Raw genomic sequence first — 576,716 nt, 5'->3', positions numbered from 1 at the left:
GGCCCAGCGGAGTGGTGCTTGAGATGAAGGGCCCAGCGGAGAGGTCCTTGAGATGAAGAGCCCAGCGGAGCGGTGCTTGACAGGAAGGGCCCAGCGGAGCGGTGCTTGAGATGAAGGGCCCAGCGGAGAGGTGCTTGAGATGAAGGGCCCAGCGGAGCGGTGCTTGACAGGAAGGGTCCAGCGGAGAGGTGCCTGAGACGGCGTTGCCCAGCGGAGCGGTGCCTGAGACGCGGTGGCCAGCGGAGCGGTGCTTGACAGGAAGGGCTCGTGTTCAGCGGTGCTTCACACGGCGGGCCCCTGTTCAGCGGTTCTTCTCACGGCGGGCACCTGTTCAGCAGTTCTTCTCACGGCGGGCCCCTGTTCAGCAGTTCTTCTCACGGCGGGCCCCTGTTCAGCGGTGCTTCTCACGGCGGGCCCCTGTTCAGCGGTTCTTCTCACGGCGGGCCCCTGTTCAGCGGTGCTTCTCACGGCGGGCCCCTGTTCAGCGGTTCTTCTCACGGCGGGCCCCTGTTCAGCGGTTCTTCTCACGGCGGGCCCCTGTTCAGCGGTGCTTCTCACGGCAGGCCCCTGTTCAGCGGTTCTTCTCACGGCGGGGGCGCCTGTCCAGCGGTGCTTCTCACGGCGGGCCCCTGTCCAGCGGTGCTTCTCACGGCGGGCCCCTGTTCAGCGGTGCTTGTCCTGTGTTTCTAGGGAGCCAGACCTGGCCAAGACTCCCCGCTCACTCGGCATCCGACGGTGCGGTCGCGGGGCCCTCCTGTGATGGAGTCCTGGGCCCGTGGGTGTCGTCCGTAACACCCGGAATGGGGCTGGTGGGGCCCTCCTGGGCAGCTCGCCTGCTGCCTGACTCCTCCGCCCTGCTGCCCTTGACCTCCTTCGCCGAAGCTCTGTGGCCCATGCTTCCCTTTGATGATGTGGCAGGTGACGGGGCATGGCTACTGTCCTTGGTGGCAGCCGTCTCAGGCTTGTCGCGCCGGCCCTTATTCTTTTTAGTCCTCTTCCCAGGGGGTGGGCTGGCTGTCCCCTTGCTGCTGGGCGATGTTCCTGCCCTAGGAGCTGGTGGACTCCAATAGCCCGGCACTATGGTCACAGTAGATGCAGGGCTGGTGGTGGCTGAGGTGCTCTTTGGACTCTTACCAGGTGGAGGGGGTGGGTCAGGTTAGGCAAAGAGGTCAATTTTGGAGAGGAAAAGTTTTTTAGGAGCCATGGGAGGGGTAGGTGCAGTGGGTATGGGAGTGGAGGAAGAGGATGTGGTTGTAGGAGAGTCAAGTGTGCTGTCTTTGGGTGCAGGTGCTTGTGACGGAGGCTGTCGGAGGTGGATGGCTGTTGGGTGGGTGGCTGCCTGCGTTTGTGTGTTTTGGAAGAGGGGGTGACAGACACACTGGGAGACGACACAGGGGACGTGTAAATGGCAGTGGGGGTGGTGACTGCACGTGTGCGGACTGTAATGGATGGTGTGCTGGTGATGGAAGTACTGGATGATGGTGGTGTGCATGCAGGTGTGAGTGGAGACGTCACAGGGAGGGAGGAGGGAGATGAGGAGGTGGGGGACACAGAGGTGGTAGTGACTGTTGGCATGTCTGCATCTGGATGTTGCTTGGGTGAATGCTTGTGGGATCTGTGGTGCTTATGTCTGGATGAGCTGCCCTTGGGTGTTGAGGTGTGTGCAGGCTGGTCTGATGGTGTGGATGGGACAGGCAGAGGAACAGGAGACTGGGACTGGGTGGAGGGAGTCAGAAGAGGGAGGCTGGAGACAGGGACAATGGCTGCCGTCAGTGCTGAGGCCAGAGCGTTGAACGATCGCTGATGGGCAGCCTGACCCGAATGAATGCCCTCCAGGTATGCATTGCTCCGATGCACCTCCCTTTCTACACCCTGGATGGCATTCAAAAGGGTAGACTGCCCAACAATGATGGTCCTCAGGAGGTCAATGACCTCCTCACTGATGGCAGCAGGGGTAACTGGGGCAGGGCCTGAGGTGCCTGGGGCGAAGGAGATGGCTGGCTTCCTGGCCGAGCGGGCACGGGGCAAACGCTGAGGGGCTGCTGGGAGGGCGGGGCTGGTGCACTGGGTGGCGGCTGTACCTGTTGTTGCGGTGGGCACGGATGTTGCCGCCACCACAAGGGAGCTCCCTTCCGAGGACGTGTCGGTGTCGCTGACGTCTCCACGGGTCCCCGTTGTGGAGCTCCCCTCGCCCTCCGTCTCACTGGTGTACTCGGATTCTGTTGCATGGCCCTCCGGGGCCATGTGAGATGCAGGTCCCTCGTGCGCCGATTGCCACTTCTCCTCCGCCTGATGATGCTAATGCACACATGAACAGGAAGACAAAGAAAATGGGGGGGGGGAGAAATGAAGACAGGTTGAGTGCATGCATTGGCGGCACCGTTGGCGGAGAGGACAGACACAGAAGCCCCCTGCACTACGCCGCGCACTCGGGGTACACTACTCAGTTATTATGACTAGGCCTACAGGTCAATGGACGACAAATGCACACATGGATGAGGCCGGACCATGGATAGCTGTACTTGGCACCCTACAGAGGTGGGGGAGGGGACACAGGGCCATGCCTAATGGAGGGGCCTAGCCTACAGAATGCGCCCTGGCCTAGTGATAGCCCCAGCCCTCCTCCCCCACCCAGACACCTTCACTGCGCGCAAAGATAGCAGATTGTGCTGATACTCACCCCCTTGTGTCTGCTGTGATGTCCTCACGCGCCCATCCAAATCGGGGTAGGCCACCGCCAGGATCCGGGACATCAGGGGGGTCAATTGGCGGCTGGCACCCCTCCTACGTTGGGAGGCCTCCCCAGCAGAGACTCAGCGGTCTTTCTGGTCCCGGGGCGGATGTCCTCCCACCTCTTTCGGCAGTGGGTGCCCCGTCTGTTGTGGACCCCCAGGGCCCGGACGTCCTTGGCGATGGCACGCCAAATGTCGATCTTCTGATGGGCGCTGACCTATGTGACATGTACAGGGTTGAAACATAAAAATCATCACTTTTCTGCCTGGTCAATGTGAGTGCCCCCCCCCTTCCCCAACCTTGCCATGTGGCACATGCTCTCATCTTTCGTGTGTTGCACTCCTCATTCGCTCCCATCCCCACCATCTTACATCCACCCCACTCAACACAGGCATAGCCCATTCAACCTGCACCCTGTGTACTAACCTGTTGGTCTGGAGGACCATAGAGTAGCGCATACTGGGGGAGTACCCCATCAACAAGTTTCTCCAATTCTTCAGTGAAGGCAGGGGCCCTTTCCCCAGTCGCAGCAGCCATTGTATCTCCCAGACCGAGGTCACAGCAGCACTTGCAGTATAGGTCCTCTCCTGTGGATGATCAGGTCTCGAGTGATTAATCAGATAGAAAATGGCGGTCACGCCCGCGGCGGTGCGTACCGCGACCGCCGGCGCACATCGTCATTGGCTACTGAAACCCATAGGGTTCAATGTTAACCAATGCGGCTTAACCCCGCGGTCTTCGACCGCCTACCGCCACGGTGTGCCACGCCAGCGCATTGAACTCACATCCCACTGTCACACTTCACAGGTCAGGCAGCCGCCATTTCAAGGGCCCCCATGGCTTGATTTCTACTGCGTCACACAGGCCTAGGCCTTGCATCAACACTCATACAAGCCTTTCAATGCATAGCGAATCGTGTACTGTGCAAGCTGTGTGAACGAACCTGTGGGTTGCTTGACTCTGTGCTCCATGTTGTCCTTCCTCGGCACCGTCCGCTGGGACTTGCGAGGAGAAGGATGAATCCTCCTGTGTACCGACCGCTGGTGTACCTGTCGACAATGGAAGAACGACATATCATACTTACATACCGGCTTGACAGAGCAACTATACATGAACTATGTGCCCAGCTGGAGCCAGACCTGATGTCCCCCATCCGCCAACCCACAGGGATTGCCCCTCTGGTGTAGGTTCTGTCAGTACTTCATTTTTTGGCAAGTGGGTCTTTTCAGACAACAGTGGCCATATCATCAGGGATGTCTCAGCCTATGTTTTCCAGGGTTTTTTCCAGAGTGTTGTCTGCCCTGATGAAATACATGCGGAGCTACATTATTTTCCCTGAGTTGGGCGAATTGGCTACAGTGAAGGGTGATTTCTATGCCCTTGGACATATCCCCAACATCATTGGTGCCATTGTGAGCAGGTGTACAGGAACAGAAAAAGTTATCATTCTATGAATGTCCAGGTGGTCTGTTTGGCTGACCAGTACATCTCCCATGTAAATGCCAAGTTCCCTGGGTCAGTGCATGACGCGTATGTCATGCGAAATAGCAGCATCCCTTATGTGATGGAACAGCTACAGAGACACCGTGTGTGGCTAATAGGTGACTCTGGTTACCCCAACCTGTCGTGGCTACTGACCCCAGTGAGGAATTCCCTGACCAGGGCAGAGGAACGGTACAATGAGGCCCATGGGCGGACTCGGAGGATAATAGAAAGGACCTTCGGCCTCCTGAAGGCCAGGTTTAGGTGCCTGCATATGACAGGGGGATCCCTTATGTACTCACCAAAGAAGGTGTGCCATATCATCGTGGCCTGCTGTATGCTGCACAATCTTGCTTTGCGACGCCAGGTGCCTTTCCTACAGGAGGATGGTCCAGATGGTGGTGTTGTAGCAGCTGTGGAGCCTGTGGAGAGTGAAGAGGAGGAAGACGAAGAGGACGACACGGACAACAGGGATACAGTCATACAACAATATTTTCAGTAGCACACAGGTAAGAATCAACCACGCCATTTTACATTTACTTTAGGCCTCATGCGTCTCTACTGTCTGTGTTTCCCCCCAGTTCCCGTTAACTGATTTGTGACTTTCCCTTCCCTTTTCAGAGCTGTATGACCCACTGCGTGACTTCTGCTTTGTTTGCCCATGGACTAAAGCTTATTGACATTGGTATGTTGTCGTCACAAAGTTACTGGACATTATTGCACCGTTATGTGTAAAACATTTGTTGAGAATACACGCAGACTCCTGTTAATTTAAGTGCAATGAGTGATTTATTTTAAGTGCTACATATTCGTACATGATTGTAAAATGGTGATGGGTGGGGGTGGAGTAATGTCCATGGCAGAGTCCTGTTCTCAGTCGCACAGGTGCATTGTCCATATGCCTGTGGAAGGATGGAGCAGGGGCAGTTCAAGGTTGGACAGGGTGACAATGTGGGACAGTGGGATGACATCAGGGGGTATCTTATGCTGGCGGGGGTCTTGCAATCCTACTCTGTCTTCTTGTGAGATCTCAGGTTCCGCTTGCGGGGTGGTTCTTCTTCAGCAGGAGGTGGGGTTCTGGTGGCCTGTTGTTGTGTGGGGGCCACCTGTCCACTAGCGCCGGCGGAGGTGGTAGGCTGTTCCTGGCCTGGGCTAGTGACAGGGGCCCTTTGTGATGCCACATGGTCCCGCAATGTGGTGACTATCTGGTTAAGGGCCAGGACGATGGTCCCCATTGCGGAACCGATGTTCCTCAGTTCCTCTCTGAACCCCATGTACCGTTCCTCCTGCAGTACCTAGATCTCCTGGAACCTGGCCAGTACCGTCGCCATCGTCTCCTTGGAGTGGTGGTAAGCTCCCATGATGGAGGAGAGGGCCTCTTGGAGAGTGGGTTCCCTGGGCCTGTCCCCCCCCTGTCGCACAGCAGCCCTCCCAGTTCCCCTGTGTTCCTGGGCCTCTGTCCCCTGGACGGTGTGCCCACTACCACTGCCCCCAGGTCCCTGTTGTTGTTGGGGTGGTGGGTCAACCTGGGTGCCCTGTAGTGGCAGACACACCGCTGATTGACGTGTCCTGGAGACAGAGGCATGGGCCCGCTGGGTGGGAGCTGTGCTGATGTTCCCAGAGGGGGTTGGGTCTGGTGTAGCCTGTGGCTGTCTGTGGGGAACCGACTGTCCAGAGGTCCCAGATGGGCCGGGCTGGTCATCTGGGTCCAGGGAGACAGAGCTGCTGTCATCGCTGGGGGCCTCTTCTGGGGGTGGGATGGACATCTCTGTACCCTCCGTGGCGGTGTGGTGGCGTTCGGGTCCTGCAGGGGTATGAAGGTATGGTTATTGCTTCTGTGTGTGGCATTTCGTGTGATGGGTGGGTGTCCGTGTACCCAAGTGCAGGCATTCCCTTGTGGGGGCTTTTGTGAGGGTGGGTTGTGGGGGTGATGTGTGTGTGCAGTGAGCATGCTTTGGTGATGGGTGTCCATGCTTTGGGGACTCATGCAGGGCTAGGTTTCGGGATGGGTGGGTTGTGATGGTGAGCCATTTGCAAGGAGTTGGTGTGATGGGGTGGTGGTGAGGGTGGGGGTATGATTTGGCATGCAGGTGGGGTGGGGGTGGGAAGAAGTAGTTAAAATTTGCCTTACCAGAGTCCATTCCTCCGCCTACTCCTGCGAGGCCCTCAGGATGCAGGATGTGCAAGACTTCCTCCTCCCGTGCTGTGAATTCTGGGGGAGTAGGTGGGGGTCCGCCGCCAGTCTTCTGCACCGCGATGTTGTGCCTTGATACCATGGAACGCACCTTCCCCCGTAGGTCGTTCCAGCGCTTCGTGATGTCATCCCGATTGTGTGGATGCTGTCCCACCGCGTTGACCCTGTCCACTATCCTTTGCCATAGCTCCATCTTCCTGGCAATTGTGGTATGCTGGACCTGTGCCCCGAAGAGCTGGGGCTCTACACGGACTATTTCCTCCACCATGACCCTGAGTTCTGCGTCACTGAACCTGGAATGTCTTTGGGGTGCCATGGGGTGGTGTGGATGAGATGTGGGGTGGCGTTTGTGGTGATGAGTGTGGTGCGTGTGGTGGTGTGTGGTGTTTGGTGCGTGGATGTTGTGTGGGTGATGGTGTTGTGTGCCTCTGTGTTGTGTGATTGTCTATTCTGTGCTCTCTCTCTAGCCTTTGTCATTAATTTTGGGTCGTAGGGGTTTGTGGGTGATGTGGGTGTGTGTTTTATATTGTATTGGGTGTGTGGGAGTGGTGTTAGTATGTGTATCAGGTGTGTGTATTTCGAATTGTCCAATGTAGCTGTGTTTAGTAAGAGTGTGTGTATTTTGACCGCGGCGGTGTGTACCGCCAATGGAATACCGCGTTTGAAAGACCGCCGCGTGGATTCGTGTGTCGTGATAGTGTGGGCGTATTTCTGTTGGCGTGACGGTGGAGGTTTGGTCATCGCCATTTTTTCGCTGACCTTTGGTGTGGCGGACTTTTGTGGATGTCGGGTTTTTGGCGGTTTGGCAGTTGCGGGTCAGAATGACCGTGGCGGTTTGCCGTGGCGGTGTTATGGCGGTCTTCTGACCGGCGGTAAGCGCCTTTTACCGCCGAGGTCAGAATGACCCCCTATGTGTGCAGGATCCTTTAGCCGTCACATGCGGGGAACATTGTATATATTTTATTAGTAAAATGTCTGAAGGTATGATGTTTAGAATTTTTTTAATTAAGCCGATTCAGCCGATCTAGTAAACAACAACGGTGTTGTTATGAAATATGTGAATAAAAACTCCAGGCAATTTCGAGCGTTGTTAAAACAGAATATGGTCTTTGTCAAAAGTGTAAGGCATTGTAAAGCCGCTATTTGTACTGATGAGTGTCTAAAATAAAAAAAACATCTTAAACATGATTTCAGCCTAGGCATTTTTTTTTATTCACCCAGCGCACATTTTCAAACCATTTAAAAAAAAAAAAAAAGATGTTGGACTACTGTTGAAAATTTAAAAGTGTTTATTACAAACTGGTTTCAGCACAAACATTTACAAGGGTAAACAAAATGACGCAAAATTTTTCGACACGCAAAACTTTTAACATAAACTGTACAGCTGATCAAATATTATGATAACATTAGAGCGGTAGCCAAGCGTTCATTTTGAACAGTCTCTTTTTAGGACCCATACCTAGACCATCGGTGTTCCTAGATGGTGTTAGTTGTGGAAAGTAAGGCGACATCAATACCGCGGGGCTCCTTGTAAAAACAGCAGGGGTCGGATCTTTTAAACTTTCAAGCTTGCGCCTGTGGTCGGCGTTACCGATTATCGTGGATGGAATATTGAGTTCCGCCGCGGCACTTAGGAACTGTTCCCAGCCTCTAGGAGCATTTTGTGTCGATAGGGTTTTACTGTGCGTGAGACCTCTGACCAGATCATACATGTGTGACCCCGCAATCGGTTGTCCCTTGTAAACAAATTCACCCCGGTCGTTCCAAGATGTCAGATCTTTAGTAGCAGTCATTTTACCTAGCAGCATTTGCGCAGCGCCTCAATATCTCAGACTTATATTTTTTGAAAAAAGGTCTTCGACAAAGGCGACCGTGGGGGCCTCTGGTCCTTGGTCTTGAGGCTCCGCTGGGGCGGCTGGCGGCTGTTCAGCATCGGGGGTATACAGAGTACGTTTTTTTTTTTCAGAGGACAGTTGCTTGTAATACTGTAAAAAGTTTTGAAGGGCTCCTGATTAAAGCCCCGCTTTGTCGTGCGGTTTTAAATCGGTCCGGTTCAGAATGGCTTTGATTTCAACGTTGAGACGCTGCGTTTCGTTTTTGCGTATGTCCCAGACATCAGTGGTAGAAGGGCCCAGCTGTTACAGCTGTTGCTGGGGTACAAGGTACATTTTGTGGGCGTGCTCCATTAGGTTTGTCTTTGTCAGGAGACCTGTGATTAGGGGTATAGCTATACCTATCAGCGACCCTATAAAACCACCAGACTGTTTGACCAGTTTTCTTTTCGAAAGGAGCGACGCCCTCTTATTGCTGCGCTTCTTAATAATGTGGCGCTTCTTCTTCAGAACGCAGAACTGGCTCGTTGATATCGGGACATTACCTTTTAGGGAGTTTAGGGCTATTTCTGAAATGGCTGCCACTAAATCGTCCGAGGCAGCGCAAAGGATGGATTTTCTTTTCTAGGGGCTGGCTGTGATCAGCATTTTTAGGAGGCCTAAATTACGCCGCAGCCGTGCAGACATGGTGGGGACCTTATATTACAGGGTTTAGAGTGTAAATGTTATAAAAGTCTTTTTACTTGTTCTTTTTATAGGCTTTAGGCCCTGTATTAGGCATGTAGGCGACTGGGAAGTCAGGTGGTAGTATACCTGCGCGCAGTCTGTAGTCTTCTAGAGTGTTGGGTTTTAAATCCACCAGTAAGTAGCCGTGGGGTTTTGCTGTTGCATCGTTAAAGGCCTTCATGAAAAACTGCATGTTTCCGGGGTACATTTGTTTAGCTATAATTGATATCTGAAGCTTGTCTCGGGGTTTTTTAAATAAGACCAGGTATGAGGCGTTGAGAGTTATGGACCGGCTGCTCTTACCCTTGTAAAACCAGTTCTGCACTATATAGCATATGCTCAGATTACGGTGGTGTGAATATTGAGTAAAAGCCCGCTCAATCTCGGGGTGGTCCCCGCCTTCACGCATGAGATCGTCCACCACGATCATGTTTACAAGGTGTTTAGATAACAAGTCATCTTTGTTGAGATTACCGGGGATGCCTTCTATAAACCGGATGTGTGGGAACTTTAGGGAGAGCTCTGTGTAAAGATCCTGCCAGCAGGAATAAAGCCACACGATGTTGTTAGGGGTTTGAGATAAAACACCAGGAGCATTTTCTTGCAGTTTCTTTATAAAAAAACTTTTACTGCTATTGGAGGGACCGGCTAAAACGCAGGAGAACGGGTGTTGTAGCCTGGTGTCCATATCGGGTGGGGTTCGAGCCTCTAATGTCTTTTAATAACCGTAAGGCAGTGTTTTGTAGTCCTCTGTGAGGACCCATTTGTCAAACACTACTCTTAAGGTTTTATACAACGGTTGGGTTGTAATTTCCCACTTTTTCTTGGACCGGACTATGCTCGGTGGTTTACGACTATGGCTTTGCTATTTTTGTGATCGCTTGAGGCGTCGTACTCGTGCACCAGACCCTTCAGTCTGTCAAATTTTATTTTAATTGTATTGTTGACGTTTAAAGTGATACCTTTGACTTTCATGCAAACCTTGTTGTTTGAGGTCTTATAACTGTAAGTCTTAGGTCCTGATGAGGTAAATTAGAGTATATACTCCCCCTTTTCGAGCTCGCTGGTCGAATCCCCTAGATAATCACCCAGCGGAGGATCTTCATCACCCTCTTTACTCACAAAAATAACAGAGTCAGTGTTGTGGTACAAACAACAATCCTAAAGCTTGTCCAGCAACCTGAAAAGTTCTAGCCGGGCGTGAGCGGTTGTGAAACACGCTGTAAATATGTTTATTTTGTTACACGTTGTGGGGTACTCTTTGGTGTATTTCCAGCTTAGAACGGCCGTCTCGGTGTCAATAAATTCACAACTGGAAATGTCGTAAGCAGGTGTGAATATATACTTAAAAAGCTCGTCTGGATCTGTGACAATGGATGTGTTTGACATATTGGTACGCTGTGCGAATTTTTCCCACAAGGAATTGAGACAGAGCTTAACTAGCTGGCATCGGGCAGGGTTAACCTTAACGAACGCCGGTCTCAACTTAATACCTTCGCGAGCTTTGTAATCAGCTCTGTACTTTTTCTTTGAGGGCTTGTCGACGCACCAGTCAGGATACCCCGAGGACTCCTGCTTGTCTCTGAGAAACAAGTTGATGTACTCAGAAAAGAGTCGGGTTGTGGTGTTTGGAAAGTGCCAAGTTTCCAGGATTTTACCGAGATGGTACCCTTTGTCAAGAGCCGTCTGCACCTCGATGGTACACCATGTCCCCTCCAGCAGCCTCTGCTCATCACTATGCCGACACTCGCTAGTCTGTTTACTTTCAGCACATGTTCGACATGGGGGGAACATTAGCTTACCGTTGACTTTGTATGGGAGTACCGGAAAGTAAAGCTTCCGTGGAGGGTGGATCTGACACTTAATGAGTCCAAAGTACTCTTTGAGGGGCTTAAAGTTCCTGAATATGATCATAGGATGCCCCACTGGGTACAACTTCACCTTGTTCATGAAAGGATACAGACTAGTGAAGTCGTAGTAGTGTATTTGCTCACCCTCCCCCGCGACGCAGAACAATTGTATGGCGTTTGTACGACCGTTGAATAAGGCGTTGCGGGCTTCCAACGGTGCAGGTAGCTGTCGGCTCTTAATAAAAGTGCCCAACTCAGCATCTTTTGCTAGCTCCGCTAACCACTCGTGTTCCCAGAGTGTTCGCAGAACAAAGCCACAGCTTTCAATGTACTGCGCCTTCGCCAGAGTCCGCTGGTGCAGATGTTCAAACGTGGTGCCCTGCAGTCTTAAACTCGTGGGGTTTGTAACAGCGGGGACACCCATGGTAAAAGCAACTGTTGAACTCAAAGGCTGTTGGTACCCCGTTAATTACTGCATAACCATCTAGGTAGTAGCGACCCAGACGGTATTCGCCGCCCTGCAACGCGTGCTGAATGAAGTTCTCATTCTCCGAGACGTACATGAGCCACTGAATAGACTGGGTGGAGTAACGCTTCTGTTTGCTGTACTAGAGGTCAGTCGGTACTAAAGCGATAGTTTCAGGTGTTAAAAACATGTGTTGATAAATAGACATACACATCGAAGCCAGAGTAATGTTTTTAAAGGGGTCCAGGTATTCAGTTTTTTTTTTTTTTCCCCTCCGGGATTTGGTTTTAATAAACCTGACCTGTTTCGTCATCGCCACCACAACGTCTCTGAAAAGGTTGCACGCTTTTCGCAATATCATGACATCCGCCTGACAGTAAGTTTTCAATTCTGTTTGAAAATGAAACCAATTGTTACGGTTTTCTTCGTACCACTGGAGAAAACTCTATTTTTCAGAGGGCATCATGTACTCGAAACCATAACTGTCGGGCGGAGGCATAGGACCACTGTAATTCTGATTAGCCCATGTGTTAAAAATGTGGGGGAAATAACCTATACAGCCTTCAAAACAAAAGGCTTTTGGTAATTTGCTCAACTTCATGGGCAGAAAATTAAAGGTGTCTATGAACCTTATGTCAATAAGGCACAACCTTTAAAAGCATCAGTTTGGAACCTTGAGTGATGAGGTCCACGGCCAGCTTTTCACGAATCAGGAGAATGAAGAACGAGTCGTATGCTTTTGAGTTGTGGGCCAGAAATGTATAAGCCTGGTATCTAGGCTGCATGAACGTATTGAGGAAATCGTTCATGCATGACCGCCCTTCAAACTCCCAGCTTTCATCGCCTTTTAGATGGTGGGCGTAAATGTAGTTAGGCTGGTGCACACCCGTCTCTTGCGTACACTCTATATCAAATACGATATAGTCTTCTGTTTTTTTTGGGGGGGTGGATTCCGAGCATGTAACATTCGTGGGTTGTTCCTGCTATATAAACCACGGTACACCTGGGACATTTCATACCTTCGCAAATGTGTAGTGTAACAATCGCAAGCCACACAGACCGCTTTATGCTCGCACTGTCCTAGGCTGATGTGCAGTCTTGCGACCGACAAAACATCTTACACGTGGCACAGTTGGCTTATTGAGCAGTGTCGCTGCCACAACCGTCCCTCTGACACATTTTGCAGTGCATTTAACACTGGTGACGGGTCCGGTTGTTGTATATGTGATCGCAATGCTCACACACATACTTGGCGCCTAGAAAACCCTTCAGTTTCAAGACACCATAAAGGTGGTTTTCATGATGTAGCACATAAACGGTCTTGGTTTTCACACCTTCATTGGTTGTGAAGTACTTCCAAGAGCCGTTGTGGTATAGAACTTTTACCGTTACGGCACAAAATGGTTCTCAAAAAGTCCCAGGTCCCCAAAACCAACCAGTCTGTTGGGCGGTAGTTGAAGCGCCGCATGGGCTGCTGCCGCCATCGACATAATGACGTCTTCTGGGGTAGTGCGGCCCACTAGCAACCCCGCAATGCTTGCTGCCAGACACATATTGGTAGCTCCGGTATTGAAGTCGAGCAACCATTGCCCTTTCTTGCCGATGATTTTACTATACATGACACTCTTTAAGGCTCTGGAAGCACCACCCTCGCGACCCCTAACAACGAGGGCGATGATTCTAAAGGTCCCGTACGCCAGTAATTCAGACTTGCTCTGTAAAAGTTTAGATAGGTTTTCTAAAAACGTCACAGCGTCAACGACATCCCAAGACGACCGTCTGGTGAACAGGGGGCTATTGAGACCCTGTCCCTGAAAACGCACCTGAAAGAAATCGTTAGGCCCCACATCGTGTAACAATCGTTCTATTAGAGCTTGCACAGCCTGATGTATAGCTTTAACGCCATGATCTGAGGAGTTTAGGCGATCCAGGTTAACAAACCTAAACTCCTCATAGTGCTCTGTAGCGTTAAACCGCTCTACAACGCGACTATACCGTCTCACACTTTCCATAAACACAGGTTCTGAAGCCTCAGCATGCGAATTATCGGTTGTTGGAGAGCTCCCAGGGGTATCAAGCAAAGGCAGTTGGCTATGGTCAGCTGGAGGTGTGTTTTTAGACCTTCGGTTAACGCAGAGTTTGGCTTTCTTTAACTTTCTGACTAAAATTTTACGGTTTCTACCGCTACCCGCCCACTTCTGTTTCTTACAGGGCCATTTGTTTTTTGGTAACCTGCCCCCACCTTTCTGAACAATATTCAGGGTGTTTATAAGTGGTGACCCCAACACTTCACCTACTGAGGGTGGGGGTCCTTCAGATTGTTTAGGGCTGAGACTGCTCTGACCATCAACCCCTGAGGACCTGTAAATACCAGCAGCAATGCCTGCCTGTATATTTTGAGGCCTTATGAGCTGTGGTTTTGGTTGCTCACACGGCTTATGACTTTTGAGGGCCCTTAAAACTCTTAGAGCTCTACTGAGCAAAATCTTCTTTTTATATTTAGACCCAAGGACCGGTGTATTAGTAAATGTTGCTCATACAGGCCCTGGGTCTGCAGACAGACCTAGTCACGCTGGTATGCTACCAATGTCTGCAACTGCTGAATCGCATGCCTGGACCACCTCGCTTCTACACCGAGCCATCCGCTGTCTTAAAGCCTTTATTACACCCGTTCTTGCCCGATTTTTTAAGTTTTTAGACGGAGTCTGAATTTTAACTGTCTAACTGCCTGATGTATTTCTTTTATGTAGGTGTCCAGAACTCCAGTACTGTTTGAAGGGTTGGTTTCAGGGTCAGTATTTAAGACATTAGAGGTGTAATTGCCAACGCCCTGAGCAACCCCTGTTATAGGACCGTTGTTAACATTACCACCCCCACTCACTGCTGATGGACCGGAGCGGGTCGTAAAAACAGGGTTCCAATGTGAACAACCCGGTGCTTGAGAGGGTTGATCGTCGCTCAAGGGTGTTCCAAAACTCTGATTTTGCGACCCGCTACATCCTATACTGCTGCCGGGGTATATCGATGAGGATGGTGAAGACCATTGCGCGCAGGCACTTGTTGCGGGGCTGGTGGGGTCGTAGGCCCCAGGAGGTGTAATAGGGGACATCAGACACGGGGAGGTTAAATGTTTATCGTAATAACTGAGGGCATCGGATGTAGAGGCACTGGCGTGGTTGGGTGATGCTGATTGAGACCCTGCTGATTGCAACATTGAGGGGGGGTCTTAGAAGTGCTGCTGTGCGGTGCAGGGGCTTCAACACTCTCTACAGTACCAGCTAGCACCTTAACCCCTTTCCTGCCAGGCCTTTTCCCCCTCCTGTGCCAGGCTTTTTTTTGGCTATTTGGGGCAGTTCGCGCTTAGGCCCTCATAACTTTTTGTCCACATAAGCTAGCCAAGCCAAATTTGCGTCCTTTTTTTCCAACATCCTATGGATTCTAAAGGTACCCAGACTTTGGGGGTTCTCCTGAAGGAGGCCAAGAAATTAGCCAAAAAAATGGGAAAAAGTGGCTGCAGAAGAAGGCTTGTGGTTTTCCCCCTGAAAATGGCATCAACAAAGGGTTTGCGGTGCTAAAATCACCACCTTCACAGCTTTCAGGAACAGGCAGACTTGAATCAGAAAACCCAATTTTAAAACACAAATTTGGCATTTTACTGGGACATACCCCATTTTTACGATTTTTTGTGCTTTCAGCCTCCTTCCAGTCAGTGACAGAAATGGGCGTGAAACCAATGCTGGATCCCAGAAACCTAAACATTTCAGAAAAGTAGACAAAATTCTGAATTCAGCAAGGGGTAATTTGTGTAGATCCTACAAGGGGGTCCTAGAGAAAATAACAACTGAAAAAGAAAAATATTGAAATTGAGGTGAAAAAAACAGCAATTTTTCTCTACGTTTTACTCTGTAACTTTTTCCTGCAATGTCAGATCTTTTAAAGCAATATACCGTTACGTCTGCTGGACTCCTCTGGCTGCGGGGATATATAGGGCTTGTAGGTTGATCAAGAACCCTAGGTACCCAGAGCCAATAAATGAGCTGCACCCTGCAGTGCGTTTTCATTCTATACCGGGTATACAGCAATTCATTTGCTGAAATATAAAGAGTGAAAAATAGCTATCAAGAAAACCTTTGTATTTCCAAAATGGGCACAAGATAAGGTGTTGAGGAGCAGTGGTTATTTGCACATCTCTGAATTCCGGGGTGACCATACTAGCATGTGAATTACAGGGCATTTCTCAAATAGACGTCTTTTTTTACACACTCTCTTATATTTGGAAGGAAAAAATGTAGAGAAAGACAAGGGGCAATAACACTTGTTTTGCTATTCTATGTTCCCCCAAGTCTCCCGATAAAAATGATACCTCACTTGTGTGGGTAGGCCTAGCGCCCACGACACGAAATGCCCCAAAACACAACGTGGACACATCACATTTTTTGACAGAAAACAGAGGTGTTTTTTTGCAAAGTGCCCACCGGTAGATTTTGGCCTCTAGCTCAGCCGGCACCTCGGGAAACCTACCAAACTTGTGCATTTTTTAAAACTAGAGACCTAGGGAAATCCAAGATGGGGTGACTTGTGGGGCTCTGACCAGGTTCTGTTACTCAGAATCCTTTGCAAACCTCAAAATTTGGATAAACAAAACACGTTTTCCTTACATTTTGGTGACAGAAAGTTCTGGAATCTGAGAGGAGCCACAAATTTCCTTCCACCCAGCGTTCCCCCAAGTCTCCCGATACAAATGATATCTCACTTGTGTGGGTAGGCCTAGCGCCCGTGACAGGAAATGCCCCAAAACACAACGTGGACACATCACATTTTTTGAACGAAAACAGAGGTGTTTTTTGCAAAGTGCCTACCTGTATATTTTGGCCTCTAGCTCAGCCGGCACCTAGGGAAACCTACCAAACCTCAAAATTTGGCTAAAAAAACACATTTTCCTCATATTTCGGTGACAGAAAGTTCTGGAATCTGAGAGGAGCCACAAATTTCTTTCAACCCAGCGTTCCCCCAAGTCTCCCGATACAAATGATACCTCACTTGTGTGGGTAGGCCTAGCGCCCGTGACAGGAAATGCCCCAAAACACAACGTGGACACATCACATTTTTTTAAAGAAAACAGAGGTGTTTTTTGCAAAGTGCCTACCTGTAGATTTTGGCCTCTAGCTCAGCCGGCACCTAGGAAAACCTACCAAACCTGTGCATTTTCGAAAACTAGAGACCTAGGGGAATCCAGTATTGGGTGACCTGTGGGGCTCTGACCAGGTTCTGGTACCCAGAATCCTTTGCAAACCTCAAAATTGGGCTAAAAACACGTTTTCCTCACATTTCGGTGACAGGAAGTTCTGGAATCGGAGAGGAGCCACAAATTTCCTTCCACCCAGTGTTCCCCCAAGACTCCCGATAAAAATGATACCTCACTTGTGTGGGTAGGCCTAGCGCCTGTGACAAGAAATGCCCCAAAACACAACGTGGACACGTCACATTTTTTGACCGAAAACAGAGGTGTTTTTTGCAAAGTGCCTACCTGTAGATTTTGGCCTCTAGCTCAACCGGCACCTAGGGAAACCTACCAAACCTGTGCATGTTTGAAAACTAGAGACCTAGGGGATTCCAAGATAGGGTGACTTGTGGGGCTCTGACCAGGTTCTGTTACCCAGAATCCTTTGCAAACCTCAAAATATGGCTAAAAAAACACATTTTCCTCACATTTCGGTGACAGGAAGTTCTGGAATCGGAGAGGAACCACAAATTTCCTTCCACCCAGCGTTCCCCCAAGTCTCCCGATAAAAATAATACCTCACTTGTGTGGGTAGGCTTAGCGCCCGTGACAGGAAATGCCTCAAAACACAACGTGGACACATCACATTTTTTTAAAGAAAACAGAGGTGTTTTTTGCAAAGTGCCTACCTGTAGATTTTGGCCTCTAGCTCAGCCGGCACCTAGGGAAACCTACCATACCTGTGCATTTTTGAAAACTAGAGACCTAGGGGAATCCAAGATGGGGTGATTTGCGGGGCTCTGACCAGGTTTTGTTACCCAGAATCCTTTGCAAACCTCAAAATATGGCTAAAAAACACATTTACCTCACATTTCGGTGACAGGAAGTTCTGGAATCGGAGAGGAGCCACAAATTTCCTTCCACCCAGCGTTCCCCCAAGTCTTCCGATAAAAATGATACCTCACTTGTGTGGGTAGGCTTAGCGCCCGTGACAAGAAATGCCCCAAACCACAACGTGGACACGTCACATTTTTTGACCGAAAACAGAGGTGTTTTTTGCAAAGTGCCTACCTGTAGATTTTGGCCTCTAGCTCAGCCGGCACCTAGGGAAACCTACCAAACCTGTGCATTTTTGAAAACTAGAGACCTAGGGGATTCCAAGATAGGGTGACTTGTGGGGCTCTGACCAGGTTCTGTTACCCAGAATCCTTTGCAAACTTCAAAATTTGGCTAAAAAAACACGTTTTCCACTCATTTCGGTGACAGAAAGCTCTGGAATCTAAGAGGACCCACAAATTTCCTTCCACCCAGCGTTCCCCCAAGTCTCTCGATAAAAATGGTACCTCACTTGTGTGGGTAGATCTAGCGCCCACGAAATGAAATGGCCCAAAACTCAACGTGGGCACATCACATTTTGTCACAGAAAACAGTGCCTACCTGTGGTTTTTGCCTCTAGCTCAGCCGGCTCCTGGGGAAACCTAGCAAACCAGCGCATTTTTGAAAACTAGAAACCTAGGGGAATCCAAGATGGGGTGACTTGTGGGGCTCTGACCAGGTTCTGTTACCCAGAATCCTTTGCAAACCTCAAACTTTGGCCAAAAAAAACACTTTTTTCATCTCATTTCGGTGACAGAAAGTTCTGGAATCTGAGAGGAGCCACAAATTTCCTTCCACCCAGCGTTCCCCCAAGTCTCCTGATAAAAATGGTACCTCACTTGTGTGGGTAGGCCTAGCGCCCACGAAAGGAAATGGCCCAAAACACAACGTGGACACATCACATTCGCAGAAATGGCCTAAAATAAATTTGCCCCCCCATCCCCCAACCCCTCCCCGGGAGCGACCCTTGCCTACGGGGTCGCTCCCCTTGCGTTACATTGGCGAAGAAAAAAAAATCCCAGGAGCCTAGTGGTTTCAGCGCCATTGGGGGCAGATTGACTTAAAATCGGCCAATCTGCCCCCAAAGGGGGCAGAAATGGTCTAACTACAATTTCCCCCCAGGGGAGGGACCCTTGCCTAATGGGTCGCTCCCCATCTCTAAAAAAAAACAAAAAAACAAACACAAACAAAATTTGCCCTGGCGCCTAGAGGTTTCGCCGATCTGCCCCCAGGGGTTGCAGAAATGGCCTAAAATAAGTTACAGAGCTGCAAAGATACTGACAAATACATAGCACAAGACTCCACAAATACCAAATAAACAATAACAACCCAAAAAATATGTGCAGACTTAAAAAAAAAAATATACAGACCCCTACACAGCCCCTGAACCAGCCTGTACAAGTTAAACACGCCCAATACAGCCCACAAAATAAATACAGAACCGCAAAAATACATTAATAGCATTTTTAAAAACATGCATTTTTACTTGTCTATGTATAGTTAAACAGGATGGGGCTAAAGTCATTGTTAAACACTACCAATACAGCCCATAAAATAATTACAGAGCTGCAAAGATACTGACAAATACATAGCACAAGACTCCACAAATACCAAATAAACAATAACATCCCACAAAATACATTCAGAATAAAAAAAAAAAAAACAGACCCCTACACAGCCCCTGAACCATCCTGTACAAGTTAAACATGCCCAATACTGCCCACAAAATAAATACAGAACTGCAAAAATACATTAATAGCATTTTTAAAAACATGCATTTTTACTTGTCTATGTATAGTTAAACAGGATGGGGCTAATGTCATTGTTAACCACTACCAATACAGCCCACAAGATAATGACAGAACCTCAAAAATACATTATTAGCATTTTTAAAAACATGCATTTTTACTTGTCTATATATAGTTAAACAGGCTGGGGCTAATGGCATTGTTAAACTATAGTAAAACATATACAAACATCACAATGTTACAGACCTTACGTAGAAGAGGTTTAGCAACACCAATCTGGACTCTGCCCTTCATGTTTTCAGCCTCGTGGTCCTGGGCTCTCCACAAACTTCAAGTATGTAGTTCAGAAAAAAAAGAGGCCTGTGAATGTGTGGGGGGCTTTTTTACCAGACCCATTTTGCTAATTATGCCCAGGCTCAGTAGTGGGTTGGGACCTGTTAATAGACATCTGTTTTAGATTTGCAACGCCTGTCATCCTTTGAGGCCAGTGCTGGACAGTCCTTGGGGCTTACATCTGTTTTAGATTTGCAATACTGGGTCACTGTTTTGTTTCAAACTTTTAATTGCATGATCAGTTTATAATTTACCCTCAACCCGGACCCAGGACAGTCCTGAGGGCATACATCTGTTTAGATTTGCAACGCCTGTCAACCTCTGAGCCCTGTCCTGTGAAGTCATTGGGGGTATACATCTGCTTTAATCTGCAATACAGGGCCATTGTTTTGTTTCAAACTTTTAATTACATAGACAGTTTATAATTTAACCTCTACTGACCCCCATTGATGCCAACCCCTGGAAAAGGCCTGTGGGTGTAGATCTGTTTAGATTTGCAACGCCTGTCAACCTCTGAGCCCTGGCCTGTGAAGTCACTGGGGGTATACATCGGCTTTAATCTGCAATACAGGGCCATTGTTTTGTTTCAAACTTTTAATTACACAGACAGTTTATAATTTAACCTCTACTGAGCCCCCATTGGTGCCAACCCCTGGAAAAGGCCTGTGAGGTGTACATCTGCTTTAGATCTAAATTTCAACAGTGATAGGCTGGCTCTAACAAAAGGCACCATTTGACCAGCCCCTCTTTTTGGATTAGCCAACAGTGTGGAGGTTGGGGCAGACCGCCCACTTTGCCTCCCTGTGCAGAGGACCCCCTAACAGTCACTTGCCCCTGAATGTCTGACATGTCCAGACCTGTCCTCATAGGCTCTGAAACCACTTCCACAACACAAAGGCACACATTTTAAACAGCCGATAGACCAACTCCCAGGGCCTAGGACACACACACAGGTCTAACATGGGACACCATGAGGTCACAAACCACGTGACAAAACCCCCACCCACACATGTCACTTCCGGGGAGGGATCACAGGGGCAGCCACCGAAAATAGCGTCCCGTCCGGGCGGGATAACTGTCACTTTTTAACATGATGAGGAAAGGTATCCCCTTATACTACTTGTAATACTTAGGTTATTGAAAATCATGAACATGACTAAATACAGATGAGCCAGTTTGCTGCATATTTCGAGAGATTAATGTGGGTTTATAGACTGCCTAGTAGCGTAGTTGATCCAGCAGAAAAGGTGTCTGGGTGTGTTTGTGCTGGGATGGCATCCAGAGGTAAGTACACATCTTCAGCAGTGTGATGGCAAGGAAAAATCTTTGGATTAGATTTTGAAAAATGCAGAGAACATTAGTGATTGTGATCCGAAGAAGAAATTGACTATGAAAAAGTTGATGGTGGCTCAGATGAGGTTCTTTCAAAATGGTGGTCAAGGAGTTTTACAAGCACATGCCATTGGGTGAAATTTGTGGAAGGAAGAAATGGCTGACCATGAGGTAGAAGCTTTACTAACGATGGTAGTATTGTCAGTAATTCCATCAATCAAGAAGCAAAATTGGGAGTCACATTTGTGACAAAGGTAATTGGAAATTAACTAGTTTAGTGTGAATGCTTATCAAATGGTTATTCCAATGCAGCATTATGCAGCAAGTGGCACATATTGGTATGATGGAGTCTTTGGTCTCTGCTGTTCTGGTCGCAGTGCAGAACTTGCAGAATGTAAGGTAGTCCAATGAGGAGATGCCTTCAAGCCTAGTTATACAATAACATATGCAGAGTAATATGTCAGGATTTTAGTTGGATGTAAACTGGTGGCAGAAAATTGCAGTAATGTGATTTCCACAAATGACTGCTATACTTTGAGTTTCTACAGCACTGAGCCAGGTGCAGTGACTATGGGGAGGAGGAATTCATGCTTGGTGCAGTTCTAGAGGTAGACCATATATGAAAGAAGATATTTGCCATCCAGTGTCTTTTATTAATAAATTGATTTCAAATGCTACCCGGTTAGTACAGAAGTGCCCAACCCTTTTGGGAAAAGAAGCCCAGGTTTTACTCATTTCAAGTAAATTAGTCCAAAAAGTTGTTAGCAAGTGTTATAGTTAAATGTGTTCAAGTGTTAACCCAGAGTTCATGATTTATGAAACATCCAGTGATTCTGTTGCCCTGTGAGGTTTTGTGTAATTTACTGCACACCAGATGGTGTTGGTATTCAGACAAAGAATAATAATTTTGACTCTCGCAACTGAGGACTTAACCTCCGGATTTAAGGTGTGCTGTGAAAAAGGGTGTGTGATCTTTTTCCATTTAAAGAAACTGGGCTGATTAAATGTGCATGGCTAGTGTAGGTTACTTTAAAGCAGCAAGTTGCATATTCTCAATACAGGCTTATGCATGAAGCAGAGGACACAATTACACCTGTTACTAATAAAATGATTAAGCAGGGCATTTTGAGGGAAGTGCTAGGAAGTCCATGTAACCCACCTACAATGGGCTTGAAAAAGGCAAATGGAGGGTAGTACCAGACCTATGCAAAATATGAGATCTAGTAATTCCATCTTCTCCTTTGCTACCAAATCCAGCAATTATTTACACTTACTGTGTTCAGCATTTTTCTTTATTCCTTTTTATGAGGATACTTTGTATTCAGATTATAAATTAAAGTTTTGCAGCACATATTATTTTCTAGATTCACACCCTGTGCATTCTGCCATCTAGTAGTTGGATCTGAAATTCTGTGGTGCTAGGTCCATCCCCTGTGATGGATGTCAGATGGGAGCTCTAGTACTTCCCCTGCATGGTAGCCATCTTCTGAACCCCCCCCCCACCCCATGCCTTAGGATCTGGGAGGAAAAGTAGGAACTCAAAATATTTTTTGTGGGACAGTGTTGAAAACAGACCCAAAAAGGTAAAAAGACTGCAGGAAGTCTTGGGGATTAAGATTCCTGAGGAAAAAAGTCTCACAAGGCAGCCCCGGCGGTCAAAAAAAGGCAATTGAGGGTTGCCTGCAAACAAAAGCAGCCCATGGATTGGGATACCGCTGAAGGCAGACTGTCAATCGATCACCATATACGTTGAAGAGGCTGCTTTAGGGGCCGGCGACACCAGTACCCCACGAAGAGAAGGCTGAGGAGGAATTCTGCGATAAGGAAGGGGGAAAGAGGCAGCGCAAGACTTTGAGGATGAACAGAATCACCTTGACACAGCACAGAAGAGGAGGTTGTTGAATACCCTTTGAGACCTTAGCCTCCTGATGACCTTGCACTATACAATAGTCTGAAGAAAGAAGGCAGCTGAAACTTATGGAGTGACTCCAGAGGAAGAGAAGGGAGACTAGTATTTTCTCCTAGAAACTCTTATGCCATCAAGCAAGGGGAAACCTTTCACTCCAGATGCTTTGTTTGGTCAAGAGGTATACAAGTCCATACAACAAATTAACAAGCATTTTCAATGCTATAGATCTTCAATTTTCTTGAGTTAGAGCTATTGGCATTGTAAATTCATAAGTGGACTTTTCTTGCCACATGAATTGGTCAACCCTGCCTCATAATTGTCTTTTCCTGCCATGTAATTCTAGTGGCCCATCATTTAACAAAATCACTTCTATTTACCTTCTTCCTCTAAAAACATAAAATTATCATATAAACCATATCAGAAGTAAACTTTTTTATCATTAGGGTGTAATGCTCAAAGCACCATAACAAAAATATAATTTTGGACTGATTGGAGGGTGAAAGGAAAGAGTAAGTCGGAAATAAAGCTGGAAAGGGCTAGTGGCGTGGTAAGTGTCATGGGCCCAGGATGAAGAAAGGAAAATGGTTGACTGCAATTTTGGTAGGAAAATACATCAGTAATTAGAGAGGAGTGAGGTCCATAGGTCTGTGGGCCCAGGTGCCACTTCACCTGTTTCTCCATTGAGAACTAGGCCACCTCCCCAACCTTTTTTCCAGGCTTATTACTTTCTTGAGGGCACAAACTTCTCTCAATTCAGTAATGGTAGCCCTTAAGATTTCCAACATCTGCGCGCACTGGTGCTCACCCCGATTGCTCAATGTGTGAATGACACCCTCCGCTTCAGAAATTGATTCATCAATGTATAATACATAGAAATGATTGTTACACTGAATAGCAGAGCCTTCCTGGTTTGGTTGTTGGGCATCTAGATCACCTAGATGAACAGGGGTAGTATGTGAAGGTTCACGCCTTGCACGTTTTTTAGCCTCTGCTTTCTCAAACATTGGGGGTACCCTCTTATGGACTTTGGTCATCAGTTGCTGGAATGGAGGGACAACTCCTCTGGTGACTTGGGGGAGGTGTTGAGAATGTCCACACACTTGGCAATTATATTGTCTATAATATCCATTAAACAGTTATTTCTAGTCACTTTTTGCTATTTTATTTTATTTGGCTTGGATGTGCCTGACACTCCCAGTGGCTTGCCTTTTACCCATACTGTTAAGTTCTTACAGCAGTGATGAAAGATATTGCAGTTGCCCCTCCCACCCCAAATGGAAACAACCGTTTAGTCCCAAGGGGAGTGAAAACAAAAAAGAGACACTTTAATCTAGCTCAAGTATTAACTACCTGATCTAGTTAGATGGAAATAATATGATTACTGCAACAAGTGAAGAAAATAATACAGTATGGATAGGCTATGTATTTAGGCACTATGTTAGAGGTGTGGCCCAGCCAAGCCTCTTCTGGGCTCTGATTGGTGTGGATGGGCCTGCCTTCGGCTCGAGTTTTGCCTGTGTGTGGTTAGTGCTGGAGGGAGGTGGTTTGTGATTTATGCGCCTGATGGCACGCTGTCATTGCACGCAAACAGATAGCTGCTTCTGCTTTGAAGGTCGAGCCCCCAGTGCTGGGCTGAGATGAGCATGTTTGAAAACCCATTCATATCCTTTGCTTGTCAACAAGTCACATTCTGTTGTATATTCTGACAAATCTCAGGTCTCAAACCAAGCACAAACTATAATGAAAAATACCATATCTGTTGTATCGAAATGTGCTTTTCCCGTATGCTGCTAAAATGCCTTCATTAACCTTTTATAATACTTATGTACAGTTTCCTTAACTTCCTGTTGCATTAGATTTAATTTCAAATCATTAAATCAATCAGGGTTGTGAAGCGCAGCTACTCACCCATAAGGGGCTTGGTGGAGGTGTGGGGGGGAGGGTTGTTGGAAGTTGAGTAGCCTGTTCAGGTAGGCTGGTCTGGTGTCGTAGGGGAGGCTTTGTGTGCCTGGATGAGGATCTTGAAGGTGATTATTTTCTCTATTGGGGGCCAGTGAAGTGTATGCAGGTATTGAGAGATGTGGCAGTGCCGGGCAGGTGAGGACCTGTCTGGCGGCGGCGTTCTGGAAGTTCAGTAGTTTGTCAGTGAGTTTCTTGTTCCTGGCATAGAGCGCGTTGCCATAGTCAAGTCTGCTGGTGATGAGGGCATGTGTGACGGCTTTTCTGTGTTCAAGGGAGATCCATTTGAAGGTCTTGCGGATGGTGTGGAAGTAGGTGGAAGTGACTGAGCTGATTTGGAGGTCCTAGTTGAGGCTGGAGTCCAGAATGATCCCAAGGTTTCGGGCTTTGTTCGTGGGGGTGGGTGGACTCCTGAGGGAGGATGGCCACCAGGAGTCGTTCCATGCATCGGGTTGGAGGCCCATGGTGAGTACTTCTGTTTTGTTCGTGTTGAGTTGAAGGCAGCTGCTTTTGATCTAGTTGGCGACTGTTCCCATGCCTTAGCAGAAGTTGTGTCTGGCTGTGTTGGGTTTGTTGGCTAGGGAGAGGATGAGTTGGATGTTGGCAGAGGAGACTATGTTAATGCCAGTGGGGCTGTGTAGATGTGAAACAGAGTGGGGCTGAGGGAGGATCCCTGGGGAACTCCTCAGGTGGAAGGTGTGGGGACCGAGAGGAAGGGGGTGAGTCTCACTTGTTGGGTTCTGCCAGAGAGGAAGAATTGGATCCAGTTGAGGGCCTTGTCTCTCTCTGAGGACGGTGGTTGTGTCGAAGGTGAAGTGGATGCATCAATGGTCTGTGCGAGGAAGTTTGGAGATGTGGTGGATGTTCCTGCTGTGAAGATGGGGTCAAGGGTGTGTCCTGCTGAGTTTGTAGGTTCTGTCACGATCTGTCAGAGCCCTGTGCTGTGGAGATTGTCTAGGAGGGACGCAGTGTTTGGGTCTTGTAGGTTGTCAAGGTCTCCGAGCAGGGTGTAGTGGGTGGCTGCGATGGCTTGTGTGGATATGCCGTCAGTGATGGAGTCGGAGAAGGGTGCTCGGGGTCCCAGTGGGCGGTAGATGAGGGTTTCCCTGAGGGAGGTTGTCGAGCTGGTCTGAAGTTTGAAATGAAGATGTTCCATCAGGCTTGTGGGGTCTTCGGGGTGTGTGCCCAGGCGGATGTTAGACTTGTGGACGATGGCAATTATAATGCATGGAGGATGCATTTCAGGGTCTTAACTTTGTTGCGGGTGGTGGTGGTGGATTGTTGGCAGCAGACGCAGCTGAAGGGTCTGTGGGTGTCAGTTGGAGATGAGGGCTTGCATTTGTTTTTGCATTCTGCGTTGTGTGCGTGGAGCGCTACTGGCGTGTAGATGTGATGGGTGGGAGATCCAAGGGTCCTGGTGCAGGTCACGGAAAGGGGCAGACGGACTTGCCTTTGGCGCGCCCACTACGTGCGGCTGCCATTAAGTAGGGAGAGTGGGGAGGAGAGGACAGCTGGGAGGCAGGAGTGAGAAAACGCCACCATAAAGGTGGTTGGGGCAGCAGTGGCGGGTAGAGGGAAGCAAGAAAGCAGAAGAAAAGAGAAATCAGAAAAAATAAGGGTGAAAGTGAGAAAGAAAAAACTGAGAAAAGATGGAAAAAGCTCAGAAATGGAAAAAGGCAAAAAGCGGCAGCCTAGCAGGAGAGCAGAGCTCTCCCACTAGACACCAGGGATGATGCGAAGGTAGGAGCCTGCGGGTGGCGGACCAGGTCATTGAGGTTGCTTCAAATTCTTAGGTGGAACTCTGCCTTTGTAACAGGATCTTTTTGTTGGTTCTGTATCTGGCCATTGAACAGCAAGCTTACATTGGGCCAATAAATCACTTGGAACTACAATATCAAAAAACATATTTAAATAAACCATAACATCTTTGAGATCTTAAAAAAAAATCTCTCAACTTGTGTATACCACTGCTTTGGACTTTCTCTCAGCCTTTGAAAATTATTTGTAAACAATGCAAGGTCTCATCTATTCCAAAGTACATGTACATACCTGCCACCTGGCACCTTTTCTTAAAGGATATGCTGCAGTTGTCTCCTTTTCTGAATGTAATGCACATTTTCTTTTCTCCTCTACCGGTTTCTTTTTCTTCATGTTTTTGTGACCATTTATTTTCAAATTTGTAAAATTCACTTCTATTATGCATGCATTTTATTAATTCAGTGAGATTAATTTGCGTTCCTGAAGAATGCATGTTTTCGATTGATTTATGATCTAATTGTACCCTGAAACTTCTCTAATGATACGCCTTTTGAAATATCAACCTCATGTTTATTTGCCAGTTCAGTTAGTCTGGCATGAATAGTTGCAGGTTGTCTTAATATTGATTTAAATGATCAAAATCCAAACATCCCCTAATAATTTTGTCTAACTTGACTTTCAATTTGGGCACAAATAAAGGCCTCTCCTTTTGAGGAGCTGGTCTGGTCTCTGAACTTCTTTCTGTATCCTCAACTTTCATGCAATTTCTAGCAGCTTATTCAAACCATTTTTAAAAAAAAATCTATTTATTAAACATTATGCACACATAACAACACGTTTAGTCATTGATAATTTTTCAATCTGTTTACACACATTTATAAGTCATTGCAGCGCGGTTGCGCAATACAGTACCAAAAACACCACTGAAAATTGTGCAACTAATTAATTGAGGTCACATCTAAACACCGCTAATATCATACTTGATACTGGATACACCAATTGGAGGGTGGGAGGGATAAGGAAAAGATCAGATTATTGTGCATGGAGGTCAGGGCATCATAATTGAGATGTTGGTTGTGAGGGCAGGATAGGGCATGGAGCCACTTTAGGGGTAAGCAAAACAAGGCACGAAGTGCATGAGGGCGTGGCCCCAGCGTAAGCATCCAAATGTGCCACATCATTACGTTAGGGGGGGATATGAGGAGGTTAATGTACAGAATAGTTGAAGATGGGGCAGCTGAGGATACCATGCTATAATTATTAAACAGAAGGATAATGCCTTTACCGTTACTAATTTTAGGGGGGGTATGTGTCATCCCTATTTTCGATCGCTACCACAAAAGTGTCCCAGACTTCGGGGCCATCCTGTAGTAGGCCTTTGTATTGCAGTAAGCGTAATGTCTGAGCTTCGGCTTGTGAGCGGCTGTGTAAGTCGTGATGCCAGGCAGAATGAGATGGTACGTGTGGGGCTTTCCAGTGCGTGGCTATTAGGCGTTTAAAGACAACAAATGCCAAATCAATAAATCTGTGCAGATGTTTATCACCTTTGGCGCGTTGACGTATGCCAAGTAAACAAGAGTCTGGGGTGGGAGACAGAGTATGAGATGAAATGTCTGCTGTGGCACCTGTAACCCGATGCCAAGCCGAGTTTATGGGGTGACAGCTCCAGACCATGTGCTAGAAATCTACTGCTGGAGTAGCACATCTAGGACATGTCGGGTTTGCGCTCGGGTATATTCTTTGAATGCGGGCCGGAGATAAATATGAGTGGTGAATATAATTGAATTTGGTGTAACGCAGACGGGGGTTGCAGGATATTGACTTAATCATTGTGAGAGCCGCAGCCCAAGTTTTTTGTGGTAATGGTGCAGGGAGGGCAGAGTCCCAGCGTGCCTTAGCGATCGGTAACGCAGAGCAGACTTCAGCTAGCAGTACTTTATATAGTTTAGTTATGATGCCTTTTGTGCTACCCATGGTAAGAATAACGGTGAGTAGTTGGGATTCGGGTGGTTCATTGTTGCCAGATCCCCAGAGGTTGTTGAGTAGCCGTTTAATGGCGCTATACATCAAAAAGGCTCCTGTGTGCATAACCCTAGCAGCCACTAGGTCCGCGAAGGTGCGCATTTTAGAGCTAGAGTAGTAGTCGCCTGCGTTTAGGGTACTTATGTCCAGCGTATCGTGGTTTAATGATAGTATTTGGGTGCTCGGCAACTGGAACAGTGGTAACAGAGGGGAGTAAGGAGGTGAAGGGGTCTTACTTTGAACGTATCTGCGCCAGCAGAAGCGAGCTGCGTCTAACAATATAAGTTTTGAGGGTAGGCGGTTAGAACCGGATAAAAGTGAGGACAGTAGCGTTTGCAGGGCCAAATATGCCTGCAGCATTATATATTCGGGAGAGGGGGTTTCCTTGAGCCATGTAGATACCCACATCAGCTGAGAAGCTGCATAATATCTCTCGAAGTTGGGCATGCCTCTTGCGGATATTGTGTTGTAGCTAGCGCTACCCTGCGTCTGTCCCTGCCCCAGAGTAAGTCAGTTAATAATGAGTGCAATTTGTTAAAAAACGAACGTGGTAAACATAGCGGAAGGGCGGTAAAAAAATATAAAAACCTTGGGAGGATGAGCATTTTGGCTATCGCTACTCGACCCATGGGAGATAAGAGGAGTGAGCCCCAGAACGACATTGAGCTGCGAGTAGAGCTGAGTGCCCTATCGATATTACCTTCTGTCAGGTCAGCAATGGAGTGATAAATTTGTATCCCGAGATACTTAAAGGTAGTGTGTGACCATGGGAGTTGATATTGCGGTAATGTCATGTGAAGGTCTGTTGGTATAGGGGTGAGAGGAAAAGTACTTGATTTGGACCAATTAACGCATAGACCAGAAGCCAGGGCAAAGGAGTCAAGCATTGATAGCACCCCAGTCATGGAGACGGAGTGATTACGCAGGTATATCAGGGCATCATCTGCATATAAGGATATAATATGATGTGTGTTAGATTCGGAGATGCCCCATAGGTGTGCGTAGCTGCGTAGCTTAATTGCTAGTGGTTCCATGGCTATAGCGAATAATAAAGGGGATAATGGGCAACCCTGTCTGGTACTTCTGCCTATGGGGAACGCCTCAGAGATAGCACATCCATTTTTGACTCGAGCTGTGGGTTTAGAGTAGAGCGTTTTGATCCATCGGAGGAAACCGGGGCCAAATCCAAACTCTTTAAGTGTACGTAGAAGGTAATCCCAGCTCAATGTATCAAACGCTTTTTCAATGTCTAGGGAGAGGGCTACAGCTTTTGGTTCTGCTTGGCTATGCATTATGTAGAGCAATCTTCTGATGTTTAAAAAGGTGCTTCTCCCTGGGATAAAGCCAGACTGGTCCGAGTGTATTAAATTTCTAGATGGGGAAGTAACCTATTTGCCAATATTTTCCCCAATAGTTTACAGTCTGTGTTGAGAAGAGAGAGCGGCCTGTATGATTTAACGTCTAGAGGGTCGTGGCCTACCTTCGGGAGGACGACTATTAGAGCTTTGCGCATGGATTCTGGTAATAGTAATTTATTACGCGCCTCATTAAATACTTCTATGAGTGGCTGCAGAAGATGTGTAGCGTGGGAGTTAAAGTACTCTACCGGCAGGCCATCTGAGCCAGGGGTTTTGCCACGTGCCATCTGCGTTAGCGCTGAGCGCAATTCTTCTATTGTAATGGGACCATCTAAGGTGGTGACATTGTCAGTAATATGTTGGTTGTGGGAGACAAATGATAATATGTCAGTTAGTTGCTGCTCCGATGGGGGGGAGGAGGTGTATATAGAGCACGATAGTATGTAGAGAAGGCGTCGTTGATTTCAGATTGAGTATTGACAATGACACCGGAGCTCAAACGTATCGCACCAATGGGTGATGATTGCGAGGATTGGCGGGTCAGCCACGCTAATAGTCTACCTGATCTATCCCCCTCAGTGTGTTGTCGTGTCATGTAGTGTCTGTAGTCATGTTTACACAGTCTAGTGTCTGCTTCTCTATGGGCAGCTCTAAGCGAGTTCAGTCCTACTAGTGTGGCCTCACCTCTGGAAACCTCAATCTCCGCTTTGCGGAGCTTAACCTCCAGATCTTGTAGTTCTTTAGTGAGTATCTTCTTTACCCCCACTGTGGCTGCGAGGCAGAGGCCACGTATCACCGCCTTGTGGGCGTCCCATTCTATAGCGAGAGATACAGTTGTGTTTTTATTTAGTGAAAAATAATCAGCCAATTGTTTGGACATTTCTGCATGGAAGGGGGGGTCTAAGAGAGTTTCTGGCTGCAGTCGCCATGTTGGTATGCTAGTATGCATGTGGCCCCAGGCCATTATTGCGCATAGTGGGTTATGATCTGAAATAGTGCGTGCCAGATATTCGGTCCTGCACATTTTCTGGATTACGGTTGCGGACACAAAGATCATATCTATTCTAGTGTGCAACTTATGTACTGGGGAGTAATAAGAATATTTGCGGTGGGTGGGGTGACCCATCCTCCAGATGTCTCTTAAATCGTTGTGAGAGGCCCATTTTGCTAAAGCTTGCGAGGCACGGTTGGATGGAGCCGCAACAAGAGGGGGGAATGAGCCGTCAATTTGAGTATCTAGAACGCTATTAAAGTCGCCCACCCAAATGCACTCTAATGTGGGGTCACTAAGACTGCCAGTGGTAAGCGTATTCAGGAAGTCGCGTTGACTTGAGTTAGGGGAGTATAGTGCTACCAGCGCTAATGGGGATCCGTCAAGGACGCCTTCTAGTATCACGTATCTACCTTCTGGGTCGCATTGTGTGCGAGATGTAGTAAATGGGACCCCAGGGGCAATCCAGATCGCCACACCGCGAGCAAAGGAAGAGGAAGTGGTGCCGTGTAATTGTCCTTTCCATTTTAAGCGTGTGTTTTCTAACGTGGATTTAGAGAGGTGTGTCTCTTGTAGCAGGGCAATGTGTACTTGTTGCCTTTTAAGAAATGTATGAATCCTTTGCCGCTTTTGCGGTGTTGCCATACCTTTAATGTTCCATGTGAGTATCTTGTATTTCAAGATTCCCTGTTGAGTTTGAGAAGCCATAATGCATTTGTAAATGTAACTGAACCGGAGAAATGTTTGTCCCCCGGCCCCATTATGGAAATATTGCATTGATTACCCTCCCAGGCGAGCCAGGCAGTGTTCCGAGTATTGTTAAATGTAAACCTATTGATGTGGTATATGTGGGGTAAGCATTTGCGATTGTATTTGCGATTAAATAGCATGTGACAAAACCAATAACCAAAGAAAAAGCAAATGCACTTTTACATTTAAGTCAACAATTCAGTAATCAGAATTTCAGCATTCGGATGTTTTGAAATGTTTCAGCATGTGTCAGAACACAGAACCGCTTCTATTAAATCACAATCCAGTTTAGTAATTCAGTCAACCAATGACTTCGCAATCCTTGCTGAAATTCAACCGATCACAGTATGGCGGTACAACAACCCACCAAACCAGTGCGGCACAGTATGACACAACCACTCGCTCCTTGCAGTGGTTCACCTGCCTTTAGAATTTTCTCCTCTAAGCGAACAAAAGACAAATCTATAAGCAAACAAAAGACAAATCTAATAAATAAACAACAAAAAAAAGACATCAATCTTTGCGTCTTCTAAGAAATCTAATAGTATAAATCCACAATCTGACTAGGCTTTATGCCTTCGGATTCCCAATAGAAAATTCTCCACTCGCAATGGTTAGTTTTTGACCTGCCTGAAATCACCTAATTAGTGTTGTCACCTTTGCACATCAGGGTTCACAAGCACCAATTAAAATGAGTACAGTCACAATAGATTATTAGGTCCCTATCTGTGAGCAAAGTCGAGGATGTCTCACAACTTACGCTTCTAGCAGACAAGAATATCTTATGTTTCTCTATATATCTTTATGCTGGGATCTTAGTCTGATAACCTCTTTAGCAAGCATACAAAACATAAATCATAGCAATTGCATTTCAAAACATCATAAGGCATTTTCAATACAAATCACAAAACAATTTTTGATGTATTAACCCTATTGATACTCCCACATGTTGATTTTACCAGTTCTTCAACTGCAATCAGCAACCACTTCAGAAACTGTACATCATCAGTCTTCACAGTCTGGTTCTGGGCATTCAGGCTTTTATCTGAATTTTAGGCACTCTTTCATTATTGTAGCTTGTTTCACCTAACCGTACTAACCTTACCTCTGCTACCAACTTTTTGGGAGAGCAGAGAATCCTAAAATTATAAAATACTCTGCATTCCTTCGGGAAAAGATCTTGGGCGTGGGTCAGATTTCATAAACATTACATTTAATATTCTTCAAGAGTCAAAAATTTGTTTTACTAGAATTTTTTAAGATTTATTTTACCATAAGTTTGACATCTTTATTAGTCAATTATTTACAGAGCCTTGCATAAAGTGTGCCCTGCAATCTATCCCTATTCTAGAATTCTAAATCCATACAAGTAAAATATTTGAGTCCTTGAATAGCAAAAATAACTGATTTAGGAAACAGTCTGGTCTGCAAAACTAACTATTAGTACTCATAAAGAATACTGCAACAGAGTGTGATAGAGAATAGGCAGAAAACAAATCTGTGTCAAGAGCTCAGAGAGTCTTGGTCTGAGAGCAAGTGGCCAGACCAAGTAAAGTTATATCTGTTCTTTCCCTGGGACACTTTTTATATATGAATTGAGGACATTGCCCCTCATTATGAGTTTGGTGGGTGGTAAAGGCTTCTGCCAAACTCCTGCAGTCGGGTGACCACCAGTGCGGTCCCCTTCCTGCGGCCCCTATTAAGAGTGTCCCACTGGGTCAGCAGGTGGAAACAGTTTCTGCCTGCTGGCCCAGCTGGAAACAGCCCACAACATAACTGAGCCAGCAGCAATTTTGCCTTGTGTAGGGTGCAAAGCAGACAGTGAAAAGCATGACTGGGATCACCATGAGGGGGGGGGCTGCAATGCCCATGCCAAGTGCATGGGGAGTGCAGGGGCCCCTCCTGCACCCCATCGCCACCTGCCTTTACTTGGTGGTGCTACCACCATGTAATCCGGCATGTAAAAGCTGGTGGAGAGGGGATTCGTAATCCCCAGGGCAGCGCTGCCCTGGTGGATCAGGACTGCCAGACCAATGACAAGTTGTGGTCATAATGTGGCTGCCAGACCACCACATTGGCCCTGGCGGTTTGAAGACCGCCAATGTCTTGTTTCAGATATTTGATGGGCAATCATATGGCCTAAAAATTGGACGTTGAGGTTAGCTTACATTGGAATGGCAGAGTCTAACAGACTGCTTCTACAATATATATATCATTTCGGCACAAGTTGTTACTAGTGACAACTTTCCCACTCCTCTTGGTCTCTGAAAGAAAAGGCACTCAAGTAAATATTTTGCACAAATGAAATGAGAAATCCTTTTCCATACAGCTTACCACTAAAGCCAATTCATAAGGAGAAAGTTTCAGATTAGTTTAGCACGTTTTGGAATTCCATTGCAGGGCAGGCAGTTAAAAAAATTCCAGCTTTCTTTATTAACTTACAAAATTTATGTCAAACTTGGGTTATGCAAGGGTTAGGTTAGAAACATTTCTACTCCATTTGTTTATTGGAATTGGTCAGGGTTAGAAAGTCAAGCAAATACGAGTCATGCAAAGTGTAAAAAGGAAAGAGCACATTTGAATGTGGCATTTGGTTTGGCCTAGTTTGCACCCAAGCGTAGTATTTAATTAATTGGATTTTATTTTTTACTAAAATCTAACACTGACAAGCAGATAGCCTACCGGAAGTGGTGGCCGACCAGTAGCAAAAACTCTGAGATGGCATGTACAATGTGCCTAGAAAAATCTTGACATTTCATGTGCTGTTATCGCAAGGTTTCCAACTCTCACGAGAATGGTGGCCATTCTGGACAAGGCTATTACTCACCTGTCTCTGGAGTAGCAACCTGTTAATCCCTGTATTCTCTGTGGGAATCTTCTACACCATCCTTGACCACCACCTGCATGAACCCTGAGGTTCTGCTTCTTCTACGTTGTAGTTTTTTTTTCTCTGCAACCTTTAATGCTTGTACCTGATAAAACAAGTAAAAAAATGAGCACTGCGCATGAGATAGGACATAAATACTATCCTAGCATCCTGAAAATGGCTTCTGCATTTGACGAGTCCAACCATCCTTAAATAGAACAGACAACAAGTTACATTGTTTTTGAAGACTTGTATGAACTATTGTTTTGGGACTTTAGAAGAAAACTATTATTGAGCATTACACTTAGGTGTTTTCCTGTGAAATCCTCTGGGGGAGCTTTTGAAACCAAGATTTCTAGGGAATAAAAAAACAAATCCTAAAGTTGAATTCTGAGGGATTATTTGCAGCCGAGTAACCAGGTACCCAGGGGCGGTCACATTTGAGAAAAACGGTTGCTGTCTGCCTAATCTCAGTGATAATAACTATTTGTTTCCTGTTTGGAAACTCAGATACAAATCGAAGCCAGAGATAAGAATAACAGTCATAAAAGTGGGCAAAGGATGTTGAGGTAAGGCCAGGGCAACACTCACAAATGAGAAGGGGTTTAGAAAGCACGGTTCCGCTAACCTATTTTTCGCTCTATGGTAAAAATAACTGACCCAAACATGAATCATCACAACAGTACAGAGTGTAGAGAGCCACCCGGGCTCTTCTTACGTTTGCAATTAGTTCTGCGTGACCTGATGTAATGCGGAACCGAGGTTACCTAATAAAGCTGGGGTTGCGCTGAAGCAGTCCCCCTTGACACAGCATCCATGTGTGCACGCATCTCATTTCACTCTGCAGCATAAGGTGTGGCCCGAGCCATTACAATGGCGACGAGCGGGATTCCAGTGCTCCCGCGTCACGTGTGAGTTGCCATCAAAGTTTGAAGAAAAAAAAAGGAAACTCACTGGCACAGCGTTCGCCTGCTGGGCGAGGAGTCTAGAAACATCGTGCGGCCGGGACGGCGCTCAGCCGTCTGTGGAGTATAGGCGCGCCCTGTCAAGAAGAAGAAGGTGTGCCCCGCCCCCGCCCCTCCGGTGAGTCCCCCGGGCCGTGTCCCGTGTTCGACAGCCGAGACGCAAGTAGCGTCTTTCTCCAGCGCTTCCCCCAGCGGCCCTGAAGCACCACGTGGGGCCGTGCGCGAGTCCAAACAAAGGCAAGCGCACGCCCCAGAATCTGGCAATGCCACGCTCTGGCTGTATTCCCCTGGGAGGGGAACGCAGCACAAGAGCCGGAGGGGCAGGAGCCCCGAGTATTAAACCCTGCAACAAAAAAAAAAAAACAAACGTCACTGTGAAAAGGAAAGGAGGGGAGAAAGCCCTAATAGTCCCTGGAAAGGACTGAAAAAAAAAAAAAACAACGGGTGGGAAATTAATGACTCTGTGCAAAGGAAAGAAGGGCAAAAGGCCCTGATACTCTCTGAAAAAAACACACAGTTGAAAAAAAAAAAAAAGACATTGTGAACAGGAAAGAAGGGCAGAGAGCCCTAATAGTCCCTGGAAAAGGGTAAAAAAAAAAAAAAAGAGAACAAGAAAAAGAAAGGACACAGTAGAGAGGATTTTTTTTTTTCCTCTCTTCTCTCATCATTTTTTTTGTGCTCTCTTCTCTTTTATAATAATATGCACTATAACTAAGAGTGGCCCTAGAAGAAAAGTAAAGGGGCGGACTGCATTGAGGAAAAAAAGTAGACACCACAAGTTTCAGAGAAACACTATAAGAGAAGCATCAGCACCATAATAACTAAACGGCCACAGACGTGAGATATCATGAGTGCCCCACCAGAAGGAAACCCCCAGCTGCCTGTGCAAGCAGGCCCCAGTGCTCACTCCTCAGTAACTGCGCTGCCCCCATTCAATCAACTGATTGACCCGGCCATAGCTTCGCCAAGATGCGCCTGTGGCTAAACCAGTTAGAAAACTACTTCTGTGCCACAAGAGAGACAGATGGGCCCTGCGCAGATCTCTCATGTTACTCGTGGGGGGCGATGAGCTGCAGGAACTGTTCGACGCACTCCTAAACACAGGTGATAGGTCGGATTTCAATGCAGCGGTGGAAGCCCTGAACAAGCATTTTGATCCACAACTGAACTCAGACTTTGAACACTTCAAACTCCGGCAGGCTCAGCAGATGGACGTCGAGTCGATGCACATGTTCTATGCGCGACTAAGGAAGCTAGCAAGCTTGTGTGTAGGCCTAAATCAACAAGAGGAGGTCAGGGCACAGATTATTCAAGGGTGCCGATCGAACGCACTCCGGAAGCTTATTCTACGACAGCAAGGCATGCCCCTCGATGACATTTTGGTTTTGGCACGTTCGCACGAATTATCAGCGGTGTGGGCGGATGCCATGGCAGCGGTAAGGGGACAATCACTCGCTGCTGCATCAATCTCACGTCCAGTCCAGATGAAGGAAGAGCAGGTAGAGGCCATCCAGACGCGTCAACCACCAGGACGAAGAGCGAGTTTAGTCAAACAGGGCCCGCGCATCTGCAGGAGCTGTGGGTATGACCACAAACCACTAATGGTGTGCCCGGCAAGAGGGAAAACGTGTAATAAGTGTGGAAAAAACAATCATTTTGCGAAGGTGTGCAGGTCAGGAACCGGCTGGCAAAGAAGCCAGAAAGGAAAGGATGCCCGGGTCAGAAGCGTGACCAAAGAGACTGATGAGTCTGGGGATGCCACGGCTCAAGGTACTGTTTTCGAGGAAGATGAGGATGAAGACATCTTTGTGATCTTGTTTACTGGGGGGAGACAGCAGAAGAATCGACCACCACCGATGAGCAACGTGCAGATTAATGGCAAGTCGGCGACTGTGCTTATAGATACAGGAGCGTCGGTGAATGTGATGGATGAGACTCTATTCAAGCAGTTGGCTCCGACGCCATCACTTATCCCGACCACCTCTAAAATATACAACTATGGGGGCCGTGAGCCGCTTCCTCTAAAAGGCATAGTGGAAGTGGCAGTGTCCAGCGGGCAGGTGTCAACACAGGCAAGGTTCTATGTGGTGACTGGAGACCGAGGCACTCTGTTGGGGTGCCACACAGCGGAAGAGCTGGAACTAGTTTTTTTTGCGCGACAGATATATGACTCACACGCTGAACGCCTGATGAATGATTTTCCGAAGCTTTTTGAAGGATTGGGGAGACTTAAAGGTAAAAGTGTTAAGCTACACATAGATCACAGCGTGATGCCCGTCGCCCTACGACACCGACGTGTTCCATTCCATTTGCGACCAGCTGTGGAGAAGGAGCAACAACTCCTTGAAGACCTCGGGGTGATTGAGAAGGTGGAAGGGCCTACTCCGTGGGTGTCGCCATTGGTGATAGCACCAAAGCCCAAGCAGCCGGGCGCTATTCGTCTCTGTGTCGATATGCGCCTTCCCAACAAGGCCATTAAAAGAGAGAGGCATATAACTCCTACGATGGACGACATCATAGCGGATCTGAATGGAGCACAGTGGTTTTCGAAATTGGACCTAAATGCGGGGTATCATCAGCTGGAGCTGGAGCCCGACAGTAGAAATATCACCACCTTTTCGACGCACGTAGGGCTTCGGTGATACAAAAGACTGAGATTTGGGGTGTCTTCGGCCACCAAAGTGTTTCAAAACATGATTAGGGAAACGTTATCAGGGCTACAGGGGGTAATCAATCTAAGTGATGACATCCTCATTTACTCCAAAACCTGGGAAGAACATCATCGACATCTCAGGGTGACGTTACAGAGGTTGTTAGAAGCGGGATTAACACTCCACAAGAAGAAATGCGCGTTCTATCAGACGTCGGTGGATTTTTTGGGATATGTGTTTTCAAAAGATGGTCTACAGGTGGACCCTCGTAAGGCAGATGCCATTCGTCAAGCACCGATTCTGAAAAACCCTACAGAAGTGAGAAGCTTTCTGGGCATGGCCATCTATTGTGGGAGGTTCATTCCGCAGCTTGCAACCATGGCGGAACCTCTCTGTCAGCTTACCAAGGTTGGGCATCCCTGGGAGTGGAGCCCGATGGCAGACATGGCATTTTCTGACATTAAGACAGCGCTGCTAGATAAGTCAACAATGGCTTATTTCAACCCTCTCAGACGTACGGAGGTGGTGGTGGATGCAAGTCCAGTAGGTCTTGGCGCTGTTCTTCTTCAGGAGCAAAACCCGCTGGAGTGGGTTCCGGTAGCGTATGCCAGCAGGGCGTTGTCTTCGGTTGAAACACGATATGCCCAGATAGAACGAGAAGCATTGGCAATTCGATGGGCGTGTAAACATTTTCACCTGTATCTGTATGGCCAAGAATTCACGGTGGTGACTGATCACAAGCCTCTAGTTGCACTATTTGCAACCTTATTGTTTTACCGTCGTATACCGACCAGGAGTGAACAACCCGGCGGATTATTTATCTTGCCACCCATCCCCAACCACTACAGATGACTCTCAAGAGAATGACGAAGAGAGCACTGAGGTATTTGTTAGCATGGTGGTGCAATCTGCATGTCCCAATGCTTTGGCTGTACGAGACATTATTGACGCCACCAAAGTGGACACAGTATTGAACCAGGTCAAAGAGGCACTGGGTTATCGGAAGTAGAAGTTTTTCCTGGAAAAGACTAAAGCGGCCAATCACGAGTGCAAAGTGGCGATGCAAGGGATGTGGAGGGTGCAAGATGAATTGTCCACAGATAGTCAGGGGTTGGTTCTTCGAGGAAGAAGGATTGTGCTGCCTCAGAGCTTGTGGGCCACAGTAGTGGAGCTTGCACATCAGGGCCATCAAGGCACTGCGAAGACGAAGGCCAGATTGCGGGCCAAGGTGTGGTTTCCTGGTATGGACAGTCAGGTGGACGAATTGGTGGGAAGATGCCACTCTTGCGTCATCACATCAGGGGAACCACCCTGTTGTCCAATAGTCACTGAGCCGGCTAGCACTAAACCATGGACAAAAGTTAGTATGGATTTTGGGAGCTTCCCGGATGGGCGGCTGACCGTCGTCCTCATTGCCTCTTGCACAAAGTTCCCTGTCGTTGATGTTGTGTCGTCCACGTCTTTCGAGAATGTAAGGCCAGTACTACAAAAGATGTTTGCTATGTTTGGGCTTCCTGACGAGGTCAGAACAGACAATGGCCCGCCATTCAATGGTCAGGACTTTCGGTCTTACCTGGAAGGGTTAGCCATACGCCACTGCAAGGTCATGCCTTACTGGCCGCAGGCCAATGGGGACGTCGAGAGGTTTATGCGAACTTTGAACTGAGCCCTCAGAATCGGCGTTGAACAACAAGTGGACAGTGAGTAATGTCTACAACAATTTCTGGGTGCTTATCGCCAGACACCTCACAGTACAACAGGGTGTGCCCCGGCTGCCTTGATGTTTAAAGTTCTGCCTCGGGATTGCATCCCGTCTGGTCCTCAGTGGACATCACCCGAGCTGTATGTCGACGCCACTCAGCAGCGTAGAGAACGCACAAATGAGAAAGCCACTGAACGACGGCGAGGTCGATACCGGGGTTTTCAAGAGGGAGATATGGTGGTAGTGAAGAACCGCCGGCCAGGCAGAAAGTTCCAAACTCCATTTGAGCCTGAACCATGGCAGGTTATCAGTGTGCGGGGTCCAATGATAACAGCCGCACGAGGCAGGCAGAAGGTAACCAGAAACGTATCACACTTCCGGAGAGCAGGGGTGTCCATCACGTCTGAAGAAGAAGGAGAGATCGATGACTTGATGTTTGTTCCCCCGGATGAGGAAGTACAGAATGAGGGGACTCAGGCATCGGGGTCCAGTGCTCTACACCCTCTCGGTAAAAACGCCAGCCAGGGAGAATTACTTCCTAGAGGTGGACGCTATAATCTACGCCCAAACCCTATGCCGAACAGCCAGCTCAGAGACTTTGTCGGTACCATGGGTCTCTAAGAAGCAATGCTGTACTATCGCTGCATGCTTATCGGAGAGTCGTTATCTCTAGGACTTTGTATCCTTTTGTTCGGTTCTGTTGGTATTACATTTTGTTGGTTTTCTAGTATAGTTCTTTTTTTTTCTTTTCCCTTCTGTGTGAAGTAAAACATGGGAGGGATGTAGAGAGCCAACCGGGCTCTTCTTACGTTTGCAATTAGTTCTGCGTTACCTGATGTAATGCGGAACCGAGGTTACCTAATAAAGCTGGGGTTGCGCTGATGCAGTCCCCCTTGACACAGCATCCATGTGTGCACGCATCTCATTTCACTCTGCAGCATAAGGTGTGGCCCCGAGCCATTACACAGAGGACAAGCTAACATCACATGTCTGAAGACATTGAGTACCTCCCTGCATCTTTTTACCATTTCCCCTGTGGAGCCGACTCAATTCCAAGTGCTGGGAAGAAGTTGGGAGGGTGCAGTTTTGTGGAGGAGCTGCGAGCAATCATCTATGAGTTTATCTCGGTCCCACAGGATCTCACATTCTAACATGTAAGTGCCCAGTCCTCACAGTATATGCTGCCAGACTAAGTTCTACTGCAGATAGCACGATACATGCATATAACTACATATGTGGGACATGATGGAATGGGGGGTACATTTAAAAAGTACTGTTTTATTCCTCATGTCCGAAGGATTGCAGAAAATTTATGTTAAAGATGTGTAATATGCCAGCAGGTAAATGGGAGGATGCAAGTGGCTGAGAGTCATATGGGTAAATCAGACTATCCCTTCACAAGGCTGAAGGTGATTTTCTTAGAGCTCCCACCCATCAATGGCCTTAATTACATGTTGCTCATTTGTTTGTTTTCTAGGTGGATCAAAGTAAAGCATTTTGAACAAAAAGTGACTCTTTGACAGTGGTCAAGCTTTTATAGAAAGAGTTAATCCCAAGATTTAGTTTGCCAATTTTTAGAGAATCAGATAAGGGAACTCATTAGAAAAATTAGTAAATTAGAGTCTTATGTGTAGCACTAAAGATCAAGCCTAAGTTCCACTGTATCCAAAAGAATCCGGAGTAGTGGAAAGGGCGAATGGCACGATAAAAGCAACACTGGCTATAGTGTATTATTCAATGCCATTGAAATTGTCAGATGCAATTGCTCATGCATCAGCATGAGAAGTACACAAAGTAAAGCAACAAGGTTATCACCACATGCGATAGTCATAGGGGAGCCATGAGGATTCCTGGTATTCCATAAACTGTGCTTCAGATTATTACTGATGATCTGATTTTGTTTTACTGCAAAGGTGAGGATCTCTCAGCAGGTGAAGCTTTTTACACTTTCAGTAAGCAGTGAATCTTTACACAACCTAGAACCTGGAGATTTGGTCATGGTGAAGAAGCTTTGTCATGAGCCTAGATGGAGTTGGCCCTATCATAACACATTGGTGATATACACTGCAGTGACTTATGGAGGTTTTCTGTATTTGATCCACTCATCTCACATGAAACTAATGTGGTCTGCAGATTAAGAGGCAGTGATATAAGCTGATTCACTGAGTCAAACTTGAGTTAATTATGTGGATTGAGAGGGGGGAGCCATAAGTTGAATGTTAACAAACATTTCAAGAAGAAGAAATCGAACAACAAGACAACAAAATCAAGAAATTGAAAGTTTCAAAAACCAAAGTGCAGGAATTGATGTCCAGATTGAAACTTGTCAACGAGAAAAAAATGATCTCCGAAAACTACCTGGGCAAATCAAATTGCCTGTGTTACGAAGTGTTGCAATTCAGGATACAAATGAAGGTAACATTTGGACTGAGGAAGAAAATGAACCAGAACATCAAAGCTTCATTCAAGGTGAATGGCCTGAAGATGTAAGAGAAAGAAGGAGTCTTACAAAGATTTGACAGTCTGAAGAGAAATTAAAAATCATCTGAAGCAGAAACAGGTTTGTATGAAAGAAACAGATAAATCAGGAGATTAACATGAGCTAGGTGCCAAACAAGTACACATTTCCTGAATGGCCACAACTGCTACATATTGTGCCAAAAGAAAAGAACTTTGAGCTGAGAGACTTTCATATTGGTTTGAATTTTCACATGAGCTGAACAGGATTTCCAATTCAAGAAATGGAATTAATTTTTTTTTAGAAATTAGAAATTTTATTTTTTGAGAATTTTAGGTGTGTTTTGCATAACTGTGAGGCCAAGAATATTTTTTGCCTGCATTTTAAGAAATAACTATAACTTGCACCCTCACCATGCACAGCTAATTACCCCAAACATTACATCAGTCATGATATCTTCTATGCCATCGTTGGTAATATCACTGCAATATTTGCAGTAAACTTATTGATGAGAACACTGTGCATTTTGGGGGTCTGAGTTATAGTTACCTTAGGACATGAGTTACAGTTTATTGAAATATCTTTCACTGCTGAATTTCTATGGATTTATGTTTGTAAAATTTGAACCTAACTAAAATGACCCTGTAACCTTTTGTTTTTAGGCAAATTTGTAGTTTTTTAAAACTCTATTTCCAAACTATAGCGTCCCTGTAACCTTTGTTTTTTGCACTGGTAATTACCCACAATTTATGGCACTTATGACATCTTTGATCACATTACTGATAATATCAATGTAATATTTGCAGTAAAATGTTTGACGAAATAACTGTGCAAGTTATAGTTACCTTAGGACACAAGTTATAGTTAGTTGAGATAACTCTAACCCCTCTCCAATGTGGATATTGCCCCATTGGGGTGGCGGTCCCCATGGTAGCCAGGGGGGTGGGCACCCCTGCCTCCAACGATCACATAGCCCCAGGGGATGGTGGTCCCCAGGGCTTGGGTGTCCCATAGGGACTCCCTTTCTTTTTTTTAATCATTTGTCTCATGGGGTAGTGATGGTCCCTGGGGAAGCCGGGGGTGCCGCACTGCCCCCCACAAATACATTTTCTTCTTTGTGCCCCAGGGGATGGTGCTCCCCAGGGCCATTAAATAAATGGATAACTCCAGGGAGGTGGTGGTCCCCGGGGCTATGGGGGAGGCCTTCTGCTCTTATTTGGACATTTTCCCTTGGGATGTGGCCCAGCTGGCGGCAAATAAAAAAAAAGGCGCAGGGTGCTTAAAAAATAATTTTGGAAAAATCTGCTAATTTTTCCAATGTTTCAAAAATTCATTTTTAGCCTTGGCTCGGGGACCCCAGCACCAGGGCTCAGGGGTTAGGGTGACACGTTTTGGGACCCCTCTTTTTCTTGCTCCCGCTTGACAGATCACCCCAAAACTTTCAAGACAGAAGCTGAATTTAGCAGAGTATACGTTTTGAAAATTTTCTGAAGATTCATCAAACGGTACCAAAGTTATTAGCAAAACACAAAATGCATTTTCTATAGAAACTAGGTCCTAACTATAACTACCTAGTGCCGACCTCCACTAGGTAATATGTGTATATGTGTGAATATATATATATATATATATATATATATATATATATATATATATATATCTTGCAGAGTGATGGCGGCCGCTCTGTAGTTATAGTTAGACTTACCCAGAGATAGGGATTTTTTTATGTTTGTCCCATAAAAACTTTGCAACCAGATGAATATATGTGAAACCTTGCAGACCTGGTGCCCCCATTTCATTGTTGAAGTACTTAAAATTTTGCACCATTTGGTCAAAGGAGTGCAAAGATAAAAGTGGGTGGCCCCAACACAGACTTGAAATCCAATGCATTTTACATCCTCAAGTACGCAGTAGAGCTATGGAATCTACTCGACTCAGCCTCCCCAGATGTCGCCTACCTGACCAAGACCTGGATGAACCCCTCCTCAGCACCTGACATCGCCATAGTCATCCCGGACGGCTACAAAATCACCCGCAGGGACCGCTCCAACAAAGCAGGAGGAGGCATCACCATCATCCACAAGAACACCCTAAGGATCACGACCAACACCGAAGACACCCTCAGTACTGCTGAACTCCTGCACTTCCAAATCCACACTGACCCAAACACCACCTCCAAGGGACCCTCGTCTACAGGCCCACTGGCCCACGACAGCAGTTCAGTGACTTCATTACCGACATGATCAGCACACACGCTCTCTCATCCACTGACTACATACTCCTCGGAGACTTAAACATCCACCTCGAGAACACCAACGACAACAACACCGCACCCTGCTCGACAACCTCTCCAACCTCGGCCTCAAACAGCTTGTCACGACGCCAACCCACTCTGCAGGACACATACTCTACCCTATTTTCTCCGCCAACAATCATGTCTCTTTCAGCCACACTACCGAACCCCACTGGACAGACCACTGCTGCATCCACTTCTCCTTCAACAAACCCACAACACACCACCACCGACAACAGATCCCCGACCGCAGTTGGAACAAGGTCACTGAAGACCAACTTATTGCGACCCTCTCCCAGAACCCACCCATCGACTCCACCGACACTGATACAGCTGCCCGCAACTTCAGGCAATGGATCAACACCTGTGCCAATACTCTTGCCCCAATCAAGAATCCCTCCAATAGATGCACCGACAGAAAGGCCTTCTGGTTTACCGCCGACCTCCTTGGATCTAAGCAAAGCTGTCGAAGACTCGAGAGAAAGTGGTGCCAAAATGGGCCTCTGGACAACCACACAGCCTTCAAAAATGCCATCCACAGACACCATCAACTCATCCAAGCCATCAAAAGAACCACCTTCAAAGACTGAATCATCAACAACACACACAGCCACAAGGAGCTCCTTAACTTCGTGAAGGAACTCTCCAACCCCACCTCCAATGTCAACAACATCCCGCCAACCCAAGATCTCTGCAATTCCCTAGCCTCCTACTTCCACCGCAAGATTGCAGACATCCACGACAGCTTCAGCACCCAGGTCCCTCCGTCAACCACCAACACCACAGATTCACCTTCGACTAACCTCCTGCTCTCCTAGACCCTCGTCAACGACAACACCATCAAAATCATAAACACCATTCACTCCGGCTCTCCGTCTGACCCCTGCCCTTACCACATCCTCAACAAAGCAATCTCTGTCATCGCACCCCAAATACAGAAGATCATCAACAGTTCCTTTGAGTTTGCCACCTTCCCAGAGAGCTGGAAACACACCGAAATCAATGCCCTCCTCAAAAAACCCAAGGCGGACCCAAAGGACCTCAAGAACGTCCGGCCAATCTCCCTGCTCCCCTTCCCGGCAAAAGTAATAGAGAAGACCGTAAACATACAACTACCCCGCTTCCTAGAGAAGAAACGCACCCTGGACCCTTCCCAGTCTGGATTCCTCAGCAACCACAGCACCGAAACCACCTTCATCGCCTCCACCAACGACATCAGAACCATACTGGACAACGGCGAAACTGCGGCCCTCATCCTCCTGGACCTCTCAGCCACGTACGACACCGTCTGCCACCACACCCTATGCTCACGCCTCAGCAATGCTGGAATCTGCGACAGAGCCCTGGACTGGGTCACCTCCTTTCTCACCTGCAGAACCCAGACAGTTCGCCTCCACTCATTCCACTCGGAGGCCACCGAAATCATCTGTAGCGTATCCCAGGGGTTCGTCCCTCAGCCCGACCCTCTTCAGCGTCTACATGGCCCCGCTTGCTAACATCGCCCGATCCCACAACCTCAACATCATCTCATACGCCGACGATACCCAGCTGATCCTCTCCCTCACCAAGGACTCCGTCAAGACCTACCTCCACGAAGGAATGAAGGCCATCGCCGAATAGATGAAGAGCAGCTGCCTCAAACTCAATTCCGACAATGCGGAAGTCCTCATCTTTGGCTCCACCCCCTCCGCATGGGATGACTCCTGGTGGCCTGCCACTCTCCGAACCGCTCCGACTCCCACCGACCACGCACGCAACCTAGGATTCATCTTGGACCCCTCACTATCCATGACCCAGCGAGTCAATGCCATCTCCTCCTCCTGCTCCTGCCCCCTCCACATGCTCTGAAAGTTCTACAAATGGATACCCACTGAAACCAGAAGAACAGTCACCCAAGCCCTCATAAGCAGAAAACTAGACTACAGCAATGCCCTCTACGCAGGAACCACGGCCATACTCCAGAAGAGGCTGCAACACATCCAGAATGCCGCTGCACGCCTCATCCTGGACATCCCCCGCCACTGCCACATCACATTTTCATTATTGTGTCCTTTTTAAACTTGTTACACTGTGTGGGCATTAGTTTTGCCTCATTAGTACCAGTTTAACACCCAAATATAGCAATAAGCTACAGAAAGATAACCAGTCAACCTTTTCAAAGGGCCTTCCACTGTGCAGCAACACATGCAGCTGCGTTTATAATAACTTTTACACCGTTTGAGCAAGAAACTATTTTTTTGGTTAAATCTGAAGATTAAGCAGATGATGGATTATGTGGCAAATGCAGCAAATTTACAATTGTGCAAAAATCACTGCAGCAACACAATTGCATAATTCCAGTGGGCCCTGATTATGGTGCAGAGATGATGCTTTTTGGGTACTGCAGTTAAGTAACGTATTTTTTTATTAAAGTTAGAAGGCATTTAAACTTAGGAGGTCATTATGACCCTGGCGGAGAGTGTTAATGTGGCGGTAGTACTACCTGCAGCCAACCTGCCACTTCTCTACTCATCCCGCCATGTTGGTATCAGCCGCCAGGCCGCAGATATCAATCTCCAACCACTGGCGGCATCATGAGCCTGCCTACCACCATGGTTTTCGTGACGTTAGCGAATTCCTTCTCTGTCACCGGTAGGCGGCTCCCCCACCCCCCAACACACACCTGACCCCCCTCCATCCAAAGACTCCCATACACACACTCCCACCGCCCCCTCCGATCATCACACCCCCCCCATACATGCGCACACCTGCAGACATGCACCACGCATACATCCAATCACTCACACTGGCATACATGCATAATTCCAGACATGCTCACAGTCATTCTTACACACAATCACTCACAAACATTCAACCACGCAAACACAACACTCACACGTTCATGCACACACTCAGACACACACACACAACTCCCCGCCCCACCAGCTCCCCTCCCCTGCCGGAAGCCCGACTTACCTTGCGCAAGGAGGTCTTCCGGCAGGGAACGGGACAGGGCGCTGCTACCGCCAGCAGCGCCCGCCAGCAGAAAACCGCCAGACCGTATTACTTGTCATAATATGGCTGACGCCATTCTACTGGCATGGCGGTGCTGGTGGTAGCAGCACCACCTTACCACCGTCTGCCATCATGAACACTGCTGGATTTCTGCCCTTCTTGTGGCGGAAGTCCGGCAGTGCTCATAATATGGCGGACGGATGGTAGCCACGGTGGTGGTATTTTGGCGGCCGTCACCGTGGCACTATACAGTTTTTAGCGCCAATGTCAAAATGACCACCTTAGTGAGATCTTTCATGCAGTACTTTCACTCAATTTCACAACATTTTGTGATACTACTGAGGTACATGGCCGTAAACCTATTTAAAAATATTTTGAAAAAATAAATGTCCCTAACTATTACCACCTAAATAAAGAGGTAATAAATAGGGACCTGCTACATACCTGTATCTAAGGCATTAACACTGAACACAGCCAAAGTGTAGTCAAAATAATATTACTGCGCGTTCATTCTCTAAAAACAGTCCATACCCAATTATATACTAGAATGTCATTGCCATGTACCACAGTATACTGCAAAGTTATCAAAGTATAATATGACCCAAAGTATTACTAAGGTCTAGCTGTATTATGGGATTGTCATACCCTTGCGTCACTCATGGTATTGCATGCACAATGCAATACTTAAGTCAGATTTACAAACAAATGCATGGCCCTGTGTTGATGGGTATTTCTGGAGAAACGCAAGGCAGCAAAATTCGCTGTTTTGCGTTACTCTGCACAGCATAATCTCCAGAGCTGCTAAATTTCACATACATCCGTATGCTACACAACTGTAGCCACTCCTCTATACGCTTTCCACCCTACGCCACTCCACGCCTTTCCACTGTATGATATTCCACTCCACACAATTCCACTCTACTCTATTACACTGTACGCAACACTACTGTACACCACTCCACTGGATGCTACTCCACTTTATGCTATTGCAGTTTACTCCTTCTGCTGCATGCCACTCCATTCTACTCTATTCAACTCCAGTGTATGGCACTCCACTCTACACTATTCAATTGTGCCCTACTTCAATGCATGTCACTCCACTGTATACTGTTACACTCTACCCCACTCCATTATAAGCCACTCCACTGTACTCGATTCCACTATACACTATTACACTTTACGCCACTCTACTGTACAATACTTAGGTCTACACTACTCCACTCTACGCTATTCCACTGTATACAATCCACTCTATGCCAGTCCACTCTGTTATTACACTGTATGCAACTCCACTCGTACGCCTCTTCAGTGCACGCCACTCCGCTATACAATACTACAGTATTTGTTATTCCATTCTGTGGTATTCTACTGTATGCCACTCCACTGTATGCTACTCCATTCTACGTCACTTCAGTGGTGGCACTCCACTCTATGCTATTTGATTAGACCCCACTCCAATGTATGCCACTCCACTGTATGATATTACACTCTACCCCATGCCACTGTACGCCTCTCCAGTTTACACGAGTCCATTGCCTGCCATTCCTTTGTATGATACTCCATTACACACAATTACACTCTATGCCACTCCACTATACAATATTCCGCTCTACACCACTCCACTCTACGCTATTACACTGTACAGAACTCCATTCTGCACCAGTCCACTCTATGCTTTAACCCTATATGCAACTCCACTCAACACCTCTTCACTGTACGCCACTCCACTGTATGCTACTACAGTATATGCTATTCCACTCTACCCAGCTCTACTGTATGCCACTCCACTCTGTGCTATTCCACTGTGTTGCACTCCACTGTATGCTACTCCACTCTATGCCATTCCACTGCATGCCATTCCACCATACCCTACTCCATTCTACGCTATTCCATTGGATGTCCCTTCTTTGTACTCCACTCCACTGTATGCTATTACACTCTACTTCATCCTGGTGTACGCCACTCAAGTCTACACCACTTCACTGATACCACTGCTCTGTACACTACTTTAACTATACGCTATTCCAGTTTATGCCCCTCTACTGTACATCACTCCACTCAACACTATTTCACTGTATGCCTCTCCACTATACACTACTCCACTCTACGCCACACCAGTGTACGCAGCTTCACTCTATGCCACTCCATTCTATCCTAATCCATTGGATGCCACTCCACTTTACACCACTGTACTCTACACCACTCCACTATATGCTACTCACTCTACCCCACTCTGCTGTACACTACTCCAGTCTACATCACTCCACTCTATGCCTTTTCACTCTACACTATTCTACTCTACGCTATTCCACTCTACACTGTTCCACTCTGCGCCACTTTATTACACTGTTCACACCTTCAATCTGTGCTGTACTGTATGGTATTCCACTCTATCCCACTTCACTGTACCCCTTTCCACTGTATCCTATTACATTCTACTCCACAATACACCACTCCTGTCTAAACTACTTCACAGTACACCACCCCACTGTATGCTACTACACTATTACACCTTATGCGACTTAACTGTACTCTACTATACGCTATTATACTCTGCTGCACTCCACTGTAGGCCACTCCATTCTACACTACTTCACTCGGCACCAGTCCAGTGTGCTCTCTTCCACTCGATTTAACTCCACTGTACAAAACGTATACTACATTCTGTGCCACTCTACTAGACTTTATTCCAGTCTATCACCGTATGCTCCACTGTCCAAATTTGCACTAGAGTCTATGCCTGTACACTCTATTGTACAACACTCTACTCCACTCTATGACAGTTTAAACACTGTACGACAGCACTCCACTCTACTGTGTGAAATGCAACTCCAAATGATAAGTTTACTTAACTCTACCCTAAGCCACTTCAATGTATGCCACCCCGTCCGCTAATCCCCATGTACCCTACTTCACTCTGCAACATTCCACTGTACACCACTCCACCCTGTGCTATTCCACTCTATGCCACTCCTCTCTACAGTATTCCACCGTAAGCTATTCCACTGTATGCTACTCCACTTTACCTTAATCTACTCTAAGCCACTACAGTGTACACCTTTCCACTCTATGCCGCTCCATTGTATGACACTCTCCTTTACTCCATATAATTCCACTCTATAAAAGTCTGCCACAATTCATAGCACTCTAAGACATTCTACTCCACTATATTTCTGTACATACCACTTTCAAACTCTGTACTTCACTCTATGCCCGTACACTCCAATGTACAACACTCTATTCCACTATACAATAATTTTCTATATGACACACCACTCCCCTCTACTGTACGAGACCCCACTCCAATTTATAACAGTTTACGACCTAAGCTGCGCCAGTACACTCACTCCATGCCACTCTGCTCTACAACACCGATAAACTCTATTGTACTTTATTCCACACTGTTACACCACTCGACTCAACTATTACATACAAGATTTTACCTCTCTCTACGCTACACTTTACTCCTGTCCATATCCTTTCACTCCACTGTACAACACTGTTCTATACTGTATGCCACTACACTCTATTGCACTCTACACTACAATATGCTAGTCCACTATACAACACTTTAAGCAACTCTTATATGCCACTGCACACCACTTAACTCCACTGTACTCTGACACAGTACTCCACTTTACTCCACTACTCCACTCCACTCTATATCATTCAGTGCCATTGTGGTCTAAAACAGTATATGCCAATCCACTGTACCACACTCTATGGTACTGTACTGTACACCACTCCACTCTACAAAAATCAACTAGATTGTATACTACTCTGTTGTACTTCATTTTCCACTACTGTACAATACTCCACTACACTCTACTGTGCAACATGGTGTTCCACTTTATGACACTTTACTCGACTGTATGCTATGCCTCTCCACTCTACTGAACTACACGCCGCTATAGAATACCACATGCTACTCCACTCTATGACATTTTGCACCACTCTACAATACCCCACTCCAGTGTACTCCACTCTAATATACCTCCCTCTACTACAATTTATCCCACTCTACACCACTGTAACTCCAGTCTACGCTGCTCCACTATCTGACACTTTACCCCACTGTTTTCAAATTTACTCTACCACACTCTACTACACTTTACACCACTCTTTGACACTACTCCACCCTATTCGCATCCACTCTATGCCATTTTACTACTCTGTATGACACTCGATGATACGCCACTCAACTTTTCTCTACAATACACCACTCTATGACACAGCACTCCACTGTACAACACTCTACTCCACTGTGCTCTGCGACACTCCACTTGATGATAGTCTACTCTGTGACAGTCTACTTTACCCTTCTCCACTCTAAAATACTCTATTCTACTCTATGACAGTCTACAATACCCTACTCTATTGTTCGACATGTCATTCCACTGTATATTTTGCTGCTCCAGTCTACAATACTTGACTTCACTATATGAGACACTGTGCCACTACACTATTTAACACTTTACTACTTGTACAATATGCTACTACACTCCACTGTACTCCACTCAATTCCAATATACTATACTCCAATGTAAGACAATAGACCTTTCAACACTCTCCTCCACTATATTATACAATATTCCACATCATAACTCTCCCTCCACTTGCGGTACATGACTCTGATTTGAAACACATTTTTATTAAAAAAAATTACTAAACATTGAAATTCAAAAAACAAAGGTTAAAGCTTAGTTATAGTTAGGAAATCGTATTTTCCTCATACAAACCAAGATCAAACTACGCAAACATAAAAAATTCTAAACTTATAGTTATAGCTTTCATTTACAATTTATCTGCCACCTTCAAATTATTATAAGTAGCGGACCTCGTTACACACTGGTTTCAGATTGCAAACCCAACAACACCATGCTGCGCAAAGCCATAAATTAAACTGACGGTATATTTAGGTGAAATTGTCAGTCAGCATGTAACATTTCAAACTAAAGAAAAAACACTGACATTTGCCAGTTACAGTTTATTGGACTAACCAGAACTTGTGCCCCCACCATGCTTTGCTTATGGCCTCACAGATTGATTCACTCATGACATGTTCAAAGGCATCATTGATGATGTCACTGATAACATTTAAAATGACATAATTGATTGCAACACTGGGCATGGTGGGGGCACAAGGTGTAGTTCTCAGTAGCTTTTTCAATACCATGCAACTTGGGTGGGGGCTTTTAGATTCTTGTATGTATCTCCTTTAGAAGTACTGAATAACTAAAGTCTTTATTCCTCGTTTCATGGTGGGTCTTCTTTGTTTTCTGTGTCAGACCCACTCACAAAACAACATTGACTTTTGCTCATTCTAAAATAAACCTCTTCATTTTCATCAGCTTCTTCTTCCAGTACTCAGGCAAAGCATATTTTCGTTTTGGAACTCTCCTTCTGGGTGTTCTTTTAGCAACTGGTGATTCACTCTCACTAGTTTCTGGGTTCAACTGTCTCTCAACGTCTCTCAAGTATCTTGCTGGTTCACAGTGTTTTTGTGTACAGGTTCTATTTCTTGGAATGTCTTCAGTTCTCTTTATTGTTCTACTGTAGTTTTTCAATTTTCATCTTCTTCTTGGCCTTGGCTTGAGTCGAATCATGTGCTCTGACTCAAACTCAACCTTGCTTTTTGATCAAATTTGTTCTCCCAAATGGGTCCTTTTCACTTTTATTTTCAACTGCAACTTGTCACAACTTTGATCAGAGACTACTTTTTCTTATGCCACTTATGTGCTGGTCTTTTGCATGGCTGTAGTTATTCACTCTGACCACTCTGTAACTGGGCTTCAAGAATTTCAGGTTCTTAATCTGAACTTTCACTTACTTGAAATTTTTGCTCACTTTTGATTTTCACTTTTACTTCACCAGCTTCACGGAAATCCTCACCCCCCTCTTGATTCATGCTGTGAACCTCAATTTGGCTTTCAGCTTGTTGAACAGACTGTTTACTTTTATCATTTATCTCACCCACTGTTTCAGTTACTCTTATTCTCTTTGTGTGAAAAGCATGGATCCAGTGAGGCACTCTTGCATACTTGACAGTGACATAAAAAAAGGCCTCTCCATCATTCGTCCAAGCAGACTTCGCAAACATATTTCCAGATAACCACCCAGTCCCCTTCATTCAGACAATGGTAGGGCATTTCCTTGTAATCTTCATTTGGCATGTTCACCTGCTGAGAGGCAGATTTAACCATATCACCCAGACTTGTGCAAGAATCCCATATAATATCATCAGTTATTACAACTAATGCTGCTGAAGTTACAAATGCAAGTCTCATTGCCCTACCCATCAGGATCTCATGAGCAGTGAAACTTGTTTTTTTGTCCGGAATATTTCTCATATTCATCAAAACCATATGAAGAGCACCAGGCCACTTTAGATTAGTTTAGGCACAGACCTTTGTCAGTTTATTCCTCAAAGTGCCAAAGGCATGTTCAACTACACATAAAGATTGTGGTTGATAAATACAATTAAATCTCTATTTGATCTCAAAAGCTGTGCAGATTATTTGCAACACTTCGTTCTTGAAATGTGCACCACAGTTGGTCTCAACAGATGTTGGGAGTCTGAATCTTGGTATCAGCTACTTCAAGAACAGTTTGGCAACCAGAAGTCCATCTACTGTTTTTGTGGGAAATGCTTCCAACTTTTTGGAGACCCATAAGACTATTCTTCAAGACATACTTCAAGCCATTACACTGTGGCATCTCAATAAACTCTGTCTACAATCTCCTAAAAACGCCTTCTGATTAGACCTGGGCAGAGTTCACAGAGTTCCACTCTGCAGAATTCCACGTAGTTGATTTAAAACTCAATGGAATTCCGGGGAGGTGGAGTTCCATGAGCCGCAGAGTGGCTTCCTCTCCAGAAAGCACCTGATCTCAGAAGCACTAAGCAGGGTCAGGCCCGACCCTGCTTAGCGCTTCCAAGATTGGTTGTATTCAGGAGAGGGCTGTAGGCAGTGATAACTGCTGTTTTAGGCCTCTTGTGCCCCGGACTGTCCAGTGTGCACCGCACACGGTGCACACCGGTGCACAAGGGACCTGAAACAGCAGCTTTCCTTCGCTGCCCTGGCCTGAATTCAGGCTAGAGTAATAGGCAGCGAAAGCTGCCATTTTAGGCCTCTTGTGCACAAGTGTACACAAAAAAAGTTTTTAAAAATGAGGTGTCATCTGGGTCCTCGTTGCCAGCGGCCTGGTTCTCTGCCTCCTTCTGCCCCCTGCTCCCGGGCTCGGCCCGGGGTGCTGGTGGAGGGAGGCCTGGAGGATCCAGAGCTGCTGCCGGCAGCAGCTCCGTGCTACCGTGCCAACGTTGAGCCAAGAGTGTGCTCTGCAGCCCAGTTATTGGCTACACAGCGCAAGCGCAGACTGTCTGTGCTTGCGCTGTGTGACCCATAACTGGGCTGCAGTGCACATGCAGTGAGCTCCACTCCACTCTGTTAGCTCCACCAGCGGAGTGGAGCTCTCTGCCCACCCCTACTTCTGATTTGCCAATGTGATTCATTACTGTAACAGTATTCTTGCCCTAATTATTTAAGTGACATGATAGACAGCAACTATGTACATCTTCAATAATATGTTGAAATCCTGTATTCTCCAAATATTTCTGAAACATCCTAACCAAACTATCTCCCACTGCATGAGTCTGGTTTTGCAAAAGTTACAAATAGGCAGTAATTTTGAGTCTGGAAGGACATATTTATGTTCAGAATTTACATACAAATCTTGATAAACACTTGTATAGCCCAGATTTTTCCACTGTTTTGTCATTTTCAGGAGCATCATCCTGGAAATCTCTTCTCATTCAAAAACGTCTGCATTGAATCCATAAAGAAACAATTTACTTTATTTGAGCTCTGTACAGTGTCATTTGTGAAATCACCATTTTCATTTTCCTGAACAATGGGCTCTTTTTGTAGAGCACAATATTTGGACATGTGATCAGCATATCTATTGCACAAAGTGACCATGTCTTTGCCAGCCGTATGGTCTATGCACTTACCTAAAGCCACTTCTATTGGTTTCTGAATCGCATCTAATAGTTCCAAAATATCCATACTTTTTAATTGTAGCGCCTGAAGATGTCATGAATATGGATTGTCTTTGTGACTGCAGCTGCCCATAATCATGAACAACACCAAAACTATACCAGCAATCTGTACACTTGTGTTCAGTTCATATTTGGTAGGGACGATGCTTCAAATGGGTCTGTGGTAGAGCATACTGCATCACCAGGTCTCAATCCTACATATTGGTCTCTTGAACAAGAGCCTTCACAAAATAATGTCAGATCTGCCAGTTCCAATGGAACTTTCTTTAGGTTTGGTCTTGATTTTGTGCATAATTCAGTCACCTCTGTGCAGTTATGCACCAACTCACAATCATTTTCATCTTCCCTCATTCTCAAGGTTTTTGTGAAATAAGAGGCAGTGTTGCTTGATTCAGCGCATTACATCTTCAAATGGAAATGTTCTCTGCTACAAGAATAGTTTGTTCATAATGCGTCAATCTGCTTCTCATTATGTTCTATGTTCTTGTCCTTGTTAAAAGGATCTCTACTTATTTGTGGACCATAGACAATTAATGTATGGGCCATCACAATTATTTCACTTTGCTCAATTGCCAATCAAACAGCTGCAACCTATCTCAAACAACCTGAAAGACTCACAGCTAATGGATCCAAGACACCAGAAACATATGTCACTAGACGCATAATTTCTCTATGTTTCTGGGTGAGAACTGAAAGTGTATATCCATATTTGTCATGACAAAATAGGAAAAACACCATATTGTAAACATTATCCCAAGTGTGGCTAGTGAGACAAACTCTCATGCAGTTTCTTAAATGTACCAAGACATCATCAGATGGTACAGGTTCCTGTACATTACATGTCAACCTTAATAAAGCTTTGAAATCAAAGAAGCGTTTGGAATCCACTGATGACAGCAGCCACCAAAGAAACATCCGAACCACCCTTTGGGTGTGGGCAGGCTTCATTTCAGAATTGCAGAAACACTTTCTTTACAGACTTTCCTCATACCCTTCCCAATATGGTGTCCAAGATAAATAACTTCTTTCCTTATAGCACATTTTCAGCTAGTTGATTTAACAGGTCAACAGTATCCACTTTACAGTCCTCTTTCATTTTAGAAACTATTAACAAGTCATCTATATATTGAACTGGAACTGAATTAGATGGACATTTAGACTTTCTAAGTTTTTCTTTAGTATCTGGGGGAAAATTAAATGACTCTCAGCATACCCTTGTGGGATTCTACACCACAACAGAACTTTATTCAGCAATTTGAATGCAAAGAGGAACTGTGGGCCAGATGTATCCAAACATTTTGCACTCGCAAACGGCAAAATCGGCCGTTTGCGAGTGCAAAATAGTGGTCTGCAATGCATCAAAGGCATTCGCAGACCACAAAATAGAAATCGCTAAAATTTCGATTTTTTGCGTTGCGATCTGGATTTTGCGAATCCCAATTTGCGATTCGCAAAATCCAGGTCGCAAGGCAATTCTGCAAAAAATCGCAAATTGCGATTTTTCACAGAAAGGTATTTTGCACATGCAAAATACCATGGTCTGCAACCAGGTGGTAACCTGGTGCAAAATTTAAAAATGCAGTAAAACTGCATTTTTAAATGTAACATGTAAAGCACACATGCCCTTTTGGCATGTGTGTATTTTACATGTTAATAAAAAAAAAATTGGGGTGCAGGAGAGGGGGCCTTAGGCCCCCAGCACCCTGGCCTTTTGCATTTCCAAAATTGCGATTTCTGGTTCAGAAATCGCAATTTTGGAAATGCAAAAAATTCGCAGCTATGGGCCAACAGGGCCATAGCTGCGAATGGGGCCAGTATCGCAATTTGCGATTCGGTAATTGCATTTGCGATTTTTAAGAAATCGCTATTACCGATTCGCAAATGTGATACATGGCCGTTTGCGAGTCAGTAATAGCGATTTCTTAAAAATCGCAATTTTCGAATCGCAATGGCCCAGAATCATACATCTGGCCCTGTGAATCCTCATGCAATGGAACTGAGACGAATGCTTGGCATGAGTCAATAACAGTATTCATTCTGCCTCTGATAGTATTTGAAACAATATTACTGCTGAATTCGGTACCACCAGACAACAAGGTACAACCATTGTATTGATTTTTTGGAGGTCTCCATTTGCCATTCACTTTTTGATTCCCTTCACTGGATGATTGCAAGGTCTACCAGGCATTTAGAGAAGAATTCCCTGCTCAATAATTTTTTGGAATACCGAGTTAATTCCTTCCTCAGCTGTACTGTCTAGTTCTAGGAAATATTGCACCTGGCTTAATTTTTTATTTTCACAGGTTCTGCTTTTTTAATCAATACAATCTCTTTGCAAGTGAAATCCTGTACCTCTTATTTGGCAATATGTCTTAAAACCAAAGGAAGGTCACCCTTTTTGCATAACTGGGTACTGCCAAGCTCTTGTGCCTTCTGAGTTAATTTTAAAAATTGAAGGCCGAATTTGAGAAAAGTGGTGCTGCATCCAGTGCATCGCCACTTTACTTGCGCCTCCTGCACCCCCCTAACGCCACCATGTGTGCGCCGCATTTATGATACATCGCTCCATGGCAGTATTAGGAACAATTGCGTCAACATTTTTGCCGCTCTTGTGGCGCTTTGCTCTACTAGCATCAAAAATGTTGCAAAGTCCAAAGAGGCCCATTGATTTCAATGGGTCGTCCTTTTAATGCCTGCTTTTAGCAGGCATTAAAAATGAAGCCGAAAATGGTGCAATCTCCATTGTGTCATTTTTGCGGGCTTCCTTGCGCCGGAAAGCCCCCTTTGCATACATTATGCATGGTACATACATAATGTGGTGCAAAGGGTTCCATAGTGGAACAATGCATGCATTGCGCCACTTTGTAAATATGGTGCATCGATTTTACAAACCTAACGCCACATTAGCATAACAAAAATTATGCTAATGTGGCTAGGCTTTCTTAAATTTTGGTCTGAATCTTCATCTTGTGTTTCAATCGCTACACTATCGGGTTTGCAATATATCACACAATTTATTGTACAAAGAAGGTCCCTTCTGAGCAAAGTCATAGGGCTTGAATCACATAATATAAACTGATGTTTATTCCTTAACTGTCCTATTTTGACTATAAGATCTGTGGTAACTTGATTTACAATTTGTTTATTGCTGATCCCTACAACTTGGACTTCTCTTCTAGAGAGGGGAAGGTTTGGAACTTCCATGGAACGAACTACAAAATGGATAGCTCTTGCATCAATTAGAAATGAAACAGGATGGCAATTGACATATCAGCCAATATATAAGCAACCCTGGTCTACCTCCACGACTGTACCACGCAAGAAATTCTCCTCCCCTCCTTGGCACAATAATTGTGAACTACTCCGTGCCCTCTCATCATCCAAAATCATAGCATTTTGTTGGTACCCAGAATAATATGGCATTTTATTTCTCATAATTTGTTGCATTATTGGAGCTGTTGGCATAGTAAAATCATAGCATTGTGTTGGTACCCAGGATAATATGGCATTTCATTTCTGATAATTTGTTGAATTTTTGGAGCTGTTGGCATAGTAATTCAAAATTAATTTTGATTCTTGATATTCTGCTCTGTATTCTGCATATTCAACATCATATTACCTCTCTGGGTTTGCTGGACGTCTTCTGAATTTACCTGACTCCAAATAGGATTTTGTCTACATTCTTTTTCCAATGCCCAATCCTACCACCATAATGACACACATTTCAACATCTGCATTGATAACATCACCTCTACCTTGCATTCCTTTATTCATTCCATTCATTCTATTGTGTACTACATTCATATTTGAATCCATTTGATTCCACTATAATTTCTCAAACTGCTTTGTCTCAGCAATAATCATCTTCTCCTTTAACTTTTGTTGCCTTGTTTTAAAATAGTCAGTACAATTTTTGCCAACATCAAAATCTCATCTAAACTCTTCATCTGCCAGCACAATTCACATATGATTACTGATCTCTGATCTTAATACATTTACAAAAGCAGAAACAAAACCATTAGCTCTATCTTTCTCTGTGTTTTTGACTTCACTATGTTTCTTGAACGCATGCATCAACCTTACATAATAGGAATGGGGACGCTGCTGTATGCTGCGAGGACTTCGCTTTCCAAGAGGACTGATTACCGGCTGCTGGAGGCAGGGCCAGTAGTGACTCAAACTATATAGCACAGAAAGGCTTCCTGCTGCTGGCAGACCCTGCTGTATGCCGCCGGGCCTACATTTCCTGAGAGACCTGACTACTGGCTGCTGGAGGTAGGGCCAGAGGTGACTTGCGTTACATAGGGCAGAAGGGCTTCCCGCTGCTCGGTGACACTGCTGTATGCTGTTGGAACAACGCGTCCCAAGAGACCTGACTACTGGCTGCTGTAGGTGGGGCCAGAGGTGACTCATGCTATATAGCGCAGAAGGGCTTCCCTCTGCTGAGGGATGCTGCTCTATGCTGTAAAGATTATGGGGGTCATTACAACATTGGCGGTATAAGGCGCTTCCCGCCGTGCAGAAGACCGCCAATACACCGCGGCGGCGGCGGTAGACCGCCACAGCTATTATAACACACATCACGGAATCCGCCGAAATTCAGACACCCACACAACACCGCCACACCAAAGGTCAGCGATAAACATGCAGAACTCGCCACACTCATCACCACATACACCACCCCACACCTCACACACACCACCCCATGTCACGCCAAAGACACCCCCGCTTCTCCAAGGAGGAGCTCATGGTCATGGTGGAGGAAATCGTACGGGTAGAGCCACAGCTATTTGGATCACAGGTACAGCACACATCAATAGCCAGGAAGATGGAGTGATGGCGCAGAATAGTGGACAGGGTCAACGCCGTGGGACAGCACCCAAGAAATAGGGAGGACATCAGGAAGAGGTGGAACGACCTACGGGGGAAGGTGCGTTCCACGGTATCCAGGCACAGCATCGCGGTGCAGCGGACTGGCGGCGGACCCCCACCTCCTCCCCCACAACTAACAACATGGGAGGAGCAAGTCTTGACCATCTTGCATCCTGAGGGCCTCGGAGGAGTCGGTGGAGGATGGGACACTGGAAAGTCAAATCTTAACTATCACATCCCCCACCCTACCTGCATGCTATCACACACCCCCACCCTCACACCCTCCCCTATCATCCCAAATCCTCAGTAATGTACCCATAACACAAACCACCCATCCCAACACCAAGCCCTGCATGACACAACTAAGCATGGGCACCCCTCACTAAAGCATGCTCACTGCACATACCCAGAACACCCCCCCAACCATCATCACACAAGCCCCCACACAGGAATGCTTGCACTGGGGTACACAAACACCCACCCATTGCATACCATGAAACACACACATGCAATAATCATGTTCTCATACCCCTGCAGGAACCCGAAGGACCGTCACCACACCAGAGGGTCCAGACAACACCACTCCACCCGCAGAAGAGGCCCACAGTGACGACAGCAGCTCTGCCCCACTGGATCTTGATGACCAGCCCGGACCATCGTGGGCCTCCGGACAGTCGGTTCCCCTTGCCCAGCCACAGCCCAACACCGAGCTGCCACCCTCTGGTAACACCAGCACAGCACCCACCCAGCGGGCCCAAACCTCCCTACCCAGGACAGGTCAATCAGCGGTGTGTCCACCACTACAGGGCACCCAGGCTAACCCACCACCCCAACAATAACAGGGACCTGGGGGCAGTGGTAGTGGGCACACGGTCCAGGGGACGGAGGCACAGGAACACCGGGGAACTGGGAGGGCTGCTGTGCGACAGAGGGAGGACAGGCCAAGGGAACCAACTCTCCACGAGGCCCTCTCCTCCATCATGGGAGCATACCACCACTCCCAGGAGACGATGGCGACGGTCCTGGACAAGTTGCAGGAGACCCTGCGCCTGCAGGAGGAGCAGTATTTGGGGTTCAGGGAGGAGCTCAGGACCATCGGCTCCGCCCTGGGCACCATCGTAGGGGTGCTGACGGACATTCAAAAGACCTTGAGGGACACCGTGGCACTCCAAGGGGCCCCTGACACTAGCATGGACGATGAACTGCCCACCACCTCCGCCGGCGCTAGTGGACAGGACGCCCCGCCACAGGACCACCACACCAGCACCCCACCCCCTGCAGATGGACAACCACCACGCAAGCGGTCCCTGAGATCCAGGAACAGGACAGAGCAAGATGGCAAGACCCCCGCCAGGAAATAAGACCACCCTGATTGTCCTCCCACTGTCCCACTTTGTTACCCTGTCCATATTCAAACTGCCCCAGCTCCACTTCCTATGCCAAGATGGGCAGTGCATCTGTGAGACTAATAGACTGGACTCTGCCATGGACATTCTTCCACCATCATCTATCACCATTTTACAACCCCCCTTCATTTTTTGAGCACTTAAATAAACACCCTTGAAACACCCAAAAATCTGGAGTCAGTCTATGATTTGGTACTTTGTATTATCAGTCACAGTGTCATAATGGGTTACCCATTGTAAGGCTAACATACCTATGTCACACATCACAAGCCCTTGAAGGATGCAAGCAGTTGACACGTAGGTTACCACACTTGGGAAACTGAAATGGAAGGGTACAACTCAATTAACAAATAGTGAGTGAAATGTAGGTACAGGATAGAGGTAGATGAGTGAAAGCTAATGTAATGTTAAACCAGAAAATGTTCTCACCTGTGTGTCACTGGAAATACTGCTGTATGACTGAATCCCTGTTGTCGTTTTCTTCTTCCTCAGCTTCATCCTCATCACTGTCCACAGGCTCCACAGGCTCCACAGCTGCTACAACACCGTCATCTGGATCATCCTCATGCAGAAAAGGCACCTGGCGTCGCAATGCCAAATTATGGAGCATGGAGCAGGCGACGATGATGTCGCACACCTTCTTCGGTGAGTAGAATAGGGATCCACCTGTCATATGGAGGCACCTGAACCTGGCCTTAAGGAGGCCGAAGGTGCGTTCGATAACCCTCCTAGTCCGCCCATGGGCATCATTGTACCGTTCCTCTGCCCTGGTCCTGGGATTCCTCACTGGGGTCAATAGCCAGGAAAGTTTGGGGTAACCAGAGACCCCCAATAGCCATACACGGTGCCTCTGGAGTTGACCCATCATATCAGGGATGCTGCTATTGCGCAAGATGTAGGCGTCATGCACTGAGCCAGGGAACATAGCATTTACCTGCGAGATGTACTGGTCTGCCAAACAGACCATCTGGACATTCATAGAATGATAAGTCTTCCTGTTCCTGTACACTTGTTCACTCCTGCGGTTGGGGGGGATTAGAGCTACATGGGTCCCATCAATGGCACCCATGACGTTGGGAATATGTCCAAGGGCATAGAAGTCACCTTTCACTGTAGGTAAATCCTCCACCTGAGGGAATATGATGTATCTCCTTACGTGTTTCAGCAGGGCAGACAACACTGTGGACAAGACGTTGGAAAACATAGGCTGGGACATCCCTGATGCCATGGCCACTGTTGTCTGAAATGACCCACTTGCAAGGAAATGGAGCACTGACAGCACCTGCACGTCAGGGGGGATTCCAGTCGGATGGCGGATCGGTGCATCAGGTCTGGCTCCAACTGGGTACATAGTTCCTGGATAGTGGCACTGTGAAACCTGTAGGGGACGATGACATGTCTTTCTTCCATTGTCAACAGGTCCACCAGCGGTCGGTACACCGGAGGATTCCGCCATCTTCTCATATGTCCCAGCTGACGTGCCTACGAAGGACAACAGCGAAGAACCAGTCATTAATCCTCCAGGTATGTACCCACTGTTACACACAAGAGTACACCAGACACAAAACCCTTCCTGTAAGTGTGTTGAGTGTAGGCCTAGCTATGTGTGACGCAGTAGTAAATGAAGCCATGTGGGCCCCTGAAATGGCGGCTGCCTGACCTCTAAACTGGGACAATGGGATTGTGGGGTAACTGCGCTGGCGTTGCACACCGTCGCGGTAGGCGGTCGTAGACCGCGGCACAATGCTGCATTGGTTAACATTGGACCCTATGGGTCCCAGGAGCCAATGAACAGGTGCGCCGGCGGTGATGATGCGCACCGCCGCGGACGTCACCGCCATTTTCTATCTGTTCACTCACTAGATACCTGACATTTGACAGGAGAGGACCTACACTGCTAGTGCTGCTGCGACCTCGGTCTGGAAGCGACAATGGCTGCTGCGTCTGGGGAAAGGGCCCCTGCCTTCACTGCACAGGAGTTGGAGAAACTTGTGGATGGGGTCCTCCCCCAGTACACGCTACTCTACGGTCCTCCAGACCAACAGGTTAGTACACAGGGAGCACGTTGTATGGGCTAGGCCTGGGTGGAGAGGGCTGGGTGGAAGAGGGAAGGGGCAGAGTACATAGAACAGTTATGCATGGGAATGAATGGGCCACTCACATTGTCGGTGCAGTTGGTAATGACTGTACCTCTTCCCTTGTGCATGTCATGTAGGTCAGCGCCCACCAGAAGAGGGACATTTGGCGTGCCATCGCGAAGGAGGTCCGGACCCTGGGGGCCCACCAGAGACGGGGCACCCACTGCCGTAAGAGATGGGAGGACATTCGCCGCTGCAGCAAGAAGACGGCGGAGGCTCAGCTGGGGATGGCCTCCCAACGTGGGAGGGGTGCCCGTCGCACCATGACCCCCCTGATGTTCTGGATCCTGGCGGTGGCCTACCCGGAGTTGGGTGGGCGCTTGAGGACATCACAGCAGACACAAGGTGGTGAGTACAACCTCATTCTGCGGACTTTGCGTGCAGTGGAGGGGTCTGGGTGGGGGAGGTGGGCTGTGGGTGTCCCTAGGCCAGGGCGAATTCGGTAGGCAAGGCCCCTCCGTAATGTTGGCCATGTGGCACTCTACCCCACCTCACCAGAGTGCCAAGTTGAGGTATAGTTGCCCCTGTGGCATCCATGTGCACAGATGTCCACCATTGCATGTAGGCCATATCCCAGAAATTGCATGTGCAGAGGGCAGGAGCACGGCGTAATGCAGGGGGCTGCTGCGTCTGTCTTGTCCGCCAACGGTAGTGGAATGCCATGCACTAAAACTCTCTTTCTTCTGTCTCCCCCCCTTTTCCTGCTTTCACTGTCCTTTTGTATATCAGCATCATCAGGCAGAGGTACAGTGGCACCAGAGCACGAGGGAGCTGCATCCCACATGGCCATGGAGGGCCACACCACAGACTCTGAATGCAGCAGTGGGACGGAGGGCGAGGGGAGCTTCACGTCGGCCACCGGATCACCAACCAGCGACACTGACTCGTTCGCCGATGGGAGCTCCCCTGTGGTGGCGCACCATCTGTGCGCCCCACTTCTACAGGTACAGCCGCCACCTCCCCTACCAGCACCGCCCTCCCAGCAGCCCCTCAGCGTTCGCCCCGTGCCCGCTCACCCAGGAGGGTGGGCATCACCTTCGCCCCAGGCACCTCAGGCCCTGCCCCAGTCACCCCTGCTGCCCTCAGTGGGGAGGCCATTGACCTCCTCAGGTCACTCACTGTTGGGCAGTCTACCATTGTGAATGCCATCCAGGGTGTAGAACGAGAGTTGCAACACAGTAATGCATTCCTGGAGGGCATTCATTCTGGTCAGGCTGTCCTTCAGCGAACCCTGCAATCTCTGGCCTCAGCACTGATGGCAGCCATTGTCCCTGTGTCCAGCCTCCCCCCTCCAACTTCCTCCACCCAGACCCAATCTCCTGTACCCCAGCCCATCCCAAGCACACCTACAGACCAGCATGCACACAAGTCAACACACACAAGTAGCTCAAGCAAACATAGGCACCACACACACCACAGGCACTCACGCAAGCCTCACCCACATACAGACACAGCAACATCCACTGTCTCCACTGTGTCCCCCTCCTCCTCTTCTCCCTCCTCCCTCCCAGTCTCGTCTACACACACACACCTGCATGCACCACATTTACAGGCACTAGGACTCGCACCAGGACACCCAGCACCACAAGCCGCTCACCTGCACTCACCACCTCCACTGCCATTTACACGTCCCCTGTGTCCTCTCCCAGTGTGTCTGTGACGCCCCCTCCCAAAGTACACAAACGCCGACAATCACTCACCCAACATCCATCCACCTCACGACAGCCTCCAGTACCTGCACCTGCACCCAAAACACCTAAAGTGACACCTCCTACAACCACCTCCTCTTCCTCCACTCCCAGACCCCCTCCAGCTACCCATCCCAGTGTTCGTCAGAAACTGTCCCTATGTCAAATTGACCTTTTTGCCCCCACCCCCCCTCCAATTCATCAGTCCCGTCGTAGCGCCTCAGCCAAAAAGCCTCCAATACCAGTGGTGCCTGTTCAAGGTTTGTGGAGTGCACCGGCCACCAGGGCAGGCAGTAGGACCCGGAGCCAAGGCACTGGCAGCCCACCCCTTGTAAAGGCTCTAAAATTGGAGAGTGGACGACGGGACCGTGTTAAGACTCCTGGTGGGACAACAAGTGACATGGGTTCGAAGGGGATTTGTGAGTCAGCTGTAACTCCAACAAAGGTGGGGAAGGTCCAGAGGAAGTCTGCCCAGCCTGTTGTGAGTGTCACGGCGGAGAAGTGCGCCATCATTTCCGGCGGTCCAGACACAACCGCCAGCACCGTCGTCACTGGTCCAGAGACCACCGCCGGAGTCACAGCCCAGGAGGGCCCAAGTATCGTCACTGGTCCAGAAACCACCGCCGGAGTCACAGCCCAGGAGGGCCCAAGTATCGTCACTGGTCCAGAGACCACCCCCGGAGTCACAGCCCAGGAGGGCCCAAGTATCGTCACTGGTCCAGAAACCACTGCCGGAATCACAGCCCAGGAGGGCCCAAGTATCGTCACTGGTCCAGAAACCACCGCCGGAGTCACAGCCCAGGAGGGCCCAAGTATCGTCACTGGTCCAGAGACCACCGCCAGAGTCACAGCCCAGGAGGGCCCAAGTATCGTCACTGGTCCAGAAACCACTGCCGGAGTCACAGCCCAGGAGGGGCCCGGATGCCACAGCCCCGCTGGGCAATGATGGAACGTCATGCCACCCACCAATGCCCATTGGAGAGAATGTTATGCCACACACCAATGCCCATTGGAGAGATCGTCATGCCACACACCAATGTCCGTATCAGAACCGCCATGGCAAAGCACCGCTGAACAGTCCATAGACCGCCATGGCAAAGCACTGCTGAACAGTCCATAGACCGCCATGGCAAAGCACCGCTGAACAGCGCAAAGACCGCCATGGCAAAGCACTGCTGAACAGTCCAGAACCGCCATGGCAAAGCACCGCTGAACAGTCCAGAACCGCCATGGCAAAGCACCGGTGAACAGGGCAAAGACCGCCATGGCAAAGCACCGCTGAACAGTCCAGAACCGCCATGGCAAAGCTCCGCTGAACAGTCCAGAACCGCCATGGCAAAGCACCACTGAACAGTCCAGAACCGCCATGGCAAAGCACCGCTGAACAGTCCAGAACCGCCATGGCAAAGCACCGCTGAACAGGGCAAAGACCGCCATGGCAAAGCACCGCTGAACAGTCCAGAATCGCCATGGCAAAGCACCGCTGAACAGGGCAAAGACCGCCATGGCAAAGCACCGCTGAACAGGGCAAAGACCGCCATGGCAAAGCACCGCTGAACAGGGCATGCACCGTGTAGGAATGAAAAGGCCGCCACATCAGGCATCCTTCTCCCATGTGCAGCTGGGACAGTGACCGGACATGAACTTTCACGGGGAGACTCATCCAGTCTGTGCACCAGTCCCCCCCAGTACCAGTAGAGAACTGCATCTACTTGAGAGACTGTGGCTTTGCACTCCCCAGGATGGCACAGTGGGTAACCCACCCACTGTAGAGACTTGAGAGACTGTGGCCTTGCACTCCCCAGGATGGCACAGTGGGCAACCCACCCACTGTAGAGACTTGAGAGACTGTGGCCTTGCACTCCCCAGGATGGCACAGTGGGCAACCCACCCACTGTAGAGACTTGAGAGACTGTGGCCTTGCACTCCCCAGGATGGCACAGTGGGCAACCCACCCACTGTATAGACTTGAGAGACTGTGGCCTTGCACTCCCCAGGATGGCACAGTGGGCAAACCACCCACTGTAGAGACTTGAGAGACTGTGGCTTTGTACTCCCCAGGATGGCACAGTGGGCAACCCACCCACTGTATAGACTTGAGAGACTGTGGCTTTGCACTCCCCAGGATACATCAATGGGCATGGAGCCCCGTCGTGGATCTGGCTTCGCATTCATCTGGCTGAGATGCCCCCACTTCCCTTCCCCCTGAGGTGCCTGTAGTGTTTCTATCTGATGCCCCAGCAGTGTTCTCTCCGATTTTGGTCAGGTATAGTTTGTGGGCCTCGCCCATGCATTTTTGGACTGTTGGTGCACGGACATTGTTGTGTACATATCTGCACTACTTCTCGGATTGTATGTGTAAATAAGAGTGATTTTGAGATATATATATCTGTATATTTTTGTATGACATGTATATTGGCACATTACAATGTTTGACCGAATTTCGCATTGTCTTTTCATTCTTCCGGGGGTATTATGGGTTGTTACTGTGATTTTTGTGAATGCATTGGTGTGTATGTTGTAATATGCGAGGGTGGGGGTGTTTGGTGGGTGTCCCCCTAACTTTTGCCTCCCCCCTCCCCCGTGTCGTAGATGCAGTACTCACCGGTGTCTTCGGCGCCTACGTAGCTGTTGGTCGTAGAGGAGCAGAAAGACAAGGGCAGGTAGGATTTGTAAATCGGCCTCCATGGTGTCCTCCTTCCTCATGGAGTATGTGGAGGTGAGCGTTTTCCCATAGCAAAAGCTGTTTCCGCCGTGTTTTTCTCCACGGTGAATCCGCCCCGGAAAAGGTGGCGGATTGGCGGGTTGTAATAGTGTGGGCGGTACATTGTCTCCCCCCTGTCTGTTGGCGGTGACCGCCGCGCTGTTTGTCTGTACTGCTGTCGCACGCGGTGTGTTAAAGTGGCTGTATTAGTTGGCGGTTACCGCCAGGGTCATAATTCCCTTTTTTTATCCGCCGCCCTGTTTGCGCTATTTCCGCAGCTTTAACACCGTCCGCCAGGGTTGTAATGACCACCTATGTGTCCCAAGAAACCGGACTACTAGCTGCTGGAGGCGGGCCAGAGGCGACTCGCTCTATGTACCACGGAAGGGCTTCCTGCTGCTGGATGACTCTGCTGTATGCTGTTGGGACTACTTGTCCCAAGAGACCTGACTATTGGCTGCTGGAGGTGGGGTCAGGCCAGAGGTGACTCAAGCTATATAGTGCAGAAGGGCTTCCAGTTGCTGGGGGACGTTGCTGTTTGCCGCCAGGACTACGCATCCCTACGAGACCTGACTACCGGCTGCTGGAGGTGGGACCAGAGGTGACTCACGCTACATAGCGCAGAAGGGCTTTCCGCTGCAGGGGCGGTGCACGGGACGTGCCGTGGCATCAACCTAGGCAAAGACTGTGATGAGAGTGGGCAAATCTGCACCCGTCCGTGGTCAGCCAAGGCTGAGCTGGGCCATCCCTCATTGTTTCTCCATCTCTACTCCAGGATACATTGGTGAGTGAGCCTTTCCCCCATGGGAAGTGTGGGTCCGGGCTAACCTTTACCTGTGTGGCTGTTCATTGTTTGAGCCCTGAATTTCTGACTGATAGTGTCGTCCTTGGGTGTGCCCATCTCCTTTTTTGGGCTCTTATTTTCCCATTGAGAGGTCCTTTTTTTTATCTCTGAATAGGGAAAAGGAAGCAGCAAGGGGGCAAGGGGCAGATGGGAGCACAGAGAGAGCCTTTTAGTATCACCCTAGACTTCTTTCTGGCCAGAACCGTAGGGGTGGTATCAAAGGAGAATGTCCTGGCAGACAGGAGGCTCTCCCTTGAGCTCAGCGATTGGCAACAAATTTCTACCCTATGTTCTGATGCCAACCCTACTCTGAATGGGGGCATCTGGGGAACCTGCTGTTGCTGCAGACTCACTAACAACCATTGGATCTGCTCCAGTGACCCAGAATGAGCCCCAGCTAGGGCAGGAGCCTAATTGCTCTACCAACTTGCTATCTAGCACTGTAAGCCCTCAATCAAAAAGGAAGCACCAATCAAGAAGGCCCTGTAAAAAGGCTGTGATAGGCAAGAGATCCGTAAACTTTGTGGATACTGATGAGTCCTTATTTGACCCCTATTCAATCAATCAATCAGGGATTTGTAAAGCACACTACTCACCCGGAAGGTCTCATGGCGCTGGGGGGGGGGGAGCTACTGGTCGAAAAGCCAGGTCTTAAGGTGTTTCCTGAAAGATGGAAGGTCATCGGTCAGGCGGAGGTGAAGTGGTAGGGAGTTCTAGGACTTTGCGGCAAGGTAGGAGAATGATCTTCCTCCGGTGGTCGTGTGGCGGATGCGAGTAACGTAGGCGAGGGTGTGGTTGGCGGAGCGAAGGTTGCGGGTGGGGTTGTGAAAGGTGAGTCTGTCTTTGAGGTAGGTCAGACCCGTGTTGTGGAGGGCCTTGTGTGCGTGGATGAGGATTTTGAAAGTGATCCTCTTCGATACTGGTAGCCAATGTATGTCTCTGAGATGGGGTGAGATGTGGTCGCAGAGTATACCTTCTTTGATACTTAATGACAGGGGCCACACATTTTCTTCGGATATTCCTCTGGAGCAGATTAAAGCAGTGGTTGAATCATGCTTAGCCCCCTTGAAGGAAAAATTGTGCTCCCTGGAATCTACTCTTACTAGGCTGGTTTCCAGGTTGGAGGATCGCCAAGCATGTAGGCCTAACCCAATAAGCACAGAATCTACAGTTGGAGACCCATCAATAATAGTGAACCCTTTGGTTACTGACCAGACTCCTCTGGATAATTTGCTTAATCTAGTGACTCATGCGGCCCAATCTAGACCTGCTTTCTGTCTGTCTCAAAAGGCAATACCGGGGGTTTCTGAATGGGAATAATAATGGGTTGGTCCTTGATGGGAGCTTGCCAGTTGACCATGAAGCATCCATGCCTAGAGGTGATTATTCTAATTTCCACTCACATCTAAATCTCCCGCCAGAATGTGACCCTTATGTTGCAATTTTAAGAAATGTCCCCCCGCCGCTGCCGGAAGCTAGGGAATCAACGGCCCAATTTTAAATAAGGTCTGTTTCTGGCTTGGAAAGAACTCTGACTTTCTCCCTATGCAATATAAGGATATCCTATGCATCAGAAAGATCAGGTAGGTGGGTCCACCAGTCAAAAACCTGAAGGATGACTGTGTGTTGTAGTTAACTATCGACATCCAAGGATGCTTCATTGCTTTCTACCTGGCAACAGTGCGGTTCAATGTCTGACAAAATTAGGTTGGATCCTCTGTGGTTTTTTTCTAGTGACCGGTACGTATCGGAGACTCCACCAATTCACCAATATTTGGAAATGAGAATGGTGCCCTCTGACCAGCCGCCTATCAGACTTAGTAATAGATTTTTGGCATTAGCCAGTTTAGAGGCCAACGATTGACTAAAAATTGCAGTCAAGTCCGGTTTAGCAAGCGAGGGGGATGTGTGTATCCCTTCCGATTCTTACCCGAGGGAGGACTCTTTGTTACAGCTTGTCTGCTGGAATTTTGCGGGGTACAATTCTAAATCATAGGATGATGTGTGGGTTGAGTACACCTCAAAATGTGATATTGTGCTGATGCAGGAGACCTAGTCCCCAAGGGGGCTGAATGGGATTGGTTTTTGAGGTATTCCATTCCAGCAATTCGGGACCCTGGACACCGAGCTAGGGGAGGGTTGGTGACACTCATTCACGTTTCTAAGATATACTGGGCCTACGCAATTAACTGCAATCACCAGAGTATCCTGATTGTTTGGGTTGATTTCCCAAATAGTGTTTAATATTCTTGTGGTGAAGTTTTACAACGCTGTGTGGAAGTGGGGTTGTCGAATTCACTTTTATGGCCCTGTTAACCCTGAGACAAAGAATGAAAACTATTTCAAATGATTTCTGTGTTATCGCAGGGGATTTTAATGCAAAAATTGGTGCTAATTCTTCCTTACCTAACCCATTTAAAAAAAAAAAAAGATCTTAGCTGAACAGAAAGCCAGAGCCTGGACCACAGAGGAGGAAAGCTTTTAGAAGCTCTTCTAAACTCTGACTTGATAAATACTGCCAATCTGGTGGTTAATTTCTATAGGCATACCCCTACCTTTGTGGGGTGGGGCTCTGGCACAGTTAAATTGATTATGTTTTTCTTTCCCGGATTCTGAGCCAGTTTGTCCTTCAGGCGGGGTGCAGGAGATGGAACACGGTGACCATAATCCTACTGAGATTGCATTTGAATTACCTATTGTTAGATGTTCTGTTGCTGCCATGGGGCCTAGGGGCCTGGTAATTAAGGACAATGGCCTCAGGTGAGCTGGCGATGCATTAGCATTAGGTTTGTTTTTTCAACCTTGGTGAAACATAATCCTAATTTGATCTTGGATGTCCTACTGTCTGAAAACCCACCCTCTGCAGAGGTCATGGTCGCCATGGACAAACTGAATAGTTCAACTAGAGATTAACGATACCCATAGAACATCTAAAAAACTTCATTGTGGATGGTTTGATAGCACATGTAAAGCTGTTAGAAAGAGATTGCGCCAGGAGTTGAACACAAATTCCAGGGATGGGGTAAGAGTGACTGAGGCTAGATTTCAATATGAGCTAGCAATCAAAAACAGGAAATGGGAGGCAAAGAAGGGGATGTGGAAGAACCTCATTCAAGCTTTCAGACCAGAAATATTAGGGTGTTTTGGAGTACTGTGAACAAAGTAAGTTTTTCAACAGTAACGTTGGATTGGTTGGGGTGTAATATTCTACCTGAAATTTGGTACAATCATTTTAGCCATATTTATTCATGTGGGGAATCCATGGTGCATGTGAAGGTACCGGCTAAATCCCACCCCTGCTTAGATATTAGGCTTTATCTCGATGAGGTGATTACAACCATTCAAGAAAGTCCAGCAAATGAAGCCCCAGGTCTGGACGGCAAAGCAATGGACCTTTATAAAGGAAATGTCCACATTTGGTCACCCATTATTGTTAATATTTTAACTGCTTCTGTAAGTCATGGAATTCCCCCCTACTGGTGATTAGCATGTATAGTCCCTGTGTATAAAAAAGGTAACTGAAGTGACCCCAAATGTTATCGGCCTATTTCCCTCCTAGACTCGGTGGTGAAAATGCTGGGCCATTTTATTTTGTGGAGAATTGAGTGTTGGGCTGAGAAAAAGGCCACCATGAGTCCAGGGCATTGTGGGTTCAGAGAGGGTCTGGGACTCAGGAGTAGTGTCTGACCTACAATTGTTAATTGGTAAATATAAGATTGCCAAGAAAGGCACCTTATATTTGGCATTCATGGACCTTGGTAGTGCCTTTAATATGGTCAATCGTATTAAACTATGGGGGATCGTATATGAAATGGGTGTGCCTTATTCCATAGTTGATTTTGTACGAGTGTTCCATGATGGAACTAAAGCTTCTGTGAGGTGTGGCCTGGAAGGCGAGTGTACAGGATTTGTCATTCTTTTTAGAAGGGTGCAGCAGGGTTGTGTTTTAGCTCTTATCTTATTTCTTTTGTATACTAGTGGCTAGTAATCTTTTTTTAGTAGATAATTGTAAGGACATACCAGTTGTTCATGGCAGGAGTGTGCCAGCACTGCTGTTAGCTGACTATGCATTTTTATTGTCTTCAACTTCGAATGGCTTATAGGGGGTGGTAGACGCCTTTGTTAAATTTATGAATGATCTGGACCTGGAAGTTAACATCGGAAAACCCACTACATGGTGTGCAGTAAAGCACAAAGTAAACTGGATCCGGTGATGATTAAAGGACAGCTCATTAGCCATGTTCATGAGTTCCCTTATTTGGGTATGAAGTTTGATAACAAAGTAAAATGGCTAACACGTATATCTAAGTGATCGCCCGTTTTTGATTTCTCATCCAAGGTGAGCAATAAATCGATTTTGCCTATGCTTGAGGTGTATGAGTTAAAATGTCTTCCCGTGTTATCTAATGGGGTGCCCATTTGGGGATATCGGAACAGTCCATCACCGCAGCAGGAAGAGGACAGATTTTGTAGGCGGTCGTTGGGAGTTGGGCCTAGCACTCCGTGCTTCTCTTCACATGAGGAACTAGGCATAGATTATGTAGAGGATGATATTTAGCTTACTCCTCTGCCCCTTTGGATTTCTATTTTGGTAAATGAGCACACAACTCTTAACAGGCAAACTATATCTGATTGTCATGTGATTTGGGCTAAGAGTGAGTTTAAAAAACTGGCAATGGCTAATAGGTAAGCAAATGAACTGGTGAAATCGTCTGTGCAAGGTGTTGCCCTGATTAAGATGCCAATGTAATGAGCCCTACCTTTTTCAGTTCAATAATGTGTGGGAAAGGATGATTGTAACAAGATTTCGATTGGGCTCCATTAGATACAATCCTTGATTTCTTTTGGGCCAATTCAATCTGAAAAGGATTCTTGTGTGCTCCTGTGATGGTGTCTCTTTTCAGACTTTGCTGCACTTTACTCTATTTTGTAACTTTTCTGATCCTTTTAGGAGAATTGTGTTATTGCCCATTTTAAAAAGAACAGGGTTTTTTACAGTGCATACCAGCCTTTTGTTTTTTGCGTATGGTAGCAGATGCACCTGTCTGTCTTGCTGTGGGATCGTTCCTCAAAAGTGCAATATTGTAGCATCACTCTGTGAATCTTTAAATTATGAATCAATGTATTTATTTAATCACCTGTTTTATATTATTTTATCTAGTTTTATGGTTATCTGTAATAATAACTGAATAAATTGAAACTGAAACTGAACAGGAATGCACTGATTCTTTAGGTTCCTTTGTCATTCTCAAAACTTTTTCCCATGCTGTGACAACCTTGCATTTCAACCACAGACCTCCAGGGACCACAATCTCAAACAACATATTTAATTCAGCCCATAACATTGGGGAAATGCATGCCAATCGTTGTATTTCCCCATACCACTTCACTGGGTCTTCTAGCAATTTCTGAAATGTATGTGCAAAAGCATACAAATCAGTCCTTGTCCATGAAACTTGCACTAAATTCCCTTCATGCACTTCTCCTAAAAGGAATTTGACTACTGAAGTTGTCCCTAATTCTGAATCACTTGCAATATTCCTTGCCTTTCACTCAATCCCTTTCATTTTCTTTTTATTTACTGTCCCTTTTGACCATTTTTTCTCAATATTTTTAAAAATTATTCCACCCTCTTGTTTTCTGAATTACATCTTTAATTTGAGCTCTTAAAATGATCAAGCCCATTTCCTTAATTTCATAAATTAAATCCATTTTATAATTTCATTTTTCATTTTCTTAATGTCACATTCTAACTCATCAGCCAATTTTTCTAATTTGTTGTGAGCCTCATTGTCAAACCATGCTGCAGCTTTTAACAAATGCCTCATTTCATCAACTTTGTAAAACAATAGTCTGTTTAAGTCCACATTCCCGTGTAACATTTCACCAAATTCGATTTTCTAAATTAAAGAACAGATTTCTTTAGGATGGTGATCTGTCACAGTAATAACCTGTGTTTGATCCTTTGGTATCCTGCTCCCACTTGTAGCAGGCACTGCCATTGTGGCTGTAACCTCTGTCTGGGCACTCTGTACAGTCCCAGTAAGGGCTTGTGCCATTCCTGTAACCCCCGCGCATCCCTTTCAAACCTCACAATTGTCTGCTTTGCTTCCATCAACCTATCCATATACATGGAGATCTAGATTAAAATAATTAATTTATAATTCGGTCATCATCAACCGCCTCAACATCTTTTTTTTGTTATTTTTCTCTTCATTCTGTTGTTCTCCATTAATTATAGTAGGAAAGGTGTTTTACACATTCTATAATGTCTTCCCTCCAACTTTTCTCTTGGAAATCTAGTTTGCTATCTAGCTAATCCCTGAATGACTTCTTTATGTTTTTATCGTTCGTCTCTCTTTCCTTTTCAGTTGGCATGTGATCCCATTTATTAAGCCCCTCAAACTGTGTAGTTCTAGTCACAGGTTTCGTGTCATACATGCTTTGTCTCAGAAAATCTAGCTTTTTAATATTAAAAGTACTCTCCATGGAAACTGTAAAACTTCATCATGTAAGGTATACTTATTCCAGTTCAACGTTCCAGGTGCATGTATAATACCTGACGTCTGCTGAAGCAAATGTTTTTAACAATATTATTAATGATTATTCATGTGTTTTGAGTAATGGATTTGCGTAAAAAATTTAATAACGTAAGAAAAATAATGCACACATTTGAAAATGTGTCCACGTGAGTGACCGCCAGTGTTAACAAAATGTACTTATTAATGGCTTATTAATATGAAATATGGAGCTTATGTTTGATTAATGTAGTAATATATCATATTAAGGGTTATGCCTTATGTATTAGCTTTATTAATTAAAAGCCTTTACTTAGTCGAGGTCTTGGCCTAGTTGCACAGCCCCATGTTAAGTTGTATTTCTTAAACCGTCTAATAAAATGTCTATTTAGAGAATTCAATTGTGATTTTTCCACTGTGCTGACCAAATGTGCTGGTAGTACAAAAATCTTTCTCATGAGAACTGCTTGCTAGAAGATGCTGTTCCTGTTGAATGAAACATTGTAGATGTAATGTGTGTGAGACCGACTTTCTCAGGTGAAAACAAAGAGGACACTGACTGCAGTATAAGCTGCAAAAATATTGTTACCTGACGAGCCGAATGATGAGGACATTACAAGAGAAAACAAACAGCGACATGTGAACCGCGTACTAGTAGGAACTGTAGATTTAAGGTTTTAGTTTTATTGGACAAAGTGTGAGCAAGCGATCCCTTGACCAATAGGGAGTTGGGAAGTAGTTTTAGGATATCTAACTTAGCCGGACTGCACAGAGAAGAATTTGTCATTTGCGACTTGCCACATGCCATTGCGCATTTTGCCTTTTGCCCTCTCATGCCCATCTTCTGTCCTGAGAAGACATGCTTAACTTTAATGCTTAAAGACTTTGCACTTTCTAAACTTTGATGTTGAATCTGGATGCCTTGCTGACCGAAATGATGTCCTGATGACAAAGACTATCTTAGCTTGCCAATCCAATTGAGAAGAGGTATATTGTCACAAATGTGTTTGCTATGTCTATTTGCTTTTTCTTTCTAGGTACCAACTGTGCTATTGTGATAGAGCCATAGTTAGATGTTTTCCAAATTTGTTTTGCATGAAGCCCAACATGCTAATCTGATGTTAAATAAGGATTCTCACCAATGAAAATTCGCTACAGGGAGTAACAGTCAATGTCTTTCCTTTGCTGAATCTAAATGTATGTGATATCGTTTGTGCAATTGTTCTTATTACTTTGCACCGTAACCTTAGAATGTGTAATTATACAAGCTTTGATTAGACTGCTTTTCTGTCGCAGATTCGGACAGCCAGTGATCTTTATGCATGTTTATCATTTGATATTGAGATTATCTTACGTGACATTAGCATTGTTAATATAGGGAAATAAATATTCTAACTTAGTGGGTCCCAACCTGCGGGTCTGCGAAGCCTCCTCAGGGGGTCCGCAACTGCTTAGAAAATTAAATAATATTAACCGGTCAGATCCCAAGCTTTCAGTTATGTCTCAGTGGAGGGGTCCCCGGATTATAATGATTCAGTGGGGGTCCCGGGGTTACAGTAATGATAAAGTGGGGCTCCACAAAAGTCAAAAGGTTGGGAACCACTGTTCTAACTTTTACTAAAAGGTGTGGTTATTCATGACTGAAAGGTCATGGTGTGTGGAAATTACTGACTCCAATTGATTACTAATGCCATTGATTCTCATTGATTACTGATGTTTATGATTAGTTACTGAATCATCGATCTACATGTACTGGATCTATGGTGGGAACATCTTAAATGAGAGTCAAAAGGTTCATCTACATATCCGCGTCCCCTTGTAAGTTTACTTATTAAGGTCTGACGCGCTAACAGATGTGGTAGCAGACTGATGGTTTGTCTCCTTAAGAGCCCTTTATAGATACCTGGTACGGGTTTTGGATTTATTTTTTCAATGATACAAATTGGAGAGAAAATATCCCCCTAAGTCCTAAAATGACTTTCCCAGAATCTTGAAGCCCACTGATGGTCGTTTGAAGTTGTTATCAGCGTTCTAGTGATAGTGTGAATGGAGAAGGTTTTGCACTTGCACAGCTTATGCAAATCACAGGTGAATTGTGATGTGTGTGAGGGTTTAGGGAGTTTGCAAACTCCAGATGAAGTTGTAGAATGAGTGTGCGTACTCCGCAGTATGAGAGTAGGGAAGTCGTCGAACTTCACATGTGTGTGGCGCTTTGTGCTGAAAAATTGTCCACGTGGTTGTTGATGTACAGACCCTGCGTGGTCTAAGACTCCAGAGTATATTGAAAAGTGTATGAGACACTTGGGTTTTTTGTTGTAATTTGTTAGGTTTAGTAGGTCAATCGGGCGTGGTCGACAAGTCAGAGTGTGAATCAAAGTGAGTGAAAGGAAATTTCAACTGAGATCTGCCGAGTCCTATGTGCACCAGGACAGACCCACTGATCAGTTGAGAGTAAAATTGGAAGGTCGAGTTTTGCTTGCATATCAGGGAGACCAAGAAAGCTGGAGTAGCTGCAAGAGCGAGAACCGTCAGTGAAAAATCCATAAAGTTTCTGAAGTGATTGTGTGACCTTACCTGTAGTAAACCAGCAAATTTGTTTTTAATTTTGGTTAGTGCTCGCAATAATTTTGCAATAGTATTGTGTGAATCCGAGCTCGGGAGGACAAGCTGTGAGACTTTGTCAGCCGCAGTACATCTGAGTGTGATGTCACTGGAGCCGCGCTGGGATAGGTCGGTTAGTGAGAAGGGTCACGCACGGATTGGTTGAGAAGGTGGGTGAATAGAATTCTGGGATTAAAAGTCACTTCCTGATTTGATTTTGAATAACAGAAAGGTCGAAAAGATGACATTTTTCAAGGCTCCAAAGAGTGCCCTGAGGGGAGATGCGTACATCACCGCAAGCATAGGGGTGGTCACACCGCCAGAGCGTACACCAGCTTACATTGTAATAGAAGAAAAGGGTGTTGCGCAATGTCTTTTGTTAAAGCAATGATGCAAGGTGACAGAGAAAGAAGAACGCTTAGCATTTCCTATAAATGGGACCTTCAATTTGAGGTTTCTATAGAATTTAAGGATGATGTTGTACGATTCGAAGCCTCTGCCGAGACCAGCACAGTTCGAGGCATTAGCGATTTGGGAGCTGGTAGCTAGACAACAGCAGCAACAAAAATTTGAAAGAAGAATGAGAAAAGCAGAAAAGACCTTAACAGAGGCTAGATGCCACAGTGTTCAGAGAATTTGGAGGAACAATACTTTACAGGGGGTTAAGCTGTTCCCCTCAATTACACAAGATGATGAAAAGGACGGAAGGAAAGCTACAAAAAAAGACTAATAAAAGACCTTCCGAGACCAAGAAAAATAGAAAGTCCTCAACACATGAGTGAGATTCAGATGACGATGAGTTTCTTACCCAGTTATTGAGAAACCGTCCACCACCATATGCAGCACATGAGGGTGGTACAAGTACCAATGCTGATCCTACAGCTCTAACACAGGTTAATGGGACAGCAAGTCCGGTGCATTTTAACACTAGCCTGACACAGAGTCCGATGCGGAGTAATCTCAACGCACCTACTACTCCAGTAGTACAAAATCATGTGCAACAGCCAAACGTCCAGAGAATTTACCCTGATGTGCCTATTGTGGAAACTGCCACAAACTTAATCATGCCTACAGAACAGGATTTTCCAGGACCAGTGTTGGTTCAGACAGAGCTAACTCCACTCTTATTGCCGCAAGTGCAGCCACAGATAATGCCAAGGTACTTTCCGATGACAGGGACCCAGACAGATATGTCTGTACTGATGAACCAACATATGAGAGCAACGCAACCCCAGAACTTAAGTGTCAGGTCAAGTCCGGATGCTGTATCTGTACCTAATACTATAGGTCCAGGTGTGCCATTATTCGCACAAGAGGAATCAGTGTAGGGGGCAAGAACTCCTGAATCAGAATGTAATAAGGGGAGGGCTTAATGAGAACTCTTGAGTAGTCTCTCCTGTGGGACAGACCTTTGATGGATTTTGGTCTTTGCTAGATCTTAGCCCGTTCGGAGCTCCTCCGGATACTTTGATAGGATCGAACATTAGTCAGAGCCTGAAATTATTGACACCACAGACTCCAAATACAGTTGTGCAACAGGTACCATCTGTTCAAACCAGCAACATTTTGTTGCAGAGGTTGACAGCCCAGCAATTGACCGAATGGTTAGACAAGCTGAATACCCCACAGAGTGCTCAGAAGGGAGAGAAGTACTTGAATTACATTAGACTAAGCATGGAAGGAGGTGAGCTCATAGAGGGAACTATGGATGTGAATAGGTTAGGATCCTACACAGAAGCAGAGTTGAGATATCTGTGCCCAAACATTAAGAGGGAAGTGAGTAATGTGCATCAGAAGCTAACAGACCTGGCAGGGAAGTACAGCATAGAAATAGAAAAAAACAAACATCTGAAAAAGAGTTACAGATTAGATTTTGACACTAAAGATTTTGAGCACATGACATCGGCAGGAATGAAGGCACACCTTAGGGAGTACTTCCAAGTGCTCAGACTTGGGGAGCATTAGACAGATGGGAAGGCAGGTGGGTAAAGAAAAGAGACAAAAGGAAAAGGGATCCTGTGGAGCTGACTGCAAATGTGCAGCAGGACCAACACCCAGTGAAAATTGTACCAATGAGAGAGATTCCATGAGGGAATTTTGTTCATGTCCCTTGGAGAAGAAGTGACATTCTGTCATTTACAAATGATTATCCAAAATTGAGAGAGAAGCCAGTAGAATGGTACCAGCAGACAGGTTTGTAAAACGTGGCAAAAGATGTCACTGTAGTGGTGTGGCCACTAGGGTCTGCCACCACCGAGGAGCCCCCATTGGAGGAGGTCTCAGAGTCACTACCACCTGTGGTAGTTGCCTCCCCATGGAACTCCCCTCGCCCTCCCACCCACTGGTCCCCTGGGCGTCGGATGTCTCTGCCTCCGAGGATCCGTGGGCCGCTGCTCCCTCACTTGCCAGTGCCTCAGCTCCCTCGCCAGATGTTGCTGCTGTACCAAACCAACACAAGAGAACAGGGATGGGGTGACAAAACAGGAGAGACACTTGTAAAATAGCTGAACAGAGGTACATAATGGCCATACATACACCCACCCAGAAGACACCCCCAACAGGCAGCACCGTTCACTATGCCCGTGGCCATGCCCCTGACTACTGACCAGAATACTGCTCTACACCCATCCCCTGGACTACCTAAGGAGGCGACATGTGGGAGACCTTACAAAGACACCCCTACACCCTTTGGGGACCATAAAGTAGATGGACACCAGTCGGAGTCCCTGCCTCTAAGCAGCACGAACCCTAATGCACACACAGATTAATGAAGAGGTGACTTCCCACAAAGGATTTTATCAGGTCATGGGCACAATGCTTCAAAAAGTTGTTTTATTTTCGTTGTAGAGAGGAAATCAGTTCCAAAGGTTTTTAGTCCAATTAAATAAAGACGAACTTGAAAATCGCCGGTGATTTAACGGCATATTTTCTATCCTTCTAACATCCAACAAGATTTCTACCTACAATTGTGACAATTCAATGTCTGAAGTTTTTGCATAATGTTCTGAATTGGCCTTGAGAAAGCCCCCGCTTACCCGCCAAAGGGGCGAAACACGTGTTGGCTGTTACACCATCGTATACCTTTAACTGACCTCTCATCCAACCTTGGGACTATCTGTTTGGACTATTGATTCTGCTGATCAATGAAATATACTTTAATTTAAAGTGCCCATGACCTGATAAAATCCTTTGTGGGAAGTCACCTCTTCATTAATCTGACTGTAATCATTGGGAGGCTTAGGGTCCAGGCCCCCCGGTTTGATTTTCCCACATCTTGCTTAATAAATCTATCAATTTAATCTATAAAAATAGGCATTCCAAGGAAGTCGATAGGCTGGACTCTCCTTTTCTTTCCTAATGCACACACAGACATCCTTCCAGACTGAAGTTTGTGAAATGAGTACTCACCCCCTTGTGACTGCTGTGCAGCCTTCAAGTGCCCATCCAGGTCTGGGTACGTCACCGGCAGGATATGTCGCATGAGGGGGGTAAGTGCCCGGCGGGCACCCCTTCCACGTTGAGAGGACTTCCCCAGCTGGGCTTCACAGATCTTAGGCGCCTAGCACCGCAGGTCCTCCCACCTCTTTCTGCAGTGGGTGCTCTACTGGTTGTAGACCCCCAGGGTCCGCACTTCCTTGGCCTTGGCATGCCAAAGTGCCCTCTTTAGGTGGGCGCTGACCTAAAAGGATGACACAGATATGGAACACATAGGTCAGGCACTTGCAAGATAGGTACAGCTGGCTAATTGTCCACTATGGGATGGACAGTACTCTCAGACTTACAGGCCATACGCACGCAGCATGCCATGCACCACGGCCCATGCAGGCTCAGAGGTGCAAACATATGTCCAGTCAACACCATCCATTACACCCAAACAGTGCCCCCCAAACCCTGATTCACCTGTACCTCTGGCCGTCCGTACAGTTTTGCGTACAGGGGCAGGACCCTGTCCACTAGCCTCTCCAGTTCCTCCTGGGTGAAGGCCGGGGCCCTTTCCCCTGCAACACGAGCCACATCCATTGCCAGAGGCAGGCCACAGCAGTACACACAGTGGAGTACCTGTCTGCACAAGATCAGGGAGTCAAATGAATAATCAACGACGAAATTGCGTACGTTCCGTGGCGGTGTGCACCATCACCGCCGGCGGCGATCATGATACGCCAGGATTCCCCATAGGTATCCATGTTAACCAATGATGATGCGAACGGCGGTAAATACCGCCCTACGCTGTGACGTCAAGCGCTAGCAGTATGAGGTCACTTCCACAGCGAAAGGCCTGGATTACAGTTGACAGACATTTTGGCAGCAACTACGCATCTATAAATAACAATTTTGCACAAAGCAGGCCCTACTAGCCACATGAAGCACCTAAGCATGTGTCCATTGAGTAATATACCACACATGAAATACTCTGTTCCCTCATTGTGTTGTAGATGTAGATCTGTGAGGAAGCAGTTAATGTTGAGTCACTATCATGAAATATGCAGTGCACAAATGATGAAATGTGTGCCTATGTATGTGTCTTCATCACACCTTTTTGGAGCCCCTCGTAGGTACCGACTCTTGTGGCAAGGAAGGGCACCATTGGTGTACAGACCACTTGTGGATATGAGGACCATGGTGGAGCATCAGATCATAATCAATTACAGACTCACACGTGCAACAATTCAGGAACTTTGGCTTTACTGGATCCTGCACTAACTGTGGGAAATCTTAATCAGCTTGCCATCCCTACTGAAGTACAGGTGCTCTCTGCACTCCATTTCCTGGCCATGGGCTCATTTCAAGTGACAGTGGGCATGGGTGCTGGATTTTCACCACCAATGTTCAGCATGGTACTGACAAGATTTCTGAATGCATTTGTACGACACCTGTAGTCCTATGTGAGGTTTCCCCAAAGTATTGACCTCCCTGCCATCAAGTTGGAATTCTATGCCTTTGCCAACATACCCCATGTTATAGGTGCCATCGATAGCACCCACATAACGATCATCCCCTCAAGAGTGAGTGAACAGGTGTACAGAAACAGAAATAACTTTCACTCCATGAACATCCAATTGGTATGCACTGCAGACCAGTACATCTCACATGTGAATGCCATGTTCCCAGGTTCAGTCCATGATTCCTTTGTGACAAGGAACAGTAGTGTGCCACAGATGATGGAACAACTCCAAGAGGACAGAGGGTGGATCATGTGTGCCTGTCACTAACTGACACATAGCACACAGCCAGGCTGTCTGACTAAGGGGCATAACAATGACGACTCTGTATTGCACCTTTTTCTAGGTGATTCTGGCTATCCAAACTTGCGTTGGCTCCTGACACCAGTGAGGAATCCCAGGACGGATGCAGAGAGAAATTACAATGAGGCCCATGGACGTACTAGGAGGGTGATAGAGTGAACTATAGGTCTCCTGAAGGCTAGATTTCATTGCCTACATATCTCTGGGGGTTCCCTGGCCTATGGGCCTGAAATGGTGTGTAGAATAGTGGTGGCCTGCTGCATGCTGCACAACGTGGCAGTGAGACATTCTATCCCCCTCTTGGAGGTGGAGGGTGCCGTATGTCCTGACCAGCTACCTCAGAGAGGGGATGAGAGTGATGGTGATGATGAGGAAGGGGAAGATGTCAATTCCAGGACCCAACTGATACAACTCTACTTCCAGTAACTGTGTGGGACTTGGGCCTGACATTGGGGTTTGTGACAAATACTGGCAGTGTGCTCAGTCATATAGGGGGGTTGATAATGATAGGTGAAACAACGTACGCTTCTGCATGGTACAGAATTAAATTTTCTGCATTTACCTATTGCCAACTTTTAGGGACACAGGACTCCCTTCATGCACAGATTTGACAATAAAGTAGTTATCAGCCAGTTGCATCCATACTTCACATTGTTCACTATTTAACACAGGGGACAGTGTTACAGGTGTGATATGTGTTTTATTGGTTGAAGTGAGTGAATAGTGCTATTTACAGTGATGGCAAGTCGTAAGGGATGGGTGTCCTCAAGAACCACATGGTGGCAGCCTTGTTGGTACTAATGATGGGTCCATCTTTTCATGCATTAGTTCATATTGCCTCTTAGCAATGTGTGGTTGCTGATTGAGTGGGATGGTTGCAGTGCAGATTGTTGCCGACTTACTTCTTGAAGGGGGGGCTTGTTCTTTGCTGGGGTTCAGGTGCCATATCTTGGCCTGAGGGTCCGTTTGGACGCCTGCTGTTGATCTTCAGGGGATGACATGGTAGGCCCTTGGGTTTCTGTGAGGATAGTTCCTTGGATGTTTCTGCTGATGGTGGATTCTCATGGTGGGTGTCCGGTGCTGTAGTGGGGGCCTCTTGTCCTTTGTGGGTGTCAGACTGGTTTTGGACCAGCTGCAGCAGTACTCCTGCTATGGTGGCCATTGTGGCGTTGTGCTGTTTCTACTGGTCCATGGCCTGTTGGTGGTGTTCCTGCTGCATCCTCTAAATCTGCTTCAGGGTGGATACTATCTGTGCCAACCTGTCATGGGTATGCTGGTAGGCCCCCAATACCTCTGATATCACGTCCTGGGCTGCTGCATCCATCCTGTGGCCTCCCCCCCTGGCCCACTGCCACCCTGCACTTGCCCTAGCCCCCTGTGCCTGTGTCTCCTGCACAGGTCTGGCAGTACCACTTGTACTGGGGCCCTTACCTTCCTGCATGTTGGGAGTGGGAGACTGTGGCCTCTTTACCTGTGTTCCACCAGTCTGTGGTCTGGATACACTGGTGTGGGGAGGCGTGCTCTGTGCTGCTGGTCTTGACTGGGTGGTAGGGGCGTCAGTGGTTTCCTGGGTGGGGCTGCTGCATGGTGAGAGTCCAGAACTGTTTGAGGGGCCTGCCTGCTCATCAGTGTCCAGGGATCCTTCACCAGTGTCCTGTGAGGTGCCTCTGTCTCCCTGGGAGGCACTGGCACTCCTTGTCCCGTCTGTTAGGGTTGCATGGGTGGTGGTTCCTGTTGGGGGGCATAGACATGTCTGTTACAACTGCATGAACATTTGAGGTGAACAGGACTGGGCTATTTTGTTCTGGGGTTACTTTCAGTGGCCTTACAGGGCACCTTTGTGAGGTTGACACTGCATTTAGCGTCGATTGTGGGGTTGCATTGTGGTGGGGGTTGTTGTTCCATTGTGGGTACTTATAGGGGTAAGTGACTGTGCACAGGGGGAGGGATGTGGGCCTGTTAGTGGGTTTGTGGTCATGCAGGGGTGGATTTAGTGGCTGATGCCTGGGTGGGGTGTTGGTGCTGGTGGGTGTGGGTGGGGTGGGGTGGTGCATGCATTACAGGAATGGTGTTTATGGGGTATATGTTGATGACTTACCCGAATCCATTCCTCCAGTGAGTCCAGTGAATCCCTCAGGGTGCAGGATGGCCAGTACCTTTTCCTCCCAGTCTGTGTAGTCTGGTGGTGTTGGTGGCGGTCCTCCTCCAGTCTTCTGCACTGTGATGTGGTGCCTTGGTGCCATACCCCTGATCTTCCCCCGCAGGTCGTTCCATCTCTTCCGGATGTTGTCCCTGGTGCGTGGATGGTGTCCCACTGCATTGACCCTGTTCACAATGTTCTGCCATAGCTCCATCTTCCTTGCGATGGGTGTGTGCTGCACCTCGGCCCCGAATATTTGTGGGTTCACCTTCAGGATCTCGTCCACCATAGTCCTTAACTCCCTTTCGGTGAAGCGTGGATGTTTGGGGGGTGACATGGTGAGTGTGGTGAATGGTGTCGGGCTGGGAAGGTGAGGGTGCTCTTCTGTGGGTTGGTGTGCGTCTCCTGTATGCTGGCGTTCGCTGTCTGCCTCTGGTGCTCTCCGTCTTCTTAGCCTGATTTCGTTACAAAGGATTGTGGGGTAGGTCTGGGGGTGTTTTATGGGGTTATGGATGTGTGTCAGGTGTGTGGGTTACACGCTTATCCAATGTGTGCACTTCTTGCTGTTTAGCCCACTTGCCGCCCGTGGCGGTTGGAGCCGCCAATGGTCGTTCGCCCTCCACTGTCCGTCAAGGTGATTTGTGCATCATTATTTGGAGGGCGGGATGTGGGTGTGCTTGGCGGTGGCGGGGTGGGGAGGCCCGGGATTGCCGCCGACAGGGTCATGGCAGGGAGTGGTGGTCTGGTGATTTTTGGCAGGGTTGGGATTTTCGTTCACTATATGGCGGGTTTCCATTCACTGCCAACGGCGGGATTCTGTTCACCGCCGCCACAGCGGTCAGCGGTGTTTCCCGGCGTGTTCATAATGACCGCCAAAATTACAGGTGCAGCGTCTCCTGAGGTAATGAAATATTACTATAAGGCGACTGAATTTTTGAAAATGAGAATTTCGCCCAAAAACATTGATTGGCAGAGAGTTGACAGGACAGCTCAGGAAGCAAAAGAGTCAATACATGCGTATTATGAGAGATTGTTGCAAGCATTCAAGCATTACAGTGGTCCAGAGACAATTGAGGCGAAGGACATGATTGATTTTGTGTTCAGATTTGTGGAAGGATTGAGATCTGAAATTAGACAGATGATTAAGAGTCATATGATTAATGGCAAGCGAAGCCGATTGATGAGGTGTTGTAGTATGCAAAATACTGTCATGATGAGATTGAGTTGAAGCAGAGAAAGCTGGAAGAGAAGGCGAAGGTGATGGAGATTAAAGCTACACAGACAGGCATGCAGGGAAATTTGCTGTAAAAGCTACCACAGCAGCAGCAGGGAAACATGGTATTTCAGCCCCAGATGAGAGGTAGAGGTCACGGAAGTAATGTGAATCGTGGTCCAGACTCGGGTAATGTAGTAGTTCAGAATGATGTACAGGGAATGAAGAAATTGTTGCCTTGTCACGCCTGCGGAGCCATGGGACATTGGAAAAAGGAGTGTCCGGTGTTGGTGCAGGAGGGTGCTGTTGAGCAGACTAATGACGTCAATTCCTCTCAGAACATGAGAGGACCGAGAATGAGAGGTCCTAATCCAAAGTTTCAAAATAATGTGAATCAAATTCAGAATTTTCAACCCCTGCAGCAGGTGCAAATGCCACGTGTACAAATGACATAGTTGCAGCCAAAGCAGCAGCAGGTTCCCATGGTACCTAGACAGCAAATCTTACTACCTCAAGCCCCAATGGAACATCAGCAAGTGATGGTTTCTCAACAGGTCACAGGTCAGAGGCTTAACCAAAGTAAATGATGATTGGGTGAGCAAGAGTGCAGATGAGGAGGCATGTGTGCTTGCAGCTTCCTTAGAAGTAGATCAGAAAGGTCCCTATGTGAAAGGAAAAGTCATGGGTCAGAGAGTTTCATTCTTGGTTGACACAGGGGCTACAAGCTCTACAGCATGGGTACTCGCAAACATTTCCCCGGGGGCCACAAAACACTGTCAGTGGCATGCCCGAGGGCCGCTCTGGTGCCAGTAGGCAGAGAGTAGTGGGGTGATGGAAGGTGGGCACAAGGGGGGGCGCAAAGTAAGGTAAAACGCTCATGCATTTAAACACTTTTTTGAAGTTTGCTAACAGTTTGTCATGTTCTTACATGTCTAGTGAAAGATATCTTTAAAACGAAATTTGTTCCTAAAGTTAAGTTGTCTAGGCCTCTTAGATAAAGTGTAAATAAAGTATGGCCATTTCACAGCTTTCTGATTTTTTCCTGCGTTGTCAAGTGAACAGCAGCCCAGTGCTGTTGTTCACGAGGGGGCCGCAATTAAAGGTCAGGAGGGCCGCATGCGGCCCCCGGGCCGTACTTTGAGTATCCCTGCTCTACAGTAATAAGGGCAGAAGTTCCAAATTTGCCCCTTTCAGGTAAAACAGTCCAGATCGTAGGAGTGGCGAACCACTATTTGACCAACCCGATTACAGATCCAGTTCCGGTTAATAGTGGCAACTTCCAGGGATTGCACAAATTCGTAGTTTGTGATTCAAGTCCAGTATCCCTACTGGGAAGAGACTTGCTGAGTAAAACCAGGTGCTCGATTACTTGCTCAAATGATGGATCTGAGATTCAAATGAATAGCGATGATGAAGATGACTAATCCCCAAAGATAGAGTGTGAGCCAAGAAATGAGGAATAACCTCTGACTGATTTTTCTCAGTGCTCACAGTGAATGAGCTTCATCCTGATTTACAGGGAATGGTCAAGGAGAAGGTGTGGGATCTGACATGAAAAGAGATAGGTCTGATAAAGGGAGTTGTGCCAGTTAAAGTTACTGTAAAGCCAAATGCATTTTTTCCCCAAATTCCCCAGTACCACATGCCACAAGATGTCCTTATGAAGGTCGCCCAAATAATTGCAGAATTTGTGAAACAAGGGGTTCTGAAGGTTGTATTGAGCAGCCCAGGTAATTCACCGATAATGGGTCTGAAAAAGACCTGTGGGAAAATTTGAATTGTCCAGGATTTGAGAAAAATAAATGACATTGTGATCAAATGTTGCCCGTGGTACCAAATCCAGCTGTGATAATGTTTCAAATTCCATGTGATGCTGAGTGGTTCATTGATTTGTCGCAAGCCTTCTTTTCAGTGCATCTTCACAAGGAAAGCCAATTTCTCTTTTGTTTCAAATTTTTGGACCGAGTTTACTGTTGGTGTTGAATTCCTCAAGGGTTTTCAGAGTCACCTTCCATATTCAATCAGATCTTGAAACATAATTTGGAGTTGTTGGAATTGCCTTTCCAATCGACCTTGGCACAGTACATTGATGACTTGCTGATTGCGTCTAAAACAATGGGCGAGTGCAAGTATGATACGATTGCTTTACTGAACCATTTGGGAAAGAATGGTCATAAAGTGTCACCATTGAAATTGCAATACTGTCAGATATAAGTGAAATACTTGGGTCACCAGATTGAGAAGGGATCAAGAAAGATATCCAAAGAAAGGGTCACAACTGTACTGCAGATGAATTCCCCCAACCACACAGAGAGATGTCAGCATGTTTCTAGGGATGGTAGGCTACTGCCGCCAATGGATTCCCAATTTTTCAGTCATTTCAAGACCATTGCAGAAGCTGACTCACAAGGAAATCACTGATCCCATAGTGTTAGACCAGGCTGGAATGAAAGTGTTTACTGAATTGAGAGAGAGTCTGTGCAAAGCTCCGGCTTTGGGTATGCCTCACTACACTAAACCTTTCACATTGTTCTGTCATGAGCATGATGCATGTTCTTTGTTTGTCTTGAAGCAGGTCCATGGAGGCATAAACCACCTAGTAGCATATTTTTCAGTTACTTTGGACCCAGCCTTACCAGGTTGTTTGCGTGTAGTAACAGCGGTTAGACAGAGCCTTACACAGTGTGAAGGCATTGTGATGGGGCATCCCTTGACTATAATGGCCCCTCACTCTATTGAGATCCTACATACAAAGATGAAAACCCAATATTTAACAGGTGCAAGATTGGCCAGATATGAAACGAGTATCCTAGGGTCAACAAATGTGTAATTGAAAAGATGTACAGTGCTGAACCCGGAAACCTTACTTCCAAATGAAAACGTTGAAATTGAAAAATTGGAAGACATTTAGCATGATTGTCTTGAAGTAACTGACTTGTGCACAAAAACGATACCTGATAGTAGAGATACCCTATTGGAAGAAAATGACCAAATCATCTTTGTCGATGGTTCTTGTCTGAGAGACAATACAGGGACACTGAGAGTAGGATATGCCATGTACACAATTACTGGTATCCTGGAAGCTTCTTGGCTGCAAGGGCTGTACTCTCCCCAAGTAGCAGAACTGGTAGCCCTTACTAGAGTGTGCCATGTTTCTGCTCAGCTGAAAGTTCCCATCTATATGGATAGCTAGTATGGATTTGGAATAGTCCATGATTTTGGCCACTTGTGGTCACAGAGAGGTTTCATGACCTCTTCTGGTTCACCAGTGAGAAATAGTGAGAAAATTAAAGATCTGTTGCATGCTAATCAAATGCCTGAAAAGGTTGCCATGGTGAAATGCAGTGCAGATCTAAAGTCACAAGACTTCGTGTCAATGGGAAATGGATATGCTGATCAAGTCGCAGGTTTTGCGCATTGAACTTTATATCGTTCAAAGATAAGTGGGAACTGTTACCTGAAGAAGATGAAAGGTGTCTGAGTTTTGCATTGAAAGTAATTGATACATTGAAGGAATTGAAAATGTTGCAGAAAAATGTTGACAGGGAGGAAAAACGTCCATGGAGCAAAATGAAATGTGTACAGCGACAAGATGAAATGTGGGTTTCAGAAGAGGGTCAATTGGTCTTACCTGATAGCCTGTTGTCTCAAATGAATAGGTATTATCATGGTCAAGCACATGTTGGGAGGGGTGCCATGATTCGTTTGTTCAAACATGATTGGTTCAATCCAAGGTTTGGGCAGGTTCCTGAAGCGGTTTGCCATCTTTGCATCATTTGCCAACAAATGAACACAGGGAAAGGGACAGTGGTTAATTTGAGCCACATTGGAAGAGAGGGAGGTCCATTCAGCAGAATGCAGATGGATTTTATTGAAATGCCTGTGTGCAGAGGTTTGAGATATGTGTTTGTGATTGTTTGCATCTTTAGTCACTGGATTGAAGCATACCCTACACAGAGAAATGACATTCTCACAGTAGCGAAACTACTGCTTAGGAAACTCATACCACGTTTCGGGTTTCCGATCTCTTTAGAATCAGATAGGGGAAGTCACTTAAACAATGAAGTAATTAAATTACTGTGTGCAGCATTGAACATTGAGCAGAAGTTGCACTGTAGTTACCACCCTGAAGCATCAGTACTAGTGGAACAGATGAATGGTACCTTTAAGTCAAGAGTTGCAAATATGTGTACGTCCACGAATCTGAAATGGCCCGAAATACTGCCTTTAGTTCTGATGACAATGAGAACCACCCCCGACAGGAAGGCAGGATTATCGCTGCATGAGATCCTTCTGGGCCGAGCTACGAGGTTGCCAGCAGTGCCTGCAAATGCACTTGTCAACATTATAGATTATATGGTCTGGCTGATATGGTGTGCTCTTTCTCTCAGCAGGTGGAAGCCACCACACTGCCACCAATCCATGACCCAGGGCACAATCTGAGGGCCGGTGACTGGGGTGTGGTCCAGAAACACGTGAGGAAAGCATGTTTGGAGCCTCGTTGGAAGGATCCTTACCAGGTAGTTCTGACAACTACCACAGCTGTGAAGTGCGCTGACGTGCGCTGGAGTTCCAAACTGGATCCATGCCAGTCATAATGCCTGACTGATGAAGAAACAGAGTTGTTGAGAATACCAACAATGATAAGACCAGCCTCAGGGCCGGAAGGTAAACAAAGAGTAACTGAGTCCGGATCTGAGCCCGTTGAGGATGGTTCAGTCACTCCTGTGAGAGACGAAGGAGAAGAGCTCCAGGAGGGTGACGGTGAGCCTATCTCAATTGAGGCAGCTGGAGAGCCTAGTCAAAGAAGGGCTTTCCCAGAAGCAGACAAATTTGAGAGACAAACAGAGCAATTGCCAGACCCCAAGGGGGAAGGAGCTGAGGTGGATCAAAGTCACTGTGATCTAACTCCTCCTGAACCAGTTGCAGGTCCGTCAAGAGAAAACACCATAGAGCAAGGAGAAGTTTTGAGTTCAACACTGAAAAGAACATTGACCAAGGGTCCACTGTAAGGAGATAAGGGGCCGGAGTCACAAGGAAAGAGAAAGGAAGTATTTGTTGAATCAACAATTGAGGAAGAAGTATATACAACAAGGAGAGAAGATCTAAGTGAAGGAGAATTGAATGGTGATCGAAAGTTGAAGAGAAGGAGGATAGCAAGTCGAAGATTCTCAGGTCCTGAATGGGCGTATGCAACTACAAGTGAATGGCAAAAATAATTTTGGTCTTTTTATTTTGATCAAGACATTCCAGGTCAATATTTTAGCACTAGAAGGAAGCATATGAACTGATCTGTTGAAACAATCTGAGAAAAGTGCCAAGAGAAAAAGACTATTGAGAGTAACCTGATTTTACTTTTGATAACACGATTTGACTTTTGAAGCCTGATTTTGACCAGCTGCTTACCGATTTTGATAAAGGATCCTGGAAGTGAGACTGAAACTTGTGAATAACCGCTGAAAGACGATTTTATTTTTGTTTTTGATTTTTGCTACAGTTTTTCTAAATTTCTCTTTTGCTTTCTGATTCTTTACAGATCATGAGTAACCTTAGCCAGCAGGGTAGGAAAATAGGTGCTTGTGATTGGATTGGTGAATTGGAGATTGTGTATGGGATATTGTTTGTGGTATTGATTGTGGGAATGACTGTTCTTGATTAGAGCATTGCCAACCATACTTAAGCTTTCAGGACAACTACTGCATTGACAGCAATAGAGAAGTTTAGGTTAGAAGAGAAGCAACTGCACGAGGGTACTAATGCACAAGGGGAACTTTCTTCTAAAGTTTTCTATCGCTTATTGAGTATGTGGAGACAATGGATGCGAAGAATTGTTATGTGTGTACGCAGATTCCTTCATCAGTCGAAAAGGAGTTTGCCTCTTACTTATGGGATAAGTTGTAGTCTGTTACTGACAAGATTCTATAACCAAGAGTACATTCAGCACTTTTACTCCAACCACGACGTTGTGTTTTCAGTTGTCCCTACAATTAGGTATTTGAGTTGAGTAGAGTTGCTAAGGATAATGACATAGTATTGGTTAGAGGTTCCTTCAAACCTACATTAACATATGGCACAGCTTATGCACACAACAATAATCTGACATGCTTGCTTACACCTTTTGAAAAGAGCTTCTTAGATCATACAACTGACAGGAGAAAGGCATTGAAGGAGAAATTAGAAAAAGGCTTAGAGAAAAGGACTTACAAGAATGATTATGCTTATAGTGCAATTAAAACACACAGGAAATTAGCTTTAGATGCACAACACATAGGGAAGCTTTGTATACATAGGCCTAAATCATGCACTGACACTTTATTTATGGGAACAAGTGAATGTAGACATGTGTTTCTGTTTCAGAGTAAATGGACATTTATGTTGAATGGACAGGATCCAGCGTTCCTGGGTTATATTACATCTGTGGTCTTAATGCTTATGACCGTCTTCCAAGAGGATGGTATGGGACATATCATTTGGGGATAGTTTTCCCATAGAGTTTTCAAATGGATGACTTAAAGAAATTTCTGAAAGTGACTGAATTACATCATATGAGACAGAGGAGAGAGTCCCTGTCAGGAAAACTATTTCCAGCGTTAAGTTCTTCCCTCAGCAAAAACAATTCCTCTTTTCTTTGTACCCACGTTGGTTGCAGTGGCGTCCTCACTCCCGGTGGCTCTTGCGGAGGCTGTTCTTAAAACTAGTTTCTTCAGGTTTAACTGCCACTCAAGATGGTGGCTGCAAATCCTTGTGAGGTCAGCGCTCTAGTGTTTCTACCTTAGTCTCGGGCTGAAGCTTCCCTCCAGCTGTTTCTCTCTGGGAGCACTGCACTTCAACTGTCATCCAGAGGAGAATGAGCAGTGTTCCTCAGGCGCTTCATTTCAAAGAGAATTCTTCCAGTTTTGAGTAATTAATTATTTTTCTTGATACGGTGTACACACCAGCTACTTTTTCCCTTTTGAAGAAGCTGGATTTTTTCCTTCTTCCAACATCTGGATATCGGCTTTCTGAGGAGAATTTATTTTGGCTTAACAGAACTTCAAGCAACTGCAGTAAGGAAACCTTTTGTATGGTTTCCAGACAAGCCAATATATGTACACATATATTCAAGACCTCTTTGCTTTGCAGACTTATCAGTCTTAGAGACAAACCTCAGTGCTCATACTAACTCCTAGAGACTGTGATTGAGAAAACTAAACCTTGAGAAGGAGTTTTCGTTTCCTGTAAAATACATTAGTAATTTTTATATTTGTGAACTTTTTAACTGTTCTCCAGGGAACTTTGGAAACTACTGATTTCTGGAGAAAAGAAGATATTAAGTTACCATTGTTCTCTTAGAAAGAGGTTAGTCTCTCAAAAGGTTGGGAGGCTGATAGAACTGGGTGAATGTGAATGGCTGAACAGTTGAATGCGCAGTAGGAAGGTACTTATCTATGCTCTTATCACCCAACTGCAGGTCCTTCATTTAAATAAATCCCAATAAGAAGAAAGGTACAGGTTTTCAGAGAAACACACTGAATATCCTATCTTCAAGTGGGAAAAACAGGCTAGAACTGGATCTGGAGGCGGTCTCTCTATTTCTATTCCCATTCGCTTTCTCCCTAGCGGATGAGGGGTTCAGATAGTCAGTTAAAGTCTGAGCACGCATCTGTTGGAGGGAGTTGGGTAAAAGGCATCTCTCCTGTGGAAGTTTGATTTAATGGGTAATCTTCTGACAGTCTCCTTCTGGAATAGTAGCAGATATATTTGGAGCAATAATTCCTTCAGTGGGAATCGTTCTGAATTCGATAAAGATTCGAAAGTTGTCTACTATTGTGGATAACATGCTGACACATTTTTCAGGAGCCATACTCCTGATAGATACTGAATTAGCTGCTGAAAGAGCTATGACTCTTCAAAATAGCTTTGCTTTAAACATTCTTTTAGCAAAGGATGGCGGAGTTTGTAAAATGATTAATTCTAGGCATTGTTGTTCATTCATTCCTGAGAATAGTAAAGAAATTAGAAGCTTACTTAATAATTTGACTAATGAGAGTGCTGATTTGAAAGAATTGGAAGAACCAGGTGTTTGGGAGAAAGTTGGCAAAAGTTTTGCTTCAGTGGGAAATTGGCTCAGCAACATTGGGAAAGGGATATTATTGAAAATTATGCAGGGGATATTAATTATCACGGTTTGCCTAATAGGAATATGGGGAATATGTAAATTGTGTAAAAGGATTAAATTGAAGAAGTCAAAAAATAATCAGAGGAGGGAAGAAAAGATTTAAAAGGATTTAAATGACAGCATTTAGCTGATGCAAAAATTTGTGGGAGAAAAGCCTAGTGTGATGACACATTTAGTCATCAGAGGAGTGATTGCTGAAGAAGATGTTTTTAACAATTGTATGAATGATTATTCATGTCTTTTGAGTAATGGATTTGCGTAGAAAATGTAATAACGTAAGAAAAATAATACACCCATTTGAAAATGTGTCCACGTGAGTGGCCGCCGATGTTCACGAAATTTACTTATTAATGGCTTACTAATATGAAATGTAGAGTTTATGTTTGATTTATGTAGCTTATGTTTGATTAATGTAGAAATATGTCATATTAAGGGTTATGCATTATGTATTAGCTTTATTAATTAAAAGCCCTAACTTAGCAGCGGTCTTGGTCTAGTTGCACGGCCTCATGACAAGCTGTATTTCTTAAACTGTCTAATAAAATGTCTCCTTAGAGAATTAAATTGTGATTTTTCAACTGTGCTGACCAAATGAGCTCGTAGTATAAATCTTTCTCATGAGAACTGCCTGCTAGAAGATGCTGTTCCTGTTGAATGAAAAATTGTAGATGTAATGCTTGTGAGACTGACTTTCTCAGGTGAAAACAAAGAGGACACTAACTGGAGTATAAGCAGCAACAATATTGTTACCTGACGAGCCAGATAATGACATTACAATTAGTGACATGTGAACCGCGTACTAGTAGAAACTGTAGATTTAAGGTTTCAGTTTTATTGGACAAAGTGTGAATATGCGATCCCTTGACCAATAGGGAGTTGGGAAGTAGTTATAGGATCTTAGCTGGACTGCACCAAGAAGAATTTGTCATTTGCAACTTGCCATTGCGCATTTTGCCTTTTGCCCTCTCTCATGCCCATCTTCTGTCCTGAGAAGACGTGCTTAACTTTAATGCTTAAAGACTATGGCCCTCATTACAACATTGGCGGTAAAAGCCGCTTACCGCCTTGCAGAAGGCCGCCAACACACCGCCACGGCCGCGGAATTCTGCCACAGCTATTATGACCCACATCTCGGAATCCGCCAAAAGTCAGACACCCACACAAGTCCCCCACACCAAAGGTCAGTGATAAACTGGCGAAAACAAAACCTCCACCGTCACGCCAACAGAAATACGCCCACACTATCACGTTCACAATACACACACTCTTACAAAACATCCCCACATTGGACAATTCAAAATACACACACCTGAGACACATACACACACCACTCCCACACACCCATTACAATATAAAACACACACCCAAAACCCCCACGACAAAAAATTCAGAAAGAAGGCCAGAGAGAGACACCACCAGCAAGAACAACAGCATCCACAGGGACACAACACCATCACCCACACAACTTCCACGCACCTCACACAACACACCACTACATATCACCACACTTATCACCACACACTCCACCCCACACATCACCTACACCACCCCATGGCACGGCAAAGACACCACAGATTCTCGGAGGAGGAGCTCAGGGTCATGGTGGAGGAAATTGTCCGGGTAGAGCCACAGCTATTCGGAGCACAGGTGCAGCACACCTCCATAGCTAGGAAGATGGAGCTATGGCGCAGAATAGTGGACAGGGTCAACGCAGTGGGACAACACCCAAGAAATAGGGAGGACATCAGGAAGAGGTGGAACGACCTACGGGGGAAGGTGCGTTCCGTGGTCTCAAGACACCACCTGGCGGTTCAGCGGACTGGCGGCGGACCCCCACCTCCTCCCCCACAACTAACAACATGGGAGGAGCAGGTCTTGGTGATTCTGCATCCTGAGGGCCTCGCAGGAGTAGGTGGAGGAATGGACTCTGGTAAGTCAAAGCTTTACTATTATATCCCCCACCCTACCTGCCTGCTATCACATACCTCCACCCTCACCCTCACCCCCAGCACCCCAACTCCTCACAAATGTCCCAACATCACAAACCACGAATCCCAACACCAAGTCCTGCATGCAACTACAAAGCATGGACACCCATCACCAAAGCATGGCCACTGCACGAACCCATACACCCCCCTAAACCACCATCACACAAGCTCCCACACAGGAATGCTAGCACTGGGGTACACGGTCACCCACCCATTGCACACCATTACACACACAGATTTAACAAACATCCTTTTATACCCCTGCAGGACCCCTACACAACGTCACCGGACAGGAGGGTCCATACATGTCCACACCACCAGCAGAAGAGGCCCACAGTGATGACAGCACCTCTGTCCAACTGGATCTAGATGACCAGCTCGGACCATTGGGGACCTCTGGACAGTCGGTTCCCCTCACACAGGCACAGGCCACCACAGACCTTCCCCCCTCTGGAAACACCAGCACAGCACCCACCCAGCGGGCCCATACCTCCGTCCCCAGGACACGTCAATCAGCTGTGTGTCCACCACTACAGGGAACCCAGGATAACCCACCACCCCAACAACAACAGGGGCCTGGGGGCAGTGGTAGTGGGCACACAGTCCAGGGGACGGAGGTACTGGAACACAGGGGAACTGGGAGGGCTGCCGTGCGACAGGGGGCGGACAGGCCAAGGGAACCCACACTCCACGAGGCCCTCTCCTCCATCATGGGAGCATACCACCACTCTCAGGAGACGATGGCAACGGTACTGGCCAAGTTTCAGGAGACCCAGCGCATGTAGGAGGAACAGTATATGGGCTTCAGGGAGGAACTCAGAATCATCAGCTCCACCCTGGGCACCATCGTAGGGGTGCTGAAGGAAGTACTCAACACCAGGAGGGACACTGTGGCACTACAAGGGGCCTCTGACACTAGCATGGACGATGAACTGCCCACCAACTCCGCCGGCGCTAGTGGACAGGACGCCCCGCCACAGGACCACCACACCAGCACCCCACCCCCTGCCGAGGGAGAACCATCCCGCAAACGGTCCCTGAGATCCAGGAACAAGACAGAGAACGATGCCAAGACCCCCACCAAGAAATGAGATCACCCTGATTGTCATCCTACTGTCCCACTTTGTCACCCTGTCCATAATTAAACTGCCCCAGCTCCACTTCCTATGCCCATATGGGCAATGCACCTGTGAGACTAATAGACTGGACTCTGCCATGGACACTCCTCTGCCATCACCCCTCACCATTTCACTACCCCCTCCAATAGTTAGCATTTAAATAAACACACCTAAAGTACAAAATGATCTGGAGTCTGTCTGTGATTTCGAAATAGTGTATTAGCAATTACAGTGACAAAATGTTTTTGAAATAGTAATGTCAACATACCTATGTCACACAGCTCTAGTCCATGAGGAATCTAAGCAGATGTCACACAGTGGGACCCACATCTGTGAAACCGTAAGGGAAAGTGACAACTCAGTGACCATACACTGGGTGAAAACCACAGACAGGAGAGAAGTAGTAGTGTTAAAGTACATGAAGTAGGCAGGATTGTATTCTTACCTGTGTCTCACTGGAAATATTGCTGGATCACTGAGTCCCTGTTGTGCATGTCTTCTTCCTCTGCATCCTCCTCATCACTGTCCACAGGCTCCACAGCTGCAACAACACCGCCATCTGGACCATCCTCCTGCAGAAAAGGCACCTGGTGTCGCAAAGCCAAGTTGTGAAGCATACAGCAGACCACGATGATCTGGCACACCATTTTTGGTGAGTAGAATAGGGATCCACCTGTCATATGGAGGCACCTGAACATGGCCTTCAGGAGGCCGAAGGTCTGCTCGATCACCCTCCTAGTTCGCCCATGGGCCTCATTGTTGCGTTCCTCTGCCCTGGTCCTGGGATTCCTCACTGGGGTCAGTAGCCATGACAGGTTGGGGGAACCAGAGTCACCTGCAAATGGTGAGGGGCAACTGTTAGACACACACTAACCTGGAGGGATAACCCCAGACCCAGACAACCATTCCCACTGACTTGCTTCCAGGTGCTCATCTAATAGCCACACACGGTGCCTCTGGAGTCGACCCATCACATAAGGGATGCTGCTATTCCGCAGGATGTAGGCGTCATGCACTGAGCCAGGGAACATGGCATTCACATGGGAGATGTACTGGTCTGCCAAACATACCATCTGTACATTCATAGAATGATAACTCTTCTGGTTTCTGTACACCTGTTCACTCCTGTGGGGGGGGACCAAAGCCACATGGGTCCCATCAATGGCACCTATGATGTTGGGCATATGTCCCTGGGCATAGAAATCACCTTTCACTGTAGGCAAATCCTCCACCTGAGGGAAAACGATGTAGCTCCGCATGTGTTTCAGAAGGGCAGACAACGCTCTAGACAATACGTTGGAAAACATAGGCTGGGACATCCCTGAGGCCATGGCCACAGTTGTTTGAAAAGAGCCACTTGCAAGGAAATGGAGCACTGACAGCACCTGCGCTTGAGGGGGGATTCCTAGGGGGATGGCAGATTGCTGACATCAGGTCTAGCTCCAACCTGGTACACAGTTCCTGGATTGTGGCAAGGTCAAGCCTGTAGGTCATTATCAAATGTCGCTCCTCCATTGTCGACAGGTCCACCAACGGTCGGTACACCGGAGGATGCCGCCATCTCCTTACATGTCCCAGCGGACGGTGCCTATTAAGGACAACAGCAAGCACAGAGTCAAACAACTCAGAGGTACGTACCCACAGTTTACCCAGAACACCAATCATACACAAAAGGTGGCCTGTATGTGTGTTGAGAATAGGCCTAGGTATGTGTGACGCAGTTGAAAATGAAGCCATGTGGGCCCCTGAAATGGCGGCTGTCTGACCTGTAAAGTGGGACAATGGGATTTGAGGTAACTGCGCTGGCGTTGTACACCGTCGCGGTAGGCGGTCGAAGACCGCAGCGCAATGCTGCATTGGTTAACATTGGACCCTATGGGTCCCAGGAGCCAATGACAATGAACGCTGACGGTGACGGTACGCACCGCGCGGACGTGACAGCCATTTTCTATCTGTTCAATCACTCGATACCTGATCTTAGACAGGAGAGGACCTACACTGCAAGTGCTGCTGTGACCTCGGTCTGAGAGAGACAATGGCTAGTGCGTCTGGGGATAGGGCCCCTGCCTTCACATCGGAGGAGTTGGAGAAACTTGTGGATGGGGTCCTCCCCCTGTACACGCTACTCTACGGTCCTCCAGACAAACAGGTAAGTACACAGGGAGCATGTTGTATGGGCTATGCTTATGTGGAGAGGGCTGGATGTAAGAAGGAAGGGGGCAGAGTGCTGCGTGCATGAAAGACAGTGGATGCATGTGCCACATTGCAAGGGTAGGGATGGGGGCCAATCACTTTGACAGTGCAGCTGGTAATAACTTCTCTTTTTCCCCTGTACATTTAATGTAGGACAGCGCCCACCAGAAAAAAGATATTTGCCGTGCCATCGCCAAGGACGTCCGGACCCTGGGGGTCTACCACAGACAGAGCACCCACTGCTGGAAAAGATGGGAGGACATTCGCCGCTGGAGCAAGAAGACGGCGGAGGCTCAGCTGGGGATGGCCTCCCAACGTGGGAGGGGTGCCCATCGCACCATGACCCCCCTGATGTTCAGGATCCTGGCGGTGGCCTACCCAGAGTTGGATGGGCGCTTGAGGGCATCACAGCTGACACAAGAGGGTGAGTACACTCTCATTCTGCTGACTTTGCGCGCAGTGGAGTTGTCCGGGTGGGGGTGGAGGGCTGTGGGTTTCCCTAGGCCAGGGTGAGTTCCGTAGGCAAGGCCCCTCCATAAGGCAGGCCATGTGGCACCCAGCCCACCTCTGTAGAGTGCCAAGTACAGGTGGTCATGCCCCTGTGTCATCTATGTGTGCAGATGTCGTCCGTAGCCTTGTAGGCATTTTCCCAGGAATTGAACAGTGGAGCCCAAGAGCGCGGCGTAGTGCAGGGGGCTTCAGTGTCTGTCTTGTCCGCCAACGGTAGCGGTAATCCATGCACTCAACATGTCTTTCTTCTGTCATCCACCCCCTTTTTGTGGTCTCCCTGTTCTTGTGTGCATTAGCATCATCAGGCGGAGGAGCAGTGGCACCGGAGCACGAGGGAGCTGCATCCCACATGGCCCTGGAGGGTGAGACTACGGACTCGGAATTCACCAGTGGGACGGAGGGCGAGGGGAGCTTCACGGCGGGGACAAGAGCTGAGACCAGCGACACGGACACGTCCTCTGATGGGAGCTCCCTTGTGGTGGCAGCAACATCTGTGCCCCCCGCATCTATAGGTACATTCGCCAACCCCCCTACCAGCACCGCCCTCCCAGCAGCCCCTCAGCCTTCGCCCCGTGCCCACTCACCCAGGAGGATGGGCATCACCTTCGCCCCAGGCACCTCAGGCCCTGCCCCAGTCACCCCTGCTGCCCTCAGTGAGGAGGCCATTGACCTCCTCAGGTCCCTCACTGTTGGGCAGTCTACCATTTTGAATGCCATCCAGGGTGTAGAAAGGCAGTTGCAACAAACTAATGCATTCCTGGAGGGCATTCATTCTGGTCATGTGGCCCTTCACCGAGCTTTTCAAACTCTGGCCTCAGCACTAATGGCAGCCATTGTCCCCGTCTCTAGCCTCCCCCTCCAACTCCTCCACCCAGACCCAATCCCCTGTACCTATGCCTATCCCAAGCACACCATCAGACCAGCATGCACACACGTCAACACACAAGGGAAGCTCAGGCAAACATAAGCACCACACATCCCACAGGCACTCATGCACGCAACACACACATGCAGACACACCAACATCCACTGCCTCCACTGTGTCCCCCTCCTCCTCATCTCCCTCCTCCCTCCCAGTCTCGTCTACACTCACACCTGCATGCACTACCTCTACAGCCACTACGTCCCTCACCAGCACACCCACCAGCACACCCCGCTCACGTGCAGTCACCACTCTCACTACCATTCACACGTCCCCTGTGTCCTCTCCCAGTGTGTCTATGACGCCCCCTCCCAAGATACACAAACGCAGGCACACACCCACCCAACAGCCATCCACCTCACGACAGCCTCCAGCGCATGCACCTGCACCCAAAGTCACCAAACGTACACCTCCTACTACCACCGCCTCTTCCTCCACTCCCAAACCCCCTCCAGCTACCCGTCCCAGTGTGTCCAAAAAACTTTTCCTGTCCAGCCTTGACCTTTTTCCCACACCTCCCCAACCCCGTCCATCTCATAGGTCCTAAACTAGCACCTCAGCCACACCATCTCCGGGACCAGTGGTGCCTGTAGTCACCGGTATGTGGAGTGCACCGGCCACCAGGACAGCCAGTGTGGCACGGAGCCACAGCACAGACAGTCCCCCACCTGTCAAGCATCAGAAGTTGGCCAGTGCCCGGTGGGAGAGGGGGAAGACTCCAGCCACCAAAGCCGCTCCCAGGGGTCCCGTTGGGAGTGTGGAGTTAGCTGTGATACCTTCCAAGGTGGGGAAGGGCCACAAGAAACCCAGCAAGTCTGGGAAGAGCTGCACGGCGGAGAAGACCGCCATCATCCCCGCTGCCCAGGAAGCCACTGCCAGCCCCAGCCCAGCTGCCCAGGAGTGCACCGCCAGCCCCAGCCCAGCTGCCCAGGAGGCCACCGCCAGCCCCAGCCCAGCTGCCCAGGAGGGCACCGCCAGCCCCAGCCCAGCTGCCCAGGAGGGCACCGCCAGCCCCAGCCCAGCTGCCCAGGAGGCCACCGACCAGCCCCAGCCCCACTGATCCATGAAGGACCGCCTGCACCAGCCCCGCTGGGCCATGAAGGACCACCAGCACCAGCCCCGCTGGGCCATGAAGGACCGCCAGCACAAGCCCCGCTGGGCCATGAAGGACCGCCAGCACAAGCCCCGCTCGGCCATGAAGGACTGCCAGCACAAGCACCGCTGAACAGGGCACCGCCATCTCAAGCACCGCTGAACAGGGCACCACCAACTCAAGCACCGCTGAACAGGGCACCACCAACTCAAGCACCGCTGAACAGGGCACCGCCAACTCAAGCACCGCTGCACAGGGCACCGCCAACTCAAGCACCACTGAACAGGGCACCGCCAACTCAAGCACCGCTGCACATGGCACCGCCAACTCAAGCACCGCTAGTCCATGAGTGGCAGGGGCACTGACGCAACTGGGTCCGTCACGGGGTGAGTGATGCACTCTGCGCACCAGTCCCCCTCCAGAACCAGTGGAGACATCCATCCACTACCTCTGTCCTTCACAGGATGAAGCACTCTGGGCACCAGGCCCCCTCCAGAACCAGTGGAGACATCCATCCACTACCTCTGTCCTACACAGGATGAAGCACCCTGGCACCAGTCCCCCTCCAGAACCAGTGGAGACATCCATCCACTACCTCTGTCCTTCACAGGATGAAGCACTCTGGGCACCAGTCCCCCTCCAGAACCAGTTGAGACATCCATCCACTACCTCTGTCCTTCACAGGATGAAGCATTCAGGGCACCAGTCCCCCTCCCGAACCAGTGGAGACTTTTATCCACTTGAGAGACTGTGGCTTTGCACTCCCCAGGATGCAGCAGTGGCCAACCCACCCACTGTAGAGACTTAAAAGACTGTGGCTTTGCACTCCCCAGGATTGAACAGTGGGCAACCCACCCACTGTAGAGACTTGAGAGACTGTGGCTTTGCACTCCTCAGGATTGAACAGTGGGCAACCCACCCACTGTAGAGACTTGAGAGACTGTGGCTTTGCACTCCCCAGGATGGAACAGTGGGCAACCCACCCACTGTAGAGACTTGAGAGACTGTGGCTTTGCACTTCCCAGTATAAAGCAGTGGGCAACCCACCAACTGTAGAGTCTTGCGAGACTGTGGCTTTGCACTCCCCAGGATGGAACAGTGGGCAAACCACCCACTGTAGAGACTTGAGAGACTGTGGCTTTGCACTCCCCAGGATTGAACAGTGGGCATGTGGCCCTCTCGTGGATTTGGCGTCGTGCACTCAAGCGGCTGAGGTGCCCCCCCTTCCCTCCCCCTGCAGAGTTCTCTTCGTCATGGTCGGGGATCTTGTGTGGGCCTCGCCCATACCGTGTGGTGTTCCACTGACATTCTTTGTGTAGTACCTGGACTACTATGCCTGGTATATATTTCGTACATGGTGTACATATATATTTCTGCCTACTTGTTTGTAATATATTCCAATGGTTACACTCATTTTCTTTGGTCTTTGCATTCTTCCGGGGGCGGTTGGGGGGTGTAACTGTGATATATTGATATGCATTAGTTTGTGTGTTGTAGTGGGTGAGGGTGGGTGTGGGGTGTTGCGTGTGTGTGTCCCTGTTTTTTGCCTCCCCCCCCCGTGTCGTAGGTGCAGTACTCACCGTGGTCTTCGCCGCCGGCGTTCGTGCTCCTGGTAGAGGAGCAGGAAGACTATTGCAGGTAGAATTTGAAGTTTCGGTTCCATGGTGTCCTCGTTCCTCGTGGAGTGTGTAGAGGTGAGCGTTTTTCCTTCGAAATTCCTGTTTCCGCCGTGTTTTTATCCGCGGTGAATCCGCCCCGGAAAAGGTGGCGGATTGGCCTGTCATAATAGTGTGGGTGGTACATTGTCCCCCGCCTGTCTGTTGGCGGTGACCGCCGCGCTGTTTGTTTGTACCGCCATGGCGGTCAGAGTGTTAAAGTGGCTGTCTTTGTTGGCGGTTTCCGCCACGGTCGTAATTGCAATTTTTTTATCGCCGGCCTGTTGGCGGTCTTACCACCGCTTTAACACCATCCGCCAGGGTTGTAATGACCACCTATGCGCTTTCTGAACTTTGATGCTGAATCCTGATGCCTTGCTCACCGAACTGATGTCCTGATGACGAAGACTATCTTAGCTTGCCGATCCCATTGAGGAGAGGTATATTGTCACAAATGTGTTTGCTGTGTCTATTTGCTTTGTCTTTCTAGGTACCAACCGCGCTATTTTGCTAGAGCCATAGTTAGATGTTTTCTAAATTTGTGTTGACTAAATTGTTTTGCATGAAGCTCAACATGCTAATGCTAATCTCATTTTAGATAAGGATCCTCACCAATGAAAATTCGCAATAGGGAGTAACAGTCAATGTCTTTCCTTTGCTGCATCTAAATGTATGTGATATCGTTTGCGCAATTGCTCTTGTTATTACTTTGCACTGTAACCTTAAATTGTGTAATTATTCAAGCTTTGATTAGATTGCATTTCTTTCAGAGATCCAGAATTGTGTAATTATTCAAGCTTTGATTAGATTGCGTTTCTTTTAGAGATTCGGACAGCCAGTGATGTTTCTGTATGTTTATCATTTGATAATGAGATTATTTTATGTGACATTAGCATTGGAAATAAATATTCTAACTTTTACTAAAAGGTTATTCATGACTGAAAGGTCATGGTGTCGCGTAGGCTCTCATTATTCTAATGAGACTACTGGATGTCGAGCGGCAGAATCGCCTGCAGTATGGGAGACTGAGTCTGACCCACTACAGGTGACACATGTCGCTCCAATCCAGGTTTTGTTCCGGCTAACTAGCAGTGCCTCATCTCCACCCAAGGGCGGGATGATTGGGCAGCCGAGCGCATGACATAATTGATTTCTCATGAAAACAGTGTTCACTCAGGTCTCATCCGTTTCTTTCAGTTACATTAGTCTCACATACACAATGACAAACAGAGGCAGTATATGTTTCAATAATGTTTTAATGAAGCAACTGCATCTTAGATAGCAAAGCATGGGCTGCAATAACCAGGACGATACAGCATGACAAGATTACAATTGTGACAAGGAGAGAAAAGCATAGAAATAATGCTACCATATTGTCACTAGAGTCACTAGACTAAGGGCCAGATGTATCAAGCGTTTTTGCATTCGCAGACAGTGCAAATAGCCATTTGCAAATGCAAAAATGCCTTTCAGTATGTATGAAAGGCAATCGCTATGCAATTTTAAGGAATCGCTAAAATAGGGATTCCTTAAAATTGCGAGCCCATTTAGAGAATCGCAAATTGCGATTCTCTAAATAGGAAATGGCAAATAAGGAAACCTTATTTGCGATTTCTTAAGCACATGTATCAAGCTTTTCCTTAATGCGAATTGGGCGTTAAGGAATCACAATTACCGACAAGTAAAACTTGGTGGTAACCATTTGCAAATTTAAAAAATGCATTAAAAATGCATTTTTTAAATTGACATGTAACGCACACATGCCCCTTTGGCATGTGTGCGCCTTACATGTCCTAAAATATGTTTTGGGGTGCAGCAGAGGGGCCCTTAGGCCCCCAGCACCCTGGGGTTTTACATTTCCTAAGTTGCAAATTCCTGTATCCGCAATTTGGGAAATGCAAAAAAATCACAAATATGGACCTACAGGCCAATAGGTGCGAATGGGCTCAGAATCACCATTTGCGATTCGGTAATAGCATTTGCGATTTTTAAGAAATCACTATTACCAAATCGCAAATATGATACATACCATTTTGTGAATCAGAAACAGCGATTTCTTAAAAAACGCTATTAGAGAATCGCAAAGTGGTTTCTTCATACATCCGGCCCTAAATCCTACCTCGGCTATAATAGAGCACAGCGTGTTAAGCCCTAATTCTGTCCTTCATGTTCCCCTGGGAAGACATCATCCCTCATACCCGAGGAAAGGCCTGAAGTCTGCATAAGCAGCTGTAGCAAAGCATTCAGCAATTGGCATAAAGTCGTGGTTCTTTGGCTGGAATCTCGCTCTAACGTGTAAGGGACAGGGAAGTGTTTTTTTAAATAAAACAGCTGATGTTCTGAAAAAATGTCCCTACGTTAGGATGTGTGCTTTCTATGAATGTCAGAGACAAAACTTTATACCACGTTCACCAGCAACCTATCTTACTGCAGCCTTGGAAGAAGCACAGAGTGAGCAAGAATGTCTTGTTTGAGAACAGAGTGCTGTCCTAGGCAAAAACAGTCAGATAGAGAGAAATAAAACAAGACCGTAAAAGTGGCTACTGTAACAATAATAAAGTGAAGCTGATTAAAATATATCTAGGTTAAAGTGCACAGCGGCAGGCCTAGTATGTTAAAATAACGTGCATGGAGCTATAACTAAAATGGCTACACAACAATGGTGTGTGGAAATTATTGACTCCAATTGCTTACTAATGCCTTTGATTATCATTGATTACTGATGTTATTGATTAGTTATTGAATCATTGATCTAAATGTACTGGATCTATGGTGGGAACATTTAAATGCGAGTCAAAAGGTTAATGGACCTATTCGTGTCCCCTTGTAAGTTTACTTATTAAGGTCTGGCGCGCTAACACATCTACCACCATTTCATATGCTGGTGTTCCTTCTTTCTGTAATTTCTGACCCTCTTGTGATATCTCACTTTTGGTTTGGGTTTCTTATATACTGCCCATGTTTCACACCTAAAGTGTCCTCAAGTACCAAATTGTACAATTGGGCAGTTCAACTCCATGCATTTTCTTGTTGATCTAGCTGCAAGAGACTACCCTTCCCTTCAACAACCCAACTTAACAGTAAAATCATAATTAGAAACTAGGGCCATTCAAGAACTAATGTCCAGATCAAAATTAAGCTTAAAAGGTTTAACTCCTTAGGGAAAAAAGGGCGGCAGAAGAAAGCGTGTAGTTTTTCCCCCTGAAAATAGCATCAACAAAGGGTTTGTGGTGCTAAAATCATCATCTTTACAGCTTTCAGGAACAGGAAGACTTGACAGGAAATCACATTTTTCACCAAAATGTTGGCATTTTACTGGGACATACCCCATTTTTACTATTTTTGTACTTTTAGCCTCCTTCTAGTTAGTGACAGAAATGGGTGTGAAACCAATGCTGGATCCTGGATAGCTAAACATTTCTGAAAAGTAGACAACATTCTCAATTCAGCAAGGGGTCATTTGTGTAGATCCTTCAAGGTTTCCATACAGAAAGTAACAGCTAAAATAAAAAAACCAATTGAAATTAAGGTAAAAAAAGAACCATTTCTGTCCACGTTTTCTTCTATAAATTTTTTCCATCCATGACATATTTTTGAAATCAATATATTGTTATGTCTGCTGGACTCTTCTGGTTGTGGGGATATGTAGGGCTTGTAGGTTCATCAAAAACCCTAGGTACCCTGGGCCAATAAATGAGCTGCACCTTGCAATGGGTTTTTATTGTATACTGGATATACAGCAATCCATTTGGTGAAATATAAAGCGTCAAAAATAGGTATCAAGGAAACCTTTGTATTTCCAAAATGGGCACAAGATAAGGTGTGGAGAAGCAGTGGTTATTTGCACATCTCTGAATTCGGGGTTCCCCATGCTAGCATGTGAATTACAGGGCATTTCTCAAATAGACTTCTTTTTTACACACTGTCTTACATTTGGAAGGAAAAATGTAGAGAAAGACAAGGGACAATAACACTTGTTCTGCCATTCTGTGTTCCCCCAAGTCTCCCGATAAAAATGATATCTCACTTGTGTGGGTAGGCCTACTGCTTGCAACAAGAAATGCAACATGGACACATCACATTTTTACATTGAAATCTAACATGTTTTTTGGAAAGTGCCTAGCTGTGGATTTTTGGCCTCTCACCTGGTCAGTGAACTGCTCTGCCACCTTGTACCTCCACCGGTAAGTGAAGCCCTTCTGTCCCTGAACTCTGACCTCTTTCAGGAGTTCATGGCCCTCCTCCACCCGCAGGCTTCTGCCTGCCACTCATGCCTGGTGTCTAGTGGAAGAGCACTGCCTCTTTTCTCTTTTTTTCTCTTTTTTCCTCTTTTTATTCTTTGTGTACTGTTCCTTTTGTGCCTTTCGCTTTCTGCACTTTTCCCCTCTCTTCCTCGTTTTTTCCCCTCACTCTGCTCTCTCATCACTCTCGCTCTCCCCCCTCAGTCCGCACTGCTGCTGCCCCTGTGGCCCCTGCGGCTTTGCCCCTCCTCTCTCTCGTGCTCTATCCCCACCGCTGCTGCCCCTCCCCCTTTTTTCACACCGTTTCCTCATTGCACTCAACCCAGGACGCAACAACAACTACAAGCAAGCATCTCCAGGCAACATACACGGTCCCTTCAGCTGCCTCTGCTGCCGCCATACCTACACCACCACCAAGACCCGGGACTCAGCACCACCCACCCGCAACAATTCTCTTAACCCGAAACCCCTGAAGTGGATCCTCCTCAACGACCGCTCCCTCCATAAACACGCCACTGAAATCTGGGACCTCCTTGACAGCACCACCCCAGACGTCGCATTCCTCACCAAGACCTGGACCAACACCACCTCAGGCCCGGACATCGCTATCCTCCAGGGATACAAGATCACCCAGAAAGATGGCCCCAGCCACCTTGGGGGTAATCACCATCATCCACAGGTCCAACATCCTCCTGAACACATACTCCGAAGACTCAGAAGAATCCACAAACCTAATGGAACACCTCCACTTCAAGATACACACCAGCCTCACATCCACCATCAGGGGAAACATCATCTACCACCCACCCTGGACCTTGTACACCATTTGCTGACTCCATCACAAACTGCATTTCGGCACAAGCCATCGCAGCCACCAACTACACCCTGCTGGGAGACCTCAACTTCCACCTCGAGAATCTACAAGACCCCAACACTGCATCCCTCCTAGACAACCTCCACAATGTGGGACTCTCACAAATCGTGACAGAGCCAACACACTCAACAGGACACACCCTGGATCCCATATTCACTACAGGAATCTCCGCTACCTTCAGCCACCCCACTGACCTCCCATGGACAGATCACCGATGCATCCACTTCACCTTCAACACACCAATCATCACCAGACCCCAACTCCAATCATCGCATAGAAACTGGACAAGAATAACCGACGATGAGCTCACCGCCACCATCGCTGCCCTCACCATTGCACACAACGACAACCCTAACACTGCAGCATGTACTTTCCACAAATGGATCACCAACTGCACCAACACCATAGCTCCCTCAAAAAGAACAACAGCACCCACTGTCAGGAGATGATTACCCATTAAATCAGACTTCCACAGGAGCAGATGCCTTTTACCCAACTCCCTCCAACAGATGCATGCTCAGACTTTACTGATTATCTGAACCCTGCATCCGCTAGGGGGAAAGGGGTATGGGAATAGAAAAAGAGAGACCACCTCCAGATCCAGTTCCAACCTATGTTTCCCATTTGAAGATAGGATATTCAGTGTGTGCTTCTGTAACCTGCACCTTTCTTCTTATTGGGATTTCTTTAAAGGAAGGACCTGCAGTCAGGTGTAAAGAGCATAGTTAAGTACATTCCTACTACACATTAAACTGTTCGTTCGTTCGTTAGCTTTATTTCGGTAAAAGTAAATACCATAAAAGCACACCACAGTTTTACAAAACAGCAGGTTATAAACAAAAGATTTTGAACATAAGAAGTTGAACTACATAAGAAGATGTTAAACATGGGAGTTTTCCTTCTGGAAGTTCGAGCAATATTCTAAAATCACCTGATGCTACAAAGTTTTTCATATTGGGCATCAAGGTTCAAATACAAGCCTAACCGAACATGTCACAAAAGGAAACATTTCTATTTAAAAATATAAAAATATCTATACATTAAAAATGTTTAAAAAAAATAAAAAGTGTATATATTAACCATAAAAATTCTTCCTTTCAAACCATATTAAAGAATCATGTAAGAATACAAAAATTTTGCATGATAAATATCGAAAATCAGATACAGGCTTGGCCGGTCATATTAGATATAATAAGACATTTCTGTTTAAAAGAAGAAAGAAAATATATAAAAAAGTCTAGGCATAAAAATACTTTGAGCAATAAAAGGTAATAGGTGCCTGCATTAAAATTCACAGGTGAGGTCGTCAACAGCCGCTCCCCACGTCTATGGTCGAGTTTACCTCTATTTTTTTAAGCATGTTCAATCTACAGTGCCAGATGGAATCTAAGTATTTTGCCAGACAGCAAACCACTAGAACGGATGGATCAGATTAAAAAATTCTCAAGGCCAGTGGACAGTTCTTAAAACCCATTTTCCTACACAAGGGGATAATCCAACGAACTCTCTGGTTTTGGTATGCAGGACATTGAAAGAGAATATGGGTTAAAGATTCTTCCCTGGCACAACCCATTGGGCACTTCTTCGAAGTGCAGCTGGTATTGGCCCATTTATGTGTTAAAATGCGCAAGGGGAGAGAACCTACCCTAAATCTAATATACAATGCACATGCACGTGGAGAGAGGACTATGTCCATATATTGCGCGGATTCATAATGGCATTTTATTTGTAAAAAACTGCCCGTCATGGATGATGGTGAGACAGCAGACAATTGTGAAAGATGCACATGGAGCCAAAACGCATCCTTCAGTGTCTGTGTTGCGTTTTTTGGAATGGATAGCGGATCCTTCCAGTAAGACCCCAAGCCAAGTAGTGTGAAAATCCCTTCTACATACACACACCACTTGATTTTTGAACTAGTATTATTGGCCATCAGGTTGACTAGCCCACATCTATAGGGAATAAGAGAGTCTAATGACCATAGACGCATCCAATACAACAGGGGCCTGAGCGCAGCAATCTGGCAAATGGGAGGCAAGTTTAGGTCCATTCGAATGGGGAGCATTGGGGTACTAGAAGGAACTCTTAGCAGGGACCTTAAAAAAGAGTTTTCCACTTTTGTCAAATCATCTAGATTACAGTGGCCCCACAGCTCGGCTCCATAAAGGGCTCCCCCCCTTGCTTGTAATTTGTAAATTTCAATTGCGGGTGTCACGGCAAAGCTGGGAGATCTAGCTGCAAATCTTATGATACCACTTGTCCGTTGTTTCAAACGGAAATTTGCTTTCTGAAGATGAAAATGCCATTTGTGCGAATCTTCTAGTTTCAGGCCTAGATATTCAAAATCGCCAACTCTTTCCAATGCGGCGCCCTCTAAATAAATGGGGCGCCGCATCCTACCTTTTTTATCTCCAAACACCATACACTTAGTTTTTGATCGATTGATTTCCAGGCCGTGGTCATTACAAAGATCATTAATCTCGAAAGCAGGGTTGTGAGACCTGTGGCTGTTTGGGATATCAACAAGGTGTCATCAGCAAATAGGAGGCAGGGGATCTTCTGCCCTCCTATTTTTGGGGCGTCATTGGAGCACTCCATAAGATACGGAATGCATGCGTTTATGAAAAGGAGGAATAAGGTAGGGGCGAGTACACAGCCTTGCCTCACACCACGAACAGTGGGAAATTTTTCAGTTAGTTCACCTTGCTGACCCCATCTAATTCTACCATAATTTCCAGTATAGAGATCTCTAATGATATTTAAAATAGGGCAAGGGACTCCCATTTTGGACAAGACCTCCCATAGTTTATTACGAGGTACCAAATCGAAAGCTGATTTTAAGTCAACGAAAGCTACAAATAGGTGGCCTGAATTCACATCGACAACTTTCCATTTAATAGAGATAAAGCAAAATATCTGGTCTATTGTGCTGATTTTTTCTCTAAAGCCCGCTTGGAGGTGATTTAAAATTTGGTTATCCACTATCCATTTACTCAGCCTGCTCAACAATTGGTGGCAAAATATTTTTTGGAGATTGTCAAGGAGGCTGATGGGTCTGTAATTTCCCGGGGAATTCCTCTCTCCTTTCTTATAGATAGGCACGATAATAGCCTCTTTCCATGAGTCAGGGTAGGATCTGGTAGTCAAAATGGCATTAGAGAGCCTATTGATGTACGGGCTCCAGGTGTTCAGGTCCGCTTTAAACATATCGGAAGGAATCCCATCAGACCCAGGGACCTTCGCTGCTTTTTGGGCTGTGATGGCCAAGGCGGTTTCGTTCAGTGTAAAGAGAGGCAAAGAGGACGCGGGCGAATGAGATATTATCAGCTGTCCCAAATGTGGGGCATCGAGGACCAATGGGGAGCCGTACAGTTCTTTAAAATGGGAAAGCCAGGCATCAGGAGTAATATGAGACTCCAAATAGGGGGCTCGGTTCTGATCACTGCGAGATACCAAAATCCAAAATCGTTTGGAGTCATGAGCCCTAGCTGCCTCAAATAGGTCACTCCAGAGCTCCTCTTCATGCTCATGTTTGCTCTTATTGCATATAGAAGCATAATTACGTCTAGCATTGGTGATGCCTAGTCTGTCCTTTGTCCTTAAAACACTAACCAGGGTATTTTTGGCCTCTCTACACCTCTTGTTGAACCACTTGGAGCAGGGTTGGGGCAGGAGTTAGTCAACGGCCTTGGGCGTCTAGAAAACAACTCTTTCAAGGTAGTAAAGAGGTCCAAATGGAGGGACGTGACTTCAATTGGAGAAAAAGTAAGACTATGGTCAAATAACTGGTGGGAAGAAATTAAAACACACAGTTTTTCTCGGAGCTTGTTTGATTTCTCAAAGGAGTCCCATCTTACTGTGCGCCTATTGCTAGACAACTCCATAACAGCAGGTAAAGCAGAAGGAAATACGGCTCCTGCTAGAAGAGGTCTCTTGTACGTAATCTGTAGAGGGGCATGATCACTAGTGTGTGGATTGCCCACTTCCACATCTAGTATGTAGTGCCAAACTCTTAAATACAATTTTTTTTTATCTAGTTTACTACTATAAGAACCCCTAAAAAAGGTTGGTCTTGCGGGGATGTCAGCTGGGAAACGGCCATTGCCAAGACTGAGACCATGTGATATCATAAAATCTATTACCTGGGTTGCCCTAGCGCAAGGTTTGTATGAGATTTGCTGGGTGGAATAGGGAGGAATGTTCCATACACTATCTTCAGGTTGCATGACCTCTATAAGATCTGAATTGATTTCAAGTTGGACATTAAAATCCCCTGCTATTATAATATGATATTTAAGATGAAAATCTGAAATAAGAGTATTTAATAGCTCAATGATAGTAGAGCAATTATTGGAGGGTCACGGCCTGCTATAAATATTTATACAGAGAACGGGGGAGCCTGAGATTGGTTGGATAGCAATAGCCAAAATGTCATGGGAGTCCACGTGTATCTCCTTTATTCCTCCCACCTCTGTCGATTTTACCCAAGTACATAAGCCCCCTACTTCCCTACCTGCTAAGGACGGCATAGCCGGTTTAAAAAAAGAACTAAAACCCTGTCTATATGTGCAGTTTTTGGCCCATGTTTCCTGGAACATACATACATTAAAAGTTTCAACAAATGCCCCCCACTCAATGTCTGCAAGTTTGCCATTGATGCCAGCCACATTCCAGGACAAAAGTTTTGCTGGTGTCTGGGCAATGGAGCAGCTTGGTTTCACGAGAGTGTCATCTGGAAGGTTGCTGTCAATAAGCTTCTCCATACGCGGATTTGAAAATGTATTAATATTAACGAGTTGTGAACCCAGAGGGGAAGCAACACCTGAACTAAATGGATAGAGTGAAGAACCCATAGCCCGTCGGTCTAAGCTAGGAATGGAGACGCAGGAATTAGTAGAGTATAGTCAATCAATGTCGGAGATGGCCCCCTGGGGATCGAAATCGGGTGCTAATTGGCCACTAGAAGTAGGGCCGGAGCTGGTATTTAGGGCAGGGTCAGATGGTACACTTTTTGGGGCCTGATGGCCTAATGGCCTGAGATCTCGATGGTCTATAGAACGGCTCGAGACCCAGTTGGCTGTTCTAGGGAGGATGTTCGGCTTCATATAACCATCGGTGGGTCGATTGGCGCTGAGAAAAATAGCAGATGGCTTCCTGTTTATATTGCGTGCTTCCATATCTAGAAGACCTCTTACCAAATGGGAGTTTTTGAAATTGAGTTTTATGAAGTCTCGACAACCTGGAAGGCCATTCGCTCGTTCAGCAAATAAAATGTCGTCGTGAATGACTGAGCCACAACCTCTAACGTGTCTCAGCCAGTGCGTGGCCTTGTTGGCTAGTGAGGCTTTGTCTTCTCGTGTATTTGGGGGCAGAGGTGGAACATTACACACATATATATATAATTATTCTTCGTTGGGTCAAAGTTTTGGCAGGAAGCTTTAGTAGTGTCCCATTTGAGAGGGATATTAAAAGAAAGAGGAATATTACGTTCGAAAGAAGACATGTTCTGGCTATAAGGGTGCTGCCCTTCCATAAAGGCTGCTGCGCTTGATGGCGGTGGCAGGGACTCAGTTGAAGGAGCAATTTTTACGTGTGAGTGGTTGAGTGTTGTAGAGTTTGGTTGGGGCTCACCAATAGGGAGAAGAATTTTACCTTTGAGAAGAGTAGTAATTTCAAACAGCAAGGATTTCAGCTCACCTATTTCGCTCTTAAGACTAACCACCAATGCTGGCAAGTCATTTAGTGAAGGAACACTCTCCGTATATGGCAAGGTCGCAGAGATTGATAAAGGATTTTCCAGAACTTGGGGGGCCAGAGAGGAAAAACGGTTAGAACAAGGAATTGAGAAATGTGTAATATTGTCGCTTAGTACTTCAGGATCAGGATGAGATGCAGATGGGGAAGAAGAACTACCAATATTAGTAGGGCCTTGGGGGGCGGGTGCCTGATGAAGTGAAGGAACAGTTTGCGGTTTGGGGGCAATATGCAAACTTGGGCCCGTATTTATACTTTTTTTTGCGCCGCATTTGCGTCGTTTTTTGACGCAAAAACGGCGCAGACTTGCAAAATGCCATTGTATTTTGTAGGTTTGCGCCGTTTTGCGTCAAAAAGCGGCGCAAATGCGGCGCAAAAAAAAGTATAAATACGGGCCTTGGAGTCAAGAACGGGATGAGGGTACCAGATTTCGGCTCCTTTCGCCTGATCCTCTCCTTATTGTTTAAAATCTGTTCGACTTCTTCAATCAAGTAATCTATTTCCTTGGCAACACAGTTAGTATGTGGTAACGTGGCTTTATTGGTTTTCAGTATTTTAGATTTTGCAGAGCCCAGTGCAGGGCTACCTTTCGCCTTACGCTTCCCCATTGAAGATTCAAGCTACAAAAGCAGGGCAAAACGGAGTTTTAAAGGTGCTTCCCAGCACTAAATGAACTAATAGCGTACCTTAGGGCCCAGAGGGGGGGCCCAGCCCGGCCTCCTTCAGTCTCTGACGGGCGCGGACGGGCCCGCCCTTGGCCCGGGCTTTGCCCGGGCGCGTCCCGCGCAGCGGTGATGCGCGGTGCGCTTTATAGCACCCACGATCAGCAGCAAGTGGCCCCAGGTGGAGAGGAGCAGGCAGAGGCAAGAAGGAGCCTGGGACTTGGAGTCCCACCAGGCTCTTTGTGGCAGCAACCAAAAGGAGTGTTGCACTGTGCGCTTTATGGCGCCCGCGATCAGCAGCAAGTGGCCCCAGGTGGAGAGGAGCAGGCAGAGGCAAGAAGGAGCCTGGGACTTGGAGTCCCACCAGGCTCTTTGTGGCAGCAACCAAAAGGAGTGTTGCGCGGTGCGCTTTATAGCGCCCGCGATCAGCAGCAAGTGGCCCCAGGTGGAGAGGAGCAGGCAGAGGCAAGAAGAAGCCTGGGACTTGGAGTCATTCACATTCACCCAGTTCTATTGTTCTTCTATCCTGGATCTTTTGAGAGACCAGCCTCCATCTAAGAGAACAATGTTAACTTAATATTGTCTTTTCTCCAGGAGTCAGTGGTATCCAAGGTTCTCTGGAGAACAGTTCAAAGGTTCTCAAATATACAATCTACTAATGTCTTTTACAGGAAATGAAAACTCCTTCTCAAGGTTCAGTTTTCTTAATCACAGTCTCTAGGAATTAGTCTGAGCACTGAGGTTTGTCTCTAAGACTGGCAAGTCTGCAAGGCGAAGAGTTTTTGAATATATATGTACATATATATTGGCAAGTCTGGAAATCATACAAAAGGATTCCTTATTGCAGTTGCTTGAAGTTCTGTTAAGCCAAAACAAATTCTCCTCAGAAAGCCGATAGGCAGTTGGAAGAAGGAAGAAATTCAGTTTCTCCAGAAGGGAAAAAGTAGCTGGTGTGCACACTGTACCAAGAAAAAGAATTAATTACTCAAAACTGGAAGAATTCTCTATGAAACGAAGCGCCTCAGGAGCACTGCTCATTCTCCTCAGGAAGACAGTTGAAGTGCAGGGGTCCCAGAGAGAAACATCTGAAGGGAAGCTTCAGCACAAGACTACGGTAGAAAAACTAGAGCGCTGACCTCACAAAGATTTGCCGTCACCATCTTGAGTTGCAGTTAAACCTGAAGAAGCTAGTTCTAAGAACAGCCTCCGCAAGAGCCACCGGGAGTCAGGATGCCGCTGCAACCAACGTGGGTACAAGGAAAAGGGGAATAGTTTTTGCTGAGGGAGGAACTTAACAACACTGGCAATAGATTACCTGACACCCACGCAAAGAGAGCCAGCTGGTTCACCCCCAAACTCCAAGAATCGAGACGCACTTGTCGCCACCTCACGAAAAACTGAAGAAACACCAAATCCCCAGAAGCCCACAGCAACGTTAGAGCCGCCACCACCGCACACCACCAACTCATCAGAAACACCAGAAAGAAGTCTATACAAGACAGAGGGGCTCATTCTGAGCCCGGCGGGCGGCGGGAGCCGCCCGCCTGGAGGGAGCCGCCAAATGACCGCACCGCGGTCAAAAGACCGCGGCGGCCATTCAGACATTTCCTCTGGGCCGGCGGGCGCTCTCCAAAAGAGCGCCCGCCGGCCCAGAGGAAATGCCCCTGCAACGAGGACGCCGGCTCAGAATTGAGCCGGCGTAGTTGCAGGGGTGCGACGGGTGCAGTTTGCACCCGTCGCGTATTTCAGTGTCTTTGCATTGCAGACACTGAAATACACAGTGGGGCCCTCTTACGGGGGCCCCTGCAGTGCCCATGCCATTGGCATGGGCACTGCTGGGGCCCCCAGGGGCCCCGCGGCACCCCCTACCGCCATCCTGTTCCTGGCGGGCGAACCGCCAGGAACAGGATGGCGGTAGGGGGTGTCAGAATCCCCCATGGCGGCGCAGCAAGCTGGGCAAGGGCAGCTGGGCAAGGGCAGCGGAAAACCGGCGGGAGACCGCGGTCAGAATGCCCTGCGGGGCACCGCCGGTCTGTGGGCGGTGCTCCCGCCGACCCTGGCCCCGGCGGTCTGAGACCGCCGGGGTCAGAATGACCCCCAGAATCTCCTCACACGCGCACAACAGCAAGGAACTCTTCAGCTTCATCAAGGAGTTCACCCAACCCAACAGTGAAAAAATGGGACATCCCACCCTCACAGGACATGTGACAGACTCAACACCTACTTCCACCACAAAATCAAGACCATCTATGAAAGTTTCAACAAGGACAACCTATGCGCAGAACCCCCTCCACCAAACTCCGACACCAACTAGCCAACAGTCTCCAGCTGGATACCCCTCACCACCGAAGATACGCTGAAAACAATGAAGTCTATACACTCAGGGGCCTCACGGACCCATTCCCCCATCACATCTTCAACAGAGCTGCAGACACCATGGTCCCCAAGCTCCTCCTCACCATCTGCTCGCTAGCTACCGCCACCTTCCCCGACGACTGGAAACACACTGAGATCAACCCCTTCCTCAAGAAACCCTCAGCAGACCCCACCGACCTCCAAAACGTCAGACCCATCTCCCGACTTCCATTTCCTGCAAAAGTAATTGAAAAAGAAGTCAACAGCCAAGTCACAACATTTATAGAAGACCACAACATCCTTGACATCTCTCAATCCGGATTCAGGTCAAACCACAGCACCGAAACAGCCCTCCTGGCCACAACAGACAACATCCGCTCCCTATTGGACAAGGGAGAGACGGCGGCACTCATCTTATTAGCCCTCTTGTCGGCTTTCGACACAGTCTCCCATCACACCCTGATAATGAGACTTCACAAACCCAGCATCAGAGACTGGGCCCTCGACTGGACCCAATCCTTCCTCTCCGGCAGAATGCAACGAGTGAGACTCACCCCCTTCCTCGCAGATCCCACACCTACCATCTACAAAGTGCCCCAGGGATTCTCCCTCAGTCCCACGTAGTTCAACATCTACATGGCCTCGTCAGAAGCTACGGAATAAACATCATCTCCGACGCTGGCGACATCCAACTCATCCTCTCCCTCTCCAACAAACCCAACAAGGCCAGACACAACTTCCACAAAGGCATGGAAGCAGTTGCCAACTGGATGAGAAACAGCTGCCTTCTACTCAACTCAAACAAGACAGAAGTACTCATCATGGGCCCTGAACCCCACGCATGGAGCGACTCCTATTGACCACCCACCCTTGGAAACCTGCCCACGCTCGCCAGCCAAGCCTGCAACCTCGGAATCATTCTGGACCCCAACCTCAGCATGAACCATCAAATCAACTCGGTCACCTCCACCTACTTCCGCACCCTCAGCCTCCGCCTCCTACGCAAGACCTTCAAATGGATCCTCTTCGAACATAGAAAGAGCGTCACACATGCCCTCATTACCAGCAGACTGGACTACGGCAAAGCACTCTACGCCGGAATCAACAAATAACTTACCCGCAAATTGCAACACATCCAGAACGCCGCTGACAGACTGATCCTCGACCTACCCCGACACTGCCACATCTCGCAACACCTACGTACACTTTACTGGCTCCTCATAGAGAAAAGAATCACTTTCAAGATCCTTACCCAGGCACACAAAGCGCTCCACAACACCGGACCAGCCTACCTGAACCAGCGACTCAACTTCCACGTACCCCACAGGGCCCTACGCTCAGCCCAGCTCTCTCTCGCAGAAGTACCCCGCATAACGCCTGGAACGCCCTACCTATCCACATCAGACAAACCACCTTCCTCCTCAGCTTCACGAAGGAACTGAAGACATGGCTTTTTTAAACCGCCTCACCGGCATAGGCTACACTCCCCCCCCACCCTCAGCGCCTTGAGACCTTAACGAGTGAGTAGCTACGCTTTACAAGCACTGATTGATTGATTGATTGATTGAGCTCAGCTGTCACCTAGGGAAACCTAGCAAACCTATACATAGACACCTAGGGGAGTTCAGAATGGGGTAACTCGTGGGGCTCTCCCCAGGATCTGTTACCCTGAATCCTTTGCAAACCTCACAATTTGACAAAAAAGCACTTTCTACTCTGATTTCGGTGCTACAAAGTTCTGTAATCTGAGAGGAGCCACAAACTTCCTTCCACCCAGCATTCCCCCAAGTCTCCCGATAAAAATAGTACCTCACTTGTGTGGGTAGGCCTAGTGCCTGTGACAGGAAATGGCCCATAACACAACAAGGACACATAACATTTTTCCAAAGAAAACTGACCTGTGTTTTGCAAAGTGTTTAGCTGTGGTCTCTGGCCTCTAGCTCAGCCAGCACCAAGGGAAACCTAGCAAACCTATACATTTTTGAAAACTAGACATCTAAGGGAATTCAGAATGGGGTGACTTGAGTGGAATTTTGCCACGATCTATTTCCTTTGCAAACCTCAAAATTTGGCAAAAAAAAAACACTTTTTTCTTCACATTTCGGTGATGAAAAGCTCTGAAATCTGAGAGAAGCCACACATTTCCTTTCACCCAGCACTCCCCTAAGTCTCCCAAAAAAAATGGTACCTTACTTGTGTGGGTAGGCCTAGTGCCCGTGACAGGAAATGCCCCAAAACGCAACATGGACACGTCAAATGTTTACATTGAAAACTGATGTGTTTTTTGGAAAGTGCCTAGCTGTGGATTTTGGTCTCTAGCTCAGCCGGTACCTAGGAAAACCTACCAAACCTTTTTTGAAAACTAGACACCTAGGGGAACCCAGGATGGGGTGATTTGTGGGGCTCTCACCAGGTTCTGCTACCCAGAATCCTTTGCAAATCTCAACATTTGTCAAAAAAACACTTTTTCCTCACATTTCAGTGACAGAAAGTTCTGGAATCTGAGAGGAGCTGCAAATTTCCTTCCACCCAACACTCCCCCAAGTCACCCGGTAAAAATGGTACCTCACTTGTGTGGGTAGGCCTAGTGCCCGTGTCAGGAATAGATCACACAACGGTCCATGTTGGTCCTTACATGGGGGCAACTGTTGGCCCTGGGGTGATCCATTCCTGACGCAGGCACTAGGTACAGGCACTCAAGTGGGGTAGGGTTTTTATCAGGACAGATGGGGAAACACTGGGTGGTAGGAACCACCATATTCCTGTAGTTTGTGTGACAGAAATGGAAGAAAAAATAGAGTTTTTATTCAACATTTCACCTTTGCAGGGTATTCTGGGTAAGGAAACTCTAGGGAATCCACACAAGTCACATCTCTGTGGACTCCCCCCGGGTGTCTAGTTTCCAGAAATGTCTGGGTTTGGTAGGTTTCCCTATATGGCCGCCGAGCCCAGGACCAAAAACGTAGGTGCATCCCTTAAAAAACTAGGTTGTTTTGTGATAGATAATTTTGATGTCTCCACAATATGATTTGGGTGGTGGAATTTGGGGCTGAACTAAATTTGGGTGCTCCCAAGAGAGCACTCTCTCTGTGCTTGCCACCGCATGCACGTGCTCTCTGGGTTGGGCTAACCTGCTATTGTCCCTCTGCACCAACTATGCTTGCGAAGGGACATCAGGACTGTCCTCATCACCTCCCTCAGAATCACTGGAAGAGGAGTCATCGAATGGGACTCCTCCGACTGAAAAATGACTCTCAGAGTCTGTGTCACTGTCCTATCGTGCAGATGCTGTCTCAGTATCTGCTGTCTCAGTCTCTGCTCCTATGTCATAGCTGTCCTCTATAACCCAAGTTAGGGCTTGAGCAGCAGTCATCCACTGAGATGCCATCTCTTCTACTGGCTAAACTGTCACTCTAAAACACTAGCCTACTTAGACAGTCACAAAAATTGCTGGTGTGTGTCTGTGTGTGTGATACGTGCAACAGCAGAGGTCACCTTAACTTTGCTTCTTCCCTCAATCAGCACGTTCTATCAAGACACTCAAAAAAAGACACACAATTACTTCACCTTGTCACATACCAATTGTCACAGTCTTTAGCGCCTCTAGCGCCCAGTCCAACAATCATTATTTGTGCTCCCACTCTCATGACCTCCTCCTCCGATTCCCTCACTACCACCCAGCAAAAGTGTCCTTCATCTCTCCATAGCCCCCCTCGCACATACATTTCATTTATATTATAGCGCAGGTAACGGCTGACTTTACTAATCTACTCAGCTATTTACATAAAATACAGGTTTGATCTTTGCAGTAGGCATATAAACCTTCTGCACTACTTTATGGCATCAAAGGTGCCACTAGACAAAAGTCAGATCCTTTTGTAGCAGAAACATAATCACAAGACTTGTTTGTCTTTTTTATTGTTGCCTAAAAGCTACAGTTGAAACGCGTCAGTTGACGTATGTGCATTGCTTTGAAGACACAAGCTGCAACTTCAAGAGAACTGGTGGCGAATGAGATCACTTTTATACTTTTATATGTGGGTGTGTTTTTCTGGGGACTGAACGCAGCCCCCAGGGAAACAACACACGCATTGACAAAAGTGATTGCTATACACATATATACATATCTATATATAAATATATATATATATATATATATTGGTCCTCCCTCAGGGGTAAATGTAATTTTCTTTTTAAATATGCCCCCGATTTAAGAGGTGGCCGAACCCCCCCCCCGCCCCCAAGTGAATTCCCTGGTGTCTAGTAAGGTTCCCTGGCCCTCGGGCCAGGTAACCATTTCAGGAAAGCCTTGTTTGAAAGGGGAGAATCTCCCCTTTCTAACGACGCCTTCCCGAATGTTTGGGGGGCCCGTTTGGGCGTGTTTTCCCAGTTGGAGCAGGAAGCGGCCAAAGTGTGCTGATGTCACAAAGGGCCAAGTCGGGGGGCGGGGAGAGACACTGAAGATCTTCTTTGTCTCCAGAACGGTGGATAATTTTTAAGAAATCGTACCAGAGGATTTCTTTTAACTCCCCTCCCTGGTTTCAGCCGCTGGTCGTGACCTGCACCAGGGAGGTAGTGCGGGCGTCGGCCAGTGGCTGACGCCCACACCAATAGGGTTAATCGGAACTAATTAATCAGAGCATTAGAGAGAAAAAATCATAATCTGTCATAAAGGCTCAGATACAGAATACAAAATCATAAATCATAACAGAAACCCTACTTAGTCAATAAATCTCTCTAAGTGTCAGACTCATAAAGAGTATTGACAGCATCATAAGGGAGGAAATCTTAGAATAATTGGATAGAGTTTCAGGAGGAAAATTGAAAGTCACCCGATCTATCACAATCAGTGGGTTTTATACACAATTTATGCATATTAATTAACAAAACTGCAAACTCAGCATGGTACACTCATGGTTAGGTTGCATTGGCAAATAAAAAACAATTCTGTAAATCTAAAAGGTTCTTAACACTAACACATTTCTTAAGGTAAGAGAAATTTTCTGCTTACTTCCTCAGTACATGCACCCCAGAGATGTACAACACAATATGAAACATTTTCTCAACAATAGCTCATAGAATTATGTCCTTCCAAATGCCTGCATCTGAATTAGCAATGGAAATCCTTCAAAATGATACATCAGATACACAATGCAAAGTTTCATTCACAATACAGGCTTTCTAATACTACAGTCTATTTCTGTTATAGTGCACTATGTTCAGTGGAAACTGTGGGGAGAGAAGACTTATAGCGGGTAGCTGGTTGAGAGGGGGGAATGAACAGGAGCAAGATGCGCAGAACACCAGAAACTGCATTCATTTAAAAATAATGGTGTCTTACACAAAAATATGGCATAACTATGCTACATTGTTGATAACACTTCTAAATGAGATGATCAACTTATTTTAAGTGCAAACTCATCATCAGTTAAGATTGTATGCATCATTAAAATTATTTTTTTGCACAAATAATTTGTCACACAAAATTATTCCCTTTTTTATTTTGATTGTAGGTAAAATGCCAACATGTGTTCAGCTCATCAGTTAAGCACCATGATTTTTTAAGGCTTTAGTAATTTTTCCATAGTTAGATTTCTGCTAGAATTAGGTACACAAAGTCAGTTAAGTTTTGGAAGATAAAAAGGTGTATAGCTTAACACATAGGGGGTCATTACAACCCTGGCGGACGGTGTTAAAGCAGCGGAAATACCGCAAACAGGCCGGCGGACAAAAAAAGGGAAATATGACCCTGGTGGAAACCGCCAACAAAGACAGCCACTTTAACACTTCGCCCGCCACGGCGGTACAGACAAGCAGCGCGGCGATCACCGCCAACAGACAGGCGGAAGACAATGTACCGCCCACAGTATTACAACCCACCAATCCGCCACCTTTTCCGGGGCGGATTCACCGTGGATAAAAACACGGCGGAAACAGCTTTTGCTATGGGAAAACGCTCACCTGAACATATCCCACGAGGAACGAGGAATCCATGGAGCCGGAACTACAAATACTCCCTGCCCTTGTGTTTCTGCTCCTCTACGACCAACAGCTACGTAGGCGCCGCAGACAATGGTGAGTACTGCACCTACGACATGGGGGAGGCAAAAGTTAGGGGGACACACACCAAACACCCCCACCCTCGCATATTACAACATACACACCAATGCATTCACAAAAATCGCAGTAACAACCCACAATCCCCCCGGAAGAATGAATACACAAAGCGAAAATCGGTCAAACAATGTAATGTGCCAATATACATGTCATACAAAAATATACAGATATATATTTGAAAATCAGTCATAATTATATACAATACGAGAAGTAGTGCAGATATGTATATAACAATGTCCGTGCACCATCAGTCCAAAAATGCATGGGCGAGGCCCACAAACGATACCTGACCACAATCGGAGAGAACACTACCGGGGCATCAGATTGAAATACTACAGGCACCTCAGGGGGAAGGGAAGGGGGGGCACCTCAACTGATGACTGCAAAGCCAGATCCACGATGGGGCTCCATGCCCATTTATGCCCTCCTGGGGAGTGCAAAGCCACAGTCTCTCAAGTCTATACAGTGGGTGGTTTGCCCACTGTGCCATCCTGGGGAGTGTAAAGCCACAGTCTCTCAAGTCTCTACAGTGGGTGGTTTGCCCACTGTTCCATCCAGGGGAGTGCAAAGCCACAGTCTCTCAAGTCTTTACAGTGGGTGGTTTGACCACTGTGCCATCCTGGGGAGTGCAAAGCCACAGTCTCTCAAGTCTCTACAGTGGGTGGGTTGCCCACTGTTCCATCCTGGGGAGTGCAAAGCCACAGTCTCTCAAGTAGATGCAGGTCTCTACTGGTACTGGGGGGGACTGGTGCCCAGACTGGATGAGTCTCCCTGTGAAAGGTCGTGTCCTGTCACTGTCCCAGCTGCACATGGGATAAGGATGCCTGATGTGGCGGTCCATTCATTCCTACCCGGTGCATTGCCCTGTTCAGCGGTGCTTTGCCATGGCGGTCTTTGCCCTGTTCAGCGGTGCTTTGCCATGGCGGTCTTTGCCCTGTTCAGCGGTGCTTTGACATGGCGGTTCAGGACTGTTCAGCTGTGCTTTGCAATGGCGGTCTTTGCCCTGTTCAGCGGTGCTTTGCCATGGCGGTCTTTGCCCTGTTCAGCGGTGCTTTGCCATGGCGGTCTTTGCCCTGTTCAGCGGTGCTTTGACATGGCGGTTCAGGACTGTTCAGCGGTGCTTTGCCATGGCGGTCTTTGCCCTGTTCAGCGGTGCTTTGCCATGGCGGTCTTTGCCCTGTTCAGCGGTGCTTTGCCATGGCGGTCTTTGCCCTGTTCAGCGGTGCTTTGACATGGCGGTTCAGGACTGTTCAGCGGTGCTTTGCCATGGCGGTCTTTGCCCTGTTCAGTGGTGCTTTGACATGGCGGTCTTTGACCTGTTCAGCGTTGCTTTGCCATGGCGGTCTTTGCCCTGTTCAGCGGTGCTTTGCCATGGCGGTCTTTGCCCTGTTCAGCAGTGCTTTGACATGGCGGTTCAGGACTGTTCAGCGGTGCTTTGCCATGGTGGTCTTTGCCCTATTCAGCGGTGCTTTGACATGGCGGTTCAGGACTGTTCAGCGGTGCTTTGCCATGGCGGTCTTTGCCCTGTTCAGCGGTGCTTTGCCATGGCGGTCTTTGCCCTGTTCAGCGGTGCTTTGACATGGCGGTTCAGGACTGTTCAGCGGTGCTTTGCCATGGCGGTCTTTGCCCTGTTCAGCGGTGCTTTGCCATGGCGGTCTTTGACCTGTTCAGTGGTGCTTTGCCATGGCAGTCTTTGCCCTGTTCAGCGGTGCTTTGACATGGCGGTTCAGGACTGTTCAGCGGTGCTTTGCCATGGCGGTCTTTGCCCTGTTCAGCGCTGCTTTGACATGGCGGTTCTGATAAGGACATTGGTGTGTGGCATGACGTTCTCTACACTGGACATTGGTGTGTGGCATGACGTCTTCTACACTGGACATTGGTGTGTGGCATGAAGTTTCATCATTGCCCAGCGGGGCTGTGGCAGCCGGGGCCCTCCAGGGCACTGACTCCGGCGGTGGCGGTGGTCTCCGGACCAGTGACGATACTTGGGCCCTCCTGGGCTGTGACTCTGGCGGTGGTCTCCTGACCAGTGACGATACTTGGGCCCTCCAGGGCTGTGACTCCGGCGGTGGTCTCCTGACCAGTGACGATACTTGGGCCCTCCTGGGCTGTGACTCTGGCGGTGGTCTCCTGGCCAGTGACGATAATTGGGCCCTCCAGGGCTGTGACTCCGGCGGTGGTCTCCTGACCAGTGACGATACTTGGGCCCTCCTGGGCTGTGACTCCGGTGGTGGTCTCCTGACCAGTGACGATACTTGGGCCCTCCTGGGCTGTGACTCCGGCGGTGGTCTCCTGACCAGTGACGATACTTGGGCCCTCCTGGGCTGTGAGTCCGGCGGTGGTCTCCTGACCAGTGACGATACTTGGGCCCTCCTGGGCTGTGACTCCGGCTGTGGTCTCCTGACCAGTGACGATACTTGGGCCCTCCTGGGCTGTGACTCTGGCGGTGGTCTCTGGACCAGTGACGATAGTGGGGCCCTCCAGGGCTGTGACTCTGGCGGTGGTCTCCTGACCAGTGACGATACTTGGGCCCTCCTGGGCTGTGACTCCGGCGGTGGTCTCCTGACCAGTGACGATACTTGGGCCCTCCTGGGCTGTGACTCCGGCGGTGGTCTCCTGACCAGTGACGATACTTGGGCCCTCCTGGGCTGTGACTCTGGCGGTGGTCTCTGGACCAGTGACGATAGTGGGGCCCTCCAGGGCTGTGACTCTGGCGGTGGTCTCCTGACCAGTGACGATACTTGGGCCCACCTGGGCTTTGACTCCGGCGGTGGTCTCCTGACCAGTGACGATACTTGGGCCCTCCTGGGCTGTGACTCCGGCGGTGGTCTCCTGACCAGTGACGATACTTGGGCCCTCCTGGGCTGTGACTCCGGCGGTGGTCTCTGGACCAGTGACGATAGTGGAGCCCTCCAGGGCTGTGACTCTGGCGGTGGTCTCCTGACCAGTGATGATACTTGGGCCGTGACTCTGGCGGTGGTCTCCTGACCAGTGACGATATTTGGGCCCTCCTGGGCTGTGACTCTGGCGGTGGTCTCCTGACCAGTAACAACAGTGCTGGTGGTTGTGTCTCGACCGCCGGAAATGATGGCGCACTTCTCCGCCGTGACACTCACAACAGGCTGGGGTGACTCCCTCTAGCCCTTCCCCACCTTTGGTGGAGTCACAGCTGACTCTCCAATCCCCTTGGAACCCATGTCAGTTGTTTTCCCACCAGGAGTCTTAACACGGTCCTGTCGTCCACTCTCCAATTTTAGAGCCTTTACAGGGGGTGGGCTGCCAGTGCCTTGGCTCCGGGTCCTACTGCCTGCCCTGGTGGCCGGTGCACTCCAAAAACCTTGAACAGGCACCACTGGTATTGGAGGCTTTTTGGCTGAGGCGCTACGACGGGACTGATGAATTGGAGGGGGGGGGGCAAAAAGGTCAACTTTACAGAGGGACAGTTTCTGACGAACACTGGGATGGGTAGCTGGAGGGGGTCTTGGAGTGGAGGAAGAGGAGGTGGTTGTCGGAGGTGTCACTTTAGCTGTTTTGGGTGCAGGTGCAGGTACTGGAGGCTGTCGTGAGGTGGATGGATGTTGGGTGAGTGATTGCCGGCATTTGTGTACTTTGGGAGGGGGCGTCACAGACACACTGGGAGAGGACACAGGGGATGTGTAAATGGCAGTGGAGGTGGTGAGTGCAGGTGAGCGGCTTGTGGTGCTGGGTGTCCTGGAGCGAATCATGGTGCCTGTAGATGTGGTGCATGCAGGTGTGTGTGTAGATGACACTGGGAGGGAGGAGGGAGAAGGGGAGGAGGGGGACACAGTGGAGGCAGTGGATGTTGTTGTGTCTGTATGTGGGTGAGGCTTGCGTGAGTGCCTGTGGTGTGTGTGGTGCCCATGTTTGCTTGAGCTACTTGTGTGTGTTGACTTGTGTGCATGCTGGTCTGTAGGTGTGCTTGGGATGGGCTGGGGTACAGGAGATTGGGTCTGGGTGGAGGAAGTTGGAGGGGGGAGGCTAGACACAGGGACAATTGCTGCCATCAGTGCTGAGGCCAAAAATTGCAGGGTTCGCTGAAGGACAGCCTGACCAGAATGAATGCCCTCCAGGAATGCATTACCGTGTTGCAACTCTCGTTCTACACCCTGGATGGCATTCACAATGGTAGACTGCCCAACAGTGAGGGACCTGAGGAGGTCAATGGCCTCCTCACTGAGGACAGCAGGGGTGACTGGGGCAGGGCCTGAGGTGCCTGGGGCGAAGGTGATGCCCACCCTCTTGGGTGAGCGGGCACGGGGCGAACGCTGAGGGGCTGCTGGGAGGGCGGTGCTGGTAGAGGAGGTGGCGGCTGTACCTGTAGAAGTGGGGCGCACAGATGGTGCCGCCATCACAAGGGAGCTCCCATTGGTGGATGAGTCCGTGTTGCTGCTTGGTGATCCGGTGGCCGACGTGAAGCTCCCCTCGCCCTCCGTCCCACTGGTGCATTCAGAGTCCGTGGTGTGGCCCTCCATGGCCATGTGGGATGCAGCTCCCTCGTGCTCCGGTGCCACTGTACCTCCGCCTGATGATGCTGATGTACAAAAGGACAGGGAGAGCAGAAAAAGGGGGGGAGACAGAAGAAAGAGGGTTTTAGTGAATGGCATACCGCTACCGTTGGCAGACAAGACAAACGCAGCTGCCCCCTGCATTACGCCGTGCTCCTGCCCTCTGCACATGCAATTTCTGGGATATGGCCTATATGGCAATGGTGGACATCAGAGCACATGGATGCCACAGGGGCAACTATACCTCGACTTGGCACTCTGCTGAGGTGGGGTAGAGTGCCACATGGCCTACATTATGGAGGGGCCTTGCCTACCGAACTCGCCCTGGTCTAGGGACACCCACAGCCCACCTCCCCCACCCAGACACCTCCACTGCACGCAAAGTCAGCAGAATGAGGTTGTACTCACCCCCTTGTGTCTGCTGTGATGCCCTCAAGCTCCCATCCACCTCCGGGTAGGCCACCGGCAGGATCCGGAACATCAGGGGGGTCATGGTGCGACGGGCACCCCTCCCACGTTGGGAGGCCATCCCCAGCTGAGCCTCCGCTGTCTTCTTGCTGCAGCGGCGAATGTCCTCCCATCTGTTACGGCAGTGGTTGCCCCGTCTCTGGTGGGCCCCCAGGGTCTGGACCTCCTTGGCGATGGCACGCCAAATGTCCCTCTTCTGGTGGGCGCTGACCTACATGACATACACAAGGAAAGAGGAACAGTCATTACCAACTGCACCGTCGTTGTGAGCGGCCCCCTCCCTACTCTGGCCATGTGGCCCATTCATTCCCATGCATTAATGTTCTATGAACTCTGCCCCCTTCCCTCTTCCAACCAGCCCTCTACACCCAGGCCTAGCCCATACAACGTGCTCCCTGTGTACTAACCTGTTGGTCTGGAGGACCGTAGAGTAGCGTGTACTGGGGGAGGACCCCGTCTACCAGTTTCTCCAACTCCTGTGCAGTGAAGGCAGGGGCCCTTTTCCCAGACGCAGCAGCCATCATCGCTTCCAGACCGAGGTCACAGCAGCATTTGCAGTGTAGGTCCTCTCCTGTTGAAGGTCAGGTATCTAGTGATTGAACAGATAGAAAATGGCGGTGACGTCCGCGGCGGTGCGCATCATCACCGCCAGCGCACCTGTTCATTGGCTCCTGGACCCATAGGGTCCAATGTTAACCAATGCAGCATTGCGCTGCGGTCTACGACCGCCTACCGCAACGGTGTGCAACGCCAGCGCAGTTACCCCACAATCCCATTGTCCCAGTTTAGAGGTCAGGCAGCCGCCATTTCAGGGGCCCACATGGCTTCATTTACTACTGCGTCACACATAGGTAGGCCTACACTCAACACACATACAGGAAGGGTTTTGTGAGTGGTGTAGTCTTGTGTGTGACTGTGGGTACGTACCTGGATGAATAATGACTGGTTCTTTCGTAGGCACCGTCTGCTGGGACATATGAGAAGATGGCGGAATCCTCCGGTGTACCGACCGCTGGTGGACCTGTTGACAATGGAAGAGAGACAAGTCATCGTAACCTACTGGTTTGACCGTGCCACAATCCAGGAACTATGTACCCAGTTGGAGCCAGACCTGATGTCACCAATCCGCCATCCGACTGGAATCCCCCCTGACATGCAGGTGCTGTCAGTGCTCCATTTCCTTGCAAGTGGGTCTTTTCAGACAACTGTGTCCATGGCATCAGGGATGTCCCAGCCTATGTTTTCCAAAGTCTTGTCCAGAGTGTTGTCTGCCCTGCTGAAACACGTAAGGAGATACATCATTTTCCTTGAGGTGGAGGATTTGCCTACAGTGAAAGGTGACTTCTATGCCCTTGGACATATCCCCAATGTCATAGGTGCTATTGATGGTACCCATGTAGCTCTGGACCCCCCCACAGGAGTGAACAGGTGTACAGGAACCGGAAGAGTTATCATTCGATGAATGTCCAGATGGTCTGTTTGGCAGACCAGTACATCTCGCAGGTAAATGCTATGTTCCCTGGCTCAGTGCATGACGCCTACATCCTGCGGAATAGCAGCATTCCTGATATGATGGGTCAACTCCAGTGGCACCGTGTATGGCTATTGGGGGACTCTGGTTACCCCAACCTTTCGTGGCTATTGACCCCAGTGAGGAATCCCAGGACCAGGGCAGAGGAACGCTACAATGAGGCCCATGGGCGGACTAGGAGGGTGATCGAACGCACCTTCGGCCTCCTAAAGGCCAGGTTCAGGTGCCTCCATATGACAGGTGGATCCCTATTCTACTCACCGAAGAAGGTGTGCGACATCATTATCTCCTGCTCCATAATTTGGCTTTGCGATGCCAGGTGCCTTTTCTGCATGAGGATGATCCAGATGACGGTGTTGTAGCAGCTATGGAGCATGTGGACGGTGATGAGGATGAAGCTGATGAAGAAGACAACGACAACAGGAAGTCAGTCATACAGCAATATTTCCAGTGAGACACAGGTGAGAACATTTTCATTTTTAGCATTACATTAACTTTCAAAGGTCTACCTCTATCCTGTTTTTCGATTTAAATCACTATTTGGTAACTGAGTTGTACCCTTCCATTACGGTTTCAGAGGTGTGGTTACCTACGTGTCAACTGCTTGCATCCTTCAAGGGCTTGTGATGTGTGACATAGGTATGTTACCTTTAGAATGGTACACCCATTATGACACTGTCATTGATAATACATTTTTACTAAATCACAGACTGACCCCAGATTGTTTGGTGTTTCAAGGGTGTTTATTGAAGTGCTCAGAAATGGGAGGGGGTTGTAAAATGAGGATGGGTGATGGCGGAGGAATGTCCATGGCAGAGTCCAGTCTATTAGTCTCACAGGTGCACTGCCCATCTGGGCATCGGAAGTGGAGCTGGGGAAGTTTAAGTTTGGACAGGGTAACAAAGTGGGACAGTGGGAGGACTATCATGGTGGTCTCATTTCCTGGCGGGGGTCTTGCCATCTTGCTCTGTCCTGTTCCTGGATCTCAGGGACCGCTTGCGGGGTGGTTGTCCATCTGCAGGGGGTGGGGTGCTGGTGTGTTGGTCCTGTGGCAGGGCGTCCTGTCCACTAGCGCTGGCGGAGGTGGTGGGCAGTTCATCGTCCTGGCTAGTGTCAGGGGCCCCTTGGAGGGCCACAGTGTCCCTCAAGGTCTGCTGTATGTCCTTCAGCACCCCTATGATAGTGCCCAGGGTGGAGCTGATGGTCCTGAGCTCCTCTCTGAACCCCAAATACAGTTCGTCCTGCAGGCGCAGGGTCTCCTGCAACTTGTGCAGTACCGTCGCCATCGTCTCCTGGGAGTGGTGGTATGCTCCCATGATGGAGGATAGGGCCGCGTGGAGAGTGTGTTCCCTTGGCCTGTCCACCCCCTGTCACACAGCAGCCCTCCCAGTTCCCCTGTGTTCCTGTGCCTCCGTCCCCTGGACCGTGTGCCCACTACCACTGCCCCCAGGTCCCTGTTGTTGTTGGGGTGGTGGGTTACCCTGGGTGCCCTGTAGTGGTGGACACACCGCTGATTGACCTGTCCTGGGTAGGGAGGTTTGGGCCCGCTGGGTGGGTGCTGTGCTGGTGTTACCAGAGGGTGGAAGGTCGGTGTTGGGCTGTGCCTGTGCAAGGGGAACCAACTGTCCCGAGGCCCACGATGGTCCGGGCTGGTCATCAAGATCCAGTAGGGCAGAGCTGCTCTCGTCACTGTGGGCTTCTTCTGGGGGTGGAGTGGTGTTGTCTGGACCCTCTGGTGTGGTGACGGTCCTTCGGGTTCCTGCAGGGGCATAAGATCATGATTATTGCATGTGTGTGTGTAATGGTGTGCAATGGGTAGGTGTTTGTGTACCCCAGTGCAAGCATTCCTGTGTGTGGGGTTGTGTGGTGATGGTTGGGGGGTGTACTGGGTATGTGCAGTGGGCATGCTTTAGTGAGGGGTGTCCATGCTTAGTTGTGTCATGCAGGGCTTGGTGTTGGGATGGGTGGTTTGTGTCATGGGTACATTAGTGAGGAGTTGTAGTGATAGGGGAGGGGGGGAGGGAGGGGGTGTGTGATAGCATGCAGGTAGGGTGGAGGATATGATAGTTAAGAATTCACTTACCAGTGTCCCATCCTCCACCGACTCCTGCGAGGCCCTCAGGATGCAAGATGGTCAAGACTTGCTCCTCCCATGTTGTTAGTTGTGGGGGAGGAGGTGGGGGTCCGCCGCCAGTCCGCTGTACCGCGATGTTGTGCCTGGAGACTGTTGAACGCGCCTTCCCCCGTAGGTCGTTCCACCTCTTCCTGATGTCCTCCCTATTTCTTGGGTGCTGTCCCACGGCGTTGACCCTGTCCACTATTCTGCGCCATAACTCCATCTTCCTGGCTATTGATGTGTGCTGTACCTGTGAGCCAAATAGCTGTGGCTCTACCCGGACGATTTCCTCCACCATGACCCTGAGCTCCTCCTCGGAGAAGCGGGGGTGTCTTTGGCGTGACATGGGGTGGTGTGTGTGATGTGTGGGGTGGTGTATGTGGTGATGAGTGTGGCGAGTGTAGTGGTGTGTGGTGTTTTGTGCGTGGATGTGGTGTGGGTGATGGTGTTGTGTGCCTCTGTGTAGTGGGGTTGTCTATTCTGTTCTCTCTCTCTGTCGCCTTCGTCTCTAATATTTGGTCGTAGGGGTTTGTGGGTGATGTGGGTGTGTGTTTTATATTGTATTGGGTGTGTGGGAGTGGTGTTTGTATGTGTATCAGGTGTGTGTATTTGTAATTGTCCAATGTGGCGGTGTTTTGGAGATGTGTGTGTATTTTGAGCATGGCGGTGTGTACCGCCAATGGAATACCGCGGTTGAAAGTCTGCCGCGTGGATTCGTGGGTCGTAATAGCATGGGCGTGTTTCTGTTGGCGTGGAGGTGGAGGATTTGTTTCCGCCAGTTTATCACTGACCTTTGGTGTGGCGGTATTGTGTGGGTGTCTGAATTTCGGCGGATTCCAAGATGTGAGTCATAATAGCTGTGGCGGAATGCCGCGGCGGCGGCGGTGTATTGGCGGTCTTCTGCACGGCGGTAAGCGCCTTTTACCGCCAATGTTGTAATGACCCACATAGTCTGATAACTGATATATTGATACTCACATCCATAATATGAGGTCTGTGAAGCCACAGACCACATACTGTCAATATAACGGTTGTATGACAGAACCAAGCATGGCAGAACAATGCATGGCCTAACAACGCGGTCGGAACCACAACCGCGTCTTTACCACGCATGCCTTTACAATGAATTTTGTTGTAAAAGCATGCTTAGTAAAGGTATATGTGGTAATGCCATGTGTAGTTGTGTGATACAACCACCGACCTCCTCACCCCCATGAGAAAACCTACCTTGTTCTAAAAACTACCCCACCCTGTCCTAAAAAATACCCCGAACCCCAGCCTCGCCCTAAGCCCTAAAACCTACCCTGCCCTGTCCTAAAAACTACTCTGCTCCCCCTGCCCTTAACCTAAAAGCTACCCTGCCCTGTCCTAAAACCTACCCTGCCCTGTCTTAAAAACTACCCCATCCCTCACCCTGCGCTAAACCCTAAAACTTCCCCTGTTCTAAAAAAATACCCCACCCTGTCCTAAAACTACCCTGACCCCGTGACCCCACCCTCAACCCTAAAACCTACCCTGTCCTAAAAACTATCCCGACCCTTTGCCCCACCCTAAACCCTTAAAGCTACCCTGCCCTGTCCTAAGAACTACCCCACCCTGTCCTAAAAGCTACCCCAACCCCTGCCCTAAACCCTAAGTCCTACCCTGTCCTAAAAACTACCCCGATCCCCAACCCTAAACCCTAAAACCTACCCTGTCCTAAAAACTACCTGGACCCCCCACTCTAAACCCTAAAACCTACCCTATCCTAAAATGGACACCACACTGTCATAAAAACTACCCCGATCCCCCACCCCGCCCTAAACCCTAAAACCACTGTGCCCTTTCCTAAAACCTAGCCTGAGCCCCACCCTAAACCCTGAAACCTACCCTATCCTGTCCTAAAAACGACCCCACCCTGTCCTAAAAAGTACAGCCCTGAACCCTAAATCCTACCCTGCCCTAAAAACTACCCAGATCCCTGTCCTGAACCCTAAAACCTACCCCACCCTGTCCTAAAAGCCACCCGACCTCCTGCCCCGCACTAAACCCTAAAACCTACCCTGTTCTACAAACTACCCCACCCTGTCCTAAAAACTACCCCTGTCCCCGCTCTAAACTCTGAAATCTACTCTGCCCTAGACCCTAAAATCTACCCTGTCCTGAAAACTACCCCACCCGTGTACTTAAAACTACCCTGACCCCCATCCCAACCTTAAAACCTACTCTGCCCTGTCCTAAAAACTACCCCGACCTCCTCGCCCCCACCCTGAACCTTAAAACCTACCCCGCCCTGTCCTAAAAACTACCCTCCCCCCACCCTGAACTCTAAAACCTAGCTCGCACCTGTCCATAAAAATCTCCCCACCCACCCCAGCCCCACTTACCCGGCCACCGCATTCCTCTCCCAGCTGTTTTCGCTGTGTGCCTGAACCACGCATATGTGGTTGAGGCACATGCATGGGTCAGACAAGCCTGATAACACTTGCGTGGCTATGTTACGCATTGCTCTGGTCACATAAAAAAACCTGTTTCCCCAACATAACATTTAAAAGAGCACATATTATGCTGCTCACCTTTTAGCCTAACACAATTATATTGACTTCGTAGTGGACTGCATGCTGTAATTGTATTGATACATAGTATAATTCAAGGTCTGGAGCCCAAGACCTCTTTTTCCCAGGAAAGTTTGAGCATTTCTGTCATTACTCTGATGAGTTTCCCTGACCATATACTAGCTTAACCATTGAATGGCCAGGTTTTCTTCAAAAGCTTAAAGCATAAAAAGGTTATCGCTCCCTGCCTGGACTGAAGATATCATTGCAGGAAACCATCTTGGCTATGGATACCTGACCCCTCACTGACAATGGGAGCGAAGAGTTTCTCACCTCATGTACTCTAGTACTCATTCGACTGTGTGCTTGTACTATACTACTTCTGTATGTGCTACATATATTCCCCATGGTTCCAATGCTAGAGCAAACAGCAGTGGAGACAAAATACAGCTTTGTTTTTCCCCCTCTGCATGGGCTATCAATCAGATATCAACATCCATTTATCATCCTTGCCCTGGGTTCTGTGTACAGCAGCCTTATCCACCCTAGAAAAGCTGGACCAAAACTAATTCTGTCTAGCATTCTCACCATATAGGCCCATACATTTGTACAAAAGTTATTTGTATATCAAGCTCTGCTTACGCATAAGGGTCTTTCCATTATCTAGGCTGTGCAGAGGATGAATGCTCCTTTGGGACACTCTTCTGCATTGATTCATATGCGAAAAGGCATCCAGGACTGCGTAACTTATCATTTAAATCCTACTCATCACCTCCACATCCATGTTCAGCATGGATAAGGGCAGTTTTCCCCTCTTTAAGACATTAATGGTAGATACGATGCTCTTTAGTTAGGAGAAAACTCCAGTATCTGAGACCGTTCCTCCTCAGCCTCGGAATCCGATTTGTTCAGAGTTAGTCATCTGTGCTCTCCCTTATTACTGTGCTTCGTTGCTTATACAGCCTTATAGCCTGCCGTAGCGGGCTATACTTGCCATTAAAGGCCTGCTTCAGAGCCGAAGGCGAGGGCCTTTAACAAGGAAGCAGGACTTTAATGACAGTATAGCCCGGGTATGGAGGGCTGTAAGACTATTAGAACATTCCCCCACTACAGGGCAGAATGTTCTAATAAAAAAACAAAGACCTCATGGAGCCCAAGGGGATTAAGATCCCCTCGGGCTCCGTGAGGGCTTTGTTCACAGCAACAGCTTTGAAGTAAAACAATGTAATGGTGGAGCTCAGGTCTTCTACCGGCCATTAGAAGCCCGGAGCACTCCATGGTTTTCAAAGGAGCTCCCAACATTCCAGTGTTTTAATATAAGTGAAATGGCTTTTCCTAAAGATTCCATTTATTTTTTTCTATATCCCCAGTCTACCCTTGTAGTCCAAGTCAAAGTAGCATGGGGTTGTACTATTAGGCAGCAAAGATAGGCCCATTTTAGTTTTGTACCCTTCCCAATATAAACTTAACCTAAAGATTCTAGTACTGTACATAATGTGTGACCAAGATAGGGCCTTCACCAACTTTAAAGGCAAAACATACATTAATCCAGCCACTTTTCACCCCTCTTGTGAGGTTTACTTATACAAATTTCTCAGTAATCATGGTAAAGAAATCCACAGTGCACAGCCTTTTACACGTCAGGAATAATTTGGTGAATTCCTGAGAAGCATAAATACAAATATTTTAAATTGAAAATGTGTGTTTGTAAATACAATAATTCATTACAGATTAACCCACAGCATATTGGGCCCAGCCATTCATGTATTAGAAACTAAATATATGCACAACCTTGTGCTTAATTGCTGGATACAACATGGCTTATTCACAAAGGTAAATATACATATGTATATTTACTTGTGTATATTTTCTATTGAACCAAGGTGTAATTCTATACATTTATGCTATTCACAGTTACACCTAGGTGTAGACTACAGTGTCTCTACCCCCTCGAATCAGGGGGTCGGTCCTCCTACAACAGGATTTATGACTATAAAGTTACTACTAGTAATATGGCATACATAGGTGGAGCTCCATTGGGCCGAGTGTATGTGGCAAAATGGGGTCTAGAAGCTATGGGAGGAAGCATATGGCCGTGCATAACATTAAAACTAGCTCATGGTGAGTAGGTGCTTGTATAGGATAGGAAGGTAGTTAACATATTGCAAAGGTACCAAAATGTCATTATGGTAAAGTAGGTGAACTAAATAGGTATTAGCACAATATAAAAATAAAGAAGTGCACAATCCCCATCATACCCAGAAACCAGTATCATTAGTGGTCAAGGGTGAAGTAATAAGAGAAAATGCTGAATGACATGGAAAAACCCGGTACAAGTGTAAAGGTAGAAGCTGCAGAATAGCTTTCCCCTGTGGTAATACTGAAACGCCTACAAAAAGCTTTCGTTTTGTGCAAACATATGCAGTGTTAATAACTGAATACAACTAGAGAGTGACCCTTTGCCTAATATTAATCAAATGTTGCTGACCTTAATGGTAAACATTTTCAGCAAAACTGATTTACAATCTTCTTACCATCAAATCAAACTACAGAATCAAAACTCATAACATCTTTTTTAAAAGGTACATATCAGTTTTCAACGATTGTCCTTCCAGTCTTGCTACCAGTGGTTCTTGTTTCCAAGTGTTGATGAGTAGTTTGTTCTAGGATATGACCAATATTCTGTGTTTCCAACATAATTTCATATTAATGGGGGAAGTGAGGAAAAGCAAGAAAGGCTGTTAAAAGTAGAGTTGAGTAAACAGTCAGAAGTATAGTTGACCCTAAACAAATGAAAAGTGTTTTCTCAGAGTGCATGAGGTCGAATACTTAGGCCATGTGATATTGATTCAAGAGGTGAAAACCAAATTGGAATTGACATAAATAATAAAGAACACACCAGCACCTGCCAACAAAGGCCAGCTTAGGTCATTTATGTAACAAACAGAATATAATTGAAAATTTGTAGGGCACTTTACCACAATCACTGATAAAGAAGGAAACACCTTTGAGTTTGGGGGGGAGTAGATTCCATGCTATTAATGTACTGAAACAACAAATTCTTGATGTCCAAGTGTTGAAACCATTCTGTATGAATAAACAAATTTTGACAGTAGATGTGAATAGCTGCAGGATTGCTGGAGTGGCAGTTCAAAAGGAAAAGGGCGGGAAAGAATCTGTAGCATTCATTACCAAGATTCTCAATGACAGTAGGTATGCTGTCATTGAAAGAGAAACTTTTGCTTCTGTTTCAATCAAGCATATTTTAGAACCAATCTGTGGGGAAGGTGATGCTCTAATGGTATGATCACTCTGCCATCAATCTTGATGTAACCGGCCTAGAGCAAAGTCCCATAATGGTAAATATATACAAAAAAAGTACCGAAGCACTCCAATGTTCAACAGAATAGGCAGCCGATACGGGTTTCATCACTTAGGCCCTCATCATGACATTGGCAGTAAAAACCGCTTACCTCCACGCTGACGTCTGCCAACATACTGCCACGGTGGTGAATATCTGTTTGGTATATTATGACACACACACATCAAACAGACAGAATACAGCCACATGCACAAAGCCGCCAGCCCAAAGGTCAGCGGTAAACTGTCAGTACCTACACCTATACTGTTACATCAACAGAACAATGCCCACCACATCATGACCCACGAATCACCACGGGGGACATTCAATGGCAGTAAACCACTGGCGGTCCACACCGCCACGCTCAGAATGGACACCCAAATACTAAACTACACACCATTGGCCAATTCAAACAACATACACCTGACACCCATACACACACCACACCCATCTACTCACACCACTATAAAACACACACCCACATTACTCTCAACCCTTTACGAATACAAATCATTGCCACCAGACAGAATATCAAGACCACTGTGACAAATACACACACACACCCATACATCCCTCATGCACTCCACTGCGCACACCCAATCACACTACCCAACACCAACACACTTACATACACCACACCACACCCATGGCCCCACAAAGGCACCCCTGTTTCACAGATGAGGAGTTGAGGGTCATGGTGGAGGAAATAGTCAGGGTAGAGCCACAGCTGTTTGGAGCACAGGTACAGCAGATAGCCATTGCAAGGAAGATGGAGTTATGGCGGAAAATCGTGGACAGGGTGAATGCCGTGGGACAGCATCCAAGAACAAGGGAAGACATCATGAAGAGGTGGAACGACCTACGGGGGAAGGTGCGTTCCGTGGCAGCAAGGCACCAGCTCGCCATTGAGAGGACTGGCGTTGGACCCCCACCTCCTTCCCCACAGCTCACAGCATGGGAGGAGCAAGTCTTGGCATTACTGTATCCTGAGGGACTCGCTGGAGTAGTCCAAGGACTGCACACTGGTAAGTCAACATTTACCACTTATCACCCCCATACCTGCATGCCATCACACCCTCTCACCCTTACTCCCATCACTCCACTACATTCCACACACTGCACCTACACATATGACTGACTCCAATGCCCAGCCCTGCATGCCATTTCAATGCATGGATAGCCCTCCCAGCCCTGTATGGACACCTGTTACCAAAGCATGCACAGCATAGGGGAACAAACAATCTCACAATACATCACCATACACAATCCAAGGTGGCAGGGCAAACGCAACCATAGAGGGGAAGATAGGGATGTACAACATGTCACAGGCAGGAAGCACAATACATCACTTACATTCCCACAGGTGCCCCATCCAATCTCAGTGGAGAGGAGGTGCCACGACTATCCAATCCCCCAACAGAAGATGTCCCCAGTAACTCTGGACTCCCTGATCTGGATCAACAACCTGGCCTATCGGGACCACTGGACAGTTGGTCACCCCAGCCCACTCCCAGTCCACCACAGAGCCTCCCCCATCAGTTACCAACAGCACAGCTCCCACCCAACATACCCACACCTCTGTCCCCAGGACACATCAGTCAGCAGTGTGCCCAACTGTACAGGGACCCCAGTCCACACCTCATACCCAAGACAATCAGGGACCTGGTGTCAGTGGCGGTGGGCACACCATTAAGGGGACAGGGGCAGAGGGCAACAGGGACACTGGGAGGACCACTGTGCGCCAGGTGGAGGACAGGCTCAGGGAATCGACTCATCCGGAGGCACTCACCAATGTCCTAGGGGGACTAACACAATATGTGTACTGTCAATCCCACCAATTGTATTGGGGATATGGCCCACTGCATAGAATCCTGCCTTTACAGTGGCCAAACTTTCCACCTGGAGGAAAGCTATGTAGCTGCACATGTGTTTTACCAGGGCAGGCAAGACCCTTGCCAGCACAATAGAAAATATTGTCTGTGACATTCCAGCTGCCAAACCCACTGTCACTTGGAAAGAACCAGTTGCCAGGAAATGGAGCACTGATAGCACTTGCACAAGAGGGGGGATTCCAGTGGGATGACGGATGGCTGATATCAGGTTAGGCTCGAATTGGGCACACAGCTCTGTGATTGTGGCCCTGTCCAGTCTATAAGTCAGTATAATGTGCCTGTCCTCCAGTGTAGCCAAGTCCACAAGGGGTCTGTACACGGGGGTTCGCCTTCTCCTCCCAATCATCCACTGCGGTAGGTATCTAAGGGACACAAGAGTGAGTAGGCTGTCACAATTGGAACAATAGAATCACAACCTCAGTGTACATGTTGCATTTATATGATGGGACAGTGGGAGTGACAAGGTATGTGCAAATCTAGGCAGTGATGCAGCAAAGGTTAATCTGATGGTTGTCCATCACCATGACATGGCGACTGCCTGTCCTGTATGAAAGGACAGGTGGAAGTGAGGTAAGTCCACTGACGTTTGGCATCGTGGCGGATGGCAGTCTTGCACCGCCGTGCAATTCCTCATTGGATAATATGGGGCTCTAAAGAGTACAGTGGCCAATGGGAATTTGCGCTGGCGGTGACGGTGTACACCGCCGCGGATGTGACCACCATTTTCTATCTGACTCCTGAACTTCAACAGGAGAACACCTACACTGAGTGTGCTGCTGGGGCCTGTGACTGGAACCTACCCTGGGCTGTGTGACCAGGGAAAGGGCCCTTGCCTTCACTTCGGAGGAGTTGGAGCGATTTGTGGATAGGGTCCTACCCCAGTACCGACTGCTGTATGGGCCTCCAGACCAACTGGTGAGTACACCTTGGGCACGATGCATGTGTGAAGGATGCATGGAGATGTGTGTGCAAGCATCGTGTCACGGGGTGATGTCATGTGGTGGTGTACATGGTGTGCGCCAGCTGATGTGTGTGCCAATGGTGAAGGAAATGGGATTGGTGGGCCATATGTGTGACAGGCTGGATTGTATGTGTAATAGTCTCCTCCCGTCTGTATCTCTTCTGCAGGTCAGCGCACATAAAAAGAAGGGATTATGACGTGCCATCGCCAAGGACGTGAGTACCTTGGGGGTCTCTTGCAGGCGGAGCACCCACTGTGGGAAACAGTGGGAGGACCTGAGACTCTGGGCACGGAAGACCGCGGAGGCCCAGGTGGGAAGGGCCTCCCAATGAGGAAGGGGTACCTGTCGGAACCTAACCCCCCTGATGGCCCGCATACTGGCGGTGGCTTACCCAGAGCTGGAAGGGCGCTTGAGGGCATCACAGCAGCCACAGGGGGGTGAGTACAGTGGCCGTTACAACAATAATGTGTAGGTGGCATGGGATCCAGGTGGTGGGTGTCAGTTAGTGGGTGCCCCTTAATGCCAGGCCAGACATTGCAGCATGATCCAGCTCCACGGTAATGGTTGAAAGGGTAAACAAGGTAACCTAGCTAGGTTGCATTCCATGTCAGACAGGGCTTAGTAACTCCCAGGAGGGGTGCAGTTGGCGGTGTTTGGCCTTCATCGTGCTGTGACATCTATCCAAATCATTGGCAGTGCAATGCATAGTGCTCAATCCTGATCCCTGTGTGTGATGGTGCTATGTACGCCAACTGTGGTGTTGGTGCAGTAATTGACCCAGTGTTCTCTTTCTCTCTCTCCCCTTTATCTTCTGTCATCCTGTCCATGTGTACATTAGCACTATCTGGCAGAGGAGCAGGGGCACCGGTGACAGAGGGAGCTGCATACCACAGGACCCAGGAGGCAGAGTTCACTGACGCCGAGGGAAACAGTGGGATGGAGGGTGAGGGAAGCACCACGGCGGAGACAGAAGGTGACAACCCTGACTCATATACCTCCTCCGATGGAAGCTCCTTGGTAGTGGTGGACACCTCTATGACCACCCCAGCTGCAGGTACAGCCACCACTCCCGTACCAGCTCCGCCCTCCCAGTAGCCCCTCAGCGAGTTGCCTGTGCCAGCTCACCCAGGAGGGTGGGCATCTCCTTCGCCCCAGGCACCTCAGGCCCTGCCCCAGTGAGCCCTGCTGCCCTGAGTGAGGAGGCTATTGACCTCCTGAGATCCATCTCTGTAGGGCAGTCAACCATTGTGAATGCCATCCAGGGGCTGGCATCCCAGAAGCAGCAATGCAATGCAATCCTGGAGGGCATCCACGTTGGATTGGCGGCCCAACAGAGATCGATTCAGGCTCTGGCCTCTTCTCTGATGACAGCCATTGTCCCTGTTCCTATTGCCCCCTCCAACTACCACTTCCCAGTCCCAGTGTCTTCAACCCCAACCCATCCAATGCACACATACAGATGAGCATGCACACAAGACAACACAGAAGAGTAGCACAGTCGAACACAGGCACCACACTTTAACACACAAGCACTCACGCAAACACCACACATTTGCAGACACAACTACATCCACTGCCTCCACTGTCTCCCACTCCTCCTCCTCCACCTCCCTCACAGTCACGTCCACACTCACCCCCGCATGCAATGCTTTAACATCCACCACCAGCATCACCACACCAAGTAGCACACACACCTCACTAGCAGACATCTCCACAACATCCATGCATGCGTCCCCTGTGTCCTCTCCAACCCTATCTGTCCCACCTCCTCCTAAAGGTCACAAACGTAAGCACTCAGACACCCAACAGCCATCCACCTCACATCAGCACATTCCCCATGCACCTGCACCCAAGTCCAGCAGACGTACGCCTCCAACAACCACTCCCTCAACCTCCACTCCTATCCCTCCTCCCTCTTCCCGCCCTACCATCCCTAAAAAGCTTTCCCTTGCCCAACTTGACCACTTCCCTCACCGTTTCCCCCGTCCTGCCTGTAAGAGCAGGGTCCCAACAACCCAGCCCAGCACCTCAGCCAAACGTCCACAAGGATAGTGGAGGTACCTCCTAGTCATGGAGGCAAGACAGTGATGGTTCCCAGACCACTAGCCAGGAAGGGCAAGGATCCCACAGCCTCTACCATGAATGGGAAGAAGCCCTCGACTCCTGCCATGAAGGGGAAGGAGGCTGCACCTCCTGCCATGAAGGGGAAGGAGGCTGCACCTCCTGCCATGAAGGGGAAGGAGGCCGCACCCCCTGCCATGAAGGGGAAGAAGCCCTCGATGTCTGCCATGAAGGGGAAGAAGCCCTTGACTCCAGCAGAGGCTGGCAGGATGACACCACCACCACCACCATTGGTCACTGAGCCCTCACCTCCAGCTGAGGCAGTACAGCACACTCCTCCAGCAGAGGCTGCACCTTTACCCGCTGAGACAGTGCAGCCCTCACCTCCAGCAGAGGCTGCCCAGGAGGCACATTTACCTGCTGACATTGAGCATCCCTCACCTCCATATGAGACAGTGCAGCCCTCACCTCCAGCAGAGGGCATGTAGGCTACCGTCCTGGGACTGCTGTACAAGGAACGCCCTCCAGAAGCAGTGTTCAAGTCACCCACATGAGAGACTGTGGCGTTGCACTCCCCAGCACAGAGAAATGGGCATGGAGCCCCCTCCAGAAGCAGTGGGCAAGTCACTTGAGAGACTGTGGCCTTGCACTCCCCAGCACAGAGAAATGAGCATGGAGCCCCCTCCAGAAGCAGTGAGCAAGTCGCCTACTTGAGAGACTGTGACCTTGCACTCCCCAGCACATGGAAATGGGCATGGGGCCCGCTCCAGAGCAGTGGGCAAGTCACCCAGCTGAGAGACTGTGGCCTTGCACTCCCCAGCACAGAAAAATGGGCATGGAGCCCCCTCTAGAGGCAGTGGGCAAGTCACCCACCTGAGAGACTGTGGCCTTGCACTCCCCAGCACAGAGAAATGGGAATGGAGCCCCTTCAAGAACCAGTGGGCAAGTTCCCGAATTTGGCAGAGGTGCCCCCCACACCCCACCCCACTGAGGTGCCTGTCTACTTGCAAAATGATGCCCCTGCAGAGTTCTGTGCAGTTGATGTCAGGAGACAAGTTGGGCCTTGGACTGTGCCCTGTGGCCATGTGGGCCCTTTGAACTTTGGACAGGGCATTGGCCCTTTGTGGACAATTGTACATATCAGCTTCATGTGGTGGCTTTTCCCTTGCTAATACATTTTCTGTACTTCTGAAATCTGGTCCTTGTATTATTGTGCCCTATGTCGTGTGCGATTGGTTTACGTCTGCAGCTGGGTGTGTGGTTGGTGTGTGTGTCTGGTGTGTGTTGTGTGTGTGTGTGTGTCACTCTCCTTTTCCTCCCTCCCTCCCTTGTGTGCTAGGCGGCTGTACTCACCATCGTCATCTTCTTCGGCATTGGTGTTCCAGGTGGAGAATGGCGGCTGTACTCACCGTCGTCGTCTTCATCGGTGTTGGTATTCCAGGTGGAGCATGGTGTAAATGAGCATCGGGAAGACTTGAATTTCCGGTTCCATGGTGGCGGCGGAGTCCTCTGTGTACCTTGTGGTGAGTCTTTAATTTTCTGTGTTCTGTTTCCGCCAGGTTTTTGATGTCATTGGCACCGTCCGGAAATCCTGGCTGTTTCCTGTGTCATAATATGGTGGACGGTACTTTGTCTTCCGCCTGGCTGTTGATGGTGACTGCCGTGGTGCGTGGTGTTAACGCCCTGGCGGATGATGTGGTACATTGGCTGTCTATGGGAGTTCTCACTGCCATGGCCATAATTTGGCAGTAATTACCACCTGCCTGTTGGTGGTATTTCCGCCACTTTATCACTTACTGCCAGTGTCATGATGAGGGCCTTAGTCATGACTTCGAACACGGATGGACAAGAAGTGCTAGTCATTTCAGGTCCTGCATTGATTGAATATAATACTATTGTGTGGTCAGCAATATCATGTATAAGACACATCTTTACTAAAGGTGCCTTTTACTAGAAATTGGAACAGATGCTTACCAGCCGAGTATTGTGGCGCTAGTGAAACAGTGCTACTCTGAAAGGAGCAGATTAAGTTTTGGGGATTTGTGTACTGAGTAATAATTCTTATACAACAGATATTGGTGAAGTGAACTTTTAATTCTGTGTCTTAGTGGCATACAGTTCGACTAATCATTTCAGCCTTGAGAAAGTTCAATTGACGAAACATGTGTCGGCTGCCTATTCTGTTACGCTGTGCTACACATACACGGACTATGGAGAAAATCAGAGAGCAAAAACCTCCTTTACTCACCTTTACTTTGAAATACGTCATTGGTGTATGTGCATTGTTCAGGACATTGGAGTGCTTTGGTACTTTTTTTGTATGCATTGAGGAATACTTTGGCAGACTGTCTGAGGGAAACTAATCTAGAATATAAAACGTTTTTAGTAAACTCAGAAAACTTACAATTAGATGTGACTTGCATATTGCTGCCAGAATTGAGGGTAATGTATTTAAAGAGTTATATTCAAAACTCAAAATGATTGGAACACAGAAAAAAACACTGAAAGCATCATACAACCATATTGGAAATTAAGGAGTAACTATCATTAGTTGACCAAGGCCAACCATGGACACTTGAGGAAAATGTAAATGAAGAGAAGGCTGGAGGAGATATACTGGTGAACAGTTGTTGTAGTTTAGCAGCGATTAGATTAAGCATTAGCAGAAGACATCTTGTATTTAGTAACTATTGTGAACATTTCGCGGAATCCATTTTGTATTCATGGCAGCCATTTTCTCTGCCACATGCTGCCATGTGCTCACCATGTGCTCTGTCCTACCTTTCTGTTAACTACTCTTGAAAATCTGCCTAGTGACAAGTTATATTTAGCATCTCCCACTTCGCACATGCTCAGTAAGGTCTGCAGCTGTTAGTCCTTGAAAACTGTCAGCTCCTCCTACCCGTCGACTGTGCATTTCCACATGACCTTACATGTATGCAAGTCTTGCTTCTATAATTGTACCACCTCCTTTTAGCCCCTGCGTGGGTATAAAAGGACCATGCTCTCTCAGTTCAGTGTGCTACTTCAAACATTACCGAAGGGTGCTGTTTGAACTGTGGTACCACCTCATGAGGTTAATAAACTTTGTCTTTTATTTCAGTTTCTGTGGCAACTTATTCCTACATGGTCTGAGGACTTTGTGCAGAGAAAGGTGAACCCCTTGCACTAGTAGGCCTTGCTGAGGCTTACTTCAACAAATTGGCGCCCGAACAGGGACTCATCGGCGACTCGGATGCCCAACGGATTGGTCGTGACGAAGGATTGGGATCTCGCTGTGGACGATCAATGCCTGAGGAGACCCGAGTCTTGGCAACCACAGCGTTTTTCCCTTCTTTCTGATTTGACCATCCAGGTGGCGCCGGTCCTCGACTGAGATCCTTTTTGTTCATTCGTCATGCAGTGACCATTTGGTCGATTTTAGAACTTGGCAGTTGAAACATGGACACCCTGTGATTGGTAAGAGCCGTTTTACGGCACTTGCTGTGGGTTTTGATGCCTTTGTTTGGTAATGTAGTTTAGCACTACTTACTGTGGCTCTCGTGTTTTGGGTGACTAGTCAATTTGTGTCTTTTGAATTGATATATAAATTGCAATTTATATAGGCAGGTAATGAGGAGAATTTTCTCCAATTTAATTTTGATTTGAACGCCACCTTAAGTGCTACTTTGATTATAATATTGCATATTCTGCACTATTTTTGGCATGCCTGTTTTTAGCGCACTTCGTAGGATGTGTTGCTTTTGTAATGGTACCAATTTGAGACTGGAAGAATCGCAACCGGCACCCCCAGATGGGACGCCCAATAGAGATATGTATGTTAAACATGGTCTTTCTTCTATAATGTACAGCACATTATGGAATAAATACACTCGTGCGGATCCTGAGTTACGTTGGCCTATGCATGGGTCATTTGATTTGCGAAAGATTGAGTAAGTGGAACAATGTACGTGTAAGCGAAAGTCTAGGCAAGATATGTTTGACTGTGTACGAATGTGGGAGAAAGAAGTGCGTGGACAAGTGAAGCGTGAGCAAGCCTTGCTTGAGAAAGAGCAGCGGAAGAATGTATATGTGAAAGCATTGGAAATGAGAAAGAAAGAAAGAAATGACTTAAAGGAGCTAGAAGAGAAAGAACGTAAATTACAGGCAACTGGCCAATACACCGTTAGGCAACCTCTCTATCCTATCCTTAATAAACCACATGATGATTTATTGTTATTAGATCGCCCTCCACCTCCGTATGTCGTTCCTTCTGCCCCTCATGAGTTAGTTAAGGCCTCCAGGTCAGAGCAACAGAAGATGCAAGACAGTCGCTCTATGTTGCCTGCTGACCGTGCGTCTGAGCTTAGATCTATTGCTCGTAAAACAATTTGTATTGTTGTCTCTGCTTCTGAACTTTTAGACAACATGAAAGGATGGACGGAAAAGGAGCAGCTATATTTTACTGAGGCATTTGGCTCAGAAGTTATTGAACTATATCGGAAATATTCTGATGAGTTAGAGCCCGATGATGTAGCAGCTGATCATAAGCAAATGCGTGATGGTCTTTTTGTTTTCTCCCTGGTGGCTGATGCAATCAGGCGTTTGGTGAAATTATGTGTTACGGCAGTCCGCTTGCAAGAGGAGAAAAGGGCTGTGGACGTAGTTGCACGAACATCTCAGACCGATGGGGTGCAAGCTTCCATCTTCAGAACAGATAAGACTGTGATAGTTCATGCGAAACCAATGCGGGAGGCCGCGCCTTTCTATGTTCCTCCTAAAGCATTGGGTACAAGTGATGATAAAACTTCTGTTGATGCTAAGGGTTATTTTATTTATAATTGGGTGTATATTCCTTGGAATAGGGCAGATGTAATGGCACTTAAAACAGCATTACCTGACCCGTGGAAAAATCCAGCCGCCTTTTATGAGGAAGTTGAGGGAGCAATTCGTTTTTGTGCTATGACTTTGGCTGTCATTGATTTATTTTTCGGATTGATATTACTGCCAGATATGTGGAGAACTGTTCGTAAAATTGATGATCGTGCAGTTTTTGGGGCGTCATGGAAAGAATTAGAACAGATGGACGGGGATAGGGAACCTGCGAAAAAGCCATATCAGTTGATTCTAGATCTTCCTGCAGCTATATTGGTTAAGTTAAAAACGATTATTCCCCCTAAAAAGATAGATTGGACTGTTTTAGCATCTTGTAAGCAAAAGGCAGATGAATCGGTCTCTGATTTCTTTACACGCTTTGAAGAAGCATATCATGATTTTAGCGGTCAGTTATTGTCAGATGATACGGGCAGACATTTGTTTGTCGATAAATATGTTGCAAATCTGTTACCAGGAATAGCTAGTCATCTAAAAGCTAGTGAAAGTTCATGGACTACCTCTACTCCGGTTTCTCTTTTGACTATGGCTCAGTATTATGAACGTCAGGAATTAGAAGCAAAAGGTAGCGAGGAGAAAAAGATTAAAGAATTAAAAACGAAGGTTATGTTGGCTCAAGCTTATGGTCCGCCTTTTAGAGGTAGTGATAGAGGTGGACATGGATCTTATGGTTCTTCTTACACTCGTTCGAATTTGTCTGTTGATCAGTGTGCGTACTACGTGTTCAGCAGTGTTCACGTGGTCGGGGACAAATGAGAAATCGCTCAGGATATTCAGGACCTAGAAGACGCACAAATGATCATGCTAGGGTTGATGCTAATGTACGGGGGCAGGATGGGTTTAACACTTTTGATAGACGGAACCAATACCAGATGTCTAACCATGTGCAGCCTGATTTCCAAGATTCTGCTTATGCATAGGATTGCCTAGGATGGGGTAAGGAATCAGTTGAAGTTCCAGTAGATCAGAGGGGTCCCTATGTTACAGCACATGTTTTGGGTTCTACTGATCAGTTTCTGGTTGATACAGGAGCTACTCGTAGCGCCTTGTCTAAACAATTGATTCCAAGGGCTCCCCTGTCTGGCTTAACCATTACATTGATAGGTTTCGATGGAACACCTTCCCCTTGCCCATTGTCGCAACCACTTGCATTCCATATTGATAAATTTACTGCTCCATGTCCATTTTTGCTTTCTCCAAATACACCAGACAATATTGTGGGTCTTGATATGCTCAAGTATTTCAGGGCTACAATACGATGCTCTCCTGAAGGGGTGCGTGTTATTTTAAATGATAATCACCCTGTGATGGAAAGAGTTTGTCTTGTTAAAGAGAATATTGCATTAGCTTCACTCCCTAGTACTTTGTGGGCTACTTCAGATACTGATGTGGGACAAATGATTATTCCACCGGTACATATTAGTGTCAAGGAGGGAGCTGTATTGCCACGTTTGCCTCAATACAAAATTTCACAGGAGGGCGAAGAAGCACTCACACAAATTGTGCATGATCTTATTGCAGTTGGAGTTGTTGAGGAAGTTCTGTATAATGTTTGTAACAGTCAGATTCTTCCTATTCTGAAAAAGGATACTGATACCAGGATTTACGATTCATTATTGATTTACGAGAAGTCAATAAGATTGTGATACCACAATATCCTGTGGTATCTGACATCACAACACTTCTTACTTTGGTTCCCCCGACAGCAACTACGTTCCCTGTGATAGACTTGAAGAATGCTTTCTTTTTGATCCCTATTCATCCTGACAGCCGATATTTGTTTGGTTTTACTTTGAATAAACAATCATTTAGATTTTGCAGAGTTCCTTAAGGCTATACGGAGAGTCCGAGTATTTATAGTCAAGCGTTAAAACGACAACTTGATTCTTTTGTTTTGCCTGAAGGTGTGGCTCTCATACAATATGTCGATGATATTTTGTTGGCGGCTGATACCGATGAGTAATGTGAAAAGTGCACTTTGTCCTTACTTTCTTTTCTTGCTTCACACCATCATAAAGTGTCACGAAAGAAATTGCAATATTGTAGACCAAAGGTAACCTATTTAGGTCACCTTTTGTCTAAGGAGGGCCGTGCACTCACATCAGATCGTATTCAAGCAATTTTAGACACACCAGTACCCTCTACTCAGAAAGATGTTCGTGCATTCCTTGGTCTTACTTCTTTTTGTAGGCAATGGATATTAGGGTTTTCACACATTGCCAAACCTTTGCTAGCACTTTTGACTAAAGATACTCCAATGTCCCTCCCATGGACAGATGAATGTGAGACTGCTTTCAGGCAGCTGCGACAAGCCCTTTGTTCCGCACCAGTGTTAGGTACTCCAGATTACATGAAGCCTTTTGCACTTTACGTACAAGAGAAAGATGGATGTGCATTGTCAGTTTTAGTACAGACACATGGCGATAAGCAGCGTCCCTGTGCATATTTTTCAGCAGTACTTGATCCTGTCGCTCGAGCGTTGCCTCGGTGTTTTCGTTCAGTTGCCGCAACAGCTGTGTCAATACGTCAGAGTGAAGGGATAGTTTTGTCACATAAGCTGTTGGTGTTAGTACCCCATGCGGTTGATGCTCTTTTAAATCAAACAAAGACACAGCATTTAACTAGCGCTCCTATAACAGGATATGAGTTGACATTGCTGGCTCCTCACATTACACTGAAGAGATGTGCAACACTAAATCCAGCCACTTTGTTTCCATATCCGGTGACTCAGCCTCAGTCACAAGAAACACATGATTGTATATTCCTTACCGAAGAACAGAAAAAGGGTTGTATTGATTTACAAGATACGCCCCTTCCAGATGTAGACGGGGAATTGTGGGTTGATGGTTCTTGTTTGAAGTTGCCAGATGGTACGACCTCAGCTGCATATGCAATCACCACGATACACACGGTAGTGGAGACAGCTCGTATACCACAGAAGTCAGCTCGAGCAGCTGAACTAATAGCTTTGACACGAGCATGTGAGCTTAGTACTGACTTATGTGTGAACATTTATACAGACAGCCGCAATGCTTATGGAGTGGCTCATGATTTTGGTTTGCTTTGGAAGGAGAGAGGTTTTCTCACATCCCACGGGATGCAGATAATGCACGGAGAATTAGTGCATAACCTCTTGACTGCATTGACATATCCAAAGAAATTAGCTTTTGTGAAATGTAGTGCACACAAGAAAGTGACCGATAAGATAGGGCAAGGTAATGCTCTTGCAGATCGCGTAGCACGTGAGACTGCGATGCAGCAAAGTACTACTGCTATGTATGTAGTGAAGTCACAAGCTGAACGTTGGCATAATGCTAGACAAGACGTATTAGATATACAGAAATCTGCTTCTGTGAAAGAACGTGAGCAATGGTCTGAAGATGGAGAATTGGATGATGAGGGCTGTTGGCGGAATAAGCAGATGGATAAATGGAAATTGCCTATAGATTTTGTACAACCTATGGTTCAGATGGCACATGGGCTGGCACATGTTGGAGCTTCAACAATTACGCAAGTTTAGGAGCATCCAGAAATTTCCAGTACAGCTAAGAGAGTAGTAAAGTCTTGTTTGATCTGTTTACAATACAATCCTGGAAAAGGGACACGTACTCCTGCGGGAGGGTTTGCTACACCAACTTCACCTTTTGAAGTTCTACAAATGGATTATATTCAACTTGAACGCTGCAACAATTTAAAGTATGTCTTGGTGGTGGTATGTGCCTTCAGTAAATGGATAGAGGCGTATCCCACAAAGGATAATAATGCCATTACCACAGCGAAGTTGCTTTTGAAAGAATTTTTCCCTAGGTTTGGTGTTTGCAGACTTTTATGGAATGATAACGGACCTCATTTTGTTGGGGAAGTTTTAAGTATGTCCTGAAGGGATTAGGGATCAAACAGAGGTTCCATGCGGTTTTCCACCCACAATCAGCAGGGTTGGTGGAAAGGTATAATGCTACTTTGAAGCTGAAGTTAGCGAAGATACAGGCTTCCAAATCCTTAACTTGGCCGGATGCATTACCGTTGGCATTATTGTCTATTAGGTCAGTGCCACACTCTTGACTTGGCCTTAGCCCATACGAAGTGGTTTTCAGGAGGCCAATGAACATTTGGGGAGTTCATAAACCAAAATCTGTATATGATGTACCTTGTGTCCTGATGAATGATTATTTGGCACAGTTAACCGACAATTTGGTTTCTATTCATCAACAGGTTCGAGAAGCACTTCCTGACAGATCTACAGGTGAAGGCCATGAACTCCGACCTGGTGACCAAGTGATGATTAAGTCCTTTGAAAGATCAAGCAGCTTGGAACCAAGGTGGCGAGGCCCAGAACAGGTGCTCCTTGCGACAAGGACAGCAGTTCGAGTGACGAACCGAAAGAATTGGGTCCATAGTACTCACTGCAATATAGTGCTACCTACCTTGGTGGAACGTGCTGTGCTGACCGATCATCGAGAGATTTTGACTACGGAGAAAGGCCATGCTATATCACCTGACGAATCTGCAGAGGTCTTCCCGGACCATACGACTTCTGGAGTGTCGCAATATAATTTGAGACCGAGGAAAGAATCTGAAAGTTTTTTTTTAAAAACTGGTTGAGCTACCGCCCTGGGTTAGTGAAACGGAGAGCCAATGTGGCAAGGGGGGGGGGATCAGCCATGCATTAGAGTAGTGACACCCGTCTTGGCCCGTGGTGAAGAAATCAGCGGCTGCCCAGGGATAAGAGCTCCAACTATTGTTTTTAATTCATTTCTGAAAGGGTCGATATCACTGTTGCTAAAATGAATAACAAACTGATCATTAGTACTATGGGGTTTGTTGTTGTTTTGGTGGTTACAGCAACAATCATTTGGTTTGTTGAAAAGAAGGCTCCTGCTCGTGAGTTTTTTGTTGCCACTACTCCAGTACCAGAGGATCACTATTACTTTACACTTCCCTATCAGGAGCAGAAGCACCGTCAATCGCACTTCAATAATACTTTCATTCAGATGTTGCCTCATACTCATAATGCTTCAAATACTACTAACTGTTGGGTATGTGGAATGATACCTGCGCATCAAAAGAAAGGAGGAACACCTTTCATTCCTCTTCCTTTTTCACACAATGGTTCTTGTCAAGCTTGGTACACGCTTTTGTTTGCATCTGGAAAACGTACAGAGGGCGGACTTCTTTTTCGCCTTAATAAAGTATGCTACCAAGACAAAGATGGGTATCCCCAAGCCAAAGGAACTAAATGGGAATGGGAAGAGTATCAACCGGACAATGTTTCAATACCATATGTCTTCACAAATATAAGAGACTTTGACAAGAAAGAACAATTTGTGATTTCTGTTACAAAAACTAAAGCAGATTTATGTATACATAGCATTGGGCAAATTCCAGTAGGGATAAGCGATTGTACCTTGATTTTAACTATTGAGGGTGTAAATAATAGAAGTTTTACAGCTTCACATAATACATATTTTGTTTGTGGTAACTATGGATATTACCAACTACCTGTTGGGTGGTCAGGTGTGTGTTATGTATCTTTTCTATTACCCCCTGTGTTTTTGGCCCCTGCATCATATCACTGAGATTTTAAACTGTTCAATTACATCGTTAAAAATAGATATAAAAGGGCAATAAGTATAAATGAGGTAGACCAAACGGATACAAGCCTGCAACAATATGTTGATTTTAATTTAGGGTTATTCCCCTTTGTGGGTGCTGCGTTAAACATTAGGAAAGTGAGACGATTGACTAGGGTTGTGGAAGCTGTTTCCAATCAGACAGCTCTGGCACTTGGGAATATTACTGAGGAGCTCCAAATTGCGAGGATTGTAGCGCTCCAAAATCGTATGGTACTAGATGTGATATTAGCTGACCGAGGTGGTGCATGTCGCATCATCGGTAGCAGTTGCTGTGTTTTTATTCCCGATCACTCACCTTCAGTATATGATGCAATATCTAAATTGCATAAAATTGCTGCAGAAATCCACACAGAGACTGGTACTTGGACTTTTTCTGGATGGTTTTGGGCTCTTGGTTCCGTCTGGGGCTGGAAACTACTGACTATCCTGTGTGTAATAATTGCAATATTTTTCACATGCTGTATCTGTATTCAGAGTGGTCCAATGTTCTGCTCCATGTGTATTACTGCTTGTATGCCTACCAAAAGAAATATTACAGAAATGAAAGCACAACACATGTTAGATAAGGAAATAGATGAAATAATGAGCATAAATATACAAGATGAATATTTAGATTATCCTAGAAAGACAAATGTCTTCAGCTAATGCTGAAAGGGTCGTCTGTTGTAGTTTAGCAGCGATTAGATTAAGCATTAGCAGAAAACATCTTGTATTTAGTAACTAATGTGAACATTTCGCGGAATCCATTTTGTATTCATGGCAGCCATTTTCTCTGCTACATGCTGCCATGTGCTCACCGTGTGCTCTGTCCTACCTTTCTGTTAACTACTCTTGAAAATCTGCCTAGTGACAAGTTATATTTAGCATCTCCCACTTCGCACATGCTCAGTAAGGTCTGCAGCTGTTAGTCCTTGAAAACTGTCAGCTCCTCCTACCTGTCGACTGTGCATTTCCACATGAACTTACATGTATGCAAGTCTTGCTTCTATAATTGTACCACCTCCTTTTAGCCCCTGGTGGGTATAAAAGGACCATGCTCTCTCAGTTCAGTGTGCTACTTCAATCATTACCGAAGGGTGCTGTTTGAACTGTGGTACCACCTCATGAGGTTAATAAACTTTGTCTTTTATTTCAGTTTCTGTGCCAACTTCTTCCTACATGGTCTGAGGACTTTGTGCAGAGAAAGGTGAACCCGTTGCACTAGTAGGCCTTGCTGAGGCTTACTTCAACACAGTGATGAACTCTCCTGTGGACAATTGGATAGACAAATGTCTTGAATGCAAATACAGTGAAAAGGGACTCATTGCATAAATACTACACAAGATTTCAAAATAAAGGCACTTAAAAGTGTGGGAGAAACAGCAAGTAAATCAAATGTAGGTGTATGACGGACTAAAACACTAAAGCGACTACAGCGTTTTTACAGGAGATTTTTCACAAGGGAGGGTGTGTCTCAGGAATTTGTGAAAACAACAGACTACAATTTACCTCTTGGAACATGAAGAGGTTTATAGAACATTTTGGAATAAATCACAACTGGTCACCGCTGGTTTATCTTCAAGGTAACAGTTTAACCAAAAGGATGAAAAGATTAAAAAAAGACCACACAGGTGACATAAAGGCAACCATTCAATACATTTTAGTAGTGCTTTATACAACTAGTCACTCACGATTCGAGCTTTTGCAATCTAGTACCACGATGGACATCTTTGGAAGACAAAGCTGTAGAAGAACTGCAACCCACGAAAAATGAAAAGCTGAAAGGAGCAAAGAATTTAAAATGAAAGTTTTATAGTGAAAGAGGGAAACACTCCTGAAACAAATACAGGGAACACAACATCTAGCAATAAATAAATGTGGACCACTGAGGGAGGTCAGGAAAAGTAAATGGTCATGGGTAGAACAAACAAACAAAAGTCAAAAGTAGCAGTGTACAAAAAGATGTCAGCAAGTGGAAATGTATATATGGAAATAGATGCTGAAGAACCCAGTTGGGCAGATGCACTATGGCCCTGATTTATACTTTTTCACGCAAAACTGCGCTAACGCAGTTTTGTGTGAAAAAGTATACCGCCAGCTAGCGCCATCCCAAGACGCCGGCTTTGCGTCATATTTATGGAAGGTAAGGCCAGGCTAGTGTCATGAAAAAGGACACTAGCCGGGTGGGGGAGGCATAGGGAGAACAGAAGGTTGTGCGTCAAAGGATGACTAGTCTGGTAAGAGGCATAAAAATGCCTCTAACCAGACTAGGATCATCCTTTGACGTACAACCCCCATAGACATGACTCCTGGCTTAGTAAAGACAGGAGTCATGCCCACCCTCCCAATGGCCATGCCCAGGGGACATGTGTCCCCTGGGCATGGCCATTGGGCCCAGTGCCATGTAGGGGGGCCCACATTAGGCCCCCCTATGGCACTCCACATACATATTTGAAATATTCATCTGCACTTACCTGTCTGACCTGGGATAGGGTCCCCCCATCCACTGGCGTCCCTCTGGTGTGGGTGGGGGTGTTCCTGGGGCTAGGGAAGGGCACCTGTGGGCCCATTCCTTGGTCTCAGACCATGGAAATAGGCCCACAGGTTCTCTAACGCCTGCCCTGACCCAGGTGTTAAATAATGGCGCTAAACAAGCTTAGCTCCATTATTTAAGGCCCCTTTCCCCCCGTGCTTGATTTTAGCATGGGGATAAATATGGCGCTAAGGTCATATCGTCATGTTTTGCATGGGAACACCTGCCTTGCATCTAATTGATGCAAGGTAGTTTTCCGCTACCAAAAAATGACTTTAACTCCATAACCTTGGCGCTAGATGGGTCTAGCTCCAAAGTATAAAAATGGATTTAGGTTTGCGCTGAATTTGCATAAAAAAATTATGCATATTTGGTGCAAACACAGTATAAATCTGGGCTTATGTGTGCATGAGGACTGAGGCCCAGATTTAAGAAGGCCTTGCACCGTTCTAATGCCACATTAGCATCATTTCTTTTTACGCTAGTGTGCCATTAGAGGGCCTGAATCACTGTGACATATTTACAAAGTGGTGCAATACATTCATTGCGCCACTTTGTAACCCTTTGCGTCAAATTATGCCTGCTTCAGGCATAATGTATGCAAAAGGGGTGTTCCCACATTGGGGGGGAGACAAAAAACTGGCGTAAGGAAATCTAAAAGAGTTCCTTATGCCATTTTTTTTTACACTTTTAATGCCTACTCAGAGCAGGTGTTAAAAGGAGGCTTCCATTGGTTTCAGTGGGCCTCTGGGTGCTTTGCATGATTAGCGTCAACATTTTTTACGCTAATCCTGCAAAGCACTGCACTAGTGTAAAAAATTATGGCGCTAGTACCTGTAACTACTGCTACGGTGCGCCGTATTTTAAATACGGCGCACACATGGTGGCGTTAGGGGGGCGCTAAGGGACACAAGAAAAGTGCCGCTGCACTAGGTGCAGCACGACTTTTCATTAATCTGTCCCTTAGATACTTCCAGATCTAGTCCCCAAGACAACTCACAAATTTCAGAACATACCGATAATTCAAAAATCGATACCGGCACAATGCAATCTCGACTGCATAGGCTTGCACGGTCATCTCACTTTTGGAAAGACTATTTGCGACACTAACTTGTAACACCCCTCCAGAGTATAACTAACAACCAGGACTGGTGTTTGAAGGGGGTAAGTAATGTATTTTATGTTATGAAGTTTTTAGAAGCGCAAACAGCTACCAACAAAGGATGCCCTGGCGTTGGAAAAAAAACCTGTTATAACCTGAAACAGAGACCAAATTCCGAACGTAAATTTTGAAATACTTCCTGAAAGAAGGTAGCTCATGTGTTTAAAAAAGCATTAAAGGGAGGTCGTTCATTTTTTGGGGACCAAAAAAGAGAAAGAGGGTCCACCAGTCCTAGTGCAAGTGAAATAGGGTACCCTGGCCAGGGAAAAGCTTGGCTCAGCATAAGCTGCATTTGGGAGGATGGAGAATAATTATTTTACTTCATTCTGAAACCTCGACACCCTTCAAGAGTAATTTCTACGCTTGGGCTTTCAACCTAGCCTGGAAGACAATTGATTTGGATGGTGCTTCTGCTTGCCGTACTTTCAGCATCATTGTACCGATGGTGTGACACAAGTGCAATATAATCGGTGGAAATGTATTAATCGCTGTAGTTAATAATAACGTCAGTGAGAAGAACAAGCCATCCGCTGGCATAAGAGCCACGTTACAATTCACGATCCAACCCTCTATACCCAACATCCCTCCAGGTACGCTTATGGGAAGAAGGTCAGTGAAGCAGCATGAACATTGAGATATCCTTACACATCTTCCATCTTTCTGCAAAAATGGAATCGTAAAATAGTATAAGATAAAGATTTTAAAGAACAACTAATGAAATAAATAATTAAACAGTGATTGGCATTGCATGCATGTTTACTTGAGAATCCCTCAACACCTTATTCACCAACTTCAGGTAGTCCAGAATCTGGAGGCTCGATTGGTCCTTAAACTTTGGGCCAGTTTTTCTATATATAAACATCTCACAGGCCTGCACTGACTTTCAAAATCCTCTGTCTTGCTCATAAAGTGCTATACAATACTGGGCAGGCTTATCTAAACAAGAAATTAAACTCTACTGAAAGTGTGGACCCATCTTTGGTCCCCCAGACGCAATATGGTGACTGACTAGACTCATTGAAGCTGAACTACTGATACTACTCCGATATCATACTTGTATTAGGGGACACAAGAGGGCTGAAATAGTTTAGGCTTCATTGTGAATCTTAGGGCCTGATTTAAGAAAGGTGGCGCTGTACCCAGTGCAGCACAACCTTTGTGGCACTCCCTAGCGTCCCCCTAAAGCCACCATGTGTGCACCGTATCTAAGATACGGCGAATCATGGCAGTAGTTAGGGGAACTAGTGTCAAAAGTTTTGATGCTAGTTCGGAGCTATGCAAGATTAGTGTGAAAAAATATTGAAGCTAATCCTGCAAAGTCGATTGAGGCCCATTGTAAGCAATGGTGTGCCTCTTTTTAACGCGTTAAAAGTGCCCAAAAAAATGAGGCAAAGAAATCGCTTAGATTTCTTTGCGCCACTTTTTCAGCTCCCCTAACGGGGGAACACCCCCTTTGCATTATGTAACAGAAGTCCCGTTAGGATGAAAACCAAGTGCCGAGAAACAACAAAGAAGGAATCCCCTGCTAAGTGCTCTGGGAGCAGGGTGGAGAGAAACTTCTCCAGCAGAGAGGAGTGGTTCCAGGGTCATGCCCCACAAGTACCACGAGAGTCAGGTGAGGAGGACGGATGCGGTGGAGCCGAGCGAGGAAGAGAAGCAGACACAGGAGAAGCCAGCGCAAAAGGAGCAGAGCGAGGAAGAGAAGCAGATGCGGGAGAAGAGACGTGAGAGGACAGAGCGAGGAAGAGAAGTAGGTGCGGAAGAAGCAGACGCGGGGGAGAAGACGTAAGACCCGACCGGAAGAAGCCGGAACCGCGTACACAGGTGACAGTGAGGCGAGGAAGGGAAACAAGACCAGCCCAGAGAGCTGAGTGGCCTGGAGAGAGTCATCCCGCGGGACAGCCATGCCACATTCCTGGAGGGAAGTGGCTAGACAAGGTACGGCTGTACTTCCAGAAGCGAAGGCCGTTATTTAAGAGAAGTGAGGGAGAGGGAGAGAGAATGGGAATGAGAATGAGAATTCTCTGAATAACTTGACTTTTAAAGGAGCTCAAAAGAGCTCCTTTAAAAGTCAAGTTATTCAGAGAATTGTTCTGACCGGTGGTGGAAGAACTTTATTAGTGAGCACCTGGTTGCATGCCAAGCACTTCTGAACAGTGAAGCACCATTATTAATTTTGTATACCTCACTTACTTCCACGTACACCTCCCTGGTGACCCCTTTCCCTACCTTATATCTTAGAACCACTTACCTGAAGACAGTCCATGTTTCTTTTGTTCCGAGGGGGACCGGTTGTGATTCTAACCCAGAGAGAGAGTTGCCATACTAAGGCAGAAGCGATCTGGAAGGCGTGGGGACGCAGGATCTGACCTAAAGAGACAAGAGAGAAAAGAAAAAAAAACAGTATATGAAGTTACTTGTGCCACCTCGCAGACAAGTTAAATAAAGATAACTTACCTGGCAAAAATCCTTAGTAGGACAGCGTTATTCCATTACACCCCGCAACACATACATTAGGCCTGGTGCAGGCACAATGTAGCACAAAGGGTTACAAAGTGGCGCAATGCATGCATCGCGCCACTTTGTAAATTTTTGGCACTGCAATTTTGGCCTCATTGGGCCACACTAGGGTAAAAAAAAATATGCTAATGTGGCGCAAGGATGCGCTAGGGACTCTTAAATCTGCCCCTTAGTGTTTTGATACGTCATTTGTTTAAACGTTTTATCCTGCAAGATGGTTGATGGTTACTAGAATTAATCGTCTAACTTGGGGGTCGTTGGATGGCCCAGTGACAATACTCATCCCCATTTATATTGTTATTGTTCCTACTATTCTTTTCACTTCTACTGATCTTCCGCCTGTATTACTGATAGATACCAAGAGTTGGATATTATGGACTGGATACTACAACACCCATTCCAGGGGACTTATGCCATGTTGAAGAATTATTGGCTAGATTTGCACTACTGCGTCAAGCAGTGTCTGATCTCGACACAAACACCTACAGAGTTGTTCCTATGTTTACCCAAGCAGTTTGTCATCAGTTCACATAAATGCATTACAGATTATGCACAGTATCACAATGGAATATTATGGGACTGGCAGGATCCGCTAAGAGACATAAGATATACACACACTTGAAAAGAGGGACATGCATAGCTATGATGCAAGAAATGCACATAGCAGGCATAGAAGGTCAGAAGATCCAAAGGTGATGGAGGAATCAGGCAATTTACAAACAATATTCAGCATGTGCCAGAGGTGAGCTGAAATAAGTGATGCCAGGATTTCCATTTGTTTGAACAAACCTTATAGGCAACCAAGTGGGCAGGTATCTTTTATTGAAAGCCGCACTGGATAGTGATCTTCGAGGCAGTGCTTCCCAAACGTTTTGGAATCATGACACAATTTTTAGAACAACAAACATTCACACTGTTGTTTACAGTTAGGACATTTTCCATAGAAATAGCTACTAAATTTGCCCAGACATAGTTTTACTCTCAAAACTGTATTGCACACCAGTGGTGTAACAAACCTTGAGGGGGCCTCTTGCAAAGTACATAGAAGGGGCCCCCCTCCCTGGCCCACCATCTACCACTTCTGCTGAACGGTGCCTCCTAGGGGCTCAGGCCTCCCACCCGCACCACTGTTGCACACACACGATAATATGTAGAATTCAGGTTTCAGTGAATATTGTTTGTGCATCACCAAGTAAAGTGTCTTTGTTTCCATCACTCTTCTGAACTGAAAAAAAATGGATTCATTTTTGCTTTCCTAACTGTTGAATGTAAACAGTTCATTTACAAGTATTTGCATTTTGTTGTGTGATACAAAAAATTATATCCTACAGCCATTTCTTTCAAACTCCCTGTAATTTAGCAAGATTGTCACTTAATGTAATGTCCCTAATCTGGGGAAAGCCTATCATTCTGTATATTGAGAAGTCTCCTTGACCATCAATGTTCGCCAATGGTGGCTTTGATAGACACTGAAAAGAGCATTCAAAAACCACTGAGTAGAGATTATGCCAACAACTTTGAAACATTTGAATTTTGAAGAGCAGATTTTTAAAGGGGTGAATTGCTATATACCCTGCCAACTGCACGGGTGAAAATTAGAAGAGTATTTTGGAGAGCTGGATGGTTAAGAGAAGCACATGCCAGAGCTGACCTTTATCACCATTGATTTTTGCAGTAGTGATGGAGTCACTCAATTGGTGGGTACGTCTAGGTGGCTAAGGATTAAAAGTTCACAGCACAACACCCAAAATATTGCTGTAGGCAGACAGCATACTTTCACATATATCGATCTGCAACAGGAACTGCCAATATGTGTGAAATTATTTGATAAGTGTACTCATCTATTAGAACTGAATATTAATAGGTGCAAGTCCTGTTTGCTTCCACTGCGAGAAATTATCATCCAAATACCACCACTGCTTGCCAACACTGGTACACAATGGGTCTAAGGCCCATTTAAATCTCTGAGAGTCAAGGTATATAAGATGACTAGAGCTATTGTAAACAGTAAGGTTCTATCAGTCCTATGGTGATTGGCGCAATTATGGAAACATCTTCAAATTTCATTGATAGAAAGGATAGCCTTGATCAAGGTGATTGTTCTACCTCGACTCCTTTACTACTTCCTAAACATCCCACATTTTTTACTGAATTGAACACAACACTTTAGGAAATAATATGAAGCAATAAGCGGAAAAGAGTAACCCTCACTAAATTGATGTAGTCTGTTGCAGAATGTGGCCTCAGAGTGCAACACATGGAATACTGCTATCTGGCGGCACAGCTGGACTGGGTTGCAAGATGGAAGATAATGCCAGAAATGGAGAAGACTGTATATACAGATAGCAAAAAGGTGTGAAGTTCCTTCATAAAAACAAAGTGGGGTTAGAAAGCCTGCAGTGGGGGTCGGGATCCAACCGGTTATCAAGGAATAGCTACTTTTAGGGGCACAAGCCCTCATTAACCAAAGGTGGCATGGTTCATCATCTGGCTGTGCTCCTTGTAGGGCCAGTGCTGCAATGTCCAACGGGCCCCAGAGGGTGGCACTTTGCCAAAGATCTTTTTAATCGCCTGTAGGACAATTGTATGCCAATAATCCTCTGAGATCTTAAAATCACAGATGTTGAGAGGATGTATACAGTAGTGTTTTTATCCAATTAACAGAGGCCCTGTGAATAAAGGGACCTCTAGTTAATTTTAATATTTCATTTTTGAAACTATTAAACATAGGGCCATATTTCTACTTTTTGACGCAAAACTGCACCGGGCAGTTTTGCGTAAAAAATATTACCGTGGTGCACCATGCGGGCGTCAAATTTATACTTTGACGCACAGCGGCACAAACCACAGGTGGGAGTCATTTATTTTGACACACACCGCAGCGTCAAGTCGTAAAGCAAAACAACGTTAACGTGGCGGAAATGACTGTGGGTCGATTTACGACCCTGCAAACCGGATATGCACCGTTTTTTGACGCAATAGCGTCAAAAAACCCCGCGAACATTGCCATTTCATCAGAGGAGAGTCAAAATGGATCCCAGATGCCACTACAGACCCCAGGAAGATGACAACAGACCAGGAACCAGCCAGGAGGACCCACACAAGAACCAGGAGACTTATAAGTTGAAAAGAAAGTGTCGCTTCAGTGCAGAGGAGCAGGAAATTCTGATTAAAGAGGTGACGGAACACCAGCACCAACTGTTTGTCACCTCAAAATTGCCAATTAGTAGGAGAGAGGCTATATGGCAACAAATTGTCGACAAGATTAACAGTGTGGCAGAAGTACGCAGAACCGTCATCGAGTGCAAGAAACGCTGGCATGACTGCAGGCGCAGGACAAAGGAAAAGATGGCCAGGAACAGGAAGGCAGCACTGCAGACTGGAGGGGGGAGTCCAGCACACCAGGACGCCCTGGACCACATGGAGGAGATGGTCGCAGCCGTCATCCCTGAGGAGATCGTCACAGGGATTCAAGGACAGGACAGCGCAGACTACCAGGAGACAACGCACATGCAGGGTAAGTCGCATGGGGAATTAAAATGCAATAATGTCAACTGTGAGCGGGTGGGGATACCGACCACAAAATGCATGGAAGTCATCATATACATGGAGTGGCATAGGTAATGGGGCATGGCATGGCCTGCAAAAACAGAAGCTGGGGCACACCATTACACTACACCAACAACTGTCCCATAGGGGCATGCTGTCATGCCAACGATGGAGCAAAGGGAAAGCCACGCCAGGAGGGAAGGGCACAACGTCAAACTGACATCCCGGCATACGTCAGCCACCATACCCCCTACATTAACTAGGGCCCTCTTAACAACCTCTAGCCATACCGACAACTGGAATGTAACTTCGACAACAGTTGCCACTACCACCTCCGCTCTGTGTGCAGCTCAAGTAGCCAATAGCAGTAACCTCCCCATGGATCATACACACCTAAATTAGGGGGTTGAGGATGACAACTTGAACAATCCCCAGAAACAAGACAAAGGCCCCAGTACTGTCAAATGTCAATGCCCATAGTTGTCGCAAACATCAGCCAATGTAAACAACAATAGGAGCTACACAGCACTAAGGACACACCCATGCTGCATATGTCAGGGTCCATCCTGTGCCTGGGTAACAATGCAACATCCCAAATGTCATACTGCTCAGACAACCGCATTGAGGGGGGGACACATGTAACTGGTCACTGAAATACACCTGCACAGTCAGAGGAGGAAATAGGACACTGATACAATTATCAGGGCAATCCAATGTAACACACATTCCCCAACATCAGCAGTACACATTACCAATGCCAACATCCATATCGTGTCATAACATTGCTATGCATAGGATATGCCACATGTCAAATACATTTAAGTGGATGTGAAAGATCAGAGATTGGGGCAGGTCCAGATTGTTAAGTGTGCTGCCAGGGCCATCAGAACACCCACAGCCAGTGAAAGGTCACACCATGAGAATGGATGTAGACGGAGGCTTGAGTAGGACAAGAAGGTGGCAATTCACTATTTGGCCTAAACCAACACCTAGAGGCGATGATGCCGACAAGTCTAATAACTCAATAACATACATGTGACATGCAGGTGGGCCATAGGCCTGGAAGAATGCCCATCTGAAGAACTGGAGCAATGAACACGAAACAAGATCACAATGTGAATTCATCACAAGGCAGGCATGTCACATCAAAAATGCCACAACACAGACACACTAATTGTACCCTGTTTCATTGCAGAGGAAGATGGATCTCCTGCGGATATGCCTGTCCCAGATTACCCTGATGACATGGATGACGAGCTGATAAACATTCCCCAGGAGACTATCCAAAAGGTCCTTGAAACCCCCCAGACCCCACCTTCAGTCACAAGGATGAGCACAGAACAAGCAGCCATCGCAGAGGATCCACCCACCACCCCATTTGTAAGACCTGCCAGCTCCAATACAGCTGAGGACTCAGACGACACTGGCACCAGCTTTGAGAGACCTGTAGTTGGAGTACAGCGGGAGCTGGCCAAGGAGGTGCGGGTGGGGATGCAAACTATGGCAGCCAGCCTAGAGGGGGTGCGTTCGTGCATGATGTCATCTGCAGATCAGGCAGCAGCTATGCAAGCCCTAACATCTATCTTGCAGGAACTGCAAAAAACCCAGAAGGAAATCAGCACAGCTGTAATACAGTTGACCCAACACTTACAACAGCACTCCTGTCAACGCATGCACGAATGCAACATTGAACCCCTCAGGGCCGACCTGGCTGCCTACCTTCGTGATGTGGCTGCTATTCTCAAGAACCAGCAGATACTCCTCGCTGCAGTACTGCCCTTAAGACCTTCACAGGGAGCAGCGACCGGGATGTCTGACTCCACGTCTTCTAACACTGAGGTGTGTGTTGCCCCTTCACAACCAACAACAACAAGGACAGAGGAGGCAACCCACACATCAGTAGAAGAAGACATGAAACAGATCACATTCACAAGGAAAAGTACCCGGAAGCACTAGTCCCTGCCACATGGCCAACTATTACCAAGGTCCTGCGCTTTGTAACTTGCCAGTCTTGCAACAACTATACTCAAGCACTGTTCTGCAAACCACGGTATATCTTGTCTCTCTCCTACTCATTGGCAAATTCTGTCCCTCTGCACTGTCTGAAACATCAACCCCAGCATGTCAAAAGCATTTCGGTAAACCCTTGTGTAGGATCACAATGTAAGATGTCACTATAATGGACTCACAATCATGGACAATGTACAGATAGCACTACAGCACTTTTCAATAAATAGGACTTACACAACAAATCTGTCTCTGGGTATTGTGACATATCAACTGTGCAGTAGATAACTGAAATGTGCCTACTGTCAAATTACGTAGCTTGTCAATACAACTGTCCTGATATTATGTAGTCAGATAAATCAGCACAGTGCTCATGATTGCATCATACTCTGCCCTTCCTGAGGGTAAGATATGATGAAGTGAGAAACCATACACCATCATGCTGTGTTGGACAGAAGAATGCTTCCTCAAGGGATATCTAAGTCATCAAATAACGGCCGCAAAATGTTGTCACCATGCAATAATAACACATATAACAGCGCACACTAATCTAAGCAAACACTACAAAAACTGCATACATGAAGGTGTCTGAGTTTACATACAAATAGGTAATCATGTTGAACTGTGTCACAAATGACATATGAGAGTCATGAAGACAAGAATACAAGAGTGCCAATGAGAACTCATCTTATAAGGGTGTCCTTGATCATCACACTGCAGTCAGACCTAAAACTGTTCCCCCAATACCAAGTCTGGAAGCACTGTTTGTGACTTTGAAAATACACTTATCAATGGAAACACATTGTCATCCATTTTAACTGTGATTGGTGGTTGCACCGAAGGGTGGACACTTTGCAAGGTAGCTCTGGGCTAGCTGCCAATCGTACAGCTCAGTTGGGATTTGTTTGTAGCATAGGACACAAATGTAATAGTACAAAATTCATGTACACTGAATCCAAACCCAGGATCAAGTACCATTTAACACATACTGTTAAGGGTTAACCAAATTTTTATTAAATGCTAATCACAGAAGAGGAAACTGAGGGAAAAATCTTACCTACCATAATCTACCCTGACTACTCATTACCCACAACTGTCCCTAACTAACCTAAGCTACACTTACTTATCACATGTAACGAAATGTTCTAAACATCTACCCCCACCCCCCTTATGAGACGGGACACATGGAGGACAACACATACTAACCTAAGCACATACTATACTATCCTAAACAAATCTATATTTTTTTGTATTTTTTATTTTGTTTAGTTTTTTTTTTTTAAACACACAAGAACCCCAACATAGCCCCCCACCCACCCACACACTTAATAAGTAAAAATAGAAAGAATCAGGACCCCCCACCCCCACCCACTAACACTAACTAAACTAACAGCCTATACTAACCTAACACTAAGCCCCCTAAGCCCACTAGCAATAAGAACAAGGAAAGAGGAGGGAGGGGATGGAATAATTTCCATTTCAAATACAGTCTAGAGGTTGGCCCTGCGGAGGGTCCTCTTGATTGACTTAACACACCGGTTAATGTGGCGCACATCCCGGCTCAGGTGGCTTAACTTGCGCAGCACACGGTCCATCTTCCGTTCCATGTTGTGGAAGGCTACAGGGTCAGATGGAGCTGTGGCAGTCTGGGTACCGATGGAGGAGGTCTGTGTGTGTGTGTGGAGCCAGGCCCAGTGGGCTGTCCTACACCAGTAGCAAGGCTGGGGCCTGGAAGTACAGTAGATGTAGGCACAACAGTCCCAGCTGTGGGTGGGTCCACCTGGCTTGAAGTGGTGGTTGTGCTGGTGGTGGCTGTGGTGGGCAAAGTAGGGCCACCCTGTGGGAAGGCTCTTCATGCCCCGGAGGCCCGTTCATTGCGATATCGCCAGGCCATCCTCCTGAACCCCGACTCCACCAGCAGGATGTGCTGGTATCTCGTGGCCCGGCGCTGGAGTTCACGGACCTGGTCTGGAGTCATGTTTGCAGCTGTGAAGACAAATACAAATATTCTACATTAGTAACTGCATTGTGTGAAATGGCACAATAAGTTAATCAGACAATACATCTACAGTACTTGTAACAGCTCATATCACAATACAGATCATTGAATGTCCCTGAGGAAGTACATGGCAGGCCAGCCTACAAAGGTCACATCACACATAGCACATCCATAACCTACAAGATGGGTAACAAATGGCTTTGACTTGCCATCTGAGTTCTGCCAGTTATCAGCTAAAAATCATGCTACATATCCTCCGCCAAGACCTGGGCTACAAATGTCAGTGTACGGAATGCAAAACTAAAGCCACATGGTCTGCAAGTTGTAACTGGACTTGCCAGTATAGTACCAAGTGCCATACCTGAGTGTGTATACTAGGTTCCAACCAAACAGTCACTTATTCACATGTATGTGTAACATACTGGTAGCATCAGTACTAGGTACCCCATTCACAAACCCATGCCCGTGTTTGAGGGTGTGGGGGTGGATAAACAACTATAAATTTCCAACAACATGTACACCGAGGAGTGTATAGAAAACTCCACACGTGTTTGGCTCTACACACACACCACAGGTAAGGTCTATCAACAATTAGCAGTCAGCAAACCCTAGACCAATCATAGGGCCATACATTTCAGGAAATGCAGAACTTGATACACAACATATACTTCCAGTAAGGCCTGACTTACATCAGACACAGAGTTGCAAGAACACCCATGATCATGATTAGCATGCACACCTAGGACATTGCACTCAAGTTCCACATACTTGTAGCACTACATGTGGAAGTACATTCTGCTAGGAGGTTCTACCTACAGTTTCATAAGTACGTTGGTAAATAGGGAAGCAGAAGTCTATTGGAAAGCAATTTTCTGTACCAACCTTGGAGAATGTGGATCTGACAGGCTGACTAAATCGGAGCTGACTTCCAGTGCGACTCTTGTTGATGCAAGTGTCATCCACATGACTAACCCCAGTACTCACAGTGGGGCCTACAGGAATGGCCTACAATCCCTAGATAATACCATTGGATACGCATTGGCCAACTCAAAACATTTGAGAAACTGAAATCCCACTCATGGAACAAGAGAAATGATTGCCCAACGCATCACACCTTGCTATGCGTTCAACACACACAAGTCCATAAACAGCAAACACAACACATAACAGACATATCAACACTTACTGGAGTGGTCGGGGTCCTCAAATGTTGCCACCTCTCACACAGTGTAGGGTGCCGGTCCACCTGTAAGGCATGGAAGGAAGAAATGTGCTCAAAATCTGTGCACAGAGCAACAATTTCATAAACATATACAATGTGTAGGCTGAATAAGGAAATGGCAACCATTCAGACATGATGATACTGTATCTGATATATCATGGCCAACTTGTACATAACATGGGTCTCCTGTGACAGTTACACACATATCTGCAGACATACATTGGCCCTAACTATCATGTGGTTGCTAACATGCCCCGTAATTGGTGACCAGAAAAAAATATGGAGTGTAATAGTCTTATCATGTACATCCAAGAGAGACATCCAAAGCCTGGTTACTTGAGGACTGCATTACCAGTCAAACATGCCTTGTGGCCATGACACATTTATTACACATAGGTACAATATACAGAGGGAGGGGCAGGGACTTTTGTAAGCCCTCCTGTTGTTACATTTGATTCAATTGATGCGGCCGAGCTATGGTGATTTGCACCAACCATGGAGATGTGGAGCCATGTGCATACCTTTGGACTGCCATCCATATTTGTAATGTGGCACAACTAACTCCAACAAACATTCTAAGATGTTAGCTGAGGGCACCTTACACCTTTTCACGATGTTTTCAAATCCAGATCTGACATGTATCCAAAAAGATAAAGGAACACAATAATCCCAAACATTCATAGTACTTCCGTGAACGCTTTCCTTCTACACTCACCAGACTCACATGAGACATATGTCTGAGCCACTTTGCTATTATCAATTGACGTGAAGGCAGCACTCATTTTCTGCATCATGTAGTGATTCTAAAGTCAGTCTAGCTATTGCGTCAACAAAGTTAGCCAATATGTTGGTACATCTTTACTTCTCTGTCAAAAGTGCCCTATATAGACATGATTGGCTCCTATTTTGTTTGGTTGTCTGACACAAAGGACGCACCAATTTACTTCATGGAAAAGTATCCTGTAAGTTTGCTGAGCGCGTGCTACCTGACAGCTAGCAATTGTGATGCTTACCATAGTGCATCAATTATCCCTGTATGATTCCCCAGCGTTACACACAGTCAGCAAGTTAGCTGGCAGGCATAGTACAAATCCTCTTATGTCACTACAGAGCATTTAATTGTGCACATTTACATGATTAGTACTCACCAACAGTGCCACCAATCACGATTCCCAGGTGGTCCAAGAGATCCTGCTCCCTGGTGATGAGGTCAGCCCACCGGTGCTTAAGCTAGTGGTCACTCCTCTGGCTGGCATACACACGCTGCAGGTGATGCAGCACCTTTCCCCACTGGATTCTGCGCGCCTCTGTTTGATACCCCTTTTTCACCCTGCCTCGATCATGAGTGGCAAGAAATGGCACACAAGCCATATGAACCCCCCCAACTCCTCTTCACCCATCCTGCCAAGACGTGGCCTACCAGACATAGTGGAAATGTGAAAGGGAATAGGGGTTAAAGAAATAGAAATGGGAAAAGGGGGAAAGTAGGGGTACAAATACAGATGAAAAGTAAACTTAACCACTAAAAGAGCCCAACTATCCCCAAACTACCACTACCCACAACAGACTCCCACAAACAACAAAAACACTACATAAATGGACAAATGGACACAAAACACAGTAGTACAGTATACACCAACAATATCTATTTCACAAATTGACAATACAGATAGCACACAGGACAAAAAAGCACAAAATCTCAGGACAGCACTCTCTACACAGCCACACAGTCTAGAAGAATCATAGACTGCAAAGTGAAAGTGAAAGTACACCCACTGTACATGATCTGTAAACAGGATATCCTATTATATCACTCCCTGTATGAAATGTCTGCCCTTTTTCACGTTATGCGTCATTTTTTGTACACCAATACTGTATTTGCGTCATTTTTGTTGACGCACAGGAGTGAAAATTAGCCCACATCCAAATAATAGTACATGGCCTGTACAAATATCTGGATGCGGCCTAATGTTTGCTCCTGTACGTAAAAAAAATTACGCAAATACAGTATTGGTGGGCAAAAAATGACGCATAACGATAGGAACGTCAAAATTTCAGTGCATTAATTGGTTTTGGGCAATTTTTCTGTTTTTTTGTTATGTTACATTTGGGACACATCAGAAATAGGCTGATTGAACACACTATGGTGTTGATGGTGTATGTTCACATGTGTGACATCATACTGCAGCGGACCATGATCCGCTACTCCCTTCACAGGATTTTTACGGTTGGCTGACGCAATAGATGGTCATAAGTGTGGCCTACATATATGTGTTGCACAAATTGGGCATGTTTGGCATAAGGAGAGGATAGCAATGTGACACACATATGTACAATACCTAAATGCCTTTGGCTCAAAGTGTGTGCTTTGGCAACTGATGTATTTGTTGACCAAGTGTGTGTGTATCACATGAAGCATTATTGCACATATGCTTGTAAGAATTTGACGTCCATGAGTCCAATCCTTAGATGCAAGTCATTGTGGAAATGAGAGAGGGCATGTGTTAGTCATACATGTAGCAACATCTGTAATGTGGAATTCCAAGATTTAGGGTAACATAGACACCACATGTGACAAAGCATGCACCAGATAGATGGCAGACGCTTGTTCATGTCAATGGTCCACATTTTCAACATCCTATGTCCTAGAGTTTTGGTAACAGCTTCCTAGGCACTAGTTGGTGAATCCCACAGTGAGTCACACACATGCATTGAGGAAGTGGGTACCATGTTGTTTGCACAGACAGACAAGGGTGAATCTCAAATGTATGATGACACCACAGTTGAGGCCATAGAAGTGAGCCCCAACTATCAAGTGGCTGTGGTGGACCATCATACAAGACAGCACGTGTCCACATATTTCCAGTGATCAATTACACATAGGTGTCTTGTTCATGTGTGTGGTCCAATGATGATCCTGTATATAGTTTGGGGTATAATTTGTCACAGTTTGGTCCAGGACTCATCATGAGTCAGTGGCAGCTATTCCTGTATCTACTGAGTATCCTTGGTTGATCAATGTGAGTAAAGTGGATGAGGACATGTGAACCTAGATGGGGATGGTCCCACCCTGTCACTAAAGACGTGTAATGAGACAGCCAACAGGGCAACCTTGGTGTGCTGAGTGAGATAATGTTTCAGGTGTCATGTTCCGGCAGGTGTCATTACAACATTTGTACACAGGTTAGCCTCTGCAATTCCCACTGCATCTGGGAACATCATTGCCTCTGTGCTGATTATTCTCGCAGCTATTAACCACACGCGGCCCATCAATATGTTGTGAGCACTGTGATTCTGTGTGTGAACTGTCATGGTCCTGACATGTGTGGATTTTTCATGGACGTTAACAGAGGTTGCTGGTTCTGCTGAAGGCCCCATACCCAATCCCTGCATGCGGCCCTGGGACACTGTCACACTTTGTCATTCATGCATAAATGAGACCCAGACAAGGGATGGGCCATGAATTTTGCTTTTCCCAGAGGATTTTACTCAAATGGTACAGTTAAAAGGCAGATGATGCTACACAATGTATTTGGGTATGCATTGAAGAAGCCCATGCCCAATACCCCCTGATGAATGAGAGGTTTGCTAACGTAAGTGTGGTACATATGTAGACACAGGGATACTTTATTGTGATGCACAGACAGATGCAAGTCAGGCTGACAGAATGCAGGGTGATCCAGGATCCAGCAATTTGACAAGTTACATAAGCAGTGGTCTGACTCAGACTTTTTGGAGGACGAAGTAGACAGTTGACATGTCAAACTGTGTATGTCCTGTGTTTTTGAAGGTGACAAATGAACCCAAGGGCTGTGTTACACAGCTTAATTAGTGTATTTGACAAAATGGCAACTCCTGTGCTGTTCCAGGCATCAGCAGGGGCAGTGCTTGTTGAAATGGGTGGTGTGCATGGAGGTGATTACAGGTGTGGGCTGCATCTGTTTCTCACCAGTCCTGTAGGTGATATTTGCATTCTAAGGGCCAACATACTTTTTCACATGGGAAGCAATCTACAGGTGCTAACAGGGCTTTGAAACTACAAGACAGTGTATAAATTAACCGAATGTCCATGCAGTCAGATGTTCTATGACAATGGCATACCATAGGAAAGGGTGTAGCACACTGGATTGCTATTGTTAGTCTGTGTGTGTAGAGGAGGTAATATCAGGGTACACATCTTAGTATTCCAGGGACCTCTTCAGACAGGTGGGTTGTGACCAGGTGCATGGGTGTGTCAGGAGTTAGGAAATGGGCTGACATGTACATGGAATGTCATGTGTGCCTTGCTGCTCATATGAGCGGCACTTGTGCTGTCTATGTTCTGCTTCTATGGAACTCTAGTCACAGATAGTCCTTGCAAATATTGGATGCAGTTGGACTTACTGCTGTCAAGGGTCTGGTCAGACATTCCTGTTACTGATGCAAAAGCACATCGACTGCCTCATGTATGAGGCTTGTTTTCCCCTTATTGAGTGATGGTTTCTTAGTTGTGTGCCATATGCTGCGTTGGACCTTGATTTCAACATGTATGTGTGAAATAGGTGTGGTACTCTGCTATTGGCCTTCAAAGGAGAAATGTACATGATAGATGTCATTTACAGTGTGTGTGTATGTGACCATTGTATGTTAGGCATCACATTAGCTCTGGGATTTTCAGTGTCCTAATCAGTATCTCAGCAATGCTCCATGAGGCAACACTCTTATTCTGATAAGTAGAGATGAAGGTGTGCAAAAATGATTAGCCAGACCATGATATGGTGATTATTATAGGTGTTTATTTAGATTAGTTAACTAAAGTGGTGAAGGTGATTATATTTAAAAGAAATTGTTGACGATATTTTGCCGCCTGCGTATACCAGCAGTTGTGTTCTGTAGTTCCCCCTCATGTTGCAGGCCAGCATCCTCCTCTTCCTCCTCTTCAGGCATGTGTGGCTCTGGTTCCAGGAGGGGAATGTTCCTTTTGATGCAAATGTTGTGCAGAATAGCACATGTTAGGATGATCTTACAGACCATCTCCGGGGAATATAGGAGGCTACCACCAGTGATGTCGAGGCACCGGAACCTTGACTTGAGGATGCCGAAGGTCTTCTCGGCTATGCTGCGTGTCCTCCTATGTGCGTTGTTGTAGGCACGCTCTGCAGCAGTACTCGGGTTGCCAATAGGTGTCATTATTCATGGCTGGATGCCATACCCCTGATCAGCTGCAAGAGAATATGAAGGGGATCATGTTGATGAAGCTGGCCCTATTGAAATGACCTTGCATGGCAGTAGCTGTCTTGGGTTGTCTGTGACTCTTTTGTGTTATAATGTAGCATCCTAGGCTTGTAGGATGTACCATCTGCATTGTGTTGTTTCCTTGGCTGAATGAGTGTTTGCCTGCTGACCGTTTGTCAGCAGTATGTTTTGGGATTTGCAGTACAGTGTGCCCTCCCTAGCATTGTGACTTGTGATACAGGTGTCCCTGTGTCTTAACTGGGGGTGAGATGATAGTTCCATACACAGGTTAAAATTGACAGTGTTGTTAACACGTTCAAATCAATGTACCCTGGACATCCCATACCTTTAGACATATGCAATGGATTCATGTAAACATCATTGGGACACTTACATTTTGCAAGGTGACATTTAGGCAACCCACTCAACACGTTGTGATCTTTGACGTCTTAACATTAGGCTGTACAGTAATTTCAGATGTGTGACAGGTTCAGTGCAGACCTAAGAAACATGGCTAGCGATTTCACGACCTCAGTGTGTTCCTGTTCACATGCTGCTGTTGTGGTGTATGTGTTGTGTGTCCTAGAGGGTTGCTGTGCAGTGTGTATATAAGTAGGTTTTTGTACTTACCAACAAGTAGTCCATTGCCATACCGTCCATCCTGGAAGTGTTCATTGATGGTGCAGTGACGGAAGATGAAGGAGTCATGTACACTCCCAGGATATTTAGCCACAATGTTGGTGATCAATCCCTGGTTATCGACAATGGCCTGCACGTTGATGGAATGTGTGTGCTTCCTGTTGCGGTAGAGGTGTTCAGTTGCAGCAGGTGGCACAAGGCGTACATGTGTGTAGTCGATTGCACCAAGGACATGTGAGAAGCCGCTGATGAGGTAGAACCCCTGTTTTGCTTCCTGCTGCTTCTGCAGTGTGTTAGGGAAGCAGATGTGGCGGGGTGTAAGTCCAATGATGGCATCCAGTACGTTGGGCAAAAAGGCGGAGAATGATGGTTGTGATATTCCGGCAACCAGGGCACGAGTTGTTTGAAAAGAACCACTTGCCAGCATGTGAAGTACGGCAAGCAGCTTGGTTTCTGTTGGGATGGTGCGGGGTGTCAGCAAAGTGGGTGCCAACTGCGATTCAATGTTACGCAGCAGCTGCTGGACGGCCTGCCAGTTCAACCTGTACCTCTGGATGATGTCGTGTTCCCTGAGGCCATGAAGGGTTGTTCTGGGGCGGAATATCCTCTCTTGCCTTCTGCGCTGCCTTTGGGGTCCCTGCTGGTGTTGTTGTAGCTGCTGTTGTTGCTGCTGGGCTCTGCGTCTGTGTGCACGCTGGATTAGAATCAACTCCATGTCTCCCTGTTGCTGCTCTGCTGCTCTGCTGTTGCTTCTGTGTGTTCTGATTAAATACAGGTGTGTTTGTCCTATTTTAACGCCTGCCCTGACCTAGGCGTTAATTTTTTATGCAAATCGGGCCATGCGTCATTTTCCTGCTCCGCCTCCAGGCCGTGCGTAATTTTTGCCCGAAAGTATAAATACGACGCACGCCCGTTTAAGTCATTTTTTTTACGGGAACGCCCTTCTTGCATATGATTAACGCAAGGCGGGTTGCTGCATCAAATAAATGACGCACACAGCGGAATTTTGTCGTCCGCGGGCTCGGGTGTCAAAGTTTAAATACGGGGCAACATTTGCGCTGAATGTGCGTCAAAATTGTTTACGCACATTCGGCGCAGACGGAGTATAAATATGCCCCATAGTGTTTATAACTCTTCTCAAAACACTTACTGAAGGGATGGTAGGGTGTCCACAGTCTGTGGGGGCACTTTCCTTGACACCAATGATGAGTTTAGCACCGTAGAAGATGGGAACATGGAGGATGACATTTGCTTAGTACTGGAAGCTCTCTTTGGATCTGAAAGCCAAATGAGGTCAAGGCCCCTTGGAGGGTTCTGTTTTGGCACCAATGCCTTGCCAAGGTGCCAACCAGAGCCAAAAGGAGACTGAGGCCCTGTAAGTGGACATTTCTTATGCACGCAGCAGGAAGTCAGACTCTCTCGTTAGCGGTGCTCTGGCTCTAAATGCAGACATTTTGACGCAAAATCCCTAAGGCCAGACTCCATCTTGAGCAGGCTGAGACTTCATTCTCTCTATTTTTGCCTAATCTGTAACATATCTGCCTTTGACTCAGATGTCGCCCATCCTTATCTTTTCAACAAATTGTGAAAGTGTCTAGTCATTCAGAAAATTAGGCTGATAAGACACCTGATGCTCAGACAAAACCTCAATAAGACACAAGATGCGACCTCGGTCTGGAATAAGTGCCATGATATGTCTATCTCAAGCAAGATGAAAATAACAACATAAACAGTGTAGCCTGAATTGATGTGTTTTTACCTTATGTGTTTTTAAGAATACATTTAAGACTAGCATATTGACGCACACAGGTTATGTCAGACATTCCTTAGGTTATGTCAGAAATTGGATTCCTGATAAGATATAGTATAAAAGGCCTGTCAATCGATCACTTAGGAGGAGATGCCTTTCGCCCAAGATTAATATGCAAGGTACTACCAGGAGATCTTGACAGAGTCTGCTGGACTGCAGTGATGCCACAGTATTCCATCCTGTGCTGAAAGATGAAACAGAGCTAAGTCCGGGAGGAGAGAAGCTGACACTAATTTGTGTTTTCCTTTCAAGGGAACACTTTGCCTGACTGCTGATACCAATAGCATTTTTTTGTAAAGAGATTTGCAGTGCATTGATTCTCCCTAAGAAGCTATAGTTGCATGTCATACTACTCCATGCTTTCACAGTACCAAGGTAGGTTTTAGCGTGTTAGGTTGCTAGAAGACATTTTAACTATGGTAGAAATTTTCATTGTATTCACACTTTTCGCAATATGCATTAGTGCTGTTTTTAAAATAATTTGTGTGGTTATTTTAGAAGTGCAAAACAACTGGATAAGACTGTTGAAATAAACACCTTTAGGCATAAAGTGTCTGATTCTTAGTGCAGTTTGTGTGTGTGTGATATTGTAAAGAACTAATCTGGTCTTTCAAATTACCACTGCGTCCTTGGATCCTTGTTTAGGGAGTGTTAGTAACCTCGACAGCATGGACACCACAACATCTATGTATTGAATGTGGTAATGTGGGGTACAACAGCTTACTTCTTCACATTCAATTGCTGGTGCATTGAACTAAGTTCCCTTGTGAAACCAGTGGGTGTGAAGGCAAAACCTTGTAGAGCTAAGCCACAGTCGTAATTTAAGCAGCATCTTATGAGACTTGTGGTGTGCAGAGGCTTTGACTATCCTCACATCTGGGTGTGGTCTTTGTGCAGGGGTCAGTGTCAGCTAAGACAGTAGGATCCCTTTCTCCTTCCTCTTCATCAGCCTCAGAAGCTGGGTTGGTAATCTAGAATGAATGAAGACTCAACGCATTTTTCCTCTTCCGCGTTGAGGATATCTAGGTTCCTGAACCTGTCCGGAGCTTTTTTGGCTGGCTTTTTCAGCAGGCTTATGTGAGCCTAGATCTCTCATGTCGCAAAATGTCTTTTGACACTGAAGGGCGAGACAGAAAGCTTGGCATGTTATGATCTGGGGAGAGATGGAGGTTGCAGACGCTGTGGTGGTTTGCCGAAGATAATTAGGGCCTGATTTATACTTTTTTAGCACCGCAGTTGTGTCATTTTTTGACACAAAAGCGGCGCAAACTTACAAAATATAATTGCATTTTGTAAGTTTGCGCCGCTTTTGAGTAAAAAAATTACGCAAATGCGGTGCTAAAAAAGTATAAATCAGGCCGTTAGTGTGGCATGGACGGCATTTCCTAAAGGGCGTCCGTTCAATCACCTACCACGTGTCAACGTTCCCGATGTCCCAGGAGAGCTGTGGGTGCCCTGAGCATCAGAAATCCGATGTTGCTGGACAGTCTCTAAAACAAATTTTTGTAGAGTAGAAATGGCCCTTGGAAAGGTATTTCTCAGAGGTGAGAGTGGAGGGCTGAACCACGAGGGCCTGAAGAACAAACGTGGAGTATGTCAATTCCAAGAGACCCATAGGTACACATCTGAACCCAATGACGGAGGAAAACAATCTAACAATGGGGCACGATACCTATACACAATACCTGCTAAGCGTCGAGTCACTCGACATCCCATGACTTAAAAGACTTCTTCAAACAAAAACAATTTGCAACTTCCTAGCCCAACACTAGATGGCAGGAGCATGCAGAGCATGTGTGTTTACTGCTACAAATGCTATGAACATATACGTTTATATCAACAAACAAATGTAAATGTTGATTATTTTCTTGACTGTTTTATTTGGATGTGAATACACTCAAATTACACTATTAATGGCTCTATGAACATCGAACAGTCCTGGACAATGATGTGTAATGTTATGAATGTCATAAAACATATTTAAAAGAATTGTCAATACTGTTTTAACTCGCCCTGTGACTGTTTATTCTACTATCTACAATTTAAGCCAGTTCTAATAATAATTGTCAAACTAGATTAAATTAATGAATCATGACCCTAATTATTATATTTTTGAATCATTGTCATGGATGATTAGCAATCCTTTCATATGTCTGTGTAATACAATAAAGATCAGGATTGGACTGTAGAATAAATGTCAGTTTTATAAATTTTAAGCTGATGTATTTTTGAATACATTATGCACTGATTGTTAATTAATTATAGAAACAATAAAGGTGTATTCCTTCATTCATTTTAAAGAGGTAATTCTGCCTAACCATGAGAGTCAGGCAATGCTAGGTCCTCATTCACTTGAGCATTCTTAAGAAGTGTTTGCACATACAGTGCACCAGTACATCATAATTTTAACCCTTAAAGAAAACAGAGAATTTGAATTTCATGGAAACGGGAAAGAACTCTGGAGCTCAATCAACTCCTCTTGTGGGAAAGTCAGGCTCTATATCAGCAGTTGGCATTAGATCCCAACAGCTTACTAGGTCAGTCAAGGTGAGCAAAACATCGTCAGCAAACAATATTACTTTATGCTCCCTGCAGACATACAACATCTCCCTAATGCGTGGATGATCATCCTATTCTAATTGCTCCACTAGGGGTGCAAAGAACAGAGGAAAGAGCAAACACACCTGCTTCATACTCTATCATAAATCCAAATCAAACTTGTCCTGGGTTCACATACAGCACTAGTACAGCTTTTACACAAGTAGGCCCAAATCCAATTCTGGGTATGACCTTGTGACAGGGGATACGGTAAGGACGACTCGCAGTTGACGGTTTACTATGAATTTGTCTTTGTTAAGTGATACTAATATTGCATGGTTTATAGTTTTTGTTTGTTTCTTTGTTCTGCCTTCTAGGTTCACAGGGTGTTCATCTTCTTCTGCTTCTTCCTTCCAGATGGGGTCTCATGAGGTGCATGTGGAACAGAAGCAGATAAAGACAACTGTGAGTGGATTGGTAAGTTTCTTTCTGTTTTCTTTTCTTCTTTGTTTTTGTTTCTACACTATTTTCTCTTTCCTCTGACCTCTTTTATTGTCTACTATTCTTTCCTTTGGATTCTGCTCCCCTTCTCTGGGTCTGTCTTTTCTTACTTTTGTCTTGACTATCTTCTATTCTTCTGAGTTTCCTTTTTTCCTCTCTCTCTTCTCTCTGGATCTATCTTCTTCTTGTCATCTTGGCTATCTTCCAATCTTCTGAGATTATGTTGTCTCTCTCTCTCTTTTTCTCTCTCTCTCCCTGTCTCTGGGGAATCTCTCCTTTTCTAATCACTGTTGTTCACCGAATTAATAATAAAATAAAAATAAATAAACCCAAATTAAGAAACTAAAGCTCAGACGTTCTTCTATCTTGTGTTTCCTTTTTGTTTGTTCGTTTTGTTTGGATAAAGTTCTGTGATGCCGCTTCTTTAACTACCCACACTTCTTTTACCATTTAAACCAAAGAAGGTAAGAAAGAAAACTAATAAACAACAAAACAAAACAAAAAAGAATTATCCCACAACCAATAATTCTATACGGGCGTATAGTATGTAACTGGCATGTTCCCCCCTCCCACTTGTACTGGACAAAATGATTAGACCCGTGTCCTCTGCAAGACCGTACCTGCCAAGGCCACGCTCTCCCTAGAGCATGGCCGGATCCCTGGTTTTGCCGCCTCCTGATTCTCCGGACTCTGGAGCGGGGAGAAAACCGCAGTCGTTGGGTGCTGCTTGCTGGGCCAGGCGTCTGCTGGGCAGGTGTGGACTCGGACGGTACGTCCGACTTCTCCGGGTGTTCCTCTTCGTGCTGCTCCTTGAGGTGTTCCTCCTGGTGCTGCCGCTGCCACCCGGGTCACATCGAGGAGGGAGTTATAAATCCCCTCGTCACCTGGATGTTGTCGCGGATTGGGGTGTATCAGTAACTCGTCCGGTTCAGGCAGGCCGGATGCAATGGTACCCTTGGGGTACTGCGGGATCGATGCCGTCTCGGTCGGCCCATGACAGACCTCTATAAGAAAGATCCACTTGACCCGATCAAGTGCTTTTCCACATCCAGTAAAACTAGAATTTAGAATGCCCACATTCTCCTTGCAATATTAATTAAGTCTTCAACCCTACGAATGTTTTCCCCTGGCTGTGTCCCTTTCATAAAATCGGATTGGGCTTGGAGCATGGTAGATTTTGCTACAACCCCTGACGTTACAGTCACAACCTATATTTACCCATAACATAGCATATATTGCGTGTTTTAATATTATACTAATGTAAAATGGTGCATTCAAATTCAATAATGAAGTGCATTCACTGTAGTGTTAATTAAACTGTACACAGTGTGCCTCAACCTTTTAAATGAAATATAAGCATTGGATATGAATTTCTTCACCATCCTTATGTTATTTGAGTGTACTTGTAGTCAAAACAATAATTTAAGTGAGGAACAGTTGTTTTTCTTTTTTTTGCTAACATGTCATTTCATTGCAGGTGCATTCACATGAAATGTTAGTTTGGAAATAGATGTACTATTATTTTACTCATAGAGAGTCCAAGAAAAGAACCTTGGAGAAAGAATATGAAAAAACAAGTGTGAGACGAGTGTCCCTTATTCATATGTTTCGCAAACGATATCTAGAGGACCTAGGACAGCAACGTTCTCAGACCTGCTCTGGGAGAGCATCTAATGTAGCAAGTTACACCATGGGGCAAGAGAATACAATGGAACATGTGAATGCATGATTGAGGGTGTTTCCTAACAGAATTGTGCAATATTAACTAGCATTTTCACAGATTGATTTTGCAGACTTTCCAATTGACTTTGAGAGATACAGACCTTTGACTTCTCTTTTGTCCCAAAGCTTTATTGAGTGTGGCTTAGGCGTACATGTAACTCTCTTTAAGAAGACCCTTGACCGAGCTTCTGAAATGCTGAAATTTTCCTCTTAACCTTCGCTTTCCCCCTATTTTATCCTTATGTATTTTTAGACAGATGCTTTTAACTTGTACTCATGTGTAAGTAAGACCAACAATTATTTTCTAAGCATCAAGTATTGTTGTTGATATTCTGTATATCTGTTATTGAAGTTCTGGTTTGTCTTATGCTAACCTATTTAAATTTTTTCATGAACTTCAGCTACCTTATGGTTATTCTGTATCTCTACAGTATGGTTTTGAGATTTGTTTACCTTAACCTGACTGTTAATTTGATATAAAACCCCTTAGCTTTATTTCTGATTTGGGTTTTCAGTGTGTGGCCAAACTGGTTACACTGTACATTTTTGATGATTGATTGTTACCTAACGTCCTAGTTAATGACTTGCAGGGAATAAAAGAACTGTTGACCTCAAGAGTAGAGCATACAAATGCTCCATCAAATTGGGTAGCAGAAGTCTAGTTCCCTCAGGCAGACAGGGAGTTAGGGTGTCCCATTATGGAATTGTCCAAACCCAGCCCAAAATTCTAAACCAATGGTTCTTTCGGAGGGTTAATGGAGTTCCAGTGTCATTATAACCCAGCGGTTGTGTGAGCATTAATAGCAGTGTTTGTGGTGATTGTGAAGTGTTTTACAGAGCAATTTTCAATTTTTGAGTGAATATGTCCCTTATTGCAAAGAAATTGAGATGGTTATCGGTTCCATCAGGGCCGGCATATGATAGAATGAGAAAAGTGTAGAATACACTGTGTTGTTCTTGTCTGATGTGTTGCAGTACCGGTCATGAGTATTAGTTGACAATACCATCGAAGAGGCACTTTCTTTTGAGTGATTGTGAGAGGTTGGTATAGTGAATCCTAAGTGCACGGGGAGGAACTGTATCAATCTGGGTAAGATCCGCTGGTTGAGGTTTCATTCGAGAGTGTGTCAAAGTAGGTCAGAAAGTGCAGCTCCGAGCAATTTTTAAAGTGATTGAATACCCCAAACCTTAAGAGCAGTAGTCGAAGTATTTGCTGAAAAATCACTTGCATTTGTTTTTGCATGGATTTTTTGTGAGAGAAACTGAAAAGGGTGAGCATCTGCAAGGAGTGAGATTGATGTCACATTGTGCAGTGCTGGCATAGGTCGGTTGGTGTAAAGCCACCCTGTTATTGGTAGACTAAGTCCTAAAGAGACACTCTGGTATCAGTTGTGAATGCCGAACAGAGGATTGTGGGTGAAGAATGATTTCCTGGTTGTAAACGAAAAGTTATTGTGATAAATTATAATTTGATTGAAAAATGAACTTCTTTAAAGCATTGAGGATTTTGATAAAGGGAGATGTGATTATACCTGATAGAGTAGGAGAGGAGATACCACCTGAGGGTACGCCAGGTCCTTCTATAGTGGCAAAGAACAATGGCATATGATCACTGAGAAAGAGGGTGCACTAGCATTTCCACGTTAAGGAATACATAATTTGAGAACCATTGAAAATTTGAGGCAAATTTTACATGAGATGAAAGCGCCTCCTAAACCTGCACAATATGAAGCACTTAGGTGGTCATTACAACCCTGGCGGACGGTGTTAAAGCGGCGGTAAAACCGCCAACAGGCCGGCGGTAAAAAAATTGCAATTACCACCGTGGCAGAAACCGCCAACAAAGACAGACACTTTAACACTCCGACCGCCAGGGCGGTACAAACAAACAGCGCGGCGGTCACCGCCAACAGACAGGTGGGAGACAATGTACCGCCCACAGTATCACAACCTACCAATCCGCCACCTTTTCCGGGGCGGATTCACCGCAGATAAAAACACAGCAGAAACAGGAATTTTGAAGGGAAAACGCTCACCTCTACACACCCCACGAGGAACGAGGACACCATGGACCCGGAACTCCAAATTCTCCCTGCGATAGTCTTCCTGCTCCTCTACCAGGAGCACGAACGCCGGCGGCAAAGACCATGGTGAGTACTGCACCTACGACACAGGAGAGGGGGGAGACAAAAAATAGGGACATACACACGCAACACCCCCACCCTCACCCACTACAACACACACAAATGCATATCAACACATCACAGTAACACCCTCCAACCCCCCCCGGAAGAATGCAAAGACAATAGAAAATTAGTGTAACCTTTGTAATATATTAAAAACAAGTAGGCAGAAATATATATATACACCATGTACAAAATATATACCAAGCATAGTAGTCCAGGTAGTGCACTAAGATAGTCCGTGGAACACTGGGACCACACGGTATGGGCGAGGCCCACACAAGATCCCCGACCATGACGGAGAGAACACTGCAGGGGCATCAGAGAGCAAGAAAACAGGCACCTCAGGGGGAGGGAAAGGGGGGGCACCTCAGCCGTTTGAGTGCACGACGCCAAATCCACGAGGGGGCCACATGCCCACTGTTCCATCCTGGGGAGTGCAAAGCCACGGTCTCTCAAGTCTCTACAGTGGGTGGTCTGCCCACTGTTCAATCCTGGGGAGTGCAAAGCCACAGTCTCACAAGTCTCTACAGTGGGTGGGCTGCCCACTGCCATATCCTGGGGAGTGCAAAGCCACAGTCTCTCAAGTCTCTACAGTGGGTGGTCTGCCCACTGTTCAATCCTGGGGAGTGCAAAGCCACAGTCTCACAAGTGTATGACAGTCTCCACTGGTTCTGGAGGGGGCATGGTGCCCAGAGTGCTTCATCCTGCTAAGGACAGAGGTAGTGGATGGATCTCTCCACTGGTTCTGGAGGGGGCATGGTGCCCAGAGTGCTTCATCCTGTTAAGGACAGAGGTAGTGGATGTCAGTCTCCACTGGTTCTGGAGGGGGCATGGTGCCCAGAGTGCTTCATCCTGTTAAGGACAGAGGTAGTGGATGTCAGTCTCCACTGGTTCTGGAGGGGGCATGGTGCCCAGAATGCTTCATCCTGTTAAGGACAGAGGTAGTGGATGTATCTCTCCACTGGTTCTGGAGGGGGCATGGTGCCCAGAGTGCATCATTCACCCCATGATGGACTCAGTTGCGTCAGTGCCCCTGCCGCTCATGGGCTAGCGGTGCTTGAGATGGCGGTGCCCTGTTCAGCGGTGCTTGAGATGGCGGTGCCCCATTCAGCGTTGCATGAAATGGCGGTGCCCTGTTCAGCGGTGCTTCAGATGGCGGTCTCCATTGCAGGGTCTCAGCTGCTGGCGGTCCTTCATGGCCCAGCAGGGCTGGTGCTGGTGATCCTTCATGGCCCAACAAGCCTTTTGCTGGCGGTCCTTCATGGCCCAACGGGCCTTTTGCTGGCGGTCCTTCATGGCCCATTCATGGCCCAACGGGCCTTTTGCTGGCGGTCCTTCATGGCCCAGCTGGGCTTGTGCTGGCGGTGGCCTGCTGGGCAGCTGGGCTTGTGCTGGCGGTGGCCTCCTGGGCAGCTGGGCTGCTGCTGGCCTCCTGGGCAGCTGGGCTGGTGCTGGGGGTGGCCTCCTGGGCAGCTGGGTTGGTGCTGGCAGTGGCCTCCTGGGCAGCTGGGCTTGTGCTAGCAGTGGCCTCCTGGGCAGCTGGGCTGGTGCTGGCCTCCTGGGCAGTTGGGCAGGTGCTGGCCTCCTGGGCAGCTGGGCTGGTGCTGGCCTCCTGGGCAGCTGGGCTTGTGCTGGCGGTGGCCTCCTGGGCAGCTTGGATGATGGCAGTCTTCTCCGCCGTGCAGCTCTTCCCAGACTTGCCGGGTTTCTTGTGGCCCTTCCCCACCTTGGAAGGTGTCACAGCTGACTTCACACTCCCAACGGGACCCCTGGGAGCGGCTTTGGTGGCTGGAGTCTTCACCCTCTCCCACCGGGCACTGGCCAACTTCTGATGCTTCACAGGTGGGGGACTGTCTGTGCTGTGGCTCCGTGCCACACTGGCTGCCCTAGTGGCCGGTGCACTTCAGATTCCAGTGACTACAGGCACCACTGGTCCCGGAGATGTTGTGGCTGAGGTGCTAGTTCGGGAACCTATCAGACGGACGGGGTGGGGGAGGTGTGGGAACGAGGTCAAGGGTGGACAGGAAAGTTTTTTTGGACACACTGGAACGGGTAGCTGGAGGGGGTTTGTGAGTGGAGTAAGAGGTGGTGGTTGTAGGAGGTGTACGTTTGGTGACTTTGGGGGAAGGTGCATGCGCTGGAGGCTGTCGTGAGGTGGATGTGTGTGTGCCTGCATTTGTGTATCTTGGGAGGGTGCGTCACAGACACACTGGGAGAGGACACAGGGGACGTGTGAATGGTAGTGGGGGTGCTGACTGCACATGAGCGGGGTGTGGTGGTGGGTGTGCTGTAGAGGGACATAGTGGCTGTAGAGGTACTGCATGCAGGTGTGAGTGTAGATGAGACTGGGAGGGAGGAGGGAGACGAGGAGGAGGGGGTCACAGTGGAGGCAGTGGATGTTGGTGTGTCTGCATTTGTGTGATGCTTGCATGAGTGCCTGTGGGATGTGTGGTGCTTATGTTTGCCTGAGCTTCCCTTGTGTGTTGACGTGTGTGCATGTTGGTCTGTAGGTGTGCTTGGGATAGGCTGAGGTACAGGGGATTGGGTCGGGGTTGAGGAAGTTGGAGGGGGGAGGCTAGAGACGGAGACAATGGCTGCCATCAGTGCTGAGGCCAGAGTCTGAAAAGCTCGGTGAAGGGCCGCCTGACCAGAATGAATGCCCTCCAGGAATGTATTGGTTTGTTGCAACTGCCTCTCTACACCCTGGATGGCATTCAAAATGGTAGACTGCCCAACAGTGAGGGACCTGAGGAGGTCAATGGCCTCCTCACTGAGGACAGCAGGGGTGACTGGGCAGGGCCTGAGGTGCCTGGGGCGAATGTGATGCCCACCCTCCTGGGTGAGCGGGCACGGGGCAAAGGCTGAGGGGCTGCTGGGAGGGCGGTGCTGGTAGGGGGGGTGGCGACTGTACCTGTAGATGCGGGGGGCACAGATGTTGCCGCCACCACAAGGGAGCTCCCATCAGAGGACGAGTCTGTGTCGCTGGTGTCAGCTCCCGTCCCCGCCGTGGAGCTCCCCTCGCCCTCCGTCCCACTGGTGAATTCAGACTCCGTAGTGTCGCTCTCCAGGGCCATGTGGGATGCAGCTCCCTCGTGCTCCGTTGCCACTGCTCCTCCGCCTGATGTTGCTAATGCACACAAGAACAGGGAGACCACAAAAAGGGGGGGGAAGACAGAAGAAAGACATGTTGAGTGCATGCATTACCACTACCGTTGGTGGACACGACAGACACAGAAGCCCCCTGCACTACGCCGCGCTCTTGGGCTCCACTGTTCAATTTCTGGGAAATGGCCTAGAAGGCTATGGATGACCTCTGCACACATAAATGACACAGGGGCATGACCACCTGTACTTGGCACTCTACAGAGGTGGGCTGGGTGCCACATGGCCTGCCTTATGGAGGGGCCTTGCCTACGGAACTCGCCCTGGCCTAGGGAAACCCACAGCCCTCCTCCCCCACCCAGACAACTCCACTGCGCGCAAAGTCAGCAGAATGAGAGTGTACTCATCCCCTTGTGTCTGCTGTGATGCCCTCAAGCGCCCATCCAACTCCGGGTAGGCCACCGCCAGGATCCTGAACATCAGGGGGTTCATGGTGCGACGGGCACCCCTCCCACGTTGGGAGGCCATCCCCAGCTGAGCCTCCGCCGTCTTCTTGCTCCAGCGGCGAATGTCCTCCCATCTTTTCCGGCAGTGGGTGCTCCGTCTGTGGTAGACCCCCAGGGTCCGGACGTCCTTGGCGATGGCAAACCAAATATCTTTCTTCTGGTGGGCGCAGACCTACATGAAATGTACAGGGGAAAAAGAGATGTTATTACCAACTGCACCGTCGAAGTGATTGGCCCCATCCCTACCCTTGCCATGTGGCACATGCATTCACCGTCTTTCATGCACGCAGCACTCTCCCCCCTTCCTTCTTACATCCAGCCCTCTCCACACAGGCATAGACCATACAGCATGCTCCCAGTGTACTTACCTCTTTGTCTGGAAGACCGTAGAGTAGGGTGTACTGGGGGAGGACCCCATCCACGAGTTTCTCCAACTTCTCCGATGTGAAGGCAGGGGCCCTTTCCCCAGACACTCGAGCCATTGTCTCTTCCAGACCGAGGTCACAGCAGCACTTGCAATGTAGGTCCTCTCCTGTCGAAGATCAGGTATCGAGTGATTGAACAGATAGAAAATGGCGGTCACGTCCGCGGCGGTGCGTACCGTCACCGCCGGCGTACATCGCCATTGGCTCCTGGGATCCATAGGGTCCAATGTTAACCAATGCAGCATTGCGCCGCGGTCTTCGCCCGCCTACCGCGACGGTGTACAACGCCAGCGCAGTTACCTCACATCGCATTGTCCCACTTTACAGGTCAGGCAGCCGCCATTTCAGGGGCCCACATGGCTTCATTTCCAACTGCGTCACTCATACCTAAGCCTAGACTCAACACACATACAGGCCACCTTTTGTGTATGATAGGTGTTCTGTGTAAACTGTGGGTACGTACCTCTGAGTTGTTTGACTCTGTGATCGCTGTTGTCCTTCATAGGCACCGTCCGCTGGGACATGTGAGGAGATGGCGGCATCCTCCGGTGTACCGACCGTTGGTGGACCTGTCGACAATGGAGGAGCGACATTTGATTATCACCTACAGGCTTGACTGTGCCACAATCCTGGAACTGTGTACCCAGTTGGAGCCAGACCTGATGTCAGCAATCCGCTATACCACAGGAATCCCCCCTCAAGTGCAGGTGCTGTCAGTGCTCCATTTCCTTGCAAGTGGTTCCTTTCAGACAACAGTGGCCGTGGCATCAGGGATGTCCCAGCCTATGTTTTCCAACATATTGTCCAGAGTGTTGTCTGCCCTTCTGAAACACATGCGGAGCTACATCGTTTTCCCTCAGGTGGAGGATTTGCCTACAGTGAAAGGTGATTTTTATGCCCTGGGACACATCCCCAACATCATAGGTGCCATTGATGGGACACATGTGGCTTTGGTACCCCCCCACAGGAGTGAACAGGTGTACAGAAACCGGAAGAGTTATCATTCTATGAATGTACAGATGGTATGTCTGGCAGACCAGTACATCTCCCATGTGAATGCCAAGTTCCCTGGCTCAGTGCATGACGCCTACATCCTGCGGAATAGCAGCATCCCTTATGTGATGGGTTAACTCCAGAGACACCGTGTGTGGCTATTAGGTGAGCACCTGGAAGCAAGTCAGTGGGAATGGTTGTCTGGGTCTGGGGATATCCCTCCAGGTTAGTGCGTGTCTAACAGTTGTCCCTCACCATTTGCAGGTGACTCTGGTTACCCCAACCTGTCATGGCTACTGACCCCAGTGAGGAATCCCAGGACAAGGGCAGAGGAACGCTACAATGAGGCCCATAGGCGAACTAGGAGGGTGATCGAGCGGACCTTCGGCCTCCTGAAGGCCAGGTTCAGGTGCCTCCATATGACAGGTGGATCCCTATTCTACTCACCAAAGAAGGTGTGCCAGATCATCGTGGCCTGCTGTATGCTTCATAACTTGGCTTTGCGACGACAGGTGCCTTTTCTGCAGGAGGATGGTCCAGATGGCGGTGTTGTTGCAGCTGTGGAGCCTGTGGACAGTTAAGACGAGGAAGCAGGGGAAGAAGACATGCACAACAGGGACTCAGTGATCCAGCAATATTTCCAGTGAGACACAGGTAAGAATACAGAGCTGCCTACTACATGTACTTTAACACTACTACCTCTCTACTGTGTGTCGTTTTCACCCAGTGAATGGTCACTGATTTGTCACTTTCCCTTACGATTTCACAGATGTGGGTCCCACTGTGTGACATCTGCTTAGATTCCTCATGGACTAGAGCTGTGTGACATAGGTATGTTGACATTAAACTTGAAAGAGCATTTTGTCACTGTAATTGCTAATACACTATTTCGAAATCACAGACAGACTCCAGATTTTTTGTGCTTTAAGGGTGTTTATTTAAGTGCTCAATATTGGAGGGGGTAGTGAAATGGTGAGGGGTGATGGCGGAGGAATGTCCATGTTAGAGTCCAGTCTATTAGTCCCACAGGTGCATTGCCCATATGGGCATAGGAAGTGGAGCTGGGGCAGTTTCAGTAAGGACAGGGTGACAAAGTGGGACAGTAGGATGACAATTAGGGTGGTCTCATTTCTTAGCAGGGGTCTTGGCATTGTGCTCTGTCTTTGTCCTGGATCTCAGGGACCATTTGCGGGGTGGTTCTCCCTCTGCAGGGGGTGGGGTGCTGGTGTGGTGGTCCTGTGGCGGTGCCTCCTGTCCACTAGCGCTGGCGGAGGTGGTGGGGAATTCATCGTCCATGCTAGTGTCAGGGGCCCCTTGTAGTGCCACAGTGTCCCTCCTGGTATTCACAAGTTCCTTCAGCACACCTACGATGGTGCCCAGGGTGGAGCTGATGGTTCTGAGTTCCTCCCTGAAGCCCATATACTGTTCCTCCTGCAGGTGCTGGGTCTCCTGAAACTTGGCCAGTCCCGTTGCCATCGTCTCCTGGGAGTGGTGGTAGGCTCCCATGATGGAGGAGAGGGCCTCGTGGAGAGTGGGTTCCCTTGGCCTGTCCGCCCCCTGTTGCACAGCAGCCCTCCCAGTTCCCCTGTGTTCCTGGGCCTCCGTCCCCTGGACCGTGTGCCCACTACCACTGCCCCCAGGTCCCTGTTGTTGTTGGGGTGGTGGGTTATCCTGGGTTCCCTGTAGTGGTGGACACACAGCTGATTGACGTGTCCTGGGGACGGAGGTATGGGCCCGCTGGGTGGGTGCTGTGCTGGTGTTTCCAGAGGGTGGAAGGTCTATAGTGGCCTGTGACTGGGTGATGGGAACCGACTGTCCCGAGGTCCCTGATGGGCCGGGCTGGTCATCTAGATCCAGTTGGACAGAGGTGCTGTCATCACTGTGGGCCTCTTCTGTTGGTGGTGTGGACATGTGTGGATCCTCCTGTCCGGTGACGTTGGGTAAGGGTCCTGCAGGGGTATAAAAGGATGGTTATTACATCTGTGTGTGTCATGGTGTCCAATGGGCGGGTGACCGTGTACCCTAGTGCTTGCATTCCTGTGTGAGACCTTTTGTGAGGATGGTTTAGGGGGTTGTATGGGTATGTGCAGTGGGCATGCTTTAGTGATGGGTGTCCATGCTTTGTTGTTGCATGCAGGGCTTGGTGTTGGGATGGGTGGTTTGTGATATTGGGAGATATGTGAGGAGTTGGGGTGCTGGGGGTGAGGATGAGGTTGGGGGTATGTGATAGCATGCAGGTAGGGTGGGGGTTGTAATAGTTAAGATTCGACTTACCAGACTCCATTCCTCCACCTACTCCTGCGAGGCCCTCAGGATGCAGAATCTCCAAGACCTGCTGCTCCCATGTTGTTAGTTGTGGGGGAGGAGGTGGGGGTCCGCCGCCAGTCCGCTGAACCGCCAGGTGGTGTCTTAAGACCACGGAACGCACCTTCCCCGTAGGTCGTTCCACCTCTTCCTGATGTCCTCCCGATTTCTTGGGTGCTGTCCCACTGCGTTGACCCTGTCCACTATTCTTCGCCATAGCTCTATCTTCCTTACAATGGAGGTGTGCTGCACCTGTGATCAGAATAGCTGTGGCTCTACCCGGACGATTTCCTCCACCATGACCCTGAGCTCCTCCTCCGAGAACCTGGGGTGTCTTTGCTATGCCATGGGGTGGTGTAGGTGATGTGTGGGGTGGAGTGTGTGGTGATATGTGTGCTGATATGTAGTGGTGTGTTGTGTGAGGTGTGTGGAACTGGAAGTTCTGTGGGTGATGGTGTTGTGTGCCTGTGGATGCTGTTGTTCTTGCTGGTGCTCTCTCTCTGGCCTTCTCTCGGTAATTGTGGTCGTAGGGGTTTGTGGGTGATGTGGGTGGGTGTTTTATATTGTATTGGGTGTGTGGGAGTGGTGTGTGTATGTGTATCAGGTGTGTGTATTTTGAATTGTCCAATGTGGTAGTGTTTTGTAAGAGTGTGTGTATTTTGAGCGCGGTTGAAAGACCGCCGCGTGGATTCGTGTGTTGTGATAGTGTGGGCGTATTTCTGTTGGCGTGACGTGGAGGTTTTGGTTTCGCCAGTTTATCACTGACCTTTGGTGTGGCGGACTTGTGTGGGTGTCTGAATTTTGGCGGATTCCGAAATGTGGGTCATAATAGTTGTGGCGGAATTCTGCGGCGGTGTGTTGGCGGTCTTCTGCACTGCGGTATGCGGCTTTTACCGCCAATGTTGTAATGACCGCCTTAATGTTTGGGAACATGTACCTATTCATAGACAGAAGGTGAAATATGAGGGAAGGGTCAGGAAAGTGCTGTGTACTTGTGTAGACGCTAGATGGGATAATCAACAAAAAGTCTGGAAAACAGACATTATTGATGGTACTAGATTATATCCTGTTTTAACAAGTGAAGATGAGGGGAAACCTAAACCAAAGGGACAGAAGAAGAAAGAAGAGACAAGAGACATCAAGAATAGGGATGAGGACAGTAATAATATAAGGTGTACACTGTTCCAAAATAGCCGACCAGAGGACCAGGAGTGGCTAGAGCGTGAAACCCTCATGCATCCCAATGGATGACTCGCTTCATCATCGGGAACGCTCTTCACCAGGCTGGTGCAGCAATGCCTGGTGGGCTCCCCGAAGGGGGCTCTCAACCATATAGCTCTCTACGTAGCAGGTCGATACAGGTTAGATGGATGTGGACCCTATGATAGGATCCACAGTGAACCGGAGAGAGTGACATAGAAGTAAAATTGGTTATCCACCTCAAAACAACATCATAAATTTAATCAGTCTACAAGAGATGGAGACCAAGATTAAAAACCAGACGAAAGTAGAATTAATGAGTGTCAATGCTCAAGTACTTTCAACAAAATGTTACTAGAGGGTTCCAAGAATTGCAGAACTCTAGTTAAAGGTCGACATTTTTCGCGTCAAGCGGTCCAGCTTGATACTACGACGCTTCATCAGGACCAAAAAAGGATTAATCAAGGTACATCTTCTCCAAAAGCCTTATAACTAAAGGAATCCCTGAGGTAAGTAAATAAAGGAAAAACGGTCACTTACATTAAGTTAACTGGTTACTACAAAAAGGTCGCCCTGGAAGAAGAAAATCAAAACACGTGTGTCAACGGTGACCAAAATATGGTGATAAAAAGTGCACTCGTGAAAGAGGTGTATGGTGGAACATATTACAGGAACGTTAAAAGCTTACCATCCCCAGAATCAGGAAAGGCTCCTTGGGAATCGCATGTCAGGGACAAAAGTTGGTACTACATGCAGTGGTGGTCATAAAAAAGGTCAAGATTGGATAACAAAACGATGGAGAGTCACATAGATAGTGTAACATGCACATTTAAAAAAACAGTACTCCTAGATTCAATATGTAAAGGCAAGTAGCCCTTTATATTCATAGTCTCAAAATTGATAGTATCAAAGACAGTAAATAGTAAAGTTGTTGGAGGTCCTAAATGAAGTGGAAGTACCTAAATCACTAAAGCCCCCCAAATCATGCGGTCGGTAAAAGATATAGTAATTATCCTTAACCGGACCCTGTGACATAAAAATAGTAAGGTTCAAAACTAAGAAAAAAACTAAGAAAAAAGCAGGCCAAGAGTCCTCGGCCGCGGTAGCACTTACGAATATTGCTGATTGTCTGCATTGGGCACCTACCCTCCTGACAGCGTTCCCATAACAAGGAACAGGGGCGCTGTCGGAGGATTTAATAATGCGGTGAACCCAGAAGCGAATAGTCCGTCTCGCGCGCCCCAGTGGCAAAAAAATAGAAGACTGACTTTGCGTGTGTGTACATGTAAAAACAAAGGACTTAAACTACCACTATTACGGGAACAGACAAACTATTATACCCATATCTTACTCGAGTCGGGGAGCGTGATGCAACTCGCGGATAAATACCAAGGTAAAAAGGATTTCATTTTAACAATTAAGTAGGTAGGTACTATTGGCATGTAATAACAGGTACAAAAATCCCTGGAAAGTGTGTAGGTGATAAAACACGGAACTATGGACAAAATAAAGGGTACTAAAGGACCCTAATATGTACATGAAAAAAAGAGATCTAAGGAGAGAGAGAAGACCAAGGAATCTCATCATTTAATCCTTGTATACTAGTCCCTAGTTTAAAGACCCATCGTTGTTCGGTCTTAAAAAGAAAGCTTGGGTCATTAGGGCGAATTTTTGGTGCTTCAAGAATAAGCAAACAATTAGTAAATAACAATAAATCTCTGACGTCCTGTTGATATCTCCCATGATGGATGAATTCCAGGGTCTTAGTTACGATGACGATATGGTGTCAGCAATACTACAGACACCTTCCATCCTCAGCAATGATGGGTCTGCTCCATCGGGTAGTCTTAAGGAAGATTGGAATAAATTTTCTACTTTGAAACTGGAACTGATAAAAACTGTCATGCATGGGACCATCATGACAGAATATCTACGTGCAAATATAGCGCCCAATGGACTTCTAGTATCCAACATACCAAGGATTTTCTTACAAGACTTAGCCTTCAGGAAAGATTGGGCTTAGATAGCCTGGAAGTGCACCAGGGATTGGCTTGTTCTGGTTATCAATACTTCTAAACGTCTGGCTGACTCTATAACGATCCAAATCAGTGCAATAGCCGGCTTTCCGAAATTACCTCTGAACTTAATGAGGCAAAGGAGTTCCTTTCCCAACAAAAAATTACTAAACTTCAGAAGGATATCGTGAAGTTTAGTAGGGAAAAGGTCTACCCCTATATCAAAGATGACTACGACGTTGATAATCAGTCACGTTCATCAGATGAATCTACTTCCTCTTATAAGAAACCACGCAGTTTCAGTAGTGGTTCTTCATCCGATGGGTGGAGCACAGGTGACAATTCTCCTCAATCCTTCTACAATTACCCTCCTTATCCTGTTAACCATCCACTGCCGTGGCAACCGCCATATCCATTTTTTCAACCTCGCCCAATGATGCCATTTGTGCCATTTTTAGCCCGCGGCCGGGGCAGAGGCAGAGGAGAGGAAGAGGAAGGCATGTCCAGTGGTCCGGAGAGGAACCACAAGTGGTAACCAGGAGTCGAACAAAGAAACCTCCGCAGAGAACCTAGTAGTTAATCTATCAACTAGACAATTGACTAGGGACGAGTCTACCGCCCTAAACAGAGGACTTGGCTTTGTACTAACTCCAGAGGAGGACTTTTTTCGACTACATGTTGAACTTGCTCAGTTCTTCCGTAAAATCCGTCTCTATTTTTTCTTCAAAGATAAACCTGCTGAACCTCAGGCAATAGACTCATGCCTAAAAAGACCTTCGAGCTTCACTCCACCAACAGTATTGATGCCTAGCGAAGTATTAACCTTTGAAAAAGCAGTACTATCAGACATAAACCAAGTACGCCCCAAACATCCTTATATTAATATTCCAACAAGGGAAAAGAGGGCTTTACAAACACTGTCACATGACGACACAATAGTCATCAAACAAGCTGATAAAGGTGGGGCCATTGTGGTTATGGATTCAGTAGATTACAGACGTGAGTGCTTGCGTCTTTTGAGTGATTCTACCTAGTACGAGAGAATCACCAGTGACCCTACTGAGAAACTTCAAACTCAGATCAGATGTCTTATTGAGGAAGCCAGAAATAATTCATGGATTTCACCGCAGGAAGCTGACTTTCTAGATACTGTCCATCATCGTGTTCCATATTTCTATTGCCTTCCTAAAATCCATAAAGGAATAACACCACCGCCTGGATGCCCTATTGTGTCAGGAATAGGCTCAGTCCTCAAACCATTATCCATTTTCTGTGATCACTTCTTACAACCTCTAGTGAAAGGTTCTTCCACCTACCTTCAGGATACTAAGGATATCCTGAACTTGATTGACTCTATTAATACCTCAGGTGATACACATGGTATTATTACCTTAGATGTAGAAGCTTTGTACACTAATATCCCTCAAGCAGCAACCCTGCAGGTAGTGGAATCTGCGCTACGTGAGGATCCTAACCCTTTGTCTACCCCGATCTCTTTTATCATGCAATGTGCAGCCCTTGCCTTGACAGAAAACTTTTTCCAATTTGAGGAGCAATTCTTCCATCAAGTCAGAGGTACATCAATGGGGAGCACATTCGCACCAAGTCTAGCATACCTACATATGTATGGTTTCGAAAGGAATTACATTCTACCTCCAACTAATCCTTTCCAGGTTAACATCAAACTATGGAGACGTTACATCGACGATATTTTGATCATGTGGAATGGACCGTTAACAACAGCAGATGACTTTACGACTTGGATCAATACCCTTGACCCCTTTTTGAGATTCACTGCCACGGTTTCTTCTACCAGCCTACCTTTCCTAGACTTGATGATTACCATTAACAACGGCAAATTGGTGACCAGCACCTACCAAAAATCCACATACCGGAATAGTTTTCTGCTATACGATAGTCACCATCCCAAGTCTTTGAGAGATAATCTGCCCGTAGGCCAATTTCTAAGGTTACGACGCAATTGCAGCTCACTACGAGACTTTGACTTACAGACAGACGCACTTCAACATAGACTTCATGAACGACATTACCCCACGAAAATTATAAATCTTGCCTGCAAGCGAGCAAGAAATAACATCAGGGAAAGCTTATTGGCCACTATTGACAAGGATCAACAGACCCGTTTAACATGTGTCTCCACATATACCCCAATGTCTAACACCATCAAAAAATTGATTATCAAAAGATGGTCGATACTATTGAGTGGAGGCACAGTTGTCCTGAGACCTCTGTTTGCATTTAAACGCGCTGCTAACATCAAGGATAACGTTGTCCATACTCGCCAGCGATTACCCCAGGTCACTACCACCCAAAGGACATTATGGGATCTTCCCCCTGTTGAAGGTCATCATCCTTGTGGCAACTGCAATGTCTGTTCATTAACACAACACTCAACTACACTTCAGTTGGACCCTATTGGGATTTGGCGGTTAAAGAAGCATACTAACTGTAACACTAAACACTGCATCTATATGATAATGTGCCCCTGTGGGTTACGTTATGTTGGGATGACCACATGAGCTGTAAATACCTGCATCAATGAACATAGAAGCAATATTAGATGCAAACGGGTTACCACAAAACTGAGTGCGCATTTTTTAGACGCTCCTCACACTCCTGATGACCTTAGGTGGGTTATTCTTGAAGCACCAAAAATTCGCCCTAATGACCCAAACTTTCTTTTTAAGACTGAACAACGATGGGTCTTTAAACTAGGGTCTAGTATACAAGGATTAAATGATGAGATTCCTTGGTCTTCTCTCTCTCCTTAGATCTCTTTTTTTCATGTACATATTAGGGTCCTTTAATACCCTTTACTTTGTCCATAGTGCCGTGTTTTATCACCTACACACTTTCCAGGGATTTTTGTACCTGTTATTACATGCCAATAGTACCTGACTACTTAATTGTTCAAATGAAATCCTTTTTACATTGGTATTTATCCTCGAGTTTGCATCACGCTCCCCGACTCGAGAAAGATATGGGTATAATTGTTCATGTGTTCCCGTAATAGTGGTAGTTTAAGTCCATTGTTTGTTTTTACATGTACACACATGCGAAGTCCGTCTTCTATTTTTTGGCCAATGGGGCGCGCGAGCCGGACTATTCGCTTCTGGGTTCACCGTGTTATTAAGTCCTCCGACAGCGCCCGTGTTCCTTGTTACGGGAACGCTGTCGGGAGGGTAGGTGCCCAATGTGGACAATCGGCAATATTCGTAAGTGCTACCACGGCCGAGGACTCTTGGCCTGCTTTTTTCTTAGTTTTTTTCTTAGTTTTTAACCTTATTATTTTTATGTCACGGGGTCCGGTTAAGAACAATTACTATGGGGGTTATTACAACTTTGGAGGAGGTGTTAATCCGTCCCAAAAGTGACGGTAAAGTGACGGATATACCACCAGCCGTATTACGAGTCCATTATATCCTATGGAACTCGTAATACGGCTGGTGGTATATCCGTCACTTTACCGTCACTTTTGGGACGGATTAACACCTCCTCCAAAGTTGTAATAACCCCCTATATCTTTTACTGACCGCATGATTTGGGGGGCTTTAGTGATTTAGGTTCTTCCACTTCATTTAGGACCTCCAACAACTTTACTATTTACTGTGTTTGATATTATCAATTTGAGACTATGAATATAATGGGCTACTTGCCTTTATATATTGAATCTAGGAGTACTGTTTTTTTAAATATGTATGTTACACTATCTATGTGACTCTCCATCGTTTTGTTATCCAATCTTGAACTTTTTTATGACTACCACTGCATGTAGTGCCAACTTTTGTCCCTGACATGCGATTCCCAAGGAGCCTTTCCTGATTCTGGGGATGGTAAGCTTTTAACGTTCCTGTAATATGTTCCACCATACACCTCTTTCACGAGTGCACTTTTTATCACCATATTTTGGTCACCGTTGACACACGTGTTTTGATTTTCTTCTTCCAGGGCGACCTTTTTGTAGTAACCAGTTAACTTAATGTAAGTGACGTTTTTTCCTTTATTTACTTACCTCAGGGATTTCTTTAGTTATAAGGCTTTTGGAGAAGATGTACCTTGATTAATTCTTTTTTGGTCCTGATGAAGCGTCGTAGAATCTGGCTGGACCGCTTGACGCGAAACATGTCGACCTTTAACTAGAGTTCCGCAATTCTTGGAACCGTCTAGTAACTTTTTGTTGAAAGTACTTGAGCATTGACACTCATTAATTCTACTTTGTCTGGTTTTTAATCTTGGTCTCCATATCTTGTAGACTGATTAAATTTATGATGTTGTTTTGAGGTGGATAACCAATTTTACTTCTGTGTCACTCTCTCCGGGTCACGGTGGATCCTATCATAGGGTCCACATCCATCTAACCTGTATCGACCTGCTACGTAGAGAGCAATATGGTTGAGAGCTCCCTTCGGGGAGCCCACCAGGCATTGCAGCACCAGCCTGGTGAAGAGCGGTCCCGATGATGAAGCGAGTCATCCATTGGGATGCATGAGGGTTTCACGCTCTAGCCACTCCTGGTCCTCTGGTTGGCTATTTTTGGAACAGTGTACACCTTATATTATTACTGTTTTGGGAGACCCTACACTGGACCAGTAATCTCCCGGTCCCTCCCACCTTTCCTTGTATTTTTTTAGGGATAAGGACAGCAATAGTGATCCAGATGAGGATTTCATAAATGAGTTATTGTGGAATCGCCTGCCACCATATAACACGATCCAAACAGGAGGGGCAACTCAGACAGTGGGAAATGAGAATTTAGATATACCTACAGCAAGGGTAGAACTAAATTCAAATCGGGCAGGAAAGAACTTAGGGATGACAATTCACGCAGAATCCAAATGCTTTAGCTGCTCCAGATGCACTGACTGTCCCTGTTACAATTGTCCTGTGGTTCCTTTTTATGGACCATTAACGGCAGACAATAACACACATACACTGACTGTTCCAGTAGAAAAGAGGACCCCAAATAATAGCAATGCAGGAAACAAGACAATAAGGAGACCTCCTTCAGTCTCAATGCAAACAAATGCTACACACATTGGAAACACAGATCCAACAATAAGTCAGACTGCATTTTCCCCTTAAATCAAGGTTTCCTCAGGGACCACCCCCATTTTTTGTACCAATAATGGATACTATTCCAAATGCTAACTGCATTACTCCTAGACTAGGAATACTTTTGAATATGCCTCGTTCTGCAATGTCCATTGTAAATATGCCAGACAATGCAAATCCAAGCACTTATAGAGGAGAGATAATAGTTAATACCCCAACAGAACTACAAGGTCTTAGTGCTCAATAGTTAGATGATTGGCTCAAGGGTATAGACATTTCAAATGAGGTTGGAAGTTCAGGATTCAGTTGGAGGACATTTCAAACCCCAGAGAGAGAAAGGGCCATAGACATGGCTAAATTAAAATTAAAATTGAATGAAATGATACTTGGAACACTTGACACATCCCAATTAGACACTTACCAAGAGGATGAGCTATTATTTGTATGCAAAGACGTTACAGGATGTGCAGGACAAGCCGTGAGAAATTAGCTAAATTAGCCCGGAGATATGAAGTTGATTTGAATAGGTTAAAAGGATTACAGAGAAACTATTGCTTGAGTTTTAATGATCGAGATATTTCTAACATGAGACCATTAAGAATAAAATTGCAGATTAGGGAAGTGATTGGCTACATTAAAAAATGGAGTGAACTAGACTGACGGGAAGGAAGAAGGGTAAAGAAGGAGTCAACAAAAGTAAGGTTAGATCTGATCTGCCTCCAACTGGAACAGATAATGATGAGGGAAATATCCAAATAATTCCTATGAAAGAAGTTCCTGGTGGAGGATATGTTCATGTACCCTGGAGTAGGAGTGATATTGCATCATTTACTAATGATTTCCCAAAGTTGAGAGAGAAACCTGCGGAATGGGCAGACAGGTTGAACGATTTGTGAAGCTTTCAAAATTCTTATGGGAGGATTTGAACACCTTGCTTGACATTGTTATTCCCAATGATTTATGGGTTGAATGCAAAGTATCTGTGCATTGGCCTGCCAAAGAACCCATGAGACATCCAGAGACCTAGGTTCAGTCTCTGATAATGATGAAGAAGTATCAGAATGTGTCCCCTAAATATATTGATTGGGTCAAGACTGATAGAACCACCCAAGAGTCCAAAGGGTCAATGCATTCTTACTATGGGAGATTTTTACAAGCATTAAAGAAGTTACTGAGATGAAAGGCATGGGACATTTTGTGTTCAGATTTGTACAGGGACTTAAACCTGAAGGTAATACAATGATACAGCAGCATTTGATTTGTTGTCAGAGTAACCTGATTGATGAAATTCTGAGATATGCGAAATATTGAAGTGATGAATTGGATATGAGACAGAAGAAATTGAAGGAAAAGTTGATGAGGGCACAGATGAAAGCTGCACAAAGGAGTCAGAGTCCACAGGTTGTAGGGAATATTGGTGCTATGCAGTGAGTGGATCAGCAGGGAGTTCTGATAGTGCAAGAAGGTAATGGATTTCAACCACAGGGTGAAGGATTAGGTGTTCCAATAGACCTGAGTACAGGAGTAGATGTGGTGACTTAGAAAAAGACTAATCCATGTCATGTGTGGGGAAAAATGGGCCATTGTGAGAGGGAATGTTGTTTAAATCCAAATAATATGGCAAATGAGAATCTGAAACAGAATTGTGGATTTTTGTGGTCTCAGGGAATTAATCAGGTTCAATCACAGCATATACAGAGACAGCTAATGCAAAATTTTAATGTGCTCCAAGGTCAATTAATGCAGGTTACAAAAGCCCTATGTCCCAACAAAATGCAAATGTTCTTAGGTCTAATCAGAATCAGATCCGAAATGCAAACAACAACCATTTTTTGAATCAGAGTACATTCCACCAGTACCCCTTAATACCAACAGATGAGGATTACAATTCTGCTGTGTCACAATGAGAATGCGTACTTGGTGCATCCTTCGAAGTAGATCAGAGTGGTCCATTTGTGGATAGTGAGTTGAATGGCCACCCTGTGTCATTTCTAATCATCACAGGTGCTACCCGCTCTACTTTTAGAACAGCAGAGGTTCCCGATCTAACCTTTCAGGAGAAAGAATCAAGTTGTAGGAGATGCCAATAAACAATTGACTAGCCATAACACAGAAGCTGTACCTGTAACAATAAGGTCATTTGAAGAGCATTACTAATTTGTGGTGTGTGATTCTAGTCCTGTGAGTTTGCTTGGACACAATCTGTTATGTAAATAGAATTGCTTCATCTATTGCAGTCCAAGAGAAATAGAACTACAGACTCATGATGATGATGTTGTATTCAAAATTGTGAATCAAACCCCATATGTCAGTATGTACCCCATGCTGACAAGCGATGATTTATCTGCAGATCTGAGAAACACAATGCCACCTGGTCTGAGGAAAAGACATAGGCTTCATCAAAGGTGTTGAACCTGTCCAGATAACTGTGAAGCCAAATGCTGAATATCTGAGAATCCCACAATACAATCTGACCTCTGAAACAATTGCTGAGATTACTCCAATGATCAACTGCATTATTGAGCAAGGAATACTTTAAAAAAAATAAAGAGCCAGAGTTCCAAGAAACTGATGCAGTGCTGTGGTGTGCCAAAATCAGCAGCGCCGCGCTGCCCCAGTTTTGAAACATAGGGCTGCACCATATTTACAAGAATATGGCGCAGCCCTGCGTTTCCCCCTGCTCTGCTGCTAAATTAAACTGCCTGTTCCAATGCAGGCACCCTTTCACCATAGTGCAAGGGTATCTGCGTTGAGGGGAGTGATTGTTTATATGCAGGAAGGGACAACTTCCTGCACATAAACAATCATCCATTGAATGTTGCTTCTTCTATGCATGCTGCAGAATGCAGCACACATAGGAAAAGCAAAAAATTAGGAGAAATAAAAGCATTCCTCCTCATTTTGCCATGCTAATGCCACCACTCTCTCAATCAAGCTCCGCCACCCTTCTCTTTGCCAGCAAAGGGACCCCTAACACAAATCACTGGTTGGCAGGTTGGAGATCTTTGCCAGGGTCACAGGCTATTTGTTCTGCCACCAATAAAGACAAATTTAGCAGAAGAACGCCTCTGGAATGCCAATACGGGCTATTGTTGCGATCATGTATTCCCATGAAAAAGCCTTGGCGGCGTCTAACAAGACTGTCGCTGCCAGTAGGGAAGAGCCCAACTGATGTCATAAGGCAAATACGGTACGTAAGTTGTGTGCAATGAATTGAGATGGTATGATGCCGGACTGGTACTGTAGAACCAGCTTGGATATCAAAGGCCGGAGCCACTTTGCCAGTATTTTAGCTAGAACGTTCATGTCAATGTTTATACAAAGTTCAGGTGTATTATCTGGTTTCAGTAGGGTCACTATTTAGGTCTCATCCAAGGAGGGGGGCAGTACTTGGTTTTGATAGACCTTATCATACATGGCATGTAAATGTGGTGATAGGAGGTCAACAAACTCCTGATATAATTCTCCCAATAGGCCATCTAGCCTTGAGCTTTACTGTTTGGGAGGGCACGTATTGCTTCCTTGATCTTTTCAACTGTGGTGGGTTGCGTGAGGTACTCTCCCAGACCCAGGGACAGCTATACCAGTGCCACATCTTCTAGGAAAATGTGAATGCCGGCTAGTGTAGCGGAACTACGGGTACTGTAAAGACCAGTGTAGAAGTGCTTAAAAACGGAAAGAACGGAAGGCGTGTCAAAGTGGTCATGGGCCTCTATGTCTACTATCTTTATGATATGTTCTGCGGTCAGCTTTTCCGCTAGACTATGGCCATTTCTTTTCCCCTCCCCATACACATGTACCATGTGATGCACAGACAGAAGCTGTGACTCCTCTGCCGCAAGATTGTTGAATTCTGTGAGGTACTCCCGAATAGCCGCCAGGGTAGCTGAGCTGGGGCGACACTTGTACTGTAGTCTCACTCTAGGGAGTGTAGTATACTTTCTGTTTTGTGTAGTTGAGTACGTATCGTTTTAAACACCCCTGCTTGAGTACTCATACAGATTACCCTAATTGTGACCTTGAATGCCTCATTTAAAGTATCTTCCTTCCACAGTCCCAACATTTTTCTGAAAGCATTCAATAATTGCCGAGCAAACCTCTTCCCTGAAAGCGCAGCAACACAGGTGAATGATCGGAGAGAGTCATAGGAATGTGTTTTACCTCTTCCACCCACGGACATACATCCTTAGATAACAACCAGTAGTCTAATCCAGACCATGTCCCAGGCACTGATGAAACAAATGTGCCCTCTCACATTAGTGGGGTCCGAAGATGCCAGGTATCGACCATTCCATACTCCTCCAACCCTTCTTGTATGATACTTGCAGATTATTTGACAGTGCAGGCCAGATGTGTCAAATGTGTCTCCTGCAGGAGTGCAATCTGGACTGCATGGCAGTCTAAATAGTTAAGGACTAACCGGGTTTTGCTGGGATTATTAAACCCACATATATTTCAAGATACCAGAGTTACTTTACCCCATGATCTGGCCATTGTGTGTACTTATGTGCAATTTGTGTAAAGTAGGCGTACTGGATGTCATGTAGTACACGTGAAAACAGGCAGTATGGGTGATGCCAAGGTGATGTGCAGACAATCTAACCATTAACCCCCCCCACATAAGCATTCCAATCCTGCTAAAGACATTCTCAGATACAACATCAAATAAATGAAAAAAACAAAACATACAAAAAAGTCATGACTAGTATAACTCTACTTAGCAAACCCATTCGGGGTGCTCCCTCTTGAGTGGTTGCCAGGCTTCCAGTTCTCCTCTATGTTAATGGAGGAGGCTGAGAAAATTGGGTCCATGCCATCTCCTTACTTCAATCAGACCCCCATAGATAAGTGCATTTGCGGGCCGGTTGCGCTTCCGCGACAAGAGATATTTGATTAAATCTTTGGCTGCCTGGGGAGACAAGAAGATGCTTTGCTTCCAATTATAGTCGATGCAAAGGTGCACCAGGTACTGCATGATGTAGGGAATTTTGGCCTTTCATAGCTGTATCTTTACGGGCAAAATCTCCCGGCAGGCAGCCTGGAACGCAGCTGTGGAGTCCGGATAGAATGGGATCCGATTGTCCAGGTAGTTAATGTCTTATTTTTCATGCGCCAACCTCAGCACCCTGTATCAATTGCAGTAATTAAAAGGTTTTGCTATGATTGGGCACGGAGGTGCGCCTGGTGGAGGTCGCGCTATGAGTGATCTATGTGCTCTTTCTGCTATCAGGTAGATGTGACAGGTTTTCGGTGCCAAAAACTGTGGTCAACATCGTTTCCACATAGGATTCCATCTTTTCATTGTGGGTTGACTCAGGGACCCCATTTATTTGCAGATTATTATGGCGTGAGCACATCTCCAGGCCCTCATTCATGGTTTCAATCATTGCCAGGACTTTCTCCATGTTGAGTCTCAAATTTGAGGCATGTTTGGCTTCTATCTGACTTCCCCATGTTTTTGCACTGGGCCGCTGCTATGTTTCCCTAGCTAGTTCTCACACAGTTGGCACACCTGAGCTGTGGAGTAGCACTTCCTCAACAATAATGGTCTAGGGCTCTGCCGTGTCAGGAAAGAACTACGGAGGGTCACACTCATGCCCAGCTTTCTGTCATAACTGCATGCACTAATGTCACCATCCAGTAACTTTCGTGCCCAACAGGCCACAACAGTAGAGCCTGATGTTGCTGGCTAATAGATCTCAAGCGTGGCAGTACACGCCTTCTATGGCTGCTGTTAGCACTGGTATGCAAGATGCTCCTATGCTACTCTCCAGGCAGCAAGTCAGAGTTTAGTGGAATGCATGCCGTAAATGCAGGGTCTCAGTCTGGTGGCTAATTAGTGCTGAGTGTGTATCACTGTAGCTAGGCAAAGGCCCTGCAATCCATTTGCTGCTTGCTTAGTTAATGGGTTTCAACACCATGGGTCCTTTCTCCGCAGAGAATGCTTTGTGCCCTTTACTGGGGATATAGTGGCATGTTATGGGTGCTGCCTTCAGGAGGAACAGCAGCCAGCCGGCCTGCCCATTTGGCATCTACCACTGTGGTACTCCCACCATTTAGCCCTCTATGCCACCTCATGCACAAGAGGCCTGATCCTGGTAGGCATGGGTCTCCAAGGCCTTGAGCCGCCGCTCTCCGTCTGCTGCCTCACTATAGTGAGCTCCCAGGTGCATGTTGCGAGTAGATTTAGCCAAGACTCTATTCAGGATTTAGCACCTAGTGCTTTCCTGCACCAGAGGAGCCAAATTCAGCCACAGGATGATTCTCTCCGATGTTCGCTTCAGCTGCGGGCCAGCTGCCATGTCACTCCATCTCGTTTACTCATGGTACAATCACTGCGCTGCCAGCACCCTCTAGCCACCGTTCAATATCTCCAGAGCCCAGACAGGAACCCAAGCCAGCAGGCTTGACGTACTCATAGAGCTGCAGTGCTTCCGAGGTCTCCAGGTCACAGGCATTGGTTTATTTTTCTCCCCTCATGTTTCTGGGTCACCATGCGGTGCGGCCTCCTCTTGTCACTCAGAGCACGGCCCGCGCAATCAGCAGACGCAGTCTGTTATTTCCATTTTGATATGTGCACGATTTTGAAATGGGGCTACAACAGTCCACCCCTCTGCCCAGACACACGGGAAGCCAATTTCGAGCTTACAGGATGGGGGATTGGCAGGATAAATGTCAGATTCTATCGCCCGGCCGGCAGAGCTACACTAAAGGGCAGCCATCTTGCTGTGGGCTCTTTGTCACCCCGCTGAGCAAGGAATACTAAAGAGGTTATGGGGGGGTCCATGTAACACTCCCATAATGGGACAGTGGAAGCCCAATGGAGAATACTGCATTGTCCAGGACCTGAGAAAGATTAAAGAGATACTCTTTCCTTGCGGTCCTGTGGTACCGAATCAAGCTGTGATTTTGTTTCAGAATCCATGTGAGACCGAGTGGTTCACTGTGATCGACTTTCGCCAAGCATTCATCTCCATACCTTTGCATGAGGAAAGTCAGTTCCTCTTTGCATTTTGGTTTCACAGTTGTGTTTTGGTGTGGTGCAGAGTCCCAAAAGGGTATACTGAGAGTCCTTTAATTTTTAATCAGATCCTGAAAAAGAATCTGGAGACTCTAGAGCAGTGGTTTTCAAACCTTTTAATGCTGCGCCTCTCAGTGGAGGGAAAAAATAATTGCCACCCCTCAAACTTTTTCACAATTATTCTATTAATTTGGCAATGTTTAAATATGTCTACTTGTATTTAAACATTACAGTTAAGTTCTGTTACCTTTTTTGAAATGCAATAAACACTTTTCTGCCTTAAACAAAGCACTGTTATCTGCATAATGCTTAGTTTCACCGGAGCCTGGCAACCCCCCAGGATCATTTGAGTCCCCCCTAGGGGGGCCTCCCCCCCAGTTTGAAGACCCCTGCTCTAGAGATACGCTATAATTCAGTCCTGATTCAGTATATTGATGACCTATTGGTGGAGTCAAATACTCTAGAAGCTTGCAGACGAAACACAATTGCCCTGTTTAACTACTTAGCTGAGAATGGACATAAAGTATACACAACCTAATTGCAGTACTGTAAGAGAGAAGTCTTATACCTTCAACATCATATTGAGAAAGGTGCAAGGAAGGTGTCACATGAGTGGATTTCAGCAATTCTGAAAATGAATCCGCCTTCCACCCAGAAAGAAGTAAGAATGTTTTTGGGAATGGCAGGCTACTGTCATCAGTGTAACTTTTCCCTGCGGGCCAGACCTTCGAAGAGGCTAACACATAAGGATGTGTCAGATCTGGTACCATTGGATTACATCTGCATGCATGCCTTCTCAGAGCTGATAGAAAGTCCCTGTTGTGCCATAGCACCGGGATTGCCTGATTACAACAAATGTTTTACTTTGTACTGGAGTGAGAGGGAGGACTGCATTCTCTCAGTGCTAATACAGTTACATGGAAACACTCACAGGCCTATTTTTCACCTACACTTGACCCAGTTGCATCTGCATTGCCCAACTGTTTTAAAGCAGTTGCCGCCACAGGTGTCAGCATCGAACACAGTGAAAGCATTGTTATGGGTCATCCTTTGAATGTTTTGGTTCCCCACTCTATAGCACTTTTGTTGACTCACCAAGACCCAGCACCTCACAAGCAGTACATTGGCATGGTATGAACAGATTGTTTTGGCTGCCCCGAATATAACTCTCAAAAGGTGTACAACGATGACTCCTGCAAATGTTTTGCTTGTACCTGTAATTGATGTAAATGTTGAAGATGAAATCGAGCATTACTGTCTAGATGTCACTGAATGGTGCACCAAGCTAAGACCTGACATACAAGATGTGCCACTTTCTGAATCAGATTATGTGATTTGATGGCTACTGCTTAAGAGACCATGAAGGAAATCTAGGAGCTGCCTATGCAATCTGTACTGTCTCAGGTGTGGTTGAAGCTTCCTGGCTTCAAGGAGTATGTTTGGCACAAGTGGCTGAATTGATTGCCCTTACAAGAGTATGCTGTGTTTCAGACCAGCTGAAGGTGACCATTTAGTCACGTTAGTCTGTCTGGTGTCATCCATGACTTTGGACAGTTGTGGTCACAAAAGGGGTGTATTTTCTGATAAGGAATGAAGATAGAGCGTACAGCGGGCTGAAGACATTACAACTGCCTGTCCAAATTACGGTTTTGAAGTGCTCAGCACACTGCAAGGGAACTGACTATGTGACTGTTGGAAAGAATTACACAGATAAAACTGCCAGATAATGTGCCTTATATATTTCTGCTTTCAATGGTGAATACCAAAATAAAGGAACGGATGAGACAAATTACAGTCTCTTGTTAACTGTAGCAGATGGGAGATAATTAAAAGTTTACAGAAAAAAGTGCCAGAAGCTGAACAGCAGGGTTGGATTAGAGCAGAATGTTTCAAAAGAGATAAGGATGACATTTTGGTTTCAAATGATGGAAGAGCTGTGTTTCTAGATATCTTGTTACCACCTGTGGTAAGACATTACCATGGTCAAGCTCATGTAGGACATGATGCAACAGTGAGATTGTTTCGACAGACATGGTTTAATCCTAGGGCTGATGGCAGACGTTTTGTGTCACAGATGTGTTACATGTCAGATCAGGAGGTCCCTTTAACAGGATGCAGTTAGCCTTCATTGGGGTGCTTGTGTGCAATGGACTGAAGTAAGTCTTAGTGGTTGTATGCATTTTCTCGAATTGGGTCGAAGCTTACCTAACTAAAAGAAATGCCAGTCTTATAGTAGCAAAGATATTGTTAAGAGAACTCATTCCACGTTTCAGGTTCCCAACGACTCTGGGGTCAGACCGAGGAACTCATTTTAATATTGAGGTCCTGAAATTACTGTGTGCAGCATTGCAAGTGGAGCAAAGACTACGTTGTAGCTATTGACCTAAGGCTTCAGGTCTGGTCGAGCAGGTCAATGGGATGCTAAAATCCAGACTGCCTAAAGTATGTGCTTCTACTTTTTTTAAATGGCCTGATGCATTGCCTCTTCTGGTGATGAGTCTTTGCAGTACCCCAGATAGGAGAACAGGACTGCATCACCATGAAATCATCATGGGAAGAGCTGTGAGAATACCAGCTGTGCCTGCAAATGTGCTTGTGAACATTACAGATTATGTGGTTCTTAATTACCACAAAGGACTGGCAGATGTTGTTTGTTCTGTGTCTCATCAGGTTGGAGAGGCTACAGCTCAGTTACAACAAAAGCAGTGCCATGACCTCAGCCCCAGAGACTGGGTTATAGTGAAGAAGCACATGCGTAAGACATGCTTGGCACCACAAGTGGAAATGTCCGCTCCAGGTCATCTTGGTCACAACAACAGCTGTGAAGTGTGGAGGTCTCCCCAACTGGCTTCATGCAGCACATACTCATGGAGTCCCGTGTCCCATTGATGATCCAACAGCACCTATCCCTGAAGGACCGGACACAGTGAGACAAAGGCAGTAGGTTAGTCAAGCTATTGTGGATGTGCAAGTGACTGGGACAGCACGTTTGGTCTGAGGGTGGTCCGAGTGAGTCAAAAGGTGAAGTTGGTACAGAAGGGTCACATCCAGAGGCGCTGACTGTGCAAAACTGAGATGCTGACAAAGAGCCTAGTGGTATAGCAAAATGAGTTGTGCCTGAAGACCAGTGGCCAAGAGAATAGACTGTGCTTGAAGTAGGAGTTCCCCAAACTATTCTGGAGGACACAGGAGTCTGGCCCAAGTGGCAGTGATGGTGAAGGTCCAGTAGTCTGGAGATCAAGGAGAGGAAGGTGCCCTGTCAAAAGTACTCCTCGCCTGAATGGATATATTTTGCTGCCAATGACTGGGAGAGAGAATTTGTAATCTTTTGTATAACAATTTGAATCCAACTGAGCCTCCATGAACTGAACTTTGTGGCAAACTGATCTTTGAAATCACATTGCCTCTAGACAGACTGAGACATTATATACTGGATGTGCTTATTAATGAATTTGGACTGCACATTTATTAGAGACATTTGATAAATTTTGTAGATAATAAAGAAGAGTACCCAGGTCCAAATCTGCTGAATTTTTCATAGGGTTGTCATTTAGAAGAACATGATAAAGGGTTAAGGAAGACTAACGAAGATTGCAATTAACATTTGAACTTTGTTGCAAGGACAGTTGCTTATTGCTGTTTTGCACAAGAAAGAGACTAAAGAACTTATCACTGTTGCTGCATATTTTATTGAATGGTCTGAATTGAGAGGAGCCATGGAAACTGGAAACAAAATGGTAGATGTAGATACAGGCTTGCAGGAGTGTTAGTTGTGACAATTATAGTAATGATTGCTTTGCTTATAGGATTGAGCTTACCTACGCATCCTAACATAGGAGATATTAGATCTACAAGGGCACCTAAGCCTATATAACCTACTGGTGATAGAATGCATTCACCGAGTGAGCAAGAGTTACATGTAGATGCTTCTAGAGGAGATTTTTCATCAAATGTGTATTGTAACTTGCTTTATGAGTACATTCACACTATGGATGCAGAGAATTGCTACGTGTGAATGCAATTACCTGCATCATCCGCAGAGAGAATAACGTATCACCAATTTCTTTTGACTTATGGTGTTAATTGTAGCTTGTCAATGAGCCTTCTGTATGAACAAGAAAACTTGCAATATTAATACTCGAATTATGATTTGGTCTTTTCAGAAGTTTCCATTTGAAATCACTTGAACAAAAATCCCAAAGCAAAGAACATTGATACAGTTAAAGGATTCTTTAAACCTACTATGTCGTTAGATACAGTTTATCCTCATAGAAATAACTTGACAGGTGTCTTGGCAAGGGTTGAGAAAGATTTCCTGAACTTAGTTGAATACAGAAGAGGATGAATTACATTAAGGTTAGAAAAGAGTATACTAGAACATAACTGGGAGGGAGAAGAACTAGCACAGTCAACTGCAGTGAAACAAGTTGCCTTGACAATAGATTGGAGACATAAAAGGAAATTATGCGTATATATAGAGAGATCAACCACTAACACAAGGTTTATGGGAAAGAGTGAGTGTGATCACACATTAAAATGTTAAAACAGTTGGACCTTTATGTTATGAAGTCAAAATCCTGGAGTATATTTTGTCATGGGTTCCTTTTAGTGCTTTAACTGAGTCCTTTATTTCAGATTCAGGCCTGCAGCCTTTGCCCTTTTACCTATACACATGCTCCTACTCATTTATTTATTTCATTATGTTTTAGTACTGCTTGCTTTTAGAAGGGTTGTTTTCATATTACTAATCAGCTGCCTTTTTGCGAAAGGACTGTTGTTAGTTCCTTTGCATGACATTTTTTTCTGTGCTCTGCCCAAGGATGTTACTGCACAGTTTACTTGGTATTGCCAGTTCAAGAAGTACGGAGTCAACCTTCTAAACTTACACATATTACCACGTCAGACCTGTTCTCAGAAAACAACTTGTTTTGTTATATAAACACCACACAGGCCGAAGAAAAGTATAGGGATGTTCCAGCCAGAGAAGCCATCTTTCGCTGTGTGACACTTCATCCCTGGTTTACTGAGCTTGACCTTATCTCTCCAGCCAACGGGGATGCCAGCAGTATACAGGCACACCCTTGCTTTCCAGATATGGGCTCTGGGGGCCACTTTTATAGACTAGTATGGGCAGAAAGGCTAACACTGCTATGCTCTCATGTTAAAGAATAAGGTGTAGGTAGGAATTCTTAGACACATGTTTATTCTAGCATGTTGGGACTGTTTATATGTTTTTCTCTAATTGTCACAATCATCACTGTGTTATGTTTCATCCTCCTAATAATCACAGCTTGTGTTTTTATCATAGAATGCATGCATTTCAATAACACCACATCCTAATGTACAAAATATGCCAGTACCAGAATTGTGTACTTTATACAACAACCTTGTTGATATATACAGGCGCTTAATACAATTTGTAATGCAGACCTTAAACACCACCCAGTGAGGGTGTCCCTAGCTATAAATAATCTGTCAGTAACGGGGACAAATCCACAAACTCTCCATTCAATATTGGGTAAAGTACCAAAAAAAATAAAAATCAGCTGGAAGCAGTGTTTCCCCATATGAGACCCCAAGATGAACAGAGAATTCTCACAATGTGCTTGCCTTTTGGGTTGATTCCCTCCCTAGACGACTGCACCACTGCAGTTTATACCCCTACGCATGGTAGACCGACATTTGTGAATCTTACGGAAATGTTAAACAAAATTCATAATGAACACGGGGAAGCCCCTGCCCTAGACTTAGGGATGAAGTTGATGTGCAACTTTGAAACTGTGTCCTAAATTATTTCAAGTAATATTAAAAGGGAAGCAGCAGCTTTAGCGATACCCTATCGGCTCCAGGGTGTTCCTCAACAGGGTCAGTAACTTGAGCTGCCAAAGATTATTTCTGAACCTTATACAAGTATAGGTCGGGATAGTCTTGGGGTCAGACCATATAAACTACACTACAAAGTAATTCTGGTAAGGAAAATACTAAGCAAGCACAAGAGATCTGTAAAAAACAAAGAGCTGAAAAAAAATCTAATAAAGATAAAAGAAGCCAAAGTGAAAATCTCCACATTTGGAGACTTCAGAAAAATACAGCCTTAGAAATAGGGAAACTTTAAGAATTCCTGACAGATATCAGTATACTGATACTTGCCCACCCCGTTCCTTCCAGGACTCACCCAACAAACGAAGTGAGAGAAGACGGTGGGGAGACTACCAAAACGAGTACGTGAAACAGAGAAAGGAGTCACAACGCTCATCAGTCTTTAGTGAAAAAGGAAGAGGAACTACCACAACAAAAAAAACATTCATTTAAAAAGAAAAAGATTATGGATATTTCAGCTAAACATGCTTCACATTTTGAGAATATTAATGAAGGACGGAACGTGGGCAGTGACTCTGCTAGACAACGTGGCAGAAATCGTGATAGTTTGCGAGGATCTTCAAGATCTTCTAGATGCAACAACAACTTCCTTGATGTTGAAACCGCAGACAGGTGCATCTCCCATCTTGACAGGGTCTATAAATTGAGAACGCAGATTGAAAGAGACATAGAGTGCACGATTAAAGTAATCTTCTGGAGAAGATTGACAGTAAAGTATGAAATACTATTAGAAGAAAAGGATTGGCTAACCGATTTTTTCCGTACGCTCCCACAAGGGGATGATGTAATTTTGTCTTCTTTCTCAGTATTCGTTCCAGACACAGTAAAAGAAGCTTACATCGCAGAGTGGACATTGGCATAAGCACCAGCACTGTACCACATCCATGTGGGGTGGGGTAGGAATTCCCCCTACCACATATTCCAATAAGATCCACTTCACAATTAAAACCTCAGTATCACATTAGACATGAAGCCAAAGTACCTGTGAGATAAATCTTCACACAACTTGAGTATCAGGGAGTAATTGAACCCTGTGTCTGTGCAATGAATAACCCTTTGTTTCCCGTGATGAAACCGGGCCATTCAGACAGAATAGTTTTAGATTACAGACAGTTAAACAGTCATACACACACATTTGCAATACAAAATTCACATTGCACAGAACTAATGATCAACATAGTGGGCAAAAAATACAAAACAACCTTGGATATTTCCATTTTTTTCCTGCCAAAATCAAGCGCCTGAAAGCAGGAATTTAAGTGCCTTCAAGGCGCTCGGCTCACAAAGAACATTTTGCAGGCTCCCTCAAGGGTATAAGAGCAGTCCAGGATTGTTCTCTGCCTATGTGACATCAACATTGCATGATATTGATTCTGAGGCATTGTCCTGTGGGGATGAAATCTATCTCACAGATGACGACCTCAACACACATTTAGCCAGGGTTGGTCTCATTGTATTGGCATTCACCGCACCGGGCTACAAATTCAATTTTAAGAAAACAAAAATTGCTTTTCTTAGTGTCCTATTCTTAGAATGCAAAATATCAGATAAGGGTAAGAGACTAAGGCCCTCATTCTGACCCTGGCGGTCTTTGACCGCCAGGGCGGAGGACCGCGGGAGCACCGCCGACAAGCCGGCGGTGCTTCATTGGGGATTCCGACCGCGGCGGTAAAGCCGCGGTCGGACCGGCACCACTGGCGGGGTCCCGCCAGTGTACCGCGGCCCCATTGAATCCTCCGCGGCGGCGCAGCTTGCTGCACCGCCGCGGGGATTCTGACCCCCCCTACCGCCATCCAGATCCCGGCGGTCGGACCGCCGAGATCCGGATGGCGGTAGGGGGGGTCGCGGGGCCCCTGGGGGCCCCTGCAGTGCCCATGCCACTGGCATGGGCATTGCAGGGGCCCCCGTAAGAGGGCCCCTACATGTATTTCACTGTCTGCTGCGCAGACAGTGAAATACGCGACGGGTGCAACTGCACCCGTCGCACAGCTTCCACTCCGCCGGCTCGATTCCGAGCCGGCTTCATTGTGGAAGCCTCTTTCCCGCTGGGCTGGCTGGCGGTCTGAACGAGACCGCCCGCCAGCCCAGCGGGAAAGTCAGAATTACCGCCGCGGTCTTTCGACCGCGGAACGGTAACCTGACGGCGGGACTTTGGCGGGCGGCCTCCGCCGCCCGCCAAGGTCAGAATGAGGGCCTAACACTGTAATTTTTAGAGAAATGCATGCAACTATATCATCAGGAATCTTCAGTAATTGCTGGGTTTGTTCAATTTTGGCAGAACTTACCTTCCAGAATATGCGCAACGCATAAAACCATTAGATGACTTAATACATCCAGATTTCTCGAGCAAGCATTGGACACCACAACATACAGAGATTCTTAAAGCACTAAAGACTGACATGTTTGAAGCAAAACACTTACACACACTTGACAACAATACAAACTTGGTAATCAGGGTAGTTCCTGGTGCCATCGAGTTCCCCTTTGTTAAATTTAATTAAGGTGACCTGGTACTCATCGCATACAAATCACACTTGTACTCTAACGCTGAACAGCGTTTTGCATCAACAGAAAAATACTGACTTCAGTCCAGATGGTGGTCATCAAGGAGAGGCCACTTGCCCAAGGGAAACACATTATTGTTGTTACCCTGATCCCAGCCCTAGAGGCTGTTACAAAAGCAAGTGTGCTGAATGGAACAACATTACATCTGCACTGGGTTCAATGGGCAACCTCCCTGACTGCCACTGATGTCGATTATGTTTCTGATCCAAAACTTCAGACCCAAGTATTCCACCAATATGAGCTAGAGTACCCCACGTCCACTAACATCATGCCTCTTGACAAATAAAAAATCATCATTTACACTGATGGTTCAGCACAACCAGCTGTAGGTACCAAACACCAATACCTTTGTGGCCTGACACATTGTTTGGGGAGTGTTGAGGAATGGTGAATTCCACCCTCACCAGACCTACATGCAGACCCTAGGGGACTGCACAGCACAAGTTGCTGAACTTAAGGCACTAATCTTGGCACTGGAACACACGTATGCTGAACTTTCTACCTTGATTGTGTGTGATTCATATTATTGTGTCCAGTCCTTTAATTAATAATTACATTACTGGTGCCTTAATGAGTTCAGCAATTCAAATGGATGTACCATCAAACACAAAATCTTGGAGAGGAAAGTAGCTGATCTCAAAGAGAAGGTGCCACAGGCCTATATAGTCCATACATTGGGTTACCAATGTGTAGGGATACAGGTTGTAGGAAACCCCTTGGCTGATAAAGCTGCCAAATCTCCAGCAGCCACTGTTTCTGTTGCTGTGATTACTCTCTCTCAGAATGTATGATGAAACATTAACTGCTGTGAAAGCTTTGGCTGATGGCAAACCCTTACCAAAAGCGTATCTTGCTAGATATTCCTACCGCTCAAGTGTCTAAAACATTGCATTTGCAACAATACCAGGGGTGGTAGGTTGCGTGATCCCCAACCAAGACCAAAGATTAGATCTTTTCAAAGCAGTGCATATAGGGGTTGCTTCTGCCCATACTGGTGTGGAGGCTATTATCTCCCTATTGTAGAAACCTATGTCCTTAGTTGTGAGATTTGACAACCAATAAAAGGGTCCACCATCAAACACCCACTGCAGACACCCCTCCTGATTTCCAACAGACCACTACAGTGTGTGTACATGGACCACTATGGTCCCTTACAACCATATGGTGCATACAAATATATATTAGTCGCTGTTGATTCATGCTCCAGATTTCTGTGGGTGTGGCCCCAACGACCGGCTGATGTTTGAACGTTATTAAAGATTTGCAAGTCTTTGTTGGGACATATGCAGTCGCAGCATTCCACTCAGACCAGGGACTTGCCTCCAGGGCAATGGAGTTGGGGTGCATTATAGTTCTCCATATCATCCACAGGAAAATTAAATTGTAAAGTAGAAAAACCAAGACTTAAAGCAATCCTTAACAGCACAAGTATTAGGTTCAGGTCTTAGTTGGCTTCATCACCTTTATGGAGTCCAGAGAGCACTAAATATTCTACCCAAAAGTTCTTTGGGAGGACGAAAACAGATTTATTTCAATGGACAACCTCAATTACCCCATGTGGCTGATCCTGTACAGTAGACCACAAGGACTCCAAACTAGTTCCCGGACCCCTTTGACTGTGATTCAGGATGTAACTCTAAAAGCACACAACAATGCTGAGATAATTTCCCCGAGCTTGAAGAGGGCAGAGAATTAACTTTTGTTGATTCCTGTCACAACTTCATCAACAAGAAATATCCAAGATATAGATCTATACTTTTCAAATGCAACACAAACTGATGGAATTGTTTATTATGAACCACCAATGGATACATCTACAGCTCTGCACTGGCTCCAGTTTTTGCACAGACCGCTTCTGGTTATTTTGCTGACAGAGATGACTTTTCCTCAAATTTTCGGCATTCAGCTACCACAACTGCATCAGGCGCACATAAGGTTTTCAGCTGACTCAAACAAAATTCTTAGTTCGTCCATTGTACTTTCTGTAGATATTACTGACACTACTTGCCTTTCTGCTTTGGATTGGTTTTGTCATTGTGTTCTTTCTACTGATACATGGTCATTATCTTCCTGAACGCTCGGCTGTTGAACTTGTGGATGAGGTTTTAAAGCCTTATTTGTCCTCACATAAGGTTCGAAGAGACTTCTCCTTGTGAACATTTCAGCTGTTCTGGTTCCTGATGGGATTGTTTGAGATAAAGTACTGATTGATATCTTTGGTCCTAGAGAAATGATTCTAGTTTACACACAAGCTTTATTCGGCCAGCAGGCCATCAAAGCAATACAATACAAATAAAAAGCATCATAAATAAGCAATACAAGTGAACCATATACAGAGTTTACAAAGAGATTAAAGTCCATTCTGTCCAAGCTAAAATCAGTTAAAATCATTATAAATAAAAATTACGTATATGCCATGCCTCCACTAAAAACTTACTTACAGCATAAATTGACACACTTGAATTATGGCTTTTTAAAATTCTCAAAGCTAAAGCACATTTTCTTAACTTAAATTCCCGACAAATGCCACGAATCCATTTAGACCCAGGGGTAAAGTAAGCAGGACAGAAAAACATAAAGTGCTCTACTGTTTCCGGGGAATTACCACACACATGACATATATCAGACGTTAAATTGGATCCCCATCTGCTCGTCAGGGCCATTAATGGTAATGTTCCGAAACGGAGTCTGGCATATAGTCCTTTGCCTAATAGGTCAGGTATTAAATCTAGATATGATTCGAATTCCGGGTACCATTTGAAGTCAATAAAAAGGTTAGTTAGGCGACCACTAGATTTGGAAACAATATAATTGTTTCGTACATAGGACCAGTAGGCGCCCTTCAATACTATGACGTGGGATTTCTCAAGTTGATAAGGGTTCTCCCATGAATCTCTCAATCCCAATAAACAGAGCCAGCTCGATACATGTTTTATCCATGGGATAGAGGTAGAATTAGTACATTTTAGCAATTCTAAAAGTGAGGACTTATATACGACCAATTCGGGGACTATCCATAGCCTCACCCAATACAGCAAAGGTCGTAAAATAATTAAATCAGCCATTCGTTTTAACCCTAAGTCTAAAAATAAAGGAATTAATGGGGTGCTAGTGGGACATGCACATAGAGCCCGAACAAAGTTATTCTCAATTTTAGTCAATCTGCAACTGTCTCACATGCCCCAAATCTCTCCTCCATAGACAGCATCACCCTGCGCCTTAGCCACGTAAATCTTTAATGCTGAGGATACAGCTTTGGCAATAGTGCTCCTATAAAGGCGCAAAATGGATGCTGCCCGATGTTGCAAGAGCCCGGCACTCTTGCTAATCTGTTCCTCCCAATGAAGTGAATCTGTGAGCCTCACACCCAGGTAATCAATGGAACTAACCTGGTCTAAGATAACACCATTTAGCCTTATGGTGCATTTCTTCCGAGGTCCAGAACGAAGGACCATCAATTTAGTTTTCTTTAGGTTCAGTTCAAGGCCGGAATTCCGACAGAATTAATTAAATTTGTCCACAAGGATTTGTAAACCCATAGGGGTTTTTGAAATAAGTAAAGAGTCATCCGCAAAAAGAAGAATAGGGATTTTCTGATTGACTAAAATGGGAGCATCATTCTGACATGCCCTCAATTCTTGCACTACTTCATTGATAAATAGGGAAAACAAGAGTGGTGCCAACACACAACCCTGTCGAACGCCTCTTTTGATAGGGAATATGTTAGTCAACTCTCCTTGTTTGCCCCACCTCACTTGAGCATATGTATCTTCATGCATACGTTTCAATAGGAAAATAGGCTGAACTGGTACCCCTATTTTATATAACACTTCCCAAAGCTTTTCCCTTGAGACCAAATCAAAGGCAGAACGCAAGTCAACGAAGGCAACATATAAGGGTTGCGTTGCCAGGGCTACATATTTCCAATGGAGCACAGCCAGCCTAAAGGCCTGATCTATCGTACTCAGTTTAGGGCGGAACCCCGCCTGTAACGGAGAGAGGATCTGTTGTTCCGTAACCCAGCTCGATAGTCTTCCTAAAAGCTGCTTGGCGAAGATTTTTTGCAAGCTGTCAATTAAACTAACCGGTCTATAGTTGGATGGGAGATTTGGGTTGCCCTTTTTGTAAATGGGGATGATTTCGGCACCCTTCCATGTCTTGGGGATCTGCCCTCCTTTAATGATTGCATTAGACAATAAGTTGATATACCAAGTCCATATACGTGGCTCAGATTTATATAGATCGCCTGGAATTTTATCTGGTCCTGGGGCTTTGCCAGATTTCAAAGAATTAATAGCATCAGCAGTTTCTTCTAGCGAGAAACAAATATAACTCTCAGGGCCATTTAAAAGAGTGAGGGGGTCTAGGCCCACATTGTTACAATCAGAGACCACAGAGGGGGTAGTTTTAAATTTCATATGTTTTCAAAGTATCTATGAATAATATTATCACACCGGGGAGTGTTGCTGAATACTGACTGGGATGTAAAAACAGTTGATTCTATGCTTTCAGCGTTTGAATATTATACTGTATTTGAAAGTGAAGATGTATACATGAATTCTGTAAATTAAAGTGACATGTTCTGTTAGCACCATTATGGACACAATTTTCTACACTGAGCTGCTACCCAAAGAGTAGTTTACAATTGCACACAATAGGAACATTTCCAACTCCACCAGTGGGGAGTTCACACACATATATAGAGGAATGTGCATATTTTACTGGGCGTGATTCTAAAAATGCTGAATCATAAGATTTTGAATTGCTTCCTTCAAAACCAATAAAAATATTGCTAACTGCCACAAAATGTATTTATTCAGATTCCTTTTTTTACTAGTTGGCTATAGGAGCCTATAAGTATTGGAAGAAGTTGACTGACTTAAACAGTGTGTGGGGAACTAAAGATTTGTAAATACAGGGCAGGGAAGCTTTATTTAGAACATGCCTTATTGTGTTACAACTTATATTTCTCAATGACACCATACAACAAATGACTTGTTTAGGCTTGGCGAAAATCAGGGTTGGCTGCTGTCGGGGCAAAGTGGTGGCGGGGGAGGGGCACAAAACAAAAAGAGAAGAAAAATAGAAACAAAAAAAAATGTGCCTGATGCATCGCAGCTCTTCGGTTCCACTCACTGCATACACAGGCTTGCAGCCTGCAGCCAATCCTTACAAGGCTCATGCTTCTGGCAGCATGAGAGCAGCATCACAATTGACCTCAGTGCTGTGGCTTTGCACTCCCAGGCAGACTGGGAGCGTGTGCCTGCTGTCTCCAGCCCAGCAACACAGCTCGGGTTGGAGAGAGCACTTTTCATGTGTGGGTTTGGCCATCTTGAGACCCACGGCCCTGCCCCCTTGAAAAATAAAAAGATAATAAACACAGTTCATTGTCTTTTTATTTTTCAAGTTTTGCAGCTGGTGCTGCTGGCAGGGGGGTTAAGCTCCTCTGCCAAAGCGGAGGAGTTGTCACTGGTGGAAATAAAAGAAATGAATGGGCCCAGTATTCTTTTACCAGCTAAATTTGATAATTAGCAAAATATTTTAAATTTCACTGAAAAACAGCTCAATGGGTGAGTTCAGAACAGCATCTTTAATTCAACACTTTCATGTCCCATTTGGTGGGTATTGTGGGCAGTAGGTTTAAATGGTTATCATGCACGGTTTGTTAACTCCACATAGGGTTTTAGAGCAAGCAGACCTGACCCTCATTAATGTCATCACACAAACCTCTGGTATTGTAACAATATATATATAGCATGGGCAAACTTTGTCAACAATAGTTAAAATCTTCCACATTAACAGCTGTAAAAGAATACCTTAGTCTCCTTTCAGAAGATGTAGACTTACAAGATTTCCTGTTAGGTCCCAGAAAACCACGCTCAAAGTGTTTCTTATATGCAACATATAATGAAATAATGAAGCATTCACAAATGGAGGCTGCAGTCCGTTTAGGGTAAATAGATAAGGAAATTCTGGAGAAAGCTCCAGCCATTGTGATAATGATATGAACATATTGTCCAATCACATTTACACTTTAAACAACATTGTGTCTTCTACAACATCTGTGTCTTTTATGACATAATTCAAAATGACATGTCACAGAGTCAACTTGCACCATGCAGTTTGATTGGAAAGTTAACTCTAAAGAGTTATTTGCTGCATTTAATTTTACATGGAAACAACAGATAATGGCTAAGAAAGAAGCTAGATACCTCATGCTTAACACTGAACAGTTAGAAAAGTTGTACTGTGGCGGAAATTCCATCGTCAGTGTGGTTAATACATGGAGTGATTAATCTACACTTTTCAACATTCCAATTAACTTTGTGTTTAAAACATTTTCCTGTAGGCAGATTCAAACAGCTAGGAGACAGTTACATCCATGACGTGTGGGAGCTACCCTTTGACTACAGATGTTTCAACGGCATCAAAGAGATCTTTATTAATGTTAGCGAATGTAAGACTTCCGTAAGCCTTTCTATGATTTGTAAACAGATGTCCTTGCATGGAGCGTGCAATGCTTCAGTCTGAAATTTGGCTTGTTATCTGTAGGGTATTACCTTTCCTTTGATTCACCACGTATTTCAGTTACTTTTGAATGGAAGTTACTTAATGCTGAGCAACCAAGACTGCTGTGGAATGAGGCCAGGTGTTCCCTGTGTAATTTTAGTCTCTAAAATTGCGACTTGTTGCGGGAATGACCTTTTCTCCCCACACCTGATATAGCAGTAGCAGACATGTGACTCACATTGCTACTTATGATGTAAATTTTGACAAGGTGAGTAGACTGAAAGCTCTTTTGTTTAAAAAACACGCAGCTCTCACATCAGCCCATTAAACGTATAACCTCCAAATGGCAAGGCCCGAATTAAATACCAACTTCCCCAAACATTTGGGTGAATACGTCAGCCGCATATTTAATGTATCTAACACCATTGGGATTGTACACTTTTTAAGGCTGTTGGTTCTGGTTTTGTCAGCACTTTCCATGAGGTGTTTGAAGTTATACCTTCAGGTATCCACTCACTTATTTTGAGTGTTTTTAGTGGATTCCCAATAACTTTGGCACTAATTGGCTGTATTCTGTGGTTGTTCTTTTTGAATGGCAATGGATGCCTCATCTCAACAAAGAAGAATGATGGAGCTTCCACCAGCCCAACTGTGTCATGAATTCATGATGCAGTATTTCGAAGCATCATTGCAGGAGGAACTTGAATTGAATTGGTCACTGTCATTTCGACCAGTTCTACCCTGTGTGCAGTCTGTTTTCTGTTGTTTGTGGTGTTTCTTCAAATATGCACCAGAGGTGTGTCTTGCTGTAGAGCACATACCTTCTTTGGACAAAGATCTGATGATGGTCTTAATGAGGTTCATTGCTGGGTATCCCCATTGTGATTGCTGTTGTTGCGGGACGCCTTCTATGAGGCGCCCCTTGTGGATTTAGTGGCTCGTGGTGCTTCAACATCTGGCACTGCACAAAATGCTGCCTCATTGGCCAGGCCTGTGGCTGAGACACTGGAACATGTATCTTTTGTCTGATATGCTGGTCAACTTATCACCTGCTGGAGTGGGGTCTTTCCTGGATTCCATTACTATGTATGACATCGGAGATTTCCTGCGGAACCACGATTATTGTTAAATTTGCCATTTGCCATTTTTCATTAAAATTCTAAATTGCTCTACTAATTTGGCTAGTCTTTGGCTTGTCCTGCTTTTCAAATTAAAAATGTTATCTTTTTTATGTATATTTTAGGGAGGTTTTAGTAAGTAGCCTTAGTGTAGCTCTTTTTAGCATTGGACCTGCACTCTTGTACCAACATTTGGGAGGGTGTCATGGGTTCCTTTTAGTGCTTAGATTAGGCTCTTCATTTTAGCTTCAGACCTGTGGCTTGTGCCCTTTAACCTATATACATGTTTTTACTTGTTTATACTTTTTATTATATTTTAATACAGCTTGCTTTTAGCAGGGTTGTTTTTATATTACTAATCAGCTGCCTTTCTGCGACAGTACAGTTGTTAGTTCCTTTGCATGACATTTCTATCTGTGCTCTGCCCAGGCTGTCACTGCACACAATAGTTTACTTGGTTTTGCTAGTCTAAGAGTTACTGAGTCAACCTTCTAAACCTAGGCATATTACCACATGAGGCCTGTTCTCAGTACACAACATGTTTTGTTATATAAACACCACACAGGCCGATGAAGGGTAGAGGGGACATTCCAGCCAGAGAAGCCATCTTACACTGTGTGCAACTTCGTTGCAGGTTTGCTGATCTTGGACTTGTCTCTCTAGCCAACGGGGAGGACAGCCAGCAGCCCACAGGCAGACCCTTGCATTCAAGGTATTTGGTCAGGGGGCTCCTTTCATAGACTAGTACAGGCAGAAAGGCGAATACTGCTCTGCTCTCATGTTAGAGAATAGGGTGTAAGTAGGAATTCTTAGACATGTTTATTCCAGGATGTTGAGACTGTTTATCTGTTTTTCTCTAATTGTCACAATAATCACTGTGTTATGTTTCATCCTCCTAATAATTACAATTATTTTTTTTAATTGTAGAGTGCAGTCATTTCAATAAATGCTTTGAAACTTGCCCTGCATCTCTTTGTCTGCCTTCGCTTATGTGAGACGTTGTTTAACTGAGAGAAAAGGGTATGGTCTGTCGACGCAATTTTACCCCCAAGTTATGAGTCCTATGACAATTTCAATTTTAGATTGCCCAATGGATGGTATGGTACGTGCTATTTAGGTATAGGTTTTCCAAAGATTTATTATGTGGAATGTGTTAATAATCCTGTATTGGAAGCAAATACTCAAACCAAAAGATATGCCAGGGGTTCAGAAATGGTAGGATATGTATTTTGTGCAATGACTTCATCCGTTGGAGTAATTTCAAATGGCATCAAGATAAGGAAGTTGTCTACTATTGTAGATAATTTGTCCACTTGTATAACAGGTGTCTTACAGAATGAGACACTGAGATGGTTGCCACAAGATCAATGGTTTTGCAAAACAGACTTGGATTAGATATCTTTCTCACAAAGGAGGGCAGAGTCTGCAGGATTTTAAAAGTTCAACAATGCTGTAGTTTCATCCCTGATAATAGTAAGGAATTTAATAAATACATTAAGAACATTACTGACTTCAAAGAAGATTTAAAGGAGCTAGAAGCAACAGGTGCATGGGAAGCAAAAGGGAGTGGATTTTCAGCTGTTTGCAAATCGTTTGGAAGTCTAGGAAGTGGAATTGTTGAAAGCATTTTGAGACCTTTGCTGATAATTGCTCTTTGTGGATTAATTATATTTAGACTTTAAAAAGGATACAAAAGAGAACAGATGAAGGAGGGACTAAAAGGGAGCAGAGCAAACATGGAAGTTGAAACTAGATGAGGCATATAGTATGATGACATGAAGCATTTAGAGCAATCCAGGAGATCTTTCCTGGATCAACCTCTGAGATTTCGATGTGTCTCTCTGACAAGAGATTATTGTCTGATGTGATGGCTAGATTCACCATCAGAGTGGGGGGACTGGAGCAGCGTAGATTTTGCTGCAATCCCTGACATTATACTCATGACCAATATGTACCCAAGACATAGCATATATTGTGTGTTTTAATATTATACTAATGTAAAGTGGTACATGAAGTGCAGTCACTGTAGCGTTAGTTAAACCGTACTTGGTTTGCCTTAACCTATTAAATAAAATATAAAAATTGGATTCGAATTTCATAACCATCCTCATGTTATTTGAGTGTATTTGTACAATGACAATTTTTGTAAGGTGTGCAGTAATGTTTTATAGTTTAATGTTGGAAATGTATTGCCTAGCCTTACTTAGACTCCTATTTACAATTCATGCATTTACCTTTAATTGTAACATGAAATCTCATTTGACTTAATGTAACTGACATTCATATTAATATAAAAATTAACATGTGCACAGTATAACGTGAAATTAAATGTGCATTAGTGAATAATGTCGAAACAGCATTATTAAATCTGAATTCCTTTAATGTGAGAAACTGTTTTTATTTTTTTGCTAATGTGTCATTTCAGTGCAGGTGCATTCACATGAAATGTTAGTTTGGAAATAGGTGTGCTATTGTTTTACTTACAGAGAGACTGAGAAAAGAACCTTGGACAAAGAACATGATCAAACTGAGTGCAAGATGACTGCCCCTTATTGATATATATTGCAAACAATGTCTAAAGGACTAAGGACTTCAACGTTCTCAGGATTGCTCTCAGATAGATGCTAATGTAGCAAGTTACACCATGGGACAGGAGAATATAATAGAGCATGTGATGACATGACTGAGGGGTGTTATCTAACAGAATTGTGCAGGATTGACTAGCGTTTGATTTTGCTGACTTTCCTTTGGACTTTGAGAGGTACAGATCTCTGATTTTCCCTTTGTCGCCAAGCTTTATAGAGTGTGGCCTAGGCTTATACTAAACTCTCTTTAACCCTTTAAATGCGGGCCTCGGCCACTGGCCGACGCCCGCACTACCTCCCTGGTGCGGGTCACGACCAGTGGCCAACACCAGGGAGGGGGTTAATAAATCCTCGGGTGCGTTGCACCCGAGGATTATTATATATTTTTTTTGTTTGCTGGGAGACACAGAAGCTCTTCCGTGTCTTCCCACACCCCCCACCTGCCCCTTTGTGTCATCAGCGTGCGCCTCGCGTCACTTTGTGGAATTCCTCATCGGAGGAGGAAGCGGCCTTGCGGCTGCTTTCTGCTCCGATGGGGAAAACAGCCACAAACGACCTTCTCCACGTTCGGGAAGGTCTCGTAAGAAAGGGGAGAGTCTCCCCTTTCCTACGAGGCCTTCTGAAAGTGTTTCCTGGCCCCCAGGAAACAGTTTCAGGAAGGCCTCTTAAGAAAGGGGAGAGTCTCCCGTTTCTTACGAGGCCTTCCTGAAACTGTTTCCTGGCCCCCGATTGCAGCACAGCTGCGATCGGGGGCCAGGAAACACCACTGGACACCAGGGATTTCACTTGGGGGGGTCACCCCCTCGGAAAACGGGCCGCCCCCCGGGCATATTGTTTTTAAAAAAAAGGTAGGTGCCCCTTGAGGGGGAGGGGGGGCGGGGTGTGATCGCCCCACAGGGGCTAAATTTTATTTAAAAATAAATAAATAAATTACAATTGACAGGGCGACCCCCTGTGGAGGCAATATTTTTTTTGGTTGTTGTAGGGTTTCCCTGGGGGCCATTTTGGCCCCCAAGGAAACCATACAAAACTAAAAAATATATAGATCTATATATATATATATATATATATATATAGATCTATATATATATATAGATATATCTATGTAGATATATCTATCTACATGGATATATCTATAGATAGAGCTATAGAAATATATAGATATATGTATATATATATATATAGATCTATCTATAGATATATCTATGTAGATATATATATATATAGAGAGAGAGATAGATCTATATATATATATATATATATACATATATATATCACTTTTGTCAATATGTGTGTAGTTTCCCTGGGGGCTGCGATCGGCCCCCAGGAAAACCAGACCCACATATAACAGTGATATATATATATATATATATATATATATATATATATAGAGAGAGAGAGAGAGAGAGAGAGAGAGATTTGCCACCAGTTGTCTTGCAGTTGCAGCTTGCGTCTTCAAAGCAATGCACATACTTCAACTGACGCTTTTCAACTGTAGCTTTTAGGCAGCAATAAAAAAGTCAAGTAAGTATTGTGATTATGTTTCTGCTACAAAAGGGTCAGACTTGTCTAGTGGCAGTTTTAGTGCCATAAAGAAGTGCAGAAGGTTTATATGCCTACTGCAAAGAGCAAATCTGTATTTTATGTAAATAGCTGAGTACATTAGTAAAGTCAGCCATTACCTGCGCTATAATACAAATGAAGTGTATGTGTGGGGTGGAGGGCGGCTATGGAGAGATGAAGGGCACTTTTGCTGGGTGGTAATGAGGGAATCCGAGGAGGAGGGAGTGGGAGCACCAATAATGATTGTTGGACTGGGCGCAGGAGGTGCTAAAGACTGTGACGAATGGTATGTGACAAGGTGTTTTTTAGTGTCTTGAAAGAACGTGCTGATTGAGGGAAGAAGCGCAGGTAAGGTGGCCTCTACTGTTGAACGTATCTCACACACACCATCGATTTTGTGACTGTCTACGTAGGCTAGTGTTTTAGAGCAACAGTTTAGCCAATAGCAGAGATGGCATCTTGATGGATAACTGCTGCCGTCACTCGGGTTATAGAGGACGGCTCTGACATAGGATCAGAGACTGAGACATCAGATACTGAGACTGCATCTGAGGGATAGAACAATGGCACAGACTCTGGGAGTGATTTTTCAGTCGGAGGAGTCCCATTCGATAACTCCTCTTCCAGTAAATTATGAGGGAGGTGATGAGGACAGTCCTGCTGTCCCTTCGCAAGCAGTCTGTGCAACTGGGTAATAGTGGGTTAGCCCAACCCAGAGAGCAGGTGAATGTGGCGGCAAGCGGAGAGAGAGAGTGCTCTCTTGGGAGCTCCCCAATTTAGTCAGCCCCAAATTCCACCGCCCAACTCGTATTGTGGAGACATCAAAATTATCTATCGCAAAACAAACTGGTTTTGTAAGGCAGGCACCTGTGTTTTTGGTCCTGGGTTCGGCGGCCGCATAGAGAAACACACTAAACCCAAACATTTCTGGAAACTAGACATTCAGGGGAGTCCACAGAGGTGTGACTTGTGTGGATTCCCCAAAGTTTTCTTAACCAGAATTTCCTGCAAAGCTGAAATGTTGAATAAAAACTCTATTTTTCTCGCATTTCTGTCACACAAACTACAGGAATATGCTGGAATCCACAAAATTCCTACCACCCAGTGATTCCTCACCTGTCCTGATAAAAACACTACTCCACTTGAGTGCCTACACCTAGTGCCTGCATCAGGAATGGATCACCCCAGGGTCAACAGCTGCCTCATGTAAGGACCAACATTGACAGTTGTGTGATCTGTTCCTGTCGCGGGCACCAGGCCTACCCACACAAGTGAGGTACCATTTTTATCGGGAGACTTGGGGGAACGCTAGGTGGAAGGAAATTTGTGGCTCTTCTCAGATTCCAGAACTTTCTGTCACCGAAATGTGAGGAAAATGTGTTTTTTTAGCCAAATTTTGAGGTTTGCAAAGGATTCTGGGTAACAGAACCTGGTCAGAGCCCCACAAGTCACCCCATCTTGGATTCCCCTAGGTCTCTAGTTTTCAAAAATGCACAGGTTTGGTAGGTTTCCCTAGGTGCCGGCTGAGCTAGAGGCCAAAATCTACAGGTAGGCACTTTGCAAAAAACACCTCTGTTTTCTGTGAAAAAATGTGATGTGTCCACGTTGTGTTTTGGGCCATTTCCATTCGTGGGCGCTAGGCCTACCCACGCAAGTGAGGTACCATTTTTTTCGGAAAACTTGGGGGAACGCTGGGTGGCAGGAAATTTGTGCCTCCTCTCAGATTCCAGAACTTTCTGTCACCGAAATGTGAGGAAAATGTGTTTTTTTAGCCACATTTTGAGGTTTGCAAAGGATTCTGGGTAACAGAACCTGGTCAGAGCCCCACAAGTCACCCCATCTTGGATTCCCCTAGGTCTCTAGTTTTAAAAAATGCGCTGGTTTGCTAGGTTTCCCCAGGTGCCGGCTGAGCTAGAGGCCAAAATCCACAGGTAGGCACTTTGTAAAAAACACCTCTGTTTTCTGTGAAAAAATGTGATATGCCACGTTGTGTTTTGGGCCATTTCCATTTGCGGGGCTAGACCTACCCACGCAAGTGAGGTACCATTTTTATCGGGAAACTTGGGGGAACGCTGGGTGGATGGAAATTTGTGACTCCTGTCAGATTCCAGAACTTTCTGGCGCCGAAATGTGAGGAAAAGTGTTTTTTTGGCCAGATTTTGAGGTTTGCAAAGGATTCTGGGTAACAGAACCTGGTCGGAGCCCCACAAGTCACCCCATCTTGGATTCCCCTAGGTCTCTAGTTTTCAATAAGGCACAGGTTTGGTAGGTTTCCCTAGGTGCCGGCTGAGCTAGAGGCCAAAATCTACAGGTAGGCACTCTGCAAAAAACACCTCCATTTTCTGTCAAAAAATGGGATGTGTCCACGTTGTGTTTTGGGGCATTTCCTGTCGCGGGCGCTAGTCCTACCCACACAAGTGAGGTATCAATTTTATCGGGAGACTTGGGGGAACGCTGGGTAAAAGGAAATTTGTGGCTCCTCTCAGATTCCAGAACTTTCTGTCACCGAAATGTGAGGAAAATGTATTTTTTAGCCAAATATTGAGGTTTGCACATGATTCTGGGTAACAGAACCTGGTCAGAGCACCACAAGTCACGTCATCTTGGATTCCCCTAGGTGTCTAGTTTTCAAAAATGCCAAGGTTTGCTAGGTTTCCCTAGGTGCCAGTTGAGCTAGAGGCCAAAATCTACAGCTAGGCACTTTGCAAAAAACACGTCAGATTTTAATGTACAAATGTGATGTGTCGATGTTGCGTTTCCTGTCGCGAGCATTAAGCCTACCCACGCAAGTGAGGTGCCATTTTTATCGGGAGACTTGGGGGAACACAGAATAGCAAAACAAGTGTTATTGCCCCTTGTCTTTCTTTACATTTTTTCCTTCCAAATGTAAGACAGTGTGCAAAAAAGACGTCCATTTGAGAAATGGCCTGTAATTCACATGCTAGTTTGGCCACCATGGAATTCAGAGATGTGCAAATAACCACTGCTTCTCAACACCTTATCTTATTCCTATTTTGGAAATACAATGGTTTGCTTGATACCTATTTTTCACTCTTTATATTTCAGCAAATTAATTGCTGTATACCCGGTATAGAATGAAAACCCATTGCAAGGTGCAGCTCATTTATTGTCTCTGGGTACCTAGGGATCTTGATGAACAAGCCCTATATATCCTCGCAACCGGAAGAGTCCAGCACACGTAACGGTATATTGCTTTAAAAAATCTGACATTGCAGGAAAAAGTTACAGAGTAAAACGTGGAGAAAAATTGCTGTTTTTTTTCACTCACTTTCAATATTTTTTTATTTCAGCTGTTATTTTCTGTAGGAAAACCTTGTAGGATCTACACAAATGACCCCTTGCTGAATTCAGAATTTTGTCTACTTTTCAGAAATGTTTAGCTTTTCGGGATCCAGCATTGGTTTCACACCCATTCCTGTCACTAACTGGAAGGAGGCTGAAAGCACCAAAAATAGTATAAATGGGGTATGTCCCAGTAAATTGCCAAAATTGTGTTGAAAAATGTGGTTTTCTGATTCAAGTCTGCCCGTTCCTGAAAGGTGGGAAGATGCTGATTTTAGCACCGGAAACCCTTTGTTAATGCCATTTTCAGGGAAAAAAACACAAGCCTTCTTCGGCAGCCCTTTTTCCCATTTTTAAAAAAAAAACGAAATGTTCACTGTATTTTGGCTAATTTCTTGGTCTCCTCTAGGGGAAACCACAAACTCTGGGTACCATTAGAATCCCTAGGATGTTGGAAAAAAAGGACGCAAATTTGGCGTGGATATCTTATGTGGACAAAAAGTTATGAAGGCCTAAGCGCGAACTACCCCAAATAGCCAAAAAAGGGCTCAGCACTGGGGGGGGGGAAAGGCCCAGCAGCTAAGAGGTTAAGAAGACTCTTGACCAAGCTGCTAAAATGCTTACACTTTACTCTTCACCTTCCTTTTCATTTGTACATCCTATTTTATTCTTATGTATTTTTTAGGTAGATACTTTTTGCAATAGTTTAGATTTTGGAGAATTCCCTATCGTCCCATAGCTTATCTTAGCCAGATGCTTTTAACTTACAACCCTATGTATGAGGGAAGACTGCTGATTATTTTCTGAGCATCAAATCGTGCTGCCGATATTCTGCATTTCTGTTTTCTGAATTTCTAGTTTGCCTTATGCTAACCTGTTTAAATGTCTTCAGGGGATTTGGCTACCCTATGGTTATTCTGTATCTCTACAGTATGGTTTTGAAATTTATTTACATTAACCCTTTAACCTAATTTCTGGTGTGTTTTTATTGTGTGGCCAAATTGGTTACACCTCAGTTTTTTGTTGATTAATTGTTACCTAACTGCCTAGTTAATCCCTTGCAGGGAGTAAAAGAACTGTCAACCTCAAGAAAAGAGCAAACAAATGCTAAATAAATAAACTGTGGAAGGAGTTGTTCGAAGCACAATGAGAATTTGTACTTAAAGCTCGGCATAAATCTACAAAAGACTACAGATTTATAAGATGAGCAGAGAGCATTTCCGAGTTGAGGATGACCGAAATCGGAGCATTTCCTATAGAATGGAGCACATTATCTGATAATCTAGTTGCATTTATGAAGGCCATAAACGTGGAAATCCCATTGATGGATTAAACCCAATGGTTACAAAATAGAGCTCATGTTTTTTTACCTGGGCTGGGATCAACAGGTTGTTACTGTTCCTTACCATTTCTGGTCATGATTGTATAGTTGAATCTGTGGTAAATGACCTATCTGTTTTTGCCAATAGCATTCTATCTGGGAACATTCAAATCATCATGTTCAATTTATTATGATTGTGAAAACCCACAGATCTGATCCCATCTGAAGGTGTGCTTCACCTTAGAACTGCAATAGTAAATTCATGTATTTATTGATACCATTTGCTCTACCTGGGAATTGCCTAAAGAAGACCTATTTAATTTCAAGGACCCCAAATGTCAGAGTACAGCCCCTCAGGTTTAATAAATGTGATCTCATTACTATAGCAAGGTAAGATTTATACTGTTTCCTGATTGACAACAGGATCCATTTCAAATAACCTCTCCCATTTATAAATATGCATTAGTGAGTTATTCAAAGACCTTTTTATTTAGGCGTGTTGTAGAGCAAAGTGATTTACCTTTTGGTTACTTCAGAACGCTATAAGATGTTAGAGCCTGAGCACTGGGAAGCAGGGGGGAACTACAGACTTTAACTGGTGTTGGTGGACAGTAGGCCTAAATCAAGATTCTTTGTGCCATCTCTGAGAACATGTAGTTCAATGGAAACAGAGTTGGAACAATCCCATTTTCAGGTCCTTCCCAAAACAAATGTAGTTGGACATTGACCTCATTCTTAGCTTTAATGCATTCTAAGGTCCAGCAATCGGAACTCCTTAAGTCCTCAGCCCATTTTTTATCCAATTGAATGGTGTTTAGGTAACAAGACATGCAAGCTCAGATGTACTATTTTTTCGGACAATGCAGTGCACAACCAAATTAGTGGTGTTGAGCAAGGGGAAACCATGGGCCTGGGCCATATCTACAAAGATTGGACTGATGCTTGTGGCATTCTCTGCACTGGTGCTGGAACAAGACTGCCTTGTGTGACACAGAATTTAGCACCATGATGCAGAGGTGAGTGTGCACTGTTTAGTATAAAGTATAGGATTTATATTAGAGGCATATCCTTCAAGTGGTGTGCACCCTGAAAATCGAAGCCAGAATATCAAGGGAGGCAAATATTGAGGACAACTATTGAATCCAAAATATTGTAAGGTAAGAAAGTATAGATTTTCTATACCTAACTCCACATATGTGTAATGTGACAATATATATGTATATTACAGAGCGGTGGTACCGACTCTGTAATTATAGTTAAGGTGACAAGGGATAGGGATTTTTTGGTATTTGCCCCTTAATAACTTTGGACCACTTTGACAAATGTCCACGAAACTTTGCAGACCTTTAAGTAGAGTAAATACTTCTTACGTTATAAGGTTTTTCAACTTAGTGATATTTTGTAGCACCATACTGCTAAAAGTAACAATGAAGCCCAAAAAATAAACTAGATTGCATATGTAAAGTTTCAGATTTACTACATGAACAATTGAAAGACCTATTTATGGGCACATGCAAATTGAAACCTATGAACAAATACATAACAAATAGAGTATTTCTTAATCTGGATAAGTTTTCTTTGCATGCTTTCTGGCTAACAAAATAAAACTGGCCCAACAAACCAAACAAAAAATCTTCCCTATGCAACGCTGTGCAACAAAATGAAACATTAAATTGACGTAGCAGTGAGCCACACAAATTACTATTTGAGATACATGATAATTGGCCATTAGTAAAAAATAAAAATTCAATTTTATAACAGTAACAATGATTGCCTTTAATTCATGTTGGTCTTCATATGTAGCACAATCCTACTACAAGTAACATGGAAGCCCAAAGAATAAACAAGACTGCATATGTAAAATTTCAGATTAACTACATTAACAACTGAAGGACTCATTTATGGTTGCTTGCTAATGGAAATCTATAAATAAATACATAACAAATAGAATATATCTTACTCTACATTAGTTTTCTTTGTATGGTCGTTGGCTTACAAACTAAAACTGTGCCCAACAGGCCAAACAAAAACCATGTTCCTTATACAGCCCTGCCAAGATTCCCAGGTCCATGTGCAATGTGCTGGTGCATTCCAGATTTTTCCTTTGAATTCTGGGACTTCTTGTATTTATTCCATCATAAAACCAAACTACAAGTCTTCAGTGTCTATGTGGGCAGTTTGGAACTGCCAGTTCTACCTGGCAAGCAAAGTTTGGAACTGCCAGTTCGACCTGGCAAGCACACTCACTTGCCAGGCCTAAACCTTCCCTTTTACTACATATAATTCATCCCTACGGTAGGCCCAAGGCGGCCCCCTGGGCAGGGTGCAGCGTATTTAAAAGATAAGATATGTACTGGTGTGTTTTACATGTCTTGATTGTTAAGTACTGCCAAATGTGCTTTTCACTATTGTAAGGCCTATCTCTCCCATAGGTTAACATGGGGATTGCCTTGAAATATAATTTGAGTATACTTTCCCATTGGGAGCAGATAGCGGTTTGGAGTTTGGGGTGTGTGAACTCACAATTTAAAAATACAGCTTTTGGTGAAGTTGGTTTTTGAATTGTAAGCTTGAGAATGCCACTTTTAGAAAGTGGGCACTTTCTTGCTAAACCATTATGTGCCTCTGCTTGGCTACTGAATATATGTCTGGGTCAGACTGACAGTTGGGCTGTTTGTAAATTTACTTTAGAGTGGTGGGTGGAGCTGACACCTGCACCTGAATAGGGCTGTGCCAGCCCTCACACAATACGTCTCTAACCACCTAGAATGTGTGTCTGGGGCCAGGACTTGGAGAGGCAGTGGCTTGTGCACTGCTAAGACTTTCCTTTTAAGTTTGTCTGCTTCAAAGGCAGAAACGAGTATAAGTATAGGACTGCTGACCCCACAAATTTAGACCACTGGGTCAGGAGGAACCTCCGCAAGGCGAACAGCTGAAGAGCTGTGAGGAGGAGTATTGCCCTTTGCTGTATGTGCTTTGCTGGGTTGACATGCAGTTGCTGGTTATGCTTTGGAGAAGACAAAGACTGGACTTCCCTGTGTACCTGACTTGTGAAGTTTCTACAAGGGCTTGGACTGAGCTTGCCTCCTGTTAAGAAGACTCAGGGACAGCAAAGACATATCCTGCCAGCCTCTGGGTTCTCCTGTTGAGGACCCTGACTTGCCGAGTGTGGTCCACTCCAGTTTCTGGGCCCTTGGGGGTGAAGGCTGGCCTAAAAATAAGAAGAACCAGGCACACCGACTCCGGACGACTTGAGAACCGGCGCTGCTGCCCAACACTGTGGTGCTGCCCTCACCTGAAGCTGTGGTCCCTGCTGAAGTGCGACAACCGCGCCCGACAGCACAGGCCTGACACCGCTGCAGTGCCGCTGAAGTCCTGCGATATCGTGAGTTCGGAGTACTGTGTCACTGACGACCATGACACCTGGCTCCTCTGCGGCGCTCGTGGTCACACCATCGTATCTTGACCCGCCAGATTGATCGACCCCGCTGGGTTGCAAGAAACTGATGCCTTGCACCAATGCCACATCACTTCCCCTGCAACCCTATGGAACTGATGCCTCATCTCCCCTGCTCTGCAGTAAGGAACAAACACCTCTCCTCCCTGGTGACAGTAAGAAACTGATGTCGCTCCAGCTCCAGCGACGCCTCACCTCCCTGAGTCTGTGCAATGTCTTTGTTTCATCATTTTCAAAGGTCCTATACCTGGGGGTTCATGTGACTCCATGAATATATATATATAACCTAGTGGCAGTCACCACTAGGTAGTTATAGTTAGGACCTAATTTTCACAGAAAAAGTGATGTTAGACTTGCCTATATCTTTGGCTCCGCTTGATGAATCTTCACAAAATGTTTCCAAAACATATTTGACAGTCACGCCAGCTGCGGTCTGGAAAGTTTTTGAGTGATCCGTCTATCGAATGACCTAACAAGAGTTTCAAAAGAGGTGTACTGTTTGTCGGCCCCTGACCATTGGAAGGGCAGAGCGCCTGGTATTGCAGTTGGTAGTATTGTAATCTAGTCTATTTGGGAACATCAATGTCTTTTTTACATTGCTCAAAAGTTTTAATGATCTCCCCTCAAAAAGATCCCAGAGGGTGTGACAGTCTCCCTCCCCTTAGCTAGAAAAGGAATGTGCCTGTAGAGCTGATGTGAAGTCTGGGTTACAAATAAGTGGAGTGTTAGGGGAGGGGAAGGTGGTGAGGCCCCTCTTGAGTGCAGTCTTGTCCCAGATTTCAAGGAGGTTTTGGTGGGAGTAGCTATGTACGCACTTTGTGATCTTGCATATTTGTAGACCGAGTCCAAGCCACAAATGGACTGGCATGCCATCGCTCGGTCCATATGGAACCAGGGCTATCTGCTTTTGTGGATGACTCTTTCAGAGATGTAACGTAAATAAGCCTCCCAGGAAAGTTTGAGAAGATCAGGACAGGCTAGTCCCCCTTGGTCACTAGGGAGCATCAGTACTGTATTTCAGATCCTGGGATGTTTCCCTCCTCAAATGAAAGTACGTGAGTCCTTTCAAAGGCAGAGAATATCTTCTTGGGGGATGTGGGTGGGCAGAGTCTGGAACAGATAGAGGATTTTTGGAAGGATGGCCATTGTAACAGCATTGAGGCAACCTAGCCAGGAAACCCAAAGTGGCTTCCATCAGCGGATGTACTCCAGGACAGATCGCCAACATTACAGCCAATTAGCATGCATCCAAGAAGTGGAGGTTACATTTAACCCTAGATATTTGATGGATCACCGGCCCACTGGAAGGGAGTGCAGGACTGCAAAGCGGAAAGGTTCATCTTAGGGATTGTTAAATTCAGGGCCTCTGACTTAGCCATGTTAATTTTAAAGCCAGAACCCACTTTCGAAGGCTGTTAAAATATTCACAAGAGCCAGGAGGGAAATTGCAGGTTTGGTGAGAGTGAGCAAAAGGTTGTTTGGAAATAGGCCAAGCTTATGGTTATGTCCAGCAAAGGGGATGCCTACAATGGCCTCCGGTAAATGGTGATTGATAGTGGTTCTACAGCTAAGGCAAAAAGCAAAGGTGAGAGCGGGCAGCCCTGCCTGGTGCCCCTCTCCTGGTAAATTGGGTGTGAAGACTGGCCAGTAATGTGAATCGTAGTTGTGGGAGAGGCATAGTATGCCATTATCTTAGAGATAATGCTCAGGCTGAGACCAATACTTCGGGGGACAGCTCTTAAAAAGGGCCAGCTGACCCTATGAAGGCCTGTCTCAACCAGTCTGGCTTCACATGCGCGAGAAATCGCTATAGAAGATGTAACCACACGAATGGTAGCTTTGAAACGATCTCGGAGTGTACACCCCAAGTCTCTCATTGAGTGTTGGAGTCGAAAAAAGATGAAATCTCTTTTTGGATTTCAGCAACGTCTACAGGATCTCGAAGCAAATGTGGGGACCACAGTAATCGTCCAAGTTATTTCTAGGTTGGCATGGTCTGAGATAGATGTATCTGAAATGGTGGCGGGATCTAGATTATGTAATAGTGTGAGGGTGAGGAAGAAATAATCTAAATGGGTATAGGAGGTGTGGACATGGGTGTAAAAGAAGTAATCCTGAGTGTAGGGGTGCCTACTGCCCAAGTCAGTAAGGTATTGTTTGAGGGCAGCAGACATCACCTCAGTACTGTGAAAGGAAACAGCACTACGATCAAGCTCAGGGTCCCACACCAGATTGAAGTCAACTCCTACCACCAGATCTCCCCGCTCATGTGCCATGTGGTCCTGTAGTATGTTTCTAAGGTATGCATCCTGCGCTTGTTTGGGGGCATAGACATTTAAGAGGGGGAAGGGTTGGGCTCCCCATCGAGCCATGAGTTTTAAGAAACGGCCATTGCCTTGCACTAGCTTCAATATCTTGGAGCACAAAACATGGGTTTCCTGTAGAAAGATAATGTTGGGGTCCTCCAAAAGAAGATAGCACCATACCTGGTGTTGTTTGTTAGGTGCATTAATCCCAGCGTATTAAGGGACAGTAGTTTGGTGTGTGAAGTTTTAGTGGAAGGAGGGAAATGGGTGTAGCTGATGTGAAGTAGCTAAAGAGGCATATGGAGGCAGTCGGGGTGGCGGTGTTCTTGGTATGGAGTTGTGGGAGAAGTAGGGGTAAGGACATAGGTGGGTAAGGGAAGTGAGGGAAAAGGCTCACCCAATCGCCAAATGTTGAGGTGCAGTGGCGTGTGAGCTTAGCGTGTGGGAGAGGGTAGTGGATAGGAAGACTCCCTGGGGCATTGGTCAACCTAAAGAGGAGAAAAAGAAAGTTATAAACACAAGCAATTAAAGGCCAACAGGGCCTAACTACTCCATTCAAATCCTGATATGGCCAACGCAGCTGTGTGCGGCCATTCTAGAGAAGTCACTTTCCTGAGGGTTGAATCGAGGGGGAAACGCAGCAATGGCAATCAATTCCCAGAGTGTCCCGACTCCCACAGCCAGTGAGAACCAGGGTAGAGAACAGCCCAGGAGCATTCATGGGCAGATCAAAGGCCCAAAGTGTTGAATTATAGCTGTGTCATCCATGAATGGCCAATAGGGAGCAGCACAATCACGGTAATAGAAAGGCATCTAGTGGCCTTAGGTCCCGGTTGTTGAGGCGTTTACGACGGGACTCACTTTTATTGCGGATTGTCCGATCCTCATTCTGTTGCTATTCATATGGGAGTAGAGGGACAACCAGATACAGAGCCAGTGGTTGAGGGGGCATGCAAAGGGCCCTTCTGTAAGTTGTGGAAGTGTTGAATGATGTCCTTTCTGTTTTCACACGATGCAAGCTCTTTGCTGTGTTTAAAGGAGCGCTGAGATTTCACAGTGGTCCTCGCAGGATGCAGAGATTTGTGGCTGGGAGATCAGGGTGGGGACAGACTATCATACTGTGAGTCAGTCTTCAAGTGCAACATCTGTTTGGACTCCCTCAACGAATGTATGACCCAGCACTTCCCCTCCCTTGTAAAGATGATGGTGAAGGGGTGGCCCTATTGGTAGCAAATGTTAAGTTCCTGCAGTTTATTGATGACAAGTCTAAAGTCCCTGTGATGTTGCAATGTTCTGGGCATGATGTCCTGAAACTGTTAAACAGCATGACCTCAGAAGCCTAAGTCTGCCTTGTTTCACAATGCTCGCAAGATAGCCTCTTTGTCAGTGAAAAATGCACCCATGTTAAGATAGCTGGAGTGAAATTAGGATGCCCAGGGCAGATTGCATGCGATTAGCTCTATCCAGTGGAGGAGGAGAGACATCCTTATCCCCACGGATTGCATGCAGGAGAGCAGCAGTGAAAGCCATTATATCTGTGCTCTCTGCTCCTCTAGGAATTCCTTTAATCGTATGTTGTTCCTCTGGCTCTTGTTTTCAAGATCCTCCTCTTTTATTTGCAGTTTGATCAGTTATTCTTCCAGAGCTGTGACCTTGTGCCATTGAGCTTCCTGATTCTCTGTTCAGGCGTTAACAGAGTTTTGTAGGTCGTCTGCTTGCTCACCCAGTTAGTTGACCTCATGCATTCTGATTTATGAAAGCCAATTTCAGATTTGAGTTCCTGTAGAAAGATATCCAAGCAATCTTGAGTGATAGGCAAATGGAGCATCCTCAAAAATAGCCCCTGGGGAGCCATCGGAAGAGTCTATGGTTGTAGAGAGTGCTTTCTGCCACAAGGGGGTGACCGGATTGTCTTTGGGTCTGCCACTGGATGTGTCCTTTGCTGATTTGCCAGGTGGCATGAAAGGGCGTAGCAGAAGTTCCTAGCAGGTGTTGAGGCAGAGTGTCGGTGGTTGTCTCAAAAGACCCACTGAAAGTTATCTCCGTTGTAGCAAGGGTGTGGCACTTTCCAGCCTGTTGTAGTATATGGGGCAGAGTACAACAACAGGTTCCTTAATATATGTTAAGGTCCATTGCCTAGAGTTAAGACATGCGTGGTGGTGAGGTGTGGAGCTCCACGCTACAGCTGGTGCAGTTCCAAGGCAGGTGTGCACTTGTCATAGTGCTTGTGGTCGGGAGGGGCTTGTACCTGAAGGGGGCTTCAGTGGTGAGATCTACCTCCAGGGATCCTCATATTGTGCAGGACCCAATCCATCAGCCCTCGGTTTCACCAAGCAAATGAAAGACACAGGGAGGCCTCTTTATATTGGTATTTGACTTTGGCACAGCCAATGGGTGCTGCCACCTATATGGTCCCAGGCTGCAGCGCATAACGTCGTGGCAACCAAGGGTGAGAGGGAGTGTGACAGAAGGTCTGCTGCAGGAGTCCAATGACCATCCTATACATAGTGAGCCTCCAGTCCATGGGTCCCATGCAAGAGCGCAGATATGGCGCCAGAACAATGTAAAGAAAGTCACCGGTTTATGGGGTGTAATATGCTGCTTGCGGTCTGTGAAAGCACTACACAATCAAGTCAGAAGCTTTTTGATAATTTAGGATTTCAGGGCTGTTGTTGCAGGGCCTCAATGTTGCCCCTGCTGTAGCACCAAGGAGGGCAAGAGGAGACAGGCACTCAAGTCTCCTTTTGGTTATACAACGTATCCTCTATATTCAACAGGGGTCAAAGCAGCCCAGGGATCCTGACATTATAGTCCAGCAGCCAGAATCTGACATCAATAATCCCCTGACCCTGTGTTGTACCTTGAGCATGGTGTTTACTAGCAGCAGCATCCTGGTGACAAAGATGACTGATCCGCTGCTGCTGGCCGCGTTCAGCGAATTGCACCGAGCTCCGCTTGTGCTTAGGAGATATTTAGAAGCAGAGATGAAGAGGTGCGCCAACGTTGTGTGGTTCGTCCTCTGGGACAGGTTGAGAAACTTTCCGGGCTCACATTAGCACAACCTCCTCGATTACAGGGGGATGCAAAGTGCTGAACTGCAAGATTATGGTTCAGGCTCCATGAGGCTCCGGCTGGGGAGGACAGGTGCTAACAGGGAGCTCAGGGGTCGGAGCCGATCGCTCCTCTTGGTTGTCTTGGGGTGCTGTCGGATTAGTACCTCTACGGGGGCCTTGAAGTCTCTCCCTGGAGCTGAGTGAATGCTTAAAAGGGCATGGGAGTTCCACAGGTACGGAGAGCTGCATCTCATTTGATTGATGGCTTGGCCACGCCCCTGACTCAGAGTTTTACACAAGTAGCATATTTAATGTACAAATAAGTCCCTTGTAAAGTGGTATACCATATACCCAGAGCCTGTAAAATAAATGCTGCCAGTGGGACTGCAGCACTGATTGTGTCACCCTCTCCAGTAACCCTTAAATATCTCTCAGGCCTGCTACGGCAGAGGCTGTGGGCGCCATTTCCCTGACACTTCAACTTGGCATTTAAAACCTCTTGCCAAGCCTTAAACTCCCCTTATGTTACATATACGTCACCCCTAAGGTAGGCGCTGGTAGCCCATAAAGAAGGGTGCTACGTAAGTAAAAGGCAGTACATGTATTTTTAAGTTTTACATGTTGTGGTAGTGAAAACCTCCCAAGGTCTTTTTGCACTAGTGTGAAGCCCACTCCTCTCATAGGCCAACATTGGGAATTCCTTAATATACTTTTAAACTGTAATTCCTGATCAGAAAGAAGTAGCTTTGTCATGTTTCACATCTTTGGACTGATAATAATAAATCCTTTTTACTGGTAAAGCCAGGTTTAACATTATTATTTTAGAAATGCCACTGTTAGAAAGTGGGCATTTCTCTGCTTTTACCACTCTATGGGTCATATGTACGAACACATTTTCCCATAGACACAGAATGGGCAAAACTGCTTGCTACATCTGGCCCTATGTGCCTATTTCCAAAACACATCTGAGGTAGGTGACAGGTATACTTTTTGCATTCCCTTTAGACAGCCACAAACACAGGAAGGTTAGGTGTGTCTGAGCACTCATCTGCATTTATCTTGATGGGCCTTTATGGGCAGGAAGGGTGGAGGGGAGCTGACACCTACACATGGACAGGGAAGTGCCTGCCCCCACACAAAGGGCTGGGATGAAAGGGGGAACATGTGCATTTCAAGGAGCTGCTTCAAAGTCACTCCCACTTCAAAGGCACATTTGGGTATAAGTATTGGGTTTCTGAACCTACCACATCAGATCACCACTTTACCTGGGAAGTCCTCTGCTGAAGTAAAGACTGCTGAGCTGTAAGGATTGCAACTTTGCCTGGACTGACTTTTCTGAAGAACTTCTTCTCTGCTTTGCTGAGCTGCCCTGCTGCCTGCTGATTTCTGCCCAGCTGAGGGCAAGGACTGGACCCATCTCATTCAAACCCAGAGTGACTCCAAGAGCATGCAGGCTTGCCTCCTGTTTACTGAAGTCTCAGGGGCACAAAAGACTTCCTGCAACTCTCCTGAACTCTGTGAGTTCTACTCTTGCCTGAGGCAACCCTTATATTACTGGGCCTAAGAGGTGGATTCTGCAGCTCTTTTCTCGAAAACAGAGACATAATCACCACTGTGCCAGTTGGAACTGACTCATCACACTTCCTTTGACAAAGAGGCTGTTGACGACATTTGATTCACAGGCCTGCACAGCCTGATGACGACTCAATGATGACGCAGTGCCTGTATTCCAGTGGAGCCCGACGATGACATGGTGACCCGACTGTGTGAAAAATATTGGCACAGCGTGCCCTCAACGTTGATACTTGCTCTATCAAAGGTATTTTTTCAGTGGACCCTGTGTGGGTTCTGTAGCCACCGCACCATCTATCCCGGTCGGTCTGAACTTTGAGTTTTCACTTGTCCCTCGTGACATTAAGGGGGTTATTACAACTTTGGAGGAGGTGTTAATCCGTCCCAAAAGTGACGGTAAAGTGACGGATATACCACCAGCCGTATTACGAGTTCCATAGGATATAATGGACTCGTAATACGGCTGGTGGTATATCCGTCACTTTACCGTCACTTTTGGGACGGATTAACACCTCCTCCAAAGTTGTAATAACCCCCTAAGTAATCTTTTGATCTCTAGTGACTTCTAAGCACTATATTTAAATTCTTTAAAAAGTCATGTTTGGATTTTTGTTGTTTTAATCTTGTTTTACTCAGATAAATATTCTTTATTGTTATAAACTTGTGTGGAGTATTTTTGTGGTGTTTTCATTGTGTTACTGAGTGTGTGCGTGTTGCACAAATACTCTACACATTGCGTCTTAAGTTAAGCCTGACTGCTCTGTGTCAAGCTACCAGAGGGTGAGCACAGGTTAATTCAGGGTGTGTATCTGACTTACCCTGACTGGAGTGGTGGTTCCGGCTTGTAGAGGGTGCATACTCTGACAACCAGAAACCCCATTTCTAACAAGTACCAATTGCTGTGTTACATTACTCTGCACCAGGGAGGCGTTTCCATGGGCCACCCTTGTGCCATAGTGCAAGAGTGCCTGCATTGGCACTAGGCAGCCCATTGTGAACCAGCACTGGGGAAAGAACAGGAATGCGCCGCATTTGGATAAACATGGAGCATTCCTTCTCTTTCCTTGTGATGCAGCACAGCAAGGTGATTTGCTGCGCTGTGTCACTTGGCCATAAATATGGCCCTGAGTCTTTGTAGGTGTCTTCGACTTTGGAAGTTACATAGTAATTTCAACCTCTGGCATCCACAAAGAGGCAATATAGTACTTTTTGGCAGTGAGAGGTTTTGAGGGTTCAGTGTAAACAATGCTGCAATAGTCTAATCGTGCCTTGGAAATACTTTAATAAATTCTGCCTGCTGATCCAGTTGGACGAGACTGAAGATTCTTTGGAATATAAAGTTTTGGAGGTTTATGATCGCAACCAACTCATTGACTCAGTACATGAATGAGAGCTGTGTTATAAATTAGTATCAGTTTCCTTAACGTCAATGATGTGGATGGTGGTGTACCTAGGGTAGAAGGTCACTTGAAGGAAAGAGCTTTAATTTCTGTTTGTCCAGCACCGTTCTTGTCTCCTTCTTTCAATTGATTACTTGATCAAGAACCAAGGTGATTTATTGAAAAGAAGGCATGATTGAGATGACCTTTGTAGCATACCCCAGAACAACTTATGACATTTTGATTCTGTTGACCCTACGTGAATGTGCTGATTACGATTAGAGAGGAAGAAACATGTGAATTCTAGTGCAGAACCAGAAATTTCAGCCCACTCCGTGAGTCTTTCCAGTAAGATCCAGACTCCAAGATATTGTAAGCTCCTTACAGGTCAAACAATATTAGTACTTGTTTTCATCAAGTGATATCAGTGCTTCATGAATATTAGCCAAGGGCAATTCACAGCTCATAGCAGGCCTAAAAAAGGGTTTCTTACCCTTGCAGTTGTCTATGTTTTCACTTCAGTGATCTCCCTGGGGAAGTGAAAGATGGAGATACGTCAGCAATCAGATACAATTCATAGGTCGTTCATTGATTTCCTAAGAGAGGGACTGATGACAGCATGTTTCAGGGGGCCTGGAATGACTCCTAGTTGAAATCAGATCTGCCAACTTCCTAATAAAACCCATTGTGTGAGAAGAGGGACCAAGAAGGGGAGGGGGCCTAAGGAGAGGGCAGGACCTTACGTCCATTACCTCTGAAGCTTTCAAAGTGCTTCAGAGGGAGTTTGGTTATCAAGGTAGGGGGAGGGGTTTCGGCCACGTCACTGCCCCTGAGTCACAGTAACCCCTAACCTCCCCTGCTATTGTTGTCTTGGGGAGGTTGTAAAAACTCGATGGACATCAGCTGGGCTCAGCCTTGAGCACAATGTGAGTTGGAAATGTTTGCTGCAGGAGTTTCCGAGTCACATTGTCTGCCACCATGTGATTTTGGTTCCTCACTGGGTGACCGTGTGAAAGGAGCCGAAGTTCATGTGAGTTGGCAGGTCTGTAAAAAGTGTGGTTGATCACAGTAGTGGCGTTCTCCAGAGATAAGGTTCTCCTCCAGACATAGAAGAAATGATTTTACCCACACACCAGGTCAGGGTTCTGCTGGTAGAATTTGCTGCTTTGATTATTTCGATTACCCTGCCACAGTCCCAACCCACCACAGACCCTCCCCCTTCAGGAAACACCAGCACAGCACCCACCCAGCTGGCCCATGCCACTGTCCCCAGGACACATAAATCAGCAGCGTGTCCACCACTACAGGGACCCCAGGCAACTCCACAAACACAGGATGATCAGGGACCTGGGGTAAGTGGTAGTGGGCACACAGTTCAGGGGACAGAGGCACAGGACAACAGGGAAGCTGGGAGGACTGCTGTGCGACAGGGGGAGGACAGGCCCAGGGAACCCACTCTCCACGAGGCACTCACCAACATCCTGGGTGCATTCCAACGTTCCCAGGAGACGATGGGCCAGATACTGGCCAAGTTGCAGGAGACCCAGCGGCTGCAGGAGGGACAGTACCTGGGGATCAGGGAGGACCTCAAAAACATCTACACCATACTTGTCACCATTGCAGTGGTGCTGGCTGACATTGGCAACACCATGAGGGAGGCAGTGGCACAACAACTGGCCCCTAACACTAGCCACACCGAAGAACAGCCCTCCACCTCCGCCGGCGCTAGTGGACAGGAGACCCCACTACAGGAACAACAGGCCACCAGCACCCCACCCCCTGCAAAAGGAGAACCACCCCGCAAATGGTCCCTGCGATCCATGCAGAAGCCAGAGAACATTGCCAAGACCCCCGCCAGGAAATAGGACTCTCCTGATTGTTACCCTTCTCTCCCACTCTGTCACCCTGTCCACCTTGAACTGCCATTACTTCCCTTCCTATGCCCCATTGGACAATGCACCTGTGCTACCAAGAGACTGGACTCTAACTGGACATTCCTCCACCATCACCCAGCCCATTGCATATCCCCCTCTACGTATGAGCACTTAAATAAACACTCTTGGAACAAATACAAATCTGGAGTCTCTCAAATGATTGAAATATGTATTAGTACAACATTCTGAAAACATTGCAAGTCATATGTACAGTTATAGATACATTGGTATGATGTTTAGTGGGCAGCAGTAAACATACCAGAAGCCAGAGTGGGCCACAAATATCTGAAAATAGAGATGCCAAAGGGTACAGTAAGTGGCCATAGACATAGGGAATTCAGGCTGCCATGTACAATGTCCAACAGAAAACTGGAAAGTAAAGTGAAGTTAGTGTCTTACCTGTGTGTCACTGGAAGTACTGCTGTATGATATTACTTCTGTTGTCCACATCTTCTTCCGCTGTCTCCTCTTCCTCACTGTCCACAGGCTCCACTGCTGCCACAAGACCATCTCCAGGCTCATCCTCCTGCAGAAAAGGCATCTGATGTCTTAAGGCCAGGTTGTGCAACGTGCAACATGCAACGATGATCTGGCACACCTTCTTGGACGAGCAATACAGGGATCCACCTGTCAGATGAAGGCACCGGAACCTGGCCTTCAGGAGTCCGAAGGTTCTCTCAATTATCCTCCTTGTTCGCCCATGTGCCTCATTGTAACGTTCCTCTGCCCTTCTCCTGGCATTCCTCACTGGGTTCAGTAGCCATGAGAGGTTGGGGTAACCAGAGTCACCTGCAAATATTGAGGGACAACTGTTAGACACACACTAACCCTAAGGGACAACTCCATACCCAGACACCAACAGTTACTGGGTGGGGACCTTGGGCTCACCTATTAGCCACACCCGGTGCCTCTGGAGTTGGCCCATCACATATGGGATGCTGCTATTCCTCAAGATAAAGGCGTCATGCACAGAGCCAGGATACTTGGCATTCACATGGGAGATGTACTGGTCTGCCAAACACCATCTGCACATTCATAGAGTGATAGCTTTTTCTATTCCTGAACACTTGTTCATTTCTACGGGGGTGGGGGGGGGCAAATGCTACATGTGTACAATCTATCACACCAATGATGTTGGGGATATGTCCCAGGGCATAAAAGTCAGCTTTCACTGTGGCCAGAGCCTGCCCTTGAGGGAATACAATGTAGCTGCGCATGTGTTTAAGAAGGGCTGACAACACTCTGGTCAACACGTTGGAGAACATTGGCTGAGACATCCCTGATGTCATGGCCACTGTTGTTTGGAAGGAACCACTTGCCAGGAAATGGAGCACTGACAGGACCTGCACTAGAGGGGGCATACCTGTGGGCTGGCGGATAGCTGACATCAGGTCTGGCTCCAATTGGGCACACAGTTCCTTGATTGTGGCCCGATCAAGTCTGTATGTTAGTATAATGTGTCTGTCCTCCATTGTCGCAAGGTCCACCAGGGGTCTGTACAATGGAGGATCTCTCCACCTCATATTCATCCTCAGCGGTTGAAGCCTAGGGAGGAAAACGGTGAGCAGAGGGGTATAATCACACATCTAGTGCAATAATGATGCATTTCTACATTTACAGAACCGGTATGTGAATCCGAGAATCAGTTGCTGTGCCAATGTCTGCTATGACGCAGTTAGGTGCCATGGCCTGTGCCCCCTTGAAATGGCGGCTGCCAGACCTGTGAGGAGGGACAAGTGGAAATGTGGTAATTCCCCTGGCATTGTGCGCCATTGCGGTAGGCAGTCGATGCCCGCCGCGCAACTTCGCATTGGTTATCATTGGGCCCTATGGGTTCCAGGAGCCAATGTCGATGTACGCCGGCAGTGACGGTACGCACCGCCATGGACGTGACCACCATTTTCTATCTCTTCACTCACTTGCTACCTGATCTTCAACAGGAAAGGAACTACACTGCAAGTGCTGCTGTGACCTGTGTCTGGAAGCGACAATGGCTCATGTGTCTGGGGACAGGGCCCCTGCCTTCACTGCAGAGGAGTTGGAGAGACTGGTGGATGGGGTCCTACCCCAGTACACGTTACTATACGGTCCTCCAGACAAACAGGTGAGTACAATGTGAGCATGATGCGTGGGCCATGAATGTATAGAGGGCTGTGTCTGTAAGCCACATGTAGGGGGGGCTAAGGCGTCCTGGCCAGAGTGCTGCATGTCTGGTGGTCAATGTATGTGCGTCAGGGGATGGGAGGGATATAGTGGGCCATGAGTGTGACAGCCCGGACAGTTAACTAATTCCCTTTTCTGGTGTCTTTTTCCTGCAGGTCAGCGCCCATCATAAAAAGGGTATTTGGCATGCCATCGCCAAGGAGGTGCGGACCCTGGGGGTCTTTGACAGGCGGAGCACCCACTGCCACAAATGGTGGGAGGACCTGCGCCGCTGGGCAAGGAAGACTGCGGAAGCCCAGCTGGGGCTGGCCTCCCAACGAGGAAGGGTTGCCCATCGTACCCTGACCCCCCTGATGTTCTGCATCCTGGCGGTGGCCTATCCGTATTTGGATGGGCGCTTGAGTGCATCACAGCAGCCACAAGGGGGTGAGTACAAATTCTGATTCATTACTTTGCGCACGTTAAGCTTTTACCTCAGTGGGGATGGGGACTGTGGGTGCCCCTAGGCCAGGGCGAACATGGCAGGGTAGGTCCCTTGTTGGGCAGGCTCTGAAGCACTCCAAACCCAATAGTGTTAGTGGGCATCTACTACTGGTCAGGGCCCTGTTTGTTTCAGGTGTGCAGCTGATGGCTTTAGGCATTATACCCCTTGGGCTGGTGACTGGTATTGTAACTGGTAGTGCATGGAATAGTGCATAGGGCTGTTCCCTGTGAGTTGTGTACGCCAACGGTAGTGTTGTTGCTGGCATTGACCAGGTGTATCCTCTGTCTCTCCCCCCTTTTTGTTTTGTCACCCTGTCCCTGTAAGCATTAGCATCATCTGGTGGAGGAGCAGAGGCACCGGCGATGGAGGGAGCTGCATCCCACATGGGCCAAATACACCGACGGTGAGGGCACCAGTGGGACGGAGGGCGAGGGGAGCATCACGATGGGGACAGCAGGGGACACCACAGACAGCGACTTCTTATCCGATGGAAGCTCCCTGGTGGTGGCGGACACCTCTGTGCCCACCCCAACAACAGGTACAGCCGCCACCCCACCTACCAGCACTGCCCTCCCGCCCATAGCGTGTTTCCCGTGTCCGCTCACCCAGGAGGGTGGGCATCTCCTTTGCCCCAGGCACCTCAGGCCCTGCCCCACTCAGCCCTGCTGCCCTCAGTGAGGGGGCTATTTACCCCCTGAGATCCCTCACTGTTGGGCAGTGAACCATTCTGAATGCCATCCAGGGTGTCGAGAGGCATTTGCAACAAACAAATGCATACCTGGAGGGCATTCAATCTGGCGTGGCGGCCCAACAGAGAGCATTTCAGGCTCTGGCCTCCGCACTGATGGCAGCCATTGTCCCTGTATCCAGCCTCCCCCTTCCAACTTCCTCCACCCAGTCGCCTCAACCCCAGCCTATCCCAAGCACATCTTCAGACCAGCATTCACCCAAATCAACACACAGAAGTTGCTCAGGCAAACACAAGCACCACATGTCTTCTCACAGGCACTCACACAAACACCATCCCCATGCTGACACACCAACATCCACTTCCTCCACTGTGTCCCCCTCCTCCTCCTCGTCCACCTCCTTCCCAGTAGCGTCTCCACTCACATCTGCATGCACTACATCCTAATCCACTACCTCCATCACCAGCACGCCGATCACTACACACCCCTCACTGGCAGTCACCACCCCCACGTCCATGCACACGTCCCCTGTGTCCTCTCCCAGTGTGTCTGTGACCCCTCCTCCCAAAGTGCACAAACACAAGCACCCACCCACCCAACAGCCATCCACCTCACAATCGCATCCAGCCCATGCACCTGCACCCAAACTCAGCAGACACCTCCTACAACCACCCCCTCTTCCTCCAATCCCATACCTTCTCCCTCTTCCCGTCCCAGTGTCTCTAAGAAGATTTTGTTGGCAAACATTGACCTCTCCCCTACCTCTCCCCCCTTCCTTCCTCTCGGGCCAGAATGGCCAAAACCCATCCCAGCACCTCAGCCACCAAGTCCACGTCCGCTGTGGTTCCTGAAGCTGTCAGAGGATCAAAGGGGGCACCCGTCAGCCCAGCCAGTATGCCACCAACCCCTGCCAAGGCAAAATCCATGCCACCACCTGGCAAGGTGAAGAAGGGGACAGCATCCAGAAAGGGGAAGGAGCCACAACCACCCTGGAAGGCCACCTCAAAGACTCCAGCTGCCAGACCCAAGGTGACACCACCATCTGCCAGGGTGAGGAAGGGGCACAAAACACCAGGCAAGGCACTTCAGCCGTCTGAGGCTGCTGGTGAAGGCCTGGTGGCTACCAGCACAACTGCCAGCACCTGCACTGCAGCCAGCATTGCAAGCAGCCCCGCCGCTAGCACCGGCGCAAGCACTGCCACCTGCATCACGAGCAGTCCCGCCGCAAGCACCACTACTGTCAGCAGCAGAAGCCCCAATGGGCAGCCGTCGGAGGCTGCGGGAGAAGGGCTGGAGCCTCCCCCCACCACTGGCAGCACCGGCACCTGCACTGTGGGCAGCACCACCACCTGCACCGCTGCAAGCACCGTCGCAAGCACCGCCACCTGCACCACTGACAGTAGCACCACTGCCAGCAGCAGCAGCCCCAGTGGGCAGCCGTCCGAGGCTGCAGGAGAGGGGCTGGAGTCTCCCTCCACCACTGGCAGGACCTCCACCGGCACTACCACCACTGTGCAGACGTAGCCGCCGCCAGATGGACTCTAGCCCTTCCTCCATGGACTATCATGCATCCTGGTCACTGCACATTTCGTGGCTCAGACACCCAGGTGAGGGACTGTGAACTGCCACACCCCAAGTGTTGCATCACTGGGCACAGAGCCCCCACCAGAACCAGTGGAGAAATACATCCACTCACCCTATCCTTGGCAGGATGAAGCACACTGGGCACAAAGCCCCCTCCAGAACCAGTGGAGAAGGGCATCCACTCACCCTATCCTTTTTTTTCTTTTCTTTTTTTTTATTGATTTTATCATATCAAATATATAAAAGTAGAACAACAGTCCCTGCAGAGCAGCATATCTAAAGAGCAATAGCCGCCCACTGCAATATTAACATACATTCCGTACAGGAGAAATCAGACAGGTACACATTGATCATTACAATCCAGTTTGTTCTTCTAAATTTCCCATCCATTAATTGGGGACAAGATCTGTACGGAATTACCACGGGGCAATTTCTGCCAGAGATGCAGTAGTGATAACATACAGTTAGATAAGGGATATCAACAGATATAAACAAAAGGGGCAGGTGGGGAATACAACCAGACAACAACAGCCATTCACCTTCCTGACATAAATGCCAGCGTACAGAGGGGTCAGTAATTCGTCCGGGCTTCTTTGGTTATATCACTCACTCGTCTTGGGCCGCTAAGAAATTATTCAGTGGGGTCCAAATATCTTTGGGTCTAGACCCTTCAGGCATCAGGCTCCAGAAGACTATAAGCTGATCATGACAAAAAGCAGCATCTCTTAGCCATTCAGAGCGGCGCAGCGCTCTCGTCCCGCCCCAGCACATGGCCACTCTACGCTTGGCTAACAGCAATAGTAGGCCCACTAAGCGTCACTCACCCTATCCTTGGCAGGATGAAGCACACTGGGCACAAAGCCCCATCCAGAACCAGTGGAGAAAGGCATTGACTCACCCTATCCTTGGCAGGATGAAGCACACTGGGCACAAAGCCCCCTCCAGCACCAGTGGAGAAAGTCATCCACTTGAGAGGCTGTGGCTTTGCACTCCCCAGGACCAGGCAGTAGGCAAATCACCCACTTGAGACACGTGAGAGACTGCGGCTTTGCACTCCCCAGGACCAGGCAGTGGGCAAACCACCCACTTGAGAGACTGTGACCTTGCACTCCCCAGGACATCGCTGTGGGCATGGAGCCCCCTCCAGGAGCAGTGGCATTGTTCCATCTTCCTGCTGAGGTGCTCCCCCTTCCTCGTCCCCCTGAGGTGCCTGTGTGTTTTCGACCTGGTGCCCCTGCAGTGTTCTCTCCGTATTGAGGCAGGAGTCAAGTGTGTGCTTTGCCTATGTGATATGGCCCTGTGGCCCACGGACATTTTGAGTCGACAATGTACCACCTTATGTACATATTGTATATATTGTAAATACTGTTTTTGAATTTGTAACGGATATCTGACTATTTCCAATATGACACTCATTTGACTCAATTCTTTTTGTCCTTGCGTTCTTCCAGAGGGTTATGGGGTGTATATGTAATGTTGTTGCATGTGTTTGTGTGTATTGAGTTTGGGGTGAGGGTGGGGGTGTTGCGTGTTGCGTGTGTGTGTCACTCACTTTTTCTTCCTTCCCTCACCTGTGTGCTAGGTGCAGTACTCACCGTGGTCGTTGCCGCCGCCGCCGTTCGTACTCCTAGTGGATAAGATACACCAACATCGGTAACACCTGTAGTTCGGGCTCCATGGCGTCCTAGTTCTTCATTGAGTGTCAAGAGGTGAGTGGTTTCCCTTCTGTGTACTGTTTCTGCTGTGCTTTTGTTGGCGTTGGTACCGTCCCGGAAAAGCTGGCGGATGAGCGGGTTGTAATGTGGTGGGCGGTACATTGACTTCTGCCTGTCTGTTGGCGGTTACTGCCTTGGTGTTTGTTGCTACCGCCGTGGCGGTCGGAGTGTTAAAGTGGCTGTCTGTGTTGGCGGTTTCCACTGTGGTCGTGATTCTATTTTTTTTTACCGCCGGCCTGTTGCCTATGTTACTGCTGCTTTAAAACCAACCACCAGGGTTTTAATGAGGGCCATTGTGTTTCACTATTATGTAGGAACACTTTGTCCAAAATATGACCTACGACTTTGCATCAAGCACTGTCTAAATGAAGCCTAGCGCCTCCATAGTCTAAATAATATCCAATGAGGTTCCATAACCACCCAGTTTTTACTTCCATTGCACTTAAAAGCATATTTCATTATTAAACAGCTCAGAGTTTAGGAGCCTTCGGTACTGTAACTTGGGGTGGAGATCCAAGGAGATGTACTGATGCTGAATTGTGTCTTTTAAAACAAAAAGAACATAGGTTCATTCTGAAGAACACTTTAGTCTTTAGCACTGTAAATAGCCACCTAAATCTTTTCTACTTAAAATATTACTACTGCCTCTATCAGATAGTATGAAGTGTTGCCATCATATTCAGTTCGCTTGTCACTGTCCCCTAGAACTATTTTGAGGCATTATCTTGTAGGTAAATGAACCCCTTTCATGCATTTATATAGTACGACTGTTCCCTTATCAGAAACTCGCAATATGATCTTTTCAACTTCCCCATGCAATGAGCATGCAAGATTCTTCCTATATTCCACTCATATTGTCTCTCTTACAGTCGCTGTACTCTTTCACGATATGCGCCGTCACCTCTCTTGCAGTGTTTTTGCTCCTTCCTGTGAATATCACTTTCTTAGAGTATGCAACTTGATTTAGTTACAATTTGATATTGCCTGGCAGTGTAAGGGCTTCGTTTTTACGCCCCTAGGCTCAGCCTCAGTTTAGTATTTCCTCCTTCTCTATTGCAACCATATCTGTTGAATCATATTGGTAAAGGTCTGATCCTTGTTACAGGAAGCTACTGAACCCTATTTGAACCAGGCTGCTGCACTGCAAGCACGCCAAAGGCAAGTTTATATGTGGTCATCTGTATCGAGAGCAGTCATAGGGCCGGAGATCCCGTTAGTCCGGTTTGCAAGGGGAGGCCTGACCTGTATTCTTACATGTCCACGAAACTCTTACTGTTAATCTGATGGCCAGCAGTAGTCCAGCTGGGAATATCCATCCTCTACATTTAGGTGTTATTTTACAACCGAGACCCACCAATGACTTTGCTTTATCCTTGTCATCTTAATCTATGATAAACAGCAACTCTTTTGGCCTCTCTACCTGCCCAAATCAAGAAGGATCTAACTCTACACAGCGCCTTTAACGACTGATTTATATTAGACTCAAGGGCAAATCATACCGGACAGGGGTCAGAATGTTCCTCTAATTCTTTTAGATGTATCTGGCATTTGATACAGTTTCTCATTCCTTACTCTTGAAATGACTAGCTGATATGGGAATCTGTGGCCAGGCCTTATGTCAAATCTTTTTTTCGAATTAGTTTTCAAGAATATAACTGTAATCACACCAGCAAGCATATGCAGACCAAGCAAATGCAGAAGTGGTCGGGCATTAAAATGACATAAAAATAAAAAACAATAGTGAAGGATTGGGATGGATCCAGAGCAATTATCAGTGGCTGAGATTAATTCAATCATTCCATACATCACATTGTAGTTCTTGCCAGATGGTTCTAGTCCTTTCTCTGAGATAGACAGCAAAAAGTGTCACCCTGCAAGTTTAGCTTAGGTAGCAAGACCCTTAAATGTGGGGTTTCTCAGGTACCCCCTCTTTTCAACATATACATAGCTCCTTTGGCAAAATTAATAGAGTAATTTTGGGTCAAAGGTGTGTCATATGCTAATGATACACAACTGATCCTATTTATTGATGAGAACCCAGCAGCCTCAGAGGAAACTTTAAAAATCTGCTTATCTAAGGTGATAGAGTGGATGAAGCCAAATTTACCTAAAGTGTAACTCAGGCAAAACTGAAATCATTCTTTTTGGGACTGCTAATGAGTTTCCATTTGAGGAATGGTTGCCATAAGGCCAGGTAATACATCCTCGTCCCCTGCCTCTGTGGCTAGAAACTTAGTGGCAGATTTATGAAAAAGTGGCGCTGCACCTAGTGCAGCGCCACTTTTCTTGCACCCCTTAGCGCTCCTGTTAGAAATGGGGTCTTTGGTTGACAGTCAGGTTACCCCCGTTCAAGCAAGGACCCTCACTCTAGTCAGGGTAAAAGAGAATCACCCTCAGCTAACCCCTGCTTACCCCCTTGTTATCTTGGCAGAGTAGTAGGCTTAACTTCAGAGTGCTAGGTGTAAAGTATTTGTACCAACACACACAGTAACTTAATGAAAACACTACAAAATGACACAACACAGATTTACAAAAATAGGAAATATTTATCTAAACAAAACAAGACCAAAACAACATAAATCCACCATACACAAGTAAAGCTATGAATTTTTAAAGATTAAATCCAAAAATAGCGCTTAGGAACACAAATGTTTCAATGAGGTGTTAACACGGCGTCGTGACGGAGTCGTTCCCAACAATCTGACACCAGCGGCTCTGGCCACGGAGTCACGCAGACCCCAAGGTGTAGTACCTTGGTGAAAAGTGAAAACAAGTCGATGCGCGAAGTTGGGGATCGCGGTGTCCGTGCGAAACATTGAATCTGCGCCCTTTGAGCAGCGTCGGTCACGACGTGGTGTGGCGATTTCCACGGAGTCAGACTTTGGCTGGGATGCAGTGGTGTCGGGCCTGCGAAGGTCGTCGCGTTCCAGCGAAGATCACGGAGTCGGTTGCAGGTGGCGTCACCGGATTCAGCAGCGGCATCGGTCCGAAGTCGTCCAAAGTCGATTTCCTTGGATTTTCACCAGCTTTCCTTTCAAGGGCCCAGGGACTGGATAGGGCACCATTTGTCAGAGCATGAGTCTCTCCAGAGACTCCAGGTGCTGGCAGAGAGAAGTCTTTGCTGTCCCTGAGACTTCAAACAACAGGAGGCAAGCTCTAAATCAAGCCCTTGGAGATTTCTTCTCAAGATGGAAGGCACCCAAAGTCAAGTCTTAGCCCTCTTACTCTGGCAGAAGCAGCAACTGCAGGATAGCTCCACAAAGCACAGTCACAGGCAGGGCAGCTCTTCTTTCTCAGCTCTTCAGCTCTTCTCCAGGCAGAGGTTCCTCTTGTTTCCAGAAGTGTTCTAAAGTCTAGTTTTGGGTGCCCTTCTTATACCCAATTTCTCCTTTGAAGTAGGCCTACTTCAAAGCAAAGTCTCTTGTGAATGTGAAACCCTGCCTTTCCCAGGCCAGGCCCCAGACACTCACCAGGGGGTTGGAGACTGTATTGTGCGAGGGCAGGCACAGCCCTTTCAAGTGGAAGTGACCACTCCTCCCCTCCCTCCAAGCACAGATGGATCATCAGGATATGCAGGCTACGCCCCAGCTCCCGTTGTGTCACTGTCTAGTGTGAGGTGCAGCTAGCCCAACTGTCAAACTGACCCAGACAGGGAATCCACAGACAGGCAGAGTCACAGAAATGGTATAAACAAGAAAATGCTCACTTTCTAAAAGTGGCATTTTCAAACACACAGTCTTAAAATCAACTTTACTAAAAGATGTATTTTTAAATTGTGAGCTCAGAGACCCCAAACTCCATATGTCCATCCGCTCCCAAAGGGAATCTATACTTTAATCAGATTTAAAGGTAGCCCCCATGTTAACCTATGAGAGGGACAGGCCTTGCAACAGTTAAAAAACGAATTTAGCAATATTTCGCTGTCAGGACATATAAAACACATTACTATATGTCCTACCTTAACCATAGACTGCACTCTGCCCTTTGAGCTACTTAGGGCCTACCTTAGGGGTGTCTTACATGTAAGAAAAGGGAAGGTTTAGGCCTGGCAAGTGGGTTCACTTGCCAAGTCGAATTTACAGTTAAAACTGCACACACAGACACTGCAATGGCAGGTCAGAGACATGATTACAGAGCTACTTATGTGGGTGGCACAACCAGTGCTGCAGGCCCACTAGTAGCATTTGATTTACAGGCCCTGGGCACCTCTAGTGCACTGTACTGGGGACTTACTAATAAATCAAATATGCCAATCATGGATAAGCCAATTATATACACATTTTGTAAAGGAACACTTGCACTTTAGCACTGGTTATCAGTGGTAAAGTGCCAAGAGTAACAAAAACAGTAAAATCAGAGTCCAGCAAACATCAACAACCTGGGGAACAGAGGCAAAAAGTTAAGGGAGAACACGCCAAGGATGAAAAGTCTAACAGCTCCCCTGAAGCTGCCATGTGTGCGCCGCATTTAATATACGGCTCATCATGGTAGTAGTTAGGGTGACTAGCGTCATAATTTTTTTACGCTAGTCCAGCACTTTGCAGGATTAGCATAAAAAATTATTACACTAATCCTGCAAAGCACCCAGAGGCCCATTGTAATCAAAATTTAATGCCTGCACTTAGCAGATGTTAAAAAATGCAGATAAAAATGGCACAAAGGAATCGCATAGATTCCTTTGCGCATTTTTACACCCCCCTCCTAGTGCCGCAACATCCCCCTTGCATACATTCTGCCTGCTGAGGCATAATCTGGTGCAAGAGGTTTCAAAGTGGTGGAAATGCGATCATTGGGCCGCTTTGTAAATATGGTGTGACGTATTTGCCCTTCCAACGCCACATAAAAAAATGACGCAAATGTGGCTTTGGAATGGCGCAAGCCTTCCATAAGTCAGCCCATAGGACTTAAATTTGATAGAGATTTGTCTTTTTGTCCTCAGGTTTTTTGTGTTATGAGCCCATGTTTTTCACTGTTAAGCTCACTAAAGAAACTGATTTACTCCGCCTAGATTCATAACGCAAAACCGTAGCCCACACATTAATTACTTCAAGGCTGGATTGTGCCAATAGCCTTTATCCATGCCTCCAAGCATTTCATTAATCGGCTGCTGAAAGTGCAGAATGCAGCAGTCTGATTATCCCGCAAAATAACTCACCGGTCCTCGATTTCTTACCATTCAAGACATCTTCATTGGTTGCCAGTACAAATGCGGATAATGTCTGAAGCACGAGTTCTGGCTTACAGAGCATTTCGTGACACAGCCAATATACTTCTGACAGGCTCAAACAGTACAGGTCAGTCAGAAATCAGAGATCTGGAAATACTAAGATTTCAATGTTCCTAAAATTAGATTTACAGTGAAAGGGTGGGAAGGTCTTTTTCTTTTTGGCAGCAAAGGCTTGGAACAAGCTACCGCTCGTATCAGCAATGAGAGCTATTCGCTCTACAAAACACAACCGTTCATTCCTTCATTCATATTTGGATATATTGGCTGTTGCAGAAACATAATTGGGTGAACACTCTCGGACTTGTCTTGGAGCTGCAATCACCTTGTATTCATAATGTTTCCTCGCAAAAGTGGGAGGAGCTGCACTAAACAGATTGAAACTACCAAATTAAATACTGAATAAAAACAATTTACTTATGTTGTGCAGTTTTAACATCCCAGCGGCTAGGTGATAACCACAACCGTCAAAACCCGATTGGCACGATCTGCTACGTAGGACCTGCAGACAGCACCACAACTCACTTTAGCCAAGACATCCAGGTCTTTGGTAGAAAAAGGAACAGAGTAGTCTTGGTACGGGGAAATAAAGGCAGGAAATATGAAGAAAGAAGCAAGGATTCTTGCAACTGGAACAGACCTTTACAGTTAAAAGTATAGGACCAATACAACCACCAATCCACTCAGGATACAAAGGAGGGCAATGATGTTCAGCTAACCTACAAGGGCCCCTGAGGATGCTGCTTTCAAGCTCGTGATGGGGACTGCTTCAACTGCAACTGCAGATTCTGAGTTTTCTTGTAGGTCTGCTACAAAGCATAGGCAAAAACAAGGTAAACTCCAGGGCAGTGGTAAGACCGGTAGAAAGAGACCGAGAAAGGAATGCAAGAACGTTAAAAAAGAATACAAAGGGGGAGGCTGGGTGTTAACTCACAAGAGTGAAAAAACCCTCTAACTCGAAGCTTTGCCAGGCACTGTACTGTTGAGTTGTAACTAATAGATACTGAAACTGCCCAGGGGTGTCTGGGAAGTATTTGTGTATCATGACCGGATCATCACCACCATCTTACATAAGGCATCTGCCCACGGGACTACTGGGTAAGGCTACCACTTTGGGAAAGAAGAGAGACAGAGTGAGGAGAGCCAAGTATCTCTGGCCCGCACTCTAGGAGACTCCATCCCTGGCCAAGCTGCCAAACATGCTGTATCTCTCGACCCCATTCCTCTACCCAGAAGACGTGGAAGACTACTATTCACTATCATGAACGGAAATGTTGCAACCGACCCGTTAACTTGGGAGGACCATTGCATAATATTTAAGAAATAGCTACAACTAAAGAGACCCAAATCGTTGACAATAAGGAAATACGTTCGTCCCATGAAATTAAAGTCTGCACTGGTCAGTTTCCTTCCTGAGCCCCTATCTGTCTTGCCTTCAAACCCAAACTTGCAAACCAGTGATGATATTTAAGTGGTGCGTATTAAACCATGGCAGCCCAAGAGGTCAGGGCCATCGGAGCGTGTGCTACAGTCCAGAACTAGCTACGCAGTGACTCAAAAAAGAGTACAGAAAAATATAATGTGAATAGCATGAGTGTTAGGACTTATATATTAAGTTTGCTTATATACAGGAACTAATATCAAAAAGCATTGGCAAAGCCAATAGGTCTCTCCTATGCAAGAAATATTGGACTTGCCAATGTGTTTTAGCCATGTTGTGCACCAGTGTGGCTGCTGTTCAGCTTGGCTAAATGTTAGTGGCGTAAAGGAGAATGGTATGGAGTGTCGTGGAGTGGAGTGGCATAGAGTGGAGTCGCATAGAGTGGCCTATAGTGGAGTGGCGTAGAGTGGACTGTTTTAGAATGCATTGACATAGAATGTTGCAGAGTATAGTACTGTAGAGTGCAGTGGCATAGAGTGCCGTAAAGTGGACTTGTGTAGAGTGCAGTTAAGTAGAGTGCAATGGCATAGAATTCAGAAGTGTACTATGAAGCGCAGTAGAATGAAGTGGCATATTAGAGTGGTGCATAGTAGAGGCAGTGGTGCAGAGTGGAGCGGTGCAGATTGGAGTGGCATAGAGTGCAGTGGTGTAAAAGACAGAGGCATAGAGTGCAGTGGTATTGAGGGGCATAGAGTGGCATTGAGCGCAATGGCATAGAATGATGCAGAGTAGAATAGAGTGCAGTAGTGTAGAGTGGTGCAGAGTAGAGTATAGTGGTGTAGAATGGAGTGCTGTACAGTGCAATGGTATAGAATGGAGTGCTGCAGAGTGCAGTGGTGTAGAGTGAAGAATTGCAGAGTTGAGCGGCGTAGAGTTCAGTGGTGGAAAGTGCAGTGTTCCAGAGTGGAGTGTCAGAGCACAGTGATGTAGAGTGACATAGAGTGCTGTGGCTTAAAGTGGCCTAGAGAGCAGTGAAGTAGACTACAGTGGTGCAGATGGAGTGCATTGGCACAGAGTGGAGTGGGTAGAGTAGGGTGGCATAGAGTGCAGTGGCACAGAGTAGATTGTTTAAGAGTAGAGTGAAGTGGCGTAGAGCGGAATGGTGCAGGGTAGAGTGAAGTGACAGAGTGAAGTGGTGCAGGGTAGAGTGTAGTGGCAGAAAGCAGAGTGGCATAGAGTAATAGTGTAAAGTGGTGTAGAGTGCTGTGACAAAGAGTGCATTAGTGCAGTGTAGATTAGAGTAGCATACACTATTGGCAGAGTGCAGGGGTGTAGAGAGGAGTGGTACAAAGTAGAGTGTATTGGCATAGAGTGTATTGGCATAGAGTGCAATGGTGTGGAGTGCAGTATTGCAGAGTGGAGTGGCACAGAATGGAGTTGGGCAGAGTAGAGTGGAGTGACCTAGACTTGAGTGGTATAGAGTAGAGTAGTGTATATTGGCATAGAGTAGAGGTGTAGACTGAAGTGGCATAGAGTGCAATGGCATAGAGTGGAGGGGCGCAGAGTGGAGTAAAATGCAGTGGAGCACAGTGCAGTAGTGTGGTGTAAACTGGAGTGTTGCAGAACAGAGTGCAGTGGCATGGAGTGGTGCAGAGTGGAGTTTTTAAAGTGGAGTATGCATGGTGTGGTAGAACAGTGAACTACAGACAACACATTTTCAATTGAAATGACCATTACATCTGCACAGATATACAGTTTTACTAATAAAACTATACAGCTCACAAACAATAATGTGTGGAAATGGCATCACCTAATGTGTTGATTTGTTTTGATCATGATAAAGTATTTGTTTCCAACACTCTTCAGAATTAACAAAAAATGTGCTTCATTTGTGCTTTGCTATTTTTTATATATTCTTAAACACTTTCACAGTTCAATTATATGTTGCTGTGTGCTAGAAAACAAAACCTTTCCTCTACCCCCAGTATCCAGCAAAGTTGTCTCATAAATCCTCCCACTTTGAAGTCAGCACAAGTAAAGTAAACTCTAAGCTCCATGGAAAGCCACAGCCTGAAATTTGACCTCTGTCTTTGAATGCACAGCAAATGTGAGGAAATAAGAACAAGATTTACAGGCCTGTTTACAGAGAGCGAGCAATTGGGGAAGAATCGAAGTAGAGGTAGTGTGAAAAGGCTTTGCCTAAAAAATAAACTCATGAAATAGAAAGCCAGAAAAAGCAAGTTTCAAACCACAAAGCCAATGATAAGCAAGGGTCAGAATGCATTCCCAGGGAAACTTTCTGAATGTGTCTAAGATGACTTTAGCAAACCAGACAGCTGCGCTGTGCTAATGGGGAGAGAGAAGCTAACACCTTACAACAAAGATGAATGGAAAGTGGTGAAACTCACAATGACTGGGATCATCATACACCTGACCCTCACAGCAAAGACCAATGAACACAGCCCAAAAACATAACAAGTCTCTCAGACGATAGCAGACACACATATCATTTGCACCCCACCTACAGAAACAGGCTCCTGACGGCACAAGTGAGAATTTAAAGGACATTTCCCAAATTCCTCTTACAGAGGGCACTGACAACGCAAACACCGTTAATTAGCTTAAAGATTCACTCAGGTCTCTATCATGGCAAGATCACCCCATACGGCAGACCAACCCCTACAACTATTAGTCCTCAGCACAGAAGGAAAGGAGAGGACAGACTGGAGGTTTCGTTTTCTTTGTGTGATGATGTATAAAAAGCACTACGGCTAACAGTTATTCAGAAGGGCTGTAAAGGACTGTGACGAAGTTCTAAGAAACACATTCTGAAACATAATATGCATATGTTATTACTTTGCTATGTATACAAACAATAAAAAGCAACTTCAAAAACTGTGAGAAAGGAACGTGGAACACCAACAGAAGTTTAAAAACAATAAAAGATGCCCTCTTTTCTGACACCACTACGCAAGGACTGTCAGTTGTTGTCAGCCCCACAGACTTAGGCACAAAGGTAATCCTGTGGATAGTAGGAGTCTTTGCCAGCCAGGTACTCACACCCACCAAGGAATGTTGCTTACAGGTCAAGATGGAGGCCAATTTCATTCAGTGGGGTTTTTGCCACTCCTTTCTTTTCTTATCTTGACATGCATTTTAAATTACTATGGACCATAAGCCCTCTCCTCCAAGCCTCATCATCCAAACCATTATAACAATAGAAAAAAATAGCTTCAGGACTACCGGGGTTCCTGAAACCTGCAGCTTATTACTCAAAGCAACACAGACTTCTCACTATAATAACAGGACATACCTTTTTACTAGTCACCTGTCGTTGACAACAGCATACTGGTCTCGCTCATGTTTTAAATTGTTCTGCTAGATCCCTCCAACCAGGTGGGACAAGAATATTTTGAGCATGTGGGACAAGAATATTTTGAGCATGTACCTCGCTTGCATGTGCAGCGTGCATGAGGAGAGTGTTTGCCAGAAGTGGCTGTGGCCACACTGGGGTCCATTTTGTATTTGACTGCACTTCAGTGGTACATAAGGTGGAGGACTGCAAGGGAGAGCCAGGACAGCAGATGGGAATTGCAGAGCTGAGGCAGAAGGGACCAAAGACGTCCACAGCCATTGAAAGGGGAAAGCCTGCATTCATCTGTGAGGGTGTGGCCCATAAGTCCCCAACAATCTTTTGCAGTGTGACGTGATACAAAACGCCCATAGTTAGAGAATACTGAAGAACTCATGGATGTCCAAGTCCTGAAACCATAAGGCAGAACAAACAACCAAAAAGGAGTCTGTGGTCTTCAAAAAAGAAGTAAGATAGCCAGAAGTGAACCACATCAATGGCAATTTACTCACCATGACGATCTGCTGTGGGAGTGTACGTTGTTTAGGGAGTGGGGTTTTGTCTGGAACCAAAGAAGATCCCAAGTCGCACAACACACTTCACTGCAAGCACTACAATGCCACGGCCATCTCCTGACCTTGAGCTTCCTATGCTCTAATGTGACATAATGTCACTGCAAATGCTAGATACACACCTGTTGGTTGTACTGAGGTGAAGGCCTAAACTCCAACACTGCATGCTAACACTGCAAACGCTTCAGGTGCTGCCTGCTGTAACAGCAAAGTACAGTTTAAAGGTACTGACTCAGGATAGGAAAAATCCAATTAGAGGGGGAAAGCAGCCTGGGTGGTATTACCCTTTCGGATCCACACAGATATGCAGAAGGAATTGGAGACTTTGGGGAATGTGGTAGAGGAGGCTAAAGAAGAGACCTAGTCAGCCATGTGGTAATATTATCGGACACGTTCCTCCTTCACAAATGTGACGATATCCCATTCACAGTATTACAAGTGCATTACACTCAATGGAACTTGTAATACAGTGGACGGGATAACTGTCACTTATGTGACGGGGTAACCCGTCCACTAAACTCTAAATCTTATTTTCCCCTTTCAATAGCTGAACTCTCCTGGTGGCTGTAGAATTAAGACTGTACTTTACCATTCACATCAACACAAACCAAAGCGCTTAGAGAAGGTAGGTGCTATATCAACATCGCATACTGGAGTCTTGTTCCAAACTCTATTGAATCACCCCAGTGACCTGGGGAGGGCTCTTTGCTTTGTTTGGGCGGTGGATTTCTGTTGAGGCTCGAGTAAGAATCGCCAGCAAGGACCTCTCTGATCCACAGCAGCACTAGCCAAGTGAGGCCTCCATGTTTCCTTAACCGGAGCACGTATCTGTGCACATGACTTTTGGCCAGTAGTGTCTTCAGGCCGAATCAGCATGTCTCTTCTGGGATGGCCATGCTGGACATACACCACATGAAGCTGCACAGCCCCCGTTCTCAGCCACCAGAAGTTGCAAAGTGAGCAAGTGCTTGCATTACAGGGAGGATTTGGAACTTTTGGGGACAAAGTTCATGTGCCACCCAGAAACTACTCCTGACTAACGTTTGGAGAGGTACCCTGGAACACAAGCAAGTCGAAAAAAAGCCTTGCTCGTTACTTCCCCAGGAGACCAATGTATTATCCCTTGCATTGACAATATTTTGTTACAAAATCTGAACATTGATGAGTAATGTTGACTTGACCTCACAACTAATGCTTGTTACCTAGACCATTGTGTACTACATGTCTGCCCTCTGAATTGAATGTGCCCTGTATACCGATGTGTGTTAGAAGAAAAGTACTTTTTCATAAATGCAAGGGCACTGGCTGTACATTGATGCATTGACTTACGTTAAATATGTAACTGAGTTTTGAGTGTCCATACTACACCACCCCCCAAAGTAAGCCTTGGGCTGCTCAACTTTGTAAAGCTGATGGTCAACTGTTAAGCTTTTCACACGGTGCTCTTACATAAGATAAAGCTCCTGGAAACCAGAAGTAAAGGTGCTGGATTGCTACAATCTGGGCCGAGTAACCTGTCAGTCCAAGGAGTTCTCGGTTAAGCAGCGGGATCTGTTCAGACTTTCTTGTTCGGTGTAGAGAAGCATAGACAACCGGGACCCGACTACCTGATCTGTCCGTGCTTTAAACTCTCCACAGGAGGTGGTGGCTGTTTTCTGTCCTCGCTGTCAGAACACGGAAGACTCCCTCAATGAAATTGAGGAAGCAAGAACCCCTGTAGAAACGAAGATGGAGCTAAAAAACTTCCTTTTCTGAGATAGCCTTACCTTCTGCTTCTAGGTCTTAGCGGTTTGATGACCAGGACTTAGATCTATCATGTTTTAAACTCGACATAAATATACTTAACATAGTAGTGCCAGTACCAAAGTCTCATGTTAAGCACACATTGACATCAGTTGTATGTTAACTCACATTATGTTTTCCTCACTCACTTCCCATTGTTCTTGTGAAAACTATAGACGTGACATAAGATATGTGCATGTGTACAAAATTATTGCATCACATAAACAAATTCACAGTAATATAAATAATCTGTACACATCTAGTTTCAGAGTTTGAGTTGTTGCAAAATGTTTCTGTTCAACCTATGTACATGAAGAACGGGTAACCAAGCATATAACGGTTAGCCTAGTAATCGGGATCTATTTGAGGCTTTCCTCATGTAATGAATTGTCTGGGTACTTTAATTTGTATTTTAGTTTTTCGCCTTTGATCGAGCATGGGGGACTGAGTGGGAGCTCAGGAATCTGCAGAATACTAAAATTACAGTGGCTTATAAATGCCCTCCCAGCCACACTCTCCCAAACTTCTACTGACCACGCAGAGTGGGAAGGGGAGGGCGCCTTCAACTTTCTCTCTGAACAATTGTTTGCAATGAAATGAAACACTTGCACAAAAAGGGGTGCGTGGAGCTATAAAGATTCCAGCTCAAGATGGTGTCGCTGCCATCCATCCAGAGTATCCCTGTGCCTTCTTGCATTCATATGTTATAATCATGTGCTCAAAACTGAATAAAACACCAAAGCCTTTCTTCATAAATAAAAAATCATACATATTTATTTTCCAAAATGAAGCAGCACAAATGAGACAACAAGGACAGAGGTGAGCAGCGTGCAGTCTAGCAGGTCAAAGGCGGAGCTGGACACTGTGCGGTCTAAGCTTGACAGACAGAAGGCGGCCTGGAACACACTGCGGAAACAGGGCATAAACATGGCCTGAATCTACCAATTTACAGACTGAATTGGCTGTTCAGAGGCAAACATGACAGTTCGTAGTAGACACACAGCTGTTTTGAGGTGTAAGTTTGTAGTCTTGTAGGTTAGAAGGAAACACAAAGTAAGCCATCTAAACAAGTACCATGAATAGCCTTGAAACTTGCAAACTATTATTAGGAGAGTCAACCCCTTCACTTTCAGTACTTTAATATGCTGTTGGCGACATGTAGATGACTGACAGCCTTGGAAAAGGATATTGGTGCACAAGTTTTTCCCCACACACCCTTCAGTCCCTCAGTTACAGCAGCCTTTGGTTTTATCATGGGTGGGAAAACTGTGGCACCACCCACAATATATATTAGCATCACAGACAGGCACGTCACACAGCCTTTCACCCTGACGATATCACAGGAGGTGACACCATAACAAAATAGATAATTTAAAAACTCTTAAATTATCTATTACACCTACGGATGCCTTAGATTTCGACAGAAATGTATGCCCTGAGTCTCTCAAATGGACAAAAAGAAATCTAAACCTCGACGATAGAACTACGTTATAAAGCAATGAAAATGTTCTGTGAATAGGAATCCAAACTAGTGTTCATCAAATACCTCTTGACACATTTGAAGATTGCGAAATGTTAAATCATAACAGTTGGCTGTTCGTTGCCCTCCTACATTGGTCAGTGTGGATTTTAGATACACTTTGGATTCGGACCTTTTGGGTAGGGATGCAGGAAGATGTGGCGAGGTTGCATTTTTCAAAACAATATGACACAGGGGTTCATTCTGAAGGAACTCTGAGCCAGTAATGTTATTTTCCCTCTTTCTCTCCCCATTACCACCACTCTCACCATCAGGATTAATCCAGAATTGCCACGCACATTTCTGCATTCACCTCTTTCTCTCGAAGCTTCCGATCGTTCTTGCAAGCAGCAGTCCCGTCTTCTCCCCTCGCGCTCACCCCGCTCCAGCACTTGCAACTTCCAGGCCATTTAATCATTAGACTGCCCAGGTAGGCAGGCTGTTATATCTTGTCTAGAGCCAGGCGAACCCATACGAAACTGTCGTTACATTAAATTGTAAAATACATTTGCACAAAAACTGCCTAACCAAGTAAACGAGTGCGTTGAGGTCCAGTGGAATTGGCCATCACCTGAGGGCCGTCCACAGTCTTCCAAACCTTGGAGTATCCAGCCAGCCCCACCTGCCTCTGGTCAGAATCAGCTTCGAATACCAAATGCGGGCCCTCGGTTCTCCCTGGAAACGTATATTAATATAAGCAGGACAACTCCTTGGGCCTGGCTGCTAGCCGGAGACCAGCCTTTCATTTTAAATCCTGTGCTATCCTGGCCCTGGCATTGTGGACCTTTAGGACAAAGCTGCCCGCTGGTTTCTGATAACAGCTGTGTGATCTTTTAATCTACTTGAAAATGGCTGTTACTTTTTTCTTTGTATTTTTATTCCTTATTTTTCGGCCACGTGCACTTAAAACCAGGTCGTTGGCGGGTCGTTAGTCAAGTTATGTGCTTCGCAATCATTAGATAGCACCAATGCACTTTAAACAGCAGTTGCATGCCTCCACTTCAGGTACTCCCGAATAAGAGGTTACGAGTGGGGTACAGTGGTCACAGCTATTAATCATCAGCATTTATTTTTTTGCCATGTGCACTTTAGTCTAGGTTCTGGGAGGATCATTAGTTAAGTCATGTGCCTGGCAATTATCAGATAGTACCTACGCACTTTAAACAGCTGTTGCACACCTGCACTTTAAGTCATCTTTGGTCCCTACAGGTATTCCCGATTAAGTGGTCACAAGTGGGGTAGGGTGTCAGAAGGGGTACAATTACTAATTATCAACATCAAGGGCTTTCCTGGCACCCTGAATCCTCCAAGATAAAGTCGCTTGCATGACATAAAGACACTTGTATGTCCTTTTCACGCTTTATGGTATTGTGTGCTGAATTATTATTATTATTATTTTTTGTTGCACACCAGTACTTTAAACCAGGGGAAACCCCTAGGCCAGCTCTGCATTGGCTAATTCTTAGACAGTACTGTTGTTCTTTGCATCTTCAGATAATGGCATAAATGCTAGATGTCTCATATTACCGTTCCTTTATAAATTTTATGTAAGAGTTAAATTAATCAAATACAAATAAAGATTGATTTGATTTGATTTGATTTAGACTGCCTAGGGTGATCAGTTGCTAGGTGAGAAGATAGTTCTGTATTCATGGTCATGGAAATGCACATCACTGTAGCAATTGAGCCTTGGCTCTTTTTATTCTGTAGACATTATTTACACAGGTGCTCACTGGGAAACAGACACACAACAATATTTTGTCCATGCCACTGAACAATGGGCAACTTCTGCTGGTCACCAAGGATATCTCTCCATATATTATAATACATGACAACCATCCTCATGCCCATCTCTCTAGGTTCAAGTTCTGAAAAAACTCTGAATGCATGTGCCCCTATATGCTAAGTTAAAAATGACACATTATCTAAGGTGTTCATCCGTATTTGGGCCTATTGCAAAGGTTCATTTAATTGCATAGTTTTGTTTTCCGGCCCCAGCTGGATTACAGGGCCTGCAAAAGAATCCTGGACCCAGTAAACTTCCTTGAGCTCTGGTACATGAAAGCTGTTGAAATCTCCATGTGAAAATCCAGTGATAATGAGGATTCTAGGGCAAATCGGCCCGGGTATTTCCTCATATCTAAGGAGTCTTGCATGGTTCTACCTTTAAACAGGCGGTAACTCTGGCTCTTAAGAGTGTTACTAACTCCAGGTGGGGTCAGAGTTACTGACCAATTCCCTGAGGCCCAATTTCCAAGTAATTATGGCCTGTCTTGCTAACCATCTCGAAGTGCTCTACAAGCCACTGCATGGCTCTGATTATGAACGCAATTCTCAGCTTTATTTTATGCTCACTGGAGCAGTTGTCTGTGAACCTGTATATAAAACTATTTCATAGAATACTATTACAGACAAATCACTTCATATAAAATGTTCAATAGAAATTTTCAAGGTGAGCGGCCTTTATCATTTCATCCATCAAGTCACATAATGTCCTTTTCAGAAAAAATATCTTCAGCATTCTTATTTTGTAAAGTGTAAATGCCATTAATCATGAAAATTATTTTTTATGTTGGTAGTTGTTCTGCAAAGTTTGCCTAGATTGTTTATCCTTAGAGGGAGAATGTGTTTGTGTATCTGTGTGAGCACGTATGCTGGCTAGGGAGGTATTTTTTCATTTAGGGGAAAATTCTACCAAACTTCTGTTTTAAACTAGCCCTACTCCTGGCCCTAATCCAATGCTCTAACTATAGTTTTTAGAAATGATGTTTCTATTAATACATTTCCTTTAATTTTCAATTTACATGTATATATTCTATACATTTTTCCCCAAGTGGGTGTTCCAAGTATGCGATGCCTTACATGTGGTTTCACAGTTTTAATGTTTCCATTAAATCCCATACTATACATTGAGGAGCATATTTTAAAAACAGTCCAAAACGGTGCATATGGGCACTCTATAAATATTATGTCACAAACAATAATGCTACATGAAGCACGCTTTGCAAGGCACAATCAGCAGGTAAGGCTGATGAGAAATGAGGATCTCACAGTACATGTTAGTCTGGCCAGGCCTTCCAAATTGGCAAGGGCTTCGAAGCAAACCTTGCAGTTGGTCCTAAATGTTAAAGGGTGGGCATGAGGCACGCACAACACCTGAAGAGCATGAATATGTGGGAACGTCAAAAAGGCTTGAAAGCAATAATTACAAATTACACAATGGCAAATTAAAGTACACAATCCGATGGGCAGGCCTTGTCTGTGGCGCAAGGATTTTGTGTTCACAGTCACTGCTCCCCTCTCAGAGCGACGAGGCTGTTCCGCAGTAGCAGCATGCTGGCCTATGGGAGCGAAGGAGAATGCAACGTTGTTACTGCTGAATGTGTCCAGGACAACACCAATGAATTGTGCTTTTGGTGGAAAGTGGGGGCATGGGGTGGGGGCAATTAGGAGAAGATTTGAAGAAATCACATTTTTTCTGTAAAGACGAAAACACTAATGAATAAATAGCACACACTAAACAGTAGGTCAAAAACATGAGAATTTTCAGAAAACAGCCATAGCTTCAGAAATGGGGTTTGTAAGCTACTCTGATATGCATGAGACTGCTCATGGGGCGCCTTCTACCTTACAACATTTCTAGAAGAAAATATGTTCAAGAATGTGGAGAAAATGTTATTGGGTACAGAAAATGGCAGAAATGAGTAGAGCAGGAACTGGAGAAAGGGTACGTGGCATGAGTCATGCAAATTTGGAGTATACGTTCAAAATGTTTGGTTTCAAATGCATTAGGTTCAAAACACATTCAGAGAAAACTAAAGTTCGACGATCTACAGCGTCTTTGAAAACGACTTATTTTACCAAAATTTGACATATTTAAATTCAAACAGAAAATAATGTGTGTTAAAAAATGAACATGTTACTTACTTTAAAGTTGTTGCCAGAGACAACGTTAGATGTATACATGGGCTGTGGGTCAACCTCCTGCAGTCATTGCATGCATTAAGTGTAATTCTAGTTTTTAAAAAGCCCTAAAGGTGTCTTTCTAGAGACATACTTAACTATCTGTCAGAACTCTTGTTATCAACATAACACAAAAAGATAACATTTACAGGCAAGGCATTTGTTTGCCCCCCATTCAGCTATTTGTTTGCTTGATCAAGCCTCCTTAGCTCATTGTATGAATCAAGTGTCATTCACATTTTGATCAGACCACCAGACTATTTTATTTTTTTCACCCTTATGCCATTGGGTGTATTAGTCCACCTAAGGAGTTCTTCCTTCCCAATGCATGGAAGATGAGGTGTCGTAATTGGCAACGAAGATGCACCTCATTGACTACTGCCAGGCAACTTCTACCCCTCTGCCCTAACCTTCCATTATCCATACTCTCTCTCTTATTTATCATATTGATGTATGGAAATTGTATTTTAATCCCAGTTTTCGGTTTTACCCTATTCCCAAGCAGCACTAAACCTCAGGTCGCACCAGTCCAGATGTAGGTAAAAGGTGCCTTTGGACACTGCCTGTTTTGGGGCTGAACGGGATTCCAAGCGCGTCAGGGTAAGGGTCACAGGGCAAGCCCCTCCATACCCTACTCCCAGTCGTGCTCCCAGGAATTAAATTGTACTCAACAGAAGAGTGATCATACAGCAAATATTGAGCGCTAAATACAAAAACACATACCAAAAGCTGCTAGACAGTAAGAGAGGACTGACTTTTTTAAACTGATTTTGCAGTGAAATTTTCTTCACACTCCTGTTGATTGATTTCGCACCTAAATGTGATTTTGCCACAAAATGTTTTTCGTCCTATATGTCATTTGTGTACAAAAGGTTTTTCCACAGTCCTGCTCATTTTAAACCATGACTGGATTCACACCTAAATTGATTTTGCACCTATTGGGAATTTTGTACCTCTGTGTGAATTTGCACATAAAGGCCATCTGTCTTATTTCTCCTTCTTTTCTATCGAATGACCTGCTCCTTCTTCTCTATTCTATGCATACCTTACCCTGAGTGTAGCCTGCCATAACAAGTATGAATGTCTGCTTAGTCTCTTCTATTGTACTGCTGTAATCTGCCCTCATTTCACCTCGTAGATTTAAAATCCCCTCTAAAAACACATCTCTGCAGCCTAACAGCACACCATCTTCCGTCGTGTATCCATTCAGTCCACCAACACTGTCATGAACTCACATACCATCTTCCAACAATCACATCTAGCGCCTATTAACTTAATCGCTCACAAATAAACTGGAGTAAATGCATGCAATGGTATCCTTGATAGTACAAAACTAGTCCTAATAAACAATAATAACAGATACTAACAAATAACTACTGGATTAGCCACTAACTTTGGGTTCTGCTGTAAACTGCGTCAACACCTCATCAGGGGTAGTAAGCGGTACATAACTGCAGTTACAATACAATAGTTTTACTAAGGACATGTCCCCCTGAACAAATACAGTATAATGTTCTTTCTTTGGTTCTATTTGTCTTTTAGCAGCATTGGCTTTACATCAATTTCACACCTGAAAATTAAATTACCATGGGTATCACTGATTTTTGGATGCAAAGTTACCACAGGGTTACAAATATTCCCTTACAACTGGGGAATTACCTGGAAATTTAGTGTCGCTACACTGATTTCCAGTGAAAATTCCCAAATTCTGGTGATTTTCTGGAGGCAAAACCAGGTTTAATAAGACAACTTGGTAGAGGTGAACTTGTTTAAAGAAACAACACTGATCAAAAAAGCCTTACACTGGACCAGACAGTGTGATTATCGACCCATCTCACTGCTACTGGTGGCTACTAAAATGTTAGAGAAAGTGTTTAACACCCGTTTATCAAATTATCTGGATAGTAATAGGCTTCTCTATCCTACCCAATCATGTTTCTGGACACACACAACAAAGCAAAGAATCTGCCCTCCCCAAAGTGACTGAGATAATTACATTTGTGCTGGATGATGGAAAGAGTGTGTTTTTATTCTGGTAGATCTATCTGCTGCATTCAACATGATATCCCATCTGTTGCTTTTGCAGAAGTTGGCAGATATGAGCATTGAGGGATTGGCTTTAGAATGACTTTTCTTTTCTTGACAGTAGATCACAAGAGATCAGGCTTGCCCCTCTCCTAAATGCAAAAGATGCCAGAGGGCTCTTCTCAGAGTCCTATCTTGTTAAATTTTCATATGGCCCTACTAGCCCTTCTTATTTAATCTTACAGAGTGATGACCATTCATATGCGCATGACACTCAATTGCTCTCTACTTTCAATTATTCATCTACCAGGATAATTTCTGCTTTTGTAATGCTGATAAGACTGAGATTCTTTTGTTTGGTAAAGCAAAGGATCTCAAGACATTCCTCCTCTCCCTTCTCTGGCCATAACAGCTAAAAATGTGGGTGTAAGATTTGATGATAAGTTTTCTATAGACACCCACAATAGCTCTGTAGCCGGGATCTGTTTTGGACTATTATGCTCCATTAAGAAATTCCTGGACTTTTTACCAGTTGAAATCCGGAGGACAGTAGTCTTTGCTACGATTACATCTAGGTTGTACTGCTCCAATTGTCTTTACATCAGTGTGCCCAATTATAAGAATAGGAAACTTCACACAGTCCGAAATGCTGTTGCTCGGCTTATCCTGGGCCTTTTGAGAAGATTATCAGTTTCCATGTATTTAAGAAACGAATAGTGTTTAAAACTGTATTTTTCATTAATCGTAGTTTCTATAATGGAGGCCCCAATTACCTGATCAGTAGAATTCTCCATTACACCCCTCTAAACCTCTTCGTTCAGCCACAGCTTTACAAGTGAACATTCCAGAATTCTGTTGGCAAGATCAGGAGGGTGCTCCGTCTTGGTGCTGGCAGGCAGGGACAGCTTTAGGGTGGTGCGAGCAGTGCGGCTGCACCGGGTGCTGGCCTGGATTGGGGGGCGCTGTATTTAGCAATGACTTACGAAACTTGCGATTTAAACGCACCTGCTGAAAAGTTCCTTGTGCGTCCAGCCTTCAGGAAATAATTAAAATATCAAGATACCTCTTGTGAATAATGTTCCTGCTAGGGAGAGAAATGGGAGTTTTGTATAGCGGCAGCCCTAAAGTAGCGCAGAGGGTTAATATGCTGCTGCAAAGAACAGAACTATATCTTATGTAGATAGCAGAGTGGATTAATAAAGCCAGCCTTTACAAGCGCTTTAAAACAAATTAATGTATGTGAAAAGGGGGCTATGAAGAGATGAGGTGCACATTTGCCGGGTGGTAGTGAGTGAATCCAAGGAGGTGGTCATGGGGTGGGGCACCAAAAAAGACTGTCGCACAGTGCGCCACCAGCGTTAAAGCTGGCCCCGCTGTCAGGTAAAGCTTGGAATGACCTTCCGCTTTCTTTGTGTGCTATCCAGTGAGAGGCTCGCTTTAAGAAGTCCATAAAAACTCATCTTTTTGGGTTTAACTCACAGTGATTGGCTGTTCTGTCCTTAACAGTCTAGCTCAGGTACTCTTTTGGAGTAGCTGTGTGCTTTACATATTGCGTGCATTCACTTATTCATTAAATTTGATACATAACTACCACATTCAGTATTACTGCATTACTGAGAATTGAGTATTCGCTCGATGATGCAAGGGCATAGGAAAAAATTACCATGTAAGGTTACTATAATACATGGGATTCTACAATCCCTGTAGAAAAACATGTCACTCATTTCTTTATAATAGGTAACTTGTGACACACGAGTAGCCTATTATAATGTTGCAGCCGCTTAACAGTGACAAGTTATAACAGTTGTGTTCTGATGTCATAATGCCTGCTGTTAGAGCCAGCAGCCAAGTCGAAAGGCAGGTCAGGGCACAGGGTATTAATAATGCATATGTTTAAAGAATGAAAACAAAATGTGTTTTTTTTCCTTCTGTTCTGTTTTTTAGCTGTACAGTGACAAGCAGAAAGGATATATTTATGGCAACAGGTTTATATTTTGCACTCCTTTGGTAATTATAGAAAAGTTAGAATCTTTCTCATTCCAAGCTACTGCACCTTCTTTTCTTTTTTTTTTTTAAACTGATTCTGATTTATTTTTGCAACAAATATCTAACAGCTTTTTTGATGTGTTTAATCTTGCACTTGAGATTCTATTTTTTATTCTTTATGTTTGCAAACATTCTCTCTCTTACATATGAAAGAACTATGCAACAAGGATTTCAATAGCTTGTGGGAAAGTTGAAGGTGTGACCATATATTATAAGGAATAAAGTACACCCTGCTGTACATGATAAGGATATTGTAAGTAATCTCGGAATTCCATAACCTTTTAAAGGAACTCCTTTTGACTTACAACATCCTTATAATGTATCTCAGCGTATATGTTATCCCGTATATAACCATCAATGTGAGCTACACATCAGCCTGTATGAAAATCTGAGAGATCTCAGAAACCTCCAAATCTTCACACCAAATTGTGTGCATATCTGCAGGTCATAAAACCTTCTACCAGTGCTAAGGACATTACTACCAATACCATGTCTAATATTCATACTGGCTATGATACCAGTCGCTCACCGTTTTCTGCTTCTACACATCTCTCTGTTATCATCCCCCACACCTCTTGCAGATTAAAACCTTCTGCAATGAAAGCCTATGTATTTTCATAAAACTTGAGAAGCTCAACCCACAAAAGACAGAAGTTCCCATAACAAATGCCATGAATTATACAGTCTGGATGTGAAAGCCATGGGTCTTTCACCAAAAACGCTCACTTCAGCTAAATTCCTTGGCTACTAAATTGACAAATTACTCCACCTTGATCTTCGCATGAAAAAAATATCCAGATATATCAGATATCTCAGTAGTATCAAGCCCTTACTCCCCCAAACCAAGACATTACGCTAGCCGCAGGTCTTAATTTGTAAAAGAAGAAGTGCAGGTGCCCAAAGCTCTGCTCAGAAGCCTGCGTTCAAAGTGATTCTAGGCAAATAACAATCTCCCTGTGCCTAAAAAAAGAAACGTGACCTAATGTTACTCCTGCTCATGTAAATATCTCTGATATATTTGGGCAGAGTTTGCGCTATATATATATATATATATATATATTGAAAAAACACAAGAGGCGGATTGTTACACATGCAAAACAACCTTACACATATTCTTCCCTAACCTTTGAAGAAGTCATTGGCCTTTCTCCAGTTTCACAATCGCACACAAGGAATAAAAAATATAAAGTTGTTCCTAGACTTGGTGTGTTCTCCAGTATGTCACATCCCTCAGCTTGTTTGTTTATGCTCTACACATCCAAATATTGGAGTAAAAAATTATATAGAAAGCCTATGTCTAACATACTCTAAACTGGGAAGATGAGCAACTTCACTTCCAGGAAAACCTTTATCTTTCTCAGTGACTGCCTTCATAAACTTCAACCAATACATGCTTTGAACCAAATCCTCTCTATAAATTGTCTAGAAGCCCACCCCCTGTAGAGCTGCAATTTCAAACACTGACACATTCTAGTGTAACTTATTTCATTTGCAACACATTGTATTGTTTCTGCAAGTGTTTTTTTCTTGCGCATCATATGTCACTTTAGGCCAGGTCATTTCAACGGGTGTGTGTGCCAAACAACCCAGTAAAGCTGAAATACATGGGACATTTTTTTGCAAGCCGTGCTTCATCAAGATCATCTATGGTAAAGAAATATGCTTTAGTATGTACTGCGTGACCTTGTACATGCATATGAAATGTTTTTTTCAAATCCTTCACGCCTGCTGACCACTGCTGTGCCCCAAACTGAAGGGTTTGCCGATCACCACGGAGTCAACAACCTCTGCCACAGTTCAACCACACCTTCTCCCGAACCCTGTAGGCAAGAACACCAACACTTCGGGTGCATTTGCTTTGACTTTTATTAAAGTGCTTTCATATTCAACTTGTGCTACCGGTTCAGACGCATTTTGGCTGCCCTGCAGCCCTGCTCACACAACAAAGGCACCATTTTGAATCCCCATTTTATATGTAAATGTCATCATAGACATAGAGGACATACTCATTTCATTTACATTATTTATTTCAACATTATTATATCACACTCTGATTTTGTAGCACATGAGAAGTAGAAGTTCTTTCCTCCATGACAAATTTATATTATATACAAATCTTCAATAAAATATATTCACCACATTTTGCCCCAGTGTGCATACCTACAGCTCACTTCATGGAAACTCTCTATCACAATACATGCAATACAATAGTATCAAAGCAATATTGCACAAAAAAATCACAAATGTAATCATCTGTAGTCTCAAGCCCAAAAGGGATATACTGACAACTTAAAAACTTTTCACAGTGCTTGTGCTTTTATCGAACTATATAAAAATTATACTTCAAAACTTAAGGTGTACTGAAGATCTCTCAAGTGTAAACGAGAATCCAGACCCGGAGATGCTATGTGAATGGGCTGAGAACAACAGTAAGTCCTCAAAGTGTATGTTGGTGATCTTAAATGAACATGCGGAGAAGGACAGGAAAAGAATAATGGAAGAAATTAGTTAACTACAAAGTGAATTGCAACAAGAGATGGAATCAGTTGTCATGAAAAAAGAATGAAAAGCTTGAAGAATCCATAAAAATGCAAAAGGCACAAAAATTAAAACGTGATAAAATCGTTTACTATAAAGGCCAGATTTATAGTTTCACAAAGAAATGTGATACTCTCTGCAGGCAAAAAATGTTGAAAGTAAATAGAATAAGCCAAGAGATTCCAAAAACAGTAGACAATAGTGCACCTAGTACCGATCTAGAAGATGGAGCAAGTTTTGGTCTAAAGCTCAACATTCCTACAGTGTTGGATGAGTTAAATTTTTTATGGCTAGACAGGAACTTAAACCTCTGCTCAAGGGATCAGCAAAAATATCAAAGAAACCACAAAGCAAGAGGAAGAGGAGAAAAAGATGCAGCGGATTAGGATGCACGGAAAAATCAGCCAGGAGGAAAACAAGGGGAATAGAACAACAAGTAGAAATTGAACATGTGAACACAATCGTAAATTTAACAAATCTACCTCTGACTAAGTAGGAAGAAAGAATGTTTGCCGTGGGATTATCTTTTTGCCTACAAGAGGACATGAATTATGTGCAAACTAGGATAGACTTTTTCAAATTTGTCAGGTCTATGAAATTAAAGAAGTTTTTTTCTAATGCAGCCAGGCTCTAGAAAAAGAATTCATGAAAGGAGTAATAGTGGAAAGTACAACCAACAACATTTAAAAGTAGCAGATCTATAGCTCATAAAAGATTTGAGAGAACTGGAGAATGAAACTCTGGCATGACATGATAATGGAGGAAGACGTAATTGCACAAGAAAATTTGGATGTGTGGGGCAATTGTCCCACTGACATCAAAGAAAAAAATCAAAGTTCATACTAGCCTTACCCAAGGATTCACTTGATATCTTAAATTATTTAGTCACACAAGATTTGAAAAATCTGTATAGTGACACTAAGAGAAAATATTAAGAGAAAAACTTTCAACAAAAGTGATATTACATCCTAATGAATAAACTCTCAAATAGAATGATTGTGTGATTAGAAACTCTGATAAATGGGATAACCTGGTATTGGACAAATATTTTACAGAAGCCTATAAGCAATTGAACAACATTCAATGCTATGTAAGAGTTTCTGTTAGCTTAATATTAAAAGATATTAAGATGCAGTATAATGATGAGTTGTCAGAGTGGTGTGATCAGGGGCTACAAAAGACATGAAGAGAGTCAATTGTTCTGCATTGAACATGCCAAAACCCCAGTGTTTTACCTTATACCTAAACTCCATAGACAGGGAAAATGTGCCAGTTTGTCCTATGATTTCTGCAAGTGCTTTCAAGAGAACATCTAATTATATAAATCATTTCTTAAGGGGTTCTGTGATGAATCTGCCTTGATACATAAAATATACTTGGGATTTCTTAAAAAGGTGTTTGATATCACTTGGGAGAAAATATTTGTACTAATGACCATTGATGTAGCCACATTATACACCATCATAAGATATGAGGATGGGTTGAGGGCAATTGAATACTTCCTGAGCACTAGACCATTGAGATTACGCAACCATACTAGGATGTTCCTGACCACGGCAAAGAGATGTTTGAAAAATAATAATTTCCTGTTTAATAAGGAATTGTTCCATCAAGTTAGTGGTACAACAATGGGCACCTGCTTTGCTCCCAGCTATGCTAATTTGCATATGGGCTGGTGGGAGGATCTGGTGTTCCAAATACATTTTCAAACGGAGTGGGCATAAAATCTAGTATTTGGGTGTAGGTTTATAGATGATAGGTTTGCAATATGGAGAGGCCTGATAAAGGATGCTGAATCCTTTGTGGAGTGAGCAAGCAGGAAGTCATTCTTTAAAAATGTAACAGTATATATTAAAAAGGGAAAGCTAGAGACAAAACTCTAAAGATAACCTACAGCGGACAATAAATATCTACGCGCAACTAGCTTCCATCTTCAAAATGTGGTAAAGAGTATCCTGTATGGTGAAAGTCATCTAGTCAGAAGGAACTGTACTGAAGCCCAACAAGAGGAAAAGGCTCAAAGAGATATGACTCAAAGGATTTGGGAGAGAGGGTACAGTCAAAATATGTAGATGAAGCAATATACAAAGCAAAACTGAAGACCAGAGAAAAGTTAATATTTGAAAAGAGGGAAAAGGATTTGGCGAAACAGTAATGTCTCTGGTTAGATTAATAACCACCTTTAGTAGACAGGAGGATGTGATCCGTAAAATAGTGTAGAAACATTGGCATCTAATTAAGAATTATCTAGTAACAGGGAAGGATGCCCAGGTATGACCTTTAAAAGGTTTAGAGCTATGTAGGATGTCTTAGTGAAGAGTTCACCAGAATGTCAACAGAGGGAGAACTGGTTTGGTGGCACCGCTGGTTTAAAAAAATGTGGAAGGGTAAAGCATGCCAGCATGTCATACGTAAAAAGGAGTATGAGCTGTCACTCTCTCAAACAAGAAAGAAAATAAAAGGATATTATAATTGTAAAACTGATTTTGTAATCTATGTTTTGAATTGCCCATGTGAACTGAAGTTTGTTGGTAGCACAACAATACTCGCTCACAAAAGAATACTACAGATCATACCAGTGGCTTGCCACTTCGAAGAGAAACATAGCAGTGAGGGATGATGTTTAACATACTTTGTGGTTGATGCCTTAGCAAGAAACATCAGAAGGGGCAAAAAGGAGAAGAGGCTCAGGCAATTAGAATCATGATATATTATCGAATTAAACACAAAGACCCAAGGAGAATTAAAGATCAAGGAATATTTGCATACTCACCTGTAGAGAAGTAGAGAAAATGTGATTACAGGCCCAAGGCACTTCCTCTATCATATGTTCTTTTGATTTGAGGTGTTCATTGACTTTAATAGGTTTTAAAATTATGATAATATTGATGTACTTTTTATGCACTAGTCACTTATGCTGTAAGGGGAACATACTCATAATACAATCACTGTTAGCACAAGCACTTTTGAGGAGTAGTTGTGAAGTTAGTATAGCCCAACTGGGCTTTATGACATAAATGTTTACACTTGCGAAATCTTCAGTACTGTACAACCTCATTTTTGAAGTTTTATACAGTTCAATAAAAGCACAAACACTTTGAAAAGTTTTTAAGTTGTCAGTATAGCCTACTTGTTCCTAGACTACAGATGTTTACATTTGAGATTTTTCAGTGCAATATTGCCCTTATATAATAGTATACATTGTGATAAAGAATTTCTATCAACTGACCTGTAGGTATGCCCACTTGGGCAAAATGTGGTGAATATATTTTATTGAAGATTAGTTGATAATATAATAGGTCTAGAAGGAAGGAACATCTGCTTCTCACATGCTACAAAATCAGAATGTGATATAATAATGTTGAAATTAATAATGTGAATGAAAATATCTTCTATGTGTATGATGATATTTACATATAAAATGAGGATTCAAAATGGCACCGTTATTGTGTGAACAAGGCTGCAGGGCAGCTGAAACACGTCAGAACTGGTAGCATGACTTGAACATGAAAGCACTTTAATAAAAGGCGAAGCAAATGCACTTAAAGTGTCGGCCTTTTTTCCTGCAGAGTTTGGGGAAAGTGTAGTTGAATGGGGTGTCCTTGTGCATATGCAGGGTGTACACTTCTGTATTCTCTGCTCTTGTGCAGGTAAACAATTAAGTGATATCTGTGGGAACAAACGTCTGCCTGGTGCCCTCTCTCTCAGCTCAAGAATGGACCCCTGCGCAGCACAACTTGGTTAATTTTCAACCCCGCATATGCCTTCTCCTTTATTGAACTTTTTGTCCAGAGTTAAGAGGAGCCAGACTTGTGTGAAATGACAAAGGGTCCAGGTTCTTAAATGCAGGTTCTTTTGTACTTTACCCTTCTAATCCTTTCCTCAAAGAACAACCAACCCATAAACATAACCTAAATTATGCACGTGGGCAAACTTATATTCCCCCTTTCTATTCAGGTTTACAAAAACTAAGGGAGGGGAGGAGATGACTATGTCATGTAATGAGACCTGGACCTTCAATTCCATTTGTTACAGACGACCTGGGATACAGAATTTGTATAGAAGCAATAGCAACATAACAGTTATGTGTTTCTAAATTGCGCCATTCGGAAGTCACTGAGATTTATCATCATTCCAGGTACTGGGAAGAAAGTTTTGTACTAATTCTTCCCATTGTGGATACAGTGGGTATTTCCTAAGCCCTCTATTCTTCTGTGCATGAAATACCCTACTTTCTGCTTCTGCCCACTGCTCAACCACATGTCTTCTCCCAGCTATAGCCATTCTTGTTAGAAGTATCGCGGGATCCAAAACCTTGGTGCCTGCTCTCCTTTCCTCTGACCAACTAATGAGCCAAACCACAAAGCTTTCTGCCTTATGTAGGCCTTTCTGCCCTGAAACCCCTTACAGCCTGCTTGTTATCACCCACAAATATTTATTAATTACAGGACAGCTCCCCACACTGTGTCCACAAAGAGAACAGTCAAAGCACACAGGGAGGAATATACTATGAATTCTCTTTGGTGTTCTGACAAAAAGTTTGAATTAAATGAACTTGCACCTGACATTTGTCAACACTTTATGATGTTATGCCAGTAGTGACACAATTCCAATTGAGCACTATACTCAATTCTATGTCCCATTTATTTTGCAACCCGTTCCATCGAATTTCAGTCATGCACGGTAATGCTCTATAGAGCTAGGAGATCAATATTCTTCTGTGCCCATTATGTAAAGCCCTTGTGCTAACAATCATTCCATCTGCTAAATGTGATGACCGAGCACAAAATCAAAAGTGTTTGCCGGATTCTTTGTCAAGAAAGTGAAATCCATTGAAAAAATCACCACAAATGTGTCTGGGCTATCAACTCAATATGAGCACGAGCTGCAAATTAACAAACACATGGAAACATTTTGACTTAGGATGATTTAGACTTCAAAGGACGGTATAGACGCATTTAAGGATGATGGCCAGCCCTTCAGCCAACTCTCTAAGTTGAAAGGAATTGCTGCCACTGTGGTTCCCTTCAAGGTTCAAAAAGTTTGTTTGGTGGCCGCCATCGGTTTTGATAGCCGGCCACCAAACTTTTAACTTTTTTTGCTTTTTCAAAAACAATCTCTCAATGGATAGTCAAGACACCCTGGAAGTTTTCTTCAAGGGTGTGTTTATCTGAGAGTTTCTCTGAGCGTGTGTGGGGGCATCCTATTTTTTTCTTTCCCTCATTGCCAGGTTTTTCCAGGCAGTGAGGGACAAAAAAAAAGACATTAGACTAAACACATTAAATAACCAGCCATGAAATGCCTTTACCTCATCAGTGTTTACTCTTTCGGTACATTGGACGAAGCATTCCATCAAAGAAGCCTATGGGGGCTCCTTCAATGGAAAGCTGGTGGTCTGCCCGACTAAATGAGCTAGGCAGAGCGAGTGTTTGGCTATCAGTGTACTCCGTTGCATTTGCTGCTTACTCTTAGAGGATGAGTTACCGAAAATCATGAAGAACAAACCTTCTAGACTTTTTATGGATCTGATACTCAGCAATGTAGCCAACGATCTTGCTCACCACCTACTTTCTTACTGGAAAAATCAAGTGAATCTCTCCCTCAGCCACGAAGTGCTTTCTGATGGCCTCAAAAGTGGCCAAGTCATCACATTTCTCAAAAAACTGTCAGCAGATGCAGGTTGTCTCAACAATTTTCTCTTTCTCTGTATCCAAACGTCCATTGCTTTCAAAGTTACTGATACTGTGTAGTGCTGTAACTAACTCAACATATTCAAGAGACTGACCTCTTAAATCAATATCAGTTTGGCTTCAGTAAAGGCTGCAACACAGAACAGCACTGTTCCAAACCATTATGCAATGGTGGCCCATCATTAGGGGTTACATCTATCCCCAGGGACTAGACTACCACAATATGCCTGTCTTCGAGCAGGCCATCAGATATGGGATTGTCGGCTCCACCATGCATTCTGGGTTCCTTCCTTTTATTCAACGACATGGTTGAGAAGAGCTTAGGAGTCTGCCTGATATGAGAACAAATTTAAAAAAGAAGAAACTTGCAAAAAACCTGAAGAGAACAGGGGGAACTAGGTGAAAAAAGCATGGAAGGAAGAGAAAAAGAATACTTGGGGCTAACCCCAGTTTAGATTAAAAGACTGGAATTAAAAAATGATAAAAAATATTTAAATGGCATAGGCAACATAGGAGTGAAGAGCAAATAATGTGAAGTAATATATAAAGAAAAAAGAGTAGAGGTAAACATTGAGAAGTAAAACATCTGAAGTAATGTAGCCTAGAAATAATACATTTGAATTAATGAGGCACATTTACTGCACCTGGATGGGCTGCAGTTTTTGTTAACACCATAGCTGTGCAGTGAACCCAGGAACTACTGATTCTTATCAGCAAGACTGCATGTCATACAGAAAATACCATTGGGTAAAGGCTCAATATGGCAATACTTTTGTATACTGTATTTAGGAAACAATACTTATCTCAGTCGATATTCTGACTACCATATTACAGCACCACGCAACATGAAGCTGTTGGACTTGCTGCTTGTTCTGGATGGGTCTCCATTGTCAAATGGCCCTGTGACGTCCTGAAATTCTTAAAGAACAGAGGATCACTATAACTTGACCTTAGGTGTTATCCTGACCTCACTGCAATCTTCTGGAAAAAAGGAGAAAGCTCGATGGTGCTGTTAAAACCACCTTTAATTCTAAAGTCTACCTTTCTTTGTTGGCACTGCATAATATCAGCAGAAGCCATCTACTGCACTAGACAAGTAATACCGCTTGTCTTTTGTCCCTGCTAACAAGGAGGAAATTAGGGCAGTGGAGAATTTTACAAGTCCATATGTATGCCTAGGTTCATTGTTCAACGATACGAATGAGGTTTCCCGAGACTTTTCCAAATTCATGGAGTGCTGCAACACCTCTACACAGTTTGCTTGTAACCCCAGACTGTTTACATCCATGTTCTGTTTCAGATCTCTGCTGGAAGGGTTCTTACTTATCCCTCCTTTCCTGCTTTCTTATCCTCTTGTCAGCTCACCTTGAATCATTCCTCATTCCTTCCTTCCTTCACTGGGGTATACTTATCCTGCCATCTGTACAATCTCTGCCTCCTCTCGTACACTTGCTGAGCCTCATCTGCTGGGCCGGGAACTACACCTCTTCTTCTCAATAGAGACAGTATTCCATGAACTTAGCCTTTACTGATGTCCAAAAACTGTACACCCAACGTCAGATTCACCTCATATCTCAGGGACCTCAAAAAGGACACCAACAATGATCCACAATGTACCCAAACTCTGGGAAGGTAACACTTTTGCAAAGGAAATCAAATACCAGGAGCCTTTAGGGCGTGTACATAGTTGATTGCGTAAACCCACATCTTCTGAGTACTCTTTTGATTTTTGGGGTCATTCACATTTAAGCCTTCAAAATGTTTTTAACAAAAGATATCAAGGCCACTTTGCTTCCTTTTCTGAGGGTTCTAAAGGTATCCAGCATTTGTGGTTTCCTTCAACGGCGAAATGCAAAAATAACCAGAATGTGGTCAAATCTATGTTTTATTTTTCAAGAATTGGTAGTGGCATACAGGAAAGTGTGCGTTTTTGAATGAAAATGACACCAACAGGGGGCGTGGCTAGCAATATGGTGGAGTAGACGCGTGACCCCCGCAGCTCTGTCAGGGCCTAACGTTATCCTGCATCAATCTGGCACAGCAGAAAACACCAGACCCCTGAAATCACTCCCCCCATAATCCCAGGTGCTTCCCTGACACATCGGTGGATCAGTTCAATCAGGAAGTGATCCCAGCCACAGCAGTGCTGACTATAAGGCGAGGTGAAGAGTTGAAGAAAATGGTGGCCACTAGGCTCTGGCCCTCGAGGGGACAGAGGGGGCTGAGCCCAGGCAGACAATGGGAGCAGCCCAGCTGGGATGCACCCCAGCAACACACTGCTAGGCCCAAGCCCTGGAGGGGACCCCCAACACCCAGAAAGTTCAGCTGATCGGGGTGCAAGTCGGCACCCAGAAGGTGCAGCCCAGCCTGGGAGCAGTGACGGAAGGTATGGCGTAGATGGAACACCTTCTCCGGGTGGGGGTGCTGCAACCGCAGTGGGGGAGGCAACCGAATTGACAGGAGAAGCGGCCTGATGCAATACTCATTCTCCCCCTTCAAATGGGCCCACTTGCACGGATGTGGTTCAGTGTCAGAGGCGAGGGGCGAAACAACCGTCAGACAATAAGGAGAGGAGGCAGGGGCCCAGGAGAGTGACTACGGACGGGAGAGAATTCCCAGATGCAGAGGACGGCTAATCCTCCAGACCAAATTGCACAACACATGGCAGCAAGCAGTGGTGAGGACCGGCATAATAGAACCAATCAATGGGGAAGCATCAATGCCTGGCAATACTCACCAAAAGTACCATTTTGGGGAGCAGTGCCAATGGACAACTGGTGGTATGACTGGAGGGAGGCAGAAAGAGACTATACGCTGATCATATTGATTAAACAGAGGTGCCTTTTGGGCCCAAAAACGCCCCTCGATCTGTCCTGGATGAAGAGTGGACAGCACGGGCCTAAGTAATAAGGAGTGCCAGTAAAGAAAGGTGGATCGCAGAGCACCACCCGGGTAGGTCAATCATTGCTCCAGTGGCTGAGGTTCTGAGGGTGGCAAGGACAACGACTGGGTGCTATTAGGCTGATGCAGTGAGGGACAACCAGGTAAAGATACGGTTCTGGCAGACTATCTTTATGGTGGAACACTGTTTGTGAGAGGGGTTTAATTTGGGAGGTAGTGTGCGCACGAACAGGCCAAGTCATAATCCTAAGCCCCAAAACGTCCCCTTGGGAACTACTACAGGCTGAAAGACAAAGGTCAATACCTACGAGAGCTAAGACCTAAAGACAACATAATCCACTGCATATGGAAAAGGCAAGGAAGTAACAGTCTCCTCGTGATGGCAAGAGACAAAGACCCTAAACCGTCCGCCATGTGAAGATAGAGTAATACACCAAAGTGGTGGAGTCTGCGCCAGAGACAGACATATCACCCACAATGCCAAACAACACGGCCCTCCTCATTGCAATCCAACTTTCAAGGACAGCACTAGAGGCAAAGATTGGAGAAGTGAGATTGGACTTGTTGCTGTTAAGACTAGATCTTCACAATGTGGCTGATCAAGTTATGACAGCAGAGAGACGAGATTCTGAACTAGAAGACATGATGCAAGACATGGGGTGAGATGTTAAAGGACTGTATGCAGTGACTAAAGATGTACTCTGTAGAGTAGACAATGCAGAAAACTAGGAAGATGAAACAATACTAGACTACTGCACTTTCCTGAGGAAGTAGAGAAATAAAGAGGAGAACTTCTCAACCTGCTTTGTGATACGGAGAGCTCACAGGGCACTGACAGCCAGACCACCAGCAGGAAGCTCCCCATGAGCCATCATTGCCTGACTATTGAATTTGCAAGACAGAGACATGATTCTCAGAGAGGCAGGACAGCTGGGGGACATCAAATTTGAATCATCCACTATCATGAAATTCCCTCATAACTCTCGGGAAGTTGAAAAATGAAGGTGAACATTTTACGCAGTAAAAGCCAAGATCTGTGCAATACATGCTGCTTTTCCCCACCAAACTGAAAGCAATTTACAAGGATAAATCACACTTCTTTACCACACCAGAAGAAGCATGCAGTTGGGTTGATGAGAGACCACAGGTTAAATCACTGCAGAACAAGGAACAGCCACATATGGAAAGAGACAGACTGGGGGCCAGACCGAAACTCTGGTCCATGACGAGCAAGAAATGTAATCACTCCAGAAGAGACAGAGGCGGTTCAATCGGACAATGACGTACCAACAGAACAGCCAGTAGTAGATCCTTGGACTCAGAGAAAGACTCTAAATGGCGAGGAAGCCAGAAATCCCAAACTGATGGAGAGGAAAGGACACATTGTGAAGAGATGGAGAAAGAACCGTTGAGTCCGACAAAGGAACATCGAATGTTGGCCATAGATACACTGACCAAGAAGACTCTGAATGTGTTTAAATCTGAAAGGGGTGAACAGGGGTGTCGAATGCAGTAGAGGAAGGAAAAGCAAGAAGATGATGGCCCAGGAAGGAGCCACGCAAGTAGGAGGACTATCCAGTAGGAGAGAGTCACACCAGGCTTCTTTTAATTCAATAAAGACCATAAGACTTGAATGTAGTGTGAGAGTAAGGAATGTACGCGGTATGGATGGGAGTTTGGATTGAGTCATTGAAAGTCTGAATGTCTGAAGATCTTTCTCCGCTTTGGTGCAGGGGTGGAATAAAGAGAGCGCATGGGTGGAAAAGAGGAGTGATTTACTCAGTTCATGGTTTAATTTGAGAATATGTGGCATGCACATGGGGGGAGGAATTACAGTCTTCTCAGGCCCTGGATGTGACATGGTTGTCCAGTTGACGAGTAGGGATACGAGCACCGGGGTGGGAGGGAGGGGAGAGTTATTGGGGTTCAGTTGTTTTTGAAGGATAATGTGGTTGAGTTTTCCGGTGTGAAAAGGACATGAACAGAGACAGAAGGGAAATGCATCAGGGAGGTCAGTCAATAAGGTCATGACATACAGATGGGAGGGGCTAAGACACCAGAGGGGCAAGGGTACTCCATAATGACCTGGACTGTGAACGGACTGGGTAATAAGGTCAAGAGAGGAATGCTAGCCACAGATATTAGATGGCTCAAGCCAGACGTGATCCTGTTCCAGGAGACCCACCTATTGGGCTCCCAGTGTAGATTCTTAAACAGAGGGGCATACACTGTGCTGGCACACACTGGATTTACCAATGGATCCTGGGGAGTGGTGTTACTAGTTAGGAAAACTTTCCCATTCCAGATGTCCTGGATAGTTCCCAATGGGACGTATGCCACAGTACAGGGTAGGTTGGGTACAAGGGGTAGGAGAGATAGCACCCTAATTAGTGTGTTTGTGCCCCCACGTCTGCAATGACAAAACCAAGATAAGGTGGCTGAGATCCTGTTAGTAGCAGACTCCTCCATACACTTAGTAAGGGGGACTTCTAATAGACCTGGAAATGGACCGCTTAAGCCCAGCCCAACAACACTAAGAGATACACCTTTGATGTGCTGTGTGAATACCCTGGGTTTCCTGGATCTATGACGTTGATACCACCCATGAGACCAACAATATTCCTACTTCTCTGGCGCACATAGGGTGTGTTCCAGATTATACTATATCTTTGCCCCGGCATGGGAAGTGGGAGAAATAGCCAGGGCCGAGCATCTGGCCAGAGGCCTGTCTGACCACTCACCGCTTTGGCTCACCCTGTGGGAACGGACATGTTGAGTGATATTAGGGTGGAGGCCGAATGCCTGGGAGCTAAGAGACGAGACAATCTTGCGGGGGCTTAGAATAGATACAGAACTATACTTTACAGAAAACAAGGAGTCAGTGGAGTTGGCAATCACACTATGGGAGACCTTCAATATAGTATTTCGAGATAGTGCACAGAATATCACAGCACACAAAAGGAAAAAGGAACACAGGGAAACAGAGTCTCTAGAATAACGCTTAGTGCAGGTGGAAGAGACTCCAAGTGCAGGATCAGACCCTTTTCCATCCATAGGATAGTGATTCCTTAAAAACAGTACCAAATGCTAGCTCAGAAGGAAACGTGAAACCAGATCTTGGGGATACAGCATCACCTATATGACACAGGAGACAAGTTTGGCAAGCTACTGGCCTGGCTAGGATGGAATGAAGCGGAAGCATGCAGGATTCACAGCATACAGGGTAGTCAAATCATATATTACACAGACCAGGAAATAGATGACAAGTTTGCACAATATTATGAGGACTTCTAGAGGGTGAGGCACCTGGCAGAAGCACAACAAACAGAAGAATATTTAGCCAGAGTTAACATACCGACTCTTACGATGGAAGACCGCAAACCTCGAGGCAGAAATCACACTGCCAGAGATACAGGGACAATAGCCAAACTAAAGTCTTGCAAGGTACCCGGACGCAATGGAATACTGGGGGAGTTCTATCAAATAAACACCAATATTTTGGGACTCCACCTACTTAAATGGTATATTGAGGTGAGGAATGAGGGAAATCTACCTCCAGACCTTCACCGGGCTACAATAGTGGTACTGCATAAGCCAGGAAAGCATGCTACGCAGTGCATCTCATACCTCCCGATCTCACTTCTTAACATAGAAATTAAGATCTTGGCAATGGTCTTAGCCATATGGCTGATCTCAGTCATATACCCAATAATTCACAAGGACCAATCTGGTTTTCTGCCAAAGAGATTTAACCTCCGAAGACTCCATAACTGGCTGGCAAGGCCCAAACGAGAGGGGACCCACATATATTCCACTTCCTAGTTGGAGAAAAAGCTTTTGACGTGGCCCATTGGCCCTTTTTGACACAGGTCTTGAAAAGATTTGATTTTGGGACCAAGTTTCGGGTCTGGATAGCACTAATATATAGGAACCTAATAGCTGCAGTCAGGGTAAATGGGACTTTATCAGCAGAGTTTTCTATTGAAAGGGGTACAAGGCAAGGCTGCCCTCTGTCTCCCCTCCTGTTCGCTCTCTCACTAGAACCGCTAGCTATCATAGTAAAGGCCCACCATGGCATCTCTGGCTTTCACATAGGGGATGCCATGGGGAGAAGGAGATCTCTCTTTGAGGATGACATCCTACTGTATGTCACCCGACCATGGGAGACATTGCCAGTGATGCTCCAGGTCTTTGAGCGATATGGCACTCATGCAGTGGTGGTGGCATGGTGAGCAAAAGAACAATGGATTAAACCCAGACCTGTGACTGGGGGTGAGTGTTTGCATTGTTCAGTACTCCGTCCATCATCCTTTTGTTTTGCTAAAGTTGCCCTAAGTGGGAAGGGTATGCCCAGACGTGGGTCCCTTGCTCACTGTGCCACTGGATTCAAGCTAGCCTGGCTGATAAAGGGTGAAACCCTGAAACCGGTCCCAGGATGCTTGCTTCCGGTCCAGGGAGGACCTGGCTTGGCAGTTCGGACTGGAAAGTTCCCATGAGGAACAAGGTCAAGATTGATTTGCATATGGCTGGGTCCAAACTGAGGTGGCATGGTGACCAAAAGAACAATGGATTAAACCCAGATCTGTGATTGGGGGTGAGTGTTTACATTGTTCAGCACTCCGTCCATCATCCTTTTGTTTTGCTAAAGTTGCCCTTAGTGGGAAGGGTATGCCCAGACGTGGGTCCCTTGCTCACTGTGCCACTGGATTCAAGCTAGCCTGGCTGATGAGGGGTGAAACCCTGAAACCGGTCCCAGGATGCCTGTTTCCGGTCCAGAGAAGACCTGGCTTGGCAGTTCGGGCTGGACTGTTCCCATGAGGAACAGGGTCAAGACTGATTTGCATATGGCTGGGTCCAAACTGGGGTGGCATTGTGAGCAAAAGAACGATGGATTAAACCCAGATCTGTGACTGGGGGTGAGTATTTGCATTGTTCAGCACTCCATCCATCATCCTTTTGTTTTGCTCATGCAGGATACACCATGAATTGTGACAAATCAAGCTTATACCCAGTTGAGGGAGGTCTAGACATGGGGATATCCAAGGGAGACTGCGTATAGAAACAGAAGGATTCAAGTACCTGGGAATATATATATGACGCTAAACAGAGAACGTGGCCCAGATCAGAATCTCTGGAGAATTGTGACAGACTTCCAGGGGGAGACCGGTGAGGGGCACTGCCCATAATGCTGCTAGGAAGGGTAGCTATGTTTAAAATGATTCCCCTAAACAAAACTACTATATGTCCTCCAAAATACCAATCATAAGATCCCAGATGCGATCTTTACATAAATAGAAGGAGAGGTCCGGAAGTTACTTCTGAATGGGGGCCACCCCAGAGTGGTGTAGTGGACGCTACAAAGAGGCCAATATAACATTAGCTTTGCTCTCCCAGACCTCAGGGCATATTGCTGGGCATCACACTTAATAGTAATCAATGACTGGGGCGATGCACTGGAAGGTCATCCCGCTTACATCCTGAAAAGGAGTTAATTTACTTCACAGCTCTACATGCATTATCTATATTGGGCGAAGTGAATGAAAAATGACTGCCGGCCAACCAGGTGATGATAGAGATAGAGAGGAAAAAAGGCAGGGAAATGCATGGATTAGGTCACTGTTATGGCTTGGGTTGAGACTGAAAGAAATAGGAAAATAACACGGTTTAAGAGAATAGGACCTGATTTGAATATCCAAGTTGGGTGATCTCTTGAAAGATGGGGAACAGGTGCCTTTTAGCTCCCTTCAGCAAGATTTCCAACTTAATGCCACACAATACTTCAAATACACACAACTGAGACATACTTGGGCAGCGGAAGGGATAGGGATGACCGACATCCCTCAATATGCCCCACTCATGGGTAGACCACTACATGGGGAGCCGAGACAAAGGCGATATACTGGACCTACAAAACAATTAATAATAATATGCATACTCCTTAAAGAAAATGAGGGAACAATGGGGCAGTGAGGTAGGAGAACTAGACGATACGGGTTGGGAGGTGGCACTGATGCACCCACGGGAGGTGGCTATCAAATCGAGACTAAGACTCATTCAATATAAAATCTCCCCTAGGGTTTACTATGACCGGGCAGCCTACACTAATTTGGAAGAGCAGAATCCCCCAATGCCTGCAGTGTGCAAACGACAGGGAAACCTATTTACAAACACTTTGGGAATGCCCTAACATGCAGACATACTGGAGGGATGTATGATGAAACAACGCATGCACTTACAACACATGCCTTTACAACGTGGTAAGTAAAATGCATGGTCATTACCACACATGCACTTACCACGAAATGTTTGTATGGTAAAAAGTAGAGGTAAGTGTATATATATATATATATATATATATATATATATATATATACATACACAAAACACCATTCCACCCAAAAACCCTACCTACCCTAAACCCTAAAAATTACATTACCACCCCCAAAACCCATACCCATCTTAAAACCTAAATGCTCCTTACCACCCCAAATCTAAAAATGCCCTTACCACCCCAAAACCCATACCCACCCTAAAATACAAAAAATGCCCTTATCACCCCAAACCTCATAGCCACCCTAAAACCTAAAAATACCCTTACCACCCTAAAAACCATACCCACCCTAAAACCTAAAAATGCCCAAACCACCCAAAACCCATACCCACCCTAAGACTTTAAAATGCCCTTACCACCCAACAACCCATACCCACCCTAAAACTTAAAAAAGCCCTTACCACCCCTAAACACATACCCACACTAAAACCTAAAAATGCCCTTACCACCAAAAAAGCCATACCCACTCTAAAACCTAAAAATGCTCTCACCACCCCTAAACACATACCCACACTAAAACCTAAAAATGCTCTTACCACCCAAAAAGCCACATCCACTCTAAAACCTAAAAATGCTCTCACCACCCCAAATCCCATACCCACCATAAAACGTATTAAATTATATCAAAGAAAATCCTCCCAGTTTACCATCACAAGGAGAACGCCGGCACTCTGTACTGCTGCACAATTAACAGTTTATTCCACACTGGTTACACGAAAGTACAATAACATCATAAGGTTATGGGCAACGCGTTTCAACCTAATCGGTCTTCTTCACAGCCCACCTTATTTCAAAAATAAATATACAAGCCGCACCCCACTCCTCCTTCCCATTTTATATCCTGTTTATCAATAGACATAAAAGAAACACTATCATTGAGCAATCCTAAACATCAAAAAACAACACTAGACCAACTCTAATGATTCAAATATTTCCTTCAAACTTAATTCATAATCTAATTTCTCCCAAACTTCATTCCACAGAAAAAGGGACAACTTTAACTATCCTGTTCATTTCTTTTTGTTAATTAATTGAATGAATAACTCAAATACCACTCATTATTCCATCATCTCAATATCTAATTCATCCTATAATCTCATTCTTTACAAATACAAAATGTTCCTACTTACCCAAACCCAAACAAATTTCAAAACCATTAACAAAAACCCATTTTTATAATAATTAATTCTTACAAATTCTTACAAATTCATTTTACAATCCGGGGGAATGGTGTCAGGTACATAGATCAAATAACGCCTGGTCATCATAAATATCCCATTAACCCACATGTACATACAGTTCTTCATCCTCATTCAAACCCCACGGGCCCTGCTATTAAGTCTAATAATATACTCCGATTCCATTTTCCTCAGAATCCGTTCTCTGTCTCCTCCTCGTGGGGATAATACAGCCCTGTCAATTCCAAAAAATGACATGTCATCAACTCTCCCATCATGGGTTTTCCTACAATGTCGAGCTATAGGATAATTAACATCATTGTTCTTAATCGCCCTCCAGTGTTCCAATATCCGTTTCTTTACAGGGAAAATTGTGTTGCCCACATACCAGAGGTCACACGGACACTTAATAACATATACAGTATAGTCCGAATTACAATTTATAAACTTATCAATTTTCCTCTCCTCCCCTGTGGGCAACATATATGTTTTACAGTTCTTACTGTACTTACATGCCTTAAATCTCATGCATTTATAAAAGCCTGTCTGCTTCATAAATCCCACATTGTCATTCCTACTTTTACTATCATAACTATGCACAAGAATGTCCCGCAGAGACCAACTCTTCCTATATGTTAATCTCAGATAAGGGCCAACTAATGAACCTATAGTCTTATCCATTTTAATTAAGTGCCAGTATTGCTTTAAAATATTCATATATATAATATATAAATATAAATATATAAATATTCATCATTGCCTTAGAGCCGGCATTAAAAGTAGTAATGCATCTTATTACCCTCTCATTGCTGTCTCGTTTTTTTGGAAATAGGATGCTCTCCCGATTAATACTCGCTACTTTATTACAGGCATCCTTAATAACACTGCTAGCATAATCTCTACCTCTAAACTTGGCAATCATATTCCTTTGTTCTTTCTCAAATCCAATATTGGTGCTACAATTCCTTCTTGCCCTTAACAGTTCCCCATATGGTATACTCCATTTAAGTTTGTTGGGATGGGCACTCCTAGAGTGTAAAATGCTGTTACCTGCTGTCCTTTTCCTATATAAACTTGTCTGAACTTTGTCATCCTCTATTGTAACTAACACACCCAAGAACTCCATCATCTGCCTATCCATTTTATATGTAAACTTCAGGTTAAATTCATTCCTTTGTAGGCCTTCCACAAATTCCAATAAAATATCCTCCGGGCCATCCCATATTATAAAAATGTCATCTATAAATCTTGTCCAGAAAATCATATATTGCATCCACCTATCATTATCTTCAGTCATCACATGTTGGGTTTCCCACCAGCCCATAAACAGACATGCAAAACTCGGAGCAAAGCAACTTCCCATCGCAGTTCCTGTAATCTGCCTGAACCACTTATCATGATATAAGTAATAGTTATTTTCCAAACAAAATCTCAAAATGTCTTAAGACAGTTTGGCCAACACTGGTCTGTTGCTTTGAAAATACATCTACACAATAATGTTTCGTAAATGTATGAGGAGTAGACCATGTGGCAGCTTTACATATGTCTGCCATTGGTATGTTTACTAAGAAGTATGCATTTAACAATCCATCTTGCTAATCCTTGTTTCGAGATAGGATTGCCTTTATGTGGTTGTTGAAAGGTAGCAAAAAGTTGTTTTCCTAAATTCTTCTGTTCTATCTACATAGTACATTAGAGCTCTTTTGAGGCCAGGAGTATGAAGGGCTCTTTCAGCAACTGATTTTGGCTGTGGAAAGAAGACTGGCAATTCCACTGTTTGGTTTATGTGAAAAGGTGATACCACTTTTGGCAGAAATTTGGGATTTGTTCTAAGTACAACTTTATGTTTGTGCACTTGGAAAAAAGGTTCCTCAAGAGTGAATGCTTGTATTTGACTAACTCTTTGCAATGAAGTAATAGCTACTAGGAAGGCGACCTTCCATGTCAAAAATTGAATCTCCCAAGAATGCATGGGTTCAAAAGGTGGGCCCATAAGTCTGGTGAGTACGATATTTAGATTCCAAGTAGGAACAGGTGGCGTTCTAGGTGGAATAATACGTTTTAATCCTTCCATGAAGGCTTTTATAACTGGAACTCTGAATAGGGAGGTGTGTTGAATGGTCTGCAAGTATGCTGATATTGTAGTAAGATGGATGTTAATGGATAAGAAAGCTAGATTTGATTTCTGTAAATGAAGTAGACTGCATACAATATCTTGTATTGATGCTGTAAGTGGATCAGTGTTTTTAGATTGACAGTAGTAAACAAATCTTTTCCATTTGTTAGCATAACATTGTCTAGAAGTAGGTTTACATGCCTGCTTGAGTTTTAGTTATCCAAATTCTATGACTTCATGAGCCAAATCGCTAAGTTGAGAGCATTGGGGTTTGGATGCCTGATTGGACCTTTGTTTTGTGTTAACAAATCCGGCCTGTTTAGAAGTTTGGAGTGAGGTACTACCGACAGGTCTAGAAGTGTGGTGTACCAATGTTGTCATGCCCACGTTGGGGCTATGAGTATCATGGTGAGAGATGTCTGATGTAGTTTGTTGACCAGAAAGGGAAGTAGTGGGAGAGGGGGCAAAGCGTAAGCAAATATCCCTGACCAGTTGATCCATAGAGCATTGCCCTGGAATAGAGGATATGGGTGTCTGGATGCAACGTTTTGGCATTTTGCATTTTCGCTTGTTGCAAATAAGTCTATTTCTGGTGTTCCCCACTTTTGAAAGTACTTTTGAAGTACCTGACGCATGAATCTCCCATTAATGCGTCTGTTGGTGGGTCCTACTTAGGAGATCCACCAGCTGATTTTGTATTCCTGGATTGTATTTGGCTAATAGATTAATGTGATTGTGAATTGCCCATTTCCATATTGTCTGGACTAAAAGGGACAGTTGAGAAGAATGTGTTCCGCCTTGTTTTTTCAGGTAATAAATGGTCATCATATTGTCTGTTTTTATCAGAACAATCTTGTGTTTGATAAGGGGTTGAAATGTTTTTAGGGCAAGGAACACAGCTAATAATTCTAAATGGTTTATGTGAAAATATCTGTGTTTCGAATCCCATTCTCCTTGAATGGTAAGGTTGTTGAGATGAGCTCCCCAACCTATCATTGATGCATCTGGTGTTACTGTGGTCTGAGGCACAGGATCTTGAAATGACTGCCCCCTCATTAAATTGCTGAGATTCCACCATTGAAGGGACTTGTGCGTTTGGCGGTCCAACAACACTAGATCTTGCAACTGATCCTGTGCTTGAGACCATTGTTGTGAGAGGCACTGTTGTAGTGTCCTCATGTTGAGTCTTGCATGTGGTACTATTGCTATGCAGGATGCCATCATTCCTAAGATTCTCATGATAAATCTTAAAGTGTATTGTTGATTTGGCTATATTTGTGGTATGAGATTTTGGAAAGCTAATATCCTTTGGTGTATTTGGATATGCTAGGGCTCTTTGCGTATTTAAAATAGCACCTAGGTAAAGTTGTACCTGTGCTGGCTAAAGATTAGATTTTTGGTGGTTGAGAGGGAATCCTAGTCTATGTAGGGTCTCTATTACATATTAAATGTGTTGTATAAAATTGCTTGGTTTTATTAGACAATTGCCTAGATATGGAAAGACATGTATGTGTTGCCTTCTTCTGTAGGCTGCTACTACTGCAAGACATTTTGTGAATACCCTTGAAGCTGTTATGCCGAATGGTAGAACTTTGAACTGATAATGTTTTCCTGCTATGACAAACCTGAGGTATTTTCTGTGAGCTGGATGGATGGGTATATGGAAATACTCATCTTTGAAGTATAATGCAGTCATATAATCTTGTTTTTGTAGTAGTGGAATGACGTCCTGCAGAGTCACCATGTGAAAGTGTTCTGACAGGATATATAGATTTAGAGATCTGAGATCTAGGATGGGCCTGAGAGTGCCATTCTTTTTGGGAATAAGGAAGCATAGTGATTATACTTCTGTTCCTTGTTGAGAATGTGAGACCAATTCTATTGCTTGTTTTAGTAGTAGCAATTGCACTTCTTGTTGTAATAGAACATTGTGTTCTGGGGACAGCCTGTGGTAAAGTGGGGGAATGTTTGGAGGGGTAGAAATCAATTGTAGGCAACAGCCATTGCAGATAATTTACAACACCCAATGGTCTGTGGTGATGTTTTGCCAATGGGAGTGGAATTGCTGCAGTCTTCCCCCCACAGGAGAGGTGTGGGGTTGAGGGATGGTAAATAAGTCACTGTTCAGATGGTGCAGTGGCTTGTTTTGAGGTTTGGAACTTGCCTCTGTTTCTAAAATATTGGCCTCTGTAAGACCCTCTAAATCCCCCTCTCTGGTACTGCTGCTGCTGTTGTCCCTGCTTTGCCTGGGAGGCAGAAGCCTCAAAGGATTGTGGCTTTAATCTGCCACTAAACTGTTGCCTGCAAAAGGAGCCTCTATATGGTGTTGTGTATAATGCTCCCATTGCTTTGGCAGTGTCTGAGTCTTTCCTCAGTTTTTCTATGGCCGTATCGACTTTGGGGCCCAACAAATGCTTTTTATGGAAAGGCATGTTGAGTACTGCCTGCTGGATTTCTGGTTTAAAACCAGAAAACGTAGCCATGCATGTCTTCTTATACTAATGGCACTACTGACCCTTTTGGCTGCTGTATCTGCAGCATCAAGGGCAGACCGTATCTGTTTATTGCTTATAGCGTGCCCCTCCTCTACAATCTGCTGGGCCCTTTTCTGATGTTCCTTTGGGAGGTGCTGTAGGAGTTCTTGCATCTCGTCCCAGTGGGCTCTATCGTATCTCACTAGCAGGGCTTGCAAGTTTGCAATTCTCCATTAGTTGGCTGCCTGTGTGGCCACTCTCTTGCCAGCAGCATCAAATTTCCTACTTTGCTTATCAGGGAGAGGAGCATCCCCTGATGACTGGCTATTAGCCCTTTTTCTAGCCGCACTCACTACCACTGAGTCTGGAGGAACTTAGTGTGGGATATAATCAGGGTCTGAAGGAGCAGGTTTGTATGTTTTGTCAATACGCGGAGTAATTACTTAGCTTTGACTAGCTCACTATAAATTTTATCTGCATTTTTAACCATACAAGGTAACATAGGAAGGCACTGATATCTAGAGTGGGTGGAGTATAGAGTGTTAAACAGGAAATTCTCTTCTAGGGGTTCAGTGTGCATAAGCACCCCATGGTAAGCAGCTGCCCTGGAAACAACCTGCGTGTATGCAGTAGTGTCCTCTGCTGGAGAAGGATTGGAGGGGTATACATCAGGGTCATCGTCAGGAATAGGATCTGGGTCGTATAGATCCCAATGATTCACTGTATCAGCATGAGAATACTGCAAATGCGTTGGTGAAGATAAAGGTGGTGGGCTAGTGGGTGGAGGTGAAAAGGAAAGCTGTGGTGAATGAGGGGGAGAAGTAGGGGCAGGTGCTGGCTTCTCCTTATGTTTATACATTTTTGCTGGTGGTTGAGCAGTGTCTAATTGTTCCTGAAAGGCCAGCTTCCTTTTGGTTTGCAGAGGAGGTGCAGTAATTATTATTCCAGTCTCTTTGTGGATGTGAATCCTGGATTGTCTCTCATCCAAAACCACAAGGATAGGCTGAATCTAAGTGTCCTCATCAGAAGGTCTATAAGATTGTTCATGCAGTGATTTCGAACTCTGTTTGAGATGGCTCAAAAGTCCTTGATCTTCTGAATAAGAAGATTTTTTTGGTTCCAAAGATGGAAGCTTTTTCAGTCCTGAAAATGGAGTCGGTTGTTTCGGCTCCAAAGCAGGAAGCCGAAGCTTTGACTCCGAGGAGTGAGGACGCTTACTCGAGTCCAAGGCAGAACTCTTTACAGATTTACTCGACTCCGATGACGACGGAGGAGTGGCCTTTTTTGGCGCCGAACCCGAAGGTCGGTCGACGAGAGTCGTTTTTCGGGTTGAACCATGGCCCACTGGCAGTGGTGTGCCCAAGGCCTTCAATGTTTTTTTATAAGTGGGCGTAGGGGCAGACTTACTCATGTGCTGTTCAGCAGTGATAGGACTATCTTCTTCCGATACTTGTTTGGAGTCGGTGTCTCGGATGGAGACCGCTGTCTGCGCCTGTTCTTCCTCCATGATATCGATATGTATTGTACTCTTCAACACCATTTCTAATCTCTGGCTCTCCGAGAAAGACACAAATTACAAACAAGGTGTTGGTCTGTGTGGGGAAATTTTGTGTGGCACCGAGGACAAAATCGAAATGGAGTCCGATCCATCAGGCTTCCACGCGGTAGGCCCGAACAGGTCTGAGTCAGGCGCCGGCGCCAAGAAGGGTGAAAATCTAGGTTCAGGCGGTTCAATCGGTTCGAGGCAAGGTGGAAACGCGATCGAAGCAATACCGACGATTGAGTGAGTATTCTGAAGTTTCCAATTCAAAATCTCAGAGCGAGAGGAAACATGTCTGAATCCGACAGGGGAAATAAAACAATCTAACAATGGAGTTGATGCCCATGTGCAGTATGACTGAGAGGAGGAGGCACTCGATCTTGTGACTCCGAAAAGACTTCTTTGAAGAAAAACAACTTGTAACACTCAATGCCCAACACTAGATGGCGGAATAATGCATAGCATGTGTGTAGGAAGTTGGCTCTGTATATAATATTTCAAAGTAAGAACTAATGTGCACAGAGTTCAAGGGTTCCCCTTAGTGGTAAGATAGTGGCAAAAGTAGATAATTCTAATGCTCTATTTTGTGGTAGTGTGGTCGAGCAGTAGACGTATCAGAGGGTAGTGTTAAGCATTTGTTGTACACACACAGGCAATCAATGAGGAACACACACTCAAAGACTTACTCCGGGCCAATAGGTTTTTATATTGAACATTTTATTTTCTTAATTTATTTTAAGAACCCCAGGTTCAAGATTTACAGTTAATACTTTAAATGCAAGGTACTTCACTTAGATACTCTAGGAACTTTGAATGAAAACAATATCATGTACAGTCTTTGTAAAAATGGCAATAAGCTATTTTCAAAGTGGACACTGTGCAAAAATCAACAGTTCCTGGGGGAGGTAAGTAAAGGTTAGATTAGGAGGTATGTAAAACACTTACAAGTCTCAGTCCTGGGGCGTAGGCAGCCCACCATTGGGGGTTCAAGGCAACCCCAAAGTTACCACACCAGCAGCTCAGGGCCAGTCAGGTGCAGAGGTCAAAGAGGTGCCCAAAACACATAGGTGCCTATGGAGAACAGGGTTCTCTGGTTCCAGTCTGCCAGCAGGTAAGTACCCGCGTCCTCGGGAGGCAGCCCAGGGGGGTTTTGTAGAGCACTGGGGGGGACACAAGTAGGCACACAAAACACACCCTCAGCAGCACAGGGGCAGCCGGGTGCAGTGTGCAAAGCAGGCGTAGGGTTTTGTATAGGTTTCAAGGGAGGGACCCGGGGGTCACTCTCGTGGTGCAGGCAGGCACAGGGGGGCTTCTCGGGACAGCCACCACCCGGGCAAGGCAGAGGGTCGCCTGAGGGTCACCCCTGTGTCGAAGTTCGGTTTCTTCAGGTCCTGGGGGCTGCGGGTACAGTGTTGGTTCCAGGCATCGGGTCCCTTGTTACAGGCAGTCGCGGTCAGGGGGAGCCTCTGGATTCTCTCTGCAGGTGTCGCTGTAGGGGCACAGGGGGGTCGTTTCTGGTTACTCACAGGCTCGCAGTTGCTGGGGAGTCCTCCCTGAGGTGTTGGTTTTCTGCAGGTCGAGCCGGGGGCGTCGGGTGCAGAGTATAGAGTCTCACGCTTCCGGCGGGAAATGTAACGTCCTTGGAAATTGCTTCTTTGTTGCAAAGAAGTAGCTGTTTTTGAACAGGGCCGCTGTTCACACGAGTTTCTTGGTCCTGTAGTCCAGGGCAGTCCTCTGAGGCTTCAGAGGTCGCTGGTCCCTGTCGGATGCGTCACTGGAGCAGGTTTTCGAAGTTGGAGACAGGCCGGTAGGGCTGGGGCCGAATCAGTTGTCGGCTTCCTCCTTCTCCCCAGGCTTGTAGGTCAGCAATACTTCTTCTTTCTTCAGGTTACAGGAATCTAATTTCCTGGGATCTGGGGAGCCCCTAAATACTGAATGTAGGGGTGTGTTTAGGTCTGGGAGGGCAGTAGCCAATGGCTAATGTCCTTGAGGGTGGCTACACACCCCCTTTGTGCCTCCTCCCTGTGGGGCAGGGGGCACATCCCTAATCCTATTAGGGGAATCCTCCAAAGTCAAGATGGAGGATTTCTCAAGACAGGGGCCACCTCAGCTCAGGACTCCTCCTTGTTTTTCTCATTATCTCCGCCAGCCTTGCTGCCAAAAGTGGGGGCAGTGGCCGGAGGGGCGGGCATCTCCACTAGCTGGGATGCCCTGGGGCGTTGTAACAAAAGGGGTGAGCCTTTGAGGCTCACCACCAGGTGTTACAGTTCCTGAAGGGGGGGGTGAGAAGCACCTCCACCCAGTACAGGCTTTTTTCCTGGCCACAGAGTGACAAAGGCACTCGCCTCATGTGGCCAGCAACATGTCTGGTGTGTGGCAGGCTGGCAGAAACTGGTCAGCCTACACTAGAAGACGGGTAGACATTCAGGGGGCATCTCTAAGATGCCCTCTGGGTGTATGTTACAATAAATTGCACACTGGTATCAGTGCGCATTTATTGTGCTGAGAAGTTTGATACGAAACTTCCCAGTTTTCAGTGTAGCCATTATGGAACTGTGGAGTTCGTGTTTGACAAACTCCCAGACCATATACTCTTATGGATACCCTGCACTTACAATGTCTAAGGTTTTGCTTAGACACTGTAGGGGCATAGTGCTCATGCACATATGCCCTCGCCTGTGGTATAGTGCACCCTGCCTTAGGGCTGTAAGGCCTGCTAGAGGGGTCACTTACCTATGCCACAGGCAGTGTGAGGTTGGCATGGCACTCTGAGGGGAGTGCCATGTCGACTTAGTCATTTTCTCCCCACCAGCACACACAAGCTGTGAGACAGTGTGCATGTGCTGAGTGAGGGGTCCCCAGGGTGGCATAAGACATGCTGCAGCCCTTAGAGACCTTCCCTGGCATCAGGGCCCTTGGTACCAGGGGTACAAGTTCAAGGGACCTGAGTGCCAGGGTTGTGCCAATGGTGGAGACAAAGGTACAGTTTAGGGAAAGAACACTGGTGCTGGGGCCTGGTTAGCAGGGTCCCAGCACACTTTCAAATCATAACTTAGCATCAGCAAAGGCAAAATGTTAGGGGGTAACCATGCCAAGGAGGCATTTCCTTACAATGTGTATCTGCAGCTACACATGCCATTGAACATATATATCACTCAACCCACTTAATACTTACCTGTACTTACCTTTAAAACCTTTACCATGCATACACCATTACAAATCATGCCTTTACAACGAACTACGTTGTAAAGGCATGCGTTGTAAAGGTATATTCGTCTTAAAGGTATGCGTGGTAAAGCCATGCGTTGTAAACGCATATGCGTGGTAAAGGCATCGTGGTAAATGCATCTTGTTGCATTTACTGCATTGTAAATTATGTTTCCCTACTGGAGAGGAGGTGTGGGGGAATTAGGTAAGATACTGGAAGAAACCCTTCCAATTAGATCCGAGAAATGTCCTCCTGGGTATACCCACAGATGTGGATATAACAAGAGACAAGCTCCTATTCAGCAACCTGGGTCTGGTGGTGGCAAGACGGGATGTAGCCAAACACTGGGAGCACCGGAATCTCCAACCCTGAGAGAATGGAAAACAGGGATGGACCTGTATATGGCAGCAGAAAAGTTACTTATAAAGCCAGGGGATGCCTTAGAAAATTCTATAAGATTTGGGGTCGGTGGATCAAATATTATGGTATTGATGATGAATGTGGTGAAGCGGCTCCCTCATAGCAATATGCCCCATGGTTTATTGTGGATGACTGAATTTACTGATGTCCTTTTAGAGGTATGTTTTAATGGGTTACATTTCCTAGTGTCAACATGTGTTGCTGTAATACTGAGAACATGCTTTACCACTCCAAAAGTGTTACTGTTACGGGTGCACTGTTGGGCACCATTGAGTGTATGCTGGAAAAATAAAATAAAAATATTTTCAAAAAATAATGGCACTGACATAAGGTTTACTGTGATCAGCTTCCAGTAACAGGTAGAGTTGTAAAAATATATTTTACCACAGTTTTTCAATTTTTTAACTTGTGGTCAATATTTCAATTTTTTGAGGTATCTACCAACATTATGTTTGTGGGAGGAAGGAAACGCGAAATCCATGGATGAACCCTGAAAGCTATTCTTTCCTGAGTAGTAGACACAATTCTGCATTTAGGTAAAGGTAATTTATGTAGCTCGCTCATGGCTTTCCCAAAGACAATAATAGTTGACATCGAAAACTAGTAAAAGTCAGAGAAATAGAAATAGTTGACAATGTTTTCATCTGCATTTTTTTGTACGGAAGGCTGATAAACAAAAGTAGTATACTGCTATGTTCAATAGACGTTTTTGGTCAGAGATACATAATGGTTGTCAGCTGTCTACAAACATGTGCTATCCAGAGTTATCAACTGAGCAGCAGCTAATCATTTTTTATAGTGTTTTGGTCATGCATCAATTTATTTGGTAAAAACTAATGGAAAAAAAATGAATATGGAGAAAATGTGCACAAAAATCTGAGGTTAGGAACAGTGATTATTCATGCCAGTTGGAAGTTGTGGCTACCTACAATTAGATGATTCTTACTGCGTATCATACAATGTGTGCTTCATCATCAATCCCTTTATTCGATTGTATCTCACAATCATAAAAACAGATAATACATACAAATAGCACCAATCAACAGTCATATGAAAAGAAGAGAAGAGAAATATAAAGTAGATCAAAACGTGCAACAATTGGCTACATGTGATAAATTCACTACAAAAGACAAGTTTATATATTATTCTTAAAAACAATTTAAAACCATTAGAACAGTGTGATTAAAAAAAAGAAGAAAGAAATGTGGCTTAATAAATTACAGGGTAGAAGGCTTCACTAGTTTACCTGATAATGAGATCTGGCCTTAATTATTGCACATAAATATGAAGTTAATCCATTACAAATGATAATTGATGGAAGATACAGCAAGTATATAAAAGCTGGGCGACATTGTTTAAAGTGCATCGAATTTAAAAGAGGAATCACAAACACTTTTCTCAACTCAGAATAAAATTTACAAAAAAAGACAATGTGCATGGTGCTTTGATCAGACATTAAATCACAGGGGCATTTTTCCAGAGCTAAAGTCCAGTCATTGGTGTGCGGAAAACTGACAAGGCGATGAAAATTCTCTAGTCTTAGACGTGTGAGGACATAACGATGTCTCGGGTTCAGTACATATTTTAAATATGGTTCCATGCCATCAACTTGCTGCAACAGAAGATTCCTCCTTACACTAGATTTCTTTGCCTCAGTGGCCCACCTCAAATCGGCCAGATGGGTAAGACAGATGGTTTTCAAATCTTTCCTAGAAATTGATTCCATTTTCTTTGGAGTATGATAAAGCTCAGGGTGGCCCAGATCCGTTAGAAAGTTCTTTATATAGTTCAACCATGGAATTTGCAACTAATAAGTTAATAATTGAACATCTTCTATAATGGCCCTATTCAACCTAGGAGAGTCAGAAGTCCAAACTTTGTGCCAAAGAGTTGCATATTTATTAGATCTGTAATGTATGTTACCCCCATTTCTGTATGGCACACCAAGGTTGAGGTAGATTTTGGAACACTTAGGATACACTTTAAAAAATCATTTTCAACTAGCTGTAGGGCATTACAATTCCTATATCCCCAAAGGCCTGCCCCATACAGTGCAAAAGAAACACATTTTGCATTGTAAATTGCTACCATGTCTTTAGGGATAACCCTACCAACCTTTTTAGAAAATCTTTTGACAGCCATAGTAGTTTTCATGAATAAGAATTTCCTAGACCTTGTAGCTTGCAACCAGGAACATTTGTGTTTTTGGGGATCAATGTAGCTGTGGTATCTGGGCCCAGGGTCAGCCGGTACCCAGAGAAACTTGCCAAACCCATACATTTCTGGAAATGACATTCCCAGCCGAGCCTAGGGTAGTGTGGCCTGTACCAAGCCCACTTCTTTTTTTACTCTCTATGCCTTGCCAATGTCAAATTTTGGCTAAAATCACAGATTTTCTTCATATTTCTGCTTAAAGTTCCCGAAAATGTCCTGCTACTCGCAGCATTCCCACACTTCACTTGATCAAATGATACCTTGCTTGGTGTTGACCAGTGCTTAATTTGTAAATAAAAAGGTGCTGGTGCCCAAAGCCCTCCTCTTAAACACCAGGTGCTGCAATTAAATGTGCGAACACTGAGACAGTGTAATCTTGAAGCCATCTTGGGCCTCTTCAATCCATAAAGCCACTCCCTGCCCCGTCAGCTCACTCTTGCAGCTTTCTACTTTCTCCTTTTGTGACGCTTTTAAATTTTTCTTTTCCTCCGTCTTTCCAATATGTGTCTTTTGCTCGCAGCAAATGCTGGAGGCAGAAGAATAAGCCCTGGCCCTCCAAAATAAATGCTGGTGCCAGTGGCGGCCGGCAGCTTTAGGAGGGAGGGGGGCGGGCGGGACACACACACACACACACACACACACACACTCATTCTTTCACACAGACACGCACGCACGTACGCACATCCATTGACAACACTCATACCATTCAAACATGCACGCACGCACCAAACATTCATTTGAAAAGATCACACACACTCATTCTTTCACACACACGCACGCACGCACATCCATAAGCAACACTCAAAAAACTCACACATGCACGCGCGCACCAAACATTCAATTTAAAACATCACACACACACACACACTTACCTTCAGCCTCAAGGAGGGTTGGGACTGCTTCCTTCCCTGTGACGAAGTGTCGCTGATTGACACTCGCCCTGGGCGCTTCAGGGCTTAAACTGAATCGCCCAGGGAGAGTGTCAGTTGGTGACGCTTTCCGCGCATGTCTGCTCCTGGCTGCCTGACCTGAACATGGAGAGTGTCTGCCAGGCTGACCTTTGTTCAGCATGACAGACACTCTTGATGAGGGGCAAAAGGTGGGGGGGCGTGGCCCATCCGCCCTAAAGGACGGGCCACCACTGGCCGGTGCTCAGCACCAGAAACAAAAAGCACAAATTAAGCACTGATGTTGACCCAACTCACAATGCTTTAATAGTCCACAAACCAGTGACCTCTACTATCACTCACTGACTTTATGCTTGAATTTCACCCTGTACAGCGGTCGCTGCCTTTTATCTAGTTCGCACCATTCAAATATCGCATATGTTTGCAAATATGTGCACATATTCTCAAAGAGCTAAAGATTTTAACGGCGAAAAGGTCAGCTGAACAACTTATTTAACAGAACTGTTTGAGAATCATGAATATTACAGAAAAATTTAAATAAAAGTGAAAAAACATTTTCATGATATGAAACTAAAACATTTAAAAATAAAGTACTCATCGCATGAACACAGTTCAACTAAATATTCTAATCTGGAGTGTTTCCCCAGAGTTCATCATCGATGTTAGAGGAGGGGTTGACACCTAGCCATCAGAAATCAATGACGATCTGCTGTGTGACTTTTGCCTCCCACACACCCTTCCTCATGCACCAGCAGCAACACATTCAATTACGACTGCTTAGTGCCAAGGGCAGTGATGCCAGAAATCTGGCTTACATATTAACTTTTTTGGACAGGAAACCCAAGGACTTTTCAAAGGCATAAGGAAGGAGGCCCGGGCGTTCAACCACCAATGTGCAGCTGCAAAATTGTTGTAAAACAGGGATGGGCATGGCAGAGGTGGAAGGGAAGGGTGCATGACTAATCTGAAAGTCAATCTTAAGAGCCCAGTCAGTGCTGCTTTTAATTGCCCTTTGAATTACAAATCTTAAATGCTTATTTATGGGGCTTGTGCAAGCTCAGGTGGTCAAAAGGTTGCCAAGTATGGAGCTCATCGACAGAAGGCTTGCAGCAGTAAAATACTTATTTTTTAAAATTAATATAACACTACCATGAGTAGAGCAGTGTTTTAGGGTGATGGCAAGTTAAGACTATGCTCTGAGAGTAGGTGAGATGCAAAGGTGTTTTAACTGTAAGAGGACAGCATGCATGGATTTTCCCAATGAATGTAGATGTTTGGCTACCACCAGCATCACAAGACACTTGGATTAATTTTTAGGTCTAGCCTTTGAGGCTGCTTTAGCTGTCTAAGCACACTGTTGTTTTCCTTCAACATTCATACACAATGTAATAGTGGACATTGGTCAGCTGGCTTAATCTATTGGTCTTTTAAACTGCTATTGACATGTTGTTTCCACCAACCACGGCCCACAGCATAGAGGAATGTGTTAGCCCATTTTACTCATTGGTACTCTTCACTGTGAGTGACTACACATAACATGTGCACAATTAAGTTGGTATTATAAAGTGTGTAACAGGCTCTGCAAGATCGTAGCTGTTTGCAAATTAAGTGTTTGGTTCAGTCTTTATTTATTATTGTCTCCTTCACAAATAGTAATAATAAAATGCACTGCAAGGTGATTTTTTAAATAACACAAGTAGTAAAATATCCACATCAATGAAAGTATTTTAAAGTTCACATTTTTATTGCAAGCGTCTGGCAACTCCTTGTAAGTGGCAACATGTTTTAATCTATTTATGTTTGTGCCACAGGCATGCAATAAATGTGTTCACCAGTTGCCATGGTCACACATTTTGGCTTTGCAAATGCTTGTTGATTATGTGTCCTTGGCACCAATGAGTAACAGTAATTGCTCAAAATGTAGTGTAATACAATCCTTCTTTTGTTTAATGCCATCAAGTGTGGTGAACCAATATTATACTCTTGGAAAGATGTAGAACTTTTACAGTGTATAAAATTGGAATTAAAGTCTATCTGGCTAATTAGCGAACAATTACACTTATAGGTAACTGGCAAACAAATGTTTGGTACGGCGGGCGGCTTCCACATCACATAAGGAGAGGGGTGGGGGATGGGGGGATGGAGACCAGGTAAAAAAAAAAAAAAAAAAGCACTCGTTGCCTCTGTCCCTGCTGCCTCCTGCTGCCTTGCGCTCCTCTTCTGGTGTCCCAGCATTCACTGCTGGGACACAAGCACAGGCTCCCCCGCAATCCTGGTGCTGCTTTCATGCAAAGCCTAGCATGAAAGAAGTGCCAGGATTGTTCTGAGTGGCAGTGACTGCAGCTCAGACACAGCCCTGGAGTCTATGCAGTTTCTCCAGCCCGGCTGTTAAATACAGCTGGGCTGGAGAAATCTAAGTGTGTATGTGTGTTTGGCCGGCCTCACACACATGCGCACTTCGGTGCACTTTCCCCTCCTCCCACCTCCTGTGGCCCAGCCCTGCCACTCCCTTCATATGCTGCTGGCTAAGCCAGAAGCAGAAAAATAAAGCACATTTCTGCTTCTGGCTCAGCCAGTGGAGTGATACCATAGCAAAGGAGACGCCCCTGGTTTGGCAAGGTCATACGAGGGACGTTTTGAACAATGGATTGATGACAGCATTACCCTATTAATTTTACAAGTGGGATTTGAAGGAAAGATGGTACTACTGAGCAATTCTGTCAGTAGAATCTGATACACAAATGTATTACGTAGAACATACTTGTAAGTATTTTTTGTTGATTTGAGGTTACCGTTTGACAACATTCCCTGACACAAATCTTTGAAAACTCTCTATGATATTGCTTTGCCTGTTAATCTGTTAAGAGTTCTGATTACGTTGCACAATAATAAGTGTGAAAAAGTGTTCTGGGGCAATGGGTAATGCCTTGACATTTGTTTGCCTTACTGAGGTGTTATGGTTGGCTTGCAGCACCGACACTATATACTGAGTTCCAGTCAAGCTGTTCATCTTCTTTCCAAATGTGTAAGTGATGCACAATCACTCACAAACACTAAAATCCTAGTTTTACTGTGTACAGAAGACATGCTTGGCCCTATGAGTATCCAAAATGTATGAAACATTTACTCAGAATGTTGCGATTCTAGAGAGCTCTGAATCAATGGTACAAAACCCAAGTTTAAGACTATCAACCATCATAGAACAATAAGAGTTAAAGTGCATGTGGATGGAGTGAAACTTGAAAAAAGTTCCTGCTATTAATTACCTCAATGTTAGGGTCACTGCCAACTTAAAATGAACAAACAACCCAACAAATGTGAGTTTAATCGGTAAATGGGCTCACACAACTCACCTCCGTTTTATGTCAATTTATGCTGGTGGGCTACTCTCTCTAGCAACTTAGGTTTGTACTGCAGAAGCCCAAACAGCAGCACATTATAGGGCTATAATGTGGGGTTACAATAAGATTGCTCATTTATAAACACTAGAAAACTACTTTTTGATATGTTGTTCAAGAATTACTTCCTTTGCTGACAGTTCAGAGTTTACCCTGGTTCAAGTCTGTTCATACTACAATGGTTGTCAATTTAGCAGAATATTGGTTGCATCAATCATATTAGGGACTCCGCATAGTTGGTTAATGACTGTACTGTGATCCCTACGAACGTAAATGTCTTACTTTCCCTAAACACAAAACCCTAATGGAAATACTCCTCCACTAAAAAAGCACATTTGTGGTTGAGAATTATTTCTTTCAGTCTGTTTCTGCATTTTCCTACCAAAATGGCGCTGTTCAGTCATTCACACAAAAGAGTGACTTCTGTGCCTGGCAGTAAAGAAATCTAAAGTTCACTTTATATTTTTTGCCCCTTATATTCAAAGTACAGTAAGCAATGGGGATATATGACATTACAATGCTGCCTTTACCATGTGTGCCTTTACCACTCAGATGCCTTTACCACGCGGATGCCTCTACAATGCATGCCTTTACCACACATGGTAAGTATATTTAATGTAAGTAAACCCCCCCCTCTCTCTCGCTATACATATATTCACTGAACAAACCAAAGGTTAAAGGGATGTTATAGTTGGAAAATAGAGTAAAACAAATGTTAGAAATTTGCAGAAAATCCAAAGGCTAGAAGGATGTTATGGTTACATTCGGGGTTAACACGCACAAAACCATAGGAATTAAATAGTTATGGTTATACTTATCTCAAGAAACTAACTTGTGCCCTAAAGTAACTATAACTCAGACCCTGCTGTGCAATTTTCTAATCAATGATTTTACTGCAAATGCTGCTGTGGTATTATCAATGATGTCATAGAAGATGTCATGACTGGTGTAAAATGTGAGGTAATTGGCACAGCATGTCGATGGTGTGAGTTATAGTTACCTTAGGGAATAAGTTATAGTTTATTGAGATAAGTATAAATATCACTGTTGAATTTCAATGGTTTTGTGCATGCCTGGCGGGGGTTGGCTGCAGGGACTGGCCTGTGGCTAGGTCCTGTGGGCAACCCCCCTATGCATCCAACCCTGTGTCATGCACGGCCTTTGGTTGTGTGCGATTGGGGTTGGTGGCCTGCACCTGGGACCTACAGCCAACCCGCCTTAGGCACACAACCCCAGACTGCGCAATGCCTTTGACAGTGTGCGGTGGGGATTGGCCCTGCAGTGACTCCCACTCATCACAGTCACTGCAGAATAGATTGTGCTGCGACAGATTAAGGATGTATTCACCTACATTAGGAACGCTCGGGCGGGCTTTTTGGTAAGCTGTCCATCAAGGAGGAAAAAGGCGGGAAGACTGATGCATACTACTAACGTATAGGGGGTAGGGCCAAACAGACTGAGTTTCGTAGTCATTTTGCCCATTTGCATACTCGTAGTATTTAAAAGGATGAACAAGGACTCTGCACTCTCCAGGAGATGAGAAAAAAGATCCCAGTCATCAGTCACTCCAGAAGAGATTGTGCTCAGACAGGGCAAGGATGCATTCACCTCCATCAGAAACGTTCAGGGGCATTTTGGGACGCTGTCCACGAAAGTGGAAAAAGACAAGAAGACTGGTGCATACCACTAATGCATAGGAGACAGGGCCAAATGGACAGAGTTTTGAGGTCATTTTATGCCTTTGCACACTTATAGTAATTAAAAGGATGAAACATGGATTCTATTCTTACCAGAAGTGGAACAGAGGAAAGATCGCACTCATCACAGTCACTGCAGAGTAGATTGCGCCTCAACATAGCAAGGATGCATTCACCACCTTCAAGTATCCCTGACTGTTTTTCAAGGTGGAATTGCAAAGATAAAACTCTTGCTTTGCCGTGGATACGTTCAAGAAGTTGGGAGTAATTGTCCTTTACAGAAGGGGAGCCTCAACGTGGGCACCCGCTATGTTTACATTTGTAAGCGATTCACGTTAAGGTTTAATTTCTGTAAAATGAGCATCAGTGCTAGATTGCTTTCTCACATGCTTATTTTTCCCGCTAGAGTCCACAGTTTTGCGCTAAACTGTGGACTGGTATAGACTGCTTGGGAAGTCTCAAGAAATGCTCCTGTATGCGTGCAGAAGCAATTGTTTCATCGGTTTGTTTCTAACAGATGAAAAGTCCACTCCCATTGGGTGGGAGCAGGTCTCCCGCTCCCTCCTGCTGGAAGCAGACTTACAGTTTGCTCTCGCTTGGTGGGAGCAGTCATAGCTCCCGCCAAGCAACAGCAAACTACTATATCCCAAGGATGGGTACCTCGGGACATATGGAACCAGCCCCGGGAAGTGGTGGTTCCCATGGCTATTAAGTGCTCCAGGAGGAGGGTTGCGTGCCCCCTTTCTTTTTAGGGCCAGCCCCTGGGAGGTGGCGGTCCCTGGGGCCAAAAACGGCCCAGAAGGGGGGCGGTGTGGCCCCACTCCCCCTTTATTTGGTATTTGTGGCCCTTGGGAGGTGGTGGTCCCTGGGTTCTACAGGGTGAAGGGGGAGTCCATGCGACCCCCTCCAATTTAGTAATGAAGCCGCAGGGAGGTGGTGGCCCCTGGGGCTCTTAGGAGCCTCCGGAGGTGGGTTTGCAAGGCCTCCTCCAATTTATTAATGAAGTCCCGGGGAGGTGGTGGTCCCCTGGCTCTTAAGAGCCTCAGGAGGAGGATGTGCATGGCTCCCTCCAATTTATAAATCATCCCCAGGTAGGTGGAGGTCCTGGTCAGGGCATTCCTATCCTGCCCCCTCTTCTATATTTGTATTTTGTTTTGGGACTCAACTGAGTCTGAGTCCCAAAATGGCACCCAATACTTCCTAAGTATTGGCAGGCAATCAGATATCAGCATAGCAGAGATTCTACATCCCTAGATAGCTATATTTCTTTTACCTTTAATACCTACATAACTACTGAACAGATTTAAATCACAAAAAGTGCTCTTTCTGGATCAATAGCTACCTTTCTGCCAAATTTGGTGTAATTCTATCCAGCGGTTCAGGCTGTAGTCATGTCTGACATCCTTATTGGAAATTGCATCGGGAAAATGTGTTTCAGAACCCCCATCCCCCTTTTCTCAGCCCCCACTTGACGAATCACCCTGAAACTTTACAGACAGCAGCTGGAGTGGCAAACTAGTTTTGAAAATTTTGTGTGGCTTCATCAGTGACAAAGTTATTGGCAAAACAAAAAACACTTTTCCTATGGAAACTAGGTCCTAACTATGGAAACTGGTTTTGTCCGGTTAGCAAGCTGGATAATGTAACATATAGAGTGAAGGACAGTGTCATAGAATGGAGTGGCGTAGAGTGGAGTGGCATGCACTGTAGGGGTGAAGAATGTATTATAGTAAAGTGGAGTAGCATTCAATGGAATAGCATACAGTGGAATACTGTACGGAGGACTGTAGAAGTGTGGAGTGGTATAGAGTGGAATAGCGTAGAGTGGAGTCGTATACAGTGGAGTCGTGTCGACTCAAGTAGGGTACAGTGGATTAGCGTAGATAAGGGTGGCATACATTCAAATGGCTTAGCTTAGAGCCAAATAAACTCTCATAAATTGGAGTGGAGCCTCATACAGTAGAGTGGAGTGCTATGTCGTAAAGTGTTGGAAGCTGTTGTAGAGTGGAATAGACTGTTTTACAATAGAATGTACGGACATAGAGTTGAGCGCAAATTTGGACTGTGGAGTGTACAGGGATAGAGTGGAGTACAATTTAGTAGAGTGGCATGCCGTGTATTATGGTTTTGTAGAGTGGAGTAATTAAGAGTGGAGGAGAGTGCACTGGAGTGGCGTAGAGTGTAGTACCGTACAATGGAATGGCATAAAGTGGAACAGAGTGGAGTAGTGTAGACTGGAGTAGCATTCAGTAGAGTGGCGTAGAGTGTAATAGTGTGTAGTGTAGTAACATACAGTGGAGTGGCATACAATGAAGTGTCTTAGACTGGAGTGGTGTATTGTAGAGTGGGGTAGAGTGTAATAGCATAAAGTAGTCTGGGGTACAGGGGAGTGGGGTAGAGTAGAATACCATACAGTAGAGAGGCAAAGATTGAAGTTAAATTCAGTGAAATAGCATAGAATGGAGTGACATACAGTGGAATAGCATAGAGTTGAGTGGTGTTGAGTAGAATAGCGTATAACAGAACAGAGTGGAGTGGCATACAGTGGAGGGGTGTAGACTGAAGTAGTATACAGTGGAGTGGGGTAGAGTGAAACATCACATAGTGGAGGGGGTGTCCAATGGACCAACATAGAATGGAGCAGCATAGAGTGGAGTGGTGTACACTAGAGTGGTGTAGCATATAGTGGAGTAGCATAGAATGGAGTGATGTTCAGTAGAGTGGCATAGCCTGGAATAAGGTATAGTTGAGTTGCGAACAGTGGAGTGGCATATAATGGAGTGGTGTAGACTGGAGAGGTGTACAGTGGCATGGGGTAGAGTGTAATAGCATACAGTTGATTGGGTAGAATGAAATTGCGTTAGAGGAGTGACTTACACTGGAGTGTCATAGAGTGGAGTGGCACCAACAGTGGAATAGCATAGAGTGAAGTTGCATACAGTGGAATGGCTTAGACTGGAATAACATTAACTGTAGTAGCATATAGCCAAGTGGCATATAGTGGAGTGAGGTACACTGAAGAGGCACAGAGTGGATTTTGCATGCAGTGTATAACAAAGTGGACTGACGTACAGTTGAGCTGTGTACAGTGCAATAGCATAGAGTGGAGTGTTCTACAGTGGAGTGGTGTAGAGTGTAATAGTATATAGTGGAGTAGCGTACAGTGGAGCAGACTGGAGTGGCATACAGTGGTGAGGGGTAGAGTGTAATAGCATACAGTGGAGAGGCATACATTGTAGTGGGGTCCACTTGAATATAGTTGAACGATGTGGCATAGAGTGGAGTGCCATACACTGCAGTGGTGTTGAGTGGAGTAGTGTACTGTGGAGTGGCATACAGTGGAATTGCATACCGTGGAGTGTTGTAAAGTGGAGGTGGCTTACAGTGGAATAGAGTAGAATGGAGTGGCGTATAGTAGAATGGTGTAGAGTAAAATAGCTTAAAGGGGAGTAGTGTCCAATGGAGTGGCGTACAGTGGAATGATGAAGACTGGCAAGGTGTACAATGGCGCTACGTACAGTGTAATAGCATAGAGTGGAGTGATGTAAAGTGGAGTCTCGTACAGTGGAGAGGGATAGGGTTGAGTGGTGTGGAGTGGAATAGTATATAGTGGAGTGGCTACAGTGGCTTGCATATGGAAGTATGTGAAATTTGGTAGCAATGTAGATTATGGTGAGCTGAGTAACGCAAAACAGCGAATTGTGCTGCCTTGCGTTTCTCCAGATTTACTGATCAACACATGGCCACATGTGCGGGTCTTGCTTTCCTTTGTAAATCTGACTTAAGTATTGCATTGCCCATGTGGCACTGTGAGTGGGCCAACGGAACCGCAATTCAATAACACTGCGAGGCCTTCGTTATATTTTGAACCATGGTATACTGTGATAACCTTTCAGTATCCCATGTTACATAGCGATGAAAAGCCAGTATATAATTGGGTCAGGGCTGTTATTTGAGAATGAAAAGACTGTCATATTGTTTTTACTACACTTTGGCTAGGTTCAATGTTAGGGCCTTAGATATAGGTAAGTAGTAGGTCCCTACCCATTACCACTTTATGAAAGTGGTTAAAGATTAGGAAGTTTATTTAAGTTTCATGTAAATCCATTCAGCTGCTTTGCGCTATGCAAGCCAATAGTCTATGGAAAATGCATTGGTGGAAAAACATGTTTTGGGACCCCCTTTTATCTTTGCATCCCCTTAAAGATTCACCACAAACATTTACATCATCTCAAAATGTAGAAAATGCTATAGGCCTGATAGGGTTTGTAGTGATTTATCAAACAAGTGGAAAGTTATTAGGGAGGTAATATCAGAGGAATTCCTATCTTTGGGAACACTACCTATAACTACAGAGTGGCAATCCGATTTAATGTGATTTCTTCCTTTTTATCTATTGTATTTGTTATGTGTTTGTTTACTGGTCTACATAATCATGTGAAAATAAATGTGTCTTTTAGTTGTTCATGTAGTAATTCTGAAACTTTACATATGTAGTTTAGTGTATTGTTTGGACTTCCTTACTACCGTTAGTAGGATTGTGCTACATATGAAGCCCAAAATGAATGAAAGCCAATCAACTTTGTTATAGAAATTAAGATTCTTTTTTTCCTAATGGCCAGTTATCATGTCCTCCAATTAGTAGTTTGTAGTTGTAGTTTGTAGTTGAGCACTGTTTTATTTTGTGAGGTAGAGAGCAAGTAAAGAAAGCTTATGTAGATTAGGATGTATTCTATTTGGTATGTATTTGGTTATGTTTCCTTTAGCATGTGACTATAAATGGGTCTTTCAATTGGTCATGTAGTAAATTGGAAACTTCAGATATGCAATCTAGTTTATTCTTAAGGCTTCCTTGCTACTATTAGTAGGACTGTGCTACATATAAAAGCCAAAGTGAATTAAAGATAACCATTGTTATTTTTATAAAAATTGATATTATTATTTTTACTGATTATCATGTCCTCTAAATGTAGGAGTTTGGTTGGCTCACTGCAAGGGCATTTTTTCCTTTTGTTGCACAGGGGTGCATAAGAAAGATGTTTTTTTGGCAACTTGGGAGTGTTATATTTTTTGAGCCAGAGAGCATGCAAATAAAACATATGTAGGTTAAGATGTATTCTATTTGTTATGTGTTTTGTATAGGTTTCTATCTGCATGTGATCATAAATGGATCTTTTAAGTGTTCATGTAGTAATCTAAAACTTCACATGTGCAGTCTAGTTTATTTTCTGGGCTTCCTTGATACTTTTAGGCATATTGTGCTACAAGATATCACTATGTTGAAAAACCCTGTAGCTTAACATTTACTTTCTCTACTTACCTGCAGTACCCCACAGAATCATCTGTGCCCCCTAATATGTAATACTGCCAAATTTTATAAAAATCCAGCTGACTGTTTTACACTATGCGAAATACAATAGTTCATGGAAAGTGCATTGTATTGGGCCTGTTTTGGAACCCCGCTATTTTCCTTGCACTCCCTTACAAAGAGCTGCCAAACTTTCAGTCCTTCCAAAATGATACTGGGGAGCAGGACTGCAAAGTTTCACACACATTCATTGAATGGGTGCAAAGTTATAAAGGGTCATCCTAATGATAACTAGAAAGTGGCTACAGTGACTCTGAAATAAGTATATGTACTTGCAAGGTTACTTTTGATAACATTAGCTGTGGCAGGACCTCCCCCTTATATATATATATATATACATATATACATATATATATATCCTACTGCCAGTCGCCAAGAGGTAGTTATAGTTAGGACCTAGTTTCTACAGAAAAATCATTTTTTTGACTTGCCTATATCTTTGGCACCATTTTGATGAATCTTCATGAAATTTTCAATAAAAAGTGTCAAGTTTGATCTTGTTGTGCATGGAAAGTTTTGGGGTGATCACCCAAGTGTGGGCCGAGAAAAAGTGGGGGGTCCAAAAAAAAGTGTTTTCCCCATGTTAACTCCCATATGGAATTTAGACATGACTGCAGCTCGAACCGCTTGACAGAGATACACCAAAGTTGGCAGAAAGCTAGCTCTTGGCCAGAAAGTGCCCTTTACTTTAGTTGGTGTAAATCCATTCAGTAGTTTTACAGTTATTAAAGGAAAACCAAATGTGTATATTTAGAGGTGCAAACACTTTGCAAATCCTCAGGATTTTCTGGTACGTTTACCCTAACCCCCCAGCCTTAATTTTGCCCCCGGGTGGGCCAGGTCTCAGGGGCATACATATTTTTATTGTTAGAGGGGGGTGCATGTGGCCCCCGTCCAAGGCCTGTTAAAAGTCCCAAGGACCATCACCTCCCCATGGCTAATTTTAAAATATGTGCAGGGGGGACCACCGAACCCTCCTTCCTTCAAGCCCGGGGACCACCACCTCCCTGGGGCTACAATAACATTTAATTAACAAGGAGTTCTGCAGGGACCACTACCTCCCAAGGGCCAAATAGATATTACAAAGAAGAAGGGGGGCTGCTTGGCTCCCCTCCTGGAGCCATATATGGCCCTGGGGTCCACCACCCCACAGGACCGGCTCTTGATACCTGCAAGGTGCCCACCCTCTGGACGTAGCTTTTTACTTGGCAGCAGCTTCCAGCAAGAGGGAGATGTGAAAATGCTCCAGCTTGCTGGAAGCTGTTATTTTCTCTTTTTTTCTGCCCTCTAGCGTGCGGACAGGGAAAGAGATGAAACTCTTGCTCCTGCACGCAGAGAGCGGCATTTTCAACCCCACGTCCTAGGGACCACTACCTACCCATGGCTAATTTTAAAATATGTCTATCGGTCCCACCGGACCCCCCCTTCCTCCAAGCCCTAGGGACCACTACCGCCCTGGGGCTACAATAACATTTAATTAACAAGGGAGTCCGCAGGGACCACTACCTCCCAAGAACCAAATAAATATTTACAAAGAAGAAGAGGGCTGCCTGACTTCCCTCCTGGAACCATATATGGCCCTGGGGTCCGCCACCCCAAAGGTCTGGCTCTTGCTACCTGCGAGGTGCCCTCCCTCGGGAGGTAGCGTTTTGCTTGGCAGCAGCTTCCAGCAAGAGGTAGCTGTGAAAATGCTCCAGCTTGCTGGAAGCAGTTTTTTAATCTCTTGTCCTGCCCACCAGCATGCGGCAGGGAAAGAGATGAAACTCTTGCTCCTGCACACAGGGAGCTGCATTTCCAGCAGCTCCCTGCGTGCAGGAGCAATGCCGGCTCCCGTAGGAGGCTGGAAGCCAGCTGAGACTGCGGGGGGCTTGAGGCTTCCTCCCGCGGTCCCTTCAATGGAGAAAGAAGTACTTATTTCTGTAAAGTACAAATCATTCAAGTGTGTTTTTTATGCAGTTCTGCCTTGTAAAGTTATCTGATGGAGCTGCTCGAGGAACAATCACAATAGGAAAATTATAGATATACAAGGAAACTGGAGACTTTACTGTAGTGTAGGAGATGAACTATACATTTACCCGACAAGATAGCACTTACTATTTAGCCAGTAGAAAGTACTGAAAATACTCCAGTTGGGTAGACATTTCTACTGAAAACGCTGGCCTTTTCTTAGATAAATATGTAGGGCAGGATTCATTCTGGCACAATGCTCAATTCACAGAAAATAAACCTCAACAGGAAGCATTTACAGATATAAACAAAACAGGTGCCCAAGTTGAAGCTCCACTTCTGTAAAGTACTAGTCATCCTAACTTCATGAGCATGGTCAAGGCAAAGCAAGTGAGTTTTCTCTGCATTGTCATCATGAAAAGTTATCAGTAAACTTTGAAGGAGGTTTTTGCATTCTTGCTTTTTTTGAGCACAATATCTCAAGTAGTGACTGTGATGAGTGGGTTCTTTTTTGTCATCTGCTGCTGAGACCAGATAGCGTGTTATCCCTTTTCCAAGGTAGTTGGACAGCTTACTGAAACGCGCCCCTCCCAAAACGTGTTTCCCACTGATTTTGAAGACATGTTCTTGAAGAACAGGAATGTGGTTCTATCTCCACCAAACAAGGAAGCACTTCATTAATGCCGTTGGGTAGTAATCTTTGTTTTTTTCAGTGAATTTGTATGGGCTTTTTTTTAACCTAAAGTAATTTTAAGCCAAACCCATGTCACACATGGCCAAAGACTGCGTGGCACGAGGTTGGTTATGGTTGGCTGCTGGGTCTGGTGAAAGGCCAGGCCCTGAGGCCAACCGCTGCCGCACACAGCCAAAGGCCGTGTGTGGCATAGGGTTGGAAAAAAACATAGAAATTCACTGAAAAAAAAAATTAAAGGTTACAGGGACAATATAGTTAAGAAATAGATTTTTTTTTTAAAAACACAGAAATTCACTTAAAACCATACACAGGGGAAAACCCAAGGAGAAAGCAGTGAAAACGAGAGAATAGCAAGGAGCGGGCACACAAGAAATGAGTGAAAAAGAAAGGCAAAAGCAGTGAGAACGAGGCAAAAGCAAAGAGAATGCACTCAAAAGTGGGGGAACAACAAGGAGAAAGCTGTGAAAATGAGGGAAAAGCAAGGAAAAGGCACACAAAATACAGGGGACAAAACAAGGAGAAAGCAGTGAAAATGGGGGAAAAGCAAGGAGTGGGCTCACAAAAAAACATAGGAAAGGGTAAGGAGAAAGTAGTGAAAACGAGGGAAAAGCAAGGAGAGGGCACACAGAAAAAGAGGTGAAAAAACAAGGTTTAAGGATTGAGAACAAGAAAAAAGCAAGCAGAAGGCACTTAAAAAATGATGGACAGAGCAAGGAGAAGACAGGAGCAAGAGCGATGCAGCAGCACAGGGAGACCTGGGTCTTTTAAAAAAAAAAAAAAAAAACATTTTGCTGCAGATTCACAGATAAAATTTAAAAAACTGTTTTTTGTGCTCCAGCAGGGTCCCTTTGAGACCCCACTACCAGGCGTGAGGTTTAAGCTATCTTTACCCTGCCATCTTGTCTGTTTTTTTAATGTTTTTTCCAGGGACTGAGCAGAGTCTGAGTCCCAAGTTGGCTGCCAGCACTTCTGGTTTGAAGTGCTGGCAGCCAATCCGATCTCAAAGCTTAGGCTCAGCCCAGATATCTATATTTCCTTTTTTTTATATAACTACAGAACTACTGAACGGATTTACACCAAATAACAAAAAGGGTGTTTTCTGGACCAAGTGCTAGCTTTCTGCCAAATGTGTTGTATTTCCGTCCATTGGCTCGAGCTGTAGTTATGTCTAAATATCCCTGCCACCACTTAAAAAACCACCCCAAAACTCTGAAAACAGCAGCTGAAGTGAGTGACATAATAATTCTGAAAATTTTGTGAAGATTAGAAAAAAGGCACTAATGATATTAGCAAATTGGCAAAACAAAAAAGTGTTTTTCCAATGGGAACTATGCCCTAACTATAATTACCTACTGGCAATTATATTATATTATATTATATGAAATAGAGCTAGTACTCAGAGGCAGGAGGAAATAGACCTGTTTATTCGATGAGGTTACCCCAGAGATAGAGCTTAAAGAAGACTTTTGGCGGATTAACAGCCTTTGTCTGTCTAATAAGGCACCATTTTGTTGCTACTTTTATACTGCATAATAAACATGAACAAACGACTACAGACTTTCTAATTTGCAACAGCTTAAACAGTTTTGTAGAATATATTTGGTACTTTATCAAGCACAATAACCATAATACCATTTATGTCATTCAACAATATCCATATATGCTGTATCGTTAACAATCTCTGCATCACTGTAACACTCAAAAATACTAATAGACGGACCCTAATGGGTGAGTATAAATCAAATAGTTCAAACTCGGCAGATGAAAATAACGCAAACCGCACAAATTACAAAATACACAAGTTCACAGTGCTCAATAAAAAGTATTCCAAATGTGTCCACGGGTACAACCAGGGAAAGGTACCATTCAAAATTTCCAAATGGTAAGGATACAAAGAGTGCGGTTTGTGTTATTTTATTATTTATTTCAATTGGCTAAACTTTTTAATAGACTTCAAAGAGCTGTGACCAGGTCAGGATTTCAGAGAAACATATAATAAAATGTTTTTACAGACCTAATGACTTGAAGATGTTTTGGACACTGAGGAACATGTGTGTGAGAAAGTCTAAAAGAGACCACTCACAAAAAAGTAGCTAATCGTCACCTGCTACATATTCTTTTGGACTGATGCAAATTGACTAAATCATTCACAAGATTGGGCAGTAGTATTCCTGGAAATGTGAGCAGTCAGATTTTCCAGGCATACTACTGGCAATATTATGTGACATTTTTCAAGTTGCTATTTCCTCAGTGCATAATTGTATGAAGGATACATTTTGGAAAGGCAGCCACATTGCGCAATCACAGATATTCTTTCTTATTTCTTTTTTTTCTCCACAACCAGAAACACATTTTTGCCCAGAACACCTTTTCTGTACCTATGCCTCTCACAACATTCAAAGGTGTTGCATTCTACCTTCCTCAAACAAAAGTGGCTACTCCGTCCCTATGGTGGAGCACACCTCCAGCCTCATCCAGGGTGAGAAAGGATCAGAAAGGAGTTTGTAAATGTCCACCGTCTCCGAAGTAGTTGGATATTCACAATCTCCGACCTTCCCATTCCTCAGCACCTACATGGGCTTAGCTACTGAGTAATTGTGTACAAGCGTTGTGTATATTTATACAGTAGTAAATGCACTTAACCCTGCTTGGAGTCCTTTTGAGCATAACTCACAGACGTAAATGGAACCAATTGTGTCCTAAAAGTGGATTTAATACCAAAAATAGGTCTCCAAGTTAGGCTCAAATATGTTTCAAGATCCTCCTTCTTATGCTGAGGTAGCTGTACTGTAAAAGAGACACAATAGTAGAAGGAAGGGGGATCCTGAGGATGAAGAAACTTCAGCTTATGCGGAGCTGTGGGAGGAACACGGCTCCAACACAAGGAGGCTACAACTTTTAAAGTGATCTCTCAAATTTAATGTAATTATGGATATGAATATTAAAGAAAAGCCAGTTAATTCACTCCAAACCCCTTTCCCTTCATGGACTCATCCATACCTGTGGCTGCAGGTACACACTTTAGTATTAAATTCCACTACTTATACATCCTATAAGGCACAAACACTTTACCATTACCTTGGCATGTTTCAACTCCAGTTCCGCCAATTCAATCAAATTCTTTTTGAAGGCAGTTACTCTTCGTGCCTTGAAGTCTGTTAACTCTGCCATGTGTAAAAGATAAGAGGGTGTGAGTAAATTGGAGTGCCTCTCCACTCTCATAATCTGACTTAACCATTACTATCATCACTATTACCTTGCACATGATTTAAAGAAATGAAAGGGCATTTATAGTGAGGCCACAGTGTGTGTCAATATCCACAAAGAAAAGCAATCAACCTGAGCTCACTAAGAACCTGGGTAGTGAGTATATGAATACAAAACAGAGGTTCTTTCAGGTTTACTTAGGTTAAACACTTTTGGGTGATTTGTTTGGATTGGCATACTAACCCGTCATCCCACAAATGGACTTGTTAAATGACGTAATTCCAGGATAAGCATATAAAAATACTATAACAACATTGAAACAAAGGACTTTAAACAAAGTTGTATGCATTAAGTAAATATAATACTCAAAAAATAGAAAGATACAGGATATTATGAAAACAGAAATCAGAGCAGTGCTCAAGTGGGCACTTGTATGATTTTTGTGACAAAGAAGTGGTCAAGCACACATAAATTGATAAAAACAATGTCTGCCACTTACATATTTTCAGGGGTACATAAAACTGTGAAATGCATTAGTCCTAGTAATTAGATGAGGCGCAGTCTGATGTAGATATTTTTGCTAGTGTTTCAGTCCCTGTTTTCTATTATTGATCTATGCATTAATCGTGGCATTTTTTTTAATAATCAATGTTTAATAACTATGAACCTTCTCTTTAACATAGGTCAAAAAGGGCATGATATATTTCTGAAGTACTTTGTTACAGTTATCTTGTGGACAATATATTGATTCCTGAACAACTGAGATCGCTATTGTTTTCATTATATACCTCAGTTAAAAAGTACCTGGGGATGCTGTCTTTGTATATTTCACCTCTATATTTATGCATTCTAACCTGTCCAGTTAGCATATTAAACCGACTTTATGTAAAGAACATAGCAATGCCATATCAGCCTGTGTCGTCCACCCGGAGATTGGTGAAAGTATGGTATCCTGCTTAGCTACCCTTCAGAATGGATTACCTGTTTAATAGTTCGGTATTATAGGTATAATTACCATATATTATCTAAATATAGCTACTACATTATCAGTGTTGTGACTATTTATTGAATTCTGTTCACCTCCACTATGGGAGACAGCTGAATAAAACTCTACCAAGACGGCAAGCCAATACAATATACATGGTGAATACAAACCTCTAGTTTCCAGCAGAACGATGCTTGTCGGTTCGAGGAAAGCTAATATGGAGTCATGTATAAACAGCAGTAATGACACCTGAGGTAATGTTCAGTTTAAATGCTATTAAAGTCCTGGGAAAACTATATTAGGACAGCTGGGGTAATCATGGGGATCAGTGTGGGTATTGTTGAACAATTGTTACTTTTTCAAATTATTGAACCATTAATAAATATATCATTGTAAACTTTATACATGTTTTCCAGAAGATGTAGCATGAGCTTTTGTCACTGTTTAACTATCCGCAATTAGGATGTAGGTGAATTTAGGTAAACCATACTTTCAAAAAAATTGTTTACATTTCATTGATATATTCTCAACAGTCCTTAGAAGGCGGCAGGATGCTGCGAGACACATGTTGTCTGTCGTTTTTGTACGAAGTTATAGTTGAAATAAAAGTGGAGCAGACATGGATTAAACAAAAGTTGATTTACAACTGAATAACTTTAATTCTGGATAAACAAGAATAAAATGGAAATTGTTTTATAAATACAAAGTTTCCATTGTAAAACTAAGTATGACTTTGTTATACCCACCATAAAGAAAGATGGTGAAAAATTGTGAGTGCACTAATAGTGCGGGGCTGAATCTCTGCTCTCCAAACTTGAACACTTGAACATTTACATACAGTCTGGAAATTGTTCTTAACTTGCATCTAAATGATGTTGGGCTGCTCCTAAAAGATGTCCTTGCATTGTACATTTATTTGATGCTTTTTAGAGTACTATTTTCTTTTTCCTGTTATTTGTTCATAATGCTGATTATGCCTTTTTCAATTTTTCAATTATTTTATTCAATTATTTGGTGCCATGACCCCCATTGTATAAGGTTTTATAAATCTTGCATCAGCTGAGGCTGTCTTATTTTATTTGCATATTTTAACATATATCAAGTTTCTTTTTATTTTACGTTTTATGAATCACTGATCCAATTGTCTGATTGATTGATGGCAGGTCTCATAAGCTAGACATCTGTTTTGGTTCTTAATTGTTTCTGCATTCAAAGCAAAGTATATATCTCACTTTGACCACAAAGTCAGTGTGAGATTGATTGTTTTCTCTTATTTACCTGAACTTCAATTTGGTATACAATGCCCTCTCTTGATGATTACCTTTGATCCTAGGACACAACCAAAGATACTAAAGGTTTAGATGCGCATTGGGCGGCGAGGAAGGCGTCACTTGTCCCCAAGGGGGCAGGATCCCTTTAACTGAACTCGGCGCTCCCGCTTTCGCGGGACGCGCATTGGGCGGCGAGGAAGGCGTCACTTGTCTCCAAGGGGGCAGGAGCCCTTTAACTGAACTCGGCGCTCCCGCGGGACGCGCATTGGGCGGCGAGGAAGGCGTCACTTGTCTCCAAGGGGGCAGGAGCCCTTTAACTGAACTCGGCGCTCCCGCTTTCGCGGGATGCGCATTGGGTGGCGAGGAAGGCGTCACGGAAGGCGTCACTTGTCTCCAAGGGGGCAGGAGCCCTTTAACTGAACTCGGCGCTCCCGCTTTCACGGGACACGCCCGGGCCAAGGACGGGCCCGTCCTGTGCCCGTCCTCGCCCGAAAGAGGCTGGGCTGGGCCACCCCTTTTCGTTCATAGTAAGGAGTGACTGCTTAAATCGATTTAATTCCTGGTGCGTAATTTGGAGTCTCTTTTGCTTTTAGTGGGCTTTTAAAAGCTTAATTAGTATTGTCTTGTTTGTTGCCACGCTGCTGCATTGCTTACACTATTGTTAAAATGGGCAGGAAAAGAGGAGCATTATCTGGGCCTCTTGGGGGCGGTGGAGGCAGCAGCAGACAGGGTTGTGGCACCACCACATTAGACTCCTTTCTTGCAAGAGCTGTTGGGGTTGTTACAAAAGAAATTGATTTGGCAGAGAGGAGGTTATCCATGGAATTGGAAGATTGGCACCAGGCCCCAACAGATAATGGTCCTCGTGAGGCCGTGGATGTGGAGGTGGATTATCTGGGGGGGAGGGGGGCAAGGTGCTGGAATGGCTGATGCTGAGCCTGTCCAGTCTGAACCAACAGTGTCAACAGAGGACTCTGGGGGCCATGGCCCCTCTAGAAGAAGTAAAAGACTTTTACTATCTTCCCCCCCGGCCTGTCCCGTGGATAAATGTAGCCCTCCCAGAGGAAAAAAAAAGCCTTAAAAAAACTGATACCAAAGACGAAAACACCTCTCCTGGAGCTCCCTAAGGATGCGAGCAGTGACCTTGCACCTTGTCAGCACTTGGGGTACGACACAACTAATATACTGATTACATTTCGGGAGATTATTCAGGAGATTTTGTCTCCTGTGGTGGCGAAACTATCTGCCATAGAAAAAACAGTATCTCTGATTTGTGCGCAAGGAAGTCAAGGAAGGCATGGTGTAGGTAGTTGTGTGGCTTCGACTAGGCATCCCTGCGCCAGTGAGGAGTTGTCCCTTTCAGAGGTAGCCGCAAGACCCTTGGGGTCCATGGGAAAATCAGCTTACCTATTGGTGAATCCTGTAAACTCTGGGGGTCAGGGTGCCTGTGTTGAAACTGCTCCAACTGCACCAATCTCTTCATTGAGGACAGAGAGGACAGTCAATATGTTTAGCTGCAGTAGGCAGCCTGATACGGATTCTGTGGCAGCCGGGGGGGGGTTGCCAACTGCTGTCTGGAAACGATAATTTGAACCCGCCAACGGCCAGGCCTTCCCTGGCCTGTTTGGATCTCCCCCCTGCGTGTGCCCCCTATGTGGTAGTGATGACGAATGTGCCTGCTCTTGTTTCTGGGGCAACTGAGTCTACAAACCAACTCATAAATAAGGTTGGCCATTGGCTGAGCAACAACTGTGATTTTTCATGTAAGGACTTCAAGGATATCTTGTTTGCCAGAAGAATTGGTTGGGTCGGTCCTAAAAATAAGGTGGAGAAGGACGACTGTATTATTATAAATGTCAGATATCCCGCCCTGACTAAAAGGCTTCTTTCTAGCCATTGTTCTCTTGTCCCTAGTGCAGGTTCTATGGGTATGTATCCTTTGGGCTATTTTTATGATCAGATGCGATTGAGTACTGGGGTGTCTCTTGGCTCTGGCAGGAATCTCCCCTTGGGTCAGATCAGCCTGCAGATAAACAGTAGAAGAACCATACAGCAACCTATCCTTGGAAGGGGTGGATTGACAATGCGCCAAGGCGCTGGCTATACAAGAAGAGGTGCCCCCACAGTGTAATCTTATCTCATGGAACATTGCGGTCTATGATGCTAAGTTATCTGATCAAGCATGGGTTGGGTGTGTGGCTAACTATGATGTTATCATGCTTCAGGAAACTTGGTCGGAGGGGCTGTCTGTGTGGGATGGGTATGACAGATATGCAATTCCAGCTGTGCAGTCTCTTGGTGGTCGCTCGAAAGGTGGCCTGGTTACTCTAATTCGCCTCTCTAAGATAGTGGGTGCTTTCCAAATTAACTGTAACCATCAAGGTATATTGCTGGTATGGGTACTCTTCTCCAATCATTTTAATATATTATTGGTCAACTTTTATAATGCTGTGTGGGATGTGGGGTGCCAAATTGGGTCCCTGTTCTCCGTTCTCAAGATTATGAAATATAGAATGGAGAAGGTGGGATTGGAATTTCGTGGCATCATCTCTGGGGACTTTAATGCCAAGTTGGGCAGGTCCAGCACTGTGGTTAATCCCCTCATCCGTGACTGCGAGGACTACTCAGCGCATGGTCCGCAGGACTCTAGAGGCAGGGATTTACTAAAGGAACTCAGGGAGATGGGCCTCTTGAATTTTTATGAGATTGAAGCAGTAGGCACTCACCAACTTCCAACCTATGTGGGTAGAGGGTCTGGATCCACCATCGACTATATTTTTGTGTCTCCTCCTATGAGAGACTTGGTGATTGGGGGTAAAGTGTTAGGCGAGTGCTTTAGCAATGATAATCCCCTTATACTGTCCCTTAAACTACCTGGGGCCCTACGCTTGCTAGGACGTGGCAGGCCTGTAACGGTGGTGACAAAGGACCAGGGTAGGTGGCTTGGGTGGAAGCAAGTAGACCCCCAAAAAGTTGTAGGAAGGGTTGTGGGGGATAACTTACAGCTATTTATGGAAATACTCATGACAGAAGCACCAAATCCCACGACTGTTATGAATGCGATAACAGTAGTAAGTGCAGCAGTCAGAGACTGCCTCTCTTCAGTAGGCAGCCACCTCAGTAAACGCAAATGTGGCTGGTACGACAAAGCCAGCTATGATGCAAGAGCAAATTTAAAGATGGCTACCAAGATTCACCCTAGAGATTGGGTTCTTGTAAAAGAAGCTAGAACAAGGTATAAAAGGGCCCTGAGGGATAGTAAGCTAAAATATAAAGATAAAGCCTGGGAAGAGCTAGTGCGTTCTACAGCTCTGAAGGACCCTGGCCTGTTCTGGAAGGTGGTAAATAGAGGTTCCTTTGAAACAGAAACTTCTGAGGGCCTTGGTTGTAACATCGCCCCGGAGGCCTGGGTAACTCATTTCTGTAGAATCTTTGAGGGTACCCCCCTAAGAAATATTCAGGAGAGCGTGTATGATGTGGCTCCTAACCTAGCAATCAGGTTTTCACTCCAGGAGGTTATTGAGGCGATACAGAGTAGCGCGTGTAATAAAGCTCCGGGCCCGGACTCGATCCCCATGGACTTGTATAAAGCTAACCCTCAGCTATGGGCACCCATTCTCTTAAATGTCCTCAATGCGGTAGTCACTGTGGGCATTCCTGCCTCTTGGAGATTGGCATGTATAGTCCCAGTGTTTAAAAAGGGTGATCGCAATGATCCTAAGTCTTATCGCCCTATATCACTCCTGGATTCCTCTGCGAAGATTCTGGGACGGATTATCCTAAGGCGTCTGGAGGCCTGGATGATAGGAAATGCTATTCTAAGCCGGGAACAGTATGGCTTTAGGGAAGGCCTCGGCACGCAAGAACAATATCTCAATTTACTGATGGTGATCGGTAAATACACGCAGGCCAGGAAAGGTACCCTTTATCTTGCTTTCATGGACCTTAGCTGTGCTTTTGATAAAGTGAACCGGTCTTTATTATGGAAGAGGCTAATTCAGTCAGGGTTGGATCCTAATATTGTAGAGCTTCTCCGATATCTCAATTCTGGGACAGTTGCAAATGTGAGGGTGGGCCCAAATGGGGAATGCTCGGAGGCTTTTAAGCTTTCAAGGGGGGTGCGCCAGGGGTGTGTCTTGGCCCCTACCTTGTTCCTTCTATACACAAATGGTCTGTCTGATTTTCTGATGGAACATTGTAGGGATGTCCCGAAGGTGAAGGATATTGATATCCCTGTGCTGACGTATGCGGATGACGCGGTTCTCATGGCCCGCACAATGAATGGTCTCCGAGAAATAGTTAGAGCCTATGTTATCTTTATGACAGCTTTGGGTTTGGAGGTCAATTTCAAGAAATCACATTTTATGGTTTGCGGAAAACCCATGAGCAGGGTGGGGGAGTTAAGGGTGGAGGATCAAGTTATCAGCAGAGTCCATGAGTTCCCATACTTAGGGGTCATTTTTGATGAGAAAGGATCTTGGAAACCCTGTATTTCTAGAAGGGTTGTGCTTTTTCATGCAACAGTTGGTGCAACCTTTGACTTTGCAGCTAGGGTAGGCAGTAAACCTATCAAACCCCTGCTTGAAATTTATAGGCGGAAATGCCTACCTGTCCTCCTGTATGGTTCGGCACTCTGGGGGTTTAGGGATACCCGAGCCCTTATGGTGGAAGAAAATCGTTTTTGCAGAAGGCTTCTGGGAGTCGGACAAAATATCCCTGGTTTTTGCCTTCACCTGGAACTCGAGCTTGAGTATGTACAGGACATTATTCAATTGGCTCCCCTTCTGTTATGGATCTCAGTTTGGAGTAACGAACACGCCACTCTTAATAGGGATATCTTAAGGGACTGTCTGGCCTGCGACAATGCAAAGCATATTCCCTGGCTGTCGCACATAAGGAAGATGGCACATGACTTGGGGCGGCCTGAATTGTTCGACTACCCCGAGGACCTGACTAGCTACGATACGAAATGGGTTAAGGACATTTTTCTGAGAATCCAGGAGACCAAGAGGGAGGGGGAGGCTCTAGGGAAAAATTCGATCAGGGATTTTATTATGCTAAAGATGTGGGTGGGTCCTGAGCGTTATCTCTTAGAAATTAAGGATGTGAGGGAAAGGACTCTCATAACTATATTTCGCTTGGGGATCATTAGAAGCAATTTGTGCTTCCCTTTAGGTCAGTATCGGGAAAAATGTATTAGACCCTGCCCCTGTGATGGGGTGTCCCATCAGACCCTGATCCATTATACATTGTTCTGTGTCTTTTATGCACCATTTAGAACTCGATTTTTATTACCGCTTCTAAGGTCCAAGGGTTTTGTGCAATATCGCCTTGCTTTTATGTGGCTGCAAATGGCCTCAGATGTATTGGTATGGAAGGGCCTGGGATCTTTCCTGAAGGGAGCTACTACTTGGCGTAAAAATGTAGAATTTTTAGAATGATTTCTCCTATTTTACTGTTTTTATGAATGAGGTTTTTATTTTTATTTTCTTCTCTTTTTATCTCTTATATATATGTATACGTTTATATTTATGATGGGTATTTTTATTATATATGGTTTTTATTGGTATATTAATAATGTATTGGTGATTATTTGTTGTAATGGATGAATTTTATTTCATACCGAATAAAGTTTTCTTCTTCTTCTTCTACACCAAATCTGTTAGAAATTGTATATTGCAATTTCACCATCTGCCGCCTGTGGGAACACCTAAAAGCAGGAGGTTATTCATCTTAGATTTTTCTTTCAAATTAGCTGCTTGAGCCCTGAGCTCATCAACGGGTACCTTAAAAAATAAAACCAGGGGAATTGTATTTTAAATCATCAGCACTTGTTTCTGGTCTCTCTACCAAGGTGCTATTGTTATATTACACAGCCCTGATCTCATTTCTATATTTGACACACTGTATTCTGCCATTTCTCATAAACATGACAATTTGTTGACCTAAACTAACAAACCAGCTATCTCCACTATTGCTGTTGACATTATGCTTGTCTTTGACCCTGCACAGTGCTATGCTGCGTTTAGGCTAGGTTCACTGAATTGAAATGCCATATAAATACCTTAGTGTTAGCCCCCATAGTTTGATACACCCAAGCAAAACGATACACCAATTTAGTCAACTTTGTGATTTCCTTAGATTTTGTATTAAGGAAATATGACCTACAGCTTGTTTGTATGTCATTCTAAAGCTGTGAGGTCATCTTGCTCTTCTATTCAATAAGGCATTCTATACCTCCAGAGGGTTTTTTGTATCTGGCTACAAATAATTAAGGAACATTCAATGTCTCCTTCAGAACCACTCAAGGCATTATCAGTTATTATATTTACCTTCCTTATTTGGTTTTCAAAAGATTTTTATTAGTTTATAATTTCTGCCTGTATTACATTATAGCAAATATTGCCCATACGATGTTCAATGCACATCCAATCTTCAACAGGATGAAGAAATAACAAAGGAAACTTGTAATCACTTTCCCTCCCCATTTACTACACAGAACCTTCCTCCCCCAGTCATCTCACAATCACATATACTTATTTTAGTTACAGGCTGTCCACAGTTATATGACACATGCTTCTTAAAAGTCTTTCCTAGTGAATGGTGAAGATTTTCCTGGGGCGTCTAGGATCTGGAGCACTCACAGTCTTCTTGTGCAGCAGAGTGCTCTTAAGTTGTTGGCCAGATGTTGCGGAAGTGGGCCCCATAACTCTTCTCTCTTTCCATCACTAAGGCTTGTGACTATCTCCATTCCTAATATAGACAACATTTTTGCCCACCAAGTTCTAAGTTTTGGGATCCTAGATTTCCCCAACTCAGCAAATATTCTTGTTTGGCTTGCAGGAGTCTGCTGTTGGTAAGTTTACTCTTTTTCATCTGTACAGGGTATATCCCTTCCATGTGGCATCCTAATATTATTTCTGGGCACTTGTCTAGCTCACTTTCTCTGATCTTTTCAATAGTCTTTAAAACATTTTCCCAGAACTCTTATATTTTGGGACTGTACCATAATTAGTGAGTGATATCGGCCACATCATTACACAGTCCAACATTTGTCAGATCTTTGTGGATTTGTAGTGTACAATTTCTCCAGGGTGAAGTATCAGCTACATAGTATTTTAAAGAGTGTTTCTCTATCCTTGTCATGTCTAATGTGATTAGTGTTTCTAATGAGAATCTCTTTCCATTGATCTTCTTCAAAGTGCAGATACAGTTTTTGCTCTTGTTGTGTTGGGTTCTCTTCAGGTCAGAGAAAATCTACTGCCAGGCCTTGGAACTCAGGCTCCCTGAGTTTCAGCTTGTCTCTTTCCTCCCCATGAACTGCTCAGTGCCACACTCTTCTCTCTCTGACACTGACAGGTATTTTACCTTAATCTATGCACCTCACCCAGTACAGGCCTTCTTACCATGGCAGAGGCTGCTCATAGAATCCTTCATGGGAAGCTCCGATAACAGCCTGTCACATGGTGGCCACCATCTTAGTTTGCATCTTGGCTTTCCATGGGTGTTGTTGCAGTGTTTCACGGGCTCCTTCCTTGTCATCAGGTATCCCCACTGCGCAGCTGGTTTCAAGAGGCCAAGGGGCTCTCACGTGGGTATAACTTGCCTAATTCAGTGTAGCCTAATCATTCTGCATTACCTAAGAATCCTCTGAGATCACGCTTTAATTATGCAAGAAGGGTAATTTTGTGTTTAGTCTTATTTCTTATCACAGTAATGTTCCTTTACCTCCATAATGGATGTGAGGATGCATTTTGTGCTAAGAGATAGTGCTAAATGCAACAGAACTCGAAAAGTGAGCACAAACAGCCGCTCGCTAAATGTGCTCTTGAAGTCGGATTGTTCACCAATTTATTACCCGCATTTACTGCAATTTAATTAGCGCAATATTGATACTTGGGCGCGAAATGGACGCAGTGAGGCAGTTTGTGCTTAGAAACTGTGCTAAATGTAGAAGAACGCGAACGACGATCTCTAGCAGCAGGCTCTGACTCCCTAAATGTTCTCTCGTGGTTGTTTTTTTCCACCAAATTACTCTTACTTACACAAGAAGGAGTAATTGCGTAATTATTTCTAATTCTGCATCATAAAGTAGTGAAGAATTACAGAAATTGCTCCAAATACTCCAGTTTAACCTGGTAATTGAAATTCTGCCCAGGCCTACTAGAGTTGTTCTTGTCCTTGGTATGCTTTGGTGGCAGTGAGAGACGGAAACAAGCAAAGAGCTTCAGGACTAAGTACTCAGCACCATCTTGGCCTAGACCACTCCTAATCTTCCATAATTTAGATCAGTCAATAGCATGTTCCCCACCATACTGCACCATGAATATTAGTATAAAATGATCTGATTTACAGATACAGTCTCACAACAGTTGTCCGTCTTACATGCCTCTGAGAAATGATCATGTGTTTTATAATTTTCATAAAATACAGCCTTTGAAATCTCGAGTCAATAGCAATTGTATTAGTGCTGCAAAAACATTAGAGTAGTAAAATGACATCTCATGCTCTTTGACCTCATTATCTTAACATAACATGGCATCACAGTATTATGGAAGCTGATGAACAGTGAAGACTGCAAAAATGAACCAGCTACCAAAACCAGCAAAAACGAAAACATAAATTTTAAAAATGAGTAGTGAGATAGGTGTGCCAGTGGTTCCCAACCTTTTGACTCCTGAGGACCCCCACTGAATCACTCTCGGAAGCCAGGGACCCCCAAACAATTTGTATGATTTAAATTCAAAAGATCAAACAGTAATTCGCAAAAAATACACAAACAAGTACACACCAAATACTCAAATTACTAAAGATAGAATTATTTTATATTGAAAAAATATGCAAAAACAAAAAATGACTAACTTTTCAATGGCTGGTATTATTTAGGAAAGCTCAATCCTCCAGTCAGATTATACATTTGCCAAGCGACTTCTGTTTTTCTTGCTTAGGTACATAAGATCTGACAAGGCTTTTTCACATAAATATGGGGGTGAGGAAAGGAAGTAAAACCATAAGGGCCTCTCTTTTCTACATAACCTCCGTCACATGTAATTGATTTGTTTTATAGCACCTCTCATACCAGCATAGGGTGTCGGAGCACTTTACAAGGGACTACAAGGTGTAGGAATCACATGTCATCCACAAAGGTAGGCATTTTCTAAGAGTGCTTGGTCTGGAGAATCACAAATTCAGGATTCAGAACATAACACAGTGGTTAGAATTGACTTTAATAATAAGGAAGAATTTATACTCAAGCAAACCTTTTTTAGCAACAGAAGGATAATGAAAGACGGGGTGGGGAACATAACTTACTAATTTGTGCCACGCAGTTTGCATGCAGCTCTTTGATGGCAGTTCATAGCTCACTGTGCTACATTACGATTGTAACTTATGAACTGCACAGTGACAAAAGAATCTCTGTCATAAAAGCAGTAACCTACTGTGCTATGCAAATAAAATAATGTTCTTTGCATGATACACTTTTTTTGCAGCAGGCATATTACCCATCTGCGCTACCTTAGATGAGTCAAAACTGCCACTAGACAAAACTCCCATCTCTCTCCAGCAGGAAAAGTAATCATCAGAGTTATATTGATGCTTTTATTTTCGACCCAAAGCTGCTGGATGTACAAGGAAATTTGCAGTGCTTTTAAAACTGTTGCCCAAATTAAGTAAATAATATAAAACACCCGTGTTTCTGATAGGCCCCAGCTGGAGAAGTGCCGTCCTGCCGACCCAGGCCTGTGGACCCCGTGGGAATGTTTTACAGGCCCATGGAGGTCTGCGGACCACAAGTTGAGAACCGCTGGGTTATGCTATAGGGGATTGTAAAGTAGTCAACACCAGTTGCCATAAAAGCATACGTGTAACAAAGGATAGCCCTGTGAGTGAACTGTTCACACTCCTGATTGCTTGATTGCGTGCAAGATAATACATAGGCAGAAAATTTTCCCCCAAGGTATACACTCGCTTTCCAGGAGATTGAAGCCATCCGATGCTCTTTGTAGAGCACTGCATTTCCCCAGGGACACAGAGATCCCTTATACCAAGATGGAACAGGCGTTATGCAGAAAAAGGCCTTTATCAGCAATGCAGTGACCATTTACACATTGGTGCTGGAGCTAGAAAGAAAGGTGTGATTTCTTTTTTAATTTAAAATAATCTTTATTAATATTATGAATGCAAAAACACAAAAGTAATAAAAACAAAGATTAAGGAGCGTAATAGGGTGTAGGTTGTCTAAAGTGGCTTGTTCTATAGCTAGTCATGTGAGTTTATAGTTATCGGGTGTAGCAAACCAGTGGAAAGCTCATTTGGCTGAAAAGGCTATTTGGTAGTTCCTAACATTGGCAAAGTTACCACCACCCTGTTTGGTAGGAAGGTGAGTTACTTCAGGGCTGTTCTAGGCCTCTTATTTTGCCAGAGAAAGTTTGTAAGTTGTTTATCAAGTTTGTGGTGGAAGTCATCTTATAATATTAGTGGGAACATGCTGATTAGGTGGTTAATGATTGCTATTATCATCATTTTTATAGTGTCAATGCAACCCCACCACGTGATACATTTAGGTGTTCAGTTGTCAAGAAGACCTGAAGTCTTTTTCAAGGTGAGTGTTTCATTATGATTGATTGTATGTGTTAAATCTGATCCAAATTCAATACCGAGGAATTTGAGATAGTGCGGTTGCCATGCTAGGCGTGTGTTTCCTAATATTTCTTTTGTGTTGGGATTTAGAGACTTCACCTCTGAGTTGTCCCTATTCAGTCTAGAGCCGGATACTGATGAGTACGATTCAATCAGTTCCATGATGGCATTGATGGATGTACTGGCATTTTTGGTGACTATTAAAATGTCATCTGCATAAGCAGGAAGGTTTGCCACCATACCATTGATATATTATCATTTGTATAGCGAGTAGGAGTGGCTGCAGAGCAGTTAGAAAGAGAGCAGGCGAAAGCGAGCATCCTTTACTTGTGTCTTTTTCTAATTGTAATGACTAAGATAGGGAATCACTTGTTCGGACTTGAGCACTAGGGCTACTCTATAGGGCCATTATCATTCTTTTGAAATTGTCACCGAGGTTAAAAGCTTGGAAAGAGTCTTTGAGAAAGGTCCAGGAGACTCCATGGAACACTTTCTCAGCATTAAGGGGGTCATTCTGACCCCGGCCGGCGGCGGTAGCCGCCGGCCTGGCTGGGACCGCCAGAAGGCCGTACCGCGGTCAAAAGACCGCGGCGGTCATTCTGGGTTTCCCACTGGGCTGGCGGGCGACCGCCAAAAGGCCGCCCGCCAGCCCAGTGGGAAACACCCTTCCACGATGAAGCCGGCTCCGAATGGAGCCGGCGGAGTGGAAGGTGTGCGACGGGTGCAGTAGCACCCGTCGCGAATTTCAGTGTCTGCTGAGCAGACACTGAAATTCAAAGTGGGGCCCTCTTACGGGGGACCCTGCAGTGCCAATGCCATTGGCATGGGCACTGCAGGGGCCCCCAGGGGCCCCACGACACCCCTCACCGCCATCTTGTTCCTGGCGGTCGAAACCGCCAGGAACAGGATGGCGGTGAGGGGGTCGGAATCCCCATGGCGCAGCGGAAAGTCGCCGGTACACCGCCGACTTTCCGTTTCAGAATGCCCAAAGGAGCACCGCCAGCCTGTTGGCGGTGCTCCCGCGGACCCCGGCCCTGGCGGTTTTTACCGCCAGGGTCGGAATGACCCCCTAAGTGTTATTGCTACTGTAGATGAGATGGAAGATGTTGCTCTTTCCCGAACATGGCAGAGGAGGCAGGTATTGTTTTTTTCCAAAAAGCCCACTTTTGAGTGTGGTAGAAAGAGTTTGAGTAATTTGGCAAGGAGTTTTGCATACAGCTTACAATCAAGATTTATAGGCGATATAGGTCTGTCGTTTTTCGTTAACCTGGGGTGTTATCAATCTTTAGGGATCACAACTATGGTGGCTTTGGCTGTAGTGATGCTAATGATGCCGGCTGTTGCAAAATGGTTAGATAGCTCTTGTAAGGCCAGTTGGCTGGAGGGTTAAAACGTTTTATAGAACTGGCTGTAAAGCCATCAGGGCCAGGCACTTTTTTTCTTTAACAGTGTGGATTGCGTTTATGATTTCCTCTGTGCAGATTGGTTTATGTAAGGTCACTTTTTCCTGCCCTGACAGATGAGGCAGGCTCAGATGGTTTAGGTAATTTGAGCATTATTCTGGGGTTACATGCTAGTCATCAGAGTATAGATCTTCTTCGATTTTTTGGAGTTCTACTATTTTGTGAGGGTTCGTTTGGATGACATTTTTAACATCTTTAAGAGTGGTAATCTATTGTTAATTTTGTTTGTGTTTGAGGTATCAGTCTAGTAGTTTACTAGCTTTGTTGGCTCCATATAGTTTTAGACATTTGAATCTATTGATCCATACACCAGTTTTTTCACTTAAAAATGTGTTATATTCATATTTTGTGTTCAAGAGAATAGAGAGGGTTTTGCTATCTAGGTTTGTGACATGTAGCATTTCAATCTGCTTTATTTCTTCTTCTAATGTAATTAATAAGGCATTATTCGTTTTATTTCTTCCTTTTCATGTTGATTAGTGTCCCCCTTAAGGTGCTTTAAGTGTGTCCCAGAATATTTGTACAGACATGGTCCACAAAGTGTTGTCTGGTATACAGTTTGAGATAGTTATTTTAATTTTCTCTGTGTTATCTGGGTTGGAGAGGACATAATTGTTCAATTGCCAAATGTTTGTTTGGGGCTTTGGGTTTGTCCCAGAAAGCAGCGTATTGATGCAAGAATGATCTGAGATGAGAAGGGGGTGAATTTTTGACTGGTCTATTAGCTTGGTATAAGTTCCAGGGATGGGCGTGTAGTCAATTCTGTTGAAGGAATTATGTGGGGCAGAGAAGAAGGTGTAGTCCCTTGAGTCTGGGGGTTGAAGTATCCAGGTATCCTTCAAGGTGTGTTTAGTGCAATGCTTCTGTGGGGCATTGTGGGCCTTTGAAGACCTGTATTTGGAACTAGATTGACATTCAAGGATTGTGTCTAATGGTAAATTAAAGTTGCATCCTACAATGATTAAATCAATAGGTGGTAACTAGCCTATTTTGTCCAATGTGGTGCTCCAAAAGGCAGGGTCATCATTATTGGGTCCATATACGTTGACAACATGAATATTTGATTCTCCTCTGCTTATATTGGATATTAATTTTCTACCCTCTGCGTCTGTAGTATGAAATTTGATTTTAATGTTTTAATGTGATGACTGCATTTTTTTGTGTATTGCAGGAGAGCATGAGATTTCAAAGATCCAATTGTTATTGAGGGTGCTGGTTTCGCTTTGGTAGATTCTCATTTCTTGCAATATGACGAAGTCCCCTTTGGTCTTGTTAAGGTAGTCCATTATTTGTCCTTTTGTACAGGGTGATGTAACCCTTTGACATTCAAGGAGACAATATTGAGATTGTCAGTGAGTGTGGTACTTGTCATGTCAATACATGTAAGACTGGTATGCAACAGTAGCAAGTATAATGAAAAGAAAAGCTTAACTAAATATGCAGTCTCCTATAAAGTCTTGGCCTGGAAAGCAGATCTGATCTTGAGGTGAGTGTTGGTATTGTGTTATTTCATTTCCTCATTGAGATCTGTAAACAGGGTACGGGCCAGTTAGAAGCTTGTTTGGAACCAGGTCAGAATGTATATATGAATCTCTGAAGAGAACTACCTTACGTGTATCTGTGTCTAAAAGAATGTAAGACAGAGCAATTCCTAACACTAAAAACAGAAGAGTACAAAAAGAAATTAAAAGACCAAACCTCCTGTAACCCCCACCAGCATTGATATCGAGGAAGCTGCAGAGATGAGTGTCTGTTCATCAGCAACAGAGACCATAACGTGGTACAAGTGTAGTGGAAAATGTTTCAGTGCAAAATATAGTTCTGCTGTTAAGGATGGTATCTTGCTCTTAGGCGAGATATGTCAGGTTGTCCTTTTATTGGTGTTAAAGGGGAGATTTCCATCTCATGGTGCTCAATCTCCTCTTGAAATTTTGACAAGTCTGTGATCTTCGAAGATATGGTATTTGCCCTTTACCACAACTTTGAATTTTGCTGGACCTGTGAAGGAAAATTGAAGACTCATGTTGTTTAGGCAGTCTTAGAGTGCCACGAAACCTTTCCTGGAGTCAACAGGAGTTTAATCTTGCAAAATATGGAGCTTGAGGCCATTCTAGTTAATGTGCTTATTCTTGTGCCTCAAGACAGTTTTGAAGCCAGTTTTGCCTCATTGTGTTGAAATCGTAGTGGCTTATATCGATCTTGTGATGTTTTTGTTCGATGGCTCAAATTTTGAGACTGGTGTGGTCCATCCCATTTCTAAGTCTGTATTATATTTTATGTCAGTAACCTGCGGAAGTCAGCTCTCTAGGAATGATATTCAGGAACTAACTGATTCCTCTGTGCCTTCAGGAATCCTGAAGATTCTTAGGTTGTTCCTTCTATTTTGATCCTCTAGTTCAGCTAAATCCTTCTCCATGGTTCTTATTGACATTTGGAGGGATTTTAAGTCTTTGGGTACTTTGACAGCACTATCTTCTACAGCACTAATTCTGTTTTCTGCCTCTGGTATTTTGTTATTGATAACATGTATATCAGCGATTATCGCTGCCCTTTCCAGTTCCATTGAGTCCGTATTTTGTTTTGTTGATTTTGCAAGATCATGTACATCTGCCAGTTTTTTTACCATCATGCCAATGATGTCTGATTTGTTTTTGATGAGTCAGTTAGATAGTGGTAGCTTAGTTTTTGGTTGCTTGATGTGGTTGGATGGCATTGGTGTTCTGTGCGAGCCACTCACCTGAATTCCAGGCATTCTGATGAAGGCTAATGTGATCAAAAGGAAGAGTACATTGCCCTCTTGCAAGTCCTCAAGGGGTAGGGGGTTTTGGGAAGAGAAAAAAACAAAAAATACCAGTGTCTGCTTCATGGCCTGCAGAATCGGACTGCTGGGCCCTGGATTGCATGTCGTTATGGGCGTCAGGACCTCTGATTTCTCAAAACACTGAGTTCTTGGATTTTAGGATTCTGGGGTTTCTATAAGGCTGAATACGTTTCTTCCTCTTTATACAATATTTTCCGAGTCTCGGAAGCAATGTTGAAACTCAAAAACAATCAACTTGACTAAAGGGCGTCTTTGTGTTCTGGCGTAATCTCTTGCCAATAATAGTTTTGATAAACTTGCTCTGTTTTTCATCTCCTAATTCTCAGGGGAGCGCCTGTTACACGAAATACGTCTTTCCTTAATGCATGTTAAGCGGTATCTTGGATTCCCACTCAAACGATAAATCACACTAGATCTTATTGTCATAAATTATTTAAAAGACAGAGCTCTGTTTTGTTTCATTTGAGCGAATAATCTTTCTTTACCCAGAAATGAAGTTACTTGTTAGAAAATGCCAGAAGAACCCATACTGGGTTTTATCACCTGTCGTCGGCAGAAGATGGAATAAGAGAGACGGGACTCTGCAGGAAGCCGACTCTAGGGCGAGGATCGCGGGAACTTGACTGGAGGCTTTCCAGAGGACAAGAAATGCTCGGAAGGCTGGAGAACAAGGAACATGGCTTGCACTGGAACTCGACTGGAGGTAGGCTGGAGGACAAGGAACTTGACTTGACTAGAAACAGGTAAGCAGAGCAATAGGTATGAAGCCAAGCAAGGCCTCAGACTCACAAGCATCCTTAAACAATCAAAAGTGCACATGTGCCTTTTGACAATTGATTGCTTGTTAAGGAAATGAACAATTATCCTCCTGATTGTGCCACATGTTCAGTACAGATCACATTGTGAAGAGCACATGTTTTAGTAGTCACAGTTGGAGCAGATGGAAAGGCAGTTCGTTGCTTGTAAAGGAAATGAGCAATTATCCTCCTGATTGTGGCACACGTTCAATACAGATCACAATGTGAAGAGCATATGTTTTAGCAGTTGCCGTTGGAGCAGGTGGAATACAATGTGCATAATCAACAAGCATTGGTTATTGAAAACTTTCTATTCCAGGATGTAATGAATATACCCTAATAAGTCTGAATGTTGCAAGCAACAGCATCTTACTGTAATCGAGCTCTTGGTTGTGCTAGTGTACCCACAACAATCTGTATGTATAGCTGAAGGTGTGTCCATTGCTGAAGAGGATTTCTATATCAGATAATATTGTGGTGTGGTCCCCTTGTGGCATTAAATTTATGTGAGCTGAGATCGGTATTGTCCATTTGTGGTTAAGTTGCTCATAAGAGGGTTGTATGCAGTAGCACAGTGTCAGTGCATTGATTGCAGTGAAATATGTGGATGTGAGTGGAGAATGCAGTCACCCAAAAACATGCCCGTGGTAGTGTAGTAGAAGGGGCTCCCAACTAGCCCGTCACAGTTACACAGTCCAAATACTCAATGGCCGCATCCCGTACTTTGAGAGGGGAGGGCCTATGTTGTTGGCAAAACGGTGTCCCTTGTGGGTCTCTGTAAATCTTCCACACAATGAAGTTATGTCTTGTGTCATTATGGCAAGAATGCTGCTTCAAGGCTATTGCTGTTGAGGTGCAAGCATTTCAAGGATCTTTCAAATCTTAGGAGTTCTCCGCTCATCAAGATATTTGGGGTTTCCGAAGGGCTTTCTCATTATCAAGGGTTGACTTGTTCCCTCAATGCAATGTGTATCAACATATGTCTCCAGTGATAAGCATACCATGGAGCATCTCTAATGTTCCTTGTAATTGTATCACACAGGAAGATTGCACAACATTTAATGGGAAGCATGGGCCGGTTTTTGATTTTAGCGATTGTAATTAGTGTTGTTATTAATCACGCTGCATCGCTGTCACCATTTTGAGGGTCGGTAAGGTGTGTGGCTGACATCAGGAACCTTGGTGCTCTTAGTTTGATTTGGCAGAGCGTCAAGGTAATTGGGTTAGTGCCCAGCTCCAGTGTGGTTCTCTGCGGTGTTACTGACTCACCCACGTGTGCAGTATATGGTACGTTGTAGTCTTCAATCCAATCCTATCCTATCTTGCAGACTGCCATTTTGTCTCCGCGGGTGTTTCAGCAGCAACATTTTACTTCAGCAATATTCTCCAGTGTGAGATCTTACACAGTGACATACTTCGCATATGGTTCTCCTTACTTTCTGATGTTGATATCTGGAATGTGCAGCGTTCCACAGGAATGAGAAAGTCTGAAAACGAGACATAGTTCTCTGTGCTGAAAGGCAAAATGGAGTTTTGCTGCCATGTGCTTCTCCCTCCAAGCCACAACCCCAGGTGTCTTGTTTCTAATTGTATCTCTTAAATCCCTAAACACTGAATATTTTCACTTATATATGAAAACATAGAACACTTTAACAAAATGATATCCTGTTGTGTAGGTTCTCATTAGGGTAATGAGGCTACTGGATTTGGGCGGTAGGATCGCCTAGATATTGGGTACTGAGTACAATTCCACACTTGGTGACACCTGTCGGCCTAATCCGGGGTTTCCGGCTAACTAGCAGCACCTCATCTCGAACCGAGATGATTGTGGCAACCGAGCTCATGGTAAAGTAGACTCCCCAGGGAATCGTGGTATGTCAGATCGCATCCTGTTCTCTCAGTTCCCAAGATCTCACTCAGGCAAAGACAACAGAGGCAGAATATATTTAAATAAGCATTTATTAAAATGTCTGCATCCTAGACAGAAGTAGGTGCATAGCACTAACTAAGATCATAACAGACAATAAGAGCAGGCATGTGACTAGAAATGTGAAACACTAGAACAGTCCTACCATGCTGTCTAAACAGGAGAGTGGATCTATACCCCTCACCTACGCTGAGTATGAGCACAGCATACTGGGCTAAATGTATCAAAATCCCAGGTTGCATTCCCTAAATAGCAATTTTTACAAAATCGCTATTTAAAAAATGCAAAATGGGGATGTATGAAAATTGCAATTCGGTAATAGCGATTTCTTAAAAATCGTAATCGCTATTACCGAATAGCAATTAGGGAATGGGACTCCATTCATCCATATGGGCCTATAGGCCCATAGGTGGAAATGGTTTTGCATTACCTAATTTGCGAATTCCTGTTAGTAATTCGCAAATTAGGAAATGCAAACCTCAGGATGCTGGGGGCCTAAGGCCCCCTTTGATGCACCCCAAAAAAATATTTGTGGATATGTGAAGCGCACATGCTCCTTCATTTTTAAAAATGCATTTTTAATGCATTTTAAAAAATTGCACGTGCTTACCACCAAATTGGATTTGGTGGTAATTCCATTTCCTAAATGTCCAATTCGCATTTAGGAAATGCATGATACATGTGCTTTGGAAATCGCAAACAGGAATTCCCTGTTTGCAATTTCCTATTTCAAGAATCGCAATTTGCAATTCCATAAATGGAGTCGCAATTTCAGGGAATCGCCATTTTAGCAATTCCTTGAAATTACACTGCAAATGCCTTTCATAAATCTTGAAAGGCATTTTTGCATTTTCAAACATTCGAATTTTGCGATTTGCACCGTTTGAGAATGCAAAATTGTTTGATACATCTGGCCCATTAAGCCTCATCTGCCCTTCGGGTTTCCCCCTGGGAGAACATCATCCCTCATACCTGAAGAAGAGGCCTGCATTCTAAAAGAACACTGTCCCCATCTGGATCAGGGCTTGGTCGCCTAAGCAGGTAGCTGTAGTGAAGCTTGCAGCAATCAGCATACAGTCTTGGTTATCTGGCTGGAATCTCCCTCTAATGTGTCTGGGACTAAGGGGTGTTTTATATTAACACAGGTGACATTCTTAGAAATGGTCCCCACGTATGAGTGTGTGTGTTTCTGTGAATACAGGAGACACTGCATACCACGTTTGTTGGCAACCCTATCTGACTGTAGCCTTGGGGAAAGCACAAAGTGAACTGTATTTCCTACGAAGAACATGTGCAGTCCTAGGCGAAAGGACAATAAGAGAGAGAAAATTAAACACTGTAATGGAAGCTATTGCTAGAAAAATAATACAATGCTGAATAAAACGTAGGAGGGTGAAAGTGAACAGCTGTTGGCCTAGCCAGCTAAAACAACGCACTCAGAACATGGCTAAAATAGCTACACAAAATCCTCTGTTCTAAGAATAAATACTGTTCAAGTATCCAAAAGGTGATGTGCAGCACTTTATGATACTGCTAATAAATATTCTGATATGCTGATGTACATACATTATTAACTCAATTTTTATTTTTCGTTTTAAAGGTAATACGAAATGACAACTTAAAAAAAGATATATTCTGAGAGGCACATTAGTTTTAAGAATATACTTAAAATGGTTCATGACAGTAAAATGCCTTTAGTTCACTGACAGCATGGCATTTAGTGGAAATTATATGTTTTACCCAATTGGAAACTACTTTTTAAGGCTCTCCATGAGTTCTTTTATACCACAGATACTGTGAACAAAAACTCCCACAGGGTCTTTACCTTTACTCTCCGACGGCAGGTAAAGGCACTTTAATAGAAGAAAACTGCAGACCAATCATGGCAAAATAACAAAGGTAAGATAGTACATGTTCAAGGATTAATCAATTGATTTTTTTAATTCCCTAGATTCATCCCCTAGATGTGGAGTCCTTTCCATTTAAAGGCATATCAGATCATTCATTGGGAAATGTTGGCACTTTTAGACTTTCACACTGTCTGGTGACAGATGCCTGTGTCCACATTTGAGGTACTCAGGGGTATGTTTCTTTGATTGAAGGTTATAATGAACAATTCTGCGTTCAAGCCTGGAGGGAAGATCCATTTATATATTAATTTATTGAATGGTTTTTCAAAAAGCAGAGCCAATCCTGGAACCAACAATGGACAGAGCACGATCATCCTCTTCTAAGACGTTTTCAGCCTAGTGAGAACCATTATATTGAGATGTATAAAGAAAAGTATAAAGTAACACCCTTGACCAACTGATCAAATGGGTAATCCTCTTCTCTAGACCTTTTGGAACCCTAATATGAAATCTGGACATGTTCAGTTATACATGGTGCTGAATAGATCTATTTGAGGAGAATTTTAGTGCTGGAAAATGATGTTTTGCAAATTAGCCTTCATGCCCCTTTCATGACTCATTAATGGATTCCCTTATGGAATAGTTTTAATCATCTGGCACTGGAGTCTAGACTTAGAGAAATGGGCAGCTGTCCTTAAGAGGAGTTATGCAATCAAGCAATGACATATGGTGTGAGCTTCCCTCCATAAAGTCCTTGGTATTGTCACGGGTCTTCAGTGAAACTTTACATGTTAGCTGTATTTTGAGTACTTACTTCACAGTTGAGGAGGATAGAAAAACATAGGGGTAAATTAAACTGTTTTATGCTAATATATTCTGACCAAAGTGGATGGCTGCTAACATTTAGATTCAGGAATGGTGTACTAATAATCTCAAATTTGCTACTGAATTATATTAATTTCCTTAAAACACAGAATGGCAGAGATCCTAGCTATTTTATCACATGCCATGTTTTTCTCAGGCTTACAATTATGCCTTGCCCATGCTATTTCATTTGTTTTTAAAAAATCACCTGGCACTTTATGGTGAGTAGAATCTTTCTTTCTACTGTATTGATTTTTCTACTCACCTATACACAACTGCACAGCAATCTTATCCTAAAGAGGGATTCCCTGTCAACACCAGTGACTAGAAAAGAAATTGACTGTTCCAAACCCACCGTGGCAAAACAACATTAAAAGCATGGATTTATGTAGCCTTTACTAATCTAGCACTTTGACAAGGCTCAAATGATAAAGTTAAATATTACAAAGAAGAGAGCTACCTCTTATTTACTAATGGGGCGTGGTACAACACCAACCTACTACAATGTTGTCCCCAAACCAGGTATTCTTAAAAAGTGTTTGATTTTGTGTGCAGCTTTTCCCAGGTGAAATGTTTTGGGGTTCTGAACAGGGTCATTCCAAATGGGGAAGAGGAGTCTGCCACGGTGTTGTGCAATAGCTCACGGCTACCTCCCCCTGGATGGCCGGGATTGCTAGTGATTGAGTTCACCACCTTGGCGCTGAGAATAGAGCAGACAATGAACAAGAGCACTTGTCAGTGGATTCTTGGAGGACTGGTTATGTTAGAGGTCTCAATCCTCTGGTTGAAGCACACCATTTGAAGGCTAATCATCGGTCAGTTTGTGCAAGGGTTGCATCACTAAGTGTTTAGTGGTGACATCTGTGGGTGAGGGCAGCATCCTTCCAAGGAAAGAATGCAAATGACCACTGAGATGCTCATGTAAAGTAGGTCTTTCACAACACTGATTATTTATGGAGTGTTTGTTGTCAGACACCAGACGTTCATTAATCAAATTAGCAATTTTGAGGCAGCAAGGCATCTGTTAGAGTCTGAGAGGCAACAGGTGAAAGTATTAGTAATATACATGTTGAGCACAGGATAGGCTTGTAGGGATATGAGGGTATGCCATGTTACTTTGGGGGCAATCATGATGGGGTTGTTGTGGGTGAAGAATACAGAACACTATAGGAAGCTTTTCACCAGTCTAGTTGTTCTGACAATTCAGCATAGACTGAAGGATGTGAGGGATGAGGATTTGACACCTGTATAAAGTGATGAGGGAGAGAGGCTAGTAGAGTCACAGTGAGAGACTTTTACATCACTGACAGCACCAGAGCCCCTGATAATAAACCTGTGGTGCATTATGTCATGTTTGGGAACAATTGTATGACAGGTCAGAACATTATTGGTAACAAAACTTAATGCAACTGGTAGGTAAGGGGAAAGATGGAGGTGGAGTCACTGGGAAGTGTAGCAAAGACAAAGGAAGAAGGACAGACATTGAATGCTTGAATTCAATTGGTGGGGAGAAAAGAGAAACACATGGCAGACTGCATGGAAGATGGTACTTGAAGGGTAACAGGGTGGAACACTGTAGCAATGGCGACCCTGAAGATGATTCAGTATTTTTGTACATCAGTTAGAAACGACAACATTAATACAGGTGTAAAATGATTGCATGAAATATACAAAGTGCTACACCAAAGCGATTTGTCCCAGGGACAACTATTGTCCTTATTGCGGAGTAAACTAAATAGAGAAGAGTGAGTATTATGTTTTGTAAGATGATGACCCATCAATAAATTCAGAGAGGGGAAGTGGAGGCTGACCCTGATGAGAGACCAAGTACCCTTTCTGATACATTAATTCAATATAATCTTATATCAGGAATGAAGTGAAACCACTAAACATCTTTCCACCATCTAGGGAAGAATGGTAATAACATGATAAGACTAATTGACAAAGATGAGGTGGGGATGGCAGGATCTGAAAAACTGCGATGGATGGGTCCAATGGAGCATGAAAGAGACTGTGGTTAGAAAGTACAAAGTTAGAGATGGGTAGCAACGGGGGGAGGTGTCCCAGTCTTGAATGGAGGGAGACAAGAGCGAAGGATGTGCCAGAAGTGCAGCCGGATGTATCCTTTATGTACCATGAAGAGGAAGTATTTGTACTCTTGTAGTTAAATACAATACCAATAAAATAAGAAAGGGAGAACTTGTCAACATCAGGGCAGTGCGTGCTCTACGGGTGACTAAAATGCAAAAAAACAGTCTTTATGCAAGAGCATAATTCATGCATTGTATTTATATGCAGTTTGTTAACCTTTTGTATTGCAGAGTTTTACCTTGAAACCACTATTAATGATATTTGCAAATAATGTTCATTTGCAAGCTTTTGCTGCAGGCTTACAGAGTGTATCAGGGTGTGGTCCCTTTCTAGGACCTTCTAGAAGCTTTCCCTGCAGCATGACTGGGTGTGGTTTGTGGGCTAGGACAGACTCTATATAAGGGAGCCAGCCCAGCTCCACGTGCTCACTATTCAGAGGTCCCGGTGCAGAGCAGAAGCAACTTCCTGAGATCCTGTTCCGGAGGCCTACTTTGACCTTCCAGGCTTTGCCCTTCCTTGTATGGGTGATCCCTGAACAGGGCGGTAAGACGGAGGTCGGGCTGGGCCCCTGACCCCGTTTTCAAAGGCATTCGAGTTTTTGGGCCTGGCTTTCATGTTGAAAGATTTTCCTTGTGCGTGTGAATGTGCTTGTGGTTTTCTGGCATTTACATGTTGGTATTCGAATCAGCAACACGCGCAATTCATTCCTTGCATTTAACTCTTGATATTCATTGTGCATGAACATTTCTTGGCATTTGCAAGGGGGCATTCGAAGCGGCAAGACGCGTGATTCATTCCTTGCATTTAACTCTTGATATTCATTGTGCATGAACATTTCTTGGCATTTGCATGGTGGCATTCGAATCAGCAAGACGCGCGACTCATTCCTTGCATTCAACTTTTGATGTTCATTGTGCGCGACCATTTCTTGGCATTTGCATGGTGACATTCGAATCGGCAAGACGTGCGATTCATTCCTTGCATTCGACTCTTGAAACTCATTGTGCGCAATAATTTCTTGGCATGTGCATGGTGACATTCGAATCAGCAAGACGCACAGTTCATTCCCGCATTTAAACCTTGATGTTCAGATCGCTTACAGAGTGTGCGATCACTTCATGGCATTTGCATATACTTGTTGGAATCTGCAGTGTGCGCGATTCATTTCCCGCATTTAAAGCTAAGTGTTCAGATCGCTTACAGTGTGCGCAATTATGTCATGGCAATTAAAACTTTGATGTGTAGTGTTTCCTGAAGTGCACACAATTATCCAGGGCCCTTGAATTTTCTGCAAAGGTGCTAAATTCAAGATGTTACATTGTTTGTGCATACTAAGTCCTTAGTACAATTCCTATTGTTTTACAGGGAATGTCTCAGATTACCTTTTGTCCTCATGCAAAGATGCAATGTTTGTTCTGAAACATTATTCTAGAAGGTTCTTAAATTCCTAGACAGTATGTAACAATTCATGAAAAGTTCATATGAAACATTGTGTTAACCATTCTTGAGTCCTTTCCAGGTACCTAGATTTCTTGAGGTCTAGTTAGAGTTTAGTTCTAGGCCATTCATGTTTCTTCAGTCTAAGTGTTATTTCATGTTCTGAGTATCATTGAACCCTAGATTCAACAGTGTTATTTCATGTTCCGAGTATCATTGAACCCTAGATTCAACAGTGTTATTTCATGTACCGAGTATCATTGAACCCTAGATTCAACAGAGTGTTATTTCATGTTCAGAGTATCATTGAACCCTAGAATCAACAGAGTGTTATTTCATGTTCCGAATATCATTGAACTCTAGATTCAACAGAGTGTTATTTCGTGTTGTAAGTATCATTGAACCCTAGATTCAACAGAGTTTTTATGAACCTTAATGTGATTATATCTTGATATTGTGTTGTTTAACCTTTGCTTCCTACAGGTCTCCTTACCAGCTGTTCCCTTCCTAATCCCCTTTTCCCCACTTGGACTCTCTTAGGCTCTGTGATATTTCTATCAGAGTTTTGGAGCTGTCTTGTGGTTAACATGTTGGGAGCGTGTGCAGACCCCAAGGATCTGGTCTCCCTGACAGAACTCATGAAATAGGCTGGTGCCAGAGTACGGCTCTGTCTACAGGTACTAGGAATGGGGCTAATTCTCCAGCAGCCTGGTGTAAAGGGATGGAAGGACAGAGCAGCTGCATGAGACAGGGGCCACTAATGGGAGAGGTTGATGATTCTGTCTCTTGAACAGCAAGGGAGTCTTATTTATGACTGATTCCGAGGCAGCACCATTAATGAAGTGACAAACTGTTTTCTGATTTACCAATAAGTGGTACGAACGTATCTTTGAGTGTAAGTGCATTACCTCTCACTTCACATTACCTGTCGGTCTTTTTAGGGAAGTATTACATACATGCCAGTTGGTGCCCATTATAAAGGGTCTGGCTACATTAACAACACTGCTCCCAAGGGGTACACTGTAAGTGTACTTATGGCAGGTCAATAGCAGAGTAGGGGTGGCTATCTAAAGAAAGCAGTAATATGTTTCATGGAGAAGGAGTAAACAAACAAAGTTTCCCCTACCTGTGTGATACTGGAAGAGTGAAGGGTAGAATTTTCACCCAACAAACTAGATTTGGGGAAGACATAGGGTGGGGTTATGCTCACTGTAATGAGGGACATCTGGCAAGTCAAACCCTAAACTGAACCCCCACCAGACATTTAACACTTGAAATCAAGCACACACGTTCAACTTGTTCTTTTGTATATCCATTCTTGTCAAACACCAGCACTTTCCACAGAGATGCCTGAAGGACTCTGACTGTGGCATTTTGGGAGTTGCAGCCTATTGCCTTCAGAAATGCTGGAGACTGTGGAGTGCTTACAGCCTTGGTTCTGGTGGATGAGGAACACTGACTAATGCTGAACCTTGAACTTGATTGAGACCAAGCAAATACTGCTGACATGTAGTGTCAACGCTAGTAATGCTATGTTTGGTAAGTTTACAGGCTGTTTGGCTGCTAGACTATCAGACAGGTGTTTGGGTATGGAATACTGTGCAGTTTGTGCAAAGTAATGCTGTTTTAATATTTGTAAATAATTTAGTGTAAAAGAATGATTTGTTCCTTTAAATTTTTAATTTCTTCTTTTTGCCATAGAGCCAGGATGTGTGTTGATAATCAAAAAAGCAAAACTCCTGTGTCCTGTGAATAAGGATGGAAAAGGTGTGAAGATATCTTGCTAAGTGTCAAACATTCAAAATGAAAAAGTAGAACGTCAAAGCATTAAATATGTGAAATGTAATAGAAACATAACATCCACAATAAAACCATATTAATAACTGACTGGTTTAACAATTATCATGCCCAAACTGTATGATCCAAATCAAATCATGCTTAGAGTATCTACGTAAGGTACAATTACCCAATATATCTACAGATAAAGAAAGAAAACATTAGAGGGTCCCATTAATATTCAGGATATTTGAAAAGCCATTCATTACCTTAAACTCAAGAATGCTCTGAGCCTGAATGGTTTAACAACATTGTTTTATAAGCTATGCTCAATAATATTCCTGATCTCCTAAAAAATCTTTTTGATAACTTCAGATCTTCTGAAAATGATGAAGTACTGCCACAGAGGCTACAATAGTTGTGATTCACAAAAGGGGTGAAGACCCATACTCAGCAAACATAACTGGCCAGCATCTTCAATCAATCTAGCCTGCAAATTATATGCCTAAACATATTAGGCACAATATTGTACCCAACATATCCTTCAAACATATTCACCCTTCACAGACCAGATTCATGAAGGGAAAACTATAGAGTGATAAAGTAAGCATGTTTTGCCATATCACTGAGAAAGCTAATGTGAGCTTTTCCCTGACTATTATGGTGGATACAGAAAAGTTCTTTAACATAGCAGCCTTTCCCTTCCTGAAAGCAGTGCTTTCTAAGTTTGGATTTGGTGAGCAGTTCAACATACAGATGCCCATCAGGTATATCCTCTGCTCCATCTCCTGTTCTTGCTTGCTGTTGAACTACTACTTGCCCCACTAAGGAATGACCCAAAACTACCTGGGATTAATTTTGGCAATGTGACACAGAATGTATCTGCTTCTGCTGATGATGTGCTGAGCTTTGTAGCAGATACTGCCCTTCCAGCAATTCTGGAGACAATATCTAATTATGTCAAACTCTTGGAATACTTTTCTAAATAGACGTAAGACATAGATCCATCCATTAAATTTGCACATCTCTCTCAATTCATATTCCTTAATTGCAGGAAGGAGTATCCATTTATCAAGGAGACGGAGAGTAAGTTCGATGAATTAGATTTACTGAGATAAATAAACCCACAACACGGAGCTGAACGGAAGATCAGACTTGTCCGGTGAAACGCTCTTCTCAAAGACGCTTGCACCATGGCAACCTACAACCTTCTAGAACGGCACTATGTCATGGACAGAAATAAATGTTAAAGAAACACAACTAATACAATACTACAGTAATATAGGATTAAATTGGCAAGGAACCTAAAATATTTAGGTATCTGGTTCATCTACAAATTAATCAGATCAGTGAAGCACAATGGGAAATGGACCCTAAATAAAGTTGACTGACTACTATGTGAATGGCTGCCTAAATACATTACTTGATTAGGTAAGATAGTGATCAGTAAAATGATAACACCTACAACTGATTGCTTGGCAAGCATGATCCCAGTCAGACTATCAGACACCTTCAGCTTTCTAAATCAAATTATCATAAGATCCCTGTGTTAAGGCAAAGAAATCTACTCCATCTGAATAAATGTCAGGAAAGTGTTAATGTAGCACACTTCTACAGCCTTCCAATGTCAAAAATTAAGCTGGTGCTTTTTACTCAACAATCCAATTACACCCAGGCCAGTACTAGTAAGAACAATTGACGCCCCCTATAATATAATATCACTCTCAACTAGACATATTGCTACAGCTCCCCACTAACATAAACACTACTAGACACAATACAACCATAAAAAAGATTGATTTAAACATCATCCATAGAATGAAAAAAATGCATTAGGATATCAATCTAGAGAAATAAAGGTATGAGAATCCAGAAAACGTAGACTAAAATGAAATTTTCCTTGTCCAGGATTTTTGCAATTTAGAATCACCTTTACCATACTTAGATATGGCCTAGACAACTGAAGTTGAGGATCTCCAGCATGGGTAAACTTTTCACTCTGGGTCTACTTTCTTTACTTGACAAACTCACATGTCAAGGCCACATTGCTTCAGAAAATAAACAAAATATTAACACCAAAAAAGCTAGCCGGAACCGGAAAACACAATCCAAACAGTAAGGAAAAGCATGCATAGAGACCAGAAAACCTCTGACACAGGATATTGGTCTTTTCTTCTAAATCTTCTTTTCATTTCCAAACTTAGTTCATCTGTGGTTCAACACACTTTCCTATTCCCAAAACATACTGGGCATCTTACCTGTGTTTGAAACTCGGCATCCTAAGAGTGTATTTGTGTTGAAACTGCCAAAAGCCAGGTGGTGACCAATCACATAGGCTATTCGACTTGCCGTTCCAAAGTATCAAGTCTAATACTTTATTCAGTTGTAAAACCATCAAAGTACAATTAAAGCAATTGCAATATATGATATATTAAAAGACAAGATAAAAAAGGGTAAAATATAAATATATGTATATACAAATCATACACATTTCCAGCCTGTTAGGAAAAACTGTAATTTATAATACCGCTGCCAAATGTATTGTGCAGCACACAGAATATAAAATACTAAATTATTATAGATACTATGCAATTAAATTTAGCAATCAACTGAGCATGCTCTCCCAAAAGCATAAATAAATTGATAACGAATATGCACACTCTAGCATGGCATCTATAAGAAATGTGCTTTCAGTTAACTAAGGGTGGGTGCTAGAATACATTTTTAAACATAAGGCACATTGCTTGATTAAACAGACACCAACAGTGCAAAACAAAGTAACAAAAAATCTGCAAACAGTTTGTTTACAATTCTAATCAGACATGGTGCTGTGGGAAAAAAAGGAAAACAAAACTCTAAACCGCGGTTGTCGTATGAAGTCCCTATCGTTAGCCGAAAAAGATACTGCAAACTAGGCCAAGCACTTACCCTTATTATACCACACATCTAACAGGAATGAACTCAAAGCATACTATATAATCAAAGATCACATATTTCAGTTTTCTAAGGGAAACATAATATATCCTTGTCCCTAGATTCAAATACACCAGTCAAATTCACTTGCGTTGTCTATGATGGCACACTGGCCAACATAATAATATATGTTCCTCAGTTTCAGAACCTTTACCGCAAGTCGAACAAGTGTTATGTGTCGCACCGTTCCACCATTTTACACTAAGTGCATTAAGTGGAAAGCTCCCCAATAAGAATCTTACATATAAACCTTCGGCAAGAGGGGGCCTGATATTATCTAGAAATGTTTCAAACTGTGGAACAGCCTTAAAATCAAATTATTGGTTAGTTAAACACCTATTGTACAGGTTTAAAACAAAGGTCAACAAAGGTCCAATAATGTGACTTTAAACTTTTACATCTGCTTTTTTATTGTTTTCGGGGTTGTCCCACATCCCATTAAGACCCAGATTAACAAGCTACATGGAAACGTGCTTTAACCAAGAAACTTTGAGTTGGTTTGCTAGACTCATTAATTCCTTACGACATTTCCTATAAACGATTAGCTCACGGGTAGGCCACACTTCCTTAACCGACAAACCAAGGGCTTCAGATTTACTAGATCAGATATTCTTTTTAGCCCAGTGTCAAAGAACAAAGATACAATAGGTGTACACAATAGATGTACTTACTGGAACCGAGATAAGGAATTTTATAAAACTGATATCTGCAAAAAACAATTTTTGTGAATCACTGAAACTCCACTACTCAGCTCCATACAGTACAGCATTCAGTGTGGTCACCTTGTATGTTTCTAGGGCAGGGGAAATCGAACACAAGCTGGTTCTAAAGTGCATGTGTGCAATTGCTTTGGGCCTGTGTCGGATGAGTTAAGGATCTCTTGTAAAGTTGGGGTTCCCTAGCAAATTTCTCAGACACTTTTATCTCTAAATAATCATCGTTATAAACTCCAGCATATTACAGCTAACCTTCATTGTACACTTCCTCGGGGGTCTATTCCTAAATACCATGAACTTTTTGATGAGTTCAATTCAAGCCACCTCAGGTCACAAAACTTAACAAATTGACCAATTAGATTTTGTAAGCCCATCGAAATTTTGGAGATGAGTAGCAAGTCATCGACGAAAAGTAGAATTAGTAACTTTGAACTATCTAAACCGGGGGAATTGTTCAGACAATCCAGTGTCTATGTGACCAGATTATTAATATTGAGAGAATAGTGTGGGCGCTAAAACAGACCCCTGGCGAACCCCTCTATTTATCGGAATGCGATCAGTCAGTTCGCTTTTGGCACCCCAGTGCCCTCGAGGGTTATTATCTTCATGTAGGCGTGCTATAAGGGTAACCAATTCAGGGGGAGGCTCATATCATCATGGACCGTCTAGAGTTTGTCCCACGGGACAAGATCAAATTCTGTGCGTAACTCTACAAACGCCACATAAAGATTTTCTTTATTAAGCAGGACATAGTTCCAGTACAAGATGCAAATTGGAATACCTGGTCAACAGTGCTGATTTTAACACGAAAGCCAGCTTGTAATGTGGACAGTATATGATATTCATTCATCCACTCTAGCAGTTTACTAGTCATCTGCCTGACAAAGATCTTCCATAAATGGTTGATGAGGCTGATGTGGTGATAGAAGGATCAACACCATTGCCTTTCTTATAAATTGGGATGATTTCCGCCCTCTTCCATGTGCCTAGGATTTCAGGGCCAGCTACAATGGTGTTGGATAAAAGATTTATACAACTGGAACAAACAATGGGCTCAGATTTAAATAAATCTTTTAGGATCCTATCAGGACCTGGAGATTTTGTCATCTTAAGATAGTCAATGGCTCCTATAGTACCAGAAGATGAGCCTGAGGGTAAATTATTAGTGTCAGCCTTAGCATACAGTTAAGTGAAATGAGACACCCATTTATCAGGTTGGAAGTAATGAGAAACAGAATTGGTCATTTCAAGGCCTGTATGCAACAATATGTGCCAGAAAACTTTGTTGTCATTAGTCCTGGCAGTGTAAACTAGATCTTGCCAATTATTGTCTTCCCAAGCTCTCCTCATCTTCTCAAGTGTCTGTTTGTACTGGGATCTGGCCCTTTTGATTTCAGAATCGGAAGGTCATCTAATAGTCTGCTGCAATTTTCTTTGAGAACATTTATGGTAAAACCACTTTTTTTAAGCATGGGGTATCTGCTTATGTGTAACCTTTTTATAAACAGCTCCTGTAATTTGGGGAACAGCTTGGCATGAATCTGAATAATAGGAATATCATCTTCAGAGCCCTTAACAAAATGAGTTGAGTTTTCCACAAACCAATAATAGATATTAGACATCAATTTTAAATTGGACAGAACCTGGGGACAGGAAACTTGTCTATAGTTGCTAGATAGCAGGTGGAGGGGAAGCGCAGTATAGTTCAAAACAACAGGCTTGTCAAAGGCATCGCCTTTAAAAGAAGTAATCAAAAAAATCTGAATTAGAATGAATGAATGAATAAGAATTATGGTTGCTAACAATACGATTGTTGATTTTTAGATCTTCAAGTAGGGACAACAGATTTAAATCAACAAGAACATAATCGATGATACTCCTAGAAGGCCCTCTTTTAAAAGTAAGTGCCATCTCAGAATCAGATCGCATTTGCATATTACAGTCTCTTAAGCCCCTGCCTACTGCAAATGAGGCAAGCTTGAGGATGATATTGAGAATGTACCTAAGTAGAGTACCAGTTAAAGTAAGGATATTCCACTGTTCATCCTCCTTCTCAATCTGAGTGTTAAGACATGTAGAGGGCCCAAAGGTGAAATATAAGTCACCAAAAATGGTAACCTTTGCATGCTTCTGCTGGGATTCGATAAAATCATCTAAGAGCTCTAAAACTGATAAATCTATATTGGCTTGTGCCAATGTTAAATAAATATTGAAGATTACACTACCCAAGCCCAGTGCAGTCTCCAAATGATAAATAGATAAAAGTCGTCCCAGCCACTGCTCACATGAGCGGGCCTGTGCATCTAACCATACAGATGCAACACTTAGTCTATACACAGCCATTGATTTAAAAATAAAATATTTTTGTGGCTTTTCCCCTCTCTCTGATACAGCTAAAACCATAATATCCAGTGTAAGCGCCACATCATATCCTACCACCCCCGTTAACACCTGTTCAATCTCCCCTTTCTGTGGCTCAAATTTGACATAGGTAGCAAACATATGTATAGTATCTGCCCCAAATACCTGACACCTCGGGCAGTGGGTCCTCTCCAACCTTCCCCATTTTGCTATTTGAAATTAAGTATAATAACTGTGCCAGCAATGCTGAAGAAATCAGCATGGTACATCCAAATTCAAGGGATTCGTAAAATGTAATACCTCCCTTATAGAGACTACCTTCCTACTTCTTGCTATATTTTTCAAGATCGTTGGGTTGCTCCGACATAAACATTGAATATAGAGAGCTTATTGACAATAGGGCCCCTCCTATTTCCTTCTCCAAGAGTGTTTTTTTTGTGAATCCCTGTATCCCACTTTCTTACTTAAGAAGTCTCTTATTTGTAGATATTTAAAAAATTCCCTTTGCTCCAATCCATACCTTTCTCGGAGATCCTCAAATGTACTAATCCTAGCACCCTCATAAAAAACTCCTAACCTTCAAACTCCTTGCATGAACCACTTAGCAAAGCAATAATCCTTAAAAATCTCTGAGAGGGCAGGATTTTTGTCTATTGGCCAATGGCTCCAACATTTAAAAGCAGCTTCTAGTACCTTGAACTACACTTTCTTGTAATAGCTGGGTTCCACCAACACCAGCAGTCCCCCATTAGCTATCGGTCCAATTAATAACTCATCTATACTTGGTCGATAGTCTACCCCTATCATACCTTAATTGCCTACTATTAACGGATGCATATATTGGAAAGCCGCTGCCAGGTGATACAATTTTAGATTCGGAATGGACAATCCTCCCTTCTCTCTAGGTAAGGACATTAATTTACTAGCTCTTTTGCTCTTTCCTTATGCCCAAATGAATCTGGTTACTAACTGATCTATTACTATAAACCATGATTTCTCAAAAACCAAACGGATTGTCCGAAAAAGATACAGGCCCTCATTACAACCCTAGCGGTCGGTGATAAAGCGCCAGTAACACTGCCAACGGGCCAGCGGTAAAAAACAATTGAATTATGACCACGGCCGAAACCGCTCACACAGACAGCCACTTTAACGCACTGACCACCACGGCGGTAGCATCAAGCACCACAGCGGTAACCACCAACAGCCAGGCGGAAGATAATGAACCACCCACACTAATATGACACACCTATCCACCACCTTTTCCAGGGTGGTACCAACAACATCAAAAGCACGGCGGAATCAGAACACAGAAGGGAAACGACTTACCTCTGGACACTCAGGGAAGAACCACGCTGCCATGGAGCCCGATTTGCAGGTGTTCCCCGTACTGGTCTACCTCCTTCTTCCCCATGAGTACCAACACCTGCAAATACGACCACGGTGAGTACTGCCGCCTAGTACACAAGGGAGGGGGGAGGAAAAATAGAGTGACAAACACACGCAACACACAACACCCCCACCCCCAACACCATACACACAAACAGATGCAATAACATTACATATCCACCCTGTACCCCTCAGGAATAATGCAAGGACAAAAGGAATTGATTGAAGTGAGTGTAATAAGATAAAATACTAGAAATACGTCCTTCAAAATCAAAACAGTATATACATATATACAAATGGAGGGACACTGCCCTGTCCACAATGTCCGTGGGCCACGGGGCCATATTACATAGGCCAAGGCCCCACTTGACTCCTGCATCAACACGGAGAGAACGCTGCAGGGGCATCAGGTCAAAAATACACAGGCACCTCAGGGGGACGGGGAACGGGGGGCACCTCAGCCGGAAGAAGGTACAATACCACTGGTCCTGGAGGGGCCAACATTGCCATTACTCTGTCCTGGGGAGTGCAAAGCCACAGTCTCTCAAGAGGGTGGTTTGCCCACTGTTTGGTCCTGGGGAGTGCAAAGCCACAGACTCTCAAGTGGGTGGTTTGCCCACTGCATGGTCCTGGGGAGTGCAAAGCCACAGTCTCTCAAGTGGGTGGGTTGCCCACTGGTTCTGGAGGGGGCTTTGTGCCAAGTGTGCTTCATCCTGGCATGGAGGGGATGAGTGGATGCCTTCTTCCACTGGTTCTGGAGTGGGCTTTATGCCCAGTGTGCTTCATCCTGGCAAGGATGGGGTGAGAGGATGCCTTCTTCCACTGGTCCTGGAGGGAGCTTTGTGCCCAGTATGCTTCATCCTGGCAAGGATTGGGTGAGTGGATGCCTTCTTCCACTGGTTCTGGAGGGGGCTTTGGGCCCTGTGATGCAGATCTTGGGGAGTGCAAGGTCACAGTCTCTCGCCTGGGTGTCAAACCCACAGGATTTGCAGGGGTCAGGATGCATTACAGTCCATGGAGGCAGGACTACACACTGCCCGCCGGCGGCGATGGCTGCTCAGTGGTGGCAGCGGCGGTTCTGGTGTCGGGCTGGCAGTGGAGGAGAGAGGCTCCAGCCCATCCCCTGCAGCCTCGGATGGCTGACCACTGGGGCTGCTGCTGCTGGCAGTGTTGCTAGTGGCGGTGCTGGCAGAGGTGGGGGGAGGCTCCAGCCCATCCCCTGAAGCCTCGGACGGCTGCCCACTGGGGCTGCTGGCAGTGGTGCTGGTGGTGGTGCAGGTGGCGGTACTGGTGGTGGTGCTAGCAGTGGTGGGGAGAAGCTCCAGCCCATCCCCAGCAGCGTTGGACGGCTGCCCGCTGGGGCTGCTGCTGCTGGCTCTGCTGCAGGCAGTGATGCTTGTGGTGGGGTTGGAGGCGATGCTGGTGGTGATGCTGGTTTTGGGGATGCCAGTGGTGGGGGGAGGCTCCGGCCCTTCCCCTGTAGCCTCGGATGGCTGAACTACAATGGTTGGTGGTGGGGGCTCAGAATCAGTCCCAGCACCCGGCCTTTGCCCTTCCCCTTGGCAGCTGGTGGTGCCTCCTTGCCCCTCCCCTTGGCAGCTGGTGGTGCCTCCTTGCCCTTCCCCTTAGCAGCTGGTGGTGCCTCCTTGCCCTTCCCCTTGGCAGCTGGTGCAGGCACACTGCCAGTGCTGATGGGTGGTTCCCTGGAGCCTCTCACACCTGCAGTAGCTGCCGACACTACTGTGGCCGTGGATTGGGTGGATGAGGTGCTAGCCTGGGTTCTGACCACCCTGGCCCATGTGAAGGACGGGGGGAGGGGTAGGGAAGAGGTCAAAGGTGGAGAGGAAAAGCTTCTTAGGGACACTGGGGTGGGAAGAGGGTGAAGGTTTGGGAGTGGAGGAAGAGGGAGTGGTTGTTGGAGGTGTCTGCCTGCTGTGTTGGGGTGCAGGTGCATGGGCTGGATGCTGTTGTGAGGTGGATGGCTGTTGGGTGTCTGAGTGCTTGCGTATGTGTACTTTGGAAGAAGGGGGCACAGACACAGTGGGACAGGACACAGGGGACGTGTGCATGGATGTGGGGGTGGTGACTGCCAGTGAGGGGTGTGTAGTGATAGGCGTACTGGTGATGGAGGTAGTGGATGAGGATGTAGTGCATGCAGGTGTGAGTGGAGACGCTACTGGGAGGGAGGTGGATGAGCAGGAGGAGTGGGACACAGTGGAGGCAGTGGATGTTGGTGTCTGCATCTGGATGGTGTTTGTGTGAGTGCCTGTGGGATGATGTGTGGTGCTTGTGTTTGCCTGAGCCACTCCTGTGTGTTGTCTTGGGTGCATACTGGTCTGAATGTGTGCTTGGATAGGTTGGGGTTGAGGGGAATGGGACTGGGCAGAGGAAGTTGGAGGGGGAGGCTAGAGACAGCGACAATGGCTGCCATCAGGGAGGAGGCCAGAGCCTGGATTGATCTCTGTTGGGTCGCCATGCGAGTGAATGCCCTCCAGGAATGCATTTGTTTGTTGCAAATGGCCTGCCAGCCCTTGGATGGCATTCACTATAGTTGACAGCCCAACAGAGATGGATCGCAGGAGGTCAATAGCCTCCTCACTCAGGGCAGCAGGGCTAACTGGGGCAGGGCCTTAGGTGTCTGGGGCAAAGGAGATGCCCACCCTCCTGGGTGAGCGGGCACGGGAAACTTGCTGAGAGGCTGCTAGAAGGGCGGTGCTGGTACAGGGATGGCGGCTGTAACCTGTAGTTAGGGTGGGCACAGAGGTGTCCGCCACCACCAGGGAGCTTTCATTGGAGGAGGTATCACTGTCTGAACTGTCTCCACCGTGGTGCTCCCCTCGCCCTCCATCCCACTGGTGCCCTCACCGTCTGTGGATTCGGCCTCATGGGATGCAGCTCCCTCCGCCGCTGGTGCCTCTGCTGCTCGGCCAGATGATGCTAATGCACATAAGGACAGGGTGACAGAACAAAAAGGTGGGGGAGAGACAGAGGATACACTTGGTCAGTGGCAGCAACAACACCACTGTTGGCGTACACAACACACACGCACACTCACACAGGGAACATCCCTACGCACTAGGCAATGCACTACCAGTCACAATGCTAGTCACCAGGCCATGGACAGGAATACCTAACGCCAATTGCATCAGACCTGAGACCCACAGAGCCCTGCCCAGTAGTGGATGCCTACTAACATGGTTGGAGGTGGTGTTCATCAGCCCCTGCCCAACATGGAACTTACCCTGCAAAGTCCGCCCTGGCATAGGGGCACCCACAGGCCCTCATCCTCTACCCGAAGACCACTCCACCACGCACAAGTAGTATAATGTGAAACTGTACTCACCCCCTTGTGGCTGCTGTGATACCCTTAAGCGTCCATCCATCTCCGGATAGGTTGCCGCCAGTATGCGGAACATTAGGGGAGTCAGAGTTCGACAGGCACCCCTTCCTTGTTGGGAGGCCATCCACAGCTGGGCTTCCGCTGTCTTCTATGCCCAGCATCTCAGGTCCTCCCACCATTTGTGACAGTGGGTGCTCCGTCTGCGATAGACTCCCAGGGTCCACACATCCTTGGGGATGGCACGCCATATACCCTTTTTCTGATGGGCGCTGACCTGCAGAGAAATAAACATAGAAAAAAGCTATCAGTCATACCGTCCGGCCTGTTACACTCATGGCCCACCATATCCCTCACATCCCCTTACGCACAGACATTGCCCACCATACATGCAGCACGCTGCCCAGGACCCTTCCACTCCTCCTTACACGAGGCCCTCACACACAGCACTCCATGCATTTATGCCCCATGCATAGTGCTCACAGTGTAGTCACCTGTTGGTCTGGAGGCCCATACAGAATTCGGTACTGGGGTAGGACCCCATCCAGCAATCTCTCTAACTCCTCAGCGGTGAAGGCAGGGGCCCTTTCCCCAGTGACACGAGCCATGGTCGGTTCCAGACACAGGTCACAGCAGCACTTGCAGTGTAGGTCCTCTCCTGTTGAAAGTCAGGTAGCAAGTGAGTGAACAGATAGAAAATGGCGGTCACGTCCGTGGCGGTGCGTACCGTGACCGTCGGCGTACATCACTATTGGCCACTGTAATCCATAGGGCCCATAGACAACCAATGAGGAGTTGCACTGCGGTACTCAACCGCCTCCCTCAGCGGCGCACAACGTCAGCGGCATTACCTCATTTACACCTGTCCATCCACACAGGACAGGCGGACGCCATTTCAGGGGGGGCAGGCCATGGCACCTAACTGCGTCACAGCACACATAAGCACCACTTGGGCCTATCCAACAACATACTGTTTCAGTCACAACAAGCAATGCAGTGTACATTTTGGAAATGTGGAATACTGACAAGATGCTCATCGTTTTACCCCCTAGATTGCAACCACTGCAGATGCATAGAAGATGGAGACATCCTTTGTGTAAAGGCCCTTGGTGGACTTGGCAACAATGGGGGACAGGCACATTATCCTCACCTACAGACTTGACAGTGCCACAATCCAAGAGCTGTGTGCCCAATTGGAGCCAGACCTGATCTCTGCTATCCGTTACCCCGCTGGGATCCCCCCTCTTCTGCAAGTGTTATCTGTCCTCCATTTCTTGGCAACTGGTTCTTTCCAAGTGACAGTGGGCTTGGCAGCAGGAATGTCACAGCCAATGTTCTCAATAGTGCTAACAAGAGTGTTGTCGGCCCCGATGAAACACATGCGCAGCTACATTGTTTTCCCCCAGGTAGAGGATTTGGCCACAGTGAAAGCTGACTTCTATGCAATGGGACATATCCCCAGCATTATTGGGGTACTTGATGGTACACATATTGCCTTTGCGCCCCCCCTCCAGAGAAATAAACAGGTGTTCAGAAATCGAAAGAGCTTTCATTCGATGAATGTTCAGATAGTGAGCCTGGTGGACCAGTACATCTCCCATGTCAATGCAAAGTATCCTGGGTCTGTGCATGATGCCTTTATCCTGAGGAATAGCAGCATCACATATGTGATGGCTCAACTCCAGAGGCAACGGGTGTGGTTAACAGGTGAGCCCTGGTTCCCACCCAGTGGATGTTGGTGTATTGGTATGGTGTGGGTCATAAGGGTTAGTGTGTGTCTAACAGTTGTCCCTCGATATTTGCAGGTGACTCTGATTACCCCAACCTCTCATGGCTACTGACCCCTGTGCGGAATCCCAGGACAAGGGCAGAGGATCATTACAATGAGGCACATGGGCGAACAAGAAGATTTATAGAGAGGACATTCGGCCTCCTGAAGGCCAGGTTTCGGTGTCTCCATCTAACAGGTGATTCCCTGTGCTACTCACCCAAGAAGGTCTGCCAGATCATCGTGGCATGTTGTATGTTAGACAACCTCGCCTTACATCGCCAGGTGCCTTTTCTGCAGGAGGATGAGGCTGGAGATGGGCGAGCGGCAACGGTGGAGCCTGCGGACAGTAATGAAGAGGAGGCAGAGGATGAGGATGTGGACAATAGAACAGCAATCATACAACAGTACTTTCAGTGACACACGTAAGACACTGTAACTTCACCTTCCATTGACAGTTTTGTATTGGATATTGTCACTGGAAGGCTGATATTCCCACTACTATGGTCGCTTACTGTACCCTTTGGTATGTCTATTTACAGATATATGTGCCCCACTCTGGCTCCTGGTGTGTTGACTGCAGCAAACTACAGATCATACCTATGTATACATTACTGTACAGTTGAATTATAATGTTTACAGCTTGTTAAATGAATACATGGTTTAATCAATTGACAGACTCAATACTTCTATTTTTTACAAGGGTGTTTATTTATGTGCTAATAAGTAGATAGGGTATTGTCATAGACTGGGGTGGTGGTGGAGGAGAGTCCAGGGTAAAGCTCCAGTCTATTTGTATCACAGGTGCACTGTCCAAGGAGGCATAGGAGGTGGAGCAATGGCAGTTCAAGGTGGACAGGGTGACATAGTGGGACACAAGGGTGACATTCAGGAGAGTCTTATTTCCTGGCGGGAGTCTTGGCAATAGTCTCTGGCTTCTGCCTGGATCGCAGGGACCATTTGCATGGTGGTTCTCCTTCTGCAGGGGGAGTGGTGCTGATGGCCTGTTGTTCCTGTGGCGGGGCCTCCTGTCCACTAGCCTCAGCGGAGGTGGAAGGCTGTTTATCAATGTGGCTAGTGTCAGGGGCCCGGTGATGTGCCACTGCCTCCCTCATGGTGTTGGCCTTGTCTGCCAGGACCCCTGCAATGGTGACCAGGGTGGTGTGGATGTCCCTCAGGTCCTCCCTGATCCCCAGGTACTGTCCCTCCTGCAGCAGCTGGGCCTACTGCAGCATGTCCAGTATCTGGCCCATTGTCTCCTGGGAATGGTGGTATGCTCCCAGGATGTTGGTGAGTGCCTCGTGGAGGGTCGGTTCCCTGGGTCTGTCCTCCTAGTTTTCCTGTTGTCCTGTGCCTTTGTCCCCTGAACTGTGTGCCCACTGCCACTGACCCCAGGTCCCTGATCATCCTATGTTTGTGGCGTTGCCTGGGGTCACTGTAGTGGTGGACACACTGCTGATTGACGTGTCCTGGGTACAGAGGGATGGGCCCGCTGGGTGGGTGCTGTGGTGGTATTTCCTGAGGGGGGAGGCTCTGTGGTGGTATGGGACTGTGCCTGGGCAACCAACTGTCCGGAGGTCCCTGATGGGCCAGGTTGGTCATCCTGATCCAGGCGTGCAGAGCTGCTGTCATCACAGTGGGTCTCTTCTGGGGGGACTGGATGTTGCTGGCACCTTCTCTCCGATGAAGTTGTGTGGGGGACCTGTGGGGATGTAAATGCAGTGTTATTGTTTCTGTGTGTGACATCTTGTGCATGGGTGTGTTGCCCTGTATGCCCTGGCAGCTTAGGCTTGTGTGAGCGGTGATTTGGTGGGCTAGGTGATTGTCTCAAGTGTGCATGCTTTGGTGATGGGTGTCCATGCAGGTCTGTGATGGGTGTCCATGCATTGGTGTTGCATGCAGGGCTTGGTCATGGGAGGGGTGGGTTATGATGGTGGGGTGTGTGGGAGGTGGTGGAGTGATGGGACTGAGGGTGAGGTTGAGGGTGGGGTATGTGATGGCATGCAGGTAGGGGGTGATAGTAATGGAGAGTTGACGTACCAGAGTCCAATCCTCGTGCTACTCCTGACAGGCCCTCAGGATGCATGATTGCCAAGACTTGCTCCTCCCATGTTGTTAGTTGTGGGGGAGGAGGTGGGGTCCACTGCCAGTCCTCTGTACTGCTATCTGGTGCCTTGCTACCACGGAACACACCATCCCCCGTAGGTCATTCTACCTCTTCCTGATGTCATCCCTTGTTCTTGGGTGCTGTCCCACGGCGTTAATCCTGTCCACGATCCTCCGCCATAGCTCCATCTTCCTGGCAATGGATGTCGGCTGCACATGTGATCTGAATGGCTGTGGCTCTACCCGGATGATTTCCTCCACCATGACCCTTAGCTCCTCCTCACCGAGTGAGTGGTGTGTGTGAAGGTGTGGGGTGATGTGTTGGGGTATGTGCTGTGAGGTGCGTGGATGGTGTATGGGTGATGGTGTTATGTGGCTCTGGTTCTGTGGATGCTCTTGGTGTGTCTCTCCCTCAATTGTCAAATTTCTTGAGTCGTAAAGGGTTGTGGGTAATACAGGTGTGTGTTTCATAGTGGTGTGGGTGTGTTGTGTGTATGGGTGTCAGGTGTGTGTTATTCAAATTGTCCAATGTGGTGGTGTTTTGTTAGTGTGTGTGTATTTTGAGCGTGGCGGTATGTACCGCCAATGGTTTACCGCGGTTGAACGTCTGCTGTGGTGATTTGTGGGTCATAATGCTGTGTGCGTAGTTCTGTTGGCATAACGGTGTGGGTTTTGCTACCACCAGTTTTTCACTGACCTTTGGGCTGGCGGACTTGTGTGTGTGTCTGTAAAGTGACGGATTGCTATGTGTGTGTCATAATATGGGTAGCCGTAAACCGCGGCGGGATGTTGGTGGCAGTCAGCATGTCGGTAAGCGGGACTTAACGCAAATGTCATAATGAGGGCCACAGTATCTTGAGCAGAAATATAATTTTAATCATATTGCATCACCCCATTATGGACATATGCAGGTTGTTCCATCTGCTGAAATCTTACTTTGCTTTCCCTAGAATCGGTTTCAGATTCAAACTAACTATCTCCTCCACCTCAGGGGTAATGTCTATACCTAAATATGCTGCATGGTTCACCTTACGGAAATCTTGAGTAATTGTATACCTATTAACCAACAACTGAGTTTTTTCTCTGTTTAATAAATATTCGGAAAACTCTCCAAACTTACTTGCGTCCTTCTCAATTTCTTTTAGAGCTTCATCTTGATTAGCTGTTACAACAGCTATATTGTCCGCATATGCCAGTATCTTGGTATTTCATCCATACCTATGAACTGGCAAAATGGCTGAGTTCTTTTCTAGCTGCCTGAGTAGAGGATCAATATATACTGCAAACAACAATGGAGAGCCTGGACACCCCTGTCTAGTGCCTCACCCTATTTGTATGCTATCAGATTGTCCTCCCATTAGCTGTATCCATGCAGTTGGGTGCACCTAAATAGCTTTTATTGCCAGCAGGAATTTTTCTCCCAGATCATACATCTCCAGTATTTGCCACAAATAATCCCATTTAACCCTGTTGAAGACCTTCGTCGCATCAAGTAATGCCACTGTCAAAGGTTAATCCGCCACGGCAGTTGCATCAAACAGTGTAGTAACCCTGCTGATATGATCAGCAGTATCCCTCCCGGGAATAAACCCATGTTGGTTTGGTGTAACTAATTTCCTGATAACAGTAGACAAACGTGATGCAAAAACTTTAGAATAGATCTGAACATCGCTATTTATTAATGTAATTGGCCTATATGAATTAGGATTATGCGGTGTTTTCCTCTTTTTCAAAAATACTGCTATATTAGCAGAGGACCAAGAGGGGGGAGCTTTGCTGCCTTTTGAACTAGAGTAAACAATTCTAACATTACAGGCAGTAATAAGGCCTTAAAATATTTATAAAATTCTAAGGGGATTGCATCCATTCCTACAGTTTTCCCAATGGGAAGTCCCTGAATTGCCTCTTCAAGTTCATCCATGCTGATTCAATCCCCCCAATACCTCCTGCTAAATTCATCCATGCTGATTCAATCCCCCCAATACCTCCTGCTCCTTTTTCGTGAGCTTGCTGATCTCTATGGTACTTAAAAACCTGTGCATTGCTTGCTCATCCATGGGAGGAGCAAGCTTATAAAGTTCAAGGTAGAACCTACGAAAAACCTCCCTAATACCTTTAAGATCTGAAATAATCCACCCCTGTTTGGTCTTTAATTTCTCTGATAAGCCCAGTGGCCGATTTATGGCGTGCCCGCACCGCCAACAGGCCACCCGCCTTCTCACTATATTCATAGCATTTGGAGCACTTTGAGAGGTACTTTTCTGCCACTTTTTTTGCTGAGATCTCATTAATTGCTGCTTTAGCTATAGCAATCTTCTCTAAAGCACTATTCGTATCTCTTCCCCCCTCGATAGCCAAGATCAAATGACTTTCTGCCTGTTTGAGCTTTAAATATGCCCCTTTAATCGGGGTTTGAGCATACTTCTGCCTTCTAAGACTCAAACTCAAGGTTTCTCCTCGTACCCCTGCCTTTAGGGTGCCCCATACAATCTCAGCTGAAGCAGTCCCCCAATTAATTTTCAGAAATTCCTTCATCCAAATGTTCCTATGGTGATGAAATTCTGGATCGTTAAGAAGCCCTCTTTCGAAGGTCCACCCTCTCCTGTTATCTTTAAAGCCCTCCATATTCACTTCCAATATTAACAGATTATGATCTGCCATAAACTGTGAGTATATTTCCATCCCTGCCCCTTTAACAATTCAGAGGAGATGAGAAAATAGTCTAATCGGGCCATTTTCACATGAGGGGCTGAGTAATACGTATATCCAGGGTCAGGTTCACAAAGTTTTAGCCAGGCATCTACCAACCCTAATTCTTTTTGCAGGCTACGAAAAGCTTTGCATACTCATGGTTTGCGTCTGTATCAGATCTATTAAACCATCCCATGAGCCATTAAAATTCAAATCCCCACATACTATATAAGGAGGGGGCCACTCCGCTAATTCCACCAATATAAAATCTAACACCGCGGGATCATCCACCACAGCCCCTTAAGGAACATTAGGTAAAACATCCTTTACTATGATGACACCCTACCACTACCCATCTTCCATTTTTATCTGCAATCCATTTTGTAAACTTAAACTTACTGCTGCTAGTTAATATTGCAACTCCCTTAGTCTTAACATTCTGTTCAGTACAGATTACTACCTTCATTCCTAAAGAATCTAGAAGAGATCTTTTACAATGCTCTACATGCGTCTCCTGCAAACAATATATGTCTGCGAGCAGCGTTTTCAGATCTTCCGCAATTTTCTGCCTTTTCTGGGGGCTATTTAACCCACATATATTTATGGATGCAATTCGCATTCTAGCCATTTACCCATCGATTCTTGTCTATTATCCTTAGGCACCTTCAGTTGTTGATAATTATACACATTTCACCATTTCTGGCTACCCTCTTCATATGCAAAATATCGTACTTCCATATTCTTTGATTCTTATTCCTCCCTTCTTTAACTTTCACCGTCTCCGCCTCCCATTTCTCACCTGTAACCACAAACTTCCAGTCCTCCCTTTCTTTTTCTTTCTTATACCTTCCTCCTGCCCCCAATGTCTTCAACTGTGCTGGGGCCAGAAAAAAGGCCTCCCCTCCCATGTCCTGGTAAGGATTAATCAATTGTCTCAGCCTCCATCTGCGCTCTACTGTAACATGGCAGTAATCCGGTCTAGTAAAAAACGTAACATTGTCAGTACAGCGTGGGGCATCTGGGTGGGCCTTTTCAAAAATAGCTTGTCTTAACAGATAATTGCCACAAAAAACAATATGACCCTTGGATATTTTAAATCAGAATTAAGCTCTCCCACTCGCCTAACCAGTGGGAATCTATGTACCCTTTGGATTTCCGCCTCCCAATCCCATTTTGTAAGCTCTGGAAAGGCATTATGCAAGAGCTTGATCATGAATGTTCTGATATCATTACCCTACACCCCTTCTTCTATACCTAAAAATCGCAAATTACTTCTTCTCTGCCGTTTTTCACAGTCTTCCAATTTCCACATGATATCAGTTAGTTGTCCTCCTTGGGTTTCCACCTGTTCTTTCAAAACCTCAACCTCTGCTTCCACTACTGAGGTTCTATTCTCTATTGTATTTAACTTTTCTTCTATTTCCCCACAAGTCTTCGCTTCCTTTCTCACCGTGACCTGCAGTTGCTTGGGGCCATCCAGGCTCTCTGACTCTCCGTCCCTGTTTCAGTTTGCAGTTCCCTTATTGTACCGTATATCAGTTGCAGCATATTTGTATCTGTACCAGCTGTGTTATTGATATGTTTGTTCATACTATTTTCTCCTGTGTCAGCATTGGGAAGCGGGATATCCTTAGAATCTTTCTCCAAGCTCGAGAGCCTGATTCCTGAGTAGTCCTATTTAAGAGTCGCAGCACTTCGCCCTGGGAAGTCTGTTCCACCTATTGAACCAGATCACGACTTTATATGCCTACGGTGTTGCCGTTGCAATTTTACTGTGGGGCCCTCTGCTGACAATAAGATCACTAACCCTGATGATATACTCTCTTCATCTTCACTCTGATTACTGCCACTGCTAATGGCCTCTGAATCGTCGGTTAGTGAGTAACATTTATCTCCTCCATCCTTAGACCAGTCCATTTTCTTTCCCCCCCTTCCAGCTTTCTAATCTCCACATCCAGACCCTTCACAGCTTCGGCACCAGCTAGACTTAGGCCCTCATTACAACCTTGGCGGTAAATGCCGCTTACCGCCATGCAGAAGACTGCCAACATACAGCTGCGGCCGCGGAATTCCGCTACAGGTATTACGACCCACAGCTCGGAATCCACCATAATACAGACACCCACACAAGTCCGCCACACCAAAGGTCAGTGATAAACTGGCGATATCAAAACCTCCACCGTCACGCCAACAGGAATACGCCCACAGTATCACGACCCACGAATCAAAGCAGAGGCCTTTCAACCGCGGTAATCCATTGGCGGTACGCACCGCCGCGCTCAAAATACACACACATGTAGAAAACACAACCACATTGGACAATTGGAAATACATATACCTGATACACATACACACACCACACCCACACACCCAATCCAATATAAAGCACACACCCACATCACCCACAAACCCTTACTACCAGAAATTTGAAAGCAGGCCACAGAGAGACACTACCTAAAACAACACCAGCATCCACAGACACACACCACCATCACTTACACAACATCCACACACCTCAAACAACACACACCAACACATCCCCTCACACATCACAACAGACACCACCTCACACATCACCCACACCACATCATAGCACCTCAACGAAACCCCAGGTTCTCTGAGGAGGAGCTCAGGGTCATGGTGGAGGAAATCGTCCGAGTAGAGCCACAGCTATTTGGATCACAGGTGCAGCAGACTTCCATTGCAAGGAAGATGGAGCTATGGCACAGAATTGTCGACAGGGTAAACGCAGTGGAACAGCATCCAAGAACACAGGATGACATCAGGAAGAGGTGGAACGACCTACGGGGAAGGTGCGTTCTGTGGTCTCCCGACACCAGATTGCTGTACAGAGGACTGGTGGTGAACCCCCACCTCCTCCCCCACAACTAACAACATGGGAGGAGCAAGTCTTGCCAATACTGCATCTTGAGGGCCTCGCAGGAGTAGCAGGAGGACTGGACTCTGGTAAGGCAAATCTTTACTACTTTATCCCCTACCCTACCTGCATGCCATCACATACCCCACCCTTACCCTCACACCCATCACCCCAACAACCCAGAGATACCCCACCAAAACAACCCACACATCCCAAAAACAAGCCCTGCATGTAACACCAATGCATGGACGCCCATCACCAAAGCATGTCCACTACAGATACCCACACAGACCCCAAACCAACTATCACACAAGGACCAAGCCAAGAATGCAAGCACTGGAGTACAGGGTCACTCACCCATTGCACACAATGGCACACACAGATGCAATAATCATGCTTTTACACCCCTACAGGACCCCTACCCAACGTCACCGGACAGGAGGTGCCAGACATATCCAGCCCCCCACAGAAGAGACCGACAGTGATGACAGCAGCTCTGCACAACTGGATCAAGATGACCAGCCTGGCCCATCAGGGATCTCGGGACAGTCGGTTCCCCTGACACAGTCACAAGCCACCACAGAGCCTCCCCCCTCAGGAAACACCAGCACAGCATCCACCCAGCAGGCCCATCCCTCTGTCCCCAGGACACGTCAATCAGCAGTGTGTCCACCACTACAGGGAACCCAGGCAACCCCACTAACACAGGATGATCAGGGACCTGGGGGTATTGGGCACAAGGTTCAGGGGACAGAGGCACAGGATAACAGGGAAGCTGGGAGGACTGCTGTGCGACAGTGGGAGGACAGGCCCAGGGAACCCACTCTCCATGAGGCACTCTCCAACATCATGGGAGCTTAACATCATTCCCAGGAGACCATGGCAACGGTACTGGCCAAGTTTCAGGAGACCCAGCGGCTGCAGGAGGAACACTACCTTGGGATCAGGGACATTAACAACACCCTGGTCACCATTGCAGGGGTGCTGCAAGACCTTGTCAACACCAGGAGGGACACAGTGGCACAACAAGGGGCCCCTGACACTAGCCTGGACGATGAACAGCCCTCCACCTCTGCTGGCGCTAGTGGACAGGAGGTACCGCCACAGGAACACGACACCAGCAACCCACCCCTGCAGATGGAGAACCACCCCGCAAACGGTCCCTGAGATCCAGGAACAAGACAGAGAACATTGCCAAGACCCCCGCCAGGAAATGAGACCCCCGTGAATGTTACCCTTCTGTCCAACTTTGTCACCCTGTCCATCCTTAAACTGCCATTGCTCCACTTCCTATGCCCCTTTGGACAATGCACCTGTGAAACAAATAGACTGGACTCTGCCATGGACATCCCTCCACCATCCCCCATGCCCATTTTACAACCCCCTCCACTTATTTGCACAGAAATAAACACACTTCAATCACAAAACAATCTGAAGTCAGTCTGTGTTTTCACAAACGTGTAATTGCAATAACCATGGAATATAGCAATGCCAATTTACTTGTGCACATACCGATGTAACACAGCTGTAGGCCTGGAGGAAATATAGCAGAGGGCACAAAGTGGGACCCACATCTGTGAAATGGAAAGGCAAAGTGACAAGTCAGGGTCCATGCACTGAGTGAAAATGACAGACTTATGCTAGCTCCTGAAATTGTATGAGATGTGGGAGGCAGTGACATCTTCTTATCTGTGTCTCACTGGAATAATTGCATGATGATGTTGTTTGGGTTGTCGATATCCTCTTCTTCTGCCTCCTCTTCTTCACTGCCCACAGGCTCCACAGCTGCCACAAGACCACCAGCTGGCCCATCCTCCTGCAGAAAAGGCACCTGCCGCCGCAAAGCCAGGTTGTGCAGCATACGGCAGGCAACGATTATCTGGCACACCTTCTTTGGTGAGTAGTAGAGGGAACCATCTGTCATATGGAGGCATCGGAATCTGGCCTTCAGGAGGCCGAAGGTTCGTTCGATCACCCTCCTAGTTCGCCCATGTGCCTCACTGTAACGTTCCTCTGCCCTTGTCCTGATTCCTCACTAGGGTCAGTAGCCATGACAGGTTGGGGTAACCTGAGTCACCTGCAAATATCGATGGACAAGTGTTAGACACACACTAAACCGTAGGGACAACCCCATGCCCAGACACCTATTCACACTGTGTTGGGTCCTTGGCCTCACCTATTAGCCACACACGGTGCGTCCGGAGTTGCCCCATCACATAAGGGATGCTGCTTTTCCTCAAAATGTAAGCGTCATGCACTGAGCCTGGAAACTTGGCAGTCACACAGGAGATGTACTGGTCTGCCACACCATCTGCACATTCATCGAATGGTAGCTTTTTCTATTTCTGTACACCTGTTCACTCCTGCGGGGGTACTGATGCCACATGTGTCCCATCAATGGCACCAATGATGTTGGGGATATGTCCCAGGGCATAGAAGTCACCTTTCACTGTGGGCAAATCCTCCACCTGAGGGAACACGATGTAGGTGCGCATGTGTTTCAACAGGGCAGACAACACTCTGGACAACATGTTAGAGAACATTGGCTGGGACATCCCTGATGGAACGGCCACTGTTGTTTGAAAGGAACCACTTGCCAGGAAATGGATTACTGACAGAACCTGCACTAGAGGGGGTATCCCTGTGGGATGGCGGATAGCTGACATCAGGTCTGGCTCCACTGGGCACACAGTTCCTGGATTGTTGCACGATCAAGTCTGTCTATTATGTGTCTCTCTTCCATTGTCGACAGGACCACCAGCGGTCTGTACACCGGAGGATGCCGCCATCTCATCACCTACCCCAGCAGATGTGCCGTATGGAGGAGAACAGCGAGCAGAGAGTCAGCCAACACTGAGGTATCCCAAAATGTCATTTGCACAAATTTATTAATCCGCAATGTGCCTGTAACCGTGTGTATTCCAGGCCTACATAGGTGTGACGCAGTTATTATTAATGCCATGTGGCCCCCTGAAATTGTGGCTGCCTGACCTGTAAGGTGAGACAAGGGGATATGAGGTAACTGCGCTGGCGTTTTACACCGTCGTGGTTGGCAGTCAAAGAGCGCGCCGCAATTCTGCATTTGTTAACATTGGGCCTTATGGGTCAGAGGAGCCAATGACGATGAATGCCAGCGGTGACGGTACGCACCGCCGGGGACGTGACCGACATTTTCTGTCTGTTCACTCACTTGATAGCTGGCCTTCAACAGGAGAGGACCTACACTGCAAGTGCTGCTGTGACCTGTGTCTGGAAGTGACGATGGCTCATGTGTCTGGAGAAAGGGCCCCTGCCTTCACTTCGGAGGAGTTGGAGAAACTGTACGGTCCTCCAGACAAACAGGTGAGCACACTGTGAGCATGCTGCAGGGGCAATGACTGTTTTGAGTGGTGTGAATGGAAGATACGGCTGAGGCCTGCATGTGCGGATGGTGAGTTTATGTGCGTCAGGGCAACGGTGGGAATGGGGGGCAATGAGTATGATGGTTCGGACGGGTAAGTAATTTCCTTTCCCCCTGTACCATTCCTCTAGGTCAGCGCCCACCAGAAGAAGGGTATTTGGCGTGCCATCGCCAAGGACGTCCGGACCCTGGGGGTCCACCACAGACTGAGCACCCACTGCCGGAAAAGATGGGAGGACCTGCGCCGCTGGAGCAAAAAGACGGCGGAAGCCCAGCTGGGGATGGCCTCCCAACGTGGGAGGGGTGCCCATCGCACCATGAACGCCCTGATGTTTTGGATCCTGGCGGTGGCCTATCCGGAGTCGGATGAGCGCTTGAGGGCATCACAGCAGCCATAAGGGGGTGAGCACACTCTCATTCAGCTGACTTTGCGTGCATTACGAGGCGTCTGGGCGGGGAGGTGGCCAGTGGTTCCCCTAGGCCAGGGCGATCTTGGTAGGCAAGGTCCTTTGTGAGGCAGGCTATGTGGCACCCCAACCCCACTAGTGGTTAGAGCCATCTACACCTAGTCAGGCTCCTGTGACTTCCAGGTGTGCAGCAATTGGGCTTAGGCCTCGTACCCCATGGGCATGTGATTAATCTAGGAACTATAAGGGCATGGCGTAGTGCAGAAGACTGCTTACTGTCTGTTGTTTCCACCAACGGTAGTGGTGTTTCATGCACTGAACATGTTTTATATCTGTCTCTCCACCCCCTTTTTATGGTCTCCCTGTTCTTGTGTGCAATTGCATCATCAGGCGGAGGAGCATTGGCACCGGAGCAGGAGGGAGCTGCATCCCACTTGGCCCTGGAGGGTGAAGCAACGGAGTCTGAAGGCACCAGTGGGACGGAGGGCGAGGGGAGCTCCATGGCAGGGACAGGAGCAGAGACCAGCGACAGTGACTCCTCTTCTGATGGGAGCTCGCTTGCGGTGGCTGGCCACTCTGTGCCCACCGCATCAACAGGTACAGCCGCCACCCCCATACCAGCACCGCCCTCCCAGCAGCCCCTCAGTGTGTGTCCTGTGCCCGCTCACCCAGGAGGGTGGGCATCTCCTTTGCCCCAGGCACCTCAGGCCCTGCCCCAGTCAGCCCTGCTGCCCTCAGTGAGGAGACTATTGACCTCCTGAGATCCCTCACAGTTGGGCAGTCTACCATTCTGAATGCTGTCCAGGGTGTTGAGAGGCATTTGCAACAAACAAATGCATACCTGGAGGGCATTCATTCTGGTCAGGCAGCCCAAAAGAGAGCATTTCAGGCTCTGGCCTCAGCACTGATGGCAGCCATTGTCCCTGTGTCCAGCCTCCCCCTCCAACCTCCTCTACCCAGACCCAGTCCCCTGTACCTCAGCCTATCCCAATCACACCATCAGACCAGCATGCACACACGTCAACACACAAGAGTGGCTCAGGCAAACATAAGCACCACACATCCCACAGGCACTCACACAAGCACCATACCCATGCACACATACCAACATCCACTTCCTCCACTGTGTCCCCCTCCTCCACGTCTCCTTCCTCCCTCCCAGTCTCAACTCCACTCACACCTGCATGCACTACATCCTCAGCCACTACCTCCATCACCAGCACGCCCATAACCAAACACCGCTCACGTGCACTCACCACCCCCACTACCATTCACATATTCCCAGTGTCCTCTACCAGTGCGTCTTTGAGCCCTCCTCCCAAAGTACACAAACGCAGGCACACACCCACCCAACAGCCATCCACCTCACAACAGCCTCCAGCCCATGCATTTTCACCCAAATTCAGCAGACGTACACTTCCTACAACCACTACCTCTTCTTCCACTCCCAAACCCCCTCCATCTACCCGTCCCAGTGTGTCTAAAAAACTTTTCCTGTCAAACCTTGACCTCTTCCCTTCACCCCCCCCCCGTCCTTCTCCTAGGGCCAGGCTTTCCAGGTCCCAGCCCAACACCTCAGCCACCACATCCCCAGGCTCAGTGGTGCCAGCAACTGCGGGATCATGGAGTGCGCCAACCATCAGGGCTGCCAGTGTGCCACATAGCGAGGGCAAGGACATTCTGCCACCTGCCAAGGTAAAAAAAGTGCCCACATGCCAGAGGGAGAAGCCGAAAACACCAGCCACCAAGGGGTCAGCGAAAACGAAAGGGGATAGTGGCAAGACAACTGCGCCTCCATCAAAGGTGGGGAAGGCCCAAAAACTGAAGGACAGGTCAGGAGAGGGCATGGTGGCACACTCTGAGGGACCAGTGTCACACCTTCTGTCCACATCCATGCCAACCTGTATCCGGCGAACACTGCCATCTGCACCACCACCTGCACCGTCTCTGGCACGTCTACAGCCGCTGCGACAGTCCCCAGCCTCTTCCCCTGCTTTCTCCCTCAGCAGCTGCTGGCACATGGCCCGCCGCCACAGACCCCGCAGCCAGCACCGCCTCCACAGACCCCGCAACCAGCACCGCCGCCACAGACACCGCAGCCAGCACCACCGCCACAGACCCCGCAGCCAGCACCGCCAGTGGTCAGTCTCCAAGGCTGGTGGTGAGTTCCAGGACCCTGGGCAGCTTCCATGAAGCATTACTGTCATCACCGATGTCACCTGCAGGTGGAATGCAAAGACCCAGCAGTGTGGGGTATGTTGCTGCCTCCATAGCGTATCATGCTACCTGTAACTCAGCAATCTCATGGCACACACACCCAGGTGAGGGAATTGTACCGGCCACACTGCACGTGGAGCACTCTGGGCACCAGGCCCCCTACAGAACCAGGGGAGAGATACATTCACTACCTCAGACCTTGGCAGGATGAGGCACTCTGGGCACAAATCCCCCTCCAGTACCAGTGGAGAGATAAATCCACTACCTCAGTCCTTGGCAGGATAAAGCACTCTGGGCATAAAGCCCCCTCCAGAACCAGTGGAGATTCACATCCACTACCTCAGTTCTTGGCAGGATAAAGCACTCTGGGCACAAAGCCCCCTCCAGAACCAGTGGAGAAAGGCATCCACTTGAGAGACTGGCTTTGCATCCATGATAAAGCAGTGGGCAAACCATCCACTGGAGAGACTTGAGAGACTGTGGCTTTGCACTCCCCAGGATAAAGCAGTGGGCAGACCACCTACTGGAGAGACTTGAGGGACCTGTGGCTTTGCACTCACCAGGATACATCAATGGGCATGGAGCCCCCTCGTGTAGCAGTGGTGTCGTGCATTCATCTGGCTGAGGTGCCCCCCTCCTCCTTCCCCTGAGGTGCCTGTTTCATTTCGATCTGATGCCCCAGCAGTGTTCTCTCCGTTTCCAGTCAGGTATCATGTGTGGGCTTCTCCCATGCATTTTGGGTCCAGTGGTCCACGGACAATGATTGGTGCACTATCCAGACTTGTGTAGTTGGTGTACATAATTGCATTTACTTTATTTTTAACTTTGATAATGAGATTTCACATGATTACATTAGTTCAAATCAATTCCTTTTGTCCTTACGTTCTTCCAGGGGGTTCGGGGGTTGTTTGTGTACTGTTGCCGCATGTATTTGTGTGTATGGTGTTGTGGGTGGGGGTGGGGGTGTTGCGTGTGTGTGTCACTCTATTTTCCCTCCCCCCTCCCCTGTGTTGTAGATGCAGTACTCACCATGGCCGTCGCCGCTGCTCCTGATAGAAGAGAAGGAAGACGAGCATCGGCAGTATCTGCAATTCGGGCTCCATGGCGTCCTGGTTCCTTGTGGGGTGTGGAGAGGTGAGTGTTTTCCCTTCTGTGTACTGTTTCCACCGTGTTTTTGTTCGCGTTGGTTCCACCGCAGAAAAGGTGGCGGATAGGCATCTTGTGATAGGATGGGCAGTACATTGTCTTCCGCCTGTCTGTTGGCGGTTACCGCCGCGATGTTTGTTGTTACCGCCGTGGCAGTCGGAGTGTTAAAGTGGCTGTCTATGTTGGCGGTTTCCACCACAGTCGTAATCCCATTTTGTTTCCACCGGCCTGTTTGTGGTATTACCGCTGCTTTAACACCGACCGCCAGGGTTGTAATGAGGGCCTTAATTCTTTCCCTTTTCTACTGCTGGATTCCAGGGGCTCATCAACAGTGCCATGGGTGTCTTGAGTATCCTTTGTATAGCTCTCCATTTGCATTTGCATGCTTGCGTTTATGGGTGCCCTAGTGATTACTTCAGTCTGTTCACCTCTTTCACCACCTCAGCTTGTCATTTTGTACCGAGGTAGCTCTGAGCCTCCCAGAGCTTGTCTTTGGGTGCAGCAGCCTTTATAGAAAAGAGGGAGGGGGTGTCCTTTATTTCTGAGGTAACTTTGAACCTCCTGGGGCCCTTCTGAGCTTATCCTGTGATCCAGCAGCCTCAGCAGGCTTGAGGGGGGGCAAAATAACACCGGCACCCAGCACGATCGGGATCTCGGTTACCGGGACATCCCTACACCGCAGCTCCGGGGCCTCTGCAAAGAGGCGTTTGCACACACGGTGTCGGGGTGGGGCCTGCAGCAGGCAGCTTCGCGAACACCATCTTGCCCCTCAATACTGTTAATTTCGATTTATGTTCAGTTTATGCACTCATGTTTAGCTTCTTCTTTGTTTAGTGTACATTATTTACTTTTTGTTTTCTTGATTAATGCTTTTATATCTTGAAATTAAAAAATGCATCTAAAAGAAATTTACTTTCATTCCAATACATGTAGCAATGAAGGTTTGAAATATAATTGTATTTCAGTATATAGTTCACCTACATCAAGCTCCAGGAGGTCATTACCAATTACTTTGCCCCCGTAGATATCAAATGCCCACAAAATAGCAAAGTCTGTGTCGCCTTTGATTCCATACACTTAAACAAATCCTGATATATATTTGAAGAGGCTACGGATATAGCTCTGTTACATCCACAGTTGTCAGTGGGAGCGTTTTGAGGATTCAGTAGAGATTCCTTAAATGTAATCTATTACGAAGTTTAAAACATTTGCAAGCTATTTCCAGGGACTTGTATTTCAATCCGCAAATTCACTTATTAAACAGTATGGGCCAGATGTACAAAGCTTTTTTGAGGTTACATCAGTCTGATTCTCAGAATCAGGCCATTTGTGACCACAAAAAAGCATTTTTTGATGTACCAAGCCCTATTTGCGATTCAGTAGTCTATTAATCTAGAAACTAAGCTTGCAATTTGGTATTAGGAAGGGGCATGGTTAGGGCATCCCTTCCTAATACCAAATCGCAGTAGTATGTGTGAATGTTTTGCACCTGAAATGCGGTTGCAAAACACTCACACTTTACTACCAATGTCAAGTTGGTGGTAACCCATTCGCAAATGAGAAGGGGTCCCGAAAGGACCCCTTCCCATTTGAGAATGTTTGTAAAAACTTTTTTTTTTAAAGCAGGCAGTGGTCCCATGGACCACTGCCTGCTCTTTAAAAAAGGAAAGAAATCTTTTAATTTGTTTAAGGAAAATAGGCTGCATTTATTTTTAAAAAATAGATTGTTTATTTAAATGCAATCACAGACTTTGTGGTCTGCTGACCCCACCATCCACCATCCCTGTGATTTCTTCATGATTCCCAATGGGTCACGAAGCAAAACTTACCTCATGAATATAAATAAGGTAGTTCTATTTGAGACCCACTGAGACTCGCACAATGTGTGAAACACACATTAGTACATGGGTGTTTGCGATTACCAAATAGTGAGTCATAAAAATTTGCTATTTGGTAATCGCAAACCTGTCCCTATATATCTGGCATTATGTTTTACTATCAATTTAATTTATTTGATCTAGATAATAGAAACAAGACTAGTTCTGAAGTTTTGGTGGTACTCTCAACTAACTGTGTTGATCATCTTATTAATTCTTCAGTTCAGTCTTCCTTTTTGAAATAGTCTTTTGAGGAACTTGGGCTCCTAGTGAATGATGAACAAACCAAGGTTGCGGGTAAATTTACCCTAAAGCAACCACCATTTGGTGAATCTCATGAATTAACGGAAAATATCTCTGATTTGAATTTGGGTGGTTGCTCAGTCTTTACTAGATCAGCCAGTTTTAGGGCTCATGAAAGTCATCTGCAAAATGCTGGATGCTGCTATAGGGGCGTTCCAAAGCTCTAAGACAGATCTTCAGCGATCACTGGTGTAATATCGGAACCGACTATATAACGCAAAACAAATGTGTCTAACAAAAATATTGTTTACTTATACTGGTAAGTATAAAATATTGAAACAATATTGTTTCACATTAATACCGTTAAAAACATACAAATACATTTTCTTAATATATATATATAGCTTCAAGTAGTAAATCTTAAATATTTTAATACATACCATAAATATACTAGTTAAATCTCACTATTATTTAATGCTATATAAAATATATACTTATATAAACAGACATACATATATGTGTGTATGTTTATATGCATACCTATACAACACAATTATTAGAAAATATATATTTTCATTATATGAATTAGATTTAAATTCCAAAATATTATATAAATTACTAAAGAAATAAAATAAAAAATAAAAAAAGATATTTACAAAAAATATTATACAAATTTAGAAACAAATAAAAATATAAATAATATAAAATTAAAATTATAAAAATATTAATAATAAATATATTTAAACAATATCAGGAAATGCATTTAAATCAGGGAATAATACATACAAGGAATAATACATACAGTATTCCCCCTCCAGTTTATGAAGTAGAGAAAGCATTGAACTTCAGAGGGATTAAATTTAGTACTCCCACTCCATTCTGTGCACAGTAAGGAAAGTGTTGGAATTCAGATGGGTTAAAAGTACTATTTCCACTCTATCCTGCGCAACAATAAGGAAAGCATTGGACTTCAGTGGGGTAAAACTCACTATTCCCTTTCCAGTCTGAGGTAGAGAAAGCATTGGACTTCAGAGGGGTCAAATGTACTAGTCTCATTCAAGTCTGTGCAACAGTAGGTAAAGTGTTGGACTTTGGAGGGGCAAGATTTACTATTCTCACTCCAATGCAAGCACCAATAGATAAACTACTTCACTTCAAACACATTATATATTTGCATAACCAAATTAAATTAAAATAATATATAAAACTCAATATAAATGTATTATAACATTTAAAAAAACTATTAACCAGTTTACAAAATTAAAAAACAATGTAATAATTAACCAATTTACATACTTGCTATAATTGATAATCATTACTTAACTAACTCCCTACCCAATAGCCCTAGAAACCCAGTCAACACCTAAAATATCATTAATATATATGTAATTATTACACAATTAAAATAATAATTAATCTATTAAATATTTAATTATACACTAATAATTATTTACTTAATTAACTTCTTACCCCTATATCCTTACAAACCCAGCAGCCCATGTCTAAAATGTATCTAAAATAAGTGATTACATAATTTTCATAATTAATCAATTAAACAATTAATAAATAAATAATTGTTAAGTACCCAATTAGCTTTGCAACCTTCACCTCTACAAACATAGCAACCCATACCTAAAATATAGTTAATTCAATCAGTATTACCTAGTCTACATAATTTTTCAGTATTACGTAGTCTACATAATTTATGTCAATCACATACTTAAAAAGTATTAATTACTTAACTTCCCACTCATTCCCCCTACAAACCAAACCCTCTATGACACTATAAATTACTATTAACAATTGAATTAAAAACTGCAAATCACTTAAAATTACAAACTATATTTTTAAAACAATAACAATTGTAGAAACAATATTAACACAATATGTGAACTAAACCACATTAAAATGATTAAAAATGATATTCTTTACAACTATATTATTGAAAAAGATTTTAACAATGATATTACTTACCTGAAAAATACTTTATTTTTACAATAAAATTTCTGCATCACTATACTTTTGTATCACAATATGTTTTCCGATATTTCTGTATTCCGATACTAAAAACTCAATATTTTGTGAACAAACAATCTTCAGGTTACTATTCCTCAGCAGCTAGCATTTTCAGTAGCTTCAATACATCCTTCCATTCTTTCATCAAAGTTTGAGTAGGGGTATTCACATAACTGTGGACAAATGATAAGCATATGATATGAGTTTCCCTACTTCTTTAAGGATCCAGTTGGCCAAATGTAAGACTATTGAAATCATAATATTTAAAATGTTATGTAAAGGAGAGATATACTCCTCACATTTGGCTTCCTTTCAAATCAATCAAACTGATGAATCTGACATCCTTCATTTTTCTAAAGATCTAATTAACCTTCATTCACTGGATTAAGGATTCATTCAAAAACTATCCCTGGAGAAATGTACCTTCTTGTTGCAAAGAGGTTCTGAAACTAGCAATCATTAAACCCAAAAAATAGGTTTAAATTTCTAATTGACGTGTGCTTCTCATATAAAGCAATCCTAGAGTGAGACTTTTCTCAAAAAGTAATTTGGTAGGTATAAATTCAAAGTCTCAATAACAATCTATGAATCAACTGAACATATGTAAAGGCATAAAGTTACAGCTCACACCAGAAAGGACAGTAGCTAATCTAAATAAAGCCAATACAAAGGTGATACTAATAATGGCTACATCTGATCAGTTAAGCTTAGCAGCTGATGTTTATACAGCCAATAAAAAAAGATAACTCTAATAGCAAGGACAACATTAATCAGTCAAATTTATCTACCTAGATTCAAAGATCATTCTTTGGAAAACTAGATGCTGAAGAATGTGACTATATTGGGTTGTCATGAATAAAGGATAAGGAGTCTGTCAAACCTAGCTGGATTTTTTTATATATATCTTGGCTCCACAACACACGGGACTACAACTGGTAAAATCTGACCATTTAATTTACGAAGGTTAGTATATATTCTTTCCAGAATTCCTTTCTTAAGCACTACTCCACTCTCAGCCACAAACTAGTAGGATATTGTAATCATCAGGGTAAAAATGTGACCAAGATGGCAGTATTCTATAAGGTGGTGGATATAGGGGTAAAAAAGGTCAATAATGAACTCACAAAAGAGTTTCATTTTTTCTGCCAAATTGTTTGTTGCTAAAGACTACACTGTATTATGTAAGATCATTTATCATGTAATGCAAGGCTGATCATCTTACGGATTCATTGAGGCAAGATAAATGCTTTGCAATTTTCAGAGAAGAACTAGTTTAGAAAAATCTTATTATGAGAAAAAGTAAACATTTATTAAACTAACTGGTCCAAATTGATTATTCTAAGCTTGGATTGAGACTTAAAATTATTATAGACTTTTGCTTAGAGAACTTGATATCAGAACTAGCATGGATTGTTTTTTATTTTTTATCTTTTTTTTGTACAATCCATCACTTTGTGATATTATGCCTGCACACACTAGTTGCTCTGCAGTTGATCATATAATGTGCTCACTGATGAATCTTCAAAACAATAAGAGGACTCTAGTTTGCATGAAAGGTATGTGTGCTGCAAGTTGACAGAGGATTCTCAGACCACTGGTACTTAATGTAAATTAAGCGTACTAGGGTAATTATGTACAACCCCTTTCCCACGACATAACATAAAATTGGGTAATGCACCCCCAGCTGGAGTACAGCAATAATAAAGCAGTTGTTGAAACAGGTTGACTGAAATGATCCAGGTAATTACTATTTGATATCTTTGTTTGATAACAATTTAAAAGCTTTTTCAATAATTGTTTTGCAATGTTTGACAAGCCTGATGTAACAGCATTTGGAGAAGCAGGTTTCATGAGTGAACACAGCATTGCTGATCAAGCATCTGCCCTTTGACCAACTGCCTGGAGATAGAAACTGCAGGGAAGCATTAGTGCTGCTTTGTTGATTTTAAAGCAGATCTTGACAAGATTGATCACTCAATATTTTAAATGTAGCTACCTAAAATCCCACCTGGTGTATTTGTTATGTTGCAATTGCTTCACTCTAAGAATCCAAGTTCAGGCCAATATCAATAGGTGTTTATCAGGAATAATTGAAACATTGGTTAGCTTTAAACAAGATTAAGGCCTTGAATAATTCAAATAATAAACTGGTCATGGGTTCTATTAATACCAAGTACTGAGCGAATATTACTTACGCTTGATTCTTGACTGGTGACAAACTAGAGCATGTGAATTATTTGAAGTATGTTGGTACTACTTTCAATACCAGGTTGACCTCAGAAGTTTACATGAAGTTAATCCAATAACACCCTTTTCACACGTTGGGGGTATTATGAAATATAATTCTGTGGCTGGAAGTTACTCACCTGAACCTTTCATAATTTTTTCCAAGGTAAATATTGTATCAAAAGGGCATCATATATTTAGTGCCTCTAAAAAGGCTGCTTAGTCTTCCAAACTATGCAGCGGTACACATAAATTGGTTACAGATGAATTTGACAATATGTATTATACTAGCAAGTACTTCTATTCTATAATATTGTACTTCCATAAATCTAAGGAATCTTCTAAAAATCCCATGCATCTGTTTAAACATGTTTTTTCTGTGCATTCATAAATCTGTTGATAACCAGTGGAATCAGCAATTACATCTAGAACATCCCTTTACTGTTGGTTAATTTTTAATTGCAATAATTGGAGAGTGTAAAACGAACTTTGCTAGTGAGTAAGGATGAACATGGTAAGGCTCTTGAGCTCAATTGGTTTGCTACAAAAAAATATGTATCCAAACTGACGGGCTATTTATGTTATAAAAGGTTTTCCATACATTATTAATTTACCAATGGTTATTTAAGGAATTAGTTATTGAAACTATGATAGTGTGTAAATGCCTTTAATCTTGAGATCAGAAAACCTAGTCTCAAATAACAATTAATGGCTTTTACTAGTATGAAATACCTGGTGAAAATGATGTAAATAATGTTGCTTTTGAGTGCTTGTTCCTTCAGTCACTTAATAGAGTATTCCTCAAGCAGTATTTGTTTGTAATGTTGCTACAACAAAAGATACACTATTTACCTATTAAGAACAATGCCTTCTTTGGAATGTGCCATTGTTCTTTTTTTCACTCAATATTAAGTGGTTTTTAAATTTAGGGGGTCATTATGACCCCAGTGGTCGGTGGAAATATGGCGGTAAGTGCTGCCAACAGACTGGCGGTACGTACTGCCATATTATGACATTGGTGGGGTGGCTGAAGCCAACCCGCCAATTTACCACTCCGACCGCCATGGAGGTCACAGCCGCGGGGCTGCAGATATCTATCTCCAACCCAGCGGCTGTGTCTGCTCCACCCACGGGATTATGACCGCGCCTACCGCCAAGGTTTTCGTTCCTTCCTTACTACCACGAAAACCATGGCGGTAGGGCACTATCAGTGATAGGGAATTCCTTCCCTGTCAGTGATAGGGGTCTCCCACCCTCTCCCTCCCTCTCCAGTTCCCCCACCCCTCCTGCCTCTCCAATGCCCTCCCACCCCCCCTACATTCACACCCCCTTCACACACACATACACACACACACATTCCCACAAATATCCACGCATGCATACTTCCACTCACACATACCAGCACACACTTTCAAACATGCACGTACACACGCATTCACAAAACATAACATACATGCACTCACACCTTCATAAATGCACACTAGCATCTAACACGCAACACACACCAGCATAAACGCACATACAAACATACACCCCCCCCACACACAGCACCCCTCCCCTGTCGGAGCACCCACTTACCTGTGTGCAGGGGGTCCTCCGGCAGGAGATGGGACAGGGCGCTGCATCCGTCAGCAGAACACTGCCAGGCCGTATTATTTCTCATAATACGGCTAGCAACGGTCTACTGGTGTGGCACTGCCTCTGGCAGCAGCGCCACCTTACCGCCATACGCCGGCATAGCCACAGCCGGTTTTACGCCATCCTTCTGGCGGAAATCTGGCTGGTAGCCGCGGCTACAGTATTTTGACGGCCGTCGCCGTGGCGGTAGACGTTTTTTACCGCCAGTATCATAATGATGGCCTTAGTGTTGAAAAAATATGTAAATATGGTGGTTTTGCGTTTATGTGGACCTTATTCTAAATAAACATAGTTTAAACCTGAAATATCTATCCCTAACGGAGGATCCCATCAATCGGTATGGTGGCTCAAGAAAGGGTTATTCAGACAACTGAAAATAGGCTCTATGCCCCTCCAGATCCGCTTGTACAGAAAAAGATGAGTCCTGAGGGTAGAGAAGAGCTGTTGAACAATCCACTATAGGTCAATTAATAACGATAGAGATTGAACAATGTTCTGTCCCATGTGGCACCAGCAGTAGACACCTTTTTAGAATGGATAGTGAAGATTGTTCCTGCGGCTTTTGGTTCTCCACATTAGAAATCAGCAATAGTTTCCTTTCAGTTCCTCTCATGAGGACAGTATGCACCATATAATATTCCTTTGGGAAATAAATCTGTTTTAAGAAGGGATATAATCCAGAGCTGATGAGGGAAGGACATGGCATGTGGCCTACCACAATACAGGTGTATATTCAAGTTTGTAGACATGCCACACAGTACAATGGAACTGAATTAGAGGGCTACAATGATCACCCTCGGGCAGAGTGGTTAAAATACCACGCCACCAGAGGTTGGAGAGAATTCTGAACAATTAAACCTTTGCAGAAGCTGTATTAGCTGTCCAACCCGTAGCAAAACGTCTCATTACAAGCCAAGTAAAAGTGACAGTGAAATCTCATCTTCAATTTAAATTACTTAAATTTATGCATGAACCCATTGTACCACCTGCTTATCTTGAGGGCCCATGAAGGTAAATTTGTTATAATATTACAGAGGTGTCCAAGTTTAGTATATGTCTATTTCTTGCCAAGTGTGGAGCTGACACATTGCCATTTCCATTACCCTAAAGAAGGGCTCGACCTTCAGTGTGGTAAACCTTACTGCCTTGTGAATCCCAAATTTGAGACCCATGCAAAGAATGAAAAGAAGCTGCACCAAGCAGTAAGTGGACCTGGTCAGAGCTTTTTTTTGGTGGATTGCTTATCATTGGGTAATGTGCATCACCTCCCATGGTTAGTATATGTTGACAGAATGTTTTATCTTATAGGAGCTGCAAATATGTATGTCAACCCCGGGTTGATTGAAACAAGCTGTAAAGAAAATCAAATTACTCTTTTTAGAAATGTTCATTAAGATAGGGTGGGAAAGGGTGTAATCTTTTTCATGACTATTCTATTGTTTGCACATCTGCTGGTCCAGAACCTTATTTATCATTTATAACACACCCTAGATAACGTTTTTACCTAACTTGTTTAAGGCTAGACACTGTGCACTTTATTATTGTTTTTCCTGTGCAGAGATCATTTTTAGAACATTGCCAGTGCAATGGTGTATCCAGGCAAAGCACGTTACTTTATGCTCTTTTGCACTTCATTTTCGGTGCCATGTTGCTCATTTTTGGTCCCTATTTTATGTAAGAGTAAAGTCAGAACACATAAACTAGCTCTAAAAATCTTACGTTAATTAGACACATTAAATACCTGTTTTGCTGTTTTCAGATTTATAAAAAGTGCAATTGCTATTAGGAAAATATTTGAATCAGGTGTATGAATTTATGAGCTTTTTGTTTCCAATTTTTAAAAAACTTTTTATACTGTGTCTTTGGCTACATCTGTATATGTATGTTTTACTGGTATGTGTTGTGATTCCTTGCTCTTTTATGGCTGTTCTACAGCCGAGTAAAGATATATTGAAACTGCAAAGAAGCTGGATATTTTCTTTGCATAATGCAACCATCATCAAATAGTTTTAAACAGTGGGTTACCTAAGATGAAGAGTACCTCAACTATATAGGCTCTGCCCCTACTGTCTACTTTCATCTTTAGAAAACGTACTGAATATTGTTTTAGAAGAAGAGCCTAATAAGTGGTTTTATTCTGAAGAAGAAGCAGTGGGACCAGGAGGTTTAATGTGCCTCATCCATTTCCAGTGCTGAAAGATATTTCCAAGAATTATGGGCCAGTTCCCTCAGCAGGAGGCCCTTAAACATGGCTCCATCATCATTATTGTAGGTACTCTTAGTCCTGGTTTTCTTCTTCAAAAGAGGAGAGATTGATAACATTTGAAGTCTTTCTGGTGGAACAACTAGAGACAAAAAGGGCTGCCACCTGAGGCTCTGTACGTTTTATGCCTGTCAAAAGATTTGACTATAACACATGACATCATGTAATGTTCTTAACATCGTGCAAAATAGTTGGAGATAAAATTGATTTGGATCCAACTAAACCCTTCAATTTCATATCAATTTCCCAAATATCTTATCCTAACTGATGAAAAGTCATTATAAACAGAGTTGTTCCTTTTTTGAGGGTAGCATTTTCAAATTCCTGGAGCCAAGTGTTAGCCTACATCAGGGAACTGAACAAGTTATGGTCTCACCTGTTGATGACCTAAGAAGGGAAACTGACAAAGGTAGCATATGTAGTGCTGGTCTTATTAGACCTGTTATGGACTTCAGCATCCTTGAGCATTTCATTTCATCCCGGTTGATTACGTGAAAAAGAGACAGCCAACAAGAGACAAGTCAAAAGATGTGAATCTGTGCAAAACATGTTTATTTGACTGTTGCTCAGTGGTCTGAATTCCTTGTTTATCAATCTGGCTTTCATTGGATGTGTGCACCATTCTATAGTGTTTATAATATCAAAACCTTTTTTAATATCCATCTCCAACCATTTGGTTCCCCCTGATCAAGTGATTTGGTTTTGATTTACCTAGGTACATTGGTGACACTTGCCTACAGTGGTTATGTTGCCACTATCCACATGATTTTTTTAGATGTATATGAACCATCTGTAAAAGACCCCTCCATTATATAGCCTTGTTGCTTTTACTCCAGTACCTCACAATGAAACCTCCCCCACCAAAACCAATTGACCCAAACTCCAAATTCCAACATATGGGTAATTTGATCAGGAACATCTGATTGGACTACAGCAAAGCTAAAGTAAGCAATTTCCAATATTACACATTCTGAAAATCGTTCCATGCCTAGCTTACCTGCAAAGAGTGTGAAACACAGTGGCCTTGTTCCACTCTCCCTTGGACAATTAGAACAGAGCATACATGTCTCTTTCTGAATACATATTATGCAATTTTGAAAGATCGGAGCAGAACTGCACAGGTCATCTGCTACTGGATCTCCATCATATGAATAATATTTTCCCAGCACTGCATACACGTTGCACTACTAACCTACATTGATGTGTATGATTTTGAGGTTTTCAGGCTTGATTTAGGGTTTGGTGGATAGAGCAAAAACAGGGTGGCTGAGGATATTACATCCACCACTCTACATATACTCTGCCCACCAGATCTAGAGAGGTCTGGCCCTGCAGGCATCTCTATACATTGGTAGGAGCCACAGTATAACAGTTCTTGTCAATATTGGGAAGTTTGACGACAGCTCCGTCAAACATGATGGCCAGCCTGTAATCTTTTCCAAATTATGTTATTTTTCAAAAACAAACTCCCAAAGCAGAATTTTGATTTTGGAAATACACAATTAATGGGAGTATCCCATGGTGTAGGGGTCACTTATCCCTATTTACCATTCCTAACCAGCAGGACATACCTGGTGTGAGACCGACAGTAAAAATAAAGCCACCTGACTGCCCACTCTAAATAACGTGGGCATTTAGATGGCTTACCTCCGATCAGGGAAGGTTTACGCTGATGAAGTAAAGTTTAATCTGTCAGCATAGAGCTGGCGGTCCACCCACCTCTACATCAAGCAGAATGAATGAGAGCGTTTGGTGAAGAAGGTACTCTATTGCTGTTGCAACGGAGTACACTCTCCACCAAACTCGAAATCAGCCCCATACACATATACACATTATGCATAAGGACATTTATGGCAGTGCCTTCTAGTCCTCTGTTTAAAGATTGATCACAGTTTGGTGGGTTTACTGTGTGTTCAAACGCATCCTATTTAAGGAACTCCATGTTCTTCCACCTCAGGGTTGCACTGGTGAAAAGTACTTTCACAAAATGTTTGAAAAACTGAATGTTCCCCTTTAACGATCTGCTTGCTTTATCTCTTTTGACTACCTTTCAACATCAGGTGGCCACTTGTGGTTTAAGTACAATTCACTTTATGCTATAAATAAGTACTACGCCAATTTCCAGTTTCTCTGGTACCAGTATATTGAGTAATTCCTTCTTAAGTGATTTCACAAAATCTTGGCACTTAATTTTTAGCTGCTTGGATAGACTTTTTCAACTGACAGCTAGTTTGCAATATTGTAGTTCTTTGGGATGATTCTCAGTTAGGAGACAACAAAACTTGTGCAGAGCCAAGAAGGAAATGTGGTTGAGACAAATGGAATTTTCATGCCAGGAGAGAGTGCTTCTACTAAAAAACACTACCAGCAGTCAGTCAGCAGAATAACAAATAGCAATCCTTCCAAGCACCCCTAATTTTAGGAGGCTGAGGGTTAATGGTTGGCAAATGGCAGTCAACTAAATTCTTGTGTTTTCTATGAAGAAAATTATCTCCTGGTTCTCCCGTGGGATAGGTCCAAAAGAAAACATTCAGAGGTAACGAACCTTGCTACCACAGTAAGCACAAATTTGTGAGATAACTAGTTGAGAAACAACGGAGGCAAAATCTACAAAGGCTACAATAGACTGGTAGTTACAGAAAAGATAACTTTAAACATAGCTGTTGTATGATAAACTAACAGAGCTAAAGAGATAGAAAAGGAGTGTAAACTGATTGCAACTATATAACAGAATGGAGATTGAAAGTAGCAGGCAAGCCAAAAGTATTTTATCAAATAATTCATCTGTCTAAAATCATGAAATCGCAGTAACACACAGCTGCCAGGCTATATAGCCAAGGTAGCAAATGTTTACTGCTTTAGTTAAACATAGTGCAGGAAAGGAGGTTCATCAGCACAACCAGCATGTGGCAAAAAAATGTGAATGGAGAATGTGAGAAAGCCAAGGTGCAGGCGATTCTTCAGGACAAATGATTGTATTTTTAAAAATCAGACATTCCACATATTTACATATTATCTTTTGCAAAATGACACCCTACACCCCTTTCCCCTTCCTCCTGTACATCTATCCTAATAGGTCTTTCTCTCGATTCACCTCTTCCTACCTTGTCTGGCTGAGTCTGATAGCTTTTCAAATTTTTGACAGCACACTTGCTGGTGATTTTCAGCCTGTTTCACTTCCTTATTCTTCATCCGAGCTTTATCTAGGGCTTTGTTTGCATTTTCATAGTCTGTCAGTGCTCGAAGCCTGCGATACAACAAATCCTGGAAAGATACATAAAAATTACTTGATCGTATTCTGCATGTCCTAAGACACAGTGAAATGCTGATCCCACATACCCAACAAGGCTACCATCAGTCAATACTAAATCTACTAATTGATGTAAATGAGTCTGTGTCTGTCTACAAAACCTGCTGGGTGGTTGTGATTCACTGACAGAACATTCGTGACATAATTTCAGAAATTATTTTCAAACAGTAGCTAGGTCACTGTTAAGCTGAAGGAGGAGCTTCGTGTGGCTGGTATAAATGAAAAACTATAGTCCAAATTAATAGACAAGAATTAACTAGGCAGAATCATACACATTGAACATTATTGGCTCAAAGATGTCCCCACAGTTTTCCTCAGGACAGTGAGTGGAACTATGACAACTAACAGTCATAGTCGGCCATTCATCACACATTTAGTCATCTTTGGGGGTGTGGCCAATGCAGATAAGTTGGAGGACGCATCCCAGGGATGCTCCCGAGACCTCCTCTGACATCCTCAGCCACTGGGCCCCACAAAGACATCTTGATTCTTCTGCCGCTTTCCTGCATATCTGTCTGGCGCTGTCCCCCATGCCTCCGGGAGGCAGAGAACAGAAGACAACACCCTGCCGGGGCCCACTCTTGCTACCTGCAAGATAGCGATGGCCCGTAGTGTGGCCTTAAGGCTGCAGCCCACGCTTGCAGGCCTTCTCCGAGACTGGACTCCTTACCTTCTGTACCCTGGCCTGAGGTCCTGCCGCTGTGATGGCCTTCACTACCACTGAGCCACGCCCAGCCACTGACAGGGGCCGCATGGGTATGTCCCGACCCAAGAAGATGCACGGTGTTGCTAGATGGGGCTACATGGGTGGAGAGGGTGGCTCTGGCCTGCATTGCGGTCCGGGTGGTGCACTGACGGGATGGATGGACCATTGCCTGGGCTTCCTGCTGCCCTCAACTCGATCTTGGGAACCCGCTGCTGAAGCAGCTGCTCTGGGGCACAGTCGCCTGTTATAGCCTACACTCTGAGGCACGTTGGAGACCTTTCTGCTGGTGGATTGTGAGCAGCCAAAGTCCGAGACCGCTTGCATGAACGTGTGCCCCTGGCTCGCCCAATATCCTGGCTTGAGGTGCTGTGCTGGACACAGTGTAGCATGTTGAGCCTGAGACTGGGGCTGAACGCTTGGAGTAGCAACCCAGGGGGGCCACTGTGATGTTTGGCGTGGGCGGATTGCGTGACCAATGGCTCATTCAGCGACAGGTGGGCCTGGCATGGCTGCGTAACAGTGCATTGCTTGTGGAGGAAATACTGCTGATATTGGATGCCCAGAATCCACACCTAATGTTTCTTGTGCACCCTGCAATAAATCTGTGGTTGCCCCCTGTGCCCTCTCTCTTAGACTGTTGCCTACGAGGATGTTGCCACTGCACATCAGGGAAAGAATACCCCCTATGCCCTGCAGCCGCTCCTGTTCTGGCTCCACCTCCACTGACGACACGTCTGGGGGTGTATGGGCCCCCCTGCAGTAGAAGTAAAACAGGGAGGCTTATGGACTGCCACCTCTGTTCTTGCACCTCTTCTCGAATGCACGTGCTGACCCATGTCCGGGCTAAGCAGGCTGAGGGGAGATATCTTTTAGCAATCCACTGTTTGCTGCCTGGGGTGAAGGGACATGCAATAGCACACAATAGCATCCTCCCCCTATCTCCCGCAGGAACTCACTCAGTGGGCACGTTTCAGGTGACCAGCCCTCACCGTGATCTGCCTGTGGCCAGGATGGAGTAAGATCAACAACCTGCCTCGAGCTCTCAGTTTAAGATTGACATGTTTGCGACCTCTGCTGTTGATCAACAGAAAAAATCCGCAGGAGGGGATTCCCCTGCACCTGACATGGTCTCCCCCAAGGTGCACCACATTCACCAAGCCATTCAAGCATCCCAGAAGGACCTGGAAAATACAACTGAAGAGATTGGTGGGGATGTTGTCCTGTTGTGGGAGGCTCTCCGAAATGTGACGGACTGTGTAACGGAGACAGAAGCGTCCTGTCCACCCTCTAAGCTGACTCCATAGACGTTAAAGCCAAAGTTTTGGCCATGCAGGCCACAGTTCGATGTCTGAAGCCAGGGCGAAGGATACCGAAATTCAATCTCGCCAGAATAATCTTCACCTGGTGGAATTCACCGAGGGGGTCAAGACACCTTACTCAGCGACCTTATTGGAGGCTTGGCTGCAGTCTTGGTTGCCGAAGGGCTTCGTCTCACCGTGGTTTGTTGTGGCCCACCACTCACTGGTGCCAAACTCCCCTTCTTGGGACCTCTTCCCAATGATCATCCGTATCCTTAAATACAGAGACCACAATGTGATCTTGCGTGAGCACGCACACAAAAAACGCTCTTATACTAATCATCAAACATGATGATATTTCCCGTCTACACTAAGGCGATGCAGCTGCAACTCAAACGCTTCGACGCCGCAAAGCAAAAACTCAGGGCCAGGTCTGTCCCCCTACTTGCTGCTCTTTCCGGTCAGGCTGCGGGTGGTACATGGCTCCTGTACCCACTTATTTGACAGCTCAGAGGCGGCCTGGAAGTGGGCGACTAAGCAGTGGGCCCTCTGTATCATTATTTTTCTGGTCCTGTAGGGAAAGGATTGATGCTCCCCTCCCGCTCTTGATGCCGCTGCAAATACAGGGACAGGAAAGGCAGCCGGACTCGATCCTCCGCATCTTTTAACTCTGACTGTCCTGGGCCGCAGCCCCCCCAGGAGACGAATCAGCCCCTGGCCCATCTGAGACATCCAGGTGACGGGGGCCATAGGTGTCACCGATGACACATTACCCTTAGTGACATCACCATGACCTCACGGATGAGTCAACACATTCTGACCCTTGACCCAGTGTGCCTGCTAACATTGATATCCTTTACGTCAATCGTGTTCTATGATTGTTGGGAATTGTTACTGGGCAACAGATGCTTTTGGGGTGGAGGCATGGGAGAGGTAGTTGAGTGTACTGTTGTGGGATTTATATGATTCTTTGGTTATTGTTCTCCGCTTTTGTGTTTTTCTTATGCTTTCCTCTTATTGCCACTACCCACTCTCACTGGAGACCTGGCCAGCTCTCCTCATGACCCTCACGCACGACAAAGTCCAGTTGACCCCATGACGGGCTGAACCCTCCTTTCCTGGGATGTCACCAGTCTCATAGTGCACAATGGTCCTCAAACTTCTTCACCAACACTGCCCAGACATAGTTTTAGTGGTGCACAAGACTCACCTGAAGTGCACTATTTGCTCCTTCCTTGGCAGATTCAGGTATAATCGTGTGTACCACGCCAGCTTTGCCAGAGGCTGTATGGCGATCTTTCTTCACAAGAACGTCCCTCTGGTGGTAACTCAGACATTCCATGACCCACTTAGTAGATACAGCGGGTGGCAGGTGAGTTGGGGAGCAGACAATAGAATGCCGTCAGCATCTAGTTTCTCTTCACATGCAAAAACAGACACTCTGGGACTTAACCCATCTAACAGCTGAATTGCCATGTGGTACCTTATCCATTGGGGCTGACTTCAACATGATGGTGGATCCATTTCTCTATGTCTCCAGCCCTAGCTTTCAAGAGCAACGAGCTTGATCTCCTTCCATCACAGGCTGGTAGTCCTCGTTGGGCCTTTGTGATGCATGGAGGGTCTGGCATCCACATGAGAGTGTTATCTCTCTTAAGTTGGCCTCAGCTCACTCGCTATCCCGAACTGATGTCTATGCTCCCCCGTGGCATTTCTGATCATTCCCCACAGGTTCTCAGACTGTGAGACCTGCGTCCCTCGGTCGCCCACGTCGCGCTTTACCACTTCGCTCCTGACAGACAAGGACCTGGTGGACTCTCTGGTTGAGAAACGTACATCCTACTTCAATACTGGCTCTGTTTGAGCCTCAGGCACTCTCTGGGCAGCTAGCAAACCCACAACACCGCAACAGGAAAGGAGCTATTCCAAGAATAAAGAAAGAGATAAGCAAAGCAACATTACAGAACTGGACATGTGCATCCTTAACACAATCTTGGCTGACCCATGGGGTCACTGAGACCCTCACCTGTCAATTAAACATTGACAGAACCGCAATATGGCAAATACTCTCTTGTGAGGCATGCCGTTGTTGGAGGACAACTGCCCGACGCAGTTATGAGCATGGTAAGAAGAATGGGGCACCTTTGAACAGACTAGTGACCGCAATACTGCCTCCCACTTTGTTCCCGCGATGTTGGACGACTCGGATTCTGTGTTCCATACAGCCTATGAAATTACAGTGGTGTTTATAGCCTACCACTAATGGCTTTGCGCTTGTGACCCATGACCCTACATAAAATGTACTCAACTGCTTTTACACCTTTTGGCAGCCAAGGATGTAACGGTTATGTCCTTGGCTGCGGAGCTGGGGTGCCAAGGACTTAACCGTTACGTCCTGGTACTGGCTCATGGGGGGAGCGCTACTGCTCCCCCCATGAGCTTCACCTCAGCGCCACCACTGCAGGGATGGAAGGGGAATCACTTCCCCTTCCACCCCTAACCCTCCCCTGCCCTGCCCCCCGTGGCATCTGATGACAGCGTGCGATCGTGCACTCTGACCTCAGAGGCCTGCCCTTCTTTTGCATTTCTCTTACCATCAATGGAGGGGGCGAGAAAGGCATGAAAGCAGAGGAAAGGCCTTTCCTCTCCTTTCTTGCGATCGGGCAGAAGAAATGCCCACTTGACACCAGGGAATTTTTTTTTCTCCTAATTGTCATGAGGGTATCAGCCCCTTGGGAAAGGGCCGCTCCCCAGGGGGCCAAATAATTTTTAGGTCATTTCTGCTTCCCCTGGGGTCCGATTGGCCTAATATAGTTAGGCCGATCTGTCCCCGGGGGGGCAGAAAACACTTAGACACCAGGGATACATATTTTTTTTTAAATACTTACCCATAAGTGGAGCGGCCCCGTGGGCAAGGGCCACTCCCTGGGGGGCGCAAAATATTTTAAGGCCATTTCTGCCCCCCTCGGAGGCAGATCGGCCTAATATAATTAAGCTGAGCTGCCCCCGGGGGGGGCAGAAACCTCTAGACACCAGGGATGTATATATTTTTTTATTTACTTTATGTTTTTATGTATGGGGAGCAACCCCTTAGGCAAGGGTAGCTCCCCTGTGGGGCAAATTGTATTCGGCCTATTTTTGCTAGGTCAATCTGCCCCCAAGGGGGGGCGGAAACCACGAGACACCAGGGATTGGTGTGTGTGTTTTGTTTGCGTCAAGGGACGCTCCCCATGAGGGCAGATTACTGTTGGCCATCGGCCTATTTTTGGCAGGCCCATCTGCCCCCAAAGGGCAGTGTCTCGCAGGAAGCCCTTACTTCTTCTTGGGCGCTGCCTTTTTGGGCTTGGCTGCTTTGGGTTTGTCCGCCTTCAGTTTCACTACCTTGGCAGGACTTTTCTTGGCTACTTTGGGCTTGACTGCCTTTGCTTTTGCTGGACTCCTGGCAGCCTTGTTTGGGCTTCTTGGGGCTCTTTGCTGCCGCCGGGTTCTTGACCTTCTTTGGGCTCTTCTTCACCCCGCGGGGGGCTTGTTGGGCTTCTTGGCGGCAGGGGCAGCTTTCTTGGCTGCTGGTTTCTTGCTCTTGGCTGCAGCCTTCTTGGCCGCCTTCTTGCCCTTCAGCTGCTTCTTGTTCACCTTGAAGGAGCCGGAGGCGCCAGTGTCCTTCAGCTGGGCCAGGGCGCCCTTGCTTACCAGGCTCTTGAGGGCGGCCTTAACGCGGCTCTTTTTCTTGTCCACATTGTGCTCGCCGGCGCTCAGAGCCTTCTTCAGGGCCGCCAGGAAGACTCCCTTCCTCTCGACAGAGGCAGTGACCGCCTTCAGGATGAGCTGGGTCCCAAAGGCTTCTTGGCCTTAGAAGTCCCAGCTGCCTTCTTCGGCTTCTTCTTGGGGGCTATTTCAGCGGGAGGGGCAAAATGAGAGGGGGGTATGGCCATACCCACACCTCAAATAAATGGGGCCAAAGTTGTTCTGCCCACCAGTGGGCAGATTGGGCAATTACCCCAATCCACGCCCCGGGGCGGCAGAAAGTCTAATAGATGCCAGGGAATTAAAAAAAGAGACAACAAATAGTGGGGAGATGGCTACCAACCAGTATGGGCCGGGTTATGCCCCCACCCCAACTGAAGGGGGTAACAGTCTTTCAGCTCTCCCCCACACACTAAAACATCTTATCCCACGGCAAGCAAGAGGACATTTGATTATCGTGGGTTTTGGTTTTACATTTGAGCTTGGTAACTCTCAAAATCGTCCCACTTGGAATGGTGAGGGCTGCACTTTTTTGACTTTGGGACGCTGCCATGTAGAAAAATCCACAAGACCTAGACACATCTGAAAACTAAACATCTGGTTGATTCCAGGGTGGTGTGCTTCACATGCACCACACACCATTTTCTTACCCACAATGCCATGCAAACATCCAAATTTGCTGGAAATCACACATTTTTCCCACATTTTTGTGATGGAACCTTCCGGAATCTGGAGGAATCCACAAAATTCCTACCACTCAGCATTGTCTCATCTATACCAATAGAAATTCTGCTGCACTTGTCAGCCTAAAAATGTTTTTTTTCAAACTGGCATTTTGGACCTGCTTTGGTTCCCCCTCAATTTCGACATGTTTTTGGCTCTTCCCTGTCACAGGCACTTGGCCCACCTACACAAGTGAGGTATTATTTTTACCGGGAGGCTGAGGAGAATGTTGGGTGGTAGGAAATTTGTCCCGGTGCGGTGATCCCCCACAGAAATGTAGGAAAATGTTGATTTGTTTTAGCTAAATTTGAGGTTTGCTGAGAATTCTGGGTAAGAAAACATTGGGGGATCCACGCAAGTCACACCTCCCTGGACTCCCTCGGGTGTCTAGTTTCCAGAAATGTCCCAGGGCCAAAAACGCAGGTGCCCCCCCACCCCACAAAAACAGGTAGTTTTGTATTTGATAATTTTGATGTGTCCAGATAGTGTTTTGGGGCATTTCCTTTCGTGGGCACTAGGCCTACCCACACAAGTGAGTTACCATTTATATCGGAAGACTTGGGGGAATTGTGGCTCCTCTCAGATTCCAGAACTTTCTGTCACTGAAATGTGAGGAAAAAGTGTTTTTTTGGCCAGATTTTGAGGTTTGCAAAGGATTCTGGGTAACAGAACCTGATGAGAGCCCCACAAGTCACCCATCTTGGATTCCCCTAGGTGTCTAGTTTTCAAAAATGCGCAGGTTTGATAGGTTTCCCTAGGTGCCGGCTGAGCTAGAGGCCAAAATCCACAGCTAGGCACTTTGCAAAAAACAGCTCTGTTTTCTTTGGGAAAATGTGATGTGTCCACATTCTGTTTTGGGGCATTTCCTGTCGTGGGCGCTAGGCCTACCCACACAAGTGAGGTACCATTTTTATCGGGAGACTTGGGGGAATGCTGGGTGGAAGGAAATTTGTGGCTCCTCTCACATTCCAGAACTTTCTGTCACCGAAATGTGAGGAATTTTTTTTTTGGCCAAATTGTGAGGTTTGCAAAGGATTCTGGGTAACAGAACCTGGTGAGAGCCCCACAAGTCACCACATCTTGGATTCCCCTAGCTGTCTAGTTTTAAAAAATGTACAGGTTTTGTAGGTTTCCCTAGGTGCCGGCAGAGCTAGAGGCAAAAATCCACAGCTAGGCACTTTGCAAAAATCACGTCAGATTTCAATGTAAAAATGTGATGTGTCCATGTTGCGTTTCGTGTTGCGAGCATTAGGCCCACCCATGCAAGTGAGGTACCATTTTTATCGGGAGGCTTGGGGGAACACAGAATAGCAAAACAAGTGCTATTGCCCCTTGTCTTTCTCTACATTTTTTCCTTCCAAATGTAAGACAGTGTGTAAAAAAGATGTCTATTTGAGAAATGCCCTGCCATTCGCATGCTAGCATGGGCACTCCGGAATTCAGAGCTGCACAAATAACCACTGCTTTAAACACCTTATCTTGTGCCCACTTTGGAAATACAAAAGTTTTCTTGATACCTATAGAAAAGCCCTAGATAGACCAATTACAGAAGATTAAATTCATGCGGCCATTAGGGACCTGAAAACCCGTAAATCTTGGGCCCAGATGGCTTCACTCCCGAATATTAATCCACATTCAGAGACCAATGAGTGCCCTTTTTACTTTCTCTATACACTGAAGCCATTGAAAAGGGCTCCTTTCCCACAGACCTAGACTTAGCGATCAGTGTTGGTATCTCTAAAACCATCCCACCCTGGCTCGATCGTGTGCCCTACCACCCCATCTCCCTACTGAATATGGACATTAAAACCTATGTGAAATTCCTGGCAACCAGGCTCCGCCTGGTCCTTTCTGCTCAGTTCCATCCCAAATGTGTCTTTATGGGAAACCAAAATACCCAACACTGTATCCGAAGGTTGCACTGTGCTCTCGCCTGCATGGGGGATCTGTCAGGGGACTTAGATCTATACCTTGCCGACTCTATAAAAGTCCTTTGATGCTGTTGATTGGGACTATTTGGTGGCAGTCCAGCTTTGTATGGGTTTTTGACATTGTTTCAGCGTGATAACCACCCTCCTGTATTAAAACCCAATGGCTCAAGTCCACATCAATGGGACAAACTCTGTCAAATTTCAGATTGAAAGAGGCACCGGCCAGAGTTGTCCCCCCCCTCCTTCTTTTCCCCCTGGCTATTGAGCCCCTAACTCAGTTGGTCCTCTGTGATGCACAAATTGAGGGGTGGCGCTGGACAAGCACCCTCGAGGACAGGATCGCTTTATATGCTGACAAAGTCCTCCTCCATGTCGCTAACCTGCCAATCTTGGGCCGTCAAGCTTTTGTGTCTTTTTGTGGAGGCCTCCAGCCTGTGCCTTAGCAGGACAAAATTCCTTCTTCAACCTCTGTGTGGCGACTGCGCTTTGACTGGTTGGAGATCGAGCATTCTCCTCCGTCGGCTCAGCTTCAAATACCCAGGCATACATGTGGGAAATAGTCCAGAACTTTCCCAAACCCTCAATCTGGCTACTCTTCTGAAGAGCACTAAGGCTAGCCTGACCACTTGGCGCAACCTCTCTTTGAATCTCCTCATTAGAGTAACACTGATAAAAATGATGATACTCACAAATTTCTCTGTGTCCTACAGAACTTCCCACTCTACATTCCCAACTCTTGGTTCACGGAGATAGCTCAAATGCTTTGTACTTTCCTCTGGCATGGTCGTCCACCTCAGATAGCACAAACTACGTGTCACTGCTCTGTTTTTGGAGGAGGTGTTGGAGCAGTTGACATTCGCCTATACTACTGGGCATCCCACCTTATTGTCATTAACAACTGGTTGTCAGGCAGCTGGAACGACCAGGCGTACCGGCTGGAACTTAGCGACCTAGAGTTGAACGGGGTAATGCAGTATCTGTATGGGTCTCTGCTTCCTCTTGCAATACCAGAGGAGTCCAGGGTGATCTTCCTGTTGTGGTGGGGGGCTCCTTACAGGTCGGAATAGGCACCTGATGAGATAAACCCCCCTATAGAGAGGCCGATGGCTGGAACAGCTAGCCCATCTCAAAGGATTCTACTGCTAGGATCTCAATGGCATTTCCACCTTAGCCGACGTTTGGAGTGGGTACACCATGTGTTTCTTTGCCGAACTTCATATACAATTCTTTTTATCTAGTACCCAGTTCCACCACTACCTCCAGGGGAGCCATGCCCTTGCCTCCTACACTGAGGAACTGCAAGACTTTCCGGATCTTAATCCACTCTAGGCTTGGCTGATTTTTGGGGAATTGGGTGAAGGAGGGGTCTTTCAACTCTACAGGGCACTGGTGGGCAACACCCAGGGTTCTTGGATGTACTGCATCGTTGGTGGGAGGGCTGGATCTGGGAACTAGACGAGAATGATTGGGTAAAGGGTCTGTATGGCCAATAAAGAGGTGGTGATATCGGCCCGACTGCAGCTGATCAAATTGCACTATCTTCAGCAAACCTATATGACTCACCAGAGGTTGGGCGGGTGCAAAACCTTACTGATCCCAGGTGTCTCCTCTTCCAGGCATCAGAAGCCATTTGTTTTCACATAGTGTGTCTGTATCCATGAATTGTGGCATACTGGTTCCAGATTGGCACTGCCATGTCATCAGTCCTGGGTACTCCCATATACGTAGCTGCCAGGGTGGCACTACTAGGCAAGCTTGATGGATGGAGCAGGCCTCGAGGTGACAGAACATTGGTTGATACAGAAAAGGGACATTACTCATGCTTTGAAACCATCTTCCCCAACAAAATTGAAATAGTGGTGAGCTCGGATGGACGGGTGCGCTAAACTGGAGGAACCAATTTACGATGCCGAGGGTTGCCCTGCAAAGTTGTACAAGATCTGTGGTAAATGGTGGGACTTTTATGGACTATCTTCCACACTGGAGTCCTTGGCGGGTCATGTAATTTAAACTCTCAGGAGGATTGCTGGCGGGGAAACGGGGGGGATTGCTGGCCTGAAGCTTAATGATTGGTGTTTTGCTTCCTTTTGCTCTTGATTGCTCTGTTGCCTCGCAGAAACTCAGTAAAGTCTGTTTATAATAAATAAATAAGTAATCCCTATTCTGTACTATGGTAATAGAGCTAGGAGGGACAAAGTTGTCAAACCATACGAACAAATATAACAACATCCGAACTGTGCCAGTCCACCAAACCTCAAACACCATTCAAAACTGCAACTAATACCCATTGCCTCCAGATGCCGGGTCTCAGATCAATAATGTTAGATCAATAATGATAGAGACAGCAAAAAATGACTGATAACATTTAATACATGACATGTATGCAGCCAGAGGGGTGAGAAAATAAATAGGTAGATAATGAGAAAAGAAGTTGTAGTCAAAAGAGGACTTCTTCAATAAAAATAAAAAAAATGCTTTTTTAGAGCTTGGAAAAACACAATCAGAAACCAGTTCCCTGTGTTTAAAATGGGACGAATAATTACTTTGGGATCAATATCTGGTGATTAATCTTGGGATAAATACTTTTTAATCCCTAATTTTATTATTATTATTGTTGCATTAACATTCGGTTAATAATTTAGCTTTAATCTGTTGATCATTTTTTCATATTTTTATATAGTACTTTTTCTGCTTCATTGGCTGAGATCCACTATAACCCTCCTGTTCCCCCCTTAACCTTCTCTTTTTACCTAACATAATCCTTACTCTTCACCCTATTTCACTTACCTGTTCCAATGGTTTTGTCCCCGTTTTATTTCCCACCTGATGTTTTTGTCTCAATTTTTTGGACAATTAAATTATGTAACCTTAGGAGCCATCTAGCAGCGGAGAAAAGAACAATGACAGTGGCCACAACCGACTTCTGCCAACTGACAGGACAAAGATAAAGTGGAGAACCGATCTGTAAATTCTACGAAGAGCAAAGTAGCTTATTTTTGTAAATGGTAAAGTTGTAAGTAAGCTGCAATGTTCACAGTGGGTTTAGTGGAGAGCTGGTGGAAGAAAGAGAACATGTTAGCTACGGAAATCAATTGAAACGTGAAAATGTGGGCACCAATGATGTTGATTTTAAAGATAAAACATTTACTAATTTCCCCATGAAAATCAACAGATGCTAGGGCTTTATTCTGAAGACCCAAAGGGTTAGACAGCTCATTAACCTTACTCAAGCTAGGTTTTTGAAAAACATTTTTCCTTTAAGCAGTTTAGGAATCATGGCCTACTTTATCACAATCTTTAACTAAGCTTTTTAGACGGTCTTTTCAACTAAGTGTGCTCTGCCTCATTACATAAAACTTTGGAAGCAGACAGTACACGTGAGAAATTAGCTGTCATATAATTGAAAAATGTCCTAATGTTGGACCTAATAGGCATAACAGAATCAAGAGAAAATGTATTTCAGTTAGCAAGTAGCTCAGTGCCCACTTAAAGCCGATCCAGTAAAACAAGGACAGGTTTTTGCAGTATCAAAAAGAAAATGGATAGTGGTACGACACACCAAGGGTGCATGGTACCCACAGGTTTAAAACACATTTATTAAAGAATGTGTAAGAAAATCAGAAAGGGGAAGGCATTCTGATCTGTCCATGCAAGAGATAAAAGGTAATCAAGTGATTTTAGATTTTCAGATGTAAATATATGATCTAATGCATGTAAAGAAAAATGTATAGTGCCATAACTATCTAATGAAGACAACATCCTCATCTGTAAGTATTTATGTAGTGTTAAGCAAATCTGACAGGATATCTACAGCATACTGGCTCAGCAATGTAAACAAAAGTTTTTATTATTGTTGTGATAAATGAATTAGGAAGTAATGAAAACAAAACCTATAGTTGAACATTTGGAAAACTAAAAAACAGCTACCTCGCAAGGTTTTAGACAACTTTGACACTTCCTGGATTAGCTTGTTGTCCCAGACACAATCTCTAGTAGAAGCGTCAAGAGTTAGTCTCTATCCTAAGTAAGACGGAACCACTATCAGGTCCTACGTTGTGAACCAGAATTAGAATCTTAATATGAATCTGGGTCTCAACAGGCAACCACCAACTTTTCATCAGGGTAGGTGAAGATATATTTATTTTTCGATATGTTAACCATAATTCAATCAGCTAATTTTGAAGACCTGTAATTTATGAATGCTCCTTTCATAGTTGACAGAAACTGAGTTACAATAATCTAATTTGGACCCAACAAGGCTCTTTGTTTAAGGGTCTCCTAACAGTCAGATTGGAGAGAACAAAAGAGACAAAGTAGCTGGATATGGTATTGCGACTTGAAAATGGCAGAATTAACATGGAGCTCCCTAGCCATGGACTGAAAATTAGTTCCGTAGTTTTTTCCCTCAGGAACAGTTTTATATATTTGTCGTCCAAAGTCATACGTTTTGCTGGTTTCCCTTGATGATCTAATGTTTTGCTTCAGAAGAATACAACTTTTTTAAAAACTTTTATTAAGATGTGGCCGATAAATATTCAACCATGTTCACAACTAAAGGCTTTGACGATGCCCCACTTATCAGCTTTATGGTCACGAGAGACTTTGAGCATTATTTGTGTATCACATGTGTAATTTAGAAAGTTGAGTGCCTGAGTGTAAAGCAGGAGATGAAACGGTTGTGCTTATATACTAGACAATGATGGAGAACATATTCTTCTATGGCATTAAGGGCGTTTTAATAACACCTTGAAGAAAGCATTGACGACAATGGGCATTGTTATAAAGTCATTGAACGCTTCAGGAGAACATGATTCACCCTCACATTGTGTAACATGCAACTCCTTAATAAATTAGCTCGCTTCTGCTTCCATTCCAATCTGAAATTCAAACTGTAGTCAGGTCTTTGCCAAGTGTTCCTCTAATGGATCGTCATCAACTAATATTCTGAGAACCAGAGTATTTCAGAAATTGACCTGTAATTTTAGCAGTCGTATCATAGCTGAATCTCTACAGACGGGAACATCGTTCAGGCAGACATAAAATCCTGAACTTGGCTAGAATATGCTTACTAAAATACATGACACTGAACAATATGCAAAAAAGATGAACTAATTGCTAACAATTCTGCCAAGTCAGATCAGGAAGTGGAAGTATAGAAATGTGAAATCAATCATAGGCAATGAATCCTACTCCCCTTCCACACGAGGAGGGGCGATCAAGAAGTAAACCAAACCCATGTGCCCTTGAAGACCTTCAGGTGAAATGGTTTTTATCCCTATTGCAATCCCTGAGCCCACCCTGGATGTAAGATGACCACACCGCATCACTGTGGCAGCACACTGGCCCTTCAAGGACATAGCCTTAGCATTTCTATATCTATCTGATCGGCCATCAGAACTGCTGGTTGAAGTTGTTTTACAATTCATCCCATGTAATTGCATTGAATCTGTTCAGTCAACACCCCTTCTTTTCTATTAGTAGCACTCCATCTGAGACAACATAGATTGTACCTTAGCAGCTTGAGAGTCCCGCATGTAATATTTCAACAAATCAGTTAGCTTGAGGTCTTCATCGGATGCCATCCGTCCTTCTAACTTCTGGTATGGAGAAGAGGAGAAAACAGGTTATGAGTGGGCAACAAGACAGCAGGGAATTTCACCACAAAGAAAACAGTACCACAAAGTGAAGAGTTATTGAGAAAGTGAGGATGGAGGGAAGGAAGGAGAACTATGGCAGAGGAAACTAAGATAGGACAAACGTAGAAGGGCAAGCAGAGAAAGTGCTAAAGGAAAGATGTATAGTGCTGAAGATTAGAAAAATGAGTAAAACAAGTAAATATTAAAAAGCTAGTAAAAATGCAGAGAAAGAAGGTGAGAGGAACTTGGAGATAGAAACAAGGGAAGGGATAAGGAAATGCTGAGATAAGGTATGCAAATAATTTTTCGCAAAATTTTAAACTGCACTGTGACTCTGGGTCAAGCTGATCAGTCATACTGTTAAATGAAATATTGGGATTTCATTGTAACTGAGTATAGTGCATGTAGGGATTTGCAGCATTTATTGTGGGTCATAACGTTTTTGTGCTGTAAACTATGGTAACCTACAGAACCTATGCTTGTGCTTTGGGCTTTGTGTCCTGACCTCTCCTCTCCCATGTAATCTTTGTTCTCCTCCAGGTGATGTGCCACTTTCTGGTTGCTGCTCTTTTTTCCACCAGATCCTACTTAACATGTTCTCCCGTGATATCCAGCCTTTGGTTTCAGTTAAATGACACAGAGGTTAAGAGTGCACTCCTATTTTGTCTTCTCTCTTTGTGTTTGGAAATGCCCTGGTGTCAGAACCCTTAGCATGTTTAATGCCCCTTACTTCTCTTCCTGTCCCTCCCAGTCACCATATTTAATTTTCATTAACCTAAATACATATCTTCCAGAGAATGACCAATTGTACCCTCAGTCTATGGTTACCTTTTTGCCACCAGCAAAGAAGACTCGGACTCTCCTGAGTGAACTTCACTGTCCATGTATCACAGTTCTTTCAGAGTAGTCGTACCATGTCTCTCCCTTGCTAAGGCTGGTTGCATACTGTGTTCTCCTCTACAATTCCTAGTTGGACTCTTTGCATTATTCTCTGCTTGTTTAGTGGTGTTTCCAGGGGCTGGGCCTCTTCAGCAAAAGAGGTGGATATCTTATAGTATTCTCTGGTTGCTTAACCCTGTCTCCATGAGTTAGGCCTCTGTCATTACTAGATTAACGCTCTGGCGACCTAATTGTGCAACCAGGGGTTCGGTCCATGTTGTTCATGAATAAACTCCACACAATATTCTCTTGCTATTTACTTGTGCGTCCAAGAATATGTCGTCTGTTTTACTCTGTGATGGGGATGTACTGATCTACATCCAAGGCACCTTCTTCGCCTAACTTCACTAACCATAGTATGCATTTGCAAGTGTTCTCACATTCCGAGCAAAGCTACATCCTTAAGAGGATGACACCATGTGACCCTGGTCCGCTTGGCGACTACATTTGGCTTGTCTTCAGAGTGCTAGTGATGCAAGGGTAAGAGGGTTACTATGGCACATATGTGGTGGTTCTCCAAACCAATCATTTTGGAAGATCATAATACTGTACATAAAAGATATAACAGGATTAGACTTAGACTAGACCTTACAGTTCTACTGTTAGGTGATACAGAAGAGAACTCAGACTATCCTCTGACCACACTCATGGTGAATCTCATAACACATTTGCTTACTGCCGCTCGGTTTACAATTGCTCAGTAGTGGGAAACCCAAACTGCATTACTGCCACAACTTTGGTGGACCAAGGTTTGGTCCAAATAGGCAATGAAAAAACTAACTGCCGTTCTTGGGGATAAAGTCTCTAAGTTTTAAAAGATATCAGCCCATTTTGTTCTTATATAAAACATGGGAAACATTTTTGTGTGCTTCTAGAATATGTGATCCGAGCTTATCAGAAGCTTCTGATGGGAGAGATGATGAGGCTCCAGTTGGAGTGATCCTGTACATGGAGCAAGGGAGGGTAGATGCAGGGTATAGCATGCTCTTGGACTCTGAAATTACGAAGGAAACAATGGAACTTATGGAGGAGAGGAGGGATGTATTTTACCAAAAAACCATACTACTTCTTGCTACTATTTATTGGTCCTTAGTAACAAGCAGAGGTTGAATTGCTCTTTCTTTGATTGTAATTGGTTATGATTTAGGTTATGTTGCCATATCTTGCATTAAGCAGGGTTCTGTATCCGTGCAACATACATTTCTGGATTGCTGATGTTTTGTAAAGTGAAAATAAGACTGCACATTGTTATTCCTTATTACGTACACATTTGGGTCAGGCCACACGACTAGAGCTTTGAATGAAAAACTAAATAAAAATATTTGCTTTCACTCAATCGTATTGTTGGTAAACTCTGATTGTACCAGTAACAGTTCACGTAATGATGTTGTTTCCATTTGGCAATGTAACCTGCAGATCGTACCCTACTGTTTTTAGGTCTATCTCGAACACACTATAGGAGCGATAAAGACAAAAGTCTGGTTCTTTCTAAAACTGTTTAAAATCAGATTTTAGTTAATTGTGATCAGTTAGAGTGTAGAGGTATAGATGTGGTTCCAATATGGAGCAAGGAAGCTCCCCTTATTCGGAAACAGGCCCACTTTGCCCTATGTGCGAATGATACCAACTCGCATCAAAGGCCTGCTTATAATGCTTCCCCCTTGGAAAACGTAAAAGTTTCTCTTTCCTATGGTGAAGATTATGGAGGATGCCCCCTCACATCTTATAGGTCCCAAAAAGGAAAACTGGAGTTGGTTGGCAGGGGCTTTAAATAATACTCTAAATTGCACTCTGGCAAAGGGAATGTCCCCACAACCATGTTACTGACCAGAGTTTCTCCATGGTCCCCTGAAATGCTGCAGGATTAGGGACCCACTCTGAAAAATTAGATCTTATTTGTTCTCTACAGGCGGATGTAATTTGCATTCTGGAGACCTGGAGCGTAGCAGATTTTTCCTGTCCTGGGTATTTGGTCTTAAATACAAAGGCACAGCCCTCAAAGAAAGGGCATGCAAAGGGGGGTATTACCATGCTATTAAGCAACAAATATAAATGGAAATATGTTAGTTTGCCCGTCTCCTCAAATCTTTTTCAGATAGTGAGAGTGCATCCAATATTGGAGAATGGCAGAAAAACTCCCTTGCTAGTAGTTAATGTCTATATTCCTCCAGATAAGGAATTTGATAGAGTCCTATTGTACATGCTTAATCAAATTTCTGTAATCTGCTGTAATCCACATGAATGTGTAGATGAGTTACTGATAATGGGAGATTTAAATTGTAAAATTTCCAATCTATCCCTTTCCATTTTTGAGGATTTAGAGAGGGAAACCACCTTAAATATTCTGCCTATTTTATTTCCCCCTAGAATCAGGACGGATAATAGGGGCCACACCCTATTGGAAGGTTTGAGGGACCTGTGTTTCATTATCCTAAATGGGTGTTTTCGTTCTGACTATCCTGCAGCTTCTACACATAAATCCCACAGAGCAGTTCTATTACTGATTACGTGTAAGCCTCTTACAATATTGCCCAATCAGTGGAGGATATGCGAGTTAAGGATACATCTTTTAGTGATCGTAAAATTTAGATTCTTTCGTTAAAAATGCAGTTCTCCTCCATAGATTCCTAAAATCCTTAGGGCAAGGTCATTAGCTTCTGTGGAAAAACAGGTAGAATTGTTTGGACCCCCGCCAAAATGTCTTCTGTAAAAAAAGCACTTGAATGCTTGAATGCTTAGTGAGAATGTGGATCCTCTATAGTATTAATCTAAATGTATTGATTACATAACCCAAAATGTCTCGTATCAATGCTGTGAGCCTCCACAAAAGAAAGTAAGGCAATCCATTTTATTGTTAAATAGAGAAATTAATAAATTGGTAACGAGACAGTATGAATGGGAGACCCAGGATAGGAGTAGGAGAATATCCTTATTAAAAAGAAGAGCGTGTGTGAAGTTAGGTACAAGGGCAGAAGAGGCGGAACAGATGTGGACAGCAGTGAGGGAAGCAGCGGTGACAAAAAATTCCTGTACATTTTGGACTATTATTTCCAAAGGCTGCCTAAGGCGTAAATCGTCCAGCGCTCCCCCAATAGCCGAGGCTGATTGGAAGAGTTACATATTTTCCCTTTACGCAGAAAACAGGGTGAAAGAGCCATGGGAAATGGATTGGAGTAAAAACAACAGACCTTAAGTGGACTGCTGGAGTCCCCCTCTGTGACTGAGATTGAGAGATTTATTAGGTCAATGGGGAATTCTGGAGTAATGAGCCCTGATGAGGTCCTGATGTCCTTAATTAAACTAGAACCTTTGCTCTGGGCAAAAATTCTCCACCCAGTCTTTCGCGCCTGTTACTTAAAAAGTAGAGTTCCTGACTCCTGGACGGGGAGTGTCATAGTCCCATTATATAAAAAGGGTGACAAATCTCTGGCCATAATCTATTGCCAAATTGCACTACTGGATGCAACTAGCAAGATATTTGTGAAAAGTATATGAACACATTTAACTTCTTGGGTTGAGGAAAATGAGATACTTCCCCTGGAACAAGCAGGTTTCAGAAAGGAACATAGTACTTTGGATAATATCTTATTGATGCATACTGTAAATGAAAAATATGTTCAGATCGAGGGGGAAGTATATGCAGCATTCATAGATTTCTCTACTGCCTTCGATGGAGTGGATAGGAAAATACTGTGGAAAAAATTATATGAGCTTGGTGTTCCCCCAAACCTGTTACGTTTGGTTATAGCTCTGCACTCTTCTACCTGGTGCAAAATTCTGCTAGGACGAGAACAGGGCTTGTCAGCTAAATTTCCCACAAAAAATGGTTTGAAGCAAGGCTGCTTGTTGGCACCACTGTTATTTTCCTTATATATTTATGATCTGCCCAGCTTCCTGCAGAATGCGGATGGTCTTGCACCCAAAATTGGAGGATATCCACTCTCTTGTCTTCTATACGCAGATGATAAAGTTGTGATTGACCTTACTACGAAAGGCCTAAATCAGAGTTTGGTGGCATTAAACCTTTATTCCACAGATTAATAAATCAAAATCCAAAGTAATATGTTTCCTTGGGAAAAAACTGGGAAATAAAATTAACTTTTCCTGGTTCCTGGGCCAACACAATTTAGAGCGGGTAAAATCCTATTGTTTCCTGGGGAAAATGTTCTCTTCTTCACTCAGTGACCAAGACCACATGTGTAATAATGCCTTTAAGGCTCTATCTCAAACACAAGGTTTAGTTGCCTTTTTTACAGCAGTCGGCCGGCACCATTTCCATCACTTGCTAATGGCTTATCAAATAAAGATCCCGGCCACTCTCTTGTACGCTTTAGAGGGTACCGAGATTTCCAAATGGAACTTTCTTGATAGGATGGAAGGGCAGGTATTAAGACGCCTAGCCTTTGGTAACAACTCAGCCTCAGTGGCAGCTTTAAGGCTCGAATTTGGTATTAAGAACGTTTTTGTACAGGGTCTAGTGGCTGTGGTCAGGAGGGCTTATAGTTTAGCCCCTAGTAAGGCATCCAGTCTAAGAAACTTAGCTTATATAGAAATTTTTTGTAGACTAAAAGAAAAATTGAAGTTTTTTAGAAACTATAACCTAGCTTTACAACTGCTTCAGTTGAATCAAGACTTGATTCAATAGTTTCTGCCCACCACTTTTAATTTTTTTTCAGAAGAAGCGACTTGGTTGAAAAGCTTCTCTTCAGACTTAAGAGTTCTGCAGTAGGAAGAGGAGACTGGCCAAGTGAACTGAATCAGTAACTTTTAAGCAATCTCAGCCATATCTTGCCTGGAATCTTCCACATGGGGTGAGGTGCCTGTACATCTTGTTGAGATTAGATAGACTGCTTCTTAGAGATCTAACTTCCAGGTGGGATGGATTTGATAATAATTGCGATCTTTGTCTATTGGGTGTACAGAATTGTAAGCATATATTATTTGTTTGTCCGGCTCTAGCCATGGCCAGGAAAAAATTGCTGAAACCCCTCTATTTGTATTTTAATATTCGTTCTGCTGGAGAAGCCTTGGAAGCCATATTTAATCCTCCCAATTAATTATTCTGTTTTAGGATTTTTACATTTTTTCAGTTCTTTTTAAATCTCTTTTGAGTCTTCTTGTATTGGTGATAATCAAGATGATTGAAAGTGAATTACTCAAGGTAGTTTTTGAGGATTATGATGAGATCTTTTGGTGCTTTATAATGCTTTCTCACGATGCTATGGGCTGATTGTCCTGTATTTTATTGATTACTTCTTATTCTGGACTGGAAGTCTACGCTGCACAACTATTTTATCGAAGGAAATATCACAGTACACTAGGGTCTTTAACATGAGAGGTTTCCTTTAGGGTACTGTGTTGCACTGTTAGAGGCACTTTATGGTTTGTTTCTTGAATTTCAATGTTTCACACTTACGAAGCGAATTCAAACAATTTTAGATCGCTTCCGTGATATATTCTGTTACATAATGTCTGAGAGGTGTTTTTATCATTACTATTTTTTTCTTCTTTTTGCTCTTTTCAGTATTGAGACTGTATAATTGTTACTTCTTCATTTCCCTTTGGAATCTTAAAATTAATGTTTTATGCTCATTTGTGCTATTTTATGTATTGGTTAAGCATGTGAACCTCTTAGGAGTCCCAATTCATGAAATAAATAAACTTGAACCTAGGTCTTTGAGCAGGGCTATGTAAGCAGGCATCATCATGTGAAATGTACATAATGTACCAACTGTTACCTGCTAACAAAATGATAAAAACATTTCCAAAAAATGATGACACCAATGCACCCTGTTTAGAGCACTTGTCGTCCCTTATGTACCTCACCCAGCGTTTCCCGTGTTTATCAGTACACCTAGCACTCTTTTCAACCATCCACTTCTAAACAGTGCCCAGGATCACAACAGAAACTAGATCCACATAAATGCTACAATACATTGCAAAGAAAACCTTCTTACCCTCTGAATGTGGGTGCAGGGACACAAGAAAGACTGATGCAGTACATGGGCAGATGAGTCAAGAGGGGATCAACGCCCCATTTGCAGCAAGATAGAGCTTTTTGCACAGTTAAGTGGGGTAGACACAATATAACTACAGCTCACGGACGGCAAATCAAAATGATCATATTTAATGCCCACACCCGAGACAGTGCATGAAAAAGGTAATTTCAGAGACAGAGAGGTAATGCTTGCTGCGTGCAACATAAAATAGGTAGCCCACGCAACAAACAAATACCACAGGGGTTGTGAGGTTCAGCATGTTTTTGGGGGGAAAAAGTGTTGCAGGAGCTCCGTGGACAATAGGGAACAAGACAGTGATGAGGTTTGGAGTAGGTAAAACTCAGTGCATTGAATTCACTAATGCATATATTCTGTAGACAACTTTCTCAGTTGAAGCGGTGACGTTACAATTCCCCCCACTTTCCTGATCAGTGAAGGCATATGACAAAGGAGGCCATGAAAAATGCCTTTTTTTCCATGGGAACTCTTGGTAACAAGCTATGGCGATGATAACTGACATGGCAAGGCAAACATAGTCAGATCCTAGCTTGCAATGGGCCAACCAAAAATATTTCAGCTTCTTACCCTCAGTCTTTCGAACAGTTCCGCCAACTTCAGGAACGTCCTGTAGGATTAAAGTTCCAAAAACAATATTAGGAAATTTAAAAATTATTTTCATGAAGAGAAGGAGAGAGAGAGACAAGGGAGAAAGAGAGAGAGCGGGAGAGACAGAAACAGAGTAGCACTAGGGAGCAAAAGAAAACAAACGTGTGGCTGTGAGACTGTGTATCACATTGCTACAGAGAGGAAAATAAATCCCATAAAAAGAATCAATGTACTTGAAATTTACTTTGAGCTCACTCAAACCACTTTTTGAGAAGAGCCGGTGATTTATATTTCTATTTTTTGAAAAGGGTTTATTTCTCATTTTTAAAAGGCGCAACTCAACCAGGGAGGTGTAAGCATGGTGTACAAAAAAAACAACAACATAGAAGGGCAAGGCAGTCATTTACAAAGAACTTATCATAACACCACTGAATGCAAGTGAACAAAAAAATTGGTAGTAAACCTAGAATACCAACTGTCTGACTGGAGAGAAGACAAGAAGTTGGAAGAGAAAAACTGGTGGAAAAAGAGGAATGAGAGAGGCAGCAAGGTTGCTGACATGTGAAGGTCAGAACTACTGAACTGAAAATTTAAGGGAAGAGAGGGGGAAGCTACGGCCAGAGTAGGGTAGGGTGGGAAGCAAAGCAATGGAGGGAATGCAAGAAAATTTTGAAACAAGATAGAACATGGGAAAAGTGGGGGCAAAGAGGGACTGAAATAAGATTTGGAGACAGGTTAAAGAAGTTGTGATTAAAAGTAGAGATTAGATCCAAAGACAGCCTCTTAAGATCAAATTGAGAACCTAGGGCTCTGTAGGTGATGAAATAATTTTAAAAGGGGGTCTGAGGAAATATTTACTCCTAGTATAAATCTTATTTGCTTCAATGCAAGTGTTTCAGGTATTAGCCATAATCAATGTGTGCGCTCATTCCAAAGAGCCAGTACCTTTAGTCACTACTTAAGTCAATGTACCTAGTGCTAATTTTTCAACTGCTCTAAAGTACAGATTGCAAGTACCCTAGCCACTGTTTATAACTCAGCACCTGTCACTCTTTCTTCGGCACCTGTAAGTACCCACCCAATTCTGGCAGTGTCACCTAACCTGTCACCTACCCCCTTTTTAATCTGCCTATGAATACATTTTTGAATCAAACAACTCGATTTACAAATATTTTCATGTAATAAACTCGTAGGAAAACATTGAAAACAAAAACTTGGGAGGGACAGAAGTATGTATTAGGAATAGGTGTAAAAGTAACTTAATTGGGATTTAAAGGATAATGTAAAATGCTCGGTGATCTTCATTACTCCGATACGTCCTTCCTCATACCATTCCTTACTAGGTGGAGTTAGTGTGCCCATTCACTCCCGTGTCACACACTGCAAAGTTTTCAGTCATAGCTGCAGGGGTACCATGTGGTTTTCATAGGTGTTGCAGGGGCACCACGCTGGTTGTAAAGTGCTGCATTGTTCTAGAGGTGGCTGCAGGAGTGCTGCATTGATTTTGGAACATGTGGGATTCTGGAAGCGGGTGCAAGGTTTGCAGCGCTGTATGATTCACTTCCAGGAGATCCATATTGGCCACGAGCCTTGTTTTCCCCATGCTTTTCAGCATTTCTATTTTCTGCTGCGTTCAATGCTTCTTTGAAGCAGCGTCTGGAGCGGCACTGCTATCTGTATCAGTGCAATGGACTGTCCGGGGTTAGTTAGTCCTATGTCCACTCGGCTGCTTGGGCGCTGGGTGCAATCCAGGGTGCCTTTCAATTTAGTTCACACCATCGCCATGTCATATTCAGAAGGCCCTGTTTTGCAGGTCAGTCCTCCTCTTACCTCTAGCAGGTTCTGGGCCCAGCGCCTCTGTAGGAGCTGCTAGGGTGCATGTAGTTGTTGACATGTATCTTTTTCTTCTTTTATTATTCTTCACCTTGGGAGTCTTCCATTTCTTCCTCAGGCTGCTGTGCTGGTTCAGTGGGGTTACAGAGGCTCCACCTTCCTTCACTGAGGTATTAAACATCGTTCCCCTCCTGCTTCTGAGGCATGTCTCCAGGATATGGTTAAAAAGCTGTCAGAGGCTTACAATAGGCATCAAGGGAGACCTTCTTTGCTGCTGTCTCCTGCTTCTTCCTCAGGCTCAACTTGGCTTGTTTCATCTCCTTCTTCAGTATCCTCCTGGCCCTCTCCAGATTACAATGAGGAGGATCAAGGTTTTCCCGCTGGTACTTCTTCTAGGAGGAAATATATTCTAAAGAAGGACCTGGAGCAAGTGGTGTCTTATTTATCTTCCATTCGTCAGCTTCCGGCAGATGTGGGACAGCCTAGTACTAGTAGGGAATGTTTCCATCAGTTTCAACAGCCTTCAGTTCCTAAATTTCCTGTCATTGCTGAAATTCTTTTGCTGTTACGGTGTGAATGAAGTGTTCCTGGAAGGGTTTCAGTGCCTACGTTCATGGGAGGCTATATCCTTTGTCTATAGGAGAGACTGAAGTTTCTCAGGTCCTAATCTTTGATCCCTTGATTGCCAAGCTCACTTGGAAACCTTCATTGTTATTAGAGGATGTGACCTTGAGTGACCCAGTGAATAAGAAGGTGGCGGCTGCCTTAAAAAGATCTCACGCTGGCCTCAGTCTTTCCTTGCAGTCTAAGATTTATGGTGTTTATGCTTCTCAGTCCTTAGTCAAAGATTTCCAATCTCTTTTTGCTGTTATTCAGGAAGGAGGGTTTTTTCTGAGTTGTTGGGTCATATGGAGGTACAGGCTAAGTTTGTTTCTGACATAGCCTTTGATTCTCTTTGTGCTTCTCCTATGGCCACGGCCATTTTGGTAGCTGCAAGATATAGGCCCTCATTCTGACCCTGGCGGTCTTTGACCGCCAGGGCGGAGGACCGCGGGAGCACCGCCGACAAGCCGGCGGTGCTTCAATGGGGATTCCGACCGCGGCGGTAAAGCCGCGGTCGGACCGGCACCACTGGCGGGGTCCCGCCAGTGTACCGCGGCCCCATTGAATCCTCCGCGGCGGCGCAGCTTGCTGCACCGCCGCGGGGATTCTGACCCCCCCTACCGCCATCCAGATCCCGGCGGTCGGACCGCCGAGATCCGGATGGCGGTAGGGGGGGTCGCGGGGCCCCTGGGGGCCCCTGCAGTGCCCATGCCACTGGCATGGGCATTGCAGGGGCCCCCGTAAGAGGGCCCCTACATGTATTTCACTGTCTGCTGCGCAGACAGTGAAATACGCGACGGGTGCAACTGCACCCGTCGCACAGCTTCCACTCCGCCGGCTCGATTCCGAGCCGGCTTCATCGTGGAAGCCTCTTTCCCGCTGGGCTGGCTGGCGGTCTGAAGGAGACCGCCCGCCAGCCCAGCGGGAAAGTCAGAATTACCGCCGCGGTCTTTCGACCGCGGAACGGTAACCTGACGGCGGGACTTTGGCGGGCGGCCTCCGCCGCCCGCCAAGGTCAGAATGAGGGCCATAATCTTTATTTACGGGGTTGGAATGTGGACTCCTCTCAGAAGAACGGTTTGTTACATATGATCTTTGGGAGTAGTAAGTCTTTTGGTGATGAACTGGAGGAGGTACTCAAGAAGTCTTTCAAAAGCCAGAAGCATGTCCAACCTTTCCGTTGTAAGCAGGAGTCCTGGGAGGGCAATAAGAACCATTCTGATCAATTCAGGAGACGAAAGCCTGGGGGGCTCTTCCATCAATTAGGTGCTAAGGGTGGCCCTAAACAGCCTTCCCAGCCAGTCTAAAACCTCTCTCTATCCGGTAGCCCCCTATCATATAGAAAGGTTTTAGACTGGCTGGGAAGGAGTTTGGGAGGCTTGGATTACCGACTGTTGGGTTCTTCAAATTATATTTCAGGGTTCATGTTTGGATGTTTCCTTGGGACTCCCAGAAGCCCATTTCTTTTGAGCAGATGGTCTCTGGATCCAGGGAAGAAATTGGCTTTGGAAGACAGTATTGCCTCTCTAGTGTTTAAACAGGCCCTCGTGGAAGTTCCATCTCAGGAGAGGGGTTGCGGTTGGTATTCTTGGGTGTTCCAGGTCAGGAAGGTCTCTGGGGATTATTGGCTGACCATGAACCTGAGTTTTCTGAACAGCTTTCTTTCTACAAAACACTTCAAGATGAACACTTTGCAACAGATCATTCTTCTGATTTCTCTGAGAGATTACGTGTCAAAGATTGAGCTTCACAAAGCATATCTCCATATTCCTGTGGCTCCTGCCTCCAGCGGTTTCTCAGTTTTGCCGTGGGGTCCCAACACTGGCAATTTCTGGTGCTCTGGTTCGGACTGAAGACCTCCCCCTTGATTTTCACCAAGATCTTGGCTCCAGTGATGGACCTTCTTGATTCCCGATGTATAATGGTCCATCCATATCTCAACGATCATCTTATTCAGGCCCCCTGCCAGCAGAAGGCACTGGCAGACACAGCCAGCTCTTTCTCCACGTTCGAAGACTTTGGTCTCCTGATCAACCCCTCCAAGTCTCACCTAGTCCCTTCACAGAGGCTGGAGTATATTGGGGCCACTTTCAACATGGTCCAGGGGACAGTGTTCCTTCCCGAATCTAGGTGTGCCAAACTGAGACGGTCCATTCAGAGCCTGTTGAGAGTTCAGAGGGCCTCTGCAAGACTTTGGTTGCAACTTCAGGGACAGATGTTTCATGCCTAGACCCCTCTGTCACAGTAATCAATTGTTGTCTTCATCTGAGGGTGAATTTGATAAGGTTGAGAAGCAAGGTAAGAAGAGAAGGAAAACTAAACATATGAATGAGGAGCAGAAACAATGAGGAGTAGTTGGTCCTCGCACCACTAAAGTAAAAGGTGCTCTATATGACATTAAAAGCAGAAAGAAAGGTGTCCTAAGCAACATGCAAGTGAAAGGCGACCTAAAGATTTGGAAATTCAAGATAAAGAGTTTATAGATGAGGATTTTTTGGAAGAGGATAATGAGATTTTGGATGAGTATGTCTTAGATTTACAGAATGATGGAGATAGCGAGGATGACATGTTTTGTGAGGAGAAATTCCCTTCTACTTCCTAGGACTGCATTGCAAATACTTTGGGGGAAGAGATGTTTTCTCGGTATAATATTAGGCATACCAGAAGTGCAGATTATGCAGATGTGCAGACTGTTGGCCTTTGAACCATGTTGCACAGTTTATTAAGAAATGGATAATGAATCCTTTAGAAAAAGATGTAAGAAACATTCTGAAAGCAGAAAGTCCAGTTTCTTGACTTCAAAGACCCTGCCACATTTGATATGTAACTCGAGCTTCCCCCAGATCTAGAAGAGGCAACCCCCTGCCCTGAAGACCATTTGTCACCAGGACAGGCGAGAAAATGAGCAAATCAGGAGGTATGTAACTCTTACAGGCCGAGCAAATCCCTAAGGTGAGCAGCCTGAAGTGAACATGAAAAGTAGTAGTGTGTGGCGGAATAGTGAACTCTGGGAATGGGGGATGCCCACTCCCCACAGGAAGTGGTCATCTAGGCAGTGTAGTGCCTCCAAGAGTAAGTAGCCCATTGGCTACAACCTTTCACTCCCCTTAATGCCCCTAAATTGAGTATTTAGGGATCCCCTGACACCAGGAAAGTAGATCAAGTCAAGACTCGACTACTGGGAACCAAGGTGTCATAGTTTGACTCTTGTTCTAGGCAAGACTGCTGGTTTGAGGATGACAGTACTTATGTTTGTAGGGAACTATGCCAATCCTACAAGTCGCAACTGTCGTCCCAACCCTCCCGGCTTACAAGCAGCACCACACCAAAAACCCAAACAATAAAAGGTGATTTGTGGCAGCCTATACGCATGGACTTAAGAGTGTGACATCTCAGGGAGTGTCGTGGTTAAACGGAGAGTACCCCTTTTTCCCATGAACACCATGTCCCAATCAAACACAGGCAATGAAAGAGATGCAGTAAAGTTTTCAATAGGTTTTATTTAACAAAACTGCAATCTACGATAAGTTGCATGGGCTGCAATGATTAGGATAATGAAGATTGCAAGAAACAGAATGGTAAAGACAAGAGTCATAAATACAAAGACCTCCACCATCTTGCAATGACATGAAGTGACATGAGATATGAAATATGTCCTAATACCCTAGTAATGTGAACCTAATTTCTAACCTAGAAGAAAGCTAGGTGTGTTAAACCTAATCTGCCAGTGCCATGTCCATTAGAAGAGCCCCCCAACCCTTGTTATCTTGGAATGAGGTCTCTAGCTCAGACTCCGTAGGGACACGAAGACTGGGTCAGCGTCAAGGCGATGTGCAGCATCAATAGCAGCGATAGCATCTGGTGGGAATCCCTCTGACTGTCTAAGTGAGGTACATTTATACAGATCCACTCGGACCCCTGATGTAGGTCTGTTCCCAAATACTAGATAACAAGACATGCTTGGGATGGTAATTTATGTAAACAATTCCCTCGAAAGTGTGAAGAGGGAAAGTACCTAATGTGAACACCTACGGCTTGTTTATCTTTGTTGCTTGATATTGACGCCTTAGGGTGGTGGCACTGATAACTTAAAACTAAAACATTGGCCTAACTAAAGACAAAGCAGCCATCTTAAAAGATACAATTAAATAAATGTGCTAAAACTGAGCAAGCTAAGTAGGGTGAAAGTCACTAGGTGACGGGGGATGAGTCTGCAAGTCAGACCGAAGAAAGAGTGAGAACTGAAGACCTGCAACAAAGATTGGCACAAAACCCCACTAGGCTGCTTGTACTTCGACCATTGCTGGGCCAATTTTGTCATAGGGTTGACACCCTCCCCAAAACCCTGGGAAGACTGCCCAGCACCACAACAACCAGGAAAGATCTCCCTTGGAGCAGAGGAGCTGCTTCCCTGCATCTGCAGGAACCGTTTGTGAAGTTCAGTACCCTGTCCCATAGGCCATCAGGCTGGCAGAGGGAACAATGAGCCAAGGAGAAGATTGTTTGGATCCCTGGATGTCAGCCCCACCACTTTATTAAAGTCCCAAGATGCTGACCTCTCCTGGAGGCTCCCTGCACCTACACCTGGGGTACTGGACCTATTGTAGCAACCATGGCTTTTTGTTGGTCCAATCTGGATTCCAACAGCACCAAAGCAGACCTACCCTTGAGGGAGATCAGGATCCACAGGGCCAGTCAGGAGAGTGGCCCCTCTGCCCTGCTTCCTCTCTTCACCAGGTCACCAAGAACCAGAGTAAGTCTCTGCGACCCGAAGCTTTAACGTACCACTGCACCCAAGCCCCACAGCCCAAGTTCGAGGGAGGTGACTGTGCCCATGAAGTACTGAGACCCTCTGGAACTGAGCTTGCCCTTGGGTTCAGTCATTCTGATTCCCCAGTCGCCTCCTGCAGCCTCTGTCCATAGGAACCAAGAACTGCGAGGATCTTCAGCAGTGCAACTCCACGTCTCAAAGCACACTGCACAGGAGTCCCACAGCCTGAGTTCAAGTGGGCCGATACTGTCCCTGCGTGCCCAAAACCCTCAAGACCTGAGGCCCCCATTTGGGTTCAGCATGACTGGTCACCCAGTCTCCTCTTGCAGCCTCTTTTCCCCAGGACGGTTTCCTGTGAAAGTGAACATGACACCCAATGCTGTAACGCACCTATGCACCCGGATGCCCCAGTGCCTTCCGAAGTGAACTCTTGGTGCTGCCTCTGACCTTGCCCCATACTCACCCTAACTCCTGAAGACTGCTCTGGTAAGTCGTTGCTAAGTTCCCTTATGCAGTATATGTTTATTCCACATAGAATAGCATTTCCACTTTAAAGATACAGTAGAGTGTATTTTCTAAGTCTTGAAAAAACACTATCTAGCTGATTACAATGATCTTGGTGTCTAAATTAATATCAAAAGCTGTGTTATTTTTATAAATTGGTGTCAGATTTCTTTATTGAGCCATGTCTTGCTTACTGGCTCTGTGTGTGCAATAAATGCTAAACATTATCCTCTGGTAAGGCTAACTGCTCGCCCACACTACCACAAAAAGAGAGCTTTTAGGGTTATTATTTGAACCCCTGTCAGCAAATATGGGCTGTCCTGGACTATCTGCATAGTGTCCACATATATTGGCATGCTACATAGATAGTTAGCTTCCTACAGAGGGCACCCAGGGTGATGAGAAGTATTAGATTGAGCAGTCCACCTTTGGCGAAATACAAATTTTGTGGAATATGAATAAGGTTCTGTCTATTTTTATTTCTTGGCCAACCAATACATATTTGGATCTGAAAAGATTGATTATGAAATTAGCATCACTGTTATGTTTAATGTCATGCCGCAGCGTAACAGATGTAAAGGTTTTAGAGGTAAGTAAGAGCTTTTTTTACCCTTTTGGGGTAACTTTTGGGATTACAAAAAGGACTAAGACTACTTCTGAAACATTTTCTTAGGCAACATTTGATTTGTGTGGAGATCTATGTGTAGTGAATTATATGAGGGAATATGATTATAGAACTCAATAGTTCAAACCTGACAGAGTAAAACAATTGTTTTCATTTGTGAAACTTCACAAAGATGTCAGCACGGCTGCCATTGCAAGATGGATTAAGTGGACTATGCACAAAGCAAGTATTGATTTACAGAGGTTTACCGCTCACTCATGGGAGGTGCTATGGCTAGTAAAGTGTTTTGGAATGGTGGTAGATTAGAAGCAATTATGAAAACACCGGATTGGTCAAATTCTGCTTCTTTTGGTAGACATTATTGTAAACCAATTGAACATATGCCTCATGTGGTGTTGGAGAGCTGCCACCTTGCATAATGATACTCTCCGGTCTTGTAATGAAATAGCGATTCTCCAAGTAAAATGAAAAACGAATCTGGATTCCATTAAAGACATTGAGGCTAGCATTATTCCACCCTCCATTCATTTTATTTCAGATTGTATATGCAAATTTAAACAAAATCGATAAAATATTGTATTTTATAACATGTGTACTATGTATATTTTAAGAAGACATTATAAGAAGGCTATACTAAAGTTTTTTATGTTCTATTTCAGAGAACAGTCATTGAATGTGTTCTGTTCGGTGGATGAAGATATGTGTTGTTGTGTTGCCAGGAGGAACATGGATTCCCAATTAAAAGAGGAAGAGGATTCTTTACAGGGACTATTTATAGTGGATTTGGGATTCTAGTTCTGGATGTTTTCTTCATGATGCTATGTGTTCCTTAAAGTGCTGCTGCATAAAGATAGGGCCAGTAGTGATACTAGTGTGATAAACTCCTTTTGTAAACAAATGTCTTACCCTGTTTAAACCTTAAAATATTAGCTGTCTCTTTGCATTTTACATGACTTGATATAGGTGCTTCAAGAAATAACTGCAAACATGGACGTCTCTTACTAACTGGCTGATTTTCTTAGGCTGTCTGTTCTTTGATCCATGTAGCACATTTAAGTTTAATACTTTGTTTATTGCTTTACTTAATAGAGTATCCAGTTTGATTTTTCAGATTTTTGCTCCTCTCTTGCAGCTCCATTGTCACCCTGCAAGGAAAATCCCATCATAGGCCGTCATTCTTTTTCTCATCGATTCTGTAGCACACTGCTTTTGTCATAGCCACACTACCTTTTAGCCAGTGTTGCTTTGTATTCAAGGGGCTGGGTTTGTTTTAACCCATAACTTTGTTATAGGAGCAACTGCACTTGTGGATGTTAAATTTCCTATTAATGTTAACAGTTCCTGCCAATTCATCATGGGAACAACTATCATTGAACTGACAACCATTTTTATTCTCATTCATACTGGGATTGATGCCTGGTAATCGTCCATTTCTTTTTGCAGACATTGCAGAACATTTTGGGGAATTCTTGTTTACTAGTTACTCACCATCCTAAATTCCTGCAAGAAATCATCAGTGTTGGCTCTGCTTAATACAGTGATCTGACTGTTCAAATGATATTCTGTGATTCTGTCATCTTCTTTAATCTGCTTTCTGTTGTTTGACGTTTGAGTATAATTGTGGCTTGTGTCTTTACTAGTAACATTTGCCACCTACTAGGCATGACCATCTGAAATCTGAAGTCTCTATAAATGGCTGAACACGGGGCTGATAATATTTTACATCTAATTTGTGCTGGATCAATCATTTTTTTGGCCTTTTGATTACTTTTTCCAATAGTAATTAAGTCATACGGGAATAGGACCAGGTATACAAAATGTTTCTGTGTTGTAATTAGTGAATTGCATATGGAGCATCTCTTTGTAGGGTGTAGTGTGGTAGATGCTTAGCACACTCCTGCTATATAAATGGACTGGATGTTTGCAAGTTGTTTTTCTTTAAAGAAATCTCTTGTGACACAAGATGTGGTGTGACTCCTCCTCTTGGTGTACACTGCGCATGTTAAATTGTTTTTGCACAGCAGGTAAGAATACGTATGGAGTGTCAACATAAATATGGTGCTTCAAGTGCATTTTTGCAGTGAAATACAGTAAGCAAGAGACCACCAAAAGACAGTTTCTGGGAATAGGACAAGCACATATGAATATACAGCACTACAGGCTATGAACAGATTCTTATATGAAAAGTTGTAGTTTACATTGGTAGCATCTGGGCTTCAGATAAAATGCTTAGCATCGATGGTGAAGCAGTGCCCTCCAGAAGTGGTGGCTACCGTGTGGGTGATGCAGATGTCTGCAACAAGGTTTTTAACATAGTCTGGCTTACCACAGACTATTGATGGGCTAAAATGTCCACACAGTAGTGCCTTGTAAATGTTTGTGTATTCCCTGGGTGTGTATTTCCATGTTGCTCCTTTCTTGCAGTGCTGTTTGGGTGGAGCAGGTATAACCCTCTTAACTTTATGGTAGCAGGTTTGAATGCTCTTGACTATCCACCATACTATGGCCCTCATTACGAGTTTGGCAGGTGGAAAAGGCCGTCTGCCAAACTACCACAGTCAGGTCACCGCCAGTGCAGTGACCTTCCCACAACTCCTATTATGAGTTTTCTGCTGGCCCAGCGGGTGGAAATAGAGTTTCCGCCCACTGGCCCAGCGGGAAACAGCCTACAACATTAACGCCGGCTCACGATCGAGCCGGCAGCAGTGTTTCAGTGTGTAGCGTGTAACAGCACCCATCGCGCTTTTCGCTGTCTGACAGTAAAAAGCATTACAGGGCTGTCCATGGGGGCCCCTGCACTGTCCATGTCAAGTGCATGGGCAGTGCAGGGGCCTCCTGCACCCTGTCTCCACCAGCATTTACATGGCGGTGCTACCCCCATGCAAAAGCTGGCAGAGAGGGGACTCGTAATCCCCAGGGTGGTGCTGTATGCAGCGCTTCCCTGGTGGATTAGGATCACCGGCACCACCAGCCCCTTTTGTGAAGGGAAACTGGCGGTGCCAGCGGTCTGACCGTTGCACTTTCGCCATGGTCATAATGTGGCAGTCTGACCGCTGCTGCGGGTCTGACCCTCCTAGTACGGCCAGACTCGTAATGAGGGCCCATGTCTGTGTTGGTGATGAATTACCCTCTCCGAAGCGTAATTGTTCGCAGAAGAATATTGGGAGCTCTATCCTTTGGCTAAGGTGGAAGCAAGATAGCACCTCAGGAGAGGAACTTAGGACGGGTTCTAAGAAGATCCTTATCCTTCTGGTGGTAGATGAATGGCTCTTGCAAAGTGAGCACCTGCAGTTCGGTAATGAGTCAGAGAAGTGATGGCCACTAGTAAGGCCACCTTCTAGGAAAAGTACTAAGGGGGTATGAATGTAGAGGTTCCCATGAACCCATTAATGGTGGTCCTATTATCCTCATGAAGACTACACTGAGATTTCACAAGGCAGTGGGAGGCACTCTTGGGGATCATTCTCTTAAGACCCTTCATGAATGCCTTAATCACTGGAATTCTAAAAAGGGATGAGTGTTCCCTATTCTGCATGTAGGCTGCATCCACATCTAAGCGCAACCACATGGAAATGTAGGTTTTGCATGTTTTCTGTAAATGCAAAAGGTAGGCAACAATATCTTATACAGTAGGCATTAGAGGGTCAAGTTACTTGGAAATGCAGTGAATGAACCTTTTACATTTTCTTGTGCAACAAGTTTGTGTTGTGGGCTGTCAGGCTACCGTTAAGATGGACATAAATTTCTGGGGAAGGTTGCGGTACTTGAATTCTAGAACCTAAGAAGCCCTATTGCAAGGTTCAACTGTCTGGGATCCAGATGCCTCACCTAACCTTGTCTCTATGTGAGAAGGTCCGGCCTGAGTGTGAGTCTCTCATGAGGGCTGACATCTACAGGAGAGTGGAGTACCAGGGTTATCTGGCCCAGGTTGGCACTACCAGAATGATGGTTAGTATATTTGCCCTAGTTTGTCCAGCACATAGGGAAGCAGTGAGAGAGGTGGAAAAGCATAGACAGATATTCCTGACCAATTCATTCATCATGCATTGCCTAGTATTGTAAGGTGCAGGTGGGTACCTGGAGGAAAAGTTAGGGTATTTTGAGTTTTCCGGGGTGGCAACCAGGTCTATCTGTGAGGTTCCCTAATATCAGGAGTGCCGGTGTAGAATTAGGGAGTGGATTTCACACTCATGGGCTTGTTGATACATCCTGCTGAGCAAGTCTTTAAAGTCATTGTCCACCCTGGGAGAAACAATGTGATGAGGTGAATGTGGTGGTGGACTGCCCAGTAGCAAATCCTGTGGGCTGACTGAGACAGGTAAAGGAAGTGTGTGCCACCGTGCACCTATAGTTAGTAAATTGCAGTGATACTTTTGCAATGCGGACATGCCATGTGGGAGAAGCATGTACGGTGATGGTCACCTGTCATACTGGGTGTGCAAATGGTCTGCCTTGCAGCACAGTGCTGTTATTCCACCATTACAGAGAGCACCACACTAGATCTGGAGGGTGTGTTTTTCCTAACTAGAGCAATCGGCATGGAATAAACTTCCCCCTTGAGTTATGCACAGTGGATGAAACCTCGCTGTTAAAAAAAAAAAGCTGAAAACCTGGCTTTTTAAACAATAATAGACGGTCAGATTGTATTCTGTAAGTTGTTGATGAGCATAGCTCTAGGACACTCCTCGGAGTAGCCGTGTGCTTTATAAGTTGCATGTCATTCATTCATTCAGCAGGTCGCCTTAGCCTGTAGCAGTGCTAGATCTTCTCAGTGACCCTCTGCTTAAGACCATTGAACTGCAAGGCCTCTGTGACAGTGGAAGAGTATTAGTGGCTTTATCCTTAAAGGCCAGTCTCCTCTTTTGAGGAAGAGGTTCTTGATGCTGCAGTGGAGATGGTTTCACCATGATTTTGCCAGTAACTGGATGGATACTCAAACACTTCTGTCTTGCATCGAGTTCTTGATGTAGCTTCTTGAGGATCGGAATCTCGAGGTTCTCATCACCAAGTATTGACTGAGGCCTCAAGGTCAACATCACTGTCTGCTCCGGCATTAAGGAAGTCTTCCCGGTCCAGGATGGTTTTACAATCTTGGGGTTTTGTGCACAGGCACAGATGGAATCTTTGGTGCTTGCTTTGGATGTGATCAGTGGTGATCAATGCCAATGAGCAGCTCGTACACAATGGCTTATGGGGCCTGACCAGAGCGCTGACTCTCTGCATCCATGGTTGGGGCTCGATGGCGCACTACGTTGGGAACAGTGCTCTGCATTGGTGTGGGATCTGGCTTGGTGAAATGGGCCTTTGGGCTGAAGACATACTAAGGTCCTTGGGCTTGGTGTGAGGGACGGTCTTCGTGCCAGCGTAACATTCTCCATCTCTTCGCAGTTGGAGACGCTCAAGGACACTCTCTCCGGGCAGGGAGCTGATTTCACAGCTGGAAGACCAGAAGGGTGGGCATCTTACTGCTCTTTGGACCCGAGAGGAACTTCTTCCCTGAGATGTCCATGGAGGTTGAGGTACTCTGGTGAAACATCCTCTGGTGTGCCCAGTAGCATTGCCTTTGAAACTTAACGGTCTTCGTAGATGGAAATAGGAGGTATGACACATAGAAGGCATTATTGTGGTCAGGGGACTGGCCAAGTTACATACCTCTTACTGGTTCACACAGAGATATTTGGAATTGATCAAGGGCAATTTTGAATGTGTGTCTGTTTGATTATCCAACCAGCATTCTCTGGTGAAAAAGGACTGGAGGCGGTTCTCATCCGTTGAGGGGAGCAAAACACTGGACTCCCAGGTTATCGACTGCAGTCTTTGAAGCTACCAAAGGTGTCCACATATCAAGGAGATGAAAGGACTGGCAGTTGCTCAAATCCTACATGATGGGATTGAAAAGTAACTAAGTGGGGCCAACAAAAATGTGTTCAGAACACAACGAACTCTGAGCCCACTTGGTGCATGTCCTTACTCGATAGTGGATACAAAAAAACTATCATGGAAATGAAATCAGTTATCTGCATTACTGAGGTATTTTTTAAATTGAGGACTAAGGTGAGGCATCTGAAAGAAAACCTTCCTGACCAAAGTGCAATCCAGAATCCACTAAGAGACAAGAGGTGAAATTTCAAATCTATGTAGGTGAGAGTTGTTCTTCAAGTTTAATTCAGAGACAAATTACCAAACCATCTACTCATCGCGAACTGACGATGTGCACCTATGTAGAATTTGGGATCTAGATGTTTTTTGAACCAGTAAGCAGATATTGAAATAATTGTTATCTTCAATAGATTTGTTTCTGTGATGACTAAGAAAGCTTTACTAAATGGATATGTAAGACTGCTCTAATAAACCAGGGATGCTGAATAAGGATGAAATTGACCCAGATGGGTTTAGAAAAAAAACTGGCTTTGAATGGTGTCAAGAACCATTTGAATAGATGATGGTTACGCTGACATAACTTACCTATGGTCAATTAACATTTTATTTCAGAAAAACAACTGAAACCCTAATAGACTCAGGTGTGCCTCTTAGAAAGCATAATGCAATATGTATTGATATCATACTGTGAAGTTTTGCACTATTATTGTTGATTTCATACTAAAACACCAGCCCTTCATGTGACCTTAAAGATTGGGTGACAAATAATATGTAGCTTATACTAAATGAGTAATATTAGAAGCTTAGTGGAGGTGAAATACTTTGAAGCAGTATACATGCCTTGCAAAGGTACCAAGTTAGACATACTTAGGCCCCATTCAATTCTAGTGGAGATGAATCACTTTTATCAATCGGAGAAATGCTCATGGAATATTTAGTTCTGGTATAGGTAAATCACTTGAAATCAGTGCCCATAAAATAATAAGCTCTGGGGAAGCATTTCACTTGACACTGCTGACAGCCCACCAAACCTGCTGTCGAGCTAATGCTGAGAACAACGCAAACGATCAGACGGCAAGCAGCTGCTGACTTTGGCAGTTGTGTTTTGATATTTTTTAAACATGACATGTATTCTTAAATCAAAAATGGACACAGGCACGCCTGTCATGCTACTATACAGTGCTGTATTCAAACCCTGTTCAAAAGAACAAAAGAAGGACTCAAAACCTGAAGAAAATAATTTTAGATAAGATACTCACACTTTCAGGTCATTCACTTCCTGAACCCCCAATCCACTGAGAGCAGACGAGATGGGAATGTAATCCTCAGCCAAGTCTGGAAGGGAAAAAAGACGTGTCAGTTTACCGGGACACACTTGTGTCTAATCTCTAGTGACTGACTCTTCAGTGGCCAGTGCACTCTTATCTCTCGACATTCTGCACTGTTGGATTGTTCTAATCTGTCTCGATAGATAGGCCGCGTTCCTATCTATGAGCTCCAATCTCCTTTCAAAACTTTACTTCTGTTGTTTCCTCATGGATCAGGCTGTCCTCCGCCTCTGCATTTTCATCTACAAGGAAGCAATCTGTATGATGTAATTCCACTGCCATCTTCATCTAATAACTTGGTTACAGCACTTGCACCACAGTTATATTATTCCATAGCGCTGCAAACAACTGGTATTATTAGAGGCGCAGCTTGGTTACCAGGTTTTGGCTGGAGGGTAAGCTTCAGATTTCCCAGCAATCACACTGTCATATAATGTTAACATATATTATACGACAAGTAGATCACATGAGAACGGCTAAGGGGCAGTGGGAAGGGGGACAAGTGTGGATTTGTAGTGGTACTAAGTGAGAGAAAACAAAATGGTTCCTTATCAGTAGTAGTTTTCAAGTCAGAAGAATTTTCTGGATTCACATGTTGTGCATCATTCCGGCATCTAGTGGTTGTGTTAGAAATTGTCTCTATTTTTTCCTCTTTTGGGCGTCATCGAGCACCATTTGGTGTTAGTTCCGACCCTGCATGACGTAAGATGGTGCCACGGAAGTTCATGTGTGTGGTAGCCATCTCTGGATTCTTTTTCCTGTTGTTTTTGCTTTCTGTTTTTCTCTTTTTTTCCCTTTTTTTGTACTCTGACTTCTTCCCCACCTGTTTGTCTTGTTCTCCTGTCTGGGGAGGTGGGTGGGTCGCATGTGAATCCAATAAACTCTCCAGGCTGCAAAACTACTCCTACTGGTAAGTCATCATTTAGTTTTGCAGCATGAATCCTTTTCTGGATTCACATGCTGTACATCAGATGTTTTTAGCAGTTTCTCTCCTTCAAATGGGCTGGCTGGGTTGAAATGATGAAATTGCAAACAGGTGTTGTAGGACCATCTGTCCCACCTGGGCTTCTTTCTGCATTTGGATGTTCACACAATAGTGTTTTGTGAACATGTGAGGTGATGCCCATGTCGCTGCTCCACAAATAGTGTCTATGGACACGTTTGCTATGAATGCCAAGGTTGCACCTTTTTCCCTTGGTGAGTGTGTCTTTTGGTGGGGTGGCAGTTGTTTTCCTGCTGCTACGTAGCATGTTTGGATTGTCTCCAAGATCCATTGTGCAATGGTTCTCTTTGTGACGGGGGTTCCTTTGCTTGATTTAGCATATGCAACAAATAATTGGTTATCCTTGTAGAGTTGCTTAGTCTCCTCCAAGTAGTGTATTAGTGCCCTTCTTACATTCAGTGTATGTAGCTTTTTCTCCATTTTGGTTTGTGGGTTTTTGAAGAAAACTGGTAATTGTATAGTCTGAATGACGTGATATTTGGTGACCACTTTGGGTAGGAACTGCAGGTTTTTTCACAGAACTACCTGGTTCTTGTGGATTTCCATGTATGGTTCTTCTATTGTTAAATCTTGAATCTCGCTTACTCTCCGTAGCAACGTGATTGCTGTTAGGAAGGCTGTTTTTAATGTGAGAAACTACAATTCAGCCTTGTGCATGGGTTCGAATGGTTTTGTCATGAGCTGTGTTAGCACTGTATTTAAGCTCCACATTGGGGCTGGTGCCCTTCTTGGGGGGGGCAATTCTTTTACATCCTTCCAGGAACCTTTTGATCATGGGTGCTGTGAAGAAACTTTTACATAATGCCCTTCTAGTGTAGGCCACACTTGCCGACAGGTGTACCTTGAGTGAAGAGTAATTGCTTCTGCTGTCCAGTAGGTGTGTGAGGTAGGTCCTGTCTCCTGGCTAGATATTGCTTGTTGGATATTGCTTCCTGTGCACCACAGGAGGTATCTTTTCCATTTTGATGCATAGCATCTCCTTGTTGTTGGTTTCCTAGCTTCCTTTAATTTCTCCACGGTCCTATGTGGTAGGTTTAGGTGTCCAAATTCTATGTATTCAGGTGCAATGCTGTTAAATTGAGTTTTGCTGGTTCCGAGTGGAACACTTGCCCCCTTGTATTGTGAGTAGGTCTTGTTACGGTTTGATCTTTATATTCTGTCCCCTGGACAGTTCAAGTAGGTCTGAGTACCATGTTTGTCTGGCCCATTGAGGGACTATAAGAATGAGGTTCGTCCCTGGTCTCCTGGCCTTCTCCAGTACCTTTGGTATTAGGGGAATCAGTGGAAAGGTATAGACAAATGTCCCTAACCGCTTTAGTGACAGGGCATTCCCTTCTGACTGGTGGTGTGGAAACCTGGAGGCAAAGTGTTGACATTTTCTGTTCTCTGCTGGTGCAAACAGGTTGATTGTTGGTGTGCCCCAGATCCGGAAAAACATTTTAAGGCTCCCCTGTTTTTATCTCCCATTCATGTGTACTGTTTTCTTGTCTACTTAGTTTGTCTGCTTCTATGTTGTCCTTTCCTGGTATGTGTATCATTGTAGGCTGATCCCTGGAGGTATCGCCCAATTCCATATGCTTGTTCAGATAGAAAATGTTTGTTGTATTGTCTGTCTGTATTAGTACAGTTTTCCCTGCTATCTGTAATTGCAATGCTTTCAGGGCCAGTAACACTGTTTTCATTTCTAGGTAATTGATGTGTTTTACTACATCTGTTTTGTTCCAAAGGTCTCAGATTCTTAGATTGTCTGTGTTTGCTGCTCACCCATTGTGGGATGTATCTGTGGTGATGGTCACAGCGTGAACTGTGTTGAAAGGCCTTGCTTTGGTTACGTGCTTTAACGCCCACCATTGTATCTCCTTTTGTATTTTCCCTGTTACAATCAGTAGACCCTCCCAACTCCATGTTGTTTGTGACCAATTGTTGGTTAGCCATTCATGGAATGGGCGCATGTGTAGTCTTGCATGTGGTATGAAAGGGATGCAGGATGCCATCATGCCCATCAACTTCACGACTGTCCTCACTGTCCGAGATTGTCCCTTCTGGTAAAGGCGAGTTTGCTCTGTGATTGCCTCTATCCTCTTGTGGGAAGGGTAAGCATGTGCTCTTTGGGCATCGAGTCTGGCTCCTAGGAAGATCTTTTCATATTGAACCTGTGGTGAAGACTTTTTGTGGTTTATGCTGAACCCGACCTCTTGTAGTGTTGTGATAACTGTTTTGATGACCCTTTGACATTTCTCCTTTGTATGTGCTCTTTTAAGACAATCACATAAGTAGGGGTACACATAAACTCTCTTCCATCTTAGGAATGCTGCAACTGTAGCTAGGCATTTTGTGAAAACCCTTGGTGACAATTTTATTCCGAATGGTAAGACCTTGAATTGATAGTGCACTCCTTCGAGCATGGATCTGAAGTATTTTCTGTGTGCCTGATGTATTGGTATGTGCAGATAGTGAAGGTATATGCCAATTGTCAGTGGTAATTTTCTCCAACTGTTGTTGGTACCATAACATTTTGCCCCCTTCCGGGGTTGGCCCCATGCCCTCCCTCCACCTCGAAAGGGCTGTCTGGAGGTGTGTTGCCATTGTTGGTATCCAGTCTGTTGGCTGCCCTGCAGTGTACTACTCTGGGTTGGCTGCTGTTGCTGCCCAAAGGTAAAGGCTTCCTGTGGGTCTTCTGATGTTGCTCCCTCTCCTGAAGCTACCTCTGAACTGTAGAGCCCTCATTACCTTGGCTGTCTCGTTGTCCTTATTGTTTTGTTGGAAGGACATGTCCACTTCTTGGACGAATAAGGTCTCTCCAGTGAAGGGTTTGATTATGGAGGCCTGCATTTCCAGTTTGAAGCCGGATATCCCAGGCTATGCATGCCTTCTTAGAGTTGTTCCAGTGCACATTTGCCTGCTTGCTGTGTCTGCGGCGTCTAGGGCTGATTTTAAACATTCATTGGCAATGGTCTTCCCCTCTTGTATAATGGCTCTTATCCTCTTTTGATCTGCTTCTGAGAGCTTTTTCATGAGCTCCTCAATTTCGTCCCCGTATCTTTTCAGGAGGGCATTGGAGTTGGCTATACGCCACTGTGTTGCAACTTCTCTTTCTAGTTTCCTCCCCACCATGTCCAGTCTTTTGCTCTCTCTTTCTGGAGGGGGCCCTACGGAGGAGTGTGCATTATTCCTCCTTTTCGCTGTTGAGACTATGATGGAGTCCGCCATTGTATTTCCCTGGATGGATTTGGGATCCTTTGGGGAGGGTTTGTATTTCTTTTCCACTCTTGGTGTAACTCCCTTGGCTGCTGCTGGTTCCTTGAAGGCCTCCTTACCCTGGCCTAGTATGCTGGGTAACATGGGAAGGTATTGGTTCCCCATACTTGTTGATATGAGGGTCTCCAGTAGGAAGTAGTGTCTCCTTTCTCTTCCTCCAGGGGTACCCCGTATGTGTGCCCTGTCCTCTTCATCAGGCTATTGTAGCACGTGATGTCGTCGAGAGGCGAAGGTTTTGAGGTGAGGTCGATCTCCTCTTCTGGGCTCTCTGTTTCGAGGTCATGTCAATCGTCCTCGAAACTCCCTGTGGCTTTCTTCTCCTCAAGGTCGTAGAACTCCTCCTCCTCCTCTTCTTCATGTGGTTGGGGGATTGCCAGGGCTTTGAGGCCAGTTTCTTTCTCTTTGGCCTCCGCGTCCTTGGAGGTCATTGAGGGGTTCAGTGTGATTCAATATTGTTTCTGCGAGTCCTTGAACTCCTTTTTCTTTTGTAGGGGCGCTGCCATTTCAGCCTCCAGGCGACGTCTCTTCTTCGCCACCTCCAATGCCTTTTTGACGCCTCGCTCCATTGAAGGTCATCTTTTTGGTGTATGTTCCCCCAATAGCTTCTGGGTCTCTTTCCCCAATGTTTTCTGGGCCTCTTTCCCCGATGGTTTTGGGGTCTTTTCACCAACTGAGGTCTTGCTTGTTTCGGCAGCCTGCCCTCTTCGGTATCCCTTGTGGGATCTGTGGGGATCTCTTGCTTGCGGCTGACATTCGGTTGTCTTTTTCTTGGATGTTAGGGCTGCCTTGTGGTATTTTTTCTCTGGCACTTACTCCCCCAAGCTCTTTGGTGGTTTTTAAATCTTTTTGGATCTCTTTTCATCATCTCTAACCATCTTCTTTCTCGGAAGTTTTACTCTGCATCTCCTTTGAGGAATTTGATGTCCGACCATCGATTCTGCACCTTCTGCTTGCTAGTCCTTATCACTGGATAGTCCTAACTCCTTCAGCGACTCATGGTGCTTTTGGCTCTGCATCGATGCATGGTGCTCCTCCCTCTGCTTTTGGTGTGCTTTGAGTGTTTGGGGGATGAATGCAGTGCAGGCTTCGCAGCCCCCATCTCTGTGATCCCTCGGGAGACAGAGGTTGCAGACCTCATATGGGTCACTCTGGGCAAACTTGTTGTGGCAGTTCAGGCAGAATTTAAATGGGGTGTTTTCCATGACCCCTACCTTGCTTCATTCTCCTGCTCCGTTGAGTTTTTCCCCACCAAGATACTGTCTCCTTGCCTCTGCTTTGTTGATCTCGGCGTTATCCTTGGTATAAAACATTGAAATATTTACTTTACATTTTTGGCGTCCTCTGTCCAAAACTTTGGAGCTCCTTCTTTGCTTCCAGAGGCAACAACGGAAAAAGAAATCTGAAGATTGCTACCATGCACAGGAACGTCCGGGGCGCCATCTGACGACGACATCCAAAAGAGAGAATAAAAATAGACAATTCTGGACCCAACTACTAGATGGCAGAATGATGCACAGCACATGAGTCCAGCAAAGGATTTATGCTGCAAAACAATGTTTTGTAAAATAATCAACATTTTGTAAGAGTTTCAAATCAGAGAGGGAGAGAATATGTGTGCACATTTTTGTCTGTGTTTATGTAAAACTTACTGGTGAAATTCGACAGAAACCTCATCATACCTAAAACAAAGCACCTGTACCCAACCTTTAACAGGAAAATAATTTTTTTAAGGGGCGTGTAACAACGCAGCCCCCCCCCCCAAAGCTACACCCTGAGTATTATTACTATTGTATATAATGGTGCCCTTTGAAGAGTGAAAGGTATAGTTGCCCTGTCAGATTTGAACTTCTGACATGCAGGTCACACACAGATGTCAGCTGCGAGCACTTATCTCACTAAACTATTGTGAAAAACAGCTACACGCAATCACAGTACTGTTACCTGTGGCAAGACAGTATTCACTCCATCAGAGTGTTTTTTTCTGTGAGAGTTATTTTACATTTTATAAGTATGGACTCTGGGGAGTCAGTACTCTCTTACATTATTGTAGGCTCCTCTCTAGTGAAAGTCTTTGGCCTCTGAGTGTAATGTATCTCCAGTGGTACAAAGTGTTTTCCAAAAATATGAATTTATCTCTGATGAACCACTCTACACAAGTATGATGTCCTTAATATGAAATGTTTTGTCAGTGCAATAACACCTTTTATTCTGCTGCAGATAAGTACTCTGCGGTCACTCTCCAGAGGTAGTCAGTAATCGGGCACATCAGTACTCGGGCACCCTCGTTAATATTCAGTGAGACTGCCCGAGACCAGTCAGAGGTTAACACCTACAATGTTTTTAGATTGTGCATCTTCCATTCTGTCTCTCAGCACCAGTTTCCACTTCTCTAACACTGTTGACTTACGTTTGTGTGTCCGTGTGACCCGGTCAGCTTTGCCACAGGCATCTTTAATGCGGTTGTGATACTCCACCAGAAAAGTGCGTTCGTGATCGAAGAATTCATCCACCTCCTGCAGCGAAGCAGAACAGCAGTTAAATTAATTCCAACAACGGTTTAAATAGGAGGGGAGTCTCCACACATGAAGATGTGAAGAAGGAGAACTAGGACAACTTCATGCCCACCCCAAAGGTAGACTTCCAAGTATCACCATGAAGCACATCACTCAGCATTCCTTTGAGGTACTCACTCAGTTCTTCCCAGAGGTACATCCGCCAGCGTGCTGTAAAATGCACAAGCCTGTGACTCCTGCAGCACAGGGTTATCTATGACTCTTGGTTGGTGTGCAAAGATTCGTGCAAGTATGACACTAGAATATAGTGGGCTAAATATTGTCTGATTAAAAAATGAGGTCTTAAATACCATTTACGAAAAATATCTATTCATTACAGTTAATATTAGAAGATGTACATCCAAGGAGACAATATTGTTGTAAACCATATATGGGACACAACATTTACCATCTATGTAACACAATATTTATATCAACACTCTTCCAGTTTGTTTGTGTGGGTGTACAGTGGTGTTCATTAGGTGCCTGTGTGTGTGCACAGTACAAAAGGCAAGCCTATGTGCTGTGACAAAGGGTGGTTCACCTCTTCTTGCAAAGGCTGGTTGGCCCTCCCAACCCCAACATCCATCCTCCCTTTTCCTCTTAGTAAGAAGACACAGGCGTTTCCCTTGAGCAAAAAGTCCACTGCCAGAGAGAGATTACTACTGGCCTCTACTGGAGCAGCGTAATTATGACTGCACCCCTACACATTACCAAAGTAATACAACTATGTAACCAACATCATATGCTCTGTGCTGTAACATTATTAATGTAAAGTGAAGTGTCAAAACGTAATATTGAAGGTGTATTCATGGTAGAAGTTAAAGTTTTATATATACATGAGTTATAATGTTTAGCTTTAACATAAAGATTTGTAGTTTTCATTCACACCTATCACATTGCATACGTAATCATGAAATCATTTATTCACATTTTGCATTTATTTTGACAGAATTCTTGCACCCATATTTGTGTATTAGAAGTGCATACTGGTAATGATTTATTAAGTTAGCTTAACTAGGCCCTTGTTTTAAAATGAAAATGTATTTTTTGTGCTCTGCATGTTTTTCTTTTCCAGGTGCGCATTTGTGATTTCTTAACTAGAAAAAAGGAGTATTGTGTATTAAAGATAGAGACCCTTGAGAAGATAAATCTCTGCAGGGACTGGATGATTTAATGAGCAGAAGAAGCCTCCTATTCACTGTACATCTGTAGCGAAGATCATCATCATCAACACAAGCTTTATTCGATCAATAGACCATCAAAGGGATACAACAATAAATATCATCATCATAAATAAATAATGTATGTAGTTCCTTCCTAAAACCGGTATCTGACAATAATAATACACCGATCACCCAATCTACAAAAAAAACAAAAAAAACAAAAAAATCGTTTTTTACATAAGAATTACGTATACGCCATGCTGCCACTAAAAACTTGCTAACAGCATAAATTAGAACATTGGAGCAATGGCTTTTTAAAAGCCTCAAGGCTAGGACATATTTCCTTATCTTCATTTCACGGCTGATTTTGCGGATCCATTTAAAACTGGGGAATGAATATGCAGGACAAAAAAACATAAAGTGTTCAACTGTTTTTGGGGTGTTACCACACACAGGGCAAATATCGGATGTGGCATTTAGTCCCCATCTGCTCGTCAAGGTCATCAATGGCAATGTTCCAAAACGAAATCTGGCATATAGTCCTTTGCCTAGTAAATTGGGTATTATATCTAAATATGATTCAAAATGTGGATGTCATTTGAAGTCAATAAAAAGATTAGTTAAACGGGCATGTGATTTACAGCTAATATAGTTGTTTCGTACATAGGACCAGTAGGCACACTTCAAAACTTTTGCATGGGATTTCTCAAGTTTATGTGGGTTCTCCCAGAATTCTCCTAAGCCCAAGGTACGGAACCAGCTAGATACATGTTTAACCCATGGGATAGAAGTAGAATGTGGGCATTTTAACAGTTCTAGAAGTGAATTTTTATATACAACTAATTCAGGAACAGTCCATAGCCTTAACCAATATAACAAAGGTCTTAAGATAATTAAGTCAGCTATCCATTTTAATCCCAGATCTAAAAACAATGGGATCAATAGGGTGCTGGGAGGGTACGCACATAGGGCCCTCACAAAATTATTCTCACCAGTGGTTATCCATATCTCCGCGCCATAGACAGCAGCTCCCTGTGCCTTGGCCACATAGATCTTGATTGCTGGAGATACAGCTTTGGTCGTCGTGTTCCTATAAAAGCGCAATATAGATGCTGCATTGTGTTGGAGGAGTCCAGCACTTTTGCTAACCTGTTCTTCCCAATGTAATGCATCTGTGAGCCTCACACCCAGATAATCGATAGAACTAACCTTACCCAGAAGATCACCATCTAAGCTAATGGTGCATTTCTTCCGTGGGCCAGAATGGAATACCATCAGTTTCGTTTTCTTAAAATTCAACTCCAGACCGTAGTTCCGACAGAATAGATTGAATCTATCAACAAGAATTTGTAACCCCATAGGAGTCTTTGAGATGAGTAGTGAGTCATCTGCAAAGAGGAGGATGGGGATTTTCTGGGCATGTAGACAGGGAGCATCATTCTGACATGCCATTAATACCTGTACCACCTCATTAATAAAAAGAGAAAACAGGAACGGAGCTAACACACATCCCCGGCGGACACCCCTATGTATGGGGAATTTATCAGTCAACTCGCCTTTGTTGCCCCATCTCACTTGTGCATATGTATCTTCATGCATTTGTTCCAATAATTGAATTATGCTAGCTGGGGTCCCTATTCTATATAGCACTTACCACAGCTTCTCTCTTGGAACCAAATCGAAAGCAGATCACAAGTCAACAAAGACAACATATAAAGGTTGCGTTGCCAAAACTACATATTTCCAGTATAGCATGGCCAGCCTAAAAACCTGATCCACCGTGCTAATTCTAGGTCGAAACCCCACCTGAAGGGGAGAGAGAACCTGATGTTCCATGATCCAACTCGATAATCTACCTAGGAGTTGTTTAGCAAAGATTTTTTGCAGATTTTCTATAAGGCTAATCGGTCTATAGTTTGATAGAAGGTTTGCCCTTTTTGTAGATGGGAATAATTTCAGCACCCTTCCATGTAGTGGAAATCTGTCCTCCTTCTGTGATTTTATTTGAAAGTAGGTTAATGTACCAGGTCCATGTAGCTGGCTCTGATCTATAATTATCACCTGGGATCTTATCTGGTCATGGAGCTTTGCCAGGTTTTAAGGAGTAAATTGCATCAGCAGTTTCTTTTAGGGAAAAACTGATATGATCCTCGGTATCATGTAGGCTCCCATCTATGGGGGCATTGGCAGAGTTCGCAACTAACAAGGAGAGGGGATCATGCCCCACATCATAAGTGTCAGAGGCCACAGGAGTATCAATTTTCTCATAGAGGCAAGAGAAATGTTCCACCCAACATTCGGGTTGGATGTGATTCCTTAAGCTAAATCTGCCCCCCCTCTCTCGTTTGCTCAACAATTCCCAAAACAATGAATTGTAACTGGATTTCGTGGCATCCAACAACTCCTGCCAAATGGAGTCTTCCCAAGATTTCTTTACTCGTAAGGTAGCCTCCTTGTAGGTACGTCTAGCTTCTTGAATTACCCCCAGGGGCCCATTCATAATAGCTTTTTTTAACCCAGACTTGGCCCTGGAACATGATTCATCAAACCATCTATTGTTTGATGGGACCCCACCTTGCGATCTCACCCCAGTCTTTTTTGTAGTGAAAGTATTCAATGTTAACCTAGTTGTTGTGGCTCTGTGGGATAGGAGATTTGTCCGATGTTGCAAGTGTACTCCATGAGAAGGTAATTCAGATGGAGACCATCGTCCACTTCCATGTGCGCTCTCGCATTTTCAAGTTTAAAATTGGACTGCCAGTCCCTTGCAACTGGGTCCTCCCATCACCGCTGACAGGCCCAGCCTGCGGATAAAAAGAACCAAAGATAGAAGGGTATTGTGCACAGGTGAGACACACAGGCGGTTGGAGTGTGAGGAGGAAACATCACACTTGGGCTGATTTACCCTCAATTCTGGAAAAGTCAGGAGCACTCAGGAGAACAACCCACAAACCTTACCCACTAAGGGCCTGATTTAGAACTCCGCTGACACTCTAACTCAATCAGAACAGTGACAGACATTTTGTCCGCCAGAATCTAAATCCCATCGGATATAATGGGATTCAGATTTCGGCGGACGGGATATCCTTTGTGACGGAGTAACCCATCTGCGGTGTTCTAAATCAGGCCTAATTTCCTTATGGGGGAAACAAGTAACACGCATTGTGCAACATTTTGTTTCGTTGAGCTCTGACTTTTCTGTTTCACACCACCTCCCTGAGGAAGCCATGGACTGTTCAACATGCATCAACAAAGGCTGAATGAGTAATACATAAAACCTTAAATCGTATCCCATCTTCCACTGAGAGGTTGTTGAAAACAGTTTCCGAGGTCATCAAATTAAGAAAAAGCATTTTATTACTACTAGTGCCAGGCTCAGGGACTAGAAAGCAGAAAGGTTTCTCACACATGGCACCTTGACCGATGTCCTCTTTGATTTCTTAAGGCAGAAACATAATCTTGTGCATTTTAAGGAGTGATCACAACCTATTTTTCCCTTAAACACCAAGGTGGACATGGGTTAGAACAGAGGCAGTTTATGGCCAACAGACAGCACCCATGAGTGCTGCTTAAATGTAGTGTCCCAACTGTCCAGCTGTAAGCATTGTGAGGAAATTACCCTTCAAACCCACAGGATCTTACATGATTAAAAAAAGTCACATTTCTGTGTTCTCCCGATTACTGTTTAAAGAATAGGAAAGGTGCATCTACCTGCTTTTTTGTTTAAAGGAATGATCATTTGTGACTATTTTGCACTGTCTGCCCTCTAGTGTGCAAGCGCGAGACCAGAAGTTATTCTTAGCTGTGCAGTGCAAAGTTTTAATTTCGTTTGTAGGTGACCGTTGATTTAATTAGCCGTCAAGAGTCTGATTTTATTGAAACATATAATCGGGGAATGCACACTTTTGCAGTAGCTTGGCGGGCGAGGCTCCAGTTCGAGGGGATTTTCTAAATTCTCTCCACCCCCCAGATATGATAGTATTTTACCTTTCAGCACAGTATGTAAATCCTCATCAATAGAATCAAGTGCGACGGCATATTCAACAAAATATTATTTTAATAGTCTCATGCGGCACACGTTCTTACAGCTCTGTAACCAAAAGTGCTTTAAGTGGGCATGTACTGTCTGGTACGGATTACTTGCGCTTCCTTCGTTTGAAAGGGAGGGTACCTTCACTTCTCAGCACTGCTGCACTACATTTAACAGGAAAGTACTGGGACCTCTCAAGAGCAAACAAGTACTCTGAAGGATGATTGCCCGCTCTTCTATATTTCTATTTATCGCACTTGCAACAAGGTATTATTGTAATATGTAATACCTATTCAGGAGAAGAAGGGAGGCTGATGAGTGAGTTGGGAGATACGTATACATCTGTACAGTCCTGGCTGTCATTCTTGTTCACGCATTTGAATGGTGCTGTTTGTTTCATTTGTAAAAATAAATTCAGGGGACAAAGTTTCTCTCAGAGGCCAGCGCCCAGCAGTGACCAGACTGTGGTGTTGCTCCAGTGACGTAACTGGTCGCGGGCGCTACCATTGACGAGATGTTGATACTGGAGGAGAGCCAGCCCTCCTCTCCTGCTTAAGTGTGCTTTATGTTGTTGACCACCTGGTCACATGGTGCAAGGTGATATAATAAACGGGGGGCCAGCAGGTGGGGCACTGAAACGGAGACAGCGGTACAGTGAACTGAAAGCTGGCCAGTCACTAACCAACAGTAATTGTCAGTCTTTATTTGCGCACGCAAGCGGCCGCGCAACACAACACAGTACGACAACAGTACATTTTGGCGACAAGGGGTTTGGAAACCCTTACCTGCCGCTAACACGCCGTGCGGCCGCAGTCCATCTGCGGTGCTCGTACCACGTGCGTGTCAGTGCACTGCCACTTCTCTCGAGGCTCATCCGTCGTCGACGACCATGGCAGCATCAGCCGGTCTGCCTGAGTTTCCCGTGCCAGCCATCCAGTGCGGAGCAGCCCCACCCAACACGTGCTTCGGCTAGCACACGCTTCACAAGGGCCCCAACACTATTCATCCGGCTAGCTGTTGCAACGAAGCCGCTCAGCTGCGCTCTGCCCTACGGCAAGGCAGACGCAACCAGGACGAAGATTCATTTGGCATCAACAGATTCCACAATCTGCCCAGAGATTACTGTTGAGACGGTAAAGTGACATTCTTTAAAAAAAATTGTTTTTTTTTAAACGATAATACTACAGTAAACACTGGACCCTGGCATTGAAATTTTCTTGATGACATAAGAGTCATAAGATGAGCCACACAGGCACCATCCAACGGTCGAGGCATGACTGGAAACACATCTTCACAACTGTGGCAGGCATACCTCTTACGGGGTTTGGACAGGAGCCACTCCACTTCGTAGAAGACCACTGATACACATCTCGCACTAACACAACATGTTCGTCATCCCACCAGTCGAGCCTTTTATCGAAGAATGGGCTCTCTCCACACAAGCCTTACTGTGGAAAGACTGAGTCGCCAAAGTACTACTCTTCGTTGAGGCCACCAAAGTCAAGAACGCACAAAAGAGAGCAATGATTCCTCACCTAGGGGGAACAGATATCTACAAAATATACAAAAACCTTACAGAGGCCACCCCCAAACACACCTAACCCTGATATGAATTTCGAACCCATGGTCAACACAGACTATGAACAATTCGTATTCCGGCAAGCCAGACAACAAGCTGAAGAATCAATTGATTCATTCAATATGAGGCTTAAAAGACCTAGCCAGCACCTGTGGGTTCGCAGACGAAACCGAGGAAATCAGGGGCAATGTAATCCAAGGGTGTGTGTCGGCAACGCTGCGAGAGAGGATCCTTGAGGAGTCTGGGAGATCCCTACCCGACATCCTCACAATGGGACGCACCAAAGAGTTATCCAAGACCCGAGTATCCCATACGGAGGCTACGCTCCTAAGACCAATCAAGGAAGAACCAGTCAACACAGTGGTAGGTCCCCCAATAAAGCATGACCCAGAAACAATTGCCCACCACCAAGGCATTGTGGGTACTGTGTAGGAGCATTGCACCGACCAAGTGACTGCCCCACCTGAGGAAAGAAATGCGCAGGCTGCGGGAAGCTCAATCAGTTTGTGAAAGTGTGCAGATCGAACAAGCCACGAACAGGGGACGCCTCTGTTAATGCCGCCACAAGCAGGTCCGATAGAGGCAGTGATATGGACGACGACGATGCTGAAGAACACGTCATTCACTCCTTGTTCACAGTAGGAACTGCTGTTCAATCTTCAAAGAAACCACCACGGTGCCAGACCCTTGCTGTTGTTGACACAGGAGCCTCCATAAACATATTAGCATCAGACGTGTAACACCAAATGGTTCCTGCCCCTGCCTTAAAGACAGCAAGAGTGAAAGTATATGCATACGGCCAGAGCACACCACTTGCCCTGAAGGGTAGTTTCGAGACATCCACCACCTATGGACTGCGATCTGTCAATGCTCATGTGTATGTGGCAGTAGAAGGACATGGAATGCTGTTAGGGTGCCAAACAGCTGAAGAACTAGGGGCTGTCACGTTCGCTTTTGGCATACACCAAGAGTTGATAAATAAACTCCTCCATCAGTTCCGAGATGTGTTTGAGGGCATAGGCTGTCGGCATCACAAAGAAGTAAAGTTACACATCGACAAGACTGTACAGCCAGTAGAACTCCGGTACCGACGCATTGCATTCCACCTCAGACCACAGTTAGAGAATGAGTTGGGCAAACTTGAAACAGCCGGCATCATTGAACGAGTCACTGGGCCCAAGCCGTGGGTATCTCCGATAGTGGTCATGCGGAAGCCCAAACAACCAGGTGAGGTATGCATCTGCGTAGACATGCACCTCCTCAATGTCGCCATTAAACGTGAAAGACACCTGACCCCCACGATTGTTGACTTAATAGGCAAACTGAGTGGATCATCTTGGTTCTCCAAACTTGACCTGCGCTCAGGGTATCACCAAATAGTTCTGGCAGAAGAGTAATGCTATGTCACTACGTTCTCAACACATGTAGGATTGAGGCATTACAAGAGACTGAATTTCACTATATCTAGTGCTGCAGAAATTTTCCAAAATGTGATACATGAGCTCCTAGCAGATCTTCCCAGCACTATCAATGTCAGTGATGACATACTAATACACGCCGCTACCATCCCGGAGTATAATGCCAGGCTCAAGAGCGTGATATAATGAATCAAAGAATCAGGCCTAACCCTTCACCGCCACACGTGTGAGTTTCTCACCAATAAGATCCAGTTTTTTGGATATGTGCTCTCATAAAATGACGTAGCACCTGATCCAGAGAAGACAGGACATCAACCACCGACCCAAAACTGTAACTGAAGTCCGCAGGTTGCTAGGGATGGTGAACTATTGTGGCTGTTTCATTAAAGACCTCTCTGCACTAACTAAGCCTCTCAGAAACCTGACAAATTCATCAGAACCCTGGGTTTGGGGACCCAATCAACAAACCGCTTTTGAGGCCATCAAAGATGCCCTTTCCAGTGACACAATACTCCGCTATTTTAACCCCAAAGGGGAAACAAAAATTGCTGTTGATGCCGGTCCAAAAGGCTTGGGATAAGTGTTGCTTCAGAGGCAAGACAACAATGAGTGGTCACCAGTGGCATTTGCGAGCAGGTCATTGACCGACACCGAGCAACGGTACTCGCAGACTGAGAAAGAAACAATTGTAGTGCACTGGGGTTGCAAGCACTTCCACCTTCACGTATATGGCCAACCCTTCCTCGTTACAACTGACCACAAACCCCTCATTCCCTTATTCAACGGGACCGCGTCAAAGCCACCTCCGCAGATAGAAAAGTGGCTACTCCAGCTACAAGACTACAGCTGTCACCTGGAATACCGGCCTGGGAATGTTACCCCAGCTGACTATTTGTCTCGCCACCCGCAAGCTGCCACAGAGAGAGAGAGAAATATGCAAGGCTCACAAAGTAGAAGAATTTGTGAGATATGTGTTTGACAGTTCCTGGCCACTAACTGTCTCAACAGAGACCATAATTCGTGCCATAGCACAAGTGGACTGCCTTCAGAGAGCTCTGCAAGCCATCCATTTAAACCTGTGGCACGCTGTGAGGAAGCAACTACCATCACTCAAACCCGACTACAAACGAGTAATGGAGAGCCTGTATCACGTCCGGGATGAGCTGTCGGCCGATCCTGATGGGTGCCTGCTGAGAGACCACTGGCTAGTCATTCCATCCTGTCTCACTGACCGGGTAGTGCATCTAGCCCATAATGGACACCAAGGTATGGTGAAGACTAAGAGTCGATTACGGACTAAAGTGTGGTTCCCCCTAATGGTTGAAAAGGTCAAAGGCCTTGTACGGTCTTCTGAATGGTGCCAAGCCTCTGGGAAGTCCAGCCGGCCTGTCCCTAGAGAAACAGAGTCAGGACCATGACAGCCATGGGTTTCAGCCAGCCTCGATTTTAGGAGTCTCCCTGATGGCCGATACACCATGGTGATGATCGATGATTGTTCAAAATATCCTGAGGTGGCGGTCATCCCAGCTCTCATGGCTGACATCGTGATACCCAAGATTGAAAAAATCCTGGCCACTCATGGCCTCATTTCTGAAATAAAAACTGATAACAGCCCTTCATTCCAGAGTCGTGAGCTTGCCTCTTACTTTGGGGCAACTGGTATCTGACACAAACGTATCACGCCGAGATGGCCCCAGGCGAATGGGGAAGTCAAAAGATTTATGCGAACCTTAAACAAGGTTGTCCGGATCGCTGCTGCCATTAGACAATCTAGTGAATATGCCATATATGCCTTCCTACAAAACTACAGACAGACTCCCCATTCCACCACTGACCTTGCTCCCGGACACATCTCCTTGGGGAGGGCAGTTGTGGACTCTATTACCCATCACCGACAGTGGAGACCCGGAACTATAGATGATCTCCAGGTACACCAGAAGCGGATCAGTGTGAATCAGAAAGCCAGCTGCAGGCGGTGTGCTAAAACATCAGACTGACGAGTAGTGGATGCTGTGCTGCTCCAAGAACAATCCTCTGGGAGTAAATTTCATCTACCATTTGACATAAATGCTTGGACCATTGTGTACCGGTGTGGATCCATGGTTGTGGCTTAACAAGAGACATCCACCGTCACACGGAACATTTCTATGTTTAAGAGGTTTTACCCTCCGCAACCTCCCGTTGGGGATGAACATAATCCTCCGTTGCCTTACACTGACCAGGAGTCAATGCCCGACTCAGATGGCTGCATGCCAACTCTTCCTCCCCCCCCAGTCAAATTCCTGACCCTGTTGTAACAGGTTTGACACCTGTTGATGTTCACGATACAGATCCCGTCACTGACCGATCCACTCGTACCCGTTATACCCTGCGAGGTAATCCTGCCCCAGCTCAGAGGCTGTGAGACCATATGGTGTAATCCGATGCAAGAAATGTTTTTTGTAACTCCATGTTTGGTGTGTTGTTTAAGTTTTGGGAAGAATGTAGTATCGCGCAGGTGGCATAACTTGTCACGGGCACTACCATTGACAAGATGTTGCTAGGTGACGGGAGCCAGCCCTCCTCCCCTGCTTAAGTGTGCTTTATGTTGTTTACCACCTGGTCACATGGTGCTAGATGATATAATAAACAGGGGCCAGCAGGCAGGGCACTGGAGCAGAGACTGCGGTACAGTGAACTGCAAGCTTGCCCGTCACTAACCAACAGTAATTGTCAGTCTTTATTTGCATGCCCAAGTAGTCGTGCAACACACCACAGATGACAGGATAACAAGGCTATCTAGAATTCACCTCATGCCTCTTTTCTCCACCACCCTAGGCCTCCTGCCTTTATATCTTACCACAGCCAGTTCTTTTTCACCCCGCACTCTCCCCTTGGCACTGTTTTCCTGCTTTTGTCCTTCTTTATCCCTTTTCTCGCTTTCTCTCTCTTGCTATGGGTCAAAGGTTGTTGCTGAAAAATAAGCCCGGTCTAAAAAAAGGAGCTCCAGTGCCCACCACCTGCAATAATTAAGCACAGTGGCAAACATTTATGGCTGGTATTCGATTTTGATTCTTGCAGCAGTATTTATGCATGTGTCTTAAATTCATCTGTGTATGCGTTATTAGTCTGTTGCCTCATTAACCCAGATACCCTGGTTTTTGGCTGATCTGTTCTAGTCAAAGGGGGCACATGCTCCATGGACCCACACAGAGAATGGATCTGATCACTAGTCTGTTATGTTTGGAAACTATCTAAATGTAATGCAGCATTACATCTGGCCAAATACTAAGCGGTAACATTAAAAAGTTCCTGGGCCAGTGTCTGTATGTTTACCCAGCAGCAGCACGCGCAGGATACTCTGTAAGTATGTACAAAAAATCTATGGCTTTTCACTTGGCATAGTTAAAACACGTAGAATAAAAAAAAAGAAAATCCTGACATTGTTCTGCGACAGTCCTATGTGTTTACACTTAGTATCGTAAGCTATTATCCAAATCCATGCACATTTGAAGCCATATATCCCAGCCTTATGGCAGGACCCTATGAGGATGTGTGTATATATGAGTAACGAGTGGCCTTCTTGGCATGTAGTATGCTGTTATAGTGGAGCGGGTGGTCAATTATGCACAGAAATGTGCATGCTTTGCTACAAACACGAGTGGGTGTGTCATCCCAGGCTCAGGGTCCCCTGAGCTGATTGTTTATGTTTATGTAAATGAATGTTTAATAATGAGTACCTTGTTTCTGGTGTCCTACAGCTTTTGTGAAAACACACAGGTAGGACAGCCTTACACCCAGGGGAGGCTCCTCCGTTTGGGCGGAAGAGCATCGCCCCCGTCAGCAGCAGCTTCAAAACCTTTACCAGACAATGATAACAAATGTAGTTTTTTATCGTTTTCTGGAAAAAGGGCGGGACCACGGTGGTAATGAGCAGTGAGGGGGAGTGCCCAGCACTCCCCCTCACTGTACATGTATGTTTGGCCGGCTGTCTAAGGCCAGTCAAACACACATGCGCAATAGGCTCTCTCCAGCCCAGCAACACAGTTGCCGGGCTGGAGAGAGTCTGCACAGGCTCACAGTCTGCCTGGGCTTTCCCAGCCAATCCTGACTCTGCTCTGGGCAGCGTCAGGATTGGCCACAGGGCAGGCTGGGAGCCTGTGCCAGCAGCCTGCGATGAAGGGGAGGAGTGGCACACCGGCGAGAGAAGGTAAGTGTTCTTTTTATTAAATCAAATCAATGATTATTCCCCCAACCTCCCCTTCCGTGTGCCGCCCCACCCCTTCCGCGCCCCGTGAGCCGCTACTGCTTACTCCTCCTTGTATTCACTATTCCCTTAGAACTAGATGAGGGTAGGTAGGGTTGTTGAGGTGCCCTGAAGAAGGCAGACTTACTATTTAGGTATATCAGAACTGAGTTAAACATATTGGCATATTAAGGATGCCGGAACCATTAGATTCTTGTTAGGCATCTGTAGCTTCGTTTTTCATCATTGTATGGGTACCCACTGAATAAAGATATTTGGGTAAACCCATAACCATTTTTTATTTGGCTGGACCAGGAAAAGTAAACAAAAGGGAATACTTAACAGCTTCAAATAGGGGTTGAGCCTGCCCTAGTGGTAATGTCATTCCAGTGTGGTAATAAACTTTTTTTCTTAATATTCCTGTAGGAGGTGGCATGGAATGTAGTTAGGAACAAAAACCCTGGGCTTTCACATCTTTTAGTGAACAGTTGTGTTATATGGGAGGATATGTGAAAGCCTTATTACAATCTCTCTTACTCTCTCTTTTGTGTTATGTACAACTATCGCTCCTGTCATACATGGTCATTCACAAACTCTGGCATTCTACACCATCAATAAAACTACTTAAGTTAGTCCACATCATGATCATTTTCAGCCCCCGGAACCATTGATTCTTTCTTGATATCATCTCAGTTTAGCACCCACCAAAAACCACCATCTTAAGCAGTCTATCACTCAAAACCCCTATCAACATTCTAGGTGAGCTCTACTTTGATTTGAACAATTCAACCACTCAACAACCTTTTCTAAACGTCTTTCCAATCATTCACTTGTAAACATCCATTCTCTCCAGGATGGAGTACATATGGAGACACTGGAGGGTGGTCCTCAGTACTCACCTAGTTAGATTCAATGTCGGCGGTGGGCACACCTACTGCAATAAAGAATAGGACCTGCAAGTGGGGTGTATTCTGTGTCAGCTCTGTGGTAGGTATGGTCACATAGAAAGGGAGTTGAGAATAATGCTTCTTGGTAGGAGAGGGATACCTGATACTCTGCCTTTCTGTGCTAATTGCAACTCTCAACCTATTAGAAAACGTAACAGAAAAGCTTTAAGGGAAAGATTAGACACTATCATTCCTGAGAGGAATGCCCAGGAAAATGAAATGAGAGCAAAGAGAGAGAACTTGGAACTAGACAGATGTATATTAACTAATGTTGCCACAAGGGTAATGATGTACAATTCCAGTTGTAGAAAATAATAAACCTCTGAATGAGAACCCTAACTGGAATGTCACCGATTTATTGATGAGCAAGAAGTTTCACATCATGTTTCACAACTTCCCTTCTTCTCTGAAATCTTTGAACGCCTTTCTTTAAGCACCTCACACCAATTCTTACTTCCTATAAACTGATTAAACCGTTCTAATCTGGTTTTAGAACTCTACTCAACTAAAACTGCAATTTGTCAAGTAATCAACTTCGTCATGTGTGCATAATGTAAAAACTGCCATTGAAACTATTACACCGTTCACTTTCAGAGACATTTGATTGTTAAACATGCCACAATCTTTCCACACTATACACAACTCACCAAACAAACAACTGGTTTTCCTTATAGCTCTTTGCCCAATCCTTTAGGTCTCATCGAGTTCATCACACTCTAGCATCACTCCTCTGCCAATTGGTATTCTTCAAGGCTTGGTCCTGGACCCTGGACTTTTAATTCTACTACACTCTTTGAAGACATCATCTCACAGTTAGGCTTCTCAAACCATCTATATGACGGTGACATACACATTTTCTTCTCTTTCTCAACTTTAGGTCTTGGCTTCCATTCCAAAATCTTGGCCTGCCTCCAGACCATTTGCCACTGGATGGCTATAAGTTCCTTTATGCTAAACACATTCAACATAGAAATTATTTTACTGCTCAGCTAAATGAGAACCCTCAGATATTTGAAAATGCTTCTTTTTACACTCTCACAACTATATCTTTAGCCAGAAACCTTGGACTGTATTTCAACCCAACTGTGACCCTGGAATCTCACAGAACTTCCACATCCACCTCTTTCCTCTCAAAAACCCAATTGCATAATATACATGCAATCAATCACCACGTTTCCATTAATGTTAAAAAAAAATGTTGGACTTCAGCAAATGCCTATTTGTTAGCTCATTTCAATACTTATTCTTTCCACTGGACAAAATAGTAAGCTTTGCTTTAAGACCCTTTTCAGCCTTTCAATGCACACTCGTACATCCTCCTATTGTCATCAAACCTACTGGTTGGCTGCAAAAACAGGATAGATTGAAACTACGAATTCTGTTTTTCAAACCTATAAATGATCCATCCACCAGTGAACTATCTAACTGTAGCAAAATATGTACCTTGGCACAGCCTTCATTCAACTAAATGTTTCTGACGTCCCTAAAACTCCATATGAAGCCTAACTTTCCCTCTCAATTAAGCACCTCTTCTACCAATTAAACTGCACTCCTCCTCCTCTCTTCCTGCTTTCCAAAAAACATAAAGTCTCACCCACGTAGGCCTGAATGTAGTCACAACTAAATATACCAAATCATTCTTCAACTTATATGCTGTCACATTACCCCTGAATATGAATACATAGATAAGTATATATAATACACGGCCTAGAGGGTCTAGTACCAATTATCTATATCTGTCACTTAATCAACACGCATTAGGCATTCAACAAAGAATAAACTGTCTGTTATCAGCCAAACAGTGTAAGACCTTTCAAATGAAGTTTGGTTGCTATGTACATAATTTAGTGTCAAAATGCTTATTTCCTTCTCAGTAATTACATAAATACATTTTCTCACCTTCAGCCCTGAGACACCAGTGATGAGAACCTCGTCTGCAGACTTCACAATATTTTTTAAAAATCCTCCTAAGATCTCCTTTTTGTTCTTCCCGCGGACACTGAGCTGTAGGACAGAGTATAGAGTCCTAAGTATTAACAACATAAATACATGACCGTATTAGAGCAGAACGGGCATAAACGTCTTCGTGAAAATGGACAGACAGAGGCAGGTCAGTGTCAGAAATAAGGGATGTCCAAAACCTGTGAATGGATGTAATACATGAACAAACATTTGATATGCAATAAGTCTCGCATTTTCTTGAGTTTGAGCTATTGGTATTGTAAATTCATAACTGGACTTTTCTTGCCACGTCCTCAAACAGAAGTCAGAGTGTGGAACAACAGGGGTCACTAGAGTTGTATGTGAACCCCAATAAAGCAATATTGGGCCGCTTCAGATTATGATTGGGGTATAGACAGAGCTGTGTCCTAGCCCAGTGCTGTAATAACAGAAAGGCAGCGGCTGAGGAATGAGAAATGGTGTGCTGTGTACTTCCGAGTATTGGAATAATGTGGCGCTGCAGGTTAGGGTTGAGGTGGACTGACAAAGTTGTATGTGGGCTGCAGTGCTGGAATAGTAGCGGGCACCGCACGCAGGGTCAGAAGTGAGGTATGTTAAGGGAGCTATGTGTGGAACCTAGTTTTGGCGTGTTGCCGAGTGTTAGCCTGGAGGTGCCCTGGTGAAGCGGCGAGTGGGGCCCAGTATGGGAGTGGCATTGCCTCTAAACCACAGAAGTGAGGAGTCCTGAAGGGCGTGTGTGTGAGCTTCAGTACTGAGAAGAAATGCACACTGAATGTTAGAATTGATGGATTCTGGCAGAGCTGTGGTGGTTCCCATCAACAGTGGCGTTGGATGTTACATTTGAGGTGCACTGTCTGAGCTGTGTTTTGCTCTTTTGGGTCCAGTTATGGCTTGGTAGTGGGACTGAATGTTAGAACTGAGCTGCTGTAATCGAACGGTATGTGAGCGTGGTCCTAGTATAGGTAAGGAGGTGACCTCGTCGGGGTAGAACTGAGGTGCTCTGATGGAACTGCGCTCGAGGTCCCAGTTCAGGAACACCAATGTGTACTGACTGTAAGAACTGAGGTGCTCTGGCAGACAGCGTGTGTGGGGCTCTGGCATGGCTGAGGGGCTTGGAGTGTGAGGTGCATGGTCCCAGTCCCAGGTCCAGGTACTGGAACAGCAATGTGTACTGACTGTAAGAATCTAGGTGCTCTGACAGACAGCTTCCCAGTACTGGAACAGCAGTGTATACTTACTGTAAGACCTGAGGTGCTCTGGCAGACAGCGTGTGTGCGGTTCAGACATGGCTTAGGGGCTTGGAGTGTGTGAACTGAGATGCACCTTTCGAGCTGTGCCGGAGGTCCCAGTACTGGAACAGCAGTGTACTGACTGCAAGAACTGAGGTGCTCTGGTTGACAGCATGTGTGGGGTTCCTGGCACGGCTGAGGGCTTGGAGTGTGTGAACTGAGGTGCACTGATGGAGCTGTGCCCGAGTTCCCAGTACTGGAGCAGAAGTGTGTACTGACTGTAAGAACTGAGGTGCCCTGACAGACAGCGTGTGTGTAGTTCTGGCATGGCTGAGGGGCTTGAAGTGTGTTAACTGAGGTGCACTGATGGAGCTGTGTGTGAGGTCCCAATACTGGAACAGCAGTGTACTGACTGCAAGAACTGAGGTGCTCTGGTTGACAGTGTGTGTGTAGTTCTGGCACAGCTGAGGGGCTTGAAGTGTGTTAATTTAGGTGCACTGATGGAGCTGTGTGTGAGGTCCCAGTGCTGGAGCAGCAGAGTGTGGCAGACAGCGCGTGTGTGGTTCCTGGCATTGCCACAGGTGAGGGTTTGGAGTGTGTAAGCTGAGGTGCACTGATGGAGCTGCGCCCAAGATCCAAGTACTGGAGCAGCAGAGTGTACTGATTGGAAGAACGGAGGTGCACCAGCAGACAACGTGTGTGGGGTTCATAGCACTGGCACGGCTGAGGGCTTAGAGTGTGTGAACTGAAGTGCACTGATGGAGCTGCGGCGGAGGGTCCAGTACTGAAGCAGCAGAGCATACTGACTAGACTAACTGAGGTGCTCTGGCAGACAGCTTGTTTGGGGTTCTTGGCAGTGGCACAGCTGAGGGATCCCACTATGGAGCAGAAGTGGGCACTGTCTCTAAAGGATTGCGGAGCCCTAGTAGATTTGAGTCCCTAGGCTATTATCAATTATAGGTGATCCTCTGCCCTTGCTCTCAGCACAGGCACACTTTGTGAAGAAAATCCAAGCCAAGGAAGGGCGGTAGCCAGGCAGCTGAGAGAGGGTGCAGAAATCACATAAAGGCCAAATGTGACCAAGCTAACAGCCTGATTTTTAGCCTTGTTTACAGCTAAGCTCAGAGCAAGAATGTTCTGCAAATGAAAAGAGAAGCTTCCCTGGACAGGAGTAACAAACAAAGTAAAAAACAAAGTCCCCCTACAGACCAGAGAAAAAAGACAAAGTGTAATAATACAGTAGTTCGTCCCTGCTCCCACACAGAAGAAGGAGGGACAAAGAGGCATGACTGACCACTAGCAAGCAAGGATTTTTAAATGACACTGAAACTAACAAATTAAATAGCTGGAAGCCCACATATGAAGTATATTTAAAAGTATACAAGAGGTCATACGCTTAAACTCCACCTAAAAAAAATAAAAGACCAGAGGATTTTATCAATGACTGTGGTTAAAATACCTTGTAGTAGAAAAGTGCCATACAAAAATTTATATTACAAACACAATGAAAAAAACCCAATACAAATTATTTAACCAAAAATATCATAAAAATTTCACAAAAAAATCAAAACGTTGTTTTAAGTTAATGTGCTTGATTATATACAAATTATAACAATGAATAATAATTACAAATAATTCTGAAAAATTATTATTTTTTATGGTTTTGGTAGAGGCTGGAATCAAGGCTGTGTCAGTGGCATTATGTCATGTCTGGGGATTGGTATAAAGAGAAGCGTAAGTTTAAAGAATGGGATATGCTTCAAAGAATTAGTGCTAGGGTTAATGCTGGAGTTATAGCTATGGGTTAGATTAATGGTTAAATTAAGGAGAAGATGCGTAAGTTTAAAATTCAACTTTTTTTAAACTACATTTTGGAGTTTCTATGTAGAAATACGTTAGCCATAACAATTTTGTCACGATTTCTATCAATACATTTTTGCACAACACTTTTGATGGTTTTCTACTGAAAAAATGAGAAAGCCACAAGAATACCCTTCACCTTGTACATATGTCCGTTGCCTTTCTACACTTATTTCATCCTTGGTAAACCCCTTCCCCACCTTCATACACACTGTACTGCATTTTACATCACTGTTTTCCCCTAGCCCACTGCATCTTTATACTTACATCCTGGTCATATTCCAAAAAGACATAGAAGTTGTGGTCCTTCCTAAGTATGGGGTGTGCAGCCAGGCGCTGCAAGAAGACTTCGTGCATGGCAACGGTCTTCTTAAAGATGGCTAGATACTCCCTATTAGAAGGAAATGAAACGTGTTAAAATCTGTAGCTGATATGTTTCAGGGTAAAGATTTTCAATGTGGCTTAGCACTGTGTGAACGCCTTGTTTGATAAATCATAGCTCCCTTTCGCCAGACTGAAACAAGTATCACAGTAATTGACATTGCAATGCTATGAAAAGAAAGGATGTATTACCTTTAATTATAGTGCGCGGCGGGGTACCCTCTGTAGACTATGAATATACCCTGGTTTCTGGAAGAAGATCCCAAAACATTTATTTACATTTTCGATAGGTGACTTTATAGTGCCAAGGAGGAGCCACTATGTTTAAAAGTCAAAACCCTTGACTGTCTCCTTCATTTCATTTCTGGGTAAGGAACCCGGAATGTATGCCCTATTGTTCTGAGGCAATGGAATATGCATACACCAAGCAAATGGGTCAACAGAGTATTGTATCAAGTCCACAATGTGACACTTGTGACTCAAAAGTGTTGAACAGATTAGCTTGCAGTGAGCAATTGGGCAATATTTTTTTCTGCTGACATAGTCGAAGTGAACAAAAGTAGTTGAGAAGAATATACTGCCAGAAGTTCTTTTATTATGCACAGTAGTGCAAGTGATGAAAGCAGCATTCAAATGGATAAGAGACACTCAGTGGACAAATGGTGGGAACCAGGAGCAATATGGGAACAACAACGATACCCATGAAATACATTGTGGATGGGGTACTATAGAAATAAAAAGGCAAAGGGAATTGGAATGCCTGCTTGGGAACACGATAAAGAGAGCTGTAGAAGTTACTGTTAAAAACTTAAATGGACTTGGCATAGCAAAGGCTTAATCCCCACACTGCATGTGGCTGTAATGTCTAAATCACAGAGATGCCATACTTGCTGGGACTATCAATTTGTCTTGTACATGATCAATGGAGCACATGTTTATAAATTTATTCCGGGGTATCAAGTGCAAATTTAAAGTCCTGATGTAGGGTGCCCAGTATGTTGGGGCTCTGAAACAGCAAAAATGCATTACATGACAGTAGGACATATATTGCTTTGAAAGTCAACCTATAGAGGTCAGAAAGCTACCAAATAATAAGTCAACAACATCCATCTAATTCATGCAGTAAAATATCCCTCCCTACCCCATTGTGCATTTTCTTTGTAATACTCTAGCTTTTGTATTTATATGACACTACGGATGATGCAGTAGAAGTTTAATACTTAAAGTAGGATATGGTTAATGTTCAGACGTAAGGTTTTTGTTTATTTTTAGGATTATGTTTTCTACATTGCCAGAATGTATGTATCTGAATAAGTTAATTGCATATTGACATGAAGTGACCAGGACTGGATGCTCCTATAATGAATACATTAACTTTGGGATTTACATTTTTAAATGAGGCAAATAATTAAGCAAACCTTTGCTAAGTAGAAGGTACCCTTTTGATTAATTCAGATTGATTACATCACATTTACATTAAGAGTAGTTTGCAGCAATGTTGCAGGTCTCTAGACACTTAACAGGAGTTGGGATGGGCTAATCTATGGGGTTGGGCACATGTGTTTGTCTATGCATGAAACCACCAATGCTGAGTGTGACAACTGAGCACGTTTGTTTTGTTAGTAAAGTGAGAACATCAGAGTTGTGACACTGCAGAAGCTATTGTGTCTTTGTTTGAAAACACTTAAGGCGTTATTACAAGTCTGCCGGTCCAAGGACTGCCAGACTCGCTGTGGCAGCTGGATCGCCGCACTGCAGACAGTCCGACCGCCACATTACAACCTTGGCAGTGGGACCAACAAGGGACTGCTGCGTCCGGCAGAAACATGGTTCCCGAAGGGGTGATGAGGTCTAACTCATGCTCAGCCACAGCAGTGCTGAGTTCAGACCCACTGTCCACTTTTCGCCAGCAGTACCATGGAAGTTTAACTGACATGGAAAGGCTGGCGGAAAGGTTGTGCATGGGGCCACAGGGGGTCCCTGCACTGCCCATGTCCATGCTTTGCAGACAGTGTGCATTCTGAAGTTGCTGGTGTGCTGCAGTATTGGCCTCGGCTCCCTTAAGGGAGCCGAGGCCAATACTGTAGCACTGTTCCCGCAGGGCTGACCGTCACGAATATTGTAATACAATGTTCCCACCGGTCAGACCGGTGGGAACATCGTAATATGGCGGGGTGAGGCAGCTGAGTTGACGGCTGCCTCATCGCCACGACTTTGGCGGTCGGCTCATTCGAATGTCAAACTCGTAATGAGCCCTCAAGTGCACTGTGGAGTTGTTTACTCGTCATAGAAAACATAACCACCAACTCATTCTTCTTAGCATATTTGGAGCACAAAAGCTGAGATGGGCCAGTGGAAGATCCTCCACAGTAATATAGTGGTGGGTGATCTAAGGAAGATACTACTGATACAATCCTAGGGGTCAAAAAAGCAAATGTACTTTGAGGACCTACCCGACATGAGAGACAGCTGAGCATGTAGGACAAAGATGGATTGAGCAAAGACTCTCCTCACACTTAGCAGACACGGCACACAGAGACCACACAAACGTTACTTAAACTAAAAAAAATGTTATCTTTCGATGGTCAACATACTGGTCTTTATTACAGGCATACAAGAAGAGATAAGCAATCATATTCATGTTAGGATCCATGTATTATTTGGGTCAGAGATTAAAAAGCATGGAGTGTGTCCCAAGAACAAAATAAAGTGTTAACCCAACTGAGGATTCACCTAAATCAACCAATATGACACATATGATGTCATGCTGAAGAGATTACTGCAGTCAGCACAGTGTGTATGCAGATTTTTGTTAAAGCTACTGTAAATTGGCCAAAGGATTGTGAAAAATAATTCTGGTGGATGAATTAGACCATCAAGTAAAACACCAAGCTGCCATTGTTCAAGGAGGCATCAAAAGTTATAGTGCATCAGGTGCAAGTACCTATTGGTGAAGTGAAGTTGTAGCCTTTGTACAGAAATAGCACAGAAGTTGTAATCACTTTTGCTTCAAGGACTCCGAAATGTGCAAAACTCTCTGAATCAGTGATAATCTGACCATACAATTGTGTAGTGAACTTGACTCATAGTTAGGACGAACCAAAACCTCTTTAAGCAGGAGTGTCCCACATAGGTAAAGGAAGGTTGAATCCATGTCAACTTTTCAGAGTTACTATTGACCTTGCATTGTTTAGATTCAGTGAAACTAAATGTGTCTCAAAAGTATGGCCTAGATCTGGCCCTCCCTGAACTGCATTGCACACTCTTCCTTAAGTATGTCCTCATCAAAGGTTTTAGATAGAGTTTAATTGAGAATATGTAGATGAATGACACATTTAACAACACACATTCACTTAATGTGGTGTATGAACGCAGGCATGTAATATCGGAGCTGACTATATCTTACATTTACTGGTGAGGGGTAATGAGCATGGTGAGGATAAAAATGCTGGTGAGTTGTAAGAAATGGATAATTTTGTTTGTTTACCAAGAGCATTGTGATTAGGAAGGAGTGGATGCAGGTAATGAGTCAAGTTGACCATCCTTTCTGCTATCGATAATCAATTGAGAAGGATGACTGTGTTTGAAGTAAATCATTTTTGGTAGTATGTGATGACATACGGAAGGAGAAACACCATGCAGTTGAGATAGATTATGCCTTCCATGGGTGTTTTCAAAGGTTTCACTGACACTGAGTCAGATTTGTAAACATTTTGTGCTGGGTTTGCATTACAAAAATGACACAAACCTCTGCAAAAATGCTTTTTGTTGGATTTTGTTTCCACTGCAAAACTTGTGCTGTTTTTTGTTACTTTGCATCAAAATGTATTCCAAGGGTGGTAGATGGACGTTCCAATGCAACCACCTATGTTTATGATGGAAAATCCTATATGCTAACAATAGTAGATGGAGGTTTGCACAAAAATAACCCCACTGTGAAGCAGGCATTAAAAAGGAAAAATGCTTTTATTTCTTCCAACTTTTCACACTTTGCATACGTGCTGCACTGGGAAGTGGATAAAGTTTTAAAATTAGTCTAAGCATAGCATTTTGTTTCTCCCAGTACAGTCCTTTGCTAGATTCACACAGACACCTTTGCACTATGGTGCATAGGTGGGTGTGTGGTGCTCAGCAGCCTGATTGTGCACCTGCACTAGGGAGACAACAGGATAATTCCATATCGATGTAGATATAACACTTTCCTGCTCTATCACTGTCACGCAACTCAGAGCAGCCCTTTTGGTTGCTGAGTTACTTTGTGTGACAGTTTAGTTAATCTAGGCCTAAGTGCATGGAAGCCATCAAGACATGAAAAGGCCTTAAGATAGAGTTTAGTTGGGTGCATTGAGAATTGCAGTCTTGTCAAGGTGTTGCCTCATACAGAGATCTAGATCCTTGCACTCAGTGGCCCGGCAAATAAATCTACTACCCTATCAGTTAGCTGTTCATCCTCACTCACACTTGAGGAACCAAAAGCTTTAGAATATCACCTTAAAGAGGATAGCCAATTGCTTCTGGACATGAGTCCATTGAAAAATGAGGCAAGCACGGGCTATGTTTGTTAGGAGTTTTGCCAGAAGTGACTAGAGATATTCACGACGGCAACAGTCCCCAGGACCAAAAGGCCTTTGGAGGCCACCATAGTTGTTCCTATGCAGAGATCTGCTCTGATGTTCTTGAATGGCTAGATTTATTTTTTCAGAGGATAAAAGGAAAGCAATTTCTGTATATATTAGAACATCCCTTGACAAAATGGGCATGACAGAGATCGGCTGTAACTTTTAATCATTGGTAGATAACCAAAGAAACGCAAGAATTGAACTAATTGAAGTTCGGAAAACATATGTTCAACACATAACTCATTTCCTAACAGTACTATCAAGTGGCACATTACCATACTGGCTAACCTGGATTGGATCCTCAATATATTCCATTCTCCTACTCAGCCCTTTAATAATCAATTGTGTACATCTTATCCCTCCTTCCCCTATAGAGATGGCAAAGAGGACGATGGAAAGAGATGGAAAAGGCAGCTTAAATCCTACAAGCATTATCTCTGAGGCACCACTTACGCTTCAAGCTCTTGCTTCACCTTGGTAAATTCTTCCCGGGTCATGGATGTGTCACCTTCTCCCAATTTTTGCAACTTCTCCCTGGATGCTTCAAAATCTGGTTTTGGTGGTGCAGGGGGGATCTGTATGGCACAAGACAAATCTTTTTAATTAATCCAATATACACAGAGTTTTAGAAGAAGGATAAATATGCTACACTGAATATGCCAATTCTAGAACCTCCTCAGTGAGAGGATCAAGCATAACAATTGGTGAACACTTCCATTACATCCTGCCACAAGCCAATACCACCATTAGGGCAAGTAGGAATTGTCTCTCTGGTTATTCAATCATCTCCTTCTCTTCGAAGAGATCATATGATCTCAGATTAGAGTCTCTGAAATTCTGATCTTCCTTGGCACAGAACCGAAATTTCTCCAGAGCTGCAGTTTCTGTTCGGAACTCTTTGCCTATAAATGTCAGAACCCGGGTTGGTTGAGCAAATGAGTGTATTTTGTTTTTCTTCATTGGCCTACGAATATGCGGATCCATAACGGATTTACACTGAGCTTCGCAGTGGATCCATGGATTTGCCCCAAAAAAACAAATGGGGACATATTTTACCCATGAGGGGTCCCCTCAGGAGCCCCTCCATCTGTCCCATAGGGTCAGGATTCCTCCATCCTGACTCTTATCTCACTTTTCAACTCTCCCCTCCCCCCCCACACTGAGCTGATAAACAAAATTGTCTCAGATTGCGGCCAGCCAATCATGGCCTTCCTTTGTTCTCTGATTTGTGGATCCACTGAGGGTGGATCCGCATACCTAGATATAAAAATGTATATTTCCTTTAATAACTCTAAAACTACTGAAAGGATTTACAATAAATCGCAAAAGGACTCTTTTTGGCCCAAGAGCTACTTTTCTGCCAAATGTGGTGTAATTCACTCAGGATGCATGCAGGATTCCCTCCCCCAAGCTGCGACAGGTTCCTCCTCTTTTTTTAGCACTACCTCTGGTAGCCAGTGTACTATTGCTGGTAAGAAACCTCAGTGAGTTAAGTAGTCCCTACCACGACCTTTGTGCAGCGTATAAGAAAGAGGAATAAATTCCGGTAGGACTAACTTAGCCTTTAATGATTCTGGGGTCCAAAAAAATGAGTAGTACCGAGATGGGTGTTAGTAATAACAGTGAAAAGGTATCCTGGGAGATGGCAGCCCTAGCAGAAGCAAGTGGTAAATAAACGAAGATGTCATAAAAATGTAACTGTTTAAGCCCGGGCAAAAAACATCACATGTAAGTCCAACTGTGTTTGTGTATGAGGTGGGACCAAAAAGCTTGTGGACCGTTCCTTGGTGACTTGTATACTACTTGAAAAATACTAATCAAATACTTTATGTAACAAGGCCCATAATTACTAATGCTTTGGGCTGAGTTTGTGTTACTTTCATTGGATACTTTACCCTTTGCATGTGTGCTGTATTGTACAGGAAACACAAAATGTGGGAAAAGTGTTAAATAATAGTTTTTGTACTGGATGGGGACCCTTTCAATACGGAAACAGTTCTTTACCGAAAGCACACACGCTTGCCCTATGTCGCATAGTAGCCAAAAATGTGTCAGTGCAGGAAGTGAGGGAAAGAGCATCAGTAGATACAGCACTGCTATGCTTTCTCCCTTTCACACCATGCAATGCAGCAACTTTAGTTGTTACGCTGCTAGGATTATTGTTTTGTAATTCTGAGCTCAAGCGTTTAACCTTGCACTGCCGACGTGGGGCTACTAACTGGAGTCCAGATTTACTGACTTTTCTGTGCACTTGTGTGAAGTTAAATAGTGCAACCAGCAGCACCAAACTACTCTGACATGCAAAGGTTTTTTGTACCTAAAGTTGGCTTAAGTTGCTTTGTGTCAGAAAGCGCCATCCCCTGACAACGAATGCAATGGTAAAGACAATTGAAACACTCCTTACATAACAAGTAGTGCCAGATCTACTAACGTAGCAGAATCTGGTTTTCCGAGACATTCTAGTGCCAAGTGAAACAAACCGCACACAATGGGCAAGCAGAATATTGTGTTATATTCTCATATGCGACTTGTTACTTTTGTTAAATTACATATTTCATGCGGCCTATCCCTGGACTGCAGTCACATCACTGAAATGTGTACTGGCGGGTGTACCTCGGGTGCAAATTTCAGGAAGGTTACTACTGGCTCGCCTATGACCTAGCGCAATACTTAGCAGCACGGTAAAAGGGCCTGTTTTGCACAAGCGTGGCCAAAGACAGAATGGGCATGTGACACTCTGTAAATATGGCACGGCACAATTTTTCATAGAACATTCCCGAATATCTTGTTGCTGCATTACACCTTTAGAAAATCTAGTCCAAAATGTAAATAGCTACTGAATGGTTTTGTGTGTGCCACGAAGAACATCATTTAGTAAGTTTTGGACACCAGCAGCCTCCTCTGATTTAAGCTAAGTTCGTCTTGGATCTTTGCAAGTCAGCAAGTTCTAATGACGGGGCCAACGCGCACAAACTTAGAATCTGAAACATTAACTCACTCTCCAGTCAGAACAACTAGACTTTTATGTTTCGTTCCACTGGGCACTTTTGCCATTTCTACGCGCTATAAATAATAACTGCAATGATTCATTTGTGCCAGTTGTTGCAAGTGGGGGACACCAGCACTCACCTTTGGGGACCAGGACTTATTTTTCATAAGCAGAAAAGGGAGAACGAATGAAAATAAAGGCATAAAAACCACAGCTATGAGAAAAATCTGATATTTAAAAGAACCAGCAAAAGTTGGATAAAGAGCTAGGAAGTCTGCAGAGGAAGACAGAGGCATGAGGTACAAATAAGACAAGGCACACTCCGCAACTGGCAGCTCCTGCACTTGAAAGAACAGGCAACGGGTTCCTTAGGAAAACTGTGGGGCTCTGCAGGTATGACTTGTACACATTAAGATGTTACGATTGTCCAGTTTAATGATATTCAGTTTATCAACATCGTAAGGAGAGAAGGTTGAGTAAGCTTCAAAACTTTGTTAACCACCACATTTCTCAGTGGAGACCTGTAAATCGCAGGCGATGGGCCACGGTGTCTACTTTTACACCCATGAAACTCATTTAATTGAACAACAGAAAATATAAAAATAGTCTTAAAAATATTATTAATTCACTATTTGTTCTATAACTGCATCATATAAACATGTGTATTATTAAGCATGCTTTATTAGGTTTTATAGTTTCTGTTCATTTTAGCATTGTTATTACTGATATGGTTTGAATTAACCTCCAAAGAAAAACACTTTATAATACTTATATAGGCAGCCCCATCAGTGAGCCTGAGAGTGCTCTCTATTTAACAGTCCCAATGGTCCTTGATGCCCTTTCCCTTCCTCACAATGATTCCAGCGTAGTCTTCGTTCTCCATGTAGGCATCATGGAGCCAGATAAACTCTTCATGCTGTCGGACCACCGAGAGTTCGGCCTTCTTGAAGTGCGTCAAGGTGCTCTGGAAGACAGAAACAAAATGGCGGCAACATATCAGCATGAAGTTGTACCGAATAGTATTTAGGTAATAGTTTTTGTTAAGTACAGCACAGTTCTGTTAGTGGCCGGAGTTCACTATTTGCAGGTGTAAGTGGCATGGCGGACCATCTATACGTAGTCATAAAGATGGGCAAAACCCATAAGTTGCACTAAAATTAGTAATGAGAAACATTTAGATATCAACAATGGGGAATAGCGTGCAGATTTGCCAGTATTCTGTTGCTTGGTTATCCCCCATTTCTTGAACAGAAAAGTGCAGTTGAGATAAAAACCACACTGAGAAAAGTGGTGCCATAAGGTAACGATGCTTCCACCAGGTGTATTTTGCATCGGATGCTTCCGACCCATCTGCATGTGGGGTTAAGCCTCTATAGTTATGTATCACATTTAAAGATATTAGATCCAGTAAATGGACATATTCATGTGAGGCTCGGGTTGCCTGATGGAGCACAAAATGCTTTTGATGTTAGAAATTCACACATCTTTGTGGGGACACTTTGTGCTGGCATTGACCATGGTGGCTGCCGAATGCTAGATTCCACACTGGCACTCCTTAGGGGCTTCCTACAAGTCGCAGCATGTCCCATCCAGGGCCTGAAAAAATAGGATTACATCACCTCCACCCCGATGGAACACCATGGGGGTGGATTGTATTTGAATGGGGTGGCCTGGACTGGGATTGATTGGAATGTGGTGGTCTGGATGGATTGGATTGAATGTGTGGATTTATCTTCGTGGGGGGTGGATTGGATTGGGGTAGGGTAGGGTGGAGTGGAGTGGAATGGGGTGGGTTGGAGTGGATTGGAATAAGGTGGATTGCTTTGGGGGAGCTGGATGGGATGGATTAAATTGGAGTGGGGTGGGGTGGATTGAAATCAGGTCGAGTGGACTAGATTTGAGTGGGTTGGATTAGGGTGGGGTGGGGTGAATTGGAGTGGATTGCACTGAGGTGGGGAGACTGGAATGGGGAGGACTGGAGTGGTGTGTTGTGGTGTGGAGTAGATAGTACTGCAGTGGGTGAATTGGAGTGAGGTGGATGGAGTGAGCTGGGTTGGAGTGAGAGGGGTTGATTAGATTGAGTTGGATTGGACTGGGAGAGTGGGGTGGATTGGATTAGATTGGGAATGGGGTGATCTGTATTGAGATGGATTGGATTTGGCTGGATAATAGTGGATTGGATTGTTGTGGGGTAAATTGGATTCGAGTGGGGTAGTGGGGTGGATTGGATTGGGGTGAGGTAAATTGGAGTGTGGTGGATTGGAGTGGGGCAAATTGGAGTGAGCGAATTGTTTTGGGTTGGCATGGGGCAGATTGTTTTGGATTGGAGTGGGGCAGATTGGAGTCAAGCAGATTGTTCTGGATTAGAGTGGGAGAGATTGGATTGGGGCAGATTGGAGTGGGCAGATTGTTTTGGATTGAAGGGGTCAGATTGGAGTGGGGCAGGTTGTTTTGGATTGGAGTGGAGCAGATTGGTTTGGATTGGAGAGGGGTAGATTGGAGTGGGACAGATTGTTTTGAATTGGAGTGAGACACATTGAAGTGGGCCACATTGTTTTGGATTGGAATGGGGCAGATTATTTTAGATTTGAGTGAGGCACATTGGGGTGGGGCAGATTGTTTTGGATTGGAGTGGGTCGGATTGATTTTGACTGGAGTGGGCAGATTGAAATGGGGAGGATTTTTTTGCAGCGGGCAGATTGTTTTGGACTGGAGTGGAGGAAATCGTTTTGGATTAGAATGGGGTAGATTGGAGTGCAGTAGAGCGGGGTGGGGCAGATTGTTTTGGATTGGAGTTGGACAAATTGGAGAGGGGCAGATTGAAGTGGGGTGGTCTGTGAGGATTGGAATATGGTGAATTGGAGTGGACTTGATTGGGACTGAGTGGAGTGGATTGGATTGGTCTGGGGTAGATTGGATTGAGTGGGGTGGACTGGTGTGTGGTGAGGTAGGTTGGAGTGGATAGGATTGGAGTGGGCCAGATTGTTTTGAATTGCAGTGGGCGGATTATTTTGGATTGGAGTTGGGCTGACTGGAGTGGGGCAGATTGTTTTGGTTTGGAGTGGGGCAGACGGGAGTGAAGAAGACTGTTTTTGAATGGAGTGGGGCAGATTGTTTTTGATTGGAGTGGGGAAGACTGGAGTGGGGCGGTTTGTTTTGGATTGGAGTCGGGCAGATTGTTTTGGATTGGAGTGGGGCAGATTGTTGTGGGCGTATTGTTTTGGATCGGAGTGGGACATATTGTTTTAGATTGAAGTGGTGGCAATTGTTTTGGATTGGATTCGGGAAGATTGTTTTGGATTGGAGAAGATTATTTTGGACTTGAGTGAAGTGAATTGAGGGGGGCAGATTGGATCGGGGTGGGCTGGGAGGATTAAAGTGTGTTGGATTGAAGTGGATTGACTTGGGGTGAGTGGCTAGGATTCGAGTGGAGTGTGTTGGATGTGTCTGGGGTGAACTGGATTGAGTGGGGTAATGTGGGGTGGAATGGCATGGATTGGAGAGGGGTGGATTGGGGTGCATTGGACGATTATGTGTTAAAGCATAATTTCAGAAATTACACCTAAGAAAGAATGTTGCTTTGCAATATTTAGAACACAATAGTCCTCATCTTTTGAGAACAATGTCCACAAGCAAAACAAAAAAAAACAAAGTGCAAAGTGAGAAAAGAAGACTAGGCAAAATAAAAGAAAGTTAATTATAGAAAACAAATCTTTGCAATTTTGTTGGTTCTGCTGAGCACATTTTTGCCAGTCACACAACCTCTGTTTGCATGGCACTAAAAGTAAAAAAAAAAAAGCAAAATAGTACCTCAGTCATGTAGGGAGCAGCAGGTGGGCACTGATTAAGTTGAATCAATCAGTACTTGGTGCCTGCTGCACAGAGAGGAATGGAAATTATGCTAGACCTGCAGTGATGAATTACGAGGCTGTAAAGAAAAGTGCCACGTAAGGCAGCAAATGGTAAGTAATGGGTGGGCTACAAGCCCTTTTTATTTACAAAAGTGTCTTGCAAGTGAGACGCATGCACTAGTGCATGCTGTCGCAGGCTCGACCCTAAAAAGGAAAAACAAGACAACAGGGCTTTTCCATCTATGCCCCTAGGATCTAAAACAACACTCCCATTTCCATCAGGTCTGCCGAAATACTGTTCCAGTGTTGGAAAGAGTTGAAGACTCCCCTCTTTAAAGAGCACTGTATCAGAATCCATTAGCCATCCACAACTCAGTTTCCTCTCCTATTACTTGCCAACTTCAAGCTTGCCTTTTGCCATGTAAAAAGCTCCACTGCCTTTTGGCTAAGTTTGTGCTACAGAAATACCATTTACATAGATACATGGAGACATACATGCCTCCAGAAATATGTTCACCCACTTCAGGTAGTCAATGGATCATTTTTGACATAAAGAAGAATAAACTACTTATTTAAATCCTGATACTTCGTCCTAGGAATATTTACTGAATTCATGAATATTGATTATTTGTGTGTCACTGCGGTACAACAGAACACCTATTTATACAAAAGAAAACTGTCTTTTTAAAAGCAGTTTGTATTAATAAGCTCAGAACTATGCCTACCTGCAATGTGCCATATTTTATCTTTCTTAATTATATGTACACGGTCCTAAACAAGTTTTTAAATAGAAACGTTTTCTAAAACATAGGAAAAATAAAGTGAGATGTCTAGAAAGGCATATTGGGGGTGATTCTAACCCTGGCGGTCGGTGATAAAGCGGCAGCCAACCCGCCAACAGGCCGGCGGTCCAAAAAATGGAATTCTGACCCTGGCGGGAACCGCCAACACAGCCCGCCACTTTAACACTCCGACCGCCACGGCGGTACAAACAAACAGCGCGGCGGTCACCGCCAACAGACAGGCGGCAGACAATGTACCGCCCACACTATCACAACTCACCAATCCGCCACCTTTTCCGGGGCGGGATCACCGCCAATAAAAACACGGCGGAAACAGACTACGAACAGGAAAACGCTCACCTCTACGCACTCCATGAGGAAGGAGGACAGCATGGAACCCGAATTAAACATACTACCTGCTCTCGTCTACCTGCTCATCTACCACGAGTACGAACAGCGGCGCAGACGACAACGGTGAGTACCGCACCTACGACACAGGGGAGGGGGGAGGAGGAAAGGTTACGGCACACACATATGCGACCCCCACCCCCCCCCAAACTATGTACACACCAATGCAGAGCAACAAGTCACAGTGACACCACCCAAACCCCCGCTGAAAAATGCAAAGACATAATTAAATTGTGAATCAAAATTTATGTAAAAATAGCCTCTGATAAGTCATGGTCAAATAGCAATAAAAATTTAAATAATTCAATTCAATATTTAGTGCAATCGATAAACCGAGGCAATTAGTCCTGCACATTTAACGAAATTCCAAGTGTCCGTGGGCCAAAGTGTATCAACACAAGGGCAAAGCCCACACAGGAGACCTGAGTCTTTGGAGAGAACACTGCAGGGGCATCTGATGACAAAACTACAGGCACCTCAGGGGGAAGGGAAGGGGGGGCACCACAGCCACATGAGTCCACGACGCCAGATCCACGAAGGGGCCACCATGCCCACTGTGCCATCCTGGGGAGTGCAAAGCCACAGTCCATCAGGTGGATAACAGTCACCACTGGTCAAGGAGGAGGCATGGTGGGCACAGTGAACCGTGAACAGTAGCTCGACACAGATCCGGCACTGTCATTGTGCCAGTGGTGCTTGAGACGGCGGGGCCCAGCGGAGCGGTGCTTGACAGGAAGGGCCCAGCGGAGCGGTGCTTGACAGGAAGGGCCAGCGGAGCGGTGCTTGAGACGGCGGGGCCCAGCGGAGCGGTGCTTGACAAGAAGGGCCCAGCGGAGCGGTGCTTGACAGGAAGGGCCCAGCGGAGCGGTGCTTGAGACGGCGGGGCCCAGCGGAGCGGTGCTTGAGACGGCGGGGCCCAGCGGAGCGGTGCTTGACAGGAAGGGCCCAGCGGAGCGGTGCTTGAGACGGCGGGGCCCAGCGGAGTGGTGCTTGACAGGAAGGGCCCAGCGGAGCGGTGCTTGAGACGGCGGGGCCCAGCGGAGCGGTGCTTGAGATGGCAGGGCCCTGTTCAGCGGTGCTCTTCTGCACGGCGGGGCCCTGTTCAGCGGTGCTCTTCTGCACGGCGGGGCCCTGTTCAGCGGTGCTCTTCTGCACGGCGGGGCCCTGTTCAGCGGTGCTCTTCTGCACGGCGGGCCCTGTTCAGCGGTGCTTGTCCAGTAATTCATGGGAGCCAGACCTGGCCTGGACTCCCTGCTCAGTCGCCCTCCGACCGTGCAGTTGCTGGACCCTTCGGTGACTGAGTCCTGGGCCCTTTGGTGTCCTCCCTTACAGCCGGGATGGGGCTTGTGGGTCCCTCCTGCTCCGCGCTCCTGCTGGCTGACTTCTCCGCCCTGCTGCCCTTTCGCTCCTTAGAAGAGGCTCTCTGGCCCTTGCCTCCCCTGGATGTTGTGGCAGGTGAAGTGGCCGAACTTTGGTCCTTGGGGGCAGCCGTGGCACTCCTCTCACGGCGGCCCTTGAGTTTCCGGGTCCTCTTGCCTGGGGGGGGGCTGGCTGTCCCCTTGCTGCTGATGGAAGTGTCACTGCTGCCAAAGGGTGAGCTCCAGAACCCATGCACCACAGTGACACTCGAAGCTGGGCTGGTGGTGGCTGAGGTGCTCTTGGGACTCTTAGCAGATGGAGGGGGTGGGTCAGGGGAGGGAAAGAGGTCAAGATTTGAGAGGTAATTTTTTTTAGGACCAAAGTAAAGGGTGGGAGTAGTGGTGATGGGAGTGGAGGAAGAGGATGTGGTTGTAGGAGAGTCAGGTGTGCTGTCTTTGGGTGCAGGTGATTGTGACGTAGGCTGTCGTGAGGTGGATGGCTGTTGGGTGGGTGGCTGCCTGCGTTTGTGTGTCTTGGAAGAGGGGGTGACAGACACAGTGGGAGAGGACACAGGGGACGTGTAAATGGCAGTGGGGGTGGTGACTGCACGTGTGCGTACTGGACTGGAGGGTGTGCTGGTGATGGAAGCACTGGCTGATGGTGGTGTGCATGCAGGTGTGAGTGTAGACGTCACAGGGAGGGAGGAGGGAGACGAGGAGGAGGGGGACACAGAGGTGGTAGTGACTGTTGGCATGTCTGCATCTGGGTGTTGCTTGGGTGAGTGTTTGTGGATCTGTGGTGCTTGTGTCTGGATGAGCTGCCCTTGGGTGTTGAGGTGTGTGCAGGCTGGTCTGATGGTGTGGATGGGATAGGCAGAGGAACAGGAGACAGGGTGGAGGCAGTTAGAAGAGGGAGGCTGGAAACAGGGACAATGGCTGCCGTCAGTGCTGAGGCCAGAGCATTGAACGATCGTTGATGGGCAGCCTGACCCGAATGAATGCCCTCCAGGTAGGCATTGCTCCGATGCACCTCCCTTTCTACCCCCTGGATGGCATTCAAAAGGGTAGTCTGCCCAACAATGATGGTCTGAAGGAGGTCAATGACCTCCTCACTGAGGGCAGCAGGGGTGACAGGGGCAGGGGCTGAGGTGCCTGGGGCGAAGGAGATGCCTGCCTTCTTGGGCGAGCGGGCACGGAGCGTAGGCTGAGGGGCTGCTGGGAGGGCGGGGCTGGTGCGCTGGGTGGCGGCTGTACCTGTAGAGGCGGGGGACCCGGATGTTGCCGCCACCGCTAGGGAGCTCCCATCCGAGGACGTGTCGGTGTCGCTGGTGTCACCACCGGTCCCCGTTGTGGTGCTCCCCTCGCCCTCCGTATCACTGGTGCCCTCGGTGTCTGTACCACGGCCCACCGGGGCCTTGTGACTTGCAGCTCCCTCGTGCTCCGATGCCAAATCTCCTCCGCCTGATGATGCTAATGCACACATGCACAAGCAGATTAAGAAAAAGGGGGGGGAGAAATAATAAAACAGGTTGAGTGCATGCAATGTCAACACCGTTGGCGGAGAGGACAGACACAGGAGCCTTATGCACTACGCTGCGCAATCGGGGTATACTACTCAGTACTTGTGACCAGGCCTACAGGTCTATGCACAACAAATACACACCTGGATGATGCAGGACCACGGATAGCTGTACTTGGCACCCTACAGAGGTGGGGGGCGGGAGCACAGGGCCATGCCTAAAGGAGAGGACTACACTACAGGAAACGCCCTGGCCTAATGTCACCCACAACCCTCCTCCCCCACCCAGACGCCTCCACTGCGCATAAAGATAGCAGAATGTGCTGATACTCACCCCCTTGTGTCTGCTGTGATGTCCTCAAGCGCCCATCCAAATCAGGGTAGGCCACCGCCAGGATCCGGGACATCAGGGGGGTCAGGGTATGACTGGCACCCCTCCTAGGTTGGGAGGCCATCCTCAGCAGTGACTCAGCGGTCTTCCTGGTCCCGCGGCGGATGTCCTCCCACCTCTTGCGGCAGTGGGTGCCCCGTCTGATGTGGACCCCCAGGGCCCGGACTTCCTTGGCGATGGCACGCCAAATGTCGACTTTCTGATGGGCGCTGACCTATTTGACATGTACAGGGTGGGAAAGGAAAATTCATCATTTATCTGCATGTTAGATGCGATTGCCCCCCCCCTCCCCAACTTTGCCATGTGGCACATGCTCTCATCTGTCGTGCGTTGCACTCCTCATTCGCTCCCCTCCCCACCATCTTACATCCACCCCACTCAACACAGGCATAGCCCAATCAATGTGCACCCAGTGTACTTACCTGTTGGTCTGGAGGACCGTAGAGTAACGCATACTGGGGGAGGACCCCATCCACAAGTTTCTCCAACTCTTCAGACGTGAAGGCAGGGGCCCTTTCCCCAGTCGCAGCAGCCATTGTCTCTTCCAGACCGAGGTCACAGCAGCACTTGCAGTATAGGTCCTCTCCTGTGGATGATCAGGTCTCGAGTGATTAAGCAGATAGAAAATGGCGGTTGCGTACCGCGGCGGTGCGTACCGCGACCGCCGGCGCACCTCGTCATTGGCTCCTGAAACCCATAGGCTGCAATGTTAACCAATGCGGCTTCGTATAGCGGTCTTCGACCGCCTACCGCCACGGTGTGCCACGCCAGCGCATTGACCTCACATCCCATTGTCCCACTTCACAGGTCAGGCAGCCGCCATTTCAAGGGCCCACATGGCCTAATCTGTACTGCGTCACACAGGCCTAGGCCTTGCATTGACACACATACACGCCTTTCAAAACATAGATAATCGTGTGCTATGCAAGCTGTGGTGAACGTACCTGTGATTTGCTTGACTCTGTGCTCCATGTTGTCCTTCCTAGGCACCGTCCGCTGGGACTTGCGAGGAGAAGGATGAATCCTCGCGTGTACCGACCGCTGGTGGACCTGTCGACAATGGAAGAACGCCATATCATACTACGATACCGACTTGACCGAGCAACTATACATGAACTGTGTGCCCAGCTGGAGCCAGCCCTGATGGCCCACATCCGCCAACCCACAGGAATTCCCCCTCTTGTGCAGGTTCTGTCAGTCCTCCATTTTTTGGCAAGTGGCTCATTCCAGACAACAGTGGCCATGTCATCTGGAATGTCTCAGCCTATGTTTTCTAAGGTTTTGTCCAGAGTGTTGTCTGCCCTGATGAAACACATGCGGAGCTACATTGTTTTCCCTGAGGAGGTTGATTTGGCCACTGTGAAGGGTGATTTCTATGCCCTTGGACATATCCCCAACATCATTGGTGCCATTGATGGGACCCATGTGGCTTTAGTACCCCCAAAAGACGATGAGCAGGTGTACAGAAACAGGAAAAGTTATCATTCCATGAATATCCAGGTGGTCTGTTTGGCTGACCAGTACATCTCCCATGTAAATGCCAAGTTCCCTGGGTCAGTGCATGACGCGTATGTTATGCGTAATAGCAGCATCCCTTATGTGATGGAACAGCTACAGAGACAACGTGTGTGGCTAATAGGTGACTCTGGTTCCCCTAACCTGCCTTGGCTATTGACCCCAGTGAGGAATCCCCGGACCAGGGCAGAGGAACGGTACAATGAGGCCCATGGGCGAACTAGGAGGATCATAGAAAGAACCTTTGGCCTCCTGAAGGCCAGGTTTAGGTGCCTGCATATGACAGGTGGATCCCTGATGTACTCACCAAAGAAGGTGTGCCAGATCATCGTGGCCTGCTGCATGCTTCACAACCTGGCTTTGCGACGCCAGGTGCCTTTCCTGCTGGAGGATGGTCCAGATGGTGGTGTTGTGGCAGCTGTGGAGCCTGTGGAGAGTGAAGAGGAGGAAGACGACGGGGACGACACAGACAACAGGGACACAGTTATCCAACAGTATTTTCAGTAGCACACAGGTAAGAATCAACCACGCCATTTAACATTTGCTGAAAGCCTCCTGCATCTTTACTTTGTGTATTTCCCCCCAGTTCTTTTAAAATGATGTTTGATTTTCCCTTCCCTTTTCAGTGCTGTATGACCCACTGCGTGACTTCAGCTTGGTTAGCCCATGGACTAATGCTTATTGACATCGGTATGTTGTCATCACAAAATTACCTGAACATTATTGATCAATAATGTGTTCTACATTTGTAAATAATACAGGCTGACTCCTGAATGATTTCAGTGCAATGAGTGATTTATTTTAGTGCTAGATATTGGTACATGATATTAAAACGGTGATGGGTGAGGGTGGAGTTATGTCCATGGCAGAGTCCAGTTCTCAGTCGCACAGGTGCATTGTCCATATGCCTGTGGAAGGATGGAGCAGGGGCAGTTCAAGGTTGGACAGGGTGACAATGTGGGACAGTGGGATGACATCAGGGGGTATCTTATGCTCGCGGGGGTCTTGGCATCCTACTCTGTCTTCCTTTGGGATCTCAGGCTCCTCTTGCGGGGTGGTTGTTCTTCAGCAGGAGGTGGGGTTCTGGTGGCCTGTCGTTGTGGTGGGGCCTCCTGTCCACTAGCGCCGGCGGAGGTGGTAGGCTGTTCCTGGTCCTGGCTAGTGACAGGGGCCCTTTGTGGTGCCACATGGTCCCGCAATGTGGTTTCTATACGGTTGAGGGCCTGGACTATGGTCCCCATAGCGGTACCGATGTTCCTGAGTTCATTGCTGAACCCCATGTACTGTTCCTCCTGCTGTGCCTGGATCTCGGTGAACCTGGCCAGTACCGTCGCCATTGTCTCCTGGGAGTGATGGTATGCTCCCATGATGGTGGTGAGGGCCTCTTGGAGAGTCGGTTCCCTGGGCCTGTCCTCCCCCCCCTGTCGCACAGCAGCCCTCCCAGTTGCCCTGTTTCCCCGGGCCTCTGTCCCCTGGACGGTGTGCCCACTACCACTGCCCCCAGGTCCCTGTTGTTGTTGGGGTGTTGGGTCAGCCTGGGTGCCCTGTAGTGGCGGACACACCGCTGATTGACGCGTCCTGGAGACAGAGGCATGGGCCCGCTGGGTGGGAGCTGTGCTGGTGTTCCCAGAGGGGGTTGGGTCTGCTGTGGCCTGTGTCTGTGTGTGGGGAACCGACTGTCCAGAGGTCCCCGATGGTCCGGGCTGGTCATCAGGTTCTAGGTCGACAGAGCTGCTGTCCTCACTGGGGGCCTGTTCTGGGGGTGGGATGGACATATCTGGACCCTCCGTGGCGGTGTTTTGGCGTTCGGGCCCTGCAGGGGTGAAAGAGTATGGTTATTGTTTTTGTGTGTGCCATGGCGTGCATTTTGAGTTCCCTTGTCCCCCAGTGCTGGCATTCCCTTGTGGGAGGTGTTGTGAGGGTGGGGGGGGGGGGGGTGTATGGGTATGTGCAATGGTCATGCTTTGGTGATGGCTGTCTATGGGTTGTGTTGGCATTCAGGGGTTAGTGTTGTTTAGGGTGGGTTGTGCTGGTGAGACATTGGCAGGGAGGATGTGTGCTGGGGGGTTGAGATTGGGGGTGAGGGTGGGGGTGGGGGTTGGCATGCTGGTGGTTGGGGGGGGTGAAGTAGTTGAGATTCGACTTACCAGAGTCCATTCCTCCGTGTACTCCAGCGAGGCCATCAGGATGCAGGATGTTTACTACCTCTTGCTCCCATGCTGTGAATAGGGGTGGTGTGGGTGGGGGTCCGCCGCCAGTCTTCTGCACAGCGATGTTGTGTCGCAACACCATCGAGCGCACCTTCCCCCGTAGGTCGTTCCATCGCTTTCGGATATCTTCCCGATTTCTGGGATGCTGTCCCACAGCGTTGACCCTGTCTACGATCCTTTGCCATAGCTCAGCCTTCCTTGCTATAGTGGTGTGCTGCACCTGTGTGCCGAAGAGCTGGGGCTCTACCCTTATAATTTCCTCCACCATGACCCTGAGTTCTTGGTCCGAGAACCTGGGGTGTCTTTGGGGTGCCATGGGGTGGTGTGGATGAGGTGTGGGGTGGTGTTTGTGGTGATGTGCGTGGTGATGTGTGGTGATGTGTGCGTAGATGTGGTGTGTGTGAGGATGTTGTGTTCCTGTGTGTGTTGTGCTTTGCGTTCCCTGTGCTCTCTCTCAGTGTATTGTGCCTTCTCTCAGATATTTGTGGTTGTAGGGGTTTGTGGGTGAAGTGGGTGTGTGTTTTATAGTTAATTGGGTGTGTGTGAGTGGTGTGTGTATGTGTATCAGGTGTGTGTATTTCGAATTGTCCAATGTGGCTGTGTTTTGGAGCTGTGTGTGTATTTTGAGTGCGGCGGTGTGTACCGCCAATGGAATACCGCGGTTGAAAGACCGCCGCGTGGATTCGTGGGTCAGAATGGCATGGGCGTGATTGTGTTGGCGTGGCGGTGGAGGTTTGGTCATCTCCAGTTTATCGCTGCCCGCTGATGAGGCGGACTTCCGTGGATGTCGGGTTTTTGGCGGTTGCACGGTTGGTGGTCAGAATGACCGTGGCGGTTTACCGCGGCCGCGGCGGTAGAATGGCGGACTTCTGGCCGGCGGTAAGGGCCTTTTACCGCCGAGGTCAGAATGACCCCCATTATGTCTTCGACCTCACAGAATGCTGAAACCTGTTCTGCATACTGACTTAAATACCCTGCAACACACTCGGCTCCAGGCAGTTGAAAGAAAGGTCAGCTTTACCTCCGTCCGTTTGTGCATTAGTTAATATCCAAGCCATTTCTCATGTTGGCTGATCTTTTGATGCCTGGACGGGAGAGTGTATTGTACATGCACTCAAAAAAAAAAAAGTCTGAAGATTGACAACTGTGGTTATAAGTATCCTATTTTTCTCCATCTTTGCTGATATTCACTAAATTGCAATTGCACTCCTGAAATGTGGGGATCAAAAAGAGATCTGATGAGCAAGGGAAATAGATAGAATTAAGAAAAGTTATAAAACGTGTTCTGCAAAAATAAATGCTGATTTCCAGTCCTGCAGTCGCAGTCGGATATTTGAAAGTAAGACTAGTCTAGCTGTTTTTCCCCTACTTGAAGAAGCATTAGGTTTGCTATGAAGAGACAAATTCGTTTTCTGCAAGGACAATAAAATGCAGAATACAATTAGTCGTGATAAAGATCGCTTTGAGTTCTTCTTTCCTTTACATATAGGGCCATATTTAACAAGAAGCTGATTGTCAAGTCTAAGGCTTTTAGGGCCAGACGCACAGAAAGATTTTGCAGTCGCAAGCCCTGAGATTCGCACAATCAGAGGGTTTGAAACTACAAGATCACCTTCTCAACTGCACTAACCTCATTTTGAATTCAGAAAAGTGTTTCTGAATCGCAATTTGGAAGCAGTGTATACGGGGGTGCCTTCCAAATTGCAAGTCAATTGGGCACATCTTTAGTTCCTTCTGAATAATAGTTTAGCATTCTTTTAACTTCCACTGTATATAATGATTTATCTGCTGCAGACGTTGGGGGGGAAATATTGGTAGTTAGAATGACATATTAATATGAAAAACCCATATTAAGTAGTAAAAGGTAGGGGTGGGCATTACTGGTGTCATTCTCTCCACTGTAATGAATCTTAATTACCGCAGAATTACTTGTCATTTTGCTCTTTATCTGAGAAGCGTAATTCAGCATTTAGAGCCATTTTCTTGGTGCAAAATGGATCCTTGTGTCCAAAATGAGCCAGAGATGCACTTTGCTCCAAGGAAACAGCATTGAATGTTCCAGAACACGAACAGCAGTAGCCAGCAGCTGCTCACTATCTCTTAGTTTTTTCTGTGCTCCCTTGGTAGGATTTTTGTCCCAAATTACTCTTAATTACTTAAGCTTGCGTAATTGCATATTATGTGAAGTTGTGGAACCATCTAAGGCATTGTAGGAGACAAACGCTATTTAACTACAGCTGAAGTTGAAGCAGGCTGAGCAGGTAGGTAATAAATTAAAATCACCCACCACACTTCTAGCAGGTACAACATCACATGTTTGAGTCTCATGATCCTCAGTGGCAAATATGTTCTTCTGGGCATGCAGGTTAAAGCACCTTTTTGGTAGTACAGTGATAGATCTTGAATTTAATGGTGAAACTGAAGATAGAGAGTGTCTCAGCATCATACAGCCTAACCTTGAACGGTTTCTGTGGCTCAAAATCATGTTTTTTGACATTATAGACCTCAACAGAAAGTGCAATTGGTGCCTCCATTTTGATCTCCTTGATGTCAAAGATTTAAAGCTTGAGGGACATGATTTTGATCTGAATTTGCTATATAAATGCTACAATACAATATAACAAAAAGATTTGTCAGAAGACCGAGACCAGGTGAGCGATTTATCAAGTTTGTCAATGAATGACAAATGTAGGTTCAAGATAATCTTTCGTGAATTTTCTCTTCTACTCCTTACTGTAGGGAAACTGCATCCATGTCCACATTCAGTGGTCTTTGTTACAATTGCTTCAGCTTTACTAAATGTTTTACTACTTTAGATAAAAAAGGGGTACACAATTGATTCCAATACACCCCAATAAACGATTGTAGGTTCAGGCAGCTCCATTCATGAGCCTGTTGATTTGAGTTGTTCAATATTTCCTAACATACAATATGGCTTCTCTAAGGAAATAAGGACAGTCGTGCAGAGTCTAAACCTTAATCTACTCATTAGCAAGTACAATATGGCTAAAAAAGGGGCAATATACATGGCTTGCATGAATTTGTCTAGTGCGCTTTACTGTGTAAATTATGGCAAACATAGGTCCTTGATGGTGGAAATAAGGGTCGACAAACGAATTGTGAACGCTCTCAGCAAATCTATGCAAGATCAAGAGCCAGGTACCGTTCACAATTAATGGGAAATGTTCTAAGCCTTTCAATTAAGTGGGAGGTGAGGCAGAGCTGAGTCCTTGTGCCTTTTCTCTTTGCATTATATATTAATAAGTTAGACTTGTTAGTTGATTAATGACTCCAATTATACTGACCTACAGATACTGTAAAATTCTTGTTCAAGAAAACTGTTGGTATCCTCCTAGATGCTTCGGTTATATCTGTCACAGGAACCTGGCCATGAGCTTCTTGAAGGTCTTATAATGCTATGCACACTTATCTTGTGGCAGAGGATATGGATGCAGCAGGAGGCTTCTTTAAACAGACATCTGTACAAGACTGTTTAACTTTGGTTTTAGGTTTAGATAGCCCATTGTAAAGCTATATAAAGACACAATGTGGCAGGGTTAGCGGCCCTGAACTATATAGGGATCCAGAGTCTATAAGGGAGATTAACAAAAAGGAATGTAAAGCTTTATTTATACAAAAAAGAAAGATACACAAGGGCAGTGTTGCCTCACATTTGATTGTAACAATCAAAGAAGGTTTACAACTGTATTTGGAGTAGGTAACTAAAGTACACCATAGGTTTGTGCTTACTAGATTTAGAAATAATATGATCCATTATCTTGTGATGTTCCCCAGATAGAATGACTGGTCCAGAGTTTTAGCCAGATGCCTTTGTGATGGGCATTCAACACAATGCACTTTGCATTTCTTGTTTTTCTGTAGGTTTTATGATGTCTGTAGGAAGCTGGCTCTCTATATACTATACCAAAATAAGATATAGGGCCTGATTCTAACTTTGGAGGACGGTGTTAAACCGTCCCAAAAGTGGCGGATATACCACCTACCGTATTACGAGTCCATTATATCCTATGGAACTCGTAATACGGTAGGTGGTATATCCGCCACTTTTGGGACGGTTTAACACCGTCCTCCAAAGTTAGAATCAGGCCCATAGTGTGCACAGAGTCCAGAGGTTCCCCAGAGGCTAAGCAGAGGCTAAAGTAGATGATACTAATGCTCTCTTTTGTGGTAGTGTGGTCGAGCAGTTAGTATTATCAGAGGGTAGTGCAAAGCATCTGTTGTACACACACAGTCAATAAATGAGGCACACACTCAATGACTAACTCAAGGCCAATTGTTTTTATATAGCAAAAATATATTTTGTTACTTTATTACAAGAACCAGAGGATCTTTGTTGCAGGTAAGTACAATTATAAATAGGCATCAAGCATATGTATCAAATGTACTTTGTTTGGTTTTAGCAGATAAAGCAGTTTACAAGTAGCAATTTTCTATTTCAAAAGTTGACACCTTTGAGCAATTTTCCATAGGAGCCCATAGAGTCCTGGGGGGGGGGGGGAAGCGTTAGCACAGAAAATAGGTAAGTACACAACTTACAATTCCAGTCTTCAGGGCTCAGGATGTCCACAGGTCAAAGTTTAGGCTGACCCCAAAAGTGCACCACCAGCAACACAAGCTGGCTCGGTGCAGCGGTCAAAGTTGGCATTGGGTTTACACTGGAATCCTTTGAGGACTGGGGGTGCTTGGGAGAAAGTCGATTGCAGGTAAGTACCGGGAGATCGAGGATACAGTCTGGGGGGGGAGGGGGGGGGTTAAGTTAGCACCGGGAGGGCAACAGGATCACACCAAACACACACCCTCAGTGGCACATGTGCGGCCGGGTGCAGAGTGCAAACACACATCTGGGAGCTTAATGCTTTTCAATAGGGGGAGCATGGGGGTCACAAAAGAAGGTGCAGGCTGGGTCCAGGGGTTCAGTTCCGAGAAACCAAAGGCTGGATAGGCAGGAGAGGTGCCCGCTGGACATTGCTGGACCGTCTGTCGCATTCCCCAAGGCCAAGGGGTGCAGAGGTCTCCTTGAGCGTCGGGTATCTTCGTCGGATCCGGTCGTGGTCGGGGGGGTCCTCTGGATTCAGGATGCAGGCATCTTTGTGTTGGCCAGGAGGGGTCAACCCAGTGTGGACTCAAGGTTAGAATCGCCTGGGGACCTTGTCTGGAGTGGTGGGCCACCTGGACTCGGGCCATGGGCACGGGGTGCAGAATGGGTAGGACTCATGAATCCGGGATGGTTCTGGAGTCCTTTTGGTGATTTCTTGTGGACAGGGCCACTATCCTTGGGAGTTCTTGGTCCTCTGCTGGACAGGCAGTCCTCTGGGGGTTTGTAGAGGTCACTGGTCCTGCAGGATGCGTCGCCTTCTAGGAGCAGGGGTCTTTGAAGCTGTAGACAGGCCAGTAGGGCTGGGGCCAAGTCAGTTGTCGTCTGGAGTCTTTTCTGCTGGGGTTGGCTTAGCAGCCCTTCTTTCTTCTTGTCGCTTCTATTTGAGGTCGCCCGGAATCTGGGGAGTGAGGTTCAGGGGAGCCCATAAATACTAGTTTTAGGGGCGTCACAGAGGCCAGAGGGCAGTAGCCAATGGCTACTCTCCCTGAGGGTGGCAACATCCTTCCTGTGCCCTCTCCAACCCTATTGGTCCCTACCCTCCACAACAAGATGGAGGATTCTGCAGAGAGGGGGGTCACTTCAGCTCCGGACACTTTAGGGGTGGTCCTAGCTGCAGTGGTCACTCCTCCCTGTTTTACCTAATTTTCCGGTCGGACCTGCCCCCAAAAGTGGGGGTTGGTCCGGAGGCTGGGCATCTCCACTAGCTGGAGTGCCCTGGGGCACTGTAACAGGAGGCCTGAGCCTTTGAGGCTCACCGCCAAGTGTTACAGTTCCTGAAGGGGGAGGTGTGAAGCACCTCCACCCAGAGCAGGCTTTGTTTCTGACCCCAGAGAACACAAAGGCTCACCCCATGGGGTCAGAAACTTGCCTGGTAGTGGCAGGCTGGCACATACTGGTCAGCCCAGCACTAAAGGGTTTGTTAAAATACAGGGGGCATCTTTAAGATGCACTCTGTGTGCACTTTACAATAAATCCAACACTGGCATCAGTGCAGGTTTTAATGTGCTGAGAAGTTTGATACCAAACTTCCCAGTCTTCACTGAAGCCATCATGGAGCTGTGGAGTTCATAATGACAAACTACCAGCCCATGTTCTTACAATGGCCACACTGCACTTAAAATGTCTAAGAATGGACTTAAACACTGTAGGAGCTTATTGCTCATGCAGCTATGCCCTCACCTGTGGTATAGTGCACCCTGCCTTAGGGCTTTAAGGCATGCTAGAGAGGTGACTTACCTATGCCACAGGTAGTGGGTTGTGGGCATGCAACCTGAGAGGGATGCTATGTCAGCTTTGCCTTTTTCTCCCCACCGACACACACAATCTGTAATGGCAGAGTGCATGTGTTTGGTAAGGAGTCCCTTAGAGTGGCACAACGCATCCTTCAGCCCATAGGAACCCTCCCTGGTCACAGAGCTCTTGGTACCACTGGTACGTTTTACAAGGGGCTTAGTTGTGTGCCGGAGGTGTGCCAGTTGTGCAAACAACTGTACAGTTTTGGGAAAGAACACTGGTGCTGGGGCGTTTAGCAATGGCTACTTTTATCTTGTAGGTTATTTATATACGAAAAACAATTAGTTGACCGTATATAAGACCTAGATATAGGATTAGATATTTTCTGCAATTGAGCATTTTTTATCAATAATTAATTTTATGTTTGATCGTGTGATTTTGACTTCTTAGACTGTCTATAAATTTTCATTATTATACTGGGATTGTTTCATGAATTGTTGCAATTGTATTTGATTTACTCACTTCTTTTTGTTATTCGAATGATTTTTTATGTTGAAAGTGTGAGGTACCTATATTATTGAGTCATACATCAGGGCTCGAAAAATCTTCTTGACCATAACCACTCACTATGGCCAGGTCAAGCTATTTTTAGGATTTACTCGCCCGTTCTGGCGAGTTGACAAAGAACAGGTGTTCTTTTCAGCCAGAAAGTGGAGGGGCAATAAAAAATGCCTTTAACTCTTGTTCCTGTGTCACATTTGCTCTGTGCTCACAGACAGAAGTCAAAAGTCAGTTTGTCTTACAATTAATTTTTCTTCTGAATGTAGTGTTCCAGGACTTTGTAAGGTGAACTTTGTGACCCGCTGTTCAGAGTATAAAATAAAAGGATATAAAGTGTCAGGTTTTTCCTAACACACAACATTTAAATGACTAAGCCAACTGTACACGCATTTCAAAATATATTTCAGTAGTTGTGAAAGCCCATTTTTTGTATTTCTGTGTGATGAAAAAAATATTTTACTAGGATGAAAACAAATGAGAATACTTTACGAGGTGATGTGCAAAGGATGGGTTTTCTGAAACCAAATTTTTACAGATTGTTAATACACTATATAGTTTTATTAGTAAAGCTGCAAGTTAGTGGGAAGGTTTCAGGACATTTCTTAGAAATGTACTGTGTGTAGATGAAAAAATGCTACCGCTTCATGGTTTAGTAATGTATTTATTAAAAGTGGGTGTTTAAACATAAACTGAGAAACCCTCTTCCCCTGATAGCAAGGCTGTTAGTAAACTAAAAGGAAATTATGGGTCATGTGCCCCCTATATATGGGCTTGATTCTTGTGATACTTGCAGCAAACTTAGTCTACTTAATCAAACAAAGGATTTTTTGTAATGCAGAAATGCTGAGCTCACATATTTGAAGGTGCAATCATATGTGAGAATGAAGAAAAAGGCAACTCTGTAAACTATTTGCCTAGGATCACACAATTTGAGACCCATTTACGGGTCAAGTACATTACAGTTAGGTCGAGTAGATTATTTAAGTTACTAGACCTGTAGGTCTAGGAACATTTTCATGATATTTCGAGGCCTGTACGTACTTCTATAGTTTAACATTATACCAAATACAGCTTTTACTGACTAAGTGCATGTGTGAAAAGAGGCACCAAAGGGATTATTGATTACTTGTTGAAGTTTTCTTCATCTCAATTTTACAAAGTGGTGGATACAGCCTTCATGTTGCAGGAGTTTACTTATGAAAGCCACTAGGGCTTGCCCTTCTGCCATAAACACACAAGGTTGCATACCATAATGCTCCTATTCATATGAGCCAGAAACGCTATTTGATTAGTGATACTGTTCAACAGTTTCACGGAGTCTGATATCATTCTCTACCTGTAAATACTCAATCTGTGTGTGCAGGCCCTCAGGAAACCTATACCACAATCAAAGAAACCGATAAATTACAGAGAGATTGTGTGTGAAATACATTGCAGCAGCTGGGAGGAATAGGTTGTGTGGACATTTTAATTAACACGCCTCTCACTTGCAAAGCCTTAAAAGTTTAAAAGGATGGTGATGGAGAAACTCAATACCACTGATAAGGTATTGTTCCACAATCCCACATGTGATGCTAATGACCCAGACCTAGCTTTTGTCCTTCCTTGCAGTTTTATATAGTGCGAACTTGACCCGAAGGCATGTATGAAGAGGGAGACTGACTTTCCCAGAATCATAGGCTGTTGAGCTAAAACCCAGAGTCAACCCTGGTTTCGCAGGTCCTAAATTGGCAATTCTGGCCGTAACAGCATTTCCTCTCCTACACCATTGCCCTTAATGGCCTGGCTCCTGCTGTAGCAAGAAACATGGCTGCAGTTTAGGCTCCTACTGGAGACAATGGCAACACCCACAGCTAGGCTCCTGTTGGAGGGAGGGACACTCACCCAGCTTAGGGTCCTACTGTAGACAGGGGACATTACCAGAGCTTAGTATCCTGCTGTGGAAGGGGGACACACCCACTGTTACGCTCCTATTGGAAACAGGGGACATTTCCAAAGCTTTGTCTCCTACTGTAGAGAGGGTACATTCCCACACATTATTCTCTCACTGAAGACTGGAAACAGGTCCACAGCTTGGGCTCCAGTTGGAGACAGAGGACACACCCACAGTTTAGACTCCTATTGGAAACAGGGCACATGCCCACAACTTATGCACCTGCTGAAGACAGGGAACATGTCCACAGTTTATGCTCCTTTTCCAGACAAGGGACACACATTAGCAGAAGAACGTAATTTAATTCAAGAACCAGGTCTTGCAGCACTGCCAAGTACCACGCATTAGGCGTTAGATTAACTCATTTCAGTGCGGTGTTACACATCACCTCACTGAAATGCATTGTCACTCATTATAGCGCCTCCTCAGCTGTCAAGCGAAGAGGGCTGCTATAATAAAGCACTAGAGAAGCTGCAGTGGCAGTGCAAGGTGCATGCAGCTCCGGCAGGCTTGGGTCTCTCTGGCACAGCTGGTAGAGTTCATCTGCATAGAATGGTGCTACAGTGTAAAATTTGACTAAGTTACTAAGGACACCGTGCGGCGCTATTACTGGCGTTAGGGCGACGGGTTGGAGTCAGTGCGCCCAATGGCTCCCTAGAGTTGGTTGCACATCATGTGACTTAATAGGTGGGTCTGGATCCTGCGACATGACGAACGGATGGGCTGCTGCGCAGTTTCTTTTATAAAGTTGGCTGTACTGTTGTTGTGTGCTTGCTGGTTGGCTGTTGCACACAATCATGGCATTGCAGAGCTTGCTGCTCGCATGCCCATGGTTGCTGTGGTGCTGCCTCTTTACCTTCCTTGAGTAAGTGTGTCGAGAGTCAGGTCAGTGAGATATCTTATGTAGAAGTGTCAAGTTTGCAGCTATCAGCCTTATTTCTGAACTGCCTGTGCCCCTGTTCTGAGGCACGCAGTGATCTGCTCAGTTTTTCAGCTGTGTTACTAGTGCAGACTTAATGAAATTGTTTAGGGTGGTGTGGGGGAAGGGGAGTGCCACTACTAGCCACTGACTAGCAGCCCTGCCAAGTACCACCCGTCAGGCATTAGACTAACGCAATTTATTGCTGTGGTCCGCATCATCTCACTGAAATGCATTGTCATGCATTATATCACCTCCTCGGCTGTCAAGCCAGGAGTCTGCGAGTCACTCAGAGCTGAATATAATTAAATTATCAACATCTTCTAGACCACTTTATTTATTTTCTACAATAGCTAGAGTCTGATTGAGAAATGAGTTGTTAAGAAACGTCTTGCTTGTAATGCCCGGGCAATTAGACTGTTGCGTGGTGGCTGTCCACCTTGGGTGTCATCAGGACCGACGGCAATTTTAACTAATTATAAACCTGCGCAGCTCCTTTCCTTTCATTGCTTTGGCAAACAGAGGCTGGGTAGCCATACTCACTGTCTCATGATCTCACAGGCATATAAGAGCCTGAGATCCATGTTGAGGCCTCTCTCACATGCTGTTGGAGACTCGGTCCGGATCGTTACACGGGATGCTCTTCTGCATTATTGACGACAGGGAAGAACCGGAGGCCCAGCCCGTGAAGGGAACTAGGTTAGTGCCCTTCCATTTCTGGTGCTTTGCAGCAGTTAACTTAGAGTTTCTGTTTGCTCAAATGAGTGTTTTCTGATATTTATATGTTTCCCTCGTCTTCATTGCTTGATTTTGGTTGCAAGAAAGTGTCACTCGTATTTGTTGAAATGTCACTCAAAATTGCACTGAAATTATGAAAATGTCACACATAGCGATCTAAAACCTTGGCAGCTATGCTCTTGATGATTTAGGCACACCATAACTCACACATTGCAAAGAAAGCAACATACTGAAGATATTTTTGCTGACAAGGGATAGTAAACCTGTGGTGAATATTTCACATCACATTAAAGAAACAAGATTTTCTGTCCTCTATTCATTTTTATTTATTTATTGATGATTTGGTATGTGTCATATACCACGAGGAGGCTTCAGGGGTTCCAGAGTGCTAGGAAGTTGGGTGAGGTCCAAGGTTAGAAGAGGAGATGCAAGAGGTGAGTTGGAAGATCCTTGGCAAAGAAATACATAATATTTGGGCTCCTAATTTGTTGTATTCTGAATTAAGTTAATGGTACATTCTCGAGATAAGACTATTAGGTTATTTCTCAGTTCATATGCCCCATAGTATTTGCTTGGGACATTCTCACAGGTTTTATATGTAATCACCCCACTGGCTCTTATTGGTCGTCTTGGCCATTGAAGGGCCCAAATTGGGAAAAATTGTTTTCACCATAATTGTATGTCACCTTAAAGAAACATTAATGAAGGTGCAGTGAGGACACCCAAGGTCTGCTCTGCTCTGTGCACTCATGACTCAACCCAGGGTATGCGTTTAAAGAAACAGGTTTGATGATGCAGGTACTGAAGTGGTGGGTGTTAGCCATGTTACATTAGTAGTCGGTAGATGAACTGCTCAACAATACAACAGTCATCCTACAACAAATTAGGAAAATTAGTCAACGGTTCGGTCTGATCTCGAAATATTATTAACCAAAAAATAATCTGCTTCCACTGGGGGTTGGTAGGTGAATTAAAAGCCAAGTACCCCTCCATACGGGATGGACTCTCGAGTGATTTGAATACTTAGGAGTCAATTATAATTTGTTTGTCGGTTGACTTCTTGCTCACACTGCCACTTTCGCTAGTGGAGAGGCACATAGTTGGTGAGATGGCAGCACTTTCACTACTGTCACAATTGTATGCCATATGTAATAATTCAATATTCCCAGGACTCAATTAGTTAAAGAACTACATGCACTTTTCCAGAAAGGGGAGTAGGACCAGCCAAACTGGAATTGCTTTGAAAATATGGAAGACGCTGAATGAAAGAGACGATATAGGATAATGTGACATGGAAGCATACATCTTGGATGCTCAACTCATCAAAAATTCATTTCACAGTGGATGTCAGGAAGCAGCAAATGGGGTGATAATACACTAATAAAAAAAACTCACTTCTGAGGATCGAAGACCTGTTCATTAGGGACAATTATACCTGCACAAGGGAATAAGGAGTTGTCAGAATATAGAAAGATGCATAGAAAACGTACTGTTGGAGCAAACTGTGAGGTGGAACTTTTTGGTCGATTACTTCATCTTGGCCACAGCAGCCTCTAACGGCAGTAATCTTAAATACTGGAGGGACAAGGATTATAAATAAAAAAAGGCTACATCTGGAAGGGCAACGAACTAAAGACTTTTAATGAAGTATTGGGTGCGAATCTGAAATGCACATGGCAATTTCTACATAAGGAGGGCACTGAATAGATTTGGGGGTGTAGACAGCAACCTCACAAAGGGTATCTGCAACAATGAAGTGAACCCGGAAAGGCAGACAGATGTCTTATCACTTACAAACCACAAGATACTCTGGAAGTGGAAGAAACACATAGAAACTGACAGCGAAAGGAGGGAAATTTGTGATCACACTAGGAGGATTTTCAGACATATGACGTTTAAATGTATACAATCAAAGCACTGCACAGGGTGTATATCACCCAATAGATACTATGGCCCTCATTACGTACATGGCGGGATGTCCCGCCGCCAACCGTGCTGGTGGTCAACAAAAGACCGCCAGTGTTGGCGGCCGGCATCTTTCCACATAATGACGCATGGAGTCTCATCGCCATTGATGGCGGTCGTTGACGGGGGTGCATGCTGCTCCACCCTCACCGCCACATCACTCCCTATACCACCAAGCTTATTATGAAGCAGTTTTAGGCATGGTGGTGTATGGAGAGGAGGCGATGGCGGAGGAGCAGCATCTAGGGAGCCCGTTTCCCTCCCGGATCAGCATAACGGATAAGGTAAGTGCTGACCGAGAGGGAAGGGGGAGGGTGTGTGTGAGTGAATGAGGGGTGTGCATGAGTGTCTGGGGGGGGGGGATGTGTGTCTGAGTGCATGTCCGTGAATGGGTGAATGTGGATGTGGGGGATTGGGGTTGGGGAGATCTGCATGTAGGGGTGGGGAATAGTGAGGGTCGGGTGGGGGGGGACCTGCATGCGGTTTTGTGGGTGGAGGGTTGGGGGGTCGGTTTTCAGGGTATGGGGTGGGGGCTGTTCTAGTGGCTTGGGGGGGTAGGGATAGTGGAAAAGGGGGTAGAGGGGCCAGGCATGTCACATACAGGTGACAGGAATGATTATTCCTGTCACCCGTATGCTTTCCGCTAGGGATTACCTGGCAGGGTAATTCGCGAGGGAATCCATGGTGGAATAGGGATCGTAATCCCACTGCCTGTCCTGCCTCCACCGCCGGGCCGAATGTGCTCACAGTCGGCCTGGCGGTGGGCTGTGGCCTGGCGGTGGGTGGCTATGTTCAGAATATAGCGGTCTGGGCCGCCATGCCATTGGCTGTAATGACCGCCACTGCCGGTGTGGCGGTCCAGACCGCCATGTTCATAACGAGGGCCTATATGTAATGAGGTTCTCTCTCCTAAATGAGTACCTCAGATACAGAGCAGAGAAATCCGATTTCATTCAATGGGCATGGGGTCAAACCATCTTGCATCGTACACATAGCGCCTCAAAAATTAAGCGAGCAGGATAACTGGTCCTCTGATGTTGTCAGACTACAGTGTCAGAGCCCCCCTTCAAAATATGTGTAAAGCCGGTGTTTGTACCTCCAAGTGACACACACTGCAGATATTGTTTGCAGAAAGAAAGTTACAAGCTAATTGCAAGTCTTGGTAGTTTTAATGCAAAAAAGTCACATTCTGGTACAATGCACCCTCATTCAAAGTTTTCCATAGTCTGTTTATTCCACTCACTCAGCATTGGAGTTGAGCCTCGGAAGAAAATATGCTCAGAACACGCACCCTATCAACATCTGCTTCTGATAAGCAAGAAGTCCTTCCTCAGTGGTTCACACATGCCACGTTGGTTAGAGGCCCATCAATCATGGGCCGCTATTTGTTACATTAAAAATGTAGGGCATACAACTAAAGACGATATTCCAAATACAGTTTTCAAATGTATATGGTGGTTAAAACAACACTGTAACACCTAGTTTAATTCCTTAATTTATGCCTACACGAATGGGTACAAAATGATGAGCCTGTAATCGTTTTACAAACAACAATAAGGTGATTTTTGAAAATATAGTTCCCATGACCAAAAATAAGATGAGAACAGCACTATAAACTTAATCGTTGATGCAATTTAATCCAGATAAACCATGAACTCCACATATTTTAGACACCCACCTCCCAAGAAGTGGTTAACAACATCGAGACAAAGATGGAACAGAAACTTATGAGATACAGAAAGGTGAGAAGTCACAGAAAAAGAACAACACAATGTTGGATCTCCGAGACCGGGAAGACAGAAGGGGCCGAGTTAGCCTCCGTCCACGACCTCCCGTCCTGGTCACACCAAGATGGGAAGGTTGAGCTTTCTTGGGAAGTGTTGGTGTCATCAACATAAGAGGCCTTGGAACCACAATACACTTTGCCTGCCAACAACAGTTGATGGGCGAGCCAGTTCACAACCAAGTGATCCACTTCACATTAGTTCTATTTTCCCCTCTTCATTGTTTCGAGTAGTTGCTTTCCTGGGAGATGATGGGAACAATTCTCTTGCTTGTTGTTCTTCTTCAACTAATAACTTTGTCTTCCTGCTTTATTTCACTGCAGTCGGTTCCTGCACACATTCCGGGTAGCCAGAAGCCTAATCCCAGCTGCTTACTAGAGAAGCAGGTCCATTATTGAGCTGTATCAGAACAATGTTAATGCAATAGTCATGACCTCACCCTTGATGTAAAGAATTACAAATGATCTCACTAGTGACATATTACCTTACAATTAACATTATGAACGACGGAACTGTGGGTACAGTATCATCGTTTTCCTTATAGGAGAGCGTGCTGTAACTTAAAGAAATGATGTGAAGTCCCCTCATTTATTGTTTCAAATAAAGTGCGGTTAAAAGCAGTGCATTTGTTGTGCAAGTTATGTTTTGCAAGGCAGGTGTGCGAGAAATGGTCTCTCGAGCTAACCATGACTGGGACTTTTAGATGTTCGATTTTATTTTGTAACCATAACAGCCTAACCATAATTTAAATGTATTTTCAAGTGAATTTCAGAGTTTTTTTTAAACATACATTAAAGTGGTCTGACCACATCTTACCAAACCTTTACATTTTTTTAGGGATATACTACATCCACCGTGGGAGGCAACCAACTCCTAGTGGTGCGCAGCATGTGTCATCTTCAGGGCACTCCTATAGCCAGGTCCTAAGCACAACTCTCTGCCGGTCGGCATACCGTCACTGCTGATGAAACCCTTCATTCTTGCACAGTAGGTGTTGACCTCAGGGCCTGTTTTTTTTTAGCACTCTTTGCATGCGGCCTAACCTTTCTCTGCACAGCCGGGATCGACTACCAAGCTAACGGCAAGGCCTAGCACTCAAATCTATGCGGGCAGCCAACGCTCGTAGCACGCAGCTTCGGCTTGCTTAGGGCATTCCACAAACGCAGGTGATAAAGAAGTGCTAATTTTTTTGCATGGCTGAAGATAGGTGGACACAAGGCTTTTCAGTTTGGTTCAGTGGAGGATGTAGGCCCTCAATCTGTTAGCGTGGATTGAGGCCGCAATGTAAAAATCAAAAAACCCCATCAGCTGGTGTTTAATCATCACCCCTCCAGGAGGTTGAGCCCCATACGTCACTTTTGTTGTGTGTCTACCTCTACTTTGGTGGTTGTTGTGAAGGAGATGTTAAGGCCCTGGAGTGTAAGGCGTGGTGGACAACATCTCACTCAACATCTCTCAACCCACCAAGGCCTTCTGACGGACTGTAGAAGCCAATTAGATTTTTACAGATCACCACAACTGCCTCAGTTTGACCGAGTGGCAAAAGCAAACCACAGAAGATAACAGCTGCTCTAAACCCTATGGCTTCATTATGGCCTAACCTCACTATGGAAGGGCCTGCAGAGGGACGCAATGTTGAATCACCCTAGTGGTCACCCATAATGTGAAAAGGCTCAATAAATTACGAAAAATCCTGTAGGTTTGGGAGAAACACGCACAACTTACTGACCATGATTTTCCTTAATGGGATATAGTAAAGAAAATATAAACATTAGAGGTGCATGGGAAATTTTTGTTACATCATTAAATCTGGAAAACACATTAGGTTGCTAACAAAGTATACGTAATATGACTTTATAGTACATGTGAATTAATTTGGTACATTATTGAAACTTACAGACTTTGTAACAAAGGACGTCATCAGCGCACTGTCATAAAAAAAGGTGGTAATACTCCAGGAGTGTTCTCGCCCATACGTATCCTGCTCAAACACAATCATCCACATATAGTAGGATGCCACAATACTCTCTTGGCTTACTTCAGTGATTTCACACAATTTGCTGATCTCCGTCATCTATGTATGTTGCGCAGAGTACTCTAGTAGCAAAAATAGGATGGAGGCACAACGAAAGTATCCCTTAAGGCATTTGTAAAACTGTGGAAAGCTCGCTTTAAGGTGGGTGTATACGGATAACCTTACAGTTACAGGTACAAAGTAATAGAAGTGATTCAATATGCTAGAAAAGATGGATTTGCTCAGAGGAAGTCTTCTCACATTGAGGAATGGCAGAATCGATAAGGCTTACCTCCATTTTGCTAGTATTGACTTTAACTTAATCACACTCACCGAAATCCAGAAACTCCAGCAAAAAATGTAAAAAGCTCACCTTGGTCTGGACAGTGAACTTCACCTTGTCTCGCTCACTAACAGCATCAGAGATTTCCACCTGAAGTGAAGAGTCATTATGGAGGTCCACAGACACTGAGCGGATCTGGAAGAATAACATAGGGAGAGTTGTAGGTGCTGGAAGAAGTTCACACAGCGCATAAGGGAGTTAGGGAGTTTCCTTTTATATTAGGGAACACTGATGTTCTAAGAGTCAGGGTAAAGTGTGACGATTCATCAGCATGTCCGGCGAGCTGTGTTTGGCATTGTGTTTCTGCCTAAGACTATGCCTGGTGTCAAGGAACACCAAAACTGAATGTTTATTTCCGTTATAAAGGGTTGATTTCTGACACAATCGTCTGTTACTGGTGTAGTTGTGGCTTTGGCATCATAATTGTTACCCTTAACATATCTTGAGCATTCTTGGTTTTGCTTTGAATTGTGGCAGCCATCACTGATATACTAGGGGCATGACTGACCTAATTTTGGCCACCTGTGAAATAATGGTGGCTGCCAAGTGCACAATAATGGCCATTGCTCATGCTTTGTGAGCATCCTGACTATTATGGTGTCACATCCTTAGCATAGTGGTGCCTCTGGCATGATGGTGAGCATTACTGGCATATTATACACATCCTTGGCATCATGGGGAGCATCTATGGCATCTGATCATGGAGTCTGGACATCTGAAGAATATTTGTGTATGTGAAGCATTGACGCATGTGACTACTTGATGAAAATGACAAGCTGCTGTTTGGGGGACTGCATATTTAATAAAAATAGAAATTATTACTTTTTTAAGGCAAAAATGATTATATTTCTTTTACAAAATAAATTCTGGAAAAGGAGTTTGTTTGCCCAAATTAGAAGTATTTGATTAAAAAAAGTTCATCTTCAGAAACTGATATGTTGGTGAAGACAAAATGACTCCATTCCGAAAATGTACTGAAAGCTGAAAGCTAAATAAGCTAGGTTAGGTTAGGTGAGGTTCTCATTGCTCAGTGGTACTTACAAGACGAACACCTCCACACTTAGAGCATTTTGACAAATCTACTTGATTTAAGATACATGTCTGATCCCCATCCCAGAAAGTTGGCAGCATACAGTCCCCCTCAATGATCTTAAACACTCACTCACCCTGGGGCATCTATCTACTGGAAGAACAAGATTTCAGCCCACTGATTCAACTCACCCTCTTAACCAAACAGTGACAACAAATAGAAAAATGAGAGAGGATCGGCTCTTGCATTTATATCATCCTAACATCACTTTGATATTCAGGTTATCATGCCCTTTTGCAAAATGGCATATATAAGAATTAGCCATATTTAATGAGATCTCTCAATCTGTAGTTTATCACAATGCCAATCCTGAATATAGATCTGTATGGGCAACTATGGAAACAAGATCCTGGGGTTGCCAATCATTCAATGTAAGAAATTAAAAAGATATTGTTACAACTGTTTCTCTATTCCCTGAATAATTGACTAGATAATCAATTGCCGTAAATGACGTGTTGGCAGTTTCAATAGTTGTTACTTTTCTTGCTATAAACCAATCAGTAAGCCCACAAAACTATCATAAAGAGTCCTTAAGCAGTTTGTGTTTTTGCACAGACGTTTTATTATCAGCCAGTTTCTCAGGGTCATCAAGCAATGCAACATCTCTGTTCTGATCACAGACTAATGCCAATTCTCAGTGTGTCGTCATCTGGGATTAACCCTATGACTTCATCAAGTCTCTTCACTTAATAAAAGTATATGTCTTTCACCAGTTTGCATTCAAATCCCTTTTCAAGTGGCTTTTTGTCACAAAACGTTGCACTTGAGACCTCAATAACAACCTGTGTGTCCTTTTTTTAATCGAATCTCACAAACGCTTCTGTAGCAGACTAATGATACTTTGATTGTCCGTGAACTAGCAGGACAGGAGATAATTTGTTCTTGAACACTGAAGAGTTTGTGAGATTCGATAAAAAAAGGACACATGAAGTCATAGGGTTAATCCCAGATGATGAAACATGTGTTGGCTGAGAACTGGCTGTAATCTGTGATCAGAACGGAGATGTTGCTGTGCTTGATGGCCATGAGATGGAGCAGAATTGGCCAAGAATAAAACTTCTGAGCAAAGACACAAACTGCTTAAGGACTCTTTATGAAAGTGGCTTGTGCCCTAAAATTGTAACAGTTCAGCCTGTACATAGTCCTATTGTGAATCAGATTGTGCCAAATTCTGGTGTGAATTCAGCCCTGTGGTGCACTCACCACATGTGAACCAGACGGTACAATCACTTTATGTAAATCAGCCTGTGCCAAATTTTGTTCCGAATCAACCTATACCAATGTTTAGTCCAAATGAGTCAATGCCAATTGTTTCACTATGTCAAACTGGACTGACTTTTAATACTGCCTTATCAGGACAGAGTGTAGGAATGACAATTCCTCAGAATCAGACAAATCACATTGATCCAGAAGCATTAACTGTTCCTGTAATTATAGGTCCAGTTGTTCCATTTGATGCTCCAGGGACACCTGTAAAAATGCACATTTATAAAAAATCCGACAGTTCCTGATACACCAGCTACATCTCACGATATGTCCCCGCGTGGTATTCAGAGATCAGTAAACTTTAATAATTCAGAGATGGAGAGAAACTGTTGTCTTGTGGGACCATTAACACCTATATGAATTGCAGATCCAAATCCAATGACATGTTAAACAGGATTTACTCCTGAAGCGAGGTGTTCTCAGATAGCCTCACCATATATTGTGCCCAGACCAGCACAGATGCCAAATTTTAATTGCAGTACCCCACAAGAGAGAACACCCTTCAACTCACTAGAGAATATGTCTAATTTCAATTTCCCACACTAGCAAATCGTAGGTCCATTAAGAACAGAGACGTTGCAAGGAAATTCTGTGAGCTTGAGAGGTTTCATTGCACCACCGTTAAATGATTGGTTAAACAATTTGAGTTCTGAAGGTGCAACCAGTGTGATGAACTGCACACAAGAACAGAGAAGACTCCAGAGAGAGATGGACCAATAAATGTGCCCAGACTAAAATTGGAATTAAATTAGAGTAGAATGTTAGACACAGCCCAATTAGAAATTTACACTGAAGAAGAACTACGGTTCATGTGCAAAGATGTTACTCCACATGCAGGGCACACTTATGAAAGATTAGCCGAAGTAGCTGAGAAATATAATGTGAATTTGGAGAAGTCAAATCCCTTGCAGAGAAGTTATAGATTGGAGTTTAGCACAAGGGATATAATTAACATGAGATCTTCTGGAATGAAACTGCATATTAAGGAATTGATTACATACATTCAGAAATGGGGAGCTGTAGATAAATGAGAAAGAAGATGGGCAAAGAAAAGACACCAGAAGAAAGTGAAGCCCAGTGTGCCTCCAGCAGAAGCAAATCAGGCTGAGACAAGTTTGAAAATGTACCCTATGAAAGAAATACCAGGTCGAGGTTATGTTCATGTGCCTTGGAGCAGGATTTATATTTTGTCATTCACAAATGATTACCCCAGCTGGAGAAAGAAACCAGTGGAATGGTGCAAGCAGATAGAGAGATTTGTGAAACTTTCAAAATGCCTGTGGGAAGATCTGGAAACGTTGTTTGACACTGTGGTTCCAATTGATTGGTGGACTGAATGTAAGGTGAATGTCTATTGGCCTGATTATGAACCTCGAAGAGACCCAGTAAAAGATGCACCATCTGAGGAAGTAATGAAAAGGTATTACAAGGTGATTGAATTATTGAAAATCAAGGTGTTGCAAAAAGATAATGATTGGTAGAAGATAGATAGGCCAGCCCAGGAGTCTAAGGAGTCGATCCATGCCTATTATGAAAGATTTTTGCAGGCTTTCCAACACCACAGTGATACTTAAACAATAGAAGCTAAAGATATGGGATATTTCTGTTCAGATTTGTGCAAGGCTTGAAACCAGACATAAGTGCGATGATTCAGAAGCATTTGATTTGTTGGCAGAACAAACTGATTGATAAAATCCTGCGGTATGCAACATACTGCAGCGATGAATTGGAATTGAAGCAGAAAAAGTTGAACAAGAAAGTCATGATCATGCAATTGAAAGCTGCACTGAAAGCTAGCCAAAGCCTGTAGATATAGGTGAACACTGGTGGTATGCAAGGAGTGCACCAGCATGGAATTAATGTTGTCTAGCCTAGAGGTGGAGGAGTGGTGCTAAGGTTGATCAAACTGGTGGTGTTGTTGATATCAAGGGATTAAAGAGAACAAATCTGTGCCACACGTGAAAATTTGGGTAATTGGCGAAGGGAATGTCCCCTTAATAATGTGAATAATCAAGTACAGAATGATGGAGCTCCTCAAGTTCAAGGAAATAATCAGGTTCAAATTCAGAGAGTTCCAAGACCTTGGCTATAGAATGTAAATGTGCCCCAAGGATAGCATGTACAGATACCGCAAGACCCCTATGACTTAACAGCAGACGATTGTTCCCCAACAGAATGTAAATCAATTTGCAAATGCAAATATGAATCAGATAGCATCACAATTTCCCCTAATGGACCAAAGTGATGTGGAGTTTTCAGAAATTCTTCTAGTGGATAGCTGAGATAATGAAGATTGCATGCTAGGTGCATCTTTAAAGGTAGATCAATGTGGTCCATGTGTAAATGAATATGTAATTGGTCATGATGTGTCATTTGTGGTTGACACTGGGGCTATAATCTCCAATGTCAGAACAGCAGAAGTTCCAAATTTGCCTCTTTAAGGAAAAAGAATCCAGGTTGTAGGAGTTGCAAATAAACAGCTAACCAACCCCATGACAGTCCCTGTAAAAATAGGTTCATTTGCAGATGAGCACCAAACGTGGCCTGTAAGCTTGCTTGAATTCTACCTGTTGTGTAAGCTAAATTGTTTCATTAGCTGCACATCAAAAAAGAACCGCAATACAGACAAATGAAGAGGATGTACCTTGTAAAATTGTGACAAAAGCAAAAATAGATGATGTATGGAAAGCTGAACAATGCAAACATTAACCCCTAGTCATAGATCTGGGTTTAATCCATTGTTTTGCCCATCATGCCACTCCAGTTTGGACCCAGCTGTAGGAAAATCAGTCTTGACCCTGTGCCCCATGGGAACAGTCCAGCCTGAAATGCCAGACCAGTTTCTCCCTGGACTGGAAACAAATATCCTGGGACCAGTTTAGGAGTATCACCCCTCATTAGCCAGGCTGAAGTGAAATGGTGCATGAGGTTGAGCTTGACTGTCTCAATGTAACTCAATAGTGCACCAAAACGGGGTTTGACATTCAAGACATTCCCCTTACAGAAAATGACTATGTCATGTTTCATTCATTAGCTTTATTTCGGTAAATATAAATACCATAAAAGCGCATCACACAAAAAAGGAACGGCAAGCTACATAATAAACAATTTAAGTCATAAAAGATTGAAAAGGAGAAAAAAAAAAGAAAAGAGAAATATTTACACATAAGCAGTTCCCTCATGGAAAATCGCACCTTATAGTTATGTAAAAACGCATTATAGGTAAAAGAATAAGATACAAGCCTGGCAAACCATATCAGATAAAAAGGACATTTCAATTTAAAAAATATCTAAGAAAAATAAAAACAGCAGGTAGGGAATGCATCTGAACCAATAAAAGTGATATGTGCATGCAATGATAAATCCATCAATTGTTGTTTACCACATTCATTGTTAAATTTCCCTCTGCTTTTTTAAGCGTGTTCAGTCTGATACGCCAGATTGAGTCTAAATATTTTGACAAACAACAAACCACTAAAACCGATGAATCAGATTTAAAAATTCTCAAAGCTAGCAAGCAGTTTTTAAAACCCTTACTTCTGCACAGAGGAATAATCCAACGGGCTCTTTGTTTGGAGTATGCGGGGCATTGGAAGAGAATATGAGTTACTGATTCTTCTCTGGCACAGCCCATCGGACACATCTTAGAAGAACAACTAAAATTAGACCATTTATAAGTGAGGGAACGCAAAGGAAGAGAGCCCACCCTGAATCTAATGTATAATGAACGAGCAAACGGGGAAGATACTATATCCATATATTGTGCAAATTCATAATGACATTTAAAATATAAAAAGTTTCCCGTCATGGATGATGACGAGACAGCGGACAGTTGGGAAAGTTGAACGTGGAGCCAGAAAGCATCCTTTAGAGTCTGGGTTGCGTTCTTAGGGATAGATAATGGTTCCTTCCAATAGGACCCCAAACCAAGAAGCGAGAGAGTCCTTTCTACATATGCACACCACTTGATTTTGGAGCTAGTGTTGTTGGCCATCAAGTTAGCTAGCGCACATCTATAATGGACAAGAGAATCTGATGACCATAGGCGAATCCAGTACAACAGGGGCTTGAGTGCAACGATCTGGCTGATGGAAGGGAGATTTAGGTCCATGCGTATTGGGAGCATTGGGGTACTGGAAGGAACTCTTAGCAATGACCTTAAGAAAGAGTTCTCCACTTTTATCAAGTCATCCAGACAACAGTGGCCCCACAGTTCAGCTCCATAGATTGCTCCCCCTCTTGCTTGTAGTTTATAAATTTCTACTGCGGGCGTCATGGCAAAGCTAGGAGATCTAGCTGCAAATCTTGCAATGCCACTCGCTCGCTGTTGCAATCGTAAAGTTGCCTTCTGGATGTGGCGCTGCCACTTGTGCGAGTCTTCTAGTTTCAGGCCTAAATAATCAAAATCGCTGACTCTTTCCAGCGCGGCACCCTCTAAATAGATAGGTCGTCTCATTCTGCCTTTCCTATCGCCAAACACCATGCACTTGGTTTTTAATCGGTTGATTTCGAGCCCATAATCATTGCAATAGTCAATGAATCTTGAAAGCAGAGTTGAAAGGCCTGTGGCTGTTTGAGAAACCAGCAGGGTGTCATCGGCAAAAAGAAGGCAGGGGATCTTCTGCCCTCCTATTTTAGGCGAGTCGTTAGAGCACTCCATAAGATAAGGGATGCATGCGTTTATGAAGAGAAGGAATAAGGTAGGGGCAAGAACACAACCTTGTCTTACACCTCGGGCAGTAAGGAATTTTTCTGTTAATTCACCTTGTGGGCCCCATCTAATTCTACCATAGTTGCCAGTGTAAAGATCCCTGATAATATTTAAAATAGAGCACGGGACTCCTATTTTAGACAGAACTTCCCACAGTTTGTGGCGGGGTACTAGATCAAAGGCCGATTTTAGATCTACAAATGCTACATATAGGTGGCCTAAGTCAACATCGACAACTTTCCATTTAATAGAAGTAAAACGAAATATCTGATCTAATGTGCTAGTTTTTTCTCTGAAGCCCGCTTGTAGATGATTTAAGATTTGATTTTCAACTAGCCACTTGTTCAGCCTGCTCAACAACTGATAACAGAAATTTTTTTGAAGGTTGTCGAGGAGGCTGATGGGTCTATAATTACCCGGGTTGTTCCTCTCTCCTTTCTTATGGATGGGCACTATAATCGCCTCTTTCCATGAGTCAGGATAAATTCTGCTAGTCAAGATGGCATTAGAAAGTCTGTTAATATATGGGCCCCAGGTGTTCTGGTCCACTTTAAACATATCAGAGGGGATCCCGTCCATCCCAGGGGCTTTTGCTGCTTTCTGGGCTGCAATGGCCGACACAGTTTCGTTCAGTGTAAAAGGGGGCAAGAAAGCCATAGACTCGTCAAAAGTTGTTGGCTCCTCCGAAATTATGTCAGAAATTTGACTTGCCGACAATGGTCCATACAATTCCTTAAAGTAGGAGAGCCAGATGTCAGGAGAAATATAAGACTCCAGGTGAGATGTGCGGTTCTGATCACCACAGGAAACTAGGAGCCAGAACCGTTTTGAATCATGGACGGTAGCTGCCTCAAGTAAATTGCTCCATAGCCCCTCTTCGTACTCGAATTTACTTTTGTTGCAAGTGGAAGCATAATGACGTCTAGCAGTGATGATGCCTGATCTGTCTTTGTTCTTTAGCGCGATGGCCAAAGTATTTTTGGCCTCCCTACACCTCTTGTTGAACCATTTAGTATGTGGTCGAATACAGGAAATAGTCAGTGGCCTTGGACGTTTAGTAAACAGCTCTTTCAGAGTAGAAAAAAGGTCCAAATGAAGAGGCAATATTTCTAATGGAGCCAGAATAAAGTTGGTATCAAATAACTGGTGAGAAGAGGTTAGGGCACGCAATTTTCCTTGAAGCTTATTTGATTGCACAAAGGAGTCCCACCTTACTGTACGCTTATTACTGGACAGCTCCATAGCAGTAGAGGAGACAGGGGGAAGTGTGACCCCTACTAGGAGAGAACTCTTGTATGTGATCTGGAGGGGAGCATGATCACTAGTATGGGGAAGACCCACCTCTAAGTCTAGAATATGGTGCCATAGTCTTAAGTCAAAGAGGATATAATCCAATTTGTTACTATATGAGCCCCTGAAGAAGGTTGGTCTGGCCGGAATGTCCGCTGGAAAGCGGCCATTACCCAAACGAAGGCCATGGGATATCATGAGGTCCACTATCTGTGAGGCCCTAACGCTTGGTTTATATGAATTTTGCTGGGTAGAATGAAAAGTCACAGGAGGAGGGATATTCCATACACTATCTTCAGACTGCATGACCTCTATGTGATCTGCATTAAGTTCAAGTAGAACGTTAAAGTCACCAGCTATTATGATATGATATTTGAGGCGAAGGTCTGGGATTAAGATATTCAGTAGCTCGACAATGGGAGATCGGTGATTTGAGGGTCCCGGTCTGCTATAAATATTTAGACAAAGGACAGGAGTGCCTGAGGCTGGGTAGATAGCAACGGCCAAAATATCATGAGAATCCACATATATCTCCTTTGTACCACTCCCCTCTATAGATTTTACCCATGTGATTAAACCCCCTGCCGCCCTGCCAGCTAAAGATGGCTTAGCAGGCTTGAAAAAGGAACTATACCCTTGTTTGTATGTACAATGCGTTGCCCATGTTTCCTGGAACATGCAGACGTTAAAATTTCCAACGAGTGCCCCCCACTCAGTGTCAACAAGTTTGCTGTTAATGCCAGCCACATTCCAGGATAAAAGTTTTGCTGTGTGCTGGACACAAGAAATGTTTGAGTTCGTGGTAGTATCAACTTGGACGTAACTGGCAACGGAATTCACCTTAAATAAACTTGTGGTGTTATTAATATTTCCAGGTTGTGAGTCCGATAAAAGAAGAGAGGCTGGGCAGGGTGAATTAGATGGAAAGTTCATGGCTGCTGTGGCTGTGCAAAGATTGGTGAAACATAGTCAGTCAATATCCGAGGTAGCCCCAGGATCGTGGGTTAGTTGGGCCCTTGAAACAGGGCCAAAACAGAACTTAGGGGCCAAATCAGGGAGTGGATCTCTCTGGACCTGATGGCCTGTTGGTCTTATGTCTTGAGTAGTTGTAAAATGGTTCGGGGCCAAATTGGCTGATCTAGTGGAAGGATTCGCACGCATATAGCTAGCAATAGGACAGCTAGCTGAAAGAGTAATTGCTGAGGACTTCCTGCGTATATACCGCGCTTCCATTTCCATGAGGCCTACTGCCAAATGTGGGCTTTTAAGACTAAGTGTTATAAAGTCACTAGGACCAGAGAGACCAGGGGAACCATTAGATCGCTTGACAGACTATGTCATGTTTGTTGATTGCTTCTGTTTCAGAGATAAAAATGGTAGACTGAGAGCTGGTTATGCAGTTTGCACAGTCTCGTGTGTGATTGAAGCTTCCTGGCTTCCAGGTGTCTTTTCAGCCCAAGTAGCTGAATTGGTTGCTCTTACTAGAGCATGCAGAGTTTCTGAACAGCTGAAAGTGGCGACCTTCACAGATAATATGGACAGTTGTGGTCCCTGAGAGGGTTCATGATTTCATCTGGTTCCCATATTCGTAACGGTGATAACATTTAGAGTATGTTAAATGCATTGCAGCGGCCAGCAAAAATTGCTGCCGTCAAGGGCACTGCACGTATGAAATCTAATGACTATATAAGATAATACTTATGCTGGCGAAGTGGCAAGATACTGTGCCTTGAGGTGTACCTCTTTTAATACAGAGTGGAATAATGACGCAAATGATGATACAGGTCAAACATTTCCTGTTAACTGCTGTTGATATTTGGGAGGAAGTCAAAAGATTGCAGGAGGAAGTGAAAGAAGAGGAGCAGCAAACTTGGGTTAGAGCAGGATGTGTCAAAAGAGAGGAACATTATACTTGGGTTTCATGTGATGAAAGAGCAGTGTTGCCAAATAGCTTGTTATTACCCACAGCTAAGCATTATCAATGACAGGCATACATAGGTAGAGATGCAGAGGTCAGATCCTTTAGACAGACTTGGTTTAACTCCAGATTCAGAGTAATGGCAGAAGCTGTGTGCCACAGGAGTGTCACATGCCAGCAGATGAATGTAGGAAAATGCACAGTTGTCACACTGAGTCATGTAGGTTGATCAGGAGGACCGTTCAACAGGATGCAGTTGGATTTTATTGAGCTGTCGGTGTGCAATGGACTGAGATGCTTCTTGGTGGTTGCATGCATTTTCTCACCTTGAGTTGAAGCCTACACAACCCTAAGAAATGACAGTCTCACAGTAGCAAAGTTGCTGCTTAGGGAACTGATACCGAGCTTTGGATTCCCGACTTTCTAGAGTCGGGAGGAGGGGCACACTTCAATAGTGAGGTCCTAAAATTGTTACGTGTGTCATGGCAAGTTGAGCAATGACTACTTTACAGTTACCTACTCGAGGCTTCTGGATTGGTTGAGCCAATTTATGGGACTTTGAAATTTAGACTGATGAAATTTGTGCATCCACCACTTTGAAATGGCCAGACACATTGCCTCTTGTCTGGATGAGTATGTACAGTACACCTGACAGAAACACTGGACTGTTTCTTCATGAAATCACCATGGGGAGGGCCTTGAGATTCCCAACAGTACCCGCAAATGTGCTTGTGAACATTACAGATGACTTGGTGTTGAATTATTGGAAAGGACTAGCTGATGTGGTTAGTCGTTTGTCTCATCAAGTTGAATAAGCTACAGCACAGCTGCCGCAGGAGCTTTACCATGACCTCTGTCCAGACGACTGTGTCATGGAGAAAAAGCATGTAAGGAAGACATGCTTGGAACCATGTTGGAAAGGTCCTCATCAAGTGGTACTACCCCAGCTGTGAAGTGTGCTGGTCTCCCTAACTTGAGTGCATGCTCAACACACTTGCAAAGTTTCAGGTGCCCTGGATGATACAGCACTAGTTTCCGGAGGGTCGGTTACGGTGAGTTAGAGAAACAAGTTTAGTCAAGCTGTTGAGGCTGGTCAAGTGGCTGCTATAGCAGAAGCATTGTCTGATGGGTGTCTGAGCGAGTCAACATCAGTGGTTGGTACAGAAGGGCTCAAGACAGTTGACTCCAGCGAGCTTGGATGCTCACGAAGGACAAGCTGCTGTAAGGAAAACAGCCGTACCAGGAGACAACTGGCCACATGAACTAGCCGTGCCAGCAGTACCAATGCCTCAAATGATTGCTGAAGAAACTGAGAACACAAGCCAAAGTGACAGTGATTCTGAGGGTCAAGTAAACAGAAGATCAAAGAGAAAGGGAGCACCAGCCGAAAATTTTCAGCACCTGAATGGACATATTTTGCTGCCAATGACTGGGAGAAGGAGTTTGCAACCTTTTGTGCTAACAATTCAAATCCAATTCAATAGTCTTGAATTTTAAATTGCTGTGGAGCTGAACTTCGAAATCTCATTGCAGCTTGATGAACAAAGGCATTATGTTTTGTAATGATTATTAGCTATTATGAGCTGTGCTTTTATTAGAGACATTGGAACTTTTAGTGAAAGCTTTTGAAACATTTACAAGTAGAGAAACCCTTGATGAACTTTCTAGAAGAGCAAGGAATATTTTGTGAATAATTTAAACTTTTAAAGAGACTATTTTGTATTTGCTTTGCTCACAATTAAAAAGGACTGAAAAGAGACAGTGAAACATTAAAGATGCTTCACATTTTTGTTTTTTGATTTTTTTAATTCAGATTTTGGTCTGAAACTAGAGAACTCTTGGGAGTGAAATAGAAATAGAGGTAGTAAGTGCAAATACATATGTATAGGTTTAGTGATTCTGACAGTTATCATGGTTACATTGTTACTCATTGGACTGAGCCTACCCTCATCAAGTGATTCAGAGAAGGTTCACTATACAAGTGCCCAGACTTTAGAAATCCTACAGCAGATGCTGGTCCACTTTATAAAGATGAGAAGTATTTACACACTGATGATTACAGAGGTGATTCATCCACCAGTGTTTATCATAAGTTTGTTTATGAATACATAGATACCATGGATTGTTGTGTGCACACAGTTGCCTTCATCAATGAGTGAGGGAATCACTCATCATTGTTAACCCTTAACTTTTGGAATTTCCTGTAGCCTGTTATTGACGCGATTGTATCAGCAAGAGTATTAGCAATATTATTATTCAAAGTATGACCTTGTGTTTTCAGTTGTCCTAATCATGAAACACATCAGTAACATTGCAAAGACGAAAAACAGACACAGTTGGAGGTTTCTTTCAGCCTACACTAACATTTGATACAGTTTATGCCAACAAGAACAACTTGACCTGTATTCTTACCCCAGTAGAGAAAGTTTATTGGGCAAGTACAAGAAAGGAGAAGAGCTATGAAGAATAAAATAGAAACAGGAATAGTTTTACCAAATTGGGATAGTGATGAAGCTCATTCAGTGCCTGGAAATCAAGGATTCCTGGCTTTAGATTGGCAACATTTAGGGAAGTTACACAGGCCTAGATCAAATACTGATACACTTTTGGTAGGGACTAGTGAATGTATAAGTGTTCTTGTTTAAGAGTGTTTGGACTTATGTTGAATGGACATGACCCCCCCATTTCTGGTGTATATTTTGTTTATGGAAAAAATGACTATTGCAAGTTGTTGAAAGGCTGGTATGGGACGTGTTACCTGGTCGTATTTTTCCAAAGATATATCATGTAGAACATTTTAATGATCCAGTCTGGGATGAAAAATCAAACACCAGAGCCAAGAGAAGTGCTAGTGCTTCAGAGATTGGAGGATGTGTTTTTGGTGCCCTAATTCCATCAGTAGGTGCTATCTTGAATGATATCAAGATAAGAAAGTTGTCAACAATAGTAGACAACTTATCTTCAGACACTGCAGGTGCCATTTTATTAATGAACAAAGAAGTGGTTGCAGTAAGATCAATTGGTTTTACAAAATCGCCTTGCATTAGGTATTCTATTCGCACAGGAAGGCAGAGATTGCAAAATGTTATAAGCCCATCAGTTCTGCACTTATATTCCTGATAACACTAAGGAGATAAGGAAGTACTTTCCAAACATGACAAACTTGAGACAGGACTTGAAAGTGTTAACCACGACAGGTGCTTTGGAAGCAATAGGTAATGGTTTTTCAGCAGATGGTTTGGAAATATAGGGAGAAGAACTGTTGGAACCATTTTGAGACCCATGTTGATAATAGCTTTGTGTGCCCTAGTTGCTGTTGGCTTTTACAAATTGTTCAAGAAAATGAAAGACAAAAGAGCCGAGAGTAGGGAGAAGGGAGGTTACTTAGCTGGAGACTAGGAGGAGCATATATTACAGTAACATCAAGCAGTTAGAGGAATCCAGAAGACCTTGCCTGGAACAGCCTTTGAAATTTTGAGCTATCTCATTTAAAATTAGAGAGTACTATGTGATGGCTAGATTCACCATCAGAGAGGGGACTGATGTAGCCAAAATCTTAGTATTGTCCCTCATGTCACAGTGATCATCTATACGTGACAGTATATGCATTATGTTAATCACAGCACTAATAGTTTAAATATAGAATGATGCACTGAGAAGTTGTGCTAGTGTGCATTCATTGTAGACTAGATGTTTAAACGTCAGTGGTATAAAACTTTAATTACATGTCTGGAGAATTAATCTGTCCTTATGCTATGTTTTAAGGTCTAAACTAATAGTCTGCATATAAACAATATTAGATTTTTTGTAAGTGTTTTAAATTAATATGCAAAAATAGAGAAATGCAGTTCTGCGTTATGCTAATGGGAATGTATTTACAAAGTTATGTTGTTTAAATGTTATTGTTATATAAACACTAATGAAGATTTATTAATGCTGAAGTTATAGTTTTCAAAGTAAAATGTATTTTATTTGAATGTATTATTGTGCTGATGTAATTAATTTGGGCCTGTTAAGCCCTGTATTCATGACTGTGCAGAAATTGTTTAGTCACTGTGTCAACGTGTACCTTTCTTCCTAGTTGGTAATTGATGTCTATTGTTCTACACATAGAGAGTTGTAATAATAGGTTTTTGAAGAGGGAAGCTTTAGGACTGTTAAAATACATATGTGTTACAATCCCGCATGGAAGAAAACTGATGATTGCCGTTCTCATGACAAGCCTGGGAAACCATGTTGATGTTCAAGTTGGAGTCGCATGATCGATTTCTATTTGCTGTTACCCCTACAACGTCAAGTTGACTGACTCGCTAATGAATCAGCTTGCCCTCTGAACTTTAATTTGACATTCCCCAGCTCGAATTTGGTCAGATTTCCCTGGAGGTGCAAGAAGAATCCTTCCAGCCCTTTACCCTGTCATTGACTGCTAAACTCCTCGGACTCAGAGGTATTGCCCTCTCTACCCTTGCCTTTTTGAAATGCCTTGCTCAGACTCAGATTTTTTCCTTTACCCCAAGAAGAAGACTTCCAACTGAGCTTCTGATATGCTGACGCTTTCCATTCTTACTTAACTTTTGGCCACTCTGGTTGTATTCTGAATTCCAGGCTTTTCTTTTTCCAAATTCTTTTTGCTCTTTTTATGCTTTTTGTGTTTTGCCCGCAAGTGTTCCGTCCAGCACATGTTATCCCCTGATTGGCTTATTTGTAGGGTTTTCCCTTGCTTAGAGATCTGGACTTGGATGATTTAAATTGCCTTAATAATTTTCAGAAGTGGGCAACGCTCGCTTTCTGTACACCCGGTTCTCTTTGTGATGTTTTGAATGATTATTGTTGAGTGTTTACTTCTCCTAATGTTAGTTCACCATAACCTGTTTCATCGCCTTGGTCAACCCTTGGTGATACTGTATCTTTATAACTTTATCTTGAGAATTGCTTATGTGGCTTTGAGCTTAAGTTTGTAATAAAACCCCTTAACTTTATTTCTTTCTGGAGTTTTCCTTGTAGGGCCACATGGGTCATACTGTGTAAATTAATAGGCTTGTATTAAAATGTGTTGTTTGGTTCTACCTAATGGTTCCAAAGATCCATTGACCTAGTCGAGCGTTGACTCCTGCGAAAATGCTCCAACAGCCCTAATGCTATTGTGTACCTCACATGCTTGTGGCCCTAGGGATAACGAATTTAGAACAGCTAAAGTGCTACTTGGGGGTAGGGTAAAACTTTCAGGCCATTGCCGATAGTGTAAGTTTCAACTTTGGGCTCTATGGGTTTTTAAAAAAATATATAATTTATAACCAATTTTTATTGTGTTTACAGAGCAGGCAGGCTCTATGGTTTTTAATGTTGTTAACACATTTTCGAATGCTCTGAACCTATTGGAATAGAATAGATTGTTGCCACGCTTGATGTCACAATACTGATCTATACGTGACAATATTACAAAGCATATTGTGTGAACGAACAGTGAAATCATGTAAAGTTCACTCGGATTCAATAATGAAATGCATTCACTGTAGTATCAGGAGAAAATGTACTGTGTCATAACTTTATTAACTGACATATATTCACTTATTATAATTTTACAACCATCCTCCAACAGTTTATGTAACGTGCACTAAATGTTCTTGATTAATATTGAGAAGTGCAGTTCCCATTGTATTCAAATGCATGTGTCAATAATTTCATTTTGTTTTAGATTAACTGGAACATTAAGTTTAAACTGGGAAAGTATAATCAAAATTATATGATGCAAAAGTTAATAGTGCATAGTACAACATGAATTAAATGTGCCTTTGAAGCATTTTTGTTACCTTGAGTAGGCCTGAATCTTCTTTAACACAAGAAAGTGTTTTCCAATTTCTGCTAATATGTTATTTCATTGCAGGTGTTTTTCAAATAGAATGTTAGTTTGGAAATAGTAATGCTATTGTCTTATTCATAGACAGGCTGAGAAACTAACCTTGAAAGGTACACAGAGACACCGAGAGAAGCCTTATTCATACATGTTGCACATGATGTTCAGGAGACAAAGGACAGCATTGTTCTCAGAACTACTGTGCGACCTAATGCTGATGTTGGAAATTTCACCATGAGATGGGAGAAGAATGAGTCATGTGATCTATTGATCAATGGATGGTACCCCCTGGATCTTTTCACAGTATTAACTAGGACTTACACTGATTGATTGCTGGGCAGATTCCCTTGGATTTTGAGAGGTACAGCCCTTTGATTTTCCTCTTATTCCCTATGTTTTGCTTAGTGTGGTTTAGGCTTACTCTTAACTCTGTGAAGAAGACTCTTGACCGAGCTTCTGGAATACTGACATCTTTCCTTTTTTCATTTCCCCGTCCTATTTTTGAAATCATTTCTGTCCTATTTTTGCTTCTCATCTTTTGTTCTTATGCGCTTTAGTTAGATTCCCATTTTTGTAGATTCAGACTCTAAGAGATTTCCAAATTGCCATGGTCTATTTTAGTTAGTTACTTTACTTTGCACTAATGTGCAAAAGATTTGACAAGCATTTGTTTTCCAATCACCAAATGATTTTTTTTAAACTTTGCATTGCAGTGTTCAAATTTCTTGTTTGCCTTGTGCTAATCTGTTTAAAATTCTTTAGACGATTTGGTTATCCTATTGCGACTCTGAATCTTTACAGCATGTTTTTGAGATTTGTTTAAATCAACCTGAGTGTTAATTTGTAATAAAACCCTTTCACTTTATTTCCAAATTGGCTTTTCATAATGTGGCCAAATTGGTTGCACTGTTCCCTAGGTGTACCCCTTTGCATGAATCCAAAGGTTCATCACCCTCGAATTAGAGTATACAAAATGCTCCATCACGATTTTGGGCCAGAGCCTCATGACCTGCAATTTAGGCCACCCTTAAAACGGGGTCATTTGACTTGACCTTTAATTAATTTCAAATACCGTGGTCATGATTGAGGTATGATGAACATAGACCCTGCCCACTTTTGATTGAACATGAACTACACCCTATACTTCAACAATTAAGTTGATCTGTACAGCAGTCAGTAGTAACAGTGAAGAGACATGTAGTGCTACATGAAATAGTGGCCATCCATAAATCTTCTAAAGAAATTCTATCCTGGCTGGCCCTACCTGTAAACAGTATAAGCAAGGTTTCATGACCACCTAGCACCCTTAGCGAGACTCTAGCTGCACCCCCATGCCTGATGAGTGAGGCGTAGCAGCAACAAAGCTCTAAGGAAAGGACTGTAATTTGGGGGAATCCTTGATCTCAAACATAATCACTAATCTCACGCAATAGACCTTTCAAGGACTTATGCTCCAGGACAGTGTACATGTTCAAAATATCAACACTGCAAGGAACTGCACTTAAACTCTTTGTAGAGAAGAAAGGCCCTGGCCCTGTTGTTATGGGGGTCTTTAGGGCTGCATGAGGGAGATACGGGTGGTACTGTTGATGATAGGTCATCCTTCTTAGGTTTCTGGAAAAGCTCTATAAAATGAAACTTTTTTTCATTCCGCCCCTACTCAGGCACATGGTCATCCCTTCCATGCATTCTCCACAGGCTCTCTTTGGGCTACAGAAGATTGCTTCTGGAGTCTCTAATGCGCTACCGCCACTGTGATGGCTCCTCTTTATCACAGGCGTTGTTCTGCCTTGAAGAGACTGTGCAACGTTTTTCCATCTTCTATTTCATCCTCACAGCCTGGCCCATCAGAGTCCTCTCTTTGGCTGTGTTACTCACAAAAAAGTGTCCCTCTCCTTTCCTCTTTCAAAAGAAAGCGGAAGAATGGGAAATTAATTTTTCTAAATTTTAAACGGAAGAGGGGTAAACGTCTGGAGCTTTAGTGGGGGTGGAACCTAGGTACAGAACAATATAAGGGGAGAACCATACTAGTCAGCACTTGGCAGGTGGTCTGTACACTTTACCACTGTACTCTCTCAGCAGCGCTAACATTATTCTGGCTTGGGTCTGTAGAAGACTGCAAAGTTTGTGGGTCCTTTGTGGCTGCAGCAAGTTCACAAAAGGAGGTGCTGAGGAAAACATTGCAAAGTCAACAACAATAATGGTCCTTGTAATCAACTGAGCAAAGTCTGAGACAAGCAGTGAACTACAAACTAAACACTACAAATCACAAACATGGTGGACCACTGCATAGCATACATGCACATGCAATACTGGCAGTCTGCTGGCCTTCTGGCTCGATTGCATGGAATCTGACGTCACCACTAACACTAGATTAAGGCACAGCATTAACAACAGTGGGTGCCTTACTCAGGGGTGGATCCTCGATGGCCTGGAAATCCGGGTGATGTCCCTCTAGGTGAGTGTTGCAACTAATGCAATGAAATCCTCTCCTATTGCGGTCTTGCCCCTACTGACTTGTGTTGAACATGGTGCCGCCATATAACGGCACTCAGCACCATCTCTACTGCAAAATTTATGTCAGCCTATGTCTACATGTGAAGCCTTCCCTCCCTAACATTCCAGGTCACTGCCAGCGTCTGCCCCTGGCCTTGTGGAATTGCTCTTTCTACTCCAATCTACCTTTGGACCGACCCCATTTCCTCACTTCATCTTCCGACCCCCCAATGACTGAGTGGGGTTTCTACCAGTTTCCTCTGATGTAACTAATTCCACATCCCATCATTTCTCACTAACATCTAGTGTCCTCACTCTCCTAACGCCCTCACCAATCTAATCAGTAGTAGAAGAGTTGGGAGTAATGGAAATTCATAGCCTCAGAGTCTCAGGCTATAATATGTAGTTTAGCAACACAAAAGGATGATGGACGGAGTGTTGAACAATGAAAACACTCACCCCCAGTTACAGATCTGGGCTTAATCCATCGTTCTTTTGCTCACCATGCCACCCCAGTTTGGACCCAGCCATATGCAAATCAGTCTTGACCCTGTTCTTCATGGGAATAGTCCAGCCCTAACTGCCAAGCCAGGTCCTCCCTGGACCGGAAACAAGCATCCTGGGACCGGTTTCAGGGTATCGCCCTTCTTCAGCCAGGCTAGCTTGAATCCAGTGGCACAGTGAGCAAGGGACCCACGTCTGGGCATACCCTTCCCACTTAGGGCAACTTTAGCCACACAAAAGGATAATGGACGGAGTGTTGAACAATGCAAACACATAACACTCGGAAGGCAGGAATTAGTTGTTTTTAATGCATGATGTTTATTTAGCAACTGTTGTTCTGTTCATCTTCAAATTACACAAATAGCAACTTAGTGTGGCGGACTATTATAGGACCCGAGTTGACAATTATATGACGGGTCTGGGCCCCGAAAACCACCGGCCCAAAGTAAGCACTGGAAGGGAGTGAGCATATTTCAAAGAGGTGCTTGTCCCATCCTTTAGCTGCAATTTCTGGAAAAAAACATCTTTCTGTGTATGTGACATATTGTGGCATTTTTGAGGACACCAGATACATTCTGTGTGGCGAAAGCAGACTTTGTAACTGGCCTCTGTCGCTAGTAGACACTGCATGAAGAGAGAGACAGATTTGTTTGATATACTTAATCGGAGGTGCAGGAGAATTGGCAACAGACAGATACGTCAGTTGAGAAAAGGCAGGTGGGGTTGCTGGTGCCGCATTTGTCCAGACAATTAGTCTGTGATGGAGGTAGAGATGGGTGAGCCAACAAATTGACAGAGAGAGCTGAAACATAGCTGAGCCAAGGGTCTGGCTGGGCTCTAAAAGCCTGTGCTCGAGTCAAGCCCTGAAAACTTTGCTTTGTAAATCATGCTAAAGTATACAAAAAAGTGATGGGTGAAATGCTTGAATCAATCTTAGCCACTGGTAATTACTCATGCAGCACGCCACCTCAGTTTCACCCAGCCATATGCAAATCAATCTTGACCCTGCAGTCCAGCCAGAACTGCTAGGCCAGGTCATCCGTGAACTGGAACACAAGATGCCTATGACCAGTTTTGCCCTAGTTAGGGCTAATCAGCCGGGTATAGCTTGGTTCAAGTGACATTGTGCAACACCGTGTGCACAGGATCCACGTCTGTGCATTCCCATTGCAATAAGGGTGACACACTACAGTACACAAAAAAGTGATGGATGCAAAGCTTGAATTTATTTCAGCCAGTGGTAATCACTCAGGCCGTATCCCAGACCAGACAACAGCTAAATTCTTCATAGGTTGGTTGTGTTCCGGTTCAGGTAAGGCCTGGCCTAGCAGCAGGGGCAGACTGCTCCCATTGGAAAATTCCATTCATGACCCAAATGAATGGCTGTTTGTGCTAATTGGCTAGTATGTGAGAGTTTGCAACTAGGACTTTTTGTCTGATGAAGTGCCCATAGAATAGATAATATTGGTGTGTTGAAAAAAGAAAAACGTTGGGTAGAGCACTCCACCAAGGATTGTATATAAATTATTTATTAAATGACTGTGAACAAAAGAACAACGCGTTTCGACCAACACGGTCTTTATCGAGTTCTGAAATCCTTCAATCCATTTTCATCTTATTTATAGCTAATCACCTTCAAACCAAAATAATGCATGTTGGGACTAATAGTCCAATTAAACAAAAAGAAGGTTATCTTAACATAACTCATTAAATCCTCAACAGTGCTCACACTGATGATTATAAATTATACTCGCAAAATGTATTTTTACCAAATATTTTCGCAAAATGTTTTTATATAAAAACAAATCATTAAATCAACAATAATCAAAAATATATTCAAAATTAAATTTATATACAGATCAGAATCCAGCTAACTTACTATGTACATTCATAATTCTCATGTTAACCTCCTCCTTGTGCACTTTAATCAAATCACATGGTATATATATATATATATATATTAACTTCACCCTACTAATTACACCATTCAATTATTTACTCAATCAAATCACCATTAAACCTATGTCCTCATATATTCTTTCAATGATATGCATATTATGAAATGACCAATGAGTCAATATTTATAGCACCTCAAAACATTTCTAACTAATTATTTATGTTGCATATTACAAATGTATGTAAAGCTCCTCATCATAATTCATCCCATAAGGGGCCTTCATTCGCATTTGAATTATATATCTAGACTCCAATTGACGCAACTTTTTAATTCGGTTGCCACCCCTTTCATGGTCTGGAATATGATCTATCCCATAGTATCTTAAACTTCTCCAATCATTAGATATATAAGTCTGTACATGTTTAGCAGTTGCAACTGTGATGTCTTTATGGGTTATCGCTCTAATATGTTCAAGTATTCTTTTCTTCAGCATACAGATTGTGCTCCCAATATATTTAAGACCACAGTGGCATTCCATAATATAAATTACAAATTTAGTATTACAAGTGATTTTATGTTTAATTGCCATCACCTGTCCATTTGGAAATGTTATCTTTTTCAAAGACTTGCCTATTTTGCATGCTTTACAACTATTACACTTAGAAAAACCCTTTTGTTCTTCTTCCAGCCAATTGTAATCTTTCCATGAGGTGAAATGACTTTTAACCACCATGTCTCTAATACTCTGTGCTTTCCTATATGAGAACTGAGGTTTAGGTCCTACCAAGGGCCCCAAATCTAAATCCTTCTCATTTATTTTCCAATGTTTTTCAACTATATTCCTAATACATCCACTTTCTTTAGTATATCTCATCGTCATTCTATCTGGATCACCTAAATTAGGTTCTTTTTTCTTAAATAAAGTTTCCTCTTGTTTTTTTCGATTTAATCAGTCAAATTTTTCTTTAGCATATTCTCATTGTACCCTCGATTTCTCAATCTTTCATATGTTTCTACACATTTCAAGGATAATTCCTTGTCATTAGAACAAATTCTTCTCATTCTAATAAATTCACCCATAGGTATACTCCTGATCAAAGATTTAGGATGCAAGATGTGTCCGTGCAACACACTGTTACATGCAGTTTCTTTCCGATATACTGTTGTTTCAATTTTATTATTCTCAATATAAATGGTAATGTCCCAAAAATTAATCGATTTAGTGCTAGTTTCACATGTAAATTTAAGACCTACCTGATTATTGTTAAGAATAGTAAAATATTGCAAAAATTCTTCTTTAGAACCATTCCATATGACAAAAAGATCATCAGTAAAGCGGACCCAAAGTAACACTTTTTCAACAAATTGATCATTAGCTATTTCTCATGCTACGTCTCTTTCCCACCAACCCATCACCAAGTTTGCATGATTTGGGGAGAGAGAAATGCCCATAGCAGTGCCACACAATTGATGAAAAATCTCATGATTAAACATGAAGATATTGTTCTTTAAACACATGTCAATCATGGCTAGCAGCATATTAGAGTGTTCTAACTCTGAGATGTTACGTTGTTATAAAAAATATTCACAAGCCTTTAATCCCACTTCATGATTAATTGAAGTATAAAGGGAGACTGCATCTATTGTAATCAATAAGTAGTCTTCATGCCAATCCAAGTCCAACAGAATTCCAAGTAAATCTCTTGAGTCCTTAATATATGAGCTCAGTGTTCTAACCATAGGAGCTAAATAAATGTCAATATTGGTGTGTGTGCAACTTCACCCTGAAAATGAGCCAAAGGCATTGAGCTAGTTGTCCATTGTGGTAGTCTACTTTCTTTTCTTTCAGCATGTCTGTCAATGCTCTTTGTAGAATTGAAGAATTCTTGGAACATATGTCCTCATAACAAACTCATCCTCATTTTAATGTTCTATAGGACTAGGTGTGACTTCATCTGAAGGAGTCCCATGTCAGGATTCCCCTGACGTGCCTAATGCTGCTCACCCAAATGAGATGTAGACTGTGTTTGGGACCAAAGAGCCCCCCAAGTGGACTGTCTTTTTGCGTGGGGATCATCCATGCCCGTAACCAGGCTTTACACTACTAACAGTTGTTGACGATTTAAACAGTGGGGTACAGGCCCCTTTACTTCCACATTTACACTCCACGATGCCCTTCATTCATCGACCAGGCCTGTAAACCCCACAAGCAAAAATGATCACATCACCTCTCCTCCAATCTCTGTGACCTACACTGGTGCCCCATTATGGCAGTGTTCAATTAAAAATATGTTTAGTCAACAGGGCCATTCACAACAATAATGCAGACCACCTCCTTACCATTTTTGGAGTATTGAGATTACTGAGAAGCAGAGGCTGGCTGTTTCTCTAAGTTCAAAACTTCACAAACCTGAAGGAATTCGCCTGCCTTTTTGCTTCAGGAAACACACCTGGCTCATCTTTCCAGACAATTCCCAATCTAATGATAGCTTGGAATGACCTAAGCTACAACCTACACGTATTCCCTGCTTGAAAGACTCCTTAATACCCATTTGTCTTAACTATTTAGTCCCTTACCTCATCTCGATGTTTTCAACACTGTCACTTTAAATACCTCAGCACCCATTCAGTTCAGGGGCACTATGCATTCTAAATGGTCACAATAAATTAGATTGATAAAATACTTCATTACAAAAGTACTGGATTCAATCCAGATTGCGAATTCAAGTTATTAACACGTCTGAGAACTGCCCTTTGCATCCTGCTGTTCATGATCAGTGCAGATGGACCATTCATAGGTTATTGTATCTGGACAACAAAGTAGACCAACGATCAATTGAAAAAAATGAATTTGTAAACGAAAAGAAATCTCAGTCAAGCCAAAATGTAACAAAAATCCTTCTATAAATCATGATGTAGCCATCAAATGTACCGCACACCCAGTGTCGATTTTCCAAAGGGTTGATACTAGGCAGTCAACCCATTTTATTCATCTGGAAATCACCAATAACTTCCTCGGAAACAGAAAATCATATAATTCATAATCTGTCCAAATGGTTCTATCTGGCGGTACTTAACTTCACCACAGGACATTCTATTCACGCGATAGTGTACATCAGCACGTGCCCCTCTTACTAATAGGGGCTTCTAGAGTCAAGCAGTTACATTATCATTCACTAAAAGTGTCTGTACCAGAACAATGATTAAATGGACGTTCATGTTAAGTGACAATAAGGGGTATCAATGTCTCGTCACCTCATGTAACACAACAATACGTGTCCGGCTCTCCGACCATGACTTGTGTGTTAGCTTTAGAGTACAGATGATGTATGTGGTGGTTCAATCGAGTAAGTGCCAAAGGTCCCATTTACTATGTTGTAATGCAAAAAGGCTGCTGCATTCTCACCTATTTACTGTAAAAGTTAAAAGGTCAGGACATTGTTGTCTTTCCTGGTTCATGAGGTGTACTTGTACAGCAGTCGGCAGCATCCCTGCACGTAAAAAAAAGTTTCATGGCTACTACTCGTGTCACCAACTCCAGTTATTCCACATTTGGCCTCAAGTTACATATTCGCCAACATCTCTTCCTTGTTCCTTTTGACATATGGATTACACCTGTCCTGTCCTGATTCCTCCCCCTTTTTGGATGTACACGCAGGCAGCTCCTCGCTATCTCTCGGGCTCAGCCAATGCTTGTAGCTGCCTTTATGTTACAGTCTGAACTATAATTCTAATAATAATGTGTGCACCTTGATGAAGCAGAAAAAGAAAGACTAACAAACATTTATATATCATGCAACAAAATCGTATAAGACAATGTGATTTTAGCAAATAAAAATAATGTATGTAGAAAATGTGCCCACGAAGTAGTTCGCCATTAGTATAAACAAGCTTAATTAATCATGAAAACCGACAAATGTACGAATATGTCATAATTGAAGCTATATTCTATGATTTTCTCGTTAAAACTGCTATATGCTTAGCCTAAATTTAGCAGAGGCTTTGGCCTAGTTGCCTAGTCTCAATTTTAACTGCGTAGTTTTCACTTGTATTAACAAAGACGTGTTTTGAATCTTTAAAAGCTGTATTTTTCCAGTAGAATGACTAATACACTTATCTCAAAGTTGCGTGCTAGGCAACTTTCATCCCCTTTGAAGCTCAAGGTCAGTTTCTGCAGGTGCAGACAATGAAGACATTGATGCAGAATTAATTGGCAACTTTGTTGCTACTTATGTTCCAAAACTCCAAGGACACCTTATGCGTAGATGAGTATTAAGAGAAAAGACACTATTCATTGGTCAAAGAGAAATCACCCCATGGACCCTCCAATGGAAGAACCTGAAGAATTTGGAACTTTTCTTACTTAATCCCACCGGACGAAGAGAAGACAGCCATTTTTCTTTGATGCCATTTTGAAGCCAGATTTGAGAAGCCATTTTGATGACACTCTGATGCTTTTTCTCTATCCCAGAGAGAGAGACTTTAAAGAATTCTCACCCTAGAGACTTTAACTTTACTTTGCCTTGCCCATACAAAAACTTTTGTCCCCCCCATTTTCCTTGCTGCTGCAAGGAAAACTTGACTTAAACTTTGCCCCTTTGAAGTCTGCCCCATGCTGATCGAGCCGGTACCTGAAGGAGGAAGACTTACCTTGAATGCTGATTGTATTTGGTAATTATGAAAGATTAAAAGTACTAATCATTGTGTTTTTCTTCTTAGGTACCAACTGCTTATTTTGAGAGAGCCTAAGCTAGAAGTTTTCAAAACTTTATGTTGATTAAATTAATTTTGCATGAAGCCCCACATGCCAATGCTAATTAGAAGTTAGTTGAGGTATTCATTTGATACACCGTGCTAAATTGAAATCTTGTTATGCTGACCGATGTATGCAATTAGTCAAATTCAGTTACTTTTATTAGTGATTTGCATAGCTATATCTGAGTGTATAATTATTCTAGTTTTACGTAGGTTGCATTTCTTCCGTCGCTATGGACAGCCAGTAATGTTCGTATATGTGTATCATTTGATTTTGAGACTTACTTACATTGTGCTAGCTTTGTTAATATAGGGAAATAAACTCATTACATTTTAATAAACAGGAGTGGTTATTCATGACTGAAAGGTCATGGTGTGTCAAATTACTGATTTTGTTTAACTAATTTGTTGATTGATTACTAATTGAGTATTGGTTATTGATTATAAATGAATATTAATCACTGATTTGAGGGATCCGACGATTTCTTTGGATGAGCAGAACTCAACCCGGTCAAAAGGTTCACCGACCTCCGGCGTGTCCAAGTATAAGTAATTTACAAGGACTGGACGCGCTATCAGTAGATGGTAGCAGAGCTTGATGGTTTGGCCCTTTGGGACCCCATCCGAACAATAGACGGATCCAAGTTAGAATTTTCTTTAATAAAACAAGTTGGAGAGATGATGATGCCCTAAATCCCCAATGACTTTCCTGGACTCTCGGAGCTTGCGAATGGAGGAAATGGAGGTGTGAGAATGTTTTCGGTGTTTCTAGTGACAGTATGAGTGAAGTTAGGGTTTCGCGCTTGCATAGCTTATGCCGCAGATGAATTGTGAAGTTTGTGAGGATTTTTAGGGAGTTACGAACTCCAATTAAAATTTTAGAGGAGTGGTATTCCAAAGTGAGAAAGTAGGGAAGTCGTCGAACTTCATATGTGTGTAGCGCTTTATGCAGGAAAAATTGTCCACGTGGTTGTTGATGTTGAAACGGGCCCTGCGAGGTCAAGAGACTCCGGAGTATGTTGAAAAGTGTATGAGACACTTTATTGATGTTGTAATTTGTTCGGTTTAATAGGTTGATCGGCCGTGGTCAACGAGTCAGTATGAATATTGAGGAATAAAAGAAAATTTTCGACTTTGAGCTTTGACGAATTCTAAGGTGCACTAGAATAGTTCATTGATCAGTTGAGAGTAAAGTTTGCAGGTCAAATTTTGCTTGCGAAAGTGGGAAACCGAGAAAGATGGAATAACTGCCGAGGCTAGTGAAAAATCCCTAAGGTTTCTGAAGCGATTGTATTACCTTTCCTGTAGTAAACCGACAGATTTGTTTTCTTCTTTTTGATTAGTGCTCGCAATATATTGCAGAAATTAGTTTTGAGTGAAGCTGAATGAAGGAGGACAAGCCGCGAGACTTTTTCAGCTGCAGTGTGTGAGTGTGTCATCACTGGAGCCGCGCTGGGATAGGTTGGTTGGTGAGAAGGGTTGCGCACGGATTTGACGCAGTCCGTGAAGCGCAATTGGTGGGGAAAGGCAAGCGAAGAGTATTCTGAGAATTAAAGTCACTTATTGATTATATTTTTGAGAAAATAAAAAGACGGAAAAATGAAATTTTTCAAAGCATTTAAGAGTGCCTTGAGGGGAGATGTATATACTAAAGCAAACGTCGGACAAGAAACACCGCCTGAGGGTACACCAGCTTACATCGTAATTGAAGAAAAGGGTGTCGCACCATGTCTTTGGGTAAAACAATGGTGTAAATTAACAGAAAAGCATGGAAGTGTCGCGTTTCCTATCCATGGGACGTTTAATCTAAGAGTTTTGGAGAATTTAAGATTTGCGCTATATGACATGAAAATACCTCCAAGACCAGCACAGTTTGAAGCATTAGCAATTTGGGAACAAATGGCTAGAAGGCAACTACAAAAGAAATTTGAGACAAGAGTGAGAAAAGTAGAAAAGACACTAGCGGATGCTAGATGGGATAGTGCTCAAAAGGTTTGGAGATCAGCTATATTGCAGGGAATTAAATTGTTTCCAGCAATTACTGACGAAGCAGAGATGGAAGGAAAGAAAGCTACCCATAAAACAAACAAGAGAACCTCGAAAAGGTCAGACGAATCAGACGATGAGGAATTCATTCTGCAATTGTTAAATGACCGTCCACCACCATATGTGGAAAACGAAAATGGCCCAAGCACTAGTACTGCCCCTCCAGAACCCATACAGGGTACTGTAACACCAAATTTGAGAAAATTGCAGATGCAAAGTAGTCCTAATATGCCTTTTACACAAGAAATACCACAAGTTCAGAGAATATATCCTGACATGCCTAAACTGGAACCTGTTAATGATTATTAGCCACAGGTCCAAAGACGCTATTATGATGAGCATAATTCAGAAATGACTCCTAATTTAATGGTGCAGAGAGGACAGAATTACCAAAGACCGACATTGATCAAAACCGAACCAACACAAATTTTGATGCCTCAAAAGCAGATGCAAGAAATGCCAAAGTACATTCAACCAGCAGAAACACAGTTAGACATGTCAGCAATGATGAACCATAATGTGGGAATTAACATGCCACAGAATTTGGGTAACAGACAGAATCCGGATGCAATATCTTTGCCTATCACTGTAGGTCCGCCAGTACCATTATATATACAAGCAAAACCAAGTGTATGTGATCAAGGTGTGATGACACAGAATGAGACAGGAAGAAGATATATAGAAAATATCCAAGAAGTGACTCCCGTAGGGACACTCTCAAACAGATCTGGGTCTTTGTTTATTTAGTCCAATTCCAATTTGTGTTCCGTCAACTGTGGTAAGGTCAAATCCACCACTAATAATACCGCAAACTTCAAAAACAGAAATATTACAGAAACCATCAGTAGCAGTAGACGTAGATGCTACATTAATGGGACTAAATGCACAACAGTTGACACAATGGTTGAACAGTCTGAATACCCCACAGAGTACACCCAAGGGAAAAGGAGAAGAATATTTGAATCTAATAAAATTGGGCATGGAAGCAGGTGAACTCGTAGATGGAACGATGGGTCTGAACAGGTTAGAATCATACACAGAAAAAGAGCTGAGATACATTTGCCCTAGAATTACAAGAGAAGTAAGCAGCATACATAAGAGGTTACAAGAAATTGCAGACAGACACCAAATAGACATAAACAAAACCAAGCACTTGAGCAGAAGTTACAGGTTAGACTTTGAGACAAAAGATTTTGAACACATGAGGTCTGCGGGAATTAAAACGCACCTTAAAGAAATATTGCAAAGCGCGCAGGTTTGGAGATGTTTAGACAAGTGGGAGAGTAGGTGGGTTAAGAAAAAGGATAAGAAGAAAGAAAGTGCCCCAGATCAAAATGTTAAAATACAACAGAATGATGATCTTATAACCATGTTACCGATGAGAGAAACAGCAGGAGGAAAACTTATCCATGTACTATGGCACAGGGGTGACATTCAATCTTTTATGGATGATTACCCTAAGTTGAGAGAGAAACCGATCGAATGGTATCAACAAACAGATAGATTCGTGAAACTCACAAAATGTCTTTGGGAAGACCTGAATACTTTATTCGAAATTGTAGTCCCAGACGTTTTGTGGGAAGATTGTAAAAGGGCTGTAGTTTGGCCAACAAGTTAACCAGAAAGAGATAAGGACACAGGTGCACCATCGCCTATGGTAATGAGCTTATACCATAAAGTGATTGAGTATCTGAAGACAAAAGTTGCGTCGAAAAATGCAGATTGGCAGAAAATTGACAGAACAGCACAGGAAGTTAAAGAGTCGATACATGCATACTATGAGAGATTGTTGAAAGCATTTAAACATTATAGTGGCACGGAAACGATTGAGGCAAAGGACATGCCCCATTTTGTATTCAGATTTGTGGAAGGATTGAGACCTGAAACTAGGCAGATGATTAAAATGCATTTGATTTGTTGGCAGTCAAAATCGATCGATGAAGTGTTGAACTATGCAAAATACTGCAGTGATGAGATTGAGACAAAGCAGAAAAGGTTGAAAGAAAAAGTGATGGTGATGCAGATTAGAGCAGCTCAGACAGGTTTGCAAGGCTTCCAACAACAGTTGCCGCAGCAGCAACAGCAGGGAAATGCTATGTTTCAGCCACAGATGAGAGGCAGAGGCCGAGGATGGTTTTGTGAATAATGGTCCTGATTTAAATACTGTTGTGATTCCTAATGGTATACAGGCAATGAAGAAAGTGATGCCATGTCACACATGCGGAATCGTCGGACATTGGAAACGGGAGTGCCCAATGTTGGTGCAGGAAGGTGTAGGTCAGCAAAACAATGATGTCACTACATTTCAGAATATGAGAGGACAAAAATTGAGAGGTCCAAACCCAAATTTCCAAAATAATGTAAATCAGATGCAAGGTTTACAACAACAGCAGGCACAAATGACTTTGTACAAATGGTACAATCATAGCCAATGCAACAGCAGTTTCCTATGGTACCTAATCAGCAAATGCAAGTACCCTTAGCACCAATGAATCATCAACAAGTAATGCTTCCTCAACAGGTTACAGGTCAAGGAATGAATCAAAGTAACACAGTACACCAATTCCCGTTACACAGTGAGAATGGAATAAACAATGAATGGGAGAGTGAAAGTTCAGATGAGGAGGGAAATTGTATGCTTGAAGCATCTTTGGAAGTTGATCAAAAGGGACCATATGTGGAAGGAAGAGTTATGGGTCACAATGTTTCATTTCTGGTTGACACAGGAGCTACACGCTCTATAGTTAGAAGTATCGAAGTACCAAATTTGCCACTTTCAGGGAGAACAGTTCAAGTAGTGGGAGTAGCAAATCGGTATCTGACAAACCTAATTACAGATCCAGTGCAAGTCAAAATTGGTAACTTTCAAGGTTTACATAAATTTGTGGTGTGTGACTCAAGTCCAATATCCTTATTAGGAAGAGATTTATTATGCAAATTAGGATGCTCGATTATGTGCTCACATAATGGAATTAAAATTCAGACAAACAGTGATGAGGAAGAAGAGGACAGTTTAGAAGAAGAAGAAGAAGAAGAAATGGAAACTGTTGATGAAGAGTATCCCCTGATTACTCTTTATCCTATGCTCACTGAAGCAGATATTCCAGCTGATTTACAAGAAACTGTTGAGAAGGAAGTGTGGGATATGACAGGGAAAGAAGTAGGATTGATCAAAGGAGCAGAACCAGTGAAAGTGACTGTAAAACCTAATGTACATTTTCCTCAGACTCCACAATACCATATGCCACAAGATACTCTTATGAAAGTCACCCAACTCATTGACGAATTTGTGAAACAGGGAGTACTGAAAAAAGTACTAAGTAGTCCATGTAATTCACCAATCATGGGACTAATAAAACCAAGTGGAAAGGTCCGAATTGTTCAAGATTTGAGAAAAATAAATGACATAATAGTCAAATGTTGTCCCAAAGTACCAAATCCAGCTGTAATAATGTTTCAAATTCCCTGTGATGCAGAGTGGTTCACAGTCGTCGATTTGTCACAAGCATTCTTTTCTGTGCCTCTTCATGAGGACAGCCAATTTCTCTTTTTTTTCAAATTCCTGGACAGAGTCTACAGTTGGTGTCGAATTCCTCAAGGGTTTTCGGAGTCACCATCAATTTTCAATCAGATTCTAAAGAAAAATCTGGAATCATTGGAATTACCTTTTGAATCAACCTTAGTACAGTATATTGACGATTTACTGATTGCATCCAAAACAGAAAATGACTGTACAGTTGACAATATTGCCCTACTGAATCATTTAGGAAGCAATGGACACAAAGGGGGTGATTCTAACCCTGGCGGTCGGTGATAAAGCGGCGGCCAACCCGCCAACAGGCTGGCGGTCCAAAAAATGGAATTCTGACCCTGGCGGGAACCGCCAACACAGCCCGCCACATTAACACTCCGCCCGCCACGGCGGTACAGACAAACAGCGCGGCGGTCACCGCCAACAGACAGGCGGCAGACAATGTACCGCCCACAGTATCATAACTCACCAATCCGCCACCTTTTCCGGGGCGGGAGCCCCGCCGATAAAAACACGGCGGAAACAGACTACGAACGGGAAAACGCTCACCTCTACGCACTCCACGAGGAAGGAGGACAGCATGGAACCCGAATTAAACATCCTACCTGCTCTCCTCTACCTGCTCATCTACCACGAGTACGAACGCCGGCGCAGACGACAGCGGTGAGTACAGCACCTACGACACACAGGAGGGGGGAGGAGGAAAGCTTACCGCACACACATATGCGACCCCCACCCCCCCAAACTATGTACACACCAATGCAGAGCAACAAGTCACAGTGACACCACCCAAACCCCCCTGAAAAATGCAAAGACATAATTAAATTGTGAATAAAAATTTATGTACAAAATAGGCTCTGAAAAGTAATGGTCAACTAGCCAAAAAATCAATATCAAAATAATTCTATATACAGTGCAATGGATAACCGAGGCAATTAGTCCTGCACATCAAAAGAAAATCGAAGTGTCCGTGGGCCAAAGTGTAACAACACAAGGGCAAAGCCCTCACAGGAGACCTGAGTCCTCTGGAGAGAACACTGCAGGGGCATCTGATGAAAAAACTACAGGCACCTCAGGGGGAAGGGAAGGGGGGTGCACCACAGCCACATGAGTCCACGACGCCAGATCCACGAAGGGGCCACCATGCCTACTGTGCCATCCTGGGGAGTGCAAAGCCACAGTCTCTCAAGTCTCTACAGTAGGTGGGTTGCCCACTGTTCCATCCTGGGGAGTGCAAAGCCACAGTCTCTCAAGTCTATACAGTAGGTGGGTTGCCCACTGTGCCATCCTGGGGAGTGCAAAGCCACAGTCTCTCAAGTCTATACAGTAGGTGGGTTGCCCACTGTTCCATCCTGGGGAGTGCAAAGCCACAGTCCATCAGGTGGATTACAGTCTCCACTGGTCAAGGAGGAGGCATGGTGGGCACAGTGAACCGTTAACAGTGCATGCAGGAAGGGCCCAGCGGAGCGGTGCTTGAGACGGCGGGGCCCAGCGGAGCGGTGCTTGAGACGGCGGGGCCCAGCGGAGCGGTGCTTGACAGGAAGGGCCCAGCGGAGCGGTGCTTGAGACGGCGGGGCCCAGCGGAGCGGTGCTTGACAGGAAGGGCCCAGCGGAGCGGTGCTTGAGACGGCGGTGCCCAGCGGAGCAGTGCTTGACAGGAAGGGCCCAGCGGAGCAGTGCTTGACAGGAAGGGCCCAGCGGAGCAGTGCTTGACAGGAAGGGCCCAGCGGAGCGGTGCTTGAGACGGCGGGGCCCAGCGGAGCGGTGCTTGACAGTAAGGGCCCAGCGGAGCGGTGCTTGACAGGAAGGGCCCAGCGGAGCGGTGGTTGAGACGGCAGGGCCCTGTTCAGCGGTGCTCTTCTGCACGGCGGGCCCTGTTCAGCGGTGCTCTTCTGCACGGCGGGGCCCTCTTCAGCGGTGCTCTTCTGCACGGCGGGGCCCTCTTCAGCGGTGCTCTTCTGCACGGCGGGGCCCTCTTCAGCGGTGCTCTTCTGCACGGCGGGGCCCTCTTCAGCGGTGCTCTTCTGCACGGCGGGGCCCTCTTCAGCGGTGCTCTTCTGCACGGCGGGGCCCTCTTCAGCGGTGCTCTTCTGCACGGCGGGGCCCTCTTCAGCGGTGCTCTTCTGCACGGCGGGGCCCTGTTCAGCGGTGCTCTTCTGCACGGCGGGGCCCTGTTCAGCGGTGCTCTTCTGCACGGCGGGGCCCTGTTCAGCGGTGCTCTTCTGCACGGCGGGGCCCTCTTCAGCGGTGATCTTCTGCACGGCGGGGCCCTCTTCAGCGGTGCTCTTCTGCACGGCGGGGCCCTGTTCAGCGGTGCTCTTCTGCACGGCGGGGCCCTCTTCAGCGGTGCTCTTCTGCACGGCGGGGCCCTGTTCAGCGGTGCTCTTCTGCACGGCGGGGCCCTCTTCAGTGCTCTTCTGCACGGCGGGGCCCTGTTCAGCGGTGCTCTTCTGCACGGCGGGGCCCTCTTCAGCGGTGCTCTTCTGCACGGCGGGGCCCTCTTTAGCGGTGCTCGTCCAGTGAGTCAAGGGAGCCAGACCTGGCCTGGACTCCCTGCTCAGTCGCCCTCCGACCGTGCTGTTGCTGGACCCTTCGGTGACGGAGTCCTGGGCCCTTTGGTGTCCTCCCTAACACCCGGGATGGGGCTTGTGGGCCCCTCCTGCTCCGCGCTCCTGCTGGCTGACTTCTCCGCCCTGCTGCCCTTTCGCTCCTTAGATGGGGCTCTCGGGCCCTTGCCTCCCCTAGATGTTGTGGCTGGTGAAGTGGGCGAACTTTGCTCCTTGGGGGCAGCCGTGTCAGTCCTCTCACGGCGGCCCTTTAGTTTCCTGGTCCTCTTGCCTGGGGGGGGGCTGGCTGTCCCCTTGCTGCTGATTGAAGTGTCACTGCTGGCAAAGGGTGGACTCCAGAACCCATGCACCACAGTGACACTCGAAGCTGGGCTGGTGGTGGCTGAGGTGCTCTTGGGACTCTTTGCAGATGGAGGGGGTGGGTCAGAGGAGGGAAAGAGGTTAAGATTAGCGAGGAAAAGTTTTTTAGGACCAAGGTAAAGGGTAGGAGAAGTGGTGATGGGAGTGGAGGAAGAGGATGTGGTTGTAGGAGAGTCAGGTGTGCTGTCTTTGGGTGCAGGTGCGTGTGCTGGAGGCTGTCGTGAGGTGGATGGCTGTTGGGTGGGTGTCTGCCTGCGTTTGTGTGTCTTGGAAGAGGGGGTGACAGACACAGTGGGAGAGGACACAGGGGACGTGTAAATGGTAGTGGGGGTGGTGACTGCACGTGTGCGGACTCTACTGAGGGTATGCTGGTGATGGAAGCACTGGCTGATGGTGGTGTGCATGCAGGTGTGAGTGTAGACGTCACAGGGAGGGAGGAGGGAGATGAGGAGGAGGGGGACACAGAGGTGGTAGGGACTGTTGGAATGTCTGCATCTGGGTGTTGCTTGCGTGAATGCTTGTGGGTTCTGTGGTGCTTGTGTCTGGATGAGCTGCCCTTGGGTGTTGAGGTGTGTGCAGGCTGGTCTGATGGTGTGGATGGGATAGGCTGAGGAACAGGAGACAGAGACAGGGTGGAGGCAGTCAGAAGAGGGAGGCTGGAAACTGGGACAATGGCTGCCGTCAGTGCTGAGGCCAGAGCATTGAACGATCGTTGATGGGCAGCCTGACCCGAATGAATGCCCTCCAGGTAGGCATTGCTCCGATGCACCTCCCTTTCTACCCCCTGGATGGCATTCAAAAGGGTAGTCTGCCCAACAATGATGGTCCTCAGGAGGTCAATGACCTCCTCACTGAGGGCAGCAGGGGTAACAGGGGCAGGGGCTGAGGTGCCTGGGGCGAAGGAGACGCCCGCCTTCCTGGGCGAGCGGGCACGGAGCGTAGGCTGAGGGGCTGCTGGGAGGGCGTGGCTGGTGCGCTGGGTGGCGGCTGTACCTGTAGAGGCAGGGGGCCCGGATGTTGCCGCCACCGCCTGGGAGCTCCCATCCGAGGACGTGTCGGTGTCGCTGGTGTCACCACCGGTCCCCGTTGTGGTGCTCCCCTCGCCCTCCGGATCACTGGTGCCCTCGGTGTCTGTTTCTGGGCCCACCGGGGCCTTGTGACTTGCAGCTCCCTCGTGCTCCGATGCCAATTCTCCTCCGCCTGATGATGCTAATGCACACATGCACAAGAAGATGAAGAAGAAGGGTGGGGGGAGAAAAACGAAGACCAGGTTGAGTGCATGCAATGTCAACACCGTTGGCGGAGAGGACAGACACAGGAGCCTCATGCACTAAGCTGCGCATTCGGGGTACACTACTCAGTACTTCTGACTAGGACAACAGGTCTAGAGACGACAAACGCGCACATGTGTGATGCTGGACCATCGATAGCTGTACTTGTCACCCTACAGAGGTGGGGGCCGGGAGCACAGGGCCATGCCTAAAGGAGAGGACTACACTACAGAAAGCGCCCTGGCCTAATGTTACCCACAACCCTCCTCCCCCACCCAGACGCCTCCACTGCGCAGAGAGATAGCAGAATGTGCTGATACTCACCCCCTTGTGTCTGCTGTGATGTCCTCAAGCGCCCATCCAAATCAGGGTAGGCCACCGCCAGGATCCGGGACATCAGGGGGGTCAGGGTACGACTGGCACCCCTCCTAGGTTGGGAGGCCATCCCCAGCAGTGACTCGGCGGTCTTCCTGGTCCCGCGGCGGATGTCCTCCCACCTCTTGCGGCAGTGGGTGCCCCGTCTGACGTGGACCCCCAGGGCCCGGACTTCCTTGGCGATGGCACGCCAAATGTCCACTTTCTGATGGGCGCTGACCTATCTGACATGTACAGGGTGGGAAGGAAAAATTCATCAATTTTCTGCATGTTAGATGCGATTGGCCCCCCCTCCCCAACCTTGCCATATGGCACATGCTCTTATCTGTCGTGCGTTGCACTCCTCATTCGCCCCCCACCCCACCAACTTACATCCACCCCACTCCACACAGGCATAGCCCATTCAATGTGCACCCAGTGTACTTACCTGTTGGTCTGGAGGACCGTAGTGTAACGCATACTGGGGGAGGACCCCATCCACAAGTTTCTCCAACTCCTCAGACGTGAAGGCAGGGGCCCTTTCCCCAGTCGCAGCAGCCATTGTCACTTCCAGACCGAGGTCACAGCAGCACTTGCAGTATAGGTCCTCTCCTGTGGATGATCAGGTCTCGAGTGATTAACCAGATAGACAATGGCGGTCACGCCCGCGGCGGTGCGTACCGCGACCGCCGGCGCACCTCGTCATTGGCTCCTGAAACCCATAGGCTTCAATGTTAGCCAATGCGGCTTCGTATAGCGGTCTTCGACCGCCTACCGCCACGGTGTGCCACTCCAGCGCATTGACCTCACATCCCATTGTCCCACTTCACAGGTCAGGCAGCCGCCATTTCAAGGGCCCACATGGCATAATTTGTACTGCGTCACACAGGCCTAGGCCTTGCATTGCCACACATACACGCCTTTCAATACATAGATAATCGTGTGCTCGGCATGCTGTGGTGAACGTACCTGTGATTTGCTTGACTCTGTGCTCCAGGTTGTCCTTCCTAGGCACCGTCCGCTGGGACTTGCGAGGAGAAGGATGAATCCTCGCGTGTACCGACCGCTGGTGGACCTGTCGACAATGGAAGAACGCCATATCATACTACGATACCGACTTGACCGAGCCACTATACATGAACTGTGTGCCCAGCTGGAGCCAGTCCTGATGTCCCCCATCCGCCAACCCACAGGAATTCCCCCTCTAGTGCAGGTTCTGTCAGTCCTCCATTTTTTGGCAAGTGGCTCATTCCAGACAACAGTGGCCATGTCATCTGGAATGTCTCAGCCTATGTTTTCTAAAATTTTGTCTAGAGTGTTGTCTGCCCTGACGAAACACATGCGGAGCTACATTGTATTCCCTGAGGAGGTTGATTTGGCCACTGTGAAGGGTGATTTTTATGCCCTTGGACATATCCCCAACATAATTGGTGCCATTGATGGGACACATGTGGCTTTAGTACCCCCAAAAGACGATGAGCAGGTGTACAGAAACAGGAAAAGTTACCATTCTATGAACGTCCAGGTGGTCTGTTTGGCTGACCAGTACATCTCCCATGTGAATGCCAAGTTCCCTGGGTCAGTGCATGACGCGTATGTGATGCGTAATAGCAGCATCCCTTATGTGATGGAACAGCTACAGAGACAACGTGTGTGGCTAATTGGTGACTCTGGTTACCCCAACCTGCCTTGGCTATTGACCCCAGTGAGGAATCCCCGGACCAGGGCAGAGGAACGGTACAATGAGGCCCATGGGCGAACTAGGAGGATCATAGAAAGAACCTTTGGCCTCCTGAAGGCCAGGTTTAGGTGCCTGCATATGACAGGGGGATCCCTGATGTACTCACTAAAGAAGGTGTGCCAGATCATCGTGGCCTGCTGTATGCTTCACAATCTGGCATTGCGACGTCAGGTGCCTTTCCTGCAGGAGGATGGTCCAGATGGTGGTGTTGAAGCAGATGTGGAACCTGCGGAGAGTGAAGAGGAGGAAGACGAAGAGGACGACCCAGACAACAGGGACAGAGTTATCCAACAGTATTTTCAGTAGCACACAGGTAAGAATCACCCACGCCATTTCACATTTACTGAAAGCCCCCTGCATCTTTACTTTGTGTATTTCCCCCCAGTTCTTTTAAACTGATGTTTGATTTTCCCTTCCCTTTTCAGTGCTGTATGACCCACTGCGTGACTTCTGCTTGGTTAGTCCATGGACTAATGCTAATTGACATCGGTATGTTGTCATCACAAAAATAACAGAACATTATTGATCAGTAATGTGTTATACATTTGTAAATAATACAGGCTGACTCCTGAATGATTTCAGTGCAATGAGTGATTTATTTATAGTGCTAGATATTGGTACATGGTATTAAAACGGTGATGGGTGAGGGTGGAGTTATGTCCATGGCAGAGCCCAGTTCTCAGTTTCACAGGTGCATTTTCCATATGCCTGTGGAAGGATGGAGCAGGGGCAGTTCAAGGTTGGACAGGGTGACACTGTGGGTCAGTGGGATGACATCAGGGGGTATCTTATGCTGGCGGGGTCTTGGCATCCTACTCTGTCTTCCTGTGAGATCTCAGGTTCCTCTTGCGGGGTGGTTGTTCTTCAGCAGGAGGTGGGGTTCTGGTGGGCCGTCGTTCTGTGGGGGCCTCCTGACCACTAGCACCGGCGGAGGTGGTAGGCTGTTCCTGGCTAGTGACAGGGGCCCTTTGTGGTGCCACATGGTCCCGCAATGTGGTTTCTATCCAGTTGAGGGCCTGGACTATGGTCCCCATAGCGGTAGCGATGTTCCTGAGTTCATTGCTGAACCCCATGTACCGTTCCTCCTGCTGTGCCTGGATCTCGGTGAACCTGGCCAGTACCGTCGCCATCGTCTCCTGGGAGTGATAGTATGCTCCCATGATGGTGGTGAGGGCCTCTTGGAGAGTCGGTTCCCTGGGCCTGTCCTCCCCCCCCCTGTCGCACAGCAGCCCTCCCAGTTGCCCTGTTTCCCCGGGCCTCTGTCCCCTGGACGATGTGCCCACTACCACTGCCCCCAGGTCCCTGTTGTTGTTGGGGTGTTGGGTCAGCCTGGGTGCCCTGTAGTGGCGGACACACCGCTGATTGACGCGTCCGCGAGACAGAGGCATGGGCCCGCTGGGTGGGAGCTGTGCTGGTGTTCCCAGAGGGGGTTGGGTCTGCTGTGGCCTGTGTCTGTGTGTGGGGAACCGACTGTCCAGAGGTCCCCGATGGTCCGGGCTGGTCATCAGGTTCTAGGTCGACAGAGCTGCTGTCCTCGCTGGGGGCCTGTTCTGGGGGTGGGATGGACAAATCTGGACCCTCCGTGGCGGTGTGTTGGCGTTCGGGCCCTGCAGGGGTAAAGGAGTATGGTTATTGTTTCTGTGTGTGCCATGGCGTGCATTTTGAGTGCCCTTGTCCCCCAGTGCTGGCATTCCCTTGTGGGAGGTGTTGTGAGGGTGGTGGGGGGGGGGGGTGTATGGGTATGTGCAATGGTCATGCTTTGGTGATGGCTGTCTATGGTTTGTGTTGGCATTCAGGGGTTGGTGTTGTTTAGGGTGGGCTGTGCTGGTGAGACATTGGCAGGGAGGTTGTGTGCTGGGGGTTGAGATTGGGGGTGGGGGGGGGTTGGCATGCTGGTGGTTGGGGGGGGTGAAGTAGTTGAGATTCGACTTACCAGAGTCCATTCCTCCGTGTACTCCAGCGAGGCCATCAGGATGCAGGATGTTTACTACCTCTTGCTCCCATGCTGTGAATTGGGGTGGAGTGGGTGGGGGTCCGTCGCCAGTCTTCTGCATAGCGATGTTGTGTCGCGACAGCATCGAGCGCACCTTCCCCCGTAGGTCGTTCCACTGCTTTCTGATATCTTCCCGATTTCTGGGATGCTGTCCCACAGCGTTGACCCTGTCTACGATCCTTTGCCATAGCTCAGCCTTCCTTGCTATAGTGGTGTGCTGCACCTGTGTGCCGAAGAGCTGGGGCTCAACCCTTATAATTTCCTCCACCATGACCCTGAGTTCTTGGTCCGAGAACCTGGGGTGTCTTTGGGGTGCCATGGGGTGGTGTGGATGAGGTGTGGGGTGGTGTTTGTGGTGATGTGTGTGGTGATATGTGGTGATGTGTGCGTAAATGTGGTGTGGGTGATGAAGTTGGGTTCCTGTGTGTGTTGGGTTTTTCGATTGCTGTGCTCGCTCTCTCTATCTCTATCTCTATCGCCTTCTCTCCGATTTCCAACTAGTGGGGGTTTGTGGGTGATGTGGGTGTGTGTTTTATAGTTTATTGGATGTGTGGGAGTGTTGTTTGTATGTGTGTCAGGTGTGTGTATTTTAAATTGTCCAATGTGGCTGTGTTTTGGAGCTGTGTGTGTATTTTGAGCGCGGCGGTGTGTACCGCCAATGGAATACCGCGGTTGAAAGACCGCCGCATGGATTCGTGGGTCAGAATGGCATGGGCGTGTTTGTGTTGGCGTGACGGTGGAGGTTTGGTCATCTCCAGTTTTCCGCGGCCCGCTGATGAGGCGGCCTTCCTTGGATGTCGGATTTTTGCGGTTTCACAGTTGGTGGTCAGAATGACCGTGGCGGTTTACCGCGGCCGCGGCGGTAGAATGGCGGACTTCTGACCGGCGGTAAGGGCCTTTTACCGCCGAGGTCAGAATGACCCCCAAAGTGTCTCCTTCGAAATTGCAATACTGCCAAAAGAAAGTGAAATATTTGGGTCACCAAATAGAAAAAGGGTCGAGAAAAATCATGAAAGAAAGAATAAAAACCGTACTTCAAATGAGTCCACCCAAAACAAGAAAAGAGGTGAGAAAGTTTTTGGGAATGGTGGGCTACTGTCGCCAATGGATTCCCAATTTCTCAACTCTAGCCAAACCTTTACTGAAACTGACCCAGAAAGAGCCGCAGGATGAAATAATGTTGAAAAGAGATGAAATGGATGCCTTTATTGAATTAAAGGAATGCATGTGCAGAGCTCCAGCTTTAGGTATGCCTGATTACACAAAGCCTTTCACATTGTTTTGTCATGAACGTGATGCATGTTCCTTGTCTGTCTTGACTCAAGCCCATGGCGGCATAAATAGACCAGTAGCATATTTTTCAGCTACTTTGGATCCAGTCGCAGCAGCCTTACCAGGATGCTTGCGTGCTGTAGCAGCAGTTGGTATGAGCCTGAATCAAAGTGAAGGAATAGTGATGGGACATCCTTTAACAGTTATGGTCCCTCACTCCATCGAAATACTTTTGACACGTTCCCGAACACAGCACATGACTGGTGCTAGGCTTACAAGGTACGAGACAATAATTTTGGGATCACCTAATGTGCAATTAAAAAGATGCACTACATTAAATCCAGCAACTTTGTTTCCCAGTGAAAATGTTGAAATTGAAAACGCGGAAGACATCGAACATGACTGTCTTCAAGTGACTGAATTTTGTACCAAACCAAGACCTGATATCAAATATACCCGATTGGAAGAAAATGATCCGATTATTTTTGTTGATGGTTCATGTTTAAGAGATGCACTAGGAATATTGAAAGCAGGATATGCTGTATGTACAATAACTGGTGTTCTAGAAGCATCTTGGCTTCAAGGAATTTACTCTGCACAAGTAGCGGAATTAGTAGCCCTTACTAGAGCTTGCCAACTTTCCACATTAATGAAAGTCACCATTTACACTGACAGTCAGTACGGATTTGGAATAGTGCATGACTTTGGACAATTATGGTCACAAAGAGGCTTTATGACCTCCTCTGGATCACCAGTGAAAAATGGTGAAAGAATCAAAGAGTTGTTACATGCTATCCAGTTACCAGGAGAAATAGCAGTGGTAAAATGCAGTGCACACTCGAAATCACAAGACTTTGTTTCTTTGGGAAAAGGATATGCAGATCAAGTCGCAAGGTTTTGCGCATTGAACTGCATATTGCTCAGAGACTAATGGAATTTAATAAATGAGCCAGAACTTGAACCAAATGAAGCCTTTGCTCTAAAAGTTGTAGACACACTAGAAGAATTAAAATTCCTACAAAATAATGTTAGTAAAGATGAAAAACTCTCATGGAATAAATTACAATGCGTAAAAAAACCAGATGATTTGTGGGTTTCAAGTGAAGGGAGATTGGTTATGCCAGACAGTCTTTTGACGCAAATAGCTAGGCTATATCACGGACAAGCACACACTGGAAGAGATGCCATGATTATATTATTTAAAATTGATTGGTTTAATCCCAAATTTCGCCAAGTTGCTGAAGCAGTTTGCCATTGTTGCGTCATTTGCCAACAAATGAACGCAGGGAAGGGAACCATAGTAAATTTGAGCCACATTGGAAGAGCAGGTGGGCCGTTTAGCAGGATGCAACTGGATTTCATTGAGATGCCTATGCATGCAGGCTTGAAATATGTGTTGGTGATTGTGTGTATTTTTAGTCACGGGATTGAAGCATACCCTACATGCAGAAATGACAGTCTCACAGTTGCAAAACTACTCTTGAGAGTACTAATACCACGTTTCGGATTTCCGATCTCTTTAGAATCAGATAGGGGAAGTCACTTAAATAACAAAGTAATCAAATTACTATGTGCAGCATTGAACATTGAACAAAAATTGCATTGTAGCTACCGCCCTGAAGCATCAGGACTAGTGGAGCAAATGAATGGCACACTGAAGTCAAGAATGGCAAAAATATGCGCATCCAAAACTTAAAATGGCCTGATGCGTTGCCTTTGGTGTTAATGTCAATGAGAAACACACCTGATAGAAAAACTGGACTATCACCACATGAAATTCTCATGGGCAGAGCCATGAGGCTTCCAGCAGTTCCTGTGAATGCTCTTGTAAATATTACAGATGATATGATATTGGACTACTGCAAAGGTCTGGCTGATGTGGTCTGCTCTTTTTCTCACCAGGTGGAGTCAACCATCTTGCCACCGATCCAAGGTCCAGGACACGCCCTGAAAGCAGGTGACTGGGTCGTAATAAAGAAGCACGTGATGAAGGTGTGTTTGGAACCCCATTGGAAAGGACCTTTTCAAGTGATTCTGACAACTACCACCGCTGTGAAGTGTGCAGGAGTTCCCAACTGGATTCACGCCAGTCACACGAAAAGGGTGACGTGTCCCACAGAAGAAGAAATTGAAGCACTGAAATTACCAACAACTAACAGGAAAGTACCAGGCACTGAGACAGAACGAAGACAGCTTGAAGGCGAACAAGGAGAAATTGAGACAGAAGATATATTCACTGAAGAAGACACAGTCACTACTTTTGAGGACAACAGAGAAGAAGCCTCAGGAGGTGACAAAGATCTTATCTCAGGTGAAGAAGAAGGAGAGCCTAATAAGAGGAGGTATTTCCCAGAAGCAGACGATACAGGAGAACATGGAGAAAAATTGACCGACCTCCCAGGTGAAGGAAACAAGACGGAGCAAAGTCAAATTATTCTAACTCTTCCGGAACCGGTTGCAGGTCCGTCAGGGGAAAACAACGCGAAACGAAGACAAAGCATATCACCAGTGAAATCAAAGACTAAAGAGACATTAAATGAAAATAAATGGCCAGAATTGAAAGAGAAAAGAAAAGAAGTGTCTTTCATAACAACATTGAATGAAGAAAAAGACACAGCCAAAGAACAAGACATAAGTGAAGGAGAATCGAAAGGAGATGCAAAATTGAAAAGGAAAAGAATAGCGAACAGAAGATATTCTGGTCCAGAATGGGCATACACAGCCACTAATGATTGGTCAGACGAATTTCTATCTCTTAGTCTTGAAAATGAAGAAGCAGAACAACACTTTGGTACTTGAAAAGTGAATTTCATGAACATTACCGGATAAGACATTGATAACCTGATTGACTTTGAAACCGATTTTGAGACAAAGCTGCTAAACCGATAAGGGACTAAGCTGCTAAAGAAAACCGTGTGAACTTTGACCTCGTTGATCCGTTATATATATCTGCAAATTTGATTTGATAAACTATCTTCAACTTTCTGATTCTCTATAGATCATGACGGACAATACTACACAAGGACATAAGATGAAATATTGTAAATACATGTGTATAGGTCTAATAATTGCATGTGTACTAATAATTATGGCAATAATTCTTTGAATGCATGGAGGGAATGAAAGAGATGCGAATGATGCTTCTACTTTTAAAACTACTACTGAATTAACTCCTTTGAAGAAACTCGAACAAGACGAAAAATATTTACATGACTATACTAACGACAAGAAAGAACTCACATCTAATGTTTTCTATCGCTTGCTGAGTGAGTATGTTGAGACAATGGACGCGAAAGATTGTTATATATGTACACAAATCCCTACATCAGTAATAGAAGGGGTGACATATCATAGCATGTCCCTTATGTATGGAATAACATGTAGTTTGTTACTAACCAGATTTTATGGCCAGGAGTATATTCAATACTTCTATTCCAATCATGATGTTGTATTTTCATATGTCCCCATAATTGAGTACTTGAGTAAAGTAGCAAGAGATTATTATATAAAACTAGTTAGAGGTTTCTTTGAACCATTATCACCTTTTTCCACAGTTCACGCTCATAGAGACAACCTTACTTGCTTGCTTTCACCCGTAGAGAAAAGCTTTTTAGATCACACTGAAGATAGAAGGAAAATGATAAAAGAAAAATTAGAAAAAGAGTTACATAAAAGGACATCTGTAGATAACTATGCTTTTGCCGTAATAAAGACACAAGGGAAACTAGCTTTAGATGCATTACATATAGGGAAACTTTGTATATATAGACCTAAATCATATTATGACACAATCTTTGTAGGAACGAGTGAATGTAAACACGTGTTTTTATTCCAGAGTAAATGGACGTTCATGTTAAATGGCCTAGATCCAGCTACTCCAGGGGTATATTATATTTGTGGACTTAATGCCTATTATCGTCTTCCAAAAGGATGGTATGGGAGATGTTATTTGGGAATAGTATTTCCAAAGATTTATCAACTAGATGACTTAAAGAAATTTCCAAAGCTGTCTGAATTACATCGTATTCAGAAAAGGGAAACAGCTTCTGGTGTGGTAGGAGACATATTTGGAGCAACAATTCCTTCAGTAGGAGTTATATTGAACTCAATCAAAATACGAAAGTTGTCTACTATTGTTGGTAACATGCTGACAGATTTCTCACGAGCAATGATCCTGATGGATACTGAACTTGCTGCAGAAAGAGCTATGACTCTTCAAAACCGGCTTGGTTTAGACATTATTTTAGCAAAGAATGGCGGCGTTTGCAAAATGCTTAGTACACGTCACTGTTGCTCATATATACCAGATAACAGTAAACAAATTAGAAATATGCTTACAAATTTAACTAACTATAGTACAGATTTGAAAGAATTGAAAGAACCAGGAGTATGGGAAAAAGTTAGAAAAGGATTTGCTTCCGTGGGAAATTGGCTCAGCAACATTTGGAACGGAATATTACTGAAAATAGTCAAAGGAATATTAATAATACTAATTTGCTTAATAGGTATTTGGGGAATATGGAAAACTATTAAAATATTGAAATCAAGGAACAAGAGAAGAACTGAAAAGAAAGAACAAAAGGAAATGGTAAAATTATACAGGGAAAAATCAAAGGGAGTAAAAAGGAAAAGGGAAATGATTGAAATGCAAAATTATTAAAACAGAATTTTAAATGAAATAAAATTTGTGAAAGATTTAATGTGATAACATAATTAGTCATCAGAGGAGGGATTGATGAAGCAGAAAAAGAAAGACTAACAAACATTTATATATTATGCAACAAAATCGTATAAGACAATGTGATTTTAGTAAAGAAAAATAATGTATGTAGAAAATATGCCCACAAAGTAGTTCGCTATTAGTATAAACAAGCTTAATTAATCATGAAAACCGACAAATGTATGAATATGTCATAATTGAAGCTATATTCTAGGATTTTCTCATTAAAACTGCTATATGCTTAGCCTAAATTTAGCAGAGGCTTTGGCCTAGTTGCCTGGTCTCAATTTTAACTGCATAGTTTTCACTTGTATTAACAAAGACGTGTTTTGAATCTTTAAAAGCTGTACTTTTCCAGTAGAATGACTAATACACTTATCTCAAAGTTGCGTGCTAGGCAACTTTCATCCCCTTTGAAGCTCAAGGTCAGTTTCTGCAGGTGCAGACAATGAAGACACTGATGCGAAATTAATTGGCAACTTTGTTGCTACTTATGTTCCAAAACTCCAAGGACACCTTATGCGTAGATGAGTATTAAGGGAAAAGACACTATTCATTGGTCAAAGAGAAATCACCCCATGGACCCTCCAATGGAAGAACCTGAAGAATTTGGAACTTTTCTTACTTAATCCCACCGGACGAAGAGAAGACAGCCATTTTTCTTTGATGCCATTTTGAAGCCAGATTTGAGAAGCCATTTTGATGACACTCTGATGCTTTTTCTCTATCCCAGAGAGAGAGACTTTAAAGAATTCTCACCCTAGAGACTTTAACTTTACTTTGCCTTGCCCCTACAATAACTTTTGCCCCCCCCCATTTTCCTTGCTGCTGCAAGGAAAACTTGACTTAATCTTTGCCCCTTTGAAGTCTGCCCCATGCTGATCGAACCGGTACCTGAAGGACGAAGACTTACCTTGAATGCTGATTGTATTTGGTAATTATGAAAGGATGAAAGTACTAACCATTGTGTTTTCCTTCTTAGGTACCAACTGCTTATTTTGACAGAGCCTAAGCTAGAAGTTTTCTAAATTTTAGGTTGATTAAATTCATTTTGCATGAAGCCCCACATGCCAATGCTAATTAGAAGTTAGTTGAGGTATTCATTTGATGCACCGTGCTAAATGGAAATCTTGTTATGCTGACCGATGTATGCAATTAGTCAAATTCAGTTACTTTTATTCGTGATTTACATAGCTATATCTGAGTGTATAATTATTCTAGTTTTACGTAGGTTGCGTTTCTTCCGTCGCTATGGACAGCCAGTAATGTTCGTATATGTGTATCATTTGATTTTGAGACTTACTTTCATTGTGCTAGCTTTGTTAATATAGGGAAATAAACTCATTAACTTTTAATAAACAGGTGTGGTTATTCATGACTGAAAGGTCATGGTGTGTCAAATTACTGATTTTGTTTAACTAATTTGTTGATTGATTACTAATTGAGTATTGGTTATTGATTATAAATGAATATTGATCACTGATTTGAGGGATCCGACGATTTCTTTGGATGAGGAGAACTCAACCCGGTCAAAAGGTTCACCGACCTCCGGCGTGTCCAAGTATAAGTAATTTACAAGGACTGGACGCACTATCAACCTCTCTCACACCTCCTGCTCCATCATGCTGCTGGAAGCTGCACCTCAAACAGGGTACCAGCACCTCCCTTGTCACTCACTTACACGCCTTAACACTGTCACAAAGGATCACAACAAATAAATACTCTCCAAAGCCTGCGCTCTGCCGCTATAAAAGTGCTTCAACCCCCCACGTAGGGGTATGAAGCGCTTTACAAATGCTACAGTACAAAGTAAAGCAGGACCCAAAAGTGTTGCTTAAGGACTCGCTGCAGCTGCTGTGGAATAGGAGTGGTAAGGTATTTATAACTAACAAGGCTACCAAGTTTTGATTCCACTTCATGCCTCTAGGGACGTACCTTTAATAATAAATTAATTTTCTGATAAATAGTTGGGTACAGGGGCTTTCAGTCGGGTATGGTGAGATGTCTGCCGTATTTCACATACATTCAGACAAAAACCTCTACACACACTTCCTCTCAGTTTTTAAAGTCGTCCACAATATTGGTAATTATACAAAATATTGTATTTTCGCTGACTTAGTACCCTTACCAATCTGCATTTCTCTCTCTTTCCACTGCCCCATAGGCCCCTCCCATGAACCTTGCTTATCGTATATGTATTTAAAGATTATGGCCCTTATGTAGTGGAATCACAGCCGACAGGCTGCCGGTGTATACCGCCACATTAGGAGTGTGGTGGGTTGGCCGCAGCCAACCCGCTACATTATCACTCATACTGCCATGGCAGTATGAACCGCCGGGCCGGAGATGTGCATCTTTGACCCCATCAGTCCACACATAACCACCAGTGCTATAATGAGCCAGCCTACTGCCATGGTTTTCGCGGAGGTACCAACGCCACGAAAACCGTGGCGGTAGGGCTACAGGTGACAGGGCATTCCTTCACTGTCACAAGTAGAAGGCTCCCCTCCCCAATCACCATACCTCCCACCCCCCACAGCACCCCCCCTAGAATGACAGAACCCTCCAACCCCCCTACAATTATGCACTACGCATACATCCATGCACCACCACTTCCATACATGCATTCACTCAAACTCATTAATACATGCATGCACTCACACATACTCACACGCATTCACTCACACATACTCACATGCATATACACTGACATACAGACATGCACTCACTGTAACATTCATACACGCATTCACTCACATACATACAACCACGCATACACAACACTCACAGATGCATACACACACACATTCATACACAGACGCAGACACCACACACAACACCCCCCACCCTTCCACCCCCTCCCCTGTCAGGTGCCCGACTTACCTTGTCCAGCAAGGAGGTCGTCCAGCAGGGTAATGGGAACGGACGTTGCTACTGCCAGCAGCGCCCTGCCAGCAGGACACGCCAGACCATCTGAATGGTCAAAATACAGCTGGCGGCGTCCTACTGGCGGGGTGGTGCAGGTGGTAGCACCGCCCAGGTGCCTCATCTGCCAGCATGGCTACTGCTGGATTTCTGCCCTAAATGTGGCGGAAATCCAACAGTAACCATATTATGGCGGACGGAAAACCGCCAGCACTGGCAGTCTTTTGGCATCCATGGCTTTGGCAGTCTCGGTTTGAGACCGCCAAAGTCATAATGAGGCCTATATGCCGGTCTGATCGCAGGAAAATCTGAAGCTCACACTGCCCGCCCCCCCTCCCATATCCGACTGACTAAACTGCGCCCCTGCACGCCCCTTCGTTCCACTGCCCTACACTTCCTATCTCACTCTGGAAGGTGATTCCATCTCTGTTTTCCCCTGTATTGTTTTTCTATCCTTCTCTTGCTTCGTTTCACACTTTTTACGCGGCGATATTTGCGCCATGAAAAATCCAAGCCTGTGGAAATTTTTCGCACATGTAATTCTGATTTGGGCGCAAACTAATTTCCTCCAAAATTGGCTTTACGTTGAGCATAAGGCTTAAGGCTGCGCTGAGATATTCGATGTACTACGTGGCCACAGTGAGAGCTGAAGCACCTCTAAGCGCTTGTGTTAATAAAGTGTAGATAAAAAGATTAGCAGTTTAACACCATACCCTACTGTAAATGCCCGTCTGATCTGATCAGCAGCACTATTTTTCCATTTCAGTAAACACTTCTACCATAGTAATGTACCCCTGAGACAAGAAAAGTGACATTAGGAATTAATTAATTAAACGTGGAATTTTAATCCGCCGACTGCAAATTAAGGCCCTTGTGAAACATTGTTTACCCTATAGACACAAAATGGGTAAAGTTGTTTAATACATGAGGTCCCTAAATCTTTACGGACATACATTAAAACGGTGGTGCCACAACATACTGTTAAGGAGCCTTCGGAGCAACCAAGAGCACGACGGGATATTTAGTCCTGACTGACAACTGGGAAAATTTACTCGGGCGTTGCATTGCTTTGAGATGGTAGAAGGCAATAAGAGTCAATCTAAAGTCGAGCTCATTAAACTAGACAGAGATGGTTCTTTGTGTCACTTGGCGCATGACTCGATGCGCAGCAACGTGGGCTTGACAAGGGGCCAGCGACGGAAACAGAAGGCTCAGGCCTAGTGAGAGAAACAGCAGAACACGGGGCCGGTGACTGGGGGAGCGAATCAAGGGGCCAGTGTGAGACAGCAGGGCAAGGGGCCAGAGAGACAGCAGGGCAAGGGGGCCTGTGACTGCGAGACCAAAGTAAGAGGCCAGTGTGAGACAGCAGGACAAGTTGCTAGTGTCAGAGAAAGAAGGACAAGGGAGCAGTGACTTAAAGAGTAAAGCAAGTGTCCAGTGTCAGAGACAGCAGGGAAATGGGACAGCGACTGAGACGGCGGGACAAGGGGACAGCGACCGAGAGAGACCGAGACAGTTTCAGAGACAGCAGGGAAACGTGTCAATGCCAGAGACAGCAAGGCAAGGGGCCAGTGACTGACAGAGAATAGCAAGGCAGTCAATGTCTGAGGGAGAAAAGCAAGGGTCAGTGACTAAGACAGCAGGGGGAAGGGTTAATGTGAGAACCAGTGGCAGTGACAGAAACAAAAGGTCAAAGGGTAGTGACAGGGGCACCTGGTTCAGAGTAAGGGACAGAGACAGCAGAGCAAGGAGCGGTGGCAGTGACAAGAAAGCACGTGGCAAGAGACGGCAAGGGGTGGTGACACACCCAAGAGGGAGAATGGGCCTGAGAGAAAGACAACAAGACAAGGGGCTAATGACAGAGACAACGGGGCTAACAGCTGGAGAGAGCAGGGCACGACGCAGGGCAGTGAGACGACAACGGGATACGGGTCAGAGACAGCAAGACAAAGGAACACACGAAGAGCCAACAGGAAAGCGCTGGTGACTAAGACAGCCGGGCGATGGACATGTGACAGAGGCAGAAAGTAAGTGGGTTGTGAAAGAGACTGCAGGACAAGGGGAAGGAGGGAGAGCTGGCAGTAAGGCACACCTCGGAGAAACAGCCAGGATGGGGACCAAGGCCGATGGGCAAGGAACGGTGCAACGTTAACCAGAAGAGAACCGGTCACTAAATCAGTATCGGACAGGTAAGGAACCAGGGTCAGAGCTGTGTTAAGAAGTGTGGTGCAGGTGCTCAGGCAGAGAGAGCAGCCACGAAAACAGCGGTGACACAGATGGAAACAGAGCACGAGGGGTTAATGGCAGAGCAGGGCAGGCAAGCAACAGGGGCAAAGGCGGCAGCCAGTGTCGGCTGGGAAGGGGCGGGGCAGGCACAGACATGCAGATGTCATGAACAGCAACAGCCACCCAGGCAGTACGTTGCGAGTGAGAGTAAGGGCCAAGATATTAGTCAGTGAGGGGGGGCGGGGGTGGTAGAGTGCAAAGGAGGGATGTTGGTGTTGCTGAGGAGACAGAAGTCACCGGGGATGCTGGTGAACATGCATCCTCCGCAGAAGGGGTCCAGGAGGAGGGAAGTGCAGCCTGCACCGTAGTATGTTGGAGCTGTTGTTGCACACCGTTACAAGATGTGTCCCACTCCTGCTGACGGCCCGGCCCACCCCCCTTCTCGGGGAGGTGCCAATAAAAGCATGCAAATACATCTCACCTTGCTCTCTTCGTCAGAGAAAGCCTCCTGGTGGTTTTCCGTCTGTGTCAACGACCCTGAAGACATTTCAGGTTTTTTTTTTCTCTCAGCTCTTCAGCTCCTCTCACCGTGCCACCCCACCACCACCACCCCGTCGTCAGATTCTGTTATTCCGGTCAATGGACGCCCAGCCTACCCTCCCCCCCACCTCTGCCAGCTGATGCCAGCCTTCTCCCGCCCCCTGCTACCAGGTCACCTGAGCAAAGATCAGCGTCCCGCCCTTCACTCGTCTCTCACTGGCCTGCAGATTCCTCTAGACTCCGCCCAGTGGTTAACACCCGTGCCTGTCTTTTCGCGGTACTGCCTTTTAAGGTGGACTATGCGGGACAGCATTACCTGATGCTGCAGACGTTCGAAAAGATGCAGCTGTCTCGTTCGCAATCTGTTCACTTGCAGATGTGACGTAGGGTACTGCAACAATAAAGCAGTTCGGAGGATTACCCTCTGGTGACAAAATCGTTTATTGATCTGCAATTCATAAAGTCACAACCAAGCATGGCGGACTCATCCTTTCATCCGCTCGAGGTTGATGGTATGACTGCAACTGAATTGGGCAATAAACAAACTCCGTGACTGAGCTCCGTAACCCTCAACGCTAAGACTCAGTGTACCGCGTGCCTGCTGCAGAAATCTGAATGACTTGCAGATGATAGATAGGTTGGAACCTTGTCAGAGCCAACAGAGCCTTTCATCCCTCTGAGGTGGATGAGATTAGTACAAGTTGCCAAAATATATAAAAATGTTGTTTTTGCACCTGCAGCAGGTAACTGCACATAAGATATGTGTTCTACCCAACTGAAGCCCTTCTTTTTTTTTTTTAAATATCTGTTTTATTGTTTTCAGCACAAATATTCAACAATAAACACAAGCATCAAAACATCAGGATAACAATCGTTACATAATATACTAATAACATAATAACAAACCAAATGAAATGGAATAAATTAAAATAAAAGAAATCTGGATCTGAGTGTTAGGATTTCCATCCTACAATAATCCACTACACAAATAACTGCAGATAGATTTACGATCTTTTCCTTTGGGGTGGGGTCAAATGCCCCTTCTCCAATATCCATATATTAATGAACTGTAGTACACTAACATATATCATGCAACCCAAGCATATGTTTTCATGTCATGTGCGAGTTTGATCTTATTATCTGCACTCCCTTTGTTGTGATTGTGCATCCCTATGGTGATATATGGTGACAAATACCTCTTGCGCAACACAGCTCTCAGTCCGTGAGTTTATCCACCTAAACATCAACCTTCCATTATATATGTTCCGGAATAGTTATGTGTTACTGTCTCAATGCTCACTAGAGGCTGTAAGCAGGCCACCCCCTCTTCATGCCCACCACCCCAGTACGCTGTTTAGAGAGAAAAAAGAAAATTACAGAGAGTGGAGGCAAGTAGTGCAGTAGTCATTTCCCCTCTACTGCATGTGTATTCCACACTATCAAATCTACGGCGGGCGCTCGTCATTCTTAACCTCTAGTCTAGTGACAAATGCTTCCCAAGCGTCATACCCGTGCAGGTCTGATCCTTATCTTGTAATGTGCGTAACACTCGAGTCTCCGTCCGTGCCTAACGCAGCGTCACATCCCGCCACGTCTTAATCTCTGGCGCCCTGGGGGCCTTCCAGTTCATGGCAATCAATCTTTCGTACATTATGAGTGCTAAATCTGCAAATCTGTGGATGTATATATGTTGTTTGTTTCTGGTTCTAACACCCAATAAACAAGACAGCAGTCAGGGAGCCACAACGTGGGCACAACAGATTAGACGCAGGGAACATGCTCTTTAAGCGGGACGGCGAGAGGTACGTCTGATGTATGAAAGCTTTGAAGAGGTTTGTGATCACTTTGTTATGACCATCATACGATAGCATGTGGTGTAGTGTGGGGGAGACATCCGGTTCTCGGTCACCCATCGCCCACGCTTTCTTTATTGAGTGGCATATAGAGTAGTATGATAGAAATTGACCTGAACTCACCGACGTAAGGTCCTTCATGGCCTCAAATGTCACCAGAGCGCCGTCTTCAAAGCAATCACCCACAGTTAGTATTCCTGCCTCCGCCCATGCGGCCATGGAGTACGCTCTGTTCAAATTAACGCTCCCCGGCATTTGCCCCAAAAGGGATGAGGGGCGAATATGGGGGCCCGTCCATCCTTTGAGAATATAACGTCTCCAGCAGGCATGAGCAGCTGTCATTAAGGGATTGCCAGTGATGCCCTCAACCAGACCACTCATTAGCCATGTGTACACCGGTACTCCATGTAGCTGTGTATTTACCCACAAAGCCTCCGCCGATTCGGGCCTGTGTATTCAATTTAAGACCCATTGCAATTGTGCAGCGGCAAAATAATGTTAAAGATTAGGGCCTCCAGTCCTCCCTCACTTAATGGGCGTTGGAGGGTGGCCAACGCGACACGTGCCCTGCCAGTCCCCCATATAAGTCCCAGAAGCATTTTATTCAGTTCGCAAAAGAAACTCTTGGGCACTACTATAGGCAATGTTGCAATGTAGTAAAGAAGTCGAGGGAGCACTAGCATATTCGCCACTGCCACCCTGCCCAGCGGCAACAGGGGGAGCGAGCACCAAAAACACAGAGACCCCTTCATGGAACTCAATGTTCGACCCAGATTGTCACCCCTCAGGTCCTCGGATTTTTGATATATGTGGACTCACAGGTATTTGAATGTGTCTAAGCACCACTTCAGACGTCCCACAGGAATATTCTCCCTCACACCCATGGGCAGAACAGTCAGAGGAACCAAGCAATATTTATCCCAGTTGACCCTCAGCCCTGACATCTCACCATAAGTATCTAGCAGGGACATCACCGAAGGCATCGTCTTGCCCCCATTATCCAAATAGATCAGTGTGTCATCCGCATAGAGCGATACAATATGATATGTTCCCATTCTGCATACACCCCATTGCCTCTCCAGCACGCGTAACCTTGTCTCCAGCGGCTCCATCGCTACGGCAAATAACAAGGGCGACAGGGGGCAGCCCTGTCTGGTTCCCCTGCCGATGGGGAAGCTATCCGATAGGACGCCTCTCATTTTCACTCTGGCCATGGTTTCAGCATATAAGATCTGTACCCAGCGTATAAAACCTGGGCCAAACCCCATATCCCGCATAATAACAAACAGAAAGTCCCAGCACAGAGTGTTGAATGCCTTCTCGATGTCTAGTGACATCGCCAAATTATCATGTGCCTCAGACGGAGTATCACCGATAATACTAAGCAGTCCGCGTATATTCAGAAACGTGTTGCGTTTATGGATAAAGCCATTCTGGTCTTCGTGGATTAGGGTGTAACTATGGGGGCAAGTCTGTTTGCTAACACTTTACCCAGCATTTTGCAGTCCAGATTAAGTAAAGAGAGCGGCCTATACGACCTCACGTCTGTGGGGTCCCGGCCTTGCTTAGGAAGGACCACTATCAACGCCTCCCTCTGCGACGGTGGAAGCAATCTATGAGTCCACGCTTCTTCAAACACTGCTAGCAAATGGCTTTTCAAGTGTTGCGCGTAAGTAATATAGTACTCTATTGGTAAGCCGTCCAATCCCGGTGCCTTATTACGGGATAATTGAACCATGGCTACCTCCAATTCCACCTCTGTAAGGGGTGTCTAGAAAACTAACCTATCTGGTGTTGACAACCGAGCCACAGATGCTCCCCCGAGGAAGGTCCTAAGTTGCTGAGGGTCACATGTCGTTTGCCCAACGTACAATCTTGTATAGCATTCTTTAAATACTTTATTAATCGCTTCTTGTGTGGTAGCCAAAGTTCCATCGCTTGAGCATATGGCTCCTATAGGAGTCTGCTGACTGTCCTCCCTAAGAAGCCATGCAAGTAATCTCCCTGATCTATCTCCCTCTGTTTGTAATCGCATAAGATGGTAATTATATTCATGCCGTCGGAGACGTTGGTCCGCCTCCTCATATATCACCCGCTGAGCCCAAAGTGTTGCAAATGGTGTCTTGTCTTGAGCTACTGCCACCTCCAATATTCTCAATTCTCCCTCCAGCCTAACGACCTCAGCGTGAAGCGTCAACGCACTCCCCAAGACACCGATAGGCAGTGACCCCTCACAACAACTTTGTGCGCATCCCATTGCTCTAGATCCCGTAGAGTCCTTGTTCAATTCCCAGTATTGCTTTCTTAATGTATTCAATTCGTCCTTAAAGAGTTGATCTAGTAACGCCTCCCCCTGTAATCGTCAGGCAGGGACCGCGGGACGCTTTCTTCCCTACCTCAATGACACCATCAACAGGGAATGGTCGGAAAGTGTCTTGGCTAAATAGCCAGAGTCTTTAACTAGAGAACATATAGCTGGGGTCCCCCACAGGATGTCTATTCTAGTATGTATCTTGTGTGGTGCAGAGTAAAACAAATATTCCCTATGTGTCGAGTGACCGACACGCCATATATCATATATTCCCATGTCTCTTGCCCATGTCGCCAGTGAGCTAGAGCCGTGCCTACGCACTGCCCCTGGTGTGGGCGATGTCGAACGATCCAGCAATACGTCTGGAATGCCATTGAAATCCCCACCCCAGACGGCAGGCGCTGTAGGGTCCATCAGCAGTGCCGGGGTCATTCTATGGAGAAAGTCAGGCAGCACGCTGTTAGGTGCATAAATCCCTAATATCTTGAATTGTTTGCCCTCAAGCTGCCCTTCTGACACTACATATCTGCCCCCCGTCTATCTTATGTGCATGTTGAACATATGGCACCCCTGGTGCTATCCACACGAGTACACCTCTTGCATAAGCCGAGAATGACATGCCTAAAATCTGTCCCTGCCAATGCTGCCTTAGTGCCTGTAGATCAGCTGCCAGTAAGTGTGGTTCCTGTAAAATAGCAAAGTGTATTCTCTAACGCTTAAGATAGGCATGTATACGGTGTCTCTTAACCTGCGTGGCCATACCTCTCACATTCCATGTAATTATGTTATACTCATGCATGATGCGAAGTACTTAGTGAACCATATCATAATGTATAATATTTTTACGTTTGATATACTACGGGTCTCAGCCCCTTTTAGAATTGTGTATCTACATTTCTGAAAATAGCAACTAATCAGCAGCTGTGAGAATATGCATCTCGATCCAGTTAAACAAACTAAACATAGTCCCGCCCACCCGCCCAGCTCCCCTTTAAACCCCCAAGAACAGTGGCTGGATTGCAATTCTCCAACCACCATCCATATCAACAAAAAACACGGCACACTGCTTGTATCAGAAAGCTGTATCCATATGGATACCAACTGGGGGGCCATGGTACCTATTGATTGAAGCCCTTATAAGGGCCCCCCATCCTATAAGCATAAAAAAGAAATAAAAATAAACATATCGGCGCTCCCAAGGGTCACAGCCACATCATCATACAGAACCATATCAATATGTTACAGGTAATAAAGGATATCAGGCTGTTGTCTGCGTTCAAAAGCAGTACAGTTCCAAAATTAGTAGGTCCCATGTCTTTAAGGTACCAGACCAGAACCAAGGAAGAGCTCTTGCGGATATCACAGCGCATCCGCAGATCAAGGTGTGACCGCCGGGCCTTATAGCACTTCCATAATGGTCGAGTCAGAGCCCCCCGATTCTGAGTCCGTGTGTTCACTCAGGGTGGCTTGCAATGCTCCGAAAGAGTTATGTATGTGTAAAGAGGCTTCCTTCAACACCCTTGCCCTCTCGGCAGCCGCTTGTGTTCCTGTGGGTTGCGCTTTCGGACGCTTCCTGAGACTCTTGCGTGCTGGTGCTGCTAGCCACTCTTTGCCGTCTCCTACTTCTTCTTGTGTCTGGGCTATGCCCTTGGCGTACATCCATGCCCAGGCATCAGCCTGAGTGATGAAGACGTGAGTGCGGTCATCCGCAATCACCCTCAGTTTAGCAGGAAACATCAAGGCATATTTAATGTTGTGTTCACGGAGACGTTGTTTAATTTTCATGCAGGAGTAACGTTGGCGCTGCACTTCTTGAGTAAAGTCCGGGTAGGCAGTTATAGAAGTCCACTCATAGCAGACCGGGGCTTTACTGCAAAAATATTGAAGTATCGCGTCTCAGTCCCTATAATTGAGGAAGTGGGCAATCAGCGGTCTAGGCGGCAGTCCCGGGGCCGGCTGCCTCCCCGGAACTCTGTGTGCTCTTTCCACTGAAAAGAACTTTGATGGGGCACCGTTCAGCACCTCTTTGATCAGCCACTGCTCCAGGAACAGCTCCGCGCCTTGTCCCTCCGTCCTCTCAGGAAATCCCAAGAAGCGTCCTCCGCGCGTCTCTAAAGAGCTTTTACCTCAGAGTCCAAGCGCTGAATTTGCTTCTGGCTTTTTGAGTCCAGGGGGTCCATGGCACCCAGCGCAGTCTCCACCGTTCCAACTCTCTCCGCCAGATTACGATGATCCACTCTGAGCAGATTGAGATCCTGAGATACCACGTCTATTCTGTTCTCTAGTGATGATTTAGTGTCCATGATCGCCTGCAAGATTTTGTGGAATTGACCCAAGTGAGATTGTAGCGTAGTTTCTAGGGATTGTAAACTAGGTGCCGTCTGGGACCCCGCAGAAGGAGTCACGGGGACAGGGCGGTCTTGGGTCCCGGATACCTTAGATTTCCCCGACATGTTCTCCACTCGGATCCGCACCACTATATGTGGAGTTGTGTATTCCGGGCGTTTGTTACATTCCGTGCTGCGTCAGCAATCCACTATCAGCGAGCAGCGCAGAGCCCAGTCAATGGCAGGTTAATTCATTTGGGGCAGCTGCAATCACCTCAGGAAGGACAATGTGATCACCAGGAACTGCCGCCTTCCAAGTCAATAACGAGTAGTCGCAGGAGCAAAGAAAGTATGGAGCCAGACAGACCAGTTGCTATGTTTTGTTGTACTGCTTGGATCGTCCAGTACACAACACTGTTAACCGCTGCTGCCCTTCTGTCACTTCCACGTTCGATTATTTTTGCAGCTATTTGTTGGGGTGGTGGGGCTCAGCTTTCAACCATTATACTGGGTGTCCTGTAGATGTAACTCATATACCGTCCAGCTGCATGGATTTACATCAGCAAGAAAGGGGGAAGGGCTTCCTTGTAGGCGATTAAGCCATGTGTCTATACTCGCTGGTGTCAGCTTGTCCCTCGGAGTACTCTCCCACAGGAAGCGCAGTGCCTCTAGTTCGTGGAGCAGCGCGGAGCATCAGGGGCGTGAGGGGGCTCCCAGTGAAAGCCCGCCCTGCTCGCCAGCACCCCTCGGCCACTCACTGCACTCCCCGAAGCACAGCAGGTCCTGTCCCAATGCCGTCCAGGACGCCACCCAGCCACGCCTCCCGGGCATGCGAACACCGATCTTCAATGTCGGACGAGGCCTCTTGTGCGTCAGAGGCCTGCAGGATCACGTCCAACGCTCCGTGCCGCTTCCACTCACACCGACCGCCTCCAGGACTGTTCTGCTGGCCGGGGTAACGTGCTGATAACTCCCCGGGAGCGCTGAACAGGATGTTTAATCTGGGCCATAGCGGAGCTTTGTTCTAAGCGTCCGCCGCGGACGCCATCTTGGCCACCCCCCAACTGAAGCCCTTCTTCATAGAGCCTTTTATAAACAAGGACCGGAGGTAATTCACTGCAGATTCCGAGATATGTTCTGAGCAGACGCTTAAAATCATCCGCTGCACTTTTGTTCAATATCCTCATGTCAGACTCGCTCGATCAGACTTTAGAATACACCCAAGCATGTTGAAACTTACCACACCAAATTTCGTAAAGCGTTGAACCGAGCTATTCCAGTAAAATGCTGCTTTTTCCCCAGCACCAGAACAACCTGAATGGGTGTTGTTCGTTGCGCATTATGTAGGCATCACCACCATAATCAGCTGGAATATCAACCCGCTGAACTATTTTTAGAAATGGAACCTTGCAGTGACATTTTGATTAAACACAGAAATATAATATATGGCCCTTATGTATTTCTATGCTTTCTTTAGGTTCTCAGTCAAATGCAAAAACAACAAGGTAATGGATGAAATGGTTGAATTAATCTCACCTACTGCTAATCGCTGGGGGCTTCATTCCAATCCATCGTTTTTTGCCCACCATGCTACCTCAGTTCAGACCCAGCCATATACTAATCAGTCTTGACCCTGCTCCACTTGTGAACAGCCCAGCCCGAACTGCAGGCCAGGTCCTCCCTGAGCCTGAACACAATCAACCTAGGACCGGTTTTGCACTAGTTGGACTGAAATATACAGAGCTTATTTCTGTTTTTATGCTGTTATGCTGTTTTCAAACTCACTCCCTTTTAGCTCATCTTTATTCTAAGCTCCCTATTTGCTATTTTTTCCACATTTTCACTTTTATTTCATTATTTTCTTGTTACGGTCGTTTCTGTTTATCATGTATAGCTGCCTCTTTCTCCTACCTTCTCTACCGCCATCCACCTTTCAACATTTGCTGGATTATTGTTATTTTGTTCTTTGTGGTTTATCCTCTCATTTTCTGTCCCCCTAAACTACCTCCTTCCATTTTCTGCAGTTGCATTTAAGTTTTCCCTTTTATATTTTTGCACTATTGTTTGCTCTTTCCCTTTCCTCACATTTTTCTCTCTCAGTTCCTTTCCTGCTCTGCCCCATTTTATGCATTTCTCTCTCATTTATTCTTCCCTTCTTTTTATATTCCTTCTTCCCATTGTTGCAGCGCATGACCTTGGTAAGTAAACTTAGTAGGGGACGCAAATAGTTCGATGAACCTTTTGACTACGCTAAGATGTTCCCCCCATAACTTGCATGTACAAATCAATAATCAATGACAATCAATAACGTTAGTAACCAACAATCATTAAGAGTCAGTAATTATCACACACCATGACCTTGCAGTCATAAATAACCACACCTTTATGTAAAAGTTAGAATATTTATTTCCCTATAATAACAATGCTAACGTCACGTAAATTAGTCTAAAAATCAAATGAAAAACATACAGAAATAATACTTGCTGGCCGAATCTGCAAAAGAAATGCAATCTAATCAAAGCTTGAATTATTACACATCCTAAAGTCATTGTGCAAATTAACAGGAAGAACAGCTCTGCAAACAATATCACATACATTTAGATTCAGCAAGGCAAGACATCAATAATTACTCCTAGTATCCATTTTCATTATTGGAAGTGCTATCTAACCCCAGATTAGGATTTGCATGTTGGGCTTCATGCAAAAGAATTTTTGTCAACACAAATTTGGAAAAAATGTCTAGTTATGGGTCTACAAAGATTTAGCGCGGTTGGTACCTAGTAAGAAAATCAAGCAGACATAGTAAACATTCTCTTAGTCGATAATACCTATCCTCAGAATGGATCAGCATGCGTCAGCAGTGTTCGTCCTCAGGACATCAGTCTGGTCAGTAAGGCATTAGGTTTCAGCACCAAGGTTTAGAAAAATGGCAAAATCTTTTAAGTGTTAAAGTTAAGCATGTCTCTTCTCAAGACGCATAATGGGCAAAAGGCAAAAGGCAACTGTGCAATAGCAGGTGGAAAATCATAATGCCAAGTTCTTCTCTGTGCAGTCCTGTTAAGTTAGATTTCCTAAAACTACTTCCCAATTCCCTATTGGGTAAGGAATCACATGTTCCTACTTTGTCCAATAAAACTAAAACTCAAAATCTGCAGGTTCTACCAGTTCACATGTTTACGATTGGTCCTTTTAGTAATGTCCTCACCCATCCGGCTCGTCAGGTAACAATATTGTTGCAGCTTTTGCGCCAGTCAATATCTCTATTTTTTAACCCTGATAAAGTCAGTCTAACACATGTTATATCTACAATGTTGCATCTAACAGGAACAGCATAATCTAGTAAGCAGTTCTCATGAAAAATACTTTAGATATGAATGCATTAGGTCAGCACAATGGAAAATCACATTTCAGCTCTCTTAAACAGACATTTTATTAAACGTTTAGAAATACAGTTTGTCATGAGGCCGTGCAACTAGGCCAAGATCTCCGCTAAGTTAAGGCTTTCAATTAATAAAGCTAATACATAATCCATAACACTAATTATGATCTATTACTACATTTTTAAACATAAGCTCAACATTTCATATTAATAAGGCATTAGTAAGTACACTTCGTAAACATTGGCAACCACTCACGCGTGCACATTTTCAAATGTGTGCATTATATTTTTAAAGTTATTACATTTTCTACACAAATCCATTACTAAAAATATATGAATATTTATTAGCATATTTAAACTCCTGCTCTAACAATCCCTCCTCTGATAACTAAATACGTCATCACACCAAAACTCTTTTCCCAATTTTTATCAATTATAATTCTAACATTTCAATCCCTTCAGTTTTCAATCAATCAATCAATCAATCAATTTGTAAAGGGCGCTACATACCCGTGAGGGTTTCAAGGCGCTGGGGCTGGTGGGGGGAGAGGAGGGTCCTGCTACTGCTCGAAGAGCCAGGTCTTGAGGAGTTTTCTGAAGGAAAGAAGGTCCTGGGTCTGTCGAAGATCTGACGGGAGGGTGTTCCAGGTCTTGGCGGCGAGGTACGAGAATGATCTGCCGCCGGAGGATTTGCGCCGGGTGCGGTGGATGGAGGCGAGGGCGAGGTTGGCGGAGCTGAGTCTGTTGTTCAGGTCTGTTGGTCCGGTGTTGTGGAGTGCCTTGTGTGCGTGGGTGAGGAGCTTGAAGGTGATCCTCTTGTTGATGTGGAGCCAGTGAAGGTCTCTTAGGTGGGGGGTGATGTGGCAGTGGCGAGGGATGTTGAGGATGAGTCGGGCGGAGGCGTTTTGGATGCGTTGGAGGCGTTGTATGAGTTTGGCTGAGATATCGGTGTAGAGGGTGTTGCCGTAGTCGAGTCTGCTGCTGACGAGGGCCTGGGTTACTGTTTATCTTGTTTCTGTTGGGATCCATTTGTAGACTCTGCGGAGCATGCAGAGGGTGTTGTAGCAGGAGGAGGAGATGGCACTGACCTGCTTTGTCATGGAGAGTGAGGAGTCGAGGGTGAAGCCGAGGTTTTGTGCGCTGTCGGTGGGTGTTAGTGGGGACCCAGTGTGGTCGGCCACCATGTGTTGTCCCAGGCGGAGGGGGTGCGCCCAAGGATGAGGACCTCTGTTTTGTCCGAGTTCAGTTTTAGCCGGCTGTCTCTCATCCAGTCGGCGATGGCTTTTAGTCCCTCGTGGAGGTTGGTTTTGGCAGTGTGCGGGTCCTTGGTGAGGAAGAGGATGAGTTGGGTGTCGTCGGCGTAGGAGATGATGTTGAGGTTGTGCTGACGGGCCACTTGTGCGAGGGGGGCCATGTAGATGTTGAACAGCGTCGGGCTGAGGGATGAGCCCTGGGGTACGCCGCAGATTATGTTGAAGGTTTTGGATTGGTACGGGGGAGGCAGACTCTTTGGGTTCTGCCGGCGAGGAAGGATTCAGTCCATTCGAGGGCCTGGTCCTGGATTCCTGCTGCGTGGAGGTGGGATTTTAGGGTGTGGTGACAGACGGTGTCAAAGGCGGCTGATAGGTCTAGGAGGATGAGGGCTGATGTGTCTCCATTGTCGAGGTGGCTTCTGATGTCGTCTGTGGCGGCGAGGAGGGTGGTTTCAGTGCTGTGGTTGCGTCTGAAGCTGGACTGGGAGGGGTCTAGGATGTTGTTGTCTTCGAGGTACCGTGTGAGCTGAGTGTTGGCGATTTTCTCGATGACCTTTGCCGAGGAAGAGAGCAGAGAGATGGGCCGAACGTTTTTCAGGTGCTTGGGGTCCGCCTTAGGTTTCTTGAGAAGGGCATTGATTTCGGCATGTTTCCAACTTTCCGGGAATCTTGCAGTTTCGAAGGAGATGTTGATGGCTTTCCGTAGGTGTGGTGCGATGGCTGTGTCTGCTTTGTTAAAGATGTGGTGTGGGCAGGGGTCTGATGGCGATCCGAGGGTAGGTCGCTCCCCTGCCCACGCAGCGCCACCAGATCCTCTCTGCCTTCTATCTCGCTGTTCTGTCTGTTGCTGGTTGTGATCGCGCTCCCCTTTTGCCTTTTGTACCCCGAGCGTCTGTGTTTGTGTGCTTGTTGCTGGTTGTGATCGCGCTCCCCTTTTGCCTTTTGTACCCCGAGCGTCTGTGTTTGTGTGCTTGTTGCTGGTTGTGATCGCGCTCCCCTTTTGCCTTTTGTACCCCGAGCGTCTGTGTTTGTGTGCTTGTTGCTGGTTGTGATCGCGCTCCCCTCTTGCCTTTTTGCATCCCGTATTGGGCCCCCAATCGCCGTTTTTCTCCCCCCGCCGACTTTTTTCCACACTTTTTTCAAGGCCTCCTCACTGCTTTTCCCGCCTTTTTTCCCCCGCCTGCCCGCCCGCCTCCCGCCTCCCAGCTGACCCCTCCTCCCCGGCTACCCCTTATATGGCGGCCGCTGCGAGGCCGCGCAGCGCGCCTAAGGCAAGCCCGTCTGCGCCCGTCCGCGCCTGGACCGCGCCCAGCGCCCAAACCCCTGGCCCCCGCGACCCCCACCTCCCCCGCCACCCCCACCTGACCTACGACTCCACCACCCTCACCGCCCTCAACCCCGGCCGCACGCCGGGCTGCTACCGCGCTACCCCGAAGCGGACCCACGGACCCTTCACCTGCCGCAACTGCCGTTTCACCTGCCTACGAACACACATCGCACCCAACAAGAACAACTCCCCCGGAAACAACCTCGACTGCATCCTGATCAACACCCGATCCGTACACAGGCATGCCATCGAACTGTGGAACCTCATCGACACAACAAACCCGGACATCGCCTTCCTCACCGAGACCTGGATGAACCCCTCCTCGGCACCCGACATTGCCATAGCCATCCCCGACGGCTACAAAATCATCCAGAAAGACCGCACCAACCGCACCGGAGGAGGCATCGCCATCACCCACAAAAGCTCCATCCGCATCTCGACCTACGTCGACGACTCACTCCCCGACGCCGAACACCTCCACTTCACGATCCACAGCGACCCCAAGACCACCCTCAGAGGCACCCTCATATACAGACCACCAGGACCACGCACAAAGTTCAGCGAAGACATCGCAGACTTCGTCAGCCCACACGCACTCCCGTCCACCGACTACATCCTCCTAGGGGACCTCAACTTCCACCTGGAGAGCCACACCAACAACAACACCACCGCCCTACTGGACAACCTCGCCAACCTGGGACTGAAACAACTAGTCAACACCCCCACCCACTACGCCGGACACACGCTCGACCCCATCTTCTCCTCCAGCAAACACATCTCTTTCAGCCACACCACCGAGCTCTCCTGGTCGGACCACAGATGCGTCCACTTCAGCTTCAAGAAGACCACTGTGCACCACCACACCCAGCAACCACCAAGAAGACAATGGAATCGAATCACCACGGAACAACTCACATCGACCCTCTCTCAGAACCAACCCACCAGCACTACAGACCCCAACGAAGCCGCCAACAACCTCACGAGCTGGATCTCAGACTGCGCCAACCTCCTGGCCCCCCTGAAGACCCAAGCAAACACTAACAACCACAAGAAAAACTCATGGTTCACCCCGACCTCAAGGACTCCAAAAAGGAATGCCGCACCCTCGAGAAGACTTGGCGCCTCAACCGGACCGAGGAGAACATGTCTGCTCTCAAGAACGCCACCCGCCAACACCACCAACTCCTCCGCGCCGCACGAAAATCAGCCTTTCCAGAACAGACTAGACAACAACGCCCACAACAGCAAGGAACTATTTGGCATCGTCAAAGAACTCTCCAACCCAGACGCAGAAAACAACTCCATCCCTCCCTCACAGGACCTCTGCGACTCCCTCGCAGCCTTCTTCCACCACAAGATCACCGACATCTACAACAGCTTCACCACAACCAACACAAACCCACCACTGGAACCCACCACCGACAACACCACCATCCTCACCTGGACCCCAACCACCACCGAGGAAACCACCCGCATCATGAACTCCATCCACTCAGGATCTCCATCCGACCCCTGCCCGCACCACATCTTCAACAAAGCCGACAACATCATCGCACCCCACCTCCGAGACATCATCAACGCGTCCTTCACCACCGCAACCTTCCCGGAGAACTGGAAACACGCCGAACTCAACGCCCTCCTAAAGAAACCAACAGCAGACCCCACCGAACTCAAAAAACTTCCAGCCCATCTCGCTCCTACCATTCCCCGCCAAAGTGATTGAGAAAATCGTCAACGCTCAACTCACCACCGCCCTGGAAACCAACGACTCACTCGACCCCTCACAGTTCGGCTTCAGAGCTAACCACAGCACCGAGACTGCCCTCATCGCAGCCACGGACGTCATCAGATCCCTGACCGACAAAGGAGAAACCGTGGCCCTCATACTCCTGGACCTCTCTGCAGCCTTCGACACAGTATGCCACCGTACCCTGATACGTCGCCTCAGCAACGCCGGCATCAGAGGCAAGGCCCTGGAATGGATCATCTCCTTCCTCTCCGGAAGAACTCAGAGAGTCCGCCTCCCCCCCTTCAGATCCACAGCTACGGAGATCATCTGCGGCGTCCCCCAAGGATCCTCCCTCAGCCCCACCCTCTTCAACATCTACATGACCCCCCTGGCGAACATCGCACGAAAACACGGACTTGACCTCATATCCTACGCCGACGACACCCAGCTCATCTTATCCCTCACCAACAACCCCACCTCAGCAAGAACCAGACTACACGAAGGCATGAAGGAAGTAGCGAACTGGATGACAGACAGCCGGCTTAAACTGAACACAGAGAAGACGGAGGTCCTCATCCTCGGCCCTACACCCACCGCCTGGGACGACTCCTGGTGGCCTCCCGCCCTAGGCAGCACCCCCCAACCCACTGACCACGCACGCAACCTCAGCTTCATCCTGGACTCATCCCTCTCCATGACCAGACAGGTCAACTCGGTGACCTCGGCATGCTTCAACACCCTCCGCATGCTCCGCAAGATCTTCCGCTGGATCCCCACCGACACCAGGAAGACCGTCACCCACGCCCTCGTCACCAGTCGCTTGGACTATGGGAACACTCTGTACGCCGGCATCACCATCAAGCTGCAGAGGAAACTTCAACAAATTCAAAACGCGGCCGCACGACTCATCCTGGACATACCCCGCCACCACCACATCTCTGGACACCTGAAAAAACTTCACTGGCTCCCAGTCAACAAGAGGATCACCTTCAGACTCCTCACCCATGCACACAAAGCCCTGCACAACCTCGGACCAAAACTCATCAACCACCGCGTCTCCTTCTACACTCCTCCGCGCACCCTTCGCTCGACCGGACAAGCCCTGGCAGCCGTACCCCGCATCCGCAAAGCCAACGCCGGAGGCAGATCTTTCTCTTTCCTGGCAGCGAAGACCTGGAACTCTCTTCCCAGCCACCTTCGCGCCATACAGGACCACCTCTCCTTCAGGAGGCAGCTCAAGACCTGGCTCTTCGAGCACTGACCCCCCCCCCCCCCAGTGCCTTGAGACCCTTACGGGTGAGTAGCGCGCTTTATAAATGCAATTGATTGATTGATTGATCCAGAGTGGATAGATTTTCAGTTTCCTTTTTTAATTTCTCGTAAACAATTTTCCCTTTTCTCTTCTTCCCTACTCTGATTATTCCTTGACTTCTTTAATTTGATTCTTTTACACAATTTACATATTACCCATATTCCAATTAGGCAAACCACAATAATTAATATCTCTTGTAATATTTTCAATAAAATCCCTTTCCCAATGTAGCTGAGCCAATTTCCCACTGAAGCAAATCCTTTGCCAACTTTTTCCCATACACCTGGTTCTTTCAATTCTTTCAAATCACTACTTTCATTAGTCAGATTAGTAAGTAAGCTTTTAATTTCTTTACTGTTATCAGAAACGATTGAACAACAATGCCTAGAGTTAATAATTCTACAAACTCCGCCATCCTTCGCTAAAATAATGTCTAATGCAAGGCGTTTCAGACGCGTCATAGCTCTTTCAGCAGCTAATTCAGTATCTATCAGGAGTATGGCTCCTGACAAATTTGTCATCATGTTATCCACAATAGTAGACAACTTTCGAATCTTTATCAAACTCAGAACAATTCCCACTGAAGGAATTATTGCTCCAAATATATCACCTACAATACCAGAAGGAGACTCCCTCCTCTGTCTTGTGGGATGTAATTCTATCACTTTCGGAAATTTCTTTAGGTCATCAAGTTGGAAGATTTTTGTAAAAACTATTCCCAAATAGCAAATACCATACCATCCCTTTGGAAGGGGGTAATAAACATTTGGATCATAGATGTAATATATCCCAGGAATCGCTGGATATTGTCCATTCAAAATAAACGTCCATTTACTCTGAAACAAAAACACATGTCTGCATTCACTTGTTCCCACAAATAAAGTGTCTTTGCGAGATTTAGGCCTATATATACAAAGCTTCCCTACGTGTTGCGCATCTAAAGCTAATTTCCCTTGTCTTGTTAATGTCTTATAAGCATAATCATTTGCAGAAATCCCTTTTCCTTGCCTTTTTCTAATTTCTCTTTTAATGCCTTTCTCTTGTCATCTGTGTGATCTAAAAAGCTATTTTCTAAAGGTGTAAGCAAGCATGTCAAATTGTTGCGGTGTGCATAAGCCTTGCCAAAAGTTAATGTAGGCTCAAAGAATCTTCTAATTATGTCATTATCGTTAGCTATATTCCTCAAGTATCTAATTATAGGAACAAACGAAAACACCAGATCTTGATTTGAATAGGAATACTGGATGTACTCTTGGTTATAAAGCCTTGTTAGTAACAGACTACAACTTATCCCATACGTTAGTGGCAAACTATGATAAGCACCTCCTTCCTTGACTGATGAAGGAATCTGCGTACACACAAAACAATTCTTCGCATCCATTGTCTCAACATACTCATTCAGTAAGTGATAGAAGACTTTAGAAGAAAGTTCCCCTTGGGTATTAGTACCCTCAAGCAAATATTTCCCGTCAAGTCTGAACCCTTCTAAAGCTCTTAATGCAGTAGTTGTCTCCAAAGCTGGAGCAATGTTAACTTTACCCTTGTCAAGAACAGTCATACCCACAATCAACATCACAAACAATATCATACATACTATTCCCAAAACAACGCTCAAGTATTTACAGCGCCTAGTCTTCCTACCTTGCTCGCTAATGTTACTCATGATCTGTAAATAATCAGAAAGCAGAGGAGCAAATTTAGAAAAATTGCAGCAAAAATACAAAAAAACAAAAAACACAAACATTTTCAATCTTCTTTAACAGTTATTTACAGCTCCCGGGCTCACTTCCAGGATCCTTTGTCAAATAGGTTTAGCAGCTTGTCAAACTTAGGTTTTAAAAGTCAAATCAGGTTATCAAAGTCTTTTTCGGTTACTTTCAACAGTCTCTTTCCTTCCTTATAATTTCTCAAAAGTTATTTCCCAACAATTCAGATCATCAGCTTTCTTCAAATACCAAAATATTGTCCTGGAATGTCTCGATCAAAACAAAAAGACAAAAAATCTTTCTGCCATTCACTTGTAGTTGCATATTCCCATTCAGGACCTGTGTATCTTCGACTTGCTATTCTCTTTCTTTTCAACTTTTGATTTCCATTCAGTTCTCCTTCACTTAGGTCTTCTTTCCTTGTTGTATCTACTTCTTCCTCGAATGTCGAGTCAACAACTATCTCCTTTCTCTTTACTTGCGACCCCGTCCACTTATCTCCTCTGAGTGGATCTTTGGTCAATGTTCTTTTCAATGTTGTACTTGGAACTTCTCCTTGCTCTGTGGTGTTTTCTCTTGATGGACCTGCAACTGGCTCAGATGAGGTTAGATCACAATGGCTTTGATTGGCCTCAACTTCTCTTCCTTCAGAGTCTGGCAACTGCTCTGTTTGTCTCTCATATTCATCTGCTTCTGGGAAAGACCTCCTCTGATTAGGCTCCCCTGCTGCCTCAATTGAGATAGGCTCACTATCCCCCTCCTGGAGCTCTTCTCCTTCGTCTCTCACAGGAGTGACTGAACCGTTCTCAACAGGCTCAAATTTGGCCTCAGTTTCCCCTTGTTCTCCTTCAGGCCCTGAGACTGGTCCTGTCATTGTTGGTATTCTCAACAACTCTGATTCTTCTTCTTCTGTAGGGCATACCACTTTCTTTGTGTGACTGGCATGAATCCAGTTCGGGATTCCTGCGTACTTCACAGCTGTGGTGGTTGTTAGAACCACCTGGTATGGCTCCTTCAACGAGGCTCCAATCACATTTTCCTCACGTTTTTCCAGACCACGACCCAGTCACTGGCTCTCAGATTGGGCCCTGGGTCAGGGATCGGTAGCAGTGTGACTGCCTGCACCTGATGAGAAAAAGAGCCAACCACATCAGCCAGACCTTTGCAGTATGTCCAACAGCATGTCATCTGTAATGTTGACAAGAGCATTTGCAGGCACCGCTGGTAACCTCGTGGCTCGACCCATAAGGATCTCATGCGGCGACAATCCTGTCTTCCTGTCAAGTGTGTTTCTCATTGTCATCAGAACTAAAGGCAATGTGGCAGGCCATTTCAGATTTGTAGACGCACACATTTTTGCAATTCTTGACTTCAGGGTACCATTCATCTGCTCCACTAGTCCTGATGCATCTGGGCGGTAGCTACAATGCAACTTCTGCTCAAGTTCAATGCTGCACACAGTAATTTAATTACTTAATTGTTGAAGTGACTTCCCCTATTTGATTCTAAAGAGATCGGAAACCCAAAACGTGATATCAGTTCCCTAAGCAGTAGTTTTGCTACTGTGAGACTGTCATTTCTTCGTGTAGGGCATGTTTCAATCCAATGACTAAAGACACACACAATCAACAACACGTATCTCAAACCTCCACATACAGGCATTTCAATAAAATCCATCTGCATTCTGCTGAATGGACCCCCTGCTCTCCCAATGTGGCTCATTTCCCGCATTCATTTTCTGGCAAATGACGCAACAATGGCAATCTGTTTCAGTAAATTTTCTAAACTTTGGGTTGAACCAATCACGTTTGAATGCATGAATCATTGCATCCTTCCTAACATGTGCCTGACCATGATAATACCTAGCTATTTGAGACAATAGACTATTAGGCAAAACCAATTGACTCTCTTCTGAAACCCACAATTCATCTTGTCTTTTATACATTTCATTTTTCCCCCCTGTCAACATTATTCTGCAACATGTTCAATTCTTACAATGTATCAATTACTTTCAATGCATAACTTGGACATGTTTCATCTTCTTCAGGTAACAGTTCCCACTTGTCTTTGAATGATATAGAGTTAAATGCGCGAAACCTTGCAACTTATTCACATATTTGTTTCCCATTGATACATAGTCCTGGGACTTCAGATGTGCACTGCATTTCACCATGGCACTCTTTTCAGGCAATTGGATAGCATGCAATAGCTCTTTAATTGTTTTGCCATTTCTCACTGGTGAACCAGAAGAGGTCAGGAAACCTCGCTGTGACCACAGCTGACCAAAATCATGGACTATCCCGAATCCGTACTGACTATCTGTATAGATAGTGACTTTCATCTGAGCAGAAACATGGCATGCTCTAGTAAGGGTTACTAGTTCAGCTACTTGTGTAGAGTACACTTCTCGAAGCCAAGACGCTTCCAGGATACCAGCAATTGTGCACACAGCATATCCTGCTCTCAATGTCCCTGTGTTGTCTCTAGAACTATCAACAAAGATAATTTGGTAATTTTCTTCCAATCGGACGTCTCTAATGTCAGGTCTCAGTTTTGTGCACAAGTCAATTACCTCAGGACAATCATGCTCAACATCCTTCAATTTTCCAATTTCAATACTTCTGCTCAGTAGTAAAGTTGCCGGGTTCAGCACTGTACATCTTTTCAATAACACATTGGTGACCCTAAAAGCTTTGTTTCATATCTGGTCAGTCTTGCACCTGTCAAGGATTGGGTTTTCATCCTGGTGAGTAGGATCTCAGTAGAGTGAGGGACCATGATAGTTAAAGGGTGTCCCATCACAATACCTTCACACTGAGTGAGGCTCTCTCCAACCGCTGCAACTGCACGCAGACAACCTGGTAAGGCTGCTGCAACTGGGTCCAAAGTAGCTGAAAAATTTGCTATTGGGCGGTTTACTCCTCATGGACCTGTGTCAAGACAGAAAAAGAACATGCATCACGTTCATGATGAAACAATGTGAAAGGTTTTGTGTAGTCAGGCATACCCAAAGCCGGAGCTTTGCAAAGAATCTTTCTCAATTCAGTGAACGCTCTCATTCCAGCCTTGTCTAACATTATGGGGTCAGTAGTCTCCTTGTGAGTCAGCTTCTGCAAGGGTTTGCAAATGACTAAAAAATGTGGGATCCACTGGCGGCAATATCCCACCATCCCTAGGAACATCCTGACATCTCTCTGTGTGTTAGGTGCATTCATCTGTAGTATGGTCATGACCCTCTCTCTGGATATTTTCCTCGACCCTTTCACAATCTGGTGACCCAAGTATTTCACCTCTTTCTGACAGTATTGTAATTTAATTGGAGACACTTTATGACCATTCTTTCCCAAATGGTTCAGCAAGGCAATAGTATCAAATTTGCATTTGACCCTTGTTCTGGACGCAATCAACAAATCATCAATGTACTGCACTAATGTAGACTGGAAAGGTAATTCCAATGACTCCAAATTCTTTTTCAAGATCTGATTAAATATGGAAGGTGACTCTGAAAACCCTTGAGGAATTCTGCACCAACAGTAAACTCGATCCAAGAATTTGAAAACAAAGAGAAATTGGCTATCCTCATGCAGAGGCACAGAAAAGAAAGCTTGTGATAAATCAATGACAGTGAACCACTCAGCATCACATGGAATATGAAACATTATTATAGCTGGATTTGGCACCACTGGGCAACATTTGACCACAAATTAATTTATTTTTCTAAAATCCTGAACAATTCGAACTTTCCCACAGGGCTTTTTCAATCCCATTATCGGTGAATTGCATGGGCTGCTCAACACTTCTTTTAACACTCCTTGTTCCACAAAATCTGCAATTATTTGAGCAACCTTCGCAAAGACATCCTGTGGCATGTTGTTCTGGGGAATCTGAGGAAAAATCACATTTGGCTTTTCAGTAACCGTAACTGGTTTTATTAACCTTTTATTAATCCTATCTCTTTCTCTGTCAGGTCCCTAACCTTTTCCTTAACTGTCCCCTGTAAATCAGGATGAAGCTCTTTTACTGTGAACATGGGAAAGAAATTAATTAATGGGTATTCCACATTTGTTGTCTCATACTTTGATTCAGGAACCGGGTCTTCTTCATCATCACTATTTGTCTGAATCTCAATTCCATCATTTGAGCAGGCAATCAAGCACCTGGTCTTACAAGGCAAGTCTTTAGTAGGGATTCCTGACTTGAATCCCAGACTACAAATTTATGCAGTCCCTGGAAATTTCCAATTTTAACCTGAACTAGATCTGTAATTGGATTGGTCAAATACTGATTTGTCACTCCTCTACTCTGAACTGTCTTTCCAGAAAGGGCTAATTCGGGACTTCAGCAGATCTCACTGTAGAGCGTATAGCTCCTGTGTCAACCAAGAATGAAACTCAGTGACCCGTGATTTTTCCTTTCACATAGGGACCTCTCTGATCTACCTCTAAAGAAGCTGCAAGCACACATGCTTCTACATCTGAACTCTCAATCATCCAATCATTGTTTATTCTATTCTCACTGTGTAATAGGAATTGGTGAACTGTGTTATAACTTTGACTGGACCTCTGACCCACAACCTGTTGAGGAAGCATCACCTGTTGCTGTTCTATTGGCGCTTGAGGTCTTTGGATTTGTTGTCTAAGTACCATGGGAACCTGCTGTTGCATTGGCTGCACCTGTGTCATTTGCACATGTGGCATTTGCACTTGCTGCATGGGCTGAAACTTCTGCATTTGACTTACATTATTCTGAAAATTTGGATTAGGACCCCTCATTCTCGGTCGTCTCATGTTTTGGAATGAATTGACATCATTAGTTTGCTGAATGACACCTTCCTGCAGCATCAACGGGCACTCCCGTTTCCAATGTCCGATGGCTCCACAAAGATGACAAGGCAACAACTTCTTCATTCCCTGCACATCATTCTGAACCACTACAGTATTCATGTCTGGACCACAGTTCATGCTATCTCCACGACCTCTGCCTCTCATTTGATTTTGAAATACCATGTTTCCCTGTTGCGGCGGCTGCAGTGAAAAATTTCCCTGCATCCCTGTCTGTGCTGCTTTAATTTGCATCACCATCGCCTTCTCTTTCAAATTTCTCTGCTTCAACTCAATCTTGTAACTACAGTACTTTGCATACTGCAACACCTCATCGATCAGTTTTGCCTGCCAGCAAATCAAATGACACTTATTCATCTGGCTAATTTCAGGTTTCAATCCTTCTACAAATCTGTACACAAAAATGAATCATGTCTTTCGGCTCAATTGTCTCTGTACCACTGTAAGGCATGAACGCCTGCAACAATATCTCACAATATGCATTTATCAACTCTTTTGCTTCCTGGGTTGCCCTTTCAATTCTCTGCCAATCAATGTTTTTGAGCAAAATTCTTGTTTTCAGAAACTCAGTCAATTTATAGTCATATTTCATTACCTCAGGAGACGTGCACCTGTAATCTCTGGTTCTCTCGTCGGCCAATATTCACTCCTCTTACACTCCAACCACAGATCAGCTGGAACCACTATCTTGAGTAAAGTATTTGAGTCCTCCCACAGGAACTTCGCAAGTTTCACAAACCTGTCTGTCTGCTGGTATCATTCTACTGGTTTCTCTCTCAGTCTAGGATAATCATTTGTAAATGACAGAATATCACCTCTGCTCCAAGGAACATGAACAAAACTCCCTCCTGGAATCTCTCTCATGGGTAACATTTTTACTGGATCTTTGTCTTGCTGACCGATTTCAGTCAGCTCCACAGAATCCCTTTTCTTTTTATCTCTTTTCTTTACCCATCTGCCTTCCCACTTGTCTAATGCTCCCCAAGTCTGGGCACTTTGAAGCAACTCCCTAAGGAGTGCTTTCCTTCCGGCAGATCTTATGTGTTCAAAGTCTTTAGTCTCAAAATCTAACCTGTAACTCCTTTTCAGATGCTTCGTTTTCGCAATTTCTATGCCCTGTTTCTCTGACAAGTCTGCTAGTTTCTGATGCACATTGCTCATCTCCCTTGTAATCTTTGGCACAGGTATTTCAACTCTGCTTCTGTGTCAAACTCTAATCTATTCACTCCTATAGTCCCCTCAGTGAGCTCATCTGCTTCCATGCTGAATCTAGAATAATTCAAGTACTCCTCTCCCTTCGGAGCACTCTGCAGGGCATTCAGTTTGTCCAGCCATTTTGTCAGCTGCTGAGCATTTAAACCTTGCAATGAAATATTACTGGACTAGACAGGTGGTACCTGTTGCGCCACTGTATTCGGGGTCTGCGGTGTCAGTAATGGTAATTTCAAGCTCTGAATAATGTTTGACCCTATATTAGTATCTGGAGGAACTCCAAATGGACTAAAGTCTAGCAATGATCTAGACCCGTCAATGGTCTGTCCCAAAGGAGAGGCAACTCAGACATTCTCATTTAGTCCTCCCCTAGTTAGATTCTGATTCAGAATTCCCTGTCCCCCTGCACTGGGTTTTTAGTGTGCAAACAATGGTACAGTCGGACCTATAGAAATAAGTATGGATACAGCATCTTGGTTTGATCTGACACTCAAGTTCTGTGGTTGCGTCACTCCCATATTTTGACCCATCAATACAGACATATCTGAATGTGTCCCTGTCATAGGAGAATACCTCTGCATTGCCTGCGGTTGCACTTGTGGCAGTAAGAGTGGTGTTGGCTTTGTCTGAACCAACGTCGGTCTCGGGAAAACTTGTTCGGTAAGTACAATTAAGTTTGTGGCAGCTTCCACAATAGAAACATCAGGGTAAATTCTCTGGACATTTGGCTGTGGCACCAGAGTCAGTACTACTGGAGCAGTAGGTGCGTTAAGACTGTTCTGCATCGGACTCTGTATCTGGACAGGATTAACCAGCACCGGACTCGCTAACCCATTAACCTGTGTCAGAGCTGAAGGATCAGCACTGGTACTTGGTGGCGGACAATTTCTCAATAACTGTGTAGGAAACTCATAATCATCTGATTCTTCTTTATGTGTCAAAGACTTTTTATTTTTCATGCTCTTGGAAGGGCTCTTATTAGTCTTTTTAGTAGCTTTCCTTCCTTCCTCCTCAGCATCATGTTTAATTGTGGGGAACAACTTAATTCCCTGCAGAGTCTTGTTTCTCCAAATCCTCTGAACACTGTCCCATCTAGCCTTTGTTAAAGTCTTCTCTGCTTTTCTCATTCTCCTCTCAAATTTCTGTTGTTGTTGCTGTCTGGCTACTATCTCCCAGATCGCTAATGCCTCAAACTCTGCTAGTATGGAAGGGGCTTCAATTCTGACAGCACCCTCCTCAAATGCTCTAAACTCCTCAAATTAAATGTTTCATGTACAGGACATTCTAAGCTCTCATCCTTTTCTGTTGCTTTGCACCATTGCTTTAGCCAAAGACATGACACCTTTCTCTTCCATTACAACTAAAGCTGGTGTACCTTGTGGCGGTGTAACCTCACCTATACTCGCTGTAAAGTACGTATCTCCCCTAAAAGCACTCTTTAAAGCTTTGAAAAATGTAATCTTTTCGACCTTTATGTTGTTCAAAATTGAATCAGGAAGTGAGTTTTAATGCTAGAATACTCTTCGCCTATTTTCTCTACCAATTGCGCCACACAGACGGTTGCCAATCCGTGTGCAACCCTTCACACTAGCCAACCTATCCCTGCGTGGCTCTAATGACGTCACACTCACACACTGCAGCTAACAAAGTCTCGTGGCTCATCCTCCCAACTCAAATTCACTCTAAACTAATGCAAAATAATGCGAGCACTAACCAAAATCAAAAACCCAATTTGCTGGTTTACTACAGGAAAGGTAACACAATCGCTTCATAAACTTTATGGATTTTCACTGTTGGCTCTCCCCGCACTTAGAACTACTCCTTCTTGCTCTGTCTCCCAGGTTCTCAAGCAAAATTCAACCCGCAAATTTTACTCTCACCTGATCAGTGAGTCTGTCCTGGTGCACATAGGACTTCCAGATCTCAGTCAAAAAATTATTTCACTCAATTTTGGCTCACACCCTGACTTGTCGACAACGCCCGATCGACCTACCAAACCAGACAAATTTACAACAAAAAAACCCAAGGCCCATATTTATACTTTTGTTAGCGCCGCATCTGCGTCATTTTTTGGCGCTTAAGCGGCACAAACTTACAAAATACAATTGTATTTGTAAGTTTGCGCCACTTTTGCGTCAAAAAGCGGCGCAAATGCGGCACTAAAAAAGTATAAATATGGGCCCAAGTGTCTTATACACTTTTTCAATATACTCCGGAGTCAACATATCCATATATCAACAGCCACTTGGACAATGTTGAGCATAAAGCGCTACACACATGTGAAGTTTGGCGACTTCCCTACTTGCACACTTCAGAGTACGCACACTCCTTCTATAACTTCATTTGGAGTACGCAAACTCACTAAACCCTCACAACCCTCACAATTCACCTGCGATCTGCATGAGCTGTGCAAGAGCAAAACCCTAATTCATTCACTCTATCACTAGAACGCGGAGAACATCTTCAGACAACCATTAACGGGCTCCAAGATTCTGGGAAAGTCATTCCAGGACTTAGGGGCACATTTTCTCTCCACCTTTTATCATTTGAAAAATAAATCCAAATCTCAGTAATAATGAACTCTCAAAAACAAGATCATCAAGCTACTACTATCTCCATTGATCTCTATGTTTTTCTGCCACCGTCTCTGTGAGCACCCCTACAAACCTGTACCAGGCAATTATGCTCTAATTGCAAACTGTACAAACTGTTCATTACCCTTTTAAGAGCAAATACATCTGGAGGTTTGTTTTTTAACTGCCAAAAATGATTAAACTCCCTGAAAAGGAACGCAAGTGCTTGACTTCAATTTTGGATAAACCTCCAATCAAGGAACAAAATGTTGACCCTGAAAATCGGGGACTGCTTTATGTATTGCAGTGGAACCCACGTAGAACTAGAGAACATATTTGCATAGGTTGCTAATCTGAACATTTTATTTTTTATTTTTAATGGATACAATTCAAACTCCAAAAATAAGAAAGGAGCAGTTGCTGCTGTTATGCAAGAAGAAAATGATAATAGCAGTAGCATGAATGGCGAGGAAGCAGCAATAAATAACCTCTGACAGCCAATGAAGGAAGTATTCAAGGTCATCTTAAATTCAAGAAGTAAGTAAATGGATGTCCTGGGTGGGCGACTGGGACAAGGACGATTGGAGGGAAGCATACCTTGTTCTAAGGGAACTGGCAATATTTGCTCACTTGTGGATGGAAGCGCTAAAACACAGATCCAAGCAGGTATCTTGGCACCAGGAAGCTGAATAATGTTTCAAGTCAAGTGTGCTACAAGACATACATAGGTATGAGGTCATCATAGCAGAGACTGTCCCCCACCGCTGTCCGCTTAGATCCCCCTTGGCCATTAGCTTGAACAGGTAGAATAGACAAATAACAGTCCACACGTCTCTCTTAACTTACCTAAATACAGTGTGTGAGAGGCATGTATCAAAGCCGAGGATGCCACGTATTTGGTTTAATGTTGCGAGTTACTAGTACTGTTTCACCCCAAGTACACAGACACAAGAAATCCACACTGTTATTTTTAAGGCTTTAAGGTCACATACACATTAGATCAGAAGAATGGCGTTTTATGGACGTTCAATATTTAGATCTCATCATGACATATAGACACATAAACTTCATTTATATTACAGTCTTCAGCCTGTCTCAGAGGCAAGGCTGAATTGTGTCTCTCTCGCCAGGTTTTTTATTAGACAATGGCCTTTACAAAGTTCTTCAAATACTTTCTCTGCTTGTCCTGGAATCTAAAGTCCTTTACTCTCTCATTAAGAATGCTTTGAAGGATCATTTTATATCATTAGTACCGTTTATTTTGGGTAAAGACAAGCTTGTGATTCATAATGTATGATGGGGAAAAGTGTGATAATTTACTTACATATAAACATTAAGTCCAAAATGCCTTTCTTTAAGCAAAAACACACTTATGAATATAGGAGCTAGAAGCATATTATCAAAATAACCGAAATATGTAGAATACATTATTGCAGATTAATAATTGTAATGTATACGAGCAAATTAATAATTACAATCAAATATTGTCTAATATGAGACATCCATGAGCAAATGAACAACATAGGAGGTCTCTAATAGGCACATAATACAAAAAACAATATGGCATCCATGTTGTCTGTAACGAGAGCAAACTGGCGCTTGCTTCTCCATCACTGGATTCGAATTGTAGAACATCTATATCATGGCAATCTCCAATCATGAAAAGCTATATAACATGCTTAAACACTCGTGCAGCCACCACCAACCCTCCTAAACGAATCCACTTAATAAAAAGAGGATACGTAACCAATGCTCAAATGGATTTGCCACCAGGAACTACGAGTGTACATCAGCACTAACATAACTGCTGGTATTATGGATGACTCTTACATATATGATGGAGTTGAAGGACCTCATGGACTATATTAAAGTCATCCGAAATACTAGCCATTATTTCAGATTTGCTCTGCCCTGCAGGTCTTGTTCCCACCTCCACAGCTTCGGGACTGGACACTCTAATGCATTATACATCCTAGCCACATTATAACAACAGCAGCAGGGACGTGTTTAATACAGACCGTCCTGGGGAAGTTCTCCCTTCTCTCCTTTCTAGTACATCTCAAATTATATAGAGTGGCTACCTTCACCACAGTATCCCGTGCAGGCGCGGGTTGATGGTTACGGCCGCCACCCAAAAAAAACCAAATGTCCACAAGCAGCCAACTAATGGAAACTAAGAGCTTTTCACTCATTATCCCTCTATTGCACTGTCAAGCAATGTTGTCAGAGACAAAGTAAGAGCAGCATTGTAGTCACCAACACACAAAAACAAAATGCTTTCCACTTAAATCTTGTTGGAAGTACAACACACTTCCAAACAAGCACTCTCTTATGGTGTAGCTATCTACCTATCATTTAACGTCCTTCAGCACTTCATAAGGAGTATAAGGCACTATACACGTGCAATTTGATTTACAAATATGGTCCATGATTACATTTCATAGACAAAATATGTTGCTTATAACAACTGGCTTATAGTAATTGAAGGAGTAATGCAATGTAAAATAAGGCTAATGTAAAGGCTTTCCATTAAGGTTAACAATATAGGTTTGAGCTTGCGTATGGATGCCCCAAAAACTTACTAATCAGACAATGCCCTCAACAGAGGATGGGAACATCTTATGCATATATCAATGTATTTCATGTCTTTGTTGTTATTAGTTTAAGTATTTCACACAATGGTGATCTCCACAAACACACTTACACTTAAAATGGTGGATTCAATTAATTTCCAAATATAAAAATATCTGTTAAAACTATACAGTCTAAACAGATACTGAAAGATTCCGGAATAAAATTAATTCATAGTTATCTGGGATTATTTTCTATATATATACTTTACAAAATAAGTTTGTATATATTTCCTACGCAACAAAATTAAGTTTGGGCATATAATGAAAAACAGACCCGATCTTGAGGAGAAAAATGATAGAAGTTGCATATCTGATATTTTTCTCCTAGATTACACAGTAGCAATACCCCTGTGCGAAAAAGTATGTATCAACATCTGATCCCCGGTGGGAAAACTCTTCTTAAATATTAAATAGTACCGAATAGCACTTGCGTGGCTTCGTGATGCACCTGGAAGAGATTATTAGAAAGTAATCAACCATGGCTTAGGTCTTAATTTAAAACTGGTCCTAGGAACATGCAAGTGTAATCGGTAACTATATTTTAGGGACTGAGTTGCAGTGTTAGCTATATTCTCTTCAGAGATGCATTATAAACCTTTTCCTGATTCTAAAACCACTAACGCCCTTTCCTCTTTAAATAACTTGATTTAAGGAATCCTAGTCAGTGAACACATGATATTCTGAGGAGCTTCTGATCTGAAAACTGATACATAGTCTCATATTTTAATTCAGTTAATTAACCCAATCCCAAATGTAAGGCATCAATTGAAAGGTTTGGTCTGGATCATAAAAATACATTATAAAACTCACTGCACTTTAAAAAGATTATTCGTTAAATTAAGGGTCAGATATTGATAGCCACTAAACGACATGGGGGAATCTTAATTTCCCATACTGTTTAATGCAGTTCCCAGTATTGCCATAACTTGAGAAAAAGCAGTGAACACCAGAGACATGTGAATATGCTTGTTAGAAATGGGGTCTGTAGTTGGCAGTGGTATAGTCAGAGTAAGGGAGTCAAACAGGTAAGAAAACCCTTGCTTCCCCCCGCCCTTAGTAGCTTGGAACGAGCACTCTGGCTTATCTCAGAGGCAATGTGTAAAGCATTTCTACACACACCAACATACACACCGCTACACATTGAAAATACTGCAAAAGGACTCCACCCCAGTTTAGAAAAATTGCCAACATTTATCTGAGTAAAACAAGACCAAAACAACAAAAAATCTAACATACACAAGTCAAGACATCACTTTTTAAAAATGTAAGCTAATCTTGATCCATAGGAAACAATTAATGTATCTCTTTAGCACAAAGTGCATGGGCTGCATCAAAAACAAAGACGATGTGGGCCACAGGGGAAGTGAGGTGCTAGGAAAGCAAAGCAATGCAACGGTTTCTTACTGCACAGGGGAGGTGATGCGTTGATTCTTTCCTTGCAGGTGGGACAATGTGTCGGTTGCCTTCTGGCAGGGGAGGTGATGCCTTGATTCATTCCTCGCAGGAAAGGCAATACATCTATTTCTGGACACACAGCCTCAGTTCCTTACTGCGGTGCAGGGTTGATGACAGATTGATGCACAGAGATGATGCGTGGAAAATCCAGATGCACTGTGATGATGGAACCACAGTGAAACAGGCACTGTGTTGATTCTGCAGCTGCGGGACAGGCACTGCATCAATTTTGCAGATGTGAGGCAGGCGCTGCTTCGATTTTTCCAGCAGGGCGCATTGATGCATTGAATTTCTCCTTCAGCTTCCCAGCTTGCACTTCCAAGAGCCCAGAGACTGGAGTTGGAACCACTTGACAAATGAGGACTCTCAACAGAAGAGCCCAGGCAATGTCAGATGAAGTCTTTTATGTCCCTGAGACTTCTTAACAGGAGGCAAGCTCAGTCCAAGCCCTTGGAGAACATTTGAAAGCAGGAAGTAGAAAACCAAGTCCAGTCCTTTCACTCCCAGGACAGAAGCAGCAAGCAGCAGGCCACCACATCAAAAAAACAGGCAGAGTGGTAGTCCCTCTTCAAAGCATCCACCTCTTCTTCCTGGCAGAATGTCCTCAGTCCACAAGGATTCTAACTATGTGGTGTCAGAGGTCCAGTACTCATACTCGTTTTTGCCTGTTTCTGATTTTGAAGTACACAATACCCTACCTTTCCCTGCTGTGGCCCCAGACACACTCAAGGGAGTTGGGGACTGCACTGTGTGAGGACCGATAAAGCCCTATTCAGGTGCCTGTGTCAACTCCTCCCTCTACTCTAGCTCAGGAAGACCCATCGGCTTGGTGATGGGCCATGAGAATATGCAGGGTACACCTCAGCTCCTTTTGTGTGACTGTCTAGAGTGAATGCACAAACAGCCCAACTGTCATCCTGACACAGATGTGTATTCCCCAGTCAGACATAGGCACAGAATTGTTTAGCAAGAAAATGCCCATTTTCTAAAAGTGGCATTTTCAAACCTACAATTCAAATTCCGACTTCACCAAAAGATGGATTTTTTAAGTGTGAGTTCTGAGACACCAAACTCCAATCTCTATCTGCTCCCAATGGAAAATTACCCTTAAAGGGTATTTCAAGGCAAGCCTCATGTTACCCAATGGGAGAGACAAGTCTTTGCAATAGTGAAAAACAAATTTGGCAGTATTTGACTATCAGAACCTGTAAAACACGCCAGTACATGTCCTACCTTTTAAATATAGCACACCCGGCCCATGAGGCTGCCTTGGGCCTACTTTGAAGGTAACGTACATGTAGTAAAAGGGAAGTGTTGGGCCTGGCAAGTGGGTACATTTACCAGGCTGAAAAGAGACACTGCAATGGCAGGCCTGAGACATGTTTGCAGGGCTACTCATGTGGTTAGAACAAGCAGTGAGGCAGGCCCAATAGTAGCATTTGGTTTACAGGCCCAGGGCACACTTGTTCCAATGTACTAGGTTCTTACTAGTAAATCTAATATGGCAATCATGGAGAAACCAATCACCAATACAATTTACATGGGGAGCACTTGCACATTAGCACTGGTTGGCAGTGGCAAAGTGTACTGACACCTAAAGCCAGCAAAAACTAAATTCAGCGCAGGATCGAAACCAGGAGGTCAGAAGCAAAAGGACAGGCGAAACCACGCCAAGAGTGGATTGGTCTAACAATGCTTTAGCTTCTTATCTCTTCACGGATAGCCAATGTAATGATTGAAAAGATTATGAGCCCTATACATAAATTTTAAGAGCCTATGAGTATTTGATTTCTTTATACATTATTTTTAGGTAATGTATTTTAATTTTGATTCCTTAACATAATTTGCTTAAGTATTTATATTCAGTCAGCTTATTGCTGCATACCTACACAAATTGGTCCATTAGTCTGTGTTAAATACATACCTATATGGTCATCCCTATATATCTAAATATTTTAGGGATAAGAATTCAGATTGGATAGATACATGGAAGATCTTACTGATATTACATGACAATTAGCCATCTTATGCGAAAATGTGAGAGAGCGCTGATGAACTACTCTGAATTAATTCACTCAATATGAGCAGTGTAATAAATAACAATAAAATTGAGCGGTGTTCCAATTTCAATATGAGAAGTGTAATAAATAACAATAAAATTGAGTGATGTTCCAATTTCTTCATTTCAATCATATATTTTCCAAAGTGCGCAGGAAAGGAGTAATAGGATCAGGTTAGTGAGATAAGATGAGAAGACGATCAGATGACAAGAGGTTGATTTTACTCAAGTGAGGAGTAGCTAACTACCAGTCTAAACATGTTGGATGTAAAGGAGAATTTTGTGTTGGATTGTGAAAAATGATGAGGGTAAGAAAAACAAACCAGTGTGTTCCATGAACACTGTCAAAGTGGTGTTGCATTTCTATCTGAATTGAGGCTCACCATACATTATTGTGGATGAAGTTATTTGGAAAAGAATTGTGAGCAGAATCAGTAGTAGGCTATATCATCCGGATCTTAAATCAGAAGGTTACGGTGGAGAATCAATAGAAGTTTGAGATAACTGCATTTATGTTTTAAAGTGTAGAAACAGAATACGATTGGAAATTGGGATGGTTGACAAAATAATCTACATATATTGTACTCAAACATCAAGCAACATGTCTCATTTTTTATTACAAATTTTTAGAATACTAACATAAACCCTCCTACCCCAACTCAGGAGGAATACAATAAATACAATACATGCACCTGGCATCATACGACCATAATGAAACCTTATAATTAGTTAGTTCACACAATTCATAGATTCAGGGAAGAGCTTGATACAATAAATGCGATCAGTCATACCCAACCCAGGGTCCGGAGCAAACCCAAGACATCAAGCCCACTAACCACAATAACCAAACAATACATTATAGGAGCCCCCACCCCCTACATGTCTTTTTGATCCTTGGTCCATTCTGCAAGGGGGGGCCCTTATCATCGAACCGCTTTTCCTCACCCTTTGACCCTTCCACAGATATACAGCCCTTTGCAAGTTGTGTTTTAGCAACAGCCAGGCCAGCCATTGACTAAAAGCAGGAGGATTAGAGTCAACCATGCCGAAGCAATACACAACCGAAGTACCGCCATAGCAAGGAACAAAAATAAACAGGTTCTCTCAGAGACCACTTCTTCTTGTACGGCAAGTAGGATCAGCTGGGGGGCTAGGGAGATTTTCAATGTAAGCTTTTTGTTGCAGAACTTGGCAATTTCATCCATGGTCCCACATAAGACTGAGCACACAGCAAACATATGAATTATATCGGCCCCAGAAAGATGGTTTGGAGGACACCAATTCCCTTTGCCTCCACCCCACCGAACTATCTTCCCTGGCGTGTAATGGAGGTCAAAATACTTTTTGTAGTGTTAAACTTGCAAATTAGCCAACATGTAAACAGATTGTTCAAGTTTATTTAAATGCATAGCTAATTAAAACCAATACATCATACATGCTCATACCAATTTTTTAATTTAAAACATATAGATTCCATATAACTATCTGAGAGTTCTTCAGTTTGCATTTCATACTATATATTATTATTAGTTGTCATTTCTAAAAGAAAACTCTTTGATTTGATTGAAAAAACGTTGTAATCATATCTATATAGGTATTTTATTTGGGTGCATCACGTTCCCACTCCGCTCATCGTGTATTACAACTCTACATGCAACTCTACGTGTATTATAAGGTACCTTAAAAAATGCTAAAAGTTTTTAATGATCAGATTGAAGAAGGCGGAGATACTCCTGGAGGGTCTGACTTAGCGTATCAAGTTAATCCTGCTACTTCTCAGCCTGTTTATTGAGGAAATTCTTTCCTTCATGAATAAATTCAGAAAACCATATATTTCCCTTATTGGGCACAGCCATCCATTTAATAAAAATTCCACCAGGTCCTTTCTGGAGAACCAGGAGGGACCGCCACCTTTGCGGCTAAGGAAGTCCAGAATCTGGAGATATTTAAAGAACTCCTGATGACCCACCTTATATCCCCTTTTGAGTTCCTCAAAACAGACAATACCAGAGTAATAGTAAAAAGCACCCAATCTGTTGATGCCGAGCATTTGCCAGCAGGAAATATAGGGATCTTGAAATTTGTCCGGCAATAAAGTGTTATTGTTGAGTGGTGTACAGAAATTAAATTGACCAATGCCGAACTTTTTACGAACCACAGACCAAACCAAGCTTAAGGTTCAGCATTGCCCCCCCTTTTCCTGAGGAAGCGTAAGGAACCTCAATGCTCTCCTGGCCTTAGCATAAGCCCATAGAAATGTTGTCATAATGTTCTCGTATTTTTATACCATTTATTCTCTACTTCCAAAGGGATGGCCAGAAAAAAATATAAAACCTTTGGAAGGAATAACATTTTCAAAATGTTACATCTATCCACAATGGAGAGATGTAAATTATTAATCCTACAAAAATCCTTTCTAGCTTTCCCTATTAGGGGATCAAGATTATTTTCCACAATTTTCTCGACATTGGCGGAAATACTAACCCCCAAGCAAACCACACTTTCCATCACCTTGATGTCACTCGATAGGTTATTACTGTAATGATGACAATTGTGTTTTATCCTTATCCAACAAATATCCCAAGAATATCCCAAAACAGATGGCCTCCCTTTCAATCTCCTTTAAAGTTATTGTAGGGTCAGATGTGACCAAAGCCACATCATCAGCAAATGCTAACATCTTTGTATCCCATCCGTTGAAATAAATTGCCATCAAGTCTCTGTATAAAGGGGTCGATGTAAATAGAAAAAATAGCAGGGAGCACGGACACCCCTGCCTTGTTCCCCCTTGAATCACAACCAGACTTAACTGGCCTCCCCTTGCAATAACCATAGCCAAAGGATCATGGTACAGCGCACCCACTGCCTTGATGAATCCTGCCAGAAATACAAGCTCTTTGCATAGTATTCCAGAGATACCGCCAGGAAAGTCTATCAATTGGCTTTTTGCCATCCAAGAGAATTAAAGCCATAGAGTGCCCAGTTACTGCAGCGGGTCAAACAGAGAAATCACAGGACGAATATAATCCATTGTCCCTCTCCCGAGAATAAAACCGTGTTTCTTAGGGGACATCATTTGACTAATAACTCTAGAGAGGCACGTAGCCAGGACATTAGAATACATTTTAGTGTCCCCATTCATCAAGGTAATTGGACGGTATGAAGAAAGCTCCAGCGGGGGCTTATTTTTCTTATGGAAAACAACAATATTGGCTAGGGGTGGGGTAGCGCCACTGTAAATTTGTGTGATGAGCACCATTAAAGAATCTTTTGAAGTAGCAGAAAAGATCTGATAAAACTCAGAAGGGATATAATCAGTACCGACCGCCTTACCCGATAGAATTCCTCCCAGGAAATAGGACCCTTCAATGACTCACAGAACATGTTTTAATTGGGGATGACGGGTCACCATGAGTACTACACACTCAAGAAATTCCAGAATGTGTTCAATGGAACTATTGGGAAACTGGTGGGGTTTGATTATTTGATAAGATTGAAGGATAATGTCATTCCAATAGTCCATAAAGCCAGGAATGTTCCTATGTTTTGAAAGAAGAAGCCTATAGAGACTTTGGACAAATTGATGGAAGCAGAAACCATTGAACCTATGAAGGCTTCTGATTAGATTTCTCCTGTATTAGTTGTTATACGTAGTAATACAAGTTAAGTTTGTGTGTCAGTGTTCAACCTCTCTACAACAATACCATTATTTACAAAAGATCCTAAGTGGTTTTGCACGGTTGATTAGTCTTCCGCCTGTGACCAGATACTTCTACATTCTGATAGTAAGAAGTACACAGAATGTATATCTCCTCATGGGTGCAGTGCTTCCAGTTTAGGAAGATGCCAGTTGGACTGCTGTTAACAGAAGTGGTATTCCAATTTTTCAGCAAAGAAAGAGACATCAGTTTTTTTCAGCGTGACTGTCAAGGAGACCAGATCCTCGGGGCTTGCGCATGTT

The 576,716-nt window shown here is 45.0% G+C and overlaps 1 protein-coding gene across 1 annotated transcript; it reads right to left on the bottom strand.

The window, feature by feature from the left end:
* Nucleotides 1–264,953: 264,953 nt before the first annotated feature.
* Nucleotides 264,954–540,974, bottom strand: SNX32 (sorting nexin 32). The gene is made up of 13 exons (XM_069207873.1): nt 540,727–540,974; nt 489,488–489,592; nt 461,668–461,778; nt 458,279–458,400; nt 453,093–453,216; nt 449,674–449,778; nt 434,265–434,370; nt 427,528–427,603; nt 412,032–412,071; nt 404,383–404,469; nt 390,265–390,424; nt 321,457–321,542; nt 264,954–269,063 (listed from the first exon to the last, which is right to left on the bottom strand). Exons 1-13 carry the CDS (start codon nt 540,790–540,792, stop codon nt 269,010–269,012), a joined length of 1,242 nt encoding a protein of 413 aa, XP_069063974.1. The 5' UTR covers nt 540,793–540,974; the 3' UTR covers nt 264,954–269,009.
* Nucleotides 540,975–576,716: the final 35,742 nt, after the last annotated feature.

This window comes from Pleurodeles waltl, chromosome 9, assembly GCF_031143425.1.
Source record: "Pleurodeles waltl isolate 20211129_DDA chromosome 9, aPleWal1.hap1.20221129, whole genome shotgun sequence".
Classification (NCBI taxonomy): domain Eukaryota; kingdom Metazoa; phylum Chordata; class Amphibia; order Caudata; family Salamandridae; genus Pleurodeles; species Pleurodeles waltl.
Note: the sequence above shows the minus strand (reverse complement) of the source record. Positions and strands in the feature narration are given on the sequence as shown.

Bases quoted from the DNA above. Each gene is read 5' to 3' on its own strand.
- SNX32 (XM_069207873.1), bottom strand. From the start codon at position 540,792: ATGTCTTCAGGGTCGTTGACACAGACGGAAAACCACCAGGAGGCTTTC. The intron at 434,371-449,673 runs GTGAGAAAATGT...GCTTCGCTGCAG, and splicing joins CTGGTGTCTCAGGGCTGAAG to GAGGTGGATGAATTCTTCGA. The intron at 390,425-404,382 runs GTACAATCTATG...GTATCTTTCCAG, and splicing joins GGGACTCTCAAGCTGCTAAG to GATTTGTTGTATCGCAGGCT.